Source organism: Schistocerca gregaria, chromosome 3 (genome assembly GCF_023897955.1).
Source record: "Schistocerca gregaria isolate iqSchGreg1 chromosome 3, iqSchGreg1.2, whole genome shotgun sequence".
NCBI classification, from domain to species: domain Eukaryota; kingdom Metazoa; phylum Arthropoda; class Insecta; order Orthoptera; family Acrididae; genus Schistocerca; species Schistocerca gregaria.
In genome coordinates, this window is record NC_064922.1 from 882,991,990 (window position 1) to 883,568,705 (window position 576,716).

Sequence of the window (576,716 nt, forward strand, 5' to 3'; positions counted from 1 at the left end):
TTCTCAAGTCAAGTGACTCAATACTGCTACCTCTACCGTTGTAAACTTATCATAGTGTTCTTACTCATAAATACTCATGTCCTTTCTTTTTTTTTACACAGCCGGCCTCGGTGGTCTCACGTTGCTAGGCGCGCAGTCCGGAACCGTACGACTGCTACGGTCGCAGGTTCGAATCCTGCCTCAGGCATGGATGTGTGTGATGTCCTTAGGTTAGTTAGGTTTAAGTAGTTCTAAGTTCTAGGGGACTGATGACCACAGCAGTTGAGTCCCATAGTGCTCAGAGCCATTTGAACCATTTTTTTTTTTTAGAGAATCTGTTGACTATCGTAATGATCTAAACGGGAAAGTGAATTAAATAAGGAAATTTGCGGCCAAAGACTGTTTTAGAGTAACCAATTCTTGAACACTAGATCGCTGCAATCTTCAGGGTGATTATGGCCCCCTCAGAAAAAAATAGTAGATAAAACTTACCATGTTCATGAACAGACACTGAAGGCGAGCGTTGGAAGCGAATGCTGTTCTTCATAGTAATCATATAGATCATATTGAGATTAATTATTTGTGGCGGTCAAGGAAAATTTATCTTGAGCGTACCATAACAGTCACTGACCGTATAAATATGTGCACTGTAGTCTAGGAAATGGGAGAATCGGATAGAATAAGTGCAGGAACATGAAATTTGTCATGATTTGTTCACCACAGTTTCCATACAGTGCTTGGTAGTGACCCGAATACCATGATAATGGCCTAGGCGAAATGACGCGGCTACCCAGGTCGAGTGCATCCCCGGCGGGTCTTCATCTTTCTCGCACGTAAACATTATTTAATGGTGCCTGATGTAAGATTTCTGGGACCGGACGACAGTTTTACTTTGATGGACAGTCCTCAGTCCTTCACACCTCATTCTCCGCCTCAAAACACTCGTGTGGCTCGCCTGCGGCTTGGCGACCACTGTTCGTCGCTCCTCGCGGTTTCTGAAGCAGTTAAGTTTAGCCCTGCTGTCGCTTTTTTTCAATTTCTTGGCTACTTTCCACCTCAGCGTGCCACTAGCCCACTGTCTCAGTTCGGACTTTGGACTCCACATGCGTTTTGTGACGTTGCTGCTCCACTTTCAAGTTGCTGCTTCTCATTCAAGGCGTCACGATGTTGGGAACAGTACTTCTACATGTAGCCTCCGAGAGCCATAGATATGGGGCGGAGGGGCACAATGTGTCAGTATCACTCCTTCCCGCCCCCTCTCCCCATCTTATTCCATTCGCCGATGGTACAAGGAAACAAAGGTTGCCGGTACCTCTAAGAAGGCCCGAATTTCTCGATTTTGGCGCTGTAGTCATTACGAGAGATACATGTTGGAAGAAGTATCTTTCTTCACTCTTCGTGAAACATGGGCTGTTTGAATTTTATAAGTAAGGCGCTTCGTGATGCACAACGTGGTCCACAGTGTACTTCGGGGCGGCCAGAAGTATTTGTATTAGGATGGTGTATAAGTGCGTAGCGTTCTTGTTTTACATGTTGGTATTCCAGTTGCTAAGGGTTTTGCTTATAGATTGCCATTTTTATTTTCAAATCGCTGCTCCTCTTTCAGTCTATACATTGTCATTTTGTCATTTGGAGGTAGTGAGCGGACCGGTGGACGCTAGAAAATGGAGTGTTCAAAAATGGTTCAAATGGCTCTGAGCACCATGAAACTTAAAATCTGAGGTCATCAGTCCCCTAGATTTAGAACTACTAAAACCTAACTAAGGACATCACACACATCCATGCCCGAGGTAGGATTCAAACCTGCGACCGTAGCAGCAGCGCGGTTCCGGACTGAAGCGCCTAGAACCGCTCGGCCACAACGGCCGGCAGAAAATGGAGTGGCAAGTGGAGAATCCGCACTCTTCTGTTTGACTTCAATAGAGTGATGACTGCAGCGGAGGCAGTCAGACCGCTAAATGGGTCAGGTGTCCACTACACACAGGAGGCGGCTATACGGGTAGCAGGGGCTGTGTGGCGTGGCCTGGGCGGTTTTTTAGGTTAGACAGTCTCGGGAAAGATCAAAAAGGGCTCCAGTCTCAAAGGGTACAGGGCAAAGAAACGACGAGAATGGACCAAGCAACAGTCGGTATTGTGGTTGTAAATTATCGTAGCTGTGTTGGAAGAGTACCAGAGCTTCAAGCACAGATAAAAACGACTGAAGCTGAAATCGTTATAGGAACAGAAAGCTGGCTAAAACCGGAGATAAATTCTGCCGAAATTTTTACTGAGGCGCAAACCCTATTCAGAAAGGATTGATTAAATAAAGTAGGTGGTGGTGTGTTTGTGTCTGTTGGTAGTAGTATATCTTGTAGTGAAGTTGAAATAGATAGTTCCTGTGTATTACTATGGGTAGAGGCTATACTCAACAGCCGTACCAAAATACTAATTGGCTCCTTCTACCGACCTCCAGACTCAGATGATAATATAGCTGAACGGTTCAAAGAGAACTTGAATCTCATTACAAATAAGTACCCCACTCAAATAGTTGGTGGAGATTTCAATCTACTCTCGATTTGTTGACGAGAATACATGTTCAAAGCCGGTGGTAGACAGAAAACACCTTCCTCAATTCTACTAAATGCTTTCTCTTAGAATTACGTTGAACAATTAGTTCATGGGCCCACACGAATTGTGTTTGCGAAAACACACTTGACCTCTTAACCACAAATAATACTGATCTAATAGAGAGCGTCATGACGGATACAGGGATTAGTGAACACAAGGTCACTGTAGCGAGGCTCAAACCCATGTCAACCAAAACCACTAAAAATAAACGCAAAATATATTTGAAACAGCAGATAAAAATTTGCTTGATGCGTTCCGAAGAGAGAGTCTCCATTCGTTCCAAGCTAATTATGTAAGTGTAGACCATATATTGCTCAAATTCAAAGATACAATATCGACAGCAATAGCTAGCTTCACACAGCATAAGTTAATAAGAGACGGGACAGATCCACCACGGTACACAAAACACGTTAGAATATTGTTGCAGAAGCAACGAAAAAAGCATGCCAAATTCAGAAAAACGCAAAATTCCCAAGACTGGCTAACTTTCACGGAAACTCGAAATTTAATGCGAACGTCCATGCGAGATGCTTTTAATAGTTTCCACAATGAAACATTGCCTCAAAATATGGTAGAAAACCCAAAGCAATTCTGGTCGTATGTAAAGTGCACTAGTGGCAAAATACAGTTAATACTGTCACTGCACGATAGCGATGGAAATGTTACCGATAATGGTGCCACTAAAGCGGAGTTACTAAATACAGTTTTCCATAATTCCTTCACGAAAGAAGGCGAAGTAAATATTCCAGAATTCGAAACCAGAACACTTGTTAGCAAGAGTGACATAAAAGTAGATATCAAGTCACTTAAGAAAGGCAAGTCTTCCGGTCTAGATGGTATACCAACCAGATTCCTTTCAGAGTATGCAGATACAATAGAGCCTTTCTTAGCAATCATATGCAACCGCTCACTTGACGAAGGGTCTATTCCTAAAGACTGGAAAGTAACACAGGTCACACCAATAGTCAAGAAAGGAAATAGGAGTAACCCATTGAATTACAGATCCATATCACTGACCTCAATTTGCAGTAGGATTTTGGAGCATATACTGTACTCGAAAATTATGAATCACCTTGAAGAAAATGACTTACTGATACATAACCAAAACGAATTCAGAAAATATCTTTCTTGTGCAAAACAGCTAGCTCTTTATTCCCATGAAGTAATGAGTGCTGTCGACAAGGGATCTCAGATCGATTCCATATTCCTAGATTTCCAGAAGGCTTTTGATACCATTCCTCACAAGCGACTATTATCTAATTGCTTGCATGTGGAGTATCGTCTCAGTTGTGTGACTGGATTCGTGATTTCCTCTCAGAGAGGTCACAGTTCGTAGTGATAGACGGTAAATCATCGAGCAGAACAGAAGTGATATCTGGCGTTCCGCAAGATAGTGTCATAGGCCCTCTGCTGTTCCTAATTTACATAAATGATCTAGGTGATAATCTGAGCAGCCCTCTTAGATTGTTTTCAGATGACGCTGTAATTTACCGTCTAGTAAAATCATCAGACGATCAATTCCAATTACAAAATGACCTAGAGAGAATTTCTGTATGATACAAAAAGTGGCAATTGGTGCTAAACAGAGAAAAGTGCGTGATCATCCACATGGTTACTAAAAGAAATCTGATGCATTTTGGGTGTACGATAAATCGCAGAAATCTAAGGGCTGTGAAGTCGACTAAAAACCTAGGAATTACAATTACGAGCAACTTAAATTGGAAACACCACATAGATAACATTGTGGGGAAGACTAAACAAAGACTGCGCTTTGTTGGCAGAAAACTTAGAAGATGCGACAAACCCACTAAAGTGACAGCCTACATTACACTTGTTCGTCCGCTGCTGGAATATTGCTGCGCGGTGAGGGGTCCTTACCAGGTAGGATTGACAGAGGACATCGAAAAACAGCAAAGAAAGGCAACTCGTTTCGTGTTATCGCGCAATAGGGGTGAGAGTTTCACTGACATGATACGCGAGTTGGGGTGGAAGTCACTGAAACAAAGGCGGTTGTCTCTGCGGTGAGACCTATTTTCGAACTTTCAATCACCAACTTTCTCTTCCGAATGAGAAAATAATTTGTTGACACCCACTTTCGTGGGAGGAATCAGAGCTCGAACGGAAAGATTTTGGTGTTCCTTTTTCTCACGCTCCATTCGAGAGTGGACTGGTAGAGAAGTAGTACGAAAATGGTTCGATGAAACCTCTACCAGGCACTTGCAGAGTAAAAAATGGTTCAAATGGCTCTGAGCACTATGGGACTTAACATCTTAGGTCATCAGTCCCCTAGAACTTAGAACTACTTAAACCTAACTAACCTAAGGACATCACACACATCCATGCCCGAGGCAGGATTCGAACCTGCGACCGTAGCAGTGCCGCGGTTCCGGACTGCAGCGCCTAGAACCACACGGCCACCTCGGCCGGCATTGCAGAGTAACCATGTAGATATAGATGTAGAAACATTTTTGCCGTGTATCAGGATGATGCAACTGGACAGTGCAGGGCAAGAAAAGGTTTTCTCGTTTTAAGGAGGATCGCTTTGACGTTAGTGACTGTCCACGTTCAGGAAGACATACTTGGGGTTTGATGAAGATCGTTTAATCCCATTAATCCACAATGACCCACGTCAGTGTACTCGAGAAGTAACGTATGTGATGAATTGTGGTCATTCTACCGCCGTGCGACTTTTGCGCGCAACGTAGAACTTTAAAATGTCAGGTGTATGGGTACCGATTGCCCTAAACCAAAATCACAAAAATTAGCTGGCCGTCATATGTGCATCTCTGCTTGTTCGTTATCAATTGGCTCTTGAACAACACCGAACAAGCCTGTCCTACATCGTTACTGGTGACGATAAATGGTGTCTTTATGCTAACATAAGGATAAGAAAGGAATGGTTGAGCCCAAACAAAGCAGCAATTCCCCGTACAGAGAACTATACGTATGCACAAAAGACAATGTTAAGCACCTGGCGGAGTAACGATGATGTGGTTGTACTACGTACTGAGTCTGCGAGGTGTTTCATCACAGCTGGCATTAATTATCAAAATTGAGATGTCTGCCAGGCACAACCTTAGAGCAGTCTGCGTGAAGTGGTTCTACTCCTCAATAACACCCGCCTGCATTCTGCTAGATTCACTAGAAACATTGTACAGGACTGGGTTGGGAGGTAATTCTGCGCCCACGTTGTTCAACTGTTTTTGAGCCCACAGATTATCACCTTTTCCGCTCTCTATCGAATAATCGTCACGGAACTTCCATTCCTGACAAAAATGCGCTCCGAACATGGCTCGATGAGTTTTTCGCCTCAAAATTGCGTGATTTCTGTGGTCGCGGAATGGAAAAGTTACCCCAGCGTTGGCAAACTGTTGTAAATAATGAAGGATAATATGTTATTGGTGACTAAAGTCTCTGTTACGAGTATCTAGTGTTTATCAAACATGTGGGCAAATATTACGAGCTTACAAACCAACCCAATGTGTCGCGCAATATTTGGACGACCGACGTGGAATTCCTCAACTCCAGCGAGCTATGCTGTAGATTCGGCTTCTGGACTCCAACCAAGCTGAAGTAGATGAATGGATAGGTTGTCGCAGAATTGTGGGAAAATAGAAATACAAACTAGGCTGACCACCTGGATATGCGCTATTGACTAATGGCCCCACGAATACGTTCGTTAGCTAAGAACCTCGTTCACCCTCACTCAGAACATTAGAAGACGCTACGGCTTGTAAACCAGACAATGAACACCAACATATCACAACGTCCTCTGATACTGGAGTAATACGTCGCGAAATGCCACCGAAAGAAACTCGTCAAATCGAAGAAAACAATGAAGTCTATATGCTAAAATAGAAAATCATGTACTCGCAGCAATGAATAGGCCAAAATACCGTTTTTAAAGTGCGTATTTTACAAAGGGCGTTCTTGGAACATTTAGCTATAAGTTGCTATACGAAAGTAGTTTCTTTTACTTACATGTGAGCCATAATGGACCGTAAAGTAGATGTCAGATTGCGAGAATGGTCGGTGATGGAGTTTCCCTTCAAGACCGGCGATGTTTCTACCACATAGATTCGCAGGAAGTTGCTCCCTGATTATGGGGAGGACACAGTGGATCGAAGCAGTATTCAGCGGTGGTTGCAGAGGTTTTAAGAAGGTGATTTCTCTCTACTGGACAATCCACGGTGCGGTAGACCATCAGTGTAGTGTCATTTTCATTGACTTTTTGGAACCTGGCTCCACAATTAACCGAAACCGTAACTGTTTGTCACTGGACAAGCTGCGACGTGCCATCAAGACCCACAGACCACAGCTTCAGGGTCAGCTCATCAGACTACACCATGACAATGCCAAACCCCACAAAGCCCTTATGACGCAGTAGAAAATAAGAAAAACGGGTTGGAAAATTGTTCCTCTTCCTCCCGACAGTCCGTACTTGGCCCCGCCTGATTTTTACCTCTTTGGTCGTCTGAAGGCCCACCTGCGCGGTAACACATTTGATGGGGAGAAAGACCTTATTTCCTGTGTTAAACGATGGTGTAAAAGTCAATCCCCAGAATTTTACCAAAGTGCATTTACATCATGGAAAGAAAGTTGGGCCAGATGCGTCACAGCTGATGGAGGCTACATTGAGTAGGCTCGATGTATAACTAAATGTTCGAACTATGTTCACAAGAAATTTCATTCTCCTCCAGAAAAAATAAAAACAATTAGAGACGACTGTGGAAAACTTTTTGAACGCCCTTTGCAGTTTGTCTGTTGGAGGTGGCGAAGTGCCACAGTGACTAGAGGACAGAAAGAAGTCCACCAGACAACGTTGCCACGTGCGGGTCACCACAAACCACTGGCATGTTTTGCTGCAGGATCACCAATAGCGCTCAGTAGAGAAGCCAGGGCAGAATAATATTTATAACTCAGTAGGACGGAGTTTGCAGACGTTACCAAACGAAGCAGTATTCTGGGAATTTTTTAGATAATAATGTTATCGGGAAGTGGGTATTTATTTCCGTCTGAAAAAAAGGGCGGTACACAACAATAACAAAAATTCCGAAAAAAAACTTCGATAGGCAGGTTGAAAATTCCGATTTCACCAATTCAGTATAAGGAAACGCCAAAGGTGAATTTTCTAGGTGCAAGGGAGAGAGAGAGAGAGAGAGAAAGAGAGAGAGAGAGAGAGGCCCTCCTACAGGAATACTTTGTTGCCCGACATGATGTGCGGCACTTGGATGTCTACTTGGGCAACGCGCAATACTTCGGTTATAAGTGAAAGTAATGACTGTGAATGGGAGTTATCACTGGTAAACGTCTGGCCCTCTTCATCCCGGCTGCAACATTAACAAACTGCCGAAAAGTACTCCCTATTCAGACACGCAGACACTCGACACCAGCATATTGGTCAAATACAATTACAGTTCTATAGCTGGCACACCTAGTCCTCTTGATTATGAATGCTGCGTTGAAGTCTATACGTACATTAGCTTCTCAAGCTTGGTAGCGCAATACAAACCATCTATACATAAGTTAACGTCCAGAAGCTTTCCTACGAAATTAAATCACTATGGCGTTTTTCAGTTTTCCCGTGATCTTGTTGCCTGATATGTTTCAGGTATTTTATGGTAGTCCAGACTACAGAAATTTCTGAAAGTGATAAAGAGCAGCAATCAGTCGTCATTTCCGTTCTAGCTTTATTAGAGCAGATCCAGATTTCTTCCAGTACCTAAATCCAATAAAGCTATTTTGAAATTCATATCTTAGTCGTGGTGCGCACTCCACTTTCCTAATGGAAGATAATTTGATGATGTAAATTTCTGGCATACTTATTTGCTACCAGAAATACACGAAAGAAGTGACAGCTATTACAAAAACATATAGCACAAAGAACACGGGTTAAAAAAAGCTAAGAGCTAGGAGGACTTGTTCATCTTCGCTACCTTGAAGTACATCTCTACTCACTGCAATCTCTTTTCAATTAGGCACAATTTACAGAAATGGGGATACATTCCTCTGCTTTGTGAAATGCTTTTACCTCGTAGTTTTTTGTTTCCACTTACCAGTATAACCAACATAAAAGATATTTTTCAGCATACAAAATATGGGCCCGACTGTTGCTTTCATTTTACAGACCATAACAGAAGATCACGTCTGTCGTTTCCCGCCGGAATGATAGACTTACGTCACGCTGGTAAGTGCAGAGATAAAACTACAATGTAAAAACGTTTTATAGATTTGTCAGAATGTAGACTGGTTACATAAGGACAAATCTGCGTGCTGCTCTTACCCAGAACTGAGAGTAGGGTTTACAGTAACAACACTAACAATTACACAGTAATATGTCATTTGTTTACTGCATTCTAAATTTATGGATATAAAAACTAATGGAGAGTTATCAATATTCCATTCCATTGTAGAAGGATTTAGAAAATCCCACAAATATTAACTTCACAGATGACGACTTTAATCTGCTTTCCAAAGCCTGATATATAATTTAGAATCCAAATTACACAACAGTTCCATAAAACATACAATAGCACTACAAAAATAGCAACTGACATGGTAAGACGGTGAATTAGAAAGCGAAATGAAATAAAACAAATATATATAGCAAATACAGCAAAAATGGTGGAAAAGGATTTATACAAAGTGAAAACATATAAAAACAAAAGACAGAACACATTGTCCTCAAAGCCATAAAAAAAATTACGAGGAAACTATGCAATTGCAGTAAAATCGCACAAAGGAAATTGTACCGTTATAAACAGCCGTAATGACAAAGTAAACGAAGTTATGACATTTTTCGAAATTAACATCACAGAAATACCACATAACCAGACAAACAAATAAGCACACAACGCAAGGAAAAGTATTAAAGATTTCAATGCAATACTAATGGAACAAGTAAAGAAATCATTTATTACAGTATACCCACATATGCCAACATTATTGCTGAACCAGAGATACATAAAATATCGACTCCGATCCGTTCAGTTGTGAACTGTGTCAATAGTCCTACATACTTGATAAGCAAAAATTTGAACAAACTACTAACAGAGGTGTATACATACTACAAGAAATATACCACAAGAAATTAAGGATTTTATCAAAAGCGTTAAAAGACATAGAGATTCCATCTAATGGCAAATTTGTCTATTTTGACATTAAAAACCTATATACCAACATTCCAGTTCAGGAAACAATAAAAATTATAAAACAAAATCTTTTACAATGCAGGAAAACATATCGCAGGAACTTGCGAAGTCATAGAGACCCTTAAAACTACTTTATCACAAAATTATTTTGAATTCCAAAAAAAACCTTTGCACGCAAGCAGATGAAGTAGCTATGCGAAACTGTGTAGTTGGCACAACTGCAGCGATATTTCACAACATATTAGAATATAAATTTTTCAGTTCATATTGACCATTACTTAATAAAATTAATCTGCCTTACACGGTCATTTGTAACATGTTAAGCCTTCTAATCCTCATACATCAACTTATTTTGATTTTGGTTTTGCCCAGTTTTTTTCTCTCTGTTCTTTCAGCTGTCCAGTATTCTTAGCCCTAAAGAGCCACGGTATTTACGATGATTCAAAATGGCTCCAAGCACTATGGGACTTAACATCTGAGGTCATCAATCCTCTAGACTTAGAACTACTTAAACCCAACTAACCTAAAGACATCACACACGTCCATTTCCTAGTCAGGACTCGAACCTGCGACCGTAGCAGCAGCGCGGTTCCGGAATGAAGCACCTAGAACCGGTCGGCCACAGCGGCCGGCTATTGTAAATACAATGTGTTTTTCATCTTCTTTCTTGCATGTTTGTGAAATCTAAAGGAATTTGCGCTGCTCAGTATAGGTGAATGTTACTATTACTGATGGTAGATTCAGTTTCGAGGCTTCAGCTTCAAATTCCTTGATGCATGAATCAGTCGAGATCCTGCAATCTGAGCTGTGTTATACAAGCCAGGGATACGATGGCCGCTCACAAGGATCTAATTATCACCTCGAAAATATTTGTAATGTTCTCGGGTCTTCAGCCGGGTGCAGTCATTTTCAAACCACGATATTTCGACAGCGTTCCTTGCCGTGATACCTGCAGACTGAGCTTCTCCACAGAACCTCCTCCCCTTTGTACTCTGATCGCTCCCCACCCCTTCCGCCGCGTCCTGCCGCACGCGGCGCTGCGTGGAGTGGCGGTTGGGAGGGGCGGGCTGCTGGGTGCTGGATGCGAATTGTGGACCATCAGGTGTCCTGAGGCCATCGACGGCGCGGGAGTCGCTTTTTGTCGGCGCTGTGCTTCTAGTTGACTCAGTGCTGGATCCCAAGCTTTGCTTAGGTTGAACCCGGCGTCTCTGTTGAATAGCCCATCAGCTACACGTATTTCAATCGCCTCCTTCAGAACACAGTCCCAAAAAGATGCGGCCTGCCGTAAAACTTCCATTTTCGCGTACTCCATAGTATCTCCAGTATCCATGTAATGTTCCTCAACCGCAGATTTTGTAGGCTGCTTCAGTTCAGTGTGCCTTCTGTGTTCCTGGCATCTTTCTTCGATTGTCCGTACAGTTTGCCCGATGTATGCCTTACCGCATTTACACTGAATACGGTAAAGACCCGGTTTGCGGAGCCCCACGTCATCTTTTACTGTACCTTGCAGGGCCGAGGTATTAAAAGACTAGTAGAGCGTTCCAACCGTTGTCTGCAGATACTTGGTATCTGTGTTGGCAAATATTGTACTGTATCGGCGTCACTTTGAAGTGTATCGCAGTATTCAGTAGAATTTACTTGACCAGCCAAAATTATGTGTAGCTTACTTTTTAAAGTCCCTTCGTAGATAAAGTACAGCCTCGAGTGGAAGACGTAATTATGACTATAACGAAAATGAAATGAAGGTGCACGGGACATCCAACCAGGCGAACAGATGACGGATAGTGAAAGCGTTCTATACAGGATTCCACCTAATGGAAGGTGACATTCGAGAACATGCAAGGGCGAAAAGGAGCCGTATAGCCATAGAGCACGTAAAGGTCAAGAGGAGGCTCTCTTTAGCAGTGGATGTCAAATTCAGACTTGAAGAAGAATATAATAATTCCAATCCCTAAGAAAGCAGGTGCTGGCAGATGTGAAAATTACCGAACTATCAGTTTAATAGGTCACGGATGCAGAACACTAAAGCGAAATCTTTACAGACGAATGGAGAAACTGCTAGAAGGCGACATCGGGGAAGATCAGTTTGGATTCCGTAAAAATATTGGAACACGTGAGGCAATACTGGCCCTAGGACCTATCTTAGAAGCTAGATTAAGGAAAGGCAAACCTACGTTTCTAGCATTTGTAGACTTAGAGAAAGCTTTTGACAATGTTGACTGGAACACTCTCTTTCAAATTCTAAAGGTGGCAGGGGTAAAAGACAGGGAGCGAAAGGCGATTTACAATTTGTACAGAAACCAGATGGCAGTTATAAGAGTCGAGGGACATGAAAGGGCAGCAGTGGTTGAAAAGGGAGTGAGACAGGGATGTAGCCTATCCTTGATGTTATTCAATCTGTATACTGAGCAAGCAGTGAAGGAAACAAAAATTCGGAGTAGGTATTAAAATCCATGGAGAAGAAATAAAAACATTGATGTTCGCCGGTGACATTGTAATTCTGTCAGAGACAGCAAAGGACTTGGAATAGCAGTGGAACGGAATGGATAGTGTCTTGAAAGGAGGATAAAGATCAACATCAACAAAAGCACAATGAGGATAATGGAATGTAGTCGAATTAAGTCGGGTGATGCTGAGGGAATTAGATCAGGAAATGAGACACTTAAAGTAGTAAAGGAGTTTAGCTATTTGGGGAGCAAAATAACTGACAATGGTCGAAGTAGAGAGGGTATAAAATGCAGACTGTCAATGGCAAGGAAAGCGTTTCTGAAGAAGAGAAATTTATTAACATGAAGTATAGATTTAAGTGTCAGGAAGTCGTTTCTGAAAGTATTTGTATGGAGTGTAGCCATGTATGTAAGTGAAACATGGACGATAAGTAGTTTGGACAAGAAGAGAATAGAAGCTTTCGAAATGTGGTGCTACAGAAGAATGCTGAAGATTAGATGGGTAGATCACATAACTAATGAGGAGGTATTGAATAGAACTGGGGAGGAGTTTGTGGCAGAACTTGACTACAAGAAGGGATCGGTTGGTAGGACATGTTCTGAGGCATCAAGGGATCACCAATTTAGTATTGGAGGGCAGCGTGGAGGGTAAAAATCGTACAGGGAGACCAAGAGATGAATACACTAAGCAGATTCAGAAGGATGTAGGTTGCAGTAGGTACTGGGAAATGAAGAAGCTTGCACAGGATAGAGTAGCACGAAGAGCTGCATCAAACCAATCTCAGGACTGAAGACCACAACAACAACAATGACGTTGATCGTGATGATTATGGTTATGATTACGATTATGACTTTGACGACGATGACAGTGACGACACCATTTATTTTTACATCTGGACACCATCTGTGTACCGAGGACAAGTTTAGAACAAGAACCATAGTCATGTGGAACTAGCTGGGTAGGCATTCCTTCCACCGGTACCAAGTGCTACGGCGCAGACAGAGCGTGCTGAGCTGGAGACCGTGTGGGAATCGGCGTGGACGGCCTTGGCTCTGGCTGTGTTGCGTTCCTCGTGCAAGGCCGCGAAACGGGCATCGGGACATGCCACGCCCACCTCAGCCAGACAGCCAGCACTCGCGGAACCTGCTGGGTGACTTGGGCTCAGCGCAGCCACGCTGTTTACATGCCGGGGAACCTGTCTCAGCTGAAGTTGTGCTGTGTAAACAAAACAGCGCGTGGGCTGCGCTGGGTCGGTGTCGGTAACTTCAAGCTCTAGAAACTGGTTACCCGTTACACTCGGGAACGTGTGGAGAAGAGGATTAGCATAAACAGTGTTATTCAACTATCTTTTAAAAATAAAATGCTCACCAAAATTCGCCCATTACCATGTGGGCTCTGAGTTTTAAAACGCATACGATAAGGAACGCACAGAAGTAAATTCTTCGTGGTACCATACGAGGTGTGGCTGTAACGAAACAGGATTATTGCTGTAAAGCATTTTCTTTTGAAAATGTACACATGCAGTTATTATTACTCTCAAAATACCAGGTGATCAAAAAGTCAGTATAAATTTGAAAACTGAATAAATCACGGAATAATGAAGATAGAGAGGTGCAAATTGACACACATGCTTGGTATGACATGGGGTGTTATTAGAACCAAAAAGAAGACAGAAGTTCAAAAATGTCCGACAGGTGGCGCTTCATCTGATCAGAATAGCAATAATTAGTATAACAAAGTAAGACAAAGCAAAGATGATGTTCTTTACAGGAAATGCTGAATATGTCCACCATCATACCTCAACAATAGCTGTAGTCGAGGAATAATGTTGTAAACAGCACTGTAAAGCACATCCGGAGTTATAGTGAGGCATTGGCGTCGCATGTTGTCTTTCAGCATCCTTAGGGATGTCGGTCGATCACGATACACTTGCGACGTCAGATAACCCCAAAGCCAATAATCGCACGAACTGAGGTCTGGGGACCTGGGAGGCCAAGCATGACGAAAGTGGCGGCCGAGCACACGATCATCATCAAACGACGCGCGCAAGAGATCTTTCACGCGTCTAGCAATATGGGGTGTTTTTTTGGTTCTAATAAAACCCCATGTCATTCCAAGCGTCTGTGTCAATTTTTATCTCTCTATCTACATTATTCCGTGGTATGAAGTTTTCAAATTTATACTCACTTTTTGATCACCCGGTACTTCCCTCCTCTGTGCCTACAACGCTCCAATCAATTTTCCGCCGATGGGAACAGTGCTGGAAGTTTTCGTCTGTGAACTCCTTGATAACGCATGTCGCCTTTTCGCTGGCCTCTGTGGCCGAGCGTTTCTAGGCGCTTCAGCCTGGAACCGCGCTGTTGCTACGGTTGCAGGTTCGATTCCTGCCTCGGGCATGGATATGTGTGATGTCCTTAGGTTAGTTGGGTTTAAGTAGTTCTAAGTCTAGGGGACTGATGACCTCAGATGTTAAGTCTCATAGTGCTTAGAGCCATTTTTTGTCGCCTTTTCTTTCACTGCTTGAACACACTGCAATCTTGTTCTTTTTAATGCAGATCTGGAATAGACAAAACTCACGTGGTGTTAGGCCAGGCGAATAATGTGGGTTGTCTAACACTGGGACGCTGTATTTTGCTAGAAACCTCTTAACAGGCAATGCAATACGAGTCTTTGCGTTGTCTCGACGCACAATCCACAACTTGTAATTCCACAATTCGGGTCGTTTCTATTCTTTATTTTCTCACGGAACTGAATAATAACCACAAAAAAGTAATGTTGAATATTAGTTTGATCTTCAAGAAACCAACGAAGGAACAAAATTCCACGTATATAAAAAAATCGTCATCGCATTGAATCTTGATTTGCTCAATCGTGCTTTTTTCGATCTCGGTAAAGGTGCGCCCTTTCACTGCACGGATTGGCGATTAGCTCCTGGAGCATTACCAAGATTCGTTATATATTATCACTCTTTTCAAGAAATTAGGTTCGTTTTCAGTGGCATTCAAAGTGTCACGACGAACATTTACATAAGCTGCTTTTTCTTCGATCGTGAGAATTTTCGGCAGCACTTTCACACACACTATTCTCGTGTTAAATTTCTTATGCAAAATTTGCTTTACGCATTCTTTGTCAATTCCTACAGTTTCAACAATCTATTGAAAACTCAACCGACGGTCAGGTCGAATCAGATTAAGGTACCTACTTTTCATCCGTTTTTGATGTTGACGGGGCGTCCCGGTCGTAAGTCATCTTCAGCGTCTTCCTGGCCATCTTGGAAACGCTTGAACCACCAAAAAAACTCACGTACATGATAAACAATCTTCACCACACACTTTCCTGGAAAAAGATAGGTTTCATAAGCAATTTTCCCCAACTTCCTAGTGAAAATTTAGGACAATTCGTTGCTCTATTAATATACATATCATTTTCCCAGCAATACGAAATAAAGGCTCTTGGACTAAAGAAGGCCACGGCCACACTGATTTGTCTGCAGACATCAGAGATACCGCTTTCGACTGAGAAGGTTTTACGCTTTAGAGCTGTTGCTCGTTCATCTTCGCTGCATGCTTACTTACTGTACTACAGCAGCAGCCACGCCTCGTATTACCGTACTAAGCGGTATCTCAGAAATTGATTTCGGCATAATCCGCGATGAGCATCTAAACTCAGCAAAACTACACTTTTCAAAAATTTAGGGCCTTGTATGCACGCACATTAAAACGACAACATGACCTGAATTCCATTCGCTGAAACAAAATGGAGTCAGCAGAGATGCAGTGACACATGCAGTTCGAGTTCCTCTGGTAGTAGCGACACCTTGTACCAGAGGGTCTCGCACTACTGTCTTACCCTCGTTCCATTGATACTTGAGTATTGATCCTCAATCTGAGGCCGTGGGGTCCCTGATAGAAGAAATAAGGAAGATGCAAAGAAGAGCAGCGGCTTTCGTCACTTCTTTGTTTAGTAATCGTGAAACGGTCACGGAGATGCTGAGCCAAGTCTATCGGCAGACGCTGCAAGAGAGGCACATTGTGTCACAGAACAAGTTCACTGCCGAAATATCCAAACTAGACGTTCCTAATATAGTCAGCCAATATATTGCATCCTCCTACATAAACCTCGCGAAAAGACCGTGAAGATCAGTTTAGAGATTCGTCCCCACATGTAGGCTCACCAACTATAGTTCTTCCCGCGCATCACTCGCGACTGTAAAAGTTGTACACATCTGCCGCACAATGGAAGAGGGCTTGCGATGCGAAAATGCGAATGTCGACGGAGGAACGTACACTTCCGGCCATTAAAATTCCTACACCAAGAAGAAATGCAGATGATAACGGGTATTCACTGGACAAATATATTATACTAGAACTTACATGTCATTACTTTTTCACGCAATTTGGGTGCATAGATCCTGAGAAATCAGTACCCAGAACAACCACCTCTGGCCATAGTAACGGCCTTGATACTTCTGAGAATTGAGTAAAACAGAGCTTGGATGGCGTGTACAGGTACAGCTGCTCATGCAGCTTCAACACGATACCACAGTTCATCAAGAGTAGTGACTGGCGTATTGCGACGAGACAGTTGCTCGGCCACCATTGACCAGATGTTTTCAGTTGGTGAGAGATCTGGAGAATGAGCTGGCCAGGGCAGCAGTCGAACATTTTCTGTATCCAGAAAGGCCTGTACAGCACCTGCAACATGCGGTCGTGCATTATCCTACTGAAATGTAGGATTTCGCAGGGATCGAATGAAGGGTAGAGCCACTGGTCGTAACACTTCTGAAATGTAACGCCCACTGTTCAAAGTGCCGTCAATGCGAACAAGAGGTGACCGAGACGTGTAACCAATGGCACCCCATACCGTCACGCCGGGTATACGCCAATATGGCGATGACGAATACACGCTTCCTATGTGCGTTCACCGCGATGTCGCCAAACACGGATGCCACCATCATGATGCTGTAAACAGAACCTGGATTCATCCGAAAAAATGACGTTTTGCCATTCGTGCACTCAGGTTCGTCGTTGAGTACACCATCGCAGGCCTGTGCCTGTGACGCAGCGTCAAGTGTAACCGCAGTCATTGTCTCAGAGCTGATAGTCCATGCTGCTGCAAACGTTGTCGAACTGTTCGTGCAGATAGTTGTTGTCTTGCAAATTTCCGCATCTGTCTCGACGTGGCTGCACGATCCGTTACAGCCATGCCGATAAGATGCCTGTCATCTCGACTGCTAGAGATACGAGGCCGATGGAATCCAGCACGGCGTTCCGTATTACCCTCCTGAACCCATCGATTCCATATTCTGCTAACAGTCATTGGAACTCGACCAACGCGAGCAGCAATGTCGCGATAGGCTACAGTCCGACATTTATCAAAGTCGGAAACGTGATGGTACGCATTTCTCCTCCTTACACGAGGCATCACAAGAACGTTTCATCAGGCAACGCCGGTCTACTGCTGTTTGTGTATGAGAAATCGGCTGGAAACTTTCCTCATGTCAGCACGTTGAAGGTGTCGCCACCGGAGCCAACCTTTTGTGAATGCTCTGAAAAGCTAATCATTTGCATGTTAAAGCCTCTTCTTCCTGTCGGTTAAATTTCGCGTCTGTAGCACGTCATCTTCGTGGTGTAGCAATGGCCAGTAGTGTATTTACGAGGGTGAGTCAAATGAAAACCTTAAATATTTCTTTAAATATTATTTATTGTGCACAAGTGGTACAAAGTTGTATCACTTTTCAATATAATCTCCCCCACGCTCAATACAAGGCCTCCGTGGCTTACAAAGTGCATAAATTACTTTAGAAAAAAATTCTTTTGGTAGTCCGCTCAACCACTGACGCACCGCGTGGCGTACCTCTTGATCAGAATGGAACTTCTTTTATTTCATTGCGTCTTTGAGTGGTCCAGACATATGGAAATCACTTGGGGCAAGGTCTGGTGAGTATGGGGAATGAGGAAGACACTCAAAATGCAGGTCTGTGATTGTTGCAACTGTTGTACGGGCAGTGTGGGGCCTTGCATTGTCATGTTGCAAAAGGACACCTGCTGACAGCAATACACGTGTCGCTTTGATTTGATTGCAGGCCGCAGATGATCCTTCAGGAGATCTGTGTATGATGCACTGGTGACAGTGGTCCCTCTAGGCATGTAATGCTCCAAAATGACGCCTTTTTCGTCCCAAAAGAGATTCAGCATAACCTTCTCTGCTAATGGTTCTGTTCGAAACTTCTCTGATTTTGCTAATGAAGAATGGCGCCATTCCTTACTTGCTCTCTTCGTTTTCGGTTGGTGGAAGGGAACCCAGGTTTCGTCCCCAGTAACGATCTTGCAAGGAAGCCATCACATTCTCGTTCAAAGCGCCGAAGAAGTTCTTCACAAGCATCAACATGTCGTTCTCTCACTTCAGGAGTCAGTTGCCCTGGCACCCATCTTGCAATCACTTTGTGGAATTGGAGCACATCATGTACAATGTTGTGTGCTGACCCATGACTAATCTGTAAACATGCTGCAGTGTCATTCAGTGTCACTCGGCGGTTTCCATTCACTATGGCTTCAACTGCTGCAATGTTCTGTGGAGTCACAACTCGTTGTGCCTGACCTGGACGAGGAGCATCTTCCACTGAAGTCACACCATCTGCGAACTTCCTATTCCATTCTATCTTTATACTGATACTGCGGCGCTATGTGTGAATCTGCACTATGCTGCCACCTACAGGCCATTCTGCACGCTGTTTGTAGCACGATTACTAACTTACAGGATAACGGCGCGAAACTTAGATTTGTTACTACGAATTTAAGGTTTTCATTTGACTCACCCTCGTACTTAGAAAGTGTCGATAGACAAGTAACACCACACTATTCTTGCCGCTGACATTTGAACAATGTTCAGATGCGTGTGAATTCTTAAGGGACCAAACTACTGAGATCATCGGTCCCTAGACTTATACATTACTTAAACTAACTTATGCTAAGAACAACACACACACTCTTGCACGAGGGAGAGGAGTCGAACCTCCGGCGGGAGAGGCCGCGCAATCCGTGACATGGGGCCTCGAACCACGCGGCCACTCCGCGCGGCTCACGTTTGAAGAGAGCCTTTATCTGCTGGTAACAAATGTGAACAAGAATGGCTCTAATGCTCTCGTTCATCTCTCCTACCATTCGTGGTAACGTATTGAATTTTCCCGTCGAAAAATATTTCCGAGTTCGCTACATACACTATCTAATCAAAAGTATCGGGACTATCCAGGTAATGCGGAACTGCCAAATAGAAAACGCCTCTATAAAGTCAATGGTCTGTGGACAATAACAGTTCTGAAATGGACTGTCCTGCCCAGAGTTTCGATCTGAACCCAAAGGAACACCTCCGGGATGAGTAACAACACCGACTTCACTCTAGACTCTAGAGCTCAATATCAGTATCTTCACTGGGTTCGGCTCTTGAGGAAGAATGGGATGCCGTTCCTCGTTGAAAGCGTCTCCATCAGTACTCAAGTCGCCATATAGGCGAAGGAAGGACACACCCCACATTAATGTCCACCAATATGTGTTCGGACGCTCAAATATCATTTTAATAGATACTCTGTATACTTGTGCTGTTGATTTACGTCGACAATTTGATAAAGCGTCGTCTACCTTACAGAAGTCTTAGAGCACGGAATGGACCCGTTTCACTGTAATCTCTGAGAGCACCGTTTCACTTAGTAAAACTCACCGAATTCTTTGCTGGGACCTTGGGAAAAGCTTTTATATCTTTTTATATGTCATCGTATTCCAGCTATCTACAACTGCTGCAGTCAGAAATTAACCCTTTAATCGAGTCACTATTTAGATTGATGTTATTAACTTCGTGGGATAGTTTTCAACCCAAAACAAAACCCACTTGAAACTTACTTATTTCTATGTTTCTCTAAACTGTTGTTGATAAATCAATAAAAGAAAGGTTTCTCTTTATGAAAAATCAATATGTATCAAAATAGAAAACATGATCTTACCAACAATTAAATGTCTTAGATTAAGATTGGTCTCTTAAACAGAGTCGTTAGATTTAACTAAAAAAATAAAGGAAATCTACTTCAACAATGCCCAGGCATATGTTCTGAGATCAAATAATGATCAGTTAAGTAAACTATACAGCAAAAATAAACAATGGCTTTAAGTAAACAAAATAACAGTAGGTGTAGGATCCAATGAACTAAGCTCTTATTTTCGTTCATCACAACCAATATACAACTTTTTGTCAATGAAATGCATTTTCACATGTGTTTTTGACATTTAGAACATGTTTTTGTGTCTTTAAGGTCTGTACATATTGTGTCATCATGACACCTTGCACATTTTTGGCTGACTCGGTCCCGCTTGGACTTGCACTGCAGATTCGTCGACCCTGCCACCATTTTCAAAATTTTTGCAAAGAACTCTGTCCATTGCAGTTTGCGAGTCCCAGAAAAATTTGCGGAACTCATGTTCCTCTCATTGATGTTTGAGTTACTCATTCTCACGCCTAGTTCTATAAAATAGCGATACACCATCTTGTTTTTCATATTCATAGCATTTTTTCCATAAAAACAGCCAGATTGTGTTCCTACTTCTTGATTCTCTTAGCGAACATCCTCTTCTTCTGTCTCTTCAGTGTCCTCTATTTCACTGTCACTTTCATGATAAGATATTTCTGCTTCAATATCGCTAAACTCGATTGTATCTTTCAAAAAATTTGTTGTATCCAACGACTCAGCAGTCTCCACTAACTTAAAAATAACACCAAAATTTGATCATCCTTCAAGCGTCGCTCCATTCTGTCTAAAATAATTAAACACAATTTGTAACGAGAAACAATAAAATTAACGTTCATAACTTCGTGGGGCAGATTTCGACCACAAACAGTACATACCTATCGAAATAATGATCTCTCGTTAGCGCGCGCCTGTACAGCGCAAAAGTACAGTCACTAATAAGATTACATAGAAGCGGAGTGGTAAGGTTACTGTGGGAACGAAATTGAAAACAAACGAGTGACGCGTGGGTTAATAAATTACCCCACGTATGCCGGTGAGGGTTAATAATAGCAGTCTATAATTTAGTCCATATATTCATTTATCTTTTTACTCCCTTTGTCAATATCTTGGGATTTTTCGCCGAATGCAAGATCAGCTATAAATGTGAGCAAAGAAGCGGAATAATTCCGAAGCGACTCAGTGCAAATATCGACGGAAATTCGTTGCGGCGTAGGTACGTGGTCTGAACAATTACAGTTGTCTTTTTATAACGAGAGTGGTTATTTCAGTGTTATCCGTTTGACAGATGTTGCGGAACGTAGTACGATCTTGCGGAAAAAAAACGATTTTGTGAACGCAGAAGATTTCGACTTACACTTCGTCCTTCTATATTTTTGGGTTCGACGTCGATTACGAGGTCACTTGAAGCCCAATCTCTGATTGCTCAAGTATAGGGAAGGAAATCAGCCGTAGTATTTTCCACTGGAGTAATTCAGAAGAATGCGGAGGAAAACCTGAATAAGGATGGCCAGTTGAAACCCATTTCTTCAACATTTGTGATAAATCAATGTTTAAATGGCACAGCTTGAATGGGCTGTGATCTACTCATGTGACACACAACCACCACAAACTCAAAAAGTACAGACTAAAGGCAGCTTACCGTATCTTCAGCATAAGATATAAATGAAGATGTGTACATAGATTAGAAATTAAGTCAGTGAAAAATTTTATTGAAGCTGAGAATCAATTAATAACGAGCAACAATTACAGATTCTTGAATGGATAAGGAATTATGATTCGAAGGAAATACAAATGACTGAAGATGCAGATGTACTTCAGTATCATATAACTTAGTGTGCATACGGAATTATACCAATAAGTTACATTTTGGAAATATTTTTGAAGTGGTGGTGCACAACTCTATTAAAACTAATATTTCACTCATGATGGAGATCGCTCACAAAGCCTTCGTTCCACCAATTTTTGTGTATTTGGAACCCTTCTTCAGTTGGATTAACGGAAGATGAAGAGAAAATTCAAAGAATAACTGCGCGCTTTGTCACGGATTTTGTGTAGGCAGTGCGAGAGCATGACAAAAATAATCAACGAACTGTAGCGCTTGACGCTACAAGAACGATACTGTGCATCGCATAGAACATTGCATTCAATATTCCGAGAGCCAACGGTCCAATGCAAATCAAGAAATACAAATCTTTCTCCAGCTTACCACTTGTGTGATGACCGTGAGAGCAAAATTATATAAATCCTAGAAAATAATGAGAAGAACCATAATTTTTTCCCTCGCACTTTTCGCAAAGAGAACAGAAAAGGGTTAGTCATTCGAGTTCTGCAAGTACGCTCCATGGAGGCAGGAGAAATATGTGGAGATCGCTTCCAAAAGGTACCAATTCCAACTGGGCAAATTCATGACAAGAGCAAAAAAATTCCTTGTAGCCATAATAATTCTCGTATACAAACCTTAGTTGATATACAGTTTGCCTGCGACTCAGTGACAAGTCTTGTAGAAAAATGTAAGGTATTCCTCATTGTTATTCAACAGTTATTAGGAATTTAGTTTTGGAGTTGGTACTTTAAGTCATACAAATTTTTAAAAGTGTAAAAATTATACTTCATTAACGAATAACACTTTCCTCTTCTAATAATTTCCGGGTATGCAGCCGGATCCCGTCGACATTCTGCCACGATATTTCGGCCCAGAGACGTCCGGCCATCATCAGGTGAGTACACAACTACTGAAGATCCCAGGAGCAGTCGCGGTATTTATGCCGAACCTCGCGCATGCGAAATGTGCTGGCATCCTACAGCGCATGCGTCACGTGTTGACAAGCGCGGCATAGCCGAGTTGTACGTGCTGCCCTCGGTGGTGAAAGTAAAAGATCATCTAGTCATTGAGTATCGAATGACGCTGTCTATTCCGCTGTGATTGTATAATTTTAATAACAGGATTCCAATTTTTATCCAGTTGAAAGCCGTTGTCACGATTTACAAAATTATCGGCAAGTATTTTCTTAATAGCATCTTTTCTTCTCCTTCGGTGCTGTTCTCTGCATTTAAAACTTGTTATGTCAGCTATCATTTCAACCTACAGTTTCCTCGTATCATCACCCAGCCTTGCGCCACATCTTGCTTCAAAAACTGCTGCCCAACTACTCATTTTCTTATCCACGTGCTCAACTTTCCTTCTCCCAACATTAAAAATACTTAGATCTACAAAAGGAACCTTTCCCTGAAGAGTAGTTGGTATCCTGTGGGTTATAGTTTTCTTCTTGCTTGAACATTCTTTCTTACTTTGATCAGACCTTCTTCTTTTAGGGCAGTTCACATCAAAATACCCCATCGATAACGTTTCTCTGACTCGCTACATCGGTAGCTTTATATTATCTGTTATTTTCATGTATCATTTCATCTTCTGATTCTCATAATGCTATGCGAAAGCTTTGTTATGTTTACTTGTGATTTGAAGTTGCAGGAGCACCTTGTTTTTCGTGTTTCAAAACACTCCCCTTCCACGTATTTCAGATCTTTTACATTTCCTTGGGTTTTCTGTAAATTCAGACATGTCGACATATTTATGGGACATTCCAAAATTCATTTTAAATGCCCACCATAAGCAAATACAACAGAAAAAAGAAGAATATTACATTAAATAGACTTGAGTTGGCTGACTCCGTTTCTGACGTTACAGCACTCGGCCAGCTCAGTGCAAGGGGATTTGGTGCTTCTTGCTATGAAAGTTCAAAGGGATTTGGAATGTTTTGGTCTAAAAAGCTGGATTTGACTTCCTGTATATAAGAGATTTGATATTTTCCAAGAAAATATTTACTTCTTAGTTCTATCAAGATATCCTTTTTCTGTGCTCTCATAAGAGGCTCAGTGCAGCTATCTGCAAAAGGCTCATCCTGTATTCACCACAGCCATGGATCATGGACCAGGGTTAGCTTCTCTGTCTCGGTCCCCTACTCCCGCTCCCAAATACAGAGTTATTCTAAATAATGGACCCTTTTTCTAAACTTGAATTTATTCAGGAACAAATACAAACTGAACAAGCTGTGTACCAATGAAAAGGGGAAGTTTCAAAGTTTTTTCATTGTGTTTGATATAAATTTAATAATTTGTAATTAATCAGCTTTTATTAAATAGGAATGTGATAAATGTATAAACGTTCAATGTGGCCACCGTTGGCTGCACGACAAACATCGAAGTGGTACCCAAACTCGTCCTACACACGCGAAAGCGTGTCTGCAGTTACTGGTTGTGAGTGCACAGCAGCAGAGCTCCGGTTCCGCAGATCGCTCGGAGTGGTTGTTACATGTCCAGGTACATGGTTCCTGTTACAGTTCTATCTGCAAAGAAAAATGGTCCATAAACGTTCGTATGGTATGTGGCATAGAACACATTGACCTTCAGTGAGTCTCTTTCGTGTTGCAATGGTGAATGTGGATTTTCCAAACCACATAAGCGAACGTTGTGTCGATTGACTTTCCCACTAAGATGGAACATCGCTTCGTCGCTAAAAATTACACGCTGCAGAAATATGTCATCCTCCATCTTTGCTAGCACATAACCACTCAACGCGAAACGCTTCTCTTTGTCATTGGGGCTGAGAGCCTGCACAAGTTGTATTCGGTAAGGCTTGTGCAGAAAACGAGAACTTTCCATACAGTTGGTTGGGGTATTCCAAGTTCTTGACTGGCTCTATTGGTAGACTTACTGCAACTGTACACAAATCTTTTTTGAATGCGTCGGACATCATCCTCTGACACACGCAATCGGCCTGTACTATTTCCTTTGCACACATTCCCAGTCTGTTTAAATTGCTTAATCCAACGTCTCGTACTTTTGCGAGTTGGTGTCTGAATACCGAATTTGGTACGAAATGCCCACTACACTGCAATTTGCGACTCACTTTTGGCAAACTCAAGAACTCAGAAAACCTTGTGCTCCACAATTGCCATCTCACTCACGACTGACAGTGAAAGGGAATGACGGCACTATTGCTGCGCGAACTCTACCAGCCGCTTCTGAAACCACCGCAGGTCCGCCTCCGTCCGCCAAAAACTTTGAAACTCCCTCTTTTCATAAGGCTTGTTCATTTTGGATTTGTACTTGAATACATACGAAATTTTGAAAATGGGTCCATCATTTAGAATAACTCTGTACAACTTGCCGTCACCTCCAATTTTAACCTGCCACAGAATTGTAGGATTTTAATAACAATAAGGTTTGTAAATTTTTAACTCTCACAATAATAATTTGTTTAATTATCATAAAAATACATAAAATATTTTAACGTAATAATAATTCGTTTACATTTGTGAACAGTTTACTGATGTTGTATAACGCCCAAAAAATTGTAATTCAGAAAAACATAATCTTTCAATAGCATACGTCCGAAAATTTGAAAAGCACATGTACCACAGTATTAAGTTAAGGATTTATACAGCAAACTGCTTCAGAACTTTGATAACGTCATAATTTACAAAATATGAAATAGAAGTCTGCACTCGCAGTAATCAGTATTCAATTAGCACTACAACTGTAAACACTGCCCTGCGAACTAAGCTATGAGAACGTGTAAATGAAACAGTGCTTGTTTTGTTGGCAACTTGCACGGTCAAGTCTGTGAATGGGCTGCTTTTTATGTCTGGAATGTTCTGTGTAGCTGGTCGGGCTGCAAGCCCAACCACACGGCCGAGCAACTGAAGACTATGGTGTACCAGGCACAGCTTGTTAATTCTTAAATGTCTAGCCACTTTCGAGACACTTAGGTTTCGTGCTACATTAGTCTTCAAGACTTAGCTGGTAGTTGGGAAATTGATATGTAGTAAGTAAGCAAGTTATGCACTCTTGATGGCAGAACAATCGGTCCCAACCAAGCGCCGTGTCATCCTCTGACAATGGCGTCGTCGGATGCTGTATGGAGGGGCATGTGGTCAGGGCACTGCTCTCTCGGTCGTTGACGGTTTTCTTGACCTTAGAACCGCCACTAATCGGTCGAGTAGTTCCTCAGTTGCTTGCATGAGACTGAGTGCACGTACTAGACCTCTCGTGAAGTAGGTACCGGGAATCGAAACCAGGTCCCTCGCATGGTAGTCAGCCACGCGGGTCCTTTCAGCTACGGAATATTTTTTGCGGGGTGCGCGAATAGTATCACGACACCCCCCCCCCCTCTCCCCGCCCCATTGGTTCCGCATCTTATTTGTCACTAAGCGGACTAACAAAAGCGTCTGAAAGTAAGTAATAGGTTTCTTGAAACGAGAAGTTTACAGACAACGGCGACTGCAGTCACCAAACACACGAAAAAGTATGACGTCGTAAACAGGAAGACACATTCGACGCGCTACGCTGGATGAGTTCCCCTCCAATGCGCAAGCATCTTCAGTGAGTGAATTCTGTCCTCTGCTGCGAAAACTTCTGTCTTTACGAAGAGACGCTACGTCAGAGCTTGCAGTCAGCAGTAACTAGAAGTGGGAGAGGGGGATCACGTCTGCAGTTCAGGATTCCAGGTTCGAGTAACTGTTCGCAACAGGGAGTTAATGGAGCCCAATATACGAGATGGAATGTCCTACACTGTATACCAAAAACAACTCATCACTCGCGTGCTCTGAATACAGTGTTTCAAACGCGAGTGAACTGTATAGTTCCCAATCAACAGACAACCAGCTCTCACCTGAGTTCTAGATTTGTGTATGTGACTGTCAAGAGTTTTTAGTTTGTCCCCAACCAAGAGTGCGCCACTTTAATACTTTCCGTGTAGTTAAAATGCTGTGTAAAAATTGTGTCTGCAGTTGTTTCATGGACAATGTCTACGGTGTATTCTCGTTTACTGTCAATAGGCCATACTTTTCTTTCTGCACTTGTATAATTGCATGACCGAGAGGAGAAGTACAGTGGTTCAAATACCAGACCTAAGATAGCTTTGTCGACTGAGCATTAAATCCTAGTCACCCTTCTTTCCGGTCTTTCTTTGAGAACGTAGAAAATTAGGACAGTTAATGGCTTACGTATCAGAAGCAACCGACAGTTTGAAACTGAGAAAAAATAAAAATAACAAGTGTTCTGGACAGGGAGAATTAATACAGAAAAAAATATTTGAATGGGATATATGTTTGAACAGATGGCCATCTTTCTTAGCAGGTGATATAATTCTTAGTATTTTGGTTTTCCCATCTTGAACATACTGTAGACTGAAAAAAATTCTCGCCCAATGTGGCGCTTTTATCGGCAAACAAACCATAGTGGTTATACTGCAAACGTATCAAACTGTGTATACTTTTGATCTTTCGATTACTATAGTCTTCAAAACAGCATTTCCTAAGAATTGCATTGTGTTAAGCGATATTTGAAGCGTTTATTGTTTCACGTGTTAGGACGTCAAATACTGTTTCTTCACACTCAGAGACTGAAATACAACGTACCACTTACTGCACATTTACTGGTTAGTCCTTCTCAGGTTTTACAAGTACAGAAACGTTTGGTACACTCTAACAGTTTCTGATACACAGCTGTTTGAAACTGTTACGAATGTGTACTGTGCGTATCGTGGTGAACTAACGCATCGTCATGTTCTACGTGGTCAGTATACCGTTACATCTCACTTTCAATAATAGCGACATCTCCGAGAGTATCGTAGAGGCCACCTAGACTAAACCACTGCTGCTAGTAGGAACCTGAGCTAGTTCATTTCTGCAGAACGATGATTGTATACTGAGGTCTGACACGCAGCCAAACCTAGCGGCATCAACTACCCACACCCCCTCTTCCCACCCGATGTTAATTAAGAAAAAACCTTAAGTTCGTTCCACAGTTATCCGAGATATGCAGTAAGTGTCTTGCCATCAAACACTACTCGTCAAAAGCATACAACAATGTGTTTCTCAAGTATTGTGGAATGTGGTAAAAGACGCCCAGTGTTTCTTGGCTAATCAGAACGACTAAATATTGACAGCTGACGTTTTGGTGACACGAATACGGAAGGAGGAGGATATGTAAGGTGGCAAAAGAATGACAGTCAATTTCGCACATTACGTAAGAGTTACTGCATCGTAACTGGAAGGTGAATATGACACCTAACTTACTTCGACGGTAATGAGCAGATTTTCCTATAAGTATGTAATGCAAAAGGGATGATACTCAATCGACGGTATTTAACACACCACTTTTGCCCCATAACAGGAACTTTCCGCAGCCACGAGCTCGCTGTTGAATAAATACATTACTTCACACTCTCTGCATTCCCCTTAATACTAAGTCGTCTGAAGTCATATAAACATTAATGGGATTTAGCCCTGCGTCCTATCACCAATAAAATGCACCACACAAATTTTACCACTAGACTTCAAGTCGACCGACTAGGGACTGAACTCAAAAAAAAAAAAAAAAAAAAAAAAAAAAAAAAAAAAAAAAAAAAAAACTTGCTAGTATCAGTCTCTTACAGAGTGCACGAGATTAGTAATCACAGGAGGAAGAACAGCGTGCCTGTATGTACACAGGGAAACAGCTTAACGAACTAAATTGATGTTTACAGGGCATTCATCCACAAAGTGATATTTACTCCTGAACTTCGTTAAACATGTAACCCATATAACATCGTAACACTATGGTTCCGCATGAGCAAACTTATCGACATCTACACGGATAGTCTGTAAATCACACTCCAGAACCTGGAAACAGGGTTCAACGAACCACCTTCGCGATAATTATTCCAATCTCGAACGGCACGAGGAAAAAAAACGAACACGTGTATATTTCCGTGCGAGGACTGATTTTCTTTGTTTCATTGTCGTGATCGTTTCTCCCTATGTAGGAAGGCGTCAACAAAATATTTTCGCATTCGGACGAGAAAATTGGTGATTGAAATTTCGTAAGAAGGTTCCTCCGCTACGATAAACGCCTTTTTTTAATGACGTCCACCCCAAATTCTACTGTCAGTAACACTCTCTCCCCTATTTCTCTATTTCTCGATAATACAAAATGTGCTGCCTGTCATTGAACTTTCGCGACGTACTCCGTTATTCCTATCTGGCACGGGCCCACACCGCGCTGCAGTACTCTTAACGAGAACGAACAAGCGTAGCTGAGGCAGTCTCTTAGTAGATCTGTTGCAACTTCTAAAGTGTTCTGCCAATAAATCGCAGTCTCTGGTTTGTCTCCCCCACAACGTTTTCTGTGAGTTATTTCAAATTTAAGTTGTTCGTAATTATAATTCCTAGTTATTTAGTTGAATTTATGGCCTTTAGATTTGACTGACTTATAGTGTAACCGAAGTTTAACGAATTCCTTTCAGCACTCATGCGGATGACCACACACTTTCATTATTTAGGGTCAACTGCCAATTAACGCACCATTCAGATATCTTGTCTAAGTCGTTTTGTAATTTGTTTTGATTGTCTGATGACTTTCTAAGACGATAAACGACAGCATCATTTGCAAACTACCTAAGACGTCTGCTCCGACTGTCTCCTAAATAGTTTGTATAGATAAAGAACAGCAGAGGATCTATAACACTACTTGGGGAACGCCAGAAATCACTTCTGTGTTGCTTGATGACTTTCCATCAATTACTATGACTTTGACTTCTGTGCTAGGGATTCACGAATTCAGTCACATAACTGAGACGATATTTGATAAGGACGCAGTCTCATTATAAACCGCTTGTGGGATACAGTGTCAAAAGCCTTCTGGAAATCTAAAATACGGAATCAATTTGAAATCCCTTGTCAATTGCACTCAGAACTTCGTGTGAGTAAAGAGCTAGTTGTGTTTCACGAGAAGATGTTTTCTAAATCCGTGTTGCATGTGTATCAATAGACCGTTTTCTTCGAGATAATTCACAATGTTCGAACACAATGCATGTTCCGAAATTCTGCTGCATATTGACGTTAATGATATGGGACTGTAATTTAGTGGATTACCCCCACTGCTTTTCCTGGATGTGTTTGTGTGACCTGTGCAACTTTCTGGTCTTTGGGTGCGGATCTTTCATCGAGCGAGAGGTTGTATATGATTGTTAAGTATGGAGCTATTACATCAGCATAGTCCGAAAGGAACCTAACTGGTATACAGCCCGGACCCGAAGACTTGATTTTATTAAGTCATTTAAGTTGCTTCACTACTCCGAGGATATCTACTTCTACGTAGTGTCCGACCGATGGTCAAGTTCTGACCGAAGCCGATTAATCGGCTATGGCCATAACCTTCGGCCGAAGCCGAAGGTTTAAAAGCCACAAGAAATTTAGTACAAGATTTGCAAATTGTGAATAAAATAATGACTTTCCAAATACACTCCTGGAAATGGAAAAAAGAACACATTGACACCGGTGTGTCAGACCCACCATACTTGCTCCGGACACTGCGAGAGGGCTGTACAAGCAATGATCACACGCACGGCACAGCGGACACACCAGGAACCGCGGCGTTGGCCGTCGAATGGCGCTAACTGCGCAGCATTTGTGCACAGCCGCCGTCAGTGTCAGCCAGTTTGCCGTGGCATACGGAACTCCATCGCAGTCTTTAACACTGGTAGCATGGCGCGACAGCGTGGACGTGAACCGTATGTGCAGTTGACGGACTTTGAGCGAGGGCGTATAGTGGGCATGCGGGAGGCCGGGTGGACGTACCGCCGAATTGCTCAACACGTGGGGCGTGAGGTCTCCACAGTACATCGATGTTGTCGCCAGTGGTCGGCGGAAGGTGCACGTGCCCGTCGACCTGGGACCGGACCGCAGCGACGCACGGATGCACGCCAAGACCGTAGGATCCTACGCAGTGCCGTAGGGGACCGCACCGCCACTTCCCAGCAAATTAGGGACACTGTTGTTCCTGGGGTATCGGCGAGGACCATTCGCAACCGACTCCATGAAGCTCGGCTACGGTCCCGCACACCGTTAGGCCGTCTTCCGCTCATGCCCCAACATCGTGCAGCCCGCCTCCAGTGGTGTCGCGACACGCGTGAATGGAGGGACGAATGGAGACGTGTCGTCTTCAGCGATGAGAGTCGCTTCTGCCTTGGTGCCAATGATGGTCGTATGCGTGTTTGGCGCCGTGCAGGTGAGCGCCACAATCAGGACTGCATACGACCGAGGCACACAGGGCCAACACCCGGCATCATGGTGTGGGGAGCGATCTCCTACGCTGGCCGTACACCTCTGGTGATCGTCGAGGGGACACTGAATAGTGCACGGTACATCCAAACCGTCATCGAACCCATCGTTCTACCATTCCTAGACCGGCAAGGGAACTTGCTGTTCCAACAGGACAATGCATGTCCGCATGTATCCCGTGCCACCCAATGTGCTCTAGAAGGTGTAAGTCAACTACTCTGGCCAGCAAGATCTCCGGATCTGTCCCCCATTGAGCATGTTTGGGACTGGATGAAGCGTCGTCTCACGCGGTCTGCACGTCCAGCACGAACGCTGGTCCAACTGAGGCGCCAGGTGGAAATGGCGTGGCAAGCCGTTCCACAGGACTACATCCAGAATCTCTACGATCGTCTCCATGGGAGAAAAGCAGCCTGCATTGCTGCGAAAGGTGGATATACACTGTACTAGTGCCGACATTGTGCATGCTCTGTTGCCTGTGTCTATGTGCCTGTGGTTCTGTCAGTGTGATCATGTGATGTATCTGACCCCAGGAATGTGTCAATAAAGTTTCCCCTTCCTGGGATAATGAATTCACGGTGTTCTTATTTCAATTTCCAGGAGTGTATATTATAAATAGTTTAAGGAGATGATTATAATTACATTACAACCTGTCAGAAATAACAACACTTTGAAATAAAAGCAATTGTAATATTTATTTACTTAATTGAACAATTACAATTGGAAAAAACACGCAATAATTGGCAAATGAATCTGAAATTTTTCATAAGCTTTTTCATATCTATCAATGATAAGGAATTAATACTCAAAGTTAAATAGTCTTATGTTGTAAGCTGAAAATAATAATTTGTCCACATTTTCCCAATCAAGTCAGATCGCCTGTCCCCATATGTGTGTCCTGCTCAGCTGAACAATTGTTCAGTAGGAACACTAGTAAGATGAGCAGATAACTATTTTAATGCAATAGGGCGTAGATAAGTAAATGTACTAGAAGCCCAATATTCATAATTGTCAGCATTCCTCAGAAACAAATGTTCTTTTTAAAATCATGTTAGATGGATAGTGTTGCTCCAAATCCAAGTCGTTACCACTTGTCACAGATGATGCAAGTTTATCATGTGAATCCCATAAATCATCATCATTTTTTGAGGATGCATTTTCGATATGTGCATCTGACGTTGAACATGAAGGGCCTCGTCAACATCTGCGTCCGCACGAGCTATTTGCCTTGACCGACACTCATTCTGTCATAGAAACTATAATATTTTAGTCTTCTTGTTTTCCGATTCATCGCTTGTCAAATACTTCTTTTTGAAACGAGGATCTGTTAGAGCTGCAATCAATAAATGCAGAGTGTTTCTTGCGCGCGAAAATTTCCTGTCAAGAGACTCGCACAACTGGGTCATAAGCAGTTTTGCATTTTCAAGATCTTCATCTTTTGTGGTCAGTTTTGAGTTAAGCAAGATGATCAATGGTATTATTGAAGATATCGATGAAGAGTCGCTCGAAATGCCAAGTGTTGCTTGATGGAAGCGCTTAAACGCTGTTATACAGTACCTTATTTGTACCCATTCATCTGCAGTTGGGACTGTTAACCCATCGCGTTCTGCCATGTATAAATTAATAGCAGTTTCTTGTTCAACGAGTCTTTCCAAAATTAAATAAATACTGTTCTATCGATTTTCGACACAAAAAATCAAAACGTCTTTAGATAAGTCGCATGTTTCTTGAAACTTGTTTAAATATCGGGAAGTGACAACCACAGGTGGAAACACAAGCGGCCAAAGACACTGGTAGCTAGGGCATAGCCACCTGTGGTAAACTAACATACGCAAACAGCGACAAACGTCGGTAAGCCCTTGCACATCAGCAACACTGACTGGCAACTACCAGCTGCTACTAGAGCCGATCAACAGGCCACAGCAGGGACACCGACCGAGCTCGCCCACAGGCGCACAAACAAACTGCCAACATTCCCCCACACTGTGTCCCCGGTATGTGACCTATCGGACACAAGATCGATAACAAACCTGTTACAGTTTGCTGACGCTGAACGTGGACTCTGTACCAGCACCCAGCGCCAGCCGCCGAGCAGCACAACGCACAATGCCAAGGTATCGACAAGCATGATACCCACTACTAACAAAGCCTATCCTTGCACAACCTATCGCTGGCAGCAAGACAACCGCTACTGCTCTTACCACCCGACCTAACTATCGCAGAGGTTTTTTTCCCTTGGCTCTTGCCTAGGCACTTTTTTTTCCTCTGCCCTTAAAATCGCTACCCTTCGTCATATTTCGACCAATCTATCTCCAGATGAGCGCGTATTAATGGTTAATCTTAACCAGACGTACGAAAACATCGCAGTACCCACATCCTGCGACACCTCACTTTAGTGAATACTAACCCTTATGCAGAGATGGCAGTAGACCTTTTGTGTTGGCCATCATACCCGTGTGGGCGTATAGGGGCTCCACCTCTTTTTTTAAAAAATCACTTATTTTAAACTGTAATACACTTTTGCGACGTTTTTTATTATATTCATTACAGGAGCATCTTTGAGTATAACATCATGAAAAATTAGCTCTAGCTTATGAGCTACGCATAAAATACAGTGTGTTTCAAAAATGACCGGTATATTTGAAACGGCAATACAAACTAAACGAGCAGCGATAGAAATACGCCGTTTGTTGCAATATGCTTGGGACAACAGTACATTTTCAGGCGGACAAACTTTCGAAATTACAGTAGTTACAATTTTCAACAACAGATGGCGCTGCGTTCTGGGAAACTCTATAGTACGATATTTTCCGCATATCCACCATGCGTAGCAATAATATGGCGTAGTCTCTGAATGAAGTTACCCGAAACCTTTGACAACGTGTCTGGCGGAATTGGCTTCACATGCAGATGAGATGTACTGCTTCAGCTGTTCAATTGTTTCTGGATTCTGGCGGCACACCTGGTCTTTCAAGTGTCCCCACAGAAAGAAGTCACAGGGGTTCATGTCTGGCGAATAGGGAGGCCAATCCACGCCGCCTCCTGTATGTTCACACGATCATCGAAATATTCATTCAGGAAATTAAAGACGTCGGCCGTGCGATGTGGCCGGGCACCATCTTGCATAAACCACGAGGTGTTCGCAGTGTCGTCTAAGGCAGTTTGTACCGCCACAAATTCACGAAGAATGTCCAGATAGCGTGATGCAGTAATCGTTTCAGATCTGAAAAATGGGCCAATGATTCCTTTGGAAGAAATGGCGGCACAGACCAGTACTTTCTGAGGATGCAGGGACGATGGGACTGCAACATGGGGCTTTTCGGTTCCCCATATGCGCCAGTTCTGTTTATTGACGAAGCCGTCCAGGTACAAATAAGCTTCGTCAGTAAACCAAATGCTGTCCACATGCATATCGCCGTCATCAATCCTGTGCACTATATCGTTAGCGAATGTCTCTCGTGCAGCAATGGTAGCGGCGCTGAGGGGCTGCCGCGTTTGAATTTTGTATGGATAGAGGTGTAAACTCTAGCGCTGAGACGATACGTGGATGGACGTTGGCGTCATTTGGACCGCAGCTGCAACACGGCGAACGGAAACCCGAGGCCGCTGTTGGATCACCTGCTCCGCTAGCTGCGCGTTGCCCTCTGTGGTTGCCGTACGCGGTCGCCCTGCCTTTCCAGCACGTTCATCCGTCACGTTCCCAGTCCGTTGAAATTTTTCAAACAGATCCTTTATTGTATCGCTTTTCGGTCCTTTGGTTACATTAAACCTCCGTTGAAAACTTCGTCTTGTTGCAACAACACTGTGTTCTAGGCGGTGGAATTCCAACACCAGAAAAATCCTCTGTTCTAAGGAATAAACCATGTTGTCCACAGCACACTTGCACGTTGTGAACAGCACACGCTTACAGCAGAAAGACGACGTACAGAATGGCGCACCCACAGACTGCATTGTCTTCTATATCTTTCACATCACTTGCAGCGCAATCTGTTGTTGAAAATTGTAACTACTGTAATTTCGAAAGTTTGTCCGCCTGAAAATGTACTGTTGTTCTTTCACTTCACTTGCAGCGCCTGTTGTTGAAAATTGTAACTACTGTAATTTCGAAAGTTTGTCCGCCTGAAAATGTACTGTTGTCCCAAGCATATTGCAACAAACGGTGTATTTCTATCGCTGATCGTTTAGTTTTTATTGCCGTTTCAAATATACCGGTCATTTTTGAAACACCCCGTATAAGTAAATTTTCCGCAACGCATGGCTGCTAGCATGTTAAAAGCATTGTCGTAGATACCCAGGTCGATTTTATTTGTTAAATTAAATTCGGCAGTGATTTGGTTAACTTTCTCTAAAATATGCTGCCCTGTGTAATCTTATTCCAAGACAGTGGCTGCCAGTATAACTTTTTTCCGTTTGGGGCCTTTAATGAAGTGGGCTGTTCAACTCAGCAATGAGCACGTCTTTGGTAGATTATTTCATACGTCAGTGGCAAAGCTGACCCATTCAGCCCTTTAGAAAAGAAGTGCAACTTGTCCTTCTTTTTCGTACGTCGCTGGCATTAAAGTAGTTCTAAAGTATTTGTCTGACTTTTTCCTGTGCCTGGATGGAGTGTCAGGGTCAGTCAAGTTGAACCTACGATGGCAGAATGTCGACGATAATGGGATCTTTAATACTTTTATCGATTCGCAACGATATCGGATGATTATAACGCCACGACACAGTTATTCTTTTCCCAATTATATCCGGTAAAGTAGGTTGTTGACTACCTTTTTGTCTTGCGAAGAGTTACACTCTGGTGTTTTTCATTCGTCTTACAATAATCTGTCCATTCATTTTTATGAAGTTTTGCCTATCAATAGACAGTGATTTACTACATACATTAGAAGTTGCTTTATGACTGTTTTTCCAAAATATTCCCAGATGGGATTTAGTCTCACGAAAGTCATTATGTACCTGAAAGAAATGATAATAAACAAATAAATCTTTCAACAATCACACTGAACATCTCTAGCCACAAACTAAGCCAAAGATTGTACTATGGCAACTAGACAGCGTAATAAACACACTTAATTGCGTAGAAAAATCCATGCTACTAGTATAAATGCTCATGCTCATTACACCCACATTAATCCACGTGATCCGAACTTGCAACCTCTCGGCCTAGTAGTTCCGAAAGCGAACCACTAAACCAGAGATGCTGCGAATATGGGCCTTTGATTAGTTAAAAAAAAAAAAAAAAAAAGTCTAGGCACGTATAAGGGCACGGCCACAGTGCAACCGACATCGATCTTCAGGTATTTTCGACAGACGTCGGCCGATACCGTCGGCCGATTGGTGGTCACAGAGCTACCGACCGTATTGGTCGATTTCACGGGTTTCCGAACGTTCGCTTCGCACCAGTGACTGTGATCTGCAAAATGAATATTCCACAACTTTTTAGCATGTTTTACCCTAAAATATAGAGTAATAAAGGCAAGGCAATTCGCAACGGCCAAGTTATTTTTACTAGAACAAAAAGCAGAAAATATTTTGGGCTGTTTCAAATTCTCTAAAATTACAAATTTATTTGGGATTTCAAAATTTAATTTATTATTATTACTAATATCATTTTTATTATTATTACTTTTCCGGACTGCCCGTTGTTCCAGGAGGTATCTGCATGACATGCAAATTTATTGTTCGTCCCAAAATTCTAACAAACAGCAGCCAATGATGCTGAAACAAAATACACATATTTTTTTCAAAAAGAAAATATGTGAGGCGAACAAATACGCCATTTCACGTACTGCTCAAATGATCTGACTGAATAAAAAGGTGTAACATCCTAGCATCTACCGTCTTTGACATATAAATACATAAAGATGAAGAAAAACAAAACTTCGTATTTTGGTTCTCCAAGTATATTGAGCAGTAGAATACGTAACACGACATGTATTTGTGAGATACAAGCCCTCTTCTAGCCAAATAAATGCTCTTCGGTTTAAAATTAACAGTTTCTTTCGTTAGTTTGCAGACGACATGTCGTATTAGGACTTAAAGCTCTTCATTCCTAAAGATAACAATGATGTAAGACCCTAACCTTCCAATATGTAAATGAAAAGGGACAAAAGAAGAATATTTTGAGCAGCCTGTACATATAAATGCATTTATTTTCGGAAATTAAATAGAACATAGTGCCTACTGGCGATTGCAGAACTGTGATGTACGTTTGTCGGAATATATCGAAAACCATGGTTCCAGAAATCGGTGAAAATTTTATTTCTTTAGTGTCAGGGCCAACAGCAAGACGAAAATTTCTTTGACGTTAAATTGAAAGACAACTAAGGAAGTGTAAACAAAAATGAGTAAGTGTGGGATTCTTGTGCGTCAGTACGTGCCCCTCTGTGTGCATATACGTATATCTCGAAGATCTGTGAATACGACCACCATCCATGCGCAAAGTCGTAGCTTGCCTAGTATACTGATCTGTATACTTTCTGGTAGAGATTAGGCGCCGGCCGTTGTGGCCGAGCGGTTCTAGGAGCTTTATTCAGAAACCGCGCGACCGCTACGGTCGCTGGTTCGAATCCTGCCTCGGGCATGGACGTGCGTGATCTCCTTAGGTTAGTTAGGTTTAAGTAGTTCTAAGTTCTAGGAGACTAATGACCTCAGATGTTAAGTCCCGTAGTGCTCAGAGCCATTTGAAACATTTTTAGAGATTTGGCACAGTCCTTTATGAGATTAGTGTCATTTAAACAAAAAAGAAGGTGTCGTGCAAAATACTTGCATAATCTAATCTTACCGGCGCGAGGAACAAGCGGCGGCCACGTGAAAATACGGAACAGTATAATTACTAATACGTATTTCTTTCCGGTAAAAGTTAAACAGGGTGCTTTTTGAGATTGGTTTTTAAAAAAATCCCAAAAAGAAGACGCACACAGTCTTTCAAATATTGTTCCTTCTTTGCCGTTGTTGTCGGTTACAAGCGAATATTATGCGAGTTGAAACAATCGAAATGCATATGTCAAACTTCGAGACACATTTCACGCATATGAACCTAACGAATATACCGTGTAAAGTTTTTCTAGTTCCCTGGGCTGAGGAGGATACGCGTCTAAGGATACTGAAACAAAAGTCGCTTCATAACAAAACATTGGCTTCCTCGCTGTACCAGCAAAATGTGTGCCGTTTGTGCTTCGAAGTCCTCGTTTGCTGTTGTTGTAAACAACACGGAAGTATTAAAAAAACACACACACACACATGCAGGTTTCGTGAAAGCGTTAATCATGTGGTTCATATTCATATCAATGAATATGAAATATAGAAAAAAATAAATCCTGCGGAGAGACAATTATTCGATAATTCAGACACTGAAAACCAAGCAAATAATTATTTTAATACTCAGAACGGGTATGATCACTACATGTGCACTGCACACTGAAAGTGTGTTCATTATAGTGTCGCACACTGCAAATCGCGTTCGTTGGCAGCAGTCCCTAGAGCTCCGGAACATTCCGGATTATGCCAACGATCTCTGGATGCTCACGGGACCAGAAAAACTTTACAAGATATGGTGACACCTGTCTCTAAAACGACAACATTAAGAACAGATATTAAAAATAATTAAAGGTTGAAGTACAATTGAGAAATAAATAACTTAATAAGTATTGTAATAGCAATAATTACATTTTGGTTTTTGATGTGCTTTTCACAGACTCAGTCTTCTCTTCTTCTCGGTCAGATAAAAATTGTGGCAGTCGTAGGATAAAACATCAAAGTCGATAATCTAATTCGCGTACGAACTTGTATTTAATGGCGATGGTGGCCGACCGACGCACTCCAGTGTAACACAGTTTGAGAAGGCTACGCGACTGTTGCAGTTTAATATGTCGGGAGGCCACTGCGCATGCGCAGTACTGACAGTTCGATTTTGGTGCTTCGGCCAAATTTCGGTATGTTTTGGTCGAAGCCGAAGGTTTGGTCGACGGTGAGATTACTGCCGAAGGTAGCCGAAGCCAAATGTTCCAGCCGACACTACTTTTAAGGTAATCACTTTGGCAGCTATTCGTGATTCTAATTCTGGTATGTACTGTATTAATCATCACAGTTCAGTAGGGATTAAGGTGGCTCAGGGACACAGCAAGGACGCATATATGCTCACATGCAAAAACTCAAACATTCATATCATAACCTAAAATAATATTCACCAGTTTCTAGCGAACATTGAGTCGCCAGATCTAGGTTGTGCCTCACAGTGAAAAGAAATGCGAAACACAATCGGAAACACGAGGCACGCAGCGAATTGTGGCCGAGTAAGGAGCAGGTACCACCCCTTTATAACTCTTCTAACCAATGACTTCAAAATTACAGAAAGTTGCTAATTCGAAAAATCTGAGCTTACTCCTATCCAAAATCGGCGTCTAACTGGGCACAGAAGCGGCACATCACACCCACCACATACCAGCTCAACGGCTTGTCTAGGACGGATTAACTCTGCACAAAATACAACCAGCCTCTCCTGCACGCACATAGTCCTAAAACTTCGGAAGCATCAAACTGCCCAATCAAAATTTTCCATCAGTTCAATGTCCAAAATTTGAACAAATACATTCTTTACGTGCATGGGGCTGAAAGAACACCCCCACAGTTCACATTCGGCTGAGTGGCGCCCTCAACCAAGTTTGAAACTTCAGCTCAACTACCTATCTTAGTCCTCTGCTGAAAAGCTGTAGCAAGAATATCCACCTGAATTCACGTAGTTGCATGTGTTTGCAATTGTATCCACATTGGGGCAGAGGCAAACAAACGCAGACTAACATACTGCTCAGGGAGGGGGATAAGATAATAAATGATCTACAACACTTAACAAACTATGTAAACGAGCATTTTTCAAGTATTGCAGAGAAGTTACAGCAAAACTCTCTCAAAACAAATATAACACCTGTAAATAATGCTGCACTAAATACAATGATGTTACTTCCAACCACAGAGAATGAAGTCAATAAAACAGTCCAAAAACTAAAAAATAAAAAGTCAGTAGGCTTAGATGAAGTACCAACGGGTATGCTGAAATATTGCATAGGGATTATACAAGGCCCCTTAACAAATATAATAAATGAATCCTCCACATCAGGGACATTTCCAGAGCAATTAAAAGAGGCAAGAGTTATACCTTTGCTTAAGAAAGATAATGCAGAAGACATAAAAAAATTACCGACCGGCCCATTTCCCTGCTATCAGCATTCTCAAAAATAACAGAAGCAGTTATGAAAGACAGCTTAATGAATTACCTGAATAAATACAATCTTTAAGCGAATCACAGTTTGGTTTCCTAAGTGGCAAAAATAAGGAGACAGCCATAGCAGAATGCACAAACGTTGTACTTGATACTCTTGATAAATATGAGTGTGTCACATATTTTTGGATCTTTCTATGGCGTTTGATACAGTCGACCGCCAGATTCTATTAAATAAATGAGAACCGTTAGGAATAAGAGGGGTAGCTAATGACTGGTTTCGACCATACCTAACAGATTGGGTACAAAGAGTAGAGATAACACATACTTCAAATAGAACTAAATATTTAGTAAAACACTTATCAGAATCAAAATACATTAATATAGGGGTTCTGCAAGGTAGCATATTAGGAGCAATACTGTTCCTGATATACATCAATGACTTTCCCAGTAGTGTTACTTATAGTGAAGAAATTCTCTTCGCTAATGACAGCAACATTATAGGCACTGAGAAAACAAGATAACTCCTTGACGAGAAAGTAAAGGAAACTCTCAAGGGAGTTTATGATTGGTCAATAAGCAATAAAGTGCCATTGAACATAAAGAAAACTAATGCCATGAATTTCAGTTTGAAGAGGAAAAATGACAATGTTAAATTAAATGTAGATGGCACCTCTATAGGCTGTGTAACAAATGCAAAATTTCTAAGAATGAATATAGATTCTCAGTTGAAGTGGTGTGAGCACACAAAGGTACTTGCAAACAGAATGTCATCAGCATGTTATGCCCTTAGAATCCTATCATCAGTGTGTAACATGCAGTATCTTTTAGTTACATATTATTCATATGTACACTCAGTTCTTAGCTATGGCATTCTTTTTTGGGGAACAAATGCACAAAATATGAAAATAATTTTCAAACTCCAGAAAAGAGCCGTAAGAATAATAACCAAAATACTAGTCGAGCTCATCGTAAAGATCTGTTCAAAACACTGGGGATTTTAACTGCTCCATGTGAATACATTTACCAGTCAGTTGTACACATCAAAAGTAACATTGGTAATTATTGCACAAACATCTCTGTCCATGACCGCACAACAAGAGATAGACGCAACTTACATTTACCAAGAAAAAATAAACATAAAACTCAAAACAGTATTTTCTACCAAGGAATAAACCTGTACAATAAATTACCAAAAGAGATTAAAGAAATTGCAAAAATACACTTATATAAAAATGCAGCTAAGAAGTACCTTTTATGAAATACATTTTATACATTGAAGGATTACTTAGATAAAACGGAGTAGGGGTTTGATAAAATAATGTTATACTAATAAATAAAGAAAACGGGGTTGATAAAATAATGTTGTACTAATAAATAAAGAAAACGACCTAATAAAATTTGGTTTAACACCAAGTGTCAACAAAAAATTCCGGAAAGAAGGAATGCGAGCAATGCATGGATTAAAGAAAGGGACAATATGACATTGAAGGAAAGAAACTATAAACTCCGCCAAGAAACGCAAAGAACCCTAAGAAAAGAGAAAAGGGAATACTATAACAATATGATGAGAGAAGCAGAGGATGATTTCCAACATCACAGGACAAGGCAGATGTATCAAAATATTAAAACAAAATCCTTTGGTAAATTCAATAAAAGGGGACAGTTTATAAAGGATCAGTATGGGAAATATTGATCAACAAAAGTGACATACAAAACAGACGGAAGACATACTTTTCACAACTTCTCAACTGCAATGACCCACACTCTTACTTTAAATTGGAAGAAACTGATACAATTGATACAGCTAATACAATTACTACCCCATCAGTAAATGAAATGCAGCAAGCAATAAAGAAATTAAAGAATAACAAGGCTTGTGGCGAGGACAAGATATACGATGAGTTATTAAAGAATGGAGGTCCACAACTGGAAGTAGAAATACAGGCGTTAATAGAAACAATTTGGGAGACTGAAACCACTCCTGCAGATTGGAAAACTGAAATTGTGTGCCCCATATTTAAGAAAAATGATCCACTAGTTTGTGATAACTACAGAGGAATTGCCTTACTGGACGTCACCTACAAAATCTTATCAAGCTCTCTATTAAACAGGCTGAAACCAATAACAGAAGAACTGATTGGGGACTACCATGCGGTTTCCGCAGAAACAGATCCACATTAGATCATTTATTCATCCTAAGACAAGTAACTGAGAAGGCGTGGGAATTCAGTGTAGATGCCCACTTATTATTCGTAGATTTGAAAAAGGCCTATGATAGCATACACCGACAGACACTCCTAAATATAATGAATGAATTTAAAATACCATCAAAATTAATCAGATTAGTTAAAATGTGTATCGATGAAACTTTATGTGGCATAAAGATACCGGTAGGAGAAACTGAAGATTTTAAGGAGTACACTGGACTGAGACAAGGGATGCCATTTCACCTATTTTATTTAACCATGTCCTAGAGAAGATTGATAGAGAATTTTCTAAAACCAGTCCACAAAGGATCCAGCTATAGGATGTGAACATTAGAATACTTGCCTATGCAGATGATGTAGCACTAATAAGTAGTTCCAAAAGAGGATTAATCATAATGATGCAAAATTACTACAAAATTGCTGAGAAAACAGGATTACATGTTAATGAAGAAAAGAAAAGATGCACCTCTGACTGTAGATGGATTCAATTTCAAGACTGTTGACCACTTCAAGTACCTAGGAAGTATCTTTAGTAATAACAACAGAACAGATATAGAAATAGATGCCCGTTTATCAACAGCAAACAAGACACCTTTTAGTTTCATCAAAATTCTAAGAAAAAGATCACTTAGGCTTCAAAATCCGCTTATATCATTCGACCATTATACCTGTGATGTTATATGGATGTGAAACATTAATATTTAGAAAGAAAGATGAAAAAACTGTTAATATTCGAAAGAAAAGTACTAAGGAAAATTTTTGGACCTCTATACGACGAAAATAAGGTGGAATGGAGAATAAGAAGAAATGAAGAATTAAGAGGGCTGTACATACACCATAACATCGTCGAAGTGCTCAAGAGGAGAAGGTTGAATTGGGCAGGCCATATAGCAAGAATGACAGAGAATAGACTACCTAGAATGGCATTCAGCAGAACAATAGAAGGAACGAGAAGAGGGAGACCCAGCATCAGATGGCGGGATAACATTCGGGAGGACACAATGAGGATGAACAGTAGCAGCAAATGGACAGGTAGAGGCTCATAGAGCAGGCGTATGGTCGATAAGGCCCTTGCCACACGTAAAGTAAAAAAAGTAATTAATAATAATAATAATAATAATGATGATTATAAAACATCCAACATTCTACATAACACCCTCACTTTATGTTTCATTTCCCTTCTTCTTTCCTTTCTAGAAATTCTTACCCCCCAAGCTCTGCATAGCACAATACTAACACCTCTTCCTCTTTCTGAGCTCAACATCTCACTCATTATGGAAGGACGCTGACTCAGTTTTTCAGGATAGCAAATGGGACGTTGCGGTACAGAAAATGACCCAGAGATCACCAGTGTGTGTGTGCGTGTGTGTGTTTGTGTCTGTAGTGAGTGAAGTGTTATGAAACAATGTGTGTATAGTGTGTGCAGTGACTGATAGAGAAATACGAGTGAACAGTGTGGCATTATATCATTTAATAAGTTATTTGTATAAAAAGTATTGTATACCAGGAGTCTCTAACTAGATGTCTGTAAATATATCTGTATATGAATTAGCTTATTTTAAATTGATCTAAACTGGTAAATACTTTGACATGTCCTATATGCTTGTAAAAAGAGATCTATGGATGAATAAAGCTACTACTACTACTACTACTACTGCTGCTGCTGCTACTATTCAATCCAGTGATCATATATGCTAATATAATATGATTACAAGTACATGGTCAGCTGAACACCAAATGCAATAAAAATTAAAATAAAACACTCAGTTTCGGTTCCCAGTGAATATGAGAAGGTACAGGGCGGGAGACGACACTCTGCAGACTTGATGAAATCTTGAAAAAATTTTATAGGTGGGCTGACTGACTCCTTTCATTACTTTCAAATAACTTAGAAAAATCATGCTGGCCCTATTAATACGATGAGATGAAATGAGCAAGTGATTTTTTTTCATATTGTCGTCTTCCTAACTCCATCTAATACTGAGCCCACAGCAGGGAACCCTAAATTCTTGTGAACAGCATGGACATTTCCTTATTTACCCTCTACACTATGCAAATGTTATCAAAACTTGTAAATTTTCTCAAGTAATAATATATTTTTTCAACATTATTTACAAAAACACGCGAGGTTCTAAAAAAATATCAAGACCTGCCCTCCTTCAGGCCACTCACGCAACTCACAGTTTACAAATGACATTCTCCAATTTTTCTAAAGCACAAACGCAAATGAGATGTTAAAATACCACAGACAAATGGAAATTAGGTATGCACACAAATAGAGTAACTACAAAAACAAATCATATTTCAAAATATAAAAGTGTCTCACTGTTATTAGAAACAAAGATGTCAAAAAACGGTGTCACTTAACGAAGATGAAACACAATAACGCTAATAACTAGGTACATCAAATATCTACAAAAATAAATCCTGTTAAAAATGTAGAAATGTATTTGTGTTACAAGAATGGTGGGTGTCGCAAAATGGTGTCACTCGAAAAAGATGCAAGATCACTAATAACTAGGTGCATAAAACATGGTCCTTGTTCATACGACAAGTGATATAAATAAATGTTCTTTCCTAGAAATACAGTATATATTACAAAATTTTTTCTTCACTTTGACAATTATATAGAACTATTTAGAAGTGTAATCACCATGTCCTGCGAAGAACAGATAAAAGGAAGAAACATTACGCATTCACACAATGTCCGGCCTAAATACTACACTTCATTCTTTCAGAACGCAAACACAGATTTGGTTGGGGAGCGATAACAAGGTTTGACCAGGCCTAAGTGTTTCTGTCTGTTGAATCGAACTTTGAACAAGGCCACGATGATAGGAGTAATGACGGGAGAGCGTCTTAAAGTTGTGTCCCTTGCACAATCCTTTCTACAAGAACCTCACGCCAAGGCCACCCGAAGCTTTAGACATGCAATGTCAGTAAATGTGTTGTTGTTTATTGTGCACAAGTCCTTCGATTCAGCAGCCCGCAGTGGGCCATTCCCTACATTTTCTAAGAAATTTATTTGGTGAGGGGCTCCTAAGCGCTGCTAATTTTTATATCGTGTCCATGATTTCTACTAGCAAAACTATGTGTTAATTTGACTATTATCAATTAGCATTGCCCATAAAGTAAAAGTCATTCATGTCCAGCTCTAATGAATCATTTTCTCCCTTGTTTACTGAATGGAGAGCAGGTGGCAAAAATGCCAACAGCAAATTAATTCCTGTCTTGCATTACAGTCTTTGAATTACTCAATGGGCACAACAGAATCTCATTACAATCAGTACTGTCTGGCCCAATCATAGTATACCCCGTGCCAGCGCACAGGATGGCGAGAATGGTTAGGTTTTCGCAAGTCCTAGTACAATTCATTCAACCTTCATTCTTCACGGGGTTGACTGTTGTCGATCTGGCTGCTTCGGCAGGCAATGCCCAGGGCATAATGGCGCCCTAGTGAGCAGCAAGCTTGGCGTCTGCTTCCTAGGGAGACTCCATTCACGTGTAGTTGCCCCAGGTGATGGGAGCAGACAAGGCGGCTGGCGCTGCCACATCTCTGTTTATCTTGGCGTGTGTACCTCGTGTAGCAACAAAATTCATTGTTCAGAAAACATCCACGTTTGTTCAAAGGTCACAGCTCATGATCCACAGCAAACGGAAAAATGTCATCCTGTATTAGCTCACTGCACTGACGTGATAAAAGGCATGGGTTGCCTGCTAATATCCTGGTGGACCTCATTTTGCCCAGCGTAGTGAAGCAGCTCGACGTGGGATGGGCTCAACAAGTCGGAAGTCTCCAGCAGAAATAATGAGCCATGCTGCCCTATAGCTGTCCATAATTGCGGAAGTGTTCCCAGTGCAGGATTTTGTGCACGAACTAACCTCTTGAATACGTCCCGTAAATGTTCAACGGGATTAATGTTTGGCAATCCGGTTGGCCAGATCATTCGCTCGAATTGTCCAGAATGTTCTTCAAATCAACCGCGAACAATTGTGGATCGGTGACGTGGCGCTTTGTCACCCACAAAAATTCCATCTTGTTTAGGAACATTAAGCCCATAAATGGCTACAAATTGTCTCCAAGCAGTTGAACATAGCCATTTCCACTGAATGATCTGTTCATTTGAACCAGACGACTCAGTTCATGCCAGGTAAGCACAGCCTACACCATTATGGAGCCTCCATCAGCTTGCACACTGCCTTGTTGACAGCTTGGTTCATGACTCCGTGGAGTCTACGCCACAATCTAACACTACCATCAGCGCTCACCAACTGAAATCGGAACTCATCTGACCAGGCCATGGGTTTCCAGACGTCTAGGGTCCAACTGATGTGGTCTCGAGACCAGGAGAGGCGCTGCAGGCCATGTCGTGCTGTTAGCAAAGGCACTCGCATTGGTCGCCTGCTGCCATAGCCCATTAATCCCAAATTTCGTCACACTATCCTCATGGAAGGGTTTGTCGTACATCCCACATTGATTTATGCGGTTATTTCATGCAGTGTTGCTTGTTTGTTATCAGTGACAACTCTACGCAAACGCCTCTACCCTCAGTCGTTAAGTGAAGGCCGTGAGCCATTCTTGACACTGTGGACCTCCGAATAATGAACTCTGTGACGTCCCTTCCGTCCTTCTGCACTCGTCGGGAGGAGACGCGACTCGTAATGATGTTCGTCCCCATCAGTATGACGTGGAACAGCACCTGTAACTCTCGTAAAACACAGCTCCTCCCGTAGTTAAGAAATGTTCTATTGTTCTTCCGTAACAGTCTTATCAGTTTGTGTTAACTGACCAATTGTTTAGCTTTTATCTTATGTCCGGTTAGTTTCGTTGAGCAGTGAAATCTTGGTTCTTAATCCTATCATTAAGGTCGTTTTTCACATCATCCTTAGCGGAGATGAATAATTGCCGTTCGTAATTCCGTTGCTATTCCGTTGCTACGTCAAATTATTAACAACGGTCCAACGTAACTCCAGAGATCACTTATGTTGAAGTGACGTCCTTGTAACACGCCGTTTTTTATATTATTCACCTTTCACTGTCTGTTATTCCTATCTTCACACAGTCACTTAAAAGACTCAATCACTACTATGAACATACGTAATATTGTTCCTTGAATCATGGAGGCGACACATCTGATTTATCTCTTGACTAATAGTTTATTAATCTTTTGTAATTAATTGTTTGTCCCTATCACGCACACACACCAATATGTCAACCAAGATTAACTTCTCATCGCGACGTTGACAACTGCTGCTGATTTCACGACGTATTGGTTTTTCTTCATGACTTCGTATTACTGTGTCCTACTCAGGACTACGAATAGTTTTCGTGTGACTGATCCATTACTAGCAAGTTCGCAACTGCTCTTCAGTCCGAAGGTTAAGTCCAGTAAATCAGTATCATTCAATTAAAATCACCGTCGCGTTGATAACGGTAAAGATTACTTTATTCGGTCGAATGACTGAATATGGCCTTAGTCTCTGTCTCCCGCACTATCGAACGTTCACAACTGAAACAATCTAATAGCGTTTGCTTCCAGAAGACTATCGCAATAGTACTCTAGAGCGACTCAAGAGCAACTAACTAAACATTTCCATATCCGAGTTGCATTGTAGGCTCACTGAATTTCCTTTTCGATACGGCTACAGCTCTCTTCCATGGTAAATGTTATTTTTGACCGAATTACCTCCTTGGATTTAACCTTCATTCATATGAATTTAAATTTTTCTATAGATGCTTAAAAGATGATGCATGACAACCCTTTCCTTTTATCTCCTCTTTTGTATGTTACTCTCCGTATTTCAGTGTTATATTTGTCAATCAAAACATTATCAGTGTAATTAATTTTTTATCGCGAATAGTTGTTGTCACTGTCAAGATGGCTAACTTCCCTACTTTAAGTTTTCACAAAGTTTGTTAATTGGGGTTTTCTGTCCTTGGGGAGCTACAATTCCCTAACGATTTCCGAAACTGAATTTCCCATATGTCTATCTCCAACTACCATTCCGCGTTCATAGTCTGTTAATTCCCGTCGTGCGGCCATAATCATGTCGGAAGCCTGTTCACATGAATCACCTGAGTACAAACGACAACTCCGCCAATTCACTGCCCTGTTAGATCTTGTGTGCGCGATAATGGCACCATCTGTATATGTTGATGCATATGACTTCTGTTATACAACATCCAGATATACCCTCTAACAAGACATTAAAATATTCATCGCAAGCACATAAGGAAGCAATTTTGGCGACTCAACAAGACGTATTTATTAAAAAAATAATTCATTTGGAGAAGAAACTGGATAATACATTTAGGGAAAAAATTTATCTCATCCCTGAACAATCTTCAACAGTGAAAAATCACTGTACGCTCTGCTAATCAATATTTGTCTCCAAGAATACCAACTCCCTTTTCACATACCGCCACGCATATGGCAAAACTACATGGACACGTGTTTTCTACCACATTATGTCCCACTAAATCTTAACACACAGAAAATGTGTCACTTCCCGTATCACATACTGCCACACATACGGAAAAACTATCTGGACACCTCACTGCTGCCTCATTAATACATACAAGGAAATTATAAATCATGGAAAATCTGTTCAAAAAAGACACATGAACTACCTGACACATAAGAAACGCACTGAAGCTGCCTAGTTATCCATAAATACTCAATTAGCATATATTTACAGATCATTACATAATCTACAGCGAATACGCGGCATCAGAAAGAATGACACCTCCACATTTCCTGACAGTGAAGCCTGTACTGGACGTGTCCGCAGCTCGTGGCCTAGTGACGTCGGCACAGTAGCTAAGCGTATTCGGTCAGGGGGATACCGCCCTCTGTAATAAAAAACAGACTGAATGGATCAACGAGGAACTCGAATAACATGGGACATCCGCCTCGAGCAAATATAACGACCAATAACGAACAAAATGAGATTAAAAACAAAAGTGGCTGGCGTTGCTGGCTCTGGATCACGGGGTGCCTGGCTCGATTCCCGGCCGGGTTGAGGATTTTCTCTGCCCGGGGACTGGGCGTTTGTGTTGTCCTCATTATTTCGTCATCATTCGTGAAAGACACTACATTGGACTGTGTAAAGACTGGAACATTGTACGGGCGCTGATGACCGCGCGGTTGAACGCCTCACAAATCAAATCCATCATCGTCATGTCCTGGACGCAGTTCACATCTCATGATTATGTCTCACTTTTCACCAACTGTGTTCTAAATGTTTCATATGTGGCACCACACGTATCTAAATATGGTGCAGTGTCTGTTGGAAACCTGCCACAGCAAATTCGTTAATTCCCAGACACGAAAAGTCTTGGCACAATCGTCATACAGCAAATTCAATAATGTCCTCTTATCATCGGGCAACAGGAACAGACACATTTTAAAACTGAGGAACGATATGACACGTTTGGCATTCTTAACAATTGTTGACACAGCATTCACAGAGCAAAACACACTCTCAACAGAAGTATCCTCAGCACTATTGAGCTCACTTCTCACTGAAACACTTTCTTCTCGCTTATTAATGCCTTATTTCAGTAATGTGCCCGGCATGTCTCATAGCTGGTTCATCCTGTTACTCTACAATCATATTAGCACATAAATCACGTTTATGCAATAAATAATTCTAACTGACATTCCTCACTCAGCCCTGGCTTAATGTATACTGTGTGTTCACTTGGTACAGTGACAGACTCCTTCCGAACAGCTGTTATTCATCTACATCGCAAGCACTGGTTGCCAAGTGCCATCTGAGCTCTGCTCAGCATTACCAGTCAGCTACAGTAATAATCTATTCAGCTTCTACGCACCCCTCGTCTTCACGTCATTGGTTATTCGCTCCAGATTCCTTACAAAATTCCCCCCTTCTTCACTAATTTCTTCAATATCGGCTTTCAGTTTGGCATTATGTGCTTCAATCTTTTCGGCCAACTTAGTACTCTGTGCTTGCATTCCCATGCTGAACCGGGTTATTATCTTTCTCAACTCGGCGGTTTATGCTTGCATTTCAGTTCTCAGTGCTCACAACATAATTTAGCGTATTTCAGTCATTGCTTTGCGCGTCGGGTATCTGTTATGGATGCTGCAGGATGAGATTTTGGAGCGCAACAAGATTAAAATCGGACAAAGGCTGTGTGTCTGCTAGAGGCACAGTTTTCATGTGTGTGAGTTCAGCAGTCTCCTCGCAAGGGTAGATCGTAAACCGTATTAATACTGTCTGCTTCTGGGGAGTCCCTCACGGCGCCCCGAAGTCGGCGCCTCCGATAAGCTCAGAAACAATGTTTCTTATCCCCTATCTCTTGAGTGCAGAACACTCGTTTTCCCTGGAACGTTTACTGCTCAACTTCCGTGCCCATTACTTGGCGTGCGAACACTCTGTTCACAAGTCATTTCAAATAACCTTTCAGTCTCCAATCTAGTACATCTACGCATATCACCCTACTCAGAGTATCAATTGACAAATCTCAGACGGATTTTAACAAATCAGTCTTATACCCCTTTGTAAATGATCGTAGATATCTCTGCTATTTCACGAGTATACACATATTATCACGGATAAAATTACTACTCCTCCAAAAAAGATGAAAATTTCGGAAAGAAAACGCTGTTGTTTATGATCTGTGATCTTATGCAACACAGAAATTGCATTATTCCTGCAAGAATTCCTAGCGTAGATTTAGCGAAAGGATTGACAATGTTGGCTGGAAAATTTTGTTGCAAATTCTGAAGACGGCAGGGGTAAAATACAGGGAGCGAAAGACTATTTACAATTTGTACAGAAACCAGATGGCAGTTATAAGAGTCGAGGGACATGAAAGGGAAGCAGCGGTTGGGATAGGAGTGAGACAGGGGTGTAGCCTATCCCCGATGTTATTCAGTCTGTACATTGAGCAAGCAGTAAAGGAAATAAAAGAAAAATTCGGGGTAGGTATTAAAATCCATGGAGAAGAAATAAAAACTTTGAGGTTCGCGTCTGACATTGTAATTCTGTCAGAGACAGCAAAGGACTTGGAAGAGCAGTTGAACGGAATGGACAGTGTCTTGAAAGGAGGACATAAGATGAACATCAACAAAAGCAAAACGAGGATAATGGAATGTAGTCGAGTTAAGTCGGGTGATGCTGCGGGGCACAGATTTGGAAATGAGACACTTAAAGTAGTAAAGAAGTTTTGCTATTTGGGGAGCAAAATGATTGATGATTTTCGAAGTAGAGAGGATATAAAATGTAGACTGGCAATGGCAAGGAAAGCGTTTCTGAAGAAGAGAAATTTGTTAACATCGAGTATTGATTTAACTGTGAGAAAGTCGTTACTGAAAGTATTTGTATGGAGTGTAGACAAGTTTGGAAGTGAAACATGGACGATAAATAGTTTAGACAAGAAGAGAATAGAAGCTTTCGAAACGTGGTGCTATAGAAGAATGCTGAAGATTAGATGGGTAGATCACATAACTAATGAGGAGGTATTGAATAGAATTGGGGAGAAGAGGGGTTTGTGGCACAACTTGACTAGAAGAAGGGATCTGTAGGTAGGGAATGTTCTGAGGCATCAAGGGATCACCAATTTAGTACTGGAGGGCAGCGTGGAGAGTAAAAATCGTAAGGGAGACCAAGAGATGAATACACTAAGCAGATTCAGAAGGATGTAGGCTGCTGTAGGTACTAGGAGATGAAGAAGCTTGCACAGGATAGAGTAGCATGGAGAGCTGCATCATACCAGTCTCAGGACTGAAGACCACAACAACAACAACAATGCTTCCGAAAATATCCTGGAATGCTTCACCGATTAAAGAGTCCCACTATTTCTTGGCTAATCAAAACGATAAATATCGGGTGGTTATAATTAAACTTTTCCTATTTAATACGTTATAACATGGAAACTAATTACCGTAAGAGTTCCAAACTTGGTAGCATTAATGTCAAGGACATTAGGAAGAGTACAAAATGCAGAATCAGTTCAGTTGAAACACTTCTGATGTGCTGTTGCGGTACGTCGTACCATTGCAGACCGGTACCATTACTACTATAATACGATTACTACTATAATATGGCGCCCATCAGTGTTCTGAAGAGTCTGAAAGCGCAGTATTGCATTCTGCACAGCTCAACGAAGCATATCCGTATGTATGTTGGCTACGTCTCTGTATAAGATACGCTTCAGATCAGCACATGTGTTAATTATCCCCTGGTAAACCCTGTCCTTCAAGTATCCCCCAAACCAGAAAGCACAGGCAGCGAGATAAGGTGATCGTGCCGGCCAAGCATTTTCCAACTGTGTTCCGAGGGAGGGGGGGGGGGGGTGCATCTTGCATGAAAACTGTTGAGTTCAATCCGTCTCTGTCCTGTAGGATGGGTATGACATGCTGGCGAAGCATATCGCAGTAACGTTGGCCAGTCACACTGCACGTCTTTGGTCCTTGGACGCCAAACTGTTCAAAAAACAATGGGCCAATGATGAACGTAACAGTGAAGCTACACCATACGGTGACACGTTCACCATACAGAGGAACGTCATGCACAGTGACTGGAAGTGAAGATCCCACACTATGCAATTCTGCGCGTTAATCTCAACTGTCAGAGAAAAATGACCTTCGTCTGTGCATACGATGGTCCAGGGCGAGCCCTCGTCAACTTCAGTCCAAGCTGCTGTACGATATGGCTCTTGTACGGGTACGGTCTGAGAGTGGTTCGATGCACCTTCCGTGCAGTGGACCACGGGATGTTCAACTGCCGTGACACAGCACAAGCACTGCCTGACGGTCGGGAACTGCACGCAGCGTTGTCTGCCACAGCAACAGCGACTTCGCCGACCCCCTGTGGTGCCACCGGTCGTCGGCCTCTTCCCAGAGCGACGCCCGGTTCTCCAGTTGATTTGAACTTCTTCATCGTGCTCCGCACAGCCGGTGGAGAGTGAGAACCCTTCCGTAATCCCTTCAGCCGGAGATATTCTCGAAGTGCTGCTGCAGCATTACTGTTGTCTCGATAATATAGCTTCCCCAGTAACACCCTGCTCCTTGTGTCCGAGCTCACGTTGACACATCAACATGTGCACTGCAACACGTCAAGTGTGTGAGACTATGAATCACGATGACTGATCACGGCACCTGGTGGCTATAGTTGGAAATGGACGGTAGCGATATGACGCATGGAAATCATGCATCCCATACTCTGGACAATTATGGTACCAAATTTGGTACTCTTACGGTAATTAGTATCCTTGTTATAACGTGTTAAAAAGAGAAAGTTTAACTATATCCACCCACTGTTAGTACTTGATATTTTCGTAGGACGATCTTTTGCACTATACCAGCGACTAATCGCAGCCACGAGTTTGCTATTGCATAAATACAATTGCTTAACATTTTCTGCCTTCTCATGAGTGCCCAATCGTCTGAAGTCCCAGAAATATTAACTGGATTTAGCGCTGGGTCCTATCACCAAACGTGCAACAGAAGTCTAAACACCGGGATTCAGATCGACTGATTAGTGTTTTAACTCTAATAAACGCTTTCTAGTGTCTGTCTCTTGTAAGTTGCGTGAGGCTAATATATCACAGAAGGAAGGATAGCATGCTGGTATGCACACTGGGAAAAACTGTAACGAACTAAATTGATGTTTACGGGACATTTATTCAACAAGTGGAGCATACTCCCGAGCTTCATCAAAGATGTAACCTATGTTACATCTTATCTCTATGGTTCCGTATGAGCAAACTGTATTAACAATCGTAGTTCAGCGGGGACGCATTTGTGCTTACACGCAAAGACTCAAATTTTCAGGAAATAGCAGAAAACAATATTCACTATTTTATTGCCAAAGTTAAATTGTGTCTAGCAGCGGAAAAAAATACGAAGCACAGTCGGGAACATGAGGCATGCAGTGAACTTTGACCTAGTAAAGATTAAGTACTGCCCCATCAGAATTCACAACGCTTCTAACAAATGACCCTAAGATTACAGAAAGTTTCTAACTCGATGACTCTGAGCTAACTCCCATCCAAAGTCGCCGTCTGGCAAGGAGATTATCCAGGAATCGGGGTTTTCTAATTTTTTTCTATTTATAGTATGTGAAGTACTGAACTCAATTGTCAATACTCCAAAGCAGCTCTATGCAACTCTCAAAAACTTACGAAACTATCCACTTTGACGTTTTCAATGTAACTCCTTGAACTTTTAATTCTGTAAAATGATGGCCGTTTGCATGGCGGGTAACATGGTTCACGCGGTAGTGTTGCAAAATCGTAATCAGGGTATCGACAGATCGCTGGTTCAAATCTCTTTATTGTCTTCTTTCGTCCATTTCTAATAGCTACATCATTTGAATAAACAAGTCACAAATGTATGCTAATTAAAACATGTTTTATCAAAAATGCACTTGTCGTTTATAATTACATACTGCACTCAAGATTCCATCTTGCAGATATTACTTTTTCATTATCGGTATTTTATAACAGATTGTTAATAAATATATATTGTTTTTGATCTTAATATTTATTAATAATCTTTTACATAGCATCAATAATTAAGAGTGGTCTATTTGTAAGTGCAGGCAGGAGCAACACATCATACTTACCACAGGCTAGCTCAGCGACTCTTCTACGACTGATTAACCCAGTACCAAATTCAACCAGCCTTGCCTCCGTGCACGTAGACTGAAAAATTTGAAAGGGGAGAACAGACCAATCAAAAATCAAAAACACGAATTTTCCGTGGTGTCAGGCAGTTCCACCAATCGGGAGACAGGAGGGTCGACGTCTGTTTCCTCGTACTCAAAATTTCCCACCAGTCCAACATCTAATATTTGAACAAATGTGCCCATCGCGCCTTGGTTTCAAAGAGCCAGTTGTGAGGACACCCGTAAAAAATACTCCGCGCAGATAAGGTTCCACCGAAACGGCGCCTCAATTCAGCTTTGAAAGTAAAAATTAACTATCGTTATCAGGCCTCTGTTGCAAAGCTGAAGCAAGAAAGCCCACTTGAATTCGCTAAGTTGCATGCGTTTGCAATTACAGCCACATTCATTCAATCCATCGATCATTTATGCTTAGGGCAGTTGGTTCCAGGTATATGGCGTGCTGAATATCAAAAGTAATGAAAATGAAAATAAAACACAATCACTTTCGGTTCCCAGCGTGGTCCTCCTCCCTGGCATGAAAAAAATATATATGAAGACACAGGCAGAGATAAGCCACCACATACTTCGCAGAAATTAATATAACCATGAAATCACATAAAAGAGGTACGTTCGAGAGTGTAACGGTAGAGAGACAGCTTGAAGGTGGTTAATTGACCCTCTGCCAGGCACTTTATTGTGAATAGCAGAGTAATCACGTAGATGATGTAGATATAGACTGACGCCTTTCTGTGTTAGGGAGCATTTTCTGAAATGTTTATTAGGAGTATAGGTGTATATGTACGTGAGACATTGACGATAAGCTGTACTACAGATGGGAATAGAACAGAAACATTTTAAATGTGGTGTTACTAAAGAATTCCGAAGATTCAATGTCTTAGTCGAGTAACTCACGATAAGAGCAAGGGGCAGTTGAGGAGCAAAGAGTCAGGAGTGGGCTAGGATGGTAGCCACTCTCTGTCTGGACGATGACTGCTCGTGGAAGACCGTAAAAACTAACGCAGAAAATCACACCGCTCCAAATGGGCGGCGAGGTGGTCCGTGAGCCGGACGCCAATGCTAAGGCTATGCTTTATGCATTGACAGGTCATCTATCGCCCAATATTCCTGGCGTGACAGGATGAGGGAGCGAAAATCGTCAATTCCATTACTTCACACGTTGAATATCAGGAAAGCAAGTGACCCTGACCTCCTAAAGAACCAGACGCAACGGCACATGCCACTTCATGTCACTGAGCATCTGGTAGGTATTTTGAATAGAGTCATTTACATCGAAATGTTACAACGGTGTCGAAGTAGCCATCCCCAAGTTTAGCAAAGCCTCCCTACAAACCTATTACAAGCACTGTAAAGGGTTTACTCAGAGGCGTACCACAGGCGCCTTCTTCGACTTTTGGAAGCCAAGCACCTCTTCTCTGAGGAGCAGTTTGCTTGTAGCAGGACTTGCTACTGTGCACCTGCAACAATTTGGTGTTGTTGCCTGCGAAATGTAACCTGGCCTTCAATGCTTTTTTTTTCTCTTGTCGTCAGTCTTCTGACTGGTTTGATGCGGCCCTCCAGGAATTCCTCTCCTGTGCCAACATCTTCATCTCGGAGTAGCACTTGCAACCTACGTCCTCAATTATTTGCTTGACGTATTCCAATCTCTGTCTTCGTCTGCAGTTTTTGCCCTCTACAGCTCCATCTAGTACCATGGACGTCATTCCCTCACGTCTTAACAGATGTCCTATCATCCTATCACTTCTCCTTATCAGTGTTTTAAACATATTCCTTTCCTCTCCGATTCTGCACAGAATCTCCTCATTCCTCACCTTATCAGTCCACCTAATTTTCAACATTCGTCTATAGCACCAAATCTCAAATGCTTCGATGCTCTTCTGCTCCGGTTTTCCCACAGTTCATATTTCACTACCATACAATGCTGTACACCAGACGTACATTCTCAGAAATTTCTTTGTCAAATTAAGGCCGATATTTGATATTCTTAGACTTCTGTTGGCCAGGAATGCCCTTTTTGCCAGTGCTAGTATGTTTTTGATGTCCTCCTTGCTCCGTCCGTCATTGGTTATTTTACTGCCTAGGTAACTTCAATTACTTCGTGACCATCGATCCTGATGTTAAGTTTCTCACTGTTCTCATTTCTACTGCTTCTCATTACCTTCGTCTTTCTTCGATATACTCTGAACCCATACTCTGTACTCATTAGACTGTTCATTCCGTTCAGCAAGTCTTCTTCACTTTCACTCAGGCTAGCAATGTCATCGGCGAATCGTATCATTGATATCCTTTCACCTTGAATTTTAATTCCATTCCTGAACCTTTCTTTTATTTCTATCATTGCTTCCTCGATGTACAGATTGAAGAGTAGAGGCGAAAGGCTACATTCTTGTCTTACATCCTTTTTAATCCGAGCACTTCGTTCTTGGTTGTCCACTCTTATTATTCCATCTTGACCGTTGTACATATAGTATATGACCCGGCTCCCCCTATAGCTTACCCATAGTTTTTTCAGAATTTCGAACATCTTGCACCATTTTACATAGTCGAACGCTTTTTCCAGGTCGACAAATCCTATGAACGTGTCTTGATTTTTCTTAATTCTTGCTTCCATTATTAACCGCAACGTCAGGATTGCCTGTCACGTGTCTTTACCTTTCCTAAAGCCAAACTGACCGTCATCTAGCGCATCCTCAATTTTCTTTTCCATTCTTCTGTATATTATTCTTGTAAGCAACTTCGATGCATGAGCTGTTAAGCTAATTGTGCGATAATTCTCGCACTTGTCAGCTCTTGCCGCCTTCGGAATTGTGTGGATGATGCTTTTCCGAAAGTCAAGGTGGTATGTCTCCAGTCTCATACATTCTACACACCAACGTGAATAGTCGTTTTGTTGTCATTTCCCCCAATAATTTTAGAAATTCCGGTGGAATATTATCTATCCTTTCTGACTTATTTGATCTTAAGTCCTAAAAAGCTCTTTTAAATTCTGATTCTAATACTGGATCGCCTATCTCTTCTAAATCGACTCCTGTTTCTTCTTCTATCACATCAGACAAATCTTCTCCCTCACAGAAGCTTTCAATGTATTCTTTTCAACTATCCGCTCTCTCGTCTGCATTTCACAGTAGATTTCCCTTGCACTCTTAATGTTATCACCCTTGCTTTTAATGTTACCGAAGGATGTTTTGACTTTCCTGTATGCTGAGTCTGTCCTTCCGATAATCATTACTTTGTCGATATGTTCACATTTTTCTAGCAGCCACTTCGTCTTAGCTTTCCTGCACTTCCTATTTATTTCATTCCTCAGCCACATGCATTTATGTATTCCTGAGTTTTCCGGAATATTTTTGCACTTCCTCCTTCAATGCTACAAAGAACCAAGCACTCGTAGCGAGACGCCCACTCCTCGTGAACTTACGTAGGGTGGAGCTGTTCGTGGGGAAGCCCAGCCAAGAACGTGGGAGTGGCTCTCGACAAGCACTTTACACAAGGCCAATAATTCGAAAAACTGGAGGGAACAACGGGGTGAAGGGTGCACCAGCTCTATCCGCTATTAAGCCTTGGGATTGTTCTATAGTTGCAATTACTGCGACCAGCTTTGGAGCACGGTGTTTTGCGGGGAACGCTGCCGATACTTATATCGAACGCTTCCAGGTGGTGTAAAATCGAACTCTCAGATTCGCTTTGCACCTACCTTGGATTTTCCCGAAGGGGAACTCCTTCAGGTAGCCAGAATACTTTGTCTCCCAGAGAAGTTTAGGCGATCGGCACGTACGTTCTGCCAAGAATGTAGGACGTGACAGAACCGATACATTCGCAACATGGGCATCAGTATGCAGCGCCATCAGTTGGCGACACCTTCTGGCAAAACAACATGTTCTTGGTAATATACTAATGTAAAATTTCTGGTGTGTTTTAAATAGATACCAGAAAGGAAAAACGAAAAAGAAAAGAAAACAGAAATGTACATCAAACGACTGCAGGAGCAACCCAAAGAGTTGAAGCTTAGACTGAAGATCGGGAGAAGAGCAGTTCTCGCAACGAGGATGGGAGGTCGAGTAAGCCGGCCGCTGTGGCCGAGAGGTTCTACGCGCCTCAGTCCGGAACCGCGATGTTGCTACGGTCGCAGGTTCGAATCCTGCCTCGGGCATCGATGTGTGTGAAGTCCCTAGATTAGTTAGGTTTAAGTAGTTCTAAGCCTAGGGGACTGAACTCAGATGTTAAGCCCCATAGTGCTTAGAACCATTTGAACCAGTGTCGAGGTCAAGTAAATGGTTCAAATGGCTCTGAGCACTATGGAACTTAACATCTGAGGTCAACAGTCCCCTAGAACTTCGAACTACTTAAACCTAACTAACCTAAGGCCATCACACACATCCATGCCCGAGGCAGGATTCGAACTTGCGACCGTAGCAGTCGAGTGGTTCCAGACTGAAGCGCCTAGAACCGCTCGGCCACCAAGGCCGGTGAGGTCAAGTAACTACTGAAGAGGAATTGCATTGGAATGACGATATCCTTTACACAACTTCCTTGCCGAAGCACACCTTGTCAGACCCTGTATCTGACCATGTTCCTACCAAAACCACATATCCTCGTCGTCCCACTCTCTCCACACAACCCTACTTCTGCTTCACGAATCCCGTCACACATACCTCTCCTTGTTATGGACATGTGACCAGGGTGGACTATCGCGCCGTTGACAAATAAAGAGAAACAAGAGGAACATGCTAAACGCTAAAAACCGCCGAGAATGAGGCCAGACATGCACCTGAGTCAATGCTACACCCCCCATTAACTCTTCCAAGCATTGGAAGCTATTCCACTGCCACAAATTCCAGTCCCCACTACCCTCTCCTCGACAACAATCATCCCTACCTGACAGCTTCGCCAATGATGACCGTTTTGAATGAAGAAAGGAAGATTAGCGTATAACGTGCCGTCGACAGCGAGATCGTCAGAGACCGAGTGTAAGCTCGGACTGAGGAGGGATGGTGAAGGAAATTGGCCGTGACCTTGCTAAGGAACCGTACCGGGATTTGCCTTAAACAATTTAGGGAAATCACGCAGCATGTAAGTCAAGATAGCCGGACGGGTATTGGAATCGTTGTCCTCCCGAAGGCGGGGCCAGTGTGCTAACCTCTGCGCTACCTCGCTCGGAATGATGTCTTTGCCTCCAGTCATTTCGACCTCTGAACAATTCCCGGTGACCCTTATTTTGGTTATTCCCTATTCCCTACAGTCCCTGGATGCATAAATATAACTATCATACCCCTGTCTTCCAGCTTCCAGAACTTGGACAACACATCACAAATAGAAATAAATACACCAGTCACAGCATAGGACATAAATATGTATTTCACAAACAACGTAAAACTTCCCCCTGGTCATTGACACTTAAAGAAATGCCTCCTCTCCTTCCTTGCCATAATTGTAACCCTTTATAAAAAGGTCGTCTCTACAGGCCGCTACTCTGAGCTGTGGACAACCTCCAGAATCCCACTCTCCCTCTAGCCGCGTAAGCCCACTACAGATACATCCTCTTACCACACCATCAGCCCCGTCTCAGTATTTGGTAAGGCCTTTGAGTCCATCCTCTCCCGACACATTCAAAAACACATGATTTACACCATTTCCTTCATGTAATTCAGTGTATTATCCGTCCCAAATCCTCGACGACCAACTCCTGTACCTCACTCATCTCGTTCCCCAACAGATTAACAATAAAAATTCCGGTATTTTTTGTGTACCTCGACCTGGATAAAACCTATGACCATGCATGGCAGTCTGGTCTCCTTTTCGGACTCCGGACTTACGCACTTCCATTTAACTACGTCCACATTATTTGCATCCTTCTTAATCATCCATCCTTCGTCACTATTGACAGTATTAATTCCCAGACCTTCCCATTGTAAGTATGCCCCAGGGCTCTGTCCCGTCTCTTCTCATTTATATCCTCTACATTACCGATATGCCCAAACCATCTCCAGCAGTCCACCTCCTTCTGTATGGTAATGACACCGCTTTTCTAGTCCACGATTATAAACTCCAGAAATCCCAACGATCCCTCCAAATACACCTCAATCAGTATACCTACAAATGCAACCAATGGCTCCTCAACATCAGTGCCTCCAAACCCCAAGCAATAATTATAGAAGGAACCATCCGCAGCTTCTACCTCTATGACTTCTAACTCACCACTTACAACCGCCCCATTCAGCTAACTAATGCTTTAAAATCTTGGACTAGTCCTCAACTAGCGACTAACTCGCAAACCTCACGTACCAATCACTGAATAGAAAGCACACAATGGACTAAAACAGCCGGAGCTAGTCGGCCTTGTGGATTAAACGCCTCTACTATTCCCCGTACAGTTTTTCTGTTTTCTTTTTTCGTCAGTCTTCTGACTGGGTGTTGGATGCGACCCGCGACGACTTATCGCACAGTAGCTCTTGCAACCTATGTCCTCAATTGTGTGCTGAATACATCCGAATCTCTGTCTTCCTCTACAGTTTTTACCTTCTACAGGTCCCTCTAGTACCATGGAAATTATTCTCTGATGTCTTAACAGATTTCCTATCATCCTGTTCCTTCTTCTTGCAGTGTTTCCCACTTTCATCGCCGATTCTGTGGCAAATCTCATCAATCCTTACCTTGTCACTCCACTTAATTCTCAACAATCTTATGTAGCAACACATCTCAGACGCTTCTATTCTCTTCTGTTTTGGTTTTCCCACCTTCCATGTCTCAGTGCCATACAGTGCTGTGCTCCAAAAGTACGTACATTATCAGAAATTTCTTCTTCAAATTAAGACCTACGTTTGATACTACTAGACTTCTCTAGTCCAGGAATGCCCTTTTTACCAGTGCTAGTCGGCTTCTTCATGTCCTTCATTCTCTGTCCGTCATGGGTTATTTGCTGCCTCGGTATCAGAATTCCTTAACTTCATCTACTTCGTGATCACCAATTACGATGTTAATTTTCTCGCTGTTCTCACTTTTGCTACTTCTCATTACTTTCGTCTTTCTTCGAGTTCCTTTCCGTCCCTATTCTGTGCTCATTAAACTGTTCATTCCATTCAACAGATCCTGTAAATCTTCTTCACTTTCTCTTAGGACAGCAATGTTGCAGGCCGAAGTGGCCGGGCGGTTCTAGGCGCTGCAGTCTGGAACCGCGAGACCGCTACGGTCACAGGTTCGAATCCTGCCTCGGGCATGGATGTGTGTGATGTGTTTAGGTTAGTTAGGTTTAACTAGTTCTAAGTTCTAGGGGACTAATGACCTCAGAAGTTGGGTCCCATAGTGCTCAGAGCCATTTTTGAACAGCCATGTTATCTGCGAATCGTAATATTGGTATCTGTTCACCTTGAATTTTAGTTCCTCTCTTCAACTCATGTTTTATTTCCGTCATTGCTTCTTCGATGTGTAGATTGAACAGGAGGGGCGAAGATTACATTCCTACACACTTTCCAATCCGTGCATTTCGTTCTTGGTGCTCCACTCTTATTGTTCCCTCTTGCTTCTTGCTCATACTGCATATTAACCACATTCTTCTATAGCTTATCTCTATTCTTCTCGGGATTTCCAACATCTTGCACCATTTTACAGTGTCGAACGTTTTTCCAAGCCGACAATTCCTATGAACGTGTCTTGATTTTTCTTCAGTCTTGCTTCTGTTATCAACCACAACGTCAGAACTGCTTCTCTGGTGCCATTACCTTTCCTAAAGCTAAACTGATAATCATCTAAGACATCTTCAATTTTCTTTTCCATTCTTCTGTATATTATTCTTACCAGCAACTTGGATGCAAGAGCTGTTAAGCTGACTGTGCGATAATTCTCGCACTTGTCGGCTCCTGCATTCCTCGGAATTGTGTGGATGGTGTTTTTTTCCGAAAATATGATGGTACATTTCCAGTTTATACATTCTACACAACAACGTGAATAATCGTTTTATTGTTACTTCCCCCAATGATTTTAGAAATCCCAATGCAATGTTATATCTTCTTTCTGCATTATTTGGTTTCAAGTCTTCCAAACCTCTTCTAAATTCTGTTTCTAATACTGGATCCCCCGTCTCTTTCCTATGAACTCCTGTTTCTCCTTTTATCGATTCCTCCCTCTCACAGAGCCCTCAATGCACTCTGCACACCTATCCGCTCTCTCATCTGTATTTAACAATACAATTCCTATTCCACTCTTAATGTTACCGCTCTTGTTTTTCATTGCACCGAAGGCTGTTTTGTCTTTTCTGTGTGTTGAGTCAGTCCTTCCGACAATAATTCCTTTTTCGATTTCCTTACATTTTCATGTATGCACTTCGCCATAGCTTCCCTGCACTTGCTATTTAATTCATTCCAAAGTGACTTATATTTCTGTATTCGTGAATTTCTCTGAACATTTTTCTACTTCCTTCTTTCGCCCTTCAGCTGAAGTATTTCTTCCGTTAGCCTTGGTTTCGTCTCAGTTGTCTTCCTTGTACCTACGCTTTTCTCTCCAACATATCTGACGGCTCTTTTTAGAGATGTCTATTCCTCTTCAGTTGAAGTGCCTATTGAATTATTCACTGTCGCAGTATCTATAGCCTCCTAGAACTTCAAGTGTATTTCTACATTCCTTAGTAATTCCATACCTCACTTTTTTACGCAATGAATCTTCCTGACTAGTTCTTCAACTTCAGCCTATTCTTCATCACTACTAAATTGTGATGTGAATGCATATCTGTTCCTGGGTACGCCTTACAATCCAGTATCTAATTTCGGAATCTGTGCCTGACCAAGATGTCATTTAACTGAAATCTTCCCGTATCTCCTGGCTTTTCCAAGTATACTTTCTCCTCTTGTGATTCTTTAACAGATTATTCGCTGTTACTAGCTGAAATTTATTGCAGAACTCCATTAGTCATTTTCCTCTCTCATTCCTACCACCATGACCATAGTCTCCTGTAACTGTTTCTTCTACTCCTTGCCCTATAACCGCATTCCAGTCCCCCATGACTATTAGAGTTTCATCTCCCTTTACGTTCTGAATTACCAGTTCAATATCTTTGTATACTTTCCCTATCTCTTCATCTTTAGCTTGTGACGTCAACATGTATACCCGAACTGTCGTTGTTTGTGTTGGTTTGGTGTCTGATGAGAACAACCCTATCACTGAACTGTTCACAGAAACTCACTATGTGCCCTACCTTCCTATTCAACAAATTGTGGGAGTGAATTCGTACTGTTTGGTCCATCGGTCCCTTGACTTACACTCGACTTAAACTAACTTACGCTAAGAACAACACACACCCTTGCCCCAGGGAGGACTCGAACCTCCGGCGGGAGAGGCCGCGCAATTCGTGACATGGCGCCTCAAACCTCGCGGCCACTCCGCGCGGCTCACGTTTGAAGAGAGCCTCTATCTGCTGGTAAACAAATGTGAACAAGAATGGCTCTAATGTACTCGTTCATGTCTCCAGCCATTAGTCCCACGACTGTAACAGAAAAGTGGAAAGTAAATGCACACATCCGCCACGCAACAGAAGAGGGCTTGCGATGTAAAAAAGCGTATGTCGATGTAGGAAGGTATTTAGGAAGTGTCGATGTACCGATGGACAAGGAACATCACACTATTCTTGCCGCTCACATATCAAAAATGTTCAAATGTGTGTGAATTCTTAAGGGACCAAACTGTTGAGATCATCGGTTCCTAGACTTACACACTACTTAAACTAACTTATGCTAAGGACAACACACACACCCATGCCCGAGGGAGGACTCGAACTTCCAGCGGGAGTGACTGCGCAATCCGTAAAATGATACCTCAAACCGCGTGGCCACTCCGCGCTTCAGTCCGGAACCGCGCGACTGCTACGGTCGCACGTTCGCATCCTGTCCTCGGGCATGGATGTGCGTGATGTCCTTACGTTAGTTAGGTTTAAGTAGTTCTAAGTTCTAGGGGACTGATGATAGTGCTCAGAGCCATTTGGACCATTTTTTTAGCTACTCCGCGCGGCTTCCTATTCAGAACGACTCCTACTCTCGTTATAGCATTTTCTGCTGCTGTTGATATTACCCTATGTTCATTTGATCGCAAATCCTTGTCTTCTCTCCATTTCACTTCACTGGTCCCCACTGCATCTAGACAGCTTTACCGTTTCCTTTTGCAGGTTTTATAGCTTCCCTAGCACCTTTCAGATTTCTAACAATCCATGCCCCAAATCGTTGAACGTTACCCTTTCGTTGGTTATTCATTTTTTCTCATGGTTACCTCCCCATTGGCAGTCCCCTTCCTGATATCCGAATGGGGGCTATTCCGGAATCTTTTGCCAATGGAGAGATAATCATGCCACTTTTTCAGTTACAGGCCACATGTCCTGTGGATACACGTTAAGTGTCTTTGCCTTCTACATCTTCATACGGTTTGATCATAGCTAGTTCTTCTGCCGTTAGGGTCAGTTTCTCAACCCAACAACAAGAGAGTGTCCTGAACCTCCCTGTCCCCTCCTCCGCCCTCTCTGACAAGGCCGTTGGCAGATTGAGGATGCCTTCTTAACCCGGAAGTCTTTGGGCGCCATTGCTGATGATTTTTATTCAAGGTTTAAGCAGTGGCGATGTTCGAAGAAGGGATCGAGGACGTTTTGATTACTAATCAAAGACGCTGTCCCTAGACCGTAGGTGCTGTCCTCCAGACCTACAAAACCTCAATCCGATCAATTCTCTACTATGCAAATGTTGCATTGATATCCACTTTACTTCAGTTCTATCAGTCGCTCCAGATGCTTGAACGTCATATACTCCACCTTGCTTTCTGCATCCGTTCACGTTCCTTCACCTGAATCCTCTACCATTTTATCAAGTTCACATCCCTCCTTACCGACACTGAACACCTCCACATATTCTAAGTAACCCCAAAACTAGATTCCAATAACACCATTGTTCCCCTCTGATCACCACCAATCGTACTAAGCACAACACACACCATACGTTATCCCAACGCAACTTCTGCCAAATCCCTCTCCCAGACAACAAAATCCGCCCCGATACCGACATCTCCATGATTATTACGCACGAATCCCTACTTTTTCACCACACTCTACACTACACATTTTCCCCTCGGCAAATCCTGTTCTCACAGTGCAGGTCCTTCAGCTTCTTAAAGAAAGGGCAGTGCTCATTTTTAATGAACGTATTTCAAATATCCTTTTTTATCATCACTTTTTAATCTTTTTGATTTTAATTAAAAGACGAAGAAAGACCACAATGAAATTGTGTGTAAGCAGCATTAAACATTCATATTCTTATGGATTTTAATAACGTTTTAAATTTGTATTCTTTAATCTTGGTTTTAATCTCTTTATTTGGTGTTCAAGCTGAAGAGCAGGATGTTCCACTGCTGACAGACCACTCCCCGCCTGTACGACACAAGGGGGATGAAATAACAACACAGAAAAAAAGAAAATGTTCGAATGCGGAGAACAGAGTTTTACGGTACAACTCTATCAAGAGAAGGTATAGGCTGATCAGACGCATCTCGGAGGCACCAACCACCAAGAAACGATTAATAGGTATTACAACCATAAATTCCTTTCAGGCCTATCAACGATTTCCACCATAATTCGACTGCCCTTCAACCACGCCTCTTTTCCTCAAATCTACATAGAATCAACGTTCACGATTCTGCAGGATGGGAATGTGGTTCTGAGTTGAACGTTGACGTAAATCATATCTTGTTTTCGTGTCCCAAATTTGACTTTCAACGATCGGAATTTTTGAAGACTTTGATGAGTATGAGTTTAATTCAACCTCAATCAGCATCTACTCTTTTAACTAAAAACTTTCGCCTTTTTAAAGTGACTGTGAATTTCCTTAGAAGTATGGAGGAAAATCTATGGATTTTAATTAATTTGCATATTTTCATTTTTTGCTTGTGATTAAATCTCGAGCATGGCGTGAATTGGTAAATCAGAAATGTCACCTTTAAAAAACTTCCTGGCAGATTAAAACTGTGTGCTAGACCGAGACTCGAACTCGGGACCTCTGCCCGAGTTCGAGTCTCGGTCCGGCACAGAGTTTTAATCTGCCAGGAAGTTTCACATCAGTACACACCCCGCTACACAGCGGAAATTTCTTGTCTACTTTACTTCTAATTCTATTTGTTAAAAATGAATGTGTACAATATTGTTACAGCTTGAGTTTTATAGCTGTAAATATGCATTTATGTATTCTCTTCAAGCGATTAAGTATTCAATATAACCACGTGTTTTGGACGGGTAAATACAGTACAAACTGTGCTGACTAAGAAACCTGTTAATGGAAGAAAGAGTGAGGAGGTGGGTGGGAAATGGTTGAGGAAAATGAAGGCTTGAATCTTATCTATAGTAACACTTATGGAGGTTTCTGTAGTCATGCAGAGAAGATGAGACTTGCACAAGATAGAGAAGTGTTGATAGCTGAATTAGCCGAGTTTTCGGACTGAAAACAACAACAATAACAAAGAGACTAAAATTTATCAGGTGTTAATTGAGTAAACAAAATCTGAAGGACATTCCACGTTAACTGGTCACGACATTGCTATAAAGTTCGATGTAGGACATCACTTTCTTATAGGATCGAATTGGATGCCTAAGTATGTAGTGGTCAAAAACTATTCATGGTAAGTGTTTTGAGTAGCAGTGGTCTGCAACACGAGGTGTAGTGTTATCAGTGTTAACTGTTCCACATATTGAACAAATCATAGCTTCAGCGGCAGAGTGCTAAGTCGCTGGAAGAAACAGTCGCCAGAGTTTCGCCTGCCCTCGTCGGCAGCTGCAGCCAGTATGAACCCATAAGTCTTCATCAGACCGAGACGGGACCTGACTGCCAGATGAGTCTATAACAGCATTACGCTATGAGCAGAGATTTCTCAAGCTGTGCAACTGTGTCGCAAATAGTGACAGTCACTCAGTGGCACAAACATTTCTAACACTGTGTTTTGTTCATGCCATAAATTATTTAAAGGCGGGATAGCTACACCTTTTTCGTTAGGATCCCGGCGCTACCTGGGTATTACAACATTATCAGTGGAACTGATGCCTCAATGTAACATCCCGTCCCTAATTCTCTGTTCACTCACTTCTTATGTTTACCTAAAATGTGGAAAACATAGATCCGCATCTTCTCAACTCGCAAGGTCAGGGATTTACTGTTTCTCATGTACGGTATCCATTATTAAAGTAAACAAATTCTCGTTAACCAAAGATGGTTATTATTAAGAAACAAAAACAGAATACACTCTTATTACCACGCATTACTAAATTTCCACAGAATCTCTTTGAGCTGTGAGGTATCTGTCCTACTTCAGCATCACTTTATGGAATCCCCATACCACTGCCATGTGGGTCAAGCAGTATGTGATAGTGTCCTGCCCGTCTTTTTAATTCATGTACCGGTTACTAGCACCTTGTTTCTTTATCTTCAGACTCGAATAATGCTCCACAAACGCTAGACCTAAATTGTGTGGACGATGTGATGTCTACGAGTGCAATTCCAAGTTCTGGGGAAGTATCTGCCTGTGTTGCCATTCGACGATCCTGTATCTCACTCTCATACTATTACTCCCTCTCACTACTGTTTCTTACTGTTATTTGCTATCGCAGTAGCCGCTTTATTAGCCAAACTTCTTTTTACTTGTCATTAGCTGCTTCCAAAGCATTGGCAGTCAACTAAGATCTGGTTGAAATCCGGACTTCGATTCATTACACGATTAGAGCTTAAATCGTCTACATTTCCTGAATATTTCAATTAAAGTTCATTGAGAAGGATTAAAGTAAATAATAAATAGAAGTCACTATCTCAGAGAAGTGCTCATCGCTATGTTACATGAACGGTACGGATGATCTTACAAAAATAGCTGCCTGCTGTACGGAGCACTTCAGCAAAACGTCCGAACTGTACCAAAAATGGAGCGCTAGAGAGTGAGTTATGAATGCAAGAGGCAGCTGAAAGGGAACAGCACCGCCAGTTTCACTGCCCAGAGAAAATCGATTTAAACGTTTTATCGCTGATTCTAAGTGACCTGAATGTAATGAATAATTAATAATAGAAATTTCGTAGCCAATTATTTCTGTTCCTGATGATGCAGGCCTGCTGATTATAACAAGTGTTTATTGTCGCTAACCACATTTTCTTTCCGCGGCTTTTTCAGGAGTAAGGTTTGCACGACCTGTCAAAGTTATTAACAACCGTACACTTAAACAGTAAAGCCATTCCTCGACATTAGTCCCATTTGGTTTACTTTTTCACCCTTGACCTGAAACCTCCGGTTTCCGCGTCATACCATCAATATGCAACTTAGGTCTGTTTCAACATTTCAGAAAGACTCTGAACAATCCTTCCAGACCCAGTTGTGGACACTTTTTTATAATTTTATACACACAATCGGTTCCACGGTATTCGGTCTCATTATCAAATGCTACGTTAATTATTATGGCGGAGGGCAAAGAATTAGACAATGTGATACACTGCAGCTGAAAGTGGTTTTAACGTACGTATTTTCTAGCCTGCTTCACTTCCGTAAAGAAGCTTTAAACGCACCCAACTGCCAAACTGCCGACTCGCCAACTGCAGTAGTATTGTTATGTACGATACTTCTATCGTCTCCTCCCACATCTTGATGCCATATAGTGAGGCCAGAGAGGGTTAAATTTTGATTAGGAACTTGAGTCTGGAAACGCAGTATTTTCTTGCTACACACACGGAAACGACCCCTATTCATTAATATGGTCAAGTTTTTGTACGTCTTGTTGACGTAAGATAAAGGAAGAGCGACAGATTCGAGGGGGAAATGAGTCAAAGCTCGTGCGCATTAGTTTCACATACGAAGTCAAAGATGTCCAGCTGTGGTTGAAAATATTCCAACTAGTGGAAAAAGTCGGCACAAGCGGTGCCTGGGGTATGTGATGTGATGTCTCTGTATAGATCTCTTGGGCACGCACTGCCCACTGGGTTTTGAACAAAATCAAGTGGGGGAACACTTTCTAGCCACACAGAAATTGAGTCGTTTTGGTTAGTGAGACACTGATCCTTCAGCTGAGTCACCGTGAATGCACAGCCTTCCCCAGCTTGGTCAGGTCGCTCCAATGCAGCACACCTTGTGCCATAGAGGAGTTTAAAGTCTTTTTAATTCGTTTCTTCTGTATTTAGGTATTATTTATATTTTCAAAGTAGATGACTAAGCAAATTACAAATTGGTTTCCCTTCCGAGAATCACGTGTCCCTCAGTCGACTGACTAGCTTAATTCGGCATCAGTTGTTGATCTATGAGTCTCTGAGACCAATAGGGTCATTTTTCTCATAACTAAACAAACCGACCACTTGCCCTAGCCTTTTAACGACTCTTAAGTAAACAAACCATGCATTTTATGATCCTAATGTAAAGAAACTGATCACTTGTACTTTTTGTTTTGTTTATTTAGGACTGAATTAACGACCAAATGCTCTTAGCTTACCGACTCTAATGTAAGCAAACCACTCGCTGGCTGTGACTTCACATATAAACAAAATGGGGGCCAGATTCCTTTAGCCTGATGTAAAAAAACTGCTCACTTGTGCTCTTAGTTTTGTCCACACACGTGTTACTTAGAGGCCAAATGCTTTTGGCCTAATCTTAATTACCATAATTTCTGACCCAAAATGGCGGCCTCCCTGCGCCTACTCTGTACTGCGTTTTTATTGGTCCTATACCATCACCCCCCCCCCCTCCCCCATTCACCGCCTCCACAACCAACACTCTTTGGGTACTTAGCACCTCTCCCGTCTCTGTACCCTGGTTGATCAACAACAGCAGTAGCAGCATATTCAGGTGACACTGACGCTTTCCGGCAAAGTACTGTGCACAACAATATTTTCAGCAAGTATGCCAACGTATGACACTATTTACAGTTTCGTGGCTGTGTTACAGTTCTGCCCATTGTCTCCAATTTTCCAAGAAGAGACACATAAATATAGGATATCAAAAGCTTAACAATTCCCACCACTATGTACGCTCTGCAACCCCGCCAATGTTTTAGTTTTGGGACAATTCGTTACAATTTTGCCGTTATCCTCTCTCCCCTGCAGGAAGATACATGTAAATACCAGACTTTAATTGTTTAACAGTTACCATCATTGTGTAACAGCTAAACAAATTACACTGACACACCAATAGTTTAATGTTTAATAACTAGCATAGTGCAACAAATACACTGCTGCTACATTTTTTAATGTGAGGAACTTATCCCTGCATTAATAGTGAGTGACGCCACTATCAGGTCGTGACTGAGGAGTACAACACTAAAAGTTTACTGCGGAATTGTAAATAACGGTGGGATATCCTAATACTTACACACACTCACAATAACAGTCAAGCGCTAATCGCGTTTCACCGTCTCATCTCCTTGCTTCCTCTCCCAAATGTTTCTTGCAGTTACTTGTTACTGTAGTCGCTGCTTTATGTGTCAAACATCTTTTTCTTGTCGTTAGTGGCTTCGAAAGCATTGGCAGTCGGCTAAGATCTGGATGAGACTTGAACTTTGATTCAGTAGAAGATTAAAGCTTAAATAATGGTTGCAAATCCGAATACAGACTTACACACACACACACACACACACACACACACACACACACACACAAAATATATAACTAAAAAAACACTGATAGCCCATGCTTCCTCACTTTAACAATTACCTGGCTCCTGATCACACTGTAACTCCCAGGGCTTTGCAGGAAGGAAGGAGCGTAACAACAAACAAAAAATGCCACAGGACCTCTCGCGCAATGTACTCAAAGTGCGCCTGTCTGCATTCTGCCAAACACAACAGTCCCCACTAACTGCCACCATCGACTGAGGGCTAGCTAGCCACTATAAAACATGCCGAAATCTGGCGTTTGCACCACACATGGATAAACATATTAAAAGCATAGGGCCTGGACTGTCAGACCTATTTACCTCACCCCTGACCCACACAACTGACAGAGGCAACAAAAACGCATTTTATTACAAAAACTTATTCCAGCTGAGCGCATGCGCGACTTTCCTTTCCTCTTACTTGTTAAGTAGTGCTATCTGCATACGCTATCCAAACAAAAATTAAAAGAAGAAACCTGGTCAGTTACACTGAGCTGCGCTGTCTATAACTGCCACACCGCTGGTCCGCCTCGCCCCACCGTCGCACATCTGTCCCGTCACAATGTTGCTGCTGATGACGTGTTGAGCACATTTATAAAAATTTAGGTCTCATATGTACCAGGACCTTCTATCGTGTGAATATTTTTCGCTTCAATTTGTTGAAAGCACTGGTACCACCGATACTGGAGAGCTGTGTTCATTTTATTAGAACGGTCTTCCCCGGTTTTTTAAGGTTCTCTCACTTCAAGAACATACGCGTGTTAGAGAAGAAGACATATTTAATGCAGTCCTGAATTTTTCGGAAGATAACAACTTTCCACTCTCTAAACGTGTTGCTATAGCAGATAGAAGGAGCGCCTTCAATTACTGGAAAGAATAATGTGTTCCTTGGTCTTTATGCTAAAGGTGATTCATTTCCAAAATTTCTTTCTTATTAGCGTACTAGCTTAGCGCCCGCTGCTTCGCTCGCGTATACTATATGGCCTGCAGAGATTTTTGTTTTGTTTTTATTTAATCGAATTTTTATCTTGTTCACAAACTTCAACATCTTCTAAGCTTTTCACGCTTATTAAGGCCACATAAGCATTGTCTTCTCCGATGTACTTTTCACCAAAAAGCCATTCTGGTAGCAGGAGTCCAAAGTTTATCTCAGTCATGCCTTTTGGGTTCTTGTGGAGATATGTCAATAGCAACATGCATCCCCTAACAAATATTTCTTTATATTTAACCGGTAAGTAAAATACCAATTTTCATAAATTTAGCTTTAAATTTTTTTTCGTGTAACGAAACATTTTCTTAAAAATTTTCATCCCCTATTGCACTCCCTAAGGGGTTGAATTTTCAGAAGCACTGGAACACGATTTTTTTTTATTTCTAACCGAGAAGTCAAATACCAATTGTCATACACGTGGTCTTAAAAATCCTTTAGTAGTTCTTAAGGAATTTTTTATTTTCGAAAACTTTCACTTACTATTTTACCCCCTTAGTGGTTGAATTCCCGAAAACGCTGAAACACGATTTTTTAAATTTTCTGACTGAGAAACCAAATGCCAGTTTTCGTAGTTCTAGCTTCAAAATTCCTATATTTCACGCCCGTAGGGGTGGAATTTCGTACAGCGCCTTGTGACACGATGCTTACAGTATAAGATCCGCACTCTCTCCAAACTTTAAGTTTGTATCCTTAGCTGCTGGGGCTGGGCGATGATAAGTCAGTGAACGAGTCTGACCCTATTTCATCCCCTTTGTGAATGAATTTTCAAAAACAGCATATCACGTATTTTTTCATCTCTAATGTAGAAGCCAAACACCAATTTTCGAAGACTTAGCTTTGAAAATACTTTCGCAATGAAAAATTTTCATAAAATGTTTTACCTCCTAGTTCACCCCCTTAGGGCTTCACTTACCAAAAAGAGTGACAGAAGTGTGTTTTATTTCTAACAGAGAAGCCAAATACAAATTTTCATACATTTAGCTTCAAAAATGCTTGCACAAAGAAATATTTCCATAAAAACTTTCATCCCCCATTTCACAGCCTTGGGGGCTGATTTTCCAAAAAGAGTGAAACACGTGTTTTTTTATTTCTAACTGGGAAGTCAAATTTAAATTTTTATAGATTTATCTTTAAAAATGCTTTCATAATAAATTATTTTCATAAAAAAGCCCATCTCCTACTTCACCGTCTTAGGGACTCAACTTCCAGAATAATGAAAAGGTATTTTTTTATTTGTAATCGAGGAGTCAAATACTATTGTTCATAGATGTAGCTTTAAAAATACCTTAGTAGTTCTTTAATAATTATATATCTTCAAAAAAAGCTTTCACCCACTATTTCGTCCCATAGGGTTAAATTACCAAAAATGCTGAAATGATTCCTTGTTTTTGACCGAGAAATCAAATACCAGTTCTCGTCGGTCTAGCGTCAAATTGTCCTTAAGAGCGACATTTTTCATAAAAGCACTTCATCCCCTATTTCACCCACGTAGTTGGAATTTCCAGAAATCCTTTTTTAAACGACGCCTACAGTATAAGATCTATACCTGCTCCAAGTTTCTGTCCTTAGCGGTTTGGGCTGGCGATAATCAGTCAGTCAGTCAATCAGTCAGGACACTGCGTTTTATATATAGCGATTATCCCCCAGCAAGCTCAATGTACAAAGCTTTTGAAGTTTGACCATGTCATGAAAGTTGTAAGTCGTATAGAAAATTCCACATATTCATCTTCTACATGTCACCAGTTGTTCATAAATCTTTTGAATATATCAGATTCTGAGAATGGTGACGTAATTCTTCATGCAGGTGTAATGTGGCTTTGTAGCGGGAAAAATATGCTCCATTTCTGCCGTCTGCTGGATGAGATGAGAGATTTTCTGGAGTCATCTACTGGGCAATATTGTCAACAAGAACTTATACCAAGGTTTCTAGATTCAGATTTCTAGGCCGGTATCACCTCAAAATTAAATGAGCAACATCTCCAAATCCAAGGAAAAAATCACGTTTCAGCCATGATATGTACAGTAAATGCTTCTAAGAGGAAACTAAAATTGTGGTTTGCTGGTTTAAAAAGAAATTCTCTATCAAATTTTTCAGTGGTGAATACAGTTACAGAAGCCGAAAATGTCGGCGAATGTGACTATCTATCCTTTGCCAAGCATCTTGAAATACTAGTCACAAATTTTAATAACCTGTTTAGCCAGTTTTCAGCACCAGACCCACTGATTATGTTTATCAGTAATCTATTCCAATTAAATGACATTTCTGAACTTGTAGGTGGGATATGTACAGGGTGAGTCACCTAACGTGACCGCTGGATATATTTCGTAAACCACATCAAATACTGACGAACCGATTCTACAGACCGAACGTGAGGAGAGGGGCTAGTGTAACTGGTTAATACAAAGCATACAAAAATGCACGGAAGTATGTTTTTTTAACACAAACATACGTTTTTTTAAAATGGAACCACTTTAGTTTTGTTAGCACATCTGAACATATAAACAAATACGTAATCAGTGCCGTTTGTTGCATTGTAAAATGTTAATTACATCCGGAGACATTGTAACCTAAAGTTGACGCTTGAAACCTCCGACGTTCAGTTGCGTGTTGTAACAAACACGGGCCACTGTCGGCGAGCAGCATCATGCGCGTACTGCATCGTCACCGCTATCACCCGTTTCATGTGTCGCTACATCAGCAATTACATGGCGATGACTTTAATCATCGAGTGCAATTCTGTCAATGGGCATTAACAGAGAATGCGTTGCAGTTCTACCTGTTTACCGATGAAGCGGGTTTCACAAAACACGAGGCAGTCAATCTACGGAACATGCATTACTGGTCCGTGGACAATCCTCGCTGGCTCAGATAGGTAGAGCTACAGCGACCGTGGACTGTATATGTACGGTGCGGAATCATTGGCGACCACCTCATTGGTCCTCACTTCATTCCACGGGCCCAAACAGCTGCAACATACATCGCGTTTCTACAGAATGATCTGCCAACGTTGCTCGAAAACGTCCCACTGGAAACGCGTTGTCGTAAGTGGTATCAGCATGATGGTACACCTGCACATTCCGCAATTAACACTAGACTGACCCTTGATAGGATGTTCGACGGGCGTTTCATAGGACGTGGAGGACGCATAAATTGGCCAGCCCGTTCTCCTGATCTTACACCTCTGGATTTCTTTCTGTGGGGTACGTTCAAGGAGAATGTGTACCGTGATGTGACTACAGCCCCAGAGGATATGAAACAACATATTGTGGCAGCCTGCGCCGACATTTCACTAGATGTACTGCGTCGTGTACGACATTCATTACGCCAGAGATTGCAATTGTGTGCAGCAAATGATGGTCACCATATTGAACATCTATTGGCCTAACATGTCGGAACACACTCTATTCCACTCCGTAATTGAAAATGGAAACCACGTGTGTACGGGGACCTCACCCCTCATGGTAATGTACATGTGCGTCAGTGAAAAAGACCAATAAAAAGGTGTTAGCATGTGGACGTAATGTGCTGTTCCAGTCTCTTCTGTACCTAAGGTCCATCACCGTTCCCTTTGGATCCCTACGTAATTCGGTGCTCTCCGATACACACGGTCGAACAGCGGAGGCGTGGTACTCAAGCGTGAACTGTAGGTTACAATATCTCCGGATGTAATTAACATTTTACAATGCAACAAACGGCATTGATTACGTATTTTTTTATATGTTCAGATGTGCTAACAAAACTAACGGGGTTCCATTTTTTAAAAAAACGTAGGTTTGTGTTTAAAAACATACTTCCGTGCATTTTTGTATGGTACAAACCAATTACACTAGCCCCTCTCCTCACGTTCGGTCTGTGGAATCGATTCGTCAGTATTTGATGTGGTTTACGAAATATATCCAGCGATAATGTTAGGTGACTCACCCTGTAAAATCTTCGGAAACTGTAATGTTGCAGAATTAGAAATGGGAATTTTTAATTATGAAGAAGATGTAGCTTTGAAATCATGTTTTGCAAATGCAAGCAATTTATGGGGTCTGGTCGACAGGAATAAATATACCATGATCGTTAGTGTTGCTCTGAAAACATATTCTTGTTTTGGCTCTACACATCTTTGCAAGATCACATTTTCATTATCCAGCTTGTCAGACTCATATCTAGAAGACACATTAAGCACAATTTGTTCCCGCTACACACCAAATTTTCTGAACTTAAGTAAACACACAGTGCCAAACTCCACATGCGCTATGCAAGCTGTAAATCCAAGAAACTTTAACTATAACTTCGAAATAGTTTTACAACATTACAAGTTTATAGTATTAGTAGTAACACTAAAATAGTGATTGCGTTGGTGCTGGCGACCGCACCACCTTAGGCATGAGTTAAAAGTGCGTGAGCACGTGTGAAAGATGGACAGCACTTTTCTGGAAGAAGAATGTTTCTAACGTTATTGTTGGCAGAGATCAGAAACAGAAGCTCAATCTACATGGGAACAGACGAACACTGAAGAGCCAAAGAAACTGGTGCACCTCCCTAATATCGTGTAGGACCTCGGCGAGCACGCAGAAGTGCCGCATCACGACGTGGCAAGGACACGACTAGTGTCTGAAGTAGTGCTGGAGGGAACTGACACCATGAATCCTGCAGGGATGTGCACAAAGCCGTGAGAGTGCGAGCGGTTAGAGATCTCTTCTGAACAGCACGTTGCAAGGCATCCCAGATATGCTCAATAATGTTCATGCATGGGACGTTTAGTAGCCAGCGGAAATGTTTAAACTCAAAAGAGTGTCCCTGGAGCCACTCTGTAGCAGTTCTGGACGTATGGGGTGTCGCATTGTCCTGCCGGAATTGCCCGTCGGAATGCACAGTGGACATGAACAAATGCAGTTGATCATACAGGATGCTTACGTACATGTCACCTGTCAGAGTCCTATCTAGACGTAACAGGGGTCCCATATCACTCGAACTGCACACGTCCCACACCGTTACAGAGCCTCCACCAGCTTGAACAGTCTGGTGCTGAGATACACGCTCCATGGATTCATGAGATTGTCTCCATAACCGTACACGTCCATCCACTCGATACAATTTGAAATGACACTCGTCCGACCAGCCAACATCTTTTCAATCTTCAACAGTCGAATGTCGGTGTTGACGGGCCCAGGCAACGCGTAAAGCTTTGTGTTGTGCAGTCATAAAAGGTATACGAGTGGGCCTTCGGCTACAAAACCCCATATCGATGATGTTTCGTTGAATGGCTCGCACGCTGACACTAATTTATGGCCCAGCGTTGAAATCTGCAGAAATATGCGGAAGGGTTGCACTTCCGTCACGTTGAACAATTCTCTTCAGTCGTCGTTGGTTCCGTTTTTGCAGGATCTTTTTCCAATGGCAGAGATTCAATGTTTTGCCGGATTGCTGTATTCACGGTACACTCGTGAAATGGTCGTACGGGAAAATCCCCACTTCATCGCTACCTCGGAGATGCTGAGATCCATCGCTCGTGCGCCAACTATAACATTACGTTCAAACTCAATTAAATCTTGATAACCTGCCATTGTAGCAGCAGTAGCCGATCTAACAACTGCACAAGACACTGGCTATGTTATATAGGCGTGGGCGACCGCAGCGCCGTATTATTCCTGCTTACACATCTCTGTATTTGAATACGCATGCCTTTATCAGTTTCTTTGGCGCTTCAGTGTATTTGAAACATTAGTAGCATATGACATTTGGTTAGCTACTCCAATGAAAGTTTTTAGATTTCTTAATTACAGACTAACCACATTTTTTTCTCTTATTTCTCATGCTGGGAAAACTGGATGGCTCTTGTCCTGACTTATCCACCTTCTACGCTTTAGGGTAAATTCTAGATTACCCGTAACGACCGCAAGCAAGTGGCTGATAGCATCCATCGGATTGTCGAACGTAGTTCCTGGAGAAGCTTGGAACTGTATCCTCCTATAGTCTCTAGGAAGCCTGTTGTATCGTTGCTGAACAGCGCAGCCGTCGAAATCGCCACTCCCTTCCCCATTTGCCTCACCATAAATAGTGAGGTTTGTCTTGATCGAGAGGAAATACCAATGGCATAGTTTCTTATAACCGTACCAAACGAAAAACCAAAAACACAGTAATGAAGCACTAAAAGGAAAACTACTAAATATCGTCGCACTCGGAAGTACTGTTAAATATATTTAAGGAAAACATTTCTGAGCGCTCATTTAGTTGTTACTAATGTCGTTGCAAACCAGAAATCATCTTTATCTCTGGTTTTTATGCGAGTCGGAGATGCATCCACAATTGTTGCTGGAGGAGCAATACGAACAAGTTGACAACAAACCACTGATGACACTTGTACATGGCAGGCATGTCAAGCAAACAAACAGACCCTGTAAATGCCTTTCTTTGAAGAGAGCTTGCACATCCCTCCCAAAATGTGGCCATGCATTGTACCTCTGAAGTATGGCATGAAGAGGTGTCTCAATAAGAGGTGGTAAAGCACAGGCCACTCGACTGTGGCCACCAAGATAGAGTGCAATGCGTATATATAAATCACTATAGGATCCTTACCTTACTCTAAACTCAAGCACTGCGAATCATTCTACCATCTGACAAATACTAATCTGGCAGCACAACATCTACTCCGTAATAACCAGCTATTATCTGAGAAGCATAGTAAATTCAACCTCTTTGCCTCATACCTTAAATATATCCTTATTATTTCGAATTATCCAAAATTTGACCACTCCATGAGCCACTATATTCACCAGCTCACCAATACAACCATTCCACCACTGCTGCCAGCTTTCAATACCAACACAAAATCTCGAAAAACCGAATTAAATAAGCCAATTACAGCATAAGGCATTAAAAGAGCACCCCCAGACAAAAACACAGCGCTTGGTCATGACTATTTCCTGCAGCCACCAGAAACTCCCTCCAAGCTTCTCAACAGTCCCTCCAGATTCACCTCAATAACTTCTCTTGGTGACCTAACCTCTGGGGCCCTGAAATCAGTGGTGTCAAAATCATAGGACACGATTCCAACACTTTCTTCTTTCTCTCTGACTCCCACCTCAACATTCACGATCATTCCATCTGTCAAACTGACACACTAAAATATCTTGTAGTAACCCTCGACAACCAACTAACCTCCTCTCCCCATCTCCATGCTGCTAAACACAGGGGAAAGGCCCACAATACTCTAAAATTGCTAAAACTACTAAGAGGCCATACATGAGGATGAAATTTGTACATTTATAAAAGCCTTATCTGGATCTTTGCCAAAACAGTTTAAACGACCACACCACCAAAATAATACCACTATTTAAAGTACTGGAACGCCAAATCCCTCGCCTCAACTTTCAATCCCTCGTCGCTCTCTCTCACGCATGTCCTACTTGTTGACAAACCTCCCTCCTCCTCAAATAATTCTAACATCTTTGCAAATATTTCACATCTCATAAGTAACCGTAGAAGAAGAATGGGTAGCTCTGAGGGATGAAGTAGTGAAGGCAGCAGAGGATCAAGTAGGTAAAAAGACGAGGGCTGCTAGAAATCCTTGGGTAGCAGAAGAAATATTGAATTTAATTGATGAAAGGAGAAAATATAAAAATGCAGTAAATGAAGCAGGCAAAAAGGAATACAAACGTCTCAAAAATGAGATCGACAGGAAGTGCAAAATGGCTAAGCAGGGATGGCTAGAGGACAAATGTAAGGATGTAGAAGCTTATCTCACTAGGGGTAAGATAGATACTGCCTACAGGAAAATTAAAGAGACCTTTGGAGAGAAGAGAACCACGTGTATGAATATCAAGAGCTCAGATGGCAACCCAGTTCTAAGCAAAGAAGGGAAGGCAGAAAGGTGAAAGGAGTATATAGAAGGTTTGTACAAGGGCGATGTCCCACAAGGATCCATCTTAGGGCCATTGCTTTTTCTTGTGTACATTAATGATCTCTCATCAGTTACACTGCCAGAAGCAGAGTTCGTTTTGTTTGCAGATGACACGAGTATTGCAATAAAAAGTATGTCGAGTGTAGTTCTAGAAAGATCTGCTAATGATATTTTCATGGATATTAATAAATGGTTTAAAGCCAACTCACTGACATTAAACTTCGAAAAGACTCACTATATGCAATTCAGAACCTGTAAGAGCTTTCCACCCAGCATATGCATAAAGTACGAAGAAGAGCACATAGAAGAGGTTGACAGTCTTAAATTCCTGGGATTACAACTTGACAATAAATTCAGTTGGGAGGAGCACACCACAGAACTTCAGAAACGCCTTAACAAATCTTTATTTGCAATTAGAGTGTTAGCAGACATAGGAGACATAAAAGTGAAAAAGCTTGCATATTTTGCCTACTTTCATTCCATAATGTCATATGGTATGATATTTTGGGGTAACTCTTCAAGTCAAACAAAAGTTTTCAGAGTCAAAAAGCGTGTAGTACGTATTATTTGTGGAGTAAACTCACGGACGTCTTGTAGAAACCTCTTCAAAGAACTGGGTATACTAACTACTGCCTCTCAGTATATTTACTCCTTAATGAAATTTGTCCTAAATAATATATCTCTTTTTCCAACAAACAGCTCAGTTCATACATACAATACCAGGAACAAAAATGATCTGCACAAGGACTTAAAAGCACTTACTTTAGTTCAAAAAGGGGTCCACTACTCAGGAACACTCATCTTCAATAATTAGCCAACAAACATAAAAAATTGAGTTACAAATAGAGATCAGTTTAAAAGGAGCCTGAAAGACTTACTAGTGGCCAACTCCTTCTACTCCATTGACGAATTTTTTAATAGAAACAAATGATGTGTTGTATATATTTATACTATTAGTATTGTTATTTCAGCTTAAAAAAAATAAAAATTAAAAAAAGGTGACATGTTCCACATCCACGAGGATCTCCTCAACACGGATCTATGGAAGGAAAACTAATCTAATCTAATCTAATCTAATCTGATGTACTTGAGGACAATATTATGGAAATGGAAGAAGATGTAGATGAAGACGAAATGGGAGATAAGATACTGCATGAAGAGTTTGACAGAGCACTGAAAGACCTGAGTCGAAACAAGGCGCCCAGAGTAGACAACATTCCATTAGAACTACTGACGGCCTTGGGAGAGCCAGTCATGACAAAACTCTACCAGCTGGTGAGCAAGATGTATGAGACAGGCGAAATACCCTCAGACTTCAAGAAGAATATAATAATTCCAATCCCAAAGAAAGCAGGTGCTGACAGATGTGAAAATTACCGAACTATCAGTTTAATAAGTCACAGCTGCAAAATACTAACGCGAATTCTTTACAGACGAATGGAAAAACTGGTAGATGCGGACCTCGTGGAGGATCAGTTTGGATTCCGTAGAAATGTTGGAACACTTGAGGCAATACTGACCTTACGACTTATCATAGAAGAAAGATTAAGAAAAGGCAAACCTACGTTTCTGGCATTTGTAGACTTAGAGAAAGCTTTTGACAATGTTGACTGGAATACTCTCTTTCAAATTCTGAAAGTGGCAGGGGTAAAATACAGGGAGCGAAAGGCTATTTACAATTTGTACAGAAACCAGATGGCAGTTATTAGAGTCGAGGGGCATGAAAGGGAAGCAGTGGTTGGGAAAGGAGTGAGACAGAGTTGTAGCCTATCCCCGATGTTATTCAATCTGTATATTGAGCAAGCAGTAAAGGAAACAAAAGAAAAACTTGGAGTAGGTACTAAAATTCATGGAGAAGAAGTAAAAACTTGAGGTTCGCCGATGACATTGTAATTCTGTCAGAGACGCCAAAGGACTTGGAAGAGCAGTTGAACGGAATGGACAGTGTCTTGAAAGGAGGATATAAGATGAACATCAACAAAAGCAAAACGAGGATAATGGAATGTAGTCAAATTAAATCGGGTGATGCTGAGGGAATTAGATTAGGAAATGAGACACTTAATAAAGTAGTAAAGGAGTTTTGCTATTTAGGAAGTAAAATAACTGATGATGGTCGAAGTAGAGAGGATATAAAATGTAGACTGGCAATGGCCAGGAAAGCGTTTCTGAAGAAGAGAAATTTGTTAACATCGAATATAGATTTATGTATCAGGAAGTCATTTCTGAAAGTATTTGTTTGGAGTGTAGCCATGTATGGAAGTGAAACATGTACGATAACTAGTTTGGACAAGAAGAGAATAGAAGCTTTCGAAATGTGGTGCCACAGAAGAATGCTGAAGATAAGGTGGATAGATCACGTAACTAATGAGAAGGTCATACAATGTAAGCTTTCACGGCCGGTATTGTCTTCACTTAAAACTTCCGGGCTGATAGGCCGTGGTCGAAGTATAAAACTCTCTCCTGACATTTCGTCTCCGAGGATGTCTCTCGCAGTCGGAGACGAAACGTCAGGAGAGAGTTTTATACTTCGACCACGGTCTATCAGCCCGGAAGTTTTAAGTAATGAGAAGGTATTGAATAGAACTGGGAAGAAGTTTGTGGCACAACTTGATTAGAAGAAGGGATCGGTTAGTAGGACATGTTTTGAGGCATCAAAGGATCACAAATTTAGCATTGGAGGGTAGCGTGGAGGGTAAAAATCGTAGAGGGAGACCAAGAGATGAATTCACTAAGCAGATTCAGAAGGATGTTGGTTGCAGTAGGTACTGGGAGATGAAGAAGCTTGCTCAGGATAGAGTAGCATGGAGAGCTGCATCAAACCAGTCTCAGGACTGAAGACAACAATAACAACAACAACAACAACAAATAAGACCAGGTCCCAAGCCTCAACTTTCAATCCCTCATCATTGTCTCACACACATGGTGACAAACCTTCCCCCCCCCCCTCCTCAAATAATTCAAACATCTTTGCAAATATTTCACATCTCATAAGTATAAACAAAATCCTCTTTTAAGTTCTTTCCAATCCCAGGTTGCGCTGATCGTATACCAACCCTCAATATCGCATCACAACAGATATTATTCTTGACATCTACCCATCATACGATCTTTAGCCCCATGCCATACATCATTCAATTACACTGAGGCTCCAAATCGCCTCACAGTCTTGTCAGTCCACCCTTCCCCAATCCACATTCGTCCATCATACAGCCCAACCAAATTCATGTCACTTCCAGACATGAACTCCCCAGCTGCCAGATCTTGCGACCCCTCCATATGATCTTCCCCTCATCCCGCTATCCTCTTTACTGCTCTCACAGGACTTACTGGAAGCTGGCCCTAGAGGATTCTCCAGATAGCGGCATCCTCATCCACGTCTTAGCACCAAGCATCCTGGAAAAAATGCTGCAGAAAGAAGGCGGAAAGCTTAAATCAGAAGATTCTAGGAAGATAACGCGATATCAGTACTCAAGAACTTTTAACGGTATAAGAAAGCAGCGTTGCGTACGAGGGTCACTCCAAAAGAAATGCACACTATTTTTTTTTTAAGAAATACATCTTTTATTCTACATATTTGAAAGTTTTACAGTGTATAGATACACCCTTTAGGAACAATACTTTCATTTCTCCACATAATTTCCATCCCTCTCAACAGCCTTACACCATCTTGGAGCCAGCGCCTGTATATCCGCACAGCAAAATTCTGGACCAACCTGTTGGAGCCACTGTTTGGCAGCGTGCACAGGGGAGTCATCATCTGCAAACCTTGTTCCACGAAGATAGTCTTTCAGTTTCCCCGAGAAATGATAGTCACATGGAGCCAGGTCAGGACTGTAAGGCAGGTGTTTCAGTGTTGTCCATCCGAGTTTTGTGATCGCTTCCATGGTGTTTTGACTGACATGTGGCCGTGCATTGTCATGCAACAGCAAAACACCTGGCACAAACCTTTTTTAACGCCAACACTTTCAGTATTCTGCAAACACTTCGTTCCCCTATCCCACCGTAGAGTGACAATTCGTTCAGTGTGATGCGTCTGTCAGCAGTCACCAATTCGTTAACTCTCTGCATATTGTCTGGAGTGTGTGCAGTACGAGGCCTGCCGCTGCGAGGACAATCCTCAGTGTTGCCGTGCCCGCTGTAACCTCCCCAAAGATAATTATATAATAACCTCCCAACAGTAAAAAAAAAAAAATATATAATTCACACTCAGTGTAACTGCCCAATAGATAAATTCCGTAACCTACCAATAATAAAAATGTGACTAACTTCCTAATTAAAATTATGGCTCATTTATAACCTTTCAGTAATTGATTGTGATTTTAAACTGGTAAATTTTGGACGTCAGCAGTGCTGCGTCATGGCCCTGAAAGATCATTCTGAATAAATAGAAAACTCTTACCTCAATAAGGTCGCCGGATAACGCGTATATATCTGCTCCTATAAGAAATTTTTCTGGCACAGCTCAGTGCAATGCTAGCCGATAGATTTGACATGTATAAAGAGAACAGACCTTTTTTTTTTTTTTTTTTTTTTTTGCAGTAATCGGGATGACCATGGATTCGAAAAATTAGTAAATTCTTTAAATTGAGATGAATAATTGTCAAAAGTTAACTTTTATAAGAAAGATTATTATTAAGAGATTTCTTTTTAAAAGCATTTACATTGGATTTAACATAACAATACTATATATGTGCGAGGCTGCTTTTACCTTATACTACAACGCTCCGGCACCGCCATCGCTCCACCCGACTGGCCCAGCCAACTCGATACACAAGACTGCTAGCTACTACTACTACAACTGCTACACAGTTCCTACTGCATACAACACTGCTATCTAGTCTGAGATTCTCTTATAGCTTTACATATCACAGGCAGCGCGTGAGCAATCCATCGAAATTACATCTGCTCGACTGCGCTAGTAACAATTTCCTTAATCATGAACCTCTTACACCGCTTTCGTCACGTAACCTGCTTGCCGACCGACTAACTGTACTGCGATCGACAGCGGCATCTCCATACACCTTTTTCAACCTCTAGTGGATGTTTCCCACTGTCTCGTTTTCACAGCACAGGAATTCTATGACAGCACGTTGCTTCTGACGAACGTCAAGTGTAGCAGCCATCTTGAAGACATGCTGTGACGGCGCCACTCACGGGAACAGGTTGAACTAAGTTTGAAAACATGCGGGAAGGATGAATCTACACACTGTAAAACTTTCACACATGCAGAATGAAAACTGTATTTTTACAAAAATAGTGTGCATTTCTTTTGGAGTGACCATCGTAAATTTTTTTGTTTGGAGGGCGGTCAGAAAGGAAAGTTACTGCTTTGACATGGCGCCTTACTACCAGAAGAGGTAGGTATCGCTCTGAATGCCCTCTACGCCACAGTGATGGCGGTCTCCCGTTGTTTGGCCGCGTGCGTTGCGCCCAGCCGGGAGACATGAGACGGCGGGGCCCTTCCCACGGCGCGGCACCGCCGGCTGTTGTGATAGGCCATTTCCGCGGCCGCCCTGTGTGCAGCCAGCCGCGCCGCCGGGAAGGTAATTGCTACTGGCTACTGGCCGCTGCCGCCGGCCGCTGATGGGATAATGACAGCCGCCGTGCAAAGAGCCGCGGCCGCGAGTCGCACCGCCGGACCTTCTGGAAGCTCCCGCCGGTGCGGCCGCACCCGCCCAGGGGAAGCGTGCGACTCGCGCCAGCGGTACTCCGCAGAACTACTGGAGCCGACTCTTGTCAGCGCAACAGAAATCTTCCCAACGTTACGCTCGCTCCGTGGTTGCGGATCCAATTGGAGGACTTCGTCTTGAAATACGAGGTGTACACCGTCTGCTTAAAATTTCCGGACACCACTTCGTAACGCAGAATCGACCTCTAGATGTCATGAGGCGAGGAATATTGCGTCGTCAGTAGAGGAGCAGTGGCAGCAGGATGAGTTGGTCAGTAGAGCTCAGTGGCTTCGAACGCGGACTAGCCATTGGACATCACCTGAGTAACAAGTCCATCACGGGTAGGTATTGAAAACTTTCTAAAGCTGCCCGAGTCGACTCTTGGTGACGTGAGATGATCCACATAAGTTCCAAAAGAACTCCGTTGGAATTCGATTACTCGATAAATAGTACAATTCTCAAGGCTGTCAATTCAACTAAGTACCTGGGTGTTAAAATTACGAACAACTTCAGTTGGAAGGACCACATAGATAATATTGTCGGGAAGGCGAGCCAAAGGTTGCGTTTCATTGGCAGGACACTTAGCAGATGCAACAAGTCCACTAAAGAGACAGCTTACACTACACTCGTTCGTCCTCTGTTAGAATATTGCTGCGCGGTGTGGGATCCTTACCAGGTGGGATTGACGGAGGACATCGAAAGGGTGCAAAAAAGGGCAGCTCGTTTTGTATTATCGCGTTATACGGGAGAGAGTGTGGCAGATATGATACACGAGTTGGGATGGAAGTCATTACAGCATAGACGTTTTTCGTCGCGGCGAGACCTTTTTACGAAATTTCAGTCACCAACTTTCTCTTCGGAATGCGAAAATATTTTGTTGAGCCCAACTTACATAGGTAGGAATGATCATCAAAATAAAATAAGAGAAATCAGAGCTCGAACAGAAAGGTTTAGGTGTTCGTTTTTCCCGATCGCTGTTCGGGAGTGGAATAGTAGAGAGATAGTATGATTGTGGTTCGATGAACCCTCTGCCAAGCACTTAAATGTGAATTGCAGACTAGTCATGTAGATGTAGATGTAGATGTAGAAGTGGAAACTCTAAGTCCACAGCTAAATCAAGACCACGCAGACGTTGTGTAGTAACGGACAGGGACCGAAGTATTGGGGAGGGTGGTTGTATAACATCACACAAAATCAGCGGAAGGAATCACTTTTGAGTTGCAAAATGCTATCAGCAACACAATGACTGAAACTTCCTGGCACATTAAAACTGTCTGAAGGACCGAGACTCGAACTCGGGATCTTTGCCTTTCGTGGGCAAGTGCTCTACCGACTGAGCTACCCAAGTATTACTCACGACCCGTCCTCACAGCTTCAGTTCTGCCAGTACCTCATATCAGCGCACACTCCGCTGCAGAGTGAAAATCTCATTCTGGAAACACAATAACTGTGAGTATGGAGTTAAAAAGAACTAGGTAAAATTGTCGAGCAGTTCCTCATAAGCCACACATTTCCGTAGCTGCTGCTAAGCGACGCTTGAGATGGTGTATAGAGCGACGCAGTTGGACAATGGATGACTGGACACGAATAATCTCTTCTGATGAATTTCGCTTTTTTTCTTCTTTTTTTTATCATCAGTCTTCTGACAGATCTTATCCGGCCCACCACGAATTTCTCTCCTGCGCCAACCTCTTTATCTCACTTCTTATATAGATATGGTGTCTGTTCTTTCGGACATGTCTGAAAGAACAGACACCATATCTATATAAGTACATAGTTCTGGCAATACCGGCCATGCGGATGCACACATATTACCCGAACTCTTACGGGACTTGGTAAGAATGTCTTCCACGAGTAATGAATGTGTTGGCTAGTGTGATAAACCTTTTCCATTTCTTTTATGTTTTCGTCTTCTTTAAAGGCAAACAGAAAAGATGAAGCGGTAGCCCATCATAGAGCCTATGCCTACCGTCACGTTGATTTTCAGTTGTTAAAAAAACAGTGAAGTTTTTCTTGTACGGTACCAGAAGGAAAGATTCGCGTTCAGCTGGTGAACGAGTGAGAAGCACGCCATTTTTTAGCGAGTAACTGTAGACCTCCATTTTGGGGTCGCTATAAATAAGTGAGGAGCGTGTATTTCATATATGCTCCGTTTAGAACAATACGGTATTGTTTTATTAACAGAAAGGTCGTGTGAGTTGTTTTTTCAAATAGTACGATAATTAAAAGAACTGATGCCCACCTGTGTACTTTGGAAAATTTCGAAGATCCGATAACCTCAATGGGAACACGGACAAGACTTCGACAGTGAACACGGCGGCCAAACGTAGCATTACAAAGAAGGGTAAACACAAATCTACAGTGGAGAGAGAAACTACTTCCCCTGTGCACTATAATATGAACTAATACGAACTTATTTCCAGGCATACCTCAGCTTATTGTGCTTGTCATTCATGCCGAAAAATTAATCTCCTTAATTCAACACATTTTAAAAAGCCGCGCATTTCAACATTTTATTATCATTTATTCCATTATTTTATTATATTATAAAGTGTCGACCGTGACAGGACGTTGTTCAGCCCCCCTACTGTATACTGTCGGGAATGAGTCTTTATTTAGGGAGACAGTATAGTGGGGCCACTAGGAATGTAGTGTGTGGGCATATAATGTTAGAATGTGGGTCTCGCAGGAGGCGTGCGCGAGATAGTCCCTGCAATCGCACTATTATCTGCGCCCTCGGTGGCTCAGTTGTCGGAATGGTGGCTAAGTGTGTTCGGTTAGAGGGTTTAGCTACCCTCTGTTATAAAAAAAAAAAAAAACTGAGAAAACGGATCAACGAACAACCTGAACGAGTATCATCGGACGTCCGCCACAGACAAATTCAACAAACAATATAGAACAAAATGACGTCAACAAAGAAAAAAATGGTTAGAGCGTCTGCCATGCAAGCAGGAGATCCCGGGTACGAGTCCCCATCGGGGCACACATTTTCACCTGTTCCCGTTGATACATACCAAAGCTGAAGGTATTCATATATAATTCTAATTTCCTTATCTCAGAGTGACACTTGCAACCTAGGTCTTCAATTCCTTGCAGAATATATTCCAGCCTCTGTCTTCCTCTGCAGCTTTTACCTTCTACAGCTCCCTCTAGTACCATGGAGGTTACTCCGTTCGTGTCCCATCTCCTTTTCAGTGTTTTCCATATATTGCTTTCCTCGCCGATTCTCCAGAGAACCTCCTCATTCTTTACCTTATAGTCTAACTAATTTTCAACATTCTTCAGCAGCGCAACTTCTCAATTGCTTTGATTCTCTTTTCTAGTTTTTCCACAGTCCACACTTCACGACCATACAATGCTGTGCTGCAGACGTACATTCTCTGAAATTTCTTCCTCATACACTCCTGGAAATTGAAAAAAGAACACCGTGAATTCATTGTCCCAGGAAGGGGAAACTTTATTGACACATTCCTGGGGTTAGATACATCACATGATCACACTGACAGAACCACAGGCACATAGACACAGGCAACAGAGCATGCACAATGTCGGCACTAGTACAGTGTATATCCACCTTTCGCAGCAGTGCAGGCTGCTATTCTCCCATGGAGACGATCGTAGAGATGCTGGATGTAGTCCTGTGGAACGGCTTGCCATGCCATTTCCACCTGGCGCCTCAGTTGGACCAGCGTTCGTGCTGGACGTGCAGACCGCGTGAGACGACGCTTCATCCAGTCCCAAACACGTTCAATGGGGGACAGATCCGGAGATCTTGCTGGCCAGGGTAGTTGACTTACACCTTCTAGAGCACGTTGGGTGGCACGGGATACATGCGGACGTGCATTGTCCTGTTGAAACAGCAAGTTCCGTTGCCGGTCTAGGAACGGTAGAACGATGGGTTCGATGACGGTTTGGATGTACCGTGCACTATTCAGTGTCCCCTCGACGATCACCAGAAGTGTACGGCCAGTGTAGGAGATCGCTCCCCACACCATGATGCCGGGTGTTGGCCCTGTGTGCCTCGGTCGTATGCAGTCCTGATTGTGGCGCTCACATGCACGGCGCCAAACACGCATACGACCATCATTGGCACCAAGGCAGAAGCGACTCTCATCGCTGAAGACAACACGTCTCCAATCATCCCTCCATTGACGCCTGTCGCGACACCACTGGAGGCGGGCTGCACGATGTTGGGGCGTGAGCGGAAGACGGCCTAACGGTGTGCGGGACCGTAGCCCAGCTTCATGGAGACGGTTGTGAATGGTCCTCGCCGATACCCCAGGAGCAACAGTGTCCCTAATTTGCTGGGAAGTGGCGGTGCGGTCCCCTACGGCACTGCGTAGGATCCTACGGTCTTGGCGTGCATCCGTGCGTCGCTGCGGTCCGGTCCCAGGTCGACGGGCACGTGCACCTTCCACCGACCACTGGCGACAACATCGATGTATTGTGGAGACCTCACGCCCCACGTGTTGAGCAATTCGGCGGTACGTCCACCCGGCCTCCCGCATGCCCACTATACGCCCTCGCTCAAAGTCCGTCAACTGCACATACGGTTCACGTCCACGCTGTCGCGGCATGCTACCAGTGTTAAAGACTGCGATGGAGCTCCGTATGCCACGGCAAACTGGCTGACACTGACGGCGGCGGTGCACAAATGCTGCGCAGCTAGCGCCATTCGACGGCCAACACCGCGGTTCCTGGTGTGTCCGCTGTGCCGTGCGTGTGATCATTGCTTGTACAGCCCTCTCGCAGTGTCCGGAGCAAGTATGGTGGGTCTGACACACCGGTGTCAATGTGTTCTTTTTTCCATTTCCAGGAGTGTATTAAGGACGGAGGTAGAAGGGAAATCGAAGGGATTATTCATATGGCTGCATCGAGGCTTTGTGTATCATCAGCAGCGACGAATGAAAATGTGTGGCAGACTGGGATTCGAACATGGGATCTCCTGTTTACTGGGCGGCTGCCTTAACCTCTGTGACACCTAGCCACAGCATTTAATCGCAACCGCGCTGACTATCTCTGCACGCCTCCCGGCTGACCCACATTCCCACCTAGCGCCACCAGTCCGTAGTGCCTGTCCACGTTTTCCATGCTTGCTACTTGAGATTCCCGCAGGAGGTCAGAGTAAGTGTATATCAGAACGGATTGTGGTGCCGGCAGGAGTGGCCGAGCGGTTCTAGGCCCTACAGTCTGGAACCGAGCGACCGCTACAGTCGCAGGTTCGAATCCTGCCTCGGGCATGGATATGTGTGATGCCCTTAGGTTAGTTAGGTTTAAGTAGTTCTAAGTTCTAGGGGACTAACGACCTCAGCAATTAAGTCCCATACTGCTCAGAGCAATTTGAACCATTTTGAACTGAATGCGGTGGATTCATTGCCCATCGAGGCGAATCAGTTACATTAATGCGTGGTGTCTGTTCTTTTGTACGTGTCTAAAATGATTCACAAATACTGCTGGATATCAATAACTACGAATGATTCGACGAAACTTATCTTGAGTAAAGATAACTTGGCGAGATCAGTAAATAAACTCTTGAAACACTTAAGCAATATACGTCTAATCCAGCCACAGAACTCATTTGTGATTACAGGAAATGTGCCATTCCTACCCAATAAAGAAGACTGGAGAACGGGGTGTAGCAACGTGAACAGGACTGCCTTCATCTTGGAATCAAGGCGCAGGAACAACAGCCACAGTTGCTAAGGATGCAGAAATAAATATCCTGCTTCATTTTGACAGTACATAAGTGGCAGGGCGCAAAATGTGTTAGGAGAAACAATCCCAAAACATCACAGAACTTGTTCGGTTCTGAAACTCACACCCTGCACACTGTGGGTCAAATGGCCCACTGGTCCGCCGGTGCACTCGACACCTTACATAATATGAAAAGGGATAAATCGCGACGTCTGTGTCAACCCTACAGATCTCACCTACGAACCAGTTTCTGTGTTCCATTGCCTGTTAAATGTACCTCTGTGAGCAATGGTCTTCCAAAGGCAACTCGATTCCAAACTACCAATGCATGCAGGTCCTTCCACACTGCTGCTTATTACAAGTTTAAGGAGAGTAAGGCCGGTAGCTGCGGCCGAGCGGTTCTAGGCGCTTCAGTCCGGAACCGGCTGCTGCTATGGTTTCAGGCTCGAATCCTGCCTCAGGCATGCATGTGTGTGATGTCCTTAGGTTAGTTAGGTTTAAGTGGTTCTACGTCTAGGGGACTGATGACCTCAGATGTTAAGTCCCATAGTGATTGAAGCCATTTTTTTTAAGGAGATTAACATCTAAAGTTGCCGGTAGCTTTTCCAACACTCCCCCCCCCCCCCCCCCTCAGGATGGAACAAATGTACCCCATCTGTCTAAGTCTAGAGCAAACTTTTATAAATGTTTACGTTGCGAGTCTGAGCTGGGACGTGGGTATCAGTCTGGGATTCACTTATTGGGATGTTGAAAACCGCCTAAAAACACCTTTGTGGAAGGGGCGTCTCCCTACACAATGTTCCTTACACAGTGTTCCCTCAGAAAGTGGTTGAGATGCAACGACTTTCACTGACAGTAGCAAATGCAGCCGGGTTTGAGGTCAATTGTCATTGATAGAGTGTGACAATCGCCTACATTACATTACATTTATCGCTTTCCATGGATCCCTCGGAGAGGAGTCTCTGGAATGTTGAAAGGGCCTACAGTCCCTATTGGTTAGAATTTTCTTACGAGCACTGTTCTTACGCCATACTGCGTGGATCAGTGGTACACACTCCTTGTAAACACAGTGGGGAAGCAGCGGTGGTACACCATGAAACTGGGCAACTTAATTCATAATTCATGGCGAGTCAATTGCTGCATCCAGCGACTCAGTGTGTGGGACTATCATGTGCTCCCACAGCCGGCAGCGCACACAACAACAGGCAGCAGACACGCCCTTCTCCATCGCTTCACGTAGTGCGATCCGGCGTCCTCCAGCGCAGGATAAAGCTGTTCACACAGTGACACAACAACAGGCAGCAGACACGCCCTTCTCCACCGCTTCACGTGGTGCGATCCGGCGCCCTCCAGCGCAGGATAAAGCTGTTCACACAGTGACACAACAACAGGCAGCAGACACGCCCTTCTCCACCGCTTCACGTGGTGCGATCCGGCGCCCCCCAGCGCAGGATAAAGCTGTTCACACAGTGACGACAAGGCGTCGTCGTATTCAGCCTACATGCATACAACACATGCGCCGGCTACCCGCTTGTTGACGACTTATGTTGTGAGTTTGGACTATATTCGGTGTTTGACTCTAGCTGTGTTTCTCACAGCAATACAATAGACTCCTACTTTATTGCCGAACTTTCAGTAATTCACAGAGTTCATTCTTTCTTTAGCCTCAGATAACTAGAACTTTCTCTTGTGTGCTTAACTCTCAACCTTTATCGAATTTATAACGAGTGTTTTTGTTTAAGTAATCGAAATGTGGAAGCACTGTTCCAAAAGTAATAGACAAAATGTTTTCTTAACATAACCGATATTCGCTACCAGCCTTTTGGCAAAATGTTGTCAATTCTCCTTTATCAGAACTTATTTTCAGTCTCTGGTCGTCACAGAATCCAAGAAACTGCTGTTACAACCCTGGCTTTTACGTGCCGACTTTTCAAATCAGGAAAATATTTCAGAACCGAGTTTGTTTATTATGTCAAGTGCCGACTACTACGTTCGATGGACAACAAAAGAATTAGAGACAAGACTAAAACTCCAGTTCTTGTGGCAAACTAAATAAAATCTTCAAATCTAAACTTCCAGTACAACTTAAGCTGGAAAGTCATAATGAGTATGTGTTCTCAGTTTTGACTTACAACATTGAGAGGAGGACTTTTTTATGTGGAAACCTGAGGGTTGCTAGACTAGCAACGGAGAGATGCATGCTAGTAATTAATAAACACTTTCAGTGATATAGAAGATGGTCGGACATGTAATGAGGCAAATGGGTTACGACGACCGAAAAAAATTTATTTACTGGAACAGATAAGACAAGGCTGAGGGACATCTTAATGAATGGTAACCAGAAGAGGTCAGAAATCATGAAGAAGTAACGTGGATCACTGAATATTGCAATGTAAGATAAATTATAAATACCTGTAACCAGTTGATGACGTCAAATGACTGATGATTATAATCTAAGAAATATTAGATTCCTACAAAACAGCGATGACAGAGTTTTTTTTACGTGAGATATTGCCTCAGGAATAAACTGGTTAGGGCACACTTTCTATTTTTATCCCTCACAAAATTTCATTTTTACCCCTGAGGCTTTAATCACACCAATCTAGAGAGCCACTATTTCAGTTTATCTGCGTACTGAACAGGAATTCCTGGGTTAGAGTACCTCGGATTTTACTGGGCATGGAAAGCCTTGGACAATGTTCATTAAGTCTTATGATACCAAATACCTTGCAGTGTCCACAATACATAATTGACTCAGATGTTTGAAACTTGAATAAAGACAGTGCAGATATGGGATTCCCAGTATGTAGTTCCTGGAAATCAAAGAGAGACTACAAATGATCACGTCATCTTAGTAGACGTATAGTTCTTTTTATGACAGGATACGGGTTATACCTCCAATGATAATTCCGTGTGGCTCAGTGGCCAAGTACAACTCTTTCAATTGGATGCCACTCTGACGACTTGCGTGTTCCTAATGTACCCAATTATTCAGCTAGACAAAGGGGACCTATAGTGTAACGTGAAATCCTGGTGGCTTTCCTCATTGCTGAGAGCTGAAGGCTATATGAAAGGCAGACTAGCCATTTACGTGGCCCGACCGGGATATGATCCCACGACCTTTCGGTTTCCAGGCACGTGGTTCATCGCTTGACTGCCAGACATCCCAGACCACCCAAGATACATCCGATACCCATACACTTACAGAGAACAGGAAAGAGAATTCGAATAGAGAACAACTCCCAATACGAGTAATGTAGAAGTAAGTATCCTCGGAGCAGTGAAGCAACTTAAATCACTTAATAAAAGCAAGTCTTCTGGTCCAGACTGTAGTTCCTTTCGGAGTATGCTGATGCATTGGCTCCATACTTAACAATCATATACAACCGTTCGCTCGACGAAAGATCTGTACCCAAAGAATGGAAAGTTGCACAGGTCACACCAATATTCAAGAAAGGTAGTAGGAGTAATCCACTAAATTACAGGCCCATATCGTTTACGTCGATATGTAGCAGGATTTTGGAACATATGTTGTGTTCAAACATTATGCATTACCTTGAAGAAAGCTGTCTATTGACACACAGTCAACATGGGTTTAGAAAACATCGTTCCTGTGAAACACAACTAGCTCTTTATTCACATGAAGTGCTGAGTGTTATTGAAAAGGGAATTCAGATCGATTCCGTATTTCTGTATTTCCGGAAGGCTTTTGACACTGTACCACACAAGCGACTCGTAGTGAAATTGCGTGCTTATGGAATATCGTCTCAGTGATGTGACTGGATTTGTGAATTCCTGTCAGAGAGGTCACAGTTCGTAATAATCGATGGAAAGTCAGAGAGTAAAACAAAAGTGATTTCTGGCGTTCCCGAAGGTAGCGTTATAGGCCCTTTGCTGTTCCTTATCTACGTGAACGATTTGGGAGATAATCTGAGCACCCTTCTTAGGTTGTTTGCAGATGACGCTGTCGTTTATCGACTAATTAAGTCATCAGAAGATCAAAACAAATTGAAAAACGATTTAGAAAAGATATCTGAATGGTGCGAAAATTGGCAGCTGATCCTAAATAATGAAAAGTGTGAAGTCATCCACATGAGTGCTAAAAGGAATTCGTTAAACTTCGGTTACAAGATATCTCAGACTAATCTAAAAGCCGTAAAATCAGCTAAGTACCTAGGTATTACAATTACGAACAACTTAAATTGGAAGGAACACACAGAATATTTTGTAGGGAAGGCTAACAAGAGACTGCGTTTTACTGGCAGGACACTTAGAAAATGTAACAGATCTACTAAGGAGACTGCCTACACTACGCTTGTCCGTCCTCTTTTAGAGTACTGCTGAGCGGTGTGGGATCCTTACCAGATAGGACTGAGGGAGAACATCGGAAAAGTTCAAAGAAGGGCAGTGCGTTTTGTATTATCGCGAAATATGGGAGAGAGTGTCATAGAAATGATAGAGGATTTGGGCTGGAAATCATTAAAAGAAAGGCGTTTTCCGTTGCGACGGAATCTTCTCACGAAATTCCAATCACCAACTTTCTCCTCTGAATGCGCAAATATTTTTTTGACACCGACCTACGTAGGGAGAAACGATTACCACGATAAAATAAGGGAAATAAGAGTTCGTACGGAATGATATAGGTGTTCGTTCTTTCCGCGTGCTATACGAGATTGGAATAATAGAGAATTGTGAAGGCGGTTCGATGAACCCTCTGTCAGGCACTTAAATGTGATTTTCAGAGTATCCATATACATGTAGATGTAGAGGTAATCAGTGTAGTGTGAATATGATAGCCTATGTCCCATAGAGGATGAAAGAGATACAGATCTGAGAGACAATGATAGAATAGAGGAGGTGAGTGATAAAGTACATTATCTGATCAAAATATTTGGACACATATTAATGGACATTAATATGGGGTATGTCTACTGCTTTAACTCTGCTGTGGAGACTTTCAGGGAGTTGTCTGAAGGCTTGTGGAGGAATGGAAGCTCATTCTTTCTAAGGAGTCGAAACAAGGGAAGGTAGTGGATGCTGGGGTCTGGAGCGAAGCCAATGTTCTATCTCATCCCAAACGTATTCCATTGGGTTCACGTCAGAACTCTCGTCAGGACACTCTCTTTCAAGAATGTTGTTGTCCACACAACATTGTCTCACAGATGCTGCTTTATTACAGGGCGCATTGTCCTGCTGATAAATCAGTAGTCGTCTATCAACCGTTCCTTTGCCGTATGCAGTACTAATACCGCAACATGTGTTCATCTCCTTCAGCATTTACCTTTTTCTTAAGCGCAATAAGGGAACTGCACACTAACCACCAACAACACTCCCAAACCACAACACCAACTTCTCTGTACTTCACTGCCGGCACTACATCATGGCAGGCAGCATTCTCCAGGCATTCGCCAACCCAAACCCTTCCTTCGGGCTGCCACAGTGAATATCTTTATTCATCACCCAAAACACTCGTTTCCAATCATTGACTTTTCAGTGGTGTAGCTCTTTACACCACTTCAAGCGTCACCTGTCACTGAAAACAGAAATGTGTGGTTTATGAGCAGCTGTTTGATCATTATACCCTTTTCTTTTTAACTTCCTACTCACAGTCATTATGCTAGCAACACTGTTGTTAGCACTTTGGAACTCACGGTGAATCCTTCCGCTGATTTCATGCGGCTTTTTACAACCACTCTCCGCAATTCTCGACTATCCTTGTCCATGAGGTCAGCCTGCTCTTGGTTGAGCTGGAGTCGTTCCTTCGCGTTACCACTTCACAGTCGCATCACCAACAGCCGACATGGGCAGCTTCAGACGGGTTGCAACGTCACTGATGGCTTTGTTACACAGCTGGCATCCAATGGCTAGCCCGGGTTCGAAATCACCAAGCTCTTCTCACCGACCCACTCTGCTGTCGCTTGTTCTCTGTTGCCAATACAAAACCCATACCTCTTTTTAGTGGTCAGTTACATATTACGTAGGGGTGACCGGATACTTTTCATCAGTTGGTGTAGGTGACAATAACGAGCAAGATGTGAGTAGGCGGCATTAGTGCCTGTGATGATGGAGTATGTGTCATTATGTGATATGCTAGTGACAGTGATTACGAGTACTTGCGTGAATACAAGAAATAACACCAACACTGTGAGATCAGTAAAGAGTTGTGTGTGCTGTACGAACCACTCCACAGAGAAGCATTCATGATTGTAATTTAGTTAAAATAAATACATTACAAACTATTAATAAGGCAGGTTTCCAAATGAAGCTTAGACTCTGCAGCATTGTGTCTGCTGAGTTGAAACCTCCTGGCGGGTTAAAACTGTGTTCTGGACCGGCAGTCGAGTACAGAAACCCCGAGCGAGGTGGTGCATTGGTTAGCACACAAGACTCACTTTTAGGCTTTTTATATATTTTTTAAAAAGAACCAAGTTTGACTACTGATACATGAAGTAAATTTCACTGATCGGACTACTGAAAAAATCTCAAATTATTTTAGATGTCTGTCTTCGGGATCAAAAAACTGTTTTGCTGGAACCTCAAAGCTTAATAATTTTCTCAGGTGCGGGCATTAATGACAGACATTTGTTTTTGAGTGAGGTGGAAGAGTTTGGTGATTGTCATCAACATAAAAGCAGAACTCTTTCAGATTCTCTGTCCTTACCATGTATAATGAAAAATAATTATATATTTTCATGACGATTATTTCAGCGTCGAGAGTTAAAACTCCAGCAGCGCTTGATATAGTATTGTGGAGAATATTGGCAAGGCATCCAATTCCTTGTACATTTCTTCCTAGTGCTTCTTTAATTTGTTTAAACACGTTCCACTGGCCGCACCGATGAAGCCCTGAGAAATCGGTATTGGTACTGTTTCCACAAATAACTATTAGTTTATCTACTGGAATTTACAGTTTTCTTAAAGTGCCTTGACAAAATTTCGCAATTGTTTCCGATGGTTCGTTATTTAGCAAATAGAACTTCAACAGCTGGAATTTACAGTTTTCTTAAAGTGCCTTGACAAAATTTCGCAATTGTCTCCGATGGTTCGTTATTTAGCAAATAGAACTTCAACAGCTTCCGATGGATTCCGTCAGTTTCAGTAAAGTACTGACCAACTAAGGGAAAAATCCTTTCAGTCTTGTAGTTCGATGCTTCGGTGCCTGTGTCGTAAAATGAAACTTCTTGCTAATGTTTTATGCTTTCTGACACGGAGCGTGGTGCGAAAATATTTTTAACAATCGCTGTAAATTTGGTCCTAGCAGTAGACTGCTTTGCGGCGACTTTGGAATCAGGATACAATGTGACATTCATTTGTACGATACATTCACAAGAACTGAAATATTGATGATGCTTGACAACTTTATAAGCTGTTGTCAGTTCTGCAACAGCAACGAGCAACTCTTCCTTTGGTATCTTCTTTAGCTATGAATGTAGAATTATGCTATGATGTCGATACTACCCCGAATTTATTTGTATGATTCTTCCTAGAGATGTGATTCCTCACACCTGCCTTGCTTCCGTGAGCTACTAAGATGAAAAAGCTGCAAATATCACACAACGCTTCCTGGTCCGTACATCCTTTATAGACAAAAGACCACTTGTTCCATAATAACACGGGAGAACTGCCGTAAGTCAGTAACGTCCTGCCACGATATTTCGGCACAAAGTCTTTTGGCCATCTTCAGGTGAGCACCGCTGTAGTAGTACTGGCGAGTACGTGCTGAACTCTGCTATTTAAAGCCCTATGAAAGTGGCATTGCGCATGCGCGACACAGTGTACGGATACACAACGACTCCGTGCGCTGCGCCTAGCGCCCTCCGCGGTGAAAGCTTGGCGTTTCGATATCAGATCGATCTTCATCTTTATGCAGATAACAGCGTCGGGTACGGAGTTTCTCTATTAGCGGATTCCAAGCGGCGTTTAACTGAAAACCACTATCTCGATTAATAAGAGTGTCTCTGTCAGACAATCTTATTTCCACTGATTCATTAATAATCGAACTCCAAAAGTTTAATGTATGAGCCACAATTTTTGTATCATTGTAATTCATGGAGTGGCCTGTGGAGATGCAATGTTCGGCGATTGCAGACTTGGTGGGTTGAAGAAGGCGAGTATGCCGCTGGTGTTCCACAATGCGTTCCTGCACAGTTCGTATTGTTTGCCCTATGTACGATTTGCCGCAATCACAAGGAATCTTATAAACACCTGATTTACGCAGACCCAGGTCATCCTTAACGGATCCCATCAGTGATGATATTTTGAGAGGAGGGCGAAAGATGACTCTTACTTGATACTTCTTCAATATTCTGCCTATCTGCGAGGAAATATTACCAATAAATGGTAGATAAGCCGTCGACCTGAAGACCTCTTCTTCTTCCTTGTTCCTTCGTTTATAGGTCTGCATTGCTCTATTCACTTGTTTAGATGAAAAGCCATTCATCAGGAATACTTTTTTCAGGTGTTCCAATTCAGTGTGAAGACTGTCGGCATCAGAGATGGTATGGGCACGATGAATTAAAGTTTTAAGAACGCCCACTGTTTGTGCTGGATGGTGGCAACTACTGGCTTGTAGATACAGATCTGTGTGCGTAGGTTTTCTGTACACGGAATGACCAAGTGTACCATCATTCTTACGCCGCACCAAGACATCTAAAAATGGCAAACAACCATCTTTTTCAATCTCCATAGTAAACTTTATATTTTCATGTATGGAGTTCATGTGATGTAAAAATTCTTGGAGACGGTCCAGACCGTGCGGCCACACTATAAAAGTGTCATCAACGTAACGCCAAAACACTGTCGGTTTGAAAGTGGCAGAATCGAGTGCTCTCTCCTCAAAATCTTCCATGAAAAGATTGGCCACCAGGGGAGACAATGGGCTCCCCATGGCGACACCGTCAGATTGTTCCCTTTGTGCCGAAATATCGTGGCAGGACGTTACTGACTTACGGCAGTTCTCCCGTGTTATTATGGAACAATCAGTACGCCGGGAAAGTTTTAAACATCACATCAAGCAACTCTACGGGGAGGAAGTGATGGAATGTATTCGAAGATTCGACAAGTTACGTGAACGAAGAGCGAGGCTGCTGAGCTCTTTGATATTTTTAGTAAGTTGTAGAGATAAGGGCATTATTCCAACATTTGCCAAAATTGTGCATTTTATAAATACCGCTGCTGCAAATAACATTAAGCGTAAAGCAAGCATGGCATTAGTGAGAGAGAGGATTCGTTTCAGTCGGCGTGAATTGGATTCCGTTTCAAAGGAAATGTTCCATATACATTTGGAATTACCGGCAAGATTATCTTCTCTGTCGTGGGACTGAGTTGATGGTGTGACATGGGCAAAAGCAAACTGGAGTCATGACAAGGCCGTGACGAGGCAAACTGCCAAGATTGATAGGCTTTCTACACAGATGCAGCAGGAAGTTCCTCGACGATCTGTTGTTAATTTGACAGGGAAAAATTTAGATGACGCGACTGTGTCTGTGTTAGCAAAAGGTCTGAATTTTGCTCCCACACCGATTTCACCACCACTAGTAGACTTTGTGAGTGCCATTGAAGAAGCTGTACGCCGTCTTGATACAGATAAAGCGGAGGAAGTCCGTCGAGAGTCCTGCCGTGTGTTGACCAGAGGTGCACCAATGAAGAGTAATATCTCTCCTATGGAAAGGATAGCCCTACGTAATTTACGAGCAGATGTGGATACAGTAGTTTTAAAATCTGACAAAGGAAATGCTACGGTTCTTATGCCAAGGGATGACTACGTTAATAAGATCAATGCTTTATTATGTGACTCAACGTATCGCAAAATTGATAAGGACCCCACGAGCCGTGTTATGCGAAAAACTGCAGAGCTTTTATCAAGTAGTTCGCTATCGAAGGAGGTCATCAAGAGACTAAAACCAAATAGTTCCGTTCCACCAAGGCTATATGGACTGCCTAAGATTCATAAGGAAAATGTGCCGTTACGTCCAATTGTGAGTAACATTGGAGCAGCCACTTATGATCTAGCAAAATTCTTGGCATCTTTGCTTAAACCAGTGATAGGCAAATGTCCACATCACGTAAAGAACTCTAGTGATTTTATTAGTCGACTTCAGTCATTACAGCTGCAAAGTAATGATCTGTTGGTTAGCCTTGATGTGGTTTCTCTTTTTACTAAGGTGCCTCTTGTAGACTCATTACACCTTATCGGCAATATGTTCGATGCAGATATTACAACATTGTTTGAGCATACTCTCTCCTCTACATATTTTATGTTTAACAATGAATTTTATGAACAATCTGACGGTGTCGCCATGGGGAGCCCATTGTCTCCCCTGGTGGCCAATCTTTTCATGGAAGATTTTGAGGAGAGAGCACTCGATTCTGCCACTTTCAAACCGACAGTGTTTTGGCGTTACGTTGATGACACTTTTATAGTGTGGCCTCACGGTCTGGACCGTCTCCAAGAATTTTTACATCACATGAACTCCATACATGAAAATATAAAGTTTACTATGGAGATTGAAAAAGATGGTTGTTTGCCATTTTTAGATGTCTTGGTGCGGCGTAAGAATGATGGTACACTTGGTCATTCCGTGTACAGAAAACCTACGCACACAGATCTGTATCTACAAGCCAGTAGTTGCCACCATCCAGCACAAACAGTGGGCGTTCTTAAAATTTTAATTCATCGTGCCCATACCATCTCTGATGCCGACAGTCTTCACACTGAATTGGAACACCTGAAAAAAGTATTCCTGATGAATGGCTTTTCATCTAAGCAAGTGAATAGAGCAATGCAGACCTATAAACGAAGGAACAAGGAAGAAGAAGAGGTCTTCAGGTCGACGGCTTATCTACCATTTATTGGTAATATTTCCTCGCAGATAGGCAGAATATTGAAGAAGTATCAAGTAAGAGTCATCTTTCGCCCTCCTCTCAAAATATCATCACTGATGGGATCCGTTAAGGATGACCTGGGTCTGCGTAAATCAGGTGTTTATAAGATTCCTTGTGATTGCGGCAAATCGTACATAGGGCAAACAATACGAACTGTGCAGGAACGCATTGTGGAACACCAGCGGCATACTCGCCTTCTTCAACCCACCAAGTCTGCAATCGCCGAACATTGCATCTCCACAGGCCACTCCATGAATTACAATGATACAAAAATTGTGGCTCATACATTAAACTTTTGGAGTTCGATTATTAATGAATCAGTGGAAATAAGATTGTCTGACAGAGACACTCTTATTAATCGAGATAGTGGTTTTCAGTTAAACGCCGCTTGGAATCCGCTAATAGAGAAACTCCGTACCCGACGCTGTTATCTGCATAAAGATGAAGATCGATCTGATATCGAAACGCCAAGCTTTCACCGCGGAGGGCGCTAGGCGCAGCGCACGGAGTCGTTGTGTATCCGTACACTGTGTCGCGCATGCGCAATGCCACTTTCATAGGGCTTTAAATAGCAGAGTTCAGCACGTACTCGCCAGTACTACTACAGCGGTGCTCACCTGAAGATGGCCAAAAGACTTTGTGCCGAAATATCGTGGCAGGACGTTACTGACTTACGGCAGTTCTCCCGTGTTATTATGGAACAATCAGTACGCCGGGAAAGTTTTAAACATCACAAAAGACCACTTTTTTGTGCAATCATCCGAAAAGTGACACATTCTCTTTCCATACTTAGGCATTTTCGTAAGCTAGGATAAGTGTCGACAATAATACTTTAGTCATCGAAGTACACGTCATTATACATTTCACGCCAAATATACTCGTAGTAAACACTTCAGACATTAACTAACTTGCTCACTTGGTCCGTATTACGTTATTGTCTTGTCAGATTGCTATTCAAATGAGAACTGTCAGATTCTTCCACGTGGCGCTGCTTAAATAGTTCCAGTCTCGTACAACAGGAGAAGAATATTATTTTCTCGAATAATGGTGCTAGATGTACATAGAAGGTACTAACATCGTCGATACAGGATACGCAACATGTAACGCCATCTGAGACGATTGTGTCAAAGTAAATTTTTTGACATAAATAAAACTAACTGAAGCTCAGCTACATGTTGCGCTCAGCTACATGTTGCGCTAAACAGATAGCGTTACTTTAGCACTTGAGCCGAGCTGGTAATAGTACTTTGCTAAATCGGGTCAAAACTGGGTCTTTTCGGGATGTCAGGACAAGAAGGTCCATAACGGTGATGGTCTCGATGTATCAGGATGGAAGGCAATCCTGATTATACCGAAGAAATGAGACGAAAAGATTTACTACGGTACAGAAGACAAAACGATTATTTTTAAATATAACTAACAGTAATAAAAATATAATTCAAAAATAATTAAGACAAATAAATGACACTTTATTTTGATACAATACGCTTTTTCTTCTTACGTTTCACAACGAATATAGTTTATTTGCTCCAAATATGGTGGCAAACCTAGCTGTATTGCAGAATGGCACCATCCATAGTGTAGAAGTATTTTACGAATTCTGGTAGCAATGAAGTACAACGCCCCATTTGTTTCAAAAGATTAAAAACGGGAGCACGCACAACAAACTTGCGACATCATATAAGGTGAAAATGTCCAAATGTACCTTGGAAGAGAATGTAAATTTGAAAACGAGCGAAGTGGCGCAGTGGTTAGCACACTGGACTCGCATTCGGGAAGACGACGTTTCAATCCCGTCTCCGGCCATCCTGATTTAGGTTTTCCGTGATTTCCCTAAGTCACTTCAGGCAAATGCCGGGATGGTTGCTTTGAAAGGGCACGGCCGATTTCCTTCACCATCCTTCCGTCTCTAATGACCTCGTTGTCAACGGGACGTTATACGCTAGTCTCCTCCTCTGTAAATTTGATTGCTGTATCTGCAATTTTGCTGACGTGCTGTAAACTTGGAATGATAACTGAACCCTTAATTTTGTGGCTGCTGGAGGATGAAAAAATTGAGACTGTCCAAAAATTACGACCCATCAATTTACGATCTTTCACTCTCACTGTCGCTGCGCCCGTCTCCTCCAGATTCACCAGCTTTGCTGGAGACAATGAGACCGATTTCAGCGACAGACTCAACCATATATAAATCGAGATCTCTCACGCCTTCAGCTTCATCAGAAGTACTCAATCTTTGTTCGAACTCTCAGTTTATTACTAAAAACTATAGCAATAAAAAAGAGAAAATCGGTTATTCTGAGCGTTTTTACAGTCAAGTTAAACTAGAAACGAAAACAACCTGTATAACCGAAAACCAGTTGTTTCAGCGATAACATCCCATGCATGTGTCTGCATCGCGGAATATGCCAATATTCCTTCGAGTCTGCGTCACGGAACATATCAATGTTCCTTTTCACGATGTCATCCGTATGGCTGAATCTGTCTTAATATTCCCAGATAAACCAGGTAGTGGCCCATGTGCGCTTGAGAGAGTCACCCCCAAATGAAAATGCTCGGGCCTCTATATCAGTCCCTTTCCGCTGCTTTCCTGTGGTTGCACCGTGTCCGTAGACTGCTAAGAGATAAAGGTAACTGAATCTTACCCTTACTCATCGTTGGTCAAGGTCGATTTTCTCGGCGCTGTGAGCTGCGTTGTAGTTAAGAGCGCATTGTCGTGCTGGTTAACCATAGGGCCCATGTGCTGCAATAGACAGTGCGCTATTTCGGAAGGAGCCACGAGTTATTAGTGAATAAGGAGGAAGATAATAGTTTAACGTCCAGTCGACGACGAGGTCATTAGAGACGGAGCAAAAGCACGGATTGGAAAAGTATGAAGAAGAAAATTGACTCTTTCATAACAAGCAGCCCAGCACTTGTCTTCAGTGTATAAGGCAAATTACGGAAAACCTAAATCCGGATGGTCAGACAGTGTGATAGCAGTGGTCGAGTGAAGCAGCATAGCAGGAAGGACGAGGTAATATGCACCGTGAGTCTATCGTACTGTAAAGCAGTAACATAGGAAACCCTGGTGTTACAAGTGGAACAGCAGTGCATCGTGGTAATGCGCAGAAGTATATACAAGAGGGGCGAGATTCTAAAATTCCCATTTCTGATGTAACTGATTTGGTGACCTGAAGATGTGTCATGCTCCAAGAACTACATTTTACAGAAAGTTCACAAAACTTATCCTGTCTCAAAGAGGATACACTGGATGTTTATTCAAAATGTTTCGATTAAGTTTTTTTGATACCTAAATGGTATGCATATTTCATTAGGGTAAGAAATACGCATCTTTTTACATTACTGACCATTAAAATTGCTACACCACGAAGATGACGTTCTACAGACGCCAAATTTAACCGACAGTAAGAAGATGCTGTGATTTGCAGATGATTAGCTTTTCAGAGCATTGGCGCCGGTGCAGACACCTACAACGTGCTGCCATGAGGAAAGTTCCCAACCGATTTCTCATACACAAACAGCAGTTGATCGGCATTGCCTGGTGAAACGTTGTTGTGATGCCTCGTGAAAGGAGGATAATTGCGTACCATCACGTTTCCGACTTTGATAAAGGTCGGATTGTAGCCTATTGCGATTGTGGTTTATCGTAACGCGACATTGCTGCCCGCGTTGGTCGAGATCCAATGACTGTTAGCAGAATATGGAATCTGTGGGTTCAGGAGGGTAATACGGAACGCCGTGCCGGATCCCAACGGCCTCGTATCACTAGCAGTTGAGATGACAGGCATCTTATCCGCATGGCTGTAACGGATCGTGCAGCCACGTCTCGATCCCTGAGTCAACAGATGGGGACGTTTGCAAGACAACAACCATCTGCACGAACAGTTCGACGACGTTTGCAGCAGTATGGACTATCAGCTGGGAGACCATAGCTGCGGTTACCCTTGACGCTGCATCACAGACAGGAGCGCCTGCGATGGTGTACTCGACGACGAACCTGGGTGCACGAATGGCAAAACGTCATTTTTTCGTATGAATCCAGGTTCTATTTACAGCATCATGATAGTCACATCCGTGTTTGGCAACATCGTGGTGAACGCACATTGGAAGCTTGTATTCGTTATCGCCATATTGGTGTATCACCCGGCGTCATGGTATGGGGTGTCATTGGCTACAGGTCTCGGTCACCTCTTGTTCTCATTGACGGCACTTTGAACAGTGGGCGTTACATTTCAGATGTGTTACGACCAGTGGCTCTACCCTTCATTCGATCCCTGCGAAATCCTACATTTCAGTAGGATAATGCAAGACCGCATGTTGCAGGTGCTGTACAGGCCTTTCTGGATACAGAAAATGTTCGACTGCTGCCCTGGCCAGCACATTCTCCAGATCTCTCACCAACTGAAAACATCTGGTCAATGGTGGCCGAGCAACTGTCTCGTCGCAATACGCCAGTCACTACTCTTGATGAACTGTGGTATCGTGTTGAAGCTGCATGGGCAGCTGTACCTGCACACGCCATCCAAGCTCTGTTTGTCTCAATGCCCAGGCGTATCAAGGTCGTCATTACGGCCAGAGGTGGTTGTTCTGGGTACTGATTTCTCAGGATCTATGCACCAAAATTGCGTGAAAATGTAATTACATGTCAGTTCCAGTATAATATATTTGTCCAACGAATGCCCGTTCATCATCTGCATTTCTTCTTGGTGTAGCAATTTTAATGGCCAGTAGTGTATTATATTCTGTCCTGTCGCATTAATGTGACCACGGCCTATGTTCAACGTTAACGACTAACAGACGGCAGATGGCAGCACTAGAAGTGGAGAGTATATAAAGCTTGCGCAGAAAACAGTGCAGCCGTCGTCGTTATGCAGAAACGGAGCGAATTATGGGACGTCCAAAAGAGCATGAACATTGGCTTTCGGTGAAAAGGCGGACGCATATCCGAAACGGCTAAGTTCGTAAACTGTTCGCGTGCTGCGGTCGTTAAAGTACACCATGGATGGAAAAATGGCACTATCCAACCAACGCCGAGGCAAATGTAGTGCAGCAAGGCAAATGTAGTGCAGCACGGGCCACAGATGACAGGGGTGAACGACGGCTGCAGAGATGGTACACGCGAACTGTTGAGCAAATGACGGCCCAGACGAAACAAGGGCTACCAACACTGTCTCTACAATGACCGTTCCGAAAACGTTACTGCATATGGACCTCTACAGAAGGCACCTGGTTCATTCACACTCGCTGACTCCTGGTCATCAGTAACGAACGCTGAGTGCCGGCAGGTGGCCTTTTCAGATGAATCACTTTTCATGCTTCTTCGACGTGAAACGTCTGTGAGCAAACACGCTGCAGCAATTGTCGGAAGGTTCCAGGCCAGAAGAGGTGGCGTTATGATCTGGAGATTGTTTTCGTGGCATTCCCTGGGTAGTAGTAGTAGTAGTAGTTTTATTCATCCGTAGATCTCTTTTTACAAGGATATAGGACATGTCAAAGTATTTACAAGCTTAGATCAATTTACAATAAGCTAATTCGTATACACATATATTTACAGACTTCTAGTTAGAGACAATCATTAGATTTTACTCCTGGTATACAATAATTTATTTACAAATAATTCATTAAATAATGTAATGCCACACTATTCACTCATATTTCACTATCAGTCTCTGCACACACTATACACACATTGTTTCATAACACTTCACTCACTACACACACACACACACACACACACACACACAGGTGATCCTTGGGCCATTTTCTGTACTGCAAGTTCCCATTTGCTATCCTAGTCATTCTGAAAGGCACAATTGCAGGCCGTTGTGGCGGAGCGGTTCTAGGCGCTTCAGTCTGGAGCCGCGTGACCGCTACGGTCGCAGGTTCGAATCCTGCCTCGGGCATGGATGTGTGTGATGTCCTTAGGTTAGTTAGGTTTAAGTAGTTCTAAGTTCTAGGGGACTGATGACCTCAGATGTTAAGTCCCATAGTGCTCAGAACCATTTGAGAGGCACAATTGATCAACACAAATATGCATCTACCCTTGGAGATCATAATCATGTCCACCCCTATATGCAGTTTGTTTTTTCTCCGGACGATGGCATCTACCATCAGGACAATGCAACGTGTCACACAGCTCGCGCCGGCCAGTGTGGCTGAGCGGTTCTAGGCGCTTCAGTCCGGAACCGCGCGACCGCTACGGTCGCAGGTTCGAATCCTGCTTCGGGCATGGACGTGTGTGATGTCCTTAGGTTAGTTAGGAATAAGTAATCCTAAGTTCTAGGGGACTGATGACCTGAGATGTTAAGTCCCATAGTGCTCAGAGCCATCACACAGCTCGCAGTGTACATGCGTGGTTCTAAGAGCACAAGTATGAGTTTACCGCGCTCCCCTGGCCACCAAACTCCTCGTATTTAAACCCAATCGAGAATCTGTGGGACCACTTCGATCGGGCTGTTCGCGCCGTGGATCCTCAGCCGAGAAACCTACCGCAGCTGGTCATGGCCCCGTATCCCTGTCGGTACCTTCCAGAACCCCATTGTGTCTCTTCCGCAGATTAATGTGTCTGGACAGTTCATTAACGTGATAATGGGTGTCATTTCTTGAGTTAAATTAACTGTATAACACTATTGCTCCACTCTTGTGCTATATTTTTTTTCTTCTTACAAAGATTCACATCTAATCATCTTAATTCCTTGCTTTATTTTGATGCCCTCTGTTTTCTAGTGTCATCTGCCATAATTAAAGCTCAACCACTGGTGTTTTACAAGCTACATCTTTGAGTAGTTTCCGTAAAATGCATTCCACGTCCAATAGGCCACTAAATAAATGTGGGACACCTACCAAAACGACCACAAAGTTGATCTCACAGAACCGACTCTTAACTGCCTAGGACTGGACTGAGACTGTATTTACAGGGTGATCAAAAAGTCAGTATAAATTTGAAAACTGAATAAATCACGGAATAATGTAGATAGAGAGGTACAAATTGACACACATGCTTGGAATGACATGGGGTTTTATTAGAACCAAAAAAATACAAACGTTCAAAAATTGTCCGACAGATGGCGCTTCATCTGATCAGAATAGCAATAATTAGCATAACAAAGTAAGACAAAAGCAAAGATGATGTTCTTTACAGGAAATGCTCAATATGTCCACCATCATTCCTCAACAATAACTGTAGTCGAGGAATAATGTTGTGAACAGCACTGTAAAGCATGTCCGGAGCTATGGTGAGGCATTGGCGTCGGATGTTGTCTTTCAGCATACCTAGAGATGTCGGCCGATCACGATACACTTGCGACTTCAGGTAACCCCAAAGCCAATAATCGCACGAACTGAGGTCTGGGGACCTGGGAGGCCAAGCATGACGAAAGTGGCGGTTGAGCACACGATCATCACCAAACGACGCGCGCAAGAGATCTTATCACGCGTCTAGCAATATGGAGTGTTTTTTTTTTTTTTTTTTTTGTTCTAAGAAAACCCCATGTCATTCCAAGCATGTGTGTCAATTTTTACCTCTCTATCTACATTATTCCGTGGTTTATTAAAGTTTTCAAATTTATACTGACTTTTTGATCACCCGGTATTTCCCCAGCTCGATACCAGCTGATGCCACTAAGCCGTCTGTGATTGGTATGGCGCTGTGTTGAACTCCAAAGAGATGGGTATTTTTGAACTGCTGGAGAAGACACCTTTTCGATGTTGCAATTTCATAGCATTTTATATTTTCTAGTCAGAAAAACTACTTTTTCTCTTTCTGGTTGTTGCATTTGGGTCCACAGATTAAGCATAGATGAGTACACCTACAGAATAACATGCACAGTCTGACCCTTAAGATCTTCAGAAGGCCGCAATTCGGTGTGTGGCGCGGTGCGAACGGATGAGAGAAGAAATACTCTTTGAGAGGTTGGTGCGAGCACGTCGTTTGCTCGTTGCGTCGGTTGAAGGGGGCGGCACTCAAGTAATTTAGAGGCTCGGACTGGGGGGGCAGTTATTCGCCGAGAGGGCAGGCCAGCTGCCCGGACAGCCGAATCATCCGTGTCAGAAAACACTTGACTCAGGGTCACCCCACCGCTTCCAGGGAAGGTCACAGGGGCGCGGTCTGCAAGAGGCAAGACCCGCTCATGCGGCACTACATGTGACCATGGGGTGAGCCAATCCTCATCCCTGCTTCTCAGTCGGGCCGTAGCTGGACTCCTGACGATAGAGCAGACAACGCGAAACGTCCCACATATATCCAGGAGGTGACAACTGAGTGCGTCCTGAATACAGCGCATTGGTAGCCTCTGAAATACAGCGGCCTTTATTAACATTTGCGTTACTGTACGGAATATGAAAAATATAAATGCGCAGAGGAAAGAAATGACCTTAGTGTGCAAAGATTCCTGCAGATACCACGTGGATTCTCCATGATTTATGAAAAAATGATATTACAAAATACACTGCGGGGCGTTAACAATAAATAAATAAATAATGAAATTTTATTTAGTTGGGCTTTAAATGTGACAAAAAGAGCCACATGACGAAGGAATTATTCGGATGAGACGGAAATCAGCAGTGATACACATGTGATGACGAACAAATTATTACAATTTCAGGAAAACTGGATGATTTATTCAAGAGAAAGAGCTTCACAAATAGAGCAAGTCGTTAATGCATTGGTCCACCTCTAGCTCCTATGCAAGCAATTATTCGACTTGACATTGATTGATAGAGTTGTTGGATGTCCTCTTCAGGGTTATCGTGCCAAATTCTCTCCAATTGGCGAGTTAGATCGTCAGAACCTCGAGGTTGTTGGAGGGCTCCGCCCATAATGCTGCAAACCTTCTCAAATGGGGAGAGAGCTGGTGACATTGCTGGCTCAGATAGTGCTTGGAAAGCATGAAGACCAGCAATAGAAATTCTCGTTGGGTGCGTCAGGCGTTATCTTGCTGAAATGCATAGACAGGATACCTTGCCATGAAGGGGGGGAAAAAACGAGGACGTATCGCTGTGCTGTAAGGGTGTCATGTTGGCAGTTGTTCTAGATTCGAATTCTGGAGTATTTACTTCGTTGTATTAGGGGAAGGAGTTTCGGAAAACCATGTTCAGTACTTCTGCTTTAGTGACACTGTCACCAGTCACATCACCATTGTTATCGCGCATTGAAGGCATTGGCAGGTGTACTTTACATGTGACCAGAATTTATTTGGTTTCCTGTCAGATTTCGAAAATGAGTTTCGTTGTGGAAACTATTAAAAGCATCTCACATTGAAGTTCGAGCTGTATTTCGAGATTCAGTAACACCAATCTTGGGGATTTTGTGTTCTTCTAAATTTGGCATGCATTTTTCGTTGCTTTTGCTGATCCTTTTTATGTGTCATGGGGGATCAGTACTATTTCTTATTAATTTATGTGTTATAGATCTCTCAATTTCCATCCATTCTACACTCCTGGAAATTGAAATAAGAACACCGTGAATTCATTGTCCCAGGAAGGGGAAACTTTATTGACACATTCCTGGGGTCAGATACATCACATGATCACACTGACAGAACCACAGGCACATAGACACAGGCAACAGAGCATGCACAATGTCTGCACTAGTACAGTGTATATCCACCTTTCGCAGCAATGCAGGCTACTATTCTCCCATGGAGATGGTCGTAGAGATGCTGGATCTAGTCCTGTGGAACGGCTTGCCATGCCATTTCCACCTGGCGCCTCAGTTGGACCAGCGTTCGTGCTGGACGTGCAGACCGCGTGAGACGACGCTTCATCCAGTCCCAAACATGCTCAATGGGGGACAGATCCGGAGATCTTGCTGGCCAGCGTAGTTGACTTACACCTTCTAGAGCACGTTGGGTGGCACGGGATACATGCGGACGTGCATTGTCCTGTTGGAACAGCAAGTTCCCTTGCCGGTCTAGGAATGGTAGAACGATGGGTTCGATGACGGTTTGGATGTACCGTGCACTATTCAGTGTCCCCTCGACGATCACCAGAGGTGTATGGCCAGTGTAGGAGATCGCTCCCCACACCATGATGCCGGGTGTTGGCCCTGTGTGCCTCGGTCGTATGCAGTCCTGATTGTGGCGCTCACCTACACGGCGCCAAACACGCATTCGACCATCATTGGCACCAAGGCAGAAGCGACTCTCATCGCTGAAGACGACACGTCTCCATTCGTCCCTCCATTCACGCCTGTCGCGACACCACTGGAGGCGGGCTGCACGATGTTGGGGCGTGAGCGCAAGACGGCCTAACGGTGTGCGGGACCGTAGCGCAGCTTCATGGAGACGGTTGCGAATGGTCCTCGCCGATACCCCAGGAGCAACAGTGTCCCTAATTTGCTGGGAAGTGGCGGTGCGGTCCCCTGCGGCACTGCGTAGGATCCTACGGTCTTGGCGTGCATCCGTGCGTCGCTGCGGTCCGGTCCCAGGTCGACGGGCACGTGCACCTTCCGCCGCCCACTGGCGACAACATCGATGTACTGTGGAGACCTCACGCCCCACGTGTTGAGCAATTCGGCGGTACGTCCACCCGGCCTCCCGCATGCCCACTATACGCCCTCGCTCAAAGTCCGTCAACTGCACATACGGTTCACGTCCACGCTGTCGCGGCATGCTACCAGTGTTAAAGACTGCGATGGAACTCCGTATGCCACGGCAAACTGGCTGACACTGACGGCGGCGGTGCACAAATGCTGCGCAGCTAGCGCCATTCGACGGCCAACACCGCGGTTCCTGGTGTGTCCGCTGTGCCGTGCGTGTGATCATTGCTTGTACAGCCCTCTCGCAGTGTCCGGAGCAAGTATGGTGGGTCTGACACAGCGGTGTCAATGTGTTCTTTTTTCCATTTCCAGGAGTGTATTTCTCTGAATTCAAACCAAAGCTGATCTACGCTAGGGTGTCCATTTCATTATCATTCAAAAAGGGGACATTTAAAATAAATTAGAGAAAACCTGGGACAATGAAGAAACAAAAGGGACATAAATATTGTATTGAATAAATTTAATACACATACAAGTTTACCTTTTCAACGTGCACTCAGATGATCCCAAATCACTTTTTACAATTATTCTTCCACACTATCACCGTACTTTTCACTTTTATGTACTTTATCAAGAAGTGCATTTTCGTTGGAAATTGTATCATAAAAGTCAGTATACGATACACCTTTAAAGTGTGTTTTGAAAGTGAGCAAGGCCCTCACTGTTTTAACTTTCATTCTGTTTTTTTCATCTGACCACAAAGAGTTCACTAACGGAAACACACGTTCCACAGCAGCATTTGACTCAGGAATTGCCACACAAAAATCTACCAAATGAATCATGTTTTCATGTTAATGTTTTTACTTTTGAAATAAGCAAATATTTTACACCACGTTCACTAACACTTTCTTTGTCTCCTTCAATTTTTATGAAGTTCTGTGCACATGAAAATTCATCGAACAGTTCGTCTTCATCAACAGGAAAATTTGGTACAATAATTTTAACAAAAACACAACAGTCCTGAATATACTTCCACTGTAGCTGCGCCTTTTCTGTATTAACCCAGTCGAATGCTTTAAAAGATGTGAGAAATGGTAAACACTGTTCTTTAATATACTCAATGCAAGAGTCATAGAAGATGTCAGCATAAATATAAAATTGTTCTACAGAAATTTCACCCTCTTCTTCCAGCTTTCTTAGAGTCTTATGTACAAAGGATGTGAGAAATCTTTCAGATTTTCTACATTGTAATTTGCCCAATATTTTTTTTATTTCTTGATAAACTTCCACTATTGTGATTTCTTGTTTCTCAATACATTTAATTGTTGTGGAGAAAGGTTTTAGCTGGCTAACAAGAAAATGTAGAAGAACAATAGACACAGGGTTATCAAAGAATTGTTTAAGGATAACAGGACACTTGTCAAGGGAAATGAAATATGATTTCAAAGCAGGAAATATCTCTACAGTTCTTTCCAATGCTGGTAGCAGAGATAGCCACCTTGTCTTGCTGTCCCCAAGTACTGTTTTGTATTCAGTTTCAGTAAACTTACAAAATGACTTCAGAGATTCAACCCTTACTGTATATATGTGGAAATGCTGGTAGATTTTGTTTGCAATTAATTGGCAGTCGATGGGTAGGCAATCTGAGCCAGTTTGTAAGGAATTGTGCACCACATGTGCTGGACAGCCAACACCTACTACATTATTCACTGTGTTCTGTTGCAATTTATAGAACAAATTGTTTTTTCCTTTCCTCTGCTTACCACCAAAATTGGTGTTAGTGTTGTCTGCAGAAACTGCAATCACCTTTCCCTCAAGATCATATTTCTTTAAAACCTCCAGCACATTATTCTGAAGTAAATCTGAAGTTTTTCCAGCTAAATTAACCAATTCGAGCACTTTCACCGTGATGCAATTTTCAGGGTGAAAATACCTGATAAGGAGAGGAACCAACTTCAAATCCAGATGATTCGATGTATCAATCATTACAGAAATGAATCGAGCACTTTACAGTTCATTTAAAACCTGCTGAGCTGCATACGGCGCAATAACATTTGAAATGATTGCATTACATTTTGTGTGTCCACATGTGAATTGAGGATTGAAAAGTTTTTTGACAACTGCTGTAGTACAGTCCATTGACTTAAAGCTATGGTTATGCATTGCACTGTGGTATGCAAACGTAGCTTCTTGTGCTGTCAACTGTTATCCATTTCTGTTACTGATTTTAAGTTTACATATTAGTCACTCACGCATCTATTTTCTCTTTTCGTTTGGTCACTCATGCGATGTTTCTTCGTCTTAATGTGATCCACAATGTCAGACCTTCCACCATGAACAACAGCAAATTTTGATCTGCGCAACGTACGTTCTACAGTTTCTCCACTACCAGTGATAAAAGGAAACTCTTTTTTTATATCGCTGTTAAAATTACCCTTTCGTTTTGGCGTAATGAAACAGTGATTGCACAGTGCAAAACATTAACAGTGTGGTGACGAAAGCCAGAGAGCAAGTATCAGTGGTGTAGAGTATCTCTGGACCGAAAGGACGGATTTAGTGGATCGATTTAGGAGAGAAGACCTTCGTTGTTTATCGTAACCTATAGTGCATTTAAAATTACTTGCGATTTTTGACAGTTCGGTACATGTTTGGGGTATGCTGAAAGTCATCACACGCTTCCTAGCGTTAATAATTGCGCAGTTAATAGCAAGTCAAACAACCAGTAGCGTAATTCATAAAAAACGGGACATTTGAGCGTCCCCAAAAAAACTTTCAGGACAGCGGTACATTTTGGTAAAAAACGGGACTGTCCCGGGAAAAAAGGGACGATTGGCCACCCTAATCTACAATTACATAGTCAGATTGGGATTAGTGCAAACTGTCTCTTGCAAAAACGTCAAGTGAATTTTTCTCTGATTCTTTATTAAATTGATTTACTTTGCGTTTATTCTTGATAGGTTACAGTATTGAGTCTCGTCACAACTGTCTTGCTGTCACTAATCCCTGTATCCATCATGATTATATGTACTTGATTCCAGGTCATGAAGGTTTGCAGCGGCTTTATGCCTACTACACCTATCAGGAGAGAGACCAAGGAAAGACTTGCAACCAACACACTGCCAACGCCCTCTCGACGCAAGTATTTAGATCGCCGCCACTCTGTCTCCGTCTCACTCATTAGCGCAGCTGCTCAGTCACTAGCTCAGTCTCTGACACAACAACTCGCATTCCAGTTTGGCGACTGTCATTCATCACATATCGGAATTTCTATTTCACCAGCAGTGAGGCTAATGTGGACTATCACGGAAGACCTTGCACCTCAACACATGGACTCTGTTAAAGATATGTAGCTTCCTATTCGTGTCAATATAATATTCGTGTTAATATAAGTGTGCAGTTGTGTTGTAGAAAGAGGATACCGACCACTAAGTAACATCCTCTCCCTTGATTCCTACGATACAAGACTCAAAAGCAGCGACGAGGATTCTACAGAGTCGATGGAGACACCACAATAATTTTCTTAGAAAGCCGTCAGTACAATTTTGGAGGAAGCTTTATGCCTACTATCCGGTCCTAAACATGTATTTTTCCCAACATTTCGAGGGCAGATTGAAGTCATTAACAACTATAATTGTATGAGTGGGGTACCTATTTGAAATAATGCAGGTTTTCTGTGAACTGTTCATCAACTGTATCAACTGAGTCAGGGGGTCGGTATTCCATATGTCAAGTGTAGCCACTACCCATACTAACTCACCGGAACTATCTATTTAAATCTCACTACAACAGTTAGCCCCCCTACACTGCAGCACCAATCGCCCATTTGCATCGTCGCCCATCTGTGGATCATGCATTGAGGCCTCTCGCCGTATTGCATTGGGGCCACGTTGTCGGTCACAAGCTTGGTCTAGTAGGATTATTACAGTGTTTCGAAGAGGATGTCAGAGACGCATCTTAGGGAAAACTCCATAATGTAGGGGCAAATTAACACGGGAACACTTACGAAAGCAATGCGTTTTGTTTTGGTACCGACATATTTAATTTGTTCATTTTCCATATCATATAAAACTGTTGCTGTACCATTTTTCGATTTCCTAACGACTTTTCAGGTTTCTCAAGTTATGTCTCCGTGTTTATTTGTCATTCTGGTTTTGCTCTATTTGTGCGACCCCAAAATTATTTGTTTGAACTAGAGCCAGTGACCAATAATAGCTGGAGAAACATGAACACATGTCACAGAGCTATCTGGTGACTTATTGACTGGTTTGGGACATTTGGAACACTTCAAGAGTTTCCACCTAACCATTTCGTTTATGTAGCAGTGATAAGCCTTTTCAAAATATCTCTTCGCCAATGGCGTTTAACTAAAATGGAGAATTATATTCAAATAACAGAATACTGTATTACAAATAGCCTAATAATATATGAGAAATTACAGCTTGGTTGGAGGGGAGACGAGGTGCAGATGGGGTGTAAGGCGGTCTGATACTTTGTTATTCTTGTTTATCATCTCCGCAATAAGGTCAGCGTTTGCTGTGGAATAAATTACGGTGTCGGTTGGAAGGTGTAGCGTAGGGCACAATCCTTCGAATAACTAGGACATCATTTGTCTATGTTGTATGTCGAGTAAATAAGAGTAGATTCTCACGCTGTTGGACCATTCTTTAAATGGTAGAAAGTAAGTGTGGGTTAAAATCTGGCTTACAAGACCGCTGTTTTAGAATGATGGTAGCCTGGCATAATCATTTAATATTACCTGGATATTTGCCATGCACTCCACCACCGACTCCAATCTGAATCCTACCATTCATCTTCCTTAACACAGCTGTGTGACGCTGAACGTAAATACCACTCTAAGCTACGACCTTTTCCTGTTGTTAATTTAAAGATGCGGTATCAAAGAGCCCTTCAGAGCGTCACAATATTTTACTAATTACTTAATGCGGCACTCAGTTCTAGTAGTTACTATTCGGTGATGCTCATATACGCTGCCCTCCATAAGTTGGTGAACACCATGCTGCGAATTACAACGGAGCAAGATGAAAGTGATCCATGTGAGTTATTGGTTAGAATGCGGAATAGCAAGCTCAAATGACTGTTAATAATGACAATTACAGTATTGTACACGTAATTATTGTACATATACATACATATTGAAACATCATAGTATTACTCCGTTTGTTGTAAATCGACGTTACCTGTCCAAGCAGTTCTACTAAACACGCCAGGTGGCGCTAGTAGACCGCATGGCTATGTAGAGGTACGATGTTTATATTTCTGTTCACTTGTAGTTGCGTTTGCATAAAGGTATAACACGCCGCGAAAGTAATTGAAAATGGCCTCAAAGTGCCAGATTCCTTAGGGATCAGGGGTAATGATAATCACTTCGCACCTAGAAGGCAATAGTGTCTGGCAAATAGCGAAGAAACTGATTATTTCTGTCAGCGGAGTTGTCAAAACCATACACCGGCATCGAGAAACAGGCTCCTATGGAGAGCGTTTTCACTCAGGAGCACCCAGGAAAATATCAGAACGCCAGGAAAAGTATTTGGTAGTGACCAGTAAACGTAAAAGATTAAAAACTATCCGTGAATTGACTGCTGAACTAAACGCAACCAGGGATACACCGGCGAGTGAGTCAACGGTGAGATGACACCTGGCAGACAACAACCTCCGAGGTTATGTAGCAACAAGGAAGCCCCTGTTGTGCCCTGTTAACAAGATAAAAAGACTTCAGTGGGCTAAGACACACCAACATTGGACAGCGGGGGGTTGGGAAAGAGTCTTACTCACTGATGTATCCAAGTTCGAAATAGTTGGAAGTAAACGCCGTCAATTTGTACGCCGTTTACCCCATGAACGCTTGAATCCTCAATGCGTAATTCCAACTGTAAAGCATGGAGGGGTTCTGTGATACTATGGGGATCCTTTGGAGGGAATAAAGTCGGAGATTTGGTGAAAATAGATGGCAAAATGAACCAAAAGGATTATCATGCCATTCTCCAGCGACATGCTAAGACATCTGGTTTGCGTCTGATTGGGAAAGGATTTGTCTCGCAGCAAGACAACGACCCAAAACATACGTCTCGCTTGTGTCAGAACTATGTGAAGTCTCTGGAGGTTCGTAAAATATTGAAAAACATGGAATGGCCGCCCCAATCACCTGATTGTAAGCCAATCGAGCTGCTAAGGGATGAAATGGACAGGAGGACTCGAAAACGGGAAATCATGAGTGGGTCACAATTGTGGAAGGTACTGCAGCAAGAATGGAGATTAATTCCAACTGAAACTTTGGCAAAACTGACGCAGCGCATGCCGAGAGTGAGCAAGGCAATGATGAAAGTAAAGGGTGGCTATTTTGAGGAATCGACAATTTAATTATTGCATCTTCCTGTGTATTATTTGAGCTTAATAAACATTTGGAGCCGTGCGGTGCGGTGTGGTGCGGTCGCAGGTTCGAATCCTGTCTCGGGCATGGATGTGTGTCCTTAGGTTAGTTAGGTTTAAGTAGTTCTAAGTTCTAAGAGACTGATGACCTCAGATGTTAAGTCCCATAGTGCTCAGAGCTATTTGAACCATATTTTTGAAACATTTGGAAAACAACAAAATGCATTTTACACTGTATTTCCTTCTATTGTCTATAATTACTACGTGTTTCCAAACTTATGGATGGTAGTGTAAATATTGTGACGGTCTGGAGACGTCGTTAATATGAAATAACCTGACAAGAAAAAACTGAATTGGATGAATGGCATTGCTTTGCAAATGTGCCCCACGCACAGCTAGGTGAACCTCTTATTGCTATTTCCGTCTCTCTCTCTCTCTCTCTCTCTCTCTCTCTCTCACACACACACACACACACACACACACACACACACACACACACACACACATACAGACTGTAATAAACGTATGCGCAAGTAGAGGAAAACACCAGCAATGATTGTTTTGTAATCATTCTGGATAGAAGTTACTTTTCGTTCTTCTGATTATTGTAGAGTGAATGATAATTTTACTTTAGAATGGCGTATAAAAGACTATGCTGTCAGCGTATTCGGTTCCTTTCTATATTCTCTGCTTTCATTTCTCTACGCTTTCGCAACGCGCTTTCTTGATAATGGTACATTGTTTACTTACTTGCATATTTCATTTGAATGCCATTTGTAGCTTACGGATTTTCTCCGTGGATGTTCGTGTCCTGCAACCGGTGCTCTATTGTCGGATACTCATATGTCTTCCTCTCTTTTGGGGTGGGTCAAAGACAGTATTCTCTTGAAACACCTTTTTTTAAGTCTATAAGGATCAAAACATGTGTTAAGTACGCATAATGCTTACGCTAAAACTACCGTAGACGGTGCAAAAATGTGGATCACATGTAATGAATGAGCTTTTCAGTTTGCGGCACCCTTAAGACAGAAGAACAATAACAATTGTAACAGCTTTTGATTTACGATATTCAGCTTGCATTCGATGTATCTGAAACTTATTAGTATCTACACTTAAGCTAGTTACAGAAATGAGAGTAAAGGTCAATGGCCTAAATTTTTGATATTTTGGTCCTGGGTCGTCTCGTCAGTGCATCTTTGAGATTTGATCTACGCTCCTCACTTCAGAACCCCTCATGTTAACAATCGGCTGTGCAAACGTGTTATTCCTGTGTCTAGAACAATTGGCAACATCCTGTCAAATGTTTGGCAACTCCGTGATCGTAAAGTTACTTGTTGGTGTAACGCAGAATTATCCTGCTAAATTCACTTGAAATTATCTTTCATTTTCGTTACGTAATTTGAGTAGTTTTCGCGTTAGGTGTAATTGAGTTATCAAATTAATGATCTTGAGGCAAGGAGGTCGTTCCACGAAGAAAATGCAACCAATTTCGTCTGTTACTTTCCAAAATAATCCGCATTAGCGATCACTGTGACAATGACAGGGCAGTGAATGCAACAGTGACTCCCTACGCCTGTGGCAATGTCACCGCCGTCTGTGGCGATGACTGCGTCAGCTGTGGATTCCAAGTCGGGTGTACGCGTACCGTATTGCATTTGTGTTTTTCCTCCTCATTAAACTGCTAGGCCAAAACTGGGGAAGGAAATGTTAAGAAAAACACTGCACCGGAAGTCTTCTCAGTTCTTTGCTTTAACTAACAAAATACGCGTCGAAAACGTTTTCTTACTTTTGCAAATCTGGTCATGGTGACGAACGTCAACGCAGTCCCGGTGCGTGAGGTGTACAATGACTGCACGAGGCTGTTAATTCATTTTGTGAAAAGTTTATCAGTGGATGCGGATCAGCTCCTAACACTTGAATATTACAGTGATAGTTTAGTCATTAACCTCGCCTTTCCCACGTGACGAGGATAGAAACGCTATCACTTACATACTGCTATCAGCTCTGTGGCAACCTGACTATATTATGTCAAGTTCCAAATTCGTACCACTGAGCTGGAAACATTCATTGCTACTGGTTTCCAGTTAACTGTCTCCACTTAACTCCCAGCTACAACACTGCAGTGTCTCAAAAATCTGAGAAAAGAAAAGTTCTCTAGACCAATGTTCGAAGCGAGAAAAATCCATCAGTCGCAGAACTTGAAGCTCATAATTTCGAACAGAAGTAATACAGTTGATTCTGAAACTTCCTGGCAGATTAAAACTGGCAGAAGTAAAGATGTGAGGACGGGGCGTCAGTCGTGCTTGGGTAGCTCAGTTGCTAGAACACTTGCCTGCGAAAGAGTCTCGGTCCAGCACACAGTTTTAATCTGCCAGGAAGTTTCATATCAACACACACTCCGCTGCAGAGTGAAAATCTCATTCTGGGGACAGTTGATTCTCCTTTTAAGAAGCCCGCAACTGCTCCGATTAACAACACCAGCTTGTTCTACATCTCCAGTTTCCAGGTCTTTACTCTGAACTACAAAATTTACGACTAGCCGCCGCAATGTATAGCACCTCTGCAATTAAACACAACACTCCAGAAGGCGGAACTGCTGGTGAACCTCTGCGCCCGCGTACAGGAACATTACTTACAGTGCTTTCAGCCCTTCCCTACTCGAAACAAAGGTTGTTCAATCTCCATAGATTCCAAATAGCCATCTGGCGAGACCGATATGCTGCTGTGTACTGCGACACTCTAGATGCTAACACCTCTGTGCGTGCGTGTGTGTGTGTGTGTGTGTGTGAGAGAGAGAGAGAGAGAGAGAGAGAGAGGGGGGGGGGGGGGGGAGGGAAGGAGGAAAGAAGGGAGAAGGGGAGGAGTAGGGAAGAGGGTAGAAGTGCAAAATAAAAAAATGAAAAGCAAGAAAATTTGGCCTTGTAGAAAAGTATGTCACAGTTCGTTTTATCGTAGGGGAGAGAGGAAGGGATAAGGTAAAATTTTTTTCAGGAAGAAGAATGCGTAATGGAACAGGGGAGTTGAAGAAAATGTGTTTCATAGGTTTTGAGAGAAATGATGAGAAGGAAAATAAAAATGGAGTGAAGCAGAGGGCTACATTAAAAGAAAAAGTAGAATTCGAACAGTGACTGGTTGATTTGTTTATTACTTTTGGGAGGACGGAGTAAACGGCAAGTAAGCAAGAGTATAAGACAGAGAGGTGGGACGGGAATAAATATTAAAAGAAACCTTTTACCTATTTTTGGGACTACACAGGCGATAACAATAGAGAGGAAGAGGGAGATGAAGTTGTAATAACAAAAAACCTTAAAAACGTCTCTCTTAATTTATTACTTTTTATGTATGTAGACAGAGAGAAAAAGAAAGAGAAAAGTAATATTCAAAAATATATTTAAAAGATACTTATTTTAGTTAAAATGTAACTTGAATGAAAACTAACTCATATTTTATTATCTCGGATTCGATTGTTTTGTGTTGCCAGTGACCTTCCATTGACTCTCACTGACAGAAAATTAAGCGCAAGAACAAGTAAAGAAAATAAAATGCTTTCAGTTCTCTATCATCTTGAGAATGAGATTTTCACTCTGCAGCGGAGTATGCGCTGATATTCTAGAAACATCCCCCAGGCTGTGGCTAAGCCATGTCTCCGCAATATCCTTTCTTTCAGGAGTGCTAGTTCTGCGAGGTTCGCAGGAGAGCTTCTGTGAAGTTTGGAAGGAAGGAGACGGATACTGGCAGAAGTAAAGCTGTGAGTACCGGGCGTGAGTTGCACTTCAGTAACTCAGATGGTAGAGCACTTGCCCGCGAAAGGTAAAGGTCACGAGTTCAAGTCTTGGTCAGGCACACAGTTTTAATCTGCCAGGAAGTTGCTCTGTCATCTTGTTGAGAAGCCTGAGTTATATCTTACTTTAATCAAGTGTCTTGGTATGGAATCTGTGAGGCATCGAATGTAATTGCCAAAGGAGACAACTTCCTTCCAGACTACAGGAATGCACTCCCAATGGGCTCAAGCTGTAGCCAGTTGATTTTGTGGGCGGTTATCTGACAGTGTCCGTGCTACCTCAGTCCATATGTTCTACACAGGATTCATTTCTTCTTGTTGCTCTTTTCTGATGCCTGAGGAGGAAGTAAATGTAATACCGTCAAAAGGAGCAGTAATGGTGGCAAACTGTAGGAAGACATATTTGTAACTTCCTGCCACTTTAAGTCTACCTGTAAGCCACTGTGGCTTCAACCTGCGAAGGTAGTGTGGCCCAAGACACTAAGATGCTTTTTGTAAATTGTGAATTCGAATCCTTACCCTGACAAGGACGATTTTGTCTTGAGTCTGTTTCCATCTAAGCAAGATTGTGTGTGTCCCTGAATAAATATTTGTGAACTAGTTCTTAAGAAACTTTCTTGAATTTGAGCAAACAATTGATATTTATGCTGTAAAGTTTCTAAGTGCCAATCGTTTGCATCTACAGCCGGGCTGTGCCCAGTGCTGGTTTCTTAAAAGCATACAAATCTAAATAAAGAGAAAAGGTCTGTCTGGCTGACTTCCTTTTGCAGATAGAGCCAAGACGGTAAGACGGAAGTCGCCAGTTATATTTGGTCCACGGTACAGTGATCTTTGTGTACTTAGTGAGTAATAATGAAAACGATAAAGCAAAGTGAATGGTTGTTTGGCCTAATTGTTGAATGCCAATTTCAGGAACAAGAACCATTGTATTTGTCCAATGTCGAATTCTTAAACAATAGGAAAAAGAATCGTGTTCTGGAAATAGCTGCAACGACATATATTTAATGTATGTCAGGCTGTTGTTCATTTGTCCTGAATACCATATATGCATTGAGTCCTTAGCTCAATTCTAGGAATAGACCCTTGACATTCCGAACTTCCACACATCACACAGAGGCATATTTAATCTAAAGTTCCCAAAACACAGGCAACTTCCATTTCTGCAGTAATTCTTGGGGTGAATTTGTATAGGTTTGACAACAAATTTCACTGTCAATAGTTGTCATGTGGATACAGGATACCTAAAAACTCATAAATATACAATATATATGTCATGTGTGGAAGACAAGTCACTTTATCTCCATCCTGCTGTGTTTGTTGAATCCTGTGCAGATGCAGCTAGGCACACGTTGGAGGACAGGCCATGTGCCCATAGTTGCAGAAAATTGCTTTAAATGTCTTCTACATCATCAGCATGACAAGAGAGAAAAATCTACATCAGATCAATACGCTATGTCTGACATACTTTGTAAGCGTCTTAGACAACACTTCAGTTACAGTCATGTACACTCAAGCAACATCACGAGCAAATTACTGTTAACCGGATGTCAACAATGAGTAATGACATCGAATGGTGTTTTAGCTTGTCTTCCTGTGTTTATTTATTATGTTTGTTAGTAGCAGTTAGTGCGCCACTATTGTTCGAAGGCCACTCCCGACTTCTTCCACTGCTCTGTTTACCGTGTTCTTGTTGCCATGATCGTCCACCACATGGCTGCAGTTCATCTTGCCATCTTCTTCCTCGTTTCCCACTTCTCAGTTCTCCCTTTGGGAGCTGTTACTCTGTTGTTAACTTGTTAGTAAATAATGGCAGATGCAGCCGCATGATACACAGTGTTCCAGAATTCGCGTCCAACACGTAAACTGTGTATGATTAAAACTTTAATTATAACTGAACTGATTCTATCTTTTAAGAATAGTTCACCAAAAATTGCTTTTGTGGGTGAATATTTTCTCTGGTGTAATACACCATATCTTTTGTGACTTCAGCGACTTGAATTAAAATATCTGATTTACAGCGAAGCCAATATGAATAAGGCCAGCTATTTTGCTACTATAATCTTGATCATATTGAGTACCGTTGCTAGCACTAATGTCAGTAATTAATAAAAACAACCTCAGATGTATTATTACACATTTATTGTGTTATGGCCGATTTCATTCATTGAATATCTTTAGGTTTCCGAATTGTCCTAAAGTAATGACACAGATGATCTGGTTATTGTACATAATGATAAAGATCAAATCCAAAAACACTGATCATAAACATTTTACCGACCGACTGGCGGAATTATGGTGAGAAGACACAGCATGATGCGTACAGTAAACTGTGCACAGTCGTAACACAATAATACTGTGGTGGTTTTCAGTAATCATTACTTTGTTCCTCTCACACTCGACTTCAAATCTGGGTAAACGTTGTCCAAAATTTCGCAGCTTCTTCTTTCCAGTGGATTCGTTGGTTGAAGCAATTAAAAATTGAAGAAGGTAGATTTAAACTCTGTGCCTTCAGGTTATCACTCAACACTTTTAATCACTGCACCACGAGACACATACGTTAGTGCAGTCTCCTTGAATGGTCATATGTGCAGTCTCCGTGAACACATGAGGTCTCATGTGTTCGTGGAAAGTAATTTTGTGATTTTAATTTTCCTTTCAAAAGGAATAAAGTTTTAATTCCAAGTTACAAAGACTAAAATCAGCGATTTTACAAAAAAAATCCTTGTAGAAAATTTCATTCCTAGTTATCGCACTAGTTAAGCCTGCATGGTAGGTACAGAGCATTCAGTCACATCCATAATGTGTCACAGCCACCAAAGATCTGGAGTGACCTCTGCCAGCCAGTCAAATAAGCGATCCTTAGCATATGAAATGTAGGTAAATACAGGGTGAATGTCGGATATCTAGCATTTCCATTTCCTAAGTCAATGACCCACTTCCTCTGTCTGGTGTCACACCGTGGCCCAGTTTTTCTCTTGAGAGCAAAGCGAGGGAGTGGAGGGGAGGGTAGAGAATGGAAGGGGAGAGGAAGGGGGTGACCCTGAGTGTAACAGAGACAATTACCTAAGGTGTGACTTGATACTCAAGGTCAAGGCCATCTTGTATACCCCTGCAGGCCCACCCAGTTGGCCGTGTGGTCTAACGCAGGAAGGAGCGTCGGTTCACAGCACGAATCCGCCCGGCGGATTTGTGTTGAGGTCCAGTGATCCAGTCAGCCTATGGATGGTTTTTAGGCGGTTTTCCATCTGCCTCGGCAAATGTGGGCTGGTTCCCCTTACTCCGACTCAGATTCACTTTGTCGGCGATTGCTGTAAAAGTTCTCCATGTATGCGTGCACCACCATTACTCTACCATGCAAACAAAGGGGTTACACTCTTCTGGTGTGAGACGTTCACTGGAGGGTCTACCAGGGGCCAAACGACACAATAACCCTGGGTTTGGTGTGGGGCAGCAGAGGGATGAAGTGGACTGCGGTAGTTATCGTGGGGTTGCGGACCACTGCGGCTGCGGCAGGGACGGAGCCTCTCCGTCGTTTCTAGGTCCCCGGTTAACATAACATAACATATCTCTGCTACCCTGCTTGGACAAGCCAGTGTTATCACTACAGTTGAAGAAAATATAAGAACAATTAATCAGCTGACGAGCCAATATTAAATTCATCAGCCCCATTTACGATGAAGAAGAATATTTAAAATTCTGTGAGTCTGAAGACAGTCATCAGCAGCCTCTGAGGGTCACAACACTAATGGCAGTACTTTGATGTCATCCTGAGGGTAGGAGGTTGGTGACAACTGTTCTGTCTCTGTATCTGGCTCATCCCATCCAGCACGTGACGCTGCATCTATCCACTCTCCTCCATCGATGCAGTTGCCTATCACACCCACATTGCTACTTGTTGACATCAAGATACAGAGATACGCTACCAGTTCAGTGAGCTATGTATATACCAGTCTTTGTGAGAGATTGTTGTGTCATGTGTTTGTGGTGGTGTCATTTCAAAGGAAAATTAATCAAAGTTGTTGACATTTGCAAGTAGTGTTTTGTGTGCTGTGATAGTTGCTGATGTAGGCTAATTAAAAGTTATTTTCTCTGCCACTGTAAGCCAGTCTGACAAGAGACACAGAGGCAAATATACCACAGTAGTTTAATAGTTGTAGTGCACAATTCAGAGTAATTTAAAGATCAATTTCAGTGCAGAATTAAGTATTAAAATAGATACAATAAATGCTCATTTAAGTACTGAGCTGGGCACTAATACTGCAAAGGCTGATTTAAGTACTAAGATGGGTACAAAATTAGATATTTCAGTCACAGAATTAAGTATTAAAATACTCACAACAAATATCAACTTGGAGCAAATATATTTAAGAATCCTGTATGAGAAACACAGAGACAATTCATAATTTGTCAGACGTGGAGAGAAGCTACATTCTGATGTGCTGTAACTAATCTGACTGACTCTAGTGCTCATCTATTAACTAAAGAATTTGTTGAATTAAGTACCGAGTTAAATTAAACATCAGACTCTGATATCAGTTTAAATATTAGGAAAAAAGGTAGGATAAAGTGAGGTTAACTGAATCACTCCATTAAAAATTAACAAGGAGGGAAATTTTAATCTAAGGAAAATTTTGTAATCTAAAGTTGGCAGCCCTCCATCACTTCATGTGATGTTTTGGTGCCTAAAACTGGTTACTGCAGTGTTATTAACCATAGTTGTGTTTTCAAGATTTGAGGTAAATATATTGTTATTTGTGTTTTTCTTCTGCTTGCAGTCATTGAGTATCAAATAAGCTGGTGTTGCTTTCATTTAAAACTATGTTTTTAAAGGCTTCAGTACATATATTATTTCCAATTGTTCTTTTGGTTGAGGTTATGCTGTTGCACAATATATTTCACGAGTGCATGTGGGGTGCCCACACATTTTGGGATTGACTGGTCAGTGGTCAACTTACCCCTTTGAAAACTTGCCTTATAATTAATACCCTTATACTTACTACTGTATATAGACAGAAGCATATTAAGCATAATAATTACACATTCTGTGAATTTCAGCATTCATAATGCCAAGAATTGGGCAGTGAACTACCAATGACAGAGATAATCCACCAGAACTACTGACAGACACATTCAATCAACAACCCATGAACAAGCGAAAATCAGGAAGGAGTGTGGGTATTCCTAGATCAACCCGTAAATGATTCATAGAAAAGGATGTTCGTTTAGAAGTTGACAATATATATTTTAGGCCACCAAATTAACATCTACGAATTTTCACAGAAGAGGAGGAAAAAACACTTGCTGACTATATTACTACTGCATGCAATATCCATTATGGCCTAAGCACAAAAACTGCAAGGATTCTGGCTTATGAATATGCTAAGAGGAATAGAAAATCTGTACCACAAACTGGAATAGAGAGAAAATGGCAAGACTGGAATGGCTCAGGGCATTTATGAAACGAAACAGACTTTCATTACGAACGCCAGGACAGACAAGTATATCATGGGCAACAGGCTTCACAGAGGCAAATCTGAAAGTGTTCTTTGACAATCTGATTTGCCTTAAAGCAAAATAAAGGTTTGAGCCACAAGACATATATAATCTGGATGAGACTGCAGCAACCACTGTGCAGAAACCACCTAAAGTATTGGCACAGACTGGGTGCACAACAGTTGGACTAGCTACATCTGCTGAAAAAGGATCACTTGTTACAATGGTTGCAATAATCAGTGCTTCTGGAACAGCAGTACCACCATTCCTTGTGTTTCCTAGGGTGTATTTTAAAGATCACATGCTGCATAATGCCCCACCAGGTTCTGAGGGTGGAGCCACTGTCTCATGCTGGGTGAACAGTGAACTATTTTTACCAGTCCTGCAGCATGTTGTAAAACATGAAAGGCCTACAAAGGAACATCCTAATCTCATGATTCTTGACAATCATGAAAGCCTCACAAGCAGAGCAACAATATCATATGCAAAAGAAAATGGAATTATTTTGCTTACTTTGCCTCCTCGCACAAACCATAAGATACAACCTCTGGATGTGGGAGTTTTTGCATCTTTCAAGAAGTTCTATAATACAGCATGTTGTGATCTTATGGCAGATACAGGAAGATTATCACAATCTATGATGTTGCTGAACCGGTTGGCAGACCTTTTCCCCTTGCATTCACTAGCCAAAATATATGCAGTGGTTTTATGGCATGTGGTATTTGGCCACTAAACAGAGACATTTTTCGACCTGAAGACCATCTTCCAACTTATTTAACTAATGTGGATAGATCTGACAGTGTCTAGCAAGAAAATTAGGACTGTGTCAGTATATTTGCATTGTGAAGGGACAGATCAAGATAGGATGGCTAGTTTCTATGAGGCACTCAGTGATGTAGTTGTTAGAGTAAAGGACAAGGTCAGTGTTCTGCTCATGGGTGATTTTAATGCCAGGATTGGAAATCGAACAGAAGGGTATGAAAAGGTTATGGGTAAATTTGGAGACGATGTGGAGGCCAACAGGAATGGGAAACAACTCTTGGATTTCTGTGCTAGTATGGGCTTAGTAATCACAAACTTCTTTTTTAAACATAAGAACATTCACCGGTATACTTGGGAAGGCAGGGGAACCAGATCTGTCATTGACTATATAATAACAGATCAGGAATTCAGGAAGGCTGTGAGGGACACACGTGTATTCAGGGGATTCTTTGATGACACTGATCATTATTTAATCTGCAGCGCAATTGGTATTGTGAGCCCGGAAGTGCAGGATGTCAGGTCCATATGTAGGAGGATAAGAGTGGAGAAACTTCAGAATAAGGAAATCAGGCACAAGTATATAACAATGATCTCAGAAAGGTACCAGTTAGTTGAATGTAGTCAATTACAGTCATTGGAAAATGAATGGACAAGGTACAGGGACACAATACTAGAAGTGGCTAAGGAATGTCTTGGAACAGTAGTGTGTAAAGGTAGGAAGCAAACAGCTTGGTTGAATGATACAGTCATAGCAGCCCGTAAAAGGAAAAAGAAAGCATATCAAAAATGGCTACATACTAGAACTCAGGTAGACAGAGAAAGTTATGTTGGAGAAAGAAACAAAGCCAAACAGATAATTACAGCATCCAAGAAGAAATCTTGGGAAGACTTTGGAAACAGGTTGGAGACTTTGGGTCAAGCTGCTGGAAAACCATTTTGGAGTGTAATTAGCAGTCTTCGAAAGGGAGGTAAGAAGGAAATGTCAAGTATTTTGGACAGGTCAGGAAAACTGCTTGTGAATCCTGTGGATGCCTTGGGCAGATGGAGGGAATATTTTGAAGAGTTGCTCAATGTAGGTGAAAATATGATCAGTAATGTTTCAGATTTCAATGTACAATGGGATAGGAATGAGGATGGAAATAGGATCACATTTGAGGAAGTGGAGAAAATGGTCAATCGATTGCAGTGCAATAAAGCAGCTGGGGTGGATGAAATTAAGTCGGAACTCATCAAATACAGTGGAATGTCAGGTCTTAAATGGCTACACAGGATAATTGAAATGGCCTGGGAGTCGGGACAAGTTCCATCAGACTGGACAAAAGCAGTAATCACACCAATCTTTAAACATGGAAACAGAAAAGATTGTAACAACTACAGAGGTATCTCTTTAATCAGTGTTGTGGGTAAAATCTTCTCAGGTATTGTTGAAAGGAAAGTGCGAGTATTAGTTGAGGACCAATTGGATGAAAATCAGTGTGGGTTTAGGCCTCTTAGAGGTTGTCAGGACCAGGTCTTTAGCTTACAGCAAATAATAGAGAAGTGTTACGAATGGAACAGGGAATTGTATCTCTGCTTTATAGATCTAGAAAAGGCATATGACCGGGTTCCTAGGAGGAAGTTATTGTCTGTTCTACGAGATTATGGAATAGGAGGCAAACTTTTGTAAGCAATTAAAGGTCTTTACATGGATAGTCAGGCAGCAGTTAGAGTTGATGGTAAATTGAGTTCATGGTTTAGAGTAGTTTCATGGGTAAGACAAGGCTGCAACCTGTCTCCACTGTTGTTCATATTATATATGGATCATATGTTGAAAACAATAGACTGGCTGGGTGAGATTAAGATATGTGAACACAAAATAAGCAGTCTTGCATATGCAGATGACTTAGTTGCGATGGCAGATTCGATTGAAAGTTTGCAAAGTTATATTTCAGAGCTAGATCAGAAATGTAAGGTCTATGGTACGAAGATTAGCATCTCCAAAACGAAAGTAATGTCAGTGGTAAAGAGATATAAAGGGATTGAGTGCCAAATAGGAGGAACAAAGTTAGAACAGGTGGACAGTTTCAAGTACTTACGATGCATATTCTCACAGGATGGAAACATAGTGAAAGAACTGGAAGCGAGGTGTAGCAAAGCTAATGCAGTGAGTGCTCAGCTACGATCTACTCTCTTCTGCATGAAGGAAGTCAGTACCAAGACTAAGTTATCTGTGCACTGTTCAATCTTTCGACCAACTTTGTTGCATGGGAGCGAAAGCTAGGTGGATTCAGGGTACCTTATCAATAAGGTTGAGGTTACGGATATGAAAGTGGCTAGGATGATTGCATGTACTAGTAGACGGGAACAATGGCAGGAGGGTGTCCACAATGAGGAAATCAAAGAAAAACTGGGAATGAACTCTATAGATGTAGCAGTCAGGGCAAATAGGCTTAGATGGTGGGGTCATGTTACACACATGGGAGAAGCAAGATTACCCAAGAGACTCATGCGTTCAGCAGTAGAGGGTAGGAGGAGTCGGGGCAGACCAAGGAAAAGGTACCTGGATTCGGTTAAGAATGATTTTGAAGTATTAGGCTTAACATCAGAAGAGGCACCAATGTTAGCACAGAATAGGGGATCATGGAGGAATTTTATAAGTGGGACTATGCTCCAGACTGAACGCTGAAAGGCATAATCAGTCTTAAATGATGATGATGATGATGATGATGCCTCCTCGCACAAGCCATAAGATACAACCTCTGGATGTGGGAGTTTTTGCATCTTTCAAGAAGTTCTATAATACACCATGTTGTGATCTTATGGCAGATACAGGAAGATTATCACAATCTATGATGTTGCTGAACTGGTTGGCAGACCTTTTCCCCTTGCATTCACTAGCCAAAATATATGCAGTGGTTTTATGGCATGTGGTATTTGACCACTAAACAGAGACTTTTTCGACCTGAAGACCATCTCCCAACTTATTTAACTAATCAGCCTTTGCCCGCTGAATTTAACCAGAGAAATGATATGCCATCGACTTCCACTGTTACTGTTTCTGATTAAACAGATTTAAATATTCCTCAGCCTTGTAAAGAAGCCAAGATGAATGGCAAAAGAACTGAACTAATCTCTCCAGAAGACATTCGGCCTCATCCCAAAGCCCCTCTTCCAAGAAGAAAACAAACCAAGAACTCAAAATCAATTATTCTGACAGACATGTCCATATTCTTGAAGATAACGCTAGATTAACAGGAGCAAAATGGTCCTGGCTGTGCCTGTCACCACTGCGCCACAAAAACAACACAGTGCAGTGCTTCAGGTGCCAGGGCCTAAATCATATCGCCACACACTGCACCATGGCGGTAAGATGCAGAAAGTGCGCCGAGGCCCACGACATGAGGTCCTGTACACTAAAACACACAGACCCATGAATAAGGTTTGCCCTGTGTGGCAAAAACCACACAGTGGGTTACCAAGGTTGTGAGGTCCACAAAAGACACTCACAGCAGGCAAAGGGCACAAAGGCTGCCCCCCACACGTGCAAACAAAACACCACCAACCCATCCAGTCACACAAAGAAACAAAACACTACAACACACATGGACAAGTCCTGGGTAAAACCAAGACCAGACACACCAAGAGCAATGCACGCATATGTGGTTTCTCCTTCGAGAAGCCATGAAAAAGTAGCCTGATCACCACAACACCGAACACAGCCACAAGAACAGTGCCGGGGAACACACAACAACAATGATCCTGATTGCCCCTCAGGCAGGAGACCAGCAGTTGCTCCCCTCTGCAACTTCCTCAGTAGTTTCGAAACCCCACCATGGATTGTTGTTGTTGTTGTCTTCAGTCCTGAGACTGGTTTGATGCAGCTCTCCATGCTACTCTATTCTGTGCAAGCTGCTTCATCTCCCAGTACCTACTGCAACCTACATCCTTCTGAATCTGCTTAGTGTACTCATCTCTCGGTCTCCCTCTACGATTTTTACCCTCCACGCTGCCCTCCAATGCTAAATTTGTGATCCCTTGATGCCTCAAAACATGTCCTACCAACCGATCCCCACCATGGATAGACGACCAAATATCCAAGGCCTGACAATGTGCATCTTTAAAGAAGATGGCATTGCTAATCAAGAAGTTGAGTTCAGAGAACTCATGAAGGAGTTCTCCATCGACACATGCACGATGGAGGAAATCCACCTAAAGTCTGCACCAGAATGTCCATCCTGTATCCACTCCTCAACTCAACCAGCTCCCTTCCCTGCTCTGTAGGAGTGAATGTGTATCAGGCCCTGATCCGGCCAGTAATGGAATATGCGTGTCCTGTCTGGGGATACATGGTGAAGCAGCACCTGGACAAACTCCAGATGCTGCAGAACCGCGCCCTCAGGAGGGCACTGCATCTACCCCTTGGCTTCCCTACCTATGATCTGCAAGCCGCAGCTGAAATCCCACTCCTGAGAGAGTGTTTCCAAGATCTGGCAAGGGCCTTCTACGAGAGAAACATCCCCTCATGTACTCCCTAGGTCGGTATGACATGTCCCACGATAAGCACAAACGCCCAATGATGATCTTCAAGGATTAAGTCGAAGAGAAAATCCCAATATCCAATGCCTAATCCTGCTCCCTCCCACAAACTACCTATCATCGCACCAACCTCAGGCAAGTACCAGACACATACAGAACATTCATCACATATCTCAGACACCAAAAAAATCACAGATAAAATCACACACACAAGTACACAGAGGAGTAAAAGCTGAAAGGCTACAAACTCCCCAACACACTTCCCCGAAGAGGGGAAAGTATAAGATGAGAGTGAATGAGTTCCCATAGAGTAGAAATATATTCCACTCTGTCACTAAGTTTACATGCGACACATCTTCCAAAAGATGAAAATCGACTTTCGGAAACAGTCTTTTGCTATCGTGTTTATAATGCATGTTCCCAGAGTCTGAAGAGGATTTTCTACACTGCGTTCATCACAAGAATAAACCTGATGTAAACAAACACGATGACTGCCCAGAAGCCGTATCACAAACTGGTGTTGTTGCGCTCTTGGTAGTAGGTCGTGCTTTTGTATTAGATATATTGTTACTAAGTTGCATTGAATGAAACTTTTAGATATTCAGATGTATTAGCAGCCATCAACGTTTTTCTTAATCACGCTTTAGTTATGTAGTTTTTATTTCAAAAATCTTGTATAGTCACAGCCTCTGCACTGTTGTGCTCTGATTGTCACGCTTTTAATACGCAGTATGAAAATGTCTGAGGCTGCTGCCTGTTCCGTAGTGAAACATGGTTTAAAAGTGATGACAAAAAGTTTGTTCTTCATGTATGTCATAAATTTAGAGAGATAACCGGCCTTGAAGTTTCCCGAGGGCCTGTATTGCGTACATTGGAAACTTAGGTGTTAACGTACACCGTGTACGTTGGTATATAGCAGAATCGGTGTTGTAGTGGTATATTACCTCTATGCAATAAACAGTTCATTCCTACAAGTCTTGCCTGAGTCAATTCTTTTTCTCATTCAATTTGAATTAACTGCATCTCGAAATTGTAAAATTCATCATCATTTTTTATTAAAATGCACGTCTTCTTGTTTTTAATCACATACTGCGTGCGAGTTCGTGTTTTCATTTCAAATATAAATTCTCAGTTATTGATATTTTATGGAAGACTGCTAATAAACGCTGCTTAAATTAAGAAGACATAACAATTTAATTTTTAAGACAAGAAATAAAAAACTAAATACTCTGTATTTGGACCATGTCCATTGTTTCATATCCCAGATGTAGCTGTGTATCGTAGAAACATAAAAAACAATCATTTTCACAGCAACGAACACTTTTACATTTGCCACTGTACTATGACAATATGACCCCAACAGAACTGATCTGGATCCAAGTTAAGGGATTTGGCCCAAAAATAACAAAAATATTAAGCTCCCAGACATACCGGAACTAACTCATGCAGCTTATGCCACCGCCGAACATTGGTTGGTTTTGGGGAAGGAGACCAGACAGCGAGGTCATCTGTCTCATCGGATTAGGGAAGGATGGGAAAGGAAGTCGGCCGTGCCCTTTCAAAGGAACCATCCTGGCATTGGCCTGGAGCGATTTATGGAAATCATGGAAAACCTAAATCACGGTGGCCGGACGCGGGATTGAACCGTCGTCCTTCCGAATGCAAGTCCAGTGTCTAACCACTGCGCCGCCTTGCTCGGTGAATTCTGTCGTTGATCGCCTGGTCCAGATTCGGATAAGGAAGGAGCTACTGACTGTAATTAATAAAATGGTTCAAATGGCTCTGAGCACTATGGGACTTAACATCTGTCATCAGTCCCCGAGAACTTAGTACTACTTAAGCCTAACTTATCTAAGGACATCACACACATCCATGCCCGAGGCAGGATTCGAACCTCCGACCGAAGTGATCGCGCGGTTCCAGATTATTTATTTATTTAATTATTTTAGCGCATAGAACCACTCGGCCACACTGGACGGCTGTAATTAATACCTTCAGAGGCTTCAGTATTCAACAGTTCGGTGAAATCCGTGCAATATACTTTTGCATTACATATAATTCGCTCAGAAAAATTACCCAGTGTTTGAATTAGAAATTTTCATCATTCTCGTTCGTAATAATTGTACTATGTCAGGTGAGAACGAGAGCATATTATGCTTTCCATCTGGCTACCTAAGAAGCGCGGGGTAGTGCTGAAGTTTTGCCGAATTCTCTTTAAAAATTAAATGGCTTTCGAAGCTATATTGTTCCTCTGTCCGCCTCTTTTTACATCTGAACTGCAGCTGCTCACACCATTGCAGGCTAGTTGGGCCGCTGGTTAGCCAATACCGTCCAAGTTTAATGCGCCGGTAAAGCTGTTGTCCCGCACATATCGCTCAGTCTATGTGCGTGTAAAGCAGCATAAAACATATCTTTACAATCATACACGACTGTACTGGTCACAACTTGGCTTACGCTCCACGTGAAACGGAATCCAATGAGATTCAAGCACATGCGGAAGAATACATGGTGTACTGTTTACATCAGTCCTGTTAAATACGGCGCCCGTCCACAACGAGGTCATTAGAGACGGAGCACCAGCTCGGATTAGGACGCCTGGAAAACAGGTGTTTCAGTTTATGATTTAGTCAGCACAATCGATATTTCTCGATGAATTCTTCTCAGGTTATCAGCCGAGTGGTTGCGACAACATGACGCCACCATTCGGCTGATAGCTGGAGAAGAGTTCATCAGTGGAATACGCTGAGAAAGACCCCAATCGTATAAATCAATATTTCTCTTCAGTTAGACGAGGTGTAAACAGCTTCAGTCTAATATTTCTACTTATCCTTCGCTGTACAAAAAGCCACTCCATCCACATTAATAGAAAATTTTTAAATACAAAATGAAACCTGACAGTCCGATCACGTTTAAAAACCGTGGGAGCGAAAATTAATTGCGGAATTGGAAAACCGTCAGTATAAGCGAATTTCCAGAATCGACTTTGAAGTGTTTATATGACTATCCAGAAGTGGTACTGGGAAATCGGTTTTGCGAAATTCGTTTCTGGGAGCCCCATGTAAACGGGGTGTATAATAGTTCCTCAATTCCGGTGAAAGTGAAGTTATAAAATTCCAGGTACTAGACTGGGGGGAGGGGGGGGAGTGTCGACTATGAGTATCTGGGAAATATCTTGTGTACTCTTCCAATCAAAGGCATGTAAGTGCCACTGTGTATCATATAAGTTAACACACGTGCTGTGTGAATTTAGGAGCAGCAAGTTTCTTTTAAGGTGCGCGAGATTGCTAGTGCAGTGGGCATTTCGAATGAATGGGTACAAAATATTTTGCATAAACATTTTGACATGAGAAAGCTATCCTGAAGATGGGCTCCACGATTTCTCATGCTTGATTCAATGGAATCGTGTGAAGTGCTGCAAGGATTGTCTGCAGCTGTCCAGAAAGAATCCGTAGGACTTTTTTCATCACTGTGTGGATGAAACATGGATACATTACTATACTCCTAAAACCAAACAATAATGTAAACAATGGGTTACCAAGGAAGAATCTGCACCAAAAAAGGCAAAGACCAGTCCTTCAGCTGGAAAGGTTATGGTGACCGTTTTTTTGGATTTGCAAGGGATAATCCTCATCGACTATCTGGAAAAAGGTAAAACTATTTATTACAGGTGCATATTATTCATCGTTATTAAACTGCTTGAAAACTGAGCTGCAAGAAAAACGCCAGTGATTGGACAGCAAAAAAGTCCTTTTCCATCATGCCAATGCACCAGCCCACGCCTCAGCAGTTATGGTCGCAAAATTAATGGAAATAGGATTCCAACTCGTTTCACATCCCCCTATTCTCCAGACTTGGCTATCTTGGACTACTATTTGTTCCCCAATTTGAAGAAATGGCTGGTGGGACAAAGATATTATTCAGATGAGGACGTGATTCCAGCAACTAATAGCTATTTTGCAGACTTGGACAATTCCTATTATTCAGAAGGGATCAACAAATAAGAACAGCTCTGGACCTAGTGTATAAGTCTAAAAGGAGATTATGTACAAAAATAATAAGGTTTACCCAACAAAAGCAAGTAATTTTTATTTTTGCACGGACTTTTCAAATGCCCTTCATATGTGTCCAAGGCAGAGGATGACCAAACTGCCAGCATCGCCCCATCTTGAAGAACTGCCATATCCATCCTCCCTATCTAAAATGCAGATAATACGAAATCTCCACAAAAGGTACATATCCAAACTACTAACACAGCTAATAAAAATTAAATGCACGTTTGATGATCATCATTCACCGGTACTATAAACACTGTGCAATTCTTCTGTCATCCACCTGTAATCATCAGGATTTTATCAATAATTTCTGAAGTCATAACCTCCACAGGGAAAGAAATACAGTAGAAGAAGAATGGGTAGCTTTGAGGGATGAAATAGTGAAGGCGGCAGAGGATCAAGTAGGTAAAAAGAGGAGGGCTAGTGAAATCCTTGGGTAAAAGAAGATATATTGAATTTAATTGATGAAAGGAGAAAATATAAAAACGCAGTAAATGAAGCAGGCAGAAAGGAATACAAACGTCTCAAAAATGAGATTGACAGGAAGTGCAAAACGGCTAAGCAGGGATGACTAGTGGACAACTGTAAGGATGTAGAGGCTTATCTCACTAGGAGTAAGATAGATACTGCCTACAGGAAAATTAAAGTGATTTTTGGAGATAAGAGAACCACTTGTATGAATGTCAAGATATCAGATGGAAACCCAGTTCTAAACAAAGAAGAGAAAGGTATTAGGAGTATATAGAGGGTCTGTACAAGGGTGATGTACTTGAGGACAATATTATGGAAATGGAAGAGCATGTAGATGAAGAAGAATGGGAGCTATGATACTGCATGAAGAGTTTGACACAGCACTGAAAGACCTAAGCCAAAACAAGGCCCCTGGAGTAGACAACATTCCATTGGAACTACTGACTGCCTTGGGAGAGCCAGTCCTGACAAAACTCTACCATCCGGTTAGCAAGATGTATGAGACAGGCGAAATACCCTCAGACTTAAAGAAGAATATAATAATTCCAATCCCAAAGAAAGCATGTGTAGAAAGATGTGAAAATAACTGAACTATCAGTGTAATAAGTCACGGCTGAAAAATACTAATGCGAATTCTTTACAGACGAATGGAAAAACTGGTAGAAGCCTATCTCGGGGAAGATCAGTTTGGATTCCATACAAATGTTAGAACACGTGAGGCAAAAAAAATGGTTCAAATGGCTCTGAGCACTATGGGACTTAACGTCTGAGGTCATCAGTCCCCTAGAACTTAGAACTGCTTAAACCTAACTAACCTAAGGACGTCACACACATCCATGGCCGAGGCAGGATTCGAACCTGCGGCCGTGCGGCTCCAGACTGTAGCGCCTAGAACGGCTCGGCCACCCTGGCCAGCCATGTGAGGCAATACTGACACTACGACCTATCTTAGTAGATAGATTAAGGAAAGGCAAACCTATGTTTCTAGCATTTGTAGACTTAGAGAAAGCTTTTGACAATGTTGACTGGAATACTCTCTTTCAAATTCTGGAGGTGGCAGGGGCCAAATACAGGGAGCGAAAGGCTATTTACAATTTGTACAGAAACCAGATGGCAATTGTAAGAATCGAGGGGCATGAAGGGGTAGCAGTGGTTGGAAGGAAGTGGGGCAGGGTTGTAGCCTATCCCTAATGTTATTCAATTTGTATACTGAGCAAGCAGTAACAAGCAGTAAAGGAAATGAAAGAAAAATTCGGAGTAGGAATTAAAATCCATGGAGAAGAAATAAAAACTTTGAGGTTCGCCGGTGACACTGTAATTCTGTCAGAGACAGCAAATGACCTGGAAGAGCAGCTGAACGGAATTGACAGTGTCTTGAAAGGGGGACACAAAATGAACATCAACAAAAGAAAAATTAGGGTAATGGAATGTAGTTTAATTAAATTGGGTGATGCTGAGGGTATTAGATTAGGAAGTGAGATGCTAAAGTAGTAAACGAGTTTTGCTATTTTGGGAGCAAAATAACTGATGATGGTCGAAGTAGAGAGGATATAAAATGTAGACTGGCAATGGCAAGGAAAGAGTTTCTGAAGAAGAGAAATTTGTTAACATTGAGTATAGGTTTAAGTGTCAGGAAGTCGTTTCTGAAAGTATTTGTATGGAGTGTAGCCATGTATGGAAGTGAAACGTGGATGATAAATAGTTTGGACAAGAAGAGAATAGAAGCTTTTGAAATTTGGTGCTACAGAAGAATGCTGAAGATTAGATGGGTAGATCACATAACTAATGAGGAGGTACTGAATAGAATTAGCGAGAAGAGAAATTTGTGGAACACCTTGACTAGAAGAAGGGATTGGTTGGTAGGACATGTTCTGAGGCATCAAGGGATTGCCAATTTAGTACTGGAGGGCAGCATGGAGGGTAAAAATCGTAGAGGGAAACCAAGAGATGAATACACTAAGCAGATTCAGAAGGATGTAGGTTTCAGTAGGTGCTGGGAGATGAAGGAGCTTGCACAGGATAGAGTAGCATGGAGAGCTGTATCAAACCAGTCTCTGGACTAAAGACCACCACCACCACCACCACAAAAACAACAACAACAACAACAACCTCCACAGGGTGTCCAGACTGTTCAGCATCATTTGTGCCCATATGGCCACTCGGAAAATTTTGAAACCACTTATAAACTGTTCTAATCAAAGGAGCAGTCACTGTAATGTTTATCAAGCTTCTCTTTAGTCTCCTGAGGTGTTTTGCCTTTCATAAAGTAATGTTTAATCACCACACGAAATAATTCTTCATCCATTTCTTGACAATCACTCCACTTCCTTGATTCACACGAATGCCAAACACACAGAAATAGACCAGCATGGCTGAAACTTTGTGTGCATTCTTTCTAAAGATGCTACTAACTAAGCATGATCTCAATACGTGCTGGTGGTGCCATTTCTCGGACTTCGCACTGACTTTTCAAATGCGTCTCTTACTGCGCTCCATAGAACAGCGCACACTGTGACATGAAGGAAAGAGAAGAACAGTCAATCTCCTCTGAACTGTCAAACAATCCTTATTGCTTGATGTAATAGCCGAATTATTATCACAGACAGTTGTTTTATTAGATGCTGCAACAGTGTATGAGCTGAAATAATATATTCATGTCTTAGAAGAATTGTTCCTGTTATTTATTGGATTAGATAAGCACAACTGCATTTCCTGCACAGGCCTAACTGCTAAGGAGATGAAGTCCCTTAGAGAAGAAACATGATCTTGAGAGGGGAGGTAAAGTGCAAGAGAAGCCAATCCATAAATTCAGATCATACATTAGCATCTGAATTTATACATGAATTCCCTTTCAGGTCTTGAACAAACCTCTCAGTCTGCACTGTTGTACTTGACCACAAACAGCACCTGTGCAAGTTCTCAATATATCACAAGTGTCACTCGTAGTTGTGAGTGTGTTACATCGGAGCTCAGTACACATAAACATGGCCAAATTGTTGGTGCTTGTTTGGTGGATGCTTCTGTAACCAAGACAGCGAAAGTGTTTGGTATTCAAGAGGTGCCTTAAGTCATAACACAGACACAGATGAGTGTTGAGTGATCACGACAAGATGATCGCTTTGACTTTTGATGAGAAGTGAGTACGACAGCTGAAAAAGTCAATGAACTGAATGTTGCACTCAGCCATTCATGGACTGAATGAAACTTCCTGGCAGATCAAAACTGTGTGCCAGACCGAGACCCGAACGCAGGACCTCTGCCTTTCGCAGGCAAGCGCTCTGCCATCTGAGCTACCCAAGCACAACTCATGCCCTGTCCTCACAGCTTCATTTCTGCCAGTACCTTGTCTCCTACTTTCCAAACTTCATTCTGGTTTCATGGACTGAATGTCAGTACCAAAATACCATGTTGGGAGGTCCACAAGCTTGGTTACAGGGTGAGCTGGAATTCCAAAACCTGTCTTTCTTTCTGATTAAAGTTCAACAACCTGTTTTTAAAATTAAAGATGGATCTGTCCTCATCATTTGAAATTTGAGGAATTTTTTTCTTGCTATCTTTTTATCATTTAAACATTTCCAATTGTCCTAAACTGTAGTATGTGGTTGTCAAGTTATAGAGAAACGTGGACTACTATTCCTGAAATTTTCTTCATGTCTCACATATTCTAAGATTTGCAAGATTAGACTTATCATATTTGTAGGTGTGTAATACCTTTTTGCCATTTCCTTTTGGATAATGAAACACAGAAATTAATCAACAAAAGCTCATCAACATCTTTTTATATCTATTGCGTCTCTGAATTAGTACAGGGTCAATTTGATTGTGTGTAATTCCATTTGGGGAGACCCATGTAAGTGTATGAGCATTTTTGAGGGGAAAGCAAGTACTTCCAAATTTCTTAGTGCAACAGTCTATTACTCTGAGACCATTGTTCTTTGTGTCTGTGTGAGTCCTGTGTTTGCCACTGTTGGCATATAGTGGGACTTCTGTCCTATTTTTGCAATAGGCTGTCTAATAAGCACCTTACAACATTGAAGACTCAATATTTTTGTTCTAACTTACCACAGTGATCAGGTAAAGTGTGCTACCTGATTTGCATGCAGCTGACACACTGTAAACTAGTGGTCAACAAACTGCAGCTCGAATCAAGTACTTGTGCAGACTGTGTTTCTCAGCTGTATTTTATAATAATACACCTCTAGCAACTAAGAGCAAGAACTTCTTAAGATGTAGTTTTCTAGCTCAGTAACAAACAAAAATAAACAGACTATAATATTTTAAGATGGGCTTAATTTTATTTCTTGTGCCTTTGTTGTTCACATTGGCACTGAGTCAGCATGGCTATTAACAGATTTGACATGATAGCCAGATGCCTTCCTGTCACTGCCCCATTACCAGACCATTTGGATACCAAAGTCTGAACCAGATAAAGAATTTTAGGTTTTTGGCTGCCTAGGATGGTTTCCTTTAGGAGGCCCGTAAGTAGAAGAGTAGACGAGTGTATCCTGTGTGTGACCTTGGACCTGCCATGGATTCTTCTGTGTAAGTTCTCCTTAAAAGGAGTAGTAGTAGTAGTAGTAGTAGTAGTAGTAGTAGTAGTAGTAGTAGTTGTTGTTGTGGATGAATCATCTATACACAAAATAAGTTGGCAGGTTTGAAATTGGGAAGATATAGGGAAAATTAGTGTTTCATGGCAAGCACGACCATGGACTACCTATGTTGACGGTATAGAGGGGTAGTATCAACTGTGATAAGCAAGCAACTCAGTGGTAATTATGTAAGAACTATGTGTGATGGAGGAAGCTAGTCACATCTTTTATACAGGAAGTTAGTTTTGCTGCATACAATCTGCAAGTTCCACAACTGCATTATTGGAGATTTTATCTAATTCATAGGAAACATTTCTGGATAGTCCCTTAATTTTATTCCATGAAACATCAAAAATAAATACACAGCACTATCACCTCGAATTTTGAACACTGATTTTATTACAAAATCTGTTATAGAATAAAAATTGATGTTTGCACACATTATCTTACATAAATACAAGAGACAGTATTTTCTGACATATCTAATAGAATACATACACTTCAGTCACATTAAATAACATGGCAGGTTGGTTATTTGAAATCACAATATTCACAAAAGTTTTGAAAACTGAAACAATGCAGGCTATGCTCTTCTGTTTACAAGGACAAACTGTTTACTTGCGCCTCATTCCTTACACTGAATAACTCAGACACCCATGTAATGCTACAAATGTTGTGGTGTAAGCCATAGGAAGAATTTCTGTACAAGCTTCTAGTTTTATTCCTTGGAATGATATACATAAATGTGTGAAATTATCATCTCATACTTTAAAAAGGATTGATTTATTACAGAATGAGTGTAGCAGCATAAAATTGACTTTTGACACAATAAACAAATTGGAGAAGGCATTGTTTTTCTGTCACCTGTGGCAGAAAACAGCAAGGCAGTGATACAAAGTAGTAAATGTCTTAATTACTCAAATTCACACTGTTTACATGTTCTTTGTAAATTAAAATCATGCAGGCTATGCCCTACCTGTCAAGAGATGAGAAACTGATTCCTACATGCATTTAACACAGTAAATATTTATACAAATGCCTGTCCAATTTTTAAAATGTTTCTGTTAAATATAAACCTGAAATACCACAAACTTGGCGGTGTCTGCTATAAACAGAAAAAAGTACTGTGTTACACTGGTCAATTTCTTTGATATTTCCATTTTCTTTTACAAAGAAAATTGTTTTCTTGCATAATGTTACCCTGAACGACAATTATTTCAGGAGACGACTGCGCAACCTCATTGCTTTTCTTGGTGATATCCTTGTAGATTCCTGCTTCTTATTTCTAGGGGATGTTTTCTTTGAAACTGGTGACCTGTGGGGAAAAAAAAAAAGAGACAAATAAATTTACTCAGCCTCATATATTAAACTGGACATACACATGGTATAGTTACCTTTTCAAGTTACAAGGTGTAGTGTGTAATCAATACATTCACTAAAGTACATTAAAACAGGATATATATCAAGGAATGGGTGGGCAACTGGCAGCCCGTGGGATGCATCTGGCCCACAATTAGTTTCAATCCAGCCCACGGAAGACAGTCCAAGTGAAACTAAAATGAAAAATTTCTCAAAAACATGATTTTTTAGTCGTGTTTTGATGATGTAGCATGTCAGGAAGGATGTGCTAGTCATATCAGTGTGTTACCCCGTACACATTAAAGTAATGAATCCTATAGTTTTAACTGTATGCACTAGGAGTGTTGCTGTTGTGTCATGATGATGATGGGGCCCACGAGCTTTTGTAAGTATGTAAATCAGGCCTGTGGGTCACGAAGGGTGCCCATGCATGTAGATATAGCTCAGATCTTCATTACCCAGTATGATCTGATCCATGCGACAACAACATTTCACATACAATGGAGAACTTGTTCTCACTGGAATTCACTTTGTGCCATGCTGACTTATAACACAGCAAATTCCAATGAGAACAAAGTCTCCATCGTTGTCACACGGTTCATATCATACTGGATAAAGAAGATATGAGAGCATGATGGCATAAAGAGAACTGTCCGAATACAAAATACGTGGCTTGTGAAAATGGGGAAAGCCGAAATCTAGTCAGCTAGTGAGTAATCAGGAGCTTGGGTGTAAATAATTAAAAACATATTTTCTTCAGGATGTATAGGATTGCAATTAGGAAATTTATCATTTTTGCTTTAGACATGACACTGAAATTATATTTTTGACCTGCTTACACATTAATTTCTTCAAATACCACTTACAGGAAAAAATCACCTTGCTTTGCTCTTGTGGGACTTTTTAACAAACTTCAATGCTGCTGTTTGGAACAATGTCACCATTTAGTAGTTCTATTTTACTTAAATTATTTGACCTCAAAGTATCCCTCCTGTTTTCTCGTATAGACTTTATGTTATACAAATTGAATTCCATTTTGTTAGCAAGTGTAAGATGTATCTTATTCTGCATGAGCTATGATAAAACATACAAGAATTTCAGTAAGCATGTAGCAGATACACATAAAAAAATAAAAATAAAAAAAAAACACACCAAGCACTTCTCAGCTGTCATTGCAAAAATCCTATTTTATGTCTATTCCTCATTTTCAATGCACTTTCATCAAACATCTTGAGGAATTGGGTGTTTTGTCAGATATCAGTGTCGCCCATGCACAATATTTTGACAATTTGACTCAAGTCCTACCTGAGACTACTAGTGGCCCTTCCCACAAGAGTCATCCTACGATGTTATATATCCAGCTGGTGTACCTGGTCACAAGTTGGTGTTTCATTTTTGACCTGGTGTGCATTCATTCACAGTGAATTCTACACACCCTATCTGCCATCCATTCCCACTAGAATTGTCCCAAGACATTCCGTCTTTGGTCCAGTGCATCTGATTCTACTTTTGGTATGGTGCACCTGTTACTCTGCCTGGAGATTTGTTCCCTATGTCCTAGTTCTCTCTCTCCCCCCCCCCCCCCCCCCTCCCCTTCCTTCCTTCCTGATGTGATTCTTGTCTATGGCGAAAATTAGTACATCATCTCCATCTTGACATGTTAGCTGGAAGCTGAGAGGACTCAGCATTCTCCCTTTTCTTTGTCAAAACCTGTACATATTCTTGATATTTTGGTAAATCTCTTCCATGTGCCTGTTGAGTTTGATGATTACAGTTTAATTAGTACTACCCACGCCACAGTGCCAATGAAGTGGTTTAACATCAGCAAACAGTCTGAATCAGATGTGGTATTCAAATACCAAGTTTAAATATTGTGAAGTACACTAAAATAGTGCACCAGACCAGCTCTCAAATCTTGAGCCTTCCTGTCCAAAGTAACAGTCTCATTAATTTCGTAATTTGGCACAACAGACAGCATCAACCTGCCACATCTCTTTCTTCTACTTTCACTGACATTCATACCTGGCTTGGTCAACTACTACTGCCACACCAATGGAGTTCACGGAGAATAGTGAAGTCACAGTTACGGGTAGTTTCCAGAATAAATATTCATTTTGCAGCAGAGTGTACATTGTCCCTACAGCTCCTAAAAACTCAAAATTGTGCAACAGTCTGGGACTCTAATCTGGGTCGTTCTCATTCTCCTCCTCCCCCCCCCCCCCCCCCCCAAAAAAAAAAATTATGATTCTTCCTGCATCTCTCTATTCTACTTTCAGTATGCAAGAAGATTATTAATGCAGGGGTCATCAGTTTTATTTTCTTGGACACTTTTCTACTTGTAAAACAGAATTTCTAGCTTTCGCAACCGAAGGTTGCTTCTTCAGGAAAGAGGGAAGGAGAGGGAAAGATGAAAGGATGTGGGTTTTAAGGGAGAGGGTAAGGAGTCATTCCAATCCCGGGAGCAGAAAGACTTCCCTTAGGGAGAAAAAAGGACAGGTGTACACTCAAGTCTCATCTGTACTCTGTAACCTTCCTTGGATTTTAATGGAAGGGGGTGTGGGGAAAGGGGGAAACAAGGCTTACCAAGCACACAGACTACCATGGAGCAAAGAACAGTGAGGAAGCAACAAACTCTGCCTTTCTTGTGCAGTGCCAGTGTGCTACATACCTTCTATTGTCACTGTGGATGTTCCAAGAAGGCGTTCTACACTGCAGTGACAATGGGATTGGAAACTGCTTTGTCATTCATTCCAGCATAAATAACTGAAATCCTAGTATAGCAAAATTAAACATCGCATTTTATGTTGGTTACCACAGTGCCATTGGATTCAGTGATAACACTGGCAGCCACCAGACAAAACGCTTGCAATCTGATTTTTTCAGATGTCCCCAGAGTTTCAGAACTCGCGACAGCTCAGTGCTGTACAATTAATATATTGATGGTAAATTATTTATATCACACACTTATTACTTGCATGTATGATGTAAAGGGACACTGGTCCAAAATAGATACCTTACACACCAATACCAGAGAACATTTTAACAGACACCCCCTGTAAATAACAGATACAGAACCATATTACCTGACACAACCATGAACTCTAGTCTTGAAATGTACACAATGCACAGACTGACAAGTAATATAGAATAAGAATTGTTCTTCCTGGAGTGCCAAATCACGGACCTTGTAGATAATGTTTCTGCACTAACTAATGGCTTTCAATTAACAAAAACCTGCAGAAGCTATAATTTATGAAGAAAAATAATGGAAGTGGGGTGGAATGAAATGGATGAAAATTTCAAAGCAACAAAAGTTGCAGAATGTGTGCTGAACATCACATGTTTTGAGGGTGAGGATGATGGTGACTTTTTCAGACCTCTGTACAGAATGGATGGAACTACACTATCACTACAAAACAAACACAATTACTGCTTTCATTTTCTACAGAATACTTCCTCATATCATTGTACATTTTCTACTCATTATTATCCATTGTGGTGTAGCATGAGGAGTTTACATAATGACATGTTCGTATTTTAATCACTTAGGTTGACGAAAGATGTTCATAAAAACTGAAAACTTAGTTTAAGGTAGGTGTTAAGCATGGAACATCCCAGTGTGTGTGGCATCATTGGATGTATGTGCAGATGGTTGTAAAACGGAGCCAGCACATCAACAAAGCACAGCTGTGAATGTGCTTCTCCATCTGCTGTGGAAGCCTGCTTATGCTTTGGTGTTGTGACTTGGGAATGCCTTGGAGCTAAAAGCACTCTTAGATAATGTACACACCAGGAAACAACTGAAGAATCATTATGAGAATTCTCATTTGGTTATATGCTGCCCTAAAATGTAAAAGAAGTACATGAATATACTTTATAATTTGTTATGAGCTATGAAGCGAGAGAGATCTGGTCACCCATCGTTATCACTGGAGCTGCACACAAAGATGTAATTTATTATGATCTATGAAGTGAGAGAGATCTGGTCACCCATCGTTATCACTGGAGCTGTACACAAAGACATTGCACATAAAATATAGAAGAGTTGCTGTAAAGCTGCTTATGTCATTTAGTAACTTTCACAGATAGGAGCTCTCTTTCAGCACTGACTGCCGCCCCCCCCCCCCCTCCCCCAGTGTAGAAGTTGTATATCATAGTCTAGTGACACTGTGTAGCACGTCCATGAAAGTAACTAACTTCAGCAATGGTGACCATGTATTATTTATATGGTAAAGTTGGCACACACATGCAACTGGGTGAAAGATTGTACATGAAATGGAATACATCCTAAGTCATCAGTACATAACACTTGACCATTACTGTATTAAAAAGTTAAATAAGTCTGTTTCATACTGTTCAGTCAGATGTCACCACATTACTGAAACACTTTACACCAAAGAATTACGAGTAAAAACAGACTCCAATATTTTGCTTAAAAGAGGTTGTCCCATTTGCTACAAAGTATTACTGTTGTTGTGGTCTTCAATCCAAGGACTCATTTGATGCAACTCTCCATGCTAGTTTATCTTGTGCAAGCCTCTTCACCCCCAAGTAACTACTGCAACTTACATCTAGTTTAATTTGATTGTTGTGTTCATCTCTTGGTCTCCCTTTGCCATATAGCTTGCTGTTCTGCTGCATGAGCCTCAGGGTTCCTATGAGTTATAGAGTGTAGTTAACAATTATCAATCATGGATGACCACTCTGTGGCATATCTTCAATAATCTGTCTCTCACAATAACCGAGAATTTACCAATGTCACTGGTATGTGTCAGCTCCATGGACAACATCCTGTACTGACATATCTTATTGCCATACACTGACGATGGCCTCTTCTTGCAGTATGGCAATGATGCATGAACACTGGAAGCTCAAAATGAATCTTTGAGCCATGCTAATAGATTCAACAGTGCACATGGAAGGCACATTGGGCCATTCACAATTAGAGACATGACATGCTTTATTGCAGTGCACTGAGAAAGGAGGTTGTATGTAATGATTTTCGACGGCCGCGGTGGCCGAGCAGTTCTAGGCACTACAGTCTGGAACAGCAGAACTGCTACGGTCACAGGTTCAAATCCTGCCCCAGGCATGGATGTGTGTGATGTCCTTAGGTTAGTTAGGTTTAAGTAGTTCTAAGTTCTAGGGGACTGATGACCTTAGAAGTTAAGTCTCATAGTGCTCAGAGCCATTTTTTAATGATTTTCAGTGGTCAAAAGAGTACTGAGAAAGAAGCTTCCAATAACATACAAACTGAGTGCTCAGAGCCATTTTTTAATGATTTTCAGTGGTCAAAATACTGAGAAAGAAGCTTCCAATAACATACAAACAAACTGAGCGTGAAACCTTAAACTGTTACAGCCATGCACTTTCTTTGATATTCATGGATGTTTGTTCACTCTAGTAGTTCTGTCTTTTGGTTCTTTTCACAGTGAGGCTTAACACAGTGTTGTATAACCTACTGTGTAGTAAACACAGACACTAAAGTTCTTCCAACATTACATGTCGTGTCTACAAATCCACATCTTCCGCAACACTGTACACAAAGTAAAGGTGGTGCAAAAAATTTGAGTAGCTTATAAACAGCACTTACAAACTACTACGAGGGTTGTTTTTTAAGTAAAGGCCGTTTTTATTTTTTTAAAAAGATACAAATACTTTTGTAAAAAACTTATTTTCTGATTCTACACACTTTTACCTATTTTTCTACATAGTTGGCTTGTTTATTTAAGCACTTGTCATACCGTACAACTAAGTTTTTAATTCCCTCTTCAAAGAATTCGGCCGCCTGCTCCGACAGCCAAGAGTTCACGGCCGCTTTCACTTCATCGTCGTCATTGAAGCGCTGCTCGCCAAGATGGTGCTTCAGGTACCGGAAAAGGTGAAAATCGCTAGGAGCAAGGTCGGGGCTGTATGGTGCATGGTCCAAAACTTCCCAGCCAAAAGAATCAATCAAATCCCAAGTCTTTTGAGAGGTGTGAGGCCTAGCGTTATCGTGCACGAGCAAAACTCCTTTTGTCAACATGCCACGCCTTTTGTTTTGAATTGCTCTGTGGAGCTTCTTTAGAGTTGAACAGTAGACATCCGAGTTGATTGTCGGTCCTCGTGGCATGAAGTCCACTAGCAAAACACTGCGCCGGTCCCAGAACACATTTTCCATAATCTTGCACTTTGACAGCGTCTGTTTGGCTTTGACCTTAACGGGTGAGGTTGTGTGTCACCATTCCATCGATTGTCGCTTGCTTTCGGGAGTGATATGGGATATCCATGTTTCATCTCCAGTGACAATTTGACTCAACATGTCATCCTCTTCTTCCTCGTAATGAATAAAAAAGCCCAATGAAGTGGCACATCTCTTCCCTTTGTGGTCCTCTGTGAGGAGTCTGGGTACCCACTGACAACACAGTTTCTTAAAGTTTAGATTTTCAGACACAATTTTGTACAAAACCGATCTTGAAACTTGTGGAAATTCCAAAGAAAGAGTGGAAATTGTGAATCTTCTGTCCTCACGTTTCTTTGTTTCGACAGCAGGCACCAAATCATCAGTGATCACAGAGGGCCAGCCTGAGCGTTCTTCGTCATAGACATTTTGACAGCCATTTTTGAACTCTCTAACCCACTGACGCACTTAACCTTCACTCATTGCATTCAAGCCATAAACTTCTGTTAACTGACGATGAATTTCTGCACCTGATAGGCTTCTCGCGGTCAAAAAACGTATCACTGACCGTATCACACACGCGGCGGGTGATTCAATAATCGTAAACACTATGAAGTAGCACAGCAATGCGTACACATCAGCTACAGAGCTGCAACTTGCATCAGTGTGAACAGTAAGGATGCCGGCAAGTGGCGCGGTGACTTGTTGCGGCGTCTGCGCGTACTACGGGACTATATGCGCGAACGGCCCTTACTTAAAAAACAACCCTCGTAACTCGACAAAGTGAAATTAGCCCAGTGAATGTGTCTAACAAGAAAACAATAAATTTTAAGTGGACGGAGAGTATCTTTAGCTGCTAATTATATCTCAAATTTTGTTTAACTTCAAATGTTGAAATACGTGGTGGAAATATCAATGGATTCAACTGCATGGTTATTAGTCTCTCGATCCTTCCTTTGTGTCTGAATATGTGGATAAGAGCTTGCACTCCCCCTACCCCCTCCAAAAAACTTCTCCCCATTTCATAGTAATAAAACTACCATATGATATGTACTAGGTACATGAATGGGTAACCAGCCTACTAAAATTCATCTGTAAAAAAATAACACTACAATCACACAACATAAAAGTTAAAATGGCAACCTAGTGTCTGTTGTCAGTCTCTTATGTTGTGGTGTAACATATCACTTTGGTGAAGCAGTGTGTTCCACGCCTATAGCACTAATAACTGAAGAACGTCACCATGAAAATATTTTTTATTTATTTATTTTGAATAGTGAAGTTAGACTTTTATACTGTTTGCGAGTTATATCTTGTGTGTGCATAAAATCTGGAGCAGATGGACGCAACGATTCTGCAAAGCGGGATGACGACAGCTGCTTTACCCAATTTCGCGGTTCGGCATTTTATTTCATCCAGTCTCCTCGCAGTACGGAGATGTGCAACAGAATAATTAGTACCATGACATGAAACTTCCTGGCAAATTAAAACTGTGTGCCGGACCAAGACCTGAAGTCGGGACCTTTGCAAAAGTTTCATATCAGTACATACTCCGCTGCAGAGTGAAAATCTCATTCTGGAAACATCCCCCAGGCTGTGGCTAAGCCAAGTCTCGGCAATATCCTTTCTTTCAGGAGAGCCAGTTCTGCAAGGTTCACAGGAGAGCTTCTGTAAAGTTTGGAAGGTAGGAGACGAGGTACTGGCAGAAGTAAAGCTGTGAGGATGGGGCGTGAGTCATGCTTGGGTAGCTCAGTTGGTAGAGCACTTGCCCGCGGAAGGCAAAGGTCCCGAGTTCAAGTCTCGGTCCAGCACACAGTTTTAATTTGCCATGACGTTTCATATCAGCGCACACTCTGCTGCAGAGTGAAAATCTTACTCTAGTACCATGACAGTTAGTATTACATCATGGAAAGAGGAGAGAAAGCTGAACTATCATTCCAAATAGAACAAAGTTGTGTACAGAGGCCATGTAATAAACTCATATTGTATACAGTTACTGTATTAGAAGTTTAAGTACTGTAACTGATGGAGCAATATAATTACAAATGAGAAGAAGTGCTTTCTATTAATTTAGTAGCATGTCTAAAATTACATTAGCACTCTCGGATTTTGAGCACAGGCACAGAAACCATCTACCAGAATAATTGCAAAGTTTAGATGGACAACAATTCACGACACATTAGACCAGAACTTACTGTTATCAGAAATAGTAATGAACTCATACAAATTTTCTGTATAAGAAAATCCTCAATGTTCACAGTTGTAAATAGAGATTTTTTGTGCTCTTTGTTGTTGTTGTTGTTGTTGTTGACATTCTGGTAAATTTCTGAAACAAGAAATACCGAACACCTAGAAATATAATGGATCTAAGTATGTCTGAGTCGTACCAGGAATCTTCTACAATGGAAGAGGATTTCTATTTTTTATAGCATTAGATAACAATGGATACAAAGTTGATCCTGTGAAGGAGCAGTACTCAACTGTTGTTCAAACTTGATTACAGATATTTTCTTTGTGGGGGTCACCAATGCGCAAGTCACTTGATTGATTGAATTAGGTTTCTTGCAGCGACTGTTCTGTATAACATCAACAGAAATTCCACTCACTGTTTTCTAATAATGTCACCACTGAGCAGCCACACGCTAGTAATCAGGGCCTGTCCACTTCCCATTTGAAGATCCAATGCACAATTTACATATAATGACACCACAAACAAGCAGCAGCAGCAGAACATGAGATGAGCTAGCCTCCAAAAATGGACAATGCAATACACTGTGTGAGTGGTTGTGTGTTCTTAAGCCACAAAATAACAACTGAACACAAGACACACTACAAGCTGTATACAATAGTCTCTGTAAGTCACCTTGATGTATGCTTCCTCTTGCGCCGCTCAGTTGGGACTGGCTGTTTGTTGCTTGCATCAGCAGAACTAGATGTGGACTCTTCTGGTATTGGCTGCAGAACTGAATGTGATGAATGTGGCCCAAGTCTTGCAACACTTCGTGTTACTCTCAGCTCTGGTGAAAGCAGAAGAATTTTAATATTATTAAAACTGCCATAATCATTCTAACAGTCCATCAAAATAATACATCAGATAAAAGAATTATTAATAATTTACACAAAAAGCTGAAAACTGTGTTTCAGTATGCAGTATTTACTGTTTCTGTAAACTTACGTTTGGAAAAGGAAGTATATTAAATAGTAGAACAAAGTGTGAATAACTAAGATTTCCCTCTTCCCCTCACTGTCTCCTTGTCCCAGAAATGCCAGCCTCTGAACTGAATTCTGAGAAACAGTCAGTATTCTTCAATACCAAATGGAAAAAATATACGACAGTCAAAGAAAGAACTGAAATGTTGCCAACCATGAACAGACTGATTTAGAATGAAATTTCGTCTGCTACTACACTACATAAGTTAACGACCATTGCACTCTATGGCGGACCTAAGAACGGCCATAAAGGCAAACATTTATAAAAATTATTTAATTCTTTAGTAATTTAGGGAATTAAGCCACAGTTATTTTAATCTACCATCCTTCACACATTTTCATGGTGTTCCCAATAAAACTTGAATACTGATCATATTTATAATAGTTTAGGATTTACTTGTAAAATGAGATTCATAAGCTTCGTAACAAAGACCTGAATGCTAAAATCTGAACGCTTTAGTTGATCTTAAAGATGGAAACTTCATATAGAAGCGCAACATTAAAATGACAAATGTTGCAAATATCAATTCTACAACTTCACTTGTTAAAAGATATAATAATTTTAAATTATCAGTATTTTCAGTTAAGCACCAGATCATCATTTCCTCCACACATAGCACACTGAACGATGAGAGCATGACACCTTATTGAATCATTAGGTGATAGAATATTTGTTATAAAGTTTAGTGCGTAATAGTTACTTTTGTTCTTTATTTATTTATTTATCAGAAGCACATCGGAGCAAGGCTACTGGCTGTGACAACAAAGTTAAGAAGGAAATTGTATTGATTTTATGTAAAAGAACTTAGCATTGAATATTATTGTTACTTTATTTAGAATGAGAAAATGGTGAAGCTCTGATTATTTAAATACGTTAACATGTAAAATAATGTAGAATAAGCTATAGCCAATCAGATGGGTGGCTTCAGGGAAGGGAACTGCACTAGTCAGTTGAGAGACGATGCTCGGCATGTCGGAAATGCGGCCGGGGACGAGCAGAGACAACAGTGCTGGTGGAGACACTAAAGCAGATGGTAGGTCTTTAGGCAATTAGGAAGTGAAGCGACTTAGAAAATTTTGCGTTGTATGGTATCGCAGGACTTAGTATCTGAGTGGTGAGCAGCTGCGCACCTGGTGTGAACTCTCAACTTTTCATGAAGATAATGTGGTGGAATATTAGACTTGTACTTCGCGCTTAGACTGCGAGTGATTGAACTGTGTCAAATGGATACACACTCGAGTGTAATAGTAATTCTAAATACGACCACTTTTGCTATTAGTTTGCTTTCTGAATAAACATTATTCTAACCAAATTGCAACTGTGTGGCCTACATAATTTATGGGTCATAAATTTAGTTCCCGATATTATTATTACTGTTATTAGATGTTATATTAACTTCGTATTTCACAATCTTGCCATCAGCCAGACAATTTATCAAAGGGTCACAAGTGATTAATTTAGGGAATGTAATGGGATAGGTGCGGTTCAACCCGTAGATGAGTTTGAGCCAAGACATTTTGACTAAGAGGAACCGCATGTGAGCCCGAACATCTCGCAACCACACAGCTAAATATTAGACAGTACTAATTACAAAGCGAACAAGACACTACGTTTGCAGAAGATACCATTCACCTCAACTTAACTTCAAATATCTCCAGATTTATTTCCAAGAAAATACCCTTACACTCTGTAACTAATGGCACTGCATTGGTTATAGTTTGATAAGTTTGTGAGCGGCAGACTAAAGAGAGTAGTGTGAATGAATTGTCACCCAATCAAAACACTGTCAGAATGCACATGCTCACACACTTCTCTATCACAGAGAATGCTGCTTCCCCCATTCCCAGTTGCTGACAAAGTTCTTTTAATGAAATTATGTGTCGAATAGAGGTGCCAAGGACATCTGTCGCTTGTGGAGTAACATGGTACCTACAGCAATGAACAATGCAAAATGTAGATGAAATGACAGTATGAAAAGAATACATTGCTGCTGAAGACTGGTAATATTGAATTTCAGACAGGCACAATAAATAAAATACTGCTAGATGTTATTCAGTTATCAGATTTAATTCCTTCAACAGACAGGGGGGGACCAACCTTGCTCACAGTCAATGTCACCTCCAGGTGCACTTTGTTGTTTTGTGGCAGGTTCGTATTGATAACACGAAGTCATTTTTTCCAGAAACGAGTTGTCTGTATTTTACATTTCCAGCAGGTGTCCATGGCTGAAGTATCAGTTCGTGAAAAAAGGTGTGTAGGGCAAACGTTGCATGTGCTCACTTCTCTTCAAAACTTGATTCAGAGATGTTGCTCCAATGTGATTTGTGACAACAATGTTGACACTCTATGGCCTCATGTTCACTGCTCAACACTGCCTGACCACATATCTACTTGCTCACATAACTAACTGGTTGAATGCTCATCTATTGTTCACATTTGGGAGTTGAAGCTGCCACCTTACAAGGGAATGGTCCAATATGATGAGATGAAACACACGCCGAAATTTTTGTACAAGTAGAATACACCAACAGAAAGACTGTTAAAATCTTAGCTAACATGCATTGCAAGTATTTTTCTTTAAAAAAAAAAAAAAAAAAAAAAAAAAAAAAAAAAAAAAAAAAAAAAAAAGAATGTTGAAAATTGCAAATCCACAGACCAGCAAGCAGATGAAGATATGTACACCCCAGCTGAAGCTATAGTGGTATGCACACACATAACAAGGCAGGCGCATATCTTTGATTGATGGCTGCATCGGTAAACAGATAACATGCCTTGGCACGATTGTGATTTGTAAAGCGAATTCTATTTATGTTGATAGTTTCTCTAAAACAATTGTCCACAATTACTGTTCACTCATATTTGAAACTCATTTAACAATTGTAATAATAACCAGCTGCTTTAGCGATTGCATAAATTTTCACAATGAAGATAAAACTGAACTAACATTAATTGTGTTTAACACTTAATGTTAAGCAGTGTGAAAACTCAAGTTTGCTTTGTAAAATCTGACTGAATTATGAAAATGGAATGAAGACTTACAGTAATAAATATATGCCAAAATGAAAATCACAAAACTGTGGAAGAAGCAGTATCCAAAAGATAGGGGCCATAATGTCCTGTTAGCCCACTCAATAATAATCAACATAAAACCCTGAACTTGAATAAATAACATTAACAACAGTTAACAGTTCATTGCAGGAGTTTTCTTGAGACACAAACCATGTACAGCTGCTCGTAAGAGGCACTGCACTATTATCAATGGAGATTTATGCGACCGGGCCCTCTGAATCACAATTGGGATGGACATTGCTTATTTCAAGTTGTCTTCTACTTGTTTAAGCAGATTCAGGAGTGCAAGAAGTCACAAAACTATGAGCTTTACTTCAAGTAAATGTGTAGAGGAGATGCCATTAATTGGTGGCCAACAAAGATGAAGCTGCTTGTTATCCCCCACACCTGCAGTGCCTAAGGCCAACTGGTCAGGTTTTGTGAAAGAACGGCGAGCAAACTGCCCTTTATCATTTTGGGGTGAAAAAAGAGTGTCTGTTGTGCAATCGATTAATGCTATGTCACATTCATGTGCAACAATCCCAGTAATAAGTATGAGTGGATTATTGTTTCTGCAGATTTATATCCGTCTTTGGGGACTTCCAGGCATATTATGACCAAAAATAAAAAAGGCTGTCTAATGGCAAAAATATTATAATCAATCTACCAAAACCTGGAAAAATAGGAAAGAATAATACTTTAACATTTTATTTGAAGTGGTTTCTAACCAGTTGCAGAAATGCATTGCTTTTGTTGGTCTCTTGGCCTGGACATGATGATACCTTTGTCTGGAGTGCGCCAAATATGCTGTTGATGTAATTCAGATTTCACTCACAACAACCAACGTGACTTTCAATAAAGAATTTTTTTGACTGGAAATTTTTTGTAAGCAAATTGTCAGACAATAAAATTTCCGATTTCTCCATGTCATTTGAGATTTATCAGAAAAACAGTAATCTCAAATTTCAGTCGTTTCTGCATTGGCACATTTTACAATTGCTCTGTATGCTTGGTAAGCAGCATAATAAATAGAGCAAAGGCCAGAGCCATTTCTCGCTCCACCGCAATTATGTTTAAATAAAGCTAGTAATTACTGTGACATCTCTGAAAAGTTTTTTTCATTAATCAGATGTCCCTGGTGTAAGGAAAATGTTTGTTTTTATGATTCAAATGACACTTAATTTCCTGGGATGACTATGGGATACGAATAATGACCTCTTTCATATTCAAAACTAATTACAAGAACTGTTCTATAGAAACTGTTATAAAATTGTGTATGTGTAAGAAATATTTCATTTTAATAAAAGTCACAAGTGATGGTAGTTGTCCTCAATGTAACATGAAACACTGCCTTGATTTATTTTCCTCTGTTAGGTGCCTTTGTACGAGGGTCGTTCAATAAATAATGCAGCACCTTTTTTTCTCATATAATTTTAGTTGAAAAAAATGAAGTATTCGTTGAGGGACATGGTGGAATATTCCTGCTTCAGCTCCTATAGCTTCACGAAGTTCGAATAGGTGGCAGCACTATACGTAGCCTTCAAAACAGCGTCTGTAACAGAGGTACGTTCCAAGCAGAGAGCTGTCACCGATTTTCTTTTGGTGGAAAACCAGAGCATCACAGATATTCAAAGGTACTTGCAGAACATTTACAGAGACCTGGCAGAAAACAAAAGCACTGCGAGTCACTGAGTGAGGCATCTGTTTTCATTTCAAGAAGGTCACACAAGCCTGTCTGATATTCCACATGCCCACCGGCCACAAACAGATGTGACTTCTGCCATGTAAAAACATACAGACACACCCATCAACAAAACACAATGAAAACCTTGCTGCACAACTGGACGTCTCTGTTGGTAGTGCTTGTCCCACCAATTGGGGTAATCAAATGTGTGTGCATCCTGGGTCCCCAGTAACCTAACGAAAGACCACGGAGAGTAATGAAGAACATCACTGCAGAACTGCATGCACGTTACGACACTGATCATGACAAGTTTTTGTAGCTCATCTTCACAGGCTATGAAACATGGTCTTATCACTTCTAACAAGAAACAAAATGGCAATACATGGAATGATGTAACACCACATCTCCTCTGAGGTAGTAGTTCTGTTTGATGTCCTCCATCATGGTGTGACAATCAACTCTGAAGTGCATTGTGCTACCCACAGTAAACTGAAGAAACAATTTCAGTGTGTCCATAACCACAAAAATGGAAACAAATCTCTCCTTCACTCTGACAAGGCAGGGCCTCACGGCCTCACACTCGGCAGTGCACTTGAGAGGAGCTCACAAAACTTCAGAATAGCTCACTAAACTTCATTGGACTGTTCATCCTCATCCATCCTATAGCCAGATCTTGCAGCTTCCGACTTTCATCTGTTTGTCCCAATGAAGGATGCACTCTGTGGGAAGCATTACATGGACAATGGGGAGGTAAATGATGCAGGAAGACAATGGCACTGACATTGACCACTAGAGTGGTACCATGCGGGCATATAGGCTCTCCTAGCAAGATGGTGCAATGTTGTCGCACTGAACAGAGTTTTGCTGAAAATACAGTTTTGTAGCTACAAGAGTGGAAAATAATATGGTTTAGTTCATTACTTATTGAAGTCCCTCAAATGAATTGCATACGGAACAATTTAGCTGTTGATGTGAATTGATTCTTAATCAAAACATTAATGATACATGACTTTTCTGTATGGTTTACATGCTTCAATTTTGCTTGTCACTCTGGATATTAGCACTATGTGGCACTACACTATCACCACACCGATCGCCCACCAGACAGGAAGAGCAGTAAAAACCCCCGTCAAAGCAGTTCTTCATGCGACAAAAAAGAGTAACTTCAACAATTTTTAAAAACTACTTGCAGTGCATCTTAACAGCTAAAATTTTGACAGTGCCTTTCTTCCATTGTATTCTTCCTGAATAAAAAATGTCAGGGTGGAATTTTACATGTCAGATTCTTAGTGCACTGATCTCACTTATGCACCATGATTAAAATTAGACTCGGAACACTTACAATGGGTGGTGTACATTAATAGCATGCAAATTGCACCACAAGCGAATGATGCTGAGCACAGTGGTATTCAGGTGTCTAGAATGACAATCTGGATAAGTGTGTTATTTACTCACCAATTTCTGCAATGTTATGAACAATACAAAGAAATAACTTTGCAAAAACTTCACACAGCTTTTGTTGTGCAGAACTGGATTTCAAGGATATACTTCATTCATCATAAGAATAAACCTAATGTAAACAAATACAAACACGTGACTGATCAGCAGCTTTAGCTCTTGTATATTGGTGGTGTTCTTTTCTTGGAAGTAAGTCCAACATATGTACTAGAAATCTTATTACTATGTCACTGGAAATGAAGCTTTGAGACATTCTGATGTATTAACAGCCATCAATGTTTTTCTTAATCATACGTTAGCTACATAATTTTGATTTAAAAAATCATGTACAGTCACAGTCCCCATATGCTACTTGTGCTTTGATTGTCTAGCTGTTAACACATACTGTGAATATGGATGATAATTCTTCCTGCTTCGTAGTGAAACGTGCGCACAGAACACCATTAATGGTGAGAAACAAATTGTTCTCTATGTTTTTCACAAAATTACATAAAAAGATGAGCTTTGGCATTTTTTGATAAACACATTGTAATAAATAAAAACTGTAATATAGTTACATGCACTTCGTAATCGGTAGTGTCTGAGTCTGTAAATTGCATGTACTGTGGGGCAGCAGTTAGAATACCATAGTGCTCCATAACTTTTTTTTCTAGTTTGAAAACCTAAATTATTTAAATATGAAATTTATTAAATGCACTATGCGATTAAAAGTATCCGAACACCTGGCTGAAAATTACTTACAAGTTCTTAGCACCCTCAATGTAATGCTGGAATTCAATATGGTGTCGACCCACTCTTAGTCCTGATGGCAGCTCCCACTCGCACAGGCATACATTCAAACAGGTGCTGGAAGGTTTCTTGGGGAATGGCAGCCCAGTCTTCATGTAGTACTGCACTGAGGAGACGTACTGATGTCGGTGGGTGAGGCCTGGCACGAAGTTGGCGTTTCAAAACATCCCAAAGGTGTTCTATAGGATTCAGGTCAGGACTCTGTGCAGGCCAGTCCATTACTGGAATGCTATTGTCATGTAACCACTCTGCCACAAGCCGTGAATTATGAACTGCCACAAGCCATGCATTATGAACAGGTGCTCGATAATGTTGAAAGATGCAATCGCCATCCCTGAATTGCTCTTCAGCAGTGGGCAGCAAGAAGGTGCTTAAAACATCAATGTAGGCCTCTGCTGTGATAGTGCCATGTGAAGCAAAAAGCTGCCACCATGAAAAACACGACCACACCATAACACCACCGACTCCGAATTTTACTGATGGCACTACACATGCTGGCAGATGACGTTCACCGAGCATTCGCCACAGACACACCCTGCCATCAAATCACTACATTGTGTACTGTGATTTGTCACTCCACACAATGTTTTTCGACTGTTCAATTGTCCAATGTTTAGGCTCCTTACGCCAAGTGAGGTGTCGTTGGGCATTTACCAGCATGATGTGTTGCTTATGAGCAGCCGCTTGACCATGAAATCCAAGTTTTCTCACCTCCCGCCTAACTAACATAGTACTTGCAGTGGATACTGATGCAGTACAGTATTCCTGTATGATGGTCTGGATAGATGTCTGCCTATTACACATTAGGACTCTCTTCAACTGTCGGCAGCCTGTCAGTCAATGGATGAGGTCGGTTTGTATGCTTTTATGCTGTGTGTGTCACTTCACGTTTCCACTTTACCATCACATCAGAAACAGTGGACCTAGGGATGTTTATGAGTGGGGAAATCTCACGTACAGATGTATGATCACAAGTGACACTCAATCACCTGACCACATTCGAAGTCCACGAGTTCTGCGGAGTGCACCATTCTGATCTCTCAAAGACTAATAATTACCGAGGTCACTGATAAGGAGTACCTGGCATCAGGTGGCAGCACAATGCACCTAATATGAAAAATGTATATTTTTGGGGGTGTCCAGATAGTTTTGATCACACACTGTATATGTTAATTAACTCATACTTCACTATCATTTTTCAGGAAAAATGCATATCTTCTAGTTTCTAATTACATACTGTGTGCAAAATTCTGGTTTTCACAGCATATATAAATTCTTAGTTATTGATATTTGTGAGTTAACGAACATTCCACTCCTACTCAAATATATGGCCGAAAGAGTCAGCCTTGAGGAATTGTGAAACAAACCCTGTTGCCCGGGACCGTGTGCCACAAAGAGTGCTAATTCGCCACGAGATGGGGAAATTAATGTGTGTCTGATTTGCTGAATGAGACTTAAGTGCTGTAGTGTGCAAGTGAGACAGACAAGAACCTACGTCATAGTGAAACCCCATAGAAACCATTTGTGGAAAGGGAGGCCGGCCGCCGTGGTCTCGCGGTTAAGGCGCTCAGTCCGGAACCGCGCGACTGCTACGGTCGCAGGTTCAAATCCTGCCTCGGGCATGGATGTTTGTGATGTCCTTAGGTTAGTTAGGTTTAATTAGTTCTAAGTTCTAGGGGACTGATGACCACAGATGTTAAGTCCCATAGTGCTCAGAGCCATTTGAGCCATTTGGAAAGGGAGACATGGCAGAGTTAAATATAACGGATCTAAGATCGGCCACAAAGAAAAACATTCATGAAAACTATTTACTTCTGTAATAATTCAGGGAATGAAGCCACAGTAATTTTATTCTACCGTCCTTCATAAATTTTCATGGTGAACCCAATAAAACTTGAATATTACAAGTCTTGTAACCAAGACCTGAATGCTAAAATCTGAATGCTTTGGTCAATCTTAGCAATTGACGTTTCATATAGAGTGCATTATTAAAAATGACAAATGTTGTTAAATATCGACTCTGTAACTTCATTTGTTTAAATGATATAGTAAATTTAAATTATCAGTATTTTCAGTTAAGCATCAGATCATCATTTCCTCTACACAAAACACATTGAACGATGACAGCATGACACCTTACTCAATCATTAGGTAACAGAATATTTGTTGTAAAGTTTAGTGCATAATAGCTACTTTTGTTCTTTATTTATGGCAAGGCTACTGGCCATTGCATTCAAAGATAAGTAGAAATTGTATTGGTTTTATGTAAAAGAATTTAACATTTATCATGTAATGGATATTATTGTTACTTTATTTAGAACATGAAAGTGGTCCAGCTGTGATTATTTAAATATGTTAAAATGTAAAATAATGTAGAATAAGCTGTAGCCAATCAGATGCACAGCTTCGGGAAAGGTAACTGCCCTAGACAGTTGAGTGACAATGTTAGGTATGTGGGGGACAAGGCCAGAGATGGATATTGGGACAGTTCTGGTCTAGACACGAAAGGGTAAAGTGCTAGTGGAGAAGTTAAAGTGGATGGTCGATCTTTAGGTAGCTAGGAAGTGAAACAACATAGAAAATTTCACGCTGTGTGGTATCCTGGGGCTTAATTCTCTAAGTGGTAAGCAGCCACGTGCCTGGTGTGAACTCTTAACTTTTCGCGTGGTTAACGAGGTGGAGCACTGGACTGGTAATTCACAATGAGATTGTGAATGATTGAACTGTGTCAAATAGATATGCCCTCGAGTGGAATAGTAATTCTAAATATGACCACTTTCGCTACTACTTTGCTTTCTTAACATACATTAGTCTAACCAAATCACAACTGTGCGGGCTACATCATTTATGGGTCATTACTTTAGCTCCCAATACTATTATTACTGTTGTTATACAGGGTGAAAAGTATTCAAACCGACAAACTCTGGGAGGTTGTAGGGGACATCAAAACAAATATTTTCCCCTAATGTCAGTTTTTCCTATGAGGAGTATTTAAACTGGTGGAGGCCGTATTATGCTCTTCAGTTGTTAGAGGCTGTATTACGCTCTTCAGTTGTAGGCAATTGCTGTCCACCAGTGTATTAGTGCATTGTCTCTGTTTACTAATGGAGAGATACACCTGGAGTGAGTACACGGATATGGTTGGTGCATACTATGTAGAGCACCACAATGGACGAGCTGCACAGCGGGTTTATCAACAACAATATCCTATCGCCGTATCCTGCATCGTACGACCTTTGCTGCTGTGTACCAATGTCTGCGTGATACCAGGTCATTTAGCAGATTACCTGGACAGGGATGCCGATGCACAGTAAGAACACTGAAATTTGAGGAAGCTGTCTTGCAGCATGTGGAGTGGGATCCTTCAATCAGCACTTGTGCAATTGCACATAACATGGAGATTAATCAGACGAATTTAAGAACAGTCTTTTGAGAGCAATTGTTACGTCCCTTTCACTTACAGCGTGCCCACAACCTGGAACCAGTTTATTATCCGCCCAGAGCACAGTTTTCACAGTGGTACCTGGAACAGTGTGAAATGCGTCCTACATTTCCATCCTGTGTGTTGTTTACCGATGAAGCAACGTTTGGGCATGATGGAGTCTCCAACATGCACAATTCCCATGTTTGGAGTGAGAATAACCCACATGTCACAGTTACTATCGCTCATTAAGTGCGGTTCTTCATTAATGTGTGGGTCGGTGTTGTTGGGGACTGTTTAATTGGGCCGTATCTGCTACCTAGGCCATTAAATGGCAAGCACTATTACAATTTTCTCGCAAGAGCATTGCCAGAATTGCTGGAAGACGTCCTGTTCCCTACAAGACAACGCATGTGGTTCCAAAACAATGGGGCGCCGGCACATTTCAGTCGTCGTGTGCGTCAATTCCTGGTCCAACAGTTCCCAGAAACGTGGATTGACAGAGGTGGTCTTGTACCATGGCTTGCTCAATCCCCAGATAGGTCCCCTCTGGACTTTTTGTGTGGGGACAGATGCGCAACCATGTTTACACAACTCCTGTTGCATCAGAAGAGGATTTGGTTGCCTGGATAGTAGCAGCAGCAGGAACAATTCAGGATACTCATGGGGTTTTTGCACAATTAAAGTCATGGACTTCACAAAACAATGACGGAATTTTTATGGATGACAATGTGCCATGTCACTGGGCCTCAACTGTTCACCGCTTGTTTGAAGTATGTTCTGGACAATTCGAGTGCCCAACATAAATCCCATAAAACATTTATAGGACGTAATCAAGAGGTCAGTTGGTGCACAAAATCCTGCAACAACTTTACTTTCACAATTATCGACAGCTATAGAGGTAGCATGTCTGAATATTGCTGCTGGGATCTTCCAACATCTTATTGAGTCCGCGCCATGTCAAGTTGCTGCAAAAGAAGGTACGACACAATAGTAGGAGGTATCCCATGACTTTCGTCACCTCAGTGTATGCTTGCATTGCAAAAGCAAGTCTGGTTTTTAAGTGGTTTAGAACATGGTCTTTCTAATGAAAACAGTTTAAAAGAGTTTGCACAAAACTCTTTTTTTTTTGTAAAAGTGGGCTAAAAATTACCATTCTTAGCAGTTTTACAAAGATTGTCAAGTTTCCCTCAATTTGGGAGCTACTGGAAAGCAGCAGGAAAATGAAATTTTATATTTTAAGAGCTTCTGCTGACAAGTTATTATGTGAAAAGTTTCAGGTTTATCTCGCAGTTACTTCCAGAGATACAAAAAGCTAAACTTCATGGTTTGCAAGTGGCTATTTTTTTGACCCACTTTGCTTCAGAATAGCTATATGAAAATTGCACATGATATTTTTTTTATCATACCATGTAAGAGTATGCAAAAAATGTACAAGATAGCCTAGTTTTTTTGTTTCAAGAAAATACTGTCAGAGACAATATGGCTCAAAGTTACTGAAAACTCAGTTGTGCATTGTTGATAGTTGCACTGTGGGGTCAAACAAATGACTACATCTCTGCAAGTATTAGAATTGGCAAAATTAAAACTTTACCGATGTTCATTGGGAACATGTGCGAATATTTGCATAAAATTTCAGCAAACTCATTGATAGTAATTAGGAAACTATTTCTGAAATTAGATCCCTTGGCATGAACTATCACTTATGAGATTGAAGGAGTGTTTTGAATTTTTCATTCCAGGTTTATCAGTGGTGCAGCTATCTGAAATGAGCATGCTACATAAAATGCACTCTCTCAAGTGTGAACTACCAGAAAGTTTAAAAAAGGTCAATATGTTACCTGAAATACATATGCAGCAACAGATGATATAATATGCACCAAACACAAGATCACTGCAATCACTATTTTTCATAGTAAACTTTTTGAACTTCACCCAGTGTCTTACTTAAAGGCAAAATATCACAAATCACAAAAACAATAACTATAACTAACAATGAGATGATAGGCACTTCACTATGAAGCTGACACACAAAACTATAAATAATGTGTGTGTGTGTGTGTGTGTGTGTGTGTGTGTGTGTGTGTGTGTGTGTGTGTGTGTGTGTGTGTGTTTCCAGAACAGTTTAAGTAAAATCATTTGAGAAAGACTGCAGGACATGCACCTCAATTCTGCCAGCACAGCCATGACCAATCGCCGGCATTGTAAGTGGTCAAACTATGTCTCATAAATTCTGGGTACACACCCAGCTGTCATTGTGTGCTGCCTCGAAGGGTAACAAGGGGATACTTTCTGCGCTATTTCAAGTCGCCTCGCACTGGCCTCCACTATACAGGTAAACCACTTTCTTTGTATGTGCAGTCTTATACTCACCTTTGGCTTGAGACTCTTGCTTTGCCAAATCTTCATGGGAAGTATTTGGTGATGACTTTCTCTTTGATGCATCCAAACTGGAATGACTCTGCAGATGTAAGGGGTAAAATACAGAAAATTGTTACAGAGAGAATAAAATGTAAATTAATACAGCATAATAAATAGTGACATGCAAAAGTCCACCAAAACTCTAAGTACTTAATTAAATTAGTGACAGGACTAGTGTAATGAAGTTAAAGCTGAGTGTAAATGGGGAATGGGAGTTAGACACCAATTTTAGGCTTAAGAATCAAATTTCTGCTTGGTAAGAGAAGTATAATGCTTGGAGGAAATGAAGAGTTCCATTGATTTAAATAAGAAAGCACACTGCCTCTTATTTGGTAAGTACCAGTCTTATCTGTTTCTGTTTTACTACAACCTGACACTGAATATCCTTTTCCTATGGCCTACAAAAGCTATTTAAATCAAAATGTGTTTAAGCAACAGACATGGACCGACTTTTAGGTAACTTTTGTGGATAGTCATGTTCAATTCTTCAATTCTGCATGTACAGTCTTTTGTGAGGACCATAGCAGTTTATTGCCTACTTCAGCTGCACACTGTGTAATCCACAATGAATTTTAATAATGAGGAGAATAAGGTAAGCTCTATAATCCCATTTCCCAGAAAATTCACTCAATAGCAGAGGGGTCAAAATATGCACACTTGTGTCTTTGCTCATCCTAATTACTCTACCATTCTTGAGAAAATGATGGTCAAAGTTCTCATTGTACTTCAGAAGCCTTCTAGCATGTGATTCGTTCAACCAAAGCCGTGGCATAGTGGCTTCACACTTTTGTATCATCCATTATATTTTATTCCTATATTAATTTTTATACTTTATTCCTATGTTTATTTTTCAGCAAGATTTGGTACATTCCCTTGGATGATACCAATCACAGAAACATTTGAAAACTAGTAATTTCTAACACCATGAGCACTATTTGTTGGTATGAATCTCACTTGGGATAGGAACATCATTAACATTGACGAATATTTCACATGTCGTCAATAATTTCATGACAAGCCATGTATAATGCATCATTTTTTTTAAAAAACTGGTGCTTGCAATTAATTAAGAATCGATATGGGGATTTTTATTGCATTGTGCGTAGTTATGATATTCCTTCACTGTGCAGTTAGCATACACAATTCTGTAACTTTTGGATTTAATGTTTTGTTTTCTGGTGAAAGTATTTGCCACAGGGCTGACACATTGTCATACACTTCAGAAGAATTACTTTCAACAAACAGCTGGTATGCCATCCTCATCCATGACGTTTTGTCATAATGATGGATCATTCCGTCCAACCAATGGATCAACTATGAACAACAATGGCCCAGTTTTTAACACGATTGTGTAGCTCCGTCCAAGAACTGACCATACATATCTTCTGTCAGTTTCCTGCATTTTGTGGCACCTGCATGCATGTTTGTATGTTGTTCCATTAGTTTTTTCACCTCTTGTTGCATTCAAGGACCAAATTTTTCCTCCGACTTCTTGAAAACGGGTGAAGATTATTGGCAGTTTTCAGAAAAGTGTTACATTGTACTGGGCAGCATATGAATGTGTCAAGTGATTTAATCGATCGTAATCTAGTTCCGTGCAATGCTCGTTTACCACTGATGTGATATTTGCACCTGGTTTGATTCATATTGCTTATAAAATGAGGTTCGAAGTGAAGAATTATAGCAGACGTTTGATGTTGAAATGTCTCTCTGGTTTGCAATAATTCTTTGAATGTATGTTTTTCCTTTGTGCTGACATATTTGATAACCTGTTGCTGCGAACTCCGAGGCTTTGCCTTGGAGTAATCACACCATAATTGCGAAACTATAAATTCGAAATTGCAAGGAAGCCACTGTCACTGTTGCCCATTACCACAACAATCTGGGTTGTAACCAGATGTCCCTTCTTTCTGACTTCTTCGGAACAATCTTAGACCCACAAATCTATCATTTTTGTGGTTTGTTCTACCCTTCTTAAGTTCGTTCTTCCATTATCATAATTTTTACTATTCTTTAGTTTGTACAGGATTTCTGATTCAATTGTTTCCAGTGTCCATTTGAATGAAGTTTGGCACATCTTACTGCCTTTAACTGAAATTAAAAATGAAAACTTGTTCTTTTATTTCACAAACTTGCTGCCTAAAATTTTAACACAACGTGAAAGTTACGTATATATTTACAAGAAAAACAGATTTCAATTTATAAAAAGAAGGCACAATTTCTCAGAGAGGTTACCACCAGTGTCAGTTACGAGCTTATGTAAAACGAGGCATTACTTCTTACCTTCCAAATCATATAAACAAAGTTAAAATAAAAATTAACAACATTGGAGACCAACATTACCCACTGTCTTCTGGAGAAGTAAATCACATTTAGCTGCCACCACCACCACCATGTAGTAATAGCACCAGTAGTCGTTTTACAAAACTAATTCCTGAAGTTTTCAGTTTGATTGTCGTTTCCTCCAACAAAAAAATTCTCCTTATGTATATCTGATACTTCTGCACACTTGTCAACATACCTTTGTCCTCCTTGCAGGATGTAAGGCTGAAGCATCTTTCTGTAGTTCCTCGGAGACTTCACCACCTCTCTTCTTAACCTGCCGCAATCTTCCATGCCGTGATACAGCTAATACAGAAAATTGAAAAATTACAGCACTGTCAAAAACAGTTCCAAATCTCAACCTATTCTACAATGAGTACACTGAGAAATAAATTATATTTCATTGGCACCCAAACGATGTTTTCAGCAATTGCCAGTATGCCGAGAGGCACCTAAAATTCCCTAAACTCTGGTATCAACTGAGATATTGAAACAAGTCTCCCCACCCCTAATGGAAGCATATACTTTTTGCAACCACATTCAGCACCTCTTGGAAAGACAATTAGAGTGATACAGCTCTTCTCAATAATGATGTTAAAGCGCTTTGCAAAATAATTCCAGACAGATACTAAAATTGGAAAGCAATGAGGCCAGAGTCAGTTATTACAATGTAAACAATGTCAAGCACAGCTCTCAAGCCAAGCTCTGTCATTATATGCAGCAAGGCAGGCCTACACTACTAAGATGATAACTCATTTCCTTTATGATATAAATACATAGTTAGTATATGGAACTACAACATATGCTAACTTCTGGTGCTTCAGATGGCACTTAGGAAAACTACTTTAAATGTGTGTATGTTTCCAGGTTTTTGTGGAAACAACTACCATTATGTCAGACAGTTTTCAATTTAAACCCTACCTGCTGCCGCTTACTTGTAAAGGACGAAGCCGAAATACAAACACTGGTTGTTCATATTTTATAATTATAAATGGCCCTACTCATGGAAAAAAAAGAAACTACTGAATTAACTTCACCTAATTATAATTTCAGATTCAGGAAATATGCTTTAAATGAAAAACATTTTATTCCAAATTAGTAATAACATGTCACCAATAAAATAAATACTTTTCTTAATGAAATTCAGTTTTACACTTAAGCATGTGTTCAACTTGTTTAACATTGACTGCAAGACACATTAGCAATTGCAGTTTTAAATAACAGATCAACAGATGAAGTTACACTAGCTCATATGTCTTTGCATGCAGTAGTGATTCAACAGTGCATATCAGCTAGTGAATTTGGAACTTCATGCCAAACTGCATCTTTCAGTGCTTCCCATTGAAAGAAATCAAGAGAAGTCAAATCAGGGGACTTGGCCTGTCACTGTCATGCAACATTCCATCTCAATCAACAGTCAGGAAACTAGTCATTCAGTATTTGTGTTGCAACACAGGATGAGTGCACTGGGCAGTCGTTATGATGGAACCACACATTCTATCACTTTTCCAGTGGTACTTCATCTAGAACAGATAGGTTGTTTGTAAAAACATGTTCCATTCACCACCCTTGGAATGAAGTATGATGCTACAATGGAATTTCCTATTATGCCGCACAATATGTTTATGCTGCAGTCATTGTTTGATATGTTACACTTCACAGTCATTTGTGTTGTACGTGACAAAGCCAGCATGGGTTTTCCATTGCCCAGTAGCACATGTTACATAAATTTATATTACCATAATTTGCAAATATTACTTCATTGATGAAGAGCGCCTAGTAAAATAAGTGTTGCCTGCCGGTCACTACAGAGCAAACTGACAAAATTATAAGAACTTTTGAAATCACATCCTCCAAATTCTTGATGTACTGAGAGATGATAAAAGTGGAATTTATGTCAATGCAAGGTGCAGATGACATCCATCTGACTGATCTCACATTCCTTGGTGATATGTTTTGTGCCACCCTGTAGATTGATAAGCATCATAGCCAGCTTCTTCATGTGCTCTGTCAATTGAACTCTTGGTCCTCATCCTCTGGTGTCAAAGCTAATAATTCGTGCCAGTGTCTGGCACTACAAACAGCGACAATCAGTATAAACATCGCTATACTGCCATAATATTTCAACACCACTGTTTTGACGTTCGCCATATAAAAATCGGACATCTAACTTCTTGTTGGTGTGCATATCTGCATCCAAGGAATATTACAGCAGAAATTATATGCCAACAGATGACACAGTGCAGTCAACAGGCTTGATACAATGATGCAGTCTGGTAAGAGCGTGTTTACATCACAATAGCTGATTCTGGTCGACTTGCCTTCCAACTTTAGAATATTTTTTGGATTCTTCTGCACAGAGATTAAACCTCAAAATTAACAAGCATTATATTACTGCACTTGTGGATGCCATTAAAAAGTATATCTAGAGGCATTCCCGACAAACATTCAATCAGCCGTGAACTACGCCCGCTCGTGAGCCTTTTTCTGGTGCGGATGGTCACACCATGATATCAACATCTGCCGATCAGGGCCGCCAATCATCACTCCAGAATCAGTGGAGAAAGACTGGAGCCGCCATGTTAAATAGCCAGAAGAAAGGAAAGCAGGCATCTTTTGACCCACTGTGGACTGCCGCCCAGAAGAGACTTCAACACAGCCGGAACGTCCAGGGGCCACTTCCTCGCTACGCCGGCCAACGATGCCAGACTCAGCGCCCGTCTACTTCCTCGGCATCCGCCAGAAAGTGTCGAGAGAAAACCCGAAAAAGGCACGTAAATTCAGTTCAGTTGTTAATATTTCAAGTCAATAAGTTGGTATAATTCTTTGGCTTGTTATAAAATTTTGGCAGGAGAAGCAGCTTTTTGTTTCCGAAGGAAGTTTATCTTTTTGTAAAATTAAGCAGTGGCCTTGCTACACCTAGTAAAAAATTTTTGTTCACAAATGTGTCTGGTTTGATGCGGCCCGCCACGAATTCCTTTCCTGTGCTATCCTCTTCATCTCAGAGTAGCACTTGCAACCTACGTCCTCAATTATTTGCTTGACGTATTCCAATCTCTGTCTTCCTCTACAGTTTTTGCCCTCTACAGCTCCCTCTAGTACCATGGAAGTCATTCCCTCATGTCTTAGCAGATGTCCTATCGTCCTGTCCCTTCTCCATATCAGTGTTTTCCACATATTCATTTCCCCTCCAATTCTGCGTAGAACCTCCTCATTCCTTATCTTATCAGTCCACCTAATTTTCAACATTCGTTTATAGCACCACATCTCAAATGCTTCTATTCTCTTCTGATCCGGTTTTCCCACAGTCCATGTTTCACTACCATACAATGCTGTACTCCAGACGTACATCCTCAGAAATTTCTTCCTCAAATTAAGACCGGTATTTGATATTAGTAGACTTCTCTTGGCCAGAAATGCCTTTATTGCCATAGTGAGTCTCCTTTTGATGTCCTCCTTGCTCCATCCGCCATTGGTTATTTTACTGCCTAGGTAGCAGAATTCCTTAACTTCATTGACTTCGTGACCATCAATGCTGATGTTAAGTTTCTCGTTGCTCTCATTTCTACTACTTCTCATTACCTTCGTCTTTCTCCGATTTACTCTCAAACCATACTGTGTACTCATTAGACTGTTCATTCCGTTCAGCAGATCATTTAATTCTTCTTCACTTTCGCTCAGGATAGCAATGTCATCAGCGAATCCTATCATTGATATCCTTTCACCTTGTATTTTAATTCCACTCCTGAACCTTTCTTTTATTTCCATCATAGCTTCCTCAATGTACAGATTGAAGAGTAGGGGCGAGAGGCTACAGCCTTGTCTTACACCCTTCTTAATACGAGCACTTCGTTCTTGATTGTCCACTCTTATTATTCCCTCTTGGTTGTTGTAGATATTGTATATGACCTGTCTCTCCCTATAGCTTACCCGTACTTTTTTCAGAATCTCGAACAGCTTGCACCAATTTATATTGTCAAACCCTTTTTCCAGGTCGACAAACCCTATGAACGTGTCTTGATTTTTCTTGAGCCTTGCTTCCATTATTAGCCGTAACGTCAGAATTGCCTCTCTCGTCCCTTTAATTTTCGTAAAGCCAAACTGATCATCACCTAGGGCATTCTCAATTTTCTTTTCCATTCTTTTGTATATTTATCTTGTAAGCAGTTTCAATGCATGAGCTGTTAAGCTGATTGTGCGATAATTTTCGCACTTGTCAGCTCTTGCCGTCTTCGGAATTGTGTGGATGATGCTTTTCCGAAAGTAAGATGGTATGTCGCCAGACTCATATATTCTACACACCAACTTTCAAAACCAGTTAACACTTTTTACACGAACAATACAGCCCTTATGTCGCATGGATGATATTCTGAAAGTACAAGTGACGAAGGACCTACAGTGGCCATTTCTGAACTTTGAAAATGTATTCCAACTTTCGTCTTATGTCTGTCACCTGTATGAAGCTACTCTATGATGCTTAGACTACTAGTAAAAAACACCGCAGATGGCAGCTAAAAACACCGCAGATGGCAGCTAAAAACACCGCAGATGGCAGCTAAAAACACCGCAGATGGCAGCTCCAAACACCCATCTTGCCAGGAAAGGAATACAGGCAAATATCATTACTTGCTCTGCATTATTTCTGTTCACACTTTCATTTCGCAGATGATGCAATTTACTGTCTGTAAGAGGAGACTCAATGGGTGTATATATTTTGAAGACAAAACACAAAATTAATGCACTAAATGTCAGAACAGAACTAAGAATGATAGAGAAGATGAAACCTGACAGTGAGATTATAACAAAAACAAGGCTGGTGTGGATCTCAGTGAGCAACTAATAGGCTGCTACTCTTTTCAGGGGAAGTGAAGGGGTGAAAAAGTTCTTCGCATTTTCATAATGATGATTACAAATTTATATATTACACATAAATGACGCCTACTGGCAAACATCTCCAATGCAGTGGTATTGGCATAGGCTCTGGCAAACAAAGAAGGCAGTTGCTCAAATTTGTTCACTTGCGAACGGACTTGGTGGAAGACATTTTCCTACCTTGATGCCAGCTACAGAAATGTCAAAATGGCCTCAGTGGAGATGTAAGTTTTGGGGTGAAAGATGCAAGGCAAGATATGGGATGGTGGCAAGGAAAGGTACATGGTACCACAGTGAAAAATGCAACATAGTACTTTATTTTCCTAATTACTTTGAAATTTTTCATACTAAGGCAAATATAACCATAAAAATTAACTACCAACAAAAATCCACATTTTGAAACAGTTTTACTTTTTAGTACAAAATAACTTACATCCTATTCCATTTAGGAGGTGAAAAACATGAAAGAAATTTCTGTTGTTGTGAAAAGAACCTACTTTCATTTCAATATAATGAAATTATCACTGATGTAGGTCTATTTTTCTTTGCACTATTTTATAGAAAAAAGCAGTCTCTTTCAAAAGCAATTAACTGACTTAAGTTCTCCAAATGAGGAACTGCTACACAAAATTCATAAGAAAACTGTGAAAAAGAACGGTATCAGCCATCTGAACAACGTCCTAGCTGCCTAGTACTCTAAGTGTTAAACTTACTTTTTTTTTTTTACAGAAATAGGCCACATAAAATTATAGTCAGACACTCAAGGTAACAAACAGGACACAAAAACCATTGTGTTTTTAGCACTGCTGTAGATGCTCCTTTCCTTTCCAGTTTTTTTACAAAGCTGCTAAATGTTTACAGCTGTCTGTGTAAAGCAGAACATTCTTGAGCAACTTTTTTTGCAATTTAGTTGATGCACAACCATTTTTGAACCATTTGTTAAATTATGTCTTTTTTTTTAATTAGCTAACCTGGATGGAGCGACTTTTTGTGCTGTAAAGAAGTGGGATCATAACACTACACATGAAGCTATCAACCTCAAATATTTAACTGAAGAGAAACAGCCACTGAGCTGACTAAATCAAAAACCAGAACAACTAATTTCCAAATGTCATATTTGACAGGTCTAGCAAAACCACTTCTGGCCTCGGCATGTAAACATGATAACAATAAACAGTTTATCACAAGCAAACTAAATGTGTGGCAGATACCTGGTGCAACAGGCATCGAACAGACTGATGATGGTGAACGCACTGCTGTATTGCGATTCCGATGCGACGGTCGTCTGATGATACTTTCCGAACGAGCTGATCTAGGAGAGCGTTGCAGATAGCTGCTACTCGTCAATGAGCTTGACACTTCAGAATCTGAAAAATGCAATGGTTGTCTCAAATCAAGAAGATAATCTTAAAATGAAAATATAGCTAACACAATTGAAAATATAACTACCATTAATAAAACTTAATTTTATGTGATGCACTTTTGACAGGTTTCATATGTCTAAGTGGTTCAAGTTGCTGCAACCATGATTGCAGTTCTAAAATAGTTTTTCAATGTTTAAAATGGTAACATTTGAAATGCTCATGCATGCCCCCAATACAGTAATTTGGTGGTGTATCATATAATATTGTACATTTTTCCAAAGGATAAGACAAGACCTTAATTCAGTAAAAAATAATGTTAACATTTTTCACAAAAATATGCCGGAATTGAGGAATAAAATAGATGAGATCCTGGTCTGTTTGGATGACATTGAATCTGATAATGTAATAGATACACTATGCCTGTACGAGCATCACATTGATATTTACCTTTTCCATATCAGACACAGTGATTATAAACTAGCTGCACATATGAGTAGAGAGAATAAGGTGAGAGGAAGAGTTGCCATATTTGACAAAAGTTATCACTGTGTAAAAAACTTGGATACAAAAAAGTTTTGTCTAGAGCAACATATAGAAGCCTGTGCCTGTCAACTTAAACTGAAGGAGGGCTCTTTTATAATTGTAACAGTATATAGGTCTCCTTCAGGAAACTTTCATTTATTCCTGGAAAACTTTGATGCCTTGTTGTGCTATCTGTCACATAGGGGAAAGCAAATTATTATTTGTGGGGTTTCAATGTTGATTCACTGAAAAAGGGTAATAGGAAGAATGAACTGGAAGTCTTGCTCGGTTCTTTCAATTTGACATCTGTCATTAATTTTCCTACTCTGGTAGTAAAGGACAGCAGCACATTAATATATAACACTTTTATAGATCAAGATAAGATTAAAAACATAAATTCTTGTCCCGTTGAGAATGACCTTTCTGATCATGGTGCTCAGCTAATTACAGTATATGACATAGCTCCATTCAGTAATTCAAAACTAGCCTCAAAAGTTGTGTGTTCAATTAATGACTCAAAAATTAGAAATTCCAGAGAAAATCTTCAGCAGTTAGACTGGGGTGAGGTGTAAAAGGAACCCAATGCTAATTTAAAATACAACTTATTTCATGATACACTTTTAAGAGAATTTGAAAACTGTTTCCCCAAGAAAGTAGTTAAATCTAATTATAAGAAACCATACAAAAAAACCTTGGCTTACTAAAGGAATAAAAATATCTTGTAACCACAAAAGGGAACTGTATCTAACAACAAGAAAGAGTAATGACCCAGAAATAGCCAAATATTATAAAAACTACTGTGCTACATTAAGAGAGGTTATTAAAAAGTCCAGAAGCATGTGCATCATGTCTGAGATCAATACCTCTGATAACAAAATCAAAACAATTTGGAATATTATTACAAGGGAGACAGGGCAACCAAGAGTACAGGATGATGGCATTACCATCAAAGCGAATGGGAACTTGACAAACAACAAGCCAAAAGTCGAAAACATTTTGAATAATCATTTTTTAAATGTCAGAGAAAATAGGATCTAAATGTTCATTAGAAGAAGCAAGGCAGCTAATGGAAGAGGCCTTACCCACACCATTTGATACAACTGAAATTCCACCCACCTCTCCTTCTGAAATTAGGAAGATAATAAACTCTTAAGAATAAAAGCTCACATGGAATTGATGGCATTTCCAGCAGGATAATAAAAGCTTGTTCCCAAGAGATAAGTGGGATTCTTAGCCACATATGTAATAGCTCTCTGAAGCAGGGTATTTTCCCAGATAGACCGAAGTATGCCATTGTTAAACAACTGCATAAAAAAGGGGATACATCTGATGCCAACAACTACTGCCCAACCTCTCTTCTGACTGCCTTATCCAAAATTCTTGAGAAAGTAATGTATTGTAGAGTAGCTTCACACCTTTGTAAAAATAAAGTTTTAACAAAATGTCAGTTAAGTTTCCAGAAAGGTTTTTCAACGGAAAATGCTATATATACTTTCACTAATGAAATATTAAATGCTCTGAGTAACCAGAAGTTACCTGTTGGGATTTTTTGTGATCTCTCAAAGGCTTTTGATTGTGTAAATCATGGAATACTTCTAGATAAGCTCACATACTGTGGTATGAATGGGACAGCGCTCAAATGGTTAAAACCATACCTAACTGGAAGAGTGCAGAAAGTTGAAATAAGCAGTTCACATTTTGCCGATGATACAAGTATAGCTATCACACCCAACAGACAAGAATTAACTGGTGAAATTGTAAACGATGTTTTTCAGAAAATCATTAAGTGGTTCTCTACAAATGGGCTCTCATTAAACTTTGACAAAACACAGTACATACAGTTCCACACAGTAAATATAGACTAGAAATCCATAGCTAAGGTAGAATACTCAAAATTTCTAGGTGTATGCAATGATGAGAGGTTGAACAGGAAGAAAAAAAAAAAAAAAAAACACTGAGGATCTGCTGAAACGTTTGAGTTCAGCTACTTATGCTATTAGAGTCATTGCAAATTTTGGCGATATACATCTCAGTAAATTAGCTTACCACACCTATTTTCATTCTCTGCTTTCATATGGCATCATATTCGGGGGTAACTCATCAACGAGTAAAAGAGTGTTCATTACACAAAAGCATGTAATCAGAATAATTGCTGGAGCTCATCCTAGATCATCCTGCAGACACTTATTTAAAGAGCTAGAGATCTTCACTGAAGCCTCACTATATTAAAAACAAAGATTCCAAGACTTACCAAGCGGGAAAGTGCTGGTAGACAGGCACAATAAAATAACACACACACACACACACACACACACACACACACACACACACACACACAAAACGTCGAGCTTTTGCAACCGGCGGCTGCCTCGTCAGGAAAGAGTGAAGGAAAAGGAAAGATGAAAGGATGTGGGTTTTAAGGGAGAGGGTAAGGAGTCATTCCAATCCCGGGAGCGGAAAGACTTACCTTAGGGGGAAAAAAAGATAGGTATATACTCGCGCGCGCGCGCACACACACACACACACACACACACACACACACACACACACATCCATACATCCATACATACATACACAAGGGAGGGGATGAGGGGGAAAGGGAGGGGATGAGGGGGGGTGGGAGGGGATGAGGGGGGAGAGGGAGGGGAGGAGGGGGGAGAGGGAGGGGAGGAGGGGGGAGAGGGAGGGGAGGAGGGGGAGAGGGAGGGGAGGAGGGGGGAGAGGGAGGGGGGAGGGGGGAGAGGGAGGGGAGGAGGGGGGAGAGGGAGGGGAGGAGGGGGGAGAGGGAGAGGTTGAGGAAACCTGAAGACTAGAAAAGAGGAATAAGGGTGGCAATTTGTACCTCTTTAATTGATCTGTTTATTATTTTATTTAGTACCAACAATTGATTATAGTGGTAATAATGTATTCACAACAGTTCTCTGTTAAGTATGAATTTCTAAGGCAGAGGGATTCAGATATTAGTGAACAAGTGAGTAATGGTATGTATATTTACTGTTGGGCTTGGAGACACACTTCTTCAGAACTGGTTGCATGTTCTACTTGCATTTGTCACCTGTGGATTTACTCTTCTACCTTCAGATACAAGTGACAGTAAGTTAAATTCACAGTTAACACTTCCTGTGTTACAAAGTGTAAAATCTATAAAAAATAGTTTGTAAGCATATTTACAGCTAGTTTTCTTCTGTGTAATGAATTCCGTTCAGTTAGTTTTCTTCTGTGTCATTAATTCCACTCACAGTTACATTCAATTTTTATGATTGCATACTGCGAAATCTTCTTTTAATGATGAATGAACACTGTAGATAATACTGTTTTACAAATTATCCTGAAACTCATAGCTACTGAGATACTATTGATACCTAAGAATAGTGTTCCAAAGGAGTGGGTACAAAGGTCAAATGAATGGGTGATGTAGTCAAAATCACGAACACCTGAGAAAGGGCTGAGACAGACCAAAGAAGATAAGCCCAAAATGGCTTACCTGCCTTGTGGTGGCCCAATAAACATCCAGAAAGATCAGTGGACTCCTGCAGAAACATAGCAGCTAGTGTACTTAGCTTCTTCAACTAAGATAAAAAGTATTCTTTTTACTGTTTACGACAAACTAGGTATCCAACAGTCAGGTATATACCACATTCCAAGCAAATGTGGCATGTCTTATGTGGGGTAGGCTATCAGCACAGTCAGGAAGAGGCGCAAGGAACATCGGTGACTAAAACCACCGTGCAAATCTTCTGTCCCTCAGCAATGTCTTTAATATAATCCTAAAATGAACCAGGGTGAAACCAGTACTGTGGTGCAAACGTGAAGATTCTGGGACAGTATATATAAGGAGTCTATTGAAACAAAGGTGTCAAAAGACCTAATAAACAGGGATGGTGGTTTCAATTGAAATAATACTTGGTGCCCAGAATTCAATTTACTAAAAACTTGTCAGCCATCAAACCCATGAGAGGGCAAAAGACATTAACAGAATTTTCATTTCAAGGAAGTACACGCAACAGCAAAACTCAGTACCTGAAGGAGACAGCCGTGTCGGTTGTTGAAAAACAGTGCATGAAATGGAAACAACAATTCTGGAAACACCTGGAAGCACATTATTAAAATAAAGTTCAACGGTGTTATCTAAGTTCTGAAAACATAAGATGAAAATAGGATGGGGCAAAATTTGGACTATATGGAAGATGACCGATGACAGTCAATTCAAGGTACCTTACTGTTGAAGATGTAACTGTGCTCTTGTGTTGTCTGGTGCTGTCATGCTGAAAGAGAGAGTGCTCTGTGTGTGGACAAACTCTTCAAATTTGAAACACTATTACAATATGCTGAGTCCTAAGTAGCGCCATAGTTGTGTTACACAGTGCAATGTTACATGCAACAATTCAGAACCCTCTAATGGCAGAGGAAGCAAATATACAGACTTGAGGAATAAAGATTTAGAATGTTAATAATGTCTGTTTTATTTAAAAATCTTTAAGAGTTTTCACATAAAAAAAATTGGAGCATTACTTTTCAACATACCTTCCTATTAACTTATTTTTGGTTTGTTTTTATACCTGAAGTGATCATACTGACATTCACGAATATTTCTTTTAAGTCAATAATAATGACTTCAGAGGTGTCATGGTTCCATGGCAGATAAAGGTCTGGCTGACTGTGTAATGAAATGCTGAGAATAGATTACAAAAGAGCATGCAGAATACTCAGAATTTTGACGAGACTAATGTAGATGATGTAGCTGCTATTTCTACAGTTTCACATATTACTACAGTAACTGAAGGTAGCCTGGGTAACACAGTGTCAAGTGGACCAGTGGGTGAACATGTAGTACAGATGCAGCTGGTAAGGAGACTGTTTATGAAGCATTTTATGCCGGTACTGAAGTGGGTGCACATGTGGATTTATATGCGTGGTCTAAAGTTGGTTGTAAACCCCAATGTCTTTAACCTGAGGGCAAATGTTTACAAACTGAAGTTGACATTGCTCATTTCCTGCAGAACTGAAAAAATTTTTCAGCATAGATTTTGTCCTCCTAGTTCATTGGTCTGAATATTTATCCCCCTACAACTAATGGTGTGGTTAGCCAACACATAAGAAATTGGGCAGTTTTATTGTTTACTATTCCCAAAGAGCACATAATAACATGTCTTTCATTGTTACGCTGCATAAAATATTTTGTTATGTAAAGGGTTACAAAGTGTTGCAGAACTATGTCTAGAGGAGTTACTTTGATGTGTCAGCCTGCAAAAGTATTTGGGAAACTAAAACAGTACAGAACATATAGGAGAAGGAAGAAGAAAAATGCATTAAGACCAAGAAGGTCAACAGTGGCCCTAATTTTTTGTGTAAGGCAGATTCATTAGAAACATTACTAGCATGGTAAAGAATCAGTAACAGTGTTCCTGCACAATGAGATGGCATATGATCTTGCCATCTCATGAACTACTGTCTATGCCGAATCTCAAGATACTCAATGGAAAGAGGTGGTCATCATTGTCATCATCACCACCATCAACCCTTTAACTACTTTTAACAAACATATCCACACTGAATCTGTACATGACGAGTGCTAAAACTAAACAAAAACTATATCTGGGATGTGGATTAGGAGGGGCATGTGACCAGGACACTGCTCTCCCAGCTGTTGTCAGTTTTTTTTTTTTTTTACCAGAGCCATTATTTCTTAATCAAGCAGCTTCTCAATTCGCCTCACATGGACTGTGCACAGCCCACATATGACCTGTGATAGTTACATTCATATTTAGTCATTGAGAATCAGCACACTATGACTTCTACAGAAGACACGTTTCCCAGTTGGAGGGGTACTGCAGGTCGAGTGTGCTACTGTGCCATCTGTTGATGTGGAATGACACAATGGGACCACACTTATACCGACATCAGCAATTTCATCTAAATTTGTGGTATACAATAGGCTTAGCCAGAAATTAAAGTAACAGAAGTGGGAGCTCCTAACGACCAAGCATTTAGGGGGAAAATAGCATTTTTGGTGCATATCAAATGACAAGCATTTTCTTTTTAATTTATTCAGTTTTTGTGTTATGTACACTGCAAATAAACTGAAGCAGTTATATATGTTAGTGCTTCCTCGTTTTTACAAAGAATGTCACTTGAGCATGTGTAGATCACCTACTGTACAACAATAAACATATCTAATCTTATAAACTAATTTAGCGCTTATGCCTAAAAATTGCTTCCTGAAAATTTATATACGATACCAAATTTTCCTTTACCATTCCTTTCTTTTTCATGTCTTTGATGAAAAAATATATAAATACATTATTTTAGCTTATTTGTAGAATAAGTGACACCTATGACCCTCTGTTTACTGTTCTTTGCTCTTTCCACTGCACCAACCATTGTCTGGTAACTACAGTTACAAAAATGGATGATGCATTGCCCAATCCATGTCAAAAATGCTACTTTTTTTCTAAATGCATGGCCATCTGGTCTCCCACCTCTGTCACTTAATTTTTGGCCAAGCCATGCATGATGTAGGTTTTAGCATCCTACTTCAACAATGAATGAACATCATTTAGTTCAAATATGATGGACATATGGGAATTATGGGCAAAGTGTGCAATGATTGTGAATTGTGCTTTGAAAAAGTCTTTGCCAAGTAAGTGTATTGAGGGTGGAAAAGACTCAATGCTGTTTAACAACAGAATACTGCAAATGCTGAAGGGGGTTCAAAAAATTTTACAGAAATTTCAACAGGTAAAAGTTAGAGCAAGTTTGTGTACTATCAAAAGATAGATGTGTGAAGCAGACAACTTCCACTGTTATGCGTTAATGAAACACTTTGATAAGAACCTGAAAAAATTCTGGTCCTATATAAAATCACTTAAGTAGATCACAAGATTCTATGCAGCCACTTGTTGACCAGTCTAGTGTGGCAATACAAGATAGCAAATGGACGGAAAAAGTTTTAAATTTCACATTTAAGAATGTCATTCACACAGGAGAATCGTATAGACATATCATAATTTGATCATTGCACAGTCTCCAATATGGAGCGCATAAAAATATGCATTCCTGTTATTGAGAAGCAACTGAGAAAATTGAAAACAACTACGTCACCAGCTCTAGACAGAATCCCAATTTGGTTTTACACAGGGTCTATTTGGCTTGCTTAGCTTCTATTTATCACGAGTCTCTTTCCCAGTGCAAAATCCCAAGTGACTAGAAAAAACCTCACATGAATCATGTGTTAAAGAAGGGCAAAAGAGTGGACCCACAAAATTACAGATCAACAGTCTTAACACTGGTTTGTTGCAGAACTCTTGAGCTCTTGAGCATATTCTACATTCAAATATAATATATTTTCTTGAGGCATGACCTGTTCTGTCGACAATTCAGCAGGGATTTAGAAATCATCACTTCTGTGAAATTCTGCTTGCTATCTTAAAACATATCCTCCAAACCACAAACAAAGGGAAGCAGGCAAATTCCATATTGCTACATTCCCAGAAAGCGTTTGACACAGTGCCCCATTGCTGTCTTAACAAAGGTTCAAGCACAAGGAATAGGTTTCCAGATAAGCGAATGGCTTGATGACTTTTTATCCAGTACATTATCCTGGATGGCGAGCGTTCATCAGAGAGAAGGGTACTGCCAGGAATGCCACAGAAAAATGGGACAGGACTGCTCCTATTCTCTATTATATGGAAACAATCTGACTGATAAGGTGGGCAGCAATCTGCATCTGTTTGCTGATGATGCTGTAGTGCACAGGGAAAATGTAGTTGTTGAATGACTGTTGGAGGAAACAAGATGACAGACAGAACTTTTATTTCTTGTGAAGGAAGACTCTGAAACAATTCAGAGGCATGATCCTGGATTCATTATCAGTAGGTTTGATAAACATATGAGCACTACAGAGAATCTTCATGAACTCAAATGGGAATCCCTGCAGAGCATACAACATTCTTTTCATGAAAAAATATTGAGAAGATTTAGAAAACCAGCATTCGAATGATTCTACGAAAGAGTACCCAAGAGAAAATAAACTAATTTTTTGGTAGGCAGTTTGTTTGTAGTACCACATTTTCCGCTAGGAGCACATAGTGCAAACATTCCAGTGTCAGTAAGCTGAGTGCCGTTGATGAAGGTGGTCAGGACTAGGTTCGGCAAAGTCTGTAGGAATAACTGTATTGTGTGAGTGTCATTTTTGCAATTGCCGATTTTAGTCAACAGTGTGCAGCAATGATATTCTGCTTTTTGCTTTAAAAAAGGGGGAACAGAAACTCTTGAAATGTTAAGAACATGATACAAAGGTGACGCTATGAGGAAACTCAAGTGTTTGAGCAGTTTTCCCCATTTCAAAAATGATGAAATGTCAATTGAGGTCATCCTTCCATGGTCTGAACCCCTGAAAATGCTGAAAACATTCTTGCAATCATCAATGAAGGTCAACGATTGATGACTGAAGAAACTGTGGAGCTGTCGGAAGCGACTGAGTTCAGTGCAGTGAACTGTGATGAAGATTTGGAAATGGAAAGGGTGGCTGCCAAAGTGATGCCATGACAGCTGACTGCTGAACAAAAATGAGATCATGTGGAAGCTTATTGTGCTTTGAAAGAAGAGTCCACAAATGATCCAAACTTTTTTCAAAAATTGCAACAGATGATGAAGTTTGGTGCTACACTTACAATCCTGCATCAAAGCAACAATCAAGCCAGTGGAATAGTTCAAGTTTACCTCACCCCAGGAAAGCTCGTCAAGTGAAATAAAAAAAAAAAAAAAAAAATTAAGACCATCCTGATTTGCTTTTCCATGTGAGAGGAGTTATGCTTTAAGAGTTTGTTCCGCAGGGTCAGGCAGTTAACCAGACTTTCTGCTTGGAAATTTTGGAAAGATTTTGCAACAGGGCGTGGCAGAAGCGGCATGATCTGGGCCAGTCTGGTGACTGGTTTTTCCATCATGACAATGTCCCTGCTCACACAACCTCGTCTATACAACAATTCTTGACCATCATGGTACAATTCCTGTTCCTCACACCCTGTGCTTGCCTGATGTTGCCCCGTGCGACCTACCACTTTTCTCCCCCTCCCCCCCTTCTTCTCAGAATGAAGACAAACATGAACGGAAAGCATTTTTCTGATGTCCCACTACTGCCAACGTACATTTCACATAAGAAGCACACAGCTAAGAGAAATTAGCACCCATACAGAGGTATGGACCATTTGCTTTTCCCCTCATTCCACTTGCCAGTGGAACAGGAAAGGAAATGCCTAGCAGCACATGGTGGCTTGCAGAGTATGTACCGTACGTCGGTGTAGTGCATGAACGCCAAACAGACAAGTTTTCAATAACTGATGGATGTGCACACTTCATTTACTAGTAGTAGTAGTAGTAGTAGTAGTAGCAGTAGCAGCAGTAGTAGTAGTAGCAGTAGCGTGTTGGTGGTTGTAGTACAATGATTTACTGGGGTAATATCCAGGACAGGATCAAAAAATACTCTCCATACTTAAATACAGTATTTGCTAATACTAATTCTTTTAGTGAGGCATCTTTTTTTTTCCTTTTATATTCGAAGCAACACTGGATGAAGAGAGAGAGATCTTCTCTTCATCTGGATCTGTTAGGGGGAAAGGAAGAAGAAGGGGTGAGGGGTAGTGGGGGGGGGAGGGAGAGGGGTGAGAGGGGTGGAGGGGGAGGGGGGAGAGGGGGTGGAGGGGGAGGGGGAGAGGGGGAGAGGGGGGTGGAGGGGGGAGGGGGGAGGGGGGAGGGAGAGATAGAGTCTTAAACTATATATTGTGAAATTGGTGCCTGGAGCCATTGTCATTTTCAATGAAACCTTTCTCAATATGTGACCCTCATGTTATGTACACTGACAATTTGGCCACTGGCGGAAGTGGCAAAACACTGATCTATGCAGAGTGTCGCTGGATGAATGGTCAATATTTAGGGATACGACAAGAACAATCATTCTGGGGGGGGGGGGGGGGGGCGAAGAGGCCTAGTAAACATGGGTTCTAAAATGCATATTGTAAGATCTATGAGCACATTTTCCATCTTCACTACACTGAAACATATCTCTTCTACTGTAGAAGTGCTCATAGGTATGTATTTTAGAGCCCATGTTTACTAACCTTTTTTTTGGTTCAAATGATAATTCCTGTGATATCTACTGAAATTCCCCCTGGAACACCCTGTATAGCACTGTCACTAAGCAGTCAAATATGGAGGAAGTGTTACTCAATAAATTTATTACCAAACAACTTATTACTCCTGAGATTCAGAGGGGTGAAGGGGCAAATCGCTTGTGTTTTTGTTAACTTTGCTGCTCGATCAGAATGTTTTTTAATCTGTATATGTTCAAATAAATTATGTATTTTCTATTTATTGTGATTTCAAATACTATTAAGTTTACATAAGGTGCTGAAAGAATACAACAGACTACAGTAAAAATTAGAAAAAAATGAGACATGTAAATAACTTTCTTTAAAAAAAGATAATGAACTTATCAAATGTTTGTAGTTGTGGTCTTCAGTCCTGAGACTGGTTTGATGCAGCTCTCCAAGCTACCCTATCCTGTGCAAGCTCCTTTATCTCCCAGTACCTACTGCAACCTACATCCTTCTGTATTCATCTCTTGGTCTCCCTCTACAATTTTTACCATCCACGCTGCCCTCCAATGCTAAATTTGTGATCCCTTGATGCCTCAGGACATGTCCTACCAACAGATCCCTTCTTCTAGTCAAGTTGTGCCACAAAATTCTCTTCTCCCCAATCCTATTCAATACCTCCTCATTAGTTATGTGATCTACCCACCTAATCTTCAACATTCTTCTGTAGCACTACATTTCAAAAGCTTCTATTCTCTTCTTGTCCAAACTATTTATTGTTCATGTTTCACTTCCATACATGGCTACACTCCATACAAAAACTATCAGGAACGACTTTCTGACATTTAAATCTATACTCAATGTTAACAAATTTCTCTTCTTCAGAGGCGCTTTCCTTGCCATTGCCTGTCTACATTTTATATTCTCTCTACTTCGACCATCATCATTTATTTTGCTCCCCAAATAGCAAAATATAGTACCAAAATTGCTGGCCTTTGCGATAACTTTCTGACAGAAGCAGAAAATTTATGTTTGAACATTTCTAGTAGTTACACAAAATTTTCTAAGAAGTTTTCAATTTTATCAATTCTCTTAAACATTAACGGTATCATGATGATATCAATAGTATAGTAATATGTTACTCAGCTAAATATAGAATATTATGGGTTACTTAAGTAACTTATCTTTCCACAGTTGTACTTTTCCACACTGAATTTAACATGCTATTGTCAAACATTTCACAAAAAAGAAGGAAAATATTACTCAGTAAATTAGTCATCCATCTCATTACTGTCAACTTTTGAAAAATTTTTGAGAAAATCCTGTACAATAGATTTTATAAACACTCAATAGTGCCAGTAACGAGCAGTTTGGGTTTCAAAAATGACAGTCAACTGACAGAGGATATATTAGAGTCAACAAACCAGAAGTTATAGCACCAGAATAACACACAACAAATTCATACTTTATATAACAAGTGACTGTCAGAAAGCAAAGTATATCAGTTCCAAGTTGATTGGTAAACCACAGGCATTCAACATCTGAAGTAATCAGCCATGATGTACCACATTGCTCTATTTAGGGTCCACTGTGGTTTTTAAGATACACAAATGGCCTCCCAACTGTAGCTTCAGAACATGGAATTTTTTTCCTTTTGCAGATAATAGAAGTATAGCAATACAAAGAAGTACCAGTCCCCATATTGGAAATGCACATAATGAAAAATTCGAAATCATCAACAGATGGTTCAACGCACATAGGTCATAACTCAATTTTGACAAGACTCATTACACACAGTTCATAGAATGCTACAAGCACAGAAGTTGTCTAATGCAATGAAATATGATATGCAGCAAAAGTTTTTCATACTACATATGTATCACAACCTTAATGGGAAAACCCACAGCTTAGCATTACTCACCTAATTTCAGCCATGTTTGCAGTACTCACCATTACTACTATGGGTGATTTAAAAATGAAGGAATTATTTTTTTATTGCCTACTTCCATTCACTCATGAGTTACAGGATCATTTTTCTGATAAACTTAAAATCCAGATACTGTATTTTAAGAATACAGGAGTGTGCTGTAAGAATTACATTTGGTATTAAAACGTACCACTGAGATTTCTTGAAATACTTTGCATTTTGACACCTACAGCAAAATATTTATATTTATTAACCTCCACTCTTTACTAATGTTTTTCTTTCCTTAAAAATAAGTAAAAAGTGTGAATATAGCATTAAGGACAAAAACAATGTCTCCAAAGACTTTGAGGACCCAAGTGACTCAGAAATGTGGGTACACATGTATTGAAAAACCTGCCAGGGTACATTGTTATATAAGAACATTCTGTTCAGCAATTCCTTGGTGGAGTTTCTTCATAGGAACTCTTTCTTATACTTTTTAGTTTATTTTTCATAGTAGAGCATTTAAATTAAATTGAACTCACCTGTCTGACTTCGTTCCACATCACAGAGAGATCCAAAAGAGCCACCTGTGATGTAATGTGTACACATCTGAGCATAGTTACTGTCATAAGAGAACAGTTTCTGTGACAGTCACTCACCTAAGAACATGCAGCTCTCTCTCTCTTTTGTCGTCACCACAAAATATACGGGTGTCAACATTAACTCAAAGGTCAAAAGCTCATTGATAGTGTGCACAGACTAACACATTCCTAAGAATTGCAACAGTAGTAAGAATTTCACAAGAGAATTGGTTTTACCTTCAGACTGAGCAACTGAGACGTTGTCGGCATCTCCAGGAGAAGGCGTACAGTGACGATCCTGTGAAAGATGTAAGAGGCAATCAATGGAAAATTATTATTGGACAATCTATGAGGAAAAAAATTGCTGTAAAGGTGACACACACAACCAATGCACTCACACTGGCAACAGATTAAAATAACAACAATAACCAAATGTAAATCAAGGTGTGTGTGTGTGTGTGTGTGTGTGTGTGACAACTACACCAAAATACATCATTAGCAGGAGAGATATAATTAAAATGTCTTAACCTTGGTGTGTTTTTTCTTAAAACTTTGAACAATCAGTTTCTCCTAGAAAAATACAATAATAATTAGTACCTCAGTCGCTGACAACTTAATATTTTATGAAAGACACTACACCTGATGTTGAAAAGTACATTCAAAAAGCATTAAAAATTATTCCAAAGACATCTATGTGATATGATCCATAAAATACATAAGAATGAAAGCAAAATATTGTGAAACTGCAGATACATAGTTTCAGGTGATCAACTTAAATAAAACGAAAGTGATGAATAAACTGTTGCATTCAACTATTTGTATTTTTTAATTATGGAATTTTGGTTACACAAGTAGATTCGATTCGAATTTTCTTATTTTACAGGCAATGCTCCATTATGAAATATTTATGAAGAGATGCAGATCCAGGTAATTCAAGTGGCAAGTAGTTAAGGAACTGAAATGAGATACGATTTCAAATTTTAAATGAATGTACAGAACATGCTTGTGAAATATGATAACTAGAACTAAATCAGTTGCCAAGACTGATTGCTATATGGAGGAAAGCCCCCTCAGATAGCTGATTGACAATGAGGAACAACAAGAAAACTAGTGACAGACTGCATCAATTTTATGATAGCAGTTCTTCATAGCATCAATCAATAGTAACACCAGGCACATCAGTCACTGCTTAAACAAAGCTGACGTCGTTAGTGATGAAATATCACAGTGAATTAGGATGAATCTGCGGGGAAGTTTGTGAATGATTTTGAATGGCCAAGTGAGTAGGTATAGGCCTCTACACAGAAAAACCTTTAAGCCTGACAGCGATGCAAGATCACTTCACAGTAACCATACTGTATTTTAAAAAATAAGACAGTTTTTGAAATTTAAAACTGTATAAGCTACCTTTAAAAAAAAAAACAGATTTGAACTTTACTTGTGCCCAGTTGCCGTTTCATAGTTATCATTCCTATAAAAGGCAATAATCTGTCTGTTGACAACTGTATGCGAAGTGATACTCCCCATTGATTTAAGACAGTGTGTTGAACTTGGCCCATATAACGAATAAGCTGTCAGAGTATACTGAAATAGTACAATATTTTTCTCTGAGCGAAAATAATAACCAAATTAATTATCACTCTAAATCAGAAATTCGATTTTTTTATCGCCTTACTTGACCCCTATCAAGCAGGATGAAAAATCAAAAGATATCTTGCATGGCCCGGTGATACAAATAGCCATACCCTAAGTGCAACCACAACGGAGGGACATCTGTTGAGATGCCAGACAACAGTGTTGTTCCTGAAGAGGGGCAGCAGACTGTTCAGTAGCTGCAAGGCAACAGTCTGGATGACTGACTGATCTGACCCTGTAACACAAACCAAAACGGCCTTGCTCTGCTGCACTGAGAACGGCTGAAAGCAAGGGGAAACTACAGCCGTAATTTTTCCCAAGGGCATGCAGCTCTATTGTATGGCATCCCCTTGCGTAAAAATATTCTGGAGGTAAAATAGTGCCCCTTTTGGATCTTTGGGCAATGACTACTCAGGAGGATGTCATTATCAGGAGAAATAAAACTGGATTCTATGGACCGGAGTATGGAATGTCAGATCCCTTAATTGGGCATGTAGGTTAGAGAAGTGGATAGGTTAAAGTTAGATACAGTGGAAGTTAATAAAGTTGGTGGCAGGAGGAATAAGGCTTCTGGTCAGGTGAATACAGGGCTATAAATACAAAATAATATAGGGGTAATGCAGCAGTAGTTTTAACAACGAATAAAAAAAATAGGAACGCGGATAAGGTATATGAACAGCAAGAGAAGAAACTACGAGGTCATCGGTCCCTTGTTCCCAATAAAACAACGCCACAAGTGTGAGAATAAAACAGGCAAGACATATAACACTAAACAGAAAGAAAGGAAAGACCACAAGAAGGAAGGAAATGCAATGAACACTAAAAGTAACAAAAGATAAGGAAACAACAGAGAGATGCAAGAAACAGTTAGAGGAGAGTAAAACAAGGAAGCAGATTACAGGGGCTGGCCGACCACGAAAATAAAAAGGAAAAGCCAGCCAACATGCAACACATTAAAACCTCCACCCTAAAAGCACTAGGGTGGAGGATACAGAGGGACAAACAACACACGCTAGAGCTCAGATTCAATGGTAAAACCCACCATCACGCATGAAATGTAAAACCAAACCAGCCATGAGGTGTCTGCTAAAATCAATGATAATGAGCCCAGCAACCGAAGATGAAGTCACAGGGCAGCCAAAGAAGGAAAGGCATAAGAATATGGGCCACTGTCAACCAGACGCCGCACTGACACTGAAGTGGGTCTTCACGGCACAGAAGGTAGCCGTGGGTCACCCAGCCATGGCCAATGCAGAGCCAGCAGAGAACCACCGAGTCCCTGCGAGAGGCCCTCATCGAGGACTTCCACACATTTGTGGTCCCCTTAATGGCTCGCAGTTTGTTGTGAGTACTGAGATTTGCTTTCTGTCTCCCAAAGCTGAGAAATCTTATGGCGTAATAACGAATGAAGGTCAGTTGCAGGGATGTCCATCTCCAGAAGTGGTTTCCGTGCAGCCTGTCAGCAAGTTCATTTCCTGGGATTCTGATGTGTCCAGGAGTCCAGATGAACACCACTGGACGACTGGAGCATTCCGGACATAGATAGACTCCTGGATGGATGCCAAAGAAGGGTGACGAGGGTAGCACTGATTGATAGTTTTCAGGCTGCTGAAGAAGACAGTACATAAAAGAAAAGACTCCCCACGGCATGAACGGAGATACTGAAGTGCACAAGAAATGGCCACCAGCTCTGCAGTGAAATGCTGTTCAATATGGCCACCATGAACGTGGGCAAAGCAAACACCACGATCAGCCATTGAGCAGTCGGTGCAAAACAATTCAGAGCCCCAGCACACGTCAAGAATCGAGAGGAAGTGACAGCAGAGAGCTGTAGGGCCATGGGAAAGGTCCAGTCAAAGCAGAGATAGACTGCTGCGGGCGGGAAAAGGAGACGGTAATTTGGATGCATAGGGGAACTATGAATGTGTGCTGCGTAACTGGCGAGCAGTTGCGCACATCTGATCTGCAGTGGAGGGACCCCGCCTCCACCAGTACGCTGGTGACCGGACTTGTCCTCAAAGCTCCTGTCACTAGTCCAACCCTGCAGTGGTGCACAGGGTTGAGTAAATGCAATGCTGAGGGTGCTGCCAAATCATAAACCACACCCCCATAGTCAGTTCGGGATTGGACAAGGGCTCTGTAGAGCCGCAGTAATGTAGAGTGATCTGCACCCCAATTGGTGTTGCTCAGGCAACAGAGGGCATTGAGGTGCTGCCAGCACTTCTGCTTAAACTGATGAAGATGAGGAAGCCAAGTCAATCAAGCGTCGAAAACCAGTCCTAAGAATCGATAGGTCTCCACTACAGTGAGTGAATCGTCATTAAGGTAAAGTTCTGGTTCCAGACGAACAGTACAATGCTGACAGAAGTGCATAACACATGACTTAAAAGACAGAAAGCTGGAAACGCCTTGTGGATGGCTCCCTGCAGGTAATGCTCAGTAACACCAGTACTGGAGCAGCAGTACGAAATGGAGAAGTAGTCTGCATACAAAGAAGGTGAGACATAGGGCCTGAATGCTACTGCTAGACCATTAGTGGCCACTAAAAATAGAAAGACACTCAAGATAGAACCCTGCAGGTCTCCATTCTCTTTTATATGGATGGAACAATGGGAGGCACCAATTTGGACATGGAAAGTATGGAGAGAAAGGAAGTTTTGGATAAATATCGGGAGCAGACCCCGGAGACCCCACTTGCACAATGTGACAACGATATGATTTTGACAGATCATGTCATATGCTTTACATAAGTCAAAAAGACAGCAACCAGGTGTTGCCATCCGGAAAAGGCTCTTCGGATGGCAGACTCGAGGGACTCAAGATAATCAGTGGCAGAGTGACACTGGCGGAAGCCGCCCTGCCACGGGGGCAGTAGGCCAGGTGAGTCCAGGACTCAACCCAACTGCCAACATACCATACATTCCAGCAGCTTACAAACAACGTTGGTGAGGCAGATGGGCTGATAGCTATCCACATGAAGCAGGTTTTTACCGGGTTTGAGCACCGGAATGATGGTGCTCTCCCACTACTGCAATGGACAGATGCCATCACCCCAAATCCAGTTGAAGATGAGGAGGAGAAGTCGCTTGTAGTGAGATGAGAGATGTTTAATCATCTGGCTGTGGATCCGATCAGGCCCAGGAGCTGTGTCGGGACAATGTCAAGGGGACTGAGGAGCTCCCACTCTGTAAATGGGGCGTTACAGGATTCACTGTGGCATATAGTGAATGAAAGGATGTTCCCTTCCAGCCGCTGTTTGAGAGTGCAAAAGGCTGGGAGGTAATTCTCCGACGCAGAGGCTCAAGCAAAGTGCTCGGCAATCACATTTGCATTGATGGATAACACTACATTTATGGTAACTCTAGGAACACTTGTTGGGTTCTGGTACCTGAAATGACATATGATGTTTCCCCGCTCTTGGGAAGATAACGTATGGCACCCAAAGGTCGATATGTATCTCTCCCAACACACCTGCTTCCGTCATATAAGAAGTTGGAAAACGCGGGCAGGGAGCCATTTAAAGGCAATGAGGTGCTCCAGGGAAGGGTGCCGCTTATGCCGCTGTGGAGCTTGCCAACGCTTTTTAATTGCTTCAGCAGCTTCCAGCGACCACCAAGGGACTGCTTTACACCTCCGGCACCCTAAAGAGTGAGGGATTGCGTTTTCTGCCGCAGAAACAATTGTTGTAGTTATCTCCTCAACCATCACATCGATGTTACCGTGTGGGGGAGATTCAACGGCGGCAGCAGAGGTGAAAGTTTCCCCGTCTGCCTTGTATAAAACCCATCTGGGCGTATTGCTTATAGCTGCGGAGGGTAGGGGTCCGCATTGGCGGGAACCAGATTCCCTGGAGGGCAATTCAGATAGCAGGTGTAAAGCTTAACAGTTGCCGCAGCTCAGCCAGGCAGTGGAAAAAACCACCACAATTCCACTGGAGGATGACGTAATTGTGAGACTGGGGAGGCATGGAACATCCAATGAGGTAGTTTATGCTTCAGAGTCACCTGCTGCCACAGACTTACTGCATGAGCAGTCTATATCCGTTGTGTCTGAGGGTCTGGTGAGATCTAGGTCCTCAGCGGACACCAAAATCCCCACCCGATCCTCAGATACAGAGCTTGTAGGTAGCGGTGGTGTGGGTGCCACCACAATTTCTTTGATCTTAGGAGTTTTCTTTTTGGATTTCTCTAGTCTCCCTGGCTGGAAGGACTTCACTGGCTCAGTCTCCGGGACTGAGGATGAGCGTGAAGTCCTACGACCAGCTGCTTTTGGGCTCTTCAGCCACTGGCAGATGTCATCTTTCCCAATAGCAGAAACCTGGGAAGGGAGTGACCCAAGGGACCCCTTCCTAGTGAGAGAAGCCAAAGAAGACTTGCGCTTCTCGCGCTTACAAGTGGGAACAGACGTCCCTGATGGTTTGGGGGGGGGGGGGGGGTGTTGCTTCCAATGTAGGTGGTGTAGGAGCAACAGGGAGGGAAATGCCCCCCACCATCAAAGGGGCAGCAGTGTAAGACGATGTCACACACAGAGGATGCATGCATTCAAATTTTCTCTTAGCCTCAGTGTAGGTCAGTTGATCCAGGGTCTTTTACTCCATGACTTTCCTTTCTTTCTAGAGAATCTGGCAGTCTGGTGAGCAAGGCGAATGGTGCTCTCCCAGTTGACACAGGTGGGAGGTGGGGCACATGGAGTATTGGGATGTGATGGGTGTCCGCAATCTTGACATGTGATGCTGGAAGTACAGAGGGAAGACATATGGCTGAACTTCCAGCACTTAAAGCACCACATTGGGAGAGGGATATATGGCTTGACGTCACAGTGGTTAACCATCACCTTGACCTTCTCGGGTAATGTAACACCCTTGAAGGCCAAGATGAAGGCACCGGTGGCAACCTCATTATCCCTTGGACCACGGTGGACATGCTGGATGAAATGTACATCTCGCCACTCTAAATTAACGTGCAGCTCATCCTCAGACTGCGAAAGAAGGTCCCCGTGAAATATGATACCCTGTACCGTATTTAAGCTCTTATGAGCGTGATGGTTACAGAAACATCCCCCAGCTTGTCACAAGTGAGTAACTCTCGTGACTGGGCAGAGGATGCGGTTTTGGTCAAGACTGACCAAGATCTTATTTTGGACAAGCCCTCCACCTCCCGAAACTTGTTCCCTAAATGCTCAACAAAAAACTGAGGCTTCATTGTCATGAAAGATTCCCCATCAGCTCTTGAACATACAAGGTACCGGGGCGAACAGGATCCGCTGCCATCCTTAGCCTGACGTTCCTCCCATGTGGCCAGGGAGGGGAACGATTTGGGGCCGTACTTCTGTGCACTGATATGAGCTCGTGAATGATTAGAGACTGCTGGTGTTTCACTACCAGCAAGAGATGATGGACTACGCTTCATTACATGTCAGCCACCCTGATGCCACCCACTCTGACCAGGGTCCCTCCCCACGGGTGTCACCCAGCTGCAGCATAGGCCACCTGGCAGGATGGTCATTGCTAGGAGTCCTGATGCCCCAGGGGGATACGCATCTACCCCTTGGCAAATGTGGGGAGTTAAGGGTGCAAGCATCAGCAGAGCGATCCCTGTGTGGTCAGGGGGCTACAATAAACAGGGGACATGGCAACCCCACCACAACAGACTGGCTACCGTGCTGCATATCAGGTGCCGAAGTCCATGGTCATCGTCAATGCAGAAAGGGACACTGCATAGTGCATGGTGGAAAACACACCCAGGAAGCTGTCCTCGCCCAAGAGATGGAGAAAGGGCGGGACTGTAATGCGACGATGAGAAAGTTGGTTGAAGATCTCAATGCACGATGGACACAATGCACCGTGTAAGGCGCACTTCCCCAGTTGGCTCGCTCTTCAGGAAAAGTTTGAAGAATGGATATCAAACCCTGCAGTGGACCACCACATAAAAGCTGAAATGTGTGAAACTTCTTTTAGTCGCCTCTTCTGACAGGCAGGAATACCTCGGGCCTATTCTTATCCCCGGATCTGCAGGCGGATATAATGAGATAAAAGAAATTATTCAGATAGTTAAAGGAGATGAAAATTTAACAGTCTTGAGGAACTGGAATTCAATAGTAGGGAAAGGAAGACAAGGAAAAGTAGTAGATGTTTATGTATTGGGGAAAATGAATGAAAGAGGAAGCCGCCTGATAGAATTTTGCACAGAGCATAATTCAATAATAGCTAACACTTGGTTTAAGAATGACGACAGAAGCTTGCATATGTGGAAGAGACCTGGAGACATCACAAGCTTTCAGATTAATTTTATAAGGTTAAGACAGAGATTACAGAACCAGACTTTGAATTGTAAGACATTTCCAGGAGCAGATATGGTCTCTGACCACAACTCATTGGTTATTAACTGGAAGGTACAACTGAAGGAACTGCAAAAAAAAAGTAGGAATTTAAGGAGATGGGACCTTGATAAACTGTAAGAACCAGAAACCGTTAAGACTTTCAGAGGGAGAATTAGGGGACAATTTACAAGAACAGGGGAAAAGAACATATTAGAAGAAAAATGGGTAGCTTTAAAAGATGAAAAAGTGAAGGAAGCAGAGAATCCATGTAGGTAAAAAGATTAGGGCTCATAGAAAGCCTTGGGTAATGCAAGAGATACTGAATTTAATTGATGAAAGGAGAAAATAAATGCATTAAATAAGGCAAAAGAGAATGCCAACACCTCAAAAAATGAGGCTGACAGCAAGTGCAAAACGGCAAAGCAGGAATGGTGAGGACAACTGTATGGATTTAGAAGCACATATCACTAGGGGAAAGATGGATGCCACCTACAGTAAAATTAAAGAGACCTTTGGGGAAAAGTTAACTACCTGTATGAACGTCAGGAGTTCAGATGGAAAACCAGTCCTGACCAAATAAAGGAAAGCATCCTAACCAAATAAGGGATAGCAGAAAAGTGGGAGGAGTATATAGGGTGTCTGTACAAGGGAGATTCATTTGAGAGCAGTATTATGGAAATGGTAGATGATGAAGATGAGATGGGAGACATGATACTGCATGAAGAATCTGACAGAGCACTGAAAGACCTATGTCAAAACAAGGCCCTGGGAGTGCCAGCCATGACAAAACACCACCTGGTAAGCAAGAAGTGTGACACAGGCAAAATACCACAGACTTCAAGAAGAATATGATTACTATCCCATGAACCATGGACCTTGCTGTTGGTGGGGAGGCTATGCGTGCCTCAGCGATACAGATGGCCGTACCGTAGGTGCAACCACAACGGAGGGGTATCTGTTGAGAGGCCAGACAAACGTGTGGTTCCTGAAGAGGGGCAGCAGCCTTTTCAGTAGTTGCAAGGGCAACAGTCTGGATGATTGACTGATCTGGCCTTGTAACATTAACCAAAACGGCCTTGCTGTGCTGGTACTGCGAACGGCTGAAAGCAAGGAGGGGAAACTACAGCCTTAATTTTTCCCTAGGGCATGCAGCTTTACTGTATGATTAAATGATGATGGCGTCCTCTTGGGTAAAATATTCCGGAGGTAAAACAGTCCCCCATTCGGATCTCCGGGCGGGGACTACTCAAGAGGATGTCATTATCAGGAGAAAGAAAACTCGTGTTCTACGGATCAGAGCATGGAATGTCAGATCCCTTAATCGGCAGGTAGGTTAGAAAATTTAAAAAGGGAAATGGATAGGTTAAAGTTAGATATAGTGGGAATTAGTGAAGTTCGGTGGCAGGAGGAACAAGACTTCTGGTCAGGTGACTACAGGGTTATAAACACAAAATCAAATAGGCGTAATCCAGGAGTAGGTTTAATAATGAATAGGAAAATAGGAATGCGGGTAAGCTACTACAAACAACATAGTGAACGCATTATTGTGGCCAAGATAGATACGAAGCCCACACCTACTACAGTAGTACAAGTTTATATGCCAACTAGCTCTGCAGATGAAGAAATTGAAGAAAAGTACGATGAAATAAAAGAAATTATTCAGATAGTGAAGGGAATCGAAAATTTAATAGTAATGGGTGACTGGAATTCGAGTGTAGGAAAAGGGAGAGAAGGAAACATAGTAGGTGAATATGGATTGGGGCTAAGAAATGAAAGAGGAAGCCACTTGGTAGAATTTTGCACAGAGCACAACTTAATCATAGCTAACACTTGGTTTAAGAATCATGAAAGAAGTTTGTATACATGGAAGAACCCTGGAGATACTAAAAGGTATCAGATAGATTATATAATGGTAAGACAGAGATTTAGGAACCAGGTTTTAAATTTTAAGACATTTCCAGGGGCAGATGTGGACTCTGACCACAATCTACTGGTTATGACCTGTAGATTAAAACTGAAGAAACTGCAAAAATGTGGGAAATTAAGGAGATGGGATCTGGATAAACTGAAAGAACCAGAGGTTGTACAGAGTTTCAGGGAGAGCATAAGGGAACAATTGACAGGAATAGGGGAAAGAAATAAAGTAGAAGAAGAATGGGTAGCTCTGAGGGATAGGCAGCAGAGGATAAAGTAGGTAAAAAGACAAGGGCTAGTAGAAATCCTTGGGTAACAGAATAAATATTGAATTTAATTGATGAAAGGAGAAAATATAAAAATGCAGTAAATGAAGCAGGCAAAAAGGAATACAAACGTCTCAAAAATGAGATCGACAGGAAGTGAAAAATGGCTAAGCAGGGATGGCTAGAGGACAAATGTAAGGATGCAGAGGCTTATCTCACTAGGGGTAAGATAGATACTGCCTACAGGAAAATGAAAGAGACCTTTGGAGAGAAGAGAACAACATGTACGAATATCAAGAGCTCAGATGGCAACCCAGTTCTAAGCAAAGAAGGTAAGGCAGAAAGGTGGAAGGAGTATATAGAAGGTTTATACAAGGGCGATGTACTTGAGGACAATATTATGGAAATGGAAGAGGATGTAGATGAAGATGAAATGAGAGTTACGATACTGCGTGAAGATTTTGACAGAGCACTGAAAGACCTGAATCGAAACAAGACCCTCGGAGTAGACAACATTCCATTAGAACTACTGACGGCCTTGGGAGAGCCAGTCATAACAAAACTCTACCAGCTGGTGAGCAAGATGTATGAAACAGGCGAAATACTGTCAGACTTCAAGAAGAATATAATAACTCCAATCCCAAAGAAAGCAGGTGCTGACAGATGTGAAAATTACTGAACTATCAGTTTAATAAGTCAGAGCTGCAAAATACTAACGCGAATTCTTTACAGACGAATGGAAAAACTGGTAGATGCGGACCTCGGGGAGGATCAGTTTGGATTCCGTCGAAATGTTGGAACACGTGAGGCAATACTGGCCTTACGACTTATCTTAGAAGAAAGATTAAGAAAAGGCAAACCTATGTTTCTAGCATTTGTAGACTTAGAGAAAGCTTTTGACAATGTTGACTGGAATACTCTCTTTCAAATTCTAAAGGTGGCATGGGTAAAATACAGGGAGCGAAAGGCTATTTACAATTTGTACAGAAACCAGGTGGCAGTCATAAGTCGAGGGGCATGAAAGGGAAGCAGTGGTTGAGAAAGGAGTGAGACAGGGTTGTAGCCTATCCCCGATGTTATTCAATCTGTATATTGAGCAAGCAGTAAAGGAAACAAAAGAAAAATTTGGAGTAGGTATTAAAATTCACGGAGAAGAAGTAAAAACTTTGAGGTTCGCCGATGACATTATAATTCTGTCAGAGACGGCAAAGGACTTGGAAGAGCAGTTGAACGGAAAGGACAGTGTCTTGAAAGGAGGGTATAAGATGGACATCAACAAAAGCAAATCGAGGGTAATGGAATGTAGTCAAATGCTTAGGGGATTAGATTAGGAAATGAGACGCTTAAAATAGTAAAGGAGTTTTGCTATTTGGGGAGCAAAATAACTTTTGATGGTCGAATTACAGAGGATATAAAATGTAGACTGGCAATGGCAAGGAAAGCGTTTCTGAAGCAGACAAATTTGGTAACATCGAATATAGATTTATGTATCAGGAAGTCGTTTCTGAAAGTATTTGTTTGGAGTGTAGCCATGTATGGAAGTGAAACATGGACAATAACTAGTTTGGACAAGAAGAGAATAGAAGCTTTCGAAATGTGGTGCTACAGAAGAATACTGAAGATAAGATGGATAGATCACGTAAGTAATGAGGAGGTATTGAATAGGATTGGGGAGAAGAGAATTTTGTGGCACAACTTGACTAGAAGAAGGGATCGGTTGGTAGGACATGTTTCGAGGCATCAAGGGATCACAAATTTAGCATTGGAGGGCAGCGTGGAGGGTGACAATCGTAGAGGGAGACCGAGAGATGAGTACACTAAGCAGATTCAGAAGGATGTAGGTTGCAGTAGGTACAAGGAGATGAAGCAGCTTGCACAGGATAGAGTAGCATGGAGAGCTGCATCAAACCAGTCTCAGGACTGAAGACAACAACAACAACAACAACAACAACCTAAAGAAAGCAGGGGCTGACAGGTGTGAAAGTCACAGTTGCATTACAATAGAAAAACTAGTAGAAGCCAACCTTTGGGAAGATCACTTTAGATTTCAGAGAAATGCGGCAACACATGAGCCAATATTGACCTATGGCTTTTCATAGCAGATAAGTTAAGGAAAGGCAAACCTACATTTATAGCATTTGTGAACAGAAAGCTTTTAGCACTGTTGACTGGAATAGTCTTTCAAATTCCAAACGTGGCAGGGGTAAAACACAGGGAATGAAAGGCTATGAGTGAGACAGGGTTGTCGCCTATCCCTGACATTATTAAATCTGTGAATTCATGAAGCAGTGAAGGAAACAAAAGAAAAATTTGGAGTAGGAATTGAAGTCCAGGCACAAGAAATAAAAACTTTGAGGTTTGCCAATGACACTGTAATTCTGACAGAGACAGGAAAGGACTTGGAAGAGCAGCTGAACAAAATGGACAGTGCCTTGAGAGGAGGATAATATGAACATCAAGAACAGCACAATGAGGATAATGGAATGTCAATTAAATCAGGTGATGCTGAGGAAATTAGAGTAGGAAATGAGACACTTTAAGTTTTGCTATTTTGGCAGCAAAACAACAGACAATGGTTGAAATAGGGAGGACATAAAACGTAGACTGGCAATGGCAAGAAAAAAGTTTCTGAAGAAAAGAAATTGGTTAACATTGAGTACAGTTTTGAGTGCCAGGAAGTCTCTTATGAAAGTATTAGTATGGAATGTAGCACAAAACGAGAATAGAAGCTTCTGAAATGTGAAGTTACAAGAGAATGCTGAAGATGAGGTCAGTAGATCACGTAACTAATGAGGTAGTACTGAACAGAATTGGCGAGAAAAGAAATTTGTGGCACAACCTGACTAGAAGGAGAGTTCGTTTTGTAGGACACATTCTTAGCCATCAAGGAATCACCAATTTAATACTTGAGGGATGTGTGGGGGGTAAAAGTTATACAGTGAAATTAAGAGACGAATACAGTTAGCAGATTTAGAAAGATGTAGATCACAATAGTTACTCAGAGATGAGGAAGCTTGTACAGGATATCGAAGCAAGAAGATTTGCATCAAACCAGTCTTTGGACAGAAGAACACAACAACATCTTACTCAATTTGCATTACTGGCAACATCCTTTGTTTATGGCAACATGTGGAAGCAATGAAAAAGCATCATCTTCAAATAGGACTAATTAGACACATTTATGACTGACCGTCCCTACGCACAATCCCAGGACTGCATTGTAGCTACGAAACACTATACCAAACACTGAAATTGCTGTGCAGAGCAACCTGTCTGTAGGTGTATGACCACACACAGTGTGCAACGTGTGCAGTACATCAATAATTTATTTGTATCAGATCACTGCAGCAGGGTATCTAAATTTCAATTTCCAGAAGGTAAAACGTACACTCCTGGAAATGGAAAAAAGAACACATTGACACCGGTGTATCAGACCCACCATACTTGCTCCGGACACTGCGAGAGGGCTGTACAAGCAATGATCACACGCACGGCACAGCGGACAGACAAGGAACCGCGGTGTTGGCCGTCGAATGGCGCTAGCTGCGCAGCATTTGTGCACCGCCGCCGTCAGTGTCAGCCAGTTTGCCGTGGCATACGGAGCTCCATTGCAGTCTTTAGCAATGGTAGCATGCCGCGACAGTGTGGACGTGGACCGTATGTGCAGTTGACGGACTTTGAGCGAGGGCGTATAGTGGGCATGCGGGAGGCCGGGTGGACGTACCGCCGAATTGCTCAACACGTGGGGCGTGCGGTCTCCACAGTACATCGATGTTGTCGCCAGTGGTCGGCGGAAGGTGCACATGCCCGTCGACCTGGGACCGGACCGCAGCGACGCACGGATGTACGCCAAGACCGTAGGATCCTACGCAGTGCCGTAGGGGACCGCACCGCCACTTCCCAGTAAATTAGGGACACTGTTGCTCCTGGGGTATCGGCGAGGACCATTCGCAACCGTCTCCATGAAGCTGGGCTACGGTCCCGCACACCGTTAGGCCGTTTTCCGCTCACGCCCCAACATCGTGCAGCCCACCTCCAGTGGTATCGCGACAGGTGTGAATAGAGGGACGAATGGAGACGTGTCGTCTTCAGCGATGAGAGTCGCTTCTGCCTTGGTGCCAATGATGGTCGTATGCGTGTTTGGCACCGTGCAGGTGAGCGCCACAATCAGGACTGCATACGACCGAGGCACACAGGGCCAACACCCGGCATCATGGTGTGGGGAGCGATCTCCTACACTGGCTGTACACCTCTGGTGATCGTCGAGGGGACACTGAATAGTGCACGGTACATCCAAACGATCATCGAACCCATCGTTCTGCCATTCCTAGACCGGCAAGGGAACTTGCTGTTCCAACAGGACAATGCATGTCCGCATGTATCCCGTGCCACCCAATGTGCTCTAGAAGGTGTAAGTCAACTACCCTGGCCAGCAAGAGCTCCGGATCTGTCCCCCATTGAGCATGTTTGGGACTGGATGAAGCGTCGTCTCACGCGGTCTGCACGTCCAGCACGAACGCTGGTCCAACTGAGGTGCCAGGTGGAAATGGCATGGCAAGCCGTTCCACAGGACTACATCTAGCATCTCTACGATCGTCTCCATCGGAGAATAGCAGCCTGCATTGCTGCGAAAGGTGGATATACACTGTATTAGTGCCGACATTGTGCATGCTCTGTTGCCTGTGTCTATGTGCCTGTGGTTCTGTCAGTGTGATCATGTGATGTATCTGACCCCAGGAATGTGTCAATAAAGTTTCCCCTTCCTGGGACAATGAATTCACGGTGTTCTCATTTCAATTTCCAGGAGTGTATAATCTCTGACTATTACCACACAATTGAATGTTAACTTACAATTCTAATCTCTTGTATCTACGATAAATGGTTATTTGTCCAGCTTATAGCTAACACAGCAAACTTACCGATGAGCGGAGTCGCACAGGACTTTGGGATGGTAAAGAGAAAGTTTTCAGGTCATGAGGTGGTGTGCTTCGCCCTCTACAAAAAAAAAAAGGAAGAAAAATACCAAATGAAACAAACAATTTCATATAATCTACACAAAAAACAGTTATATATACATTGATAAGCCGAAACATTATGACCACTGCCCACTGCGATGTTGGATGATGCACTAGCAAAAGGATATCAGCAGAGCAGACAAGGGCAGGGGAATCACCTTACCAAACATATGGGCTGCAAACTGGGAAATCAACTCAGATAAGTGACTTTAACAAAGGGAGTAGTAGTATTACGCAGAGCCTGTGAATGAGTACCTCAAAAACAGTGAATCTGGTTAAATGTTCATGTGCTACTGTCCTGAGCTTCTGCATAATGAGGTAAAAGAACAGTGAAGCCATCACTAGGTGGTAAATAGTTGGATGTCTACGACTCTTTAGGGAATGTGGGATACAGAGGCTTGCCTGTTCTGTGAAGTAGGACAGATGGTGATCTTTCAGCAGAGATGCCACAGGGTACAATGATGGTGTTTCGGAGCACATTGTTCATTGTACATTTTTGAACATGGAGCTCTACAGCAGACCATCTCTACGTGTTCACATGTTGACCCACATCATCATCAATTATGATTGCAGTGGGCACAGGACCATCAGAATTTGACTGTTAATCAATGAAAATGTGTCAGTATTTTTGCTAACAAGGTCGATGGTCACCTCCACAAATGTCGCCATTGCCTCAAATTGTGCAGCATGCCAAGGAAGCAGGGTGGTGGGAGTAGTATTATCCTATGGGAGACATTATCCTGCACTTCCATGGGATCTGTGGTAGTAATCTAGGACAGGCTGACAGCTACGAACCACCTACTCCCTTCAAGCTTGATGATTTCGCCAACGGCGACATCTCTTTCAGCAGTTAAACTGTCCATGTCTCAGAGCCAGAACTGTGCAACATTAGATTAAGAAGCATTATAGTCAACTCATGTTGCTATCTCAGCAAACAAATTCACCTAATGTAAATCCCATGGAACCTGTCTGGGTCACTGTCAGGCGCCATCACCGCAGCCCGTTATTCACCCCAACTACATGACCTGTTCGTAAAACTAATGCCACATACCTCCACAAACCTACCAACACACTGTTGGGTCCCTGATATGCAGAATCAGTGATGCATTTCATCAAAGATGGACAAATAAGCTATTAAGCCGGTGGTCATGTTTTGGCTCATAAATGTGTATAGAGGGAATGTATTCTGTAGGTATAGTAAAATGTCTCGACCTTTTCACAGCATTGTTTTGAATTTCCTTCGCAAAACAGGACAGAACATTATGTAGAAAGAATAGAACTGAAATGTAGGAGGAGGAGGAGAGAGAGAGAGACCCAGTCCTCACAGCAAGAAAACCATCCTTACATTTGTCTGTTGTCCGTTTTTATCACATTTGCACATTTTACAAAATCTCCACCTTCTGTAGATTATTTACATTTTAGTTAAATAAGATTTCAGGCAAAAGTGTAATCATGAAACTAATAAATACACAACTTTCTTCAATATTTCTTCCCACACTGAGACAAACTGTACCAGCTAATACACAGTATGTCTAGCCAGCCTGTCTACTCTTCAAGGAGTAGCTCTTCATATTATCCACTTCAGGCACACCCAAAACAAGTTTTGGTTACCTTCTAGTTCTTTACTTTTGTTGACCTCTTCCCCATAAAATTACCAACAGATTCCGAGTTTACTTCTGTTTTGCGCATCATCTGTTATAGATGAGAAAACTCAAGTTTTCTACCTGCTGTCTTTATATGTCACCTGTTGTGTTATATTTTAACTATTTGCCTATCTACGTATTTACACCAATAGTCAATATATCAAATTTTATTAACTCTTCCTGCACTATCTGCTTATTTAGCATGCTAATATTTCAAACAGTTACTATTTTTGTCTTTAACTTCCTCTTGCTTTTAGAGATACAGTGAAACCCCTCTTTTATGTTTCTGTGCAGTCCATGCTTAAACAGGAAACAGAAAAAAATGCAGAATCAAGGAAAATGTTAATACATACATGCATTAATACTTGTTCTACCAATCATGAATACAACATTTTGTAATAATGCGGAATGTGTCACTTTACCACGTGTTTTTTTTTTCTTTTACACAAAATAATTTGTTTTCCAGTTACTACTTTATATCTAAAAATTCATCTATTGAGTAGAAGGAGTTGTCATTCAGAAATTTTGAGTTTGTTTGTAAGTGTTGGTTCGTTATCTGTCAGAGTTTTAATGCTACTTGGCAAAAGATCAAAGATTTTTTGCGGCAGCATAATTCACCACTTTTTGTACCAAACTCAGATTTAACCCATGGTAGTGAAGATCATCGTTTCTTCTATGTTGTAACTATGCATTTTTGTGTTACTTTTGAATTGGGATGTGTTATTAATAACAAATTTCGTAAGTGAATATATGTATTGCGGAGGTACTGTGAATATCTGGAGCTCCTTAAATAAATGTCTGCAAGGTGATCTTGGGTGGGCTCCAGCTATTATTCTGATTACAAGCTTTTGTGAAATGAATACTTTTTCTCTTAATGTCGAATTACCCCAAAATACGATGCCATATGAAAGCTGTGAACGAAAATAGGAATAATAGGCTAATTTACTGCTATGTTTATCATCAAAATTTGCAATATCCCTAATAGCTTAAGTAGCTGAATTTAACAGTTTCAGCAGATCATCGATGTGTGTCTTCCAATTCAATCCCTCATCAATGCACACACCCATAATTTTGAATATTCTGCCTTAGCAACAGTCTTTTGTTCATAGTCTATATTTATCTATGGTGTTATGCCATTTTCTGTACAGAATTGTATATGCTGTGTTTTCTCAAAATTTTGTGAGAGTCCATTTGCAGAGAACCACTTCATAATTTTCCGAAGCACATTATTCACAATTTCCACACCTGATTCTTGTTTGTAGGGTGTCATTACTATACTGGTATCATGCAAAAAGAAGTAGCTTTGCACCCTCATGAATATAGAGTGGCAAGTCATTAATATATATTAAGAACAGTAAGGAACCCAAGACTGAACCCTGTGGGTCACCATTCTTGATACCTCCCCAGTTAGAGGACTCTGCTTATTTTTTTAGACTATCTGTATGGTTAATTTCAACCTTCTGCATTCTTCCAGTTAAATATGAATTAAACCATTTGTGCACTGTCCCACTCATACCACAATACTTAAGCTTATCTACAGGAATTTCATGATTCACCCAATCAAAAGCCTTTGAGAGATCACAAAAATATCCCAATGGGTTATGTTCGGTTATTCAATGCATTTAATGTCTGATCAGTGAAGGTATATACAGCATTTCCTGCTGAAAATGCTTTTCTGAAAACCGAACTGACATTTTGTCAGTGCTTTATTTTTACAAATATGAGATGCTACTCTCGAATACATTACTTGCTCAAGAATTTTGGAAAAAGACTGTCACAAGTGAGATTGGCAGTTGTTAACATCAGACCTGTCCCCTTTTTAATGCTATGATTTAACAATAGTGTGTTTCAATCTATCTGAACAAATGCCTTGTTTCAGTGAACTACTACTTATCTGTTGGGAACAAGTTTTTAGTACTCTGTTGGAAATGCCATCAATTCCATGTGAGCTTTTACTTTTGAGTGAATTACTATTCTACTAATTTCATAAGGTGAGGTAGGTTTAATTTCAGTTTTATCAATTGCATATATATTGCCTCCTCCATTTCTTGCCTCACATTTTCTAATGTATAGTTGGATCCTATTTTCTCTACAACACTTAAAAATGATTATTAAAAACGTTTTCTACTTCTGACTTCTTGTTAACAAACTCTTAATTGCATTTGATAGAAACACAGTCTTCCTATGCGCTCAGTTGCCCTGATTCCCTTTTAACAATATTCCAAACTGTTTCAATTTTATTATCAGATGTGCTTATCTCAGGCATAATGCACACACTTCTGGACTTTTTGTTAACATTTCTTAATACAGTGCAGTAGTTAATGTTTCGATGTTTCTGGATCATTACTCCTCCTAGCTATAAGATACATTTCCCTTTTCTGTTTACTAGATATTTTTATTCCTTTAGTAAGCCATGGCTTTTTAGATGGTTTCTTACAATTATATTTCATTGTTTTCAAATATACTCAACAAAGGTACCACAAAATCGGTTAAATTTTAAATTAGCAATAAATTCCCTGTACAGTTCATTCCAGTCTAACTGTTGCAAGCTTTCCCTAAAATTTTGAATTGTTAAATCATTAACTGAATGCACTATTTTGGAGGACTATTTTGCATTATTGTATGGAGCTATGTCACATACTGTAACTAGCTATGCTTCATTATCAGACAGAGCATTCTTAACAGGAAAAGTTTTTCTTTGATTAAATTTATCTTGGTCTGTAAAAATATTATCTATCAGTGTGCTACTTTACTGTACCACCTGAGTACGAAAATCGATAACTGATGTCAAATTGAAAGACTCGAGTAATACTTCAAGCTCTTTCAGAAAATCTAGATTGAAATCCCCACAAACAATAATTTGCATCCCTCTGCCTTACATATAGCACACCAAAGAACCCAAGTTTTTCAAAAATAGCTGAAAGTTTCCCGGTGGGGACCTACACACAGCTACTATTATAGAAGTACCATTATTTTGTTTAAGCTCACATGCACATTCTTCTATATGTTGCTCTACACAACATTTTTTAATTTCCAAATTTTTCACACTATGACAGATTTTAACATAAATGGCAACTCCTCCTCTCTCCATAGCATCTCTACTTACATATGCTGAAAGTTTACACCCGCCTACATTTACCGTTTCCATACCTGTAATTACATTATGTTCAGACAGGCATAGTACAGTACATCTATTCCACCCTTGGTTTCTAAATCTTCTAAACCAACAAGAGGGTTCTTTTTATAAAAAAAAAAAAAAAAAAAAAAAAAAAAAAAAAAAAAAAAAAAAGCCCCTGATATTCTGGTGCATTATACTAACATTATTAATCACTGTGCTTTTATGAGAGTCTTTTAACGTTCTAACATTATTTTTCACTATACTGTTATGAGAATTTTGTGATATTTTAACATCTCTACTGCCTGCCTGTCTGAGCTACTCATTAATCTAGTTTCAAATCAAAGTTGGACGATTGGACACTGATCTTAGCCTATCCAAAAAAAGGGAAGGTACTCCCATGAGTTTCAGTGTGCCCCCCTTAAAGATTTTGATATCATCCCAGCCAATTTACCCTTCTCTTTCCTACTGGGATGCAGGCCATGTCTTGTTAATTTCCACCCAGCAATACCATCAACAGGAACCAAACCTATGCCTGACAAAGTAACCTCTTTCTTAGTTGACTGCGGCAGCAAGGCAAATCTATTGTTTGGGCCAATGACAAAAATGTCAGATATGGTCTTCTTTCTGTGACCCGTGTTCTTCACCACCACATCCCACCTGCCCTCACCCTTCTCCCCCTTTAACCTCAACAGCTCCTCTCTGGCACTATCCAGTCTAGCCTTAAGGGCCCTAATCTTCCCTTCCTGTTCCCCAAACTACAAGAAGAAACATATGTAATTCTCAGGTGTCATTAAAAACTGTAATCCTCTCCAATAAATGCTTTAAATCTGTGTAATTGAAGAAAATTAAATGTGCAATTAATGTTTATACAACAATTTGTGGTAATGAATTTCATCATTTCTTAAAAACATCATGGATGTATAACAGCAAGTAAAAACTCATCAAAAAATTTAAACTGGTATCCGCATACAAGGTAATTGAGCTATTTTCTGACACACTACAACCACAAATTGTATGTCAAAACATGAGTTTTTGATAAATCTTTGCTTTGTGTTCACCCAGAAAAAAAGTAAAAATTGATGAATATGGTGAATTAAAATGAAAACTGTTACATACAGTGATAGGTGTCGCAAACTAATATGTGGGGGTGTGCGATTTCCTTCTGTAGCCAATGGCAATGCAACATACTCTGGTGATGCGAGCATTTACCTTGTCCATTGTGATGAAGAATCAAATAAGTTTCACACAACTTTTTCAAACAATGTAAAATCCATGTTGAAATGTGTGGTTTCAGTTGCCTGATACTGCAGTCATGTGTGTGTGTGTGTGTGTGTTCCTATTGTTGACAAAGGCCATTGTCTGAAAGCTTTAAGTGTGAAAATCTTTTAGTTGTGCCTATCTTAGACTCAGCATCTTCGCTATATCATCACATTACTTTTAACAAAATCTGACCTAATCACGATGTAGTGGCACTGCAAAGGCAACCAGAAATGGAGCTATTGATTTGTCGATCGCTATAGCACAGAGTTGATGTTGGAAACCCGCATCTCGTGGTCGTGCGGTAGCGTTCTCGCTTTCCACGCCCGGGTTCGATTCCCGGCGGGGTCAGGGATTTTCTCTGCCTCGAGATGGCTGGGTGTTGTGTGCTGTCCTTAGGTTAGTTAGGTTTAAGTAGTTCTAAGTTCTAGGGGACTGATGACCATAAATGTTAAGTCCCATAGTGCTCAGAGCCATTTTTTTGATGTTGGAAGCATTGGTGACAGGAGAAGCACTACTGTAGCAAAAACTCTTTACCAGAATGTGTTTGTTGTTTTCCAACGCGTAAAATATTTGTGTCAAGGAAGAATATGAATGTTATTGATCATAATTTCACTTGCAGCTATTTAAGCTGACCTCGTAGGTTCCCGCCTAACCACACACTTGGAAGTTATCACATATTCTGAAACGAAGAACCATATATTTGTGAGAAGGCAGAATATGAATTTCATTGCTACTTGTTTGTCTCAGGTATCAAAGACGTCCTCTTAGGTTCCTCCTAACTACACACTTCGAAATCACCACATGTTCGGAAACAGACAGGCAAATATTTATTTCATCCTTTGATCTCCAATCAAATGGAAATGTTAAATAATACTGAATACTGCAGAACATACAAATATTTTATTCATAACGAATCCCCACAATGCATTAACAACACTAAAATGGGGGAAAAAAATGTTAGCATGTAGCAGGATTAGAACCTAACATCTGTAACACACAAAACCACAACTTTATTCATCGTGCTACAGATTAATAATCTAATTTGTCCCTCTCACCTCATCTCAATTATCAAACCTCTTGAAGCCTTATACATTTGATGCTTTATTAACCAACATTTAATGATAAGGGTGATGTGTTAGTGATACATTTTCAATGACCACTGCTTTAAAGCGGCACACTGTAGCACACACACTACAAAGGAAATAAATTATTGAAATGCACACAGTTCACACTGGCGTCATTCACATACACTCACTAAAATCCATAGTCGAAAGCCCACTAGTGACAACACGCGTGTGTGAAGCCTGCTCGACCTTAGTGGCCAAGTAGTCAAAGTGGAGCATTCTGTAGTATTGCCAACATGCGTCGTTTGCACTTTGAACTCATTGTTTGCTGCAGTGTAAACACAGGAGGTTTCATGAAATCACGTACAAACACCCAAGTTTTCCTTCACATGTGGTACTTATTATCAAGGAATATGAAATAATCATAAGCTTGCTGTGATTTCAGTACTTCTCTGTCCCAGCAATTTGTTACATTTAAAACAATCAGTCTGCTGTCACAATGCATCAAACATCATTGAGTACTGCAATAAAGACGAACAAGCCATCTTACAACTGTTCACTGAACATGTCCACTTAACAGTCGTAACACATATAGCAAATGTAGTAGCCTATATTGGCTGCAGTCTTTAGAGGCACAATACGTTCCAGATTCTGTCGACAGGCTCTGAGCAGGACTACAGTAAGCAAAATTTACACACGGTAGTGAAGAGCGTATGAAGTATAGTTGTATAAATCAAACCTAAACGGAAGCCACAGTCACTCAATATGCTGTACACTGATCGTATCAGCTGTACTTTAGAACAAGTCGCGAAGTGAGCTTGCTGTTTATCATTCTATATGCTAGGAGCCACTGCATTAGTGTGACGTCACCATGCTCTACAGCTATTAGATGCAGGTGGAAAATGAACATCCAAGATGAAGTAATCTGACAGTTTTAATCATATTTCATAGTTTCCTGTTTATTTCATCATGTAGGCTATAAACTTTTGCCATTTTTTAGGTGAATGTAAAACGAAAGAACCCTCAAAACTACACTTTCTGATATATAATTTGGGGCAGAAGATTGTTGGGAAATTGCTGAATTACCTCATACATTATTAGCAGAAGTGATAAGACTTGAATTACGTATCCTACAGCACCACTAGTGGCAAAACACTCTCTCTCTCTCTCTCTAAAAAAAAATAAAAAATAAAAAAATAAAAATAAAAGGTCTATTATATGGTGCAAAATTATGAAATGTCTTTCTTGTATGTTTATGGAGTTGATATGGGTTTGTCAGTTGATGTCATGAGTGTTGATAAAATTGCTACCTAGGAGGAGGAGAACAAAATTCTCGCATCAACTTTGATTTATAGCTTTTGTGCCTGTTTATTTATACTTTATAATACAATACTTTAGGGATTTTTAATGTTTTGTAGGCTATTACGTGTGTTAGAGTAGTGTGGTAGCTGCACTGGCTGTTGGGTGATGCAACAAGTCACCAGCCAATAGGAGGACAATAGCCAAAAATGACCATTTCTGACCAAGCATATGCTTTGAGACTCAGGTTTGAACTTAAAAGGCTGATGATCAATGCTGTTTCTGAATAAGGTACACCTGAAAGACATGCAAAAAGATGAGACTAAGATATAAATGGCACAAGAGAAGGTGGCAGCTGGGCCCCCTCCAAAACACTACACATTGACTGTTCTGTTTTACCATTGCTGTGACAATTTAGCAGTAGTTGTGTCATAATTGTGCAGTGAAGCTAAACATTGCAAGTTGTGTAGGCAGTGTGGATTATGTCAGCATTTCCTCTCTCACATCTCCTCTCTCTGTAACAGAATAAAATATTACCTTAACTCCCCCACCACACCCGATGAAAACTGCCTGTATTTCGTGCCACTTATAACTTGTTTAGTCACATCAAATGTCCACAGGAAGAAAACGGAACAAAGGCAAGAGAGAGATCCAGTAAGAACACAGAATCGAGGTAAACCTTACTAGGGAGAAGCGTAAAATAATGGAATTTTTAGCTTTGATCTTATGGGTTTTTCACAGGAGCTTCAAATTATCAGCATACGAGGGTCACTCCAAAAGAAATGAACACTATTTTTTGTAAAAATACAGTTTTCTTTCTGTATGTGTGAAAGTTTTACTGTGTGTAGATACATCCATCCTGCTTGTTTTCAAACTTAGTTCAACCTGTTCCTATGAGTGGCAGTGTCACAGCATGTCTTCAAGATGGCTACTGCACTTGACGTTCGTCAGAAGCAACATGCTGTCATAGAATTCCTGTGCTGTGAAAATGAGACAGTGGGAAACACCCACAAAAGGATGAAAAGGGGGTATGGAGATGCTGCTGTCGATTGCAGTACAGTTAGTCAGCGGGCAAGCAGGTTACGTGACAAAAGTGGGCACAGCAATATTGAGGATTGTCCTCGCAAAGGCAGGCCTCGTTCTGCACACATTCCAGACAATGTACAGAGAGTTAACAAATTGGTGACTGCTGACAGACGCATCACAGTTAACGAATTGTCACGCTACATTGGGATAGGGGAAAGAAGAGTTAGTAGAATACTGAAAAAATTGGCGTTAAAGGTTTGTGCCAGGCGAGTTCCCAAGATGTTGACAGTGACTCACAAAGAAACAAGAAAAACGGTATGCAGCGAACTTTCGGAACTGTAGAATGGACTTTGGGATGGTAAAGAGAAAGTTTTCAGGTCATGAGGTGGTGTGCTTCGCCCTCTACAAAAAAAAAAAGGAAGAAAAATACCAAATGAAACAAACAATTTCATATAATCTACACAAAAAACAGTTATATATACATTGATAAGCCGAAACATTATGACCACTGCCCACTGCGATGTTGGATGATGCACTAGCAAAAGGATATCAGCAGAGCAGACAAGGGCAGGGGAATCACCTTACCAAACATATGGGCTGCAAACTGGGAAATCAACTCAGATAAGTGACTTTAACAAAGGGAGTAGTAGTATTACGCAGAGCCTGTGAATGAGTACCTCAAAAACAGTGAATCTGGTTAAATGTTCATGTGCTACTGTCCTGAGCTTCTGCATAATGAGGTAAAAGAACAGTGAAGCCATCACTAGGTGGTAAATAGTTGGATGTCTACGACTCTTTAGGGAATGTGGGATACAGAGGCTTGCCTGTTCTGTGAAGTAGGACAGATGGTGATCTTTCAGCAGAGATGCCACAGGGTACAATGATGGTGTTTCGGAGCACATTGTTCATTGTACATTTTTGAACATGGAGCTCTACAGCAGACCATCTCTACGTGTTCACATGTTGACCCACATCATCATCAATTATGATTGCAGTGGGCACAGGACCATCAGAATTTGACTGTTAATCAATGAAAATGTGTCAGTATTTTTGCTAACAAGGTCGATGGTCACCTCCACAAATGTCGCCATTGCCTCAAATTGTGCAGCATGCCAAGGAAGCAGGGTGGTGGGAGTAGTATTATCCTATGGGAGACATTATCCTGCACTTCCATGGGATCTGTGGTAGTAATCTAGGACAGGCTGACAGCTACGAACCACCTACTCCCTTCAAGCTTGATGATTTCGCCAACGGCGACATCTCTTTCAGCAGTTAAACTGTCCATGTCTCAGAGCCAGAACTGTGCAACATTAGATTAAGAAGCATTATAGTCAACTCATGTTGCTATCTCAGCAAACAAATTCACCTAATGTAAATCCCATGGAACCTGTCTGGGTCACTGTCAGGCGCCATCACCGCAGCCCGTTATTCACCCCAACTACATGACCTGTTCGTAAAACTAATGCCACATACCTCCACAAACCTACCAACACACTGTTGGGTCCCTGATATGCAGAATCAGTGATGCATTTCATCAAAGATGGACAAATAAGCTATTAAGCCGGTGGTCATGTTTTGGCTCATAAATGTGTATAGAGGGAATGTATTCTGTAGGTATAGTAAAATGTCTCGACCTTTTCACAGCATTGTTTTGAATTTCCTTCGCAAAACAGGACAGAACATTATGTAGAAAGAATAGAACTGAAATGTAGGAGGAGGAGGAGAGAGAGAGAGACCCAGTCCTCACAGCAAGAAAACCATCCTTACATTTGTCTGTTGTCCGTTTTTATCACATTTGCACATTTTACAAAATCTCCACCTTCTGTAGATTATTTACATTTTAGTTAAATAAGATTTCAGGCAAAAGTGTAATCATGAAACTAATAAATACACAACTTTCTTCAATATTTCTTCCCACACTGAGACAAACTGTACCAGCTAATACACAGTATGTCTAGCCAGCCTGTCTACTCTTCAAGGAGTAGCTCTTCATATTATCCACTTCAGGCACACCCAAAACAAGTTTTGGTTACCTTCTAGTTCTTTACTTTTGTTGACCTCTTCCCCATAAAATTACCAACAGATTCCGAGTTTACTTCTGTTTTGCGCATCATCTGTTATAGATGAGAAAACTCAAGTTTTCTACCTGCTGTCTTTATATGTCACCTGTTGTGTTATATTTTAACTATTTGCCTATCTACGTATTTACACCAATAGTCAATATATCAAATTTTATTAACTCTTCCTGCACTATCTGCTTATTTAGCATGCTAATATTTCAAACAGTTACTATTTTTGTCTTTAACTTCCTCTTGCTTTTAGAGATACAGTGAAACCCCTCTTTTATGTTTCTGTGCAGTCCATGCTTAAACAGGAAACAGAAAAAAATGCAGAATCAAGGAAAATGTTAATACATACATGCATTAATACTTGTTCTACCAATCATGAATACAACATTTTGTAATAATGCGGAATGTGTCACTTTACCACGTGTTTTTTTTTCTTTTACACAAAATAATTTGTTTTCCAGTTACTACTTTATATCTAAAAATTCATCTATTGAGTAGAAGGAGTTGTCATTCAGAAATTTTGAGTTTGTTTGTAAGTGTTGGTTCGTTATCTGTCAGAGTTTTAATGCTACTTGGCAAAAGATCAAAGATTTTTTGCGGCAGCATAATTCACCACTTTTTGTACCAAACTCAGATTTAACCCATGGTAGTGAAGATCATCGTTTCTTCTATGTTGTAACTATGCATTTTTGTGTTACTTTTGAATTGGGATGTGTTATTAATAACAAATTTCGTAAGTGAATATATGTATTGCGGAGGTACTGTGAATATCTGGAGCTCCTTAAATAAATGTCTGCAAGGTGATCTTGGGTGGGCTCCAGCTATTATTCTGATTACAAGCTTTTGTGAAATGAATACTTTTTCTCTTAATGTCGAATTACCCCAAAATACGATGCCATATGAAAGCTGTGAACGAAAATAGGAATAATAGGCTAATTTACTGCTATGTTTATCATCAAAATTTGCAATATCCCTAATAGCTTAAGTAGCTGAATTTAACAGTTTCAGCAGATCATCGATGTGTGTCTTCCAATTCAATCCCTCATCAATGCACACACCCATAATTTTGAATATTCTGCCTTAGCAACAGTCTTTTGTTCATAGTCTATATTTATCTATGGTGTTATGCCATTTTCTGTACAGAATTGTATATGCTGTGTTTTCTCAAAATTTTGTGAGAGTCCATTTGCAGAGAACCACTTCATAATTTTCCGAAGCACATTATTCACAATTTCCACACCTGATTCTTGTTTGTAGGGTGTCATTACTATACTGGTATCATGCAAAAAGAAGTAGCTTTGCACCCTCATGAATATAGAGTGGCAAGTCATTAATATATATTAAGAACAGTAAGGAACCCAAGACTGAACCCTGTGGGTCACCATTCTTGATACCTCCCCAGTTAGAGGACTCTGCTTATTTTTTTAGACTATCTGTATGGTTAATTTCAACCTTCTGCATTCTTCCAGTTAAATATGAATTAAACCATTTGTGCACTGTCCCACTCATACCACAATACTTAAGCTTATCTACAGGAATTTCATGATTCACCCAATCAAAAGCCTTTGAGAGATCACAAAAATATCCCAATGGGTTATGTTCGGTTATTCAATGCATTTAATGTCTGATCAGTGAAGGTATATACAGCATTTCCTGCTGAAAATGCTTTTCTGAAAACCGAACTGACATTTTGTCAGTGCTTTATTTTTACAAATATGAGATGCTACTCTCGAATACATTACTTGCTCAAGAATTTTGGAAAAAGACTGTCACAAGTGAGATTGGCAGTTGTTAACATCAGACCTGTCCCCTTTTTAATGCTATGATTTAACAATAGTGTGTTTCAATCTATCTGAACAAATGCCTTGTTTCAGTGAACTACTACTTATCTGTTGGGAACAAGTTTTTAGTACTCTGTTGGAAATGCCATCAATTCCATGTGAGCTTTTACTTTTGAGTGAATTACTATTCTACTAATTTCATAAGGTGAGGTAGGTTTAATTTCAGTTTTATCAATTGCATATATATTGCCTCCTCCATTTCTTGCCTCACATTTTCTAATGTATAGTTGGATCCTATTTTCTCTACAACACTTAAAAATGATTATTAAAAACGTTTTCTACTTCTGACTTCTTGTTAACAAACTCTTAATTGCATTTGATAGAAACACAGTCTTCCTATGCGCTCAGTTGCCCTGATTCCCTTTTAACAATATTCCAAACTGTTTCAATTTTATTATCAGATGTGCTTATCTCAGGCATAATGCACACACTTCTGGACTTTTTGTTAACATTTCTTAATACAGTGCAGTAGTTAATGTTTCGATGTTTCTGGATCATTACTCCTCCTAGCTATAAGATACATTTCCCTTTTCTGTTTACTAGATATTTTTATTCCTTTAGTAAGCCATGGCTTTTTAGATGGTTTCTTACAATTATATTTCATTGTTTTCAAATATACTCAACAAAGGTACCACAAAATCGGTTAAATTTTAAATTAGCAATAAATTCCCTGTACAGTTCATTCCAGTCTAACTGTTGCAAGCTTTCCCTAAAATTTTGAATTGTTAAATCATTAACTGAATGCACTATTTTGGAGGACTATTTTGCATTATTGTATGGAGCTATGTCACATACTGTAACTAGCTATGCTTCATTATCAGACAGAGCATTCTTAACAGGAAAAGTTTTTCTTTGATTAAATTTATCTTGGTCTGTAAAAATATTATCTATCAGTGTGCTACTTTACTGTACCACCTGAGTACGAAAATCGATAACTGATGTCAAATTGAAAGACTCGAGTAATACTTCAAGCTCTTTCAGAAAATCTAGATTGAAATCCCCACAAACAATAATTTGCATCCCTCTGCCTTACATATAGCACACCAAAGAACCCAAGTTTTTCAAAAATAGCTGAAAGTTTCCCGGTGGGGACCTACACACAGCTACTATTATAGAAGTACCATTATTTTGTTTAAGCTCACATGCACATTCTTCTATATGTTGCTCTACACAACATTTTTTAATTTCCAAATTTTTCACACTATGACAGATTTTAACATAAATGGCAACTCCTCCTCTCTCCATAGCATCTCTACTTACATATGCTGAAAGTTTACACCCGCCTACATTTACCGTTTCCATACCTGTAATTACATTATGTTCAGACAGGCATAGTACAGTACATCTATTCCACCCTTGGTTTCTAAATCTTCTAAACCAACAAGAGGGTTCTTTTTATAAAAAAAAAAAAAAAAAAAAAAAAAAAAAAAAAAAAAAAAAAAAAAAAAGCCCCTGATATTCTGGTGCATTATACTAACATTATTAATCACTGTGCTTTTATGAGAGTCTTTTAACGTTCTAACATTATTTTTCACTATACTGTTATGAGAATTTTGTGATATTTTAACATCTCTACTGCCTGCCTGTCTGAGCTACTCATTAATCTAGTTTCAAATCAAAGTTGGACGATTGGACACTGATCTTAGCCTATCCAAAAAAAGGGAAGGTACTCCCATGAGTTTCAGTGTGCCCCCCTTAAAGATTTTGATATCATCCCAGCCAATTTACCCTTCTCTTTCCTACTGGGATGCAGGCCATGTCTTGTTAATTTCCACCCAGCAATACCATCAACAGGAACCAAACCTATGCCTGACAAAGTAACCTCTTTCTTAGTTGACTGCGGCAGCAAGGCAAATCTATTGTTTGGGCCAATGACAAAAATGTCAGATATGGTCTTCTTTCTGTGACCCGTGTTCTTCACCACCACATCCCACCTGCCCTCACCCTTCTCCCCCTTTAACCTCAACAGCTCCTCTCTGGCACTATCCAGTCTAGCCTTAAGGGCCCTAATCTTCCCTTCCTGTTCCCCAAACTACAAGAAGAAACATATGTAATTCTCAGGTGTCATTAAAAACTGTAATCCTCTCCAATAAATGCTTTAAATCTGTGTAATTGAAGAAAATTAAATGTGCAATTAATGTTTATACAACAATTTGTGGTAATGAATTTCATCATTTCTTAAAAACATCATGGATGTATAACAGCAAGTAAAAACTCATCAAAAAATTTAAACTGGTATCCGCATACAAGGTAATTGAGCTATTTTCTGACACACTACAACCACAAATTGTATGTCAAAACATGAGTTTTTGATAAATCTTTGCTTTGTGTTCACCCAGAAAAAAAGTAAAAATTGATGAATATGGTGAATTAAAATGAAAACTGTTACATACAGTGATAGGTGTCGCAAACTAATATGTGGGGGTGTGCGATTTCCTTCTGTAGCCAATGGCAATGCAACATACTCTGGTGATGCGAGCATTTACCTTGTCCATTGTGATGAAGAATCAAATAAGTTTCACACAACTTTTTCAAACAATGTAAAATCCATGTTGAAATGTGTGGTTTCAGTTGCCTGATACTGCAGTCATGTGTGTGTGTGTGTGTGTGTTCCTATTGTTGACAAAGGCCATTGTCTGAAAGCTTTAAGTGTGAAAATCTTTTAGTTGTGCCTATCTTAGACTCAGCATCTTCGCTATATCATCACATTACTTTTAACAAAATCTGACCTAATCACGATGTAGTGGCACTGCAAAGGCAACCAGAAATGGAGCTATTGATTTGTCGATCGCTATAGCACAGAGTTGATGTTGGAAACCCGCATCTCGTGGTCGTGCGGTAGCGTTCTCGCTTTCCACGCCCGGGTTCGATTCCCGGCGGGGTCAGGGATTTTCTCTGCCTCGAGATGGCTGGGTGTTGTGTGCTGTCCTTAGGTTAGTTAGGTTTAAGTAGTTCTAAGTTCTAGGGGACTGATGACCATAAATGTTAAGTCCCATAGTGCTCAGAGCCATTTTTTTGATGTTGGAAGCATTGGTGACAGGAGAAGCACTACTGTAGCAAAAACTCTTTACCAGAATGTGTTTGTTGTTTTCCAACGCGTAAAATATTTGTGTCAAGGAAGAATATGAATGTTATTGATCATAATTTCACTTGCAGCTATTTAAGCTGACCTCGTAGGTTCCCGCCTAACCACACACTTGGAAGTTATCACATATTCTGAAACGAAGAACCATATATTTGTGAGAAGGCAGAATATGAATTTCATTGCTACTTGTTTGTCTCAGGTATCAAAGACGTCCTCTTAGGTTCCTCCTAACTACACACTTCGAAATCACCACATGTTCGGAAACAGACAGGCAAATATTTATTTCATCCTTTGATCTCCAATCAAATGGAAATGTTAAATAATACTGAATACTGCAGAACATACAAATATTTTATTCATAACGAATCCCCACAATGCATTAACAACACTAAAATGGGGGAAAAAAATGTTAGCATGTAGCAGGATTAGAACCTAACATCTGTAACACACAAAACCACAACTTTATTCATCGTGCTACAGATTAATAATCTAATTTGTCCCTCTCACCTCATCTCAATTATCAAACCTCTTGAAGCCTTATACATTTGATGCTTTATTAACCAACATTTAATGATAAGGGTGATGTGTTAGTGATACATTTTCAATGACCACTGCTTTAAAGCGGCACACTGTAGCACACACACTACAAAGGAAATAAATTATTGAAATGCACACAGTTCACACTGGCGTCATTCACATACACTCACTAAAATCCATAGTCGAAAGCCCACTAGTGACAACACGCGTGTGTGAAGCCTGCTCGACCTTAGTGGCCAAGTAGTCAAAGTGGAGCATTCTGTAGTATTGCCAACATGCGTCGTTTGCACTTTGAACTCATTGTTTGCTGCAGTGTAAACACAGGAGGTTTCATGAAATCACGTACAAACACCCAAGTTTTCCTTCACATGTGGTACTTATTATCAAGGAATATGAAATAATCATAAGCTTGCTGTGATTTCAGTACTTCTCTGTCCCAGCAATTTGTTACATTTAAAACAATCAGTCTGCTGTCACAATGCATCAAACATCATTGAGTACTGCAATAAAGACGAACAAGCCATCTTACAACTGTTCACTGAACATGTCCACTTAACAGTCGTAACACATATAGCAAATGTAGTAGCCTATATTGGCTGCAGTCTTTAGAGGCACAATACGTTCCAGATTCTGTCGACAGGCTCTGAGCAGGACTACAGTAAGCAAAATTTACACACGGTAGTGAAGAGCGTATGAAGTATAGTTGTATAAATCAAACCTAAACGGAAGCCACAGTCACTCAATATGCTGTACACTGATCGTATCAGCTGTACTTTAGAACAAGTCGCGAAGTGAGCTTGCTGTTTATCATTCTATATGCTAGGAGCCACTGCATTAGTGTGACGTCACCATGCTCTACAGCTATTAGATGCAGGTGGAAAATGAACATCCAAGATGAAGTAATCTGACAGTTTTAATCATATTTCATAGTTTCCTGTTTATTTCATCATGTAGGCTATAAACTTTTGCCATTTTTTAGGTGAATGTAAAACGAAAGAACCCTCAAAACTACACTTTCTGATATATAATTTGGGGCAGAAGATTGTTGGGAAATTGCTGAATTACCTCATACATTATTAGCAGAAGTGATAAGACTTGAATTACGTATCCTACAGCACCACTAGTGGCAAAACACTCTCTCTCTCTCTCTCTAAAAAAAAATAAAAAATAAAAAAATAAAAATAAAAGGTCTATTATATGGTGCAAAATTATGAAATGTCTTTCTTGTATGTTTATGGAGTTGATATGGGTTTGTCAGTTGATGTCATGAGTGTTGATAAAATTGCTACCTAGGAGGAGGAGAACAAAATTCTCGCATCAACTTTGATTTATAGCTTTTGTGCCTGTTTATTTATACTTTATAATACAATACTTTAGGGATTTTTAATGTTTTGTAGGCTATTACGTGTGTTAGAGTAGTGTGGTAGCTGCACTGGCTGTTGGGTGATGCAACAAGTCACCAGCCAATAGGAGGACAATAGCCAAAAATGACCATTTCTGACCAAGCATATGCTTTGAGACTCAGGTTTGAACTTAAAAGGCTGATGATCAATGCTGTTTCTGAATAAGGTACACCTGAAAGACATGCAAAAAGATGAGACTAAGATATAAATGGCACAAGAGAAGGTGGCAGCTGGGCCCCCTCCAAAACACTACACATTGACTGTTCTGTTTTACCATTGCTGTGACAATTTAGCAGTAGTTGTGTCATAATTGTGCAGTGAAGCTAAACATTGCAAGTTGTGTAGGCAGTGTGGATTATGTCAGCATTTCCTCTCTCACATCTCCTCTCTCTGTAACAGAATAAAATATTACCTTAACTCCCCCACCACACCCGATGAAAACTGCCTGTATTTCGTGCCACTTATAACTTGTTTAGTCACATCAAATGTCCACAGGAAGAAAACGGAACAAAGGCAAGAGAGAGATCCAGTAAGAACACAGAATCGAGGTAAACCTTACTAGGGAGAAGCGTAAAATAATGGAATTTTTAGCTTTGATCTTATGGGTTTTTCACAGGAGCTTCAAATTATCAGCATACGAGGGTCACTCCAAAAGAAATGAACACTATTTTTTGTAAAAATACAGTTTTCTTTCTGTATGTGTGAAAGTTTTACTGTGTGTAGATACATCCATCCTGCTTGTTTTCAAACTTAGTTCAACCTGTTCCTATGAGTGGCAGTGTCACAGCATGTCTTCAAGATGGCTACTGCACTTGACGTTCGTCAGAAGCAACATGCTGTCATAGAATTCCTGTGCTGTGAAAATGAGACAGTGGGAAACACCCACAAAAGGATGAAAAGGGGGTATGGAGATGCTGCTGTCGATTGCAGTACAGTTAGTCAGCGGGCAAGCAGGTTACGTGACAAAAGTGGGCACAGCAATATTGAGGATTGTCCTCGCAAAGGCAGGCCTCGTTCTGCACACATTCCAGACAATGTACAGAGAGTTAACAAATTGGTGACTGCTGACAGACGCATCACAGTTAACGAATTGTCACGCTACATTGGGATAGGGGAAAGAAGAGTTAGTAGAATACTGAAAAAATTGGCGTTAAAGGTTTGTGCCAGGTGAGTTCCCAAGATGTTGACAGTGACTCACAAAGAAACAAGAAAAACGGTATGCAGCGAACTTTCGGAACTGTAGAATGGTGGAGATGAATTTCTTGGAAGAATTGTGACAGGTGATGAAACATGGCTCTAACATTTTCCACCAGAGACGAAGAAGCAATCAATGGAATGGCATCATGCAAATTCACAAAAACTTCTGCTGGAAAAATTATGGCTACAGTGTTTTTCGATTCCAAAGGACTCCTGCTTGTCGACATCATGCCAAGTGGAACCACCATAAATTCTGATGCATATGTGAAAACACTGAAGAAACTTCAAGCTCGACTGAGTGGTGTTTGACCACATCTACAAAAGCAGAATTTTTTACTGTTGCACAACAATGCACAGCCACATGTCAGTCAAAAAACCATGGAAGCAATTACAAAACTCAGATGGACAACACTGAAACACCCGCCATACAGTCCTGACCTGGCTCCATGTGACTATCATCTCTTTGGGAAACTGAAAGACTATCTTCGTGGAACAAGGTTTGAAGATGATGACTCCCTTGTGCATGCTACGAAACAGTGGCTCCAACATGTTGGTCCAGAATTTTACTGTGCGGGTATACAGATGCTGGTTCCAAGATGGCGTAAGGCAGTTGAGAAGGATGGAAATTATGTGGAGAAATGAAAATATTGTTCTAAAGGATTTATCTAAACACTGCAAACCTTTCAAACATGTAGAATAAAAGATGGATTAAAAAACAGTGTACATTTCTTTTGGAGTGACCCTCGTACAATCACAAAAAACTTAAAACTGAAGTTCCACTGTTGTTCTATTCAGAAAGCAAAAGAAAATGAATGAATGTGTAATACTTTTGGAGGCTTCACACTGTGATTATTCAAATGTTCCTACTGAGAATGAAGATCCAGATAACTGTGTGAATCGAGTCCTGAATGACCTAGTAAGCGAGCACAAAATACTAGTGACCAAGCGTAGAAGCCATGACCGAATAGTTAGCATGTGTCATTATTCATGTGAGACTGCAGCCAGTACAGGCTTCTCATTTGTCGTCTCTCTCTCTCTCTCTCTCTCTCTCTCTCTCTCTCTCTCTCTCTCTCTCTCTCTCTCTCTAATCATGCAGTGTGAGGAAGCCAGTGCAGTAAGACACAAGACTGAAACCAATGTTTACGCACTGAAGAAACGGGAAGGTCTAAAAAGCCAAGTATGGAGTACATTTCTGTTGGTTGTAGACGAAAACAGTGTGTCTACTGGGTATGTATCGTGCATAAACTGCTCCACATTATTGTGTTTCTAGTCGAGAACCATTCATTTAAAGAAACACAGTTGCAAGAAACCTCACAAGGATACAGGTCCTTCAGGGATACTGGCAGTAATAAAAAATAGTATTACAGCAAAGTGTGTTGCAGTGTGTGCTAAAGATATGAGACCTTTTCATGTTATTTCCAGTTAAGGCTTCAGAGAACTAGGCCAAGAATTAATACACCTAGGTGTGCATTATTTAGAAGTTAACATGGCAGATGTCATGCCATATCCCTCTACTATAAGCAGACATGTCAAAGAACAAGCTGATGCAATATAAAACAGCATAATGCTTTCTGTTAGTGTGGAAGTTATTAATAAAACATGTGCTGTAACAGTTGACACGTGGACTGATTCACATAATCAGGCACATTATTTGATGCTTACAACACATTACATTAGCACAGATTGGTCTCTTGTGTACAATGTTTTATTTACAACAAAACTCCCAGATGTTAAGAAGACAGGAGTAAATATTATGAAAGAAATTGAAGAGAGGGTGGCAGATTGGGACATTTCGCCGGACATGTTGCACAGTTGTATTTTTGTCTCTGACCAGGGTGCCAATGTAATAACGGCTTAGGAAAGTCATGAAAGGATTCCTTGTGCTGCTCATTGTGTAAACACAGCACTTAGGCATACTTCAATGAAGATAACTTCTTGTTAAATCTTGCCAGAACATCGCATCAACAATAAATACTGCAAAATGCATTGTAAGGTATATTAAGAACAGTGGCCTCTGCTCGTCTTTGAAATCATCGTTGAAACAAGAGATCTGTACACGCTGGAACAGCTTGTACACTATGCTGGAATCCTTACACACTCAGTATAACAAAGTTGCTGCTTTGCTGATGGAAAAGAACTCCGCTTACAGATTGCACGGATATGATAATTAGCTTGCAGGAAAAACTGCACATTTTCCGAGACCATTTAAAGAGGTCACAGATGAATTAGAAGGCGAAAAAGAACCGACGATCCAGTTGGTTCTTCTTTGGTTTCACAAACCGCAACAAATTTGCAGTGTCAGTGAGACACTGTCAGATGGGTAATTACTGCAGTTGAAAGCACTGTTTCATTATGATACACGATAGATTTATAATTAACTAGAGTAATTGATGTGTACTAACATATGTATCTTTTAACAGGATGTACAAAGGATTAAAAATCGAGCCTTGACTTTCATTTGTGAGAAGATTGTGATCACTTCCAGACATAAAATTGCTCCGTTTCTTTGGCCGTCCTTCCGTGATCTTAATATGCTTGAAATAAATGAAAAGAAGGAAATTCTTAGCAATGTGCGACAGATGTGTGCTACTAACACAGGTACAACAACATGCAATCATTAACATAATCGTTTTTTCATAGTTAGAAACGGGAATGATATAATTCGTATAATATTTCATTAACATAAAACCCCTCATTTTTACGGGACCGTTTCGACGATTTTCACATCAGTTCTGTATTACTTGTCTCTTTTGCTAATTATCATAGATCTTTCAAGTACCATGTAATCACCACCCAGAAAGAGGGAAAAGAATGACAAGTCACGTATGTAAATGTTTAATGTTGTTTGTATGTTTTCTTTATGAAGATGGTTGTCTCTAGATTACAGGGACAGCACTTATTTAACGTTTCCTATTCATGAAAGGGAAAATATATATTCTGTTTGGAAATGAGACTCGTCTTCTATCCGTGATTGTACTGAAATATAATTTTAGTGTCCAAATACAGGGTGATTCAAAAAGAATACCAAAACTTTAAAAATGTGTATTTAATGAAAGAAACATAATATAACCTTCTGTTATACATCATTACAAAGAGTATTTAAAAAGGTTTTTTTTTCACTCAAAAACAAGTTCAGAGATGTTCAATATGGCCCCCTCCAGACACTCGAGCAATATCAACCCTATACTCCAACTCGTTCCACACTCTCTGAGCATATCAGGCGTAACAGTTTGGATAGCTGCTGTTATTTCTCGTTTCAAATCATCAGTGATGGCTGGGAGAGGTGGCCGAAACACCATATCCTTAACATACCCCCATAAGAAAAAATCGCAGGGTGTAAGATCAGGGCTTCTTGGAGGCCAGTGATGAAGTGCTCTGTCACGGGCTGCCTGGCGGCCGATCCATTGCCTCGGGTAGTTGACGTTCACGTGGTTACGGACAGATAAGTGCCAATATGGTGGCGCTCCATCCTGCTGAAATACAGTATGAATTGTTGTGCTTCTTGTTCGAGCTGAGGGAACAGCCAATTCTCTAACATCTCCAGATACTGTAGTCCAGTTACAGTAGCACCTTCGAAGAAAAAGGGACCAAAAACTTTATTGGCTGAAATGGCACAGAAAACGTTCACCTTAGGCAAGTCATGTTCATACGGAGTTGTTTCCCGCGGATTCTCAGTACCCCATATACAGACATTGTGACGGTTGACTTTCCCGTTAGTGTGGAAAGTTGCTTCATCACTAAACACAATCTTTGAAACGAAAGATTCATCTGTTTCCATTTGAGCAAGGATAAAATCACAGAAATAGATTCTTTTAATCTGATCAGCTGCAGACAGTGCTTGAACCAATTTCAGACGATAAAGTTTCATAACTAACCTTTTTCGTAGGACTCTCCATACAGTTAATTGTGGAATTTGCAGCTCTCTGCTAGCTCTGCGAGTCGATTTTCCTGGGCTGCGAACAAATGCTTGCTGGATGCATGCTACATTTTCATCACTCGTTCTCGGCCGTCCAGAACTTTTCCCTTTGCACAAACACCCATTCTTTGTAAACTGTTTATACCAACGTTTAATACACCACCTATCAGGAGGTTTAGCACCATACTTCGTTCGAAATGCACGCTGAACAACTGTCGTCGATTCACTTCTGCCGTACTCAATAACACAAAAAGCTTTCTGTTGAGCGGTCGCCATCTTAGCATCAACTGACGCTGACGCCTAGTCAACAGCGCCTCAAGCGAACAAATGTACAACTAAATGAAACTTTATAGCTCCCTTAATTTGCCGACAGATAGTGCTTAGCTCTGCCTTTTGTCGCTGCAGAGTTTTAAATTCCTAAAGTTGTGGTATTCTTTTTGAATCAACCCTGTACTTTAAGAATTTAGCTATATCACGTACCCATTCTTGGAAACGTTACTTTTCTATTAAAAGAGTGTGTGTGTGTGTGTGTGTGTGTGTGTGTGTGTGTGTGCGTGTTGCACTCTATGTGAATGACTGTTTTTATGGTACTGGGGAGGATTTTGTTGACAGTGACATAATTAAAACAGTAAAGAAGCGTGCAGTGCTGCATTTTCAAGTGATTCTGACAATAATGAAGAAGGTGGCTCTGTTCTTATGAATTATTCATTTTGTCAAATGTTAACCCTTTTGAGACTGGAGCCGCCTTGAATGTATAAATGTTCTCAATAAAATGACTTATCTTCTCTACTGTCTATCTCTGTATTCACTACACTGTTTAATTCATCTATCGCCTAATAAGCTGAGACAGTGACAAGGTAAAATAATGGACTCTAACAGAAGCTGTCTTCCAATAACAATGTAACCACCCTGTTTTAGAATTTCTGTGGTCGGTCTGAATCACTTCAACCAAACACCAGCATTGTGCCTTCTAACGACACAGTAGTCTCTCACCTGAATGGTTCTCTCAAAACATTTCTAAATGGAAAGGCTAATGGATGCTTATTGCTATCTTTTATATTCTGTAAATATCTCATATCACTTCACCCACCATATATACAGAAGGAAACAGTACTGTGACAAAATTTCTGTTGTTGTTCAGGGATATATTCTGAGTATTTTGATATCACACACCTGCAGTCACTGGTGGCTTGTTACAGGGTATTCATGTCGTTTGATTTTTCTTTTTCTTTTTCTTCTTCTTTTTTCCCCCTTCTCTTATCTTTGTATCTGTATCACACTTGAAATATCTGCAAAACACTGCAAATTCCTACAGCATGCACTGTGTATCTTTATCCATTCATTCATCGCACTCCTTGACATAAGAAAAGCCGACTTTATTCTTCGATCTCAACTTGCATTCTGTACTGCTGAGTAGTAGTTGTTCTTTTTTCCATGGTTGGATTAGTTTTTCTTTTAACAGCGATACACAGAAGAACAGATAGGTTTATCAATGGAAAGTTCACCAAAATGCACCTCGTGTATGGTTTCACTGAACGCAACGGAAGAGGGGCACAACAATGACACTATCCCGAGATGTTAGACAACTGACGGTGACACCATTTCACAACTTTTACATCTGAGATTTGTGCATTACTCAGTGTTTAGTGTTCTAGATTTTTTTTTACTGGTGCTAAGGTATTTTCCACACAAAAAAGGTAACTGGGGCGACAAACTGAATAAATCATAATTACATCATTACTCTGTAACAAGGCACCATAGACCATGGTCCCTCATACCAAAATACTAACATTCCAAAACAATCTTTGAAATTTTGTCAATGGGGTTCTGTATATTTAAACAAATTTCTACAAATCTCTAACAATAATGTATTATTATCTGTCTGTCCAGTAAGCACACTCACCAAGTCCTACATCACAGACATTCTGTGTTTACAGCTTCTTTTTCCATCTCAGTTTTTTGTGCAAATTCAACGAAGGCTAGTCAAAAACTACATGGGTAATTTTTTGTTTGTTTTGAGGTACATGCCTGCAGTTCTTGCAAATACTGAAATTTCCAGTGCGGCAGTACTGTAACACTCGAAATGAAAATGGCACAGCTCATCTTCACTATCAATAGACACTGTCAATTTTCTTTCTTCTTCTTTCTCCCCCCCCCCCTCCTCCCCCCTCTAGCGGCGTGCTATGGTACAGTGGTGTGAGGACTTCCCTTATATACAATGGCTACAGGCACTTACCTGCAAAAAAAAATTACTTATATCTTTCTTTGTTGCTGTGATAATTAAAACTATGTTCATTTCTTGAAGTCAGTACCACAAACAGTTCAAATGCAATTAACCTTCCAGCTGCCAAGTCAGCACTTCTTGCTAGTAGGGAGCGCTGATATCTTGTAAGGCGACGCTCCGTGGTATACTCCTCCATCCGTTGCTCATGCTCTGCACTTTGCGCCTCCTTCAACATACAATGATACTTCTGAATGAGAGAAAGTAAACATGTAACTCACAATAAACAGATGCCAAATTGCATGCAGATAGGCATATGCAAATGTATTCTCTATCATACATCTTATAATATATTAAAAACAAAAATTCCATGGCTTACCAAACGGGAAAGTGCTGGTAGATAGATAATAAAAAGACACACAAACACTCAATTTCAAGCTTTCACAAACAACGGTTGCTTCGTCAGGAAAGAGGGGAGGAGGGGAGGAGAGGGAAAGACGAAAGGATGTGGGTTTTACGGGAGAGGGTAAGGAGTCATTCCAATCCCGGGAGCGGAAAGACTTACCTTAGGGGGGAAAAAAGGATGGGTATACACTCGCGCACGCGCCCACACACACACACACACACACACACACACACACACACACACACACACAAGCAGACATATTTAAAGGCAAAGAGTTTGGGCAGAGATGTCAGTCGAGGCGGAAGTGCTGAGGCAAAGATGTTGTTGAATGACAGGTGAGGTATGAGTGGCGGCAACTTGAAATTAGCGGAGATTGAGGCCTGATAACGGGAAGAGAGGATATATTGAAGGGCAAGTTCCCATCACATCTCAGGAGTTTGGATAGGTTGGTGTTAGTGGAAAGTATCCAGATAACCCAGACGGTGTAACACTGTGCCAAGATGTGCTGGCCGTGCACCAAGGCATGTTTAGCCACAGGGTGATCCTCATTACCAACAAACACTGTCTGCCTGTGCCCATTCATGCGAATGGACAGTTTGTTGCTGGTCATTCCCACATAGAATGCATCACAGTGTAGGCAGGTCAGTTGGTAAATCACGTGAGTGCTTTCACACGTGGCTCTGCCTTTGATCGTGTACTCCTTCCAGGTTACAGGACTGGAGTAGGTGGTGGTGGTGGTGGTGGTGGGAGGGTGCATGGAACAGGTTTTACACCGGGGGGGCGGTTACAAGGGTAGGAGCCAGAGGGTAGGGAAGGTGGTTTGGGGATTTCATAGGGATGAAGCAAGAGGTGTTACACAGTGTGTATGCAAATGTAATTGTAACAATATGAAATGCGCACCTAGAAAGAGTGGAGGCACTGTTATTCTGTTTATGTCCAATAATTCAGTGGCAGAAAATACAGAGAAAACATAGTCAATTTCAAGTTCCAAAGAACTAGAACACTGCTATTACTAAAAAAAAAGAATGTTACTGAAACATTTTTTCACTGTTGAGATAATTACCATACAATCTCTTTCATCCTTATGTATGAGCACAAATTTTTGTGAGGAAAAAATGTACCAAAAATTAAAAAAGCTGGAATAACAAACTTAATGGAACTGCTAACTGCTATAGCAAAATTTATCAGATTTTCGCAAACTTTCCTAAAAAACTATGAGGAGATAAAAGCTAGTACAAGATACAAACTCTTAACAAAGGAGTAAAGGTAACCATTTAATGTGTAGATGAGGTGCTGAGCTGTCAACAAGTACATAAAGTAAATGTAGAATGTTGCAGCACTTTCACAATGTGTCCCTGTAAAGGGTCAAATAACTAGCCCCACTCCCCCCCCCCCCCCCCCCCAACACACACACACACACACACACACACACACACACACACACACACACAAACTATTGTGCCATCCAACTACATTATCCATTCCTCAACCCCCCTCCCCCAAATACACACACTAAACTATTGTGCCAGCCAACTACATTATATCTGCAATGCAGTTCGACTTCGCGAATATTCACTGTATTAATACATCATTTATTCATAAAAGAATTACTGTGTTACCTTAACACTTTTACACAGTTGTGATGATTACAACTGAACTTCCTTATGAATTTGAAAATGGAAAGAAAAATGTATCAATGAATTATGAGGATGGGAATATAACATATAAGTGGGCTAATTACAGTTACACAGCAATGTATCTGATCGAATTCAGAATCGCAATGATGTAGTCAGCCATGACAATGTGTGTGTGTGTGTGTGTGTACATAATGCAAAATTTATATTTTAAACTTTGCAACCAAATTACTAGCACAGTGTAGAGATAATCTAGAAATAATATAACAAAAGCAAACTTACAGATCTTGCAGCTGTGGACTCCTGGTGCTGAGATGTGGATTTGCTGCCACGTTTCTTTGGAGAAGTTGATTCCATTATTACAGAACTGGTCTTTTTTCGCCTTGTACGAGGGAGTGAAACTATATCAGACACATCATCCATCAGAGGTGGTTCACTTTGTATTGAGGACAACCTTCTGAATCCTGCCCTTGTGACAATCGGACTATTCATCCACTCTTGTATTGAGTTACGTATGTCGTCTGACACTGATTCATTAGGCAGCTCTGGTAGGTCACTAATAATCTGCCCTTTCCCAGCATTTGGAGAGTTGTCAATGTTGTTCTTATGACCCTTACTAGTTGTATGAGAATGGTCAGCCTCATCTGAAATACGCAAAATATCATGATGACAATGAATTCTCTTACTCCTTACTATACTGAGTGTATGAGACAATTTAAAGTAGTGTGCTCAGTTTAGTTTAACTATGACTTGGCAGGTTAAAACCAATCAATCTTTTTGCTGTTTGCTATTGTAAGTACAGTTTGCTAACTAGGTTGCCTGTCTATAGAAGATTTAACAACTGAAACAATGTAGTATGTCAAATTCATCTCCTATCTATTAAAATCACATGTCAACAGCCTTAATTTTACACTAAACAAACATTTGCAGATGACAAAAAAAAAGGTGGGCCTCACATGATTTGAAAGTGGACTGCAAAGGCTTGATAACTAATCAGTTACAAAAAAGGCAGCAAGTGAAATGTTTTGCTTTACAGTCTGGTAATATTAGTCCAAAATGTATGGGACTAATCGAAAATAGACGAGAACAGCTAACACAACATTTCGGTAACTAAATAAACAATTCACAAACTTGTGCTTATCTCTAAATTTTGTTCCAATATGTTTCTTAATTACAGCAAATCTCAACTGTCAACTTTCCCTAAACCTTTTTAACGGGAAAAATAAAAAATTCTGCTAAGATCTACTGTAATCTGTGAATGTAAATGCACCTTTACACAATAGTGCCAACAATAAGCGAAGGTTACAGTGCCAGCTAGATTAGGCAAGAAACTTCACAAAATAACCTACAAGATATGCAACTTGCTGTTATTTCAAACTATCTTTGGTTACCCCTTTCCCCCATATGCAACTAATAAATTACCTTTAGATTCAGAAACTTTATCAGTAACAACAGATGAGCCTGTTAAAATGTGAAGTGAATCAGTAGATCGTGTCTTCTTTGTCCTCAGTCTCCCTAAAACCTCCACATTAGCTGGGGGCTCACTACTGCATCTTGAAAGTTTTCTTTCTGTCAGTCCCTTCCGGGACCTTTTCTTATTTGTGTTGTCACAATCAGCTGTTCCACTGATGTAAGGAGGTTCTACTGCACTAACAGGTTCTGAAACTTTGCAACCTCCAGTGGAAATGGACTGAATATCCACATTTTCAGTTTCCTTTGCTTTTTCTGTCGCGTCTGTGGAGCTATTATCTCTCAGTTTTGGATCAGTATCTACAATGCTTTCATGTTCTGCTGACAGAGTTTGGTTCATTTCTGCTCCATCTCTGCAATCTTCACCAGAATGCTGAAGATCGACATTTTGACTTTCGGTGTCCGGGTCCTCCAGCGGAATAGCTGCCGTAGCTACCTCTTCGGCAGTGTCACTCTCAGGATCAAGTAGGGGATCGAAGTCCACACTTGACGTGCGGCTGTCACCGACACATTTCCTTTCATCTGCTGCTGCCTCAGTGTCTGAATCACTGCTAGTTGAAGATGAACTGCTGATGAGTACAATGGATGCCGAAGAGGAGGAGGCAGATTCTACATCAACAGCTGACACATCATCAGCTACCGCTGGTTCATCATCTGCTTCATAAGAGTCCTCTTCCTCTTCAACAGCACTGGCATGCCAGTCTTCATCGTCGTCGTCGTCGTCAACATCATCAGCATCACTATCGGCTACAGGAGGACACTTTTCCTCTTTATCTTCAAGATCAGTGTGACATTGCCCTGAAATGCTTCCTGTAATAGATAAAAGTATGTCATCAATTTCTCTCACAATGTTATCTCTAAAACTTCATTATTTCATTTACACTTTAATGCAGCTATACATCAATCAATCTCCTGCACATGTCACACATTTTTATACAACTGATACATATATGAAATGTTTCACGGTACATAGTAACTATTTAGTAGTTTGTAGTATAGACGTTTGACATGTTTCACTCAAATGCACAATTGTAATTGATTACAGAGAGAGATTTTCATTCCCATGTTGGTACTCCAATTGCTATGTGTTTACCCATCCAGGCCACAGGAGGGTGCAGCAGACTTACATTAAAGAAATTCAGTTAAGGTCGGTACCAAAAGGGTACGAAGAACAGTCTCTTGTTGCAAGGTCGTAGCTACCTGAGGGGTATTGGCCAGATGATACAGGACAAATTAGAAACAAGGTAACAGGTCACAAGTGTTGCGAAGCCAAGGTGACAGAGGACACCGGAAATTTGTGTAAAGATTATGGGAAAGAGGGTCAGGTTACCACAGTAGTGATGCAGGGAACAGCCTAGCTAAAGGCAGAAATTTTGGGTTAAAACTGCTGAGAGTCAAGTGAAAATGAATTGATTACACTTCTGCTGACTGAAATAAAATCTTATGATTGCAGTGCCTGTTGCTACAATAGGGAGATGGGGATGCATTAGACATGCCATTCATTTGATTAAGAGAAGGAAGATAGGTTGGCCGAGCTTCTTGCAGAAAACATATGGGGAAGTTAGAACCACACAAAACAAGATATCTCTGGTTGTTGGTGTCAGAGAGTTACCTTTTTTTTGGGTTAGAATCAGGATTCTGTTATGAAAGAAGTTAAAATAATAGGCTGTCTTTCCTTTATTTTATATAATAATGAAAAATAGTTCACTGTTAAATGTAACTGCCTATACATCCCTACTAGGAAATTATGAACTGTTTATGAGGAACTCAGATGCCTAATTGTCAGACATCACTCATCTGTCCTCACCCCACTCTCCCAGCCCCCCCCCCCCCTCCCCTCTCTCCCTCCTAATCAATCCTCTGTAGTGACTCCAAAAAGGAATTTCCATCAGAGGAAAATATCTGGAAAAAAACTTTCTGCCCTTCATCTCCAGGAGCAAAAACATTGCTTACTGGTGTTAAAACACACCATCCCATTTAACTCCATAAGTAATGACAAATGAGTAAAGGACTGGTAATTTTAGTTGAGTTGATGAACTAAGGACACTAAATCATAGTAGAAACAATGTTTTATTTGGAGATGAAAAAGTAGTTTCTCAAACATTTTGACTTTTTCACAGCAGTACTCTACTAGCAGCTTGAAATGTAGACATCACGTCAATATACTACTTTCCTGTGTGGCACATGATTTTATCAAGGAAAAGGTAGTTACATAGTTCAAATCCTGCATAACTGTGGTTGTATCTGATGAAACCACAACATAGATGAAGCTTAACTCTAAAGAAGAGAGTGTATTATGCATTTAACTGAAAACAATTTTATTAAGTGTAGCACAAGATTTAAAAATTAGTTAAAGGATTAGCACTTCACATTTTAACATGGTTTTTTCACAAGAATGAGAAAGGGAGGGAAACTGATGGGAGATAAAAGTTACTCCAAACTACAATATGCAGATGGTGACATAAAAACCAAACACAAAGCATGCGAAACTGAAAATAAGAAATGATACACAGCTCATGTACAGAAGGCTCTGTATGTATTTCCTTTTTACATCTATGTTTTTGATGGCCATATAATGAAAGGCAATTTATTATACATTTTTTAATGCCATATACATATATCAGACAGACAAAATATCTTCAAACCCCAAGAAGAAAGTAATAATTCAACTTAAAATATAAATTTAAAAAAAAAAAAGCAGGTGCTGAAAGATCTGAAAATCACCAAACTATAAGTTTAATAAGTTATGGATCCAAAAATACTGGCATGAATTATTTATAGAAGAATAAAGAAGCTGTAGACACCAACCTCGGAGGATATTCAGTTTAGATTCCAAAGAAATGTAGAAATACATGAGGCAACACTAAAACTACAATTTACCTTAGAAGATAGGTTGAAGACAGGCAAACCTACATTTGTACATTTAGAGAAATGTTTTAGACAATGCCGACAGAACTACATTCAAAATGTGGTAGAGATAAAACACGGGGATTGAAAGGTTATCCACAACTTATAGAGAAACCAAACTGCAGTTGCAAGAGGCGAAGGAAATGGAAGCAGTAGTTGAGGAGTGAGAGAGACATGGTTATGAACTAACCATGATGTTGCTAAATTTGTACATTGAGCAAACTGTGAAAGAAACCAAGGAGAAATTTGAAAAGGTAATTAAAGACACCCTCCACCTCCCCATGAACCATGGACCTTGCTGTTGGTGGGGAGGCTTGCGTGTCTCTGTGATACAGATAGCCGTACCGTAGGTGCAACCACAACGGAGGGGTATCTGTTGAGAGGCCAGACAAACGTGTGGTTCCTAAAGAGGGGCAGCAGCCTTTTCAGTAGTTGCAAGGGCAACAGTCTGGATGATTGACTGATCTGGCCTTGTAACAATAACCAAAACAGCCTTGCTGTGCTGGTACTGCGAATGGCAGAAAGCAGAGGGAAACTACGGTCGTAATTTTTCCCAAGGGCATACAGCTTTACTGTATAATTAAATGATGATGGTGTCCTCTTGGGTAAAATATTCCGGAGGTAAAACAGTCCACCATTCGGATCTCCAGGCGGGGACTACTCAAGAGGATGTCGTTATCAGGAGAAAGAAAACTGGTGTTCTACGGATCGGAGTGTGGAATGTCAGATCCCTTAATCGGACAGGTAGGTTAGAAAATTTAAAAAGGGAAATGGATAGGTTAAAGTTAGAGATAGTGGGAATTAGTGAAGTTCGGTGGCAGGAGGAACAAGACTTTTGGTCAGGTGACTACAGGGTTATAAACACAAAATCAAATAGGGGTAATGCAGGAGTAGGTTTAATGATGAATAGGAAAATAGGAATGCGGGTAAGCTACTACAAACAGCATAGTGAACGCATTATTGTGGCCAAGATAGTTACGAACCCCACACCTACTACAGTAGTACAAGTTTATATGCCAACTAGCTCTGCAGATGATGAAGAAATTGAAGAAATGTATGATGAAATAAAAGAAATTATTCAGATAGTGAAGGGAATTGAAAATTTAATAGTAATGGGTGACTGGAATTCGAGTGTAGGAAAAGGGAGAGAAGGAAACATAGTAGGTGAATATGGATTGGGGCTAAGAAATGAAAGAGGAAGCCACTTGGTAGAATTTTGCACAGAGCACAACTTAATCATAGCTAACACTTGGTTCAAGAATCATAAAAAAAGGTTGTACACATGGAAGAACCCTGGAGATACTAAAAGGTATCAGATAGATTATATAATGGTAAGACAGAGATTTAGGAACCAGATTTTAAATTGTAAGACATTTCCAGGGGCAGATGTGGACTCTGACCACAATCTACTGGTTATGACCTGTAGATTAAAACTGAAGAAACTGCAAAAAGGTGGGAATTTAAGGAGATGGGACCTGGATAAACTGAAAGAACCAGAGGTTGTACAGAGTTTCAGGGAGAGCATAAGGGAACAATTGACAGGAATGGGGGAAAGAAATACAGTAGAAGAAGAATGGGTAGCTTTGAGGGATGAAGTAGTGAAGGCAGCAAAGGATCAAGTAGGTAAAAAGACGAGGGCTAGTAGAAATCCTTGGGTAACAAAAGAAATATTGAATTTAGTTGATGAAAGGAGAAAATATAAAAATGCAATAAATGAAGCTGGCAAAAGGAAATACAAACATCTCAAAAACGAGATCAACAGGAAGTGCAAAATGGCTAAGTAGGGATGGCTAGAGGACAAATATAAGGATGCAGAGGCTTATCTCACTAGGGGTAAGATAGATACTGCCTACAGGAAAATTAAAGAGACCTTTGGAGATAAGAGAACCACTTGTATGAACATCAAGAGCTCAGATGGAAACCCAGTGCTAAGCAAAGAAGGGAAAGCAGAAAGGTGGAAGGAGTATATAGAGGATCTATACAAGGCGATGTACTTGAGCACAATATTATGAAAATGGAAGAAGATGTAGATGAAATGGGAGATACGATTCTGCGTGAAGAGTTTGACAGAGCACTGAAAGACCTGAGTCGAAACAAGGCCCCCGGAGTAGACAACATTCCATTGGAACTACTGACGGCCTTGGGAGAGCCAGTCCTGACAAAACTCTACCATGTGGTGAGAAAGATGTATGAAACAGGCGAAATACCCTCAGACTTCAAGAAGAATATAATAATTCCAATCCCAAAGAAAGCAGGTGTTGACAGATGTGAAAATTACCGAACTATCAGTTTAATAACTCACAGCTGCAAAATACTAATGCGAATTTTTTACAGACAAATGGAAAAACTGGTAGAAGCGGACCTCGGGGAAGATCAGTTTGGATTCAGTAGAAATAATGGAACACGTGAGGCAATACTGACCCTACAACCTATCTTAGAAGCTAGATTAAGGAGGGGTAAACGTACGTTTCTAGCATTTGTAGACTTAGAGAAAGCTTTTGACAATGTTGATTGGAATACTCTCTTTCAAATTCTAAAGGTGGCAGGGGTAAAATACAGGGAGCGAAAGGCTATTTACAATTTGTACAGAAACCAGATGGCAGTTATAAGAGTTGAGGGACATGAAAGGGAAGCAGTAGTTGGGAAGAGAGTGAGACAGGGTTGTAGCATCTCACCGATGTTATTCAATCTGTATATTGAGCAAGCAGTAAAGGAAACAAAAGAAAAATTCGGAGTAGGTATTAAAATTCATGGAGAAGAAGTAAAAACTTTGAGGTTCACCGATGACATTGTAATTCTGTCAGAGACAGCAATGGACTTGGAAGAGCAGCTGAATAGAATGGACAGTGTCTTGAGAGGAGTATATGAGATGAACATCAACAAAAGCAAAATGAGGATAATGGAATGTAGTCGAATTAAGTCGGGTGATGCTGAGGGAATTAGATTAGGAAATGAGACACTTAAGGTAGTAAAGGAGTTTTGCTATTTGGGGAGCAAAATAACTGATGATGGTCAAAGTAGAGAGGATATTAAATGTAGACTGGCAATGGCAAGGAAAGCGTTTCTGAAGAAGAGAAATTTGTTAACATCGAGTATAGATTTAAGTGTCAGGAAGTCATTTCTGAAAGTATTTGTATGGAGTGTAGCCATGTATGGAAGTGAAGTCTGAGGGTATTTTGCTTGTCTCATACATGTTGCTCACCAAACGGTAGAGCTTCGTCAAGGCTGGCTCTGCCAAAGCCATCAGTAGTTCCAATGGAATGTTGTCTACTCCTGGGGCCTTGTTTTGACTTAGGTCTTTCAGTGCTTTGTCAACTCTTCACGCAGTATTGTATCTCCCATTTCATCTTCAGACAAGTAAATGACTACAATTCCATAAATATTGTGTGATTTATTTATGAGAAAGAGCTTCACAAATTGAGCATGTCAATAACTAGTTGGTCCACCTCTGGCCCTTATGCAAGCACTTATTCAGCTTGGAGTTGATTGGTAAAGTTGTCTGATGTCCCCTGAGAGATCAGGCTGAATTCTGGTCAATTGGTGTGTTAGAACATCAAAATCCCAAGCTGGTTGGAGGGTCCTGCCCATAATGTTCCATACGTTCTCAATTGAGGAGAGCTCTGATGACCTTACTGGCCAAGGTGAGGTTTGGCAAACATGAAGACAAGCAGCAGAAACTCTTGCCATGTGTGGGCAGATATTATCTTGCTGAAATGTAAGCCTGGGACAGCTTGCTGCGAAGGGCAACAAAATGGAACACAGAATACTGTTGACATACCGCTCTGCTGTAAGGATGCCACCAACAACAACCAAAGGGCTTCTGGGAGGAAATGAAATTGTGCCGCAGACCATCAGTCCTACCTATCACGCCATATGGGGGACGGCAGACAGGTTGGTATCCAACCACTTTCTGGTGGTTGTAGAGCATCAATTCAAAGCAGGACTTGTCACTGAAAACAATTTTACTGCACTCGATGAGATTCTAGGCCCTAATGTCAGAGTGTGGCACAATTTCCCACAGGAGGCAATACAGTAACTATCAATCAATCGCAAGCTAAAAAACTGCTTGTATAAGGACCAGAGTGGATCAGCACATTATTAACTTGCTCAATTTGTGAAACTCTTCTCTTTAATAAACCGTCCAATTTTTCTGAAACAGTAATCAGTCTGAGCATGTTACATCAAATTTACACATTTCTGTTTTGTTTTTCTTCTTCTTCTTCTTTTCCTTCTTCTTTGTTGTTAGAGTTTATCTTGAAGAGAGGCTGTAAGATGAATATCAACAAAATAAAACAAGGGTAATAGAATATAGTCTAGTTAAATCAGGTGACACTGGGGTAATTAAAACAGTAAATGCAACACAAAGTACTCAAGTCTTGTCATTTGGGCAGCAAAATAAATAATGTTGGCCAAAGCAGCAAGTAAAGCATACCTGAAGAAAAAGAATTTGTTAACAAAAAATGTTGATGTTAGGTAGCCTTTCCTGAAGGTATTACTTAGAAATTTGGCACTATAGACGTTTGCTGAAGATTATATGGGTAAGTCAAATAATTCGAATATACTGACTCGAATTGAAGAAAAAAGAAATTTATGGCACAATTTGACTGAAGGAAGGGATTGGTTGATAGACACATGTTGAAGCATCAAGGAATCATCAGTTTGATAATGGTGTTAAGTGTGCATGACAGAAATTTTAGAGGAAGACCAAGGCTCAAATATAGTAACCAGGTGCAAATGATTTCCCTTAGCAAAACCATACAATTTATTGTCACAGGCACTTGCATATCAGTATGACTGTATAGAACACCCAGTATATTTCATACACTGCTAGCAAGATGACATGAGGTATGTCAGCGTACAGATGAAGTACATCACTTATCTGCTATTAAAATTACCAGTTTCGTTTATAAGGTGGCACGTGTTACAACATAAAGTTGACTGTCAGCATACCCAATATGCTAGACGTTATGTATGGTTGTGTTTCTAGCAAGTACCTATGATGTCAATGATTTCAGTATGTGTCTACTAGGGGCTGCAATGAAGGAGTTTAGCATGCACCGTGCCCAACACACACACACACACACACACACACACACACACACACACACACACACACACACACACACACACACACACACACACACTTACTTTTGTCAGCAGACTTTCCACTTCCCTGCGGTTCACTGTCAAGCCGATTTTCCAACACATCTTTCTCAACAGGGCTGTTGTAACTCGTGTCATCAGGAAGATATCTAGAAGCATTTTTGCTATCTGTCAACAAAGTAGGGTTTTCATCCATTTCTAAGCTGTCTTCTATGGTCACAGTAGCATTATGACAATTTTCTTGTTCACCGAGTGGCAAGATTACTTCGCTGGCCGATAGCTTGCCATCAAATGAATGACTTGGGCTATTCCAAGTAGAGGTATCCGGCAGGAAGCTCGGCACAGGATTACTGCAAATCCCCTGGGCATTGGAACTAACACTGTCTCCTGTCTCGACACCTACTAAGGACGTAGATTTGTCAGTTTCCAATGTTTCTTCTAAAGTCACCAAAACACTTGTTTCACTCATTTTGGTATTATCTATCGAGTCTGGTTCATTTTCACAATGTCTGGTGCATGCCGAATTAGTGGGGGTGTTCCAAATGGTGTTATCTGGTAGGAATCTGGTAGTATCTGGTAACAAGCTAGGAATAGTTTCCTTAGGTGTGGAACTGACATTACCTCCTGTCTCAGCTCTGATTTTTGTCAGTGGAGTCGATGATTTGTCACTAGCATTGCCTCCCACTGCAAAGGTATCTAGCAATGAAGGAGATGATTTGTCAGTTTCCGATGTCTCTTCCATAGTCACAACAACACTCCTTTCACTCTCTTTGGTGTTATTTAGGCCCTCTTGTTCACTATCAGAAAGTTTGGTACTTGATGTGTTACTGGGGGTATTCCATACAGTGTTATCTGGTAAATATCTGGTGGTATCTGGCAGAAATGTAGAAACAGAAGTACTCAAAGTTTTCTTGGGTGTAGAGCTAATAGCACCAGCTCTGATTCTTGTCGGTGAAGCTGACCATTGTTTACTGATGTTGCCCCCCATCTCAGCACTGGTATCTATCAATGCAGTAGATGAATTGTCAGTTTCCAATGTACCTTCCATAGTCATAGTAACACTCTTTTTGTTATTATCTACAGACTCTGATCCATTATCAGTTTGTCTGGTGCATGAAGAATTACTGGGGGTATTCCAAATACTGTTGTCTGGCAGAAATCTGGTGGTATCTGACAGAAATTTAGATACAGGTGTGTTGCACGTTTTCTTAGGCGTGAAGCTAACATTACTTTCTGCCTCAACTACGATATCTATCACTGAGGCTGATGATTTGTCAGTCTTCAGTGTGTCTTCTGGAGTCAATGCAACATCATTTTCATATGTGCTGCTATCATTTACAGATTTCTGTAAGTCTTCTGACTGCCTGCTACAAGGTGTGCTAACAGGACTATCGTAAACTGTGCTATGAGGAAGAAGTGGTAGAACAGAACCAGTGCTATCCCTATCCTGTGTTCGTCTGGTAAAGCATTCTGGACCAGTTTCGCTTGCTGACAATGCCTTAGATAATTTTTTAACCTCTGGTGTGTCTCCTCCACTCTTTTGAATTTCTTCTGCACTGCCTGTGAACCTTACTTCAACAGCTGATTGTTCACTGAAGGACAAGACATCGGGCCTGTCATAACTACTGCTGTGTGGGAGAAATGATGAGCTCAGCCTATTACTACATTCCTTCTGGACAGAATTCTCATTATCTACAGCCCCAGATTCAATGACGGCCAATGTCTCCGATGATCTGCCCAACTTCGGACTACCTCTGGCATTGAAAGAAACACGTTTCTGATTTTCTTTTGCCATACCTGCAGAGCTTACATCTCCACCCAACTGCTCACTGTCAATTATTTTACCAGGTCTGCTTTGAATGGTTTCATCGGGAAGAATAAATCTGGATGAGCTATATTGGCTTCTCTCAGACGTTAAACTGGTACTATCTTCTGTCTGTGTCCCGATTCCCATCAAAGTTGTTTTCTCAGATGCTAATACATCTTCAATGGGTGTCAAAACAGTTCTTTCAGTCTGTTTTGAATCACTCAGAGATTCTCTCCTTTCATCAGTCTGCCTAGTGGAAGTATTCCCAGGAACAATGCGTACAGTGTTGTCAGGTAGGAATGATGCAGAAGACTTACTGCCATCTTTGTCTGTTTTGTTACTGGTGTTAACTACTCCCTTAACTGTATTATGTGACAACAAAGAATATGATTTCAAATGAGAGGTGGCGCCTTGAGTTATATGACCATCATCCTCACATTTCTGTCCAGCAGCAGACAGTGCTTCATCTGATCTTCTACTGAGAACTGAAGTATAAGAGACATTATGAGTTATACTACTACGAGAAAACGACAGGACACTCTTTCTGTTTGTTGTAGTGGTACTGGTTGGAGATTCTGTCTCACTACTGACACATGCAAATGAAGTAGTAGATTTTTCAGTATTTGGTATGCCATCTGCCGTCTGAAGAGAACAGCTATTAACAGCCCGCCTAGAATCATCAAACTTCACTGAATGCTTTGAGGAACTGTTCAGCAGTTTACTACCTGCAATGCCATGCATTGTATGATCAGTCAGGAAAGAAACATTACTCTTCCTATAAGATTCCCTCTTTGTAATTCTGGGCGAAATGATTGTCACACGAGGAGGGTCATCTGTCTTGACACACGTTTCTCTCAGATTATGATCATCTACTGACTGCACACTGTCCTCAAGTTTGAGGTACTCCACTGTACTCGTTGATGATGAAATATTTTGCTTCAAATCTTTTGAGACAGATTCAGCTAACACAGATGAAAGAATTGCATCTCCAGAAGCGTCTTCAGTATTTGAATCTATATCGCTGGTAGCAGACACAAAGCTGTCTTCTTGGTTTTCTTCAGAATCATCATCTACTTTAGATTTAGGTGGGAAAAAATATTTCCCTTTAATAGAAGCTACTCTGCTAGCTACTCTTTCTTCACTGTTAGCACTGTCTCGCTTCCGAGGAGAAGGAGAAAATGATAAACTGCGTTCAGGTTTCTTCACTGTATAAACTGTTTTAGATATTGAAGCTTCTGTGTCCCGAGTGCCACTTGAAGGCTTAGGGAAAAAGCATAAGGGACGTGCCATGTCTCCTGGCCTCCTTCCTCCCACCTGGGTATCTCTTGTGTGCGCAACATTTCCTTCATACAGAGCCTTCCTAGGGCTGGCACCCATGACACTTTTCTTTCTGTCTAGGTTGCTGGAAGAAAAGAAAAAAAATTAAACACTTCTTGGATATTTACTAAAATAAGTAAATAAAAAAAATTGAACTTACATAAAGAGAGTATATGCCAGAAAAAAATGTTGCAAACAGTGTGTTCTACAAGATAACAAGTCATTAAAGCTATACACTTCTTCAACAAGAAAGAGGAATTGAGGGGAAAAGGGGAAGAAAAATTTTATTACTGACTACCAATATTAAAATTTGTTGTTGTTGTTGTTGTTGTTGGAGTCCTGAAGAAAGAAATTCATGGGTGTTGATTCACTCTGGATGAAAAGATGCACACCTTCGTACAATACGGTTCCACAGACAATCGCAAACATTTTTCTCTGATGTTACTGACCATCTTGTTTCACAGTGGTATGAAGTATTGACAGTTATGGCATTTACTTTTCAAGTAATTAACACATTACTTACCTGTCTTCCATCTGCCTCATTTTCATTTGACTGCCCCCTTACAAAATTGATTTAAGTGGCCCAATATGAACGAAATAACAACATTATTATTATTATTATTATTATTATTATTATTATTATTATTATTATTATTGTGGTAAGCAGTTTTGATACTGGGATCAGCAAAGCTGTTCCAAGCATCATCATCATCATCATCATCATCCAGATGGTGTGTTATGTGAAGATGGCCTAATACTAGAGGTTGAAAGAACTATACCATTTTTTACTAATTTTAATAAACACATACCTCTCTTTTGGTAATGCAAAACGGATCTGTCGGCTTGCAGACAGCACTCCTGTTTCGGATTCCTTTTTCTCCTCTAAAAAGAAAACAATATTTGTCAACAACAGTGTAATTACATTAGCTATAAACAAATATCAAATTGGAAACTAATAAATGTAAGAATGAAACTTTACTAATTATAAAAGAAGGGTGTTACACGATCACTTAAGGAAAATATGATGAACACAATGAAGAGGAAGTTTCAAGCTGCAGTTTCGAAGTAGGTTTGTGAGAAATATGCGAAATTACTGTTAGTCACATTTTTCACACCAAATGATAAACAAGATTCTAAAGAAAAAACACTTGGTCACACTTAGTACTTAGTGGCAGAAAAGTAATGAATACAACATTAACAGACACACACTAAAGGAACGATTGTGAATGCCTATATATGTGCCTGCTTAGCTGAGTGGTAACGTGCTTGCCTCCCACGCAGCAGGCCGAGGTTCAATACCCAGCCAGGTTGGAGATTTTCTCCACTCGTGGACTGGAGTTGTGTTGTCCTCACAATCATTTCATCCTCATCACCCAATGTGGTGTCGATTGAAATAAGACTCGCACTCGTCGGCCGAACTTCCCCAGATTGGGCCTCCCGGCCAGCAGTGCCATACTATCATTTCATATTTCTTTTTGTCCAAAAGTTAGAAAGTTTTATTTCCATTTTGTGCCTTTCAAATGATGGAAACTCCTGGCAGGAATATCAACAATGTATGGAAAGATAGATTGCTATCTACCATTTAAAAAAAAAAGTTGCAGTCAGGATTTCCACCTCCTCTGTTCTATTATCTCCCTATTCTCATCTCCCTCACTCTTTGTCTGCCACCCTCTGCCAATGTAACTGCCCATCTTTCCCCACTCCTCTCCTTCTCCGTTCCTTTTTTCCCCACCTCCCTGCCCCACAACCTCCTGATGCTACGCTTGTTGTCATTGTAGCCCTGCACACTCCATCATACAGCATTTGTCTCTCTTCCCCCACCTGTACATTACTATCCTTTCTCCTTTCCTGCCCCCTCCAGATTGCTGCTTGCACCCCCTTGCAATAGTTGTATTTTGTCCCAAGATGCTGGAACTGGCAGTTACGTGTGAATGAGGTGTGCTGTCTTGTGTGTATGAATGGTGTTTTTCTCTTTTGCTGATGAAGGCTGCAACCAAAAGCTTTATGTAAGTGTCTTTTAATTGTGCCTGTCTGCAACTTAACGTTTCTTCTTTAACAGTAAGTAGCAATCTGTCTGTTCCTACATGGTTGACATATTGTGCATTTGATGACTCAGTGCTTCTACTATATGGTGAATTGTTTTCTTTACCCCTAAAGTATTAAATAAGTTTAGTTTTTGATTTTACAAAAATATCAGCAAATTTGTACAGTTACTAAGTCTTGTAGAGCTCCAGGTTTTAACAAAACTATCACCTGAAAGTAATCTCTCAAATTACTATTTTTTTCTCAATTTACTGTCACCAATACCGATGTAATGTCCATTTCAGTGACAGTAAACGTTTGTCTCTATCGCAAAATCTTCAGTAATCGAAACTTAAAAGAAATTGTTCTTAGAAACTGCGTGAATGTGGTGTGCGTACTGTAAGACCTTCAGTACACACACCATCAGATTATTTGACTTGTCACTCTAACAATGTAGGCGAGTGTCAGCAATATGTCTCGTGGTCTTATTGTGGCGTGTTTATCTTCTGCCGTTAGGTCAGATGATAGAAATGCCACTTGCACGCTTAGAGTAGCAGACTGACGGTGACCAACTTTAAACAGAACTTGATTAATTTTCACACACATTTACTAATATAATAAAAAGCGTAGACATTACGTAACTTTATTTTGGACACTGTTTACAATTGACAATCTGAAGTTCCTTCAGTATTGGTACGTTAATCTTATTCTCACATATCTCTGATACTTGACAAAGTGTCTATACATTTATCTTTTATCTTCATGGCTATGTACAGGAATATGGTAATCTTATTAGGTGCAGACTGAAACTTGACTATAGACTGGTACAGACTAATGCAGACTGGTACAGACTGGTGCAGACAAATGCAGACTGATTAATCGGAGGTCTGTACACTCGTTATAATACCTCACATGTTCACGTATCACTGCGCGAGTGTGATCTGCGAGGTTAAAAGGTTCTACGTTAGAAGCAATCTCATTGGCTGCGTTACATATTAATACGCAGATCGGCGGAATCAGAATCTGGTCCGTCTCTAAGGCAGCGCCATCTTGTAGTGCGGAGACGGGTGAGCGCTGCACCTGCGCTGTTGTGTTTAGCGGGGCGTGCTCTAGTGGGAAAGTTGTGTACACGCTGACTATGCGGAACTATGTACACAACAGTGAACATAATCTTTCATAAATAATTTTGATTCTCTTTCATAAACACAGGTATCTTTCATGAATAAGTTTAGTTTGTTGGTTGTTAGGTAGGGGTTAGGTGACTAAACAGCAAAGTCACAGTCTCTTGATGCAAGGGTAGTTCATCCATATTTAGCAATGTCAGCCAAAAACATATTCAGATGATGGAAGTATGTAAAAGGTAGAACCCAAGCTTTGAAGGCAATATTGATGCCAGAGCTGAGAGAAACTAGAGAGAAGTATATGGGCTGCGAAAGTACACAAGTCAGAGCACAGGATGAGTCACCCAGGCAGTGATGTGGAACAGGCAAATGCCCAGTGGACAGGGCATTTATAAATGAGCATTTTCTCAGGAATTTGCCCAAAGTAGTTTTAAATGCTCAAAATCTGGGCATTTATAAAAAAAAGTACTTTTTAAGGTTTTTACTGCTAGAATGTATAATTTACCAATCAAAATAAGGGATGGGACGATACTCTGATTGTTAGAAGCTAGTAAATGTTTATATGTAAACATATGTATGCCATTAATTGCCCTTTTTTACTAAGCACGAAAAGAAAGAAGAGAGAGACATGCCCTCTGTTTTTTACTAGCATTCCAAGGAATGGCACATGTTAGTGACAGCTGCTTGTCAGTTGCAATGTCTTTTTTTTTTCTTTACTTTTACAATTTCTGCTCTTTTGTCTCTTTATCTAACAATAACACATACCATGTTGAAAAGCTGTGTAGTGACAACCCAGTATTTAAAAAAACATCAACAACAAAAAACACTGTCCTTCGATGATCGCTTTGTACTTTAACCCACCTTATAAACCATGTCAAATCTCTGAATATTGCTGAAGAACGATTACTGATGGCAAAATTAATACTGATCATATTAAACAGCTGGCATGTGTTTCTTGATAATAACTGTATTCTTAAATGATAAACTGTTTTCAGTGTGTGAGAGGGGGGGGATTGGTTTATTGATGGATGTAGTGACGTTTGAGAGACACTATAGTTTTTTATTCTCCTCCTTTCTACTTTCATATGACTGCACTGTTGTGAACATAAAATGAGATCACTAACATAAAAAAGATTTAATAACAAAGAATCAATGCCAAAGATATTGGAATTGATTGATTCTGATACTAGTCAATTGCTAGAGAATCTCTAATTCTTGTACTTGGGGAATCTGAATTGGCACACGACTCATTCCTAATTAAAATCATTATGGATAGCCTTTTTTACTCAAATCTTTTTGCAGTAGAATAGTAAAAGTACAACACTACTTACTTAACATAAAGTACACTTTATTTCAAGAATTACTTTTCAACTTGAGTTTCGTTTTCTTCTTTAATTATGCGCTACCCAAAGAATTAACCTCATTAAAATGTATAATTATGTTTACAGTCCAGTTTACTTTCCTTAATAACTCTTCCCTAGCAATAAAGCAGCTTTTTAAACTTGGTTACCCAACCAAGTGTTGCAAAACACCTTCTCCAATACAAAATATCACTTTAGAAATTTTTCGTAACTACTGCTTATAAATTAATCTTTAAAATGCATGGGCAATTATGAATTGTTGACATTTATCCTGGGCATTAGCCCTAACATATAAATAACCAGGCATTTTACATCACTAACCACAGGTCTCGTCCATGGTGAGAGAAACCCACCCAGCATCCGACTGACATAAAACTGATGAACGGTGAAGACAGTAAAGAGCAAAGAATGACTTTGAGTTGGCACATTCAGAAGAGTAAAGGTGAGAAGACTAATGGCCGAGTGCACCAACCCCGGTCAAAAAGCATGATAACCAATGTCTCGCGATCATGGTTAAAAGTAAATCGCGTTTAAAATGTTTCTGCAGTGCACCAACGTTAATCACTGGTCAGCAAACCGTCGTCAGCCAACTGTGCATTTGACCGCGGTAAACTCTCTACATTGCAATGGAACGTGCCCTGGCAAGGCAAAGATGTTAGTAAACATGAAATTGCACAGATAATCGCTGGTGCCACGTTCTATCTTTGCTGTTTTTTCCGTCGACAAGCAGAAGTGTGTGTACGTACCTCGGTACCTATTTCTGATCTGTTTATTTCTTTTTTGGAGAATAATGGAGAATAAAAGAAGAACACCGAATTTCTCGAAGTACAAGATAGATGTACTACTTGAACTGGTGGCTGCAAATGCATCCGTTCTTGAAAATAAGAAAACCGACGGCTGCAGCTTAAAAGAAAAACAGGCAATGAGGTCCCATGTGGAGGTGCAACTTAATTCTACTCCTGGTAAGTTTACTCATAAAAGAATAACTTTTCTATGTTCATCGTAAGCGTAGGATTTGGCACACACTGGCTTTTAGTTTGAAATTTGAAACTATTATTGGCTTTCCTACTGAAATACGTGATAGGACTATGTACATTTATGGTTGGAATTGTTTTGTTAGTTTTAAATTTAAAATCCAATGCCGTGCTACTGTTAACTAAATATTATGTGACTAACAGAAGCTTTTATGTTGAAAATTGTGAACATATGTTTCTCACTTAGCCCTGTGCCGTATTCTTCATATATGCCTATACCACTTTCTTTTTAATGAACTCATATGTAAACAAAAGCCATATACAGATCTTAGATTTTTATTGCAGTTATAAGTTAAGAGCCTCAGAATTCAAAATGGACTTATGAATGTAAATAATATAAAAATTAATTTATGGTACTACAAACTACATTTATTTAATTTCAGGTGTGACAAAAAGATCCTGTGACAGGCTGAAATCCTGTTATGAAAATATGAAAAGAAGACTTCGAAAAGACCTTGCAGAAGAAAAGGTGGAAGTGCATAAAACAGGTGGGGGGAAGCATACCCAAAAAACCACATCCATGATCGGGCTAAACTATTAGAAATGGTTGGTTCCTCAATGAAACCATTAACAAGTGCATATGATTCAGATGCACAGTTTAGCATGATTGTGGATGTTGTCAACATGGAGAGCAGTGCAGTGCAGTGCAGTGCGAACACGCCACCTGCTTCAGTTGTCAAGTTGGCATAGTGCACACAACCTAGCACTTTCCACACACCTGTCGTAATACTAAGTAAAGTAAAGAGACACCAAATAATGTTCTAGTGGATGTCACCCAGCTGCAATCTGTTTCACAGTCTCCTGATCAACCCAACGAAAACATTTGCACGCCTAAAAATACATGGCATCGTCGCAGGATGCCTGCAAAACCAAGGCCATCGGGTTCGGGAACAGTGATTGACAATGTGTGCAAGAAGAGAGTGGAACTACTGGAGGCCCAATTACTCATGATGAAGGCAGAGCACCAAAAGGAGCTGAGGATAAAAAATTTAAAGATTCTGGCCCTGAAAGAAAAACTAAAGTACTGGAAGAAGAAAAATGCCAGTGACATGTGACTTTTTTCCCTGTGACAGTGAATTTTTTTAAATTTTTTGTGCTATGTTGTAGTTTGTCCAATGTATTAAAGTTGTCTCACAGTTCAAATTGTTTCTCTGTGTTTGTCCTGTTAGTGATACTGCTTCTATACTAGTTGGTGTCTAATATCTGCTTACAGCTTATTTGGTCTGGACTAAGTTTCATCCAATCACTTAAAATTAGAATTACTTCATATATAAAAACAGATTAGCAACACTGCAGTTTACACAAGTAAGCAACATGTCAGTTGCAGGCCTGCAGCCATAACATCAGGTGCCAATTTCTACTTCAATGACTTAACAATGAGGTAGACTGTTAATGAAACAAAATAATAGTAATGAAGCATCCTTGTTACTCTAACTTTGGAATGAACATATGTGCTGTAACAGTTATATACATGAGGCCCAACGTTATCATGTTTTGCATTGTTTGTACCAGAATATCCTAACATATTAAATTATGAGGGAAAGTGCTCCATATCATAATTATGTGTGTGCCATTTTCCATGCAATACTCTGCACCAGGTAATGTTTTAATGGGAACCTATACCTTTTATGACAATGCAATTTGAAGTGAGGCATGTTGAGAAATAAATTGCTGTGGTGAGTTCTCTTTACTGCAAAAGTAAGCATAGCATATGTGGCTTTCCTAGCCACACTGCGTGTGTGTGGTGGAAACCTGTAACATTTATCATAGCAGTATTTGTAGAGAGGCATTATTGAATAATACATTGCTAATATGGACAGTAGTGAGATTAGCATTGTGTGGCTTCTCTAGCAATACTCTGCACCTGTTAATGTTTACAATGTCAGCCCATAACTTTTATCACAGCAAAATTTGTAGCAAGATATTTTCAGAAATGCATTCCTATGATGGGTTACTGTTTTCTGCTATAGTAGTCATAGCATTTGTGGCTTTCTTAGCAATACTCTGCACCTGCTAATGTTTATGATGGCAACACGTAACTTCTGACACAAGTGTATTTGTAGTGAGGCATTTTTCTGTGGCACTATACAATGACAAGGAATTCCCTTCTCTACAGGTGAGCACTAAATATGTGAAAAAACTGCATCAATATCAGTGACAGAGTGAGGGAGGGAGTTTCCCTCAGTAATAACTTAAAGTATGACACTTCGTACCGGCAACCCGCAGCATTACAGTTCTGCTTTCATATCTTCCGAAGTAGCACACTCCTTAACTAATTATTGCACTTGCACTGATCCCCAAATTATTAGACATTGCTGACAAAATTCCATTGCCTTTTGTAGCAATGAGAACTTGTTTTTGGTGGCAATTTCTAAACACAAATTTGTCTTCAATTTCATGTATTTTTTTAATGCCATACAGTTGTACATAATATTGTGTAAAGTGCTGCTACACGCATGACTGACTAGAATTAACAACCTAATTCAATTCTTTGCACAACCTTATGGCCACACACACTTATGTTTAAGAAAATCATATTGTAAATAAAGAGTAGTGATTAATATGGAAAAAATTTAACAAATAAACAATCCCAATCTGACATTTTATGTTATTACACAAATGATTATTCATTTTGTGCCCATGTGTGTACTGCATATTCACAATTTTAAGCTAATCTAGGTGATAAGACTGCATTAATACTGAGGAGAAGTGCAGTAAAGTAATCTCTAAACTGAAAGGGTCTAATAATGAAGAATGTGTTCTTTTAATATTGCAAAACTGTTGGACATTCACATATGTGTTGTAACAGTAGAAAATTTAAGAGATGTTGAGGATCTATAGTGGACATAATACAGAAATATCCGTTATATTTTATTCCACTCGCTTTTACTCTCACACTCTCTAAATGTAATGGAGTCATTTGTTCTCAGATTTAAGTACATACCCAGAGAGTGAACATGTATATAAATAACAGAGTACTGCATTGCTTTCGCAACCAATGTGATGCAAGAAATATATCTTTAATAATGAATTAGCAACAGTTCCACACTAAAAGAAATATCTCAGAAAAGCAGCAGTTGGGTAATTGTCTGTAGGCAGCACATCCTGTCCCTGGCACAACAAAACCTCAAATTTCGCATCACACACCCAGTTCAGTGAGTACTTTTATGTTCGCTAGACAGCAGAAACAAAATAGATTACATGCTGAAATAATCTAAAAAATTGAAAATACGGCGAAATCCCATAACTATAATCATAATTTTTCATTACGAACAATGTCTGAATTTATGTTAGATTATCGGAAATGTTCATTAATTATAGCACGGTGAACTGCTCTTCCAGGTAATGTATCATCTTGATACATCTGCTGTCCAGGTAGCACTGGTTCGTTGTCATCAATATTGGGGCCTCTCTCATAATGTAACTGATTTAAAAGTCGAGAAATTTCAGGGTCTTCTGGTGGTTCTTCATTGCTTGTACTCCTCGCAGTATTATGCAAGACAGCCGTACCCACAATGATTGACATTGCTTCCTGTGGATTACATCTTATTCCTACAGATAATATGGGAAATCTTCTCTTCCACATACCGTATTTTCTCTCAACAGTGTTTCTAGTCTTAATATGAGACCTGTTATATCGATGCTCTGCTTCATTTTGCAGATTTAATAGTGGAGTTAACAAGTAGTATTTACATGCATAACCACTATCTCCCAATAAGTGACCTTGTGGTATTTCTCTGTTTTCAAATTGAGCTCTGCGAGCGCAGTTGAGAAATATGGTACTGTCATGCACAGAGCCCGGCCATCGAGCGACAATATCTCTTATTAACAAATTGTGATCACCAATGGTTTGACAATTAAAGGAAAAATATGATTTCCTATTGCGGAAAAGTTCAGCATTATGTCCTCCAGGAGACTGAATTCTTATATAGGTACAATCCAAGGTACCAAGAACGCCAGGAAATCGGTCCAATTGACTAAAATCATACATCACAGAGCGCACTACTTCTATTGTAAGAAATTTTATAAAGCGAGGAGACAGTGATGCTATGATGTCTAATACATCACTGATGATTCGTTGTGCTGTTGTACAATGTACATTACTGTTGTCCCCAATAAGAATATTGAATGCACCTGTTGCATATGCCCTTAAAGTAATCAAAAGTCTGTTTATCGGAGAAACAGGGTTATTCTGATCAGTAGGAAATTCTAATCTATCATTAATTTGATTTAATAACCACCACACTGTTTCTTTTGACAGACGAAATCTCTCTTCAAACTTCCTGTCACCATAATCTTCGAAAGGGTTTCCCCTTTCCACAACCACTCCAACACGATTTCAATCACAATTTAAATGGTCAAGGTATAACAAATCTTCCTCAATGCCATCCATAACATCAAAACGCGCCGCCATCTTAATAGCTTATGCTTCTAAAACCGTGGTTATGTCGAGTAAACCGGGAAAGAGCCTCGGTTAAATATAACCGCGGTCGATTCCCTCGTTTAACTTAGATCGATGTTGGTGCACCAGAATACTGCGCTGACCAGGATTATATATCGACTTAACCGCGGTTAACTGTTAATCGAGATTGGTGCACTCGGCCATAAATATGTAATGGAAATCAGCTGGATCGTTAATAACAAAAACAAGAGGAGATACATAGGTAAAGCAGCATGTGGCTGTCCCCAGGGCTCTGCATACGATGGTTGTCACCTCACACACCATCTGCCGCACTGCTGCTCTGGTGTACTGTATCCCTGCTGTGGTACAGTCAAGATATTAAAGAGCCCTAACTATTCAACAGAGTGCCACCCCTAAAATAGAAAATCAGATTTTTTAGAAAAGGACATAAACCGCACCAACAAAAATTAAAACAGTAAAAGGGGGATGAAAGAGTGAGTAAGTCAAGGACGAAGAGTCGCATGTCTCACCAGACCCAGCACATTCGTGAATCACCCACCAATAACAGAGGCAAAGAATTCTGAAGGCCACGTTTACTAATGGAGTCCAGCGGGACCCAGCATTTCTCCTTGATATGAGTTACTGTCTGTAATGCTCCTATCACAATGTAGGGGTAGCTTATTACATAAAGTAAAACTATGATTTAGCCTGGTATGACCAATGCTGAGGTGATATAGAGCAGTGGATTCCTTCAAGAGGAATTAACAGAGAGTGCCTTGCAGCATTAGTCTCTCAAATAGTGTGGAGCTTATTAGAGGGAGCAATATCCCCACCAAATGTCAATCCACCTTTGAGCGAGTGGAGGATTTATTTGCAGTGGCAAATTCGCACCTGTGATCGTAAAGGAGAATTGGGTGGTTGGGTGGGTGGGGGTGGCGGAGTAAGGCAGTGGCAAGTAATCACTTCCCTAACCAAGCAGTCAACCATTTTTTTCTCTGGAATATCCACAGAACTTGAGACCCAGAGAAAGGCAACTAATAGGGAGTATGACTAAGGTCAATGAGAAGGTCACGAATATCAGTTAGGGGTGGCTCGCTTAACGAAACTGTACTGAAGGCTATCACCTCTGCCATAAAAATACTACATGTACCTGGCATGTGACTGGCTGGAGATTTAAAAGCATATCCCGTGTTATCCCTCGTTTTAGAGCTGTCAGTGTAAAAGAGGGTAGCACCCTGAAACTTCTGAAAACTGAAAGGGGGGGGAAGAGTTGCCCAAGAAAGCAACCGAAGCACATTCCTTGGAGGAGAAATGGAGATCCTGGCAGTGGGCTGCAAGGTGCATTCCACCTGGTAATCCCACTCAAAAGCATGTGTCAGGAGGTCAATGCCTCTTGTATTTTAAAAAGACATGTTGGATGATCAGTGAGTTGTTGAATGGTGATCGCAGAGAGGATGGAGGGTTGGTACGATCCAAATGCTTCAGCAAGGAGAATGTCTCGAGGACTAGTCCAACTGACCCTAGTGTCCAGTCACATGCTACAATAATGATGGACTGGATCTAACAATTTCAAAGCTGAAGTTGCTACTGAGCCATAAACCTAGCAAGCATAGTCTAGCCAGAATGTGATCAGGTCTCAGTAAATATGGGTAAGAGTAGCACAACCGTCTCCCCAAGAGGTGTGCGCAAAGAAACATAGAGTGTTAAGCTTCCATATGCAGCTAGTCTTTATCTGAACAAAAGGGGCAGCCAAGTCAGTTCCGGCCTTAATAAAAATTTCCATTTGTTGCTTCAGTCTGCATATACACATCATAGATGTCCGAGGCTTGAATAGGTCTCTAGAACCATACAATTTTTATTGGAAAGGAGGCCTCAAAAACCAGACTGTGTAACAATGTCCACGCACTGGGTACCCGAGTCGAGTTCTGGGCCAGGACAAACCATGGTATGCCACACAAATCCATGACCCATGTTTCTGCAGGAGAGAATTGGAAAACAAGCAGAGGCCTCGAATGGCACTTTGGGGATGCTACTGAGTAGGAGCTGTATCAAATGCAAAAATTGCCGACTTACATTGCAGAGGTGACCAGCAGCCTGACAAAGGTCACTAGTACATTGATGGCAAGAAGTAAGAGACTGGCACTTAATATAAAGCCCTGTCTGACACGATTCTCTTGGACCTATGGAGAGCTGAGTGAAGTATCACCTCTAACCCAAAGTAACTCTGGAGGAATAAAAACTGACTAATAAAAATTGATAGGGAGCCTCGAAAACCCCTGTCTTGGAGGATAAATAAAAATGCAATGACATGTATCAAAGAAGACTCAGTGCTGGCATAGAAAAAGCTTGTCAGACTACTGTTTCCCACCCAACCAGATGGTTGACAGTGGAATTTTCCTCCCAGAAACCACATTGGAAGGGGGACAATAGGTGCTAAGATTCAAGAACACAGCATAATCCCCAAACAACCATTCTTCCAAGTACTTTGCAGAGCATGCCAGCAACATTAGTTGGTTGATAGCTGTTTAGAGACTGAGTTTTTATCTGGCTCAAGGATTTCGAAGGTGATATTTTCTCACCACAGCTAAGGGAGGAAACTTCATGGTAAATATTGTTGACCACCTTGTGTAGTCTTTTGTGAATAATTTCAATTTTGCCTCATAAAAAAATTTGATTAAAAGGAGAGTTTAAGCTTAAAAACTGCATTTACATTACACAAAGCAACCGTCACTAATTAATTCTTATTTTCAAACAAATTATCAAGAAATCGATTTAATAAACCCTTCATATAATATCTTTCTTTGAACAAAGTTTTTTTAATCTGAATACCTTGACTGTTGTGATGGACTATGGTGACAGAATTGACATTGTGAAATATGCCAACTCAGTGTGGAATGTTGTAATGCAATGTACACCACAATACTGAGGAAAGAGCAGCTCTGGAAGCAGTGCAAGAATAGTTCACAATTTTTCGAGCTGCAGCATGCAGAAGTAAAGCCGGAGGTAGAATAGAAGGTTCCTACATTGGTGAAAAGATCAAGGAAACAATGCAAGCCTGTTACCTTCAGACTATCTCTGTCAGCTTCACTGGATCAGAGACTAAGGAGAAAAACCTTCACACAACCCAAGAATTCAGTGGAAATCAGACAGTACAGGACATAAGGTGCACACTAAGGAAGAAAAGTTTTTAGACGACCAAGAAAGGCTTCCTACTGGGCAGTGGTCATTAGAGGGGATCTCTGAAGTAATACAGAACTCTCTGGGAAGTGATTATTGGGTAACTAGTACTTTTCAGCTAAGTGCAGAGCTCAGCAGTGTCATTTGTGACTGACTCTTTGGGGAAGGATCTTGGAAAAGTTCATTAATACTAGTAGCAGGAACAGGCAACAGTTTGGAATGCATCAACTGTATCATACAATTGAGAATGACATCAAGGCACATTGCCAAGAATGCTCTTCACATTGGGGTGAAGATCATGTCACTCTCTGAATGGTATAAGCTGCCCTAGATGAAGCACTCTGTGAAAAATGTTGATGCACAGCCTGGAAAATTGCCCACAGAAAAGGGATGGTCACATATGGATGTGATTGATGCATTCCTCATTCATTCATTAGCATCACACCCTGCTCAGTTTACATTTGAATACTTCTGTTAAGAGGCTACTTGCATAGCAAATTGCCAGAAGCATCCAGTCTGACCAAAGCAGTATTCTTCTGATTCCAGTTGTTTCTGAAGTGTTCCCGTGGTATTTTTAGGGTAAATTCAGAAAGACAACACTGCAGAACAAATATAGTTGAAACAGCTACTAGCAAAACAAAATACTGCAGCTTTGACATTTGAACATTAAATAGAATAAACTTAGTGTCTTCCAACAAAACACCAGAAGCCTCATGAGAAAAAAAAGAAAAGATGGACTACTCATATCCACGCAATAAAATGACTTCTTGTGCATATCAGAACATCAATTAAAATCACTGAAACTGAACAATTTCATTTTGATGGATATAAGCTAATATCATACTACTGAAAAACCAAATAAGAATAAAGTGAGAGTGCTTATTTATGCAAAAAATAGCATGAATGCTCTCCAAGATTGCTTAATACTTTTTAAATGGTGTGCCACAATAGATCAAAAAACGTACAAGCTTTTTAGTCCTGACAAGCTGCCAGTAAAAACTATCTTAAGCTTTATAGATCAACTAGAAACATTTGTAATAATCAATAAAATTCTTTTGGGTGTGAGGCTGCTTGTCAGCTATAAAATTCTGACTAAAAAATCCTCAGGGTGTATTGCTAAATAGTTAGCAATACACCCTGAGGAAGGAGTATTGCAACAGTCGCCAAAATGTCAGAATTTTATAGTTGAGAATGCAGCCTCAAACCCAGAAGAATTTTATTGACTGTGACAATGGTTGCGGAAGCCTAAATTTACATTTGTAATAATGTTATGCAGACTTACTGGAGTATCATTGTGGAATCTTGAATGTTGTTTTTCTGCCATAAGTACTTACTGAGGATACTTAAGAGTTTTTGGTGTTCAGTTTTGGATTATTTTTCACAATAAAATTGACTACAAGATTTGTAAGACATAGTACAACAGCCACGGATGAGCTGTTTTTAGACCCAATGAACTGCAGTGATGTAAATGTAATGCCAGTCAGTGGTATATCTGAAGATGATGGTCCAGTGTTAACAATAAAATAAACTGACCAGTTAGGTACAGATAGAAGAAATGTGTTGTTTTGCAGACTCAAAAACAATGACTCTATGAAACTATAATGAGTAATTGTACAAAGAATACTGGAGAACAATTTATAAAGCAGATTGCTGACAAAAATTAACTGGCCACCAGTCAATAATTACTTCCTCTCAGGGGCACTAACATAGCAACCACAAATAAGCATCAGATTTACTTGTGCAGGCACTGCACACTCTATCAACAAACATTACTTTCAAAAATACAACGAATAAGGTGATAACAAAATCTATCAAATCACTGTAAGTACAAAGGTAGTAATTCAGCTAACTATGAAGGTGTTTCTACAACCTTATTCAAGAATAAAACAGCCTAGATGGGATAGTTTTCTTCTTTAGAAGATATTTGGAAGCTGAGGAAATTAGCAGAAAGAAACTAGATGGCACTGTTTTTGTTTAATGAATTGAGGCATCGTCATTTTGTAAAAAGCACACTTAAGATTTTCAGTAGTTCTTTGCTCAAAGATATTATTGGCTGAACTGCTCTGGGAAACACAGGATTTCAGAATTAGAGAAGAGTACAAGGAGGTGAGAGTGAGAACATGTTTAGCAAGGAGAGTGCTTATTCACCCACAGGAACAGGAATGAAAACACACACACACACACACACACACACACACACACACACACACACACACTCTCTCTCTCTCTCTCTCTCTCTCTCTCTCTCTCTCTCTCTCTCCACATTGTCATAAACAACTACAATGTTTAGCATTTTGTAACAAGTAACATGATATGTGAATTAACCGGACATGTATTTTATTGAAGTGTGTGTGGTAAGGGGGGAGGGACACTTGCAACACTGTTGCTACCATTCCATACAATATAAAAGCCTAATGATTTAGTTTATTTATTCTGCAGAGAAAGGATATTCTTTTAACAAAATAAAATAGTAATAAGAGACCCTACTGCTTAATTTATGACAATAAAAGTAGTTATATCACTATTTGTACTATTCTCTAACTGCTATTTTACCTGTCTTTTTAGCATCAGTGTCCATCTCTGTGCCGTGGTCTTTTGATGCAGCCCTTCTTGTTGTTCTGCTTATATCTTCACTAACCGAATCTTCAGGTGACAACGATTTTTTTGAAACTGAATGTACCTGTAGCAAAATTAATCCATTCAAGTATTCTCCAGAAAGCTCACAACTAGAAGTCTTTGAATCTATTATTAATCTCTGGATTTATGTTAATGTTGCAGTTCTATTGGAAAATACCTTCAGTGTCTAAGCCTTTAAGTTCAGATGTCTGATGACTACTTGCCAGAGTAGATGACAAAGTGAGTTTACATCCTTTCCCAGGTTCTGAATGACTGACTAGTATCTTGATTGTGAATGTGAGTCAAAATTCTGAGCCTAAATGTGTGTGACATCAGATGTAGACCAGACATTTCAACAGTTGAATGGAAAATTCTAAAACGTGTATCTGAACAAAAATGGAGAGTGAATTAATTTAGAACAATTTATAAAAGTTGCATCCCAATATCAGCAATGTATTTCTTTGTTGTAAACCAGTAATCATAAATAAGGAAAGAATCTCTGAAAACTACATGCACATCAAAATTACCCATTGGACGTCATTACTTTGAACTGATTTGACTACAAATTAGTTCCGAAAATTCTTCTTCTTCTTCTTCTTCTTCTTCTTCTTCTTCAAGTTGTTATTACATGTAATCAATAAACTTGCTGCACTTTTTCTGTGCTAGTGTGCCTATTTAACTTAATATTAAGGCACATATATGTAATGCACCAGACAGAAAAATGCAGTACCCATTCTTTTACCAGCACCAGATGGTCACTGTATTGGTCAAAACTAACAACAAATTAATCAAATTCCTGACACTAGCTGATGGTGTAGCTATATAAACACATATCTCATGGAACATGTTGCAACTCTTTAGTAATATCATACAGAAATGTGTTACTGAATAGTTGCTGGCTCTGTCAGTTTCACCCAAAAACGAAGAGCAACCGTTGCATCAAGAGATGTTTGCAAAATAGTTAGGTGCACACACTATGCAGCGAATAGACATCTGTCCACAATCAAGCTTGACGACTGTAAGACACTAAACCACAAGCTGATACAGAGGAGCGTGATGTGACAGCTTAAACTATGATATAATTCCACTGAATTTTCAGCACCCTTTTATTTTTACTTTTTTGTTCACTTATGAGTGTTTTCAAGTTCTTGATCAACATCTGATCAACTGCTTCACATGAAAGGCTCTTCGCTGTCCTGGTTGCCTTAGTGGGTGTGACAGAAAATAAGCAATTTAGTGCAAATATCAATGATTCTCTCATACGGAACCAATATTACTTGATACTGATGCTCTTTGGACAAGTCGTTAATGCCACCATTTCTTGCTGTCAGTAAATCATTCCAGGAAGTCAGGTGGAATGTTTAGAAACAATCCTCCTCCATCTCTTTCTGTCTTGGTAGCTTTCCTCCATCACCACAGCGCCCCAAATCTCTTTCCTTTCAAACTGGACTTTAATCTGGTAAAACTACCTCTTCTTGGTTTTCATTCTGGTGTTCATTTCCAAGTACACACAGAAAATTCGGATGGACTACATCTGTTTCACCTGACCAATCACTTCCTTTCTTCTGCGGCAATTTCCACTCGCCCTGATCTTAACTCTCCTTGTCTTTTGTAAAGAAAACCTACTAAGGAATTTAATTTCACAAGCTACTAGTTGACATATGTCTCTTTTGGTTACAATGCAGCTCTCTACAATAGGATATGACGGTCAGAAGGAAAGTTTTCAACAGGACCTGTTTAGCTCTTCAAGGAAGATCTTTATCTCTGGTAAGTCTTCATACTACAGTAAAAAATCTGCATACTTAAGTTACCCTTTCAGAACCTCAAGACTGACATCCTAATGTTTTCTTCTATCAGCATTAAATAATTTATTAAAAAATGTGTTTCTCTGCTCTAAGTTCCATTTTCCCCACTAATAAAATAAATATAAGAAGGCCACTCAAAGTGACATTCAAATCTAATGGTCCAGTCCAGCTGATGACCAGCTTACAAAGCTGCATTGTTGAGTTTTCATCATATTTTCAGACTGCATATTTCCATTACTGTGTCACGAAGGTGCAACTCCTTCCAACCATACATACAATAACCGAAAACTGAACATTTTCACACACAAAACTATACACTTCGTTACATGAATGGTTTGTGGGAAACAAAACAGTTCAAATTCTCGTTCTGGCCAATTTTTGTTGTTGTCTGGTTGATGTTAACTAGTGCTCATCTAGTGCTTTACTATGAATACTGAAAAGTGATAAAAACTCAAAAATCTATTAATGCTTTGAAGATATCCGCAGGAGGATATTTCAGTACTCGTGCATTTGTACAGCTTTCTTCACTGTGGTTTTTTTTCTGAATCTTAATCAACTTATTAGATTATCTTTCTTGCTGCCAACCACTATCGTGCTTTCACATAAGGACATTAACCAGCAGCACTGTGTAGAGTCCTTATGAATTCAAAAATTTCTAAGTTGTTGCTTAACATTTCTTATATTCAGTGAGTATGTACCTATCCTCACAGTAATTCATATATTCAACTATGGATTTTCAGTCACCTTTTAGGGCCAATTGTGTGAAGCAGTTTGTCTTATAGTAGAGAATATTAACTCTTATTAACCTGAACCCCAAACTCTGTGTTGAACACATCTTAATCTCTCATCATATGACTATGAACTTAGGTCATTTCTGACTGTTGAAATATAGTACATCAAGTAAAGTTCAACTGTAATCATGAGTTCAAGAACTAGTAACATTACAAAACAACAGTTTAGTTTTGTGCAAATAAAAGTTGTAAAGAAGCAAATAAAAAGAAGTGGTTATCAAGACAAAAAAATGTTTCAGAAATGCGAGAACATGCCACTCCCAAACTGTAGAACCTCAAAAATATTTTTTATCTGTTAGTTTAGATTAAGGTAAGTGTAACAAGTGCAGATAATTGATCTCAAAACAATTCTTGGAGGCAACTCATAATTGACATGCTTAGTTTAAAAGCGTTTTGATAGACACTTGGTGATTATAAGAAAGGGAAGTTTGAAGTTTTTGCAGTGAACAATGAAATCTGTGGAGTTCACCAGCAGCCAATAATGAGTGAACACTTCTTACAAAAATGGTCTCTCGGTTTGAATTGCATCCCCCAGGCTGTGGCTAAGCCATGTCTCCGCAATATCCTTTCTTTCAGGAGTGCTAGTTCTGCAAGGTTTGCAGGAGAGCTTCTGTAAAATTTGGAAGGTAGGAGACGGATACTGGCAGAAGTAAAGCTGTGAGTACCGGACATGAGTCGTGCTTCGGTAGTACAGATGGTAGAGCACTTGCCCGTGAAAGGCAAAGGTCCCGAGTTCGAGTCTCGGTCGGGCACACAGTTTTAATCTGCCAGGAAGTTTCATATCAGCGCACACTCCGCTGCCGAGTGAAAATCTCATTCAAGGAAGCAGTGGTTGGGAAGGGAGTGAGACAGGGTTGTACCCTCTCCCCGATGTTACTGAATCTGAATATTGAGCAAGCAGTAAAGGAAACAAAAGAAAAATTCGGAGTAGGTATTAAAATCCAGGGAGAAGAAATAAAAACTTTGAGGTTCGCCGATGACATTGTAATTCTGTCAGAGACAGCAAAGGACTTGGAAGAGCAGTTGAACGGAATGGACAGTGTCTTGAAAGGAGGATATAAGATGAACATCAACAAAAGCAAAACGCGAATAATGGAATGTAGTCGAATTAAGTCGAGTGATGCTGAGGGAATTACATTTGGAAATGAGACAAAGTAGTAAAGGAGATTTGCTATTTGGGGAGCAAAATAACTGATGACGGTCAAAGTAGAGAGGATATAAAATGTAGACTGGCAATGGCAAGGAAAGCGTTTCGGAAGAAGAGAAACTTGTTAACATCAAATACAGATTTAAGTGCCAGGAAGTCGTTTCTGAAAGTATTTGTATGGAGTGTAGTGATGTATGGAAGTGAAACATGGACAATAAATAGTTTGGACAAGCAGAGAATAGAAGCTTTCAAAATGTGGTGCTACAGAAGAATGTTGAAGATTAGGTGGGTAGATCACGTAACTAATGATGAGGTATTGAATAGGATTGGGGAGAAGAGAATTTTGTGGCACAACTTGACTAGAAGAGAGGACCAATTGGTAGGACATGTCCTGAGGCATCAAGGGATCACAAATTTAGCATTGGAGGGCAGCGTGGAGGGTAAAAATCAGAGGGAGACCAAGAGATGAATAAACTAAGCAGATTCAGAAGGATGTAGGTTGCAGTAGGTACTGGGAGATGAAGGAGCTTGCACACAATAGATTAGCATGGAGAGCTGCATCAAACCAGTCTCAGGACTGGAGACCACAAGAACAACTCTTATGCAGCAAATTCATCTAAAAAAATTAATCCAAGCCTATCAAAATGTATAGAAACAGTATAAAAACCACCAATAGGACTTGCAGGTGAAAATCTGAAGTCTCATCATAGCAACTGGCTCTAGGAATTGTCAGCCATAGTAGCTATCACTCCCCCCCTCCCCCAAATTGTGTCTTTATAATGGACCCAATAAAATTTTCAGCAATAATTTTTTTCCCCCTGTAGCAAAGTTTGCTAACTGTCCATCTTTACAACATGATGCCTTCCATAATAATTGCTTTATATCTACAACACACAATTAATACCTTATGTGTAAGTGCAATAATCATCATGTTAACAGCCAATTTTAACCATATTGTCAGAAGTATTTCATGTTAATTTAGATCAGCACTGAAAACTGTTCAACTGATCAAAAATTAGTCTTACACAATATAACTTATTCCTGAACTGAGGACAGTTTCCAAACTAGGGTCAATATTGATCCTTGTCAGAGATGTTTATCTAATTGGTCCTTATAGTTTTACAAAATAAAAATAGAGGTCTATAATTATCTAAATTTCAATTGTGCAGCTTTTGTTTGAAAATAATAATCTAATAAAACAGAGATCAAATTTCTGATAATGTATCATGTGGAAAAGGTATCATCGAAACAGACCTTAAGGATAGAATGATGAGTTGAAGTTTCTCTGACAGGTGTGCCAGAAAATGAGGTATTTGCAGTTGCTCTTAGTTCAGACAGCCTCTTTATTCTTGGGGTGTCTAACAGCAGTGACACATCAACTTCTCGAGGCTCATGGGGTTCCCTAGAAAAACAATAGTAATATAGAATCTGCAATATAGTCCTGTATAAAATAGAAAAGGGGTTAACAAAAGGGAAAAAGACCATTTTCCCACAATAACTCGAAAACTAAGTCACAACAGGTTAGATCTGTCTGATATGCATGCAATGATACAAAGAAAATGAGAAGTCAGTTTCTTATAGATGTGGTTGACAAACACTTCACTCTTTTAAAACAACACTTTTGAAATATTTGTGCAAGTACTTCGATGGCACTTTTTTCTGTGCATTAAGAAGTTGTGTAAAGACAGGAGTTGGAATATCTGGAATATTAATCACCTCGGCCCAGGATTAAATTCAATCTAAAGTTTAATTGAAGAATGTGGTTCAGTTTCTCATCTTCCCCTTACCTACCAACTCTTTACTTGTCAATCTTATTTGAATCTGTGGAACTAGGAGCTAATTCCACATCAACAGGCATTTGAAAAAGGATTGATTTGGAGGTTCTAATTAAAATTCAATGTAGCACACAACCTTGCTAACCTCAAATTAGTATAAAATGCGAAGATAACGTACAAACATAAATCAAGATATCTGAGCAACAACAACTGTTTTTTTTAAGGTAAAGTGATAATTAGTAAACAAATTCCACAATAAATACATTGTGTTCTTCTGAGGACTATTTTCATTATCATTCATTTCAAGTAACTCAGTCTTTTTGAATTTCAACAATTTGTTTTCAATTATGCATCCAAACAACAAGAAATTTTTAACTCTTGTTTAGCTTCAATTCCTTGTTTATCATTATTGTTTCTTGTTGACTTACGTGCTTTCTGCACCCTCCGGACAAAACAGAAAAGAAGCCTACCAAATACTTGATGGTGCTAGGTGCTCCCAGGCCCTGAAGCCAAGTAATTTTTATTATTAAAATTTTACAAAGAGGCAGCCTTTTTGCCCATCATCATTCTGCCGATGTGACAACAATCACTGGTTCAGATTATAACAATTCAAGCTGCTCATGCTTTGTGTCCTAACACCACCAACTTAACAATAGCTATACTGTAAGTAGTGGAGTTAGTTGGTGTGTTACTCAATGAAGTGTTGGGTCGGAAGAAAACTTCAGAAACAGATCAAAAGTTGCCAATTATAAATAAGAGCAATTGTAGTGCCTCTTCCAGGTAACATACGAACCACTTTCAAGCTGTCACAGACATGCCTTTTGAAGAAAGTGTGAACTACATAAGAACTGTTGATATATAAGGGGGAGGGGATTGAATGTTAACTTTGATTTGCCAGGGAAGTCCATCATCTTTTAAGTTTTTTCAGAGTATATATCTATTCCAAAGAGTAACGAAATCATGTATGGCATTTATTGCACGGGATATCCCCTTCACAGTTCGGCCACGGTATTGCAAGTCTTTTTAGTTCACACCCCTTTGGCAACTTGCATGTCAATTACGATGAAAAGTGGATGGATATCAAACCCCAAACAATTTAAATACAATCATAAATGTCACATCCTTTTGCTACTTTTCTTAATCCATACCAATTTCAGAGGTGTTGATTAGAAGGCAGCCTGGAAGCACCACTAAAATTTAACTGCACATTCTGCTGTATATTACACCCTAGGCTTATACTCAATTATGTCGCCACGTATGTACATGCAGTTAACAATGTGACAATATTTAAAGAATGCAATTGTGTCATTGGGTCCGCCATATTACATAAAGAGTCAATATCACCTGCTGCCTAATGTTTTCTTGTACTTAGCATTTTTTATTACAATATTTTTAGCGTACAGAATAACAAATTTTATAATTTGACATTAGTTATATGAGGGTAATCCTAAAAGTAAAGTCTCCCATTTTTTTGTAAGTACATACACCTGTTTATTTCTACAATGGTTTATATCAGTTTACAGCTTTAACATTTAGCTATTTTTCAACATAATCACCATTTCTTTCGATGCATTTTTGCAGATGCTGTGGCAGTTTTTGTATGCCCATGTCATACCAGCTCGCCGCCATGCTGTTCAGAAAGTTATGAACCTCTTCTTTCACCTCATCGTTGGAGCTGAATCGCTTTCCGGCCTAATGTTCTTTTAACCTAGGGAACAGGTAACAGTCACTGGGCACCAAATCAGGACTACAGGGTGGGTGGGTGATTATGTTCCACTGAAACTGTTGCAGAAGAGCAATGGTTTGCCAAGCGATGTGCGGGCGAGCACTGTCATGGAGAATGTGTACGTCTTTGCTCAACATTCCTCTTCTCCAGTTCTGAATTGCGTTTTGAGTTTTTTCAGAGTCTCACAGTACCTGTCAGTGTTAATTGTGGTCCCAGTGATTCAGCTCTGACAACAAGGTGAAAGAAGAGGTTCGTAACTTTCTGAACAGCATGGCGGCGAGCTGGTATGACATGGGCATACAAAACCTGCCGCAGCATCTTCAAAAATGCATCAACAGAAATGGTGATTATGTTGAAAAATAGCTAAATGTTCAAGCTGTAAACTGATATAAATCATTGTTGAAATAAACAAGTCTATGAACTTATAAAAAAATAGGAGACGTTACTTTTGGGATTACCCAGGTACTTCTTGTATAAAGTCAGATATTGTGTACACGTTATGTAGCAAATGTCCACATCATTTAAAATTGCCTTTGGATTTGTGCTGATTTTTTAACTAGAAAACTATATATAAATTCACCAGAAGAAATTAAAAAAGAAACTATAATTCTGAATTTTTTCATCAAAAAGTATAAACTACCAATGTGTTCTCAAAATCTAAAACTTATGTATGTGCTTAAAAAGTAATTTCCCACCATTTACATTTTCCCCACAAGTATTCACAAAAGACTGAAACTGGTGTTTTACTGGACAGACATAATTTCTGCGAAACATGAAACAAAATCTGGTAGTACTATGTAAATGCTCACTCTATGGTACTGCTGTTATTAACAGGTCTCAAATCTTCTGTTCGGCGACGTTTGGGAGGTGTTCCTTCTTTCTCTTCATCCTGTCTACCACGCTTCTTTTCTGTTACACAAACAGCTCGGGTTGAATTGTAATGCCTGAGGAGACAAAAGTGTACACTTTAAGAATGTCAGTATCCCATATAAGGAAGATAGTTGAATACAAACAATCCCACATAAAAATACACAATATTTAGAAGATAGCTACCACAAAAGACTATTATTGAGCAGCCATAGATAATAAAAATGGTAACTGATAATGGAAGGAGTGGGCACAAGTAGCACTAAAAAAATTAATACTAATTTCCAACTCCATCAGTGAGCTGAAAACACTGAACGTTCACTAGTTTCCAGATACAAAAAACTCTCTTAAGTCTTGATCACTACATTCACAATCCACAACCCACCTAACAATTTATTGCCACATATTACTGAACTATTTATTGCAGAAGCAACCTGTTGTTGTCATCATTCAATGCATTTATCTTTTCTAATCCACATACAGATATTATATAGAAAGGGAGAACTTCCCATTTGCAACCATGGAGGTCTTTATTTTGCGAGACCTGCACCCAATTCAGTAGTACGCTTGTGTAGAGGCACTTAAACTGGAGGTAATGTATTTCAGTTAGTGATGGAGTAACACTTTCATCATCAGTGTTCGACCAACTTGGGGAGGAGAAGTGGCAGTGCCAGTGTACATTCCTCATCAACATAATGTGGGCTAATGTCCTGAATTAACTTCCAAATTTTTCCAGATCCTTACAAAGAGAAAGTAAATTACATATATATTGTGTTCTAAATGAAAACCCTTCTCAATTACAATTAGCTCCCTTTGAATACTAGACTGCATGTGTCAGTTAACAGATAAGTATTACCCATTACTGACGAAGTTAGTTAGTTCCATAGTAAATTGTGATATAAGGTTCAGTGTATCTGCAAACTTTAGCATCAATATTTTTTTGTGAATTATCTTTCCCCTTACTGCAATGTAAGTGAATAGTGGTGGAAATTGCTCTATAGCTGTCAAGTGACTGGAAGCTGCTTTGAATGGGTGTGCTAGGAGAGATTCTGAAAGTCAAATACTACCCTTCCCATGAATATCTCCTCTAGATGAAGTATAAGTTCTATCACCTCTCTTCCACTTTGCTCAGAGTGGAGTGCCTGTAGTAGGTCTAGAAGCCTTGCACAAGGAAGGAAGCAATCAGGGAGAACTCACGGTTTTAAACCCATCCCCTTAACCAACAAGTTTTTAGTGCTGTCTTCCACTGTAACTGAGTTACAGGACTCACTTCACCTACGGGGAAGCTTGCTGCATGCCACGTAAAGGGTAAGCAAGTGCAAAAGAATAGAGGTCTCTTTAATCTTCAACAGCTAGAACACGTGGTGTGAATAATAATACCCTTGGGGAAATGTAAGCAATGGATGAGAACAATCACCTTGGACACTCTGTATCCCCACAGGTCTCACTGAACATGTTGAAAGGGAGGTTCTGGCTAACACTAAGAGAACAGGATGCAACCAACCACAGATTGCGGCACATGTTAAAACAATACTTGTCACTTGGGCTCCAACGCTATACTTGGTCATTCCAATGGCTAACAGAGAAAGCTGCTCACAAGAGTTTCAACAAAGATGACACACTGCAGCATTGTTCCCAGACCTGATCATAGCTCCCTAGTTTAGAACCAAGTGGAAGGCATGAACCAGATATTTCATGGTTCTGCAAGGATTTAAGGTGTGACTTCCTGGACTTGCACCACAGTGATTTAGACCTCATGAATGGGTCCAAGTGTACTACACACCAGGGACTAATATCCAAGTGGCTGTCTGAGCATGAAGTGCACAGAAGAGTTATTTAGCTAGGTGACTCTCCATCCAATCCAGATAACGAGGCAGTCCTGAATTATTGGTGTAAGATCCAAAGAAACATTCCACCCCCTTCCATAATCAAATGAAGTTATTAAAATCCTAGTGATCAAGAATTCACAACTCAGTTCCAGAGTCTGAAGTAGTCAAAAAAGTAGTGCAGTTCATATAGTATAAAGGTACAGAAAGCTGGCTAAAACCCAAAATTGTCAGCAAAGAGATTTTTGGGGCAAATCTAAATGCATACTGAAAGGACAGACTAGTGGGAGAGACAGGTGGTTTACTCTTCACAGTAAACAAGAATCTAAAAGCCAACATGACAGTAACTGAAGCTGTCTGTGAAACTGGGCAAAACTCTGTTATGGGTTGGTGTAAACTTTCAATTGGGTCTTCTGTTGACTGCCAGATTCATCCAGAAATGTAACCAAAAACTTCAGAAAAAAAACCTGAGCTTATTAGTACATACGTCCCCGATCAGACTGTCATTAATGAAGGAAACTTTAATGATCCAGCAACCAAATGAGAAAATTACAGTTTATAATGGCATACATGACAAGGTATCCTGCAACATAATACTAAATGCTTTCTCTAAAAACTACTGTTAACGAATATTTCTGAGCCCTACACATGATGTAAATCAGATCCAATGGCAATAAATAGGCATGGCTGCTTTAAGGATGTGCCTATTGATACTGGCATTCATTGACCACAAGGCAGTTGTAGCAATAATAATTATGCTGGGTAGAAAAGGGCAACTAAAATTAGTGAAAAAATTTCATGTCACATAGGAACTTAAATCATTTACAGGTACCTCTGGGCAGAATAATGTAAATGAACTGTGGCTCAGTTTTAAAACAGCAATTGAACAAGCTCTGGATAGTTACATGGCTAGTGGTAGTTAATGTTGAGAGAAGACCTCAGGGGTATACTAGCTCTGAAGAAACTTTAAAAAACAACTACTGCATATTAGGTGTACAATGATGCATAAGGATACTGATATAGAGATGTTGAATCCAATGAGTTTGGCTGTCAAAAGAGTAATGCATGATGCCTTCAATGCGTACTGTAAGAGAACCTTATGGAAATATCTGTCACACATCTCAAAGAAATTCTAGTCATATGTAAAAGCCCAACATTCCTACCAATTCCACGCCCGTTAATGACAGAAAAACCAACACTCAGAGTAGCATAATAAAAACAAAATGCTATACTTCATTTTCATATGTTCCTTTACAAAGGACGACACAGAACCCTTGCAAACATAAGTGATACATGTAACAGTGACAGTGGTATTGAGAAGCAGTTAAAATTCAAGCTTCTATGGCCCAATGGTATCTCTGTCAGATTCTATACATAATTTACAGCCAATTTAGCTTCTATTTTAACCACATTATATCGTATATTCCTCTAATAAAAAAAAAATGTGCCCAGCAGTTGGAAGAAGGCACTGGTCACTCCTGTCTACAAGAAGAAGCGGAGCAGAATTGAGCAATACAATTGCTGTCCAAGCTTACTGATATCCATCTGTTGTAAAACCCTACAACATATTCCAATTCAAGCATAATTAGGTACCTTGAACGGAATGACCTACTGCAGGACAACCAGCACGGATTCTAAAACCATCAGTCATGTTAAGCCCAATTCACACTTTCCTCACGAGATTTCGGACACTGTACTACCACAAGCATTTATTACACAGGTACAATTGTGTGCATTGTTGAAAATCAATAGTTGTGAGTGAATTGAGGATTCCTTGGTAAAGAGGTGGTGGCACATTCTCTTGGATGGACAGTCACTGACAGATGAAGTAACATCAGATGTGCCCCATGGAAGTGTACTGGAAGCCTTGTTGTTCATTTAGTATATTAATAACCTGACAGACAGTATTAATAGCAACCTCAGACACATGCAGATGATGCACTTATCTACAATGAACTGCTATCTTTATAAAGCTGAATAATTTGTTCGGATGCAGATTCTTTACAGCAATACACCACCATTCTCACCTCAGCCTTCACTGCATGTAATTACCACACCATCCTAGTTAAAACACAAATTTCCCGGGCCATCACATCAAATACTGGTACTGTTGATCCCCCCCATGAAACAGCTTCAGAATGTGTTAATCAGCTACTTCAAAAGGGCCACTAATTCCTAAAATCACCCTGAAATGAGATCCATTCCGTCTGAAATTTTGCCCACCACACCTAGAATAGCTCTCCGTCGCCCTCTCAATCTCCGGAATATTCTTGTCAGATCCTATGCTCCTTCTGCACCCACCTCCCTACCCTACCCTACGCACCCTCCTACCACCACCTGTAATAGCCCTGTAACTTGCAAAACGTGTACTATCTAACGGAGAGCCACCTACGAAACGATACGTCATATACCAGCTATTATGCAAACACTGTTCAGCCTTCTACACGGGCATGACTACCACCAAATTATCAATTAGGATGAATAGGCATACACAGAGGGTATATAATAGCAACTTGCAATATCCTGTTGCAGAGCATGTTCTACAACATGGCATTTGTGACCTCGGCGCTTGTTTCACCACACACGCCACCTGGATTCTTCCCCCAGACACCAGTTTCTCAGAACTCCGCAGATGGGAACTAACACAACAACACGTCCTTGTTTCTTGCCACCCACTTGGCCTTAATTTATGTTAATTTCTTCCGACTCAGCTTTTTTTCACTGTAACTAATCTTTGTTTCACTTCGTTTTAATTTTACATCTTTTATTGTCTTTGCCACCTATTTTTCACTGCCCACTCCCACCTTTGTTACATACAATGCTCTTAGCTTCTCACTCTTATTAACTCGTGCACAATGATTTAGTAGTGATCTCTGTCTTGCATACTATCCTGTCTTCCACCTTTAAACTCTCAGGTTTTCAAAGCTCGCCCACTGCAGTCCCCAACAATCAGTCTTTCTTTCTCATACAATATGGTAAATCTCCCCTGACCCGCAGTTTTGGGTGACCTTCAGAAAATCTACCACTTTTCCTAGACCTCTACAGTTCTTTTCCTTCGTCCTTCTTCCTTCCCCTTCAATCCTTCTGTCTGAAGAAGGAGCCAATGGCTCCAAAATCTCGCCAGTCACAACAGTCTTATGTGTGTGCCACTGCTTGGTGAGTAGATTTTTATACCATCCAATTAAATAATTTAATGAATAAATAATTGATCTGATGTAGGCAACATTTCAATGTGGTGGAAAGATTGGTAACGCTTTAAATGTAAAGAAATGTAAAAGGTGAAAAGTAGTATCCTGTGACTACAAATCATTAAGTAACAATATGAATCAGTCAGATTCATACAAACACCTGTGTTTAAGAATTTGTAGAGGGTATAAGTACACTCAGGTGTAAGTAAAGCTGGCATCACACTTCAGTCCATTGGCAGAAAACTGGAAAGATGCTATCAGCCTAAGAAAAGTGTGTGCATATCTTATCTTAAAACATTTCTCAGGTGTTCAGGACCCACATCAAAGAACATATCCAAAGAAGGCCAACCCAAATAGTCACATGCTCGACTCGCTGAAGAGCATCATGGAAGTGTTGAAAAACCTTAATTAGCAGACACCTGAAGATAAAAACATTAACTATCTTAGAAGAGCCTATTTAAAAAGTTTCAAGAAGTAGTATTAAGTGAAAAATCCAGAAACACTTCAGCCTCCTATGTATCACTCCCGAAGACCATGAAGAAAGATTGGACTAACTACAGTATGAACGAGCCATTTAAGTATCTGGAGTATATGGTATATTGCAAAGTACCTTCTGCCATGCATTTTACATAGACCTGTAGTATATGTATGTACGTGCAACTCACACAAAATGCATCTATTACTCAGCACAAAAGGAGCATTAATTCCTTACAACATACCACGAAATGAGACTGCCAGCAAAAAACAAACTTCCTGTAGCTCCCAACTGACTATTCACCAAGGTCTTGTGATATACCTCCTCTTGTCTATAAAAAAAGCTACTGGCTCTTGCTCAAGACAGCCAGAAAAAAAGAAAAGAAAAAAAAAACTTCTGTTGCTCTCAACTGTTTCCTACAGACCATTCACCAAGCTCCTGTGAAATATCTACTCATGTCTATAAAGAACTGCTGGCTCTTGCTCATGTGTGCAATGCACTCTATGGTCTCCCCTACATGACCACCCAGTATCACATGCTCCAGTCCCATTATGGGCAAACCGCGTACTGTCCAGGAAAAGTAGATTTAAAACAGCACAAGCTTTTCTGACGGTAGAGTTTGATCCAACATTTTGTCCTGGGATCACCACCACAATGTTACTGGTCAGAAGGAAAAGTCACAAAGGCAACTCCCAAATTCTGTGTTATTCAGCATAACAACTTAACAGCAAGGAGCTGAGTAACTGTTTCAGCACTCAGTTCCTCTAAGCAAGCAAATGTGCCTCCACATTCAGGAAGTGGCTATGTGGCACACCAATCTCATAATTCATTCCATCTTAATTTAGATAAGCCTTTTCATTCCGGATGTATTTCAGCAGCCTCCCTTACTTCATTTATATCAGCCATCCCCTCCCAATCTTATTTTCCCCAGATTCTCTCATTTCTTTTGGAACAAATTCAAACTTTCCAGTTTACTAGGAGGTAAGTAACTTACTATGTACTTCAGTTTTTACTGTTATCTTTTGTTTCTTCCCACCCATTCCCATTAGGTCTCTTCTGACCCTGCACTTTTTGTACAGTAGTTTTCCTTCCCTTCAGCTGCTGCAGCTTCTCTTCTTTTACGTGCCACACACTTAGTTCTTGATTAATTTCTAAAAAAATTTATTAGCTGCTATCTTATTACTGATGGTTGCTTATTACTTTTTGACCAGTTGCACTCCTTCCAGAGCAACTGTCAACTTTGTGCTTCCTTTCGGTCATGTGTTGGCCGTCAGTCCACTGTTTCTTCTAAATCTTCCCGTCTTCATGTTTCACATTACTCGCAGTTTGAGTCATTTTCACTTCCTTCAGGCACCTGTACAGCTTTGCCTTTTATTTTCCTGATTCCTCTTTCATCATATCCTAATGAAGAAATAGTTGTTTCTTCTTTGCTTATTATACATAGACTGACTTCTTCTGCTTTAGGTAATGTTAATGTTTACTTCTGGATTACATTTCTGGTTACAATCTATCCCTACACATAGACATCTGACTGTGAGAGGGTAAGGAGGGGGAGGGGAGGGGGAATGGGAAAGGAGGGAGGAGGCCTGGACATGCATGCTTATGCATGGGGAAGGGCATGATGTTATGCACTAGTACAACTCTGCAACACCAGGTGGTAAGACACCCCTAAGCCCCCAATTAGGAATGAACATGGAAAAATGTGGGATACTAGGAGAAATTACAAACAAACCTGGTATGTATGACTTAACTAGAAAAACTGCTGTGGGGATATGACACGTGAGCCCCCTAAAGTTGGTGTATAGGTCCAAAGGGGTAGCAGATGTAGCACTATGAATCATCTCCTACATATACAGTAGAATATTTGGTGAATCACTACCTATGAATAATAAGTGGTTCTGTGAATGTCAATCTCCCAGGATATTTCTTGTAAATGCCACACAAAGTGTGTAGCTGTAACTGTGTTCCAATCTTGCAAGATTAGAGAAACTATTTTCTTAACTGCTTACTATATTACTGCAGTATCATCATCATCATCATCATCATCATCATCATCATCCCAGCCGCCCAAATAATCCTAGCGAAGTCCTGCACGCAACGAACGTTCACTGTGCTACATTTGAAAACGTTTTTGTACCCAATTTTTATCTGTCATGAGTACAACAGCCTTTCACATTTTCTATTATTGAAGACAGTGGAACAGAAATTAATAACTGTTAAATAATATGATGAAAACAAAACACAAATCATCATTATTTATCAACTGACAAAATTATTAAAAATTCTTAGATCTTATCCAGTTCTACTTACCAAGAACTAAGAGACTGGGAAGTTGTTGAAGGAATGTAAGCCAGTTAGGACTTCTTACAAAGGGAGACTAGGAAAGCATGGGGCAAAAGGAAAGTAGGGTTGATGCTCAACAGAAATGGGTTTCCCGATAAAAGGATGCTGCAAATGGGTAGTAACAGTTTCTGCAGTGCAGGACTGTCAGTTATCATTTACAACAAGAAACTTAAAAAAGGAATGATGGGTGCTAATGGGAAACAGAAAAAAAACTTATTTAAAACACAATGAATACAAACAGAATGGACAAAATTAAAAATACAATGAATACAACAAGAATGTATCAAATCTATTCACAGTGCGAAACTGAAAGCTGTATCTCTTAAAAGGAAAATTAATGCCAGCACATACGATTACATTTAAAAGAGAAAGACACTTAGATACCTGTTCAGCTGGAAGTGAAAAGGAGAGAAAAGAAATGGAGTTTTTTGCACTAATGAATCTGCATCATTCACTAACTCAGGTACCCATGTCTCTTTTATTTTCCTCAAAATTGTCTCTATGCCCGTAGATTTATTCCAAAGAGGATCTGACGATTTGTGGCGATAGAGTGTCATCGACAGAGGTTCGGGAATAGTACCTGAAAGCAGAAGAAGAAGAAAAAAAAAGTCATCACAAAAGTTTCTTTATGGCAGGAGGTGTGACTGGATGGGATTTTTTTTTTTTTTTTTTTTTTTTTTTTTTGTAAAAATAAAGCTGGAAGAAAAAATTACCCTCTCCCCTCTAACTTCATTTTGGCAACAAACTTTCCCATCTTCAGCTTCTTTTCCTGTTTTGTCTGTCTTAGCTGTATGCATTTTCATAACATCTACAACAGTTAAAACTACTGCTTCAATTTCAGTCATACCATTTGTAGTGCGACAAACTGCAAAACAGTAATTTAGAAATACTTATCAAAATAACAGAAATATTAGCTTTCTGGAATAATATTACTTTGTGACAAAGTAACACTGATCATTTTTTTTTTGCTGAGGTTTTCATTTACAACCAGAGAAAAAGAAGTTAGTTCACCTAAACATGATAGCCAGTGTTATGTTAGCACCAATGCAATTCAATACACAAAATGGAGGACACCTTTAATTTTAAGTAGGGGTAGAGTATCTGATCACCATTAGTGCCTGTAAGTGTGCCTGATTGCTGAGAGAGTCTCTGATGACACAACAGCCAAGGCAATATAATGTGGACTGGGAAGTGTAAGAGATTAAAACAGCACATTGCAAGGAAAGAAGGTTGGGAGTTTAATGTAACTGTATTGTCAAGATCATTACAGAGCTAAGCTGGACAATGATGGAGACAGAAATAGGCCATGACCTTTTTGAAGGACTAGTTGCAGCATCTGCCTGATCTGATTAAGGGAAACAATGGAAATCTACACTTGGCAGTCTAGAAGGGGACTTGAAATCCACTCATCTTGAATATGAGCCAAATCTCTCTGCCTCTGTGCTACCCTGCCCAGTATGGAAAACTGTTGCAGAACACTCAGAAATACTGAATACCGTCCTCTTTATTGGAGTTCTTGGTCTATTTAATTTAGTTACGTTTTGTTTTGTTTTGTTTTGTTTCGTTTTGTTTTGTTTTGCTTTAGAGTGCAAAACACAACTGGGGTCATGCACGCCCAAGTCAAAACTATAGAATATGAAGACAGAGAGGAGTTAAAAAACAACTGTACGTCAGCCCCAACTGATGTAATGGAAGACAGCTAAAAACAGGCACTTGAAAAAAGGGCTAAGAAAGATACCATATAGAAATAAAAAGTAAGACGCAGTAGACAGCCCACGTTTAATTTGCTAACACGGCCGATGAATAAGACGGCAAACCCAAGCGGGAGCATAAACGGTTTAAAAATGGGCATTCCAGCAGGAAGTGGTGGACAGTTCAAACTTGGGCCCAATGTCTACAAAGTGGTGGGGTGGTTCCACTTAGCAAATGGCAATGGCTAAAAAGTCATTGCCCAATACGCAGACTAGTTAAAATGACATCTGGTGGGAGGGCCAAGAGAAGGTCCTCCAACTTGCTGGGAGAGGCGTTCGTTGGTTGGTTGATTGGGGTTTAAGGGACCAAACAGCAAGTTCATCGGTCCCTTGTCTCAAAGGTGGTCTAATCAGATGGATTTACATCTCAGAAGAGTCCTAATGATAAAAGGTAAAAGGCAAAAAGATGTAAAAGTGCAGTCGTGTGCTGGGAGAGGCTTAATAACCGGATATTATTCCTGTGAAGGGAGGACCATTGACGATGCCAAAGGGACACCACCCCCTAACAGATGGCAAACACAGAGATCGGAGGGAATATAGGTATTCGCGGGCTGAGGTACAAGGACTATAGCCTTGGCAGCAGACTCTTTTTCCTGGCAGACCTAAATGACCAGGAACCCACAGAAACATCACACTGAAGCCACCAAGAGTGAGCATGTGACATTTTCTGTACCCACTGCACTAAGGGGTGGGTGGTGTACAGGGCACACAGACTTTGAAGGACACTGAGTGAGTCTGAACAAAGGACACAATTGAAAAGACTGTGTCACTGGATGTACTTCGTGGCCTAATACAAGACGAAGAGCTCGGCTGTAAATACTGAGCAGTGTGCTGGAAGCAGATATCGAAAGACACGAGTGCCAATGGCGAAGGCACATCCAACCCCATGATCAGTCCGAGAGCCATCAGTGTATACAAAGGCACTATCGTGAAGTTCCACACAAAGGTCATGAAACTGAAGGCAATAGACTGAGGCTGTAGTAGTGTCCTTAGGAAGCAAATGAAGGGCAATGTTAAAAGGGGTCACTTCCCGAAGTCAAGGTGGTGAAGGGTTCACACCCAATAAGAAAGTTGCAGGTAATGTGAAGTTAAACTGCCGTAGCAAGTATCAAAAGTGGACTCCAAGACGTAACAGAGAAGAGGGACACGGCCCATACTGACGATCAAAGGAATCATCAAAGAAGGAGGCATCAGATGGGTGGCCAGCATGGCAGACACACAGCACGCATACCTGCCAAGGAGGAAGTCACTGTGGTAGGTCAGTGGTAGTTCAGCAGCTTCAGCATTCAGACTCTCAACTGGGGTAGTGTAAAATGGGCCCGTGGCCATACAGATGCCACGATGGTGGATAATGTTGAGACGGCATAAGAGGGATGGGCGTGTAGATGCATGAAGCACCCATAGCCGAGTTTCAAACAGACAAGGGACTGGTACAAACGAAGGAGGGTGGTTCAATCGGCACCCCAGGAAGTACCGTTAAAGACACGTAGGACATTGAGGAACTGCATACAGTGGTCTACCAGGTAAGACACATGGGAAGACCAAGAGTGTTTCCTATCAAGTATGAACCCCAGGAATTTCGTAGTTTCAATGAACGGAAAGGTAACAGGCCCAAAATGTAAAGATGGTGGGAGAAACCACTTGTGTCACTAGAAATTCATACAAACAGTTTTGTCTGTGGAAAGCGAAAGCCATTGTTGATGCTCCAGGAGTAAAGACAATCAACACATCGCTGAAGACACCGCTCAGTGAAGAACTGCAAAAGATGACAAAATCAATCAACAGAAAGGGAGCCGAAGATGCCCGGCAGGAGACAGGCCATAATAGGATTAATGATGATAGCAAAGAGGACGACACTCAGGACAAACCCACACGCACCTTGAAAACTTGATCCTTTAAAAATTCCTGAAGGAAACAGAAGGTGGCCATGGAAGACCTATGTGTAAAGAGTATGGAGGATGCCAGTTTTCCAGCAGGTGTTGTAGACTTTCTCCAAATCGAAAAACATAGCCACAGTCTGAGATTTCCGCAGAAAACCATTCATGACATGGTGGACAAAGTAACGAAATGGTCAAATGCAGAATGCCGTGCTCGAAATCCACACTGTGAATTTTTCAGTAAACGGCGATACTGAAGCCCATACCAGCCAGGCATGAATCATACGTTCAATCACCTTGCAAACACAGCTGGTAAGAGAGATGGGCAGTAGCTAGAAGAAAGTTTTTTGTTCTTACCGGGCTTAGGTATGGGTATGATGGTGGCTTCATGCCAGCATCTGGGAAATGTGCCCTCTGCCCAGATGTGGTTGGATGTGTTAAGCAGAAAATGCTTTCCCACAAGAGAAAGGTGCTGCAACATCTGAATGTGGATGGTGTCTGGCCCTGGGGCAGAGGATCGGGATGAACTGAGAGCAGGATCTAGCTCCCTAATAGTAAAGGTGGCATTGTAGCACTCACGATTTGGAGAAGAGAAGGGTATCCCCCAAGCCGCTTGTTTCCAATGGAGGAAGGCAGAGCGATAGTGGGTAGAGCTCGAAACTTCAGCAAAATGGTGGCCCAAGGTGTTGAAGATAGTAATGGGGTCCATGATAACATCGTTTGCTATTGTCAGGCCGGAAATTGGGAAATGGATCTTGGTCCCAGGGAGCTGTCGGAGGTTGGCCCACACAACAGAGGAAGGCGTGGAACTGTTAAAAGAACTAGTGAATGAAATCCAGCTAGCTCTTTCAGTATCTCGAAGAACGTGACAACATTTTGCATACATCTGTTCATAATTAATGCACTTTGTCATCGTAGAATAATGGTTAAAAACACGGAGAGCATGTCTCCGTGCTCAAACTGCATCGCATCAGGCCTCAGTCTACCGAGGGACTGGGACACGACGTGGTAAAGAGGAAATGCAAGGAATGGAACGTTCTGCAGCAGTAAGGATAACATTTATGAGATATTCCACCTGGTCATCACAATTGGGGAAATCTTGTTGTTTGAAGGTCGCCAGGGAAAAGTAAAGCTGCTAGTCAGCCTTAATAAGCTGCCATTTGGACGTGCACATGGATGGGGTAGAAGAGGATAAGTTGGTTAAGGAGGTCAGCCAAGCGGGCACCTCTCTGACAGGTCCCCAAAGGGCATGATGCGAATTAAAGTCACCAAGTAGCAAAAATGGGGGAGGTAGCTGACTAATAAGCTGAAGGAAGTCTGCCCTGTTGACATAGAATGAAAGAGGGACATAAATGGTGCAGGGGGGAAAAGTCAGGTGGGGAAGGAAAAGGCGAACTGGAACAGCTCAAAAATCGGTAGTAAGGGAGATGGGTTGACTGAAAGTCATTGCGTATGAGGAGCATGACAACCCCACAAGATGGAATGCTGACCTCATGGGGGAAGGTCAAGTAATGTGAAAGCTCAAAGCAGTCTTGAGGGCACAATTGCATTACCTGAAAGCGGAGTACAAGGGGATGTCGCAATACTGAAAGCAGCTGTAAATTCTCTTTTGGGACCGAAGGATGCGAACATTCCATTGGAGGACAATGATGATGAGGAAGAGCTGCAGGGGTGTCAACTCCGTGGATGTCAAATGACAGCCTGTGAAGAGTCTCTGCTAAAAGGCACAGACGCAGGAGGATCCTGCTCCAAGGACTCCACAGAAGCATTGGCTTGTTTGTGCAGCCTGTCTGCGGAGTCCAACGCTGAAAACCAGTTGGTGGTGCGCACAGGGGATACGGAGGCCGCCGGGGCTAAGGTACCACCTGGCGTCAAAGAGGATCTTTGAGGTGCCGAAGTAGAATACCGTTTGCCTTTGGTGGACTTCTTCAAGCCTTTCTGGTTAGAGTAAGACTCGAGTGAGGTTTCGCTGGAGGGATAGAGGAAGTTTACATGGGAGTACTACTCCTGTCCTTTCCAGCATACTAGTTGTGTAGCTGGTGGCTTCGCCCCTTGAGGTGAGAGTTTGTTGCACAGCTGGACGGGCAGATGGCGATGTTACCTTAAGAATGGATGATTTCACAAACTGATTTTGATGTCACACGTCTGCGTGGCCATGTCCTTCATGGGGCGAGGGGTAACAAGAACAGAACTACAGGTGCCAGATGGGAGAACACAGGGTTTGCGACTAGCCAGTAACTTGCGAGCGACTGGGTAAGGCACTCTTTTCTTTACCAGGGTCTCCTGGACAGGCCACTCATCAAGATACACAGGACAATCCCGAGAGTAGGCGGCATGGTTGCCATTGCAGTTGATACAGTGGGGAGGAGGAGGCAGACAATCACCCTTGTGTATATCCCTACCACAGATTACACATTTGGCAGGGTGTCGACAAGATGTTCTAGTGTGGTTGAAACAATGACTCTGGTAGCAGCAGATCGGGTTCAGAATATATGGCCGGACGATGATAATTTTGTAGCCTGCATTGATCTTGGACGGCAGCGCCACTGTATGACAGGTGAGGAACAGAGTAGGGATGGGCACTAAGAAGGAATCTACCTTTTTCGTTACACGGTGGACGGCAATGACACTCTGAACAGAGGGGTAAGATTGGATTTTGGCCTCAGACCGTCAAGCAGCCTGGTGTAAATTACACCACGGAACGAATTCAAAGTTCTATGGACCTCGACACAAACAGGTTAGCTATGGAGAAGCGAGACAGCAAGCAGTTGTCATGCCTGAGAATCAGAATCAGTCTCCAAAAGCAAAGTGCCATTCCAGAAATGAGAGCAGGATTTCAGAGGGCCAGCAATTGCATCAACACCTTTCTGGATAATAAATGTACTATGTTTTGTAGAAGTTGATTGGGAAGACAATTGACTTATTGCGAGGAAATTCCCATGATTGCCACTGTCTCTAATGGCACTCTCCTTTTAACTGGGGGCTCCCTTCACAAGGGCACACACCTGCCTTAGATGATTGTTCACATCTCAGGTCACTCCTCCCAAACAACAGACCAATCAGCAATTTGGAAAGGTTGCAGCTTAGGCAGTCTTCCCTCCCTGGGCCTGGCTTGTACCAGGGGGTATGTGCAAACCCTAGCTGATGACCCATAGCTGGAAATTACACGTTACCCAATCACCTGTTACACGTCAGATGAGTGGGCCAGCCTTCAGAAGCACACAGGGAGCAAGAAGAAAAAGAGGAACCTCAAATGCCAAAGCGGAGGAACGAAAGGAAAATGGAAACAAAGAAAGGAAAAGGGAGCAAAAAACAAAGGTGAGATTCTTCTTACTTCAGCAACAGACAATGCTGAACACTCACAAAAACATCCCAGACGTGTTCCCCTAGGGAGGGGAAAAAGAATAGCGAGAGGATAGACATGCAGAATGGAAGAGGAAAAAATGCTCCAAAGGCTGGGGCCTCATGGTAGCCAAACACAAACCCACCAAAGAGTGGCGATCCCCCTGGGGTTCCAGTCATGAGTGTTCTACTTTATCAAAACAATTACCACTTTGTCATATACTCTTTTCATCATGCAAAACCACTTTTTGCATGTATATTCTAGCAAGTCAACACGTGAAATGTTCTACGTTACAGTAACTCATTTTCTGTGGACATCATCGTGAATCTCAATGAGGCCACACATACACAAAACATCACATAGCTCTGTGAGTGTAATGAATAAATTTGTATTTGAACAGTCATACGAGATTGTACTATTACCCACGAAATAGGAAGTTGCTGAGGAGCAGACAAGTACACTGAAGAATGGACAATAACAACTGTGTGTGTATTTGGACAGCAATAACAGTAACTATATGGTATACCATTAAGCATGCCAGAAAATAAATTCTGTTCGAATTACATGTTAACCTATAAATATATGAAACTGTGAATAAAATCCACAACTTACCTAAAAAAGGGATACTTTATTTTGTTCTGTTACTTGAAGCAGAATTCACAACCAAACATATTACAGTATGGAACTGCCAACTACTAACACAACTAATGCTATTCTTATTGAGGAAATTCTAACTGACTAATATGTTTTAATCTCTGCAAACGCAACATCCGAAGAATAAAATATGCCTTGCAAGTAATTATATAAGTATTTTTAATCAACATATTTTTATTAATTATATTCCTTTTCCGTTTAAGATTTTTAGGATTTTACGCTGAGATTTATTTTCTAATAAGATTTTGTTGTTCAGGGACTACATTGACGTTTGACACAGTCTCATTGACAATCAAATTTGTCTTCCCCTTCAAGGCATTTATGAACAAGAATATCAAAAAGTCGGTGGAAGGAGAAGCGTATGCATCAGAAGACATAACCACAGTAGAAATATGTCTCAACACAATCAGAACAAAAAGCATGTGATCTAGAAGTAAAGTGTAATTCTGAAAATGTTTACTACTTTGTGACTAAAAACAGAAGAACATTTTAGTATAAATGTCCACCAATAAGCAAGATTCGTATGACTAAGAAACAATGTATAATTTTTACCTATTCTAAAGACGTGTTTACAAAACATTACTGACAAAACAGTTTTTGTTAATAATGCTATTGAAAATACAGTTGTCCAAATTTGGAGAATGTTGAAAAGACTTATCCCTATCTTTGATGAAACCGTACCTTGAAAAAGGAACTGAACTGAATTAGTTGCCTTCAGAGCCTTTATTTTTCCTAAGGGAATATAAAAGACAATCAGACGAATGGAAAGAGCTACCAACCAAAACATAATGAAGTTGTTTCTGTTGTTGGAGACATGATCTGAATGACAACTACTACGTGCAGTACATGAAAAAGTATACAAAGAAAATGAATTTACAGAAATCACTTATCCAAGGTGCTACACAAATCATAGTGAAGATAAATAGTAAGTTTTATTGATCAACTTAAGTAGTTGATGGCATATGCATATATGAACAAGTGTTTTTCAGGGTCTGTTTATTTGCATTTGATTATAGAGATGGAATTTAGAGTCTAATATGTGCATAGTACCTGTTAAAGACAGTTTGCTGTATTTGGTCATTTTCTTATCATTCTAGTGACTTTTGGTCATTTTGCAGTGTTCTGTAAACTGGATGCATATATTTAGAAGCATTATAACTAACTAACCTTTTCTGTATGCCCTCATTTCATTGAAAACCTTTTTCCACCCTACTTTTTCTGGATTATTAGCAACAGTGCACAACTGTAAGCTATCTGTTCACAACAAAAAAGGGCAATTTTTACTTTATTCATATTATTCTTAAGCACCTTAGTAGATCAGCTTGTCACTCATTAACTATTTCAATTTAATGTCACAGCTCTATCATCATGACTATCAGCTAAGATTGACTGACACTGAATATTACATCATAATTATTAAACTCTGTCTGATGGACACACTAACTGTGCTGATTGAAAACTTGTAAACACCTGACAACTGCTTTGTTTGTGATGCCTATATACAGATGTAATATTTTACCATTTTTGTAATTTATGCACTAGTTGCATGATTACAGCTTAGATGTTAACATAAAAAGAGACAAAATGAAAGTTTCAATGATACAATACACAGCAAACTAAATTTGTTTAACCAATAACCATATAATAAGAAACTGACACAATAAGAGGTACTATTTTACTAGAGGGAAGTTACAATGTGCATAGGATTTCCCAGAGTTTGTAACACATTTTCTGTAAAGTGAAAGTTCCTAATTCGGATACTGAATCAACAGGTTATTTTGAGGGGGGGGGGGGGGGGGGGGGGGGGACCATTCATTTTTGGCAACAGAAAAATGGTCTTGCGGTAGCATTCTCGCTTCCCGGGTTCGATCCCCAGCGGGGCCAGGGATTTTCTCTGGCTTGTGATGACTGGGTGTTGTGTGTCTTTCACCATCATTTCATCCCCATCGACACACAAGTCACCGAAGTGGCGTCAACTCTAAAGACTTGCACCAGGCGAACGGTCTCTACCCGGCGGGAGGCCCTAGCCACACAGCATTTCATTTCATTTCATTTCAACAGAAAAATTAGGTCTGCAAAATTAAAACACTGGTTCTTAGAAATAATTACTACTTAAGATTAGAACATTCTAGGACATGAAAACTTTGAATTCAAATAACTTCTGAAATATTAAGTTTTCAGAAAAAGTAAAATGTCTGCTTCAAAGAGGAGAATAGGGCTATCAAATAAATTATGTTAATCCCAAAATTAACAATTTTTAGAAGGAAAGAATTTTGACTGTTGTTGAAGAGTATGAAAAGGTTGAAATACAGGGAACCTCTTGCTTCTGAGTCAAAATCGCAGTTCTAGACTGTGGATGTGACAAACGGTAGAGTACACACAGAATACTGTGGCCAGTAGATGCACAGACAGCAGAGCACACATAGGGGGAGTGGTAGAGATGGGGGCTGCAGGTAGGTGCTGTTAGGGAAATGCCGAGCACTGGCGGGGGAGTGCCATGCTCAACTGAAGTCTACACTCACATTTTTTGTACATATTGAGTGAAGCTCCTCCACGCCCACACTTGCACAGTGACCATTGAAAAAGATTTGTCGCCTCTGCTTTGGTTAGTATCTAAAAAGAATTCTGCCAAAAATGCAACGATTTATTTTCACCTGGCTTGTTAACCATTTGTAACTTTCACAGAAGTGTCACAATTGGCAAATTTTGAATAAAACCTACACATTTCTCTTGTTGCCATGTTAAAATTTGCTTCATACCCACAATGTAGCATAGTTTACACAGTCTCATCTCGCTAACATGTTGTGCAGACACAACAAACACTGGTAGCAGTTACTTCTGTAAAATATCTGGGAGTATGCGTGCGGAATGATTTGAAGTGGAACAATCATATAAAATTAATTGTTGGTAAGGCCAATTGGTGAGGTTGAGATTCATTGGGAAAGTCCTTAGAAAATGTAGTCCATCAACAAAGGAGGTGGCTTACAAAACACTCGTTCGACCTATACTTGAGTATTGCTCATCAGTGTGGGAGCCATACCAGATCGGGTTGACGGAGGAGATAGAGAAGATCCAAAGAAGTGCAGCGCGTTTCGTCACAGGGTTATTTGGTAACCGTGATAGCGGTACGGAGATGTTTAGCAAACTCGAGTGGCAGACTCTGCAAGAGAGGCGTTCTGCATCGCGGTGTTGCTTGCTCGCCAGGTTTTGAGAGGGTGCGTTTCTGGATGAGGTATCTAATATTTTGCTTCCCCCTACTTCTACGTCCCGAGGAGAACACGAATGTAAAGTACGAGAGATTCGAGTGCGCACAGAGGCTTTCAGACAGTCGTTCTTCCTGCAAATCATACGCAACTGGAACAGAAAAGGGAGGTAATGACAGTAGCACACACCGTTGGGTGGCTTGCAGACTATAAATGTAGATGTAGATGTAGAATGCCATTTGCAACGCACACCTAACATTTACACCAGAGCTAATATTCTTTCACTATTGTACATTCATTTGTGTTTTCTTCACTGTAAAGCGGGCTTTAATCACTTCAGGGGCCATTGAAATTGATACTCCCTTGTTGATGAAAGAAGAAATGTCCCAGCAGCCTGAGAGGGGCATCCGAAGGCAAGTTTCATCACCAGTACCACACATCTGAAGGTGAGTGTGATTTAGTACAGAGGCACTTTATTTTATGGTGGCACTTCAGTACTGATAGGTGATCGGGAGTTTTGTTTTTCTGAGAACTTAGGAGGTATTATTAAACAAATGTAGCTTTACAGAGTAGGTAACTATTCGTGGGAATAAATGTTGTCACGAGGCTTGTTAAACTGAAAATTAACAATGTATTTTTGAATGAACTGCTTTTGTTTAGCTGAAATTTCTGATTTCACTGCAAGATGTTAGTTGGACCAGCATCTTAACTAATTAGTATATCAAGTCCACTGCATATGTGGTCAAGTGTACATATGAACTACAGAAGAAGAAAGTAATACCTGCCTAAGCAACACCAGAGGAATTGTCGCCTGGGCAACAAGGATTTATCGACACTACCAGATCAAGGACAGGCACCAGGCAACCAATGAATGGTTCTCCACTACTATGGTTTTATCAAGATGCAATCATTACTATGCTATCATTACACATGTCATAGAAATTCAGAAGCACAAAAATGATTAACAGTAAGGGAGAACTGAAATTAGACACACTGACAGCCTTACTGCTAAATAAAGCAAACAGCCCAACTCTATCCCACTACAAGCTCCAAAATACACGTAGATGCAATTTCACAATCTGATTATGTCACAAACCGACTGTTGTGTGCATACATATGAACATTTCAGTTTGCTGCGCTAGTTTAGTTTTGTACTGCCATTGAAGCATTTACAACATTGAATGTTTATAGTACTGGAAGACAAAAATTTTGGCAGATAAATATGCTGTGGACCACAATCTAAAGTAGATAAAACAAAAAAACACGAAGGACACTAATTCCAGCCATGAAAGCCAGCATCATCTTAAGATTTGTTTAAAACATATCGTTCTGTGATCACAGTCTGTTATTAACCAGAAAAAGTAGTAATTAGTTTGTTGTTTATCTACCTAAAGTCAACCAGTGAAAACAATTTAAGAAACACAAAAGTCAATGTTTGCTTCAATACCTGATAACAATTTGATGTAGTTCACTTTAATCTATTCAGTACCTCCTCATTAGTTATGTGATCTACCCATATAATCTTCAGCATTCTTAGCACCACATTTCAAAACATTCGATTTTCTTCTTGTCTAAACTGTTGATCATGTATGTTTTACTCCCATAGATTGCTATACTCCACACAAATACTTATAGAAAAGACTTCCCGACACTTAAATCTATACTCGACTCAAGTTAACAAATTTCTCTTCTTCTGAAATACTTTCCTTGCTACAGCCTGTCTACATTTTATATCCTCTCTACTTCTACCATCATCAGTTATTTTGCTCCTCAAATAGCAAAACTCATTTACTACTTTAAGCGTCTCATTTCCTAATTTTATTCCCTCAGCATCACCTGATTTAATTTTACTACATCCCATTGTCCTCATTTTGCTTTTGCTGATGTTCATCTTATATCCTCCTTTCAAGACACTGTCCATTCCGTTCAATTGCTCTTCCAGGTCCTTTGCTGTCTCTGGCAGAATTAGAATGTCATCGGCAAACCTCAAAGTTTTTATTTCTTCTCCGTGGATTTTAATACCTACTCCAAATTTTGCTTTTATTTCCTTTACTGCTTGCACAATAAACAGATTTAAAAAAAAAGGGAAAGGCTACAACCCTGTCTCACTCCCTTCTCAACCACTGCTTCCCCTTTCATACCCCTCAACTCTTATAACTGCTATCTGGTTTCTGTACAAATTGTAAATAGCCTTTCACTTCCTATGTTTTACTTCTTTCACCTTTAGAATTTGAAAGATAGTGTTCCAATCGAAATTACCAAAAGCTTTCTCTAAGTCTAAAAATGCTATAAGCATTGTTTAGCCTTTCCTTAACCTATCTTCTGTGAGAAATCTTAGGTCCAGTATTGCCTCGCATGTTCTTACATTTCTCTGGAATTCAAAGTTATCTTTCCCAGGGTTAGCTTGTACCAGTTTTTCGGATCTTCTGTAAATGGTTAACATTGGTATTTTGCAACTGTGACTTATTAAACCGAGTTCAATATTTTTCACAACTGTGAGAACTTGGTTTCTTTGGAATCGGAATTATTATATTCTTCTTGAATATGAGGGTATTTCGCCGGTCTCATACATCTTGCTCACCAGATGGAAGAATTTTGTCATCGCTGGCTCTCCTAAGGCTATCAGTAGCTCTAACAGAATGTTGTCTACTCCCGAGACCTTGTTTCAACTTAAAGTCTTTCAGTGCTTTGTCAAATTCTTCACACAGTATCATATCATATCTCCCTTATCCATCTACGTCCTCTTCCATTTCCATAATACTGCCCTCAATTATTCATACCGCTGCTCCTAATTTCTCCAAAGTCTCTTTAATTTTGCTGTAGGCAGCATCTATCTTACCCCTAGTGATATATGCTCTCTACATCCTTACATTTGTCCTTTAGCCATTCCTGCTTAGCCATTCTGGAGTTGCTGTCAATCTCATTTTTTAGACGTTACATTCCTTTTCATCTGCTTCATTTACTTCATTTTATTTCCTCCTTTCATTAATTAAATAAAATAATTATTTGAATAAAATCTTCTAGGTTTTCCAGCCACATCAATTCGAATAAAATGCTCCAGCTTTCGATAGCTCTCTCTGCCATTGTCATATGGGATAAAAACCACTGATTGATGGGGCTGATACGGTTTTCTGCTTATATAGCCATGATTGCAGCCTCTGGTACCAATCAGAGAAGGCCAAACTGATGTGTGTATGGAAGGGGAGTTGGGCTGCTCATAGCAACTATATTGGCATCTCACTGGATCCTGGCTCAGAGGTAAGCACAACTGCAGAGAAATTATTTCAAGAACTCAATAATCGTGAAACTACACCGATTTTTCTGGGAAATGGACACATAACTGTAGCCACAGTTGGGAATAGAAGGAAGCCAAACAGAATGGCAACATACACTGAAGAGCCAAAGAAATTAGTACACCTGCCTAATATCTTGTATAGCCACCTCGACCATGCAGAAGTGGCACAACACGATGTGACATGGATTTGGCTAATGTCTGTAGTAGTGCTGGAGGGAATTGACACCATGAATCCTGGACTGTCCATAAATATGAATGGTGGAATCATCTTTAATACCAATGGATGACAAACATACACTGAAACACCAAAGAAACTGGTATAGGCATACATATTTCAATACAGAGTTATGTAAACAGGTAGACTATGGCACTGTGGTTGGCAACGCCTATATAAGACAGCAAGTGTTTGGCACATTTGTTCGACTGGTTACTGCTACTACAATGGCAGGTTATCAATATTTAAGTGAGTCTGAATGTGGTGGAACAGTTGGCGCACGAGTGAGATAGCAATGAAGTGAGGATTTTCCCATAAGACCATTTCACGAGTGTGCCATGAATATCAGGAATCCGGTAAAAGAATACGAATGTAAAGAAGAAGATCTGCTTTAAACGAATTGTAGGTGAAGATTGTGAGTTTGCTGCAGTCACAAACTTTCGTTTTGTCAGCATAAAAGATGGGGGAGGAAGATGCCACTCCACTATTTCACGTGGAAGACAGCAAAGTGAAGTCACAGAATGACATAAATGATGCTGCTGGTACTATTCAAAACAAAACTAAATAAATTAACGTAACTTCCTGGGTGTGGATGGAAAGAGTTGAGAGAAATACTATGGCTCCCCTAAGATTTTCTTCTCAGCCCAGAATAAAGAGAGAACGTGTTCAATTAAAAGTGAAATCATAAGAACCATTTTGTATGAACTCTTACTCTATTCCATCAGCCAAGAAACCTGCAGCTGGATAATAAATTAGGTGTTGTGCCATATGCAATGTGTATACATGGACAGGGGGGGGGGGGGGGAAATATATATATATATATATATAAAGATTCCAAGACTTACCAAGCGGGAAAGCGCCGGCAGACAGGCACATGAACAAAACACACAAACACACACACAGAATTACAAGCTTTCGCAACTGGCAGTTGCTTCGTCAGGAAGGAAGGAAGGAGAGGGAAAAATGAAAGGGTGTGGGTTTCAAGGGAGAGGGTAAGGAGTCATTCCAATCCCGGGAGCGGAAAGACTTCCCTTAGGGGAAAAAAAAGGACAGGTGTACACTCGCACACACACACACACACACATATCCATCCGCACATACACAGCGGTGTATGTGCGGATGGATATGTGTGTGTGTGTGTGTGCGAGTGTACACCTGTCCTTTTTTTTCCCCTAAGGGAAGTCTTTCCGCTCCCGGGATTGGAATGACTCCTTACCCTCTCCCTTGAAACCCACACCCTTTCATTTTTCCCTCTCCTTCCTTCCTTCCTGACGAAGCAACTGCCAGTTGCGAAAGCTTGTAATTCTGTGTGTGTGTTTGTGTGTTTTGTTCATGTGCCTGTCTGCCGGCGCTTTCCCGCTTGGTAAGTCTTGGAATCTTTATTTTTAATATATTTTTCCCATGTGGAAGTTTCTTTCTGTTTTATATATATATATATATATATATATATATATATATATATATATATAATAATAATTCCCAGGTTTTCCCACATCTCCCAGAAAACAACACACTTTTTCCGCAAATGAAAATACACTTCTTACAAGGTGAAAATACATTTTTTCCATAATAAGTGACAGTGTACTTTTCCTCGCAGCTGTAAAAACATCAATCCTTTGAATGGTAAAGTTTTTATTTACCAGCTAGAACTTCCCGGCACTTTAAAAAACGAAACTCGGTGGGGGAGGGCGGTTAGTTTCCGAAGCATTGAAACAGATATTGCAACACGTAATTTTAAGTAAATCACAGCAGATATTCAGAGCATAGGACATGTGATGTAGTCAGCCAACAGCAACATCACTGTTAAGTAGCATGAATGCACAAGTAGGAAAATTTAATGGTTTAAATTAATGTATATAGTGTAGCTACGAGAAAAGCTAAGCCTTCACTTGTAATACTGGTCTTGAAGATTAATATGCTACAAGAAAAGTTAAGCTTTCACATATAACATTGGTCTTTTTAGCGTGTTACACTTTAGTATACATCACACAAATGTGCCAGTAAAATTTTAAACAATGACATTAATGTCTGGTCTTCTGGGCTCAAAATTACTCTAAGTGGCTGGTCCTAAAAGTTTTAAGTTTTAAATTTGAGTCAAATGCTCTGTTATTTAAGAAATTCATTGCACATTGTCACTCGTAACATAGTCCATCTTGCTTAAAAGATAATTTCCTTTGAAAATAATGCTTTTCGAAGAACCATGTGCAATATTTTCCCGCGACCTCTTAGACATGGGTTCGTTTCAGCAGCACCAGGAAACACATTACTGCATGTGGGCAGCTACGATGACATAGGAAGCCCATATGTTCCTACACATATAGCATTAAGAGATCTTACATGATGTCATAAAAGAAATAGGACATAAGAGGATACTCCACGAGCATAGGAATTTCGAAAACCACACTAAAATGCATAATTCGGCTTAAATTATGCATTCATATGTCCGGATTCACAATGAAGTAGGCCCCAACCTGATATTAAGCTTTCCAGTGTGCTTTTCGGGGTGTAAATTTTATTGGAGTACCAATACTATATTGTCTCATGTTTGATTCTTTATTATGGCATAATGACATATGTGCCAAAAGATGAAAATGTGCACTTGAAATTTAGTGAACACTTTAAACTAGCCAATGGTGGGGAATGAAACACTTCGTTTCTTATAAATTGACTGCATCTGCGGAAAAGATGAATTAACGCCACATTTACTTAGCAAACCGACAAAAATAACTTCATTGTTGTGTAAGGCTAATAATGTTTGACTGCCAAAAACGTGGTAATAAAATAAAATCGGAAAACAAACAAATACCAGCCTTCTGTAATTATGTTAATGTATTTTAATTCACTTGATAACTCCCGACAACAGAAATCAGTTTTGTTTTCATTTGACGCGTGAACTGCACATGAAGAGGAAATAGAACATCAGGAAACAGCAAAATCAGTAAGTGTAAACTCAGGTAACTGTCCCCCTCCCCACTAAAATCCAGACTTTTCGCACATGCACAGATCTGGCAGCGTGGGGGAGCCAGGAACATTTTTCTGTTTAGCATGACTGCTTCTTGATACTGCTGCAGTTACACTTCAAGTAACCAGAACTGGGAGAAGGCACTGCACATATGGATTCAACTGTGCATGTGCATGAGCCTGATAGCAACTGCTCAACAGTTGTGACATCATGCTAATCAGAAGCAGTTTGCTGTTACAAAGTTTTCCACAGTTTTTGTCCTAATGCCTATGACAAATTTCACTGTTTATCAGTTGTTACCAGTCAAAATTACAAAAATTTAACTGAACACTAAAACAATGAAAAATTCCTGGAATTCTAGAATATTCCCAGGTTTTTCCCAGGTTTTTCCCAGTTTTCTCCCTGGATTTTCCAGTTGTCCCAGAGTGTATACAGTTTTTACAAGTGGAAAGCACATAAGTGTTAAAATTAATGACTACCTTGTGATCCAGGTGCAGTAACCTCTCCACATACTCAGCGTGATTGTTCTGTTGCCACATAGCTAATGTTGTCAAAATGTGATAGTCATGACACTGAGGCTGCTGACATGTTCACCGCCAGTTTGTGGGCACATGTGTATGCACATGAGCTGAAAGAACTGTGATGCCTGATGGGAGCAGGGCTACCACACTGCCACCTGCTTCTAACAACTAGCACTTCTGGGCAAGGAAGTTGTGTAAGCTGCTGCTTCGAAGCCCACCACTTTATTTCCCTGTGGCAAGGTTGTCAGAGTGTGTGCCAGTTAAATAACATACTGTGCCCACCACTTCAACGGTGGCTCACTGCGTTACGATGGACCATGTATGTCCCAACGCATTCCCTGACCTGTACTGCATCTTGTCATCTTTTCTATGATACCCTTATGCTACAACCATCTACAGTGAAGTGTTTAAAAGTAGATCACAGTGAAATAGTGAATTATACAGTGCATTATGGAAGCACTTTGATATAGAATGGGAATTTGCAATTACTGAAGTTGTTTTTAAACCATATTCTAATTTTATTGTGAACTTAATGATGCCAATTTTAGCATTCTTTTTTCTGATTTGACAGTCTTATCTAAATAATGCATATTGCTGCATGGTGTTTTCTATGCCTTTTGATCACTCTTTTACACATAATTCACTTAATAATAATAATAATAATAAAATAAAAAAATCTGAAAAATTTCTGGCAAATATTTGAAACTCAATTATTGTGTCAAACAATACTACCTTTACAAGTGCTTATCTTGATTTGATTGTGGCCACAACTTTGAAGTCAGATTCAGTTCCTCATTTTTTCTTCTCTGGCTGTCTTCCATGGACAAGTTTTCTACATATATGTATTCTATCTATCTACTGACATTATATGTCTTTCTACTAATGAAAGTTATATTAAGTACATAATATGTACATCAGTTACAAGCATGCCACTATGTTAATGATTGATTGATCTTTCCAGAACAAAGTTACAAAGGTAAGAGATGAGGTACTGGCAGAAGTAAAGCTGTGAGGACAGGTTGTGCTTCGATAGCTCAATCGATAGAGCACTTTCCCATGAAAGTCTCTGTACACCACACAATTTTTATCTTCCAGGAGGATTGACTGATCTCCTGTTACACGCACTCCTTCTTGGACGACTTAAATGTTTGTTTTGAATTTCTTCCCTTTGATTTCACATGTGCATGAAGAATCCAAAATCAAAAATTTAAGAGTTCCAGAGATTTAAGGTTATCATTGCTGTGCCTCTTTCATCAGGAGAAAAGATACTGCCTCTGTGAGCTTCAACAATGTGTGGCTAAACCTCTCTGGTTACAACAGTTAGATAAAATGCTGCTCATTTTGGGCGCGCAGTGCAGTAGCTGGTTGTTAAGAGAAAGGTGCCGTAATATGCGTTTGGATGTGAGCACAAATAATGTTTAGTGACAGCTTTAGTATAGGGAATGACATCCCAAAATGGACCATTTCGGAATGTAAGGCTCTGTTAGAACCTCATGGCCTGATTTCGTTATTCTATTTCAAAACTGTCGATTACAAAGGAATTACTAAATGAATATTTGCATCTTAGTCTGCTTTATTTTCTGAAATTCATTCACCAATAACTAAAGAATACTAATTAGGCAATAAGTCATTGTTGAAAAGTAGATGCATTATTGGAAATTAAGTGAGGAGGAGGGTGTCTCAGAAATTTTAGTCGTGTGTGTGTGTGTGTGTGTGTGTGTGTGTGTGTGTGTGTGTATTTGAATTCCTAAGGGACCAAACTGCTGAGGTCATCGGTCCCTAAACTTACATACTACTTAAACTAACTTATGCTAAGAACAACACACACACACACACACACACACACACACACACACACACACACACACACACACACACACACACACGTCTGAGGGAGGACTCTAACCTCTGGCAGGAGTGGCCGCACAATCCATGACATGGTGCCTCAAACCATGCGGCCACTCCATGCAGCAGATGCATATGTGCATACTTCTGGCGTCCAATAAGTTTTGGATTGATGAAAAGTGCAGACACAATTTGAAATGCACAGATTGCGAAGACTATACTTCATGTAAATTATAAAATACCACTTTAACATTATTTTGCAAACACTTTTACTTTACCTGTATTACAGGAAGGTGCTTTAGCAGATCTGTAGACATCTGCTGTTTTACGTGTTATCTCTGGCAGCCCTTCAACAGATTTTGCAACATACTTGTATGGAAGGCTCCGAAGAGTCTCATTGAAGTAATTTTCATTGTATTTGCGTTCCAAGATATCAACAGTCTCAAATGCCTCAATGATCCTGAAAAATTTAAATCATGAAGTGTGATAAGTATACCACCAAACAGTGTAATATCCTGAAACAACAACATCAACTTACAAACCCCTGGGCATGTAAATAATGAAAGAAAGCAGTCTTTACATGAAGTATACATCAATGTTGGTCACACTACAGCTCAAAGCTGAAAATTAAAGGTGGTATTTAGTGATATCAGGTGCAATTTAAGTTACAAAAGCTTCTGTAACAACACAATGACTGGTGGAAGAAAGAGTAGAGTGGATAAAAGTGAGAAAGCAAGCCATAAGTTTTCAAGTTAAGTACTCAATATTAGGATTTTTTCTTGCACTTTCAAATCTGACAATGCTTTTTATACATAAAAGAAACCATGCTGTGTTATACGTTATGTGCATTTGCGTTTCATGAAGACCAATAATTGTGGATCCATTTAAAAACCAATCCAGTGTGGAGTTGTTATTTCTGTCCACAAGTAGTAAGTCCATGGTGTATTCAAATAATTTCACAAACTTTCATCTTTATTATATTGTAACCAAAGGAAGACTTGGAGGACAAGTACATCATCCATTCTTGAAATAATGCAACAGTCTGAGAGAGCAGTGCATCAAGGCATACCACAATGCAGAAAACCTACTACAGATGAAGAATTAAATCCAATTCGCATCTGTGGTAGTTTTCTGGTGTATAAAGAGAATAAAGTAAACAAATATGGGTGACAAATCGCTTGGTATGAAGGGCACCCAACGATGTGATGATACAATTCAACTGATAAAAACTGCAACAGCTGCACCAAAATGATTTATTAACATGTTGAGTGCGGAGCAGATTTTACAGGGTTTTCCACTGATGTGACAACCTGAAGGACTTATATAAAACCAAAACCTATTACTGAATATAACAAGGTATAAATTGCTATTCACTTTTCTGACCAGGTAAATGCATATAGCAGTTCAGGGAGAAAGACAGTAAAATGGCATCAAAAGTTAGCCTTCAGTTTTATTTTGAACACCAGTGCTGTGAATGTTTTATATGTATCCTAAAATTTTGGAAACCATTAGCAGATGCACTCACGTGGCATTCACATGAAAAAACTCCAGTGAGGATTGATACATAAAGAAGAAAACTCAATGGACAAAATGGAAGGAAAGGTGCATAAAGTGCATAGATTTTGTTCTGAACGTTACTATACAAACACAAATTTAACTAAACAGATGGTTATCTTTTGTAATATCTAAATCCCATCTAAACCCTATCTTTGTACTGAACGCTTTAAAAAACTTCATTAAAATTACATTTGCTTTTATCCTTGTTATTGCCGTTCCATGCACTGATGCGTCCAAGTGCACTGTCAGTCTGCACGGACTGTCTCTGTCCAAATGAAAAGTACACTGACTGACTTTGTCCAAATGAAAAGCACAATTTCAGGCCCAGGGAACAAACAACCGCCCAAACCAAAAGTCCACTGTCAGTCCCACAAGATACGTTAATCAGGATTAGTTTCATGACAAAGTTTTGTCTTCAGGTAACAAACTGTTGACCAAAGATGATACAATAAACATAATTACAACCATCACAAAACAAAACACCAGACTGATAAAACTGACTGATATGAGACATACAGCCCTTTCAACACATGTTGTACTTAAAACCTCTATAGTGGTTAATAGTAGAATTAGCCTATCTTCCCGAAGATTCAACAGTAGTTGAATAACAACTGGCATCCTAAATGTGCAATAGCCCCCATCTCAAAACAAGCTTACTGGACATATGTGGGACATCATCTCAGGCAGTGACCAGCTACACCAGTACCGGAGACAGAATAAGCTAGCACCATCCAAGCAAGACTGAACAGCGTGCATGTGCGTAAACCAGGAGAACTGATATAGCAAGCCAAGAGATGTGACAAGCAACAGCGAAGTCCCAAACTGAACAGATGGGAATGTGCAGGTACATGCTACAAGATACAGAAACCCCCGTACAAACCAAAACACATGATATCAGCATTACAAGTACCCATAAGCTATTACAGTAATCTGACACAGGTAAGCCATAGAAGAGGATATAAACAGTGCCACGAAAAGGCATAGGCAGAGGGTAAACACACTTGTAATGTGTCACCATCACCTTCCTTCCCCTATTACTCATGTGTGTTTTGTGTAGCCCATCAAAATTTGCTAAAAGTGAATGGTGACATAATTCTACCTGGCCATTAAGTGTAAACTTGGAGACAGTTTTAAGGCACCTCATTATTTTCACCTCTTTGGTTAACTATTTACAATTTTCAGATTTTTGGAAACAAAAGTAATAGAACGTTCATCATCATGAAGGTGTGTAGTGAGTGCCATTTTGAGTGGTTATTATCATAGTGTTCTTTAAATTTAACCTTACACCTTCTCTCCATCTGACTAACATGTCTTACTGGGCAGCGATCGAAAGAAATCCTATATGGACCCATACCATTGATGTCTCTGATGCACCAAGATTCTTAGGTATGAAAACACCAGCACACAGTCATTTGACAACTCCTTGAGGCATTATACCAAGATATGAGATTCTATTGTATTTCCTATGACCTTGTTACCGTTCAAGTGTTACAGTAATTAACTGTTGAGATTTGGAACACTGCGGTCTCATAGCCAGACTTGTTCATTTTTTTCCTCATAGTTATTTTATTGATCATGTTAACAAACTCGCATTGATAAGGAATTAAGTCATTCACTACATTTCCCATACCAATTATTACAATGCAAAGTTCATTAATAACAAGTATGAGGAAAAGAATGAATACGTCTCGTATAATGAGGCCACTCTTAAAAACTCTCAATTATTTCACTTTGACGTAAGAATGGGATCCTTATTGCAGGACATTCCTATACTTTGGTAGAATATTTGAAGGAACTCGCAAAGCATTGTGTGGCAAGAATTTTACAGCCACCTTATATATATCTCATAAAAAAACTGTAAACCATCTTGTCTCTCCATCCGTCTGAACACACTAATCTCCAAAACTACTAGACATATATTCATGGGGTTTCCACAGGTAAGTTCTGCATACCTTAGGGCTTTATACAGGCTTTATTTCATCAACACCTAAACAAGGAAAGAAAATGCATTACAACTTAAAGTTTTTAGAAAAAAATTATCTGCTCAGCTTAGTAGTTCAGATGTTTAATCATTAAGGTGTAGAACACCAAAGGGTCAATGATGGCACTGTTAGTTTGATAGCGCACTAAAGAACCAATACAGTGACAGATGTACTTTCAGAAGTTTATGTCAGTGACAGAATTACGCATCACAGTCTTATCTTTACAAAAAGAAACCAACAGTGAATTTACTTGGCTAAGACACATGGATTTACTAATTTTGCTTTGTTTATTGAGAACTTAGACAATCCCGTGCTTGTTTTCATACTTTTTTTCCCGTTTAGGAGAAACGAATTTATTAAGTTTGTTTCATAATTTTTATGCCTACTCATTACATTTTGATTTTTTTTCCTGAATAAAAATGCCTATAAAACAGTGGAGTCTTTCTAAATACACATGAATAGCTAAAAGACTGAGGACTGTGAGGTCTAAGAATCTAATGAATATTGTGAGGTGAAACTTTCTGCAGCTTGAGAACATCACTCTTTAATTTGCTGTTTGGAAACTGCTTCCAAAAGTGAGGCATGGCACAACTCAGATCAAGGGTATCTTGCATTATCTCGCTCCTCAGTACTCTTCACACACGGGCTTGAAGTTACTTCTCACCAATTTAATATCACAGGAGCCGAAGATCTGACAGGAAGTGGTGCAAGCAAGAAAGCTTTTATGTCTTGAACCTGACTTACTGCCAAAAATTAACATTTCACTTTAAACATGTACAACAACTGGTGAGGCTATTATGCCACAATCATAAAGAAAGAAAAAGGCCAGATACTGGGCGATGGGCCATGGATCTTATTGCCAATTGCTTTTCGTACAGCAACTGTTTCAGGGCTCTCTCCCATATCGCGAAGCAAACTGGCTCTTCGTTCATATCCCCGATCATATGACTTGGAACAATACCTACAAAGAAGATTTGTAAGTTGACAATAAATTCGAGCTGTATGAAGTCTCGAGCCAGCTATAAATAAATACCAAGACAACGTTGGGTTTCTCAGATAATCCATACCTAAGAAGCTTGTTGCCTTCATGTGGTCACTGTTCTGCCACGTGACTCACCACCGATACACCCATTTGCATGTTTGTGCTATCTACTATGTGCGTTAAGTCTGAGTGGCAGCGCCATCTGCCGGGCATTTTCGCGAAGCTGGGAGGTGTTCTTCCCAGCTGCAGGCAGTGAGGAGCAGACACCAGTTAACAGCAGACGTCTGCTGCATGCTACAACACCTGGGCTGCCTTCAGCACAAGTTGGCAGTGCATAAGCAAGTGGTGTTCTTGTGGAGCCGTATCACTATGACCAAGCCTCAGTCTGTCTGTGTCTTTCCTGTGAGTGCGTTCCACCGGATGGTATTTTCTTACCTCGAGCACTTCTTAATGTTGCATGTGCAATGTTTCTCTGATACACTGTCTCATCTCTTAAGCCCTTTGTGTTTGGAATCTGTAAAGTGGCCACGTGCAGCAGTTGGCTGTCTTGATCCTAATTTATACTTAACACGATGCGCTAAACTACGGTGGCGAGCTGCATCTCATTGTTTTGTTTATTTGAGTTGAATCAATGGCCGCTCCTAACTGGACTCATTATTGTGTGGATATCCTTGTTGTTGTTGTGGTCTTCAGTCCCGAGACTGGTTCGATGTAGCTCTCCATGCTACTCTATCCTGTGCAAGCTTCTTCAACTCCCAGTACCTACTGCAACATACATCCTTCTGAATCTGTTTAATGTATTCATCTCTTGGTCTCCCTCTACAATTTTTACCTTCCATGCTGCCCTCCAATACTAAATTGGTGATCCCTTGCTGCCTCAGAACATGTCCTACCAACCGATCCCTTCTTCTACTCAAGTTGTGCCACAAACTTCTCTTCTCCCCAATTCTATTCAATACTTCCTCATTAGTTATGTGATCTACCCATCTAATCTTCAGCATTCTTCTGTAGCACCACATTTCAAAAGCTTAACTCTATATTTGATGTTAACAAATTTCTATTCTTCAGAAATGCTTTCCTTGCCATTGCCAGTCTACATTTTATATCCCTCTACTTCGACCATCATCAGTTATTTTGCTCCCCAAATAGCAAAACTCCTTTACTACTTTAAGCGTCTCCTTTCCAAATGTAATTCCCTCAGCATCACTCGACTTAATTCGACTACATTCCATTATCCTCGTTTTGCTTTTGTTGATGTTCATCTTATATCCTCCTTTCAAACGACTATCCATTCCTTTCAACTGCTCTTCCAGGTCCTTTGCTGTCTCTGAGAGAATTACAATGTCATCGGTGAACCTCAAAGTTATTATTACTTCTCCATGGATTTTAATACCTACTCCGAATTTTTCTTTTGTTTCCTTCACTGCTTGCTCAATATAAAGATTGAATAACATCAGGGATAGGCTACAACCCTGTCTCACTCCCTTCCCAACCACTGCTTCCCTTTCATGTCCCTCGACGACTCTTATAACAGCCATCTGCTTTCTGTACAAATTGTAAATAGTCTTTCGTTCCCTGTATTTTACCCCTGCCACCTTCAGAATTTGAAAGAGAGTATTCCAGTTAACATTGTCAAATGCTTTCTCTAAGTCTACAAATGCTAGAAACGTAGGTTTGCCTTTCCTAAATCTAGCTTCTAAGATAAGTCGTAGCGTCAGTATTGCCTCATGTGTTCCAATATTTCTACGGAATCCAAACTGATCTTCCCCAAGGTCGGCTTCTACTAGTTTTTCCATTCACCTGTAAAGAATTCGTGTTAGTATTTTGCAACTGTGGCTTATTAAACTGATTGTTCGGTAACTTTCACATCTTTCACCTGCTTTCTTTGGGATTGGAATTATTATATCCTTCTTGAAGTCTGAGGGTATTTCACCTGTCTCGTATATCTTGCTCACCAGATGGTAGAGTTTTGTCAGGACTGGTTCTCCCAAGGCCATCAGTAGTTCTAATGGAATGTTGTCTACTCCCGGGGCCTTGTTTCGACTCAGATCTTTCTTCATGCAGTATCATATCTCCCATTTCATCTTCATCTACATCCTCTTCCATTTCCATAATACTGTCCTCAAGTACATCGCCCTTGTATAGACCCTCTATATACTCCTTCCACCTTTCTGCTTTCCCTTCTTTGCTTAGAACTGGGTTTCCATCTGAACTCTTGATATTCATACAAGTGGTTCTCTTTTCTCCAAAGGTCTCTTTAATTTGCCTGTAGGCAGTATCTATCTTACCTCTAGTGAGATAAGCCTCTACATCCTTAAATTTGTCCTCTAGCCATCCCTGCTTAGCCATTTTGCACTTCCAGTCAATGTCATTTTTGAGACGTTTGTATTCCTTTTTGCCTATTCATTTACATTGCATTTTTATATTTTCTCCTTTCATCAATTAAATTCAATATTTCTTCTGTTACCCAAGGAGTTCTACTAGTCCTTGTCTTTTTACCTACTTGATCCTCTGCTGCCTTCACTAATTCATCCCTCAAAGCTACCCATTCTTCTTCTACTGTATTTCTTTCCCCCATTCCTGTCAACTGTTCCCTTATGCTCTCCCTGAAACACTGTACAACCTCTAGTTTAGTCTGTTTATCCAGGTCCCATCTCCTTAAATTTCCACCTTTTTGCAGTTTCTTCAGTTTTAATCTAAAGTTCATAACCAATAGATTGTGGTCAGAGTCCACATATGCCCCTGGAAATGCTTTACAATTTAAAACCTGGTCCCTAAATCTCAGTCTTACCATTATATAATCTATCTGAAACCTATCTCCAGGCTTCTTCCATGTATACAATCTTCTTTCATGATTCTTGAACCAAGTGTTAGCTATGATTAAGTTGTGCTCTGTGCAAAATTCTACCAAGCAGCTTCCTCTGTCATTTATTAGCCCCAATCCAAATTCACCTACTATGTTTCCTTCTCTCCCTTTTCCTACTGCCGAATTCCAGTCACCCATCACTATTAAATTTTTGTCTCCTTTCACTATCTGAATAATTTCTTTGATTTCATCATACATTTCTTCAATTCTGTTCGTCATCTGCAGAGCTAGTTGGCATATAAACTTGTAGTACTGTACTTCTAAATCGTGGGAAGACTTGAACCAAGGACCTCTCAGTCCGCAGTTGCTCACACTAACCACGGGACTACGGTGCTCCTCAGCTCATGTTATCCTTGATGTTGCCTACTACTCAGTTTGTATATTTTGTTTATTTTTTTTTTTTTTTTTTTTTTTTTTTTTTTTTTTTTTTTTTTTTTTTTTTTTTTTTTTTTTTTTTTTTTTTGTGTAGTTCCACACAACTTCTTCCTGTTTCCTCGATTGATGTGTGTTCAGTTTTCCAAGGCCTATCCACTGTGCCAACATATAACTAAATCTGAGGGGGGTGCGATGGGGAGGTTCCCTTGTGAGTTGCAGACATGCACATACCAACAATTTACATAATGAGCTTTTGGCCAAAGCCTTCTTCAAAAAGTGTATTTACCTGAATATAAGCTGTGACCCCCTCCGCCCCTCCCCTCTTTTAAGAAGCTCCTGAAGTATAACTTATTTTTAACATATTCTGACTAATCAAAATTACAAACTGTTTTACAGACAAAGTCTCTGCCTGAAACATTAACATTATACCTACTCTAAACTTACGTCATTTATTGATTGTCTACATTTTGATGATTTGGGGGAAATGAAATAAAGAAAAGGTTTACATTAACTTTCATCTTCACTACTAAGCATCTTGTCTGTGGTATATCTGTTTTTAATCATCACCGTCATTGTAATAGTACAATTGTGAAATTTATCTCTCTTTTGTCATTAATGTTTGCTTGTTTCTTCTGAATATATCATGATTTCTGAGGTCATGGTCGTATATGAGAAAACACTTTTTTTTTTTTTTCCTTTTTGCAGACAAAACGAATCATTTTTATGGTTACATCAGAGAAAATTATACAGAATCTGTGAATTCTTGACTGTCAAAGTGGAAAGACCATGGATTTGAGGAAATGTATTCATTTGCTGCTATTTGCCTTCTAATGACACAAGTTAAGAAGTTAAAATTAAGTAATTATTGGTCCAGAGATACACTTTTGAACACACCAATTTTCAGCGAAATTATGTCCCGAGACCGTTTCTGTCTGCTTCTGGGAATGCTACACTTCACTTCAGTGATAACTTTACGAGTACTGGAGGCGACAGTCTAATCAAAATTAGGATGATTGTTGACGAAGTTCATACCACGTTTCGTAATTCATTTTCTCCACATCATAAATTTTGGATGAATGTCTCTTGCTGTTCAAAGGACATTTATCCTTTAAGCAATTTATTTCAACCAAATGACGTAGCTTCAGAAGAAAAATATTTGTACTGTGTGACTGTCTGAGTGGGTATAATTTGGATTTTATTGTATATACATGCGCAACAACAGAAATTGGGCTCCACAATTTAGTGAAAAGTGATGACGTAGTGGCAACTCTTATGGGAATGTATTTGGAACAGAGTCATATTCTATATGTCAATAATTGGTACTATAGCCCAGATCTGTTGTTCTGTCTTCACAATCACGGAACAGCCATATGTGGCACTGTTCATAAGAATAGGCGCAACATGACAAAACTGCAGAAGAAATTAAACGAGTAGAAACTGAGTTTAAGTCCACTGACAAGATCCTTGATATCAAGTGGTGCGATAAGAGAGAGGTGTGCATGTTGACCACTAATCACACAATACAAATGGTTGAAACAGAGAAGTCTGACAGAAATACTGGTGTAAAAATAAAGAAACTGCAATGTATTGTAGATTAAAACTCAAGTATGGGTGCAGTTGACTATTCTGACTTGTTACTGAGCTCAGTGGGAACAGAGCATAAGGCTGTGAAATGGTACAACAAAAATTTTTTTTTCACATTTTGGATTTGTGCACTCTAAATGCACATGCTATCCACCAATTGGTAACAGGGCAAAACATTGCACTCGCAGTGTTTCACCTTTCTCTCGTAAGGTAGACTGTAGAAAAATATGCTACAGTGTGGAAAAAAGCTGGTAGGGGAATGTGCTACAACAACGAGAATCCTCTGGGATTCAAGGGCTGCTACTGAGAGTGAACATTTGCAGAAAAGTACGCTAACGTGCAGACGCATGGTTTGCACGAAACAGGAAGTGCACCGAGAAACTAGATACCAATACAAAACTTGCAATATTCCATTACATGTTGTACCCTGCTTTGAGACTTATCACAGAAAGACGCATTACTAATGATTGGGAACTAAATCTGAGAAGATTTATTGACACATCGGAGTGAATTATTTTAAAAAAGACAAAATATGTTAAAAAATTATAAATCTACGTTTAACTTCATCGGAACTGATCTAAAGCCCGGATCGAAAAGAAGAATGGGAAATAGATGCAACAGGTGTAAAATTATTGAAACAATGCCTGCCGTCTTCATATGTAGCAGTCTGATCGCAAATGAATGGACATGGTATTGAGATGGCACAATATCTGTACTGTGGCAAATGTAATTACACTGAGTACATTGCACCTCTATAACAAAAGCCATATATTAATTGACACATGGTACACTTAAATTATTAATATATAACATAGACAATTATATTCTTTTATCCTTAGTAGTACAAATAAAGATCATATTCGGTCTACTTGTACAAAACCTGTTTACCAGAACTAATTTCAAACACCTCTGATCGAAAAAAATAACATGCCATAGTTAAAACTCTGTTCTCAGTGCAATTTTTCTTGCTACTTTGCCTCTATGGTTAGCCAAAATTGGAAATTAAACTCATTGTCTGGGGAGGGAGGGACACTCAAAATTGGTTGTTCGAATAAGACTGGCTTTAAAGCTTTAACAGAAAACGGTATTTGCAAAAGAAGTATCGAATATACCCTGCTTTCATCTTTTCATAAAAATCACATCTTTTCAACTAATTTGTAGATTACTGGAAAATAGTATGGGAATAAAAAATTTTATTCCATACCTTTGTGCTATCAATCTACTGCACTCTAAATTTCATTTTCATCATACGTTCACTCTACTACATACGTAAATCTGAAGTTTACATTGTTTCCAGGCCTCATTTTAACATCCAGCTTTCATTCCAATTATACAGCTTGGAGTGTTCTATAGAACAGCCTTTTAGCAAAATCAGAACAAAAACACCGCCTTTTTGATGTTTTTACAAAATCTTCGATTTTGTGCTTAATTCATTCAGTACTGAAAAGTGCTATGCTAAATGAAACTTTATATTTGAGAACCTTGTTTTGTTAGGTTACTACATACTAAGTTTCACGTTCGGCATAGCATTAGTCCAGGACATGAAGAAGCTGAACTTCAAAATTTTATTGGCCAATTTTACCTATAATTCTCTGGCTCAATATGGCTCATAAAATTCTTTTCATTATTATTCTCAATAGAAAACGAAGTAGTACAAGAAGGCCAAATTTCATTTCTTTACCAAAACTATTGCCTGAGATATTACAGCTCAAAGTTGCCAAAAATTCACACTGGCTCTGTACAAGTTGTAATTAGTCCAGAAGTATTCAGCACAGTGTGGGTCGGGCAGCACAGGCAACTCAGGTCCCGGTGGCAGCTCTGGGGACAGGCACTTAGCGCAAGCAGCCAGATTACACTGCAGGCCGCAGTGTCTCAGCCCATCAAGCAGATGGTACGTCTCCAGCAACCAAGGGGTCAAGTGAGGTTCCACTGCATATCTTCCGCCTGTCACTTGCTCATTGGCTGTGTAGAGCCAGTAGCCGACATATCCCCTTTTGTTCCCATCGTATCTCAAGGTAAGCATCGACAACATCACTGCACGAAACACAAAAGTACGTCACTGGTCCTTACCTAAATTTTTACAGTCTCCTGCAGATATATAGTATGGTTGCACCTGTTAGTTCAAATGGATTCAGACATACTGGTTAGAACATGGTAGCTGTTAATAAAAAGCCAAAGTACACAGTATAAATTCCCTTGGTTGGCAGTATGACGAAATTTTCTGCCCATCCACCACTCCCCTCCCCTTGTTCTCCAGAAAATCGGTATCACTGAACAACTGTGGAACACTGACTGCAGTATCTTCTAGTACGCTTGTCACATGTAACACCAAATAATATATAAATAAAAGATCACTATTGCAATTCATTCAATTGTGGAACTTTCACTCGTTCCACGATCTAGGAACTTCTGTAGATATCATCTCTACGACGAGTCTTGCCACTGTCATTTATTCTTACAATAACAATTACAGTCAATTTAGTATGATTTTTTTTTTTTAGACATTTAACTCTGGATTAATTTTTTCATGTTTCATTTAAATGTCACTATCTTGTTCAAAAGCTGGTAATATTTTTACTCTGTATTCTAATATGTGAACAGTGACCTATCTCTCATTTGCAACCCCACTTGGTAAACCATTACAATCTCTCACAACCACTGACTTGAGTTCAGAATCAAGCAATGTCACTTTTACTTAAAAGAAGCGTAAATGTTTGTATATGGTATTCATATATTTATGCCTTCCTTCACTCTGGAAATTGGCCCACAAGTTATTTATACACTTTTAAGGAAATCTAAAGTTTAAATCTATACTATGATGGCATTAATGTTTGACAGTTTTGCATCTTGGAATCACCACAATTAATACTATGGCATTTCATTGTCCGCTACACAGCTTGGCTCCAAAATTCACAATTTACAGCGCTATATTTTTTGGGTATTAGATTTGATGTCTAACATACAGGTGAGTGTTGACTTTGTTTTGTGATCATTATTGTTTTAGAACTGTACGGTCTCCCCCGAGTGAAGAAGGTCGAATTTTCAACTATACTGATATTTATAAGTAATTATATTTACACAAATATTACATATAACCATGCCAATGTTATCAGAGGCTCACAGTTCTCTCGTTGGTAACTTACAGCATTCAACGACTGATACGCCCACTTGAATTCCCATCACGCCTCACAGTGAGTGCTGCCTACGTTGCTCTGCTGAACATTTAACCAGTATTGTCCCTGATCTACACTCTCGTCCCATGAACGATAAGTTTATGGAAAATTCTGAAGTGAAGTTAACTGTAGATAATTCTGGAAATGACTGAAGTATTCTGTTTGCTTACAATTTTTTTCCCTCTTTAAACCACGTGTTTCTTCAGGATCTAGTGCATACATTTTCCTTGCTAGTAGTATCTTCTGTAGTAACTTTATATTTCTTTTCTTCTTTAACTTTCAGAGAAGGAATCTTTCATTCTGGAGGTTTGAGAACCAACTTGTACATTTTTTAGTTCTGTTTGGTTTATTAAAACTGAACCTCATGAGTGAAGCACTCTTCTGTTAAAATACTTTGTGAAGGTACCTGAGCATGCAAAATTTGATACAAACGTAAAGTGGAAAATTATCTCGTTGACAGCTGTTTCAACTATTACAAGAGTCATCCACATTTTCAGTTCTGAAGAGGTGTAACAAATACAAAAACAGCAACAACAACAGGTCTACTGCAAGTACATGACCACATGTTTCATTACTACTTTTCTACATCAATGATTCTATTATTGACATATATAGGTCTTGAGTAGTAGTTTTTGCATACTTAAGTCATAGAAATACAACTGGTTTACTAGTATTGGCTTGATAGAAGAGCTATGAATGACCTGTTCCTATAACGTTGCAAGAAACGTGTGACATTGGCCCATGGTTATATTTATCACAGTGATCAATATGAGTGGAATCAATGCACATATAATTTATTGGGGCAACAATGGGAATTGCATAACAAGAAAAAGGTTCCTGAAACAACTATCTTATGCATTAGTGCTCCCTCACTTGGTTCAAAGAAGTTTGGACACCACAGGGATCATCAACTGATGCTACAACGTTATAGGCCAAGGTGTGAAGATGAAGCAGAAGACGAAAGCAAATAAGAAGAAAAATCAACTGCAAGAAAGAGAAAAAAGTGTAATTAGTGCCCAGTAAAGAAAAGACTGATAAAATATTATTGGAAAATGTGTCAAACGCCAATCTGTTTGGTGCACACTGGTCCTTTTGGTTCTGACTGTGGTAAAATTCCTCATATGTTACCGTAGTCCAAAAGTGATGATGATATAACTGAATAAGTAATGTTACCATTGTTATTGTGCTACAATGTTATCTTCGCCTTTCTGTAAAGATATTTGTCATTTATAATGAGTTTAATTCGTGGAATGTAGTAAAGATGCAAGTGGGGGGAAAAAAAAAAAAAAAAAAAAAAAAAAAAAAAAAAAAAAAAAAAAAAAACGGTGTTATCATTTGTTATCACAATACAACACTGATGAGAACGAATTTGAATGAATATTATTTCTATTACTGTTGTGCTCTTGTGTCTTTTTTGTCTTTCTTTGAAGATATTTTTTAATTTATTGTGTGTTTTGTTAATGACATTTAATAAAAAATCACGTGAATAAGCGATATGATAGATCTGATACAAAGCGCCCAATCTCGTTGCGAAAAACACCACACCCGTCAAAGGTTAATGACATAATATTTTTCTGTTATGTACATAATACGTATGTCACAACTGTGGGAAATGACTAATCTCATATTTGACTCAATACTAACAAAACCATATAGTTCACAAGTACTTTCATGATTTTATACTACAGAGGCATAATTATTGTGGCCACGGGAGTGTGCCTTTAGGTGTTTGTGGGTTCATGTGTGTACCTCTGCTAGAAAAAGAGCTTGTGCTCAGAAGCTATGTGAATGCTGTTTTCTGTTACATGCTTCTGTGTTCCACACAATGATCTGCTATAGGCAAGTTGTTGCTTTTGCCTTATATTATATCCAAGAACCATGGACCTTGCCGTTGGCGGGGAGGCTTGCGCGCCTCAGCGATGAGAGACAGACATACCGCAGGTGCAACCACAACGGATGGGTATCTGTTGAGAGGCCAGACAAACGTGTGGTTCCTGAAGAGGGGCAGCAGCCTTCTCAGTAGTTCCAGGGGCAACAGTCTGGATGATTGACTGATCTGGCCTTGCAAAACTAACCAAAACGGCCTTACTGTGCTGATACTGCGAACGGCTGAAAGCAAGGGGAAACTACAACCTTAATTTTTCCTGAGGGCATGCAGCTTTACTGTATAGTTAAATGATGATGGCGTCCTCTTGGGTAAAATAGTCCCCCATTCGGGTCTCCGGGCGGGGACTACTCAAGAGGACGTCGTTATCACGAGAAAGAAAACTGGCGTTCTACGGATCGGAGCATGGAATGTCAGATCCCTTAATCGGGCAGGTAGGTTACAAAATTTAAAAAAGGAAATGGATAGGTTGAAGTTAGATATAGTAGGAATTAGTGAAGTTCGGTGGCAGGAGGAACAAGACTTTTGGTCAGGTGAATACAGGGTTATAAATACAAAATCAAATAGGGGTAATGCAGGAGTAGGTTTAATAATGAATAAATAAAACAAAAAAATAATAATAGGAGTGCGAGTAAGCTACTACCAACAGCTTAGTGAATGCATTATTGTGGCCAAGATAGTCATGAAGCCCATCCCTACTACAGTAGTACAAATTTATATGCTAACTAGCTCTGCAGATGATGAAGAAATTGATGAAATGTATGATGAGATAAAAGAAATTATTCAGGTAGTGAAAGGAGATGAAAATTTAATGGTCATGGGTGACTGGAATTCGAGAGTAGCAAAAGGGAGAGAAGGAAACAGTGGGTGAATTTGGATTGGGGCTAATAAATGAAAGAGGGAGCCGTCTGGTAGAATTTTGCACACAGCACAACTTAATCATAGCTAACACTTGGTTCAAGAATCACAAAAAAAGGTTGTATACATGGAAACATCCTGGAGTATCAGATAGATTATATAATGATAAGACAGAGATTTAGGAACCAGGTTTTAAATTTTAAGACATTTCCAGGGGCAGATGTGGACTCTGACCACAATCTACTGGTTATGACCTGTAGATTAAAACTGAAGAAACTGCAAAAAGGTGGGAAATTAAGGAGATGGGATCTGGATAAACTGAAAGAACCAGAGGTTGTACAGCGTTTCAGGGAGAGCATAAGGGAACAATTGACAGGAATGGGGGAAAGAAATACAGAAGAAGAAGAATGGGTAGCTTTGAGGGATGAAGTAGTGAAGGCAGCAAAGGATCAAGTAGGTAAAAAGACGAGGGCTAGTAGAAATCCTTGGGTAACAAAAGAAATATTGAATTTAGTTGATGAAAGGAGAAAATATAAAAATGCAATAAATGAAGCTGGCAAAAGGAAATACAAACATCTCAAAAACGAGATCAACAGGAAGTGCAAAATGGCTAAGTAGGGATGGCTAGAGGACAAATATAAGGATGCAGAGGCTTATCTCACTAGAGGTAAGATAGATACTGCCTACAGGAAAATTAACAAGACCTTTGGAGATAAGAGAACCACTTGTATGAACATCAAGAGCTCAGATGGGAACCCAGTGCTAAGCAAAGAAGGGAAAGCAGAAAGGTGGAAGGAGTATATAGAGGATCTATACAAGGCGATGTACTTGAGCACAATATTATGGAAATGGAAGAAGATGTAGATGAAATGGGAGATACGATTCTGCGTGAAGAGTTTGACAGAGCACTGAAAGACCTGAGTCGAAACAAGGCCCAGGAGTAGACAACATTCCATTGGAACTATTGACGGCCTTGGAAGAGCCAGTCCCGACAAAACTCTACCATCTGGTCAGCAAGATGTATGAGACAGGTGAACTTCCCTTAGGCTTCAAGAAGAATATAATAATTCCAATCCCAAAGAAAGCAGGTGAAAGATGTGAAAATTATCGAACAATCAGTTTAATAAGCCACAGCTGCAAAATACTAACATGAATTCTTTACAGACGAATGGAAAAACTGGGAGTAGCCGACCTCAGCGAAGATCTGTTTGGATTCCGCAGAAATGTTGGAACACTTGAGGCAATACTGACCCTAAAACTTATCTTAGAAAATAGAGTAAGGAAAGGCAAACCTATGTTTCTAGCATTTGTAGACTTAGAGAAAGCTTTTGACAATGTTGACTGGAATACTCTCTTTCAAATTCTAAACGTGGCAGGGGTAAAATACAGGGAGCGAAAGGCTAATTACAATTTGTACAGAAGCCAGATGGCAGTTATAAGAGTCGAGGGGCATGAAAGGGAAGCAGCAGTTGGGAAGGGAGTGAGACAGGATTTTAGCCTGTCCCTGATGTTATTCAATCTGTATAGTGAGCAAGTAGTGAAGGTAACAAAAGAAAAATTCGGAGTAGGTATTAAAATCCATGGAGCAGAAATAATAACTTTGAGGTTCGCCGATGACATTGTAATTCTGTCAGAGACAGCAAAGGACTTGGAAGAGCAGTTGAATGGAATGGACAGTGTCTTGAAAGGAGGATATAAGATGAACATCAACAAAAGCAAAACGAGCATAATGGAATGTAGTCGAATTAAGTCGAGTGATGCTGAGGGAATTACATTTGGAAATGAGACAAAGTAGTAAAGGAGATTTGCTATTTGGGGAGCAAAATAACTGATGACAGTCGAAGTAGAGACGATATAAAATGTAGACTGGCAATGGGAAGAAAGCGTTTCTGAAGAAGAGAAATTTGTTAACATCGACTATAGATTCAAGAGTCAGGAAGTCGTTTCTGAAAGTATATGTATGGAGTGTAGCCATGTATGGAAGTGAAACATGGACGATAAATAGTTTGGACAAGAAGATAATAGAAGCTTTCGAAATGTCGTGCTACAGAAGAATGCTGAAGATTAGATGGGCAGATCACGTAACTAATGAGGAGGTATTGAACAGAATTGGGGAGAAGAGGAGTTTGTGGCACAACTACACAAGAGGAAGGGACCAGTTGGTACGACATGTTCTGAGGCATCAATCACAAATTTAGCATTGGAGGGCAGCGTGGAGGTTAAAAATTGTAGAGGGAGACCAAGAGATGAATACACTAAGCAGATTCAGAAGAATGTAGGTTGCAGTAAGAACTGGGAGATGGTGTAGCTTGCACAGGATAGAGTAGCATGGAAAGCTGCATCAAACCAGTCTCAGGACTGAAGACGACAACGACTACGACAACAACAACAACAACAACAACAACAACAACAATCCAGAAATTTTCCTTATTTTTATCTGAAAGCAATTTAGTTAAGGGTATTTATAATATACAATACCTACAGAATATATGGAGTTGAGATTTCCAGTGAGCAACTAGCTAATTGATTGAAAATTTCTCTACCTCAGTCAAAAGCCCGATACCCTTTCTAGTAAACTACTCATCTTCCCCGAAAACCTATACACAAAATTATTTGTAATAGTGATTTACACCTCCCAAAAGTAACTTTCAGCCTTCAAGCTTGCTTAATTCCATGAACTGATGTCCTAAATTTGTTGCCCTCTGCCTCTTGACATAGAGAATATGTTTGATTACCTGAAAGAGATAGTAATTAAGATTGAGTAAATTAGGAGAATTATGAACCTTTACATTTTACATGAAACTGGGTATGTTGTATCACTAAAATAGTGTGTTTAATTTTATGACTTCTAACACGCAGTTAAATGAAACTGTTACTTCATCTAATAAAATAACACCTTGTGTTAGGACTTAAGCTGGTTTACCTATAAGGGTATATGTTTTAGTTTTCTCTATTTATTTTCATCCATTAATTAGTCTAAGTAATACATGGCAAATATGAAAATGCGGTACACCCATAGCAATCAGGCTTGTGGAGATAGTTAGAACACAAAATTAAGAAACTTAATTTTTTTATGTTTTATAAGAACTCCCATCCGATGTTTCATTGATCTTGTACTGTCTCTCTTTTCCTGTCCACGATAGAGAGAAGAAGTAAATTTCTGTTTAGTTCACTAATAATGTGAAACATATTAATTCTTATAATAATAAACCAATGTCGTTTATTACTTCTTTATTTCACCTGATCTATCTGTGTCAACAGTAGCTGTAATAATTCAGAGAAGCAAGAAATTTACGCAGAGCAAGTCGTGTCTGTAACATTGTCTTTAAAGAAGAAGATGTGGTAAATAACTTCTGGGCTAGAAGAAATATCATCTAATACTCTAACATTGTATGTTACAGATTTTTTGTGAACATGAAAAATCATTAGCCTGATTGTCTATAGTGTGTAGCCCTGTGTGTAAATTAACTGAGGCACATGCTCTCGAATGAACTCACTATTGTTGCGCCTCTTGTATGGTACCAACAAATTTCCATCATAATTATTATTCTTAAAACTATTAATTAATCAACAGAATCTCTACTAAATTTGACTGTTGAATCATTATATAGTAAGATGTAATTTGAGATTTCACTTGTGGTTCCTGTGCATGTCTGCAAATACCTGTGGGAGCCCACAATTCAGTCAGCCAGCATCTAATAACTGAAGTGGTAAGACCTGTATGTCAGTACTAGGTAAATATCTTTTAAATATCTTTTAAAAGTGTTTTTTGTTTATTTTCTTTTTCCTTCCTAAAACTGAGGTTGCAGTGCCCATGTCTTAATCTCAGAACACTAATACGTGAAAGGAATTAAAAGTCACTATACACTAAGCCAACTGACAGAAAGAAAGAGAGCTAAAAACAAGGACTTCCCCTTGGAGAAAGGTAAACAGAATACATAGACACAGCAGTGGTCCCGAACCAAAGATTAAATGTCCTTCGCTGTACTACTATGACTAATTAAAGTTAATATGTGATCAACACCTCAAGTATTGTTTGCTAAAATGGCTGATAACTCAGGCAAAATACACTAACACATAAGCATTGAGCACAAAGTGGTAGAGGATCACGTCTTAACAAACAGCAATGGCTAAAAATATAGTGCTCAATATGCAACATAGCTAAAATGATCTCCTTGCAACAAGAGAAATGAGAGGAGATCAACCAAGCCACTGGGACAGATTTAATTCCCCGGAGCTTGTACCTGTGAACGGCGGACCAGTGGAGATGCCAAAGTCACACCACCTGCAACAGCAACATAGATATCATCCAAAGGAATTAAAGAGCCAGCAGACTGAGGTAGGACTACTGCAGCCTTGGAAACAGTGTTAGCAGCCTCATTTCTTGGAAGACCAATGTGACCAGGAACACACATGAAATCACAGTGGCTCCCTCAACAACGAGCAAGTGGAAGCTTTCTTGGCCCTGTCGCTCTACGGGATGAACCGTATACAGCACTCAGAGGCTCTGAACAACACAGAGAGAATCAGAATATATGACAATTTAAAAGCCTTTGTTGCTGGAAGTAGTATGTAGCTTGACAAGCTTGAAGAGCTCTGCTGTAAAAATCTAGCAGTGTTCTGGGACCCGATACCGAAAATGGTTGGAACCAACGATGAAGGCACAACATGATCGCTCCTAGATCCATCAGTGTACGTGAAGGTGCTAGTGCTAAGTTGTGTGCAAAGGTCGAGAATCTTCCAGCAACAAATCACAGCTGGAGTAGTGTCCTCGGGAAGCAAATGAGATCCGGGATTAACGCCGGCTGCAGCACTAAGCTAACCCTTCAGTGTTCACACCCTTCGGAAATGTGGCAGTTAGCGTGACATTATGGTGCCAGAGCAGTAGCCAAAAGTGAATTACAGGAAGTAATAGAGAAGTGTGCACCCCATACTGGCTGTCAAGAGAGTGATAGAGAAAAGAGGATGGGTGGCCGGGAATGGAAGACAGATGGTATTCATACAATGAGAAGGACGTCGTGCCACTTTAACACTGGTAGTTTGGAAAAGCGAAGGCCATTGTGGATGCTCCATGAATAAAGATGATCAAGACATCACTGAAGATCCAACTCAAGGAGACAACTCCATGGAGAACTGTAACAGATCACAATGGCATCGATGGAAAGGGGGCAGGACATGTTTGCTAGAGACAGCTCATAATAGGGTTAATGGCTATAGCAAAGAGGACGATGCTCAGAACAGAGCCTCGAGGCGCCCCATTTTCCTGGATAAGGGTGTCTGACAAAGCTGAACCCACAATCTACCTTGAAAACTCTGTGTTTGAAAAATATGGGGCAGATGGCCCCAGAAGCCCAACGTGTAAAGTGTACAGGTGACACTAGTCCTCCAGCAGATGTCATACTCTTTCTCCAAATCAAAAAAACATGGGCACAGTCTCGTATTTCTGCAGAAAAGCATTCATGACATAGGTTGACAAAGTAATGAGATGGTTAACTGCAGAATGGCATGCATGAAAACCACATTGTGCAATGGTTAGTAGATTCCGAGATCAAGCCACTTTACCAGCAAGCCAAGAATCATACATTCCATCACCTTACAAAGACAGATGGTGAGGGAAATGAAGCGTAGATAGAAGGAAGGTGTTTGTCAATACTGGGCTTAGATATGGGTATGACAGTGTCTTCACAACAGCATCTGGGAAATGTGTCATCTGCCCAAATGCAATTGTATTTATGAAGAAAAAAAGTAATTGCCGTAGGGGGGGGGGGGGGGGGGTATCAGGATGAGGTGAGAGCATGGCCAAGCTCCCTCATAGTAAAGGCAGCACTGCGGCACTGTAGCATTCATGATTCTGAGAAGTATATCCCACTCATTTCCGAGGGAGGAAGGTGGTGTGATACTGGGAGGAGTTCAAAACCTCTGCTAAATAGTGACTCAAGGTGTTGAGCACAGACATCATCTCCTACAGTCAGGTTAGAAATTGCAGAATAGATCTTGGTTACCGAGCGAGGTGGCGCAGTGGTTAGACATTGGACTCGCATTCGGGAGGACGACGGTTCAATCCCGCGTCTGGCCATCCTGTTTTAGGTTTTCCGTGATATCCCTAAATCACTCCAGGCAAATGCCAAGATGGTTCCTCTGAAAGGGCACGGCCGACTTCCTCCCCATCCTTCCCTAATCCGATGAGACTGATGACCTTGCTGTCTGGTCTCCTTCCACCCCCCTCCCCCACCCCACCCCCCGCTAACTAATGTTGTGTTATGTACATCATTTTATAACTTGATATGAAACTGGATTACATCCAACAACCACATGGGCAATCAACAACTAACTACTGACGCACTTCGAACACAGGTAATCCAAATTCAAATCTCCTGCTCTAACTCACACTTTAAAGGCTTACGAGTTCTGTTCACATTTACAGACACCTTTCAGCCATTACACACCTCTGTGTAGATTCTTAGCCAAAATGTTGAAGCTTGCTCAACAATTTTTTCTGTCTACCCACAAGAAGCTGCAGCTGAGTTCCAGCAGTGACTAAGCATTGACAACACACTATTTAACCTAAATTATCCTAAGGACAAACACGCACACCCATGCCCGAGGGAGGACTCGAACCTCCGCCGGGATCAGCCGCACAGTCCATGACTGCAGCGCCTAAGACCGCTCGGCTAATCCTGCGCGCTGAAACACTTGTTGAAGCTTGTTCCCTGGAACATTGTCTCTCTATTTCTAGAGGAACTAATTCAGTTCCCAGCACATGCCTGTCTAATGTCTTTTGGTATGCCTCATGACACTCCAACAAGAAGCATGCTACATAAACAACAAGCTCAGGAAATTCCAGTCAGGAATATCAACAATGTAGGGAAAGACAGATTGCTACTTACCATAAAGAAGGCACGTCAAGTTGCAGACTGCCACAATTAAAAGCTACTGACATAAAGCTTTCAGTCACAAAAGCAAGCAAATCTCACGCACACATGACCGCCAACTCCAGCATCTTGTGCTGGAATGCAACTATCGCATGGGATACGAGCAGAAGTCTGGAGGGAGTGGGGAAGGAGAAGGGATGCTGCACCCATTGGCAGTCTAGTACCTACACACTAAACCAGACAGTGTTCGTCTCTCTTCCCATCCATACACTACTATGCCTTCCCCTTCCCCGCCCCTTCAGACTGCTGCTTGCATCCCATGTGATAGCTGCATTCTGGCTTGAGATGCAGTCATGTGTGCGTGAGCAGTGTTTGTGAATAGTGTGTGTTTTCTTTTACTGATGAAGAGTGTGGCCGAAAGCTTTATGTAAGTGTCTTAATTGTGGTTGTCTGCAACTTGACATATGTTCTTTACATTAAGTAGCAATCTGTCTTTTTCTACATTGTTGATAAACAACAAGCTCTGTAAGATCCACACATAATACAGCAGCTACACCACAGGACTCACTGACGACGTTTCTTGTCTTATTGATCAAATGTGTCATTTGCAGTACATGCAAAAAGAAGATTGACATACCTGCATTGCTGCAAGTAGTATATTAACTTGGTTCCACCACCTCCATGAACTAAGGACTTCTCCAGAAACTGGAAAAAGCACTTCTCCTCCATAGGTGTCAATGTTAGGTAAAATATCTGATCCATGAGCTCAGCTCGGTGTAACTCTGTAAAATAAAGAGTGTAAGTATATTTAGATGATTATCTTTACTTACAGAAGTTAATACTGCTAGTAAGGTACAAAATTCTCATAATGTAAATATAAATAAAAAATTAAGGGGATTGCAAAAATAAGTTATCTATTTAGAAAGATTGCTTATACAAATAGGACCTGAATCAACATCAATGTTGATTAGACAAAATATTTTAGATGGAATGGTTTAATGGGTTAATGTTACCATGAACTTACAACTTTTAAAAAATTGCATGATTTTCTTTACATGGGGAACCTTACCTCTAAATTAATTAAAATGTAAAAAATCACTGTTTTCGCCTAAGATGTTTATTACTTTATCTGCAACATTTTACTCAATGCATATACAAGACTGCCTGTTGGTGTTCATTTACTTCCAGTTTTTCATAAAATACAATGCCTCCACATTTCTTTTTAGTGCCTGTTAAGTTATTAATTTTGTGATCTTAATTTAAATGTTGTTTCTTTTGATGTTCATGAATCCATCAATCTCAGTGTGAGCCCCCCTTAACCTCTTATCTGAAGTGAGCTCAAACCAATATAAAACGCAAATCACTATAGCTCTTCCACAGAACTTGTGGCTTCAGTCATTCTCCAGGTGCCATGTAATTGCTGCATCCATGCAGAAGCCCAAAGCCAGGTGAATATCAAAAAATGAAGACTGACCATCATGACCTTTCTCAGTTTAACCTATTGCAAATACATGGGTTGTATAAAATAAGCACCAATCTTCAGCATCCAAAACAGTCTGAACCATCCCAGGCTTGATGGAGACAAGTTTTGAAAGTGAGAAAGGACTTTTAAACCATTCTTCAAGACAAAAAAGGACATAACTGACTGCTAAAACTGAGATATTATAATAGTGGAAGCAGATAACATTTATTTCAATCCTGGCTTATCATGAAGATTCAACTCTCAGCTGGGAACACAGCCCACATCACTGGATAATAATGGAGATCTAAATGTCTGGGTGATAGTGATACCATCAGTATATGGAGCAAGTGAGTTTTTGTCACTGCAGATATGCCGTCCACAGGTAGCCAGTCTATATCGCAGGGATTTTTTGGTGTGAAAGGAACGACACCTGTCAAAATGCAGGTACTGTTGGTGGCTGGCAGGTTTAATGTGGACAGAGGTGCAGATGGAGCCATCAGAGAGGAGGTAGTTAATGTTTAGGAAGGTGGCACGCTGGTTTGAGGAGAACCACAAGAAGCCAGTGGGGGAGAAAGTGTTGAAATTGTGAAGGAACGAAGATATAGGGTCTTGAGTCCAGATCATGGATATCAACAATGAACCTGAACCAGACTAGGGTTTAGGTGTTTTGGGAGGCTAGGAAGGTCTCCCTCTAGATGGCACATTAAAAGGTTGACATAGAAAGGTGCCATGCAGGTGTTCATGGCTGTGCCGCAGTTTTGTTTCTATAAATGAGAAGTAGTTGTGGGTTAGGACAAAGTTAGTAAAGTGAATGAGGTAGTGGCTTTGGAGTCTGAAGGACTTTGGGAAAGGTAGTGTTCAATAGCCGTAAGGCCATGGGCCTCAGGGATGTTGGTGTTTACAGAGGTGGCATCAACAGTGATGAGTAGGGATCCATGGGGTAAAGGGGTGGGGATGGTGGAGGTCGAGGTAGCGTCAACAGTGATGAGTAGGGATCCGGGAGATAAAGGGGTGCGGATGATGGAGAGTTGGTTGGTATCTTTGATGTGGGAAGCTAGATTATGGCCAATTGGTTAGAGGTGTTGGTCAACAAGTGCTGAAATTCTTTCAGTGGGGGCACAATAACCACCACAGAGGGGTATCCAGGATTGTTGGGTTTGTGGATTTTGGGAGCATGAATAAGGTGGGTGTGCAGTGTGAGGAGGGAAATGGACTTACGGGAGATGTTTTGAGAAGGGCTTAAGGATTTAAGCAGGGATTGAAGTTTGAATTGGACTACTGGGATGGGACTACAGTGGCAAATTTTATAGGTGGAGGAACCACACAATTGGCAGAGACCTTCTGTGAGGTAGTTACTGCAATTCATCACAATAGTGGTGGAACCTTTGTCTGCAGGTACAATGATTAGGTCTGGATTTGTTTTGGGGTTTTATATGGCTGTTATTTCTTCTATTTAAAGGGGGTGAGGAAGGGACATGGGGAAGGATGGTGAGGCTGAGTTGGAGAAAGTAAGGGTGGTTTTGGTTGGAAGGATTGGCGGTGCTTCCATTGCAGCGATTGGGAGAAAGAGGAGGAGGTCTTTAAAATCCAGCCTAGTTAAATTTGGGTGTAGGGCTAATGGTGAGGCCTTCAGATAGGGCTGAAACTTCTGCAGAGCTGAGAGTTTTGGAGGAAAGGATAACAACAGTGTTACGGGAATGTTTTGACTCCGGTTTTGGTGGAGGGTTAGTAGGGACTTTTGGGGGATGTGGCAAATTGAAAAGGTCAGCTAGGCAGGGTTTAGCTGCTATGAAAGGTAGACAAGAAGACTTTGGATATGATAGGGATTGGATAGTGGTGCCCTGAGGTGGCAGTAGGGTGTCAGCAGGTAGGGTAATTTATGGAGGTGGTGTCTGGAATGCTCCTCCAGGTGCTGGAGAACAAGGGATTCAATTTCGGAGATGTGATGTGTAGAGTAGGGATTGCAGAGTAGAATAATCTTGTGGAGGGAGGATAGGTAGTACTGGGATGCCTGTGCCATGGAGATGTATTTTTGCAGTACCACTTTTGTGAGGGCCAGGGATTGGTGGAATCTGAAAAGATATAGGTCATTGTGAAAAGAAGGGTGGATCCAGATAAAGGAATCTTCACAGCAAGGCTGTTTGGAGGGGACTCCAAGGTTTATGCAGCAGTTGAGAAACAGGATGTGGGACTGGGTTTTACCCAGGGAAAGGGATACTTTTCTAAACTGGTGCAGAATAAAGGAGCAAGGGTATATTGCAGCAGGAGTGACACAAAGGAAATGGGAATGACATAGAAATGGGCAAAATAGGTGTTGGTGGTTGGGAGAAGAGCTGGAAGCACCTTAAGTCAATTCTGCAACTTGGCTATTAGAGAGAATAATTTTGCTTACTGTCTGTCAATGTCTTTAATATTATTTTTCCTGCCACTATTGCCTTTTGTACATCCATTTTTACCACAAAGCACATATGTTTTCACAGTACTAGATACACCATGTCTGAAATATATCTAGCAGATTCACAACTTACCACTGGTGCACCTCGAATGGGCAAGAATTGACAATTTGCCCTAGCTGCAACCCTTGAGATATAATGAGACAGAAAAAGAAAGAAAGGGAGGAGGAGGAAAAGAGGCAACTCAAAACACTTCCAAAGATGCCAATATAGGTTCCTTTACAGATATCATAGAAAACAATCTCTAAAGATGAGGCATTTGTAACAGGGTGTTCATGGTATATAGTCCTACTCTTGTACATTAACCTGACAGAGTAGCCGAGGACCGAAGTTCCAAGTCTAACGGCTGCAGATTCTGATTAAATGCTTACATTACTCCATCTTGCGGCAATGCAGTTACACTGTAATATACTGAAGCACCAAAGGAACTGGAATTTGCATGCGTATTCAAACACAGAGACATGTAATCAGGCAGAATACTGCGCTGTGGTTGGCAATGCCTATAGAAGACAACAAGTGTCTGGCACAGTTGTTAGATCAGTTACTGCTGCTACAAAGGCAGGTTATCAAGACTTAAGTGAGTTTGAATGTGGTGTTTTAGATGGCGCACAAGCGATGGAACACTCCATCTCTGAGGCAGCCACAAAGTGGGGATTTTCCTATACTATCATTTCACGAGTATACCGTGAATATCAGGAAGCCAGTAAAACATCAAATCTCCGACATCGCTAGAGCCGGAAAAAGTTCCTGCAAGAACGGGTCCAATGAAGAGTGAAGAGAGTAGTTCAACATGACAGAAGCGCAACCCTTCCACAAATTGATGCAGATTTCAATGTTGGGCCATCCACAAACATGTAAACCATTCAACTGAACATCATCGACATGGACTCTCACAGTCAAAAGCCCACTCGTATGCCCTTGATCACTGCACGACACAAAACTTTATGCCTCGCCTGGTCCCATCAACACTGACATTGGACTGATGATGACTGGAAACATGCTGCCTGGTCGGACGAGTATCGTTTCAAACTGTATCGAGCGGATGGGCATGTATGGGTATGGAGGCAACCACATGAATCCATGGACCCTGCATGTCAGCAGTGGACTGGTCAAGCTGGTGGAGGCTCTGTAATGGTGTAGGGCATGTGAAGTTGGTGGGGCATGGGACCCCCGATACATCTAAATACAACTCTGACAGGTGACACATACGTAAGCACCCTGTATGATCACTGCATCCATTCATGTCCATTGTGCATTCTGACGGAGATGGGAAAATCTAGCAGGACAATGCAACACCCCACACGACAGTTTTAAACACTTCTGTTGGCCACCAAACCCCTCAGACATGAACATTACTCAGCATATCTGGGATGCCTCGCAATGTGTTGTTCAGGAAAGATCTCTGCCCCCTAGTACTATTACAGATTTATGGAAAGCCCTTCAGGATTCATGGTGTCCATTCCCCCCAGCAGTTCTTCAGATACAAGTCGAGTCCACGCCACGTCGTGTTGCAGCACTTCAGCATGTTTGTGGGGGTCCTACAGGATGTTAGGCAGGTGTACCAGTTCCTCTGGCTCTTTAGTGTCTCTTACATATAATTTGAAACAAGCAAAGGAAACAAGCACAGTTTTCACCGAGTACAATAACAACCTTCAACAGCTTGATCAGGGTTCAGCTTCGTAATACTACAACGTAAACAAGTTTGTACAAAAATAATTTAAATGAAGCAAAATAAAGTGCTATCGAAAGGTCTGAGGTTCAGCTTCCAGTTGGTCAAAGGACTTTCCTTTTCTGTCCTGTATAGCCTCTTTCAGCAACTAATGCATGAAACGTATGTTGCACTGTGGTTTAGAGTTCACATTAAACTGTACACAATCCTGTAATTGGATGATTAAGTCAGTTCAAAAGCAGAGGGAAGCAAGAACACACCTCCAGTATGACAACAATGTGTATTCAAATCAACCTTCAAAATGAGGGCTTTGTTTATTACTAGGCAGATAACTTCAGTGTAGCAGGATAATTTATTATTTGTGCAATTTTGTTATGAACTATCTCAAATATTCTTATAATGCATGCAGAAAGAGTAAAACAAAGAGTAAAGATTAACACATTACCACGAAGAAAAAACTCCATCAACTCTTGGTTGCTTTCTCCAATTGAGTACATGCTCTGGCATTCATAAGCCTCCAAAACTTTCTTATTTTCAATTAAAATTGAGATTTTTAATCTGAAATAAAATTAATAACATTTACCAGTGTGGTTTCCTCTGACAAAGCCTATATTTCAATAAGAAAGAATGCTGAAAAAGTATAGTCTAATTTTTTTAAATATAGTATTTATTACCGTATACATAAAATGTGTGTGGTTTACGCAGAGAAAACAATGTGTATGGCTTATGCTGATAAACAGTATGTGTAAGCTTAAACATCCACAGTTTGTTTCACTCTTCAAACAATTCAAGGAATTTCTCTGTTCTTATTGTTTTTTCACCACTGACAGTGATTTGCCAATTTGAAAAATGTAACTGCACCATGGTTCAGAACCTTGTTAAACTGTTGGTCCCCTGTAACTGACTAGGCAAGTGAATTTGAAGATCTGATAGAATTATGCATAATAAACCAGTGCAGTGTTCAACCAGCCACGTTAAGGGCAGTCTTGCCTTTAAGCAAATTGTTTACATAACTGTTGTGATATTTAGAAGTATTGTTGAGGTGCATATGGAAAAATATGATGACAAGAGACAAAACACGTGTTTGGTGGCTTTATTCATACATGACACCTTGCACACAATAGATGCAGGTGTACAGGTAGATTTGGTTTCCCCAGACTCCTGAGAGGCAATATACACTGTAAAACATAATATGTGACAGTAACAATATGATGAGAAGGAAAGTTGCTACTCCCCATATAGCGGAGATGCTGAGTCGCGTCTCCGCTATATGATGTGTAGCAACTTTCCTTCTCATAATGTTGTTACATTTAATCCTGGATTTTCCAATTATGTGACTGGCTTGATGAATTTATATTACTGAACGATCATCCTGAAACACAGGGCATGGTACTAACACCCATTTGCAGTTCTCCTATCTAATAGCTTCCAGGGTACACAAAAGTTTTATTTTCAATATTTTGCATAACTAATGACTAAATTTAAAAAGCTGACATAATCTACTCATTAACAGGTATGATCTTATATTAAGAGTGTAACACAGTAAGACAAATAATACAGTTAGAAACTGTGTGTTTTGTCTCAAGGCAACATATCTGACAATGTGCAAATGCTCAGATTTCATTCATCCAGTATTTGAGAATGAGAGCACTAAGCGACTTCCAACAAACTTTACACAATTTCAAACCCTTCCGAAACATTTTTTACTGAATGTTAATGGTTGTGTATATTAGCTGAAAGTTATTTCAAACACAAGGAAAATAATAATATATGGAAACTAAAGTTACTTCATGAATATTTCACAACTCTGCCACCCAGCAGACTCTTTCAGAAGGGAAATGGAAAATTTAAAATTTGTTGGAAGTGCTGCAGGAAAATGAAATGCATTTGTAAAAGAAATCACAAACAATAAGCTAGTGTGAACAATTCTAGAGTGTTGTTCCAGCGTCTGAAGTCCTTATCAATAAAACACAATGCACTGAAATTCAGGGACACACAGCTAGGATTGTAACATATTGGTATCACCATTCAAAGTTTTAACAGAAATTCTGAGGGAACTTTCATGTGAATCTTTGGAATAAAGAAGACGATCATGAGAACAGAAGGAAAGATTAGTAGGAATACAGAGGTATATAGACAGTCATTTTTTCCTCCCTCAACATACAACTGCTGTAGGAAATATTGATATGATGTACCATCTGCTACGAACTGTACAGTTGCACACAGAGTATATTATAAGTCATAAATTTCAGTGAATAACATGAAATGGGACACTAAACATATAGGTATGAGAAGTACTGGAAGTGTGATGTGTATTGTCACTGTTGAATTGAATGACCTTCAATATGAATTTCAATTAAAGATGCAAGGAGCTTTGTGTGTGTGTGTGTGTGTGTGTGTGTGTGTGTGTCACTTTTAGAGACATCTTTGAAAGATTAGTTACGTATCACCCTTCTCCATGCAGCAGTCTGCTATTCAATGCCTTTTCCACTCAAAAAGGTGTGCTCTAGCCTTGTATAAAAATATTTCCGTTATGATTTTTGTTATGTGCACTTGCACTATGAGAGAAGTATCATAATTTCGTGTAAGAAAAGTTAAAAAGCAAGCAAAGCACTTGCACTATGAGAGAAGTATCATAATTTAGTGTAAGAAAAGTTAAAAAGCAATGATGATTCAAAAAACAGATGTGTAATATACTTGTTTAATAATTCAAATATTTCATTGTGTGGGGAGAAATTGAAAAATGTGTTCCAGAACATTTGACAACAGAACCATTCCCATTCTTGCTGTGCATAAAATATCCTGTTAAATTTGGAACAATTACACCAAGCAAGGAAATGACAGATATTTAAATGATGTTTTTGAGAAGCCCTTTAAATAGTAAAATGATACACTAATCATCCAGAACACGTTCAAATATCTGGCAAGTTGAGAGGCCAGCACAGAAATTTGAACATGCCACTGTGTTTCTTGAACCAATCAGTCACAGTGCTGGTCTTGTGACATGGCACATTATCTGACTGAAAAATACCACTGCTATTGAGAAACATGAGTGTTCATGAAGGTGTTTACGTGGTCTGCAACTAATGTACAACACCCTTGGCCATCACAGTGCCTTGCACAAGCACCATTGGACCCATGGGTGCCAACGTGAATGTTCCCCAGAGCATAAAGGAGTTGCTGCCAGCACGTCTACTCGCAGAGTAGATGGTATTAACAAGCTGTTCCCCAGAAAGATGGCGGATTCCTGTCCTCGCATCAGAATGGTGATGAAGGTATCGGGATTCATCAGACCATGCAATGCTCTGCCAGTACACCAATATCTAGTGCCAATAATCAGTGCCCGTTACAGTCACAGTTGCACATGTCGTGGTGTTAACATTGGCACATGGGTAGATCGTTGGCAGCGGAGGGCCATCATTAGGAGTGTTTGGTGCAACGTGTGTTCAGACACAGTCCAGCATTCAAGTTTCATTTAGTTCCGCCACAGTTCGGCGCCTGTCCTGTTTTACCAGTCTGCCCAGCCTACGACATGTGGCACGTAATGAGCAGCAGTCGCCCAACGCCATGATCTCTGGACATGGTTTCACCTTGATTTCGTCACATGTTGAAGTCACTCATCATAGCACTCCTCAAACACCCCGCAAGTCAAGCAGTCCAAAATGCTTGTGCCAAGTCTTTAGGTCATTACAATCTGCCTTTGGTCAATCTCAGATAGACCACACACCTTCCTCATTCTACACAAAGACAGCACACTCCCTGATACTACGTGCATTGTTCCCGTTTCTGACTAGCAGTCATTCTTCGTCCGGTGGCACTGCTGTCACGTGGATGGATTTATATCGATAGTAGGTAGGTGGTAATTATGTTCTGGCTGATCAATATATACGAAACAGGTAACTGTAATGAAGGTAGAAGTTTCTCAGTGTAAAATGTAAGCAAAAATAACTTGTAAAAGTAATATTGCACATCAGTTAAAGTGAACAGATACAACAACTTTTCCAAAAAGAATAGTTGGCAACATTGAAATAATGCCTCAATAAATTTTGCATCTTTTAATTCACTGAAGTTTATATAATGTTGCAACTTTATACTTAGGTGAAATATTAATTACCAAAGAGGAAGTCAATTATAATTATGAGGTACAAATTTGTAGTTATACGTAGTAGCTGGGAATACAAAAAGGTATGCAATATGCTTATGATATGGTAAGATTTGGTGTCAACAATCCTTTCGAGAATGAAACCAACATTGATATTCACAAATACAATATTAAGAGAAAAACTCTTCTAGCGTAAATCCTCCAATATAACATGATATATAATGAGCAAGTGCATGCATACACATACACATACACACATGCACAACTGTATACAAAGAGCACAGCACTTTGCTGTCTCATCTCAATGATTATAGTGGTCATTATCCACAAAGCATGCAAGTGACTTAATTCTCAAGGTGTCAATCTGATAGCAGCACACTGATAAAAATAATGTGGAAATTACAGAAAATTGGTCAGGTTACTTTGTGAGCTCTCTTGCCAAATACAAAAAAGGAAAAAGTTTCATACTGTAATTTCATACTAGGATATAGTATACTTATACATACTTTATATCTTCAAATGTGTCTAGTGGAACATTCCGACACACTATGTAGTCCAAAGCAAGGTCCGCTTTCCCTTGCTTGAGAAATGCAAGTGCAATGGCACGATGCTGCCACTGTTCCAGATCTATAGGTCTGATCATGGGATCCAGCAGCATTCGAAGTGCTTCCTGAAAACAAGCATAACTTTGCTACACCACAGCTGACTTTATAAGATAGCACAAATTTCTAAAGGTACAGTATCATTCACTTCATTCTTTAATTAGCAGTGGAAACTTTTTTTATTTAATTCTTTCCTCATATTTTCCATTCAATGGTGGTCCAAATGTTATCACTGGTACATGAACACTATGACTTGTTTACTATTTTTTGGTTAACGAACTATCTGCAGACAGAATATAAGAGAATATAAAACTGTGTAAAATTCTAAAGAAAATTAAAACCTTTGTATCAGAACTGCAAAATGCAAACAGGCCGCTGTTCTCAGTGTTTACATGAATTACATTACTTGACTATCATCGGTGTTCTCAAGCAAATACCAAGCAATACCAGATAAATAGTAGCTGCTTACATTAATGGGGAATGCAGCAGTTTTCTTTTCTTTCAAAAATAGCTAATATTATTAAGCTGCTTTACAGCTTATGTAAGCATAAAAAGTCTATTGATTTTTAATTGCAGTTAGTTAATAATGTTTTTTAATGGCTAGAAATCATATCCACACCTGCTGCAAAATAATACTGCTGATCACAAATATCTTATACATCACATACCTACAGCTAAACACTATGAGACAGCAAATAATTTCTTCTTATAATAATCTGAAAGGCCAGAAGCTATTTACACATAGGTGATGATATAGTTTATTAAATATCAGACTCACCTCAAAGTCTTTATGATCAAGCAGCCACATTGCTTGAGTTATTTTAATAATGCTTGGTCTCATGTAGAATGCAGCTGGAAACTTTATTAGATAGTTAATTGCACCTGCATACCTGAAAATGCATCAAATGTTGCAATTACCTCATCATCTTGGAAATTCAATTGCAGCATCACATGAAAATTAGACTCTGAAATAATCTCACATAAAAAAAAAGATTCTCACGATTATAGCTTTTGGCTAATAAGGCTTTTGTCAACAAAAAACAAACAAACACACACACACACACACACACACACACACACACACACCCACACAACTGCAGTCTCAGGCAACAAACCACACAGCGGGCAGCAGCACCAGTGCATGATGGGAGTGGCGAATGGGTGAGGGTAAAGGAGGAGGCTGGGGCAGGGAGGGGGAGGGATAGTATGGTGTGGGTGGCAGACAGTGAATTGCTGCAGGTTAAACGGAGGGCAGTGGAGAGGCAGAGAGATGAGGGCCGGGGCAATAGCAAAAAAGGAGGGAAGTAAAACGGCTGGGTGAGGTGGTGGAGTGATGGCTGTGAAGTGCTGGACTGGGAACAGGGAAGGGGCTCAGTGGGTGAGGACAGTAAATAACGAAGATTGAGGCCAGGAGGGTTACGGGAACATAGGATATATTGCAAGGAAAGTTCCCACCTGCACAATTCAGAAAAGCTTGTGTTGATGGGAAGGCTCCATATGGCACAGGCTGTCAATCAGTTATCGATGTGGATGTCATGACCTCATAGAATGCAGCACAATGGTTGCAGCTTAGCTTGTAGACATAACTGGTTTCACAGGTAGCCCTGCCTTTGATAGGATAGGTGACGTTTGTGACCAGACTGTAGTAGGGGGTACTGGGAGGATGAACGAGACAGGTCTTGGATCTAGGTCTACCTCATGGCTCATGGCCCTGTATAGACCTAGACACAAGACCTGTCCCATAGATCCTCCCACCACCACCTACTCCAGTCCGGTCACTAACGTCACCTATGCCATCAAAGGCAGGGCTACCTGTGAAATCAGTCATGTGGTCTACAAACTAAGCTGCAACCATTGTACTACATTATATGAGGGCATGACAACCAACAAGCTGTCTGTCTGCTGGAATGGCCACTGACAAACTGTGCCCAAGAAACAAGTTGACCACCCTGTTGTTAAACACTCTGCCAAACATGATATCCTTCATTTCGATGACTGCTTCACAGCCTGTGCCATATGGACCCTCCCCACCAACACAAGCTTTTCTGAATTGTGCAGGTGGTAACTTTCCCTGCAATGCATCCTATGTTCCCGTAACCCTCCTGGCCTTAACCTTCGTTAGTCACTGTCCTCACCCACTGAGCCCCTTCCCTGTTCCCAGTCCAGCACTGCACAGCTGTCATTCCACCACCACACCCAGTCTTTTTATTTCTCTTCTTTTCCACTACTCCCCCCCCCCCCCCCTCTCCCCTGCCCACCATCTAACCTGCAGCACTTCACTGTTCGCCACTCCTACCACACTATACCTCCCCCTCCCTGCCCCAGCATCCTCCTTACCCCCATCCAGTCACCACTCCCATCAAGCACTGATGCTGCTGCTTACATTGTGGTTTTAGTTGCCTGAGACTGCAGTCGTGTGTGTGAGTTGCATTTGCGTCAGTATGTGTGCATGTTGATGAAAGCCTTAATTGCTGAAAGCTATAATTGTGAGAGTCTTTTTGATGGCCTAACTGTGACCCAGCATCTCCGCTATATGGTGATAAGCAACTTTCCTTCTAGTAATATTGTTACACTCCATCCTGGATTTTCCATTGTTTGATCTCATGTAAAAAAGCATTTTGAAAAATATATGGAATAGCTGGATTGTTCAGAAAGATCAACCACAGCCTTATCTATAGCACCTGATTATGTCACTGCTTGTAAATATCAGAAACTATCTCCGCACAGTACATGTTGACTCAGTAGTTACAGCTGGACGGCTTGAGCTGTTTATCTCAAAACCTTGATAGTACACCACATGGAGAAACGAGAGTTCCGTGCTGGAGTGTACACCATGGAGATACTTATGTGAAATGCACTGGATGAATAGGCCATACAACTATAATGAACAAACTCAATCATCACAATGGGTCTGTAGTGGAGCTATTCATAATAATTGAGTTTAACAGTGAGGTGGTCATCGAAGGCAAATCTTAAGAATCTCACTAAAAGTACAAAGTTTTCAAGACAATGTTTCCAACATAGCTCAACTTATACAAAAAGTGGGTGGGAATGATTAATAGGATCTACAAACATTAGATCTGGACCTGAAGAAAACTTTCCTTCTCTACGGTATCTGTATTTCTTCTTTGTTCTTATCACACTTTCTCATATTTTATTATATTCTGATAATAAACTAAAAATTTTTTTCATGTTAATCTCTTTGAGACTGCACTTTTTTTTAAAAAAAATTAATTTCACACACATCTTGTAATCCAAATGAAAGAGAAAAATGCTCATTCTGTACCACATTATATTTTGTTACTTAAGAACTAACAGTTGTTCAGTTGGATTATTGAAAAACTAGGACTCTTAACATCTAGTCACTGTGTTTGCTGTATGAAGAGCAACAAATAAGAGGGGAGGTATTTATGGAGTTTTATTAAACATCTATGTGTACTAATTGTAGACGTGGCCATATTTAGATGATATGTTTTGCATATCCATATTTGAAAGGACCAATGGTGCAATCAGTCGTATCACTTCCATAATTCAATCACACAAATTTGGACATTGGTCCACATGACTAGCACACACAAAGAAATCTCATGGGATCAATCTCACAGATAATGATGTAGGTCTGAAGAGAGTGCCAGGGGTTGAGGCTTTCAGGATTCCTCCATAAACACTACAATCTATCTTGTGGTCCCTGTGCCGGCCGCGGTGGTCTCGCGGTTCTAGGCGCGCAGTCCGGAACCGTGCGACTGCTACGGTCGCAGGTTCGAATCCTGCCTCGGGCATGGATGTGTGTGATGTCCTTAGGTTAGTTAGGTTTAAGTAGTTCTAAGTTCTAGGGGACTGATGACCACAGCAGTTGAGTCCCATAGTGCTCAGAGCCATTTGAACCATTTTGTGGTCCCTGTGTGAAATATACAAAGGGTGCTATAGGACTGTTGTACAGTGTAGCTCAAATACCATTCACTAAATTTGTGAAACTCTGCCAAACATTACCATTTAAGTGACAAGGATATCACTGTTATATTTCCATGTGCATTATACAAAGCTGTTATGAATTTGATAGCACTCTATGGATTCCTTCAACATTGGCTGTCAGCTCTACATGAGAAGATTCCAAACACTGGAGCAGTATTTTCAATTAGGTCACACTAGCCAACTTTTAAGTGCTTTCCCTAACAGATGCATCATGCTTCCCTACAGCCGAACCCAAGCCTTCCACTCACCTTCCATACATGTGGTTGTACATTTCTTTGCTTTCCATTTCATTTCATTTCATTTCATAGTGCTTATTAATGTTTTTCCTAGGTCTTTTAAAATATTATTGATTGGTGACTCCATGGAGCGTCCTGTGCACCACGACCAGATAATGGCTATACTTGGAAGGAGGGACAGCACTGGTCGTATTTTTTTGTTTTATTAACCACAAAATCGATTTTCGGTCACTTAGTGACCATCCTCAGTGCTGTAATATACAATTTAAATTGGTAGGCACTGGTGTCAACAAGCTTAGAGCGATCAGAAACTCCGCTGCCTGAGCTGCCATTTCAGGACAGTGAAGATACTGGGATCACACTTTGGTTATGTAATTTTCTGGCATATCTTGGTAAGCATTAGAGCACTGAAGTGTGCAACCTTCCTGCAGGGGGGTTATTTCTGATTTATATATATATATATATATATATATATATATATATATATATATATATATATATATATATATATATATATATATATATATAGAAAGAAACTTCCACATGGGAAACTTCCACATGGATCAGACCTTGAATGTGGCTCTCCAGCAGGGATACGACTTCCTAAAATCCTGCCCCGAAATGAGATCCATCCTTCATGAAATCCTCCCCACTCCACCAAGAGTGTCTTTCCGCCATCCACCTAACCTTCGTAACCTCTTGGTTCATCCCTATGAAATCCCCAAACCACCTTCCCTACCCTCTGGCTCCTACCCTTGCAACCGCCCCCGGTGTAAAACCTGTCCTATGCACCCTCCCACCACCACCTACTCCAGTCCTGTAACCCGGAAGGTGTACACGATCAAAGGGAGAGCCACATGTGAGAGCACCCACGTGATTTACCAACTGACCTGCCTGCACTGTGACGCTTTCTATGTGGGAATGACCAGCAACAAACTGTCCATTCGCATGAATGGACACAGGCAGACAGTGTTTGTTGGTAATGAGGATCACCCTGTGGCTAAACATGCCTTGATGCACGGCCAGCACATCTTGGCACAGTGTTACACCGTCCGAGTTATCTGGATACTTCCCACCAACACCAACCTATCCGAACTCCGGAGATGGGAACTCGCCCTTCAGTATATCCTCTCTTCTCGATATCCGCCAGGCCTCAACCTCCGCTAATTTCAAGTTGCCGCCGCTCATACCTCACCTGTCTTTCAACAACTTCTTTGCCTCTGTACTTCCGCCTCGACTGACATCTCTGCCCTTACTCTTTGCCTTTAAATATGTCTGCTTGTGTCTGTGTATGTGCGGATGGATATGTGTGTTTGTGTGTGTGTGCGAGTGTACACCTGTCCTTTTTTTCCCCTAAGGGAAGTCTTTCCGCTCCCGGGATTGGAATGACTCCTTACCCTCTCCCTTAAAACCCACATCCTTTCATTTTTCCCTCTCCTTCCCTCTTTCCTGACGAAGCAACTGCCAGTTGCGAAAGCTCGTAATTCTGTGTGTGTGTTTGTGTGTTTTGTTCACGTGCCTGTCTGCCGGCGCTTTCCCGCTTGGTAAGTCTTGGAATCTTTGTTATATATATATATATATATATATATATATATATATATATATATATATATACACACCCTCTCCCTTAAAACCCACATCCTTTCATCTTTCCTTTTCCTTCCCTCTTTCCTGAAGAAGCAGCTGCCGGTTACGAAAGCTCAAATTCTGTGTGTGTGTTTGTGTGTTTTATTCATTGTGCCTATCTACCGGCGCTTTCCTGCTTGGCAAGTCTTGGAATCCTTGTTTTTAATATATATAAGAAACTTCCACATGGGAAAAATATACTAAAAACAAAGATTCCAAGACTTACCAAACGGAAAAGCGCCAGTAGACAGGCACAATAAATAAAACACACAAACAAAATTTCTAGCTTTCGGAACAGACGGTTGCTTCTTCAGAAAAGAGGGAAGGAGAGGGAAAGACAAAGGGATGTGGGCTTTAAGGGAGAGGGTAAGGAGTCATTCCAACATCGGGAGCAGAAAGACCTTAGGGGGAAAAGAGGACAGGTGTACGCGCGCACGCCCCCCCACCCCCCCACCCCACACACACACACCCTAAGTCTTGGAATCTTTGTTTGGAATCTTTGTTTATATATATATATATATATATATATATATATATATATATATATATATATATATATATATATATATACTAACTCGCCTAATGACACAGTTGCTTGCATGGCTTGCATAGCTGCATGGATAGCACATAGATGTACACAGCTCACAAAGCTGCAATGTGGAGCAGCACCATGCTCTTCTGCAGGCCTTCCTTTGGGTTGCGACAAGACTAGCCTCAATGCTTCTTAGCTACAGAGAATGGGGCACGCACCTGTTTGGCCACAATCTGTGGGTGCTTGCCTGCTCTGAAAACAAGTGATGCCATGCCACGTGGATGGAGAATGAGTGCTACGAACTCAGCTTTGCAGGACAGATGCAGTGGACAAGTAAAAATACAGGTTTCTTTTGAATGTAGCAGAAAGACACATAATGCCCATGTATCAGATAGCACTACAAATGCAACTTCTGGTTTTTGTCTTCATAATGACAGAATGAGAACTTCTTTTCCCCAAATCTCAACCAACCATAGTTGTTCATGGAATCTCATATGCAAAATGAAGTCTCAGCACAAACATCAACTGAGCTCCGACTGTATAAAAATTACTGACTGGAGGTCAATTTTGACTTTAGTTCAATGCCTGAACATTGTTCAGGGCAAAGGTCTACTGTGTAATACTAACTTTTGATCCACCAAAGAAGGTTCAGTGTTGATCTGAGTTAGCACAAAGCATGCTTAGCAACATGCTAAAATTGGCTATCAACACAAATGTCATGCTTTGACATTACATATTAATCACACATTGTAGAATAACATTATTTATTTTTTAGGACGTTGTGTCCAAGATGGAGGAAAGTAAACAGAAAAAAGGAGTGATATTCAGATTTCTCTGCACACAAAAAAGATTTGCTGCTTGAAATAGTCTTGGGTCCACACAAGGACACAACAGAAAACCAAAAATTGAAATTACTATAGCTAACAATTCCCAGGAACCTACCCTCCCATAAAAAAGATAACCATTTCCTACCCTGACTCGCAGCAGTTCCTGTCCCTTTACCACATGGTGCCCTGCTCATCACTCCTGACGCCACCCCCCTTTACACTAACATCCCTAATGCCCATGGCCTTACCACTGTTGAACACTACCTTTCCTAATGCCCAACGGATTCCAAATCAACAACATTCTTCCTAGTCGCCTTGACCAACTATATCCTCACCCACAATTACTTCTCCTTTGAAGCCATTGCCTGCAAACAAATTCGGGGTATGGCTAAGGGCACCCACATTGCACCATCCTATGCCAACCTATTCATGAGTCACCTGGAGGAATCCTTCCTAAAAACCCAGAATCCTAAACCCCTCACCTGGTTCAGATACACGATGACATCTTTGCGATCTGGAACGGGGGTGCGGAAACCCTATTCACATTCCTCCAGAACCTCAACAACATCTCCCCCTTTTGCTTCACCTGGTCCTACTCAACTCAACAAGCCGCTGTCCTAGATGTTGACCTCCACCTCAAAGATGGATACACCAATACCTCTGTCCATATAAAACCTACTAACCACCAGCAACAACTCCACTTTGACAGCTGCCACCCGTTCCATACCACAAAGTCCCTTCCATAGCCTAGCCACCAATGGTCGCCACATCCGCAGTGATGAGCAGACACACACACAATATGCCGAGGGTCTCACTGAAGCCTTCACAAACCATAATTATCCTCCCACCCTTGTACAAAAACAAATCTCTCATGACTTATCTTTACAGTCTCCCACACCCCGCAAAGTCCCACCATCTGGCCACAGAAGAGTATTCCCCTTGTAACTCGGTACCACCCAGGACTGGAGCAACTGAATTACATTCTCTGCCACAGCTCCTAATACCTCTCATCGCGCCCTGAAATGAGAAATGTCCTGCCCACTATTCTTCCTACCCCTCCCACAGCGTTATTCTGCCGTCCATCGCACCTACACAATATATTCGTCCATCCTTATAAAACCCATGCTCCCAACCCCTTACTTCATGGCTCATACCCCAGTAATAGACCTAGACACAAGACCTGTCCCGTGCAACCTCCCACCCCAACCTACTCCAGTCCAGTCACTAACATCACCCATCCTGTCAAAGGCAGGGCTACCTGTGAAACCAGTCAAGTTATCTACAAGGGAAGCTGAAACCATTGTGTTGCATTCTATGTGGGCATGACAACCAGCAAGCTGTCTGCCCGCATGAATGGCCACAATTTGTCGACAAACTGTGGCCAAGAAACTACTGGACCACCCTGTTGCTGAGCATTTCAATGATTGCTTCACAGTCTGTACCATATGAATCCTTCCACCAACACCAGCTTTTCTGAACTGAGCAGGAGGGAGCTCTCCCTGCAATGTATCTTACATTCCTGTAACCCTCCTGGCCTCAACCTTCATTAATCATTTTTCTCACCCATCCAGCCACTTCCGTATTTCCAGTCCATCCAGCATCCAGCACTACATAGCCGTCATTCCAATGCACCCATTCTTCATACTTCTCTCCTTTGCCGCAACCTCCCCTCCCCCTCCCCACCTATCCCCTGCCTTCCATCTAACCTCCCAAATGCACCTAGCTGCCCTACCCTCTCTCCACCTCGTCCTCGCACACTCCCCAGCAGCACTTCATTGTCCCCTACCCCCACCGTGATATCCCTCCCCCTCCCTGCCCCAGCCTCATCCTTGCCCCACCCAGATGCCATTCCCATCATGCACTACTGCTGTTACTCATAGCGTGGATTCAGCCAGCAGAGGCTGCAGGTGTGTGTGTGTGGAAGGGGGGGGGGGGGGGTGTCTATTTTCAACAAAAACCTTGTCGGTCAAAAGCTTATATTGTGACAGTCTTTTTTTGCACTTGTCTGCGACTCAACATGTCCGCTATATGGTTAGCAGCAAACTTCCTCTTTGTAATATTGTTACAAAAAAATTGTAGCTACTTTATGAAAATACAATGTTAGTAAGCTCCACACTAATTGCATTGCGGCTCTTACGAACTTTATTTTCTGTTGGCACTGGAATTTCTTCAAAGAAAGATTTTCATCCCGAAGTTACTTTTGATGCTCTGTGTATGTTTTAATACGCCCTGATTAAGCTTGGCATCTGAGACGGCTTGAAAGTTTAACACAAACCACCCATGATCATTCCTAAATACCTCTGTACTTTTGCCACCAGGAGATTTCTGGGGTTATGGGTGGAGTTAATAGTGCTTAAATCACCAGGAAAACACATTATTTGATAAAAATTACACTGAATTTTCCTCAGTTCATTTTCTTGTGCAGGCATTTTGATGACCACTTTCTTCAGTGCATCAAAGCAGGCTAGTGTACCTTATGGACAGCTCTGCAAGCTATTGCTAAACACATTTTAAACAAATCGTCAACAACCATCTGAAAATTTTCTGAGCAATAAAAAAATGTGAGCATTAGCGATCAGTGGCTTGTTTCTTTTGGATGGTTTCAGCACATGCTCTCTCTACTTAGTTTAACTGCTACAAACCATTTTTGTCCATGTGAAACTTCAGCTTAAATAATTTATCATTTAATTCTGAGAATGGATTCATCCTTTGTCATCATCAGTATACACACTGGAATAATCAGATACCTATAGAATTAAACGAAAGGAAACAACATTGTATACATCATATAAGGTTCTTGGAGACGGAAAGCTGCACATCACTGTGGCCCAGAACATTCAAAAAATTGAAAATATTGTATGGTTTCAAAATGTAGAGTTATAATTATCATTATGGCCACTACAATAGAGAAAGTAATATCGAATGGAAAAAAATTCTGAGAACTGACCCAAGTTTGAACCTGAGGTCCTATGCACTGTGTACCAGGATGCAACCTCTGAGCTACCGCTACAATCATATCAGCAGAGTCTGATAAACATCACTTTGCTAAATGACTTACTTATACTTCCTTGTTTTATTCATCAATGCACAAACGGTTCTCATAGCAGCTTAAGCATGTGTTCTGTGGTTAAAAAATTAATGAGCATTGCACAGGTACTGATACTCAAGCCCAGACAGCACATTTATATTAGATGTTCAATTATTACAGGCAGTTGTCAAAATCAACACATAACTGTTCATAGCAAATATTTAAATTTTCTTTTGTTACTAGGCCAGTGCCTATAAAATGCCTTTAAACTAATCCAATAAATAAGACATCTCTAAGAATTGTTATGAGATCTAGTTTTTGCATTCATTAAGTAAATTGTTCATTGATTTCCTTAACCTAAACTTACTGATAAAAATACAGATTTCAGTGTTAAGCTTGATCTGAGGCCATTTCCTGTGTCAATCTAAGGCAAATACTTTATACAATCAGCCCAAGTGTTTTAGCATATTTCTAGGAGAATTTTCACAATGTGTCATTAAGCAGTTGCAGCTTGCAACATTTTAAATCTGCAATTTGTGACCTGCACAAAAATTGATTTCTTGTACCTCTAACAAAAAATGTTCACTATCAGTCTCATTCTGGACCATTTGTACTTTCAGTGTTTATTCCAACTATGGATGTCCACTTTCTGCTTGCAGAAATTGTAGATATGAATGCAGGATACCATCTGCATGGAGGAGCTCTACCATAATGAGTCCAAAAAAGTTCCTTAACATGTGACCAGTTTCACTTCAACCAAACTGCTGTAGGCACTCTGCCTTTTCTCTAACTAAATATTCTCTGTATCTAGTACAACATTTGTTATTTTTTTCAAAAATACGTTCGCATTGTGTCAATAATACTGTTTTCCCAATTTTTCTTCCTTGTTAGGTAAACAAAAAAACATCATTAATTTTTAGAGAAGCTGTATATGCTAACTCCATAACCTGGCAAAAATGGTATTCAGTTACTACATCAAAAGTTTCATTCATTAAAAGCAACCATACAAACAGATCACAATCACAGTACACAATTGAGAGATTTTTGAGCATAATGTTCCCCACCTGGCAGCAAAGAGAAAAAGTGAGAAAGAACTACAGTGATGGGGTGAAAAATCTGTGGTGCTGCAGGCCAAAGCAAAATGTTGACACACTGTAGAACACACTGTGTTACAACAGCGGTATGGGCGTTACCCTGTTGGATGACACTCCCTGGAACACTGTTCATGAGTGGCAGTTGCAGCACCACAGATCAAATCACCATACAGACATACAAATTTGCAGTCGGGCTGTGTAGGATAACCACTTGGGTGTTCATGCCATCATATGAAACCATACCCCAGACGATTACTCCATCTATAGTCCAGTGTGTCTAGCACACAGACAGGTTGACTGCAGGCTCTCAACTGGCCTCCTAACCAACACACAGCTATCACCAACACCAAGACATACCCATCTTTCCCCATGAAGTCACAAATGGCAGTGGTTTGAGGTCAGTGAAATTCATGCTGCAGGGCATTTGACTCTGAACTGTCCTTGAAGTAAACAATTTTAACAATTCGCTGTGTCACTGTGAAGCCAACTGCTTCTTAAATCGCTACTGCAGATGCAGTACGATGCACCATAATCATACATCGTACACGAAGGCCTTCCCTCTCGATATTGCCAGGTGACTGTATGGGGCTCAGTCTTCTTCCAACCGTATATTCTAGTGACCACCACTGCCAGCAATCATGCACAGATGCTACATTCCTGCCAAGTCTTTTTGCAATATTGCAGAAGGAACATCCAGCATCTCATAACCCAATTACATGACTTAGTTCACAATCAGTGAAGTGTTGATAATGGAGTCTTTGTAGCCTTAAGGGCATTGTTGGTAACATCAACTCACCATGTCCAGCCTTTAAGGTAACTAACACCCATGTTCATTACAGTGTGTACTTAAAGCAAACCTGTTTTGCATGCTCAGAGACAATACTAGCACCGCTCTTATGTGACTGGCATGAAATCTAAATAGATATCATCTTTCATATGTAGGGACATGCCTACCAACTTTCGTTCATGTCACACTACTCCTTCTTGGTGCTGTGATTTCTTTTTCTGTCAGTGTATTTTATAGGCCTATATTGCAGATGTCAATCAGTTGAAGAATTTGGGAGCACATTTTGTGTTTACAAATTATGATTCAACAAATTAAAACATCATCTATAAGAAACAACTTTGACAGTGTAAACAGAGATCTCACCGAACAGCTTGCTCTGGTTAGCCACGAAATCAGGAATCTCATACAATAGTACCTGGATTTATGATGTTTACCTTGGCTTCCAGAATCCTTTCAATACAGTTCTATCAAAAATATGAACAAAATATGAACTACTTAGATCTGAGACAGCATTCAACACAATTTAACATGTAATGGGGTACAATAATGGTGGTGGTGGTGGTAAACAAACAGATTCAGCTATGTGTTTATCAGCTCCTCAATCCTTTCAAGTCATAAAAAGGCACAGGTAAGAGCCTTTTTCCCTCTTTACTTACTAGTAATGAAACTACTATATGTTTTGTATTAGTTGCATGAAATGGGTAAATAGAATATTAAAACTGAACTGCCAAATATAAAAATTAGATCACCGTGTAAAAGGTAAAATGGCAGCCTAGTTTAAGTAGTTAATATCTTATGTTCAGGGATTTTGTTGTATATGTCAGATTCATGTGTAAAGAATGGATTGGATGGCACCTAGGGGCTGAATGGCAGAGGGAGCCCAACTTCCTACCACTGCCCTATAAGCCGACACATAAAAGTGTTATCTTTAAATGTTGTTGTAATACCCACTCCGTTGTGGGTAGTGTAGAGCATGAGTTGTAGCTGTTTCATCATCCGCTAAAATTTCCGGTAAATGGTGTAGTAGGTTCATCTGATGTCACAAGTCTTGGGTAGTCTTACATCTTTAAGGATATGGTGAAAGGTTAATGTTTCTCCATAGTAGTGTGGTGGGTTTGTTCGTGTCACAGTAGAAATTCACGAGTTATTTTGGCATGTCCAATTATAAGAATGCATAACTTAACACCTTCCCTTCTTGAGCTTCACATAAAAATCTGCCACATCTTAGAGGTGTGTTTGACGGTCTGCAGTTTATTGGACAGATTACTATCTTGCCATGTGCCTTTCCATTTCTTCAGTATGTGGTGCCTACTGTGTGTCTAAGTCAGCACTCTGAATGCCTCGTTTAAGTGTTTCAAATCTCATTGCTTCTTCAACTAGTTTGTGAGCCAGCTCATTACCTGGAACAAACGTGACTCAGTATTCAGAGAAGGATTTTGAAATCCCTGTACTACCAAGGTTATGAATGGCAGAGGCCGATGAGTGTTTTGGATAGTACTTTATTGTCTCCCATACACTCAAAATTGTGTGTATGATAAAATTCTCCGTGTATGATGAAATTCTGTTGAGGGAAAGTAATTAAGTTTTGTAGTGCTCTATGTAGGCTATTAACTCTGCATTCTTTTCATACAGAATGTTGTTCTCAATTCCATTTGTGTACATATGCATAACCAACTCATTATCTCTTGATCTGCTGGTGTAAAGGAGAATAAATGTTGATTCTCTTGGATGATGGAATAAAAGGCACAGTAATGAGAGTTTGGGAACTAAATTGTCTTTGGTGTCGTACCAAAGTCCCATCCCTACTAATGGTTGGGGAACATACCACAGAGGTGTTTGTGACAGGCTGCATTGCATACAGGTAATCAGAGAAAGTTGAAATTTTCGATGGAGGTCATCCAGTCTTATTGCTGGCACCGTACTGTTCTATGGCAGTTCATGAATAACCAGGTTATTCGACCGTGAAAGAAAGTGGGATGAAAGGGGTCATTTGACAGATTAGTAATCATGATTACATAGTCAAATAAAAATTCTATTAGAATTTATTTTAAATGGTGGTATTCCTGGCTATTGACTGGGCTCATTCGGAAAGCTCTAGTTGCTACACTAACTCCATTCTTATGTACAAGGTCTAATATGAGGTCTGATGAAAAAATTCCGAAACTTTGTCCACAAAATTTTTCAATGCTTACCTTTTACTCATTGTGCATGGTCTCCTTCGAAATACCCTCCTCCACAATTAACACACTGCTCCCAACACTGCTTGCACTGCTGGAAGCATTCCTTGTACGCCACTTGCTGGATCATGCGAAGAGCCATCAGTGAATTTTCTTTTATCTCATCTATCATTGCAAATCTCTGTCCTTTCAACAGGGCTTTCAACTTTGGAAATATGGAAAAAAAAAAAAAAAAACCTCGCAGCTGCAATGTCTGGAGAGTATGGAGGATGAGGCATAGTCACACACCAACAGGGGGTCATCTTTAACTTCTGTCCAGCCATTTTTTAAACCTTGTGAACAATTCATAACAACTAGTACCGCTTTAGCAATGTTCACCTTTATTTATTTATTTATTTATTTATTTATTCATTGTTCCACGGGACCAAATTAAGGAGAAGTCTCCATGGTCATGTAGCGAGTCAATACATGAAATTATAACACGATAGTAGAAACAGATAAAATGAAATACTAGAAACGTATTCAGGCTACAATTCGTAAGTTTAAATAAAGAAAATCAACAATGTAACACTTAAATTTGCTCAATTTTTCAGCTCTTCCAGGAGCTCCTCAACAGAATAGAAGGAATGAGCCATGAGGAAACTCTTCAGTTTACACTTGAAAGTGTTTGGGCTACTGCTAAGATTTTTGAGTTCTTGTGGCAGCTTATTGAAAATGGATGCAGCAGAATAGTGCACTCCTTTCTGCACAAGAGTCAAGGAAGTGCATTCCATATGCAGATTGGATTTCTGCCTAGTATCAACTGAGTGAAAGCTGGTAACTCTTGGGAATAAGCTAATATTGCTAACAATAAACGACATTAAAGAAGATATATACTGTGAGGGCAATGTCAGAATTCCCGGACTATTGAATAGGGGTCGACAAGAGATTCTCGAACTTACACCACATATAGCTCGAACAGCCTGTTTTTGAGCCAAAAATACCCTCTTTGAATCAGAAGAATTACCCCAAAAAATAATACCATATGACATAAGCATATGAAAATATGCGAAGTAGACTACTTTTCGTGTTGAACTGTCACTTATTTCAGATACTGTTCTAATGGTAAATAAAGCAGCATTTAGTTTCTGAACAAGATCCTGAACCTGGGCTTTCCGCAACAGCTTACTATCTATCTGAACGCCTAGGAACTTTAACTGTTCCGTCTCGCTTATAATATGCCCATTCTTTAGGTCTTAGGCTTCCTGCATCATTTGATGTGTGTCTGTAAAGGTTTTCTTGCGTTTCACGCAATATTTAATGCAAATGCATTGCTCCTCTAACTCTGCCACGTCGAAATTCGCAAACTGTGTGACAACATTCTACTCAACAGCACTGACCAATAACTAACAGACATACAACTTCCAGCAGTTACACACTGAACACAGGTATCTGCAGGGATATCAACCGCATTTCACTCCAACACATCACTGGCACAAAATTATGACTGTTCCAAACTTTTTTGTATGGATCTCATATTTCTAGGGTGCTTGGTGCTGTTGACCCAAAAGCATTACTCCCTTAGTCCAAATGGAATAAAATGAGAAGTTTATAAAATTTTAATAAAACTGTTTGATTCACACCCCAGGAAATGTTAACAAGGAAACTGAATGGTGACATTCTTCATACAGAAAGTCTTGAGTTGTCGTACATGTTATAATCTGTAGTGGAACAAAATCAGTAGATTTAAATTAAATTTGCAAAACCCTAAGGGAGAGTTATGGGACTATTACTGTTTAGAGTCTACATCAATTGCCTAATGGATAACGTCAGAAACTACACAATGAGACATTCGCAGGGAATGTTCTGGTCTATTGGAAAGTTGATACATTGTAAGACTCTAGTGAAATGCATGTAGCAGAAGTATCCACCACAAACTGTATAGTGTCTTACATAGTACATATGTAGACGTTATTGAATGGAAGTGCAGGAAAGCTCTTATGATACATAATTGAGGAGCCTTTTTTCGAAACTCTATACATGCAAAACATTTCAAAATTGAGTTAGGTGAGAAGATGGCATAATGTTGTCCTTTTACATCAACCCCTGAAACAAGTTTTAGTAATAGTCAACTACTGCTGTGTATATGAACACACTAAATAATAAAGTTCTCACAAAAAACAATATATGAATTCTTACAGTTATAGTAAAATATGACAAATGCAATATAATTACTCTCTCACGTCTCGGCTCTCTTTCCGCAGCAAGCAGTTAATAATAAAGGAGAATACTTGTTGCTGTAAGCAATGGTACTCATTGTTGTGATATTATTTACTGGGAGGAACAGTGTTGCAGTCAGACTTCATTGTCATTGGAACACCCACAGCTTCCTTTTAAACAAGTATTCACTGAAACTTACATGTGCATCTACAACGAAATATTGCAAACAGAAGCAGGACGGATGATGATTCTTGTGATTCTGAAAATGGCATAAAGGTCAAAGAATGTTCCAATGGGAGAAAATCCCAATTCAAGAACAGCTTACATTGACCTGAATGCAAAGCAAAAAGTGTAAAAATGAACCTATCATAAAATGCAACAGTGGACTTGAGGCTCCACATTAAAAAGCTACAGAAACAAAATAATGGAAATCTGCTGAACTCTGATAAGATTTTTCCACTTTCATCATCACTTGATATTAAATAAAATACACCAAGATAAGTTCTTTTAATTTTTTTTTAACATTTCTTCACCTCAGTGCAGAGTAGTGGTCACCCAGAAAGCAAAAAGGAAGAAAACACTTACAGTAAAGTATACCATTAGAAAAAGGAATGGTGGAGTGGTGCCTGTTTGTGCCAACATTTTCCTAGGAATATCTGACAACAAAAACACAGGTTATCCTATCTAGCAAGCTGGTTCTATGAAGGATGGAGGTTACCAAAGGAGTCAACAGAGGAAAGGATCATAAGGAGCCAACTATTGACATTAAAAATGATATAAAAATATAAAGAGAGAGAGAGAGAGAGAGAGAGAGAGAGAGAGAGAGAGAGAGAGAGAGACCATGGAAGGGGGATGTCTATGAGAGGTTAATTGCCTTCAGATCTCATAGTCAATATAATGTTCAGGAGATTCTGTGAAGAAAGAAAAAAATTTGAACTGAAACAATGTTTCTTATCAAAATACCAACAAAAATTTCCCAAACACTTCAATCTATCATTCAGAACACCCCATACAATACCTGCACCACTTGTCTGCAGAGTAGAAATGAAGTATAAGCTTGACAGAGATTACATGAAGTTTGTTCAAAGTGGTTTTATGATATTGTAGTGTCTATAGAATTTCAGTGTAAATTCTAGAGACACTTGGCTCTCCACTGTCTCGAACACCCGATATTTTAATGAAAAGGGTGACAGAGCCTTTTACTACGCCACACGTCTGTGTGTGTGCGCAGGAAGGACAGATGTCACGAGGAGCCAGGGGCTGTATCAGATGAGCGGCCCCGACAAGTGGTTACAATCAGCACCCAGAAGTTATACCAAAAAGTCAAAGAGAATTTGGATAATGTTCCATGGTGTATGGTGTAATGAGGATTGTTACAGAGACAGATGAAGCGTGTGTTATATAGAGACTTTTACTAAATGCCTTAGCTCTGCATGAAGAATTCCCTTGCACCATGATTCATACTAAGGAACAAAAAAGGGCAGGCATTATTTTCTACACCTGGTTGGAGACAGAATCTTCAAGATGATACCACCAAATTGCTTTGGTTTTGCTGAACTTACTTTCTGACTTCCATAAAGAACAACCAGATGATGGCACCAATTCTACACATCTATTCTCAGATTCTTGCAGGAGCCAAAATAAAAAAACGTTGTATGACGGTGATGCTCACCACATTCAATAACATTAGCCACTTCATCCCAGTTTGTGTCCATAGCTACATGTCTCCAGACCAGGTGTTGGTAGAACGATATGTCATACAGAGTGAAAAAAAAAAAGCATCTTGTCTCCTAAAGAATATTACGATATTTTAGAAAAAACATCGTACTCTCAAAGTTCTAAACACAGACTGGAGTGTTAAAAATCTAAAAGATAGTGCTCAGAAACTACTAAAATCAAAGCTGCGATTCAAAATGAACAGCCGGCATGTCATCTCATACAAGAAAACAAAGGAAATTGTTAATGTGTCAGTGAGTGATACATACTCTGCAGATCCAATACAAGTTGACATCCTGAGACGAAAGAAACCATGCCACCAAATAGTACGAACATCTACCCTTTTACCAAGACAAAATACAGTAAGCAAAGGAAACCAGAAAGATGTTTCAGTCTTGCTGAAGTCTTCTGAAATTCCAGAGTGTGCAAAGGAGTTTTACACAGATGTCCTAGACGAATACTGTGCAGATGTACGAGGATAAACTTTACAATAACAATGTGATTGCAAAATGCAATACTTTTTGCGTTCTTAATTTTATACTTCATGAAGTATTGACAATATAAGCTAAACAATTATGCTAAAACGCTTATCATTGCCATTACAATATTCTGAATACAAAAGTTGCTACTCACCATATAGCAGAGTTGCTGAGTCGCAGATAGGCACAACAAAAAGAAAAGACTGTCACAAGTAAAGCTTTCGGCCAGTAAGGTCTGCATCAAAATTAGATATCACACACACACACACACACACACACACACACACACACACACACACACTGCAGTCTCAGGCAATTGAAACCACACTGTCACAACTGGTTTCATTTGCCTGAGACTGCAGTCGTGTGTGTGAGATGCGTTTGCGTGTGCGCAAATTATTATTATAATTTTTTTTTTATTTTTTTTATGAAGGCCTTATGGTTCAAAAGCTTTATTTGCGACAATATTTTTATTGTGCCTATCTGTGACTCAGCATCTCCGCTGTATGGGGAGCAGCAACTTTCCTGTTCATTATATTATTACATTCCATCCTGAATTTTCCATTTTTTATCACTGCTATTGTTGTATTATGCCACTGTATTTCCATTATTATTGTTTGCGCTCTCAATAAAGTCGAAAAAGACTGGAAAAATCATATCTTAATACACTGTTGTAAAAATTAAATTTTAATATGTTTCATTACAACATCTTACTAATGTCATTGAGATCTACTAGTCTGAAAATTCAATTGCGTCAAATATTAAACCTAGGTGAAGACAGAAAAACTCATTTTATGAAAACTATCTTTTGCATTTATCTAGTTTTGAAAAAAACACTCCTCAATTAGTGTAATTAATATGTGAAATGGAATGTGTAACAGCTAATCCCATCTGCTACAGTCTCCTACCAAAAACGAAGCCCACAACCATAACTGCTTTCACTGAAAACTTGTTTTACTTTAAACTTACCTGTCATCTAGCGTTTCAGCAAGATCAAGGAATACATATATCACAAAGCGATGTTTGGCAGTTGTGTCCAAAACATCGATTAGGTAAGTCTGGAGCAGTGCCTGGAGAGAGGGAGGAGGATAGAAACCAGATCCACCATCCTGGACCCATAGTTCCTTCAGCTTGAGTGACTTGTCCTGTGCTAGCAACAGGTCAACAAAGAGAGGAACTTCGTCCTTCAAGTCAGCCCTCCTGCAACAGCACACAGCTACATTTAGAACAAGCAACATTACATATCATTTACAGATTCTTAGAGCTTATGAACAGATGTACACTGAGGTGACGATATGCATGTATACAGGGTGTTACAAAAAGGAATGGCCAAACTTTCAGGAAACATTTCTCACACACAAATAAAGAAAATGCTTAATTTCCATGTTATAGCTCATTTTGGTTTCATCAGTATGTACTGTACTTCCTCGACTCACCACCAGTTGGCCCAATTAAAGGAAGGTAATGTTGACTTCGGTGCTTGTGTTGACGTGCGACTCATTGCTCTACAGTACTCGCACCAAGCACATCAGTACGTAGCATCAACAGGTTAGCATTCATCATGAACATGGTTTTGCAGTCAGTGCAATGTTTACAAATGCGGAGTTGGCAGATGCCCATTTGATGTATGGATTTGCACGGGGCAATAGCCGTGGCGTGGTACGTTTGTATCGAGATAGATTTCCAGAACGAAGGTGTCCCGACAGGAAGACGTTCGAAGCAATTGATCGGCGTCTTAGGGAGCACGGAACATTCCTGCCTATGACTCGCGACTGGGGAAACCTAGAACGACGAGGACACCTGCAATGGACGAGGCAATTCTTCGTGCAGTTGACGATAACCCTAATGTCAGCGTCAGAGAAGTTGCTGCTGTACAGGGTAACGTTGACCACGTCACTGTATGGAGAGTGTTACGGGAAAACCAGTTGTTTCTGTACCATGTACAACGTGTGCAGGCACTATCAGCAGCTTCTGCGAATGGTTCATCCAACAATGTGTCAATCCTTATTTCAGTGCAAACATTCTCTTTAGAGATGAGGCTTCATTCCAACGTGATCAAATTGTAAATTTTCACAATCAACACCGGTGGGCCGACAAGAATCCACACGCAACTGTGCAATCACATCATCAATACATATTTTCTGTGAACGTTTGGGCAGGCATTGTTGGTGACGTCTTGATTGGGCCCCATGTCCTTCCACCTATGCTCAATGGAGCACGTTATCATGATTTCATATGGGGTACTCTACCTGTGCTGCTAGAACATGTGCCCTTACAAATACAACACAACATGTGGTCCATGCACGATGAAGCTCCTGCACATTTCAGTCGAAGTGATCGTATGCTTCTCAAGAACAGGTTCAGTGACCGATGGATTGGTAGAGGTGGACCAATTCCATGGTCTCCACGCTCTCCTGACCTCAACCCTCTTGACTTTCATTTATGGGGGCATTTGCAATCTCTTGTCTATGCAACCCCGGTACCAAATGTAGAGACTCTTCATGCTCGTATTGTGGACGGCTGTGATACAATACACCACCCCCAGGGTTGCATCAGCGCATCAGGGATTCCATGCGATGGAGGGTGGATGCATGTATCCTCACTAACGAAGGATGTTTTGAACATTTTCTGTAACAAAGTGTTTGAAGTCACGCTGGTACGTTCTGTTGCTGTGTGTTTCCATTCCATGATTAATGTGATTTGAAGAGAAGTAATAAAATGAGCTCTAACATGGAAAGTAAGCGTTTCCAGACACATTTCCACATAACATATTTTCTTTCTTTGCGTGTAAGGAATGTTTCCTGAAAGTTTGGCCGTACCTTTTTGTAACACTCTGTAGAGATGGTGGTAGTATCGCATACACATGGTACAAAGAGGCAGTGCATTAACAGAGCTGTCATTTGTACTCACGTGGAAAGAGTTTTGACATGATTATGGCCGCAATATGGGAATTAACAGACTTTGAAGGTGGAATGGTAGTTCGATACAGACGTGCATGACATTCCATTTTATAAATCATTATGGAATTCAATATTCCAAGATCCAGTGACAAGAGTACCAAATTTAAGACATTATGTCTCACCTTGGTCAGAGTAGTCACTGTGGCCTTCACTTAATGCCTAAGAGCAGTGGCATTTGCATAGATTTGTCAGTGTTAACAAACAAGCAACACTACGTGAAATAAACACAGAAATCAAGTGGGGCGTATGTCAAATGTATCCATTAAGACAGAGTGGCAAAATTTGGCATTAATGGGTTATGGCAGCAGATAACCGGTGTGCCTTTGCTAACAGCACGACATTACCTACAGTACTTCTCCTGGGCTCGTGACCATATCTGTTGGACCACAGATGACTGGAAAACCATGGCCTGAGCAGATGAGTCCCTATTTCAGTTGGTAAGAGCTGTTGAAGGGTTTGAGTGTGGCACAGACCCCATGAAGCCATGGACCCAAGTTGTCAACAGGGGACTGTGCAATTTGCTGCTGGCTACATTGAACCGATCATTTTCTGGAAATTGTTATGTTCAGCTACTTGGAGACCATTTGCACCCATTCATGGACTTCGTGTTCGCAAACAACGAGAGAAATTTTATAAATGACAATGTGTTACGTCACCGGGCCACAATTGTTGGCGATTGGTTTGAAGAAAATTCTGGACAATTCAAGTGAATGATTTGGCCATCCAGATAGCCTGACAAAGAGTCCCATGAAACACTTATGGGACATATGAGGGTGATTTGAAAAGTTTTTGGAATCAACACAAGAGGTCAGCACTAGGGGAATGAGTTGTTAATGTGATATTCATTGGACTGTTGCCTGTAAAAACATGCCACATCAGTGCTCTTTTACCACTGGGTACACAATTACTGGAGAATACTATGATAACCTCCTGGGCAAATTGTAACAAAAGATATGTGAAAAAAGATCAGGTTTAACAAGGAAGAAAGTCATCTTCCATGAAGTGCGCCCACACATGTGCCATCTCACCATGGCAAAATTACACGAACTAAGGTATGTAAGGTATGCATTGTTGCCACACCTGCCTTATTCACCTATGGCTCTGTCAGACTCCCATCTCTTCCCAAAACTAGCAATGTTTCTTAGAGGACAAAGATTCAATTGAAACATAGAATTGATAGCTGGAGTTGAAAACTCTTTTGCAAGCCTGGAGGAAACTTATTTTTGAGCTGGGACCAAGGCACTGGAACATCATTGGACCAATTGCATTAATCTACAAGGAGACTACATTAAAAAATAAAATGTTTCAGAGACTTAAGTACTTTTTTTCTATTCCGTTCTGAGAACTTTTCAAACCATCCTCGTAACTGAGAAGTTATGTCTGTGCACAAAGTCCTGCACTGGCAACACTTTCCTAACTATGGAGGACTATAGAGGCAGCATGGCTCAATATTTCTGCAAGAGCCTTGCAACAACTAATTGAGTCCATGCCAGTCTGAATTTCTCCACTACACTGAGCAAAAGGAGGTCCAATATGATATTAGGAGGTTTCACAAAGATTTTGTCATCTCAGTGTATAACAAACATACATTAATCATAACATGGAACATCAAGGAAATGAAAGCAAGCAGATTTACACTTGAGAAATGGTATGGATATATCACTATCAATTGTTTCCTATTGGATTTTACATGTAACCTCAGTTTCAGAAACATCCTGACATGTTAAGTCTAAGAGCATCAACAATAATATTCCAAATTTAGCACAAACGTTCGTTACACGTTTAGGACCACAACTTTAGAAAAGATTTTTTATTAACAGCTATATGTGAAGGGAAACAACTGTTGTGCTAAAACTTAAATCTACAGATTTTAGCAGCACTTTTAATGAAGTTTCCACAAATACAAATAAAATAGGTACCCCACAACTATGTCCATAACAAATTCACAATTCACCTCTTCCTATCAATCAGGAGTAGCAGTTACTCTAAAGTGGCTTTCTTTTTCATAAAAGGAATGTTTCCATGGCTGTTGCTGACCATATCAGAAGTTCTTGGGATTTGGTATTGGGGCATCCTTCTGATCTGACACTTCGGGCTTCTCACTAAGGCCTTCCGCAAGAAGGCTGAAATGTTTGATCTTAAGAATCTGGAAAGAATGATACAATACCAAAACACAAGACCTTTTAAACTTCACAACAGCATCTCCAACCATAGATATGTGGGTACTTGAGAACACAACACGAACAACATGAAGCAAAAAAGAAAGGAAAGGGAAATCTACGTTCTTCTTAAATGGTTACGCTGTAATGATATCTTTTTTCCTTATTGAAGCAATGATGAAAATACTAATGGAAGGAAAATTATTCAACTCCTGTTCTATACTAAATGTATGTAACAATATATAAACAACCAAATCTAAAATTGACAAATGTTAGTTGTTGACTTCAGAGGATCCATGGATCCATCAAAATGTCAAAAGAGAGCTAAGGTTTAGAGAAAATATTCTAAGTTCAAACCAGAAAGTTATCTGGAACATGGGTCAAAGAATGGAAAGATGAGCAGGATAAGACTATCACCAAAGTGATCTGGAAACTTAAAAAGCTATAACTGACAGTGAGAGCAATAAACAACCATTGAAAGAGCAGTTACAGCATAGGAGCATAAGAGACAAAAATCTACAACGAAACAGAAAGGAAAGACTGAAGTTGAGTAGAAAACATACTGAATAAAACAACAGAAATTCCAATATAAAAAGTATAATATTATGAAAAGAGTAGATTGCTACTTACTATATACAAGAGATGTTGAGTCGCTGACAGGCACGACAAAAAGACTACTTAACACATAAGCTTTCGGCCAGAACACCTCCTTCCGAAATAGACAACACACACACACACACACACACACACACACACACACACACACACACACACACCTATTCTTTTCATAATATTGTCATCATTCAATCTTAGATTTTCAATTGTTTGAATATATAAAGTAAAGTATTGGTTGGGAAGTACAAATATGAGACCAAATATATTTTAACACCTCATGAATATGACTATACAAGTTGCAGACCTATTGATATATTATCTATCGACTGCTAAGACACCTCAGAATCAGAAAACTTAATTTGTTCCCACTGAGTATGAACATCGAAAGTATTTACTGTAAAGTTTTTGCAAAGAAGCGGCAAATATATGTGGCCCACCGGAAATAGTATATTTTCAATTAGCCACCCAGCTAAGATATCGATGTACTCAGACCATCTACCACATATAATCAGACCGACATACGAGGGGGTACCCAAAGAAAAACCAGAATTATTTTTTAAAAGCTATATATTTTCAAATTGTTTACAAAACAAACTTATCTCCTTCAAAATACTCTCCATTACAACTAATACATCTGTCCGACCTGTGTTCCCACTGTTCGAAACACTTTTTGTAGTCTCTTTTAGAAATGACTGACAGCTCCTAACTCAGTTTTTTCTCCATTTCTTCAGTGTTGTCGAATCAGTGTACTTTCGTGCCCCTTTACGTGTGTGGAAATAAGAAAAAGTAGCAAGGAGCCGGGTCAGGTGAATATTGTATGTGGGGCAGTGGAACCACACCATTTTTAGCCAAAAATGTCTAATATAGATGGCTGTGTGTGCAGGTGCATTGTCATGGTGGAAGAACTGGTCTCCTGTCTGCCCAAATCTTCCATTAAAATTCTCTGAACCAAGGTCCAAGATAACCCACTAATCTCTGACAGTTGATGAATTGTCTGTTGATGGTCTGGGAGCACAAGCTCTCCAATTTTTTTCAATATTTTTATCGATTTGGGCAGTTGATGGACATCCAGAACAAGCTTTGTCAATAATCGACATGTCATTTTTAAATTGAGCAAACCATTCGTGCACTTCAGTTTTCCCCATAGCGTCAGCTTGGTAAGCTGCTTTCAACATTAAGACAGTTTCAGCAGCATTTTTACCAAGTACAAAACAAAATTTCACAGCTACACGTTGTTCATTTAAACTTGCCAAGAGCACTAGCAGAAACAATCACTACAGATGAACAGAACAAGCCGAGGTCGAAACACAGGCAGTGCTGAACATTAAATGAATCACACTACACAAGCCTATTGGCAGAAGTGTGTACTATACAACCTCCACCTATGACAATGTTATTACCCTTTTATTTATTTTTTTTTAAGTGCATACTTGTAGAATGCCATAAGAACCCACATACTATGTCATTATGTTGAGTAAGGAACACCAGCCAGATCAAGTGTGTACTGGGGCAGTGGATGAGTTACTTAACACATACAGTGTTGTAGTTGTCCAATTATCTGTGTGCCACAGGAGGGACAGCCGTTTCCATATTCTACAAACAAGAACAATACCTAGGTGGCTAAAAAAATGCCATTCTCTGAATTTGACATATAAGGGACTGAAATGATAGTTTGAACTCTGGAAAATTTCCAGACAACTCGCGCAGCTTTACAAAAAAGCGCACAGCAATCTGTCTGTTGCATTACACACCATTACAAATTCCTCCCACATCTTTACAGAGAACTGTGAAACAGGATTTAAAGTTTCATCCCTACAACCAGCAAATGACTCAACAGTTACAGCCAGCAGATACAGTGAGTAGATGTAATTTCTGCACAACATTACTGGATGGAATTAACCAGGTAGTCCTATTTCTGACTTTTTTTTTTATACACTGAACCTCAAGACAGTCAAATGAAAACATACTGCATCTCCTGAGCCACCTTGTACATGGCACCCTATCCTGTATTAGGAAAGGATGAGAAGAGGGTGAAGGGGGAAGAATAGAAGAGTGGGGGATGAGACAGAAAGGGAGAGAGAGAGAGAGTGGAGAGTGGGGGAGGGGAGGGGAGGGGAGGGGAGGGCAACGAGCGGGATAGGGGAGGTTGTGGTGAGCGGGCGGAGTGGAGAGCATGCAAAGGGGAGGGAACAGTCCTGACCCGTCGCGACGACAGTCCTGACCCGTCGCGATGACAGTCCTGTGGGACACTGAAGGGGTTACTCTTATGTCTTTCCTCATGGTGTTAACAATCAATGCTGAAGTGTACTGTGCTACTCTCTGGAAATTGAAGAAACAGCTTCAGTGTGTTCATCCCCACAAAAATGCAAAGAAACTTCTCCTTCCCCATGACAATGCAAGGCCTCACCAAGTCTGCACACCCGAGAGCAGCTCACAAAACTTCATTGGGCTGTTCTTCCTCATTCACCCCACAGCCTGGACCATGCTGCTCCTGAATTTTATTTATTTGGACCAATGAAGGATGCATTCCAGGGAAAGCAGTACGTGGATGATGGGGAGGTTACTGATGCAGAAAGATGTTGGCCAGTACAGTGGTACTAACAGACATATACAGGGGATAGGCAATATAATGTGAACAGTGGTAGAAATGGGATGGTTGCATTTGAAGGTCAACAATACAGGTAAGGCACACGTCGCACTGGACTCTGCGTGTTCAGCATGGACTAGGCATCAGTGCAGGTTGTTCACGAGTAGTGCACACTTCGTATTTGCATTCAAAGGCCGAGGTCGACGTGCACTGAATGATGTAATAGTGTTCCAAAGAGTGCAGATTGCGGGGGCCCGAGCAGCTGTCACATCGGTAACCAAGAAAGCCAACTTACTGAATGTTTCAAGAGCAACTGTTTCAACAGCCATGACAGCCTACACAAAGCATGGGAAGAAGTCATCATGTAAATGTAATATCAGGTGCAAATCAAAACTAAATGACAGAGATTGTTGTATGCTAACACAAATTGTGTCAAAACAGAAAACTATGGTGGCTAAATTGACTGCAGAGCTCAACAGCCATCTTCGAGACCAAATATCTTTCGACCCTGTTTGTCGAGGACTCCATAAAGCTAGCATTCATGGACGACCTGCTATACTGAAACCATTAGTGACAACAACAAACGCAAAGAAGAGTAAAACATGGCATCAGGAGCATAAATCCTGGATGGCTGATCAGTAACACGCATCATATGGCCTGACAAGTCAATGTTTTCTTTATTTCCAACATCGGGCCAGGTTTACATCTGGTGAATGCCAAAAGAAGCCTACAATTCTGATTGCTTGGTTCCAACAGTTAAGCACAGAGGTGGAAGTGTGATGGTGTGGGCAGCTACATCCGCCTCACTCATCACTGTAAGTGTTAGAAGACGTTCTGATCAAAGAGTAGCAGAACATTCGACTGGAGACTATACAATCCAGTATTCCAAGAAGAATCACAGCTGTATTACCCCTCATTAATAAACCATTCCCAACTATGTGCAGGTGTTCACATTATTTTGCCTATCCCCTGCAGGTCATCCTAGTATGCTTAAAAACAGGGTTCTGTAGTCAGAAGAGTGGGGAATAATATGATGAATCAGAATATTGTACAAAACCAACACACTTTTCAAAAAGAAATGTGTTGCATTACTTATTGAAAGCCCTCATTTTTTTTCCAGCTGGCCCAGTAAACTTATCATTTTTGATAGGCAGTTTTTTATCCTTTGCAAGATGAACAAGAACAACAATCCTTTTGCAACCCTTAGAACACTGTCCATGACCTTCAAAGTAGAAGAATGCAACTGCTGTTTAAGTGTAGGGTGTACTTTAACAGACCAAGATTTGTCAAATGAACAATACAACACACACCTTTAAGCTTTTGACCGTTAGAGACATGATATCTGCATTCAGTGCCACGAGCGGCTCGTTGTCACTGGACTGCTTGTCTAATGCTGCTACCTGTGCTGAGGGAAGGCATTCCAGTGGCTAGGAAACAGCTAGTCATCCAATTTTAAGAAAACTATTCAGTGAAAAAATAAATAAATAATTTTTACACATCTTATGTCTGATAACTTAGCACAATAAGGAAGAATTTCTTTTTGCTCTTCACCATAGATAATGTGCTGCATCAATGTAGGTAATAAAGCATTGCATGAAGTTTTAGAGTTTCGGAGCTAAAAATGCTTTGTATAAACTTTGCATATGGTTGATATTAGCTCAAACATGACTGCCTATTAAAAGTAGACAAGATCACAAACTTTTACTTAAAACTGAGAACAGAAACTTCTCATTTCATTCTCGAGTTATTGATTTTTATATCCAGCAGATGGTCACGCAAGACGTACCCGTTTCCATGACCGTGAATCAGGAATCATTAGGCCATAACAATCATCATATTACATAAACGGTACAAGATATCGAAATGAGGTTCCTTATGAATCACAGCATGAGAAGTGACACATACATTGTTTGTTAAATGCTCCAAACATTTTTATACACCGGATTCAGAAATAACTTGTCCACAGCAGTGAGCGGGTCAGTAGAACAGAACATGTAAACACTTCAATAGAACCTGAGGAAAACCCACGGTCGACATTTTAAACACGCCCTCAGCACCTGGGGAGCAGCAGAGCATGACACACTTCAGTATTTTATTTTTCATAGCTGATCTTTCAATATGTTGCTAATCTTGCAACATTTTGTTTCACAGTATTACATTAGCGCTCTGCAGTTATGCCCATTTTTCAGCAATTTTTCCTTTATTTACATTCATTATTCTATAGATGAATTAATAAAAGAGTTATGGATATGAAGACACTGAATTGTTATGTTACACAATTTATACAATTTTCATAAAAACAAGCATCAAGTTCAAAAAATTACAATTATTGGAGGCATGTTAGAACTAATTCTTATTCTGGTTCTCATAGGCAGTGCCAAAACCCGAACTCAATAGGAAAAAGTGTTGAGATATGTTACATGTGAACTCTTCCATAATTCTACAAAAAGAAATAGAAGTTGGCATGAAATCATCACAGTAATCACATCGATTTAAATGTTATATGTTAAATGCTATTAATATGGATCTTTAATTGGAATCTTTCAGATTATGAAACTGTAATTACATCTAAAGTCTTAATAAAGAAGTGAACAGTCTGCGAAGTGTAAAGACGTTATAAAACAGATCACTGCTGCAACCATGGAAAGCCAGTGGATCAGTCAGTAGAAATGCTGTTGGTTTGTGTGAATAAATCAAACTTAAAAAAAAAAAAAAAAAAAAAGAAGATTTGTTCCAAGACTTTTCATTAAGCAAACTCTTCAAAATAAGATGAGAGTATGAAAAAATTAACAAGTAATCCCAGAACTTCTAGGACTTCTGCATAAAATATAAATATATTTGAATAGAAGCACTCTTCATCACCTTCCAATTCAACAAGATAAGCAAGTACTTACATAATGCTTCCCTGCTCGAAGTCTATCATTTTACTAGAACTATGATATTACAATAAACACTGTGCAATTATATAAAAGGATCACTTTCTTAAAACCCAGTAATTGTGTCCTATTAAAACATACAAATTTGAAATTTGGCTCAAAGGTGCCTCAAACCTTCCTCTGTGATTATGCAATGCTTCGGACAGAAAGAGCAACAGTTCAGAAGTTCATGTGAGCTGTATGGTGGTTTAACGATGTGACATTGGCACCAAATTTCACCACAATTCCACCCAATACCACTGTGGATGCATCACACAACGAGAAGGTCATCACAGCCCCTCTTACCCATATTTCACCCTTTCTTTAGACGTCTCTGTGAGGGAGGTCAGAGCCATGACACCCTGCATTGAGATCATGTTTTCTTATGGGTACCCAAGGAAATCATTTCGGACACACCACTGACAACACAAAAATGGCCTCAGGGGGGAAGCATAAAGGGCATCAATGAAACCACCCATTTCTTTGGCATTGATTCCCCAGACATTTCGTATTTGAAAACAACAGTTCGCAGTGCGATGAGCAATAAGGTGTTCTTGACAGCCTTTGACACTGCTGACACTCTTGGATGTTTCAACTCTTCTCTAAGGACATTGCGAAGCTACATTCACACTGAATGTTATCACACCCCTTTGTAGTGCAGTGTAACCATTTTTGCTCCCATGTGCAGGTTGGAACCACTTGGTACTGGTCAAAACCATTCAAAAAATATGAATGTGATACAAAGCAGCAGAGGCTACTTATGCTATTTTAGCCCACATGTCTTCTCCTCTCCTGGGTGCGATTAAGGGAGAGTGTAACATTAATATGGGCACAAATAAAATGGAAAATGGGGCCTCCAAGACCCCCTCCTACCTCCTGTTCAGCAACACCCTCAATGTCAATCGTATACCATTTCTAGCCACATTACAAATTTACCTGTCAGAGACACCAACGACTCATTCAGCCTAGCAGCTGATTTAGTGCCTGAGGGTTAGCCAACCTCTTCAATGCACCTTGGGTGGTGTTTGTATACCTTCAGGCACTACAGCAGCCAGCAGCCTAAATTGGCTGAAAGGTACATTTGCAACATGCTCCAAAGTTGTATGGGTAGCACCAAGGGTGTTGCTGAGTTGAGGGGTTTTAGAGGCACGTTTGCCATTTTAATTACAAGCAGGTTAATGTTGCACTCATCAATGATCATACCTCAGGATGGCAGGATAAGTATAAGTACCCTTTCTTGCTTGGGTTCATGTTAAGGTTTAGTCGAATATTTCTGAACATTCCCTGGTGGTTCTAACATGTAAACAAGAGCAAAAACTTCAGTCACACTACACTCCAAAGGGGTGTGATCACATTCAGTTGGGATGCAGCCCCACAATGTTCTTAGAGAAGGGTTGAAATGTCCAAGGGTGTCAGCAATGTTAAAGGTAGAACATGTTCCTGTTGTTCATTGCACTGAGAACTGACATTTTCGACCACAAAATGTACAGCATTCAATGCTCAAGGGAAAGGGGTGATTTCATTGACACCCTTTATGCCTTTTTGTGTCGATTCTGATAGGTGATGTGGCTGAAATGTTTTCCTCAGCCATCCACGAGTAAACTGCACAATTTTGGCACTGGATTTGCGTTTCCACCCTCAATTGCGAAGGCATCAAAAGACGGGGTAAAATGGGTAAGAGGGGCTGTTAGAAACTTCTCATTGCTTTAATGTTCACGGTGGCACTGGGCAGAATCATGATGAAATTTTGTGCCAACATTCCATCATTAACCCACATTACAGCTCACATGAAGTTTTGAGCTATGGCCCTCCTTTTTGCATTACTGACACTTTGCTGTTTGAAGCATTTCGAGCATGAGGGTTACAATAGTAATCCATTTTTGCCCACTGATTTGACTGCCATCTCATATTTGGCATAAGTGGTGGACTTCACTTCTCGTGCACACAAAATCAGTTGGTTTCTTTTCACTCCACCCTCAACATTGGTGTGAATTTCAAATATATATTTTCTTTTGCCAGCATTTGTCAGCACTCATCTTGCATACGGTTTTCCCCGAGATAATTTTTATACCACACACTTTCTTCTCGCAAGGTTATGCCATCAAGTACTTTGTGTACCGTTAACTGGTAACAGTCCAATACCATATTATACGGTTTACTGTTGTTGTGGTTGCAGTTTTGCAGCATCCTTCATATACATCATCAAAAGTACTACAGGCACATTTGATTCAGTACCTCACTTCTTAGCTTCTAAAAATGAAAGAACAAGTTCCTTATATGCCTTCACCACAATGAGATGAATTTCTGTTGATAAAGCATTCAAAATAATATATAGCATTGTGTTTCAGCTTTCCTAACTGAATAAAACACATGACATGACCACAAAAACAAACCTGTTCTGCATTTTAATTGAGGCTTGGCTTATACTACTGCACAACATATACCACCATAATAAAAACAATTTAATCACTATTAAATGACGTTTTACATTTGTGTGTGGTCCGCACTTAAAAGACACAACTTTGAGGAAAATTAAGAATTGAGGAAAATTCCAAAAAAAAAATAAATAAATAAATAAAAATAAAAAAAAATATGTGCAAAAACACATGTTATTGGCATGGGTGATTAAAAGTTGCAATCTTCCTCAATACCTCATATACCAGCAGCCTAAGTTGAAGGAAATTAAATCTAAAATACAATGTTTATACCATAATTTGTGGTAACGAATTTCATCAGTTCATAAAGTATCAAAGATGTGTAACAGCAAGTAAAAACTCGTCAAAAAATTGAAGCTGGTACACTATGTGATAAAAAGTATCTGGACACCCCGAAAACCATATATTTTTTTCCATATTAGGTGCACTGTGCTACCATCTACCTCCTTATACTCCACATCAGCAACCTCAGTAGTCATTAGACATCGTGAGAGAGCAGAATGGGGCACTCCGCGGAACTCACGAAACTTCAAACATGGTCAGGGAATTGGGTGTCACTTGTGTCATATGTCGGTACGCAAGATTTCCACACCCCTAAACATCCCTAGGTCCATTGTTTCCAATAGTGAAGTGGAAAAAGTGAAGAGACACGTATAGCACAACAGCATACCAGCCGACCTAGTCTGTTTACTGAAAGAGACTGCTGGCAGTTGAAGAGGGCCGTAATGTGTAATGGGCAGACATCTATCCAGACCATCATACGGAAATTCCAAACTACATCAGGATCCACTGCAAGTACTGTGACAGTTAGACGGGAGGTGAGAAAACTTGGATTTCATAGTCGAGCGGCTGCTCATAAGCCGCACATAACGCTGGTAAACGCCAAACGACACCTCACTTGGTGCAAGGAGCATAGACATTGGCCAACTGAACATTGGAAATACGTGTGGCGTGACGAATCACAGTACACAATGTGGTGATCTGACAGCAGGGTGTAGGTATGGCGAATGGCCAGTAACATCATCTGCCAGCATGTGTAATGCCAACAGTAAAATTCGGAGGCGGCGGTGCTATGGTGTGGTCGTGTTTTTCATGGAGGGAGCTTGCACCCCTTGTTGTTTTGTATTGCAATATCACAGCAGATGCCTACACTGACGTTTTAAGCACCTTCTCGCTACTCATTGTTGAAGAGCAACTCAGGGATGTGATTGCATCTTTCAACACGATTGAGCGCCTGTTCATAATGCACGGCCTGTGGCGGAGTGGTTACATGACAATAACATCCCTGTAATGGACTGGCCTGCACAGAGTCCTGACCTGGATCCTATAGAACACCTTTGGGATGTTTTGGAATGCCAACTTCATGCCAGGCCTCACCAACTGACATCGATATCGCTCTTCAGCGCAACACTTCATGAAGAATGGGCTGTAATTCCCCAAGAAACCTTCCAGCACCTGATTGAAAGTATGCCAGGAAGAGTGGAAGCTGTCATCAAGGCTAAGGGTGGCCCAACACCATATTGAATTCCAGCATTACCAATAGAGGGTGCCATAAACTTTTAAGTCATCTTCAGCCAGGTGTCCGGATCCTTTTGATCACATAGTGTATCTGGGTACACAAGGTTATAGAGCTGTTTTCTTGATATGCTAAAACAACAATTTATATGTTCAATACAAGCGTTTTTGAGAGCGCATCCTTTGTGCTCACCCAGAAAAAAGCAAAAATTGATGAACATGTTGAATTAAACGAAAAACATCACAGCAGCAACATGGTTAAACCACATGTGAACATGTGTTTAACAACATACTTTGTCACCACTGCTGTTATTACTTAATGCTTTTCTTATGAGCCACAATTCATATGTTTACCAGCCACAATTCATTTGTTTACCACCATTACAGCACTGTTTTAGGCCTGATGAAAGAAAGAGACTTGAAAAACTGAGTTTACTTAACTAACTGACATCACAAGCTTATTAAATGATGGCTTACTGCATTTCTGTACACAGTATAAAATGTAAATTTGAAAGAAAGCTCAGGTGCTACAGTTTTGCTCTGTCCTCAACCACTGCTACCAATCTTCAGGATCTAGAGTGTGTGGTGCAACGTATCCACATAAATAATGTATGTAGTTGTTCCAGTTGTATCATGCCAGATTTGAACACGTACGTCTTTACAATGCACTATCGCAAAACCCTTGTTCTATCTCAGTGTGACATCTCTGTCATAGCACATCATCTGCATGAAAAGTATATTTTCAGCACTTCACAAAATGTTTTCAATCATACCAGCACTCCTGTTGCTGAAGGGCCACTACTCCTCTCCACAAACCCAGTAACACTGTACGAATATTAATATGGTGTGGTGTCTGCACTGGCTATTGGGCAACTTAGCAAGTTACTAACCACAAATGGGCGACGTTTCCTCAATTATGACTGAGCATGTTCTTCGAGACTCAGTTGATGATTGATATTGTTGCTGAATACCGTACATCGGAAATCATACAAAAAGATGAGACTGAGTTATATGTAGAACAAGAAGACGTGGTCACATATTGGCTCAGTCCGGAACACTTCACGTCAACTGTTTTGTTTTTGTATTACCTCTGCAACTTAGCAGTAGTTGTATCATAACTGTGCGGTGAATCTAAGTGTTGGCAACATAGATTGTGGATAACATCAGCATTTCCTCTCTCCCATCTCCCCTCTTCACAACAGCCTAAAATATTGTCTTAATTCCATCACCACCACCACCTGTGGTGGAAACCACCTGTCTTCTGAGCCACTTTTAACTTGTTCAAACACATCAAATGCAGTAGGAAGAAAACGGGACGACGTGAAGCAAGACGTCGAGCAATAACTTCTAATTGAGGCAAACCTTATGAGGATGAGGAATTTTTAGCATTGATCTTATGAGTTTTTCACATAGCCTACAAATGCATGATGTGGAATCGTGAAAAATGTAAATCAGAGAACATAAAATTGAAGTTCCATTGTATCAAGCTTGGTTACAGATAGGCACAACAAAAAGACTGTCACACAATAAGCTTCACGCTGACAAGGTCATAGTCAGAAATAGACAACAGCCTGGCTTCAGCTGCCAGAGACGCGTGTGTGTGTGTGTGTGTGTGTGGGGGGGGGGGGGGGGCTTCCTTCTTTGTGCACATACAGCTGGATGTCATCATCCACACAAGTGCAGGAAAGGTTATGCTGATGTTGTTGTTCAAGCAAGATGGCCCCCTTCTGATTCACTTCCTGCAGCACGGGACAACAGTGAATGCTCAGGGTTACAAACCTTGACCACCCTTCGCCAAGTGATCAAATCAGAACGACCAAGCAATCTCACCTGTGGAGTCATTCTGCTCTACGACAATGCAAAGCCTTGTATGGAAAACACACTTGCAGCACTCTCGCAGAAATTCAAATGGGAGGTTCTCGGCCACCCTCCATACAGTCTGGACCTCTCTCCCTGTGATTACGCCATTTTCGGTCTCCTTCAAAAGGATCTGAGGGGCAAACAATTCACCTTGGATGATGACATCCATCTGTACATGTGGAACTGGTTAACATCATAGCCCCGGGAATTTTATGAGACAACCATTCACTGCCTTGTGTCACAGTGGGACAAGTGTCAACAGCCAGGGTCAATACTTCTAACATACAGGTACTGGTTTCTGTAACTATGCCTCTGACTCGTTTCTTTTTGAACGCTCCTTATACATTATATTTGTTGGTGAGCAATAATTTTGGAAGCTCAAGAGGGAGAAATTGCACAATAACTCAACTTGCACTGTTTTTTGGAAGAGTAATTCTACACTGCCATCATTATTTGAGAATTTGTAATCTATCAAAGAACTGAAATAAATCTGAAAAATTGGTCTTCAAACTATATCTATTTTTAGCACGTATTACTCTTAAAGGCACACAAAATTACATATTTGCCAGTAACACTTTAAATAATAGCATAAATGGCTGGTTTCCTAGGTGTGATAGTCTTCCAAGCACCCGATTTCCAAAGCGTTAAATGGGATTTACACTGCAAATCTAGCAGTTCCTTCCATGGACGCACAAGGATACATTAACGTTTGTAACATACGAAGCACAGACTGACATAGTTAATAGTAAATGCCACTTTTATGTAAAGGGTCAGATTTTTTCTACTGATTTAGTCAAAACACCTGATGAAAGTAACAAAAACAAACCAGAGTCAAATGTAATAGTACAATATTCCTTTCCAACTGTATATTTCACAAACAAATTTGATACTGAACAAGAAGCAAACACTGAGGTTAGTTACGAAATGGTAGATCAGAAACTAAATGAACCACAGATACTAAATGATATGCAACGACAAAAACTTTCTAACTTGTTATTTAAGTATGCACATGTTTTCAGTAGCAAGCCAGGAGTAATCAAAGACTTTCGTTTTTCCTTTCTTTCTTTGACTCGTGCCATTGTCGCGCAGGTTTCGCAGGGTCGGCATTGTTACAACTGGCATGGTTAATTTAAAGGGGTGGCTGGATGCCCTTCCTGCCACCACCTCATACCCCCCACCCCCCCCAGGATGGAATAAGTGTACCCCAGCTGTCTGCGTCTAGTGTAAACCACAAAATAGTGTGAACGTGTTTCACATGTCTGCAAGTCATTTAATTGAGGTGGGATGTGGGGACCAGCCCAGTATTCACCTAGTGGGATGGGGAAAACCACCTAAAAGCCACATACAGGCTGGCCGGCACACCGGCCCACGTCGTTAATCCACCGGGCAGATTTGATCCGAGGCCAGCACGCCTACCCGAGTACAGGAAGCAGCTAACCTGGCGGGTTGAGTAATCAAAGACTACAAACATAAATTTGAAGTCTATCCACATGAAACATTTTCTGTCATGTCACATCATATACCATGGGCAAAGTGAGAGGCAGTAACATAAGATATCAATCATATGATTAAATGGTGAATTATACACCACCTTCATTCTCACCTTATTGTAGTCCTATATTTCCAGTAAGTAAACCAGACAGGTCTGCAAGGTTTGTTCTCGATGCTAGAGGTATCAATAAGATTTTAGTACCAGTATGCATAAGAGCAGAAAACTTGGACGATCATCATCTAAAGTTCTACAATACAAAATATTTCAGTATACTCGATCTCACGGAATCCTACTGGAAAATAAAGCTCCACAAAGAAGGCCGAAAATATACAGCATTTATTGCGATGGCAGAAGTTATGAATTCTATGTTCTACCTTTTGGACTGAACATTAACAGAGGCGTGTTTATATCTCACTGTACAAAGTTTTAGGACCAGAACTGCTTAGCAAAGTCTCTGTTCATGTAGATGTGCTAATAGCTAAACCCACTTGCTTATAACATATCAAGCTGATTGAACAGATACCTCAACGATTTGCAGTTTACGGAGTAACAGCCAATTTAAAAATGTCTTGTTTTGGTAAGGAGCAAGTCAAATTTTTAGGACATGCCGTGTCAGAAAAAGGTATATTCCCTGACCCAAAAAAACTGTATGCCGTACGCAATTGTCCAGCTCCAAGGAATAAAAAACAACTAAAACCTCTTTTAGGACGAGTATCCTTTTTTCGTAAATTTGTACCACACAAACCGATAAACATTGATGCATTGTTCAACTTGTTACGAAAAATTAGACCTTGGTTATGGGATATTAAGTGTCAGGAGGACTTTAATAACATTTAGCAACCATTCTTAGCCACACACACACACACACACACACACACACACACACACACACACACACACACACACAATGTCGAATGATTTTTGCCTATGCAGAGATACCTCATCTCAGTGACTGGGGCCATGCTTGTTCCAGATGCGAGAAGAAGTGTGGGAGCAAGAACACCAAAGTTTACTGTGACCTATAGTCACTGTCATTTCTTTTAACATGTAAACTATTGCACCATAGATCAGCTAGGTGGTCTATATTTACAAGAATTCAATTTCGAGATCATTTACATTAAAGGAAGTCAGAATGTTAATGTAGATGCCTTGTCTAGGTTACCACAAGGTTTAGAGGAATTTAGTGAATTAACAGAGCAAGATGCAGAAATAAAAACATTATTAATGCAAGGTACAACACAACAGTCTGATTACCATAAGTTTTGCAAGCAAATTAACATTATACAACAGCAAGATCACAGATGGAGTAAAGTCATGCAAAACCTTAGCAAGATGAAAGTGGAAAGGAAAGGTAAGTAAATGGTATCAGGAGTAAAACGGAATTTTGTTTCATAGGAAACATGAAAAATCTGATCAATTGTGTGTCTGTATTCCCGAGGATAGTATCGACGAATTTATAAGACACATACAAGAAGTATGGGGACATTATGCAGTAGGCGAATGAACTGAAAAAAATTGCAATACTTTGTTATTTTCCAAATTTGAGAATGCGAGTCCTACAGGTATTAAGAAAATGTGCAATATGCAAAAATAAAAACTGTCCAATGTGTCAAAATAGACTGAGCTACACCCCATACTCTCAAAAAACCCTCAAGCTATAGCATCCCTGGACATAGCTGATCCACATGTAAGAAGTAGAGGAGGAGTAAGATTACTAGCACTATACGATATTTTCTCAAAACATATCAAAATGTATGCCATTAAAAATTAAACAGCCACAAAAGAATTGAGGGAGACTATTTGAGAAGAGTAGGTAAACCAAAGGTACTACTAACTGATAATGCTCCATATTTCTTTGGGCAAAAGTGGAAACAATTTATGACCTCACAGGGCAAGCCCAGTAGAACGAGCCTTTAAAGAATTTAACCAGTTTATTACCCCCTCACAAACTCACCTGATGGGTAGAATATGTAACTCCCTTCATGGAAGTTGTCAATAAGCTTCCACATTCTTCAACAGGTTTCACACCTAATAAGTTGATGTACCAGACAAACCAAACGAATGGGTGGGAGTTGCCCATACCAAAAGTACCCACTACAGAAATGACACTACACGACAAAATTAAACAAGCCACGATTGTACTAGAAAAGGGGGCCGATTACAGAAAGAAAATTTATAATAAGAAATTGAAATGTATTACACAATTTTCTGAAGGGCAAAGAGTCTTCTTACAGACGCACCCTAAATCGACAAAATTTGGCAAACTGAATAAGTGACAACTGCTCTATTCAGGATCATGTACAATTTCCAAAATACCATGCCTTGGGACATACAGATTAACCCATGAGAAAACAGGGAAGAGACAAGTGTCTCCACTCTCACAAAGTTATAAAAGCTTTTATAGAGTGATGAAGCTAGGTAGCGTTTCTTATTTTTATCACAAGATCATTCCTAAAGTAAGAAGATAAGACATCACATTTTCTGCTACGATCATTCAGCTTAATGTTCACTTTTTCCCAAAGAACACTTTGTTGCCTATGCAACAGGTTTGTAATGTCAAATTAAATATATAAAGTTAAAGAACTTAAAGCAATGTGATTATGGTAATAGAATGTTCTTGGTGGAATATGAATAATGTAAACAGTTAAAGCACTACATCGGCTACTGAAATATTTACTCACCTGTCCTCGTAGAACTTCTTAATTACAGATGCAGGATATGGCAAAAGTTTGTGATGATCTTCCATCAGTAGATCTCCTCCATATGACACACCATCATCTGGAAACTCTGGGAGTAATCCTGCATTCATGAACCATTGAACAACTTCAAAATATAGTGAAATCATTTCAAGGGCCTTTGCCTGCTTTTCAACGGAATCTGGAACTTAAAGAATAAAAAAAAAAATAAATGATCCTGTACGGCAGGGCTTAACAACATGCAGATTTCAAGCATGAGCACTCGTGCCCACTCACTTTCTTACTTGCAAGCCGAGCAGTTGCGCCATGGAGGGGAGTGAGGGAAATGCACAAGCACCATATGTCCACGGCAACATGGGAGAAGTGCCACATATGAAATGTGATAGTGTCGGTTTTGACAGCAGTGCCACCTAATAGCAGCAATGGCGAGAAGCCACTACGTAACACAGAAAGTCTTCGTATCTCAATCCCCTGTGAGAGGATTCTTACCTTTTCACACAAAATGATAGGTATGGAAAACAGCAGCGGGTAAAAGGAAATCTAGCTCATTTCCCTAAATTTTCGGCTGTGCAAGATGCTGTTGTTAAAAAACACTTTCAACATTAATCACGATTTTAATATCCCTTAAGGGACAATTTGAGCAACGTTTTTAAGATCTGATGGCATCAGGAAGTGATTTTGATCTGTTCTCCTCTCCATATTCAGTGAATATTGAAGAAATTTGTCCTGAACAACAACTAGAAATTATTGATCTGCAATGTAACAGACAATACAAAGACAAATGTCAGTACAAGAAAAACATCTTGGAATTCTACAGAGAAGTCCATCAGGATGGATTTTCTTGTTTGCACAAACAGGCTGCTATGATAATAATCAATGTTTGGTGCGCTGTCTGCTTCTGAACAACTGCTCATTGCAACAAAAAGTAAGACAATGTGCCTGAGCATACTGCAGTCACATCGAAATCCAAAATGCACATTGCATCTAAATTGCACAACAATAATTACTCCTACCACAGAAGCAATTGCTAAGGGGAAAGTGAAAGAACTGAGAATCTGACACTTCAACAATTTCATTTTTGTATAACAACTCACAAAGTAAATTAAGAAAAATGTATAAGTACATGTTAATAAGATAACCGTTTGTAGCAATAACATTTCATGTAATGATTTCCATGTAGCTGATCACAGATTTAAATTGACTGACAAACATGCTTCGGCAGCAGTTATATCCTTCATTCGACTCTCCATTCGGCTCCCCATTCTTTGTTCCTTGCAGATAGTGGGAGTCCTGTGCTCGCTGCACTCTGTGCTCACACCTTGCTGCTCACAGCTTGCTCCAAGGGCACATTTAGTGTAAAAACCTGATCTAAAGGCTTTCATACAATGTGAAACAAGTCTCACTTGCTTTAAATGTACTTTTCAAGACCCTTCTTGCTGTTACAAGTCAGCAATTACACACATAGGTACATGCACACTCATGCTTTCGGAGCCGGTGGCTCCCACTAAGGCAGCAGGGTTGAAGGGAAAGGAAGAGGTGTGAAGGCAAAGGACTGGAGAGGTTTAGGAAAATGGATAGACCTCAGGAAAGTCACCCAGAATCACAGGTCAGGGGACACACCCTACGGACAGGATGAGAAGGAAAGACTAATTGCTGGGAACTGCATCAGATGAGATTTGAAAACCTGAGAGCTTAAAGTTCCCAGGTATATGGCATAGGCCCTCAGAAGGCCAAGCAACTGTGTGTTTCTCTCCACGTGACAGGTATCAAGCTTGTTGCAACAGCAACAGAAGTCTCAGTGTACAAACACTAAATCTTTTCTGTGTGTGTGTATGCATGGGGGTTGGGGGATGGGGCAATTCCCATTGGGAGAGACTTGTCAGCTAGTCATTAGTGCCACAAATATCAATTTTATGTCCAGTCCATTGGACAATGAGCATCAGTTTCATATCAATTAAGTTGAGCCAGATATCTATGCGTCATTTTTGTTCAAAAGTCAAAATATGTAGGACAAACTTTGCACACACTTTTCCCTTCTTCAAAACATTTTGGAGAATGTCAAACACTTTATTTAGAAACATGTTGCTCCACTACGATTTGTCGCATAACAACATGGACACACTATGGCTCTACAGCCACTACTTAACACAGCCTGCTCACAACTGATGCATTGAATGCACATCTATTGTTTACAGATATTAGTTCAAGCTCCCATCATAGTTAATGTGCTGGTGTTGCTTATACACCATGGAATTTTAGGACAAATGGTGTAATTCATAATTTACACTTGAAAATGACTCTTCAGTCAAAACTGTATTCATCGTGACTGAAAAGGCTGCTAGTCAAAGGCAAAAAGACTTCAAAAATACATTTAAACAGTTTTCCAGATTTGATAAAGCATCAAGGCACAATCATATCACCCCTATTTATAATAACAAAACAAGAAGGTTTACTAAGGGTTAATAGAACTATCCCTGTAATTCAATGATATCTACACTGTTTACGTACCATAAATTTTTGGAATCTTGGGTGATGTTAACACTCCGCTGAAGAGTTTTGCCAAATGGCCGAGCTGGTTTCGATACATGCTTAGCATACGCCGGCCAGCACGGTCCAGTTTTGTGCCCGAGTGATCAAAAAGTGGTGCACCTAAAATATGAGCCATTTGTTACACTAGTAATAATGAACAAAAACATTACAAAGGACATGCTTTTCTAATGTTTTGAAAAATATCTATTTGACCACATTTGGTTTCTTAAGCCATCAACAGATGACAACTCACTGGCACAACCACATCCAAAGTGACAGGCGACGTAAAATATTACTGATACAGGATGTACATAAAATAGTGAGGTAGAAAGTTTTTAGAAAGGGACATAGTACTTTTTTTACTATGTATTAATTACTACAGTTAAGATAAATTAAAAATAAAGGATTTTTGCAGAAATCTACATTTAAAAATAGATTAAAAATAAAGTTTAACTTACTACTGAAATTTAACATTTGTGTAACTAACTAAACTTTACAGAGAAGAAAAAAGTTGTGTTTGGTCATATAAAAGTGAAATGGCAGTTTGTATCATTTATTTCAAATACTCCCAGTATCGTATTTTTGCTCTCATAACAATATGTAAAATGTCACACCCTAATTTGTATGTAAAAATACGTTTCCCATAGTTTGAATTGATCTCTTTGTCCCCAACTTCTCTCAGGCAACAATATTTTTGACCACAGCTTCCCTCATATGCTAAAATCGTAATTGCCACACCTCTGCCTGACTGACCAACATAATTTCACACAGTGCTTGCATGCGATTTTACACATGCTACTCTGTGCCGAACGTTTCGCACGCCTTTACTATTCAATAACAATTCCCTATACTACTGATATTGGAAAATGCAGGTTTGTGGTCTTGAGACCTTTTGCAAGGTAAAATGAAATTTTGCCAACATATGACTACTTATGGATTCCTGTTAGCTAGCAGCAACTTAGTTTTACACACTATTCTTTTTGTAGAAAGTTATGGCTCAGGTTAGAGTTACAGCTGTTAGTGAAAATTGTAAGTTTGACAGTCAGTTATCCAGTCTGAAAGGCAGATTCAGGTAATGGATTTGGTATGCAGCATTGCACCACAAAACGGAAAACTGAGTGTTTGTGACTTCCTTGGTGCTGCGAGCTTGAAGGAATTACAGCATCAGTTTTTTGATAAGTGCTTTGCTAATATTTCTTTATGTGCAATATGCTTATAAAAAAGCCTCCCAGTTTCATTGGGAATAGTAATATTTTCCTTCTGTTTACAGCAGCACAACAGCCCTGTAAGCTCTCGCACAGAAGTTGTTTCATATTTATATGGTTGTTAGAAAATATTCAGGCCAAGAGCGTTATGCACACGGCTGGGAAGTATGTAACTTCTTCAAATAAATTAACCCATTTCGATTTCAAAATTTAAGAATTAATTATTTAACACTGGCTTCATTTCTTACTGTTACAAATATGACACCCCAGATCATGTAAGAAAAAGTGACTGTCCGCTTACTCGGGCAGGTAACCTTCGTCAAAGCACAGCCACCTGGTGGCAACAGCATCACACCCTTACTTGTGGCATCAACCACTAGATGATACTCCATTCAGTAAAATTTGTGGCAAACCTTGCCTGACCGCAAGCAGCCCTAAGTTACTTTCCACTGGCTGGCATCTGAAATACAGCCATTTCTGATAAAAGTGTCACTAGTGAATCGAGTAATTGTACCAAGTGGCCGCAAATATATCAACTGTACAGGGACAGGTGTGAAGGGACAGGCACACATATCATCATGTAAAAATGTTCAGATTTCCTATCAAAGTTTAAGAAAGGTTACAGAAGTGGGTCTTCAATTCATTTCTGAATAAATACACACATCAAACAAAGTTCTGCACTACCCCGGTACCCAGAACTCCTGAAGACAGACGACTGTGGATATTGTATCACAGACATAGTCCCTTCGACAGTTCTGAGATATCACTTAACCCGCCCCAAGATGTAAACAACCATGCATGAGCGACACCTAATAGACGGAGGGGGTCCGACAGCTGATCAGTTCCAGTCATTCCACCAGGAATGAGGTACACAGCTCATGTTGTCTGTAGTTCAACCATGCCTAGATGGTCAATACCACGGTTCGACCAAGTCTGCATTGTTACTTTGTGCCAGAAAGGGCTCTCAACAAGGGAAGTGTCCAAGCGTGTCTGAGTGAACCAAAGTGGTGTTGTTCGGACACGGAGGAGATACAGAGAGACAGAACTGTCAATGACATGCCTCGCTCAGGCCGTCCAAGGGCTACTACTGCAGTAATAACAGCTGCCTAGAGATTATGACTAAGGAACCCCGACAGTAACACCACCATGATGAATAATGCTTTTTGTGCAGCCACATGATGTCGTTTTATGACTCAAACTGTGTGTAATAGGCTGCATGATGCGCAAATTCATTCTCGGCATCCATGGCGAGGTCTGTCTTTGCAACCATGACACCGTGCAGTGCGGTACAGATAGGCCCAACAACATGCCAAATGGACCGCTCAAGACTGGCATCACATCACGTTCTCTTCACTGATGAGTGTTGCATATGCCTTGAACTAGACAACCGTCAGAAACGTGTTTGGAGGCAACCCGGTCAGGCTGAACGCCTTAGATACACTGTGCAGCAAGTGTAGCAAGGTGGAGGTTCCCTGCTGTTCTGAGGTGACATTAAGTGGGGCGACATACGCCGCTGGTGGTCATAGAAGGCACCGTAACGGCTGTAGAATACCTGAATGCCATCCACCGACCAATAGTGCAACCATATCGGCAGCATATTGGTGAGGCATTAGTCTTCATGGATGACAATTCGTGCCCCCATCATGCATATCTTGTGAATAAATTCCTTCAGGATAACGACTTCCCTCTACTAGAGTGGTCAGCATGTTCTCCAGATGTGAACCCTATCAAATATGCCTGGGATAGCCTGAAAAGGGCTGTTTATGGACGACGTGATCCACTAACCACTCTGAGGGATCTACGTTGAATTGCCGTTGAGGAGTGGGACAATCTGGACCAACAGAGCCTTGATGAACTTGTGGATAGTATGCCATGGTGAATACAGGCACTCATTAATGGAAGAGAATGTGCTACTGGGTATTAGAGGTACCGATGTGTACAGCGATCTGCACCACCACCACTTCTGAAGGTCTCGCTGTATAGTGGTACTACATGCCATGTGTGGTTTTCATGAGCAATAAGAAGGGTGGAAGTGATGTCTATATTGATCTCTATTCCAATTTTCTGTACAGGTTCCGGAACGTTTGGAATCGAGGTGATGCAAAACTTTTTTTGATGTTTGTGTATTAGTTATGAGTAACAACTAACAAAACGCTCTAAGCACTCAATGCTGTCCAAATTTTACCGATCTTTGGCGTTGATACAATGCAGCAACTGTGCTTTCTGGACAGGAAATGTACGAGATCATTTTTAAATGAAATCATTGCCTTCATTTGACTAAGTTTTTGTCATTTATCGCGGTTTTGGCTGTAGAGCCATTTTCGAATGGAAGGTGAAAACTGAAACCGATAAAACATATTGACAAAGCTCAAGGTAGGTCATGTGCTGACATTTGATGAATAAGTAAAAACAACAGTAAAATGTCCACAATGACCCCATTTTAAAAGTGTATTTCCACAAACAAGGAAAAGTCATTGTATCATTTCTGTTTTCTAGCAACTGGTATGTACTAGAGCACACAGAAACAACAAGCATAGAAAATGAAACTGATCACAAGCAGACAAACGTTCACAGAGAATTTGCCAGTGTTCACTATCATTCGTTCATATCTGTGAACAAGCTTTTACACTGAAAGGAAGATAGAACAACACAATATAATGAGCAATGGTGTGCCAACTCTACAAATGTCATTTTTGATAATCCTCGCACATCATTGCAACTGATAACAACATGGGTTGTGGGTATGATGTAAACCTTTGAAAGTAAGACAGGATTATTTTGCTCACTGTTTCTGACAAAGCAAGCAAAACGATGTAGCAGAGTAAGTAGGTAGCTAGGTGTCAATTTGTACGTAAGCATGAAACGCTTGGAGGTAATGCAATTTATACTGGACTGCAGCTCCAGCCTTCTTTCAGTATTATTCCAAAACTCTGCACATATGTCAGTCAACACCAATCACTAGCTCTTCATTACACTTGAGGAAATTTAAAAGCAGGGCATTAACTAACAACAATCAACATAAAGTAGTTTCAGCAGTTCACATGCAAAACAGTATGATGCCAGTGCCAAATTGGAGACGACACAAGGTGAGCTTCCCCCGATGCTTTGCAAAAAGACTGACGACTAGATGGACATGAGAGAGCACCAACGAATGCATACCAAACATGACCAAATGTTTTCTAGCACTTGCCCACCAACAAACCTGTCTCTGGTGTAAACCAGAGTACTCTCATCTTCCGATTCACATTCGCCTGTGTTTGCTCCAGTGGATACTTTATTGCCTGTTGCAATGATCTTTTTAATCTGCTATTGATCAGTTTAATTTTTGTCTGATGCAGAGAAATGTATATGTTTTGTTGCACATATTCAGTGCCAGACAGGAGCAGTTGGATGGGCAGGGGGAGGGGGGCCACAAACAGTAAGTACAATAATAGTGTGTGTGTATGTACTTGTATTCATCCAAAAGTAGTGAAGCAATGCAGCTCATGGGTAACTGATTACATTCGGGCAACTTCACCCATACTGCTGCTAGCACCTAATAAGCAGGATCAAAGAATATGAAAAGAATTTGGATACTTCCGAGTGTTATAACTGTACGCGGAAATTTTTATATCGCCGTAACCCATTTCAAACGAGTTCCTATAAGCACTGTTCTTAATGCATTTCATTTATTTATTCCACGCATTATTTTAACAAATATTGCACATGTAGAAACGAATTTTGATTTTACAATCATGGGAGTTAATCCGCAACCTTCAGCTGCTGTTGGCTATGGTGTGAAAGCTCTTGGCATACAACGCCCTAGCTTTATGTTAATTGGCAAACCCACGTAATGGTTGAACCATTATTGCCAATTCCATTACACATATAGGTCAATGAGCAGTGCGGCTTTGCCTAGAACATTTGCTGTACGCCAGAAAAACAGTTTCTGCAGTTGCCTGTTCTGTCATAAGGACAGGCAATCAGTTTCTTACATGATCCGGGATGACACCACCTGGTTTGCCCCATGTTCAAATTAAGATTTGTATTTCATACCAATCTACTCTGCTCCCAACACTGCAATGAAAGAGCAGCATAATGATGCTATGGGAGTTGATCTACATCTATACTCTACAAACCACTGTGAGGTGCATGGCAGAGGGTATGACCTATTGTACCAGTTATTATTGTTTCTTCGTGTTCCATTCACATATAGTACAGAAAGAGTTACTGTTTGAATGCCAGTGTGCCTGCAGTAATTATTCTAATCTTTTCCTCGCAACTCATTTCTGAGAGATACATGGGGGGGGGGGGGGTGTGTGGGTGTTTGTAGTACATTGCTAGAGTACCCATTGAAAGCCAGTTCTTGAAACTTTGTTAATAAGCTTTCCCAGGATAGTTTAAGTCTGTCTTCAAGAGTCTGCTAGTTCAATTTCTTCAGTATCTCTGTGACACTTTCCCATGGATTAAACAAACCTGTCATCATTCCTGCTGACCTTCTCTATATACATTCAGTATACCCTATTAGTCTTATCTCGTACATTTGAGCAACATTTCATTTCAGAACTCGTTGCATGAGTGATTTGAAAGCAATCTCCTTTGTAGACTGATGGCATTTCCCCAGTATTCCAACAATAAACCTAAGTCTACAACTTGCTTTACCCAGAACTGAACCAATGTGATCACTCCATTTCATATCCCTACAAAGTATCCCCAGGCACTTGTACGAGTTGGCTGATTCCAACAGTGACTCACTGATATTATAGGTGTATGTCACCAATTTTTTTTTTCATTTTATGGTGTGCACAATTTTAAATTTCTCAACATTTACAGCAAGCTGCCAATCTTTGCACCACAATGAAATCTTTTCAAGTTCTGACTGAATATTTAAGCAGTGTCTTTCAGATAGTACTGCATCATAGATAACTGCATCATAGATAACTGCATCATAGATAACTGCATCATAGATAACTGCATCATAGATAACTGCATCATAGATAACTGCATCATAGATAACTGCATCATAGATAACTGCATCATAGATAACTGCATCATAGATAACTGCATCATAGATAACTGCATCATAGATAACTGCATCATCTGGAAGAAGCCTGTTGTCTGCAAGGTTATTAATATACAACATGAACAGCAAGATAATGTGCTGTGTCCTCCCTACCGAACAGTCCTCAATCCAGTCACAAATTTCACTTAATGACCCATATGATATACAAATGACAATCAGTGTAGTTGTGGTACTGAGTCAAATGCTTTTCGGAAATCAAGAAACACAGCATCTACCTGGCTGCTTTCAGTACATCATGTGAAGAAATTGCCAGTTGGGTTTTGCATGATCAATGTTTTCTGAATCCGTGTAAGTTGGCGCTGACGTGGTCATTGGGTTCAAGCTACCTCATTATGTTTGAACTCAGAGTATGTTCTAAGATTCTATAACAAATCAATGTCAAGGACATTAGACGGTAGTTCTGTGGATCACTTCTACTACCCTTCCTGTAGACGGATGTCCCCTGTGCCTTTTTCCGAGAACTGGGGACAGTGTTTTGTTCAAGGGATCTACGCTAGATAATAGTTAGAAGAGGGGCTAAGTCTGCCTCAAATAGAATCTGACAGGGATTCCATATGGGGAGCTGGAGCTTTGTTCAGTTTTAATGATTTCAGCTGTTTCTCAGTACCACAGACACTTTTGTCATTCATCTTTTCAGTGATATGAGGTTTAAATTGGGGCAATTCTCTAGAGTTTTTCTTTGTACAGGAACATTTGAAAACTGAGTTAAGCACTAAAGCTTTTGCTTTGCAACCTTCACTTTCAGTTCCTGTCTCATTCGCTAGGAACTGGACACTAACTTTGTGCCACTGACAGCCTTTACCTACAACCACAATTTCTCTGGGTTCTGTGAAAGATCGCTTGGCAATATTCTGCTACAGTAGACACTGAAGACATCATGCATTGCTGTCTCAACAGCCAAACACGTTTCATTCAACATCTCTCTATCTATAGCCCTATGCTTTGTTTTATGCCTACTATGCAGTAAACTGTTTCTTTAGATGTTTCTTTACGGTGGCTTTATACCTTGCAGTTTGCCTTCCATTCTGAACTGTTCTGGGTACGTATGTAGCCAGGGCATAGTCAACTATTCTTTTAAACTTGAACGATAGTTCCTCTACATGCTCCTGTCCTGTGCTGAGCATTTGAAGTTCCTCATTGAGATACGACACTACTGATTTTTTATCGAATTTGCTGAACAACTATATCTTTCTGTTTGTTTTAGTTGTCTTCTGTACTTTGGTAATCACTTCTGCCACAACAGCAGTGCGGTCACTGATGGCAGTTTCGATGTGGCATCCTCAAAGCGGTCAGATCTATTTGTTGCCGTTAGGTCCAGTAGATTTCCATCATGAGTGGCGGTCCTAACTATCTGTTCTAGGTAGTTTTCAGAGAAGGCATTTCGTAAAGTTTCACAAGATGCAGCAACATCAAGTATATCACAACAATGAACAGGACAGAGTTGTGAAATTGTCTGTGGCACAGTCTCAGATCACACGAGTGTGACATACAGTATTTTTTCAGTTACAGTCACATGACCTCGTGGCATCAATTAACAACATTTACTATAAAAAGTAATGTTTGTGCCAAGAAAGATTACATGCATGCTGACATGTTTTACACATTATCTATTGAGTATATCACCACCTACAGAACAGAAGTGTGTGTACATATTAAATCACTGAAAGGTAAATGTGAAGTCATTTAAATTATACTAGTAGTCCTTACACTGGAGAAGTTAAATGGCAGAGAGAAGCACGAAGGAAATTTATCTACGAAATGCAATGGAATAACATTAAGTAACAGTAGTCTTGAATGAACTGACATGAGCCTGAACAATAGGGGACCGACATACTAGAACATGTATTAAAACTCTGAAATACTGCCTTGATAATGGCTAGTTACTAGCCAAAATCTAGATTTGCTTTAATAAAGCCTGAAAGGAAAGGATGACCGATTGCTGTGCTTCATCATTTTAATTTTAACTCAATTATGTACTCGTGAACTATTTCTGTTCAAAACTGATAGGTATATAGCAATAGTGCCAAAACTGTAATTGCATAAAACAATATAAAACTACAAATCAATTGTGTAAATTGTGAAAATATTTCACTAATTTAACTATACTGAGCAGAGCTGCAGTATGTACCAAGTAAATTACTTCAGCATAAATATTTTTCTGCGTGGATATCTGGGTTTGGTGTAAGTTGCACTGAAAGAGCAAAAAAGTACCTGATATCTGTCAGATGCAACATTATGGCAAATATGGGCCCTCACTTTGAATATGTGTAACCTCCTACCCATTTCAGTTTATTTCTAACAGTAACCTTTCATTTGAGTTAGGGTTTTTAGAGTTACTGTTAAATGTGGCAGAAAAACAAAACAGCACCCACTTTTACTTTCAGATTGACACAGCATACTGAGAAAGAATACAATCTACAGCATCCAAGTGTTCTGAAGTTTTAATACTGTCATTTCGTCTATGTATCACACAGCCATTTAACAGAATTGTTCAGATCTGGGAACATCTGTCTCTACAAATCATATAACAATGCACTATATTCAATTTACTTGTAATGTACTTCTTACTATTAAAAACACAGTCCCATTCCAATGCACAATTTTTATTTTTCTGGTGAAAGTGAAGAAATACCTCAAACCCACGTAAGCGGATATGAACAATGGGATGAACTTACAAAGTTTGCTTGCTTCATCCTTGACAGCCAGAGCAAACTCCCAGCCCCAGGTGAGGAGCACTGGTAATGAACACCCACCAACACTTTGGGATCCACTGGCCCATTCAACAGCACATGAATGTAAGAACCCAGACATCTGCCACTCGAGAGCAAGAGCTAGAAGAAACCTGCGCTGCTGATCCTGCAGAATATCAAAACTAGAATAAATTTATGACACACACAAAAGGTTAAGACATCAAAACACAACAATAAGCTACACTTTCAGATGAAAAATTTAATATCTCCAAAACCTCACACGAAAAAAATATTTTACAATGATTTCAACAGCCATTGCTTACTATAATGGCGCTGCTGCTGCATGTAGGCTGAGATAGATAACAATTGATTTTCATAGACCAATTTTACTTTCAGTCCTTCTTTCAAAGGAAAGTTTGGGGAACAAACACAATCAGTAATTTGATATCATTTTTGGATTCTTTAGTCTCGCCATGCACTACACCACATATTGTAGGATCAAGGGAGACCATTCGCCAAAAAGAAACAGTGCTGAGTTGTCGATAGGCACACAACTTTTTTGTGTGTTTCTATCGACAACTCAATGCTTTGAACCCCCTACAAAACCTTTCACCTGACTCCATCAACCTCCTGACCCCACCGACACCCCGCACCCCTACCTTCTACCTTCTTCCTAATTCACAAACCCTATCATCCCAGCCGCCCCATTGTAACTGGTTTCCAAGCCCCCACAGAACGTATCTCTGTCTATGTAGATCAACACCTTCAACCCATTAATGCAGTCTCCCATCCTTCATCAAAGACACCAACCACTTTCTCGAACGCCTGGAATCCTTACCCAGTCTGTTACCCCCGGAAACCATCCTTGTAACCATTGATGCTACTTCGTTATACACAAATATTCCGCACGTCCAGGGCCTCGCTGCGATGGAGCACTTCCTTTCACATCGATCATCTGCTGCCTTACCTAAAACCTCTTTCCTCATTACCTTAGCCAGCTTCATCCTGACCCACAACTACTTCACTTTTGAAGGCCAGACATACCAACAATTAAAGGGAACAGCCATGGGTACCAGGATGGCCCCCTCGTACGCCAACCTTTTCATGGATTGCTTAGAGGAAACCTTCGTGGTTACCCAGGCCTGCCAAACCAAAGTTTGGAACAAATTTATTGATGACATCTTCATGATCTGGACTCACAGTGAAGAAGAACTCCAGAATTTCCTCTCCAACCTCAACTCCTTTGGTTCCATCAGATTCACCTGGTCCTACTCCAAATCCCATGCCACTTTCCTTGACGTTGACCTCCATCTGTCCAATGGCCAGCTTCACTCGTCCGTCCACATCAAACCCACCAACAAGCAAAGTACCTCCATTATGACAGCTGCCACCCATTCCACATCAAACGGCCCTTCCCTACAGCCTAGGTCTTCGTGACAAACGAATCTGCTCCAGTCCGGAATCCCTGAACCATTAAACCAACAACCTGAAAACAGCTTTCGCATCCCACAACTACCCTCCCGACCTGGTACAGAAGCAAATAACCAGAGCCACTTCCTCATCTCCACAAACACTGAACCTCCCACAGAAGAACAACAAAAGTGCCCCACACTTGTGACAGGATACTTTCCGGGACTGGATCAGACTCTGAATGTGGCTCTCCAGCAGGGACACGACTTCCTCAAATCCTGCCCTGAAATGAGATCCATCCTTCATGAAATCCTCCCCACTCCAAGAGTGTCTTTCCGCCGTCCACCTAACCTTCGTAACCTCTTAGTTCATCCCTATGAAATCCTCAAACCACCTCCCCTACCCTCTGGCTCCTACCTTTGTAACTGCCCCCGGTGTAAAACCTGTCCCATGCGCCCTCCCACCACCACCTACTCCAGTCCTGTAACCCGGAAGGTGTACATGGGCAAAGGCAGAGCCACGTGTGAAAGCACCCACGTGATTTACCATTGACCTGCCTACACTGTGAAGCTTTCTATGTGGGAATGACCAGCAACAAACTGTCTATTTGCATGAATGGGCACAGGCAGACAGTGTTTGTTGGTAATGAGGATCACCCTGTGGCTAAACATGACTTGGTGCACGGCCAGCACATCTTGGCACCGTGTTACACTGTCCAGGTTATCTGGATACTTCCCACTAACACCAACCTGTCAGAACTCCAGAGATGGGAACTTGCCCTTCAGTATATCCTCTCTTCTCGTTATCCGCCAGGCCTCAACCTCCGCTAATTTCAAGTTACTGCCGCTCATACCTCACCTGTCTTTCAACAACATCTTTGCCTCTGTACTTCCGCCTCTACTGACATCTCTGCCCAAACTCTTTGCCTTTACAAATGTCTGCTTGTGCCTGTGTATGTGCAGGTGTGTGTGTGTGTGTGTGTGTGTGTGTGTGTGTGTGTGTTGGGGGGGGGGGGGGGGGGGGCGGCGCGCGCGCGCAAGAGAGAGAGAGAGAGAGAGAGAGAGAGAGAGAGAGAGAGAGAGAGAGAGAGAGTGTCGGGATTGGAATGACTCCTTACCCTCTCCCTTAAAACACACATCCTTTCGTCTTTCCCTCTCCTTCCCTCTTTCCTGAAGAAGCAACCGTTGGTTGCGAAAGCTTGAATTTTGTGTGTATGTTTGTGTGTCTATCGACCTGCAGAGCTTTTGTTTGGTAAGTAACATCAGACTAATCGGGGGAGGGGGGGGGGGGAGTAGAGGTTCGTGAACTTACACAACTTATTTGTCCAAACTGCCTATTTCTGAGTCAAAAATACCCTTTGAGAATGGGAAGAGTTACCCCAAAATATAATACCATATGTCATAAGCAAATGAAAGTAAGTAAAGTAGACTGCTTTTCACGTCAAACTATCACTTACTTCAGATATTGTTCTAATAGTAAAAATGGTAGCAACAAGTCTTTGAACAAGATCCTGAACACGGGCTTTCCAAAGCAGTCTACAATCAATCTGAACACCTAGGAATTTGAACTGTTCAGTTTCACTAATCATATACCCATTTTGAGAAATTAAGAAATCGGGTTTTGATGAATCATGTATTAGAAACTGTAAAAACTGGGTGTAGAAGCCAAGAACTTATGTCTTGAACTGCACTATTTCAAACAGTCCCAATGTTGCACACAACATGCTGTATTACCAAGCTATTGTCATCAGCAAACAGAAATATTTTAGAATCACCTGTAATACTATACTGCATATCATTATATAAATAGGGAACAGGAGAGGCCCAAGCACTGATCCCTGGGGCACCTCCCATGTGACATGCCCAGTCAGAGCCTACATCATAGCAATTCTTAACACTGTGGATGATTACTTTTGCTGTCTATTGTTAAAGTAAGAGGTGGACCAATTGTGAGCTACTCCCCTCCATAATGGTCCAGCTTCTGCAGCAATATTTTGTGATAAACACAACCAAATGCAGCAGTTAAATAAAAAACAATGCCTTTCATCCAAAACTTTTTGTGTAATCCATTCATTAGCTCACAGAGGAAAGAGAATATTGCATTTTCACTTCTAAAACAAACTGTACATTTGATAGCATATTATGTGAAATAAAATGATCAATTGTCCTTACATACACAACCTTTTCAATAGCTTTAGTAAACACTGATGGCACAGAAACAGATCTAAAATAGCCTACTTCTCCTTTTTGTAAAGCGGGTTTACTACTGAGTACTTTAATTATTCAGGGAACTGACCATCCCTAAAGGAAAAATTACAAATATGACTAAGAACAGGGCTAACATGTGCAGCACAGTACTTTAATATTCTGCTAGATACTCCAACATATCTATGAGAATCCTTAGGTTTCAGTGATTTAATTATTAAGTAAACCTCTCCCTTGTCAGTACCACTGAGGAGAATTTTAGTTATCAGTCCTATGTAGGCATGTACCAACAGAGTTATGAGATTCCTGGTAGAAACTAAATCTTTTATTTAATTCCCCAGCAATGTTCAGAAAGTGATTGTTAAACACATTACTTTTCAGTAACAGAAACATTTCTACTACATACTGACTTTATACTGTCATCCATGTGCTGCTGACTAGACACTTCCTTCAAAACTGACCACGAGATTTTAATTTTATTATAAGAATTAGCTATTCCATTTGTGTGTCACGTACTCTTTGCCTTCCTAGTAACAATTTTAAGTACCTTACAGTACTGTTTGTAGTGGGTTACTGCTGCTTGATTGTGACTACTTCTAACATTTTGAATTATTCCCACTTTGTTCTACATGATATCCTTATCCGACTAGTCAGCCACCCAGGCTCCCTTGTACTGCTAGTATCTTGTTTAGCACGTTCTAATGGAAAGCAACTTTCAAAGAGCATGAGAAATGTGTTAAGGAAAGCATTATATTTGTCATCAATGTTATCAGCACTATAAACATCCTGCCACTCTCGTTCCTTAATGAGATTTAAAAAGCTCTATTACCTTTGGATTAGCTTTTCTACATAGTTTGTAATTACATAAAAGGTCTGTTTGAGTACAAAAACCTTTCAATGTTAAAATTTCTGCACCATGGTCTGAAAGGCCATTCACCCTTTTACCACCAGAATGACCATCTAGAAATGAAGACTGAATAAAAATATTGCCTATGGCTGTGCTGCTGTTCCCCTGCACCCTGGTTGAAAAAAGCAAAGTCTGCATCAGATCACGTTAATTTAAGGGCTCTTCTAACATCCTTTTTTTGTACAATCACATACAAAATTAATATTGAAATCACCACTTACAACTAATTTTGCCACTTTCTATAAGTAAAGTGAACCAAGAACCCTCTCTAGCTCAAGCAAAAATGCTCTAAAATCAGAGTTTGGGGCGGGGGGGGCTATAAATAACAACATTAGAAGTTTAGTTTCACTAAATTCAACTGCCTAGCACAGCATTCAAATACCTGTTCAGTGCAGTGCTTTGATACATCTACAGACTCAAATGAAGCCAGCTAATCTGTATCCTGTTAAAGGAAGGCTCTGAATTGTCAAGTTTAAATAACTTGATATATACCAATAATGTCAAGAGTTATTTTCTATAAGCAGTTCACTACCTTTATCTCTAATATCTCTTCTATTTTGATGAAATGTGTTAAATCCTTGGATTATTGAAATCCTCTTGTTAGACTTCCTTTAAGATGGGATAGCTCTCTGCTGACTTTTATCTAAAAAGGGTGCAGCTGTGATCTACAGCAATCTTTACCATGTTGCAATATGCTTTTAAGACAGTAAGTCAGGAGATTTAGGGCAAATAGCGTATTGTCAGCCACAAACCTTTGCAGTCAAGCATGAATAGCCATAGCTCCACTGCACACTTTTTTCAGATTTACATGAGAACTTATTTATGATATGGTGATATCTGCCATTATAAACGGAAATCAACCAGCCATTTTTATTGCTTATTATTCAATGGATGAAATCTTCATTCAGAATAGCAAAATTAATAGAGATTACACTAAAACTTCATTTATACATTTTTACTTGTATGTTTTCTCAATTATACTTTTTTTTCATGTCCCAGTGAAATATCCACAGTGTGCACAAGTCACGATGCAGTGTTTCAGAGTGGGTTGCTGGGAAGTGGCCTGGTATGGCCTTATAATACAATTTGATAGTGTAATAAGGAACTCTGTCAAAGTTAGGCATTGGTCAAATTTTCTTCGGTCAAATCTAGTGCCTTGCCTTAGATTTGATCAAAGGAAACATTCGTATTATGCTTACTGCATGGAGAAATCAACCACCTGGAGCGCTATCATCACTGCAGTTGTCTGACACACAATGTTAATCAATATGACTCCCAAATTTACATATATTACATATAATGAAATTGATAGAAATATTCGAGGCAGATGAAGGACTGTGTAGCTTACAACATCCTGAATACAAAAACAGAATAAAAAGTGAGAGTTATTACAAAACTGCACATACTATTAGCCGTCAAGTACGCCAGGGTATACCTCCCGAGAACATAAAGGAGAAAATCTACAACTTCTGAAGAAATAAAAATTTTTCACAACTGCAGTATATATTAAATTTATTTACCTTCACATATTCCTCCTTCAGTGCATTATAAATAGCTTCAAATGTTTCTGGTATTTTTTTCATCAATGTGCACTGCAGCATTAGAGTGCTATACCAGTGCTGTACACTAGAGTAGCTAGAAATCGCAGTATTATGGTAAGTCTGTCTTTTGCCGATGTAGCATTTCTGAGGACAGTGTTCAGCATCATAATATGAGAAGCCAGTTTCTTGAGCACATACTGAAATGTACTCTCATCTGTTCCCAAAAGAGTTTTCATGCGACTTTACATCCTCGAATTGCAGCTCCCATAGCAAATTCTGTTGTATATCTTTCGCATCTTGCCGTGAAGTACACGGCTTCACCCAAGTATGTTTCCTTTTCTTCTGCTTTTCTTGCAAATGCAATGACAATGCAACTGCAGTGCACACAACTGCAGACCAGGTATAATTTTACTTATGTCGTCGGTGGCATAGCATGTTGATGTTGGCAACGACCATTCAATGCTGGGAATTCATTTCACCACGAAGTAAATAATTAAATCTGTTCTTGCTCTATGGTTGGCAGATTCTTGTATGTATCCTTTTCCGTTCAGTAAATTAGTTATAAAATGAACATTTCATAACAAAACATTTGCATTATATGAAGATGGTGTTGCCAATATCAGCACACTACACTGCTGATGTCACAAGTAAAACTGAACTACAGATAATAGTATTAAGTCATTGTCGGCCATTATGAAGGAACTTTGCTGAAATGTTTGATGACATTGCCAACTAGAAAATCACTTTGTTGTGAGCATCGGAATCCAACTAACACTTAATTTTTAATGTGACAGACTTGAGATTGTTTTATAGACTGACAGACATGCAAAAACAGTATAAACTGCAATAATAGAGTCGTCACAAAAACCAGATATTATACAGAGACTGGAAAGTACAGTATAATGTATGAAGCTTTCTATTACGGTAGTGGTGATACCATAGGGAAGATTGATAGTAGGTGTAGCACTCATTTGTTTCCCTGAAATTACACGACTTCTGCCGAACTAGGGCACAACAGGACAAGAATTGTTGCATGTCACTCGAAAATCCCGAAACACATCACACCTCATATTGTATAGGCTATAGTACCGTATTACTGTATTTCTAATTATTCTGAGAACTGGTTACATGAGCGGAAGAAACTAGGAAAGCATTACTATAGCTGAAAAACTACAAATTTTGAGAGTTGTGAAAGAAAACAGCAATCGAAAGCGACTGGATATTGCCAAGGAATTAGAAATTTCTGCATCTGCTTTAAATTATATAGTAGCAAAGGCAAAGGAAACAGAAGATAGTGCATGCATGTTCAGAATTTCTACTAGTAAGCAGACATGCATTCAGGGCAGGAAATATGAAGACGTGGAAGATTGTTTGTTGCAGTGGTTCAGGCAACATAGATCAGAAGGCATTCCTATTAGCATCCCAATGCTCTGTGAAAAAGCAAATGAATCTGCAATTTGACTCGGTGTGGAAAATTTCAGTGCTACATCAGGTTGGCTGCACAAATTTAAGGTAAGACTTGGCATCAGCTGTCAAAATGTATGTGGCAAAAGCAAAAGTGTCAATTCCTAGACAGTGCGACATTGGAAGGAAACCCGTTTGAAAGAACTGACATCCCGATATGTTCCTAAAAACATTTCCAATGCGGATGGGACAGTCTTGTTTTACAATGAATGTCTGGCAACACAATAGCATTCAAAAACAAGAACTGCCATGGAAGAAAAAAAAGTAAACAAGATGTAACAGTGCCGTTATGTGCCAAACGTGATGGTAGTGAGAAGCTCCCAACACTTACAATCGGGAAATTTGCCAAGCCCCATTGTTTTAAGAACATTGTCACTTTTCCCACAAAATATGCTAGTAACAAAAAATCGTGGATGATGACAAAACTTTTCGAAAGCTAGCTTCGAAGTGTTGATGAGAAAATGTGTGCAGCAGGCCAGAAGATTTTATTGTTCGTAGACAGGTGTGTAGCATATCCTTCCCTTACTTTTTATTTGAGAAATGTGACTGTGGAATTCTTCCCAGCGAATTGCACGAGCGAGCTCCAGCCACTTTACATTGGAGTGATACATAATTTCAAGTTGCATTATCGCAAAATGCTCATGCAGCATGCCATCAAGTGTATAAACATCGAAAAAAAGGAAGAAAAGAAAACAAACATTTTACAGGCAAAATTTTTACTTGCCATTTATTTCATGTTGTGCAACTGGAGCCAAGGAACACTTCGAGAAATAATTAATTAAATTTGTTTCTTCTTATAGGCAATGCACTACATTGCAGCTTCATGGCACAGAGTTTCAGATGATACCATTCAAAACTGTTTCCAAAAAACTGGATTTGGAAATAAAGTCCATGATCATGGTGGAAATGATCATACTGACCGTATTTCACCTCATGATGAAGAATGGGATTGACTTTAAGAGCAAGCATCATTTGAGGATTACATGAACATTGATGAAAACCTCATCACTACTGAACCCATGAGATAGTTCAATGTGCATCGCTGGACCTGGGCGAGGAAGAAACTGACGATGAGATTGATATAGACGAGCCTCAGCATTCCTCCGTGATGTTTAACGGTGCAGTAAATGCGTTAGAAATAATTAAACAATTTGTGACATACCACAATGTTTCTGGTGAAATAATGACAGAGTGATCCCATTTTGAGGGTACAGTGTACACTATTGCCACAGCAAAGAAAAAAAGCAAGCAAAAATTACGGACTTTTTTACAAAGCAACATATTCTTCTCTGTATGGGTTTACATTTTTCTTTATATCTTTGTTGAGTACATTACCTAGTAAGCCTATATAATGTTTTGTAGAATGTAACTTTTTATTTACTGGATTTTTCATTTGTGTTTACCAATTAATTTGGTAATATGGTGCTATATTTCATATATGCATTTTTCACACTTAGGTTTTTTTCTGTTGTCCGTTGAAAAACACATAAATTAAGTTTTACTGTAATTGTAAATTTTTGAGCTGGTATTATAAATTATGTTTCTGACCTGATCTTATGCAATTTGTAGTAAGCTAAATAACAAAACCTACAAATTGTTCCTCAGATATACAGCACCAACAAAGTCCAATTGTTGAAAACTGATAGGATTATGTAATTTTAATGTAATAGGACAATGGCATGCTTTGCACACAACGTTATGAAGCAACTCCATGTATAGTTTATTCACCAACAGATTTGTCAAGGTAGTACTGTCCCTCGTCTAGCTCAGTCATGGGATATGATATGATTGGATTACTAATTCTGCAGTCAAGTAAAGACACCAGTTTATGACACTGTAGCTAACACTTGCACAGACTGTGTACGGCTACTGAAATTTTAGCCTACAGGGTACCTAAGAAATACCTGCACCAACTGAAATTGTACAACTGGGGAAATCAAGTTTGTTTTAGTGGTATTGCTCCTATGAAACAGGCAAAAAGCCTTGTTCTCAATAGTTTTATTTTGTCTCAGTATTTCATTGTTTCACATGGGAAGCCGTGGCTGATGAGTCCATACTCAGTTATACTGTTGAGGAGATACTGATGGTGTGTATGTGGGTGCCTGAACTTCCAAATACAGCACAAACAATGACAGGGATAACTGAGTGTGTTTACAGATCACTTTGGCAAGGTCTTTTTTTTTTTTTTTTCATCCATCTTTTATTCCACATGTTTGAAAGTTTTACAGTGTGTAGATACATTCTTTAGGAACAATATTTTCATTTCTCCACATAATTTCCATCCCTCTCAACTGCCTTACGCCGTCATGGAACCAGCACCTGTATACCCGCACGGTAAAATTCTGGACCAACCTGTTGGAGCCACTGTTTGGCAGCGTACACAAGGGAGTCATCATCTCCAAACCTTGTTCCACAAAGAGTGTCTTTCAGTTTCTCAAAGAGATGATAGTCACATGGAGCCAAATCACGACTGTAAGGCGGTTGTTTCAGTGTTGTCCATCCAAGTTCTGTGATCGCTTCCATGGTTTTTTGACTGACATGTGGCCCTGCATTGTCGTACAACAGTAAAACCTCCTACTTTTGCCAATGTGGTCGAACACGACTCAGTCGAGCTTAAAGTTTCTTCAGTGTCATCACATATGCATCAGAATTTACGGTGGTTCCACTTGGCATGATGTCCACAAGCTTCAGAATCAAAAAACACCGTAGCCATAGCTTTTTCAGCAGAAGGTGTGGTTTTGAATTTGCATGATGCCACTCCACTGATTGCCTCTTCGTCTCTGGTGAAAAATGATGGAGCCATGTTTCATCACCGGTCACAATTCCTCCAAGAAATTCATCTCCACCATTCTCATACTGTTTCAAAAGTTCGCTGCATACCGTTTTTCTTGTTTCTTTGTGAGCCACTGTCAAGATCCCGGGAACCCAACTGGCACAAACCTTTATTAGCGCCAACACTTTCAGTATTCTGCAAACAGTTCCTTCCCCTATCCCAACATAGCGTGACAATTGGTCCACTGTGATGCGTCTGTCAGCAGTCACCAATTCGTTAACTCTCTGCACTTTGTCTGGAGTGCCCGCTAGCATCATGTAACCTGCTTGCCCACCGACTAACTGTACTGTGATCAACAGCAGCATCTCCATACACCTTTTTCAACCTCTTATGGGTGTTTCTCACTGCCTCATTTTCACAGTACAGGAATTCTAGGACAGCACGTTGCCTCTGATGAATGCCAAGTGTAGCAGCCATCTTGAAGACACGCTGTGACGGCGCCACTCACGGGAACAGGTTTAACTAAGTTTGAAAACAAGTGGGAAGGATGTATCTATACACTGCAAAACTTTCAGACATGTAGAATGAAAACTGTATTTTTACAAAAACAGTGTGCCTTACTTTTGGAGTGACCCTCGTACATACTTTTGTTTCACGCAGTGCCGAAGGAAGGGCATGTAGCAGACTTAAGAAAACACTAAAAGAAACACAGGCTGCCTGCACTCAATCAATTAAGCAGTCTCCAAAGAAATTCATTTGCAAAGGAGCAGTTTAACATTAAGTACTGTAGTCAACCATGCAGGGCCGCATTACAAGAGACTTGAAAACGAGGAGGATGCCGACTACTGTGAATGAATTATCCGTCAACATGCAGCAGCAAGCTGCAGCCTGATGTGCCTTGCTTGTGCAACTTCCAAATTTCGTGCCATGCTAAAGGGTGTACAATATGTCACAGTTCACACAGGGGAAACGTGGTTCTTTGGTCTACGGAAAAACCCCATTACAAGTAAAAGTTAGAAGAAACCAGCCTCATGTTATGATACAGACCAGAATGTCATCATGATATTTGTTCGAACTATGTCTTTTCGAAGGGTGCATGAATGGAAATTTGTATCTGGACCTGTTGTAAAGACAAGGGAATTACGTATTATCACTTACATGTGGTTGCAGAAGGAAACGGCTCCAGTGCACTTTATTATTCAGGTGCATTAGTTTCTTGATGAACAATTTTAAGGACGCTGACGGAGCATGGTTTAGCAGTGTCTCCAGCCACTTACAAGCATGGACCTTATCATGCAAGATAACTCATTACCAGGAATAATGAAGTCCTACACGGCTCAATGTCTGTTCAAGGCTGATAAAGAATTGTGCTAAAAGCATTGAGAAATTCTTTCAGCACGTAACTCCAGACGTTCCACAAGACATACGGGAAGTCATGGAGATGCAGAGAACTCTCTGTAAGCCACAATGTTACATTTTCAGATCCACTGGATACATAGTTTTCATACACAACAGTCACCACAGTATAACATGTGGTGAATGACTAACCAAAAAATTGTTTTACCTTGGGCTGAGATACGTTAAAATGCCCATTCTTCACAAACATCCCAGTACATAGTAGTGGTTCCCTGCATTAATTACTCAAAGCCTCTGAAAGCCTGCTTAATTAACTAATCTCCAACATGTACAACTAGTTACTAGAAAAAAAGAGACTCCAACTAAAACCTAAAAATTAGTCCAACACATATGAGATAGAGCTCTAGGAACAAATTACGCTAAGGAAACCAAACTTCATCAAATATAAAAGTATATGAATTATTTAATAAATGATAGAAAGTGAACACGAACAATGAATCACTTTTTTTCTCTATTTTATAAGTAGTTTATCAAACTTTGAGAAAGTAAACTGAGAAAATATGAAAATTTAAATGTATGTCTAATGTCAATTATTACTATGCACGACTGCTGCAGTCCTGAATATACTCACAGGATGAGGAAACATTTCACACTGTATCCATCATTTTGAAAACTTTCTGCTTGAAAATAAAAGATTCAAGTACATACCAAAGATACTTCACTTGAGGGACTTGTGATATCAAAAAGTGCCGGTCGTAATCCAATGCTGAGACAATGCTTGTAGAGTTGAGCAGGGTGCAGCAGAGCAAGAGGACCACTTTTATCAAGATGTGAGAGCAAAAACTGCTGTTCACCGGGGTGACTGATTTCCACCAATTCATCTTCAAAGAGTATCTGTGAAACTGAAACAGACCAAACAAACATTCCCTTAACCAATACACATACACAGTAAAAGTGAGGTTAAATTCTTGTCTAATACGCTGACTGCCTACAGTATGTTAACTTCACACACTTTTAATATGCCAATGCAGCTGTGTTAGACCATTATTTTGTGTTGTTCTGGATGTACAACCAAGTAGTTTTCATTTTATGCATGATATTTTGACACTGTCCCATAATTCTTTAGGTACTGCTAATTATGCTGTTTTGAACACACACTGCCCGAATTCCACCAACATAGCTGCTGGTGAGTTTGACTCCCAACATCCACTATTCCCTTTGATGCTCTTTAGTTGTTCAGAGCCCCTACTGATAGTCTCTAGAATGCACATTCACTCAACATTTCCTAGCTCTGGTGGATGTGATAGTTGGCGCGATCTTAGTACAGGATTGTCTGTAAAATAAGGCTCCCAAGGACCTGCAGTCACGAGGAACGCAGTTACGCAGGATCCGGAAGCTCCAGCCTGTAGCTTGGTTCTCCCTCTCCTATTACCTGCCCCAGCGAGCTATCTGTGACACGCAGTCTTTGCTTGACAGCTGTTAGAAATTGAGCTAACAATCACTTCTAAAATTATGTGTGAATTACAGTCTGTGATTTGTTTTTTGTGTTCAAAACAGATTACGTCAGTGGAAATTCAGTCCCAATTGTTGTTAACTCTACAAAGGAACTTGTATGAGCGTGCAACATGTGCACAAATGGTGCAAACAATTCATAGACTGAAGTACAGACGTTCATGACGAACAGCGCTCTGGATGCCCATCGGTTTCGGATGAAACGATTGCGAAAGTGGAAGACGCAATGGCTGAAAGGTCAAAAGGTGATGGTTTGGAGTCTGCAAGACGAGCTCTAAAGTCAGCAAGATCAGCACTGACAAAATTTTGACAGGCCATGTAGGGTATGCCAAGATTTGTGCAAGGTGAGTCCCGAGAATGCTTACAAAAGCCCACAAGCAGACACATCTGGAAGTGGCCCATGAAATACTTTAGACCCACACAACTGATAATGAGGAATTCTTGAACTCTGTTGTCACTGGGGACGAGACCTGGATCCACTATGCAACACTGGAAATGAAAAAACAATCCCGTCAGTGGAAACATCCAGTGTCGCCAAAGCCGCAGAAGTTTAGTCTGCCAGCAAAGTGATTGTTTTGAGACAGGAACAGACTATAATTGAGAATATTCCTGCCTGCGAGTACAACAATCAATGTGGACCACTACTGTTAAATGTTGAAAAACCTTTGCTGCGCAATCCAAAACAAGAGGAGAGGCATGCTCATGAAGGGAGTGAGTTTCCATCGGAACAGTGCTCACCTGCACATTGCCTATGTCACAACCAATTTCATTAACAAATTTTTATGAGAGACTGTCACACACCTGCCCTGCAGTCCACACATACACCGAGTGACTTCCATCTCTTCCCTGAACTGAAGAAACACCTGGATGGGGCGCATTTCACAACCGGAGAGGAGCTGAAGAAGGGGTTTTACACTAACATCGTGATGCGGCATGAGAGTTCTACAATGCAGGCATACAGAAGATGGTACACTGAATGCAAAAATGCATTGATCTCAACAGTGATTATGTAAAAAATGGGTAAAAGTGTAAGCTTTCCACACATGAATATTCAATGCCAATAAACATGTTTTTCATTGAGAAAAATAAGTGGAAACCTTATTTTCTGGACAATGTTCCAGACCCAGAGCATTGTTTATACTAAAACCTATGTCCCCCTTTATTGGGTTTTCAAACAACTTTATTCCTTACAGCAAATATAATAGAAAGAAACTTCCACATGGGAAAAATGTATTAAAAACAAAGATTCCAAGACTCACTAAGCGGGAAAGTGCCGGTAGACAGGCACAATAAAATAACACACAAACACACACACACAGAATTTCTAGCTTTCGCAACCAATGGTTGCTTCTTCAGGAAAGAGGGAAGGAGAGGGAAAGACGAAAGGATGTGAGTTTTAAGGGAGAGGGTAAGGAGTCATTTCAATCCCGGGAGCGGAAAGACTTACCTTAGGGGGAAAAAAGGATAGGTATATACTGTGTGTGTGTGTGTGTGTGTGTGTGTGTGTGTGTGTGTGTGTGTGTGTGCACGCGCAAGGTAAGTCTTTACGCTCCTGGGATTGGAATGACTCCTTACCCTCTCCCTTCAAACCCACATCCTTTCGTCTTTCCCTCTCCTTTCGTCTTTCCTGAAGAAGCAACCGTTGGTTGCGAAAGCTAGAAATTTTGAGTGCGTGTTTTTGTGTTATTTTATTGTGTCTGTCAACCGGCACTTTCCCGCTTGGTAAGTCTTGGAATCTTTGTTTTTAATATATTATTCCTTAGAGTGTGTGACGAAAAAAAAAAACTCAAAAATAGTACTGGATGTCAGAGTCAAACACAATCATCTGTAAATAGTGACACGAAACCAACAATAGTTCACAGTCTGCTTGCAGCCCAAGCAGAGAGTATGTAAAATGGCACCACGCAGCATCTGAAGAAAATGGCTGAGTCAGTCATTAAAATACTTAGCGTGAAATGGAAACACCACTTTCTATGCTTACTAAACATAGAAAACAATGATCAGTTCTATGCTAAGAAGCACGTGACTTTTGTATACAAGAGAAAAACAAAATGTTTATAATAAATTGTATGTTGTGTCAGCCTGTCATCAGTTGATTGATAAAAATAGTGCTTCAATGTAGCCACTGGGTGGTTAACAGAATTAATGTAGATGAGTGAGAATAATAAACACACACTGTTCGGATATAGTGTCACTAATGTCCTGCTTGACACAGTCAGGTTGTTTAAATATCTAGGTGTATTGTTTGAAGAAACACAAAATGGAATGAGCATGTGAGAACTTTGGTAGGGAAGGCCGATAGTCGATTTCAGTTTAGTGAAAGAATTTTAGGAGAGGGTGGTTCACCTGTCTAAGAGACAGCATAAAGGACACTGATGCGACCTATTCTTGAGTTCTGCTTGAGTGTTTGGGATCCGAACCAAGTTGGATTGAAGGAAGACATCGAAGCTATTCAGAGGCAGGCTGCTAGATTTATTACCAGTAAGTTCAAACAACATGTGTTACAGAGATGCTTAGGGAACTCAAATGGGAATGCCTGGAGGGAAGGCAAAGTTCTTTTTAAGAAACCTGTAGAGAAATATACAGAAATGACATTTGAAGCTGACTCCCACATGATTCTACTGCTGCCAACATACACTGCACGGAAGGACGAAGAAGATAAGATACGAGAAATCAGGGCTATACAGAGGCATATAGACAGTTTTTTTATCCTTGCTCTATTTGCGAGTGGACAAGCGAAGGAAATGACTATAATCCATTCATCGTAAGAACAAACTTGATGTAAACAAACACAAATGCGGTGCTTCATCAGAAGTGGTAGCACATGTACATTGGTGTTGTTACTCTCTTGGAAGTAGGTCCTACTTATGTATTAGATATCTTATTAACAAGTTATGTTAAATGAAACTGTAAGATATTCAAATGTATTTACAGCCTTCAACGTTTTTCTTAATCATGCTGTAGCTACACAGTCACAGCCTCTGCAGCATTGTGTCCAATTGCCGCGATGTTAATGGGCAGAAAAAAATGGTTAAGGCTGCTTTCTGTCCCTTAGTGAAACATGTGCATGGAACATGGTTAAAAAGTGCCAAGAAATAGGCTGTTCTTAATGTTTTTCATAAATTTATGGAGATAATCGGCTTTGAAGTTTTCCCAGTGTTGTATATAATGTAGTTAGTAAAGAAATCTGCATTGAATGTGTAGTGCCGACAGAGGCATAATGGTATATGAACAGATAGGGTTATTCGTGCGATGGTTTAAATCTTTTTTTCTTTTTCCCTTCATTCAATCTGAAATGCCTACAGCTCATAGTTATAAAACTCATCATCATTTCTTACGAATAATGAACATCTTCCTGTTTCTAATTGCATAATGGATGCAAAATTTCTGTTTCCATTTCAAATAAAAATTCTTAATGATAGATGTCTTATGAAAGACTGTTCATAAAAGTTGTTTAAATTAGAAGAAAATAACAATTTAATTTTTAAGGCAAAAATGAAAAACCAAATCCTCTTTATTTGGACTGTGTCCATTGTTTCATATCACGGAGGTAGAAAAGTATCGTAGAAACATGAAAAACAGCATCGAGCACATCATACAAATGCTGCAGTTTTACATTTGCTACTGTACCATTACAGTATGCACACAAGAGAACTGATCTGGAGCCAAGCTGTGGGATTCGGCCTGAGAAGTAACAAAGCTGTTAAGTTGCCAGATGTACTGGAACTAACACATGCAGGTTTTTCACACGTCACTGCTGAACGCTGGTGGGATATAGAATGGCTTGTCATAAAAGAAGAAGAGAAAATGTTGTGCCCGGTTGTCTTCACGAATTCTGTTGTTGATAGGCTCATTATCAACGTAGCAGGTGACACTTCCAGAACTAAAATGTATTTCTCAGATTCGGATAAGAAAGGAACTAAGAGATCACCAGACGACTGAGTGTAAGTAATACCTTCAGTGGCTTCAATATTTAACTATACATTGAAATTTTTCAATAATCTCTTACATTACATACAGCTTATGCAGCAAAATTACCCTGCCTTTCAGTCAGGAATTATCATCATTCTCGTTTTTAATAGCTAAACGATAACGTGTAGCGGTTTTTGTCAGCTGTCTAAGGAGCGTGTTGTGGGAGATTTGCCGTGTATTATTTCATTCTGATAAATTAAATACCATTCAAGTTGTATTGCTCCTCTGCCTGTCTTTTTTAAGTGTGATCTGCAGCTGGCCACGCCACTGAAGGCTAGCTGTACTAGCTGGCTGGCCAGTGCTGTCCGAGTTAAATGTGCCAGTAAAGTTGTCCCATATTATTGCTAAGTTGATGTGCGCGTAATGCACAGCACAAAATGTACCCTTATTATCGAACTTGATAGTACTCGAGACAGCTTAGCTACAGTCCCACGTGAAACAGAAACCCAATGAAGTTCCAGCAAACATGGAAGAATACATAGTGCAATGTTTACAACACATTTATTCTTGTGATGACCGGATTATAGTATTGGTACAGGATACCCTCTGCCACACACCGTATGGTGGCTTGTATAGTATCTATGTAGATGTAGATGCAGATGTAGATCAAAGCTAAGACTCCAAGCCATGATAACTGATATTAGCAAGGAAGGAGAAAATACTGTACACTTACTGTCAGATCTTTCATCAGTGGGATCTAATTGTGGACATGTGTATCCGCAAAAGCAGTGTAATACCAGACTTGGGCACCACCCACCACTCCAACACGTTACTCCTGCCAGAATGATAGGTGAATGACAGCAACCACTAATGAAAACTGTAATCATGATGTAACCTCCAAAAATTTCATGCATCATACAGTGCAACCTCTTTATAACGTTCCTCCATATAAAGTTTTCCTCTAAGTTAGGTCCGTTTTTTTCGGTCCCGACTAAAAGCCCATATAAACAACGTTAATTTTTCCTCTTTACTGCATTTCCTCTATATTACAGTTTCCTCCATGTAACGCTCATATTTTTGGAACCCTGGTCAATTATTTACCTCTTTGTAACGTTTAAGAGACTGGATGTAGACGCATTGTTTTCTGTCCGGTGGTTTCACAGTTTGCACCAACTCGGAAAGCCCGCACTCAGCATATTTCGTATGTCAGCTGCGAAACCGGGCCACGTGACATGCGATGCACATTCTGCTTGCGATTTTTTTGGTGCCATTTCAGTCGATGCTTTGTATTAGTACTTTAGTAGCGTGTTGTGTGAGCTGAGCAGCAAACAGTTCGTGTGCCTAGTAAGTGTCTTCAATATAACGTTTTTTTAAAGCTTTCATCAGTGGACATGAGTGAAAAGCGGAATATTTCTCTGGAAGAGAAGGTTTCTATTATCAAAAAATTGGAGGCATCTCCTGGCGTGAGTCGAGTCGCATGGAGCTAGCGAAGCAATTGGGACTGGCCCCTTCAACACTCAACACTATTATGAAAAACAGATCGTCGATAATGGAAGGATTTGAGAATTGTGGAAATTCGAAACGTATACGTTTGAAACAATTGACTTACGACGAGATGGAGAAAGTTTTATTAACTTGGTTTCAGCAAGCACATGCTGCAAACATTCTTATAAACGAAACTATTTTGAAGGAGAAGGCACTTCAAATATCACTGCAGTTAGAAATGGACAATTTTAAGGCATCCAATGGATGGATTGATAAATTTCGACAGCGTCGTGGTGTTGTGTACAAATCGGAATGTGGAGAAAGTAAAAGTGTGAACGAACCAACTGTAGTTCAGTGGATGCAGACCCTCCCTAATCTGATACAGGGCTACAAACTGCGTGCATTTATAACGCTGACGAAACCGGCACGTTTTTCAATTTAATGCCGGATGATACATTTACTTTTCGTGGGGAAAATTGCCATGGTGGTAAGAAGAGCAAGGAACGACTTACCGTTTTGTTGTGTACAAACGCTGATGGTAGTGAGAAACTGAAACCTTTGGTTATCGGGAAGCCAAAAAATCCGAGGTGCTTTAAAAACATTTCCACGTTTCCGTGCAAATAAACAAACAATGCCAAGGCATGGATGACGAGTGAAATATTTTTACGTTTCCTAAGAGAATTTGACGCCAAAATGGGGAGTGCTGCAAGAAAAGTGCTGTTGTTTGTGAATAGATATGCGGCACATCGACCACACGTACCCGCTCTGAGAAATGTTAAAGTAATTTTCCTGCCACCCAACTACACCAGCCGTCTGCAACCTTTGGACTTGGGCATAATACACGCCCTTAAGGTTAAATATAGGACAGCCCTTGTAAAAAAGGCCTTGAATTTGATGGACCAAAGAAAACTGGGAAGCCAGCAAAGCTCACAACTGAAACTGAAGATTTTACAGGCAATAAATTTAATTATGTACTTGTGGAGGAAAGTAAGTGCTGAAACTATAAAAAACTGTTTCACAAAAGCGGGATTCTGTGAGAATGAGATGGCAGCTCCTGTGGAAGAAGTTGCAAGTGATTTGCAAGAGTTTCACCAATTAATAGGCAGTGATTCTGTCACTTTTGAGGACTTTGTGGCTGTGGATGACAACGTGGCAACCACAGGAGTACAAAGTATTGAGGAGCTGACTGCAGAGAGAAGTTTGGATAGTAATAGTGGTAGTGAAAGTGACAGTGACAAGAAAGGTGACCCTGTGCCCTCATATACTAAGGCAGCTGAAGCCTTTGAAACATTCAGGAGATACATGATGGCCCATAGACTTGAGGACAGAACAGTAGTTCAACTTGCTCATTTGGAGCAAGAAATGATTGCCATAGAGTCTAGGAGAAACAGAAAACAAGCAAGCCTGCTTGAATATTTAAAAAACCATAGATATGTTATTTTCAGATTGCTTAGGTTCCTAGAGTTTTGTGCAAATTTAAGTTCCATTTGATAATTTAATTATTGAAGTAATTGTTTTGTAACTAATTCTTTTTCAATCTGTGCCATTTACTATGTTTTTTATGTAATATGTTCAGTATATCATAAACAAAATGTGGCTCATATTCTATAATTGGGTCAACTGAAGAATGGGATAGCACCTGTCAGCTTTGGAGAATGATGTCAATCTTAAGAATCTGTTATAACTTTTTACTGTACAAACTCACCTATTTACTTTCACCCATCCACCTACCGAGCCCCATGTTGTAATTAAAAAAAACTAATCAGTTGATACATTGATCATTTGCAATGAATATCATATGTTGTGAAAATTTAAAATGGCATCTATGGCACCATTTGTCAAAGCTGATTAGTGGTATCCTGATCTTCAGTAATGCCCTAGAATTACTATTTGGAAGCCTTCCTCTTTATAGTGTTTTCCTCTATACAGTGTTCAGAATTTGTGGTCCCTTGAAAAACGTTATATAGAGGTTTCCCTGTACAAAATTTTCAGATATTCTGGTGCCACAGCTCTTATGTACTTGGGGTGACTAGAGTGATAGATTTCTGAATTTTTTTAAGAATAATTCAGATTGAACAATCAGTTCTAATGATATACATTCTAGAGGGAAATTTTACAGAAATATAATCTACAAAACACTTGTTCATTCTTTGATTAGGGATAATGTAACTGCCCTCAAAGATGCAACAAAACTGATTAACACGTCAGGAAAGTACTTTTGTTGCAATTTCAGAGTGCCTATATACTACACCTACACACTGATGATTATGTTGGTGTCAATACTTTGGTAGAATTCTTACACAATCATTTAATTAAGGATAATGCTGTATGGTAGCCAGAATGCTCTTGTTGCCACAGAAACTAAAATAGTTTGGCATGTCATATGACTGGGATGTGGCAAGATGTCCTAATTTCACACATTTGATCATGGCCGGATTTTGGTGCCGGTGGCGACACCTACAACATGCTGACATGAGGAAAGTTTCCAACCAGTTTCTCATACACAAATGGCAGGTAACTGGTGTTGCCAGGTGAAACGTTGTCGTGATGCCTCATGTAAGGAGAAGAAATGACCAGTAGTGTAGTATGTCGTAATCCCAGTCTAAGGAGGAGAAATGCGTTTTCCGACTTTGATAAAGGTCGGATTGTAGCCTATTGTGATTGTGGTTTATCATATCGCAACAGCGCTGCTTGCGTTGGTGGAGATCCAATGACTGTTAGCAGAGTATGGAATTGGTGGGTTCAGGAGGGTAATACGGAACACCGTCCTGGATCCCAATGGCCTCGTATCACTAGCAGTTGAGATGGCCACGCCACTGAAGGCTAGCTGTACTAGCTGGCTGGCCAGTGCTGTCCGAGTTAAATGTGCCAGTAAAGTTGTCCCATATTATTGCTAAGTTGATGTGCGCGTAATGCACAGCACAAAATGTACCCTTATTATCGAACTTGATAGTACTCGAGACAGCTTAGCTACAGTCCCACGTGAAACAGAAACCCAATGAAGTTCCAGCAAACATGGAAGAATACATAGTGCAATGTTTACAACACATTTATTCTTGTGATGACCGGATTATAGTATTGGTACAGGATACCCTCTGCCACACACCGTATGGTGGCTTGTATAGTATCTATGTAGATGTAGATGCAGATGTAGATCAAAGCTAAGACTCCAAGCCATGATAACTGATATTAGCAAGGAAGGAGAAAATACTGTACACTTACTGTCAGATCTTTCATCAGTGGGATCTAATTGTGGACATGTGTATCCGCAAAAGCAGTGTAATACCAGACTTGGGCACCACCCACCACTCCAACACGTTACTCCTGCCAGAATGATAGGTGAATGACAGCAACCACTAATGAAAACTGTAATCATGATGTAACCTCCAAAAATTTCATGCATCATACAGTGCAACCTCTTTATAACGTTCCTCCATATAAAGTTTTCCTCTAAGTTAGGTCCGTTTTTTTCGGTCCCGACTAAAAGCCCATATAAACAACGTTAATTTTTCCTCTTTACTGCATTTCCTCTATATTACAGTTTCCTCCATGTAACGCTCATATTTTTGGAACCCTGGTCAATTATTTACCTCTTTGTAACGTTTAAGAGACTGGATGTAGACGCATTGTTTTCTGTCCGGTGGTTTCACAGTTTGCACCAACTCGGAAAGCCCGCACTCAGCATATTTCGTATGTCAGCTGCGAAACCGGGCCACGTGACATGCGATGCACATTCTGCTTGCGATTTTTTTGGTGCCATTTCAGTCGATGCTTTGTATTAGTACTTTAGTAGCGTGTTGTGTGAGCTGAGCAGCAAACAGTTCGTGTGCCTAGTAAGTGTCTTCAATATAACGTTTTTTTAAAGCTTTCATCAGTGGACATGAGTGAAAAGCGGAATATTTCTCTGGAAGAGAAGGTTTCTATTATCAAAAAATTGGAGGCATCTCCTGGCGTGAGTCGAGTCGCATGGAGCTAGCGAAGCAATTGGGACTGGCCCCTTCAACACTCAACACTATTATGAAAAACAGATCGTCGATAATGGAAGGATTTGAGAATTGTGGAAATTCGAAACGTATACGTTTGAAACAATTGACTTACGACGAGATGGAGAAAGTTTTATTAACTTGGTTTCAGCAAGCACATGCTGCAAACATTCTTATAAACGAAACTATTTTGAAGGAGAAGGCACTTCAAATATCACTGCAGTTAGAAATGGACAATTTTAAGGCATCCAATGGATGGATTGATAAATTTCGACAGCGTCGTGGTGTTGTGTACAAATCGGAATGTGGAGAAAGTAAAAGTGTGAACGAACCAACTGTAGTTCAGTGGATGCAGACCCTCCCTAATCTGATACAGGGCTACAAACTGCGTGCATTTATAACGCTGACGAAACCGGCACGTTTTTCAATTTAATGCCGGATGATACATTTACTTTTCGTGGGGAAAATTGCCATGGTGGTAAGAAGAGCAAGGAACGACTTACCGTTTTGTTGTGTACAAACGCTGATGGTAGTGAGAAACTGAAACCTTTGGTTATCGGGAAGCCAAAAAATCCGAGGTGCTTTAAAAACATTTCCACGTTTCCGTGCAAATAAACAAACAATGCCAAGGCATGGATGACGAGTGAAATATTTTTACGTTTCCTAAGAGAATTTGACGCCAAAATGGGGAGTGCTGCAAGAAAAGTGCTGTTGTTTGTGAATAGATATGCGGCACATCGACCACACGTACCCGCTCTGAGAAATGTTAAAGTAATTTTCCTGCCACCCAACTACACCAGCCGTCTGCAACCTTTGGACTTGGGCATAATACACGCCCTTAAGGTTAAATATAGGACAGCCCTTGTAAAAAAGGCCTTGAATTTGATGGACCAAAGAAAACTGGGAAGCCAGCAAAGCTCACAACTGAAACTGAAGATTTTACAGGCAATAAATTTAATTATGTACTTGTGGAGGAAAGTAAGTGCTGAAACTATAAAAAACTGTTTCACAAAAGCGGGATTCTGTGAGAATGAGATGGCAGCTCCTGTGGAAGAAGTTGCAAGTGATTTGCAAGAGTTTCACCAATTAATAGGCAGTGATTCTGTCACTTTTGAGGACTTTGTGGCTGTGGATGACAACGTGGCAACCACAGGAGTACAAAGTATTGAGGAGCTGACTGCAGAGAGAAGTTTGGATAGTAATAGTGGTAGTGAAAGTGACAGTGACAAGGAAGGTGACCCTGTGCCCTCATATACTAAGGCAGCTGAAGCCTTTGAAACATTCAGGAGATACATGATGGCCCATAGACTTGAGGACAGAACAGTAGTTCAACTTGCTCATTTGGAGCAAGAAATGATTGCCATAGAGTCTAGGAGAAACAGAAAACAAGCAAGCCTGCTTGAATATTTAAAAAACCATAGATATGTTATTTTCAGATTGCTTAGGTTCCTAGAGTTTTGTGCAAATTTAAGTTCCATTTGATAATTTAATTATTGAAGTAATTGTTTTGTAACTAATTCTTTTTCAATCTGTGCCATTTACTATGTTTTTTATGTAATATGTTCAGTATATCATAAACAAAATGTGGCTCATATTCTATAATTGGGTCAACTGAAGAATGGGATAGCACCTGTCAGCTTTGGAGAATGATGTCAATCTTAAGAATCTGTTATAACTTTTTACTGTACAAACTCACCTATTTACTTTCACCCATCCACCTACCGAGCCCCATGTTGTAATTAAAAAAAACTAATCAGTTGATACATTGATCATTTGCAATGAATATCATATGTTGTGAAAATTTAAAATGGCATCTATGGCACCATTTGTCAAAGCTGATTAGTGGTATCCTGATCTTCAGTAATGCCCTAGAATTACTATTTGGAAGCCTTCCTCTTTATAGTGTTTTCCTCTATACAGTGTTCAGAATTTGTGGTCCCTTGAAAAACGTTATATAGAGGTTTCCCTGTACAAAATTTTCAGATATTCTGGTGCCACAGCTCTTATGTACTTGGGGTGACTAGAGTGATAGATTTCTGAATTTTTTTAAGAATAATTCAGATTGAACAATCAGTTCTAATGATATACATTCTAGAGGGAAATTTTACAGAAATATAATCTACAAAACACTTGTTCATTCTTTGATTAGGGATAATGTAACTGCCCTCAAAGATGCAACAAAACTGATTAACACGTCAGGAAAGTACTTTTGTTGCAATTTCAGAGTGCCTATATACTACACCTACACACTGATGATTATGTTGGTGTCAATACTTTGGTAGAATTCTTACACAATCATTTAATTAAGGATAATGCTGTATGGTAGCCAGAATGCTCTTGTTGCCACAGAAACTAAAATAGTTTGGCATGTCATATGACTGGGATGTGGCAAGATGTCCTAATTTCACACATTTGATCATGGCCGGATTTTGGTGCCGGTGGCGACACCTACAACATGCTGACATGAGGAAAGTTTCCAACCAGTTTCTCATACACAAATGGCAGGTAACTGGTGTTGCCAGGTGAAACGTTGTCGTGATGCCTCATGTAAGGAGAAGAAATGACCAGTAGTGTAGTATGTCGTAATCCCAGTCTAAGGAGGAGAAATGCGTTTCCGACTTTGATAAAGGTCGGATTGTAGCCTATTGTGATTGTGGTTTATCATATCGCAACAGCGCTGCTTGCGTTGGTGGAGATCCAATGACTGTTAGCAGAGTATGGAATTGGTGGGTTCAGGAGGGTAATACGGAACACCGTCCTGGATCCCAATGGCCTCGTATCACTAGCAGTTGAGATGGCCACGCCACTGAAGGCTAGCTGTACTAGCTGGCTGGCCAGTGCTGTCCGAGTTAAATGTGCCAGTAAAGTTGTCCCATATTATTGCTAAGTTGATGTGCGCGTAATGCACAGCACAAAATGTACCCTTATTATCGAACTTGATAGTACTCGAGACAGCTTAGCTACAGTCCCACGTGAAACAGAAACCCAATGAAGTTCCAGCAAACATGGAAGAATACATAGTGCAATGTTTACAACACATTTATTCTTGTGATGACCGGATTATAGTATTGGTACAGGATACCCTCTGCCACACACCGTATGGTGGCTTGTATAGTATCTATGTAGATGTAGATGCAGATGTAGATCAAAGCTAAGACTCCAAGCCATGATAACTGATATTAGCAAGGAAGGAGAAAATACTGTACACTTACTGTCAGATCTTTCATCAGTGGGATCTAATTGTGGACATGTGTATCCGCAAAAGCAGTGTAATACCAGACTTGGGCACCACCCACCACTCCAACACGTTACTCCTGCCAGAATGATAGGTGAATGACAGCAACCACTAATGAAAACTGTAATCATGATGTAACCTCCAAAAATTTCATGCATCATACAGTGCAACCTCTTTATAACGTTCCTCCATATAAAGTTTTCCTCTAAGTTAGGTCCGTTTTTTTCGGTCCCGACTAAAAGCCCATATAAACAACGTTAATTTTTCCTCTTTACTGCATTTCCTCTATATTACAGTTTCCTCCATGTAACGCTCATATTTTTGGAACCCTGGTCAATTATTTACCTCTTTGTAACGTTTAAGAGACTGGATGTAGACGCATTGTTTTCTGTCCGGTGGTTTCACAGTTTGCACCAACTCGGAAAGCCCGCACTCAGCATATTTCGTATGTCAGCTGCGAAACCGGGCCACGTGACATGCGATGCACATTCTGCTTGCGATTTTTTTGGTGCCATTTCAGTCGATGCTTTGTATTAGTACTTTAGTAGCGTGTTGTGTGAGCTGAGCAGCAAACAGTTCGTGTGCCTAGTAAGTGTCTTCAATATAACGTTTTTTTAAAGCTTTCATCAGTGGACATGAGTGAAAAGCGGAATATTTCTCTGGAAGAGAAGGTTTCTATTATCAAAAAATTGGAGGCATCTCCTGGCGTGAGTCGAGCCGCATGGAGCTAGCGAAGCAATTGGGACTGGCCCCTTCAACACTCAACACTATTATGAAAAACAGATCGTCGATAATGGAAGGATTTGAGAATTGTGGAAATTCGAAACGTATACGTTTGAAACAATTGACTTACGACGAGATGGAGAAAGTTTTATTAACTTGGTTTCAGCAAGCACATGCTGCAAACATTCTTATAAACGAAACTATTTTGAAGGAGAAGGCACTTCAAATATCACTGCAGTTAGAAATGGACAATTTTAAGGCATCCAATGGATGGATTGATAAATTTCGACAGCGTCGTGGTGTTGTGTACAAATCGGAATGTGGAGAAAGTAAAAGTGTGAACGAACCAACTGTAGTTCAGTGGATGCAGACCCTCCCTAATCTGATACAGGGCTACAAACTGCGTGCATTTATAACGCTGACGAAACCGGCACGTTTTTCAATTTAATGCCGGATGATACATTTACTTTTCGTGGGGAAAATTGCCATGGTGGTAAGAAGAGCAAGGAACGACTTACCGTTTTGTTGTGTACAAACGCTGATGGTAGTGAGAAACTGAAACCTTTGGTTATCGGGAAGCCAAAAAATCCGAGGTGCTTTAAAAACATTTCCACGTTTCCGTGCAAATAAACAAACAATGCCAAGGCATGGATGACGAGTGAAATATTTTTACGTTTCCTAAGAGAATTTGACGCCAAAATGGGGAGTGCTGCAAGAAAAGTGCTGTTGTTTGTGAATAGATATGCGGCACATCGACCACACGTACCCGCTCTGAGAAATGTTAAAGTAATTTTCCTGCCACCCAACTACACCAGCCGTCTGCAACCTTTGGACTTGGGCATAATACACGCCCTTAAGGTTAAATATAGGACAGCCCTTGTAAAAAAGGCCTTGAATTTGATGGACCAAAGAAAACTGGGAAGCCAGCAAAGCTCACAACTGAAACTGAAGATTTTACAGGCAATAAATTTAATTATGTACTTGTGGAGGAAAGTAAGTGCTGAAACTATAAAAAACTGTTTCACAAAAGCGGGATTCTGTGAGAATGAGATGGCAGCTCCTGTGGAAGAAGTTGCAAGTGATTTGCAAGAGTTTCACCAATTAATAGGCAGTGATTCTGTCACTTTTGAGGACTTTGTGGCTGTGGATGACAACGTGGCAACCACAGGAGTACAAAGTATTGAGGAGCTGACTGCAGAGAGAAGTTTGGATAGTAATAGTGGTAGTGAAAGTGACAGTGACAAGGAAGGTGACCCTGTGCCCTCATATACTAAGGCAGCTGAAGCCTTTGAAACATTCAGGAGATACATGATGGCCCATAGACTTGAGGACAGAACAGTAGTTCAACTTGCTCATTTGGAGCAAGAAATGATTGCCATAGAGTCTAGGAGAAACAGAAAACAAGCAAGCCTGCTTGAATATTTAAAAAACCATAGATATGTTATTTTCAGATTGCTTAGGTTCCTAGAGTTTTGTGCAAATTTAAGTTCCATTTGATAATTTAATTATTGAAGTAATTGTTTTGTAACTAATTCTTTTTCAATCTGTGCCATTTACTATGTTTTTTATGTAATATGTTCAGTATATCATAAACAAAATGTGGCTCATATTCTATAATTGGGTCAACTGAAGAATGGGATAGCACCTGTCAGCTTTGGAGAATGATGTCAATCTTAAGAATCTGTTATAACTTTTTACTGTACAAACTCACCTATTTACTTTCACCCATCCACCTACCGAGCCCCATGTTGTAATTAAAAAAAACTAATCAGTTGATACATTGATCATTTGCAATGAATATCATATGTTGTGAAAATTTAAAATGGCATCTATGGCACCATTTGTCAAAGCTGATTAGTGGTATCCTGATCTTCAGTAATGCCCTAGAATTACTATTTGGAAGCCTTCCTCTTTATAGTGTTTTCCTCTATACAGTGTTCAGAATTTGTGGTCCCTTGAAAAACGTTATATAGAGGTTTCCCTGTACAAAATTTTCAGATATTCTGGTGCCACAGCTCTTATGTACTTGGGGTGACTAGAGTGATAGATTTCTGAATTTTTTTAAGAATAATTCAGATTGAACAATCAGTTCTAATGATATACATTCTAGAGGGAAATTTTACAGAAATATAATCTACAAAACACTTGTTCATTCTTTGATTAGGGATAATGTAACTGCCCTCAAAGATGCAACAAAACTGATTAACACGTCAGGAAAGTACTTTTGTTGCAATTTCAGAGTGCCTATATACTACACCTACACACTGATGATTATGTTGGTGTCAATACTTTGGTAGAATTCTTACACAATCATTTAATTAAGGATAATGCTGTATGGTAGCCAGAATGCTCTTGTTGCCACAGAAACTAAAATAGTTTGGCATGTCATATGACTGGGATGTGGCAAGATGTCCTAATTTCACACATTTGATCATGGCCGGATTTTGGTGCCGGTGGCGACACCTACAACATGCTGACATGAGGAAAGTTTCCAACCAGTTTCTCATACACAAATGGCAGGTAACTGGTGTTGCCAGGTGAAACGTTGTCGTGATGCCTCATGTAAGGAGAAGAAATGACCAGTAGTGTAGTATGTCGTAATCCCAGTCTAAGGAGGAGAAATGCGTTTCCGACTTTGATAAAGGTCGGATTGTAGCCTATTGTGATTGTGGTTTATCATATCGCAACAGCGCTGCTTGCATTGGTGGAGATCCAATGACTGTTAGCAGAGTATGGAATTGGTGGGTTCAGGAGGGTAATACGGAACACCGTCCTGGATCCCAATGGCCTCGTATCACTAGCAGTTGAGATGACAGGCATCTTACCCACATGGTTGTAATGGACATGCAGCCACATCTCCATCCCTGAGTCAACAGATGGGGATGTTTGCAAGACAACAATCATCTGCACGAACAGTTTGACGACATTTGCAGCAGCATGGACTATCAGCTCGGAGACCATGGCTGTGGTTACCCTTGACGCTGCATCACAGACAGGAGCGCCTGCGATGGTGTACTCAAAGACGAACCTGTGTGCACGAATGGCAAAACATAATTTTTTTGGATGAATTCAGGTTCAGTTTATAGCATCATGACGGTCGCATCCATGTTTGGCGACATCGCGGTGAGCACACATTGGAAGCGTGTATTCGTCATTGCCATACTGGCATATCACCCGGCGTGATGGTATGGGGTGTCATTGGGTACACGTCTCTGTCACCTCTTGTTCACATTGACAGCACTTTGAACAGTGGACGTTACATTTCAGATGCGTTACGACCCGTGGCTCTACCCTTCATTCAATCCCTGCGAAACCCTATATTTCAGCAGGATAATGCACGACCACATGTTGCAGGTCCTGTACAGGCCTTTCTGGATACAGAAAATGTTCGACTGCTGCCCTGGTCAGCACATTCTCCAGATCTCTCACCAATTGAAAATGTCTGGTCAATGGTGGCCGAGCAACTGGCTCATCACAATACGCCAGTCACTACTCTTCACGAAGTGTGGTATCGTGTTGAAGCTGCATGGGCAGCTGTACCTGTACACGCTACCCAAGCTCTGACTCAATGCCCAGCCGTATCGAGGCCGTTACTACAGCAAGAGGTGGTTGTTCTGCGTGCTGATTTCTCAGGATCTATGCACTCAAATTGCGTGAAAATGTAATGACATGTCAGTTCTAGTATAATATATTTGTCCAATGAATACCCGTTTATCATCTGCATTTCTTCTTGGTGTAGCAATTTTAATGCAATATGTAATATGTCAAGAGTGTATTCCGAGTACATCGATTCAGGGAAAACCACCACTGCCACGAGCAACCATGTGTGGTTGACAGGTATCATAACCAAGGACAACAACACTAACAGAAAGACTACAGAGTAACATCATTCACCAATTCATTTCTGGGCAACATCACCATTGCAAACAACTTCCCCTACTGCTCACCCACGTAATGGACAGCAGCAATCGGCCGAGGAATATAACTATCTGTATTGGACAACTAAGCCTGGAAAACATCACACTGACTAACATGTACAGCTAAAAGTTTGTGAACTGATAATTAACATTATGTGTTATATGTGCCATCTGTATGGTACAAGTACTTCATAAGCCATCCAAGTCCATCCACATTGCTTGTTTACAGGATACCAATGTGGAGGATTTTTACAAAGGATAAGATGGAGCCATCAACAAGTCTGCCATCATCTCTCACTGGTAAATGACACAGACACCTGACTGACTGATCGTGTCCCTCCATTTGTTTGCACCCCAGTGGCAGCCTGTGATGTCCGACAATATACATAAACTCCAGCACAATGGTTCAACAAACATTCTGCAGGTATGTCTGCTTCTGTGGTCTCCCTGGTCACCTGTCATCCAGCCAACAGAGCACGTCTTGCTGCAACTGTGTGAGAGGTGTGTGCTTTGGACTCAATTTCCATCATTCTCTGAAGGTAGTGGGTGACAGTTGTTCTTCGTTCAATATATGCTATGACACTGATTATGGTTAAATGCAGCAGAATGAGATTTTTTTTTAAAAAAAAAAGTGGTAAATGTGCTTACTTAAAAAATACTACATATTGTGAAAAAAGTGAAACATAAGATGAAAATTTAAGCTTTCTGCACACTGATATGCTATCATGACACAGAATATAAAAATTGAGAAGATAGAAAACTTTGATGATACTGATATTGAATTGTTCAAATTCTTGTTTATGTGCCTATCAACCCCCTGTGGTGAACATTAGTTTTATTCAATCCATTACTTGCATTCAATTCAGGACTTTTCATTATGTTTGTTGGCACACATCTTTACAAGTGGGTATTCTGCGCTACTTTTAAGTTACATAAACCACTAATAATCAGGATGGCTCACATTTTTGTGCCTCCTATACTACATATTCAAATCACACCTGGAAGCTGGGAATTTCAACAAAAAGCTATTGTGTGTTCTTCTTTGTTATTCAACTTGGTCCTGAACTAGATCCAGCAGATAACTAAAGCTTACCTGTATTCTACCTTTGCAATTAAATAATACTAGCATCCATACCATTGTTGCTAAACATAGCACATTGTAGGGCTGCACTTTCAGATTTTTGCTTTCAAAATGAATGTGTGTGTGGAGAAACTCTCCCCCATTCTCAAAGGATATAATATCATACGACATAAGCGAATGAAAATAAGCAAAGAACAAGTGTTGGACAATCACTTACTTCAGATACCATTTGAATAGTAAAAATGACAGCATTAAGTCTTTGAACAAGATCCTGAAGATGTGCTTTCCCTGACAGTTTACTATCTACCTCAACACCTAAAAATTTGAACTGTTCAGTTTTGCTAATCATATGCCCATTCTGTAAAATTACAATGTCAAGTCTTCTTGAATTATATGTTACAAACTGTAAAAAGTGGTCCCTGATTTAGCAATTATTTTAACCTTGGGTCACTTATATGCCAAACAAGACTTTTCTCTTCAACAGTGAGGCAATAGCAGCCAAGTGGATAATATGTGGTAGCATCTACATGTCTATTTCTACACATTTTTGTTGTAAATGTCCCTCAATTCTATTTGCTCATTTCCTTTGATTACTACATGAGTGTACATTCAACAAAATGACCTTTACTTCCCTTGCCATAATAGTGCAGGTAGATGTCTCTTATGCTGAGTACCATTTTGTCTGCTAAATTTTAGTATCAGAAAGCTGTTTGTCAGAGCTCCCTTGGAGACTGAAATTTAAATATATTGTCAAGGGAAAAAAATAAGCAGCCAAAATTGTTACCATGCTTGGATCATTCCAGGTAAGTAACTAAGGTTTGATGCTGATGAGAGCACTGTAAAAGATATAACTTAATAGAAGTACATACAGCTTCCATCAAAATAAGATAACCTCACCAAAAGATAAAGCAGATGGTCTGTAGTACTCTTCATGTCCTGTATCTGAGCGGTAGGGCTGGAGTGAACTCTCATCAACAACCACATCAAGGACAGGATTGGTAGACGAGTGCAGTGTGTCTTCAAGATGGAAAACTACTATGTAACTTCCAGTTCCAGACTGTGGCATTTCTTCCTTGTACCATCGATCAAGATCAAATAATGCAACACGTAACATGCTCTTACAGTCTGTATCTACGCTTTGCCAAGCGAAGAGGCATAAGCTTAGTTCACCTTCGTTGACACCTGAAACAAGACAATGGCATATACACAAATTATAAAAAAATTTGCAACCTAAATAAACTGAAGAATTAAATACAGATTTATGCATTATGCATCTTATTAATCTGTTCTGTTTGCAACTGCATGTCTTGTGTCACTGTTCTTTTTCGGATCCAACGATGGCTGTAAATAATAAATCAAATAAATGTGACCAAGACTGCTTATTCCTCAGTTCAATAAGAAAGTAAGGACACCAGCCTCCTGTAAACAACCAAGTGACATCACTTCAATCAGTCCGTAATCATTTGGTGAAAACTAAGTCTAATTATGGAGTGGCCTTACTGAACAGACCTACAGTCTGCAACGCTGACTGACTGGAGTCAACTTTCTACTTGACACTGATGGACTAACTTTTATCTCCACTCTTTGTAAGTCCATCCTTGTAAATAACCCCATAACTTTTCAACTTTCATGTCCATCGCCTTGCCAATTGCCAAACGTCCCCTCTTTCATCATCCAAGTGACTCCAAACCCACCACCTGATTCTGATCAATAACTAATTCTCCTTCATAGTGAACATTTACAAACACATACACGACACGACCATTGGCACATACGTCACCTTCATATGTGAAACCATTTACCTTTCTAGCCATACAATATCTTAACCCCTTTTGCTTCAGTGTCATTGAATAACTGGGATGTCAAATGTAAGTTATTTTGGTTTGGAGTGCACGGACTATTTTCATGCCAATTTTGCACTCAGCTGTGTTTACTTCATATGGAATTATTTTTAAGCCGTTTTCTGTCTTCATCTTAGAGCACCTTTCTCTCCCTCATGAACCAGCTGCAAAGGAGCATACTCGTAATACACTTTCATTAAATTAACTGTTACTGACAGATATTGGTGGTGGGGAGCAGATCTCTCAGCTCATACACAACATACCAAGTGCTCATTCTACTGCAAGCTATGTCTGCACCAAACAAGCATTTAACCCACGTGGCCTGCCGCACCGGGCCACCTCCAACCCATTGGCGCTTACCCAAATGGCAAGCCACTGTTGCCTATACCTGCAGAACAGGCAACACAGCAAATCAGTGGTGCTGTAGAAACAGCTGTGACACACAGTCACTACCATTCAACTCACTGAAATGTCATTCACAAAGTTATTTTAGTCAAAGTATACCTAATATCACCAGTGATTGGAATAAATTCAACATGTCCTTCACCACAGCTTCACCTAACAAATTTCTGAGTGATAAAAGAAACTACCTACAAACATCTCTTAAAAAAAAAAAAAAAAAGAAGAAGAAGAAGAAGAAGGAAGAAGAAGGAAGAAGAAGAAGTATTTCATCACATAAATAATTCACGAAACATCCTGGTTTCTCCTTACACCATACTTACTCCCTTCTCCCTGGCTCACAGATCATGTTCCTGTGGATAACCCACATGCAAGACCTGTAAAAGACACTCACTCAGAGCAGGGAGATCTTTGCAGACATTTATGTCTTATAGCAACCCCACGGTAACTCTCGCACAATCTTTTATGTAAGCATGACCACAAACCAATTGTGTAATTGAATGGACGGTTACTGCCAAACTGACTAAGAGCAAGTTAACCACTTTCAACATTTCCATTTTTGTTTACGTTTCTATCAACTGCTGAACACCATTACTGTGCCGTGAGTGGTTACCTTTACTCCTTCCATTACTTTAATGTATTAGGAAAATCTTGTATTCAGACAGTAGCAACATCATCATTCTTCACTGAACATTTTGACTCTCTTGCATAGGAGTTGAATATACTGTATGTGTTTCTAAACTCTAAGAAAACAATGCAATCATCACAATTACCTTCAATATAACAGAAGTTGTGGGGAAGCAAGTATGGTGGATAGCTGCCAACAGGTGTGGGTTAACTCAGAGAGAGAGAGAGAGAGAGAGAGAGAGAGAGAGAGAGAGAGAGAGAGGAATTACCCCACCCCTCCCTCATTCTGTGGTGTTAAGTTGAGCACATAACCATACTCTTGTACAAAAGACTACTGAAAATGTTGGAACTTTTCTTAATGGTTCAGAAACTTTTTAAATATAATTCATCCTATGTTTGAATCTTCTCATTTTTAATAGTTTCTAAAAAAAAAAATCTATGTTTTGAACAAGTTTCATGTCTGCTGAAATCTTTAAGACACAAAGCTGAAACTTTTAATAGCATATGTAATATAGTACAAAACCATTGTATAAAAGTACCAGTAGAGTTATGTTGAGTATTCATCAAGTTACTGATGGTTTTTTTGGGATTTCACATCTGCTGAAAACTTTAATAGTGGAGGTGTTTCAGCACAAAAACAGCCTATACGTATAGTCATAAATTTCGCATTTAAAAGTCTATCACTTAGGAGAATAACTCAAACCATCATTCAACCATCGCACAGACTTCCACACGGAGTACATAGTAATAGGTATACCTGGTGTAGATAACCAACTGCAACACTTGAAAACAAATAAGTCCGAATTAGGTTTCACAAAGAGTATTCTCTGGCACTGGTCCCTTACTTATCTTGCATTTACAGTGAATCTCTCACCCAATACAAAACCCAAGTGACTGGAAAAAAAGCACAGGTGACTTCAATATATGAGAAGGGTAAAAGGCCAAGACACAGTTGCTAAGGTGATCACAAGCAATACATAAAGTGACTCCAGCAGACAGACACTCACTCTCTCCCTGACACACTTCCTAATTCTTTTGTACAGTAGCAAATCTGCAGCCGTTTGCTGATGATGCTATGATACACAGGAAGGTCAAGGCATTGTGTGACTATTGGATGATACAAGATGACATACACAGAATTTCTAGTTGGTGTGATGAATGACAGTTGGCTCTAAATGTAGGAAAATGAAGATGAGTACAAGAGAGAATCCTGCAATGTTCTAATACAGCATTTGTAGAGTGCAGCTTGACACAGTCACAATGATTAAAAATCTAGGAATAATGTTGCAGAGTGATATGCAACAGCATAAGCAGGTAAAGATTGTAGCACGGAGAATTTTAACGAAGTGATTCATCTGTGAAGCAGACCACACATAGGACACTTATGTGACCCATTAATCAGTACTGCCTCAACTGTTTGGGATACACACCAGGTTGGATTAAAGGAAGACAACAAAGCAATTCAGAGGTAGGCTGCTAGATTTGTTACCAGTATGTTAAAACAACATGCAAGTATTATACAGATGCTTCATGAACTCAAATGGGAATCCCCGGAGGGGACAAGACACGTTTCGAGGAACACTGTTGAGTAAATTTAGAGAATCGGCATTTGAAGCTGACTGCAGAATGATTGAACTTCTGGCAACATACATTTTGCCTACGGACCATTAAGATAAGACAAATTAAGGCTTGTATCCAGGTATATAGATAGTCATTTTCCCTCACTATATTTGTGAGTGGAAAAGGACAGGAAATGACTAACAGTGCTGCAGAATACCCTCCTCATGCATCATATGGTAACTTGCAATGTATGTGTGGTAGAATATAAATAATATAGGAGCAAAGCAGACCACTCACTGGTAAGTGGTCCCTTTTACTTCTAAATTATTTACAATCGTCATATAAGGATTTTTATAATGTTACATTCAACACCTTCAAAGTTATTACAAAAATGCTGGATTTTGGTAGAGAATGTCTAAGATATTATCTACTCTTTATCAATAAGTTATTATCTAGATACTACAGCACAATTTCTGGCTATATACCAACAGAGATGTACCCTATGACAAGTAGATTATGTTGTTATTATAGGGTACAGTGACAACAGAAAGTGCCGTTCAGAGGACAACAACTAAGTTCTACTTAAAAAATTGTACAAGCTTTATTTACTGGAATAGAACATAAAAACTTAAATGGCACGTTCTTTAAATGTTTATCTACTGTAAAAAAGAATTAGGAAGTCAATCAGGGAGGGAGTGAGAGTGTGCCTGCTGGAGTCTCTCAATGTATTGCTTGTGATTATCTTAGCAACTGTGTTTTGGGCTTTGAATGACTATATGTGATAGAGCTTAGCGTTATTGTGAGAGAGCCTGACTGCATTTGATTCACATTGCACAGAACTGAACTTTTATGTGATCGTTACACAAATATTTGCTTCACCTGCAATGGCTTAGTGAACCTGTGAGTGTCATTTGTATTACATGGTGAGTTAAGCATACATCTTTCCACTTTTACTGCAAGCTAAACTATCTTTGATTGACCAAGCTGATTTTTTTAGACACAGAATTTGTAAAATTGTGAACAGCATTTTGATTCTAAACTGTGCTAGGTGGATAGGAAAGAATGTAATCTGTGCATGTTATAAAAATGAACTTTGAATATAATGATTTTTTTCAAAGAGATATGGTTCACGTGGTATCAGCAGCAATTTTCTTCTTGCCTTACAGTATCAAGTAAATGTTTCTTTTCAACTATGGAGAGCTGGAGATATGGACATGTCGAATGAAGGCTATGGATGACTCTTATTTTTAGTTTATTTACTTCAGTAGTTTAGAGATCCTTGATGTGTGGTGGGCAACAATTATTAGGATAAAACTGAGACAGTTGAAAAATGGAAATTAATTAAATCATATAATCAAACCAATAGTTCTGTTGCAAAGTGTACAACTACCATATACAAGAGCTAAAACAAACAATTCATATTATTAGGAATTAATGAAGTTTACAGGCTGACTTACTGTCATCAAAATCATCAGGCCCGAGGGATCGATGTTGTCTTGATACAGCTGTTCCGACAGCCTGGCAAGTGAGGCTGTTTCCTCCAAGTGTCTCTTTGTTCTCATATGCCTTCATTTCAAAGAAGTAATGCTGGCTACATCCTTTAAAGCCCTAAGAAACAATAAAACATCAAGCCTTGAGAAACCTCTCCTACATTGTTATTAGGGAAGCTGCATTGGACTCACTAGACGTCAATGCAGTCTAACATAAGATAGTACAATGTGTGTGGACATCAACCCTCGTCATTCACTTTTTCATTCCACTGATAGATGTTGCAAAAAATGTATACACATATACTTACATTATGTTAAAAGTCTAAAATTTTTATGACTGATCTCTGTGCAATATTTATGTAAGCCTGGTGACTATTGAAGGCAGAATGGTGATTTTGAGTGAGGGGGGGGGGGGGGGGGGGGTTAACAAGTTAAGCTGTTAAGTTTGGAAGGTGGGAGACGAGCTACTGGCAGAAGTAAAGCTGTGAGGACAGGGCGGGAGTCATGATTGGGTAGCTCAGTAGGTAGAGCACTTGCCTGCAAAAGGCAAAGGTCCCGAGTTCGAGTCTCGGTCCGGCACACAGTTTTAATCTGCCAGGCAGTTTCAAGTTACAATCTTCAACAAAATTCTCATCATGCTGCTCACATGCCTTGTAGTGTATCCCAACCAAGGAGTTACATAAATATTGAAATAATCTTAATTTCAGCAAAAAATAACCAATATAGAATTGTGCAATATTTCTTTCAGCCTCTCATTCTCCAGGAAGTTTTGTATCTTTTGCAATTCAAGTTTAAGCACAGAGGAATAGATACACTGTAAAATATATACATTCAAAGAAAAAACTTGTTACGCAACACCTCCACAATGAAAACCAGTAGTTGATGATTGGAGGCAAGAGTTCCTCATTATGTGAATAAAAATTCCATAAAGAAACTATATGAAGTGCACAGGGGAAGAGAGAGAAGGACTGAAGAGGGATATAGGAATGCTGCCTATAAGAAACTGCAATTTTCCATTTCAAGCTTTCAAAGAAGTTGATGTAACTAACCTACTTATTATAGATTTTTAAAAAAAAAAAAAAAAAAAAAAAACAACAAACCTCATAGATATACCCACAGCCATCAATCCATTCTTTCCACTGGTAGCAAAGAGCATACATGAATGCTACTGGGTGGCAGGAGTCACTACTGTTATCACTTATCTCACCACTGGGACTGTGCACAGTCCACACATAGCAGAAGTTGCGTGGATCATCTGATGGCTCCTGGAATGCGATGTGAGCTACTGGAATTGTCTGCTCCATCACTGGACTCACATACCTAAGGAATAAAAATACTTACTGAGAACATGACGTGGAATAAGTTTAATACTTATATTTATTTAGGAATGAACAAAACATTATTGATGTAAAATCTTACTTGTTACAAAATGCACAACAGCTCTGAACACCACAATAATAAGTTACCAACTACATTCTAATTCCTGGCATTTTCTCAGTAAATTTGATATTCAATCAGTGTCTGGAAATGAGTCCAAGTCATCAGTAATTCTTTTGCCCAGATACTGTTAAGGTGTGTATCACCAATTCACCTTACATGGTGATTCACCTGCATGCCTTAAAGAAAGAGGGCTTAATATTACAAAGATAACAGTTCGGTCATAAGTAAGAAATATGTGCACAAAGATAATATACTTTTTTAAAGCAATTGAGAATCCAGGACGGACTGTAACAAAATTATAGAATGGATAGTTGCTACTCACAATGTAGCAGAGATGCCGAGTTGTGGATACGCACAACCAAAAGACTGTCACAGAATGAGCTTTCGGCCAATTAGGCCTTCGACAAAAAACTAACTCACTCTCACTCTCTCTGTCTCTCTCTCTCTCTCTCTCTCGTGACCAAACATCTTATGAACAAGTCAAAACCATAAAGTATGGAAAGCATTTGTCCTGAGAAATTAATAGCAGGAGGAGGAGGAGGAGGAGGAGGAGGAGGAGGAGGAGGAGGAGGAGGAGAGGAAATTAGTATTTAACATCCTATTGATAACGAGGTCAACAGAGAGGGACTGCAAGCTCGGATTACGGATAGATGGGGAAGGAAACTGGCCGTGCCCTTTCAGAGAAACCATCCCAGTATTTGCCTGAAGTGATTTAGGGAAATCATGGAAAACCTGAATGAGGGTGGCCAGATGTAGGTTCGATAAGTCGTCTTCCCAATAGCAAATCCAGTGTGCTAAGCATTGCTCCACCTCAGTCAATGAGAAATTAATGGTAGAATTTGAAACAACACTAGCCATTGAAAAGAAAATGCCTGACAGATTTGAAACTTCCTGGCAGATTACAACTGTGTGCCAGACTGAGACTCTGACTCGGGACCTTTGCCTTGCGCGGGCAAGCACTCTACCAACTGAGCTACCCAAGCACGACTCGCGACCCGCCCTCAACGCTTTACTTCTGCCAGTACCTCGTGCCAGGTCGCAAGTTCGAGTCTCGGTCCTGCACACAGTTTTAATTTGCCAGGAAGTTTCACATCAGTGCACACTCCGCTGCAGAGTTAAAACCTCATTCTGGAGCCATCCGCCTGACAGATTTGTCAGAGGAATTAGAGATGGGCAAAACTGTTCTTTTCAGAGATCGGATGAGAACTGTTCGCTCCCTGAAATGAACTAGCTCTTTTTCATGACTCACCACTCATTCACAATAGAAAATGAATGGAAGGCACACTGCCCTTTAAACTTGGTTTATTCCAGTACTATACCTGTATTTTGATCGTATTTGATCTTATTTTGAAGTAACACAGAAAATGAGTAAGAATTTTGTATTGTTTATTGAAATTTCCAGGATATGACAAAGTTTTTGATTATTGATTTATTTTGCACTATCGTGGTTTTTTGGGTGATCGGAAAATCCGTACCAGAATAAGAAAAAATATATATATAAATTTGACTACAAGACTAAAGTGCTGCATATAGCCCTACGCAGAATAAAACAAGGAAAATATTGGTGTATCACATTTTGCGATACGTTTATCAGTTCACTCGTAATTAAAGCATAAATTCGAGTGTACATAATAAAAATTCTACAGTAAGAGGAGCTGTCAGGAACCTAATCCGATCAGTTTAAACAAAAACAAAAAAAATAGAAACAAATGATGTATACATAACATCATAATGTATTATACATATTAAAAACAAAGATTCCAAGACTTACTTAGTGGGAAAGCGCCGGTGGATAGGCACAATGAATAAAACACACAAACACACACACAGAATTTCGAGCTTTCGCAACCGGCGGCTGCTTCGTCAGGAAAGAGGGAAGGAAAAGGAAAGACGAAAGGATGTGGGTTTTAAGGGAGAGGGTAAGGAGTCATTCCAATCCCGGGAGCGGAAAGTCTTACCTTAGGGGGAAAAAAGGATAGGTATATACTCGCACACGCGCACACGCGCGCGCGCACGCGCACACACACACACACACACACACACACACACACACACACACACACACACACACACACACACACACACACACAGACCATGTATTATACATGTATACATAACATAATAATGTAAATAAAATAGAAAGAAACTTCCACATGGGAAAAATATATTAAAAACAAAGATTCCAATACTTACCAAGCGGGAAAGCGCCGGCAGACAGGCACATTAACAAAACACACAAACACACACACAGAATTACTAGCTTTCGCAACCGATGGTTGCTTCTTCAGGAAGGAGAAGGAAAGACGAAAGGATGTGGGTTTTAAGGGAGAGGGTAAGGAGTCATTCCAATACCGGGAGCGGAAAGACTTCCCTTAGGGGAAAAAAAGGACAGGTGTACACTCGCACACACATACACACACATATCCATCCGCACATACACAGACACAAGCACAGACACAAGCACTACTTTTTACATTACCAAATTCTACAAAATGATGAAACACTGTATAAGAATGTATAAACTGAAATATCTGCCTTACTAAAGCCACTAGTAGATATTAGTTGTACTAGTTGTCAATCAAGAGTTGAGTATTACTTAAACTATAAAATGAACTCATGAATAAGCACAGCATTAACTAAATTGCAGAGAGCTTTATTGCCGCAATTGTTTACTTTTTGAATACTGAGAGGTGATATGTTTCCTAAGCGAAATTATTGATTTCTTTGAAATAAATCTCTAAAAGTACTCTGAAAAATATCAGTTGCCACAGCAAAAGTAAAGTAAGCAGTAGGAATAACAAAGCACTCTATATGACAGAAGTAGACACGGTTATTTACAAGTGTCTCTTATATTCTTGACATTTATATTCTTTTATATTCTTGACATAATATTTTATCATTAAGCTAATACCTACAAATTTTCATAAAAAATGTAAAAAAAAATTGTAAATTATGCAAGAACTAGGCACTTAATTTTGTGCACCTACTTTGTGAGAGTAAGTTTTTATTAACAAGGAAAAACAAATGTATTCTTAAAGCATCAAATATATGAAAAGTGAAGTATCTCACCTAATTTTCTGCTCCCGCAAGTCCCATATCTCAAAACATCCAAAGTTATATCCTACAAGGAGGCTTGTTATACATGGCACATACTGCACACAAGTCACATCCACCTTGTATGAAGGAAGGTAACATCGTACTTTACCGTCTGAACCCTTCAGAGCGAACTTCCTTGGTACCTTAAACGACTCTTCTGGAAAAAGAAAAGAGAAAATATCTTCACAACTCTGTCTAAAAGAAGGTAAGAATAATAAGTTTACAGATTACTAAATTCTATAGAGGGTGTTTCAGGACCTTGCAGAAACTCTGAGGAATGATAGCTTACAAAACAGAATCTTTTTTATTAATAAACTACAGCCTAAAACACATCCTTAAGGTTACAATAATGAATAACTGCAATTGCGCAAAACTTATCATTCATTACTGTTAGGCATTTTCCGGCAGTAACTTATATGAACGACTGACAACCCACCCTCCATCTCAATATATGCAGCACACCTTCATATTAATGTCCACCTAACTTGGAGAGCATGTCACGATTTTGATGGGATGCACCAGTGATTCTGGCTCTAATTAGCTCTGGTGGATACTGAAGTAACATAAATCACACTCTTGACATGACACCCCTTCATTACTTCCTTTGGAGACAAGTCAGGTGAACGCACTGGCCACGCAACACATCCTCTTAATCCTAACCCACATTCCGCCAAATCGACAGTTAACTGTGCTTGCACATCTGCACTTTAAGTAGGGTGGGGCTCCATCATGCTGGAACCAGAGGCCTCCTTGCACAGCATGCAATAGATCGTCCAGCAGTTCCAGAAGTACAGGTATGGTCTGCAGAAACTATAAGCTGCTCCAGTTAACCTACATCACATCATTACAGGTCCCTGAACATGATTATTTGTAATTTCCACCAAAACATTTACGGAGAGCTTTTGCTGGCATGATCTAACAGCAACTGCCTGCAAGTTCTCATAGTCCCTGATATGAATGTTCATGCTGTTAAAATACTCATCAAATATAAAGACCTGATTTGTAAATAAACTGTGTGTGTGTAAGGCAAGATCATTCACTCTTTGGTGTATGGACCACTGCGCAAACCGCATACGATGTAGGTCCGCCTACGATGTAGGTAATCAGCTGGTACTAAAACTTGCACCATTTGACAATAGTATGTGTGTAGGTTGTACCCCTGCAACGCCCTCCAAATGAATCAGCCTGTATAAACAAGGATTTAACTATAGGTCACATACTCACTAACAAATGATAATTCAAGGAAAGAACTGATCATAATCACTATTAAGCAAACACTTCCACACAAGTACCTATGGTTAACAAACAGTTCTTCCTAAAGTTCTCGCATTATGGAATCTCATTCTGCATTAAAATTTCTCAAATTACTGTTAGAAAATATCATTTCACGGCCAAATTTCAATGGCACATTGTTATTAAAATTTCCCATACAGGTCTATTGCATGGCTAGGTGTTTTACTTAATTAACAACGAAGTTGCCATTACATTCTTTTCCAGAGCAAGAAAGATCATAGTGATAGTAACTTAATGGCTTCTGTATTAGGGCACCTCTAAGAAAAATTATCACAAAAATACAATTTCAGTCATGTACCAACAGAGTAATGGCTAGCAGGTCAGTGGCAGTAGCCACCTTACATGCACAAGCAAATAGTAGCTTCCGTGAGTAAGAAGGGATTCCTTTATACAATAGAACAGGGGAAATAATCTGAGGAATTTAGACATTTAGGAATGGACCATTCCATGCCAAGTGGTCTAATTTCAGAAAAAGTTGCCACATGACCATCACAGACTTTCATGAAACGTTGTGTGAACATTCGCACACATTCCCAATTAATATTGTAAAGTTCTACTTTCATCAGTTTAATACTTGGAGACAGAGTTATTTGTTTGACCTTATAATGCACCTATCAACAGTGGGTCTGAGTTTTTGGCAACTTTGAGGTACAGTATCACCTTGTACAAGAACAAATCTCCCATACCTCATATCTCCAATCACCCACTACTCCCAAAGTCTCACCATCCAGCCACTGATGAGCATTTCTCTCATAACTTAGTCCCACCCAGGAATGGAGCAACTAAATTACATTCTCCGCCAGGATTTTGACTACCTCTCGTCGTGCCCTGAAATGAGAAATGTCCTGCCCACCTCTCCTATAGTGGTATTCTGCCATCCACTGAACCTACACAACCCCTGCTCGCAACCCTTTACCTCATGGCTTATATCCCTGTAATAGACCTAGATGCAAGACTTGTTCCATACATCCTCCACCACCAGCTGTTCACAAACATCACCTATCCCGTCAATGGCAGGGATACCTGTGAAACCAATCATGTGATCTACAAGTTAAGCTGCAACCTTTGTGCTGCATTCTATGCGGGCATGCAACGAACAAGCTGTCTGTCCGCATGAATGGGCACCAACAAACTATGGCTGAGAAACAAATGAACCACCCTGTTGGTGAGCATGCTGCCCAACATGACATTTTTTCATTTCAATGACTGCTTCACAGCCTGTGCCATACGTACCCTTCCCACCAACTCCAGCTTTACTGAACTGAGCAAGTGGGAACCCGGCCAATGATATATCCTATGCTCCCGTAACCCTCCTGGCCTCAACCTTTATTAGTCATTATCTTCACCCATCTAGCCCCTTCCCCATTACCATTCCAGCACTACACAGCCCTCTATTCCACCAACACACCCACCCTTTTTACTTCTCCCCTTTTCCACTATCCCCCCTCCCCCACCCACCGTCTAACCTCCCAACTTCACCTAGCTGCCCAACCCTGCATGCTCCCCAGCAGCACTTCACTATCCCCACCCCAACCCTGCTATGCTTCCCCCTCCCCACACCAACTTCCTCTTTCTCCCACCCAGTTGCCTCCCACCATGCACTGCTCCTGCTGCTTATAGTCTGGCTTCAGCTGCCAGAGACTGGTCACGCGCATGTGTGTGGGTGTGCGCGCGCATCTTTGACAAAGGCTTTGTTGGCTTTTTGTGGTGCCTACCAGTGATCAGCATCTCTGCTTTATGGTGAGTAGCAACTATCCTTTTCATAATATTGTTACTACTTTTTTAGTTACTTAATCATCTATAGTATAATTAACACTATATGTGACAGTAAGGAAGGAGATATACTCGTCACTGAAATAGGTGAGTGGCTCATAAATAACACACCCCTCTTTTCCAACCTTTGCCTACAAACCAGTCTTCCCTCACTGGGAAAGGATTATACACATTCAAAAAGTTAGCAATAATTTAGATTTTTAAGTGTTTCTATTAACAGTACTTCAACATTCACATTCTGTGGTAAATATTGGCCAGCCATTCAGTCATCTCGTAATTTAAGTTGCAGCAACTGGATTTTCCTCACACTGAGCTATCAACAAGAACCATTTATGCATTTACCTGGAATTAATTTGCATCATCATGAGAAATCTAAATTAGGAGGACTGTTTTAGGTAATAGTAGCCTGTATCCTCTTCCTGTGAACAGCTTCAGTACTTTCTGAAGTATTTCACCCACTTACAATGAAAACTACACAATCAAGTGGATGTAATATACAGGATTGTTCGTAACTATCTCTGGATAGTTGTGTTTGTGTTGAGCCATCAAGTACTCTGGAATCTGCTTTTTGTCACCTTTGCTAAACAGAAAAATCTTCCTACCTTTTTTAATATTTATATTTATGGTTGAAATCATCGCTGCAGTAACCGCTTTATGATCGCTGATTCCCTGTTCTGCATTAACTGATTCAAATAGTTCGGGTCTGTTTGTCACCAGAAGGTCTAATATGTTATCGCCACGAGTCAGTTTTCTGTATAACTGCTCAAGGTAGTTTTCAGATAAAGCACTTAAAAAAATTTCACTGGATTCTTTTTCCCTGACACCCGTTACGAACGTTTGCGTCTCCCAGTCTATATCCGGAAAATTAAAATCTCCACCCAGAACTATAACATGGTGGGGAAATCTACTCGAAATATTTTCCAAGTTATTCTTCAGGTGCTCAGCCACAACAGCTGCTGAGCCCGGGGGCCTATAGAGACATCCAATTACCATGTCTGAGCCTGCTTTAACCGTGACCTTCACCCAAATCATTTCACAATTCGGATCTCCGTTAATTTCCTTTGATACTATTGCACTTCTTATCGCTATAAACACGCCTTCCCCTTCACTGTCCAGCCTGTCTCTGCGGTATACATTCCAATCTGAGTGTAGGATTTCATTACTGTTTACGTCTGGTTTCAGCCAACTTTCTGTCCCTAGTACTATATGGGCATTGTGACCGTTTATTAATGAGAGCAGTTCTGGGACCTTTCTATAGACGCACCTGCAGTTTACTATTAGCACATTAATATTGTTATTCCCTGTTGCATTTTGCCTAATCCTACATTGCCGCGTCTCAGGAGGCGTCTTGTCGGGCCTAGAGAGGGAATTCTCTAACCTAAAAAACCCCCATGTGCACTCCACGCGTACTCCGCTACCCTTGTAGCCGCTTCCGGTGTGTAGTGCATGCCTGACCTATTCAGGGGGACCCTACATTTCTCCACCCGATAGCGGAGGTCCAGAAATTTGCACCCCAGCTCTCCGCAGAATCGTCAGAGCCTCTGGTTTAAGCCTTCCACTCGGCTCCAAACCAGAGGACCACGATCGGTTCTGGGAACGATACTACAAATAGCTAGCTCTGATTCCACCCCGCAAGTGAGGCTTTCCGCCTTCACCAATTCTGCCAACCGCCTGTACGAACTGAGGATGACCTCTGAACCCAGACGGCAGGAGTCATTGGTGCCGACATGAGCAACAGATTGCAGTCGGGTGCACCCAGTGCCTTCTATCGCTGCCGGTAGGGCCTCCTCCACATCTCTGATAAGACCCCCCGGCAAGCAGACAGAGTGAACACTGGCCTTCACCCCCGACCTTTCCGCTATTTCCCCAAGGGGCTCCATCACCCGCCTAACGTTGGAGGTCCCAATAACTAACAAATCCCTCCCCCCCCCCCCCCCCCCCCCCCGTGTGCCTGCTTGGACCTTGCTGAAGGAGCAGCCACCTGTCCACTCACAGGCAGAGCAGGTGATGCCACACGGACAGCCTCCACATTTACCCTCCGCCTCGTGCGCTACGAATGCCGCTGAACCCGCCACTCCCCTTGGGGAGAGGGTGGCCCAATCGGGCCCGATACCCACGAAGATGTCTCGACAGCAGGGACAGTGGGTGAAGCATGTAACACCTGGGGTTTACCTTGCGACGCACCAGACTCCCCACTGCCGCTACACTCCGAGGCAGCAGCCTGCAGACGGCTGACCACGGCCACCAACACGCTCAGCTGTTCGCGAAGAGTGGCCAGCTCCTCCTGCGTCCGTACACAGCAGTCACACATCCTATCCATCCTAAGGAATCAATTTACTGAAGAGACTTAATCAACTTTTAACTAGACTGCTAATTCACTAAAGGCAGCTGATTATTGACTAACTGTGATTGCTAACCACTTCTTGTAGAAAACAATGAAAATAGCACTACCTGTCTCTGGACTGTATTCAAAACAAACACTAGCACTACTGGCACTGGCACTATGGCTGACTAAAGTGACTCTCTCTGACTGTATTCAAAACAAACACGAAATCTATGGAACACTATTAATAGCACTCGAAATTAAAGCTTCCTAAAAGCAAAAACACACAGAAGAAGAAGTGACAAGTAAGAAAAATATAGTTAATACTTAAATTAAGATAGCTTGCTGCACAGCAGACGTGAAGCAGATGGCGGTTAGGGCGACATACCAGGTGTTCAAGGATCTTGCAGAGGGTGTTGGTAAAGTTAATTGGACAGTAGCTATCCAACTGAAGAGGTGGCTTCCCGGGCTTCAACACCGGAATAACAATGTTTTCCTGCCACTGGGTAGGAAATACCCCCTCACTCTACAGACGGTTGAAAAGAGTCAGTATACAACGGTGGCTAGCCACCGATAAATGTTGGAGCATTTGGTTATGTATCCGATCTGGTCCAGGAGCCATGTTCCGACAAAGGTCGAGGGCACTGGCAAATTCCCACTCGCTAAATGGGGCTTTATAAGGCTTCAAGCAGCAAGAAACGAAAGACAAAGGCAGTCATTCCGAGTGCTCTTTCATGAGGAGGAACGTGGGCAGAGACTGAGTCAATGCAGAGGCTTGGGCAAAGTGTTGAGCGAAATGCTCTGCGATGAAGTCCGTATGAGTAAGGACGACACCACGCACAGAAATTCCTGTAACACCGGTGGGAGGACGATGGCCCAACATTCGCACGAGTTTCACTCAGACTTGTGAAGAGGGGGTGTGCGGTCCTATGGCAACCATATATCGTTGCCAGCAAATCGGTCTCTGAAATTTGATTAGGTAACAGGCCCAAGAGCAGAGTCATTTAAAGAGCAGAAGGAGAGCAGTAGAAGGGTGCCACTTGAAGTGTTGAAGGGCATGGCGGTGGTCTTTTATGACCGCAGCAATTTCCTGAGTCCACCAAGGGACCATCTTCCGAAGGTGGGAACCCAAGGAAGAAGGGATGGCTGAAACAGCTGCGGAAAGAATGGCAGCAGTCAAAGTCTGTGTAGACTCATCAATACTGCTGTGTGGTAGTACAGGAGAAGGCATCCCAATCAGCTTTAGAAAAGGCCCACCTGGGAGGGTGACGGAGCGAGATACACTGATGGAAGGTCAAAACAACTGGGTAATGATTGCTGTCACATAAGTCATTGTGGACACCCCATTGAATGGAGCGACAAAGGCCAGGCTGCAGAGAAAGTTCCGTGTGCCACACTGAAGTGTGTGGGAGCACCGTGTTTAGGAGATGGGGGTCAAGCCCTGCCAGAACAGCTTCAACTGTCCTACCCAGGGCAGTAGTGTAACTACCCCAAAGAGGTTTGTGGGCATTAAAGTCCCCTAAAAGCAAGAAGGGAGAAGGGAGTTGTTGAAGGAGGGTGGTTAAGGCAAGGGATGTGGGCAGCCTGTCAGGGGGGAGGAAGAGGTTACAGATTGTGATTGGAGTGGCCAGATGGACCCTGAGAGCAATTTCTTCCAGAGTGGTATGGAGGGGAACCCATTTACTAACAATGTCCTTGCAGACCAAGGTGCAACACCACCAGAAGCCCACAAGGGGTCAATTCGGTTCCGACAGAAAGTGTGGAACCCACGAAGGGTGGGTGAGTGAGTATTGACAAAAAGGGTCTCCTGGAGAGCAATGCAGGCGGCAGAGTAGGAGGAAAAAAGGGGCTGCAACCCTGGGAGGTGACACAAATATCCATTACAATTCCACTAGAGGATTCTCAAGCTGGAGTCCAAATGGGAAGCAAACGGACCAGAGCCGGTCACGCCACCAAGTCGTCATCCATCACCGATAAGGATGGGGTACTGTCCATATCGGTGTGGTCAGACTCTGTTGGTTCATTGACTGGAGGAGGGGAAGGCGGCAGCTCAGGGAGTACCGAAGAGGCCTTGCCCTTGTTCTTGCGTTTCTACTTTTTCTCTTGTGAAGAAAGAGAAGGGCAGACTGCAGCAAGGTCAGGCATGGAATTACATCTGGCGATCTTGGCACCCACTGGCCATGGATCACACTGCCAATGTGGAGCTGCAGATTGCCTTTCAGGGAGGTGTCGGGAAGAGGAGACCTGGGAGGGGGCTCCAGCACTTGCGGCTGCCGAAGAAGGGGAGCACTTCTCCGGTGGGGGGGGAGGGGGAGCAGCACCCGAAGGAGTGGGTATGGGTACTGATGGGGAGGGGGAGGGGGAAGGGGAGGGGGAGAGGGAGGGTGAGGGTCAGGAGGAAGGTGTGGGGCGAAGAAGGCGGGGCTAGGAAGAGGAGGGGGTAGCAGGGGCAATAGATGTAACTGAAGCAAAAGTAGAAGTTGTAGACTCGGGATGGAGCCATTATACTTTCAACAAGCCTCAGTGAAGGTAACTCAACCTAAGGTCTTGTACTTCTGAATCTGTCATCCTTTCACATACACAAGACATGCTGGCGAGTGTGGAGGATGCTGCTCATTACAATTTACGCAAACTGGCGGGGTAGCAGAGGAACTCCCCTCACGGAGGGGGCGCCCACAGTCACCGCAGAGGGGATCATGGGTGCAGTGGGAAGACTTGTCCAAACCGTACACATTTAAAGCATCTCATCCGTGGTGGAATGTATGGTTTTACATCACACCGATACACCATCACCTTGACCTTCTCTGGGACGGTAACCCCTCGAAGGCCAGGAGAAAGGCACCTGTATTGGTGTGATTGCTTTTAGGGCCTCATTGTACACGGTGGACAAATCGAACTCCTCACCGCTCAAGGTTTGCAAGGAGCTCCTTGTCAGTTTGTAGTAGAAGACCCCAGTGGAAAATGATACCCAGTACCGAGTTCAAAGATTGGTGGGGTGCGACAGAGACTGGGATGTCACCAAGAAGGTAACAAGCCCGCAGGGCTTCAGATTAGGCAACAGAAGATGTCTTTATGAGCAAAGAACCAGACTGCATTTTACTCAAGGATTCCGCTTCGCCATACTTATTTTCAATTGTTTCCATGAAAAACAAAGGCTTGGTCATGGCAAAACTTTCGCCATCCTTCCTCGTACAAACCAGGTTCTGAGGGAATGGTTTCACCCCAAGCTGGTGAGCTTGACACTCTTCCCAGGTGGTGGCTAGGGAGAGGCCAAATGATCAGAAGGACTGTCATGTCTTCTATTACCCTTACAGATGGCCACAGAATGGCCAGAATGTTGACACTTTTGTCACTTCATGTGCAAGGCGTCTGACCTAGTACTACCCACTCCGACCAGGAGCTCGCCGCTGGGCACCACCCAGCCACAACAAGGGCCGTCTGGTAAAGCAAACATTGCCGGGAGTTCTGATGCCCCAAAGTGATGAGCATTGACTCCTTGACATACATGAGGCGTTAACATCACAGGCAGGTACTAGCAGTTTGATCCCTGTTTCGTTAGAGGGCTCAGCCAAGTGGACTGGCAACCATGCTGGCGACCTAGCAGGAAAGGGGCCAGAGTGCAAGGGGAAAAAGGAGGGGAGGGGAGGAGGCAGATATCGCCGTCATTCTAAACAAACAGTCTACAAGACCATCGAGAACATCAAATTTGCTACAACAGCTGGAGATAAGAAGAATCGTATTCCAGTGAAGTCTGTCGCTGCTCAAGCCCTGCTGGACGGCCCTTCTGTATTCTGCAGTTGCAGACTTAATTTTAGTTTAGATATAAATGTTTCATTTGGTCATGGTAACGGATGGTTTACCGTAGCTATTGTTCGTGGAGGTACAGGAGTACCAAATGTTCCTAGACTTGAAAGTTTTGTGGACAGAGACATTATTGCTTTTCGCACCTACCATATGGCTGAAGCCTGCACCATGGAAACTAGGTTGGGAGTTCATCCCCAAATGGCTCACACTGAACGGAAAATGTTGGAAATGGAGGTCTTACCCAAGGGGACCGAAAAGGAGATGGAAACAGCAAACTGAACAATAGCACATACCAAAAACAAAACCGGGAGGATAGCCAGGTCGATATAAAGAAGTCCACCAAGAGGGAAGGGAAAGAGTAGGGAGAAAGGAGCAAGGACAGGGAAGAAGAGGAACAGGGATAGTAATGCAGTATGGAGAAAGAAAGGAGACTGCAATAGCTCGGGGCCCCGTGCACACCACACACGTACCCACAAAAGGGACTGTGGGCCCCCTGGGGGGATATGATCCTGGGGGCTACTGAAGATGAGAGTAATGACCTGAAGCAGGTCCAATCCAATGCTGAGGCAGTTCAGCATTAAGGTAAGTACAAATTCCAAAGGAAAGTGTGGTGGGGCATGTCTTGTTGCAAACTGAAGTCTCTACTGTCTTGCTATAATTATGGCATACAAAACTGCTTCAGCAAGTCCTGGTTCACAATACAAGTCCCGATTTTCTCCACAAAGAAAAATGGTCTACAATTTTTTCATAACCACATGGCACAAAAGACAACAACTTTAGGTGAATTAGAAATGATTACCACAACCTTGGGTGGATGCTCTGTGCCCCAAACACATACATTATGACGCTTCAGACACCTGAAATATGGCTTTGTCAGTGAAAATCAACTTCTGTAAGAAACTGTCTTCCTGCAGTAGAAATAGACAGTCACTGCAAAAGTCACAAGGAAGTTCACTGTCCCCAGTATCCAGTTCAATCAACAACTGCAGCCAGTATAGTTTTAACACAGATATTTGCATGGAAAATGCCAGACAGTTGACTACAGGATCTGCAGTTGTCTGCTTGCACACATTGTCCACTTTTTTGGGCTCGAGAGAATGATTCTCAGACTTACTCTGCCTTCTGTACTAACAGTAGCAGCCATCCCATTTTCTTCAGACTACACAAGCAGCCAGCCTCACAAAATGTTTTATACCACTCTTGGATTTTTCATCTGTTTGAGCTTTTACCTGATATGTGACCATCACTGAACAGTCACAAGTGACTCATATTTAGCAAATTCAAGGAGACAAAACACATCTATCACTCCATAATATGTCGTGTTATCATATGCCTGCCTATAATGATGTGCTCTGCAACCATGTCATGGCAAGTATTATGAATAACCAAAACTTGGAGAAATGCCATATCCACAAACAAGTGGATTTTTCTGTATGTTCTGTACTTTCTGAGTAGACATCTTCTATAACCCCAGAGATAATTGTTCATAATGCTGTCATAACCTTCTTTGCTTAAGTTGCTGGGAGCTGCCTGGATTCCAACTAGACTGAAGTAGTACTGTTGTATCAATATTTGTAGCACCAGTTATGCCTTTTGATGATCATTTGTTTTTCAGAGCCAGTTTTGTTACTCAGTGAAACGGACATACTCTTTGCATCTTACAATTTTCGACAATTATGAGAGAGACAGATTGCTACTCACCATAAAATTGACACACTGTGTTGCAGGTAGTTATAAGGAAGAGACTGTTACACATTAAACTTTCAACCAAAGCCTTCTTCATTAAAGAAAGGAAAACACATTCACACATGCACCTCACGCACATGACTACTATGTCCAGCTGATTTTGCCAGAGACAGCAGCCATATCTGTGAGACGTGTCTTCTTGTGTGAGTCTCTCTCTCTCTCTCTCTCTCTCTCTCTCTCTCTGTCTCTCTCTCTCTCTCTCTCTCTCTCTCTCTCTCTCTCTCTCTCTGTCTGTGTGTGTGTGTGTGTGTGTGTGTGTGTGTGTGGGTGCGCGCTCACCTTTTTTTCTGAAGAAGGCTTTGACCAAAAGTTTAATGTGTACCAGTCTTTTTGTTGTGTCTTTACAATTCTGTGTGTCATCTTCACAGTGATTAGCACTCTTATCCTTTTCATAATAGTTCATATGCCAACCTGGATTTCTATTAAAACACGATTTTCAACTTTTTGAAACATAATGCCTACAAGCAGATGGATGTAAATCCTACGCAAGAGGAAGAAGTTCGCTTTTCTCAGCGCATCAGACTTGCCATGTAGTGTCATTAATGATCCTAGAACACAAGCCACCATGACTACATGGGCTTTTAAAGATATACAAGGAAAGCATTCCTCTGAGATCTATAGTTAATAACACTGGCACATGTATGCACAGGCTGTCATATTACCTTAAATGCATTCTCAGTGAATATGTAGGGAAGTGAGAACACTACATTTGTAATTCTAATCATTCTGTAAGCTGTCTGACAATTACAGCTCCTAGATATCAACATTATAGTCAATTTTGATATGGTCTCCTGTGCTAGAGTGGCACTTTCTGAATCCTTAAAGCTAATTGGGAAAAAGTTGGATCACTGTTTCCCTGAACTTTAAGTAACACTCTCATACCAACTTATTTCCAATATGATGGAAAATATTCTCAACATGCTGTAGTGGTCATCCACTCCTAAGCTGGAAACCCTTACTGTTTGTCAGGATGAAGGACCTTGTACGGCATCGCCAAATGCAATAAAACTGGATTAAATATTACTTCCGTTATTTCTCTAAATAAATCTCGTCACCATATTTTTGGTGGTGGCTGCTAGCAGCCTAGCAAGCCGGTGAGGAATCTGCTGAACCCAGTGGTTGGCTCTGGCTACCGTATCTTGCTGTATCAGCCCTGTGCTAAGGCCACTCACTCCTAGTAAGCCTGTTGCCATGCATGGTGTTGAAGATGCACCCCTTCAGAAGTTCTGCTCGGAGATGTTAATGCCCATGATGTGTAGGAGTACTCTGTCCCTCTCAAGTCACTGCCTGTGTTGTCACATCAAATAGACCATAATGTCAGGTACTGTGAGGTCATGTTAAATGCTGATCCTGGTCAGCTGATTGAGTAGGCCATCTAATCCAAGTGGTGTTGGAGTTTAAGGGTATTTTGTGCCCCAGGCTTCAATGGTGTTGGTAGGCCCTAGACTACCAAAAACCGGAGGCTGGTAATGGAGGGACACTTCAATCACCAGTGGTTGTTGAATGGTGGTCATTTCTTAAGGCAGCAGGAATATGACCAGTACTGAAACAATCTTATACGTGAGATGTTAAAAAACAATAATCAGATAAATGAGTGCAAACAACATTAACACCATCAATTCTGCTGACTGCCTGCCTCTAGCTTATCAAGGTGAAGTATTTATGGTACCGAGAAGAGGCTCTGTTTTTTTTTGTGACTTGGGTCATGACCGTATTGGTTTTGCTCTTTATGAGTTGTCAGTGGTCTTCCTTTCTGCTACAACTGCTTCATCAATTTGTTTCAGTGTCTGAACTGCTTTGTCAAACCCCTGGTGGGCATTGCTGCTGTTGGGTGTTGCTGTTGTCATCCTTAGCATTTCAAACATAATGTTACAAGAGTAAAAGAGGAAGCAAAATGTTTGTGCGCCTGAGCAATGAACTCTGTTCGGACTTCGAAAATTTCACTTTCCCCGTTTTGTTACTTTCTTGATGCATAACAATACAAATGGTGTAGCAATGGGTTATCCATTATCCCTTGCTGAAGCAAACCTACACAATGAAGACTTAGGCAAATACACAAGAATCAGCCAAGTTCAAGCAAATTGGTTTCTATCAATACTTGGATGACGAATTTGTGGTGTGATAACATGGAATGAAATAGCACAAAGAGATTCTGGGACATTTCAAATACACGAAACACGTGATGGGGACTTAAAAAAGAGGGCCCACTACCTTTCCTGGACTTGTTAGTTAAGCGAACAACGAACAGATTTCTGGGTCACACTGTACATAGAAAATACAATCCCCATCTGTCAGCAACATTCACAAAGAAATTCAGTGTTAAGACTAGGCCATTAAGTTGAAGAATTAAAACTATTATTGAACAAATGGTAGACCAAAAAGGAAAAAGCAAAGCCAAGAATAACTCGTCTGCAATGTGCTGGCCCAGTCTTCAGACAGATTGGTAGGGTCCTATAAAAACAGATCATCCAATGTATGTAAATGGTAAGAGATCATCTTTTTTATGTTAAAGATGATCGAGATCTCCACAAACTAGGTATGTACTGCATTAAATGTGAATATGACATGTCTTATATGAGGGAAGACAACTAGAACATTTGAGAAGAGGTGCAAGGACGATATGTGACAAACTCTACTAAAATTTCCAAGCAAATCAGCTGTTGCTGAGCACTGCCTCAAGCATAATCTTGAACTAAAGTACAACTAGTTCAGTCTTTTCATGGAAATGTCAAATTTCTGGAACAGGTGACTGCTGAAATGAAGATGTCAGAAAGGTAATAAAACAGAAAGGACTGGAATTCAGCACAAGTTATTACAATTTTGCTGGCTACCCCAGCCATTAGAATCCAAAATCATCTACAGAATGTGGATTTCACATAATAACAATGCCTTCTCTGATAAACAAAAATCGAAAATGGTAGCGGGTGCCAGCAGTCAAATTAGGTGGTTACAAATTGTGGTGCATCACCACAGCCTGTTTGAAGACCAGGGAATGAGTGTGAATTACGCAGCCCACAGCACCTAAAAGCGTTGACAGAGTCGGTTGTTAAAATATTGTGCAAGAACTCTGCCAAATACCTAAAAGCAAACCATTACACAGTACTGTCAACTATTCCATTCATTCTAGCAAACTAGAATCACACAATATTTTCCCAAGAGAAAATCATTCAATGTGTTTAAATACACAGTTTGGCACAAACCGACTGCACTTAATGTGCCATCTTTATAGTACACAGGAATCTACCTTTCCTATATTGACAAAATTATAGACTGTAATTCAGAATATTTCTTATTATTTCAACCACTGCAATTTTTATTAAAGAGTTCACAGGCATTTACCATTGAGAAGGATGGCAGTGTGAGGGCCATCTGGATCGTGCCGCCGCAAATCAACTAACATTACATATCCACATCCTGTAAGGCCCACAGCAGCCACCCCACACATGTTCGTGATGGCTGGGGAAAGAAGTCTGCTGGCAGGACTTGCTCCTCCATCAATAACTGACAATGATGAGACCTTTTGGAAGGAAAAAAAAGTACAATGAAGAAGTTCTATGAAAGTCTCTGAAAAAGTTTAATTTAAAATCAAATTTCCAGGTAGAAATCTTACCGGGTGTAGGACGTTGATAGTTGTAATTATAGACCCAGACGAGCTATCACAAATACATACAGCACCACCACGACTAGGCCCACAGTCTAGTCCTACAAGAAGCTGAGGAGCAGCAGAACCAGTGACTGCTCCCCGCGGTGGCAACTCGCACACACAGGTCACATGTGGCACACGATACCCAATATGCTCCTGTCCAATTTCTGGAACACTGTCAGACTGGGAAACATCTGCTCCAAACCTCCATGTGGCAATTTTGTTTCCTACTGACATGCGGAAGAGCCGTAGTTCTGTCTTAAAAGAAGTCCATGCATATTTGCAGTCTGCAACAGGAAAAGAGACTGATCAGACTGTGTGTACAGACTTATCCAAAACATAAATGTAACACCAAATTTGGGGTGAAATAGATCACTTGCATATTTCTGTTGTACAGTGTGTTCAGAAAGTCACTGTGCACTGGCCTACAGATGTAAATTATGTTAGAAGTTCAAAAAAAAGTTGGGATTCGTTCTACTGTTGTTTAACATTTAACAGCTTACTTCAGTTATGAAAGCTACTGAATGTGATGTGTAATGTTTAGATGTCCAATTTGTTTTTGAATTATAGTGCTTTTAACTAAGTAATCTATTTTTCTTACTGAAGATGCATTTCAGCAAGCTGCTAAATACACAGATTTAGAGCAGGAAGCATGTGTTGGATGTCTGATGAACTGGAAAATCAACTAAACAAACAGAAGTTGCTGGACATTTCTGCTTCTATGTGACAGAGCCCAGCAAAATCATTGTGCATGGTAGCACAAGAAAAGGACATCAGGGCATCAGACTTGCAACTGTGGTTAGGCAAACAATGAAATTATTCCCATATAAAGTGACTGCAGTGCACGACGAAGGAAGCGGATCATGAAAAGTGAATCCTTAGCACAGATGGTTTATGTTTTTTTTTTATTGAGAGGAATCCCATTGATACTCAGCACGTCATCTTCTATATAGACTTTTTTCTTGGGGAAACAGTGAAGTCTGTAGTATATCACAATAGCCCATACACACCTTGTGACTTTAATAACTGAAATACCTGCATACATGATAGGCATATCACAATCATATCTGCAGAAATGTTTCCCAATAAAATTAAGTGGTTTCAGACTTGTCTAGTTATTGATGGACATTATTTTCAACATGTTGGAAATGCACAGCAAATTTCCGAACACACTGTATAGAAATAATTTTTTTTCAAAATTGGATATAATGCCAAAGTAATGCAACATTACCTTTGAACACACCACCCTTCACTTCAAACATTCCATTTTCCGAGACATTGTATTTACCATTACTTAATTTCAAATTTCTTGATATGTTGCAAGGGGCTTTTGTGCCATCCATGGTCACTGCTGAAAATAAGATTAGGTAACATTATGGATAGAGATACGGAAAAAATATTTTGTTGTTTAAATTTACAGAAAAGGGATAGGAAAAGCTTATTTCTTTTAGAACAAATAGAACAGTAATGAATAACAAATTACACTGAAACAAGGAGCAATTCTTTGGTCAATGGTCACTAAAAACTAAATGTAAATTGACATCAGTCAGAATGTAGGTAGATCAATAGCTCATTTCGAGTTGTATATGGGAAGCAATCACTAAACACAAACCAGCTAACAGGATACAATATTCTACATTTTTGTGGCACATATAAAACAAACTGAGAACAAAAACATAGCAGATTTTCTAAAATAAATATCAAGGTTCAGAAAATTCTGCAGGATGTATAGGTCTAGGTCCTAATAAAAATACTCTAATGAATCACTACATAATGTGACTTCTTGATGACAAAGGCATAAATTTCCAAAAATGTGGTAATTAGGACTGTATCTCTGGTGCAAACAGGTACATCTTCTAAGTAACTGCCTGAATAATTAGAATTTTATGAAATTTGCTATCAAAAATACAGCCCAGAGTATGTTCATTGACCAATGCGCAAAGATACAAGAAAGGAAGTATTGTCATTATCCACTAGTGAAGATAACTATACCTCAGAAATAAGTGACTTACAGAGCCATAGAACCTTTTGGTAAAACTTCTTGCTTGACCAACTATGGGCCAGACCAGAACTGAACACAGCAACTTACATTTTTAAGTAAATGCTTCCACCAACTGAGCTAACCAGGCACAACTCGGGCCCATAGTTTCAATTTTGGCAGTTCCTAGAACTCTCTGGTAAACTATCTAAAACACATTTGAACATAAGTGAAATTGTTTTACTTTTTTTCCACCACTCTTCCAATGTAACTTATTACAAGGATGGAATAATCTTAAAATTAAATGGTCAACATTTACCCATAGATAACCCCCAACACATGGTAAGAATGTTCAGAGACTATAATGTCAGCTAATGACACAAACAAAATTAAGAGCCCAATTCAATCATGACAGGTACATCCAAAATGTCACAAACAATCCAACTAGTCCACAGCGAACTGTTTTAAGTTTTGATCGCACAAAGATTCAGGTTATGAAACTACAAAGTAAAGCAAAATCACCAGCCGATAACACAGATAATGTGATCATGCTATCGGGTGACTCTACCGAAAACTAGGAGTAGAGCCCTTAGCTGGAGAGAATTAAGGGAACCAACAATGGTAGATTAAAATGCCTGTTCTAGATGTAATGGGTGGTTATAATTAAAGTGCAGCTACTAAGTAGGTACTGTGTGGGCTGTAATATCATATGGCAGAGAAGCTTGGTATATATGCTAACACATTAACGCAGAAATGATTTATGGTGGAAAAAAATTTTAGTTCGTATTTTGGCCACTAAACGCAAATCTGGCACTACACACTTTATGACAGCATGACAACGGCAATTAATAATAAAATCAGCATTGTCTCTCTCATTTGTTTGAGCTTTCTTTACCTGCATCCTGTTTCTAATCCCTTACATCTGTCTTTCTTGCATTAGTGGTGCCAGATTTACACCTGGTGGCCAAAATTGGAACTATTTTTTTTTTTTTTCCAGTATAAATTTGCTTCCACATTGACACATTAGAATATCTACCAAGTTTCTCTCTCATATGACAATTACAGCATACACTAGACTTATCTGAGTAGCTGCACTTTAATTATAGGCACTGGTACATGTTATGCAGGAGTTAGTAATGGTGAGGAACCATTTTGATAGAGCTGTTGATGGGTAACATACATTGATGGGCTGCTTCACCAGTACTGTAGTACAGATAGCATTGTTAGTCAATCTGCTGCTCTCTAGATTAGAGGAGCGTCAGAAAGTAATGCGCTACAATTTTTTGTGATGCAACTATACATCACACAGGAGTTGGACAAGTTGGGGAGGATGGGTGGGTGGGTAGAGAATGGGAGGGACTCTTGGAATGGCTAGAACCAAACTAATATAATTAGTAAATTACTTCTGTAGTAATATACTCTTTTAGTAATTCTTGGAGAGCTCAATTTAACCTTTTTAATTGTAACTTAAGTAGTAACACCTTTTTACTAAAGAAGTAAGCCATTTCTGCACACCTTGGAAAATATTGATTGTTGGCAGACATTATTGTATCACCTTTTGCGTAACTTATGTTCATTGCTACTGTTTTAGAAGTGAGAAAGGATTATTAAACTAAATCATTAAAATTGGAAAATCTAAATGCTATTTTTAATTAATGAAAAGATCTGTGTTTTATGGAAAAGAAAATTGCTGTCCATGGATGAATCTATTGTTAACCCCACCACCTGATGAGCTAGCAACAACATGGACCTCTCCAAGAAACAATCAAAAAACATACCAGAACATGAAAGAGAGCGATTGGCTGGAATAATGAAAAAGTACATAACTACTATTGAATCTAAAAAGTGTGATATCAACGTGCTAAAAAGGAAAAAGGATGCTTGGGAAAAAATACACGTTGAATACAACGCAGAAGCTCTAACTCAAAGATCACAAGAGCGGCTTAAAGTAACTTGGAAGGCCATGAAAGCGAAAGCGAAGAAAATGAAAGCTAAATGTAATCGAAAACAATTTCAAACTGGCAGTGGAGTAGGTAAGATGAAGATCGACAATATAAGCCAAATGGTTGTTGATATGATCCCACAAGTTTTAGAGGGGATATAGCTGGAGTTAATGACAATGACATATCTGAAGATAATACACTCCTGGAAATTGAATAAGAACACTCCCAGGAAGGGGAAACTTTATTGACACATTCCTGGGGTCAGATACATCACATGATCACACTGACAGAACCACAGGCACATGGACACAGGCAACAGAGCATGCACAATGTCGGCACTAGTACAGTGTATATCCACCTTTCGCAGCAATGCAGGCTGCTATTCTCCCATGGAGACGATCGTAGAGATGCTGGATGTAGTCCTGTGGAACGGCTTGCCATGCCATTTCCACCTGGCGCCTCAGTTGGACCAGCGTTCGTGCTGGACGTGCAGACCGCGTGAGACGACGCTTCATCCAGTCGCAAACATGCTCAATGGGGGACAGATCTGGGGATCTTGCTGGCCAGGGTAGTTGACTTACACCTTCTAGAGCACGTTGGGTAGCACGGGATACATGCGGACGTGCATTGTCCTGTTGGAACAGCAAGTCCCCTTGCCGGTCAAGGAATGGTAGAACGATGGGTTCGATGACGGTTTGGATGTACCGTGCACTATTCAGTGTCCCCTCGACGATCACCAGAGGTGTACGGCCAGTGTAGGAGATCGCTCCCCACACCATGATGCCGGGTGTTGGCCCTGTGTGCCTCGGTCGTATGCAGTCCTGACTGTGGCGCTCACCTGCACGGCGCCAAACACGCATACGATCATCATTGGCACCAAGGCAGAAGCGACTCTCATCGCTGAAGACAACACGTCTCCATTCGTCCCTCCATTCACGCCTGTCGCGACACCACTGGAGGCGGGCTGCACAATGTTGGGGCGTGAGCGGAAGACGGCCAAACGGTGTGCGGGACCGTAGCCCAGCTTCATGGAGACGGTTGCAAATGGTCCTCGCTGATACCCCAGGAGCAACAGTGTCCCTAATTTGCTGGGAAGTGGCGGTGCGGTCCCCTACGGCACTGCGTAGGATCCTACGGTCTTGGCGTGCATCCGTGCGCCGCTGCGGTCCGGTCCCAGGTCGACGGGCACGTGCACCTTCGGCCGACCACTGGCGACAACATCGATGTACTGTGGAGACCTCACGCCCCACGTGTTGAACAATTCGGCGGTACGTCCACCCGGCCTCCCGCATGCCCACTATACGCCCTCGCTCAAAGTCCGTCAACTGCACATATGGTTCACGTCCACGCTGTCGCGGCATGCTACCAGTGTTAAAGACTGCGATGGAGCTCCGTATGCCACGGCAAACTGGCTGACACTGACGGCGTCGGTGCACAAATGCTGTGCAGCTAGCGCCAGTCGACGGCCAACACCGCGGTTCCTGGTGTGTCCGCTGTGCCGTGCGTGTGATCATTGCTTGTACAGCCCTCTCGCAGTGTCCGGAGCAAGTATGGTGGGTCTGACACACCGGTGTCAATGTGTTCTTTTTTCCATTTCCAGGAGTGTAGAATACTTTCAAGCAACTTTGATGATAACTGCTCTCAAGCTAGCAATGGAATTGCTGAAGGTGAACTTTATCCCACAGTCATGAACCTTGGCCTACATTCTCTGGCAGGAGCTTATCAGAAAATGCAGCCAGCAAAAGAGGGAGAGAACATGGGATTGTAATGAAGAACCGAGAGTTGTTGAAAAAGTGGACGAGCTTAATTCATTAAAAATCCATTTAATACAAGAGGAATACAATGTAAAAAAGTTATTAATAGAAAGACACAGAGAAATCTTTGAAGAAAAGCATAACCTCAAAATGGAAATTATGAATAAGTTCAAGAAAGTAATGAAGCAAACTTCAGGTTCCAGTTCTTCAGCCAATGTGCTCGAGAAATTTGGATTTTTGTAAATGAATAAGAAAATATTCATATGCATAAAACATCTTTTATTTCCTTGATATTTTTTTCAAATGGTTAATATGTTCTGGTTTCTTGTGTGGCACAATATTTGTGTTTATCATTTCAGCATCAGAACTAATTTTTGTTAATACCACATTCTAATCTAATATTTGCCTGAATTTGCAATATTATAAAATAAGCCTTTTTTTTAGAATTAATCAAAACATTGCATGACTTTGTACACTCAATTAAGAAATAAAATGAGAATGTTAATCCCCAGCAGAAAAATTTACGAAAGAAAGGAAAAAGAACAAATATAAAATTATGCATAAATAAAACAAGTCACTTTTCACTGCAGTAGTGACAATCCAGTGGCTTATTTATTCATTTAAGAAGTAATAGTCTTTACACTAACTTCTAATTTTATCAGCAAACTAGGTACAATTTTATTTAAAGTAATGAAGTATAATAGACCTTCTGATGGCTTGGCCTGCAGCATCTGCTTCTGGCTGAAATGCATATTGCTCAATGTCATTCACCTCCACAGCATCCGAGTGAAACACACTTCTAACTTCTACTCCAAAGTTGTGTCGAACTGCATCAGCCACAATAACATTCCTGCACTTGTTTGGTTTAAATTGCATTGTTGTAGTGAGAATTTGGAAACATTTCTTTCAAACACCGAACGCTCTCTCTATTTCACATCCAATAGCAATATGGGCTCTACTGTAGCGCCGTTCACCTCGTATGTGGGCTCAGAACATAGACGTTATAAGATGTTTGGAGAGATCATATCCACTATCTCCAACAATCAACCCTTCATACTGTCCATTTTCAAATTCTGCAGCGACTTTACTATTGTCCCAAATATGTGCATCGTGCGTGGAACCCAACCAACAGTTTACCACATTCAAATTCTTCATATTGGCATCACAGATGATTTGTGTATTGATAGAAAAGAAATTCTTGCAATTTCTGTATAGTTCTGCTTGTGCTCCAGAATGACAAAGTATGGATATATGTACACAATCTATGGTCCCTATGACATTTGGGAATCCACCAGTTCGATAGAATTCCCTTTTGTTCTTTGATATGTTTTCTTGGCTCTGTGGCATGGACACATACAGTGGCTTTAAGGCAATTAAACTGTTTATCACACTGTTCAAATCTATCCCAGCAGCAGTACAGTGTATATTAATGAGATCTTCTGCTACACTTTTATAAGTACCTGTGCAAAAGATTCGCAGTTGACAAAAAAGTTGCAGCCTACGAGACAAAGCATGGTCCCTGTCAGAATTATGCTGCAGTAATGCCTCCAGCAACTCAAAAGACTCCAAACTGTTCTTTGAAATCACTTTCGCTATACATCACAAATGGGTCTCTTTCTCTCCATTACAATTCTCATTCTTGTGATATTCACCTCTTCCTCCATCTCCATATATTCCTTTATAGTACAGATAATCCATACAATTCACTTTTACTACCTAGGAGTAAATTTTGGCCTTATTTCCTCATTAAGTTACTAACATAGTGGTGTACTCTTCAATGGTGCTCTCTGCCTGTAATGGATTAAATAAATTTACTTTGGAAGTAAATGAAAATTTTACTCCTGGAGTAATTTAGTATCGACTGGAAGCCGCCAATTTCCTTCTCTCTTAGGAACTTACTACTTTAGTTTCAGTCACTCACAGTTGGTGCTCGCCACCCTTAGTTTTCAAACGGCAGGTTGCTCAATAGCGCCCTTGCTCCTGGAGAGGTAGGACAGCTCCTGTGAATCTATACACTGCATGAGCGTAGAACTTATGACGGAAAAATCTTTGTGTGTAGCTCAACAAGACACCGCTAGGAACCTTTGGAATGCTTAAGAAATACTTCAGGGATGATCACCTTTCTAGATCATAGTCAAAGAGGTGGCTCACGATGCTTAGAGAATGTCAGGAGGAGGTCACACTCTCAGACTAATGTGTGACTCATGCACGTCAGTAACTGAATTCAGACAATCGAACGACTGTTCGCTTGACATCGGAAATATTGGACTTGCTCTATGTTTCAAGGCAATGCTCCAGAGACTAAACCACCGGGTCACCCATGTCCAAAAGGAATTCCCCACATCATGGAGACAGCACACTGCCTTTTTAGCCACAAATTACCTGACTTATATTGGTGTGACATAAGTGCGAGAGCCGCCCTGCAGTTCCAACCTGGCCCCAGCTGTATTTTTTTGATTTGTCGGTTCGGAAGGAATCTCTAAGGAAAACCTCTCATGTCGATGGCCACTGTAAAAGCTACTTTGATGGCTTCCCTGAAGAGCATCCCAATTGAGAAGTTCCAGAATGCCTACTATGCATGAAAATATGCTGGCAAAAATATGCTGATGCAGAAGGATCATACGTCGAAGAATTTTAAGTTGTTGAACCTATCTGAACAATAAATTATGAAAAAAGTGAGACTCATTACTTTCCGGACAAATCCCGGAAATGTACCAAAGACAAAAAAAAAAAAAAAAAAAGAAGTGTGTATTAATGACAATATTGGCTTGCACTTTTAGCTGGCACATGACCACTGCAAGCAAGAATTAGTTGTGTTGATCCGAGCACTGAATTTCTGAAGCACTCAAGAGCTGCTTTGAGCCTGTGGCAAGACTGTTCTGGCAAAGTTTAGTGCTGTCCACAAGTTTCACTCAAGCCCTTAAGCCTGGTAAAAGAAGAAGAAGAAGATTGCTCTGTGAACAATGGAGAGATGGATGTTGTTAACCGGTGCAGACAGGAAATCAAACATAAGAATCAGATAATGTACTGATGGACTGGAATGGAGTGGAAGGCATAATTAAGATGCAATGAAAATGAAATGGAAGGGGAAGGAGGTACATTCAGTTGAATAGATGGCAGACAGATCCAAAAATGCAAGAAAAGACAGGTGAATAATTCAGTGCAAGGTGGGTAGGTGACTTTACAAAACATGACAAGCCAACATTGAAGTGTAAAAGTGATGACCGTAATACAGAGAGAAGTCTGAAGCAGGCTTTTATTTGGGTCCATTGGCCAATGCAAGCGATCAGCATAATCTTTGAAGTGTGAAGTTATATTTCGCTGGGATGACATCTCCAATGTTATTAACTATGTGTTTCCATTGTAGATGTTAACTGTGTGTTTTGTTTTACAATATATCATCTAGCTTTTTTGGTCATTGGCTCAATCCATAGTGTCTACCAGATGCAGATTGGTCTCCTGGAGATAGCAAGAATATGAAAGACTGTAAAACTATAATTCTGCTTTGACCAAAGACAAGACTGTTGAAAATGTTTAATGCTGGCTGTGATGCAAACTTATCTGTATTGTAGCCAAGGCTTAAGTTAAGGTGTTCAGTGACAGTCTGACAGTAAGTTTTTTAAAGTCAACAAATGTTTCATGATAATCTTTCTATATACCATATGTAGCTCCCGTAGGTATATAACATCACACGCATATTTGAATGCAACACTGTGTCAAAATGTTAAAGTAATTGATGAACTTTCAGAGGTCTGTGATGTTATACCAACATACATTCACATCTATACAAATAAAAATGTAGATTGCTACTCACCATGTAGCAAAGATGTTGATTCACGCACAATAAAAATACTACTAAACTACTTTTATACTTTCAGCTAGATGGCCTTCTGAAATAGATGACACACACACACACACACATACACACACACACACACACACACAGTCTGGCAGACCGTCAGGCTGCGAGGAACCGCACATGCTGGGAAAAGCCATCTGGGTGATTGGGATCAGGAGCAGGCCGGGTTGTGGAAGGGGAGGGAAACAGGGTGTGAATGGGGGATGATAAAGTGTTTTTGGGAGCATACGGGGATGAGGTGGAGAGAGGGTAGGAATGCTAGATGGAGTCAGGAGGTTAGAGAAGAGCAGGGTTGTCTGAAATGGAGAGACATAAAAAAAACTGTTGGTACACTTGTTGAAAAGAAAGCTGTGTAGTGCTGGATTGAGAACAAGGAAGGCAATAGTTGTGTAAAGGACGATGACTAACAAAAGTTGAGGCCAAGAGGGTTACAGGAACATAGGATATGTTGCATGGAGAGTTCCCACCTCTGCAAATCAGAAAAAAACTGGTGTTGGTAGGAAGGAGCCATAAGGCACAGGCTGTGAAGTAGTCATCAAAACGAAGAATGTCATTTCGGGTCATGTGCTCAGTAACTGGGTGGTCCAGCTGTTCCTTGGCCACATTTTGTCTGTAGCCATTCACATGGACCGACAGCTTGTTGACCACCAGGCTCACATAGAATGGAGCACAATGGTAGCAGCTTAGCTTGTAGATCACATGACTGCTTTCACAGATAGCCTTGCCTCTGGTGGGACACGTGATGTTTGAGACTGGACTGGAGTGGGTGGTGGTGGGAGGATGTATGAAGCAGATCTTGCATCTAGGTCGATTATAGGGATATGAGCCATGAGGCAAGGGATTGTGAGCTGGGTCTGCATATTGATGGACGAGGATTTGTGTAGGTTTGGTGGGTGTCGGAATACCATTGTGGGAGGGATGGGGAGGATAATGGGCAGGACATTCCTCATTTCAGGGATTCATCAGAAGTAGCTGAAACCCTGGAGGAGAATGTAATTCGGTTGCTCCAGTCCTAGGTGGTACTGAGTCATAAGGAGGGCACTCCTCTGTGGGTGGGTGGAGGGACTGGGTGGTGGTGGGGGGTGACTGGTGAGATAAGACACAGGAGAGCTGTTCCTGCACAAGGTTGGGAGAGTAATTACGGTCTGTGAATGCCTCCGTAACCCGCTTGGTATATTTCAAGGAGGACTACTTGTCACTACAGATGTGACAGCCATGGGTGGCTGGACTGCATGGAAGGCACTTCTTTGTATGGAATTGGTGGCAGCTGTTTAAGTGTAGGTACTGCTGATGGTTGGTAGGTTTGACATGGGCATAGGTACTGATGAAGACATCTTTGAGGTGGAAGTCAACATCAAGGAAGGAGACTTGTCAGGTTGAGGAGGACCTGTTGACTCGAATGGGGGGAGACGGATTAATCTGAAGCAAGGAAGGGGTTTTGGAATCTTGGTTGTTATGAGGATTTCACAGCTCCCACTGACAACAGGATTGCAGGAGCTCAAACATTCAGAAACGTGCTGGGAATATAACTCACTCATCCCAAAAAGTATAAGCCATTCATGTGTAAAACTGTACATCTTACCACAAAAAACATTTAAATGAGCACCTAATTTACAGGTTAAGAGAGGAACTTTCGTAACATGAGTAAACAAAATATCAACATAAGGGGATAGATAACAAATATATTTCAATGTCATGACACACTGCTATAATTCCTCCTGCTTTAAATAATTACATTACCTAAACAACAAACTTTTTCTACTGACTATAGTATCGCAAAGCTATTCAGCCTTCAAAGTGTGGATGTGAGAGTTAAATGAAGCAGTCAAAATAAAAGTGAAGCAGATCAGTGTTCAATCTGACTGAAGCCACTTTTTCACATTCAATGTAACTTAGGCATTCAGATATTGTTATGTATAATCTGTATTTTGCCAGCGCATGGTGATAGTCTTGAACATCAGCGCAGCACGGAGTGAAGTCAGATAAAGATATAACAATCACGTAACTTTCCTTGTGGTTTTTCACACTGTAGTCCTACAAAATCAATTATCCGACAAGACGATACGTTGAGCTGCGGAAGCGAGCAAACATCTCACGCTCACATTACCAATAACTCCAGCTACTCTAGCCAGAATGCAATGGTGTAACAATGAAAGTAAGCAGCAATCTAAAGTGAAGTGGGGCATTGGGCGGAAGGAGAGGAGTTAGTGCTGCCTAGCAAAGTGTGCAGGGACTGGATATTGGCCATGCAAGGCTCCCAGTTGCAGTGTCAGGTCACTGTGGGGGAGATAAGATTGATGGTACTAGAGAAGAGCAGAGAAGGGAAAAGACTGGTGGGTGTGTTGGCAGACATTGGAGCACAATGGGAGTGAGAGGACATGAATTGGGAGAAGGTTATAGGACAGAGGGGGTGGAAAGTGGCACATGGAGGGTGTGGGGACATTTTTTAAAGGTGCCAGGAAAAATCAGACTCGATTGACCCCTATTGAGATGGGCCTCTTGAAGATGAGCCAAAACTGGCTAATAAATTTTTTGAGTAGACTTTGAACTTAGATAACTCATTATTTGAGCACTGAAGGTGCCACTTGCAGAGCTTTTTGATACGCCGATAAGCTGGAGACGACTGAAAAATCAGCTTCACAAAGTTATTCTTTCAGTAGATACTGGCTGATAAAGCATAGCTGACCTGAGTCGAAACAAGGCCCCCGGAGTAGACAACATTCCATTGGAACTACTGACGGCCTTGGGAGAGATATTCCTGACAAAACTATACCATTTGGTGAGCAAGATGTATGAAACAGGCAAAATACCCTCAGACTTCAAGAAGAATACAATAATTCCAATACCAAAGAAAGCAGGTGTTGACAGAAGTGAAAATTACCGAACAATACTAACACGAATTCTTTACAGGCGTATGGAAAAACTAGTAGAAGCTGACCTCGGGGAAGATCAGTTTGGATTCCATAGAAATGTTGGAACACGTGAAGCAATACTGACCTATCTTAAATGATAGATTAAGGAAAGGCAAATGTACGTTTCTAGCACTTGTAGACTTAGAGAAAGGTTTGACAATGTTGACTGGAATACTCTCTTTCAAATACTGTAGGTGGCAGGGGTAAAATACAGGAAGCGAAAGGCTATTTGCAATTTGTACAGAAACCAGATGGCAGTTATAAGAGTCGAGGAGCATGAAAGGGAAGCAGTGGTTGGGAAGGGAGTGAGACAGGGTTGTAGCCTCTCCCTGATGTTATTCAATCTGTATATTGAGCAAGCAGTAAAAGAAACAAAAGAAAAATTCGGAGTAGGTATTAAAGTCCATGGTGAAGAAATAAAAAATTTGAGGTTCACCAATGACATCGTAATTCTGTCAGAGACAGCAAAGGACTTGGAGAAGCAGTTGAATGGAATGGACAGTGCCTTGAAAGGAGGATATAAGATGAACATCAACAAAAGCAAAACGAGGATAATGGAATGTAGTCGAATTAAGTCGGGTGATGCTGAGGGAATTAGATTAGGAAATGAGGCACTTAAAATAGTAAAGAAGTTTTGCTATTTGGGGAGCAAAATAACTGATGATGGTCAAAGTAGAGAGGATATAAAATGTAGACTGGCAATGGCAAGGAAAGCGTTTCTGAAGAAGATGAATTTGTTAACATCGAGTATAGATTTAAGTGTCAGGAAGTCATTTCTGAAAGTATTTGTATGGAGTGTAGCAATGTATGGAAGTGAAACATGGGCGATAAATAGTTTGGACAAGAAGAGAATAGAAGCTTTCGAAATATGGTGCTACAGAAGAATGCTGAAGATTACATGGGTAGATCACATAACTAATGAGGTAATATTGAGTAGGATGGGGGAGAAGAGAAGTTTGTGGCAGAACTTGACCAGAAGAAGGGATCGTTTGGTAGGACATGTTCTGAGGCATCAAGGGATCACTAATTTAATATTGGAAGGCAGCGTGGAGGGTAATAATCGTAGAGGGAGACCAAGAAATGAATACACTAAGCAGATTCAGATGGATGTAGGTTGCAGTAAGTACTGGGAGATGAAGAAGCTTGCACAGGATAGAGTAGCATGGAGAGCTGCATCAAACCAGTCTCAGGACTGAAGACCACAACAACAACAAAGCATAGCTGCCATGGGGTACCTCAGACTAGACACCACACGTAACTTCACTAACATGAATATGATCACCACTACCCAAGCAGCACTAATGCCCATCATAAAATCTTTAAAATCATAACATTCTAATGGTTATGATAAAATATGGCGTCCCACAAGGTGTGTGTGTGTGTGTGTGTGTGTGTGTGTGTGTGTGTGTGTGTGTGAGAGAGAGAGAGAGAGTAAAAAAATTACATATTGGCTCATGAAATTTTCATGAACAATAATAAATGACTCCCAGCCAATTCTTTGTGGTGGCAAAAATATACAATACACTATATTCAATTCAGAATTTCTAAGAGGTTTCCCATCATTATATGGCTAGAATACAAATTCAACTGGGAGGAGCACACCACAGAACTGCTGAGGCACCAGACAACTCTATTTGCAATGCTAATACTACCAGGCACATAAGTTATAAAAAAGAAAAAGCTGACATAATATGCATACTTTCAAAATGGTTCAAATGGCTCTGAGCACTATGTGACTTAAACTCTGTGGTCATAAGTCCCCTAGAACTTAGAACTACTTAAACCTAACTAACCGAAGGACATCACACACATCCATGCCCGAGGCAGGATTCGAACCTGCGACCGTAACAGTCTCGCTGTTCCGGACTGAGCGCCTAGAACCGCTAGACCACAGCGGCCGGCTGCGTACTTTCATTCCATAATACATGGGCTTATTTTTGAAGTAGCTCATTAAGCGAAGCTAAAGTTTTCGGGATACAGTAATGTGTAATAATAATTAATTGTGGTGCAGGTCAAGAACATCTTGCGTGGACCTATTTATAGAACTAGGAATATTAACTACAGCTTCCCAATTTACTTATTCCTCAATGACACTTGTCATTAACAATATATATCTTTTTCAAGCAGTTAAGTTCATGGATTCAACACAAGAACTAAGAACAATCTTCACGAAGATTAAAGTCATGTTGGTCCACAAAGGTCTCAATTACTCAAGAACTCATGTTTTCAATAACCTGCCAGCAGCCGCAAGAAGTTTCTGACTTCATTGGACAAGTTCAGTGCAGTATGAGTGTTGGAAAACGATTCTTCTATTCAGTGTACATCAAAAATGAAAATAAGTTTAAAAAATTTTTGTTTCATTCCACACCCATGGATAATTATCAGTTGGTTGGTTTGTGGAGTTGGAGGGACCAGACTACAAAGGCCATCAGTCCCTTGGATAATTATTCCGCTTGGGATATATGGAAGGTACATTAGCATACTCATGTTTGATCTCACTGTAAATATTTTTGTGCATTCTCATTCTTCTGGCATGTTCTACATTCTGGAGGATCCCCTCAGTATGGATCAATTGGAACAAAAAGCACATCTAAGCTAAACTAGTCCAAATGTGTTACAATAAGATTTATGAGCCGCTCTGATGGCATATTATGATAAATTTAACATAATTTGAGCTTTTGTTCTCCAAATAAACTACTGTACACAAAATGTTGAGCAGGATAACTAAGTTTCAGCATGACAGGTCCCTTAAATCATGAGCAGTGACAAAACAAAGTTGATGATTTATTCATTTAAGTTGCAATGTAAAAAAAAAAAAAAAAAAAAAAAAAAAAAACATGAAAACAATGCTTCTAGCCCAACCACAATACTTATGGAGCTGTTATTTGGGAAGGGTTCCTGCAAGTCCTATATGTGTATCCTGTAAAAAAAATTAATCACAATTTAAGATAGGTGAGTAGGAAGCTTATCTACATTTAGGCCACTTAAAATGGAATGACTCTCCTGTAAAAAAGTTGATGAAAACTGGATAGTGATGGGTTGAGGCCTTTAAATTTAGGCCCCTTAACATGGAATGACCCATTTGCTGGTGCAAGTCACTGTCAAATAGTGCTAGCAAACAAGAGCTACTCTTAGCATGTGAATTGCCCATAGGCCTACCACTTTTTATTTTTAAATTTTTCGTTTCTACATGCCCCTTGCCCCATGTGGGCAGAGGATTGGGGTGGGGGCAGGGGACTGGCAATGTTACAATTGACTCACTCTTCAGACAGTAGACATTATCCTCTAACTTAGACGCTAAACACAAAACAAGGAAACATTTCATCATGAATCTACAATTATTTTAAAATGTGATCTTAATGGGAGAATGTAAGAAATAATGTCTTCATTAATAGTTTTAAAACAGTCATACAAAATGTGAACAGACAGTACATTTAAAAACACTTTAAGAACACAACATCTGAAAAACACCGAACACAACAAAAGAGACACTAACTATTAAAAATGGGGCACTGTACACTTTTGCGAAAACTCGAAAAGAACCTGCCTGGGAGGGATAAGATGAAGTGGACTCACGAGTTGGTAGGGTGTCAGGGCAGAGTACCTGATCCTGGACAGTGAGACAGTGTAAATTTCTTTGGGGGAAGGACATGGAGGGTGCGCAGGTGGTGAGCTGGTGGCATCTGTAGGTAGAGGCAAGGCAACACACTAAGACAGGACAGGGGACATACCACTGTTTTTGGAATTCTGAGCGAATTAATTTACGTATTATGTGCGGTTCTGAGCGTCTGGCATCATGCACTTCCTATTTAACTCAAAATAAGTTTAATACATCTGTGACTTAAGCCCACAGAACCCTCAAAGAGACCAAACTGAACTTCCCAACACACAAAAATAAAACGCAGTTTCATTTGCAGCAATATAATAGACAGTACTATATATAAATATATATACATACTACTGTTTCATGGTAATCTGATGCTATTTTAAAAAGCTAAATCTCAAACATGTACACATAACACAGAGAAACGTTGAAATACGATAATATACGATGTTCCACTCATAAATATGGATACTTTCCGAAATGATATTCAAATATAGAACCAAATGGTTTAACCAAAGGGGCAATGATGCTGTCCCACATAATAATCAAAAGGCCATGAGCATACAACATTGACGAATGTTTTGGTTTTATACTCTCGCAAAAGATAATCATACAACACAGCACCTATAAAATTCATTTCTAGTTAACAAGAAAACATTGATAATTTGTACTTACAGACGCAGTTAGCCAGTGTCAATTAATATAATAGGTATGACTGACTAGCAGAAAACAACGTTTCAAAAAACGGTATTTTCGTAAATTTACACCAAATTAAGTGATGTCATTTGTTACATATTTACATGCCACTTCACAATACAATAACACAAATGCACTTTGTCCACATGTGTGCAATGTCTGTAGAATCAGTCATAAGATTCGCCATAACCTAACAACCACAATATAAATCCATGGCGCCTATTTCGTACTAACCACAAAACTTCTAAACACCAAAGATGGCATGTCGAATAAAACCATTAACACATTGTATAGTATCGATCTTTACTTGTGTCGAAAACTGTCCGAATTGTACTCGTAGCACAGTATCTTCAGTATCGAAAGTTCATGTAAATATTATCCCAACAATAATAACAACAATACTAAAATTCAAAGACAAACAAATCGATATACGGAAAAACAAACCTTCACGTGGATAAGACTAGACTGTCTTAAGGAGGTAGTTTGAGTTTCAGTTTGGTGTGTAACATGACAGCATGTGATCGTATTTTGTACGTGTGATAAGAATATGAAGGAAGTCGTTACCGTATACCAAAGTACTTCTGATCTGCTAATACCAAGTAACTACAATTGTCACCCCGAGGTATTAGATACTTCACAACTCTGTTGGAACACGTGAGGCCTACCACTTATCTTAGAAAATAGATTACGAAAAGTCAAACCTACGTATCTAGCATATGTAGACTTAGAGGAAAGCTTTTGACAAATTGGAATACTCTCTTTCAAATTCTAAAGGTGGCAGGGGTAAAATACAGGGAACGAAAGGCTGTTTACAATTTGTACACAAACCAGATGGCAGTCATAAGAGTCGAGGGGGGATGAAAGGGAAGCAGTGATTGGGAAGGGAGTGAGACAGGGTTGTAGCCTATCCCCGATATTATTCAATCTGTATATTGAGCAAGCAGTAAAGGAAACAAGAAAAATCGGAGTAGGTATTAAAATCCATGGAGAAGAAATAAAAACTTTGAGGTTCGCTGATGACATTGTAATTCTGTCAGAGACAGCAAAGGACCTGGAAGAGCAGCTGAACGGAATGGACGGTGTCTTCAAAGGAGGATATAAGATGAACACCAACAAAAGCAAAACCAGGATAATGGTATGTAGTCGAATTAAATCGGGTGATGCTGCGGTAATTAGATTAGGAAATGAGACGCTTAAAGTAGTAAATGAGTTTTGCTATTTGGGTAGCAAAATAACTGATGATGGTCGAAGTAGAGAGGATATAAAATGCAGACTGGCAATGGCAAGGAAAGCATTCCTGAAGAAGAGAAATTTGTTAACATTGAACATAGACTTAAGTATCAGTAAGTCGTTTCTGAAAGTATTTGTATGGAGTGTAGCCATGTATGGAAGTGAAACGTGAACGATAAATAGTTTAGACAAGAAGAGGATAGAAGCTTTCGTATTGTGGTGCTGCTGAATATTAGATGGATAGATCACATAACTAACGAGGTGGCATTGAATACAATAGGAGAGAAGAGAAATTTGTGGCACAACTTGACTAGAAGAAGGGTAGGCTGGTAGGGCATATTCTGAGGCATCAAGGGATCATCAATTTAGTACTGGAGGGCTGTGTGGAGGGTAAAAATCGTAGAGGGAGACCAAGAGATGAATACACTAAGCAGATTCAGAAGGATGTAGGTTGCAGTAGGTACTGGAAGATGAAGAAGCTTGCACAGGATAGAGCGGCGTGGAGAACTGCATCAAGCCAGTCTCAGGACTGACGACCACAACGACAATAACAACAGCGTTGTCAAGGCAATCTTCGTGATCACTTGTAGCTGTTTCCTGCTCAAGGCCAATAAAAGAGTTTATGTCGGCGGTTGGTATATTGCTGTGTCCTTTGATGCTCGTGCCAATCACAATCACGAAGGCTATGCCCCAGCGTTAATCAGATTTCTTCCACATATAATAACTACTCTGTTCTCTGGCAAACCGTAAATGTTATTTCACTTCAGTTCGAAATCTGACTAGTATGTCAAGCCGATACTGGAAAACTTATAAAACTTCATACAGGTTTTTAAAAAATGTAGCCGGCCCCGGTGGTCTCGCGGTTCTAGGAGCGCAGTCCGAAACCGTGAGACTGCTGCGGTCGCAGGTTCGAATCCTGCCTCGGGCATGGATGTGTGTGATGTCCTTAGGTTTGTTAGGTTTAATTAGTTCTAAGTTCTAGGGGACTGATGACCACAGCAGTTGAGTCCCATAGTGCTCAGAGCCATTTGAACCATTTTAAAAAATGTAGTAGCATTCAATAGGTTTACTATTATTGCGACATCTACAAGAGAGACTGACTTAACATCTCCATTGCAGTCTTACATTCAGTTACATTGCAGTAGCAGCCAACTTACAGCTCGATGCGGCTACTGCTCTCTTCTTGGATAAATGTAATCTCTGATCTATTTATGGTCTGGGCTTTAACTTTCGTAATGATATATTTTGAATTATTTATTTAAATTTTCAGGCTTAGTATCATCTGATAGTCTTTCATTTAGTCCTTTCTTTATAATAAACGTTATTAGTTACATAGTTAGTCAAACTTGCAATAATGTTAATTTTGTCATCAGTAGCTCCCGTCAATGCCAGGATAACTAATTTTGCTATTTCTTTTGCTATGAAAGGGCTTTCATTAGGGGTTCCATATTTAGAGTGTTACACTGTTATGCAAGTTGAAGTTACCACTCCACATAAATGTGGCCTAATCTGTGAATAGGATGGATGACATAAATTGGAGAATCGTGGTTGCCTGGTGACGAAACCCGTGACAAAACTGCTCCTGGTGTGGAAGTCTCTCACTAGTAAGCCCTGCACAAGCTGTAAGAGACAAGGGTAGTAACAATTGTCATCAAGAATGCTCCACACTGTTGTCTGACTTACCCTGTACTGGCAGGCCAACTGCCTGATATTGACACTTTGGTCGCCTTCCACAGTGTTAGTCACATTTTCCTGGAAGTCTGGTGTCTGAACATTTCTGGTATGTCCTTCATGATTTCCTGCTTCCTGAAATGACCCTGTCTCAGCCAAATGACCGTTGCAAACATTGATTGCTGTGGGTGTTGTTGGCCAGTATAGGTCTCCTGATACAACCTTGGTGCTTGCCAGATGTTTCCATTTGCCTTTCTGTGAGTAAACAACATGTCGACAAGCTCACTAATCGAACACAGAACCACTTTGTACAATGCTGTGTCACATCCACTACAAGGTGAATCAGCAAGAGAAGTGAACTAGATACAACATTACCAATGGCAGGAGAGGATGCTAGGGTATGATGTGTGAGATACAGTACCATTCATATTGAATAGCATCAGAGAGACACTACAATCCTGTCTCACTCCCTTCCCAACCACTGCTTCCCTTTCATGTCCCTCGACTCTTATAACTGCCATGTGCTTTCAGTACAAATTGTAAATAGCCTTTCGCTCCCTGTATTTTACCCCTGCCACCTTCAGAATTTGAAAGAGTATTCCAGTCAACATTGTCAAAAGCTTTCTCTAAGTCTACAAATGCTAGAAATATAGGTTTGTCTTTCCTTAGTCTTTCTTCTAAGATAAGTTGTAGGGTCAGTATTGCCTCACGTGTTCCAACATTTCTAAGGAATCGAAACTGATCTTCCCCGAGGTTGGCTTCTACTAGTTTTTCCATTCGTCTGTAAAGAATTCGCGTTAGTATTTTGCAGCTGTGACTTATTAAACTGATAGTTCGGGAATTTTCACATCTGTCAACACCTGATTTCTTTTGGTTGGAATTATTATATTCTTATTGAAGTCTGAGGGAATTTCGCCTGTCTCATACATCTTGCTCATCAGACGGTAGAGTTTTGTCAGGACTGGCTCTCCCAAGGCTGTCAGTAGTTCTAAAGGAATGTTGCCTGCTCCTGCGGCCTTGTTTCGACTCAGGTCTTTCAGTGCTCTGTCAAACTCTTCATGCAGTATCACATCTCCAATTTCATCTTCATCTACATCCTCTTCCATTTCCATAATATTGTCCTCAAGAACATCGTCCTTGTACAGTCCCTCTATATACTCCTTCCACCTTTCTGCTTTCCCTTCTTTGCTTAGAATTGGGTTTCCATCTGAGCTCTAGATATTCATACAAGTGGTTCTCTTTTCTCCAAAAGTCTCTGTAATTTTCCTGTAGGCAGTATCTATCATACCCCTAGTGAGATAAGCCTCTACATCCTTACATTTGTCCTCTAGCCATTCCTGCTTAGCCATTTTGCACTTCCTGTCAATCTCATTTTTGAGACGTTTGTATTTCTTTTTGCCTGCTTCATTTAATGCATTTTTGTATTTTCTCCTTTCGTCAATTAAATTCATTATCTCTTCTGTTACGCAAGGATTTCTACTAGCCCTCGTCTTCTTACCTACTTCATCCTCTGCTGCCTTCACTATTTCATCCCTCAAAGCTACCCATTCTTCTTCTACTGTGTTTCTTTCCCCCATTCCTGTCAATTGTTCCCTTATGCTCTCCCTGAAACTGTACAACCTCTGGTTTAGTCTGTTTATCCAGGTCCTATCTCCTTAAATTACCATGTTTTTGTAGTTTCTTCAGTTTTAATTTACAGTTCATAACCAACAGATTGTGGTCAGAGTCCTCATCTGCCGCTGGAAATGTCTTACAATTTAAAACGCTATATTAATTAATAAATCAGCATCCTCTCATAACTATGATGTGGCATTGGCTTGAACAATGGACTTAATAATTCAAGATATCCTATTATCTGCGTTTGAACACTCATTTTCAAACCGGGCACAAGAACTACACTTATCAAGTTTGCATAATCTTATCAGCTTGTCACGAACACTCGAAACATATCTGGTGAATTGTTTCAGATCGAGGGAGTTGTTGTTGTACCGAGTGGTGCAGTCGTAGTGGGGTCGAAGTAAAGAAGACAGACAGATTTCAAATACCAGTGCTTCAATTTTAAACAAGGGCTGCTTACACATTCTGACATGCTGCTACATCAATACCCTGATATCAGTCTAAGGGAGATAGTATCTGAAACTAATCAACCATGCGAGGAGTTTGTTTTTAGCAGTTACAGATCGGAGTCGTTGCGATCGATAAACGCTGTTCCACATCAACCAAACTGGGACATGAACAGTATTCCTTGCAATCTAAGAAAAATGTAATACAACATAGTAATATTGAACTCACACAAACCGTATTAAGCAGCAAAGTTGGTGCTTAACAAAAAGTCAATTGTTCGATTATTACACACACACACACACACACACACACACACAGATATATATATATATATATATATATATATATATATATATATATATATATATATATATATATGTGTGTGTGTGTGTGTGTGTGTGTGTGTGTGTGTGTGTGTGTGTGTGTGTGTGTGTGTGTGTGTGTGTGTGTGTTGCTGATCACACAGTTGATCCATTAATTCTTGCTGATTAGCGTATACATATATTTTAAGATGTCTTGCAGTCTGGAAGAAACTACTGCCTCTTCTTATGACAAAATGTGAAAGTCACACATAGAAATAAAAAAATATTATTGTGTCTATTATAACTTGTATGCATGTATATATCATTTTTTATCACACATGGCATTCACTACACTCAATGTTGATGAAGGAATAAAAATTAAACATCCTTTTTATGTGAGATCAGACATATAAGTACTTTCGAGCGAGACTGAAACAAATGTTAAGAAAATTGAATATTCTCTTGACATTGTTCTTTTCTTACACAGATAATTTTAAAAGCCTAACTTTCCATTTCCTACGGCAGTGTACCAATTTCTTATTAGTAATGAGGAAAAGAAAATGTTTCTGTCAACACATACTGTAACTGTGGCTGCATGGTACAGTTTGCATTAGATTGCATCCTCTGTAACAGTGTAGGATTGAACAATGCACATATATATAAACACAGAGTGCTTTTTGCCCACTTTGTACAAACTCTAGGGACTGATCAATGAAAGGATATATATATATATATATATATATATATATATATATATATATATATATATATATATATATATAAAACATGTTTAGTTAGAAAGCTTTCTTACTATTAAAAGTAGTTTATACTGAGTCACTTTGTCAAAAAGTATTTTGCCTAGTTAAAACTAGTTTTAACTGACTTTCGCTTTTGACCAGAAGTAAATTCTAGTTGTCACTAAGGCTAACAGTATCAACTAGTTTCAACTGTGTCACCTTCAGAGTCGTATCTAGATGTATCAGGAGTCCAATATCACTCCACTTGCATATGCCCCACACCATTGCCGAGCCTCCATCAACTTGAACAGACCCTTACTGATGTACACGGCCCATGTATTCATGAGGTTGTCTCCATACCCATACACGTCCACCCTCTTGATACGATTCGAAGCGAGACTCTTCCGACCAGGCAACATATTTACAGTCATTGACAGTCCAAATTTGTGTCATGCAGTCATCAAGGCTTTCAGCTCCAAAAGCCCATATCGATGATGTTTCGTATACTGACACTCGTTGATGATCCGGCATTGAAATCTGCAGCAATTTGCCGCATAGTTGCACTTCTGTCATGTTGAACAATTCTCTTCAGTCGTCGTTGGTCTCGTTTTTGCAAGATCTCTTTCTGGCTACAGCAATGTTAGAGGTTAGATTTTTTACTAGATTCCTGATATTGACGGTACACTCGTGAAATGGTCGAACATGTAAAACCTCACTTAGTCACTACCTGAGAGATGGTGTGTCCCACCACTTGTGCACCGACTAGAACACCATATTCAAACTCACTTAAACCCAGATAACCTGCCATTGTAGTAACCGATCTAACCACTGTCTTATATAGGCCAATCTGGGGGGGAGGGGGAGGGGCTTGAAATCGCAAATAGGAATTCCTATTTTTTATTAGAGATTTGGATTCTCCGTGAAAAAAATACGTAACTTGTGTATGAAACATTTCTTTTGCTTCGTGATAGATGGCACTGTAATTGCCACACCTGAATATGGGGTGACAATTGTTGCCTGACTGTAATATCTCACAAAAATACTCATCCAATTAGGAAAATCAAACTACATTATTGGATATTTGTGAAAATGCTATCCTGTAACACCGTCTACCCTCCTGCAATGCATTCTTAGACCACATTTAGTGCTACCCAGGAGCAATGCTTGAGCTTAGAAAGTCTCCTTGCGTTGTAATTATGTAATAGGCGTATTTAAACTGTTTTAGCATGTAATTATCTGAACTGTTTCTTATTTAAATTGTTTTGTTAATTAAATTGCATTGTGTATTATTGAGAAAGAGCGGGAAACCGCGCATAGATACATTTTGAGAAAGAGCGGGAAACAGCGCGCAGTAATACATCTGTAATGGTAGCAGGGATTGTCTGCACCAAAAACCATTGTTGGCGGCGAGACCGCACTTTTGTAGCATTGAGCGTTGGAAGCGAGCAGTTGCGAGTAAGATGTGAGACGAGGCAGTCGTAGCTAGCGAGACATGAGAGGAGGTCGCTGTAAGCGAGGTATGAATTAACACTTTGAAAGAAGCGGTGTGCTCGCCAGCCACTCGCTATATGTAGCGCAATGCTAGTTTTTAAGAATTTTTGTAAAGAACTATGCCCCTTGTAATTGTTTGTCAAGATCGTTCTCAGAATATAGTTAACTTCTACCAGATTAAATGCATTAAGAATTTTCTATCCCAAAATCATTCACGTAAATGGTTTACGGAATTTATTGTTATCTTAAAAGAAAAGTCTAAACTGAGCTTCAGCTTTTATCAAATCTAAATTAACTTCAACTTAAAGAATTCCAGTCACAAAGTATTATGAAACTCCACCAGCAGCTTATAATTATGTTAAAGAGAAGTAAGTATATTCATTCCACAGTTTGCTGTAGCAGTCAGATGGCGATCCAGTATAAATAATTAAAGGTAAGAATCAGTCTTAATAATTTCAGGTAACGACTGAGGGCCACGGCGACAACACATTTTATGTTTCGTCGTAATAATCAGCAGGTAGTCTTGACAGAGCAGCAGTTAAAAGATTTTAAGAGACGCAGCGTTCAGTCAGCAAGCAAACGTACATCCTATATTAGACGGGAAGGTTTCAGCGTCTCGCTATCGTGGGGTGCTTCATGACTATGAGTTCCCTTGCCTCTTACTTTCTTGGGGTGCTTAATTATTGTGAGCCCCTTGCTTCTCACTATCTCTGGGTGCTTGATTACTGTGAGTCCCGTTGCGTCTGACAAGTCTTTCAGTGCAGCAAATGTTCGAAATGTTGTTCGTTGTTTCTAATGTACATTGCAGCTCTGTGTCTGAATCACAATCCGACATGTATTAGTGTCTCTACACTAATGTCTGCACATTCATTGTGAATTTGCTGCCACATATTTTTGAGGGTTGTTGGTACATAAATGTAAACTCTCTCTTTTAGCCATCCCCACAGGACAAAATCGACAGAAGTCAAGTCGGATGAACATATGGGCCACATTTGAGGACCTCCTCGTCCAATCCATCGACCCACGTAGTTTCGAATCGAAACATCTCGAGCTAGTCGTGAATAATGCACTGGGCATTCATCGTGTTGAAACCACATGCCCAGTCTCGTTTGAAATGGAACATCGTCCATTAGTACGCGTGAAACACTATCCAGAATGTCGCTGCACATTTGATCAGTCAGGTTATCTCTTATGAAGTATAGGCCAATCACCTGCCTTACCCAACGGGGTACTCCATGGACCAATAATGCATATTATGTCTATTCACTTGACCACGATTCGTAAAATGTGATTCATTGGAGAAAAGTATCTGTGAAATGAAATTATCATTGACTGCCAGTTGTTCCCGTATCCAATTGTAGAAACTCAGGCGATTGTGAAGTCGTCACTGTCCAGTTCTTGACGCAGCGATAAATGAAAGGGAAGACATTTGGGTGCACGTAGGATGTGTAGAACATTTCTTTGCGAAATTTCTGAACCTCGCGAATTTTGCCGAGAACTAATGCCAGGATTTGCAGCAGTCGCAGCTAAAGCATTCACTGCGTTATTTTCGTTAGTCAAAGGCCGCTGTCGGACTCTTTCTTTAGGTTTAACACTACCTGTTTTAGTAAACAGGTGGACAACACTGCGAAACAGCGTTGCAGGGAACATTCCTGATGGGGAACAGAATAGCATACTTTTGTCGAGGTCCGTCAACATATATATATATATATATATATATATATATATATATATATATATATATATATATATATATATATATATACGTTTCAGGCAGTACCGTTTTGCAACAACTATCACCTCATTTCCATGTTTCTGATTAAGCGCCATAGACGAATGGAAAAACTAATGGAAGCCGACCATGGGGAAGATCAGTTTGGATTCCGTAGAAACACTGGAACACATGAGGCAATACTGCTCTTACGACTTATCTTAGAAGAAAGGTTAAGGAAAGGCAAACCTACATTTCTAGCATTTGTAGACTTAGAGAAAGCTTTTGACAATGTTGACTGGAATACTCTCTTTCAAATTCTAAAGGTGGCAGGGGTAAAATACAGGGAGCGAAAGGCTATTTACAATTTGTACAGAAACCAGATGGCAGTTATAAGAGTCGAGGGACATGAAAGGGAAGCAGTGGTCGGGAAGGGAGTAAGACAGGATTGTAGCCTCTCCCCGATTTTATTCAATCTGTATATTGAGCAAGCAGTAAAGGAAACAAAAGAAAAATTCGGAGTAGGTAATAAAATCCATGGAAAAGAAATAAAAAATTTGAGGTTTGCCGATGACATTGTAATTCTGTCAGAGACAGCAAAGGACTTGGAAGAGCAGTTGAATGGAATGGACAGTGTCTTGAAAGGAGGATATAAGATGAACATCAACAAAAGCAAAACGAGGATAATGGAATGTAGTCGAATTAAGTCGGGTGATGCTGAGGGAATTAGATTAGGAAATGAGGCACTTAAAATAGTAAAGGAGTTTTGCTATTTGGGGAGCAAAATAACTGATGATGGTCAAAGTAGAGAGGATATAAAATGTAGACTGGCAATGGCAAGGAAAGCGTTTCTGAAGAAGATGAATTTGTTAACATCGAGTATAGATTTAAGTGTCAGGAAGTCATTTATGAAAGTATTTGTATGGAGTGTAGCCATGTATGGAAGTGAAACATGGACGATAAATAGTTTGGACAAGAAGAGAATAGAAGCTTTCGAAATGTGGTGCTACAGAAGAATGCTGAACATTAGCTGGGTAGATCGCATAACTAATGAGGAAGTATTGAATAGGATTGAGGAGCAGAGAAGTTTGTAGCACTACTTCACTAAAAGAAGGGATCGGTTGGTAGGACATGTTCTGAGGCATCAAGGGATCACCAATTTGGTATTGGAGGGCAGCGTGGAGGGTAAAAATCGTAGAGGGAGACCAAGAGAGGAATACACCAAGCAAATTCAGAAGGATATAGGTTGCAGTAGGTACTGGGAGATGAAGAAGCTTGCACAGGATAGAGTAGCATGGAGAGCTGCATCAAACCAGTCTCAGGACTGAAGACCGCAACAACAACAACATCATGAAATGAAAGAAACGTTTCACACAAAAGTTACATATTTTTTCATGGAGAGTTCAAAGTCACCCCCCCTCCCCTCCCGCCCCCGGGGGTGGTGCAGGGAGGCCGACCGTTATATTAATGGATGTCCCTATGCAAGGTGAACAACGTTTACTAACACTTTTTTTTAACCGATGTGTATTTCGTTAAATATTCCGACAAACAGTTCGAAATGCCTCATCCTGTATATAGCAGAGATGATGTAGATCAAAAATTCAACAAGGAACACTGTAGAACACCTGATTCATCATAGGACGATGTAGACACACCATATGTATAATTCTCTTCACACCTTCTTGTTGGTTATATGCTTCACTATGTTTTTGGTAATTTAGTACGAAAAACACAAATTATGACAATATACATCTATTACATTGGAAGCCAAACATTTCATCGTTCTTCTTACACTTTTTTTTCTGGACTCAACACACTCTCGTCCCCCACTCAACGCCATCTTTCTGTCTTTAGGCATGGCAGCTGCTTGCCAGCGCCGCAGAAGCCGTTGCAAGAGAAGTGTAGGAGATACGTGATTGTTTGTCATAGACTGTGGAGGTTCTGTATTTAGAATGACTCAAGAAATAAATAGACGTTACAATCAATGAACAATAATTTCGTACGTGTAGCTTATTTAGCGCTTTGGATCAGATAAGAAGTGTTTGTCTCAAATTCTTATTCAAGGACCACTGTATTACATTAAAGCATTAAATAACAAACAAAATATTACTGTTAATAATTTAGCATTTGCACTATGCTCTACTGAAGCTCAGCTGTTACAGAGACTGTAGGTCGCAGAGAGATTGCTACAGTGTTATCTGTGACTGCCAGCTGTTCTACTTTCAGAGACTTCCACGTTTGTTGCCGTGGTCTACCCATAATCCTTTTCGTCAAACATAAGAAAACCGTGCGGCAGGGGAACACATGTGCTAATATTAGTTTCAGCAGTGCGAGTGTGTAAGTGGACGTTTTGCATATAAGATGAAGAGCATATTGTTTCTATTGCTGGTGCTGCCAGCTGTTATTTTCTTCGTGGACAATGGTACGTAAATACAGAATTACTGCAGCATTAAGTTTTACAAGTGTATGACCAAGTATAGAGGATTGTCAGATTTGGAAGTTAATTGCTAACTTTGTATTATCTGGTAAACTTAAGTCACATGAATTCTATTCAGCGACATACTGCGTTAGCGTTTTCATTTTATTATACTGTGAAGCGGCAGCGATGCCTATTTTTATGTAGAAAAAATTCTAGAGAACTAACATATGTCAAGACAAACAACGAGAATCTAAGTAATGAACCAACCACAAACTGGAGCTCAGGGTGACTATGAAGACACTCTTTCTATTGCAAAGTGTACCAATAAATTTATTGCACAATAGTATCACACCATTAATCGTTTATCACAATCCATGAATCCCAGCAGATAAAGATTAGACAGTAAACGGGTGTAGAATTCCAGCTTAGTTACTGTAACGTTTCTAGTGAAAAAATATATTTTCTTATTAGAACTAGAAATGCACGTTGTTAATACTTTTAGAACTGTGATTTTAATTTTGTTGTAATGTGAAAGTGTAGTTTATGTTGGAAAGAAAAAATTGTAAAGAATTCGTAATGTCTTGCTGTCCCTCACTTCTGCCCTTATCACAGATTAAATTATGCATTGTGTGTAAAGTTGGTGACATACTTTTGTTGTATCAGTACAAATACACTACAATTCTGCATATTTTAAGGATTGGCAGTATTTCAAATACACACTCAAAAATAAGATAATGGTGGTAAAGTAATTCCTATGTTTTCAGTGAAGGTACATGCATAATATTGTTTTCAAAAAATTCTTGGTATACAGGAAGTCACATAATGGTTGCTGCTGAAGATGACGATGCAGATGATGAAATAGTTGATGTGGAAGGTGATGGCGATGAAACTTCTGTGACTGATGAAGGCAGCGAAGATGATGAAGCATCACCTAGTACATCTCCTGATGCAGACACGGTGATACTATTCACAAAGCCAGCATCTGCAGGCTCTGGAGCAAATCTCGGTACAAAATGCCATATTTATATTTACAGTTGTATTTGCATTTAGTGCTAGTAAATAAATAATAAGATCGGCTAGTAATGTATATTTATAGTATTTAGTCTAAGTACAAGTTTCTTTACAGAGCTCCCAGCTGGAAATATTGTAGAATTTTTAGTTGGTTTCACAAACAAGGGAAACCAGGACTTCATTTTGGAAACGTTAGAGGCATCTTTTCGCTACCCAATGGATTTTAGTTTCTACATTCAGAATTTCTCAACTGTGGCTTATAATCGTATTGTCAAGCCAAGTCATCAAGCAACGTTGTTTTATTCATTCATCCCTGCTGAAGCATTTGCTGGAAGGCCATTTGGTCTGAATATCAATTTGAATTACAGGGATCTGGTAAGTCCACTACTTAGAAATTTTTTAGCATGATATATGTATTCTATGTATGTGTATTAAATGAGTTGTGATTTCAGATGCATTATACAGTAAAAGTTACGTAGTGGACCCCCTCCCTCCCCCCTTTTGTTTTCAATAAGGTGTGGATGTAAACATTGGGTTCCCTACTGGTCAGTTTTAAAAATCACAAGCAGATTTTATTAATTCACATTTGTTGCCTTTGTCAACTCGCAATTCTCACCTTCCAATCTAACCTGGAGACATTGGGCTGCGCTACAGATCGGCCTGTTCCCACAGCAGAGATTTCATGAGAGGAAGGGGTGGGTCCAATACGTAGTTTTGGCTGCATTATTTGTTACTCATACTGACCTTAATTTTGGAAGTGCACAGAGTACGGTGTCCTAAAACAGGAACAACTAAAATTGTCAAAAAAATGGTAGACCCAATCTGTCTAGGAGAAAAATAATTTTGGCACATAGCACTTTGACATTGATGACAAATGTGCGTAAAATTACATCTACCAAAATTTTATCTACCAAATTTGAAACATATACAGAAAATACCACTCAGTTTGCTGGATTATTCATTGACACATTCATCATAGAGATAATTATGAAGTGGTCAGTACAATTTTTAAATAAGATACTTTGTTATAAATCACAATACTGCTGATTCCTAAAAGTGTTCACTAAATTATGCTGTTCAAAGTCTTATGGAATACGGAGTTAATTCAGTGGCAAAGAAGCAATCTGAAACACTGTCTAAATCATAAATTGTGGGCCTCGCCTGCAAAGTATGACCACTAGCTTTGGAGACTAAAAACGTAATTTGAGGTCACAGCATCCTGTTCAAATGCATCCTGACAAAGTTCAGATACTGCCACTGGTGTAATCTTGAGCTGGGTCACATTTCTGAAGGTGTTGTACTGCCTAAGTTGAATCTAATGACTCTGAAGGTAGTAGTGTAATTTGTCCTTAGCAAGTTCTGAAATTTCCTCATTCAGAGGATGACAACTTTTTCATAAAGTGCATTTATTACCCAATGTCTCCGGTAATAGCATCAAAACACCACAAAAAATCGATTGCTTCAGAAGAAATGCCTCTCCATAGAATAGGCCAAGGGCTAAAGACTCAATAAGCTATACTTCTGACAGAAGCTGTAGCAAGTACATTAAAGAGAGAGACTGATTACAACTCTGGCATCTCTTTGAAGAATAACACTTTGAATGATGTTGAGCCCTGTGAAGAGCCCACACCGGATTTGGTTTCAGCATATATACATGGAGACTTTCTTTGTTACAATTTAAGGCAAATAGAGGAATTCATATTTCTGTAGATACCCCTGCACCATACAAAAAGTAGCCTACTGAAGGATGACCTAGAAGTTGTGGCTCTAGAGCCTGTGGACAAGTATAAATAGCTTTTGAATGGAAAAAAGACAGTTATCTTATTAATAAGTGATATGATGTGGAAATTGACAGTTCCTGGTGTAGCTACTGGGGTGGGACACATTAGGTGAGGAATCTGCTTCATATTTAATGATCTTGTTGATCCTCAAGGATGGGGAAAAAAGACAGTTCTTCCCTTTTGCAGATATCTTGTGTGTCAGTGTCATATTTTAAACGGTAACTGTTTACATTTAATTAATATTTGAAAAGTGGGTAAAAAAATTGCATGTTCATTAAAATATCACACATATATAATACTTAAAAGTTTCTGTTCAGTAGAAAGTGCAATTACTTTTCCTGGATTACTTCTGCGGTTTTAAATAATTAAGTACAATGTCCTCAAGTTTTACATCCTAACACATACACTGATAAGCCAAACATGTCGACCACTGCTAAACATGATGTGAAATGCATCCTGGTGGTGTTGCAGACACGTGATGCAGAAAGGGAAGAGTGTAAGTGGAACACACGAATGGGCAGTCATTATAGTTAAGATACGGGCTGCAAATGCAAAATCCATCAGTAAATGTTTTTTGACAAATGGCACATTGTTTTAACATGGTGTCTGGAAACGAGAATCTTGGATATGGCACAGGGAAATAACGATCAGGCTGCATGGTACTGTACAACCACATCTCATAGCAAAACATAGTAGTTGGGAGGATCCCTCACACTGTAATCCATGACAGGCAGTGACCTGGGGCTGATCTGACAAGAGTACAATGTTGGTGCGGGCACAAGTGTTTCGGGATCCACCATTGTTGAACATGGAGCTCGGCATGCCTAGATGATTCTTTGTTGACCCATCATTGTCAGTTATGATAGCAGTGGTCACGTTGTCTCAGTTTTCCCCATGGATCAATAGACATGTGTTGTCTGTCGAATGAATTGTGTTTCTTGTTAAACCAGGTGGTTGGTTGAATCCAGGTGAGTGGCTGCACGAAACATGCACCTCACCACAGGTACAGGCTGGTGAGGGCATAATTATTCCAAGGCGCTCTTGGAGTTGTGCTTCCATGGGATCTGTGGTGGTAATCAAAGGCATCATGACAGCAGTGAACTATGTGAACACTATTTGGACTACCTGCATCACTTCATGCTTTGTCTCCCCCTATGGCAGTGACATCATCCAGCGGGGTAACTGTCTATGTTGTAAGGTCAGAATTGTGCTGCAGTGGTTTTGAGGGACATTTATAGCGAACTGACACTCGTGTCTCAGCCAGCAAACATGACTGATCAGCACCCATTGGAACACGTATTGAGTACCAACTGCATGCCCGCAAACTACCATCCTTTAATTTGCCGGAATTGCTTGGCCTGTGCATAGGCATTTGGTGTCACATACTTCTGGAATCTTGTCACAGACTTACAGAATCCATGAGGAATGGAACCTGTTGTGCTGTGCTTGAAAAGTGGATTAACATGCTTTTAAACAGGTGGTCATAATATTTTGGCTCATCAGCATACATTTTTTCTTAAGATATTCCTTTTCTTAAAAATATATATAATTTTTGTGTTTTGCATCATATTTAGGTCACTTCACCCTTGCCTTTAAAACAGATTTACAGTTTTAGTCTTCATGAATTGGCAGATTGTCATTTGTATTCAAAGCTTCTGATACTGTTATTTTGTCTTGGGTTGGAATGAATGTACTGATGAAATCACACGTCTTCCTTTTTTGGAAGGAAGGGGAGGGGGGATATAGAATATATGTGACACAAAGGAAATGTCAAAACTGGAAGCAGATTAAGTGGCCTTTTCAACTTTCAGGATTTTTATTGCTCTTAATTGTCACTTAATTGCAAAATAGCTACTACTTTGCTCATGTGAACTTGGTGTGGAAGCAAACTGTCAATCTGGATACCATATCAGATTAGACTGGATAATTGCGCTGGCTTTAAGAAACCTCTTGCTTGTCTTTAATTATCTCATATGAAGTAACACGACAAATATGGAACTTCTCTTCAGTCAAATGATGACAATTTGATGGTTACCAAATATTGTGTAAGACATCCATTCAAAGTGAGAATAGAGGTGGTTATTTGCTTGAGCTACTTTTTCCATTAAAACGGAGCATTCCTGTCAGTTGGTCCTGTTCATTTGCATGAATAATAATTTGGCAAGTGTTAAGTTTACATTAGATTTTCTCCCAAATAAAGAAATAAGACATATTTGTAATAATGGGAGGAATCTACTAATAGTGGATATTGGCTTTGACCTAGATGATGATGATGATGATGATGATGATGATGATGATGATGATGATGATGATGATGATGATGATCATGATGATAACATACAGACAGACAGAGCAGAGCACAGACAACATTTATTTTACAGAATTGTTGTGGCTATTGTGGCCACTTACATATTGCGTTTTGACTTCTGTCGCAGGATCTTCAGCCATGTGTTTAAATTTTTTCTGATTATTTGCTGGCATAAGTGGCTGGCATTGTCAAAAGTTCACCCTCCATTTCAGATGGTAATCAGGGTGAACCTTTGAAATGCAGACTCATGTTGTCAGTGTCGGGAAAATTGTTAAACATTGGCTGAAGATCCTGAGACAGAAGCCAAAAGGCAGTGTGTATATATTTGTTTTGGTTGTGTGTTAAGGATTGTTAATTGTGATTACAGACCAATCCGTGATGTAGCCTGACTTCTAAGTTAGGTTGGAAAGTGACACTTTGGTTGTGAAGCTGTAAAGCCAGTATCATCTGAATAATGGAATTCTTATTGTGTTGTGTGTTTTATTTATATTGGACAGATGCTAATCCATGTCTTAACACATCTAGGAATGAATTACTTGGTACTGAAGTGACCTGTAGAGAATGAGACAGAGATTGGAATATGTACAACAGATAAAGTATGTTTGGTGCAAGTGCTACTGTGAGACAGTTCGTCATAGATGAAGTCATGATACACATCAAACAAGGCAGATTATTAATTATTGGAAAAAAGTGAGGCACAGGAGATAGAATGTCATTTTTGTTTGGGTGTAAAGGCTTTTTGCAGATTGCCATGTGACTCCTCTGCTACTAACAGAGGCTTCAAAATAAACTGTTTTGTTATTAATGCCAACAGTCTTACTTTGTCAGTGGAATGTGATGCCTAGAAAATTATGTAATGTTTATGGCTCATCTGTGTCAAAGGTGTTTCTATGTACTGCCACATTCCGTTCTTGTAAATATTAATAAATAAAGATGTAGGGCTGCTTTCAAATTCTGGAAGTCGACACATGTAAAACTGATACGTTATCACTTCATTACGCCAAAGTCTATAAACAATGGCAAGTAGGTGGCTGAAAAGCCCCTGTACCAGTGCTGAAGGTTCACTTGTAAATTTGAGGCTTAATCAAAAAGCTGTTTGGCGAGGAAAAAGGTGACCTTAAGGTCTCCATTATGTAGTTATTCAGTAGACTGTTAGTATGAATTACGCAGTAAGAGGCCTGTGCCCCATAGTTTATGGCACCCATCGAGCTACATTGGGTGAGCTGAGCTGTTGACTTGAGAGGACTCCTCTTATCATTCAACCATCTAAGTTTTCCACAGTTTGCGTAAGGCAAATTACTGGTTCACTGCATTAATAAGGACATAGCTAATTTTCTTCCACGTTCTTCCACATTCTTCCATAATCCTCTCTCATGTGCTGTGATGTTGACCAGCTTTGTTCCTCTGTTTAGAGAAGCCATCGAAGTACTTAAATATTTCAACCAGGTGCTTCTGTAAGATTTGGATATCTACACATGTAATTATACATAGTTGCAGTGTTTTGAGAGCAAGTGCCTTAATATTTTTCTGCTCCCACATACCATACAGAATATTCAAAGGGTGTTGATATGACCTGAAATAGTGAAGAATGCATTGGAAGCCCATACTAGTAATTTTTTGTGGATGTCTCCTAAGTTGTGATAGGTAGTTGTTTCTTGAGTGAGACGTCTGCCTCTTTAGCCCTAATATTAACATGAACAGAATAGAAAATCACAAGTTGGATGCTGTCTGGTGGTGTGTGGGCATGTGACATGGTAAAAAAGTGGAGCATACATGGAGGGGGCCACCTTGGGGAAGATGTGGGCTGAAAATGGGGAAACCTGTTGAGATATGTGACTTGGACAAAGGGTGGGTCATTATTATGCAAAGCTTGTGAAAGAGCATTTGTAAAGTGGTGAAGCTGAACAAATGTTCACATGCTACTGTCAGTAGCATCTACAGAAAAATGTTAAGACAGTGAAACTGTTACTGGGTGCTGAATGCTTTGACATCCACATCTCTTTACAGGACATGGAGTTCAGAAGCTTGTCTGCTCTGTAAAGTAAGACAGATGATGATCTGTAGCATCTCTGCTGAAAAAGCACAACACTGGTGCACGCACAAGTATTTCAGAGAGTATTCTACATTGTAGAACAGAGAGCTCTACAGGAGACCACCCTTGTGTGTTCACGTGTTGCCTCACGACATCATCAATAAAGATTGCAGGGATCATTGGGATTTGACCGTCAATCAGTGAAAATGTGTTGATTCTTTGGGCAAATAAAGTTTTCACTACACTAGGTTGCTGATTGTCACTACACACTGTCATCAAGGTGAACAGCGGCTCACAATGTGCAGCGCGCCACGGATGCAGCCTCTTGGAAGGAGTGGTATGCTGTGGGAGACGTGGTTGCATGGGACCTGTAGTACCAATAGAGGACACACTAACAGCTGTGAACCGCCTGCATTCCTACATGCTCGATGTCTTTCCCGGTATTGATGTCCACTTTTAGCAATATAATTGTCCATGTCGCAGAGCCAGAACCGAACTACAGGGGTTTTAGGAGCTCTATAGTGAACTCAAATTGACGTCTCGTCAACCATATTCTCTTGATGAAAATCCTGTGGAACCTGTCTGGGTCAGTACCAGGCACCGTCAAAGTGTACGCAGATCAGCAGTCCATTATTTATGCGAATTATATGACCCATGCATAGACATTAAATGCCACGCCCCTCCACAAACCTACCATCAAACTGTCAGATCCCTGATCTACATCTACACTCTGCAAACTACCTTGAAGTGCATGGCAGAGGGTACATCAGATTGTACCAGGTATTAGATCTTCCTGTTCCATTCATGTATAGAGTGTGGGCATAAGGATTGTTTGAATGCCGCTGTGTGTGTGTGTGTGTGTGTGTGTGTGTGTGTGTGTGTGTGTGTGTGTGTGTGTGTGTGTCGAAATGGATTAAACAAACCTGCGACCATTAGTGCTGCCCTTCTCTGTATGTGTTCAATGTCCCTTTAGTCCTCTCTGGTGTAGCTTCCACACACTTGAACAGTATTAAATACATTAAATATTCAAAAACCGATACACACAATCAGTGATGTAATCCATTCCAAAGATGGACAAACTATCTGTTAAGTAGGTGATTATAATGTTTTGATTCATCAGTGTATATGGGCTTTAGCCTATGTCTGTGACAGTAATTGCAACACTTTTACTTACAGACCGGAAATGTCTTCCAAGAGGCTGTTTATAATGAGACCATACAGGTAGTGGAGTTGGAGGAAGGGCTTGATGGGGAAACGTTTTTCTTGTATGTCTTCCTCGCTGCCTGTGTTGTGCTTCTGCTTGTTATTGGACAGCAGTTTCTGTATTCTGTTGGTCGCAAACGTGTTGGAAAGAAGCCAGTTATTGAGAAAGGTACTTCAAATCCTAATGATGTGGACTATGACTGGTTACCAAGAGAAACACTTAACAGCATCAGTAAGTACTACATTGCTTTGAGAAGGTACTAATTTGATGGAGGTTAAGCATTGGACTATTGAAATTAAACTTCCAATTTTCTTACAGGAAAGTCACCTCGGGTTCCAAAACAGAGTCCAAGAATGAGGAAAGCTAAGAGATCTGCTGGATTTGATGACTGAAATGTTTTTGAGGGGAATGGGAGAGAGGATGATGTGGATATGCTGCTCAGGTGCTTGACCACCATCAGGAAATAATTTGTCAATACAATGTATTGGTTATCTTAAGAATTTTTTTTTTTTAAAGACACTGTTCCTGTTTTCATGTGCGTTCTAGATTATAAATCTCATTCATCTCTCATGCTGTTAGCATCTCACACGTCATATTCCATTACATGTTTGTACTTTGGTATGAAAAGAAGTTGGAATTGTTTGAAAAGTATCAGTAAACAACTTTATAGGGAAAAGAATTAACAATCTTCTTTGTGGTTGCACTAGAACGAACTCGTGGATGAATACAAAATTACCTCTTAGTGTATTCTTGGCATGAAATTTGGTTTGAAATTTGTTAATGTAATATCTTTTGATATATTCCTGTATTTAATTACTAAACCTGGAGTCAATACAAATACGTATGTCCTGCGTACTTTTGGAGACAAGTAACAATATTTTCTATCTTGATATTTAATTGATATTTTACGCATTGATATGTTCTTGCACTTGGTATGGCATACATAGCAGGTGAATCTGTGTAACCACTAGTTCTTTATTTTTTAACTGAGTAGTAGTTTTTGGTGAAGGGCATGTCATGCTAGTTAAGTCGCATACATTTTTTCAAGCTGGTATACCTGAACTGTAGAAGAAAACTCATATTTATATAGACTGTTTTGTGAATGTAAGGAAGAGGAAGTTGTCATTTTGTGATATTTTAATGTATTGGAGTGTTTCATTGTTTTTTTAATTTATGACATTCCATTTTTTATGCTAGACATTGTGTGAATTGAACATTCTTAAAACATTTTAGTGCAATATTGCCTCCACTCTTATTGGAATGACATTGAATTGAAATTGACATTTGTGGATGGTGCTTCAGGCAAATAAATCTTGTTGGATGGTTGTTTGATATTTGTTGTCTTTTATGCTTCAGTTCAGACTAAGACCAGAAATATACAGTTGAATTTTGAACATAGTGGAGTAAGGTTGTGAAGAGAATCTGACTAAAAGTTGACTTTATTGGTGATAAAGTTAACTACGGGCTGTCAGAAAAGATTACTGACATACTGGATTGAGGCCATCAGCATCTAGAATGATGTGCACAGCTTATTAGCCATGTAACAAACTGAAGAAATTAAAAGTGATAGAAGAAATGGAAAGAATTCAAGATGTGGAGAAGCAGACATAAGATGTTGATAGTATTTAACTGTTTCCAGCTCCACAAATCCACTTTTGTCCAGTCTTCAGCTCATTTTTGCCTTGCCTCCTATTTACCTGTCAGCTGCATGTCTAGAGGATTTTCTCTACCCTATGCTCACTAAAATTTCTTGCTGAGTATACGTATCTAGAGACACTTGAGACCTCGGTACATTTGTCACAAAACATTCCTCATGAGACATTCTTGAATCCAAACATACTTATGTCATGATTCTGTAACAGAGCTAAATTTCTCAGCAACACTGTTTTATAAATATTGTCAGTGTTGTTTAAAATGGCTCTGAGCACTATGGGACTTAACATCTGTGGTCATTAGTCCCCTAGAACTTAAAACTACTTAAACCTAACTAACTTAAGGACATCACACACATCCATGCCCGAAGCAGGATTCGAACCTGCGACCGTAGCAGTCACGCGGCTCCGGACTGAGCGCCCGAACCGCGAGACCCCAGCGGCCGGCCCAGTGTTTTTCTTACAGAAAACTTGTAAGTGTTGTGGCCAAACAATTGATTTTGTTATGGTTGCAATATGAACCTGAGTGCCTAGCATGTTTCATTGTACAATATTTTACCATCATGGTATTTGGTATAAGTATAGTCTTTTGAGGAGAAAGTGATGAAGTGCATTGAGCATTTGCCTACAGCAGCTAGACTGGGATGAAGTGTGTAAGGAACCCGATGCAAACTTGAAATATAACTTATTTCACAATACGTTTTTAAGGGTATTTGAAAATTGTTTTCCCAAGAAAATAGTTAAACATAATTCCAAGAAAACATATAAAAAACCTTGGCTAACTAAAGGAATAAGAATATCTTGCAACCGCAAAAGAGAACTGTATCTAACAGCAAGAGGGAGTACTGACCCCGAAATTGTTCAATATTATAAAAACTATTGTGCGGTACTAAGAAAAGTTATTAAAAAGTCCAGAAGCATGTGTATCATGTCTGAGATCAGTAACTCTGATAATAAAATTAAAGCAATTTGGAATATTATTGAAAGGGAAACAGGGCAACCAAGAGCACAGGAAGACTTTAGTGTAATAAAACTGAATGACAAGTGCACTAACAAACAATCAGAAATTGAAAATATTTTGAATAATCATTTTTTAAATGTTGTGGAGAAAATAGGATCTAGATCTTCACTAGAAGAGGCAAGGCTATTAATAGAAGAGGCCATACCTGCGCAGTTTGAAACAACTGTAATTCCACCAACCTCTCCCTCTGAAATCAGTAAAATAATAAACTCACTGAAAAGTAAAAGCTCTTACGGAATTGATGGCATTTCCAGCAAAGTACTTAAAGCTTGTTCCCCACAGATAAGTAGGATTCTCAGCCACGTATGTAATTGCTCTTTGGAGCAGGGTGTTTTCCCTGATAGACTGAAAAATGCCATTGTAAAACCATTGCATAAAAAGGGGGATACGTCGGATGTCAACTACCGCCCAATCTCTCTTCTGACAGCTCTATCAAAAATTTTTGAGAAAGTAATGTATTCAAGAGTAGCCTCCCATATTTGTAAAAATAAAGTACTAACAAAATGTCAGTTTGGTTTTCAGAAAGGCTTTTCAACAAAAAATGCTATATATGCTTTCACTGATCAAATATTAAATGCTCTGAATAACCGGACATCACCCATTGGTATTTTTTGTGATCTCTCAAAGGCCTTTGATTGTGTAAATCATGGAATTCTTTTAGATAAGCTAAATCATTATGGTTTGAGTGGGGCAGTGCACAAATGGTTTAATTCATACTTAACTGGAAGAATGCAGAAAGTTGAAATAAGTGGTTCGTGTAATGTTAAAACAGCTGATTCCTCAAACTGGGGTGCTGTCAAGCACGGGGTCCCACAGGTTTCGGTCTTAGGTCCTTTACTGTTCTTGATATACGTTAATGACTTACCATTCCATATTGATGAAGATGCAAAGTTAGTTCTTTTTGCTGATGATACAAGTATAGTAATAACATCCAAAAACCAAGAACTAAGTGATGTAATTGTAAATGATGTTTTTCACAAAATTAAGTGGTTCTCAGCAAACGGACTCTCTTTAAATTTTGATAAAACACAGTATATACAGTTCCGTACAGTAAATGGCACAACTCCAGTAATAAATATAGACTTTGAACAGAAGTCTGTAGCTAAGGTAGAATTTTCAAAAATTTTAGGTGTGTCCATTGATGAGAGGTTAAACTGGAAGCAACACATTGATGGTCTGCTGAAACATCTGAGTTCAGCTACGTATGCTATTATGGTTATTGCAAATTTTGGTGATAAGAATCTCAGTAAATTAGCTTACTATGCCTACTTTCATTCACTGCTTTCGTATGGCATCATATTCTGGGGTAATTCATCGTTGAGTAGAAAAGTATTCATTGTACAAAAACGTGTAATCAGAATAATTGCTGGAGCCCACCCACGGTCATCCTGCAGACATCTATTTAAGGATCTAGGGATCCTCACAGTAACCTCACAGTATATATATTCCCTTATGAAATTTGTTGATAATAATCCAACCCAATTCAAAAGTAATAGCAGTGTGCATACCTATAACACCAGGAGAAAGGATGATCTTCACTATGCAGGGTTAAATCTGACTTTGGCACAGAAAGGGGTAAATTATGCTGCCACAAAAGTCTTTGGGCACCTACCAAACTGCATCAAAAGCCTGACAGATAGCCAACTAACATTTAAAAAATAAATTAAAAGAATTTCTAGATGACAACTCCTTCTACTCATTGGCTGAATTTTTAGATATAAACTAAGTAAAAAAAAAAGAAAAAAAAAACTTAATCATTAGTGTCATGCAATATTTTGTGTAATGTAATTTCTTGTACAGACATCTTTTATTAACCTGACACGTTCCACATCATTACGAAGTGTCGTATTCATGATCTATGGAACAAGTATTAATCTAATCTAATCAACAACATAAATTTGTGACTGGTGACTTGTAGTGCTAATGGCTCTATGGGAATGGGGAGTGCTGGATGCACTACTTCGTATTTAGAGGTAGTTAAAAAGTATTGAAATTCAGGAAGGAGGTGTGTGTCTTATTATGCTGTAAGTTTCTTGTTCACACTTACATTTTTTCCTCTGAAGTCTTTAATATGTAGTGCTATTATTCTGTTAATGTAGTGTCACCAGCTACACATTTCATAACTTGTTAATGACCATACACAACATTGTATATGTTTTAACTATTAAAGGTCAGTTTTTGAAGTGATGAAATCATGGATAAAAGTCTATATTTCTTCAGTAGTGATGACATTATTGAAGTTTTCAAGAGGCACTTCCCTTTTGCCAGTGGTTACAATGAGCTGTTTGAGCATCCATGCAACCGAACAAGGTATGACTTGCGTCCTGTGCATCACATTGTCAGACGGAAGCAGTGCATCTTTTTCTGGAAAAACTGTGGTTAAAACCTGGATGTATAGTGGTGGTTCTGAAGCCCCTAATGTTGGCAATTGTCGTACTTGGTATACACCTGCAATGAAGGGCAAATGTGTACATTATTTTGTTACTTACTTCCAGGACTCCTGCTACTATTCTGTGGTCCTACTTCTCTATCTGAAGGAAAGTGGAGTTGGGATTCCATTACGATTAATTTCTCCACAGTGAGTTACCCCTTGTTCGAAATGTCTATAATGTTCTTGTCCTGAAAGTCACAATGTGGCTTTATCTTGTAGTTACTGGCTTGCAGAATGCTGTGGAATTAAGCCTTCAGTTTGTGTTTGTCCTAGACAATGGAGTGGCTATGTCTTCCACAGTGTAAATTCTTCAGTTCCTTATGCACTAATCTGATGTGAATATTGGTTTTCCCACTTGGAGAAGAAATTACAAAACACCCTCTAGGTAGGTACTGTGTGTATCCACTGAAAGTGTAAGATTTTCCTTGATACTGTCAGTGGTGAGCTATCACTACATTGGATAACCAAAATAAAACTAATCTGGAAAATGTTTCCAACTTCCACAGTTAACCAGCATTGTGATGTTCTTGTACTTCTCTGCAGAACACAGATGAGATTGCATGCCATAAAGCATGGCAAGCCGAAATGCTAATTAGTTTTCAGTCTATTAAATTTTCTGCAGCTGGTTATTATATCATATACACCACCCTTAGGATACTAAGAATGTTTCCACTTCTAAAAATGGGTAAGAGATATGTTGATATGTGAACTCTGATAAAAATTAGATGACTCCAGTTCAGCTAAGATTTCAAAGTAAAATACAGATCTAAAATGTTTTCGAAGAGTTTATCTTCCATAAACTTTACTCAGTTTTAATTTCACATAAATATATTGATGTCATGTATGAAATGGAGGTTTGCTAATTTTCCACCACAGAGTTGCTGGTTGGCATTACACCATGACACATAGGCAAACTATCAATGCTTTGTGTTGGCTCTTGTAAATATTGCATAAAGTTAAATGAGAAGCTGATTGAATGAGCAGCAGGTTTAATCCATTGGCCATGCTGAAGTGCAGTATTAATTCAGCCCTACCATCTTGTCTGTACCATAGTTGGATCTCCTCTACCAGTGAAGATGAGAATCAAATCCTTAACTCGTATCATTTTGGAACTAAAAAAACTGTTAAAACAAACCCTTAAATTTTCTTTGCTGTGGATCTCAAGGTGAGTAAAAACTGCTGGTTTCTAGGGCCCGTTTTCCTTAAACACCATACCATTTTGGATGTAACATGGGAATTGATGTCACTCAACTGGAAAGTCTCTGGAGCTGCCTTTGGAGGGGGTTGGTACATGTTGATATTTATCTTTTTTAATGCGGCAAATGATGGGCACGCAATTGAGAGATCTAATGAGTTCCATAAAGAAGGAATTCAATTGATCTTCTCCACACTGTATCAATGTATGAATTGTCACTAGCTCCACCATGTGGCTAAACAGTTATTTATAAAAGAAAATGCCCAGGTATATATGTATTCCAATGTTTTATTAGTCCATCTCTCCCTCTCCCCTTACCCCTCCCACATCTCCTCCATGCCCCCTCTCTGTAAACCACCCCACTATGTCAATCTACTCCTCCCTCTTCTCTCTCCACATTATCACCCCCAATCCATGAGGCTGTTGGTTCTTAGCCCCATAGTATTTATTTCCAGATCATAACTAAAATGTGTACTAAATTTGGTTGAAACTTCCAGGGATTTAGGGTCTATTTGCCTTTGGTTTTGCCTGTGTACGCACACGTCAAATATACACGATGTTCCATTTACCTGATGACCGCCTGCCTGGGGTACTGCAGGCTGGCCACGAAAGCTGTACCTGCTGCTCAAATGGGCCATGCTGGACCGCACTATGCCCCCCATTTTTTTGGGTTTTAGTCTAAAGGCCACGCAGACATATGAACATTGTTGGCCAGTGTCATTTGGGTAGTGATACAGGCATAAAGAGTGTAACAGTGAAGTTCGCAAATGCAACAATGGCAAGAGCAAATAATTCAATTCCATTAGGAGTGTTAATTTATGATTTGTACGTGCACATGGAGTCTGCTTGTTCAGAGGTCGCTCGAACAGAAGTTTCCAGGTGTTAAGAGTTCAGAGTAGTGCTGCAGTTCACAAATTAGTGAACAAATTTCGTAAAACAGGACGTGTTACAAACGAGAAGCATAAACAATGATGTACAGTGCTCACAGTAGCTTGTCTCCATGACATTGCATACCACCTGGGAAATTCCCCTAAAAAGACTGACATCTTTTGTAGCAAACACAAATATTGTGCACCTCTGTACAGGGATGCTAAACTGGTGGGGCTAAGACTATAAAGTATCAGCAGTACAAGAACTTCAACCTGGTGATCCTGCAACCAGGGTTAAGTTTTGAGAATGGGTTTTAAAGCAAGTGCATGACAGTGGAAAGGATCCTTACCTTATTCTGTTTTCAGACAAGGCTTGATTTCATTTGTACGAGTACGTTAATTCCCAAAACTGTTGACATTGGAGTGCAGAAAGACCTGTTGGGCTTCATAAGGAGCCCTTCGTGATCAGAAAGGAGGGGTGTGGTGTGCAGTTAGTGGTGGTGGGATAATAGGCCCAATTTTTTTAATGACACAGTTAAAAGTGAATATGTGCATAATATTACGCAACTGGCATTTCACGGTGTGTTTAATGAAAGGGTGATAAGTAACAATTTTTGGCCCACTAGAAGTCCTGATTCAACATTGTGCAATTTTTGTTTGGGGGTGCATTGAAGGACAAAATGTTCACAACAAATCCTCACACCATAGAGGAACTCAAGGATAATATCCACGAGTCTATTCATTCAACTTCTCAGAGTGGTACATCATGTGATTAATAATTTCTTGAGTAGATGTCAGAAAAGTGTGGAAAATAGTGGCAGACAGTTCCAGCATCTGCTTGGATGACATGGGCGAGTGCAAAATTTATTTGCTTGTATTTTAAATGTAGTCATGGCGTGCCACAGCTATAGACAGGCGACATGGCATCTGATTGCCGGACAATGGAGTGCTTGCTGCCAGTTATCTACTGTGTTGCACAGGCGGTCATCACGTAAGTGGAAGACCCTGTAATGCACATGAATTTAACATATTTTACATGAATTTGTACGCATATGTATTTCATCTGTGTTGCCTGCAGTTCCATTTTCTTACAACCCAATGTTTGACATAATATTTCCTGAACTATGTGCCACACAATATGTGTAGGTATATTCAGCAGTATATGTGACTTTTTCTGAAACATTTCGTGAATACACTTAGTGGTAACGAAGTAATAAATTAAAACATCATGCTTCATGCAGCAGTTTTAGCAGATGAAGAGTGAAAATGCAGTTACCGATGAACTTTCTCGTTCCATCATTTTGTCATGGCTGCCAGAAGAAAGTTTCTTGAGTTTTTGATATTATGGGTAAAGTTTGTTGCAAGTCACAAAGTGCCCTCATTCTCATTCTCAAATGCTGAACAGATAAAGTATGGTATTGGCACATTGTGGCAACACTACTTTTTCACACCCTTCCTTCTGATTGTTACTAGTAAATATGTTAGCCTGTGTCTTAGCTTATATACAGAATTATCTCCTTTCCAGATCTCACACAAATTGTTCCAAACATTTCAGTGTGAAGGTGTAACTAATGCCCACCTCCCCACCCAACTGGTGTGGCAGATTGGAGTTACACGGCTTCATATGTGTATTTGAGGTGATCTTTTAGCTTCATAAATACTAAAAACATACATCAAATAATATTGGTTTATTGTTTTGTTCATAAACATGACAGTGCTGGGTCGAGCAACTGCGGCATACTGCTGCCCTTCAGTGTCAGGGTTGCCACCTTCAACGTAGGCAAAAATGGTGCAGCACCATATCTGTTGTTTGCTAAAAAGTGTGCCAAGTCGCACACCATCACCTACTCACATAAGTGGAATTGCCAAAAAACTTGCCTTCAGCTGAGGCTGTTGCTTTTATTGTAAGATCTAGTGAGGTCATTCCCAAGATGTGAGACAGGCCCTATGTCAGAATAGTAATGTCTTTTGGTTAAAGATAAGTATTGGGTTATTTTAACTGGTTGACAGCTAACAATACAGAAAGTTCAGGGCTTGAAAATGACATTTGGAAAACCCTCACAAATTGCAGATTCTGGACGTGTACAAATTGTGTTTTGAACAGTGTTGGTATTGTTTTGATTAAACAGAGATGAAAAGTGTGGAAAAGGCTATAAGCATACAAAAGACTAGGAAAATGTCAAAATAAAAATTGTTATGATACACATGAAAGGATTCCATTTGATCAGAGGATTAGTCCTGTAATGTGATTTAGTCTGGACAAAGTTAAAGTTAAGTCTTTACTGAAATTTTAATTAATAAATAGTAACTTGTAAGTGAAAGAAGTCACCAGCAGTGAGGTACTTTGATCTCGTACTTAGACTGAAATATACATAAATAGTTTCAAGAGACTTAGCTAAAATGTCATAATTAAGATGAGCAATGTTCTCATACCAGGCTTTGCATGATTTGTTGACGGAAACCATCCCCCACAAAAGTATATCATGGCAAGTAAAACATGGATCTGACCTCCAATAAACTGAATTTAAGTATGAAGATAGATATGGAAAGGGATGGATAATTTCAAGCACTTTCGTTTAGTGGCAAAAAAGTCGGTTCTTTTACAATGGAAACAACTTTTTAAGGTGAATTTTGATTGTTACAGTGAAATCTTCATCTGAAGCACTCTCTGTATTATGTCAACTGGTTGCAGTTGATCTTGTATTCATAAAGTGGCATTGTGTAAAGGAGATCAGTGAGTGTCAGCTATGTGCAGAGAATAAACTGAAATAGTAAAGAACAGTGCAATAAAGTGGGAGTTGTTTTCATTGATCCCAACAAATTTCTAAGTGCAAAGTGTCTTGCCAAAGATGGTCTACATCGGAATAAGTTGGGCTAAAAAAATAATCAGTAAGTTGTTCATAGATACTAGCCAGGTCATAAAAAATGTGGGAAAGTGATAAGTAGTGAGGGGGTGAGAAAACTTGTGTAGCCTTAAGAAAGACAAAACCAAACCATTATCTGGCAAGAGATGGGCTCAAAATATTCCTGCCTGTCGTAAGAGGCGGCTTAAAGGCCTCTCTCACCTTTTGGCCTTTGTGATGGTCCCCTGCAGGATTTGACCTCCATTCTTCAAAATTTTCCCAAAGAGCGAGTCAATTGAGGAAGGGTGCCTCACATGATGCATTGTGATTGTGTCCATTGCATGAATATCTTTAGCCCATTTTTTTTTTTTTTGTGGCATTGCAGTTCTGCTCCTCCTCCATTTCTTGAGTGAGGACGCCTTCCTAAGTGCATTTTCCTCCACCCACTATGTGGTGTCATTTTCTGCACTGATGAGGACAATGGAATTCTTTGCACCTCATATCCAGCACAGTTGCCAGTCCATTGTGGTGGGGCTGCCATGTGCCCTGTTGATTGTAGCCCCCTGATGTATTTATTTTCTCAATGAAACCGTTTACTGCATCTATGGTGTTTTTTTTCCCCTGCTGAAAACCAAATTGTTTAGAACAGAGTATTTTGCAATGAAGTTTTGGATTTGAGCAATAGCAAGTTTTTCATATATTTTAGATAGGACTGGGAGAATAGAGATAGGACGATAACTTCTCATGATCTCTCTTGATCCCTTGTTGAAGAGTGGTTTGACTTCAGCATATTTCAGTACCTCTGGGGAAACAACCCTCTTCAAAACATTGATTTATTATTTGAGCTAGTGGGCATGTAATTTTATTGTGTACTATAATGATTTTAGTGGGTGTTCCATCCCAACCTGCAACCTTTTTTTTGTTTCTTAATGTTGGGTAAGCTTTTTCTACATCCTCCACAGAAACTTTTAAGAATTTTGTAAAGTTTTCACCTAGAGCAAAGGGATTTACTTTGTTGTGATAATCTGTTACATCTACACCAGACTTTCCTACATTTATAAATAATTCATTAAAGTACTCTGGTATTTGAGTTGGATTTGCAGTAGTATTTCCTTCAATGTCAATTTTTGTAATTTTTTGGTTACAGTCTTTAACACCTGACTCATATTTAATGACTGGCCACACAGCCTGTCTTACTTTTATTATTTAAAATTAGCCTGTAATTTGCCACTTGTTTTGCTGCCATGACAACTCTATAAAACTATATTTAATAGTGTCTAACACATTTAATGAAATCAATGTATTTATTATATTTTAGTTCTGTGCAGTTGCCTTTTCCTTACACTAGAAATTTTTATGCCCTGGCTAATCCACTTTGTTGTTTTATTGCTGAAGAATCTAGGTGGAAATGTTTCATTAAAAAACATGAAGAAAGCTATTTAGGAACTTCTCAAAGTTTTCGTCACTTGAGTTACAATGATCAAAAGACCATGTTTTCTCTTTTAGCTTCTCATTAGATGTTAGCAAGTTGTATTTGCTAAAGTTCCTGCTCATAAGAGTTCTTGTACGTGAAATGTTCCTGTCTGTCAGTCTGTGGCAGCTCAATGCACAATGATTTGAAATACCTAGACCTAGACAAAATTTATTAACATCTTCGTATACGTAATCAGTTAGCACATTGTCAATACATGTTGCTCTGGTAGATTCAAGAAATTCCGTTAGAAACCTTATTTCTTTACTAAGTCAGGGACTCTTGAAGCATGGCTATCACATGTGATATCAGTATTAAAATGAGCAGCTATTACAATTTTTTCCTTTCTCTACAAAGGTCTTCTAGGATAATTTGAAACTTAGATAAGAATAATTCTGTTGCTGACATCCCTGGAATTCTGTGTATTGAGATTATTATAACATTTGCGACTGAGTCCACTATTTCTACACAGTCTTCAAACGCACATTCTTTACTCAAGTAATTAAAACAGTTTCTGGTCTCGTACTGTATATCACTAAGTATGCATGAGCCTCCACGTGACTCGTTTCTTTTACAAAAGCTACTTGCTAATCTGAAGTGTCCTCAGTAAACCAGTGCTCATTTAAACAAACTACTAATATTTGCACATTCTGACTTAAATGATTTATATGACAGTTAATAGCATACCTGGGTTGGTTGGTTGGTTGGTTGGTTGGTTGGTTGGTTGGTTGGTTGGTTGGTTGGTTGGTTGGTTGGAAGGGGGGTGAAGGGACCAAACTGCAAGGTCATCAGTCCCTTGTTCCCGGTAAAATAAATACACAATGGAAAGAAAAGAAATGAGACATACAGCACAATAACCAGAGAAAGCAAGAACCAGAAGAATGACAACCAATACTACTATGGACACAGCAGGAAAAGGAAAACCACAAAGAGAAACAGGTAGAAGGGGTAAAAACAAGAGGGCAGATGACCATGGCTGGCCAACCGCCACCTCAGCAGTCCGGTTCCATAGTCCCTACCACAAATTCCCAAAGAAAATTTTGATCCACCCTAAAAGCATTAGAGTGCAAAACATAAAGGGACAAAGGACATATGCTAAAACTTACATAGAATGATAAAACCCACCATCACTTACAAAACATAAAACTAAATTAGCTGATGAGGCGTTGTCAGCTAAAACTAATGGCAACAAGTCCATTAACTGAAGAGCTGGTTGCAAGGGAGCCAAAGAAGAGGCAGGTCGTCATGGCACAGGAGGTAGCCCTGTGTCACCCAAGCATGGCCAATGTGGAGCCGGCAGAGAACCAGGGTCTCCACGAGAGGCTGGCATGGAGGACTGCCACACATTTGTAGTCTCCTTAATGGCATACAGTTTGTTCTGCTTGTTGAGGTTACACCATTTCATCTCCCAAAGCCACAAAACCTTGTGGTATAGTACTGAACACAGGAAAGTTGGAGAGAAGTCGATCTCCATAAGCGGTTTCCACGTAGCCTGTCGGCAAGTTAGTTGCCTGGGACTCCGACATGACCAGGGGTCCAAACACTAAGGAATGACTAGACCATTCCACGGCATAGATGGACTCCTAGATGGTCGCTACCAAAGGATGACGAGGGTAGCACTGGTCGATAGCTTGCAGGCTGCTCAAGGAGTCTGTACACTGAAGGAGACTCCCCAGGACATGAACAGATTTGCTCAAGAGCACAAGATAAGCCACCAGCTCAGCTGTGAACACACTGCAGCCTTCGGGCATGTGGAAGTTCCAGAAGAAGTCACAGCCATTGAGGTGTACGCGAATGGACCTTAAGAATAGGTGGTAAAGGCAAGGACTCCAGTTTAGAAAGAAGGGATCGGACACATACTGCAGTTGGAAGCCCTGACCTGGGCCGCCAATGCAGGAGATGAACTGCCGTGGGTTGGTGAATGTGACACTGAGGGCACCGCCGAACCGTAAACCAGACTCTCATAGTCAAGGCAGGATTGAGGGCTCTGTAGAGCTGCAGCAGTTTAGACCGATCTGCACTCCAGTTGGTGTTGCTCAGGCAGCAGAGGGCATTGATGTGATGCCAGCACTTCCACTTAAGATGACGAAGGTTAGGTAGCAAAGTCAGTTGGGTGTATAAAACAGTCCTAAGAAGGTCTCCACTACAGTGAGTGGATCATCTTTAAGGCAAAGTTCTGGTTCTGGAGGAATGGTACAATGCTGACAGAAGCACATAACACAAGACTTGGTGGCCAAAAACAAAACCGTGGGCTAGAGCCCATGGCTACGCCTTGTGGATGGCTCCCTGTAGGCGCCACTCAGCAACACAAGTACTGGTCGAGCGGTACGAAATGCAGAAGTTGTCTGCATACAGAGGTCAGACAGATGGCCCTACAGCTGCTGCTGCTAGACCATTAATGGCCTCTAAAAATAGACTCCATACAGAGCCCTGCAGGACCCCATTCTCTTGAATAAGGGGGAACTATGGGAGACACCAACTTGGACATAAAAAGTACAAAGCGACAGGAAATTTTGGATAAAAATCGGGAACGGGCCTCGGAGACGCCACTCATATAATATGGCAAGGATATGGTGTCGCCAGGTGGTGTCGTACACTTTTACTAAATCAAAAAAATGGCAACCAGGTGTTTGCATCTGGAAAAGGCTGTTCAGATAGCAGACTTGAGGGACAAAAGATTAGCAGCGGTTGAGCCACCCTGACATGGAGCCAGTAGGCCATGTGACTCCTGGACCCAACCCAAGTGCTGACATACCATACGTTCCAGCAGCTTAGAAAGAATGTTGGTGAGGCTAATGGGCCAATAGCTATCCACATAAAGTGGTTTTTTACTGGGTTTGAGCACCAGAATGATAGTGCTCTCCCACCATTGTGATGGAAAGATGCCATCACACCAGATCCAGTTGAAGATGACAGGGAGATGTTGCTTGTAGTCAGATGACATGTTTAATCATCTGACTGTGGATCCGATCTGGCCCAGGAGTTGTCCGAGCAATGTACAAGGGCACTGAGGAGCTCCCACTCTGTAAGTGGGGCGTTATAGGATTCGCTCTGGAGTGTAGAGAACAAGAGGACTTTCCTTCCAGTTGCCGTTTGAAAGTGCTAAAGGCTGGGGTGTAATTCTCCGATGCAGGCCCCCTGCGGGTTCGGGGGTTAGAATAGACCTGCGGTATTCCTGCCTGTTGTAAGAGGCAACTAAAAGGAGTCCCTCCCCCTCAAGGGGGTAGTTAGCGCGTGCGTCCGGAGACGGACGGATTCACGACCTATATTTGCGTTCATTTTGGTTTTTCACTTCTTCTGGTTTCTTCTTTCCTTTGGTTGGTTCCTTTTTTTTTTGTTTTTCTCCATCTCACAGTCTTACTTACTCTTCTCCCTGCCTTCTTCTCCCTGCCTTCTTCTCCTTCTCTGGTCTCCGCTTCGGCGTTTGAGACAGTCTGTCCTTTCTCTCCCTCTCTCCTTTCTTTTTCCTCTTCTTCCTTCCTCCCTGTGCGTGCCTGAAGGCCGACCCACACGTTCGCACGCGTAGCCGGTGACGGGGGTAACGCGTAATTCCCCGCCCTGGGTAGACAAGTAAGGCACGCACGTACCCCCTGGTAAAGGCCAGGCCCAGGGAGGGGTGATTGCCTGAGCTGACACCTTCCGACCATGCCGATTGGTCCCTCCGTCCGTTTCTCAGGAGGTGTAACCTGAGGTGTCAACAATCACCTAAGGCGGGAGTGCCCTCTGAGGGGGGTCCCCACAAGGAAGGAGCGCACTATCGGAGACGCTGGCAATCATGGGGGATTCTTCCGCAATGGAATTCTCTTCTTCTCTCTCGACTTCTGCCCACAAATGGAAACTTGACCAACCACCAGTGACAAAAGTACTACCGCCTACCCCACAGTTCCTCATAGTTTCTCGATCTGAGGACGGAAAGGATTTTTCCTCTGTCAACCCTTTCGTTATCCAGAAGGGCGTAGATGCCATAGCCGGATCTGTCAAGTCTTGTACCAGGTTGCGTAATGGTACCTTGTTACTAGAAACTGAGAGTGCCTTTCAGGCACAAAAACTGCTTCGGGCCACACTCCTGTACACGTTCCCTGTCCGAGTGGAGGCTCACCGCACTTTGAATTCGTCTCGTGGTGTGGTATATACTAGATCACTCGACGGATTGACTGACAAGGCGATTCAGTCTTTCCTCGCTGAGCAGGGTGTGACGGCTGTCCATAGGGTCATGAAAAAGGTCAACAATGACCTTGTACCGACCCGGACAGTTTTCTTGACCTTTGATAGTGTTCAGCTGCCATTGCGCATCAAAGCGGGCTACGAGGTTATTTCTGTTCGCCCCTATGTCCCGACACCTATGCGCTGCTACCAGTGTCACCGTTTTAATCACACTCGCCAGTCTTGTTCCAATGCAGCTACATGTGTGACTTGTGGCAGGGGTGCCCATGAGGGCGACTGTCCACCTCCGTCTCGTCGTTGTGTGAACTGTCACGGTGACCATACAGCGTCCTCCCGTGACTGTCCCATCTACAAGGAAGAACGCTGTATCCAAGAAATTCGGGTCAAAGAGAGTGTCTCCACCTCGGCTGCTCGGAAGCTATTCGCTAGTAGGAAGCACATGTTGCTCCCAGCGGGGAAGTACACTACTGTCCTCGCCTCTCCTCGAACTACCAGGGAGGTGGCAACGCAGACATGCGATCTGACCTTCATCACTAGGGTCGTCCGTTCGGCCAGTGCTAAGATCGCCCGGCACCTTTATCAGCTTCTGCCAGGATGAAGACCCAGAAGTCAGAAGCACGGGCCTTCAAGAAGGAACCGTCTCGTGCAGACCTTCTACGTATCTCGAACCCTCAGCAATCAACCAATCCTTCCACAAAACGACCTTCCAAGAAAGCTCATAGGAAGCACAGTTCTCCTTCCCTGCCACGGCGCATTTCTCCTCCTGTGCCAACCAGCGGTTGCTGCCCCAGGCCGTCATCCATTTCGCCTGACCGCACCGCTGGTAGCCGAACATCTGGCCGTTCACTAGCGGAGGAAGCTTCCCCTCCCGGCCATCTTCACAAGATGGCCGATGAACCTATAGAACAAATGGACGATGACTGTCCGCCTCCTGCTAGCGGCAGCAGTGCTCGCTCGAAGCCGGGCCCTCAGCGGCCTTCGAGATGACCCCTTCTTGCATCTTCTTCTCACGATGGCACTTATTCACTGGAATATTTGCAGCATTCGTTCCAACCGAGAGGACTTGAAATTGCTGCACCGCTCGCACCGTCCTCTCGTCGTAGCCCTCCAGGAAACGATGCTACACCCATGTGATCAAGTTGCCTTGGCAGACTACACCTCTGAGCGTTTTGACTTACCCACTGTGGCAGGTATTCCGGCTCATGGAGTGGTTATGTTGCTGGTCCGGGATGATATCTACTACGATCCCATCACATTGCACATCGGCCTGCAAGTGGTTGCTGTCCACATTACTCTCCCCACTTTTACATTTTCCATCTGTACCATTTACACTCCATCGTCGTCTGCCGTTACCAGGGCAGACATGCTGCAAATTATTGCTCAGCTCCCTGCACCATTTTTGTTAACTGGAGACTTCAATGCTCACAATCCTCTTTGGGGCTCTCCAGCATCCTGTCCGAGGGGCTCCTTGTTAGCAGACGTTTTCAACCAGCTCAATCTTGTCTGCCTCAATACTGGCGCCCCTACTTTCCTTTCAGACACCTCTCACACCTATTCCCATTTAGACCTCTCTGTATGTACTACCCAACTTGAACGCCGGTTTGAGTGGTATGCGCTTTCTGATACATATTCGAGCGACCACTTCCCGTGTGTTATCCATCTCCTGCATCGTACCCCCTCTCCGTGCTCAACTAGTTGGAACATCTCCAAAGCAGACTAGGGGCTCTTCACTTCCAGGGCGACCTTTCAGGATCAAACCTTCACAAGCTGCGATAGTCAGGCCGCACACCTCACGGAAGTCATTCTCACTGCTGCTGAATATTCCATCCCTCACACTACTTCTCCACGCCGCGTACCGGTCCCTTGGTGGAACGCAGCATGTAGAGACGCCTTACGTGCTCGTCGACGTGCTTTACGCACCTTTAAACGCCACCCTACAGTGGCGAATTGTATCAATTATAAACGATTATGTGTGCAGTGTCTTCGTATTTTTAAAGAAAGCAAGAAAGCCAGCTGGGCTGCTTTCACAAGCACCTTCAACAGTTTTACTCCTTCTTCTGTTGTCTGGGGTAGCCTTCGCCGGCTATCTGGAACTAAGGTCCACTCACCAGTTTCTGGCTTGACGGTCGCGAATGACGTCCTTGTGGCCCCTGAGGATGTCTCCAATGCCTTCGGCCGCTTTTTTGCAGAGGTTTCAAGCTCCACTCATTACCCCCCTGCCTTCCTCCCCCGAAAACAGGCAGAGGAGGCTTGGCCACCTAATTTCCACTCCTCGAATTGTGAAAACTACATTGCCCCATTCACCATGCGGGAACTCGAAAATGCACTTACCCGGTCACGGTCCTCCGCTCCGGGGCCTGATTCTATTCATATTCAGATACTGAAGAACCTTTCTCCTGCGGGTAAAGGTTTCCTTCTTCGTACTTACAATCGCATCTGGATTGAGGGACATGTTCCTGCATGCTGGCATCTTCCAGTTATCGACCCATCTCGCTTACCAGCTGTGTCTGTAAGGTGATGGAGCGAATGGTTAACTCTCGTTTGGTTTGGCTGCTCAAATCTCGACGCCTACTTACCAATGTACAATGTGGATTTCATAGGCGCCGCTCTGCTGTTGACCATCTGGTTACCTTGTCTAACTTCATTATGAATAACTTCTTGCGGAAGCACCCGACTGCGGCTGTGTTCTTTGATTTGGAGAAGGCTTATGACAACTGTTGGAGGGCGGGCATTCTCCGCACCATGCATACATGGGGCTTTCGCGGTCGCCTCCCTCTTTTTATTTGTTCCTTTTTAATGGATCGACAGTTCAAGGTACGTGTGGGTTCTGTCCTGTCAGACACCTTACGCCAGGAAAATGTGGTGCCACAGGGCTCCGTTTTGAGCGTCGCTCTCTTCGCCATAGCGATCAATCCAATAATGGATTGCCTCCTAGATGATGTATCAGGCTCCCTTTTCGTGGACGATTTTACCATCTATTGCAGTGCACAGCGTACATGTTTCCTGGAGCGCTGTCTTCAGCGTTCTCTTGACCGTCTTTACTCCTGGAGTGTCGCCAATGGCTTCCGTTTTTCTGCCGAGAAAACGGTCTGTATTAACTTCTAGCGCTACAGAGAGTTTCTCCCACCGTCCTTACGACTCGGCCCCGTTGCTCTCCCATTCGTGGAGACAACAAAATTTTTAGGTCTTACATTTGACAGGAAACTTAGTTGGTCTCCACATGTGTCATATTTGGCTGCCCGTTGTACCCGTTCTCTAAATGTCCTAAGTTTTCTCAGTGGCACGTCGTGCTGAGCGGATCAAACCGTCCTACTTCGCCTATATCGATCGATTGTCCGCTCCAAGCTGGATTATGGGTGCTTTGTATATTCCTCTGCACGGCCGTCCATCTTACGCCGCCTCAACTCCATACAACATCGGGGTTTATGGCTTGCGATCGGAGCGTTTTATGCTAGTCCCGTCGAGAGTCTTCATGCTGAAGCCGGTGAATTGCCACTCGCTTACCGGCGCGATATACTGCTTTGTCGTTACGCCTGTCGGCTTCTGTCAATGCCCGACCACCCATTGTATCGTTCCTTTTTTGACGACTCTCTCGACCTTCAATACAGGTTGTATGTTTCTGCCCTGCTACCCCCTGGAGTTTGCTTTCGTCGCATCCTTCAACACCTTGATTTTTCACTCCCTGCAACCTTTAGAGTGGGCGAGAGCCACACGCCACCTTCGCTCCAGGCTCAGGTTCGCGTTCACCTTGACCTCCGCTCGCTCCCAAAGGAGGTTAGCCCCGGTTCAGTATACCACTCCCGTTTTGTCGAACTTCATTCGAAGTTCATTAATATGACCTTCATTTATAGAGATGGCTCTAAGACCAATGACAGGGTCGGGTGTTCTTTTATTGTCGGGGCAGAAAGTTTTAAATACCGGCTACATCGCCATTGTTCGGTCTTCACAGCTGAGCTATTTGCCCTCTACCAGGCTGTTCTTTATGTCTGCTGCCACCGACATTCTGCTTATGTCATCTGCTCCGATTCTCTGAGCGCCATCCAGAGCCTCAGTGATCCATATCTGGTTCACCCTTTCGTGCACCGGATCCAACGCTCTTTTCAGCAGCTGGTGGATGACGGGTCTCCAGTTAGCTTTATGTGGGTTCCTGGCCATGTCTGTATCCCTGGGAACGAAGCTGCAGATGCCGCGGCCAAGGCTGCGGTCCTCCAGCCTCGGACGGTTTCTTGTTGTGTCCCTTCATCAGATTGTAGCATGGTCATTTGTCGGCGCATTTTATCTCTGTGGCATGCCGATTGGGCTGCACTTACGGACAACAAGCTTTGGGCCTTGAAACCTCTTCCCGCGGCTTGGACGTCGTCCTCACGTCCTTCTCGGCGGGAGGAGGTCGTTTTGGCCCGGCTACGAATTGGACACTGTCCGAATTTTACTACGCTGCATCTTGATCTTGGCCTGCCATGTACTCTGGGTGCCATTTTAGCGGATGACCCAGGAGCTGCTGCTCGCGTTCTTCGTTTTATCAACTTGACACACCTGTCTAAGGACGTTTGATTATTCTGTAGTTTTTTAATCCTACGCCTGTCAATAAGCCTTTTATAGTGTTGTCCCTTTTAGTTGCTGTTTTAACCTTGTGCCTCCCGGTACATTCCTAAATTAGTCGGGGCGCTGATGACCATTGTAGTTGTGCGCCCTAAAACCACAAAAAAAAAAAATCTCCGATGCAGAGGCTCGAGTGTAGTGATCAGCAAAGTGCTCGGCAATCATGTTTGTGTCAGTAGATAAGTTGGCGAATGAGGGTACAGAGCCGTTTAAAATCTATGAGGTGCTCCAGGGAAGGGTGCTGCTGTAGAGTTTGCCGACACTCCTTAATTGCTTCAGTGACTTTCAGCGACCGCCAGGGATTGCCTTTCTCTGGGGGCACCCTAAAGAACGAGGGATCGTGTTTTCTGTCACAGAAACGATTGTAGTCACCTGCTCAACCACCACATCAATGTTACCATGTGGGGAGATCCAATGGTGACAGCAGAGGTGAAAGTTCCCCAGTCTGCCTTGTTTAAAGTCCAACTGCGCAGGTGTCGATGGGCCTGACATCGTGGCAGTGACAGGAATATAGGGAAATGGTCAATACCACACAGATCGTCATCCGCTCTCCAGTGGATAGTGGGAGAAGTTCGGGGCTGCAAGTTGATAAATCAATGGCCGAGTAGCCAGCATGAGCCACACTGAAATGTGTAGTGGCCTCAGTATTTAAGAGGCAGTGGTCGACCTGAGATAGTAATGTTTCGACATCTCTGCCTCAGGCAGTAATCAGGGTGCAACCCCTCAAGGGGTTATGGGTGTTAATCTCCCAAAAGTAGGAAAGGATTAGGGAGTTGATAAATAAGTGCAGTTAATACATTCAGGGATACTGCACCATCTGGAGGAAGTTATACATTGCAGACAGTTATTTCCTGCATCGTCCTTATTCTGACAGCCACAGCTTCAAGAAGAGTTTGAAGGGGCAAAATTTCTCTACAGACCGAGTTTACGTCATAAACGCAGACTCCACCTGACACTATAATAGTCACTATGGTTCCTGTAGTATCCCTTATAGCCATGGAGGGCATTGCTGGGAACCAGGTTTCCTGGAGGTCAATGCAAAAAGCAGTTGCCGTAGCTCAGCCAGGCGGTGGAAAAAACCACCGCAATTCGACTGGAGGATGACGTCATGAGACTGGGAAGGCATGGAACATTCAGTGAGGTAGTTCATGCCTCAGTCACCTGCTGCCACAGACTTATTGCTTGAGCAGTCTACATCTATTGTGTCTGAGGGTCTGGAGAGATCTAGATCCTCAGAGGACGCCAAAATCTCCACCTCATTCGCAGTCGCAGAGCTTGTATGTAGCGGTAGTGTGGGTGCCACCACAATTCCCTTGATCTTGGGTACCTTCTTTTTGGATTTCTCTTGCTGCTCCTTGGGTTTGCCTGGCTGAGAGGACGTAACTGATTCATCCTCCGGGATTGAGGATGAGCGTGAAGCCCTGCAACCAGCTGCTTTTGGGATCTTCAGCCACAGGTGGGTGTCATCTTTCCCACTAGCAGAAACCTGGGAAGGGAGTGGCCCAAGGGGCCTCTTCCTAGTGGCTCAGAATTGGGGACTGATATCCTCGATGGTTGGGGGGGGGGGGGGGAGGGAGGGGTGTGTTGCTCCCAAAGTAGGGGCAACAAGGAGGGAAGTGCCCTCACCATCGAGGATGCAGGTGTAGTCTTCTGGTTCCGAGAGGCGACAGGAATGCGAGGAACTGATGGGGCAACAACTTTTCTCTTAGCAGCAGTGTAGGATGAGGTTATAGCCACAGGATGTAGGCGCTCAAATTTCCTCTTGACGTCAGTGTAGGTCAGTCAGTCCAGTGTCTTATATTCCACGATTTTCCTCTGTACGGATACTAAAAATACAGAAAAAAATCTTTCTTTCTCAGAAAGAACCATGTTAACCATGATTTAGAAAACTTAAAATATTAAGTCTGCCATCCTTATACATACATGAGATTATATTTTTGTACACCAGACATGAATTATTTGAGGGTGAACCATTTTGTCAATTCACATGGTACTAGAAACAAAGAAAATTTAATGCTTCCTACCCACTGCCTCGGACTGTGTGCCCAGGGATCTCAATACATGAGAATGAAAGTTTGTAACAAATTAAAAGGGAACAAGTTGATGCAGACGAATTAAGGTTTACTTAAAAGAAAGCTATATGAGGTTCTGACACTGAAGTGTTACTGCTCAGGGGATGAATTCATGCGGGACAAATTGGAAATTTGAGCTGGATAAAATGTTAGACAGTCAAAGATATATCCTTATAGTGTTGTTATGTATTATAGTGCTATTATTTATTAATGTAAAACTCATTGTAACTGTTTTACAAATTTTTGACACGTCTCCTGTACGCAAACCAAATGGATTGTAAATGTACGTCATGAGAGGAATAAAACACAATTCACAATTGTAAGTGCTGCCAGCAGTCACAAGGCATAGGGAGTGTTGCTCTGCTGTGGCTGGTAGCAGTCAATTGGTTAATTACGTGGAGAATTCTGCTAACATATTGATACAATTCTATTATGCCAGAGGTATGATTACAGAAGTGGCGCACAATGTGTGTTCCATTGCCCTGACAAAATCCAAATTTGTAACACATAATGAGACAGTGGTACGGTTCACATAAAACAAAATGAAAAGTGTAATAAATTAAGAGCAGGTCAATGTGAGTGAAGACAAAAGAACAGATGTTAACAAAATGTAGGCAAATTTAAAATTTCTAAATCGGTAATATGTATATATTTGCATAACTCTGAGGAAGAAACAATACCGTGTAAGTGACATTATCGATTTTGCGGTTTTTTCCGGTCAGTTGATAACCTCGCAGCGCATCAACTCTTACCGCCAAAATGCCGATTTTTCTCCCCCCCCTCCCCTTCTTCTTTTAAATTATTGACAGCTAAAATGAACTTAAACAATACCACGTATATGACATGACAAAAAAATAGATGGATATACCACAAAATGTATGGCATAATTTGACTAGAAAAAGGGATTGGTTGGTAGGGCATATTCTGAGGCATCAAGGGATCACCAATTTAGTATTGGAGAGCAGCGTGGAGGTGAAAGTGGGGAGATGAAGAGATGAATACAGTAAGCAAATTCAGAAGGATGTAGGTTGCGGTAGGTACTGGGAGATAAAGCAGCTTGCACAGGATAGAGTTGCATGGTGAGCTGCATCAAAGCAGTCTCTGGACTGAAGACCTACAACAATAACAAACTGCAAGAGAATGAATTCTGTGTAACTAGACTGAATGTAGTTAATAATGCCGCGTAAATTCAGAAGCATGTGCAGTCATAGCACATGTTGTTGCTTACTATGTATTTTCCAGTGTTCGAAAGTGGTCTTTTGGTTCCACCTTCCTTCTATGAAAGTGGACAGCATTTTACAAGATCTCTTTATTAAGGAAAAAATTGTTTCTCAGGTGAACTTAGCATATGAAAGTGGAGGATCCTCCTTGAGAGTAACTGTTGGTGGTAAGAAAACTGTTTTGTTATTTACCTCGCAGTTATAGCAGTCCTCTAAAACTCTGAAATTTATTAGTACCACAGCTGCTGTATTGTAACGGTCCACTTCACTTACTGTGCGCAATGAACGAAAAACATCAAGTATGCAAATAAGTGTTTCTCAGTACTCTTGGCATTAAAGAATGGTCATTGATATATTGACTGGATTATTCCACAAATGGGATGAGCCCTGATTCAGAATCGTTATGTTCCCAAATAAAGCAAATGAAGACGAAAGATGAGAAAAACTTCATAAAAGAATTCCTGGACTGTCTTCGGGAACTGCCATCACATTACTGTAGGAAGTCATCCTCCAAGCTGTGTCTTGAGCCTGTTGTACAAATTAAACAACTACTGTATTGTCTCTACACCAAAAAAATGTAGTTAGGAACAGATTTCACCATAAAGTCGGGCCACTTTTAACTTGATTTTCGAAGAGGGTAACCTTATCTTATTTTCACCCTCAAGGAAGACAGGTGTGTTTGGGTTGTAGTTACAGGCTCAGAAACGTGAGTGGAGATGTGAGGAAGGAGCACATACAATAGAAAGAGCAAGCAAGGTTGCACAAGTATTTAGATAAGAAGGATGCTCAGTGGAAGCCCTGCACAGTCTACACCACGGGTTAACAGGCAGTGAAAGTACAGCTACTTTTAGAGGCTAGTACAGTTTATTATAAAACAATCTTGACTGTCCATAACTGTAAAACGTATAATTTAGAAAGTTACCATGCAGTGTGTTACTGGTTCGGTGAAATGCGAGGTGAATTGGTTGCATCACATTTTGCTTCGTGCATCGTGGGCACACCAACCAAAACAATTAAGGAAAATCCTGGCCAGTCATTTTCTATTCTAATGGCTACACATATCAGAATAGAAAAGAGATATTATCAAACACTCTAAGACCAGCAGTTAAGGATTATTGATTACATAAAAGTGTTTGGAGAGAGGTCAAACTCAGATGGAGTGTGACTCGGTACACAGTTCCATTGAGTGCAAGCACAAAGGACGTCAAGTTAAATTTCCTAGTCAATATGCCTTGATACCTAAAGAGACGAGAAGAAAGCGACGAAGTCTGTTACTTAGATTACTCCTTTTTTTACTAACTCCGCAGAGAAGTTTGTGCTGCACGACTCAATTAGGACTGGAAGGGGTGCAAAGTTTCAGCCAATAGTTACGGACCTTACAGGGATGCAGTACTGTCCAAACATTATTTACTACTTTTGCACTTCCAACGAAGTGTCGCAACAAATACCAAGATGTTGGAGAAAAATTTCTGAAAAGGTTTGCATCCCAAAACTATATGAAGGAAGACTGAAAATCAATAAAGTCAAATGGGATCATTTACAACAACTTAAAAGCTGCTGTCTCTAAGGCCGGTATATTACACTATCAAATTTCTTTGTCCAATATCCTTGTCAAAGAAGTTTGATGGTGTAATAGGGAACTTCGTGAAATGTCGTCAAATATTTGATCAAATCTAGGGCCTCGCTGTAGATTTGATCAAAGAAGTCGCTTGTCTTCTGTTGAATGCTATGTGACATGTTATCACATGGAGCGTTAGCATCGTTGCAGCGTTCTGTCATCCGTGGTGTTTTTATAAATACAATTGGTGTGTACCGACAACTACAAAATTAATATGAAGCTGATAAAGGCGCTTTACAATGTGAGGCGCACTGAATACAAAAATAGATTAAGAAGATTCGAAACCTAACCTAACCTAACCTAACTCTTTCCTGTAGCAAGGAATCGGAGTGTTACAGTGGACCTGTCTTCTGCAGATATACCTGGTCTTGGGGAGTGAGTATTGTGCTCTGTGATATGAGGATGCACTTTACTGAGCACATACAGAAATGTATGCTCATCCATTCTTAGGTAATTTATGTACGACTTGGCGTCCTTCACTATAAGCTCACGTGACAAGTTTTGTTGAATGCTTTTATCGTGTCGTCGTAAAACCCACGGCTTCACCCAGGTATGTTTCCTTTTTTTTTTACCTTCTTCTCTTCCACATGTGCACACAGTGCAATTTTGCTATATGCAACTGCTGCAGTTAATAACATGTTGTTGTTGTCGTTGTCGTCAGCCACTTTGAACTTTGACTAAAAATATGATGATAGTGTAATACCCCTTTTTAGTGCCACGTCAAAGATCTTTGTCAAATATATTTGATCACGCCTTTAATCAAATCTTTGACAAAGAAATTTGATAGTGTAATACTGTGCTAAGGAATGTCATTGCTATTATGACAACATTCCTTACGAAGATTTGAAGAAAGCTGCAGATATTTTCAGACCTACGGGAAGAGTGTGTGTGTGTGTGTGTGTGTGTGTGTGTGTGTGTGTGTGTGTGTGTGTGTGTGTGTTTGAAGCATTTCCATGACGTCTGTCAAAGATTTTGAAGTCGCACAGTAAACTGGCAAACAAATAGAGCTGATAACATTCCTCTTCGATGAGCACAGAGACAATTTCGTGTATCTGCTGTAATTAAGCTTTTTAAAGTGTGTTTTCTTTCACTTTTTGTTACGATCAGGAATATCATTCTATTGCAACTATGAATTCAAATTTCGTGTCCTAGACATTTTTCTCTCTCTCCTATAAAAGGCTGTATTGTTTCTTCACCTATGATATATACAACATTTAACTAATATGTTTTTTCTAGGGCTGACCAAATGCAATCCGCACTTGAACGTACTCGAGATTTCCCGATATGCCGCAGAGTTCAATACAGTATTGAGCATGTTCGAACAGTCACTTGACATTTGACTCGTGCTTTACACGTGCGAGGGATCTGCGAGAAACTAAAAACTAGCCACAATAAGCCATGGCTCTGCTTAAAATTTGACAATTCCGTGAAGCACTCAAGGAAATAATATCAAATTCTACTCTTATTGTTTGGATAAATCTGCATTATGATTTCTTATACTGTACCTATATGTGTGAATATATAAACTTGTGTGCTGATTTTTTTTTTAGAAGTAAAGGTAACTGACAAACATGAAAATGTTTTCCTCCAAAAATTATTACTTGACTGAACGCAGTATATTATTTTATTGATTGTGGGAGATGGAAATGATTTACCAAGCAGTCGCTGTTCACATACCAGAATAACAGATAAAAACTTTATCAAATTTTAATCAGTTTGAAAAAAAAAAATACGGCAACATTCCAGGAAACAATCAAGAGTTAGGTGACAAACGAATGAAATGTATAGCAATAAAGTGGCTAATTTTTTATCGCAAGAATGAATTACAGCAGAGGTCACTAAATTTTTTTCACAGCGGACCGGTTAAATGACAAAATGACGAAAGTGGGCTGCATCATCATCATTTTGTACAATATCTATACATAATGATTTAATAAATTTAAGCTGCATGGCAGCCAGGTGGTTCCCACACGTGTTAAGATCTCCTAGTTCTCTAAACACTACATTTACCCTAAACGTAACATTTAAATTTATGTTGTATCCCAAAGCATGTTCAGCATAATTCAGTACCATCGGCGGGTCAGATAAAATGACGGACTTCGGGTCGTACTTTGTCGTCCCCTGAATTATAGCGTCGAGACCTGTCTTGGGAATAGTACTCTAAGACATCACTAGATCACGGCATGAGTGAAAGTTTGAGACGTGTTCTGAATCCTGATTGTGATGTTTTATTTAGTTGCTATTGTTACATATGACTTGAACGCTAGGAGATGCTGCGGTCTGTGTTCCACTGTTGCTCAAGCACAGAATTACAGAATGGTTGATGGGGAACAATGAAACCAGCTAGGCTGACAAGTTGAACTACAACAAGTATTGGAGGGAGGGTGTTGCCAAGGCAGCATATTTCGCCGTGCTGCCAACCCTGGGAATATAAGCTGCGTACTTTGGCTTTTTATGAACCTTTGCCACTTTTCACCTGCAGTTTTCCTGACTACATTTGCAGTTGGAATTGAACTGACTTTAAAATTAGACAGATACTTAACATGTGCTTTTGGAGCTAGTGGCGTACGTAGTGTTTCGTGCAGCAATGATGACGATGCTCACCGTGAGGTATGATGGGAAAGGTAGTAATGCTCCAACTCTATTGTCAAAGAATAAAGTGGCTGGACAAGAACAGACCACTGCTACTAACTAAACGAAAACGGACATAAAAACGTGGTCATATTGGGCCTATCGTCAGTCATAGCCCGAATCTGAGTCCTCCAGGATGGTGAGAGGAACGGGGTGTCGGTGCCAGCACCATGGAACTGTGGTGCCAATAGTTTGTAGTTCTGCGACTGTCATGAAGGGCGTTCACTTTACTGTATAGTTGGCAAGCCTTACGGCGACTGGTCATCTTGAGAAGACGTATTTGTCTCCTCTTGCAGACTGACAATCCTGGTGAGTGGATGGGCAGAAGACTCAACCTGAGAACTTTTTTCTGCAGGTGCTGGAGCGTCAGCATCCGGGACTTATTAATCGTGGCCCACACGGAGGAACCATACGCTAGTGAGGGTAGGACAACGGAGTGATACAGCTGGAGCTTGGTATCTAAATTCTGTTCTCCACTGGAGAAGAGCGGGTACAAGACCTTTGTCAACTTTAACCTTTTATGGGTGACGTATTCTGTGTGGTGGTGGAAGAAAAGTTTCTTATCCTACCAGACTACTTGGTAGCCTGGGCCCATGGGACCTGGATGCCCCCCGATTGAGATGTTGTTTCGGAGTATAGGGCGCCGTTTAGTGAAATACGCAGCCATGGTTTTGGCGGCATTGAGGGCCATTTTATTGAAGCGACACCAGGTGACTGTTCCATCCACTTGCCTTTGGAGGTGAGCAATGAGTTGATTAGGATTCCGGTCAGTCATATAAAGCACCATGTCATCGGCGTATTGCACCAAATGGCAGTGACAGATGACGGGCATGCCATTGACATAGATATTAAAAAGAAGAGGGGACAGCACAGAGCCGTGAGGGGTACCCATTGACATGTGGTGTACACTGGAGTGCTTTCCTTCCTGATCAATGAGGAAGGTCCTCTGGTGAAGGAAATCATCCACGATCTTAACATAGATCTCAGGGATGGGCGTGTGCTTCAGCATCTTATACACCAGGTTTCCTGCCAAATCTTATCATGTGTTCTGCATGTCCAAGAAGACCGCTGCTGTCGACATGCCAGAATTGAAACCCTTGCTGATGTGCTCCATGATCCGGAGAACTTGCAGTTCAGCGGACAGGTGGGCGGTAAACCTAGACTGTTCAGGACGGATTGTCCCGGCTGCCGCCACAGGCTGGGAAATGCGGTGGAGTATGAGACACTCCAGGACCTTCGCCATGGTGTTCAAAAGACTGATGGGCCTGTGGTTGGTAGGTACCGTAAGGTCTTTAGAAGACTTCGTTATCGCAATAAGCTTTGCCTGTTTCCACTGTGGAGGGAAAAGGCCACTCTGAAGACAACGGTTCAATAGCCTGGTGAAAAGGACTAGGGACTTTTGCGGTAGCCGACTTTGATGTTCATCGACGATCCCATACAGGCCGGGGGCTGAATTACCTCGTTTCCTCTGGAGGGTTCAGAGCACTTCTGCTGCAGATGTAAGGCGGGGGCTATAAGTGGTGGTCTGTTTTGGAAGGCAGCTACAGCCCTCAAGATATCTTGATCATCCTGGAGTTCATCAGGCATGGGGTCAAGGATGAGCAGCTGGGTTAGGGCCTCAAAGGGATCAGACAGGATTTCCACCACACGGAGGGTATCATACGTGAGACCAGCGGCCGTCTGGACGCGGTGGTTGGTCTGCAAGGTGGTACGATGCAGGGTTCAGACAACAGCCAGTCTGATTTATGCTGGAGGAGAAAGGTGGACTTCCCATCCTTGCACTGTTTCGATTTCCAATTCGCTAAGCGGCGACCGAACTCCTGTTGGAGATGCTTCATGCGACGCTTGTCCCGAGGGTCATAGTATTGCTTCCACCAGCAGCGGTTCTTTTAGATTTTCAGTTTCTGCAAAAATTGAGGTAAATTATCCAGTGGAGTTTGAGCCCTAGGAATGTGGGAAGTAGAGACTTTTACCACTCGCTGGATTTTTGCCGTGAGGTAGTCAATTGCAGGTATAAGATTGGGCTGTGGTCAGCAGATCTAGGTCCAGCTGGGTGCTGTTGTTGAGGAGCCTTGCAAATTTGGCCCAATCAGTAACCGTGACAGTAGAGCAGACGTCAAAAGACCATGCAACATCGGTGAGGTGTAGGACGACTGGGTCATAGTCAGAAGTTAGGTCATGTACTGTTTCCAAAGAAAACGGTGCAGCAACATGTTTAAAAATGGCCACATCCAAAACATCCAGCTGGCAGTTGGAGCTAACTGGTATGTGTGTAGGAGTGTGTGGGCCATAGACAGACTGCGCCAAGGTATCTTCCAGTTCAAGGAGGAGGAGACCTTTGGGATTGGCGACACGAGAATGCCACGCTGGATGTTTGACATTGAGATCAGCCCCAAGGATAAGCTTGTCAAATGATGTCAGCTTGCGGAGGTCGGCCTCAAGGAGTTGTTGGTTAGGGCTCAAATAAGCTGCAGCAAATGTGATGGCCCCAAGGTGGGTGGAGACAGTTACAGTTGTGGCCTCTATACAATCCAGTGGCTGAAGAGCCTCTTGGTTGTGGACCAACGCCCTGCGGAGGAAAACGGCTGCGCCTCCACCACGGCGATTGAGCCAGTCAGTTCAATAGCAGACCATGTTGTGTAGGTGGAACTCTTAAGTTGGCTTAAGGTGTATTTCTGTAACAAGGAGAATATCCAGATGGTAGTCATGTATATAGGTGTTGAGTTCAGTCTTCATCCGTTTGATACTATTCGCATTAAGGATGCAGACGACAAGATCCCTAGGAGTATGGTGATTGTGTGGTGGGCGTACTGCCATTATAATAAGATCTGACTGCACCCTTCAACCAGGCCGATGACCTTCATGGGCCCGTCCACCGACCAACAGAGTTTTTGAGCCGTATCACGAATAATGGCCCTGATGTGGGACTTCAAGAAAAAGATGACCTGCAGGATTTCTCGCATGTTGTTCCGAAAGGATGTATCTGCCTCCTCAGCTGGAGGTATTTCACAGGCAGGTTGCTGGACCTTGTGACAGGCTGAGCCACTTCAGTAGTTGGGTGTGAGGATGCTGCAACTGGTCTTTTTGTTTGGTGATCATTAGCGGCCACCACAGGAGATGGACGAAGAACAGGATACCAAGCCGCATCAGCAAAGGTGGGCATATGGGATGGAACCGAAGGGGGCTCCTGTGGTGCAATCGCAGAAAGAGGCTGAACATCCTACGTTGGAGGAACCTTAGTTTGGCCCTGGACAATGGGGGAAGTGGGTGACGTCTCGCGGAGGTGGAGGCAGCTGATTCGACCGAGGTTTCTTCCTGGGAGTCCAAAATACTTAAGTGCCTTTTGGTACACAGGGCAGCCCTTCCAGGAGGCCAGGTGGTGGGGGTCATGAGAAGTGCCCTGACATCTGGCACAGTTGGGCTTCTCCGAGGCTGGGAGGGTGCATACCTCTGACGCGTGCAGACCTGCACACTTGACACACCACAATGGCAAGGAACAGTAATTAGCAGTGTGGCGCAAATGCTGGCACCTGTGGCAAATGGAGGGCCCGGCACAGCCTTTATAGGATTCAATGCGCTCTTTAGTGCTCAGAATTTACTGGATTTGGTAGAGCCTTTCAATATCATCCCTACTAGAGAGGGAGACCACAGTGTGGGCAATGGGATTAAACTATGGGTTTCTGGGTCCCTCTTGCTGTATTGGTGGACCAAAGGGCCCGTTAAGTTGAGACAGAGCAGTTCGCTCCTGACATCAACTTCCGTCACTTCAGGTGGCAAGTTTTTAATGATAGTTTTTGTCTTCCTGTCACCAGAAACTTGGTGAGTGTAGAAAGGAATTTCCCGCCATTTGACGAAGTCAAGGACAGCAAGGTAATCTTCTTTGCTATCAAGGAGGTACTGGACATGGTCCTTCTGAAAGACAGCCTGCAACTGGCCACCAATGGGGTTTTGTAGTTCAGCATTCAGTTTTAGGTAATTCTTTGGGTGGTATACCACAATTGGAGGGATTTTATCCTTCTTCAGTTGTGCAGATGGTGGAGCGAGAGATGCATTATCAGGAGATAGACCACGTCCATGGCATCATCGAGCACTGCTTCCCCTTGAGAGGGCGTGGCAGATGTGGAACCACCTCCACCATGACGAGCACGTTTGGAGTTTCTGTGATGGCACGGGCCAACAGAAGTGAAGTCCTCAGAAGGTCCATCAGGCCGGGTACACAGAGTAGATGCAGCAGCACTCGGTGGGGAGGCAAATTGGTGGAGTGTTAGTGGGGATGATGGCGCAGCCTGAGAAGATAGATCAGCAGTGGGACCCACGTCTTTGGCCGAAGCAGGTGTGGCTTCCCCTGGAAGGGTGGCATTAGAGCCGGAACCATCACCACTGCAATGAGCAGGTGTGGATAAGTGGCAGGATGTACAGTGATGGCGTGTTCGGAAAGGGGTAATGGCCTCAGAAGGCTCATCTGGGCGATGAGAGGAAACTGACAAAGCAACCCGAAGAGGGCATCCCGGTGGAGGTGAGGTACAGCAGGCGACTGATTCAACAGGGAAGGACAGCTGTTGGGTGAGAGATCAATCACAAGGTGACCAGGTGAATTGTCAGATGACAACAATGACGATGGACAATCCCGTATATGGGGAGCGGGAGAAGCACACTTCGATCGGTGTTGGTGCCGGACGTGACCGGAGATTTTTGGCAGTCGGCATGCCGCATATGGTCGTTAGCCTGTTGGTAGATGGCAGTATAGGTGCCACCGGCAGCATGCTGCTTATTAGGCACCACAACACCATGCGGGGCGGCGGATGAGTTGCCTTGCTGTGGCCTCGAGGACCGGGCGGTATCCATAATGAACCCTGGCTGTAATGGCGTAGCCAGGGTAGTATCTACTACAATGACAAAAAAGATGCACCCCAAAAATAACGCCTAAGAAGGCAGTAACAAATCACGTCATCTAAAACGACAACACAGTGCTCTAGAGAATACTTGTCAAAGTTACGAAAGATCTATGAGCAGAATCGCAAGAAAACATGCAGTGAACACTACGGGACTCCAACCCGTCCGTGACGGACCTCGCAGTGAACTTCTGACATTATAGTCGGCTTGTCCGCAACACTTCGCGAACACACATCTCAATGAGGGCCCATGGGAAATAAATATTTAATTGAAAAGGGACCCACCGAAGGTACTAATTTTGTCGTGTGCTATAGAAAACTTGCGTGTAATTACACACTCGTCTGAAACAGTTACTTGCTCCTCGCCGGAGATTGCTGCTGGCGCCCGTAAGACCTGTAGTGTCCTGTGCTGTGGCGTGTGTGCCGCGGCATGTCTTTCTTATGGGCCTTTGTTCTCCAGTCCCACAATAACCACAACCTCAGAAGCAGCAACATATTCGAAAGGAACAGCCAAATATTTGTGACATTGAAGATGTTTCACAGTTGTCCTTTTAGGATGACGATGATTTAATATAGTGATACCACAGACGACAGGACAACTCAACAAAAAAGACAGTGAAGATCAAAATTAATGTAAACAATTTTCATTTATTCCTCCTTGCATTATCAAAATACAGACAATAAATGGAGAAGTTTACAATATGTGTAACGTAAACTTCGGAGGCGGATCTGCAACTGGTCTGTCTTGTATTCAGTGTCATCTTATACTCAAGTAAATACGGTAAGTTATTTGAGTAACACTTTGTAAAACAGTGATAAATGAGACAAAAATATATACCTTTGTGAGCGTGTGAAACATAATTCTTAGTCAAAGAAATTGCAACATCAGGATGACGTACTCTTAAAAAAAACTACTTCAACAGAAAAAATTTTTCTCCATGTATGGTGAAAATGTAGAAATTTGTGAATAATGGTTAATATACAAAAATTAAATCACATCCCACTGCGCTATGTTGATATGCAGTCTGCTCATGTAGTGAGCTTGAGAGAAACTGGTCTAGGCATGCGTATTCAAATACAGGGCTGTAGTTGGCGAAGCCTATATGAGACAAGTGTTTGGTACATGTTAAGCCTACTTTACACGATGACAATGGGTTGCGCCACTCGTTGCGTGGAATGAGTAGCACGCAAATAGTTTAATATTTGTCTGTAGACACGGCGAAACCAGTATATACTTTAGTTTCGTCGTTTTGTGGGTTCCCGAGCCATGTCTGAAATGAAAGTTTTGGCAGCTGCATGTCGCACGAGTTGTGATGGAGTTAAAGCTTGTTGTGTGGAATCGCTGCATAAGATAAAAATAAGAAACTTGTTTCGATTCATGACTGGATGAAGAAAAGTCGTCAGCTCGGTTGCTCAGCATCTTTGCTGAAATAATTTGTAATGGAAGATCCAAGAAGTTCTTTTAATTATCTTAGAATGTCACCAGAACTGTTAACATTTCTTCTAAATAGTTAATTATGCGATAAGGAATAAAGAAATTGTAATGCGTGAAGCACTGTCACCAGAACTGAAATTACATATCACATTGCATGCATTACAATTGTGAACACTCAGCATGTTATAAGATGCAGTTTGTCGGTGGTGATGCTTTTTCATTAACACCAGTAATTATTAACAGTAATAATTATTAACATTAACAGCAGTAAATATTCGAAGCAGGCTGCATTTAAGAAGAGAATGGTTTGCAAACGACTCTCTTGAATATGGCAATGTTTCAAAATTCAAACATGTGAATGGGGAGCACTGCTGTGACATTTTAAATAGATGAAAAATGAATAAATAATGTAGCTGCTTGATTTACGTACCCTTCATTCCTGTCAACAATATTCCTTAAAAAAAAAAGTTTCTACAGCTAGAATTACATTTGCTTGTATTTTCCTTGATTCAGTTGTATATGTGCTCCTAATTCAATAAATTTTGCCCTGCAGTGCAGATATTGTCAAACTGTCTATGATCTGATCACACATAAAGGTCTTGGGAACAGCAATATGTTGCTTACTTTTGTATTCAGCATCACTGAAATCCCACAAACAACCCTATGCAAAGTATGACTACCCCTGACGAAGATGGCGGAGGTAGTCATCGAAAGCTTGGGATGTTATCCAAGTTTGACGCAGCAAGTAAACCGAAAACTTTTTATGCAACCCTATGCAAAGCATATACATACAAAAAGCGAACATTATTCTCCATTCCCCACACCATATTTCAGTTTGTCTACATTCTATGAACACACATAACCTCAAAACTCATGCAACTAGTGTCGCCAAAGTTGGAACACGCTGAAAGTGTTTAGTTTCACTGCCGAGTTGCGCAAACGCGTGGCGCGGGTGCGCAGTGGCCAGTAGTGCAGTTGCCTGCAACTAGTGTCATCATGTAAACTAGGCTTTACAGCTACTACAATGGCAGGTTATCAAGATTTAAGTGAGTTTGAACCTGGTGTTAACAGTCGGCGCACAAGCGATGGGACATAGCACCTCCGAGGTAGTGATGAAGTGGGATTTTCCTGTACAACCATTTCACGAGTGTACAGCAAATATGAGGAAACCGGTAAAACACCAAATTTTCTACATCACTGCAGCTGGAAAAAGACCTTGCAAGAACAGGACCAATGACAACTGAATTGAGTCCAACGTGGCAGATGTGCAATCCTTCCACAAATTGCTGCAGATTTCACTGCTGGGCATCAACAAGTGTCAGCATATGAACCATTCAATCAAACATAATTGATATGGGCTTTTGGAGCTGAAAGCCCACTTTTCTGCCCTTGATGACTGCACAACACACATCTTTATGCCTCGACTGGGATCGTCAACCCCAACATTGGACTGTTGATGACTAGAAACATGGTGCCTGGTCGGACAAGTCTTGTTTCAAATTGTATAGTGCCAATGGACATGTAAGGGTATGGAGACGTCATGAATCCATGGACCCTGCATGTCAGCAGGGGATTGTTCAAGCTGGTGGAGGCTCTGTATGGTGTGGGGTGTGTGATGTTGGAGTGATATGGGACCTATGATTCATCTGGGTCCACTCTGACAGGTGACACACATGTAAGCATCCTGTATGATAACCTGCATCCAGTCGTGTCCATCGTGCATTCCGACAGACTTGGGCAGTTTCAGCAAGACAGTGCAACACCCTACACATCCAGAATTGCTACAGAGTGGCTCCAGGAACACTCTTCAGAGTTTAAACTCTTCTGCCCATCAAATTCCTCAAACATGAAGAACATTGAGCATATCTGGAATGCCTTGCAACGAACTGTTCAGATGAGATCTCCACGCCCTCATATTCATATGTACTCAAGGAAAGCCCTGCAGTATTCGTGGTGTCAGTTCCCTTCAGCACTACTCCTGGCATTAGTTGAGTCCATGCCATGTCGCGTTGCAACACTTCTGCATACTAGTGGCGAACCTACACAATATTAGGCAGGTGTACCAATTTCTTTGGTTCATCAGTGTGTTGAATAAGTGCCTTAAAATCATGGTAGTCTGTGAGCTAACATTGTCAGTGTGTAAGGCTTTGGCACTGAACAAAATGCCCGAGGTATAAACCAAAATGAAAGGATTACTTAAGTTTAATTGTTTTTAACATGTCCACTAGTGGAAACAGCACAGCCTTAAGCCTGATAAAATGGTGTGATGGTAAAACATCCGTGTGTGTGTGTGTGTGTGTGTGTGTGTGTGTGTGTGTGTGTGTGTGTGTGTGTGTGTGTGTGTGTGTGTGTGTGTGGGGGGGGGGGGGGGGGGCAGTTGACCTGTTAATTAAATTATCACAAAGGGTGGCATTCTTTAACACTGCATGTAATTCAATTACATTGTTGTAGTTTGTGGTCTTCAGTCCGAAGGCTGGTTTTTTGCAGCTCTCCATGCTCCTCTATCCTGTGGAAGCCTCTTTATTTCCGAGTAAGTACTGCAACCTACATCATTACGTTACACTATCAGCAATAAATTGATACTCGAACAACTTACAATTACAAAACTACACATATAACTGTAACCAATTACCAAGGTCAATCTGTTACGTTTTTTGATAGAAAAATTGAATGCAAGTTTTACTTATTATTATATATGTATATATATATATGTCAGCCACAGGATACAATACTTAAGCAAACACAAATGAATGATTTCTAATGTTAGGAACCACTGAAAAAATAATAAAAAAATATCTTGAATCACCATATGAGAGGCAGTCAAACGAAAACGGTACATCCTTCACAACAGGGCAGTTTTGTTTGCATTCAAATGTTACCATGTCATGCATTTTATTTATCCCATTGGAATAAGAGATGATCAATTCCTGTTTCATAGAATGTGGTCCTTTGCTGACAGATCCATAACTGCACCCACTTTTACACCTCCACATCAGACTGAAACCATTCTCCATGGATGTCTTTCTTCAGGTGCCAAATGTGTGAAAATCACATGGTGAAAGATCTGGGCTGTGCAGAGGATGTTGCAGTATTTCCAAACCAAATCACTGAAGTGTAGCCTTCGTCTGATTGGCAGTGTGGGAGCAGGCATTATCTTGCAATAGGATGATTCCATACAACAGCATTTTGACAGCCTGAGGGCAACTGATAAAGCCAGCAATGGAAATGTCCCACATCTCCCATGACAATCCAATCCAAAGCTATCACACAAGTTCTGGTAAGGTCATGGTGACTTTCTTTTGCTGTGGGGCCCTCTGCTCATCTAATTCCTTATGCGTGAAATCACAATCAGTGCATGGCACTATGAAGACACTTTGCATAAACTGTGACTTGCCATAAAGTCAAAACACCTAGAAATGCTGTTGGACAGAATCACCCTGTTGGACAATAACACCTGTTCCCAAAGCACCAATTGGACAAAGGCAGTTAAGCGATTTGGTTTGGAAACATCCTGCATATAGCCTGTAACATTCACTGTGTGGTTTTCACGTCATTAACAGCCTGAAGAAGGAAATACTTGGCTGTCAGTTGTAGTCATATGAAGAAGTGCAAGAATGAGTGCTGTTGTGGAACCATCAAAGGCCAACTGGACTGTACGAAGTAGGAATTGACCATCTTGTCTCCCAGTGGGATAAATGTCTTAATGTGTGTGGTGATTAATTTGGACTGGAACCATTCCAGGGTCCCATTGTGTTGGCGTTCAGTTTTCATTGTGTACTTGTTTCAGTCTCGAACTCTGACATTCATGCTCTCTTCCTTTTTCATAGTGTGTACAGTTTGTGTTGTTACATTGTTACATTCCTGCATTTTCTTTGACTACATCTACATCTACATCTACATCCATACTCCGCAAGCCACCTGACGGTGTGTGGCGGAGGGTACCTTGAGTACATCTATTGGTTCTCCCTTCTATTCCAGTCTCGTATTGTACGTGGAAAGAAGGATTGTCGGTATGCTTCTGTGTGGGCTCTAATCTCTCTGATTTTATCCTCATGGTCTCTTCGCGAGATATACATAGGAGGGAGCAATATACTGCTTGACTCTTCGGTGAAGGTATGTTCTCGAAACTTTAACAAAAGCCCGTACCGAGCTACTGAGCGTCTCTCCTGCAGAGTCTTCCACTGGAGTTTATCTATCATCTCCGTAACACTTTCGCAATTACTAAATGATCCTGTAACGAAGTGCGCTGCTCTCTGTTGGATCTTCTCTATCTCTTCTATCAACCCTACCTGGTGCGGATCCCACACTGCTGAGCAGTATTCAAGCATTGGGCGAACAAGCGTACTGTGACTAAGAGTACATTAATCTGGATGTATTTGGATAAGGATTTTTTTACTGCAAAAAATGGACCAAATTGTATACCAAAGACCTTTTGGGTTTAATTTGTCACCTGGCAAACTTCTCTTGAGTCTTAACTAAGACTAAATCACTAATTTTAAAACTTGTTGTCATATTCTCCCATCACGCAAGGCTTTTCTATCACTTGCATGTTCTCCATGCACTTTCCAACCAATATTTCCTCTTCTCAACATGTCATTATTGGGCTTAGAAGGCAGGTAGGTCAGCAACATCTGTTATTAAGTTTGCCCCCCCCCCCTTTTTTTTTTCTTTTTTTTGTGTTACTTAAAATGGGAAAATCCTGTGGGTGTGTGATGCAGGCTTCATTACATCCTCAAAACTGGATTATAACTGTATACAGGCGGTGGGCTTTTTGCTACAGTTTGTTGTGCACAAGTGACCAATTTCCATCATATATCTGTCTGCAGGGTTACTGGTTGGGTAGTATTTTTATTTATATTTATTTATTTGTCCATATAAATGTCTTTTTCAGTACACACGTCGTACACAGGACATTGGACTGAAAACGTTTTCATCTATTTGTTTTTCAAACATCAAACATATATTATTTAAATTTTTATCACAAGTTGGATCTATACAGTTAATAATTACAGTTTCTTTAAATACTGTGTATTTTTAACTTATTTCTACAATTAAAGATACAATTTACATTTTTTTGTGGATGAGATACTGTGAGATTGAATAGTAGCAGTTTTTCAGAAAGACTTTTTAAAGCTCTGTAGTTCAGGAAGAGATTTTATATGTCTTGGTAATCTGTTGTATAGTTTTGTCCCTGAATGATATACACGTTTTTGGCATAGTGTGGTTTTACAATGATTAACATGTATGTCACTGATTGATCTGGTACTATAACCATGGATACTTTTGTTTTCAGGAAAAAGGTTTTCTTTTCTCAGTATACTTTTTTCACATGGATAACTACTTCCAGTATATAAATGCAGGGAAGGGATAAGATCTTTAGCTCTTTAAGGAAAGGTTTGCATGATTTTTTTGGTGCTCACTTGTTTCATTATTCTTTTAACTACATTTTGTTTCCTGAAAACTGTTACGGCCTGGTGTAGATTTCCACAGAAAATAATACTGTACTTCAGTATTGAATGAACACAAAAAGTGTACAGCCCTAATTATTTCTGCACTAGTACTGTTGCAAATAATTCTTACTACACAGCTCATTTTTGCTTGTTTTGAATTTAGGGATGTGATGTGAGTGCTCCATTTAAGATTTTCCTGGATATGAATCTCAAGAAATTTTGTTTCATTGATGGCACTAATGATTTGGTTATCTATACATATAGATTGTACCACATTTTTATTTTGATCTGTGTGGAAATTTCGGGTAAAGCATTCAGACACTTCTTTTGTAATATCTGTTTCAGATGCAGTCAGTTTATCTTCTTTACTTCCTTCAATCAATAGACTGGTGTCATCTGCAAACAGTACAGGTTCAGAAATCCTAACAAGTGATGGGAAATTATTAATGTATACTAAAAAAAGGTGACATAAAATAGAGCCCTGTGCAACGCCATGACTTAGTACACATGGTTCTTAAAGGCTTACATGGAGTTCATTTCCTTCCATGTGCTTAATTTCAGTTACGGAATGTTATTCCAGATATGATTTAATCCACTGATTTGGCACACATCTTACACCATACCATTCAAGCTTCCTCAGGTGTACAGAATGATCAGTCACATGAAAAGCTTTTGTTAGGTCCAGAATAAACCTGTGGTATTTCTGTGGTTGTCCACTGCATTTAAGATATGGTTTATCAGGTTGAAACTGATTGTTTCAGTTGATCACTGTGGTCTGAAGCCATGTTTACATCCAGAAATAATATTATTCTCGTCAAATAATGTAGTTAGTAGTGAAAGGAATACTTTTTCAATAATTTTCAAAAACCCTGACAGTAGGGACACAGGCCTGTAGTTACCCTTACATTCCTGATCACCTTTTTTATATAGGGTTATTACTTTAGCCATTTTCAGTTGCTGTGGGAAGACACTATCTGATAGAGAAGAATTGCAAAAGTCTTATAAAGGGGGGAGTATCTGTCTCGCTGTTATTTCTATGTCATCTGGAATATCATCAATACTAAGTGAATAATTACTCTTCAGTGAGTTAATGGTCTTTAGAAGCTCTGTTGGGCCTATTGGACTGAGGAACATGGATATATTATTTACTTCAATAGATGAAAGCTCTTTCCATGTTGTGTTATGTGGATTTCCAAATTTTTCCTTGACTGATTTTCCAGCAACAGTTGCATAAGAATTGCAGCTGTTTGCAACTGCCCTTGGGTCAGTGACATTCTTTCCATCATGAAATATCACAAATTTTTCTGAGTTGTTTTCTTCCATGTAAGATCCTCGACAGATTTCCATAGGGACTTAGTTTTACTGGATGACTTGATGATATATTTACCATTTTCCTTCATTTTTACCTCTTTTTAGCACACATTTGAAAACTAGCTTGTATTTTCTAAAATAACTAAGAAATTCTGGACTGCTGTCAGTTTTTGACTGCAGAAAAAGTTCCCACTTCCTTTTGCAAGATACTGTAATGCCTGATGTAATCCAGTTTTTGAATCTGTTTGTGCTTCTGGAAATCACTTTCCTGTGTGTAAAAGCTATGTCAAAGTTATGCTTGAAAATGTGCAAAAAATTTTTCCACCTTTTCATTGGTAATAGGGGTATCATATATTCTCTCCAAGACTGTTCGCTGATTAGATACCAGAAGTATTTAATATTCTTCTGACCATAAATTCTTTTATGGATAATATTTTGTACACTGGTCAAAATGTGATTTACAGGTATGGTTAGTAATTGTGAAAAGTGGTCACTATAGCCGGTATCAAAGTTGTCTGATGTACACTTGTCCATCTTTAGACACAGCTGACCAAGGACAGTGACACTAGTTTTTGTTACAAGTGTTGGAAAGCTAACAGCCAGACAAAGATTAGTAGAGATATCACAGTTGTTGGAGACTTGAATGGAAATTTCCTAACGAACTCCAGAGACAGAATAGATCTTGAGAACTTGATGTCCTCATACAATCTTGCTTCTGTTGTAAATTTTCCCACCAGAATAACTTCATGAACAAAATCATTAATTGTAATGTATTTATTGACATAACCAAGATTGATGATATAGCTGTCAGGCAAGTCCTGAATGGTCTCTCAGACCATGATGGACAAAGACTCACCATTAAAAATTCAAGTATTTGTGAGATTAATAGTGGTCCCAACTGGAAAATTACTAGGAAATCTACTGATGAAACTACTGAGATCTTTAAATCGTATCTCCAAAACGTAGACCGGGGTCCAGTATATAATGTAGAAAATGCCATTTCCAAATCCAACCTTTTCAGTAATGAAGTGGCTCTAATATTTGAAAATACCTTCCCAAAAAGAATGTATAAAACCCATACTAAAAAATCCACCAACAAGTCTTGGATTACCACTGGAATTAGGATTTTTTGCAAAAGAAAGAGAGAGTTGTACATTGCCTCAAAAAAAATCAGGTGACCCTAACCTTTTAAATAACTATAAAAAAATACTGTAAAATATTGAACAAAGTCATTCAGAAATCAAAATGCTCAAAAATTAATAACTCCACTAATAAAATCAAAACTATATGGGAAGTGATACAAAATGAGACTGGTGCAAATTACCCCAACAAGACCCAAAATATTGCTCTTGCTATGAAGGTAAGCTAGTTCAAAATCAAGATATTGTAGCTAAAATCTTTAGTGAGTACTTTTTAACTGTAGCTGAGAAAACAGCATGCAAAGGCTCTTCAGAAAAGGCAATGAAAGCTCTGAAAGAACTTTTCCCTAATATTTTGGCTTCTTTCATTGAGTGATGTGATGTGGAATAATCTTTTGGGGGAACTCACCACTTTAAAAAAAAAAAAAAAAAAAAAAAAAAAAAAAAAAAATGTTGTAAGTCAGAAAAAAGTAGCCTGTATTATATGTAGTGTTCCTCCAAGAACCTCATGTCGCAATGTTTTTAAACAGTTAGGTAGATTGACCACTACCTCACATCATCTCCTCTCACTCATGGGTTTGAAACTTCTCAAATTCTCTGAAAATGAAATAAATGAGGCATACCGTCATTATAACACTAGATAGAAAGGTGAAATGCACTGTGAATGGAAAAATCTCTCTCTGGTACAAAAAGGGGTAAAGTATCCAAGTGCGAAAATCTGTAACACATTCCCTAGTAATACAAAGTGTCTAAAAGAAAATAAAACATTATTAAAAAAAAAGCTAAAGGAATTCCTTCTGGGAAAATGTTTCTACTATTTAGATGAATTCTAAAGCAGAGATAAATAATTTGAATAGTAATTCAAATTATTTCATTTGTTATTGTATCTGTATTGTTTTTTATCACTATTTTATTTTTATATTGTATTGTTTATTACCTCTATTATATTATTGTGTTGTAGCAGTTTTGAATCATTCATCTAACATGTGTAATATACCAGTAGGTATTGTATTGTATGATGTCTGCTGCTCGTGGTTTCGCGGTAATGTACTCGCTTTCCCGAGCACGGGGTCCTGAGTTTGATTCCTGGTGGGGTCAGGAATTTTTCCTGCCTCGAGATGAATGGGTGTTGTGTCGTCTTCATCATCATCATTCATCCTCATTACGGTCGGAGAAAGGTAATGGCAGACCACCTACACCAGGACCTTGCCTAGCAAAGCGGTGCAGGCCTCCGCATCATTCCCCTATGCTCTGTCAAGTAGCATGGGACTTCATTTCCATGTTTTTCCATTGTATTGTATGATATCTATATTGTATCTGCTTTGACTCATTCCACATCCATGCGTAATCACACCATACTGGATCTATGGAATATGTATCTCAAATAAAATAAAATAAAAGCTTTTATAATATTCGAGAATTTTTCCCTGTGTTGGCTATGGCTCAGAAAGTCAGTATTAAAATCCCCACACAGTATCACTGTTTTCCCAGTTGTCTTGAGTTTGCCTAAAGTAAGGTTCAGTTTTTTGAAAAAACACTTATGTTGCTAACAGGAGATCTATACACACATAAAATAATAGTTTAGAGGCTATTTATTTTTATTTTATTTATTTTCGAGGTCCATGGATCCTTGACACTAATGTATCACTAGGATGTAGAACATGTCAGGTTATTACAGTAATAGCCACATGTAGATGATCATGAGGCAACCAGTTTAACATATATAAGCAGATACATGAAAAAGGACATCCACATGTCAAATAATTTACACACACAAATTCAGATAACACAGATAATAGTACAGTAATGACATAGATGATTGCATAATAATAGTGCAGTAATGACATAGATGATTACATAAACAAATTTAAAGTAATTCATCTAAAAAGTATTCTGCCAACAAGTGATACTCTAATCTACGTATCAGTTCTATTAGAAATGCATGAAAGTAAACACAAATTCAAGAAGTATTAAACATTATCACAGAATTCCTGTAAAGAATAGAATGAATTATCCAAAAGATTTATCTCTGTTTTGAATCTAGTAAGATCCCCAATGACAGATTTGATATGGACAGGAAGCTTATTGAACACTTTTATACTTGAATAATGAACTCCTTTCTGTACGATGCTGAGATTTTTTAAAAATCTTTGTGAAGATCATATTTTCTCCTTGTATTGTGATCATGGTATGCACTATTCATTCTGTAAATTGCATAATTTTTGTTCACAAAGCACGTTAGTGACAAAATGTATTGACAAGGCATGGTGAGGATCCTTAGCTGTTTGAATAAATTTGTGCAAGAAGATCTAGGATGCACTCTACTCATAATCCTGATAACTCTCTTCTGTGCAACAAAGACTTTATTTGCTTGTGGTTGATTTCCCCAGAATATGATGCCATATGTCGTAAGTGAATGGAAATAACCAACATATGCAGTTTTGATTGTTTCCATGTCACAAACAGATGCAATTGAACGAATGGCAAATGCTGCTGAATTCAGTCTTTTAAATAGATCAGTGATGTGGACAGACCAGTTTAGTTTGTTATCAATATGTAAAACCAGAAATTTGAAAGCTACAACTTTCACTATTTCTTTGTCTCCACATTTTATTTTAACATTTTCCAATTTTTTTGTTTACTGTTTGCAACTGAATGAAATGAGTCTTCTTAACATTGAGGGGCATACCATTTGCAGTGAACCAATCTAGAACTTCTTGGAATATAGTGGTCGCAGTGTTCTCTAGGCTGCAGTTGGGTACCTTGTCAATCATAATGGTTGTGTCATCTGCAAATAGGGTGAAGTGTGCTTCTTGGGTCACACACCATGGGAGGTCATTAACAAAGATTAAGAAAAGTAAGGGACCAAGCACCGAGCCCTGTGGCACTTCACATTTTAATGTACCCCCAGTCAGAGCTGGCAGGCGCCTTTGCACAATTGTTTAATACTACCTTCTGATTTCTGTCATCTAGATATGACTCAAGCCGCTTCCCTATTTTATCTTTTAAGCCATAATGCTCAGCCTTTCTTAGGAGAATCTTGTGATCTACACAGTCAAATGCTTTTGACAAATCACAAAAGATTCCAACTGGTGACATTTTCTTATTTATTGATTCAAGGTGTTGGTTGACAAATAAGAAAATGGCTTGTTCAGTTGAAACACCCTTTTGGAATCCAAACTGATTTTTATTAAGGATGATATATTTATTAAGGCGAGCCATGATTCTATTGTACATAAGTTTCTCAAGGAGTTTTGAAAGACATGTTAACAATGAAATTGGGTGGTAGTTAGAAACTCCTGATTTATCACCCTTTTTGAAGAGTGGTTTAACAACTGCAAATTTTAGTCTATTAGGGACAGTACCTTGATTTAGAGATTCATTAAATATGTGACACAGAACTTTAAGAATATATTTGTGGCAATGTTTCAGTACTTTGATAGATATATTGTCCACACCAGTGGAATTTTTGTTTTTCATTTGGCATATCACCTTCTCAATCTCATTAGCTGTGATGTAGGGTACATCCAATTTGATCCGCTGCTGTCAGAAAATGATTGTTGAAGATATTGGCAACTATTTTCCCTTCATCTATCATGCTTCCATTGTGACACACTTGGATACTGTCTGTCCTCTGAAATTTTTCCTGTCTTCCCTTTTACCACCTTCCAGATTGTTTTTATTTCATTATTTGATCTGTCAATTCCAGATTTGATAAACACACTCTTTGATTTTTTAATAACTTTCTTTAGGAAGTTACAGTACAATCTGTAGTGTTCCATATCCTAAGGTTTATCAGAATTTCTGAGTGAAACACAAAGCATTCTCTTTTTTCTACATGAAGTTTTTATTCTCTTAGTGAGCCACTGTCTCCTACAATCATTCCAGTTTGTGCTTTTTGAAATTTTCTTAGGAAATACAGCTTTGCACAGGGAAGTCAGTGCTTGTGCAGTCGCACTGGCATACACTACTGTTTGGTTGGCACTTAGGCGTACCCTGCGATGCAATCTGTACAAAATCCATTGGCATCATGAACTGTTACCTGGCGATTTAGTGAAGAGGAGGGCATTTGTGGTGTGGGCGTTTCGAAAGATGGCGGAAGATGATGATTGGTTGAGTAACATTTTGTGGATCAACGAAGCTCATTTCATGTTCCGAGGGTCTGTCAATGCCCATAACTGCAGAATTTGGGCTACTGAAAATCCTAGAAATGTCGTGGAAACTCCATTGCACGGCGAGAAAGTCGCGGCGTGGGTTGGATTTACCACATCTACCATTATTGGGCCTTTTTTCTTCGAGGAAATGCATGATTCTGGTTTTGTAACTGCTACTGTGATGGGTGAGAGGTACACCGATTTATTACAGAATCACATCATCCCCATCCTGGCTGATAAACACCTGCTGCAATGTACAATGTTTATGCAGGATGGCACTCCACCCCATATTGCTAGACGGGTGAAAGATCTCTTGTGCACATCGTTTGTGTGCTCAGCCCCCACTTTCGTCATGCTTGGCCTCCCAGGTCCCCAAACCTCAGTCCGTGCCGTTATTGGCTCTAGGATTACCAGAAGTCACAATTGTATTTTGATCGACCAACATCTCTAGGGATGCTGAAAGACAACATCCGACGCCAATGCCTCACCATAACTCCGGACATGCTTTACAGTGGTGTTTACAACATTGTTCCTCAACTACAGCTATTGTTGATGAGTGATGGTGGACATATTGAGCATTTCCTGTAAAGAACATCATCTTTGCTTTGTCTTACTTTGTTATGCTTATTATTGCTATTCTGATCAAATGAAGTGCCATCTGTCAGACATTTTTTGAACTTTTGTATTTTTTTGGTTCTAATAAAACCGCATGTCATCCCAAGCATGTGTGTCAATTTGTACCTCTCTATCTACATTATTTCATGATTTATTAAGTTTTCAAATTTATACTGACTTTTGATCAACCAGTATTTTCGATTCTATTGTTGTCTACAAAAATATTGTCAATCAGACTTGTACAGTTCTTTGTTACTCTAGTAGGAAAGTCAACAACTGCCCTCAGATTGAAAGAATTCATTACATTCTCAAACTCTGTTGTATCATTGTTACAGGTAAGAAAATGTACATTAAAATCACCAAGCATTATTATTTCTTTGGTTTTTGAATACAAGTAAGTTAAAAGTGATTCTACTTGCTTGAGGAATACACTTACCTTTCCTGAGGGAGCTCTGTAGACAGCAGTAACATAAATAGGCAGTGTATTGAAAAGGTCTTCAATGCAACAATCCTCAAAATGCTGGTCAACACAATATTTTTTTACATCTATAGATTTGTACACTATATTATTTCTAACATACAGTATCACTCCTCCTTTCTGCATTTTACTTCTAATATAAAAAGTTGCTAAAGTGCACTTGTCTAGTTGCAGCATTTCAATCCTTTCCTTCATATGATGTTCAGTAAAACATAAAACATGGGCATTGTGTATTGCATCAGTATCATAAATGCAAACAGACAATTTGTCCAGTTTGTCCCTTAGACTCATTATATTTTGATTAAATAGGCAAAGTTTGTCATTTCCTAAACTCTTTGATTCAATGGCACTTCTTTGTTATGAACTTCAATTATAGATAATAGCAGGTCTACCTGAAGGTATCTGTCTTATGTTAGTCTTGGAACTTAGGCCGGGTACCAAAAATCCTGCAGAGTTGTATGTTTCCTGGTTCTTGTGCTGCTTCTGTTTGCTACTGTTTCTGCTGATGATGGGGAAGCTGCTGAAAAGTCTTTCTCTGTTGAAGACTGAGGAGGGGCCAATACTGATGAAAGGTCCTGAGCCACTGATGAAATATCAACAGCAATTGGGACATTTGAATCTGTTGCTGACAAACACAGAGGGATGGTTGCTGCTTCTGCTGCTAGTGAGGTTGGTCCCATACAAGGAACTGTTTGGTTCATTTTCTCTTTGCTTTCAACATATTCGTTTACCATTTTACATATAAAGTTATTTCCTTCATAATTCAGATGCATCCCGTGCCTGGTATTCTGGGATCTGTCCAATTTGCCTATATCAAGGACGCTGCATTTTGCGAACAAAGAACACATTTGTTTTATTTTCATGTTAGTTTTTCGTATTTCTTTGTTGACACAAGAGTGATACATCAAGTCATATCTGTGTGGTAACTTTGAGACAGTCTTACGTTGTTCATTTTGTTCCAGGAATTTCTTTATCTCCATTAGGCAGTTATCTGCTTCATTTTTTGTGACATCGTTTGAACCCGCAATACACACCAGTCATTTTTTCTTAGCAATTTGTCATGCAGATTGACACCAATAATATTTTTTGTTGTTGCTCCAGGCTTAACAGTACTTGTTGCGTAGCATTTCCTGTGTTCATTGAAAAGTTTCGCCACGTTTTTGCCATGGCTGTCGGTTAAAGATGATACACTGCTTTCATAAACGCACTGTTTTACATTTTTGTTGATAGTGTTCTTCTCATTCATTTGATTTTTATGTGCAAGGGATGGCCTACACACTTTTTCACTGTTACTCTTTTGCCTAATGCTGGATTTTGACTTTGTTTCAACTTTCTGTCGACACTCTTGATTAAAAAGTCCATTTTTACTTTCCGGTATTGATTCAGTTCCTTCACTAATGGAAAGAACATGAAATTTGTTTTCAGCTGCCAACTGATCAGTGTTTTCACTCGCTGGTGATTTTTTAATGATCAGATTTATTGCTTTTTTTTATAATATTTTTGACCACTTGTTTGAGCTTTTAGGCGGAAAAGAACTACACTTTAGCTTGGCTAATGACACACACATGTCCTTTGTAAGTTGCGACACCTCACTAATCGGTGAGCTGATGATTAACTGCAGACTAGAGATACACTCATTTAGCTTAACTATTTCGTTCCTACAACTAGCACACACTTTACTTTTACCATCATTATTTTCGTTTTTTGCTGGAACACTCTTCAATGAACACACAACAGTTCTGCCATCATTGATTGATCTTATAGTCCACATTTTCTTTGATATATATACAAGTTCCCCCCATGTTTTGATTCCGTTCTACAAAAGCAGTTTTCAGGGTTAAAATGCAATATTTTTAAGTATTGAAAATACTCAGTTTGTAATCAATGCTCACAAAAACATAAAACTGAAACATTTTTCCATTCAGTCTTGAGGAGTATATTTATTTCAATGACTGTTTGTTAATGACTGTACATTCTGGTGTACAATCTTCAGTGCATATTTTCAGTTTAATTCTGCATCACATTTTTTTGTGCTGCAGTCTGTTTCCCTAAAAAATGTCTTTCTTTCTTTTTGTAAGCTATCGCATGGTACAATGATTTTAAAACATATCTTATTCCCATGCATCCAACAAAAGACTTCCATCTATCTATTTGATATAAATTATGATTTATTATCTGTCAATACTGCAGTTGGTTTTTTCCAGTGTGTGGAAAAACAGCCTCTCTCCAATTTTTCACTTGTCACCATGCTTCTTGCTTACCTGAGTGCATAGAACTTGGTAAATTTTCAAGATATATCAACAGTTCCAAGAATATATTGGAATCTTTCATTTAATGTAGAGTTTAGGCTGAGGTGTGTACAATTCCACTGCTACTACACTTAACAGCTTTTCAAGGATAATACAGTGCATATTTTCTTGGCCTGCTTCATTTGCCCTCTTTGCTTTTTGACATCTTTCACATGTGGAGGTAACAGATTCCAAACTCTTAGCCGGCCGCTGGTGGCTGAGTGGTTCTAGGCGCTTCAGTCTGGAACCGTGCGACTGCTACAGTAGCAGGTTCGAATCCTGCCTCAGGCATGGATGTATGTGATGTCCTTAGGTTGATTGTAGATTGTATAGATTGTATTTTATTGGTCGTGTTGTCTACATAGCAGCTTATGCATAAGACATTGGACAAGTCAAGTTATAAATATACAGGCTGAAAGTAATTTTAAGGCATACATATTTAAGCTTACAATAATACACTTTACACGTAAGTAAGTATTTATATAACACATTTCATAAATTTAAATATTCTTCAATGGAGTAAAAGCAGTGATGCTGTAAATATGACTTTAGAGATTTTCCAAATGTATTGACCTCAGTGACAGCTTTTATGTTTTCAGGAAGTTTATTATAAAGCTTAACTCCCATATGAAAAGTACCTTTTTGGCACAGTGCTGTGCTGATTTTAGTCATATGTAAGTTTCTGTTTTGTCTGGTAAAGTGCTCATGTATATCACAGTTTTTTTGTAGTCTCCGGTCCTTGCCTATTACATTTAATTTAAAGAACAAAAGGGTTTCCATAATGTATACACATGGTAATGGGTGAATACCAGATTTCTTAAAGAGGGGTTTACAAGAGTCTCTAGGCTTGCACCCAAACAAGATTCTAATGGCCATTTTTTTTGTAGTTTAAAAGTGCTATTAGCTGTTTTAGAGTTTCCCCAGCAGGTGACCCCATATCTAAGACGAGAATGAAAGTACGCATGATATGCATTCATTACTGTTTTCTCACTACAGCTTGATTTTAATGAGGAAAGAAGATAACATGTTTTGCTCAGTTCTGCATTGAGATATTCAATATGCTTATTCCATCTGATGTTACTCTGCAGCCAAAGTCCTAAGAATTTGGTTTCAGTACTGTTACCAACTGGTTTGTCATTGATAGAGACTGATGGGATAAACATGTCCTTGTTAGGAACATTGTGGAATTTTAGAGCAACTGTTTTCTTACTGTTTATTACAAGCTGATTACTCTGTGCCCAGCTACTAAGTTGTTTCGTGACTGTGTTTACTGTCTGCTGTAACTGTTCATCGTTGTCTCCTTTTAGTAGAATCGTGGTGTCATCTGCAAATATGATTGTTTTGTGTGCATCAATATTTAAGCTTAGATCATTTATGTACAGAAGAAACAGAATGGGTCCCAATACGGATCCTTGGGGTACACCACATTTTATTTGTTTATAATCAGATAAGTGATTAGATACAGTTTTTAGTTCAATATTTGTGTGCTTGACGCACACTGCCTGCATACGATTTGTCAGGAAGGAACTGAACCTCAAATACCATATCTTTCTAGCTTTGATAGCAGAATTTTATGGTCCACCATGTCGAAAGCTTTTGACAAGTCAATAAAGAGTCCTATTGTTTCCTGTTTTTGTCCATCAGGTTTAGGATGGAATTGTTGCACTCATAGATAGCAGTTGTTGTTGATCTCTTATTTCTGAATCCATGTTGATCATTACATAGGATGCTGTTTTTATTAATAAATTTCATAAGTTTCTCATACATCACTTTTTCCAGTACTTTAGAGATGCAGGAGGAAATTGTGATGGGTCTGTAGTTATTTACATTGTCTTTATCCCCTTTTTTATATACAGGAATAACTTTTGATGTTTTCAACACATCAGGGAAAGTGCCTGCCTGAAGTGAGCAGTTGCATAAATGTGTGATTACTTCAATCAGGTTTGATGCGCTCTTCTTTAAAATTGTTGCAGGTATACCATCAATACCTGCCAATGTGGAATTTTTTAGTCCTTTTATTGCTTTAGCTACTTCATCTTGTGAAACAGAACTGATGTACATTGATCCTCTACATGCACTTATTTTATATTCATTTGCCTGGGTGCTCTTGTAACATATTTTCAGCAACACCTGTGAAAAAGTTGTTAAATGTGTTGGCTACTTCTAAGGGGTTTGTTACTTTTTTATTTTTATGTGATAGTGTTATATATTTTCCAAGGTTGTCTGTATTCTCCACATCCTTTTTTATAACACTCCACATAGCCTTTGATTTATTAGCTGAATTATAAATGATTTCATCATTATGCATTATTTTTGCTGCTTTTATTACATTTCTTAATATTTTTGAGTATTTTTTATAGTATGCGTGTACTACAGGTGAGGAATTTTTTGAGTTACATATTTCATGAAGTAGTCTTTTCTTCTGGCATGAAACTCTTATTCCCTTTGTGATGCAGCTGTTTGTTCTAGAGTTTCCCCGTATGGCTAATGTTTTCAGTGGGAATGCAAGTTCAAAGAAATGGGTTAATGTATCAATGAAAGTGTTGAATTTTTCATTTATATCGTTCATTTTGTACACTCCTAGCCATTTTTCTTTCTGTAATAAGTTGTTGAAATAGTTCACATTATGCTGATTATAACTTTGATATGCTGTTCTGAAAGACATGTTGTTAATAATACTGCCTTGTACTTTTATGCTTAATATTTTAGCAAGATGATCACTAAAACCTACATTGAAAATTCTTAGTGAGGTTCTGTGTAAACTCTTCTTGACTAGAAACTGATCAAGAGCTGTTTGGCAAGTTTCTGATACTCGGGTAGCTGCTTTTACTTCAGCCTTTAAATTGTAGGGCGTTGCAAGGTTCAAAATGGTCTCCCTATTTCCACTGTTCGTGAGGAAGTCAATATTGAAGTCACCACGGATTATCAATTCACAATCCATTTTATTTACTTTATTTAGCAGTGACTCCATTTTGTTTGAGAAAAGTTCAAAATTCACGGACGGTGATCGGTAAACTGTAGCAATAACCAGGTTGAACCGAGTAATTTTTATAGCTGTAATTTCATAATCCTTTTCGACATTTGCCCTAGTTAAGTCAGATAGTGTAATAAAATCTACATTATCCTTTGTGTATATTGCTACTCCACCGTGCTTGCTGTTTTTCCTGCAGTAGTAAGTAGCCAAGACAAATTTGTTTATTTTTGTATTCTGGATTAATTCTGGGTTAAGCCAGTGCTCAGAAATGCATAACACTGAGATATCATTAAGTTCGTGTGTTAATAGAACGTTAATTTCATCGATCTTATTACGCAGGGATTGCACATTAAGGTGATAAATTTTTAGTTTGGGCTTATTCACGATTTGGTAATTGGGAATCATATTTACAGCATCACATACCTCTAGTTTAAATTAGGAACATCAGCAGTGTTGTATTTTCGTTCTTCTTTCTTGTTTATTTTGTTTTCCTCGCTTTTGGAAGGATGTTCAGGAAGCTGATAAATTGTTCTATCCCTTACAAGTCTTTCTTTAATTATTTCACATTAGGTTTAAGTAGTTCTAAGTTCTAGGGGACTGGTGATCTCAGATATTAAGTCCCATAGTGCTCAGAGCCATTTGAACCAAACTCTTAGCCATATTATGAAACTAGGCTTTTCTTGTAGCTTCTGTATGCACTCCTGTGGCCCAGAGTGTCCATAGTTTTCATAAATGTATGTTTACCCAGAAAGTTCTGAAACTGATTTTGTTTCTGATGTGTAAGTGCCTTCAGTGCAGTAACTATGGTGGCAGCTTGCACTATCAACTGGAAACAACAGATGCACATTCGATTACTAGCTACCAGCAGGCAGTGTTAAGTAGCAGACGTGTGGTCACCCTGTGTCGACATTCTTTTTCCACAAATCATGATGGAGAAACATCTGTAAATCATTGTTCAAGATATTCTACAGAATGCTTTGATGAAGAGAAAGATGTGTGCAATGTTTGTCATGCACACCTTGACACCTGAACAGAAAAAAAAAAAAAAAATGTGTGGCTGCATGCCACAACTTGAAATAAAAAGTGTGGGCAATTCTTTTTTGGAAAAATCATCATGGGGTGACAAGTCTTTGTGTTATCAATTTGAGTATACAACAAAATGACAGAGTGCAGTATTTCACATGAAGGGTCAATGCTTTGACAACATTCAAGCCAATGTAAAGTCAAAGAATGGATAGTATCTGTTGAAATATTAACAATATTATAAAAGGATAGATTGCTACTCACTGTAAAGATGACATGTTCTGTTGCAGGCAGGCAAAACAAAAAGACTGTTCCACATTTAGCTTTTGTCCATAAGTTTTTCCAAAAACAACTACGTCTGGCAGCTCTGACTGGAATGCAACTGTAGCATGTGTGTTTGAAGTGTGCTGAAATGTTGATATTCAAGCCAATATGACACACAAGTTAGACCAACGTCCAAAACAGAACTTTGCTGACAGTTTTGCATGGTTATAAGATCATGCTGTGTGTTGAACTCAAGTGAGAGGGAGTATGTAGAAAACCTGACAACAAAACCAGCATCTTAACTTTTCTCTAATTTTTATTAATCCAGACTTGAAACTTCTTGGACTGATGACATACACAGTCAACGCATTTCTCAGGGAAACGTAACTTCCAGTCAGCACCTTCCTAATTTTTTTTCTTCTAAATAAGATTCACTTATCAAGCGGGAAAGCGCCGGCAGACAGGCACGTGAACAAAACACACAAACACACACACAGAATTACGAGCTTTCGCAACTGGCAGTTGCTTCGTCAGGAAAGAGGGAAGGAGAGGGAAAAATGAAAGGATGTGGGTTTTAAGGGAGAGGGTAAGGAGTCATTCCAATCCCGGGAGCGGAAAGACTTCCCTTAGGGGAAAAAAAGGACAGGTGTACACTCGCACACACACACACACACACACACATATCCATCCGCACATACACAGACACAAGCAGACATATTTAAAGGCAAAGAGTAAGGGCAGAGATGTCAGTCGAGGCGGAAGTACAGAGGCAAAGAAGTTGTTGAAAGACAGGTGAGGTATGAGCGGCGGCAACTTGAAATTAGCGGAGGTTGAGGCCTGGCGGATATCGAGAAGAGAGGATATACTGAAGGGCGAGTTCCCATCTCCGGAGTTCGGATAGGTTGGTGTTGGTGGGAAGTATCCAGATAACTCGGACGGTGTAACACTGTGCCAAGATGTGCTGGCCGTGCATCAAGGCATGTTTAGCCACAGGGTGATCCTCATTACCAACAAACACTGTCTGCCTGTGTCCATTCATGCGAATGGACAGTTTGTTGCTGGTCATTCCCACATAGAAAGCATCACAGTGCAGGCAGGTCAGTTGGTAAATCACGTGGGTGCTTTCACATGTGGCTCTCCCTTTGATCGTGTACACCTTCCGGGTTACAGGACTGGAGTAGGTGGTGGTGGGAGGGTGCATTTGGCATTACTCCCAAAGGCCTCACACTTAAAGTTCCCATCTCTGGCTGCAATCCTTCTTTCCATCAGTCCTTATACCAGTTCCAAACAGCACAATCCATAGCCCTCACCCGCCTAATCCTTCACCTATACATCGACTCGGCCAATGAACACACCCGTCAACTCCTATCCCAAATCAAAGTCCTCAATCTTTCCTCTCCCACATCCACACCGGCTGTACATAGCATCCTCCTACAGGCCAACCGCAAATTAGAACAACATGCCACCCTCCACCTCAAAAAACTATCCAATCTCCTGGTTTCCCACCTCCGGAAAGGCAACTCACTCACCCTCCACAACCTTTCCAACAAACCTCAACCTCCTCTCATTGCACACAGACCCAGTCTCTCCCATCTACTCAATCTCCCACTTCCAGCTCCACTCCCCCCAACACCTCAAAATTCTAGTCAACACAATCTGGAACCACAACACCCCAATTCAGTAGTTAACCTTTCCTCCAAACCCCTCTCCCAATCCGAAACCTCTGTCCTATCCAAAGGCCTCACCTTCAGCCCCACTCCCAGGTTCAACCAAACTGCCCTTGTCAAGGATTTACTGTCCTACACTCGTAGTCTCTGCTGGAAATATCACTTTGCCACGAAGAAAAACAATCCTGATCCCACTCCTAATGATCCAACTCCCCAAGACACTATCCAAATTGAACCCTGCCTGCAACAGTTCCGTCCTCCATCACAGCGGGACCCACCTCCTCTTCCTCAAAATCACCCTCTCCAAATCTTCCAGGAATTTCTCACTTCCAGCCTTGCCTCTCAATCTTTCTTGAAAAACCTTAATCCCACTCCCAACATCACCACAGCTGAATCCCAGGCTATCCGTGATCTGAAAGCTGACCGATCCATCATCATTCTTCCGGCTGACAAGGGTTCCACGACCGTGGTACTTGATCGTCGGGAGTATGTGGCTGAGGGACTGCGTCAGCTTTCAGACAACTCTACATACAAAGTTTGCCGAGGTAATCTCATTCCTGATGTCCAGGCGGAGCTTCAAGGAATCCTCAGAACCTTAGGCCCCCTACAAAACCTTTCACCTGACTCCATCAAACTCCTCACCCCACCGACACCTCGCACTCCTACCTTCTACCTACTTCCTAAAATTCACAAACCCAAACATCCTGGCCGCCCCATTGTAGCTGGTTACCAAGCCCCCACAGAACGTATCTCTGCCTACGTAGATCAACACCTTCAACCCATTACATGCAGTCTCCCATCCTTCGTCAAAGACACCAACCACTTTCTCGAACGCCTGGAATCCGTACCCAGTCTGTTACCCCCGGAAACCATCCTTGTAACCATTGATGCCACTTCCCTATACACAAATATCCCGCACGTCCAGGGCCTCGCTGCAATGGAGCACTTCCTTTCATGCCGATCACCTGCCACCCTACCTAAAACCTCTTTCCTCGTCACCTTAGCCAGCTTCATCCTGACCCACAACTTCTTCACTTTTGAAGGCCAGACATACCAACAATTAAAGGGAACAGCCATGGGTACCAGGATGGCCCCCTCGTATGCCAACCTATTTATGGGTCGCTTAGAGGAAGCCTTCTTGGTTACCCAAGCCTGCCAACCCAAAGTTTGGTACAGATTTATTGATGACATCTTCATGATCTGGACTCACAGTGAAGAAGAACTCCAGAATTTCCTCTCCAACCTCAACTCCTTTGGTTCCATCAGATTCACCTGGTCCTACTCCAAATCCCATGCCACTTTCCTAGACGTTGACCTCCATCTGTCCAATGGCCAGCTGCACACATCCGTCCACATCAAACCCACCAACAAGAAACAGTACCTCCATTATGACAGCTGCCACACATTCCATATCAAACGGTCCCTTCCCTACAGCCTAGGCCTTCGTGGCAAACGAATCTGCTCCAGTCCTGAATCCCTCGACCATTACACCAACAACCTGAAAACAGCTTTCGCATCCCGCAACTACCCTCCCAACCTGGTACAGAAGCAGATAACCAGAGCCACTTCCTCATCCCCTCAAACCCAGAACCTCTCACAGAAGAACCCCAAAAGTGCCCCACTTGTAACAGAATACTTCCCGGGACTGGATCAGACCTTGAATGTGGCTCTCCAGCAGGGATACGACTTCCTAAAATCCTGCCCCGAAATGAGATCCATCCTTCATGAAATCCTCCCCACTCCACCAAGAGTGTCTTTCCGCCGTCCACCTAACCTTCGTAACCTCTTGGTTCATCCCTATGAAATCCCCAAACCACCTCCCCTACCCTCTGGCTCCTACCCTTGCAACCGCCCCCGGTGTAAAACCTGTCCTATGCACCCTCCCACCACCACCTACTCCAGTCCTGTAACCCGGAAGGTGTACACGATCAAAGGGAGAGCCACATGTGAAAGCACCCACGTGATTTACCAACTGACCTGCCTGCACTGTGATGCTTTCTATGTGGGAATGACCAGCAACAAACTGTCCATTCGCATGAATGGACACAGGCAGACAGTGTTTGTTGGTAATGAGGATCACCCTGTGGCTAAACATGCCTTGATGCACGGCCAGCACATCTTGGCACAGTGTTACACCGTCCGAGTTATCTGGATACTTCGCACCAACACCAACCTATCCGAACTCCGGAGATGGGAACTCGCCCTTCAGTACATCCTCTCTTCTCGATATCCGCCAGGCCTCAACCTCCGCTAATTTCAAGTTGCCGCCGCTCATACCTCACCTGTCTTTCAACAACTTCTTTGCCTCTGTACTTCCGCCTCGACTGACATCTCTGCCCTTACTCTTTGCCTTTAAATATGTCTGCTTGTGTCTGTGTATGTGCGGATGGATATGTGTGTGTGTGTGTGTGTGTGTGCGAGTGTACACCTGTCCTTTTTTTCCCCTAAGGGAAGTCTTTCCGCTCCCGGGATTGGAATGACTCCTTACCCTCTCCCTTAAAACCCACATCCTTTCATTTTTCCCTCTCCTTCCCTCTTTCCTGACGAAGCAACTGCCAGTTGCGAAAGCTCGTAATTCTGTGTGTGTGTTTGTGTGTTTTGTTCACGTGACTGTCTGCCGGCGCTTTCCCGCTTGGTAAGTCTTGGAATCTTTGTTTTTAATATATTTTTCCCATGTGGAAGTTTCTTTCTATTTTATTTACATCATCATTAAGATTCACTTATAAATCATAAAATTTCTTCATCTCCATGACCTTTTATGCCAGTACTGCTTTTAACTGATTTCCAGTTAGGGTTTGTGGTTTGCCTTCTTTGCAAGTGTTGGCACACTTCTCTTATTACCTTTTACTCTTTCACATATTTTATGTACATTGTCCCAAGTCCATTATCTGTATCACACTCTTGACAGAACTGCTTCTCCCTTACTGGAAGCCTTGATAAAGCAGCAGCTATCTTCTTCTGACACCCTTGTACATGTTCAAGTCTGTAATTGAATTGTTGTAGGAATGAGGATGATCAGGTGGCATTTCCTTGAAACAATGTATATTCTCGCAGATAGCTTAATGCTTAATGATCTGAGTCCTGTAAGTGAAATGTTCTTCTAAGAGGTACTACTTAAATTTAAAGAATGCCTAATATTTTGACAACAATGACTTCTCTCTTGCTGTCTACAGCCTCTCTTGCTTTGCCAAGAATCACTAGAAAAAGATATGATCTGGTGCTAAATCTCTGCATTTAATTCTTTATTTTGGAACAGTTCTGCACCAATAGCATAAAGACTAGTCTGTCTAAACAAAATGACAATGGAAGTTCTAGCCTATGGAGTAATTTTCTTTAACACCGATCTATGTTCAGCTAAAAGCAGCTTCATAATTTGAGTTCCATATTCTAGCTCAATTTTTTTAAGCAAGTTGCTTAAATTGGAGGAATTGAAACTTTGCCCTTTCACAGATTTTCTGTAAGATCTATACATTTCTGAAAATAATTTAGTTGCTTCCCATTTATGACTGCTGGAAGTTGTGAAATTGCTTTTATTTTATCCAGAATGGCATAATTACCAAACTAGTTATTAAGTGTGCCAAAAGTTTTATTTCTTGCTTCATAAAAATTTGCATTGTGCAAGCTTTCAAGTCATGTCCCCAATTTTAAGGGCTTCAAATGTCACTATAAGGCTAATGAAGTGTCATGGCAATTGTATGTTTTTATAAGTATGATGCCAAATAAACGACTGAGTTTGGTATTAATTCAGGCCCTAATACAAAGTCTAACTCTTGAATAAATTCTGCTACAAAAATGTTAAACCTAAAAGGAACAACTATGTAGTGGTAATATCTACCAACATAGAGGATTACAGTGTACTTCCCAGAACCACAGCCAATGGCACTCGATGAAAAAACTGACAACATGAATCTTGTATTCTCAGAGTTATGAAGCAGTTTTCCAATGTTTTCAGGATAGTGTGTGTCTCTTACAAATATTGCTTTTTTAGTTGGCTAGCACCTAAAACTAATCTGAGCCATCCTTTCTTTCCAACTACCGCCAGAGGGTTGTTGTATTCACTCATGCATTTCTCTATTATTCTACACTCCTGGAAATTGAAATAAGAACACCGTGAATTCATTGTCCCAGGAAGGGGAAACTTTATTGACACATTCCTGGGGTCAGATACATCACATGATCACACTGACAGAACCACAGGCACATAGACACAGGCAACAGAGCATGCACAATGTCGGCACTAGTACAGTGTACATCCACCTTTCGCAGCAATGCAGGCTGTTATTCTCCCATGGAGACGATCGTAGAGATGCTGGATGTAGTCCTGTGGAACGGCTTGCCATGCCATTTCCACCTGGCGCCTCAGTTGGACCAGTGTTCGTGCTGGACGTGCAGACCGCGTGAGACGATGCTTCATCCAGTCCCAAACATGCTCAATGGGGGACAGATCCGGAGCTCTTGCTGGCCAGGGTAGTTGACTTACAGCTTCTAGAGCACGTTGGGTGGCACGGGGTACATGCGGACGTGCATTGTCCTGTTGGAACAGCAAGTTCCCTTGCCGGTCTAGGAATGGTAGAACGATGGGTTTGATGACGGTTTGGATGTACCATGCACTATTCAGTGTCCCCTCGACGATCACCAGAGGTGTACGGCCAGTGTAGGATATCACTCCCCACACCATGATGCCGGGTGTTGGCCCTGTGTGCCTCGGTCGTATGCAGTCCTGATTGTGGCGCTCACCTGCACGGCGCCAAACACGCATACGGCCATCATTGGCACCAAGGCAGAAGCAACTCTCATCGCTGAAGACGACACGTCTCCATTCGTCCCTCCATTCACGCCTGTCGCGACACCACTGGAGGCGGGCTGCACGATGTTGGGGCGTGAGCGGAAGACGGCCTAACGGTGTGAGGGACCGTAGCCCAGCTTCATGGAGACGGTTGCGAATGGTCCTTGCAGATAACCCAGGAGCAACAGTGTCCCTAATTTGCTGGGAAGTGGCGGTGCGGTCCCCTATGGCACTGCGTAGGATCCTACGGTCTTGGCGTGCATACGTGCGTCGCTGCGGTCCGGTCCCAGGTCGACGGGCACGTGCACCTTCCGCCGACCACTGGCGACAACATTGATGTACTGTGGAGACCTCACGCCCCACGTGTTGAGCAATTCGGCGGTATGTCCACCCGGCCTCCCGCATGCCCACGATACGCCCCCGCTTAAAGTCCGTCAACTGCACATACGGTTCACGTCCACACTGTCGCGGCATGCTACCAGTGTTAAAGACTGCGATGGAGCTCCGTATGCCACGGCAAACTGGCTGACACTGACGGCGGTGGTGCACAAATGCTGTGCAGCTAGCGCCATTCTACGGCCAACACCGTGGTTCCTGGTGTGTCCGCTGTGCCGTGCGTGTGATCATTGCTTGTACAGCCCTCTCGCAGTGTCCGGAGCAAGTATGGTGGGTCTGACACACCAGTGTCAATGTGTTCTTTTTTCCATTTCCAGGAGTGTACATCTCTCCATCTTTTCCAGTTCCTTTTCCTCAGGAGGCCTTTTCACTAGTGGCCCCAAATATGGTTTGATAAAAATGGGGTATGAGATTTCACTTTTGTACAATATTCATAGTTATTTGCTTGACCTTGTCTATCAGAAAATACATTGTTGTAATGTCATGTGATATCCCTGAATTTTTTCATCTGCTAATTACATGGCTTGCATTAATCTTTTCATCAGTTATTTTTGCCATGTTCTCATCTTAGGTTGATTTCTAAATTAAATCTCATCTGAAAAATATTGCTGCAAGCTGTGCTGTATATCCATAGTTGAGAAACAGTTTAGGTTGTCATCAACATCTGGCACAGGGCAGACATATTTTTTTGAGATTTTGACAAACTGTCATTAGCTGGTGCAGAAATACCATGTGCCATCCTTCTTCTTCACAAGGACCACAAGAGATGGTTCTATGAAGTCATCTTGCATCATCTTCTCCACGTCCCCTAAATTATGTGTAGTTCACTCTTCAACATCCTGTACAAGTATTGGCTAATTGGTGGATGATACCCAGTGTTAATATGGTGTTTTACCGTGGGCCACTTGGTCTGGGCCACTTGGTCTGTCTTTTCTCCATTCCAGATTTGAAGATGTCCAAAAACTGGTGCGGAATGGCTAACACTTGCGACATTGTTTCTTGTTCAGGCAGGATCCTGTTAGCAGCTCAACAGCAGATTTCCTTGCTTTATTGTCTGTAGTGGTAGTGAAGCAAAATTCTTTGTTGATGCCACTGAGGTGCACATCCTGGACTGGTTTGGGTGTTCCTGCACACATACCTTTAGGGACGATTTGTGGCTGCTCATAATAATTGGTAATTCAAAGTTGTGCATGATCACCATGTGACAAAGCAAGATGGGATATTTTTTCTTCCCCTCTTGTTTTGCCATTTGCCTACTTAAATTCAATTTTCATTTTTTAACTAATTACCATTAATAAACATGAGTATAATCTGTATTTTCATAAAAGAGAAAGGTTGGCCCTCAGTTTTAAAGAATACAACACCAGATCTAATTTTGTGCTTAGTTTTATGTATGTAATTGATTTTCTAATTTATTTTGATTATTCCTAACTAGTATCTTTTGTTATAGGGTGAAATCAGTAATTGTTTCAAAACTTAAACTCTGTTGTTGACGTATAAACAAATATAAATTCTGTATTAATTATAAACATTTGGGATACTAAACAATATCATTCTTAAAGGATCTATTTGGCTCTGTTTGAAAACTTGTTAGTAAAACCAGTCTTTCATTAATTCCAAAGTAATTAACAGTTTTGTCAAAAGTATTGTTTCCGTAACTATATATGTTAATTTCATGATTTAAACAAATAATTCGGCCTAACTCTTGTAGTAGAAAAAAATGTTAAAATAACAAAATTTTTGATGTATTTAGTTAATTTAATGAGTTAAGTTTTAATGGTAATTTCTGTAAATTTAACTTTAAAAATGTACAGTTTCAGAACCTATTGTTGTGATGACATATAAGGGCCCGATTTTTGGTCCTGAGACAGTCAGTCCACAGCCAAGTTTCAGATGAGGAGCCTGTGTTGTTTAGAACAACAACAATGCTTCAACTTAACTGTGAAATAAATGTTACACAATTAGGCCATGTGTAAAAACAATGACAGTGAGTGTGTGACTGCTTCCATATGTACCTTTCTATTCCAAAATAACTGTGAATTATGTGGTTAGTATGTGGATGTTCACCTGAAAACTATTAAGCAGGCTTATTGAAAGTTTAACAATAGTGCACTGCCCATATTAAATGTGTATATGGTGGGTTGTGAAAAGTTAAAGTAAGTAATGGTGAAATGCAAATGTGCATCAGTTGGCTACATAACTTACAATATGCGGTACAGTACGTACACCCCCTGTTTTTTCAGCCAGTACATTGACACCGAGGACAACAAACGAAGGCGAACCACTACAACCTGCAATAAGATCTTTGTGGTATGTAGGTTTCTTTTGTGAGCCGAGTGGCTTTTTGCGATCAAGAAAAGCTTCATAGTTTAACTGAGAATATGGATTGATGACTGGAATTTGTAATTGGCACAATGGGACTACACATTTTGAAAGTATCAGTATGACAATCATTTTAAGTCAACAGAAGTTAACAGTACCAATATCACATATTGTATTTATTCATAGAAAACGACATTCAGCTATATTATGTCCTCCATCCTCAGCAACTGCAGTCATATATAACGATATAATAAGCAACCAGTTCCATAAAAGAAATTTAATTTCTTTATCGGTTCAGGCATTTAGTTCCCTTCCTCAGAAGGTTATACTTGTTGCATTATTCCCGAGTGTCAACAGTAGGTTGCATACAGCAGAATGCCACGGTCATGTGGTCTGTACAAAATTAGTATGAAGAAGTGAAACAACAAGTGCAGACATCATGCTAGAACTGGAGATAATCAGCTGATTAGCTCCTATTCTGGCATGATGTCTTGCCCATTCCTCCAGATTGCTACTTGCATCCCACGTGATGTTGCATTCCACCCCAAGATGCTGGAGTTGGCAGTCCTGTGGGCATGAGGTGTGCTTGCTTATGTGTGCACGTGAATGGTGTGTGTGTGTGTGTGTGTGTGTGTGTGTGTGTGTGTGTGTGTGTGTGTGTGTGTGTGTGTGTGTGTGTGTCCGTCTGTCTCTCTTTCCTGATGAAGGCTGTGGTTGAAATCTATATATCAGTGTCTTTTAAATATATATGTAACGTAGGCGCAAGTATATACAATTATTATTTAGACCAGATTCCACAGAGTTTTATTATCCCAGTTATAGTCTTAGATCAACTGACTGCAGAGATTTAGTTAGTCTGCTTTTAAAACTATTTTTTAAAAGTTATGCCTAATTGAAAATTCTGTTACTGTACATAAGGGGGGGAAACAGTTTGAGCTGACAGATAGATATGGTAATTATGCACCACTCACTAGAAAGACTGATAATCAGACTTTATAGTAAAGTATTTTGATTTTACTGAAACAAATTAACAGATTATTAATGTTAAAGTACAAATATGGTAGATTATCCAGTGCAAATTAAGCCATTGGGCTTGTTAGATCCCAACTTTTACCACCATACTTTCATTGCTGTAAGTTTCTTGAACCTTCACTTAGAAATTAAGCCATTAATTAAAAATTAGCTAAAATTTGCATGAATGATTATAAAACACCTGCATTTCAAAGCACCTGTGCTTTCAAATGCATTATTCCCTATATATATGCATAATATGGTTCAATAAATTTTGTATTTTCCCAAACCATCACATATTTTGTAAACAAGATTATCATAGCATACAGCCTCTCTGAGTTAACAATAGCTAAACTAGCTCTTTTTTGAGACAATATGCAGTTTCCAAAACCATATTATGCTCTTATGCCATTCTTTATAAGACCAAATCTTCATTCCAAAACAGTCAGTCCTGAATAGGCTAGTAAACAAGCAACACCTATGTCTAAAAATCTGTGCTAGTCATCCATAGTGATAACATCATGTAGTCAGTCTGTGATCTATAAGCAGTAGCGTAACACCTTGTCATAAAGTCTGTTTTTCATTACTATGATTAACATCTCTTCGTAAACATAATGCCAATTCTTGCTGAATCTCTTTGTTCAAAATTGGGCTTGTGGCTAAACATTGATCATACAGTACTTCAAAAACTAACGGCAACTTATATTCTGTTAATGGTTCAGTTACAACTGTATACACCTATTTAAGTTATTATCAATCATCATGCAGCTTACTGAGTCCACTAACTATGTAATTTGAAGTGCATATTGATGTTCACCTGTGAGATTTTATATGATGAAGTGCACTGTATTTGCCATTATTATAATGTGTCATAGGACTGTGTGCATGTCTTCCTTTAAATAACTATTAATGTGAAACTTGATCTGGTCATTGTAATATTTTTGGTGATAATAAATGTGAAAAATCCAAATTAATCAAAAACTTATGTAACGTACATTGGCATAATTCCTGAAGCTGTTCTCCAAGACCTTAATTATTGAGATGCAAAGGGGGTTAATGGATAATGCAGTTACACACTGTTGCGAATACTACCTACCATGACATTCACATATAACACAGCAAAGCAAGACACTACAGGCTTCACATTCTTCTTTCTGCTCCAAGATCATTAGGCTGAAATGACAAAGCATATGCTATTGCTGTTTCAGCCAGATGATATTCAGGATGACAACATGAGACACCTCTTCAGAATAAAGAAGCAAGACATCTGGCTCACGTACTGACTACAGATACCCAGGAGAAGGACCAAGAGGGCACTATAATTCCAAACACCGACCAGTGAGATATAGCCCAGTGGTGTGGATTTCTGTGTGTGTGCAGAAAGTGGGACTATCAGAAAAGTTACTGAAGTACATTTTGGATCATTTGATGTCTTTCATCACTTGTTGGACATCACATACAAAGTTGAGGATTATGACCCTTCATCAAGAAGACAAAATTACAAATATCTCATCCCTATCCTCTGTATGAAGCCCTCCTACAGCCTTGAGTGCTGGTTTATGTCAGGCTGATTGTTGAAAGAAACTGAAGACCTGATCAGTGATAATGAAGCTTTGACAACACAACCAGGAAGCTACAGACAGGCACTGACGAGATCTAGATCCAGTGTGCTGTAGTCAGCTCCAATGAAACCTTTTGAAACAGTGGGTCATTGCAGTGCCGTGAGCTGTGATGGATGCAGTGTGGCGTAGTGGCTAGTGCTACTGGCTGGTGCTGTGGGTCACCAGCTGAAACCCAACCACCAGCAATTACTTGTTATTTAGTGTTTATCATTTCTGATAGACTCTTGGGATAATATTAGCATATTCTAGAATAATCAGTGTTTGTATAAATACCAGTATTCTGGAATATTTTGTTTTTGTGTGAACAGTCACTCTCTCCATCCAGGTGGATGATTCTGGTGTAGCTTTACACTGGTGTTCATAATCAATATGCAGTGTAACTCAGCTGTTTGCAATAAACCCTGTAATATCAAAAACCCTGCAGGAATGGGGAAACCTGAATATTCCAGTAAGGTATGGGTGAGGTGATCTGTGTTTTATGGTGTGCACCAAACGTGGGCACCATCCTGAAAGTGGCAATCTTTAATGTAAGTCTATTTTTTTAAATGGAGAGGAGGTCATGTGATACATCAGATAATATCAACATTTTTTGACATGTTCATTCCTGTAAACAGATTTGAAGTAACAGTTTTGGTTCAAAAGTTACAATATATTTTGATTGGAATTACAGACTGGAATGTTCTCCATAAAGGACTATCATTTAATGTGTTTAGCATGATATCACTCTCAGTCATTGTGCTTTTTAAGGTGCTGAATCCAGTTGTCATGCACTTGGAGAAGGATTTCTGCAGAAATGCTGGCCACACTCTTTCAATGTGTTGTCTCTTTCTTATGTTCTCTTCATATATGAGTTGCTTTAAATACATGTGAACCTTCATTTAATATAGTGGTCTCCATGAAATTACCAAGTGCCTGAGGTGCAATACTGCTTGTTTTCTGCACGAGTCGTTTAATGTTCGAGAGTAACTACACTGTCTTTGCCATCAGTTACGGGAAAATATTTTTGCATCTTCCTTTCAGTAGTTTTCAAAGCTTGCCCAACTTCCCTATCCAGCATATTACTGCATAATTCAGCAGATTTGTCAACCTTTTTGTCTTCCTAGACTGACTTCCCTTCTGCCTTCCTCATATAAAAATCCGTTACTTCCAGTTCCTCAGTTACATGTTTCAACTCACTTCCTATTCCTGGAAACTTACTTCCATCAACTTCTCCTGTATATTCCAACCCTAATCCCTCCTCATTACTGGTTTAATTTGTGTTGTACTTTGACACTTTATTATTCCTCAAAGTATTGAAATTTTATAGTATTCTATCTTTGTCCAACTAAAGAATATAGAAATAACCCCTTCTGCTACATTTATGTCATCCACCTCATGCTGCATATTTAAACTTTCCTTTCCAGAACATTATATTATTTAATAGAGTAGTCACATAGTAAACATCTACAGCCTTCACACTTTTCAATTCAATAACTGACCCATTAAATTTTAAAACTGGAGCCACATAGACTTTGTATCTTCTTCTTCTTCTTCTTCTTCTTCTTCTTCTTCTAATATTTCAGTCAGATACCTTTAGCTGTCTTCAGAGTGACCTGACAGATTGAAACAACAGTATTCACAATGATTGTGTGTGTGGTATTTAAAATGAAGGAACAAGTGCTGTAGCTTCAGTCTGTTGACTGTTTATGCAGAAGGCCGAAAGGTATAAGGCCAAAAAATGTTAGGAGAAGTAGAAACAGAGTTTGTTTGACTGCACGTCCAAAATTTATTGGACCATCTACAGCCTGTTCTGCATCACATGACAAACTGGTAGACAGAACATGACGACTTAATTTGTAATACTCTTGGCTTACGAATCATTTGAATCTATTGCCACTGCATTGTGGCCTTTATTTGAAGCAGTCATCAGCTTCCCATGTTGCTTGTGTACTGGACTTCCCTTTCAGTTTCGGTTCACAAATCCACTCCCTTCACCTCCTTCCAAAGGCCTGTTTCCTTTTGTAATGTGCTGGAGTGGAGTAGGGGGAAGGGGTTTTGGGAGGGGGGGGGGGCAGGTTGGCAATATTTCATAATTGAAATATTCAGTACATGGTTTATGTTCAATTTTCAGTGCAAGTTTGTATTTGTATTGTACAATACCATTGATCACACAGTGATTATTTGAGTTTTTGTGGTTCACAATTTACAGGATCATTTGTTTTGGGGATATTGTTTTGCACAATATGTAAGTGTAACATTTTGCAATAAAAATTTACTTATCTCATCATTTATTGAAAATGGAAGTGGTTCTTAAAAGCAAAGAGAAAGCCTGACAATTTATTCTACACTCTAATGTTGTCTTGTACAATCTATTAAATGTGGATTGTACAAATACTGAAGTTGTAAAAATTTGATTAACAACCATTCCACATAGAAAATTATTATTATTAAAAATACTTGATTAATATATTAATATAAGATAACTGATTCATGTGAAAAACGTTTTCTTAAAGGAATATTCATAGAAGTTTTAAAGTAACCAAAATAATAAAGTCTCGGAAGTTTAGTCTTTTATATGTAATTAATGAAAATACTTACTTGTGAACTGCACCATGTTGAAATCTTATCAAGATCTGACTGAATATTTATACAGCTTCTTTCAGATAGTACTTCATTATAGATATCTGCATCATCTGCAAAAAGCCTGATTTTATTATTAATATTGTCTGCAAGGTCACTAATATACAAAATGAATGTCAAGAATCCCAACACACTTCCCTGGGGCACATCTGAAGTTACTTCTACATCTGACAGTGACTCTCCCTACCAGAAAGTTCTCAATCCAGTCATAAATTTCGGTTGTTGCCCCATATGATCATACTTCTTATAATAAGAGTAGCTGTGATACTGAGTCAAATGCTTTTCGGAAATCAAGAAACACTGCATCTACCTAGCTACCTTGATCCAAAGCTTTCAGTATGTCTTATGAGAAAACTGTGAGTTGGGTTTTACATGATCAATGTTTTAGGAAACCATTCTGGTTGGCCATTCTGTTCAAAATATCTCATTATGTTTGAGATCAGAATATGTTCTAATATTCTACATCAAATAAATGTCAAGGATATTGGACAGTAGTTTTCTGGACCACTTCTACTACCCTTCTTGTAGATGAGTGTGACCTGTGCCTTTTTCGAAGAACTGGGCACTGCTTTTTGTTTGAGGGATCTATGATAGATTATAGTGAGAAGAGGGGCTAACTCAGCCACGAATTCAATATAGAATCAGGGCCTTGAGCTTTGTTCAGTTTTAATGATTTCAGCTCTTTCTCAACACCACTGACATTAATACTTATTTCATTCATTTTTTTAGTGGTACGAGGATTAATTTGTGACAATTCTCCTGGGTTTTCCATTGTAAGGGAATGTTTGAAAATGGGGTCAGCATTTCAGCTTTTGCTTTGCTAGCCTCAGTTTCAGTTCCTGTCTCATTCACTAGGGGCTGAACGCTAACTTTGGTGCCACAAACAGCCTTTACATATGACCAGAATTTCTTTGGATTCTGTAAAATGTCATTTGACAAGATTCTGCTATGGGAGTCATTGAAGGCATTGCTCTGTTGACAGCCAAACGTTTTTCATTCAGCAGCTCTCTATCTATTGCCCTATTCTTTCTTTTACACCTATTATGCAGTAATCTCTGTTTTTTTCTTTTTATTTTATTTTATTTTATTTTATTTTAGACGTTTCTTTACAGTGAATGTATATCATGGACGTTGCAACCCATTACGAACTATTCTTCTGGGTACATATCCATCCAGTGCATGGTCAACTGTTCTTTTAAACTTGAGCCAGAGTTCCTCTACTCGCTCTTGACCTGATCTGAAAGTTTCAAATCCATCATTGAGATAGACGTTACTGATTTTCTATCTAGTTTACTGAAAATATACATCTTTTTGCTTGTTTTAGTTGTCCTTTGTACCCTGGTAATCATTTTTGCCACAATTGCATCATGGTCACTGATAGCAGTTTTGATGTGGGCAACCTCGAAAAGGTCAGGCCTGTTTGTTGCCATTAGATCCAATATATTTTCATCATGAGTGGGATTCCGAACTATCTGTTGTAGGTTGTTTTCAGACAAGGCATTTATGAAGTTTCACATGATGTCTTATCATGCCCACCACTAAAAAATTGTAATTTTCCCAGTTAATTGTTGGATGATTCAAGTCTCCACCAATGATTACAGAATGACTGGGGAACTTATGCTCAAAGGAACTGAGGTTTTCTCTGAAGTTTTTGGTTGCATCAGGAGATGAGTCTGGTGGGTGATAGGAGGATCCTATTATCATTCATTAATTCATTTATCATTCATGAGTTATCATTCAATCATATAGGCATCATTTTATGCCCACCCCCATTACTGAGTCTTGCTCAAACAATCTTACATGTAGCTTTAGTTTGTATCTCAGTGTATTTGTGAATGCACATTACAGGTTGTCATCAAGAAACGTGGTACACATTTGTAGCAAAGAACATGAAATTAAGTTATAAATTTTATGATACAATGCAATGAATAGAAAAAAATTACGTTCATCAACGTTTTTGTACATCATATTGCACAATGCATTTAAATATAAGCGCAATTACTGTTAATGAATCAATTAATCATCTGCAACACAGCAACACTCCATCTGGTTACAGAGGACAGCAGGAATCTGAAACACAAAACAGATGACACAAAGTATTCTGAATGGTGCCGACTCTTAACAATCAACATTTGGGGCTGGTGACCAACTTCTATAGCTCGCCCCTTGGGGACTTATAACATACTAATGTATCAAAATTACCAATTAATAATAAGCTCAGTACATATATATGTACATATGCAGCCCAAGGTGATGCCCCAGAATGTCAGTATTGGCTTCTGAACAAAAATGTTTGATGATCACTGCTTTAAAGCGAGTTGCCAATCTCTGCACCATTCTGGTATCTTATCAAGATCTGACTGAATATCCATGCAGCTTTTTTCGGACAGTATTTCATTATAGATAAAACCATTATCTGCAAAAAGTCGTAAGTTCCTATTTCATTTCTCTGTGAAGTTATTAATACAAAATATGAACAGCAAGGGCCCGACACACTTGCCTGAGGCATACATGAAGTTACTTCTACATCTGTTGATGACTCTCCTTCCAAGATAATGTGCTGTGTCCTTTCCTTTAAGAAATTCTCAAGGCAGTCACGTATCTCGCTTGAGACCTCGACTGACTGTCCATCTGATAATAAACATATCTGTGGCATTGAGTCAAATTCATTTTCAAAGTCAAGATACACTGCATCTACCAGATTACCTCTGTGATGGTTCAATTCCATCACATCTGTGATCCAGCTCGAATAGCCACTCAATGGCTGTCATTCATTCTACACATTTATGTGCCACTTTGAAGCTGTCTTCCCTCTAAGAACAGCAAAGAACAAGTACCAGAGCCATACCAGCAAACAGTGGCTCACAAAGGAATAAAAACATCATGTAGGACTAAAAGACTGCTTTATGTTTCTCTCAGAAATACAAATGATCCTGAAATAAGAGCTGATTATAAAAGGTACTGCAAGATCTTGAATGAAGTTCTGATAAAGGCAAGAAGTATGTTCATCAAATCAGAAATAGATAATTCTGGCAACAAAATAAAAACCATCTGGGGTATTATTAAAAGAGAAACTGGTAGTTACTCAAACGATATAGAAAATATCGAAGTTAGCCATAATGGGAATATCATTGACAAAGGTGAAAATGTTGCAAAAATTTTCAATAAGCATTTTTTGACTGCAGCTGATAAAATAGGGTATAATGTAAATGAAGCCCCGAATCTTTTACAAAGAAGTGGACTGAGTGCAACACCCCAGATTAACATGCCTCCTGTCACTATAGAGGAAATTAAGAAGATAATAAAGACCATGAAAAACAAAAACTCAACTGGCATTGATGGTATTTCCATCAAAGTGTTGAAACACACATACACACACATTTTTATGTGTGAAGTCCTGTGCCACATCTTTAATGAATCACTGAGACTAGGAATTGTCCCTGATAGACTTAAATATGCAGTGGTGAAATCATTGTACAAGAAGGGTGACAGAAACAAAGTAACCAATTATTGTCCTACTTCATTCTTAACTTGTTTCTCCAAGATTTTCGAGAAACTTGTACACAGAAAGATTCTTGAACATCTCAGTAAATACAATATTCTCAACAAAAGTCAGTTTGGTTTCCAGAAAAACATCTCAACAGTTGATGCAATATATTCTTTCACCAATGCAATTCTTGAATCAATCAATTATAAAATGTCTCCAACTGGAATTTTTTGTGACCATTCTAGGGTGTTCGATTGCGTGAACCATAAGATTTTTCTGAGAAAGGCTGAATTTTATGGGTTAACTGGAGAAGCAGGGATGTGGCTTGCCTCCTATTTAAAGGACCGGAAACAGAAAGTCATGGTAAACTACACTAATGGGGAACCAATGTCCTCTTCTTGAGGCACAATAAACTGTGTAGTCCCACAGGGCTCTATTCTGGGTCCTCTGCTTTTCCTTATTTTCATAAATGATCTAATGTGTACAAAGGCTAAGATAAAATTTACTTTGTTTGCCGATGACACGATGATTCTGGTAGACAATTCAACAAATACTAATCTAGAGATCACTGTAAATGCAGTTTTTCAGTAGACCTTTAACTGATTTACCTCTAGTGGATTATCACTAACTTTTGAAAAAACTCAATTAATTCAATTCCATACAAGCCAAAATATCTAAGGTGAAATTAATGTAAAATATAGTGATGGGAATTTACCAAGAGTATAGTCAACAAAGTTCCTGGGTCCACTTGTTAATAGCAATCGAAACTGGTCCTTACACATTCCTTACCTATACAAAAAAACTGAGCTCAGCAATTTACGCTGTTTGTGTGATTGCTTCCTTCAGTGACTTAAATACTTTAAAAGCTGCCTATTTTGGTTGCTTTCATGCCCTGATGGCCTATGGAATTATATTCTGGAGAAACCAGCCAAAGGCAAACAAAATCCTCATAGCCCAGAAAAGAGTCATTAGGATTCTGTGCAGTGTCAATTACAGACATTCCCGCAGGAAACTCTTTCAAGAGCTGAGAATACTCACAACAGTGTCTCAGTACATTTTCCCCCTCATGTGTTTCTTGTGTAAAAACCATTTCCTTTTTGAAATGAACAGCATGTATCATAACTATGACACTAGGGTAAAAAATGATCTACATCTTGAACAAAAGAATCTAAGTATGGTGCAAAAAGGAGCACACTACTATTGCATACAAATATTTAATGCTCTCCCTCTGGCAATAAAAATGTCAGTTACTGATCCACCTACTTTTAAAGATCAACTTAAACAGTATCTTCTAAGTAAAACCATTTACTCGCTGCACGAATTTATGTATGAGATTATGTGAATTGGTTTTGATCTATTGTAAATCTGTTCAATGTAATTTGTAACTTTTTACAAAAAACAATTTTTGTAACCTTTTTTTCCATGTAATATATTATTCATTGTACAACCTATTATTATAAACAAATGTCTCAAATCTATGTAAATGACACGTTCTACACGCAAGCGATTTATCGCTAATGGGTCTACAGAACACGAATGAAATAAATGAATAAAAAATACTCCGCAATTAACAATTAAGTGCCTGGCAGAGGGTTTATCGAACCATTTTCATACTACTTCTCTACCATTCCACTCTCGAAGGGCGCGTGGGATAAAGGAACACCTAAATCTTTCCGTTCAAGCTCTGATTTCTCTTATTTTATTATGATGATCATTTCTCCCTGTGTAGGTGGGTGTCAACAAAATATTTTCGCATTCGTAAGAGAAAGTTGGTGATTGAAATTTCGTAAATAGATCTCGTCAGAAAGAAAACCAACTATGTTTCAGTGACTGCCACCCCAACTCGTGTATCACATCAGTGACACTCTCACCCCTATTGCGCTATAACACGAAACGAACTGCCCTTCTTTGGACTTTTTCGATGTCCTCTGTCAATCCTACCTGGTAAGGATTCCACATCGCGCAGCAATATTTAGACAGAGGATGGACAAGTGTAATGTAGGCTGTCTCTTTAGTGGGTTTGTCGAATCTTCCAACAAAGCACAGTCTTTGTTTTGCCTTCCCCACAACATTATCTATGTGATCTTTCCAATTTAAGTTGCTTGTAATTGTAATTCCTAGGTATTTAGTCGAATTGAGAGCCTTTAAATTTGTGCGATTTATCGTATTTATTTTAGTACTCATGTGGACGACCTCGCAATTTTCTTTGTTTAGTGCCAATTGCCACTTTTCGCACCATACAGACATTCTCTCTACATCATTTTGTAATTGGAATTGATCGTCTGATGATTTTACTAGACGATAAATCACAGCATCATCTGCAAACAATCTAAGGGGGCTGCTCAGTTTATCACCTAGATCATTTATATAAATCAGGAACAGCAGAGGGCCTATGACTCTACCTTGCGGAACGCCAGATGTCACTTCTGTTCTACTCGATGATTTACCGTCTATCACTACGAACTGTGACCTCTCTGAGAGGAAATCACGAATCCAGTCACACAACTGAAACGATACTCCATGTGCACGCAATTTTATTAATAGTCGCTTGTGAAGAACGATATCAAAAGCCTTCTGGAAATGTAGGAATACGGTATCGATCTGAGAGCCCTTGTCGACAGTACTCATTACATCTTGGGAATAAAGAGTTAGCTGTGTTGCACAAGAACATTTCCTGAATCCGTGTTGGTTATGTATCAATAAATGATTTTCTTCAAGGTGATTCATAATGTTCGAGTACAGTATAGGTATGCTCCAAAATCCTACTGCAAATTGAGGTCAGTGATATGGGTCTGTAATTCAATGGGACATGGGTTACTCCTGTTTCCTTTCTTGAATATTGGTGTGACCTGTGCTACTTTCCAATCGTTAGGAACAGACATTTCGCCAAGTGGGCAGTTGCATATGATTGCTAAGAAAGGCTCTATTGTATCTGCATACTCTGAAAGGAATCTGGTTGGTATACCATCTAGACCGGAAGACTTGCCTTTCTTAAGTGACTTGATATCTACTTTATGTCACTCTTGCTAACAAGTGTTCTGGTTTCGAATTCTGGAATATTTATTTCGCCTTCTTTCGTGAAGGAATTATGGAAAACTGTATTTAGTAACTCCGCTTTAGTGGCACCATCATCGGTAACATTTCCATCGCTATCGCGCAGTGACGGAATTGACTGTTTTTTGCCACTTGTGTACTTCACATACGACCAGAATCTCTTCTGGTTTTCTACCGTATTTTGAGACAATGTTTCATTGTGGAAACTGTTAAAAGCATCTCGCATTGACGTCCGCACTAAATTTCGAGCTTCCGTGAAACTTAGCCAGTCTTGGGGATTTCGTTCTTCTGAATTTGGCATGCTTTTTTCGTTGCTTCTGCAACAGTGTTCTGACGTGTTTCGTGTACCACGACGGATCAGTCCCATGTCTTATTAACTTATACGGTATGAATCTATCTATTGCTGTCGATGCTGTATCTTTGAATTTGAGCCATATCTGGTCTACGCTTACATAATTAGCTTAGAAGGAATGGAGACTCTCTTAGGGAGGCATCAAGTGAATTTTTATCTTCTGCTTTAAATAGATATATTTTGCGTTTATTTTTAGTGGTTTTGGTTGATATGGTTTTGAGCCTCGCTACAATGACCTTGTGTTTACTAATCCCTGTACCCGTCATGACGCTCTCTATTACATCTACATCTACATGGATATTCTGCAAATCACATTTAAGTGCCTGGCAGAGAGTTCATTGAACCACCTTCACAATTCTCTTTTATTCCAATCTCTTATAGCGCGCGGAAAGAGTGAACACCTATGTCTTTCCGAACGAGGTCCGATTTCCCTTATTTTATCGTGGTGATCGTTCCTCCTATTAAGGGCGGTGTCAACAAAGTATTTTCGCATTCGAAGGAGAAAGTTGGAGAAAGTAGGAACGATGTTTCCTGAACCCATGTTGACTGTGTGTCAATAGACCGTTTCCTTCGAAATAATTCACAATGTTCAAACACAATGTATGTTCCAAAATCCTGTTGCATATCGACGTTAACGGTATGGCCCTGTAATTTAGTGGATTACTCCTACTACCTTTCTTGAATGTTGGTGTGATTTGTGCAACTCGCCAGTTTTTGGGTACGGATCTTTCATCGAGCGAACGGTTGTATACGATTGTCACGTATGGAGCTAATGCGTCAGCATACTCCGAAAGGAACCTAATTGGTATACAGTCTGGACCAGAAGACTTGCTTTTATTAAGTCATTAAGTTGCTTCACTACTCTGAGAATATTTACTTCTACGATACTCATTTGCTAACAAGTGTTCTGGTTTCGAATTCTGGAATAGTTACTTCGTCTTCTTTTGTGAAGGCATTTTGGAAGACTGTGTTTAGTAACTCTGCTTTGGCAGCACTGTCTTCGATAGTATCTCCATTACTATCGCGCAGAGAAGGCATTGATTGTTGTTTCTTGCACGCATACGACACATACGACCAGAATCGCTTTGGATTTTCTGCCAGGTTTCGAGACAAAGTTTCATTGTGGAAACTGTTATAAGCATCTCGCATTGAAGTCCGCGCTAAATTTCGAGCTTCTGTAAAATGTTTGTTTCGTTGTTACTGCAAAAATTTTCTAACTCGTTTTGCGTACCAAGGAGGATCAGCTCTGTCGTTTGTTAATTTATTTGGTATAAATCTCTCAATTGTTGCCGACACTATTTCTTTGAATTTAAGCCACATGTGGTCTATCCCCATATTATTAATTTGGAATCTGCGGAGATTGTCTCTCAGGAAGGCGTCAAGTGAATTTTTATCTGCTTTTTTGAAAAGGGATATTTTTCGTTTATTTTTCGAGGGTTTGAGGATTACTGTTTTCAGTCTCGCTACGACAACCCTGTATTCACTATTCCCTGAATCGGTTTTGATGCTCGTTATTAACTCAGGATTATTTGTTGCTAAGAGGTCAAAGTGTGTTTTCACAACCATTTACTATTCGCGTGGGCTCATGAACTAACTGCTTGAAATAGTTTTAGAGAATGCGTGTAGCACAATTTCGGATGATATTTTATGCATGTCTCCGGAATTGAACATGTATTTTCGCCAACATATCGAGGGTAAATTCAAGTCACCACCAACTGTTATCGTATGAGTCGGGTACATGTTTGAAATCAAACTCAAGTTTTCGTTGAACCTTTCAGTAACTGTATCATCTGAATTGGGAAGTCAGTAAAAGGATCCAATTATTATTTTATTCCAGTTGCCAACAATGACCTCTGCCCATACTAACGTACAGGAAGTATCTACTTCAATTTCACAACAAACGCCGTTAGGTTCTTCGCAAAAATTTCGGCTGAGCTTATATCCGACTTTAGGCAGCTTTCAGTGCCTATAACGATTTAAGCATCAGTGCTTTCTATTAGCGCTTGGAGCTCTGGTACTTTCCCAACACAGCTACAACATTTCACAACTGTTATACCAGTGGTTCCTGTATCTACGTTTTTCCTGTATTCAGCCTGCACCCTTTGTGACTGAAGCCCTTCTTGTGTTTCATGAGACCCTCTAACCTAAAAAACGCCCAGTCCACGCCACACAACCCCTGCTACCCGTGTAGCCACCCCCTGCATATAGTGGACACCTGACCTATTCAGTGGAACCCGAAACCCAACCACCCTTTGGCGCAAGTCGAGGAATCTGCAGGCTACATGGTCACAGAACCGTCTGAGCCTCTGATTCAGACCCTCCCCTCGGCTCTGTACCAGAGGTCCGCAATCAGTCCTGTCGACTGTGTTGCAAATCAGCTCTGTTTTCATCTTGCAAGCAAGACTGGCAGCTTTTACCACTTCTGTTAGCCACTTGAAGCCAGAGAGAATCTCTTCTGATCCAAAGTGACACACATCACTGGTACCAACGTGAACAACCACCTGCAGTTGGCTGCACCCTGTGCTCTTCATGGCATGTGGGAGGACCCTTTCCACATCTGGAATGACTTCACCCGGTATGCACAAGGAGTGTACACTGGTTTTCTTACCCTTCTTGTCAGCCAAGTCCCAAAGGGGCCCCATAATGCGCCTGACGTTGGAGCTCCCAACTACCAATAATCCTACCTTCTGTGATTGCCTGGATCTTGCAGGCTGAGTGGTTTCCTCTGAAACAGGACAGGCGGCAGCATCTGGCTCAGTGACAGTGTCAGCCACATACAGCGCCTGGAACCTGTTTGTCAGACAAATCGGGGGGCCTTACGTGCGGCTGCCTGGGAAGTCTTTCGCCACCTGCTTAGCCCAGAGGTGACCTCCCACTCGACCACAGGTCTTGGATCAGACTCAGTGTGAGCAGTAACTGGGTTGGCCACCGGTGAGGACTGATTGGAGGACTATGATGTGCTGAACGTCCATTGGATCCCCACGCCGCGTGGGATTAGCCGAGCAGTCTAGGGCGCTACAGTCATGGACTGTGCAGCTGGTCCCAGCAGAGGTTGGAGTCCTCCCTCGGACATGGGTGTGTGTGTTTGTCCTTAGGATGATTTAGGTGAAGTAGTATGTAAGCTTAGGGACTGAGGACCTAAGCAGTTAAGCCCCATAAGATTTCACACACAATTGAACATTTTTTTGATCCCCATGGCTGGCCCACAACAGTGGTGCCCACCCACTGCTGCCTCAAGCTGTGTAACCGAAGCTACCACAGCCTGAAGCGTAGAGCGAAGTGTCACCAACTCGGCTCGCATCCACACACAATAATCACAGTCCTTGTCCATACTAAAGACCGTGGAAAACTAAACTACACTCCTGGAAATTGAAATAAGAACACCGTGAATTCATTGTCCCAGGAAGGGGAAACTTTATTGACACATTTCTGGGGTCAGATACATCACATGATCACACTGACAGAACCACAGGCACATAGACACAGGCGACAGACCATGCACAATGTCGGCACTAGTACAGTGTATATCCACCTTTCGCAGCAATGCAGGCTGCTATTCTCCCATGGAGACGATCGTAGAGATGCTGGATGTAGTCCTGTGGAACGGCCTGCCATGCCATTTCCACCTGACGCCTCAGTTGGACCAGCGTTCGTGCTGGACGTGCAGACCGCGTGAGACGACGCTTCATCCAGTCCCAAACATGCTCAATGGGGGACAGATCCGGAGCTCTTGCTGGCCAGGGTAGTTGACTTACACCTTCTAGAGCACGTTGGGTGGCACAGGATACATGCGGACGTGCATTGTCCTGTTGGAACAGCAAGTTCCCTTGCCGGTCTAGCAATGGTAGAATGATGGGTTCGATGACGGTTTGGATGTACCGTGCACTATTCAGTGTCCCCTCGACGATCACCAGAGGTGTACGGCCAGTGTAGGATATCGCTCCCCACACCATGATGCCGGGTGTTGGCCCTGTGTGCCTCGGTCGTATGCAGTCCTGATTGTGGCGCTCACCTGCACGGCGCCAAACACACATACGACCATCTTGGCACCAAGGCAGAAGCGACTCTCATCGCTGAAGACGACACGTCTCCATTCGTCCCTCCATTCACGGCTGTCGCGACACCACTGGAGGCGGGCTGCACGATGTTGGGGCATGAGCGGAAGACGGCCTAACGGTGTGCGGGACCGTAGCCCAGCTTCATGGAGACAGTTGCGAATGGTCCTCGCCGATACCCCAGGAGCAACAGTGTCCCTAATTTGCTGGGAAGTGGCGGTGCGGTCCCCTACGGCACTGCGTAGGATCCCACGGTCTTGGCGTGCATCCGTGCGTCGCGGCGGTCCGGTCCCAGGTCGACGGGCACGTGCACCTTCTGCCGACCACTGGCGACAACATCGATGTACTGTGGAGACCTCACGCCCCACGTGTTGAGCAATTCGGCGGTACGTCCACCCGGCCTCCTGCATGCCCACTATACGCCCTCGCTCAAAGTCCGTCAACTGCACATACGGTTCACGTCCACGCTGTCGCGGCATGCTACCAGTGTTAAAGACTGCAATGGAGCTCCGTATGCCACGGCAAACTGGCTGACACTGACGGCGGCGGTGCACAAATGCTGCGCAGTTAGCACCATTCGACGGCCAACACCGCGGTTCCTGGTGTGTCCGCTGTGCCGTGCGTGTGATCATTGCTGGTACAGCCCTCTCGCAGTGTCCGGAGCAAGTATGGTGGGCCTGACACACCGGTGTCAATGTGTTCTTTTTTCCATTTCCAGGAGTGTATGTAGATAAATGCACTATCGGCACGTACGGCGCAACTCTACTGTAGACCCTGACAAAAACGTACGAACTGTGTCTAATAATAAGCAGATATTCAAAAACCTAACTACCAAAGCACTCAGGTGGAACTAAATAATTCGCCCCTGATCAAGAACTTGTAATACGTCACAAAATCGGTTTATTTTCCGACGCAAACGAAAACGCGAGAACAGTGGCTGTTGGATATTAAATTTACACGCAGAAACTCAAGAAAAACTATTAAAGCAGACCGATGATATGATAAAATTCGCTCCTGGTTAGGAACTCGTAAATGTCACAAAAGCGGCTACTTTCCTGTTGCTGCGTCTGTCTCTGTCGGGTACTACTGCCTGACTGATCAGGATTATTTGTGGCTAAGAGGTCAAATGTTTTCGCAACCATTGACAATAAGCTTGGGCTTCTGAAAAAACTGTTCAAAGTAATTCTCAGAGAAAGTATTTAGTACAATTTCGGAATATGTTTTCTGTCTACCATAGGCTTTGAACATGTATTTTCGCCAACAAATCGAGGGTATATTGAAGTCTCCACGAATTATAATCGTATGAATGGGGTACCTATTTGTAATGAGATTCAAGTTTTCTTTGAACCGTTGAGGTATTATGTCATCCGAGTCGGGATGTGTGTGGGCGGGGGGGGGGGGGGGGGGGGGTGTCAGTAGAAGGAGCCAATTTTATTATTTTGATGCGGCTGTTGAGTATAACGTCTACCCATAGTAATTCACAGGAACTATCAGACACAAACACACCACCACCTACTTTATTTAATCTATCCTTTCTGACATGGTTTGCGCGTCTGTAAAAATTTTGGCAGAATTTATCTATGGCTTTAGCCAGTTTTCTGTTCCTATAACGATTTCAGCTTCAGTACTTTCTATCAGCGCTTGAAGCTCTGGTGCCTTTCCAATACAGCTATGACAATTTACAACTGCGATACCGACTGTTGCTTGGTCAATTCTCGTCGTTTCTTAGCCCTGTACCCTTTGAGACTGGAGCCCTTTTTGATCTTACCTGAGACTGTCTAACTTGTGCATGAGTTTCTTTGAGTTGTTGGGTTGGGTTGGGTTGTTTTGGGGGAAGAGACCAAACTGCAAGGTCATCGGTCTCATTGCATTGGGAAATGATGTCGGCCGTACCCTTTCAATGGAACCATCCCGGCATTTGCCTGGAGCGATTTAGGGAAATCACGGAAAACCTAAATCAGGATGGCCAGACGTGGGATTAAAACATTGTCCTCCCGAATGCGAGTCCTCAGTTTCTTTGTTTCTTATTCAAGATGCTCCTAACATCTTTTTTTGCAATGTAAATATTCTTTTTTTTATGTTTGCTGCTGGAATTTCCCCAAACAGTAATTTCATATTGCAGGCTTGGGTCAAATAGAGCATGGGAAACTGTTCATAGAAGCTCCTTGTTGGCATAATGTGCAAGCTGCTCCATAACAGATATTACAGTGCTTAATTTACAGCAAACATTATCTATATGTTGATTCCAGTGGAGCTTATTGTCAACTGTAAACCCCAAAAATTTAATAGTGGTAACTTCTTCCGGTCTTGTTTCATCTATGAATATATCTATGTGTTCTTCCTATTCTCTGTTTGTGAACGCCATGAACGTTGTCTTTTTTAGATTTAAAATTACGTCATTTTGTATGAACTGCTGAACTGTATAATTTATTGACATAAATGCACTCCTTTCCCATGTTTCCAGATTTTTTCCTTCATTCCTTAGTGTCATGTCATCTGCGTATAGTATTTTTTTATCTTTCTCACTGACATCAATATTGTTTACAAATAGGTTGAACAGAAGTTGACCAAGTACAGATCCTTGAGGCCCTCCGTAGTTAATGTTTCTGATATTAGATCTGCATCCAGTTTTTGTTTCCACATACTGCTTCCTGTTGCTGATGTATGATTTTATCCACTTGGCTACATGTCCACAAATACCATAGCTTTCAAGCTTTTCAATAAGTGTAGTATGGGTGATTGTGTCAAATGCTTTAGACAAATCCAGAAACAGAGCAGACATAGAATTTCTTTTGTCTAATGTATCGACAACGGATTCTGTGAGGCTTGAGATGGTGGTTTCTATATATTTCCCTTTTTGGAAACCATCTGTTGTGGTTGGCAGGAGAGCCAACCGTGTTAGTAAAGGAGGCCAAAATGCAAGCGTTTTAGCTCATGCAGGCTGGCCTGAGGTCTGGAACATGACAAGGGAATTAGAATTGAGAAATACGGACGTAGCTGGTGGAATACTTAACTTTAATCCATTCATGGAGAACGTCGCTCTTTATGGTACATGATTCACAATATCAATAGTACGGATACTGGCGCCTTGCTAGGTCGTAGCAAATAACGTCAGTGAACCATCGCTAGCAAAGTCGGCTGTACAACTGGGGTGAGTGCTAGGAAGTCTCCCTAGACCTGCCGTGTGGCGGCGTTCTGTCTGCAATCACTGATAGTGGCGACACACGGGTCCGACGTATACTATCGGACTGCGGCCGATTTAAAGGCTACCACCTAGCAAGTGTGGTGTCTGGCGGTGACACCACACCATCCTATGCTGGAATCAGAATACTGTGTTTCCCCAGGAATGTGGCCACCCTACTGTGTATGAGCATCTCTGGTATTTATGAGAAACCAGAGATTAAAGATACTGGTCTGTAGTTATGTGGATCATTTTTGTCTCCTTCCTTAAATATTGGTCCACTTTGCTTACTTTTAATTTTTCTGAGAATATTCCTCCTCTAAATGAGCAATATGCAATATCAAAAAGAGATCTGATTATTTCTTCATTCATGTATTTTATTAAGTAATTTGATACTTCATCTCCTGCAGACTTTTTTGGTTTTAATTTCTGGATTATTTATATGAATTCTGTTTTTGTCACTGGCTCCAGGAACATTGTGTGGGATGGTTGGCCAAGTGTTTTAGCCTGCTTCAATGACTGAGAATTTCTTTCCCCTTTTAAATTCTGTACGACATCTATAAAGTTGTTGTTTAGTGTATTAGCAATTTTGTTCCACCTGTAACTATGTTGTTATAAATACTAACTGATTTAATAAAATTGCTGTTTTTTACACTTTTTGGCTATATCTTTCACTGTTGATTATATCCCATGTTGTTTTACTTTATCGATTTGAATTTGATGTGGTTCTGTTTTTTGAAATGACTTTTGCTTCTCTTATTAATTGCCTGTTCTTCTTCTGATATTGTTTATATGTCTCCATATTCCCTGCTTGTCTGAGTTCCTTCATTATCGCCCTGAGTCCAATTATTTCTTTCATAATCCATTTGATACTGTGACCCTGCTTTTTCTGACAGGCTACTTTGGGGAAGACCACATGAAAGTGATGCTTTAATGTGTTCAGAAATGTGTCATACTTCACATTTGTACCTTGTGCTCTCATTGTTTCAGTCCATTCTTCTTTCCTTGGTGTAGTTTTGAAAATGTTCATGTTTTGTACATTGGTAATCCTGACTTCTTTCTTATCTGGCAATTTTTTTTGAGCTCCTATTTTGTGGATGTGAATTATTAACCCATGATTGCCAGAGATTGCTGTCTAGAACTTTTGCTTCACATTTACTATTTGACTACAAGCATTACTGAAGAAGTTTTAATTACATGTGCTTTAAGCTTTGTCAGGTTTTCATTTGTGCATGTTGGGTATGGTGCAGGTACAATATAAGTGTGGCATGACATTGTACAGTAAGCTTACACTATATTGAACAAATGCATACACAGGCAAATACACACAACTGTACAAATGGATGCTAATATTGAACTGAAGTCTCTGGTCAAGTCATAGATGTTGCACTCACAGCCCATTAGCGATGTATATCATAGTGGGTGTGTCCCTCTCACCCCACCATATCTTACACCAGTCATGTTTTTAAGGAGTATGTTGTGTTTAGAAAAACAAGTTTGAGGGTATGTGCTAATGATGTAACATAATAAGTTCTACTGAAGCAAGAAATCTGATTTTCAGATCACATAGATGAGAAAAAGGCTTGTAAAAAAATGTGTGTGAAATCTTATGGGACTTAACTTCTAAGGTCATCAGTCCCTAAACTTATACACTACTTAACCTAAATTATCCTAAGGACAAACACACACACATCCATGCCCGAGGGAGGACTCGAACCTCCGCTGGGACCAGCTGCACATTCCATGACTGCAGCGCCTTAGACCGCTCGGCTAATCCAATGTGGCCATAAGACTTGTAAAGATAGTAAAATTTTCTGATGTTGGAGTATATATGTACTGAAATTGATTGTGGTTTAACTATGAGTACACTATATAAAGAATGAACTGCTGTATGAAGCTGATGGGTTTAAGATTATGTTGCGATGATTATCACTGAAGTAGTCTTTGTGAATGTTGAAAATATCATAATGATATTGAAGAAATGTCGATGATGTTGATCATATATATAATAACTCAATATGTGATTACTGTGGTCCTGATAATTGAAAGAAAAACATGAACAAATGCTAAATGATTATTATAATAAAAGGGTAACTTTGCACAATAAAAATGATGGAAGTGTGGGAACTCTGAACAATAATATTGCTGGTGAATGATGTACATGTTCTCTTCTAGATCCATAGTTAGTATGCTCTGTGGCTTTGTATTGAGCATACATTATTTATTGTACTAAGTGGATTAAAACGGTGTGTAAACAACAAAGCATGGTTACTAATAATTAGCTATTATTTCAGCTATACTGTGAAAACTGACTACAATGGTGACCCTGCATCATAAATACACAATTCATATTCGCAACAGTGATCAACCACATCCATGCTGTGCTTACTACTATGTTGTCTAACCGAACATTTGAGATTCACCAATGCGAGTGCTGTGGATGCATGAAGTAACAGTGACTACTGACACAGTGAACAGAGTGAACATTTTGATCAGCCTCAACACTAGTCATGTGTCTTGTGTGTTGACAATGATGACTTGCAACAATAGTTACTCTACAGGTCGGACAACAGGAACACTATATCAGTGCCTCTTGTATGCATCAACACAGTGCCTTCACTGTATAGAAAATTACGTGTGACAATCTGCACCTCGACTGACCACCACATCGCCAATGCAGTCCACATAACACCAACAATGGCCTTCCACCCCTCCCCCCTCCCCCTTCCCACTGTCAACTGGCCTCTTTCTGATGACAACTACTACTAACACCAACCTCAATGGCATAATTTCATCTGTCAACTGTGGTGATTATCCTTCATTTCAAACTTCCATGGATTTGCCTCAGGCACCGTTCTATATCAAAGTGGAACAGCAGCAACTGGCAAATGATCTCAGCACCATTTTCCATCATCACCACAGTCTGGCAGACAGCACAGAAACTACTTACCACAACATGCAACATGCACACAAGCTGTCAGCACACTATGCCCCCTCACCAGACCAAACATTAAGCTTCTACTATTCCACGCGGATGACATGATGTTATGGTTTGCTACAGCTGAATGCTTTTCTGAAAACTGAAACATTATGGATGATTCAGAAAAATTTGTTGCTCTACTGTCACTTAGATGAGTACGCTGAACTAGTGAGTGATGTCATGCTGTCACCGCCACACTCCAATAAATATGAGATGGTGAAACAAGTGATTCTGAGAAGACTCACACACACACCAGAACAACTACATCAAGTGCTGTACGAAGCGTATGTTGACAAAGGCACTCTGTCACAGCTGTGGTGCCACCTCCAATACTTGACTGACACAGAGTTAATCAGTGATCACACATTTTAGACTATCTGATTCACAAGTTAGCTGACTGTGGTCCAGACAGCACTGATAGTCATGAGCAGCAACTCATTGGAGATAGACTCAAACCGGCTGACAAAATATGCCCTCACATGACAGGTCAACTGCTGCCCAGACAGACTGCCACATGATAACAAGTCACATTGCAAATCAATTCACGACAACCCACTCCAGCACAACGACTGCACTGTCTCAGCACTATTAATGTTCAGCCATCATGATGAACAACCATGGCCGAATTGGACAATGCTGACACTGTGTGCTGGTACCACTGCAAATTTGGTGATAAGGCACAAAAATGCCAATCTCCATGCCAGCATCAATATCCCATCGGTGGGCAGGAATAGGCACACATGCCTGCTTTGCTACAACAAGTCGACTTCTGGCCACAATCACACTGACAGGAGGTGGATGCATTTTCATCACTGATGTCATAGATAACACCCAATTCCTGATTCATACAGGGACCAATGTCAATATACTCCTGCAACATCTCGCCTCGGTGGAATCCACCCCAGAACCTCTGCATCTCCTGGCTGCCAACAATGTTCCTATATGGGTATGTGGCACCACAACCACAACAATGACTCGCCAACAGAGTATAAAGTACATAGACTTTCTTCATAGCCAATGTCACGCAACCAGTTCTCAGGGTGGACTTCTCGCAACGCTTCAAACTTTACCCTGACTTGCAACAGTCTGCATTGTACCACCACAACATACACACACTGTCATCAGGGTCACACCTACTTGTACTGCAATATCAGGATATACCACTGATGGTCCACTGGTCCCCCCCCCCCCCCCAGCCTCCCCCCACATCAGTGCTACCTAATGAAACAAACCTTAACTGCACTGAACAAGCTAACTGCAAACCTATTACAACTCCTGGATGCATGTGTAGAAAGCCACTCATTGTGCCTATGACTTCTGTCACTTCCACAAGTGCTCAACATGGCCTGCACTACAATCAAAGCATTAAAGCAGCAATGTACACGCCAATCTATGGGAACCACAACCTCCTCCTTGGCTGTGCGAGAACCACACCCACCACAGCCAACCTGGCTGGACAAGTCGACACAGGTATGCAGTTTGCACTCTGCCTCACCTGCCTACCCAGCCCACACCAATGATGTATTCATGTGCCACGTGGAATGGAATGGTCCATAGGATTAGCACTACACTGGGACCGGTGGCATAACAAGGTGCATAGACTAGATTGTGAAAAACTCAATAGTTCAAAAGAAGCAGATGATCAAATGATGCTGAGTGGTGTGCTTCGACAATCGGACAGGCATGGGCCTTGCAAATAAAAGGGGTTCTGAAGAAAGATGGATTGGCCTGTGTTTGTAATGGTTATTGTACACTGAATGGCTCAACCTTACATGATTCCTACCCACTACCAAACATTCAAGACTTTATCCACAAACCAGCAGGGGCTACTGTGTTTTCCATCTTTGACTGAAAGAAAGCATACTATCAGATTCCCATTTTAACAGCTTCCTTTTTTATGTACATTGGATGACAGTTAATTGTAATAAATGTTCATGGGGTAACTAAATACTGTTAGCCAGGTCTAGTGGTAGTTTTAAAGAAAAAGAACTCATTTTCTTTTTTAAGGAACTCTTTCAATATGTTGCTGGAAACCAGGTTCTCTTGTAGGTTGATGTGTTTGTGGAATAATGTAGATGACAAAACTGATTTGTACGTAATTTTCATTTTCAATAATGCGACATGTCTTGCTGCCATGCTCCTGTTCACTCAGTGAAATGCATTCTATTTGTGCACAACTCTAGAAAACTTTACATTTCTTCTTCCTTCCTTCCTTCCCGCCACACACACATGCCAGCCAATGGCGTCTAGTTAACATCATTCCAAAGTACATCATTAAAGATATATTCATACTAAGATCGAAACATAGAACATAAAATTGAAAATAATTTAAAAAGAAAATGTAATTCACTCAGCAGTACAATACAACAATTCAGATAATATATATCACATAAATAAAAATATGTCGTTTTGTAGTACAATAATTTTATGAAATTTGTTTTTCTAATCACAGGGGTTAATTGTGTTATCACGACATATAGTACTATATAGTAGGAGTTTAAAACATTACAAATAAGATTGAAAAAAGGATAAGATCATAAATTTGTGAATATACATGGTCCAAACTGCTTAGTGCATGTTACACGTCCCCTGAGAGTTTCCCTCACATACCACTGTGATGAAAAGTCTTGCAACCGTGCATGATGTTTAAAAATTTGAAAATTAGAACATGCAGTAAAATGGGTGTTTTTGAAATATTATCGTAGGTTTCTGTGGTCTGAGTACAGCGCCCAGGGTATTTCCTACAACATTTTGCAGTGTATCAGCTCCAGAATCCAATGTTCCCTAATCACATATATGAAATATTTTATGTGAAAATAGCAAGATAGACAAGGCTCTCAGAATTTGAATCTAAAAATGTAATTATGCTGTTGAATTTTGTACAAATACTAATTAGCAACATACTAAGACAAAACTGTAAAGCAAATATTAATGCATTAGGGATAACAAGTCTAAAATTAACACTCAACAATCAGGAAATTTTTACTTGGATGCAGAAAATAATAAGATAAATGATTTTTTCTCTTATACACTTGACTCTCTAAAGTTACTCAACTATTTGAAAAGTTAATATTATTTTGAAAACAGTCTTTTCTGTTACTTTCATCATAACTGTAAAATATGATACCACTGCAATATTTAGATTACGATACTGAATTCATTACTCAAAAATGCAGTACCATATCTCAGAAGCAAGTCCTCTGTGCCTTTTTGGCACTACCATGGCTTACAATACCACTTTACATTGTCAATAGTTCATGAAATACTGTGTGCAGCATAGACACAACTAAAATATCAAAGCATTTGATAAAACTCTGTGTGCTACATAAGCATACTCAGTTCCAGGATACTAGATTATATGTATAGTAGTTCAAATATAAGTCCTGTGTGCTAATATGGCACAACTTCAATTGGGAATGTCATGTTGTGTGTTTAAACAAACTCACAGCCAAGTTCTCTATCAATTTGGTTCAACTCATGGCTGAGGGTACTTTACAACATCAATGAAATAACTTACATTTATAAGCACTGTGGTGATTGTTCATGTAAAATATCATGCAACTAACACTTAAAGCACGAAAATGAATATGTTCTTCCCAGATCTTGGGGTTGTCTGAAATTTACATACCATTTCTGGTTGAAAATTCACTTAAAACTAGATAGTATTGGAAAATGTCCACTTAGGTAATACACAAAATTATATACTGTACACAGATGATATTATGTATCAGTTTTTTGGGAAACAAGTGCCCACAGATTTCAGTAACTCTCCTGATATCTTTTACACACTTAGGTGAAGATAAGATTTGTCTGTTTCAGAGTTCTGTGTCGTAGACACCTATGTAAAAATCCATGGTGCCTTCTGCACTGTTTACAACTAGTTCAAAGACAAAGAATAGTATATGTATGTTACTAGTTGTCTGTATCTTCAAGGTATTTAGAAAAATGATAAAATGTTATGCAGTTTTTTATGGGATGTAGGCATAGTATTCAATGGCAAAGTAGTCTTTGTACCTGTTAGTTTCATCCAAGAATCACCCCCATACTCATAGTTGTTTACATAAATAACAAAACATCAAAGAAAATATGCAATAGCACTAAGATATTTACAAGCCATTGAGTGGGCTATTGCTGTGTTGAAACACTTAAAAAAAATTTCTGTATAGATAAACATGTTTCAATAAGTCACTGTATGGCTGTAATACTTGGTGCACATCAAGCACAAAACAAATTCAGCATAAAGTTCCCCATCTAGGGTAAAATGTTTCAAAAACTTAGTATATACCTCATCATGTTTTCAGGAAAGCAACACAATAACTCCACCTCTCATTAGATTTTCAGAAACAGTAATGAAACATACAACTTTGAACTTGGTTCACATTTGCAACAACCGTATACACAAATTTGAAAAATATGTAAAAATCTGCCAACTGATTGCTTAGGCTTTCTATATTCCTTGACCAGGTTTCATCACTTCTAAGAGTGACTTCATTGACCAGGTTTCATCACCTCTAAGAGTGACTTCATCAGAAGGTAAGGTAATTACCTAAAATGAATATGTCAGATTAAATATCTTATCTAATAAAAGTTACATTAATGTAAATGAGTGTAAAACAAATAGTACTTACTTGAAGAATCTATTGTCAAAGATGTACAGTATTCAAGAGCCGAGTTGCTCAAGTCATACATTAAAATATAAAACATAATGTTCTTCTTAAAGTCAAACATTAAAACATAAGTAACACCGGTGTGGTGTGAGGAGACTGTGTGGCAACTAGTCACACTGCCAAATAAACGTAATGTAGGGTGCGCCACAAGCGGGCCACTAGTAATGTGAGCAAAACAATTTTGTATATTACACATTTTCTGAAGTAAATCATACGTATAGCCAATATAGCTTTTAACAAAAATTAATTTTACAAATTATTGAGTAACATTTATAAATGAGCTTCAAATTGGATAAAATAGTACAAAGTTTGCTACATTGTATGTAGCACAGGTAGAACCAGAGTTAAATATGACTGGAATTACATACGTTATGAAGAACATCAGTTCATTACAAGACACAAAATTTGAAAAGAAAGCTTGCATAACTAGGGCACAGAGGTCATCTGGTGTGTTAGTAATGGGCATAACTTAACAGAGGTAAAATAATGTTTATGAAAAGGAGGAGAGAACCTGGATTATAAGTATCAAAATCGAGAGCACTGGTTTAAAAGCATTTAAGAAATTTCTATTTTTCAACTGTACTTGTTCATTCAATATGTCATCTTTATTTGGTGTGTGCCTGAAAATTTCAAGTTCTTCCAAGACATCAAGTTTTCTCCCTTTCTTTTCTCTATGCAGAATTGTCACTTCGTATAATTCTTTAGGGTTATGGCCTGTTATGAAAAGATGTTCTGTAAATGTCGAATTGTGCACATTAATGCCTTTGTTGCCTGAAAGATGTACTTTGTATCTTATGTTGAAAGCTCTGCCTATCTGTCCAAAATAAAATGCTGGGCATGTATTACAGGACATTTTATATACCCCTGAGCTATGTAAAGGTTCGTTTGAAGCTTTTAGATTATGAATTAAATTTTTTTGTAAATTATTGTGTGTGGAGAAAGCAACCTTGCAGCCGTATTTTTTAGTTAACAGACACTGAATCCTATATGATATGTTACCTAAAAAGGGTATTGAGATGTACTATTTATCATTATTATTAGTTTGACCAGTACCTAAAGTGGTGACTCTTTCTTTAGTTTTTTTCTTTAAAGATGTTTTCCACTAGTAGGGGTTCATAGCCATTATTAAATTCTATTGTCTTAATTACATAACTTTATTTCTGCAGTTTTTCTGATGACAAGGTAGTAACCACGGCACGGTGAATTGCTGAATGAAAGAAAGCTTTCTTATGAGATTGAGGGTGCGTCGAGTCTGTGGGTATGGTATGATCAGTACTCGTGAGTTTTCGAAAAATGTTAAAAATTATTTTATTCTCTATTATTGCCAACTTCATATCTAGGAAATTTAATTCGCTGCATTCATTTTATAACTCACACATGAAAAAAATTTAATCTGACATATTCATTTTAGGTAATTATCTTACCTTCTGATGAAGTGACCCTTAGAGGTGACAAAACCTAGTCATGGTACATAGAAAACCTATGCAACCAGTTGACAGATTTTTACACATTTTTCAAAAAAAGTAATGAAACAGTTATATGATTGAAGTATATAGTATGATACAGTAAGTACTTCAATCCAAAAAGCCTTTTGAATACTAAATACATCAACCATTAAGTGTTCAGGTGTGGCATCCTGACTTACCTTGTATGGTTCAATGTAAGTATAAAAAAATTTCGTAAGTTCAGGAATAAACAGTTTTCACTACTCATTACCTTCCAACAGTGTACAAGTATGTAGTGGTGTATAGGTACAGTTGTTAATTTGTTAAAACCATTCTCCAGTTTACTTCCTATTTTCAAGTGTCATGTTCTTAACATTAATTACCAATAACATGCTTAATCACTATTGAGTGTACAGATTACTGACATGTTGCCTAATTACAAAAGATGTCACTTCACATAGAATCAACCTTTCTGCATAAATATAACTCAGTATTTACTTGCATCTGTTATTTCAAATTAAAAACAACTTACGTTACAAACCTTACTGACTATGTGTGTATTCGTAAACTTTCTCCAAAGCAACAAAAGACAAGTTCCCTAACCAGTCCCAACCTAAAATCTTTTTCCTCATTACATCAGTAATACATCAATATTTCATTAAATACATCAAATATCTCCTCAGTGCATCAACATAATTACTCCAACTCAGAACCACATAATATCAAAATAATATCAAAATCAAATCAAATCAAATCACCTCATTACTCTACTAAATACTCCATAATAATAATCTCCTAAGAAAAACCACCTGCTTCACATTACATAATAGATCAACCATACAAAATAACATCACATCGGAGCAGACCTCACAACTGGTATAATTTTTCTTCTAACAATAGAAACAGACATTACACTATTTACAAGTTTTATTATTTTACTGTACATATTCATTGCATTGCTTGCACAACTCATTACTGTATACAATCATTTTACTTCAACTTAAGGGTCAGAAAGGTAACACTCCCTAGAATGACTTCATTGCATTCAAATACACTTCACTAAGCAACTGTACTTTCACTTGTTACATTATGCAAATACTTTGAAAATTAGTGCATGACACTAAACACCTCAGGTGTACTCTTCTACTAATAGCTATGTACCATATATTTCCTCAAAACTTACCAAACATTGTTTATACACTGCATACTAATGTCATTACTCCTGCAGTTATATAACCTTTAAAACTTACATGTTTACTGATTACTCAGGGTGTTGAACATAATTTGATATACACTCCTGGAAATTGAAATAAGAACACCATGAATTCATTGTCCCAGTAAGGGGAAACTTTATTGACACATTCCTGGGGTCAGATACATCACATGACCACACTGACAGAACCACAGGCACATAGACACAGGCGACAGACCATGCACAATGTCGGCACTAGTACAGTGTATATCCACCTTTCGCAGCAATGCAGGCTGCTATTCTCCCATGGAGACGATCATAGAGATGCTGGATGTAGTCCTGTGGAACGGCTTGCCATGCCATTTCCACCTGGCGCCTCAGTTGGACCAGCGTTCGTGCTGGACGTGCAGACCGTGTGAGACGACGCTTCATCCAATCCCAAACATGCTCAATGGGGGACAGATCTGGAGATCTTGCTGGCCAGGGTAGTTGACTTACACCTTCTAGAGCATGTTGCGTGGCACGGGATACATGCGGACGTGCATTGTCCTGTTGGAACAGCAAGTTCCCTTGCCGGTCTAGGAATGATAGAACGATGGGTTCAATGACGGTTTGGATGTACCGTGCACTATTCAGTGTCCCCTCGACGATCACCAGAGGTGTACGGCCAGTGTAGGAGATCGCTCCCCACACCATGATGCCGGGTATTGGCCCTGTGTGCCTCGGTCGTATGCAGTCCTGATTGTGGCGCTCACCTGCACGGCGCCAAACACGCATACGACCATCATTGGCACCAAGGCTGAAGTGACTCTCATCGCTGAAGACGACACATCTCCATTCGTCCCTCCATTCACGCCTGTCGCAACACCACTGGAGGCGGGCTGCACGATGTTGGGGTGTGGGCGGAAGACGGCCTAACGGTGTGCGGGACCGTAGCCCAGCTTCATGGAGACGGTTGCGAATGGTCCTCGCCGATACCCCAGGAGCAACAGTGTCCCTAATTTGCTGGGAAGTGGCGGTGCGGTCCCCTACGGCACTACGTAGGATCCTACGGTCTTGGCGTGCATCTGTGCGTCGGTGCGGCCCGGTCCCAGGTCGACGGGCATGTGCACCTTCCGCCGGCCACTGGCGACAACATCGATGTACTGTGGAGACCTCATGCCCCATGTGTTGAGCAATTCGGCGGTACATCCACCCGGCCTCCCGCATGCCCACTATACGCCCTCGCTCAAAGTCCGTCAACTGTCACGTCCACGCTGTCGCGGCATGCTACCAGTGTTAAAGACTGCGATGGAGCTCTGTATGCCACGGCAAACTGGCTGACACTGGCGGCGGCGGTGCACAAATGCTGCGCAGCTAGCGCCATTCGATGGCCAACACCGTGGTTCCTGGGGTGTCCGCTGTGCCGTGCGTGTGATCATTGCTTGTACAGCCCTCTCGCAGTGTCCGGAGCAAGTATGGTGGGTCTGACACACCGGTGTCAATGTGTTCTTTTTTCCATTTCCAGGAGTGTACTTGTAGATATAGTAAAATTCAATTACCTTACCTTTTTGGTTTATTAAAAACACTTTTCTTTTTTTTCACTACCTAACTTTTTACAAACTAATGACAGGATAGTAAGAAGGATAGGTGACATCACCACTGAATTTTCCCAGACAGATCTTGGGACTCCCTACTTGTCGTATGCAAATTTTGAAAACTAAGGTTCTTTTCTTCAGAACTGGTCTACAAAATCATCTGGCTCATAAACTAACCCATTTGAATTCTTCCTGGTAGCATTCTATTAAGTGCATCTATTTGAGTTAATTCATCAAAAGGTAGGTCTAAGAGTGCAAGTTTCATGATCTGGTCTTTGCAAAACTCTTTCATACCGCCTCTCTGCTCTCTGTACATTGGACCATTTAAAAAATCACTCTTTATCCTTGCCTGTTCAGTGCCAGACGAAAACTTTTCAAGAAACATTTTTCAAATTAATCTATGGATAGATTGCTACAGTCAAGTTGGTTGGCCCATGACAAGGCTTTCCCTTCTAATGATCTTTTAATAAAATTAATTTTTAATCCATCACTCATACCAAGGAGAAAACTATCATGGCAATGTTGTATAAAATCAACTGGATGAAAATGTTGGTCACCAGGGAAACACTTTAGTGGCATTGTAGGATAGCTTGGGTGTCCTACATTACAGAATGTTTATAGATAGCCATCATCTTGTAACTGTTGTACTTATTATTTGGTAAAAGTGACATCACTATCCAAGCCTGACACATTCGAGTCTTATCTCGGCTATCTTCTGAACTTTTTCATCTACATTTCAGGCAACACTGTCTATTATTTTCATTTAACTTATTTACAAAGGTTACCACTTGTTTACTATTGTCTCCAACGGCATCTTTACATCTAACTTCAACAGCACCTACCTCAGATCTTCAGGAACAATCAAGCGTTAAAAGGTTGAGACAGAATGTTGTATGAACAAAATACCATGATATTTATAAAAAATCATGATTGAAAATCATGCCAGAGTTGTACATGTGTTCCACTAAGGCTTTAGTAACCATTTATTGGATATGTTGTTCAATATACATTTCTAAAATGGTTACACTGTGAATCAACAAATATTACTGCTCTTTGTTATGGGAAACCAAACTTGTCTTATAAACTAAACTCTGTACTCTTATTGTAACAACATTTATTGAGATAACAAGTAGAATAAATGTGAAAACATTGATTGCTAGGGAAAAATTTATAGTGAGTCAGGTAATAACACTTTGTCATCTAAAAATTACTGCCATTTTTTTGTACAGTTATATCAATGAATACAGATATAAAACATCTTACATTGCACTTTCCGATACAGATGACACTTCTTATCTATTTTTCTGAAAAGGTGGCTCTCTATTTTTTGCTTAAGTGCTAAATGCAGAGAATTAAAAGGTAGTGACTCATCATTTATCTTTTTTTTTCCTCTGTGACCAGTGACCTTAGTACCAAAACATTCAGAACAAGAAACATTTACTACATAGCTTTTAAGAGTCTGTTGGGACTCTGTCATTGAGAGTGGCTGCCGCAGATAGAAAACTTTCTGACTTGTGACAGCAGCCTGGAGTGAAATACCGCAGGAACTAGGATTTAATGTGCTTTATGCTTGCCATGAACTTAGACATGTATTTATCTTGCGTCAATTATGGAGTTATAAGTTTGAGGATGGCTTGAAAAGTCTGGTAAATTTCCTTTAAAGAATGGAACATTTTTATTGCATCTTCATGCTGATTATTCTGAGAATCATATAAAAATGAAGGCAATCAATTTTTGATAGAATAATTTAATTGGACAGAGAAAAAAAAAGACTCACGTAGCGGCAGCAGAACACCCACTTGAAATAATGTTGTGATCAGGCAAGCTTTTGGAGCCAGTGGCTCCTCCTCCAGGCAGAAGGATTGAAGGGGAAGGAAGACAGGTGAAGGAAAAGGACTGGAGAGGTCTAGGAAAAGGGGTGGATTTAGGGAAAGTCACCCAGAACTGCAGGTCAGGGGAGACTTACGACACGGAATGAGAAGAAAAGACTGATTGTTTGGGTCTGAATTTGATGAGATTCAAAAATCGAAGAGCTTAAAGGTGGAAGACATGGTAATATGTAGGACAGAGATTACTGCTTAAACATCATGCATGAGTTAATAAGAGTGAAAATCTAAGGGATTTTTAAGTAACAGAGGTGGGAGTGGGGCAGTAAAAAATAGGGAAGACAATGAAAGATTTAGAAAACTAAAATGGAGTGAAGAAAAGAATAGTTCCTGTGAAGAAATGCTGAGACAGAAGTTGACAAGTTAAGGCTAGGTGGGTGGTTAGGACCAAGGACATGTTGTAGTGCTAGCTCCCATGTGGGTGTCTGGGAAAAGGGTGTGTAGGGGAAGAATCCAGATGGAGCGTATGGTGAAACAGGTGCCGAGATCACGTTTGTTATGTTTTAGAGAATGCTCTGCAACAGGCTATTGCTTGTTGCCAGTATACACCCTCTGCCTATGTCCATTCATTCTAATTGATAATTTGGTGGTCGTCATACCAATGTAGAAGGCCAAACAGTGTTTATGTAATAGCTGGTATTTGACATATGTCATTTAACAGGTGGCTCTCCCTTTAATAGTGTATGTTTTGCTAGCTACAGGGCTGCTATAGGTGGTGGTAGGAGGGTGCATCGGGCAAGTCTTATGTTGGGGATGGTCACTTGGGTAGGATCTGACAAGAATATTACAGAGATTGAGAGGGTGACAAAAAGTTATTCTAGGAGTGGTGGCCAAAATTTCAGACAGAATGGATCTCATTTCAGGGTATGATTTTAGGAAGAATTTCAACAATGTACAGCGTAGTTCATTGTTGACAGCCATCTGAATTGATCAGTGTGGAGACTGTGATTGAAGATGAAGAAACCCAAATTTTGTTGTGTTATTAAACATTTTCATTTGAATAGCTGGACTGCTGCACAAATAAAAGCAACACTGGATGACGTTCACATGGACTTTGCACCATCATTGAAGACCATTTAGTTTTGGATTAATAAATTTAAACATGGTTAGACAAGCACTGAAGATGAAGCACACTCCAGCCGTCGAATAGAGGTCACCGCAAAGAAAACCATTGACAGATACCTGATGTAGACATCTAAACTTGCTGAGCTTGACATTAGTTCCGCCACTGGGAGGCCATGACCTTCAACCAACCACAACAAACCATCATGTAATTGGCAACCATAGCGTCTGCTGACATTCCTGTATGGGGACAGCTCTGCTGGTTTCACATGCAGGTTGGTGACCTGGCTTGCAACTGCCTGGCACACAACTCTGTGATTACCCAAAGGAGACGTGCAGTTTGCCATTGGCATTCTAGATTGTGGCGAAAATTCAAGTCAGCTCACCTTGCAACATTTTGATGAAACATCTTGATCCACCACTCTTTGGCAATGTTGCACACTCTACATCAACTGCACACATAGTCAACATTTTCTCGTTGACATGGATTCACCTCCTGGACATTCTTCAGTGACGAGTTACCTACATGCCATCCAATACTATGTGGTAAATGATTCCTGTATTACCATCTATGGATCTGGGTCTCATACCTTATATCTTGGCTTTGAGGGATTGTTTTCATAGAACTTCCTCATTGTAGACATCACTGAACGAGTCCTCAAAGCTGAATTCCTCTGTCACTTCCATCTGTCACTGGATTTAGTGTGCAGCACACTACAACATTAAGACAGGGATCATTACATTCCTGATGGCATTGGTTATGGTCACTTCAACCACTGCAGGCTTCTAACTAGCCTATGTTTCTCTTGGAAGGCATGCAATATCAGTACATGTGTTATAAACACCAACGATATGCGGATGACTGTGCCACATCACTGGCCCAACTGCAGGAACTCCCAGAATGTTATGTTGAACAGGGTTAGAGTTGTTGCATATTTTCAGTGAAAATGAAATCATGTGATGAATCATTTACACGGTGTTGGGTGACCTCCCTACAACACGATGCCATCTGGTCTATACTCTGAAGCACCAATCTTATCTGTTGGCTTCCACTGACTCCAGTTCATTATCCCAGCTGGAACACTGTACAACAGAGACACACACCACTGTATCACACACAACATTGCCACCACATACAACCCAGGTTAGTGATGAGCATCCATTTAAGTTCCTTTTGTGTCGACTTCCATCACACAGCCATGAGTACATTTCACACTATCTGCTATATGCAAAGAGATGGTTCACAAGGCTACCGCCACTTAGGGCTCTCCTGTCTGTCACAAGCCATGGCAGTTATCACCAGACAAGCTATGTGTAGCCAAAATGACTTTACAATCTACTACAAGCCAGAACGACATGACCTTTTGACAGTTCATGGGTTTCTCCGGTCAAATAAGTGCCCAAGGTATACGGTATTGTTAGGTTTTGTGGAGGCAATAGGGCCTTTAACACCCAACCAAACATTGATACCTACATAATCACCAAATTTCAAGACTTTACCCACTACGTCATTGTTGCTTCGGTTTCCAGCGCCTTCAGTTGCAAGACTGCACACCTGCAGATACCAATGAGAGAAGACGATACTCGAAAGATGGCCACCATCATGACCTTCAGTTTATAATAATTTCTGTAAATGCCTTACAGCCTCAAAAATGCAGCTCAGACCTGTTAACGATTTATTGATAGTAATTTGTTCAAGCTCACTTTCTGCCGTGCTTATTTGGATGACATGGTAATTTCGTTCCGTCCACAGGCGGCGCATGAGCTGCTTCTGAAACAAGTCCTCGATCACTTACTGGCAAAGCCATCATCATTAATGGCGACAAGTATCAGCTCTGTCGCCCCAAAGTGGTCTTCCTTGGCCACCTGGTCGATGCCGCTGCTATCCAACCTATACCACAATGAACCGAGTTTGTTAAGAAACTACTTTGGTGGCAAGATTTCCATGAACTACACCATTTTCTCCGCTTGAATAACTTATGTCACAAACACATCCCTAATGCTGCTGCTATACAGGCACTGCTCACAGAAGTTTTGTCTGGCAAAAGCATGAGCAGTAAGGGCAGGGTAGAGTGGACTCCACGTACCAGTATACAAGACGACTTTGCCAAAATTGAAGACTGCTTCACACGTGCCATGACTTATAGCACACCCTCTCCCTAATGGCAACAGATGATTACGTTAAACATGAGTGACTTAGCCATCTAGGTGTTTCTGCAGCGAGAAATATCGGGTATACAACCACCAATTTGTTTTCTTTTCTCAGAAACTTGGTCGACAAACGATCGTGAAATATTAGCAGCTAATGGGATGGTACACCAGGTTTAAAGTGGAGGGCAAAAACCTCATTATTTACATAGGCCACTGACTTTTGGTGGACTCGATATGCAACCGTTTGAAAGCTTGAAGTCCTTGATAGTTCTGTCACATACACTATTTTGCACAATTCACAAATGATATCGACATCTCGATGAAGCACACACTGTTGCCACAGACTATCTGTCTAGAATAAATGTCCTCTTCAGACACACATCGACTACGACAAATTAGCAGACTCACAGTTCCAAAAGCGACAAATTATGGACCTCCTTCCTCTTGCCTTACTTGCAGAAGTCGTCTATTGTGAGTCAATCGTTCAACCTGCAGGTAACACTGACAGAGATCTCAGAACTCACAATCTTCATCACATGAATCGAACAGTACATCACGTGGTTCAGGAAATCACCTCCACAGACACATAGTTCTTCGTCCGTCATGCACTACTAGGCTATGATTACATCATGTTCAGAGATGACATATCTGCCCTGTACTACAGCCACCTCACACCTGCCCTCACAGACTCCTCAGGTGAGGAACAAACACTTCCGATATATTGCTTCATGGACAACCTTTTAAAACGAGCTTATACGAGATGTGACATCATCCATACCAATGATGTACAAACCACTACAACTGACAATGCTCCCCCAGTCCCTTCACACCCGAATGACAATCCACACAGCTTGAACGCTGACAACAGTTTCGTTTTCCAGATGGATGTGTAGCACTTCCTGCCAGATGACATACAGGCTAAAATAATCAATGATTTCCATGTGGTTGAGGAACATCAAGTCAAGAACGGATTTGTCATCCAACATTTCTGTTGTAATATAAAAATCTCGAGCAAAATGGATTCAGTTGAAATCACATCATGATTATTGCCTGAGTGCTTTCTCACCACAGGATATCACAACGGCCTGCAACCGAACCTGCGGATCCTGATGTCGTTGTCCCTAACCCTCTGCGATGCCTACACTCTAGCTCGAACCATGTATAATCATTGACAATCGTTCTTCTTTTGGCTGACATTGTAGACCTTCATCTCACCTCAACAAGCATGCCATGAAAAAGGATCGAGGTCATTGTGCCCCTGTTTTGAATGAGAAATGGCCTAAAAGGGGCCTTCTTTGCAGTCGACCACCACACGGTTGGACATGTGCACATGCGTGAAGATTATCACAAATGTGATAATTCACAGCTGTTTCCTCTTTCAGTGTTCCGTACTCGTGAGGGGGGGAAGGCAACTTTGAGTGGACTCAGCCGGTGGTAACAGCTGCCACAGAGAGGGAAGTGTCTGAATGATGACAGCAAGCAGCCTGGTGTGGATTAGCTGAGGAACTAGCACTCAGCATGCTTTGTGCCTGCTTTTGACTTGAACGTGTATTTGTCCAGTGTCGATTACACAATAAAGAGCAAGTTGGCAGGCCCTTCTATCCCACTGGGCACTCCGGGCACGTGCCCAGGGCCGTGCGATCGACAGTGTACCTCTAGTTCTTGCCACATCACCAGACGATAACCGATATTCATTGACGAAGAACAAATTTATTTCGAAAAAATCGAACCATAATGACTGACTACAATGCCTACTTGCTTATAAGCTTCGCGCAATGAACAGTTCTGTACGGAGCGAATAGCGACGTAAAATTAAATGTGATCGATCGACTTAAATAAACCGACTCGACGATCGGGAAATCCCCTGAACTTGTCTCCAGTGTTGTGACGTTTGTTTTGCCCAAAGACCTTGTAAAAAATATCTAGACTCACTGATGGCGCTGCAGTCGCGGGATAATTTGAACCTGCGGCTGGACACCATTATAGTGGTTGTAGTCTGATGTGTTGTGTAGTATTGTTGTTTATGAAGACCGTGATTCAACGTTGTCTATTTGTTGGGGCGTACATACAGTATTTGTTACTCATAATTCTTCTGTCTGTACGTTCCAATCGAAAGAAGTACAATGGTGAAGAGTTGTGCAGCGATTAATTGTACAAATAAATTCGAGAAAGGAACTAATATTACATTTCACAGGTATGTAGATATTTTAAGTTGTTTGGTATGTCAGTGCACTTGCTTAATAAATATTTTTATAACACGGTATTAGCATAATGTTTTTTTTTCTGCATCTATTTGCAGGTTTCCTTTCTCAAAACCACAGCTATTACAAAAATGGTTACACGCTGCCAGGAGGCAAGATTTCCGACCGGCAGAATACCATTTTATATGTTCCTATCATTTTGAAGAAAGTTGTTTCCTTGCAAATTATATAAATCGCAGGAAGCTGAAAGATGATGCTGTTCCATCCATCTTTCGTTTTCAAAACCATATACAGCAGAAGGTAAATTTTTATTTGGGATCCATATTTTATTTTAACTATAAAAGTTTTAAAGAGGTCAGCTATTCAATTTGTTCGCTCTTCACAGTCGACCACTCGTGCGGTTGTGGGGGCCGGGTTTTGCCTGTAGTTATGCCCTGGGGTATTCTTTGATTAAATCGCCGTTTGCCTGTTTTTTTTGTGTTCGTGACTATTTTCGGTGTAAAAATAAATACTGAATTATAATATGATGTGTGGATCTGCAAAAAGGAAAAAAGTTGTACATCAGAAGGAAGTAATTGAAAAGTCACCAAAATTAACAGCATATTTTACTACTACTAATACTGGAGTAACTTATGTAAGTAGCAATCAAATAATAAATGAGCCATGTCGGTGTTGGTGAAGTCACCGAAGTTGCACTTTCGTCATAGGGACAGTCGCTTTCTTATTCAATCTCTTTCCCTAAATTGGTAGAAATCTGAAATTGGTGTAGAACATGAACATTCAGGAATTCCCGTAGTTTGTGATCGACAGATTTCTACCAATTTAGGGAAAGAGATTGAATAAGAAAGCGACTGTCCCTATGACGAAAGTGCAACTTCGGTGACTTCTCCAACACCGACAACTGTGTCAGCTAAACAACAGTTTTCCTATTGGAAGAAGCATTACACGATCATGCTGATTATTTTCGTGAAATTTTAACAGAAAGAAATCATGAAATTTTAATTCTTAAGGGACCTGTGTATTTTCAAAATTTAGAATCTGACTTTCCCGGGGCATTCAGAATTAAATTGCAGAGGACAACGCTATGACATTGCTTCAAACAGGTCGGGGAAGTATACTGATCTAAAAGCAAGAATCAAGGAGAAATGTGAATTTGCCACCTTTGTATTATGTGGGGGACATACACTAAACTTGGTAGGTGTCCAAGCTGCTGAGTGTGCATCAGAGGCAACAAAGTTTTTTGAAATGGTTCAGAAAGTGTACAACTTTTTGTTGAGCTCTAACTCCCGATGGAATATATTGACAGAACATTTAGGTTCAAAAACTGTTGTTAAAAGTCTTTCACACACCAGATGGTCAACTTGAGCTGATCTAGTAAGCGCCTTGCATGAAGGTAATAAACAAATTATAGAAACTTTGATGTCCATCGCAGAATATACAGAACAAGCAAGAGAAACTAGAGACGAAGCCTTTACTTAGTCTGTCCAGAAAAATGAGAAAACCAGAATTTATTACACTAACAAAAATTTGGTGCTTTGTATTGGAAAGAATAAACAAAACAAGTAATTATCTTCAGATGACGACGATGATGATGTTTGGTTTGTAGCATCTGTACAAGTCCCAATGTTTACATATTCCAATTTCTTTACACAGTTCAATCTAGCCACTGTCACATATGATGATGATGATGAAATGATGAGGACAACACAAAAACCCAGTCCCCGATCAGACAAAACCCCCAATCTGGCCAGGAATCCAACCTGGGACCCCGTGATACAGAGGCAGCAACGCTAGCCACTAGACCTCGAGTTGCGGACAATTATCTTCAGAAAGAAACAATAACACTGCACGTTGCTACCAATTTGTTCGCTTCACTTTATGATTTTATCATTAACCTCAGCGATAATTTGATGACTTCGAATCGTCTGCCAAAGAAGGAATCGTGGAATCTGATTACAAGACCCTATCTCAAAGAACAAAACGTAGAAGCTCACGCCAGAGTTTTCTTATTTCTCTGTACCTTCAGCCCAACTGAATGGAAAAGGGAAATTCTATGTAGAAACTGTTCTTCCCATAACTGATACTCTTGTGTGTTCGTCTACAACAGCGATTAAGTTAGTATGAGAAGGTTAGTCAACGTTTTGGTTTATTTTTTCGCTTGAAAACTGTAAACTCCGAAAAGCTGAAACGAAGTTACAAAGAATTTGCTGAAATTTATTATGAAAACGTTACGAGCAAGAGTGGGAAATGGTTTGTCTGCACTTAACAGAATACTTGAAAACTGTTCATAGTAAAAATGGAGGAACTAATAGTATGTTGGAAATATAACACCTCTGGAAAGAAAACAACACTGAAGACACATTTCCAAATGTAGAAATCGCACTGCGAATCTTTTTAAGCATGATGGTAACCAACTGCAGTGCAGAATGCTCCTTCTCCAAATTGAAA

The 576,716-nt window shown here is 40.5% G+C and overlaps 2 protein-coding genes across 3 annotated transcripts; one reads left to right on the plus strand and one right to left on the minus strand.

Moving 5' to 3' along the window:
• Positions 1–144,038: 144,038 nt before the first annotated feature.
• LOC126355049 (platelet binding protein GspB) lies at positions 144,039–453,246 on the minus strand. Of its 2 annotated transcripts, none has more exons than XM_050005202.1 (34): positions 453,230–453,246; positions 437,271–437,390; positions 436,007–436,326; positions 435,736–435,913; positions 421,431–421,614; positions 418,022–418,241; positions 416,889–417,039; positions 411,902–412,186; positions 391,865–392,058; positions 379,487–379,667; positions 370,524–370,664; positions 368,001–368,202; positions 347,751–347,981; positions 328,887–328,998; positions 328,013–328,176; positions 323,850–323,962; positions 318,458–318,602; positions 295,965–296,146; positions 276,406–276,601; positions 268,132–268,266; positions 265,076–265,223; positions 260,016–260,142; positions 245,155–245,227; positions 241,267–244,430; positions 233,164–234,021; positions 232,024–232,385; positions 229,818–229,930; positions 203,927–204,002; positions 189,112–189,172; positions 175,619–175,774; positions 169,735–169,841; positions 167,166–167,253; positions 154,045–154,198; positions 144,039–144,977 (listed from the first exon to the last, which is right to left on the minus strand). In XM_050005202.1, exons 2-34 carry the CDS (start codon positions 437,380–437,382, stop codon positions 144,875–144,877), a joined length of 9,036 nt encoding a protein of 3,011 aa, XP_049861159.1. In that variant the 5' UTR covers positions 437,383–437,390; positions 453,230–453,246; the 3' UTR covers positions 144,039–144,874. The 2 variants fall into 2 exon arrangements, with proteins under 2 accessions (XP_049861159.1, XP_049861158.1); XM_050005201.1 differs by lacking the exon at positions 453,230–453,246 and adding an exon at positions 452,765–453,162.
• A 10,916-nt stretch (positions 453,247–464,162) lies between these two features.
• Positions 464,163–474,080, plus strand: LOC126355050 (translocon-associated protein subunit alpha). The gene is made up of 5 exons (XM_050005203.1): positions 464,163–464,413; positions 465,222–465,416; positions 465,537–465,796; positions 472,719–472,977; positions 473,065–474,080. The coding sequence occupies exons 1-5, from the start codon at positions 464,353–464,355 to the stop codon at positions 473,136–473,138; spliced, it is 849 nt and encodes a 282-aa protein (XP_049861160.1). The 5' UTR covers positions 464,163–464,352; the 3' UTR covers positions 473,139–474,080.
• Positions 474,081–576,716: the final 102,636 nt, after the last annotated feature.

Coding starts and splice junctions, on each gene's coding strand:
- LOC126355049 (XM_050005202.1), bottom strand. CDS start 437,382: ATGGATGGCACAAAAGCCCCTTGCAACATATCAAGAAATTTGAAATTA. Junction 265,224..268,131: donor AATAACAGCAGTACCATAGA/GTGAGCATTTAC, acceptor TTGTTTTTCTAG/GGAACCCCATGAGCCTCGAG. Junction 260,143..265,075: donor CTCATCATTCTATCCTTAAG/GTCTGTTTCGAT, acceptor ATTTTGCTACAG/GTACATTCAGTTTCAAAAAA.
- LOC126355050 (XM_050005203.1), top strand. CDS start 464,353: ATGAAGAGCATATTGTTTCTATTGCTGGTGCTGCCAGCTGTTATTTTC. Junction 465,417..465,536: donor AGGCTCTGGAGCAAATCTCG/GTACAAAATGCC, acceptor GTTTCTTTACAG/AGCTCCCAGCTGGAAATATT. Junction 472,978..473,064: donor AGAAACACTTAACAGCATCA/GTAAGTACTACA, acceptor ATTTTCTTACAG/GAAAGTCACCTCGGGTTCCA.